Below are 483,014 nucleotides of genomic sequence, written 5' to 3'. Positions count from 1 at the left end.
AGCCGGGGCTTTACCGTTATGCTGGGTGAAACTTAAAAAAATTTAAAAGATTTTTGTCAACGCCTTTTTCATTTTTTAATGGTTAAATTTAAAACTTAATATTAGAAATTATACTTTTTTTTTTTTGTTGACAATAATAAGATTTAAAAAACCCACATTATTTCCCACCCTACAGAATTTAAAATTTAAGAAAAAGGGTCACTGGTTTTTTCCCCCTCCACTGTACATACTTTTCCGAAAAATAAAGAGACGGCTTTTAAATAATTAACATTATGATATGAAATGAACAATAAAAAAACAATTTCTGAAAATTTTTAAAAAACAAGTAGAAGAGCTGTTCGGGTCCCCGGGACATTTAATTTTCCGCATGAAAAAGGGATAATCGAAATTTTTTGTCATTTTTTTTTCAAATAGTTTTTTTGAAATTTTTTATTCATAATTTTTTTCCCTAATTTTAATATATTTGTATTATAAAAAAGGATCAGATAATTTCAAAAACGTTATATTGGAAGAAGGCGTGTTTATGAACCGATTTCACCCATATTTCGTACATGTCATCAGGTGTTAAGAAAATATTATATACCGAATTTCATTGAAATCGGTTGAGTAGTTCCTGAGATATGGTTTTTGGTCCATAAGTGGGCGACGCCACGCCCATTTTCAATTTTTAAAAAAGGCCTGGATGCAGCTTCCTTCTGCCATTTCTTCCGTAAAATTTAGTGTTTCTGACGTTTTTTGTTAGTGGGTTAACGCACTTTAGTGATTTTCAACATAAACTTTGTATGGGAGGTGGGCGGTTAATATCTGATTTCTTCCATATTTGAACTGTATATGGAAATGCCTGAAGAAAACGACTCTGTAGAGTTTGGTTTACATAGCTATAGTAGTTTCCGAGATATGTTCAAAAAACTTAGTAGGGGGCGGGGCCACGCCCACTTTTCCAAAAAAATTGCGTCCAAATATGCCCCTCCCTAATGCGATCCTTTGTGCCAAATTTCACTTTAATATCTTTATTTATGGCTTAGTTATGACATTTTATAGGTTTTCGGCTTTCCGCCATTTTGTGGGCGTGGCAGTGAGGCCGATTTTGCCCATCATCGAACTTAACCTTCTTATGGAGCCAAGGAATACGTGTACCAAGTTTCATCATGATATCTCAATTTTTACTCAAGTTACAGCTTGCACTGACGGACGGACGGACAGACGAACTGACACACGGACGGACGGACAGACAGACATCCGATTTCGACTCTACTCGTCACCCTGATCACTTTGGTATATATAACCCTATATCTGACTCTTTTAGTTTTAGGACTTACAAAACAACCGTTATGTGAACAAAACTATAATACTCTCTTTGGCAACATTGTTGCGAGAGTATAAAAAAATTTCATGTTACTATATTACTTGTAGACTACTCTCAGAGTTGACGAGTTATAAAAAAGTGCATTTTTATACATAAAATACATAGTTCCTCAACATTCCTTTTCATCTAACACCTAAATTAAAAAAAATAGTTAAATTTCATAATTTGTATATTATTTTAAGAATTGTCCGTAAATGGATTTGAAACCAAATCCGTGAAACCAGCCCAAGAATGAAAAGATAATTTTTAGGCTACCATCCCTGAAATCCACCTATCGGTTAAATCGCCGGTTAATTTTGCAACAACTCTATCAATGTTTCTGTTAAAGAATCCTTCGATGTATGAAGTTTCCGTAGCCGTGACTTGCTGGTATGTTATCCAAAATTAGTCTTCACATTTGGTATTACCAGACTATATCATTATGTAGCTTTATTAAATGATATTTTTTCATTTTATGAAAAAACTATCGATTGAGAGACGAAAGTAAAACCATTGATTGTTTTGAACTCTATTATTAAGACAATAAATGTTTAAGCCCTCAGATACCAAGGATGTGGTCTCAAGTGCCTAACTTTTCAATAAGAATATCGGTCAAGGTGTGGGACATATAATTTAAATTCCGAGAGAATCTTTTCTTGAAAATAGTATGTCCGTGTGTCAGAAATGGGTAGGATCGGGTCCATACTTCCAATAGCCCCTATAATAAAAATATTTTCGAATTTACGGTTGACTTTAGTGAGTAAAATCGGGTGTAAACTTGTCCATATAACTAATATAAGGATTTTCAAACATCCAGTTGACTCTGCGCTTTATAAGTATATTGGCGATGGTATCTGAGTAAATTTAACCTTTCGGTTGAATTTATCTCATTTGGAGATAATTTTAGTATATGTATGTAGATTTAGCACGAAGTAAAATATGGGAATAAAATCAAGTGAGTCTATGACCTTGATATAACTAAATAAAATACTAAATTTTATTGCAATCCATTCACTATTTTATCTAACAGCGCTTTAATTCACAATACTTTTATACTCTTGCCACATATTGCTACAAATTATAGACGTTTTGCTTATCTAACGGTTGTTTCTATCACCTAAAGGTTGGTACGCAGCTCTTAAGTAATTGCTCAAGAAAAAAAAATACATTATTTCTCAAGTAATTTTGGCAGCTGGTTACGCATTGTGAATGATCTACATTAGAAGAGCAAGAGAGAATAAAACAAAGAAAAACAAACTTTGTGCGTAATATGTATGGTAACATAAATATTTTCATTGAGATTTAAGAAATGTTGTAGAAGATTGTAGGTTTTATACAACATTTCAATATGGAATATACTTTATAATAATGATTTCAACTAATTTAGGATGAATTTGACGATTACTTCGAATTTCCTTCAAGAAACAATTGTTGATTTGATGTTTCTTCGCAAAACAAGGTTTGCCATATTCACATTTTACTGAAAAAAAGTATCAAAAATTGGTACTAGATTTCTTGAGAGCTGCGTACTAGCACAAGTAAGTTTGTCGCAGGAAAGTCTCTTGACCGTTTCTTAAGCGTTTTTTTATATGAAGTTTTTACGTTTCTTGAGAGCTGCGTACTAAGCTTAAAGGTCGTATCCAGCTCTTAAGTAATTGCTCAAGAAAAAAATACATTATTTCTTGAAGTAATTTTGACAGCTGGTTACGCATTGTGAATAATCCACATCAGAAGAGGAAGAGAGAATAAACAAAGAAAATAAATTTGTGTTTAATATGTACATATGTATGTTACTACACAATGTAGTAAAGGTTGTTGATGATTGGTAAGTTTTATACAACATTTCAAAATGAACTATACTTTATAATAATGATTTTAACTAATTTGGGATGGATTTAACGATTACTTTGGATTTCCTTCAAGAAACAATTGTTGATTTGATGTTTCTTCGCAAAACACGGTTTGCCATATTCGCATTTTATTGAAAAAAAGTATTAAAAATTAGTATTAGATTTCTTTAGAGCTGCATACCAGCTAAAATAAATTTATCGCAGGAAAGTTTCTTGACCGTTTTTTAAGCGTTTTTCATAGGAAGTTTTTACATTTCTTGAGAGCTGGATACTAAGCTTAAAACTGATCGAGATAGATATGAAGTTAAATACATTATGCAACATGATTATTCGCACCCCTACATACATATCGGGACTTCAGTATGTGGTAAAGGGACATTGGAGGAACCCTTCCTCGGCAAAAAGCCTCGCATGGGAACAGCAAGTCAAATATCGAGGAGAGAGTGAGGAAGGAATCAATCGCTATATATAGGAGATCTACTGAACTACTTGCCAAAGTTCATCTTAGCGCAATCGTGGGAGTACCTATGTATATATGTATGTACGTGTACTTAATATTTGCTAATAGGCATTCATGTTATAACGCTGGCGCTCATCCACTTGCAACAAAAAATTTATGAGAAATGTCAAAGATCCAACAATATCGACACCATAAGCAATACCTGCTTTTCGTCTGATTATCCCTTTCAGTTCAATCGACGAGTACAGGTTCTCGAGTTCTCAGTTTTTGGAATTGTGCGGTTGCCAGTTTTTGGAATTGTGTGGTTTACATTTAGGTAAAATAATTGTATAATCCAGGTTTGATATTTTTTTGCTCCACTGATGGAGGATGGGGTCATGTGTAGAAGTTCACGCAAGTGAGGAAAGTTCTCTGATCGCCATTCACTTGGGAGTGGCCAGAAACAATTCTTTTACATATGACTCAAGCAGCTCACGACTTCCGGTCTTTGACCAAGTATCCTCTGGGTAGCCTAAGAACATCCGTTCGAAGGAGAGCTAAAGTGCGAAGGCGAAACATCCCCTACATAGGGTTGTGCGCTGGGTTTGGGACCCGCCACGTAAAAAGCTCACCCCAATGAAAAACCAACAGCAGCCTCGGATGAGAGACCCCCCTTTTGATGACGACCATGGCAAACGAAAGAAGGACTACGAATTAAGGGCATGCACCTGGAATGTCCGGTCCCTTAATTGGGAAGGTGCCGTTGCCCAGCTGGTTGATGTCCTCGTAAAAACAAAGGCTGACATCACCGCCGTCCAAGAAATGCGATGGACGGGACAAGGACAGAGACGAGTAGGTCCTTGTGACATTTACTACAGTGGCCATATAAAGGAGCGCAAGTTTGGTGTGGGATTCGTGGTGGGAGAGAGACTCCGTCGCCGAGTACTATCATTCACTCCGGTGAATGAACGTCTAGCCACAATCCGCATCAAAGCGAGGTTCTTCAACATATCGCTGATCTGCGCCCACGCTCCGACGGATGAGAAGGACGATGTGACCAAAGATGCCTTTTATGAGTGCTTGGAGCGCGCTTATGAGAGCTGCCCCCGCCACGATGTCAAAATCGTGCTTGGCGACTTTAACGCCAGGGTGGGCAAAGAAGGTGTCTTTGGCACTACGGTGGGTAAATTCGGCCTCCACGACGAAACATCCCCAAATGGGTTGAGGCTGATTGGCTTCGCCGGGGCCCGAAATATGGATATCTGTAGTACTAGATTCCAGCATAAGAAGATTCATCAAGCTACCTGGCTGTCTCCGGATCGAAAAACTACCAACCAGATCGATCAAGTTGTGATAGACGGAAGACACGTCTCCAGTGTTTTAGATGTGCGTGCGCTCCGAGGTCCTAACATCGACTCGGACCACTATCTTGTTACAGCTAAGATTCGCCTCTGTGCAGCAAAAAACGCGCGCCACCAAACACAAGGAAGGTTCGACACCGAGAAGCTGCAATCACAACAGACAGCCGAACGATTTTCTACTCGGCTTGCACTCCTGCTCTCTGAGAGCACTCGTCAACAACTCGGTATAAGGGAACTGTGGGACGGCATTTCAAACTCCTTACGTACAGCTGCAACCGAAACCATTGGTTTTCGGAAAGTGCAAAAGAACAACTGGTACGACGAGGAGTGCCGTGTCGCAGCGGAGAGAAAGCAGGCTGCCTACCTCGCAACGTTACGATCGACCACTACACGTGCGGGAGGGGATAGACACCGAGAATTGAAGAGGGAAGCGAGACGCATCTGCAGACAGAAAAAGAAAGAGGCCGAAATGCGTGAGTATGAAGAGCTTGATAAGGTGGCCGACAGGGGTAATGCTCGAAAATTCTACGAAAAAATGCGGCGGCTTACGGAAGGTTTCAAGACCGGAGCGTACTCTTGTAGAACCCCCAAAGGTGATCTAGTCACTGATGCCCAGAGCATACTTAAATTATGGAGGGAACACTTCTCCAGCCTGCTGAATGGCAGTGAACGCACAACACCAGGAGAAGGAGAACCCGATTCCCCAATCGATGACGATGGAGCAAACGTTCCATTACCCGACCATGAAGAAGTTCGAATAGAAATTGCCCGCCTGAAGAACAACAAAGCGGCAGGGGCCGATGGATTGCCGGCCGAGCTATTCAAACACGGCGGCGAAGAACTGATAAGGTGTATGCATCAGCTTCTTTGTAAAATATGGTCGGACGAAAGCATGCCCAACGATTGGAATTTAAGTGTGCTATGCCCAATCCATAAAAAAGGAGACCCCACAATCTGCGCCAACTACCGTGGGATTAGCCTCCTCAACATCGCATATAAGGTTCTATCGAGCGTATTGTGTGAAAGATTAAAGCCCACCGTCAACAAACTAATTGGACCTTATCAGTGTGGCTTCAGACCTGGAAAATCAACAACCGACCAGATATTCACCATGCGCCAAATCTTGGAAAAGACCCGTGAAAGGAGAATCGACACACACCACCTCTTCGACGATTTCAAAGCTGCTTTCGACAGCACGAAAAGGAGCTGCCTTTATGCCGCAATGTCTGAATTTGGTATCCCCGCAAAACTAATACGGCTGTGTAAACTGACGTTGAGCAACACCAAAAGCTCCGTCAGGATCGGGAAGGACCTCTCCGAGCCGTTCGATACCAAACGAGGTTTCAGACAAGGCGACTCCCTATCGTGCGACTTCTTCAACCTGCTTCTGGAGAAAATAGTACGAGCCGCAGAACTAAATAGAGAAGGTACCATCTTCTATAAGAGTGTACAGCTGCTGGCGTACGCCGACGATATTGATATCATCGGCCTCAACATCCGCGCCGTTAGTTCTGCTTTCTCCAGGCTGGACAAGGAAGCACAGAAAATGGGTCTGGTAGTGAACGAGGGCAAGACGAAATATCTCCTGTCATCAAACAAACAGTCGTCGCACTCGCGACTTGGCTCTCACGTCACTGTTGACAGTCATAACTTTGAAGTCGTAGATAATTTCGTCTATCTTGGAACCAGCGTAAACACCACCAACAATGTCAGCCTAGAAATCCAACGCAGGATAACTCTTGCCAACAGGTGCTACTTCGGACTGAGTAGGCAATTGAAAAGTAAAGTCCTCTCTCGACGAACAAAAGCCAAACTCTATAAGTCGCTCATAATTCCCGTCCTACTATATGGTGCAGAGGCTTGGACGTTGTCAACAACTGATGAGTCGACGTTGCGAGTTTTCGAGAGAAAAGTTCTGCGAAAGATTTATGGTCCTTTGCGCGTTAGCCACGGCGAATATCGCATTCGATGGAACGATGAGCTGTACGAGATATACGACGACATTGACATAGTTCAGCGAATTAAAAGACAGCGGCTACGCTGGCTAGGTCATGTTGTCCGAATGGACGAAAACACTCCAGCTCTGAAAGTATTCGACGCAGTACCCGCCGGGGGAAGCAGAGGAAGAGGAAGACCTCCACTCCGTTGGAAGGACCAAGTGGAGAAGGACCTGGCTACGCTTGGAATATCCAATTGGCGCCACGTAGCGAAAAGGAGAAACGACTGGCGCGCTGTTGTTAGCTCGGCTATAATCGCGTAAGCGGTGTCTACGCCAATTAAGAAGAAGAAGATGGTAAAGCCAAAAGTATTGTATTCGACTATCTACAATATCTACATCTACTACACCGTCTCTTATCCATTCAACGAACATGTGTCACAGTAAAGCTTGACAGGGTAGAGCCAGTAATAAATATACAGTCCATATTGAGTTGGCGTTTAGAAGTCAATTTTCATACAAATTTCCTTCCATTACTCTAACTTACTTAATTCGAAGTTTGTCATAACTCGTTCTCTTGAATTTGCAAAATAGGTAAAATTTCATACAATTTTCCTTCCATAAATCGAACTTTTAAATTGGCGTCTGATTCTCCATATCGCATTTTTCGGGGAAATTCCACTTTGTATGTATGTATGTTACTATTACAGATTATATTGAGGTTAACAATGAGATGTGCTCAGCCGAATTTAGAAGAGATGATATTGTAGAACCGAATATTTCATAACGAACGAGGACTTCCAGCGCCATGGAAAACGATGAGGATTCTGAAGAAGGAAAAGATTAGAAACTCGTTTTCGCTGAAAAAATACCAAAGATAAAATACATATGTATATGTATATTCTGCCAAAAACAATGTGGAATATTTTTGGGATTATTGTCTGTGGGGTGAGAAATTCCAAGTCAGAGTGATGGTATTAGGTCAGTATAGTAAAACCCTCAAAGGGCTTGGCGTTCGTATGTGTCAGTTTTTTTTATGACCTTTTAAATTTTTCCTTATCTTGACATTTTGGCAAACAAACAAAAAAAAAAACTACGTTTTTGCCAAAATGATCGTATGATTCGAATTAGGGAAGTTCAACTATGTAAAGAGTCGAAAATAGAATGCAAGCTTAAAAGAATTCGAATTCACGTACCTAAGAGAATATGTATGTATGTGCATACATACATACATACATATGTACATATTTTCGCAAAGCCCCTTTTACAATTCGCGCTTTGTTTTTTTTTTCAATTTTTTTGGCTTTAGCCCAAATAATTAATGCAGTAATGAAAGGAATCGCGTGCGATTTTGTATTGAAGCGAAAATTTAAACCATTTAAGTTAAAATACATAAGTATATGGAAACTGCGTAGAAATTGACTTCTGTTTAGCGATGGCAATTATGGGTCGGAAGAAGGAGTTTTCGGCAAAAACTAACTTATTACTATAGGATAACAAAACTGCGAGTATTCTACAAAAGCATATCTAAATTACTTGCATATGCTATTAGATTCTAATTTCGTAATGATTAATTACGCTGGTGTCCAACCGATTCCAAATTATGGCCGATGTCGAACCCTTAAGAAAACGACCTGAATTTTCAATGTTTCATGCACAAATGTAAGTACTTACTAAACTTGTATATTAACACAATGGTGGAGAAGGACCTGGCTTAGCTTCGAATCTCCAATTAGCGCCACCTTAACTCGGCTATAACCGCGTAAGCGATGTCTACGCCAGTAAAGAAAAAGAAGAAGAAGAATAAGGTTTTTAAGTTTTTGATCATAATCTTTTATTGAACCCTAATGACATTATTTTACCACCACTAAAAATGAGCTTCGGTCGGATAAAAAAATGATTAAAAACTGTGCCTAGAGATGACAAAGGATTTATATATATGAAAGAGAAATTGGCAGAAGAAGGCAAAAAATTTAGAGAAATAGGTATACAAATACGACGACTGATTAAGGATAAGAGCTTTGAAGAAAAACTCACTTAAAATGTTTTGGAAGCGCTATCCAAATTTGCATAGGAAACCATAAATCGCAATATTGCAAAAGACTAAATAAATGAATTTATAATATAAATGTTATAAAAAAGGTGTGTTAAGGATTGAAAAAAGAATATTCGAAAGTATTTCTACGTACATATAAGCAAATAATAATAATTTTAATATAAATTGTACTTTGTGATACGTAAAATACCGGTATATGGTAAAACTACAAGGAAAAAGAAAAGGAAATTTTGAAAAGTTAACTAAAGTGGTCGTAGAAATATTAATATTTTTTGCTGTATAATATTCGACTCAGCAAGAACCTAGCCGTTACTTATTGTTTCTTCCTAAAAGGAAAAAAATAGTTAAACTTATTATCGAAGTAGGGAACTCTACTAACGTATTTTAATTTTTGCAACAATTATCTCTTTCCATTAATTTTTGCAGCATGTCATGTCCTTGTCCAGTGGCTTATACACATCCGATTATATTGAATTACCACGCAACAACCTTAATCTTTCATTTTAATCAGCAGAAATGATTTATGCCGTTCGTCATTTGTTGACTTGGAAATTGTTTTGCGACGAAGATCTCCGAATTAATAACATGTACATACATATGTATATACATACCCACACATACTTACATTTTAATATTTATAGACATCAACATGTTACGATGGAAAAATTCTTTATAAAGTATTATACAATAATTATGCCAAGACACTGGGATTACAATTTTGCAGAAATGAAACATATGGAGAAACAATTTAACGAATTATATAATGTTTCGACCTTAACAGAACTACTATAGTATAAAATGTTTTGAAAACCATAGCAAGCAAAAGAATAAGTATTTATTTACTTCAATACTTATACTAAACATAAGTAAGTATTTTAAGTATATAGAAAATTAACAATTTACTCACTTTCAAAGTGCATATTTTAGCACAAATTTGTGTCGAGATCATTGGACGTTAATGAGTGTGAATAGATATTTTTGAAATGAGCTAATTAATTCATAAATTATAGCATAATGATAGATCGAGTCCTAACCTTTAATACATTCATAAAATATTGAAGCTGCCTCGACTATTGTTGCAGAGAACATTGAATTTTGCCAATATATGGTTCTGATAAAATTAGTAAGACTTTTAATATAAAAAGTTGGCATATGTGTATTGGACCCAAGGAGGATTATTTTAAAGAAGACGAAAAAGATTTTGAAGAATATGAAGATTAAGAACTTTAATGTTTTGAATAAAGTCGTACTATTTTTTGCTAACGTCACTTTTTTTGAACCTCCGTGTAACTTTATACCGCTTATATACATATTACACATACACATCAATTTGTAAGCTAACTCAATGAACTAGTGCGTGTCTTACTAAGCACAGTGTATCTTTGTGCCTAAAATGGATAAAATCGGGTAAAATTCGCCCTAGTCTCCTTATATCTAATATCAGAATTTTCAAATTTTCGGTTAGTTTTGGGGACACTTTCCTCTGCTACCCTGGTCACCAAGACACTTCTGACCGATATGTGAAACGAGGTTAAGGCTTTGATTGCTGCTTTTCTTACAATGCTCATGCATTAGAGGATAGCTCCCCGGCTTTCATAATAGCAAAGACCCCTACTTGAAATATAATGCAGTGGCCAGAAAGCTTAAAATGCTTCCTTATGTCTAGATAGGTACAGTATATCCCCGCCCCAACTCCCTCCTATATTTTCTAACTATCCGTATAAATATTTAATGTGTTGCGCGAATCTATCATGCCTCTATGTGAATCATCTTTTTCTTTCTCTGAAACTTCTTTCCCAATTGAAAAGTGAGATAACGTAATCGGTGATTGTCAGAGGTCAGTAGGTGGAAGGTTTAGCACTACATCCATATAAGGCATTGCTGGCATTTCTTACTCTTTCATACACATTGTGCTTCCATAGCAGTTTGCTGTCCAAAAAGAGAAAGTGAGAGTTGTGTCCCAGTTATCGAAGGGGCCGTTGTTTCTGGATTCATTCCTAAGCCTGCTTGCAACTGTTAATATCTTTGTAACGGTTAAGTTAACGAAAAACCGTAGCAAACCATATGTAGAGCATTCAATTTTCTATAAAATATATGAAACGAAATATTTTTTCAAGTAGCTGAAATCGAAATTGAAATTTTATCTGATATTAAGAAAAAAATAGAATTAGGCGGAGGACCTTCCCCTTACAATTAAGATATCAAGCTTGGGGAGTTCAAAACATTTGTTTTTTTTACCCACACATCCACGATTTCCTCTAATGTTTTCGGCAGGTCTTTCCTGTTTATAGGCTTAAATTTTTGGAGTGTTTTGGGTTGTTTCTACCTACCTTCGGTTTGATACCTTAGCTTTACTCCATGATTGTGGCACATACAGAACTTCAGAACTTCAGCGGAAAAAAAATTCTAAAAATCATATCTCCGTGCTGGGGATTCACCAAGCGCATTTGCAACATGGTGAGAATGATTCTATCCATACTGGAAGATTTGAAAGGATCGAATGCCCATTATATCTTATTATCCATAACGATGTATTCGGGAAATTGACGGCACTATTTTTTCATAGCTAGGACTAATCATCTCACTGTGTTATTGGCATATCCTTTTCTTTTCTGAAGTACTGAGTAAGACGTCTTGGCATTGAATTCAGAAGTTTCGCTGTATCCGCTGCCATAATTTCAGTCCATTCATCTTATACATATAAAAATAAGTTGGGTTTTTGTCTGTTCGCTATAGCCGACTAAACCGTTGCATGAAATGAAAAATGGCCTCAACGCTTTTGAAAGGAATCCTTTGAGGATGGTTTGTACAAAAAAAAAATTCAGAAAATGTCCATTTTTAACCTCGCCACCAGGCAAAAAAATTAATGTTTGTTTGTTAGTAACGCTATGGCTCGAGAACGGCTGAACCAATCTTGATGAAATTTTCAGAGGTTGTTCGTTTTAATGAAGAAAAGTCGGAAAATTAGACAATTCTAAAAAGTAACTTTTTTTCAATTATTTTTCTTTTGTTTTTCAATTGTTTGATTTGTACATATGTACATATATTATTTGAATCGTTCAATTTCGGTCGATTGCTTTCTTTATGAGGATGGAGTCATGTGTAGAAGTTCACACAAGTGAGGAAAGTTCTCTGATCGCCATACACTTGGGAGTGGCCAGAAACGATTCTTTTACACATGGCTCAAGCAGCTCACTACTTCCGGTCTTTGACCAAGTATCCTCTGGGTAGCCTAAGAACATCCGTTCGAAGGCGAGCTAAAGTGAGAAGGCGAAACATTCCCTACATAGGGTTGGGCGCTGGGCTTGGGACCCGCCAAGTAAAAAACAATACCAATGAAAAAGTTGAAACAGACTCGGATGAGAGACCCCCCTTTTGATGACGACCATGGCAAACGGAATAAGGACTACGATTTGAGGGCATGCACCTGGAATGTCCGGACCCTTAATTGCGCATCAAAGCGAGGTTCTTCAACATATCGCTGATCTGCGCCCACGCCCCGACGGAAGAGAAGGACGATGTGACCAAAGATGCCTTTTATGAGTGCTTGGAGCGCACTTATGAAGGCTGCCCCGCCACGATGTCAAAATCGTGCTTGGCGACTTTAACGCCAGGGTGGGCAAAGAAGGTGTCTTTGGCACTACGGTGGGTAAATTCGGCCTCCACGACGAAACATCCCCAAATGGGTTGAGGCTGATTGGCTTCGCCGGGGCCCGAAATATGGATATCTGTAGTACTAGATTCCAGCATAAGAAGATTCATCAAGCTACCTGGCTGTCTCCGGATCGAAAAACTACCAACCAGATCGATCAAGTTGTGATAGACGGAAGACACGTCTCCAGTGTTTTAGATGTGCGTGCGCTCCGAGGTCCTAACATCGACTCGGACCACTATCTTGTTACAGCTAAGATTCGCACCCGCCTCTGTGCAGCAAAAAACGCGCGCCACCAAACACAAGGAAGGTTCGACACCGAGAAGCTGCAATCACAACAGACAGCCGAACGATTTTCTACTCGGCTTGCACTCCTGCTCTCTGAGAGCACTCGTCAACAACTCGGTATAAGGGAACTGTGGGACGGCATTTCAAATTCCTTACGTACAGCTGCAACCGAAACCATTGGTTTTCGGAAAGTGCAAAAGAACAACTGGTACGACGAGGAGTGCCGTGTCGCAGCGGAGAGAAAGCAGGCTGCCTACCTCGCAACGTTACGATCGACCACTACACGTGCGGGATGGGATAGATACCGAGAATTGAAGAGGGAAGCGAGACGTATCTGCAGACAGAAAAAGAACGAGGCCGAAATGCGTGAGTATGAAGAGCTTGATAAGGTGGCCGACAGGGGTAATGCTCGAAAATTCTACGAAAAAATGCGGCGGCTTACGGAAGGTTTCAAGACCGGAGCGTACTCTTGTAGAACCCCCAAAGGTGATCTAGTCACTGATGCCCAGAGCATACTTAAATTATGGAGGGAACACTTCTCCAGCCTGCTGAATGGCAGTGAACGCACAACACCAGGAGAAGGAGAACCCGATTCCCCAATCGATGACGATGGAGCAAACGTTCCATTACCCGACCATGAAGAAGTTCGAATAGAAATTGCCCGCCTGAAGAACAACAAAGCGGCAGGGGCCGATGGATTGCCGGCCGAGCTATTCAAACACGGCGGCGAAGAACTGATAAGGTGTATGCATCAGCTTCTTTGTAAAATATGGTCGGACGAAAGCATGCCCAACGATTGGAATTTAAGTGTGCTATGCCCAATCCATAAAAAAGGAGACCCCACAATCTGCGCCAACTACCGTGGGATTAGCCTCCTCAACATCGCATATAAGGTTCTATCGAGGGTATTGTGTGAAAGAATAAAGCCCACCGTCAACAAACTGATTGGACCTCATCAGTGTGGCTTTAGACCTGGCAAATCAACAACCGATCAGATATTCACCATGCGCCAAATTTTGGAAAAAACCCGTGAAAGGAGAATCGACAAACACCACCTCTTCGTCGATTTCAAAACTGCTTTCGACAGCACGAAAAGGAGCTGCCTTTATGCCGCGATGTCTGAATTTGGTATCCCCGCAAAACTAATACGGCTGTGTAAACTGACGCTGAGCAACACAAAAAGCTCCGACAGGATCGGAAAGGACCTCTCCGATCCGTTCGATACCAAACGAGGTTTCATACAAGGCGATTCCCTATCGTGCGACTTTTTCAACCTGCTTTTGGAGAAAATAGTTCGAGCCGCAGAACTAAAATAGAGAAGGTACCATCTTCTATAAGAGTGTACAGCTGCTGGCGTATGCCGATGATATTGATATCATCGGCCTCAACACCCGCGCCGTTAGTTCTGCTTTCTCCAGGCCAATGTCAGCCTAGAAATCCAACGCAGGATAACTCTTGCCAACAGGTGCTACTTCGGACTGAGTAGGCAATTGAAAAGTAAAGTCCTCTCTCGACGAACTAAAACCAAACTCTATAAGTCACTCATAATTCCCGTCCTGCTGTATGGTGCAGAGTCTTGGACGATGTCAACAACGGATGAGTAGACGTTGCGAGTTTTCGAGAGAAAAGTTCTGCGAAAGATTTATGGTCCTTTGCGCGTTAGCCACGGCGAATATCGCATTCGATGAAACGATGAGCTGTACGAGATATACGGCGACATCGACATAGTTCAGCGATTTAAAAGACAGCGGCTACGCTGGCTAGGTCATGTTGTCCGAATGGACGAAAACACTCCAGCTCTGAAAGTATTCGACGCAGTACCCGCCGGGGGAAGCAGAGGAAGAGGAAGACCTCCCCTCCGTTGGAAGGACCAAGTGGAGAAGGACCTGGCTTCGCTTGGAATATCCAATTGGCGCCACGTAGCGAAAAGAAGAAACGACTGGCGCGCTGTTGTTAACTCGGCTATAATCGCTTAAGCGGTGTCTACGCCAATTAAGAAGAAGAAGAAGAAGCTTTCTTTATTCCGACTATTCAAAAGAAAAATTACTGAAAATTATTCAATAAAAACTTTATTTGTGTTTCACACAAAGTGATCAATTACGGATTGAAATTTGTTATGATGCCACTAAGAGGTCGCAATATTATCGGTCGGTGTTCTTTTTTGTCTTTAACCTACATTGGCAGGCCAAAGCACATGCACGAGTACTCGCAGGATGCGATGACATGCGTACGACTTTTCAAACAACAGCTACGATGTTTGATAGACTTTATCTTTAAGCAACATATGTATGGTGCTGTTAGATGCTGAATGTACTCGTTTGAGTGGCAAAAAAGAGGTTTGCCGCACACACACATTCTTCTTTGGATGGTGGATAGTGGTTACACCAGATCAAATTGTGGACACCACAATCCCACTTGGGTTTGTAAATCTGACAATAAATGCACGAAACACTATCCACGTGCTTTTCTTTCGGAAACGCAAACTGGAAATGATGGATATCTACTGTATCCGCGTCGATCACCAGACGAAAATGGCAGAACATTCAGTATTCAATTTTAGAATTAATACCGAAGTTGACAACACACCGTAATATATTCACCATTATTGTCTAATTCAGATTCAAAACTCATATCAATGTTGAGTATTGCAGTTTGGTGAAATCGATAAAACACGTTTGCAAGTACGTCACCAAAGGAAGCAACATGGCTGTTATTGGTCTTGAACGATAAGGTCGATATGTGAACTGCAATAAAGCGCTTTGTAGGATATTTACTTTTGCAATTTACGAACGTTTTTCGACTGTTGTGCATCTCGCAGTTCATTTGGAGAAGCCCAAAGAGTGTATTTCAACCCAGAGAATACAGCATAGCGAGTAGAAACATCGCCAACAACAAAATTGACATTGACGAATTTATTCTCAATTTGCGTCAGTGATCCGTTTGAGAGCAATGTTCCCGGCTCTTTTTGGAAATGCCTTGATATTATACATGGAATGCATCGTCGAAGAAATGATTACGAAGAAAGCAAGACCAAGTAGTAGGTGGACATCCAGGTGTGTTATCAACTATTAGGACTAATTTATACAATCCACCCGAAAAAAGACGATTGCCTTTACCTTCACTTGCTATTGATTAATAAACGCGGTTCATTACGTATTGTGAATGGTATTGTGTGTGCGACTTTTTGAGAAGCATGCCAGCAATTGCAATTGCTGTAACATGATAATCACTGGAATCAAACGATGGACGATGTGATAGCTACTTCGCATGCCACAGAAGTTTGCACACTTTTCGCAAAGATCATTTCGACATATCAGCCTTCAAATTCGTGTCAATTATGAGATACAAACAAAAATGACATTGCCGAAGACATTTTACATTGTATTCGCTAAGAATTGGAAGTAGCCAAATTTCGGTTGATACTTCCAGTGGTTTGATATCAATTTCATCTGCCTTTTGCCAATTCACGAATGTTTATCCAAACATTGGCCAAATTATCGTAACTGCGATAGCTTGGGTACGCGCGCAATTTTAGCTGCCAAAAATACCGATGTTGTATGACTTAAACTGGAATATTCAAAGTCAAGTTCCGGGAGGCTTGCGGTCATACAAATCGATCCATCGTCTTGACAATGAAGACGAAGCCAGTGGAATTTCCAAATTCTTTGGAGAGGCATCATTTGCGTCTCAAAATAGGATCTATCGTTATAATGTTTCGCAATCTTCATGCGCCGAAACTGTGTAATGAAACCCGACTGATTGTGACACAGCTATCAAATACATGAGGGAAAAATTCGTGAACGAATTCCTTTCAGTTCCAACGATTTGCCTTTTCAGTTCGGGTACAGTTTTCAGTGAAAATTGCATTTGTGATGACAATCAACAGGACACAAGAATAGTCGCTAGAAGTGTGTGGCAAAAATCTGGAAATGCCATGTTTTCCATACGTGGCGCGATCACGAATTAGAAATCCATCTTCACTGAACATTTACGCTCCAAAACTGAAACGAAAAATGTTATTTATCAAGATGCGTTACATTAAAAAAATTTTGAACAATTGCAAATAAATGATTATCAACACAATATAAATTCAGCTTTCTTTTCATTTCAAAACATAAGTATGTATAATTTCACGCAGAACAACGCCTGCAGGGTCAGCTAGTTCATTATAATCTTCTAGAGCATACTTCTTTATGTTGTGAAGTATTTTTGGAATTTGATGCTCGAGCGAGTTCCATAAAAGCTCAATGGGTTTAGGTCCAGAAATTCAGAAGGCGTTCGCAACTAGTTTTTCACATTAAACAGAAATTTGGCACATTACATATGTACATATGTTTGGGGTCGTTATCTTGTTGGAACCAAAACATCTGTTCCAATGTCAGTAGCTATGCACATTGTCCAACAAGGTGGCTGCCATACAACCCCAAACCATAACACTGCTTCCACTATGTTTATGCCTGACAAGCACCTTAATTTCCTTTTCAAAGGGTTTTCACATTTCCCTACATCATACCTCTTTTCTTTTATCACGAAGATGTAAATCTTGATTTCAAAATTCTGGGGGCTTTGAAACTATTAACTTCTGAAATATAGGCTTTCTTACGAGCTAGTCGGCTATCATAGTTTTTTTTTAAGTTCTAAGGTCTGTATCGTCAGAAACAACTTTACAAAACCCTTGATAAACTTTCAGTTGGAATTGATGAGCTGCCATCTTTGGATTTAGCTCGCTGTTCGACACGCTTGTTTTCGCGATTTATTCGCAAGGTTGAACTACCAGCACTAAGTTTTGAAAAAAAAAGTTCAGTTGCAATTTAATTTATTATCACTCCATGTACCGTGAATAAATTTGGTTTACAATTTTTCCTATATCCCTTAAGATTTTGCCCTCAACATTTAGTTTTTGAAAAGTTTTCTTTCATCGGTAGCTATTTTCTTGCCTTTCATTTCCATACCTCTGATCGCACTCTGAGACCTCTAACTTTTGTAATCACTTGAAACAAACTAATATTGTTATTCTAAAGTCACACAAGTTATTGAGAAAAGCTAAACTAGCGGTACTCGCGAATTGCCGTTTGCGAAAGCATTTCAAAGGATCTTCTAGATCATTCAAAAAAATTCCTGCTGGAAGTTACAAAAAAACTCCATAGAAAGTATGCTTCTCTATTACAGTGAATATGTAACCTTTTTTTTTTAGAAAGCTGTCATTTAGAAAAACGCACCAGAACGTTTCTTTAAATTTGGCCAATACTGTATATGTTATTAATAATAATTAATTATTTTCTGAACCAACATTAAAGTCGCGGCCAAGTTCAGGGGTGATTTGGTTGTGGTTACTTTGCGTGCATTTATTTTATATACTAAAAGGAATTATATCTGGGATATTAATCGCCGTTGTTGTAATGAAAAACATCCGTTCGATTGCATTGAAATACAGTCACGAATGTATGTACATACATATGTATATTCACATAGAAAAATCTATGTCCAATCCAATGAAGCATTTATTTCTATTATGAGTCATACAATATTATTGATAGCCACTCACCAGCGTAACATAGCCCAGTTGGAAATTTAATACTTGGTAACGCATAAAGTAATATTTTAGATTGAGCTCAATTTAGTAATATGTATACGAAACTCAAACCTTGTCAAGCTAAAGTATTACGTATAAATTTGTTTCCCTTTAAAATAAGTATTTGAAAGCATGTTATTTGGGTGTTGCTGGGATAAAAGCTTTTAATCCACTTTTCTCCATCAGGAAAAAGAAAGAGAATAGTGTCATTATTAATTTCTTAAAAGCTTATAAACATGTCTATTTTACATGTAGCACCTGTTGCTTCATTGATCGTGCTAGACAAATTATTTTGTTGTATAGGAGAATGTATGTACATAAGTATATATAAATACATACATATATATGTACATACATATGTATACATATATGTATAAACGACGTACGCCGTAGAAAGTGCGAAATTATATTTTTTAAGCCGGACTAATTATATGACCGAATTTGGTGGATCAGGAATAACGTTTGTTAACACGTTCACGTTCTTGCATGACTTGATGACGCCATAAAAAGTTTATACCACTTATGTATACAAATACACATTTGTAATAAACATATACATAAGTATGTCTGTGCATTAAGCAATCCTATCATTGCTCCGAAAATTAAGATACAAAACTGGACAACGAACTTGTCAGAGACATTAATGTGCTGAACACAATGAGCGCGACAGACTGCAAACGACATCTGTCAAATATTAAAATACACACGGTCTTACGGATACAGTTATTTTGACAGCTGCACGACTACACGACTGCAGGCCGACAGTAGAGAGATGAGGTAGAGTGGTGATGCCACTAATATGTAAAATGTAAAATTATTCAAAGCTCTAACAAACCTGACGTTATTTTACAAATAAAAGCATAAAATAGCTCTATTATATCATTTGTAATAACAATTGATAATTTAAGATTATCTTATTTTGAAAGTTTTTAAAGAATTGTTACGATTGGTTCAATACATTTTTTTAAATCCACTCAGTCCTATTACTTTCCGAACAAGCCCTGTATAAATGTTATTTTACTTACAATATGGATAAATTTCGCAACTATACTACTGAAATGCAACTAACAAAATTTGATTACCTTTGAGCCAATTAAATTGCGAAATTATACCCCAACTTTGCCACTCCTTACTTGCTATTTCTCTTTTATGGTAATTCAGTGACAAAGCTGTCAAAATCAGAGATCGTGTCTTGTATCGTCTACTGTCGGTTTGGCAACAGATTGCTCAATATACAGCACGCTTATTGTGTAATTAATAGTTGAACAATTAAAAGAACAAAACTGATGGAAAAAAAACAATATTCTTTTTTTTTAATTTTATATTGTAGGTATTCAATTATTTTGACTTGAAAAATATGAATGAGACATGCTCCTAAACAAATACCTACTGCTTAAATTGTTTATATAGTAGGAGATCCCACCATAGTACGACCATCACCCATCGTATTACGGGATGAAAATAATTTTTATATAAAATTTATTACATTAAAATATTAATTTCGAGGAGGTTGACTGGAAATTGTGATGCTAAGTGTAATGGGTTTTCAAAAAAGTCTTGCGGTATTTTTATTGAATTTTTTTTTTCTATTGAAATTTAAATGAATTTTTGATGATTCATGCGCAGCTCTTGACCGATGCTACGGCTGCTACTCTGCCGGTCTCTTTCGACCAATTCAGCGATTTTATCGCAATTTTCGACGACAGGCCTTCCAGAGCGTGGCGCATCTTCGACCACCTCTACACCAGAACGAAAACGTTGTGCGGTGGAAATGGAAACTGTATCGGGTCCATAAACTGCACAAATTTTATTGGCGGCTTGAGATGCATTTTTGCCTTTATCGTAGTAGTACTGTAAAATATGCCGTATTTTCTCTTTATTTTGCTCCATGTTTGCGACGCTATAACTCACGAACGACTTAAAAGAAATGACAATCAAGCAAACACGTGTTAGTGCGTGAAATGGGCTTTCCAAAAAGGTATAGCATGACCCGATGCGACGAATAAAACTAAAACTACGCGAAAATACCGCAAGACTTTTTTGACAACCTATTATATACATATGTATGTAAGTATGTAGCTTATAGAATATGCAAACACTGGGTTGTCTTCTATTTCGCGGTGCAATTATTAAGTAGGCAGATAAATACAGGTAAATTGACAATAGTGATTTGCAACTATCCACTTACGCGATAAACCTTATATCAAAATAAAAATAATTTTATTGTGAGTATAATGATGTAAGGTTGGCTGCGAAAAATTGGTGCTGAATCCCGGTTGTCGATTTTTAAAAAACGAAATATTTCGATTTCGATTTTAATTATTAATTAATTACACTTTGGATCACAATTTATAGTCAACCTCCTCGAAATTAATATTTTAATGTAATAAATTTTATATAATATAAAAATTATTTTCATCCCGTAATACGATCGGTGATGGTCGTACTAAGGAGGGATATCCTACTAATACTAATCCAAACAGCCTCATGAACACTTCTATGTATCCAATGTATAGATAATAGATTGTCAAATCATCTTTTGGAACAGGTCAATCCTAATTATCACTATACAATCGTTTTAAGCATAATTATATATCCTTTATATAGAGTTTCAATATATTATTTTAAATTAATAAAATACACACAGCTTATTACTATTATTTGATAATCAATTTCAATAAAGCATCTGTAAGTCCATACAACCATACAATCAAGTTTACAAAAGCAGGGGACTGGCCACAGGAATATGCGCTGGGGTCCCCTTATACATAAGTACCTACTTATGTCTATGGTGTCTGCTTCCTTGACAAGATATGGTACGATTTCGTCAATTATTAGGCGTTAGATAAAAAAGCTTGAGTGTACTATTTGTGCAAAGTTTTATTTTGATAACTCCATTGATGTTTCATTTGTATACTGTAATGTAAAAGAATCTGATGAAATTTAAAAGTTTTATGTATATGAATATGTGAAATAGTCGTGGTCGTCATCCGATTTTGCCCATTTTCGCAGTGTATAAAAGGGATGCCTAGATAACCACACACCAACTTTTGTTGAAATTCGTAAAGTAGTTTCTGAAATATTGAATTTCTATTAACTGTGGGCGGAGGCAATCTCTTATTAAAATTTTTACACCGGCTCCTCTGAAGCCCCTCTCTACCATCTTCATTGTGAAATTTAATGCTTGTTTCGCATTTATTCAGTTAACCGTTGTGAGGGGAGTGGGCGTGGTTATTATTTGAGTAGTAGTGAAACAAACGATTCTTTAGTTAATAAATGTCAGCAATCCTATACATTTCAATGCCTCAAAGTCGAGTATTTAAATAGCCATGATAGCCATGGTGGTTGGGTCGTACGTTATATAAATATGCTAAGAGAAGAACCGCTTGAGGTAGTGAAATGTCACACTAGTTGAGAGCTAGAATAACTAGTATTATTTTTGTAGATAAGTAAAATTTAACAAGTTGGAATAGTATTATATTACAAGTAGCAATTCGACCTGCTAAACTGAACCTACTTACTTAAATTGAATTAAATCAATAAATAATTAAATAACATAGTATATTACAAATTATACATTTCTGGGTTAATTTTAATGCGGGGAATTTAAAAATTTTAATTATTTATATATAATTTTTACGGTATTATTTTAGTTCATAATTGATCCAGACTTCAAACAAATATTTTTAATTAGCATAAAAAAGATATATACACATATGTATGTACATACATATGTACATTTCTAATATAAACTTGTCTGAGGAAAATTTTGCATAAGGTTCATACCACTTATAACTACCGGGCAGGTCAAGAAACAAATAAACGCGAACATAAAGTGGACAATTCTCATCTTTTTATGCTTTAACAAGCAGTGGTCGCAATTTTAATTACATACATATGTATGTATGTAAATCTTTTACTTTTATCATTTTTCTATTGGATCGAAATCTTTCATTCCTTCTGTCATACGCTATGCTTGCCTCGCTTTTATGTCAATGTTTAGGCTGTCACGCGAAGCACGGAAATTTTTATGTTAATCAACCTTAAGAGTATGAAGGGGATGAACCATTAAAGTTTCGGTTCGTGATTCGTTCGTCAATTCGGCCTTTAGAAACTAAAAGAAATAAAGGGTGATCGATTTCGAGGTTCCCTACTTTTTTAGAAAAAAAAAAACACAGAAACTTCAAATTTAACGGGGAATGTCTATTATCGTTCGAAATAATATTATTTGGCATCTATTATTTGAAGATTATCTCTTTCAAATATTAGCCGCGGCTACGTCTCAGATGGTCCATCCGTTGAGTCCAATTTTCGATATCTCGTTCCAATATTTCGACTAGTTACTGGCGAATGACACGATTGATGTTTTACTCCAATACCTGAATCGAAGCGGGATTGTCTGCATAGACTTTAGATTTTAACATGATTACACGACCTTGGTGGCCAATCGACCGGCCCAAAACGTGAAATTATCTGCTCACCGAAGTGTTCTCTCGATAAATCCATTGTAATATCCATCCTGTATACTAAAAATGGCGCCGAATCGCTTCTCTACGGTCTTCTTATACACTTTCATCTACGACTGCTATATTTTCTTCACTGCATACTGGACGTGGTTCACTCGTTCGATTATTATCGAATAACGAATTCTGGGTCTCAAGATGGCTTGCGGTGTTGCGAATAGTATGCTCAGTAGGCCGATTATGTTGACTATAAGTTGAACGAAGCGAGCGAAACATATTCATTCCAGAACATAATTTTGGTAATAAAATTGAACGATTTGTATACGTTGATCAGGCGTAAGTCTTTCTATGATAAATTGCCAAACAATACTGAATAAAAATAACAGGACAGCTTGACACGACTTACATACATACGTGTGATCTGCCAAAAAAGAAAGGATATTGAAAAAATTACAACCACTTGGATCACCCGTTACATAATTACACAAATATGTAAATATTTTTTGAGGGGTTCTTCAGCAATTGACGTATAATTTAACTGATACTTACCTACTGTTGATGAGTAAATGATGAGTTGGTAGACAAAAAGCTATACATACATACATACATACATACATATGTATGTGAATTGCTAAAGGGAACTTGTTGGTCGAGTCCAAGCTTAACCATTTCCATTGAAGTCTCAAAAGAATAGACTGACTTTCAAGCCTAGAAGAATAAAGAAGAGTAGTATGTAAATGTTCTGCTGCTATTACAAATAGCCTGTTTACTAAAAATGGCGAAATTATGTCATATTTTGTTGGACTCACGTCACAGACTTGTCTTAATTATTCCCTGAACAGGGTATATTAAGTTTGCCACGAAGTTTGTAACACCCAGAAGGAAGCGTCGGAGACCCTATAAAGTGTATGTACATTAGAGTGATGCCAAAAAACAAAAAATTTTTTTTTTCGTTTCGTACTCGGAAAAATAGGTTCCTAGACACCTCTAAGAAAGCCTCTCCAAACATGAGTTTTTAATTGTAACGGGAAGGTCCTCCTACATACAGTTTTCTATTTTTTCTTATTATCAGATAGAAAAATTTATATCTCGCTTCCAACTACTTGAAAAATATCTTGTTGCTTGGATTGTGTAGGAAATTGAATGCTCTACAAAAAAGGTCTACTATGATTTTTTCGTAAACCCAACCGTTTAAAAGATATTAACGGGAAAAGGATCAGTATAAGATGAGTCGATTTAGCCATGTCATTCTGGCTGTCTGTCCGTCTGTATATATAATTTTGCAAACCTAATTTTCTCTTCAAGAATTCATTTGTCGGAACTGCCGATATCGGACCACTTTAAGATATAGCTGCCATATAAACTGAACGATCGGAATCAAGTTCTTGTATGGAAAACTTTCACATTCATAATGTATCTTTACAAAAGTTGGTTTTTTTATAAGATAATAATGTAATATGCGAAGAAATTGTTCAGATCGTCTTACTATAGCATATGACTGCAATACAAACTGAACGATCGAAATCTAGTGCTGGTATGGAAAACTTTTGCAAGATATATTCACGAAATTTGGTATAGATTATTTTCTAAGGCAAAAATGTAATCTCCGAAAAAATTGTTCGGATCGGTTAACTTTAGCATATACTTAGATGCCATACAAATTGAATGATCGGAATCACATGCTTGCATGGGAAACTTCCTCATTTGACGATATACATACATATGTAAGTACATACGAGTACTTATGTAAGTATCTTCACGAAATTTGGTATGAATTACTGCTTAAAGGTTGGTACGCAGCTCTCAAGTAATTGCTCAAGATGATGAATGATCTACATTAGAAGAGCAAGAGAGAATAAACAAAGAAAACGTAATATGAATATATGGTAACATAAATATTTTCATTGAGATTTAAGAAATGTTGTTGATGATTGGTAGGTTTTATACAACATTTCAAAATTCATAATAATGACGATGAATGACGATTACTTATTTCCTTCATAGAAACATTATGATTTGATGTTTCTTCGCAAAACAAGGTTTGCCATATTCACATTTTACTGAAAAAAGTATCAAAAATTTATGATTTCTTAACTAGCACAATAAGTTTGTCAGGAAAGTATCTTGAAATTTGAAGTTTTTATGAATTACTGCTTAAAGTAATAATTTAATCTCCGAAAAAACTGTTCAGATCGGATTACTATAGCATATATGTATGTATGTAGCTTCCATACAAACTGAACACATATGTAGTTACTAAAGGAAATGCACCTGTGAAGGGTACATTGGCTTCGGTGCAGCCGAAGTTAACGATTTTTCTTATTTTATTAATCATTGGTTATAATACATAGATGAATATGAAAGACAACATAATCATATGTATGTACATACATACCGGTTATTGATAATTTCTGCATTTCTGTGAAACATCGTGAGTAATTTAATCTCTTTTAAAGTTATAAAAAATCCCAAGTAATACGGACATACATACGTACATACATACATACATATGTACATATGTACGTCATGGGCACGATTCCGATTACTTTGGCGGAGGGGTAAAAAAACCGAATTTCCGTATAAATGGGGTATGTACGGATAGGGGAGCTTCTCCAGAGGAGGAATATCCAAAAATAATGTAAAAATTACTAATATTTTTTTTTAAATATTCACGATTAAAAGTTAAAAAATTTGCACTAAGAAAACATGTTATTTCTCTATGTTTCACAAAATTTTTTACATTTTTTACTTTGTATATTTAAATACACACTCTAAGCTTTGAAATAACTTTTATTTTGCTATATTTTACCTAAATTTATTAATTTAAAAATCAGTTAGCACATCCATCGTTGAAAAGGTTAGATTGTTTACAATTATGAGGAAAACGAGCCTTGCCACATCTTAAACAGTATATACATATGTATGTAGGATTTTTAACAATTTTTCTTTGTTTGTTTTATCGCGTGATTCTTTTTTCTATATTAACTAAAAAAAAAAATACTTTCTACATATGTATGTATGTATATGTGTAATACGTAATTTATGTGACTGAAGTACTTTCACGTTGGCGGCCTTTGGCCGTGCTTAAAAAAATAACCCTGGCCGAGCGAATACCCGGGGTGACTGAAGTACTAGCGCGTAGTACTCCTTTCTGCTAAAGTGGGTTTAACGTGGTGAAATAGCTTCTTGAAATGTTCAAATTTATCGAATTTTGAACTTTAAGGTCGAATATCTCGTAAACTAAGCGTTTGCGGTACCTATAACCCTGTGCCAAAGAAATCGGAATTGTGCCACGTCATGAATTGAATTTGCAAATAATATGAATTATCTGTAATTGAATAAAATTTTTGATTCTTTGAAAACTAGGTTATTACTGTTACCATAACATGACTAACAAATTATTGTGACTGTATAGTAGAAAAAGTATACTCGCGTTTATAAATACATTACTCACATAACGTTGAAAAGCGTGAATGAAAGTGAGAACAACTATGATGACCAATTTTACTTCCAACCGCCATATGTCGTGAATTTCAGTTTTTTATGAAAAAGTCTCTTCTCCAGCTGCTGAGACTGAGTTCACACGAAGGTTTCCTTGTCGTCCAAACAGGTTTTTGTTGGCGAAGGGGCGACGAGGAAAGGCGTTAGGACCGTGCTCCCGAGCTATGAATGAAAGCCGAATAGCAACTGATACTTTCATTTTATATTCGGAAATTTAAATTGTACTATCCTTGCAATGTGTTATAGATATGTTTTAGAAAAGGGTGAATAAAAATTAGCTAATCAAAAATACTTTTGTGCACCACGTACAAGAACTTGAGAATGTGATATGAAAGAAAATTGTCCGACTCAAGCCGGATGGCTCATGTTGCCTATGTTAACACGAAAAGAGAATTTGTCGATACTGAGCGAAAAAAGTGTCTCTGTGTGAACACAGTCTCACTCAACTTCATACAAAACAGCACTAGCGACTTGTTATTTTGTGGTGTATGCGATCAGCCGTTCACGATCGGGAATGGAATTGATTACGCATTCTCTTGGTAATATAAGAAATGCATATATTTGTAAATACCTTAACGGCTGAGAGAAGTTTCTCTTGCGACTTCAATTGAGTGTGCGGAGAGTTGCTTGATTGTGCGGTTTGTTTTACGCGAAGTATAAACATATTGTTTTGTTTATACATTGTGTACAGAATGAACTTACAACTTATACATATACATATGTACATAGATATATACACAAATGAACACACAACCATTTATGGACGAATATGTTACTACGTGCGTAGATTGAATTGTGTATATGTATGTATAAGCGAGAACAAATGTTTTATTTTTGTTTATATGCAGCACGCAAGCGGAGTCTCGTGAGTGTGAATGGCTGAGTGGGTCCGAGAGCCGTTGCTTGGTTCGAATAAAAGTGCAGTAAGCACAGTTTTCAGTTTCGATTTATACGCACGTCGCGTAGTGCCTTTGCAGCTGTTTGTACTTCTGTGAACGTGTTTATTTATTAATCAATTTCTGGCACTCATTAATATTGTATAGAAAAAAAACGAAATCAACGACAATTCCTTTTAATCGAACTCCCTGTTCACTTTCATAATCACAGCAAAATTGAATTCGACAACTCACGTGGTTGGTGAACACCGTAATTATATTAATACATAAGTATATATACATACATATGTATGTATCTGCTAATAACTATAATATAACAGCAAAAAAATCACGGTTCGATGTGAATGGATGGGCAAATATCAAATGCTTTAAAATTAGATATTAATTTCTGTGCGTTATCGGCTCACTACGACGACCTAAATCGGCAGCTAGCTTCTTGCTCGAGTACATTAGATAATGAACTGAGCAGAAAGCATACAAATGCGAGCCCCTGAATGTGGGCACTAAATGTTTAATAAAAAATAAACAAAGAATAAGAACACATAACTAATTGAATGAATAACAATCCGCGGTGACGTCCAAAGTAGTGTTTGCTGCGAATCCTTCACTTTGCGTTTCTTTATGCCCCTCACTTCCAATTCGTGGCACTGCGCATGTGTTAATTATTTGGTGTCAAAGCGAATGCTGACTAACGTTGGCCATTTGCACAAAAATCTGAAAAAAATAAATGCGTTTTATTTACAAGTATTAAATAATGCCATTATACATCATAAATTATACGAAAATTAGATTATTATTAAGTGCACCGAGTTCACAAGAAGTAAAAAATCACTTCGTCATCCACATTCAAAGCAAATCTAAACAAAGTCTTTGAGTGAGTAAATTCAGAGCATGTATATGTGCGTTCAAGATAATATAAGTATACAAATGTATGCATGTGACGAGTTTTCCTATTTTTCTTTGTTTAAACGGTCTTTATTAAAAATATTAAAGTAAGAAGTTTCGCAATTTTCTTTGAATATACATACATATAATTGCGATTAGATTTGTTTATTGACTATTTGAATTCCGTTAAATAAATTGTGCATAAATACGTACATACCTCAGCACTGCCTTCAAAACACAACAAGTGTATTACAAAAAAATGTTTCGAAATTCATCAATTCCTATGCCGACTATAATCGCTTTGTTCGTAATAATGGCTGAGCTAATTGCGGCGGCGGAAGGCGTCCCGCGCTATCATCAGTATGCCAACAATGGCAAATCAGCTGTTTCTGAGGATACAGTGGTAAGTGCAAACCTCTGTTATACATACATACATATATTAACCGCCAACAAAAAATGAAGTCATTAAATTGCCACAACAACATTCAATGTGTAAGTTTATTGAACTCAAGTACGAATGTCTGACCGGTTGTGACGTATATTTTTTGTGCCTTTATTTCCCATCTCTTCTCTATGAATGACGCGCCTTTTCTACTTAAAATATACAAATGTATGTGTGCATGTAGGTTGCTTATGGCGCCATGCTGTTGCGTTTTTGACTTATCCTTCGAAGGCGTTGTCGTCCACACGCGCAACAAACACTATAACATAAACCAGGCGTGTGTATACATAAGGGTGCTTCAAAAAAAATTTTTGAATTTTTTTTTCAACTCTTGCCCTCTCAAATGTTAGTGATTGACAAAACAAAAATCCTCCTTCAAGCCAGGCGCTGTAGCTTAACTCTAAGGGGTCGCTATTTTTTTTAAGATTCCCATTCATTTAGCATAGGAATTTTCGTTTTTTTATTCAAACTAAAGTTTAACCAATTAATTTTCGTTTCTCAAAAATAACCATCACATATTCAGAAAGTTGACTTTTCAAATTTTAATTCAGGGGGTAAGAGTTGGAAAAAAATTCAAAATTTTTTTTGAAGCACCCTAGTATACATACTATTTACCCTACAATAATTGTGGCAATCAGTTTACAGGCTATTTTACAGTCACAGTAAAGTAAAGTTTCTATCATTTTCTTATACAATGTTAAATCCAAAAATTTTAAGTTAGTAGATTACAATTAATCTATTCACTATTCTAGGTCTTCCCTACTGTCGTTGAAGATTTATAAAACAATGGTTTTTGACCACCCGATCGAAGCTTCGTCATTTGTATCATTTCTTGACATTTTGTAGTATCTGCATCAGGTGTGATAATGTGAGAAATTTCTCTACTGACAAATCAGAGACGCACTGGGCGATTTCATATAGATTAGCTTCTAATCATCGCTATGAGGAGATTAACAACTGTCATTTTTGGATGTCAAAATCTTGATAAATGCAGTAAATTAGTGATATAATCTGCTCAACAGCTTAAATCTTGTGATTAAGTGTTGGTCGGAATATGGTATTACGGATACATACTTATGTATGTATAAGGCACACATCGGCATTTGGAATTGATTAATTATATTTCCATAATGAAAAAAATTACTTTTTTGCGAATTTATTTCGCAAATATGGATTGAGTAATTTTATTCGGACCTTTTGGCATTATTGAGCACACTTTTGACCATATAGGGTAATTTTTTTGTCACATACCTCCCACTGTCGTTTTTAAATTTTTTTGTGTTTTCCACCCAAATGGAAAAATTATCAGAGAACCTAAAGGTGATCTAGTCACCGATGCCCAGAGCATACTTAAATTATGGAGGGAACACTTCTCCAGCCTGCTAATTGGCAGTGAATGCACAACGCCAGGAGAAGGTGAACCCGATTCCCCAATCGACGACGATGGAGCCGACGTTCCATTGCCCGATCATGAAGAAGTTCGAATAGCAATTACCCGCCTGAAGAACAACAAAGCGGCGGGGGCCGATGGATTGCCGGCCGAGCTATTCAAACACTCCGGCGAAGAACTGATAAGGAGCATGCATCAGCTTCTTTGTAAAATATGGTCGGAAGAAAGCATGCCCAACGATTGGAATTTAAGTGTGCTATGCCATCCATAAAAAAGGAGATCCCACAATCTGCGCCAACTACCGTGGGATTAGCCTCCTCAACATCGCATATAAGGTTCTATCGAGCGTATTGTGTGAAAGATTAAAGCCCAGCGTCAACAAACTGATTGGACCTTATCAGTGTGGCTTTAGACCTGGCAAATCAACAACCGACCAGATATTCACCATGCGCCAAATCTTGGAAAAGACCCGTGAAAGGAGAATCGACACACATCACCTCTTCGTCGATTTCAAAGCTGCTTTCGACAGCATGAAAAGGAGCTGCCTCTATGTCGCGATGTCTGAATTTGGTATCCCCGCAAAACTAATACGGCTGTGTAAACTGACGCTGAGCAACACAAAAAGCTCCGACAGGATTGGGAAGGACCTCTCCGATCCGTTCGATACCAAACGAGGTTTCATACAAGGCGATTCCCTATCGTGCGACTTTTTCAACCTGCTTTTGGAGAAAATAGTTCGAGCCGCAGAACTAAATAGAGAAGGTACCATCTTCTATAAGAGTGTACAGCTGCTGGCGTATGCCGATGATATTGATATCATCGGCCTCAACACCCGCGCCGTTAGTTCTGCTTTCTCCAGGCTGGACAAGAAAGCACAGAAAATGGGTCTGGCAGTGAACGAGGGCAAGACGAAATATCTCCTGTCATCAAACAAACAGTCGTCGCACTCGCGACTTGGCACTCACGTCACTGTTGACAGTCATAACTTTGAAGTTGTAGATAATTTCGTCTATTTAGGAACCAGTATTAACACCACCAACAATGTCAGCCTGGAAATCCAACGCAGGATAACTCTTGCCAACAGGTGCTACTTCGGACTGAGTAGGCAATTGAAAAGTAAAGTCCTCTCTCGACGAACAAAAGCCAAACTCTATAAGTCGCCCATAATTCCCGTCCTGCTATATGGTGCAGAGGCTTGGACGATGTCAACAACTGATGAGTCGGCGTTGCGAGTTTTCGAGAGAAAAGTTCTGCGAAAGATTTATGGTTCTTTGCGCGTTGGCCACGGCGAATATCGCATTCGATGGAACGATGAGCTGTACAAGATATACGACGACATTGACATAGTTCAGTGAATTAAAAGACAGCGGCTACGCTGGCTAGGTCATGTTGTCCGAATGGACGAAAACACTCCAGCTCTGAAAGTATTCGACGCTGTACCCGCCGGAGGAAGCAGAGGAAGAGGAAGACCTCCACTCCGTTGGAAGGACCAAGTGGAGAAGGACCTGGCTACGCTTGGAATATCCAATTGGCGCCACGTAGCGAAAAGAAGAAACGACTGGCGCGTTGTTGTTAACTCGGCTATAATCGCGTAAGCGGTGTCTACGCCAATTAAGAAGAAGAACGAAAGGGAGAAGATTTGATTATAATTTGATAATTTTTCTTGGTTTTTTATTTTCGGATAATTTCCAACCGAATTATGGTGAACACCGCAAAGTGTTTTTTTTTCTCAAGACGTTCTGTTAGACGCTCTATTACCGGCTTATGCTTCAATGTTTCTGTTTGAAAATATCACCCTAGGGTGTCAAAAGTATGCTCTATAATGTACAAAAGGTCCGAATAAAATTACTCAATGTCTTTTATTTACCTTAAAACCTTTAGCCGCCCTCTCCTTAATGAATGCATCTGAAATGAAAAGGTATACAAAAATTTGCATACTATGTTCAAATTTCTATCTGAAAAACTGTAACTAAAAGTTATCAAATGTAAATAAGACAAGTTCTAAACTTTTTTGATATGTTAGTGAAAATAAGCTAATCAAAATGGTACAACAGGAAGTGTGCAAAAGGAAAATATATTTTTTAAATTGTTAATAATAAGCTGGGGAGCAAATTTTATTTTCTTTTCGGTATTTATGTTCAAAATTTTAATTATTCGCTTTAAATCCGATTTTTTAAATAGAAATATATTTTCAATTCTTCAGTATGGTGCAAATACTGTAAAAAAGGATTAGAAATTGAAAATTATTTTTAATTAAGAATTTCCGGATTACAAACAAAAATGTATTTAAATGAATGTTCTTAAAGGAGTAATCACACAAGTAGTATATACATATGTATGTAATTAAGATCATTCCTTTCACCAGAAAGAAATCTTTGCATTAAAAACACAAATTTCGGTGAACGAGTATGTTGAGTTTTTAACCTGAATGTGGTGAGTCAGTCACTTTCAACTAATACCAAACGGGTTCAGTCGAATGATGATTAATGTGTCCTTCTCCTTACTTGTTTTACCTCATAGTGGGAAGTGTTATACATAATGAATTACTTTTGGGTTAGCTTATGACTTTCCTTCAGACGTTAATAGCGTATTGCGTAGGAACATCTTTCGCCAATAAAAAAATGCTAATTGGTAGTTCGTTAACCGCAGAATACTGGATTTATTTGAGATTTATGTATGTATATTAAAATTCGTGATAAGATATTAATAGGTTCAATGTAAAGCTTCAACCACTAAGTTACAATCAAATTTAAAATTTCCGTTTTTCCTTCTCTTGTAATAAATTTATTTTATATATGTGACCTGGTCTACGAAAAGGGGGCTAACGTGCGAAAACTAGTTTTCTGGGAAAAGCTGTTAAAAATAATCGTGAGTTTCTCGTTATCTCTTTAATTGTTCTCCTTTTTTTTTGACACCTAAGCCCCCTTTTCGTAGACCAGGTCACATATATGTACATACATATTTATGTAAATAATTATAATTTATTCAGAATATGATATTTTTAAGATTAATTGAACTTTATTTTCATGAAAAGTTTGAGCAATTGAATTAAATTATAAATATTTACTAAAGCAAACCAAAGGAAAACAGAGACTATTGAGTTTTTTACGAAAAACCTAAAATCAGGTGAGCTTTTCGTAAAAGAGGGAAAGGCTGTAGAGGAATATTAGTACCATTTTATACAATCTAACATCTTATTCGCTTACAAAACGTGGGGTGATCACGATCGTAATAAGAAACAATGATCGTAAAGCAATGAGCAAATGTAGAAAATTGAGTTGGTACACAGATGCAGTACGAAAGATCATTCCGAGTGAACAACTACTTATATCCGAAAAATTAATCAAATGGTTGAGTAATTCTTGAATAGAAGTCCCATTTACTTTCTTTCATATACATAAGTATCTTTAATGTTTATAGTTAATAATAAATAGAGAATTTTTATAAAGTACGATTTATATTAAAGAATTCATCGGAAAAATATATTAACTTACCTAAAAAAGAATTCAACTAATGAACTCCCTGGTGGGATTTTCTCAATTTTACAGTTTAAACAATTTAAAATATGTAGTTCATAGTCAAGAACTAAACTCCTTAATTTTAATTTTGCTACATTCCCTCGCTTTTATCAATAGATTACATTAAACTAATTCTATGTCAAATTGCTTGCAAAGATAACATGACTTTGGATTCAATGTATGGATCAAAAGTCAACTATAGGTACTGAGGTCCACATATTCGGGAAGTAGGAGATTGAACAGATTTTGATAATATCTGGTTCTCTTCTGACACTATCTCGTTATACATTGGGACAACAAAAAAACACCCGGAAATTGTAATTAAATTTCTCGGATAAATTATAAGTATTTCAAAATATTTTGCTAAGTTAGTAGGACTGTCTTTAATTACTATGCCAAATATGAGCATGATCTTTCAACCAGTTTGTTTGCTGCAGCTGTTAAAGTCGTTGCAATTTCGTGTGCGGAATCATTGCGATTTTGGAAAAGGCATACGTTGATACATACATACATACATACAGTTTTATCAAAAACACAAGCTTACGTGGTGCAAAACCTTCAAAGATGGTCGAGAGATCGTTGAAAACATACTTCGGACGGCTTTCGATCTCTCCAACTGATGAAAATATTAAAAAAGTGAAGGATATGGTACTTGAAAATCGTCAAGAAAGTCCCAGATAGATGGCTAGAGAGCTCGACATCTCTCACGAGTCCCTTTCAATGATTTCGGTGGATATTTTGGGTATGAAATGTGTTCTTGTTCGACTCGTCCCATAAAAATGATTTTTTTTTTCAAAATGAATACCATTGTACCATCGATCAACCACAGTATTCACCAGATTTGGCTCCTTCTGAGTTTTACTTGTTTTCCAAACTGAAATTGCCGCTCCGTGGAATCTGTTTTGAATCGATAGAAGAGATAAAAAAAAAATCGCAGAAGGATCTGAAGTCAAGTGTTTCAAGGACTAGAAAATTCGTTGGCATAAAAATTACTTTGAAGGCAATAAAATAAAAATTCGTGAATAATTAACTATTTTGCGGGCCAGTCAGTAACGAGATATGTGATTTCACTTTGAAGTGGGCGGTGCCACGCCCATTTTCCAACTTTGACCCCGGCTCCTATAAAGCAGTTTCAAACCATTTCGGATGTAAAATTTGTGGTCTATTTTTTTTCAGGGAACCCGGGTACCAAGTTTCATTATGATATCGAAATTTTTACTGAAGTTATCGTCTTCAGAGAGAGACAGACGGACGGACAGACAGTCATCTGATTTCAACTCTTCTCTACATCCTCATAATTTATATATGTATAAATAACCCTATTATAATAACCCGATTACTTTTATGTGATATAAAAAGCCGTTAGGCGAACAAAACTGTTATACTACAGTGGTACCTCGATTCTCGCACATCTCAATACTTGCAACAACTCGATTCTTCCAACAAAACAATATTTTACATTATGTACTCAGTACTTGCGACATCCAAAAAATTTAACCTCGATACTTACGACAAGGCCTTGTTGATTTTGGTAACGGTTCATTAGTTGGAATACATTTCTGAGAAGTCATGTTTTTCCGATGATGAATTGTTTTAACTCTTACGCATGTGCGTTTCGGGAGATTTGAATCAGTTTTAACTGACGGTTTGTGTAGTTCGGTTTCATAATGGCAAGGAAAAAATTTACGTTGCTAACAATAAAAGAGAAAGTTGACATTTTAAAGAAACTATGTGTATAATATTCTGTCAATTTCTCAGCCAAAAGTTTACAAGTGCATAGAGTGCCACCTTAAAGAACTTCGTGTTGCATGATGAATCTGGCCCTGGAAAGAGGAAAACGAAACCATCAGAACTCCCAAAAATGGAAAAGGCACTCATGAAATGGTTTGCAAAACAACTAGCAAAGAACTTACCTATCACGACTGTTATGCTCAAGGTAAAGATCAAACTTTTCCATGCAAAAATACAGGAAAAGCCAGATGACTTTCGTGCTAGCAGTCACAAATTTCAAAAACAGATATGGTATATGAACACCGAAAATATGTGGCGAAAAACTTTCGAATAATACTTACTCAGTTAACCCATTTTTGCAAAACTTAAAAAAAAAATTACTGTTTTAGGTAAAAGCAAGGAGCAGATATATAATGTCGATGAGTCTGGCCTCTTTTGGAAGCTTTTGCCTGATAGAACTCTTGTGCTCTCAAAAGAAACCTCGGCTCCGGGACAAAAAGACAAAAAAGGTTTCATAAAACATTTGTTCCAGAGGTGTGTAGATGTTTTGCTTTATCAATTTAAAATTTCTTAAAACTGTAGGTAAAAGAGTTTCTCCGTGGCGAAAATCTTCCCGAAAATGCTATTTTATTTATAGATAATGATCCATGTCACCCCAAAGAAGGAGAGTTAGAGTTAAAGAGTACTGATGGTCAAATATTGGTGTGTCCTCCTCCGAATTGTACTGCTGTTATACAGCCCATGGACTAGAAGTAAGTAAGTGTAAGATTCGTTTATTTTAAATGAAAAGAGATACTCGGCCAATGTTCATTCAATAACCGACATACATACATACAAGTATATAAATTTGTACATATGTACATATGTATGTGCCTAGTTAAAATAAATTACTGAATATTTTGAAGGTGTTGTTTGATCAAAAAGTTGTCTTTTCGAGAAGATTTTTGTCCACAGATTACATAAGTTTTATCACATTGCCAAGATTTTAAGATGGAGACGCATAAACACATGCATATACATACAAACACACATACATATGTAAATATACCATATATTGCTTTAACATATATTGCTTTAACACTAATACGACCACATTAAGTTAAGATTGCTGTTATAAAAGTGGTCATAATTTTTATCGGTTTTGTCATAATGATTTGTTTGCCTTGTCGTTGTGCTGCTCAAGTGCTTGGGACCATTTCCATTTTCAATTTCCATTTTTATCGCAAATTAAGAGCAACGCGAATGAAGTCACTGGCACTGTTTAACGGAAAGGCACAGCAACTGTGCTAGCAGTAATCCCCATGCTGTTGTGGCATAACTTGTAGCAGTGGTGCGCACTCCACTTGTCGGTCCGTTGCCACTTTTCCTTTTATTTTCGATCATCAAATGCACTTAAGATGTACAACAACTGAACAAGAAGCACTGTCGGAGTGCAGATGTGTAAGTAACGGAACGAAGAAACAACAGAAGGAACTGCTGATAAAAATAGAAATGGAAAATAAGATTTGAACCGACCCGAGCCATAATTGAAGGCATTGTTGATCAAAGTGTATGTAGCGTGCACACATATTTGCATTCATATGTATACATATACATACATACATATTAGTGTTAGAGTCTAGCACCTTTCCATTTCAACTTGGTAAATCCACGCCCCACAGATAACAAAGTGGCGTACTTTCAGATCTTGAACGTAAGAACCTTAATGTAATTTACTTTCTTAATACATAGTATGAAGAAGTATTTGCAGATCTACGAATTAAATTCACATTAAATTCACAATCTCTTTGATTATAATTTTTTCAACTACGTACATACTACATATTTATGATATCTTATGTGTTCATACATTTGGTGGAACGTTTCATCAAGGCAAACTGCAAAAACTTATTCTTTATCGGTTTAAGGAGAAACGATTTTTTTAATATCTATTATGGTAATCCATTCAGTTAGAAACGTTCGTTTTTGTTGAAAAACGATGTTGCCACAAAAAATGTTTGCACCCGCAACGCAGCGCAGGAGGCCATAAAATTGTGTTCACAGATAGCAAAATGTATCTTGCATTCTCAAATAAAATTTGCATTCCTGTCCGAAAAAAGTGGGTATGGAAAGAAAAGGTTTGTCACCATGACAATAACCCTAAGCACATAGCTCATGAACTGCAAATGGGGATTCCCTTTAATACCTCGTCATAGTACCGTCATGAACCCGTTAGAAAATCTATGGCCCTATCTGAAAGTTTCCTAATTTTTTTATTTTTTCGTACTTATGGATTGAATTTAAACTGTAAACAAAATCATGAAATGTTTTGTTTTATTATCACTTAAGAAAACATAAAAATTCGTCGACAAGTACCTCTTGAATATATGCTAAGAAGCTTGATAAGCTTAAGTGATAATAAAACAAACAACAAAGCATTACAGAGTAAGCCCCCTGACCTTCTTCACCTTCGTATTCGTCTTTATTCTCTTTTATTACCATAATTTCAATTAAGTCATCAATAGGACCTTCTTGCATTAATTCTTCGATGTCAGCCGTTTGGATGTTGTCAAATCCATGGCCTATGTACTATATTATTTGAAAGGCATTAAATATGTATTTGATCTAGAGTATATCTGCCCTCTTGAATTATTTTTGCTAGCTCATTCGGATATTTTTTTGCAGCGTTTTCATCTGCTGATTCCAATTCTCCTTGAATTTTTACATTATGAAAGACGTGTATTTTTAGAAAACCTGTCAGCCATGTATGTCTTTCATTGAAAGCAATTTCATTAGTTCCCTGATGGGATAGTGATGATTCACTCTCCTGAAGTCGGTTGTATATTCTAAGTGCTTTCTCTTTAATAATTTTCCCTTCGAAGGGAATTTTTTTCCTGTAAATATTTAATCCATACCACCATATAGTATGTTTTTCAGTTTCTCCAAAGTAGAATTTCGACTATAAGAAGTTGTTTTTGATCTAAATGCTGACCCAGAAATTACTGATTCTCAAATGGAACTCTCATTTTTTTAAATTGACCTTATTCTTGTTGAATCTTCACCACTTCTTAGACAGTCTAGGATTTTTATGCTCTTGCAACCAGTTGCTACAGAGTGTTACAGTTTTGTTCATCTAACGGTTGTACGTATCACCTAAAACTAAGCGAAATAGATATAGTTTTATATATAAGTATATAAATTATTAGGATTATGAGAACATTCGAAATCCGGTTGACTGTCCGTATGTCCGTCCGTCCGTCCGTGCACGTTGTAACTTGAGTAAAGACTGAGATATCTTGATGAAACTTGCTATGTGGGTTCCTTAGTACAAAAAAAAATTCGAGTTCGTAGATGGGCGTAATCGGACCATTGCCACGTCCACAAATCGTTATTAATCGAAAACACATAAAGTGCCATAACTAAGTCCTAAATTAAGATATAGAGCAGTAATTTAGTGCACAGGGTCGCAGTAGCAAGAACACCAGTGGGTAAAATTTTTTAAAAAGTGGGCGTGGCCCCGCCCTCTAACAATTTTAATGTACATATCTCCTAAACCAGTTAAGCTACAACAACCAAATTCGCCCAACACGTATATTGCATTAACTTCTACCTATGTATGTACACTAGGCGTCAAATGAAAGTATTAATTTCACAGTAGTTATTTCAATTAGATTTATATAAAAAAAATAAGTAGTAATTCATACAATATTGTTCTATTTCTTAACGTATATGGATAACAAAAAATATAAAGTAAATCTTATTCCATTAATCGAAAGAAAAATATTTTATTTTTTATTTGAAAATCTGATACTAAAACAAAAGTCGTCAAATGAAAGTATAAATTGGCAACACATATAGACAATTTTCTTTTGAAAAGAAATTTAGTAATTGGTATTACTACCTTTATTTTGAATTACTGCGCGAAGACGTTTGGGCATACTTCGAACCAAATTCTCTAACATTTCCGACGAAATATTAACCCATTGGCGGTTCATCTCTAAGAAAAAGGACGCCAAATTTGTGCGGCTACTTTTTGGAATTTTAGAGTCCAAAATTGCCCACAAATGCTCAACCGGGTTTAAATCTGGCGATTGAGCTGGCCAGTTCAGTTTTTCGATTGCGTTTTCTTCAAAAAAGTGAGTTGCAAGTCGGGACGTGTGTTTGGGGTCGTTATCTTGTTGAAAAATAAACGACCCCAAATGCATTTTTCCGCGCTTATTTGCAAATTTTCGCTTAGAATGTCAACGTATGCAGCTGCCGTCATTCTTCCATCGACTTTTACCAAGTTGCCCACACCAAATTTAGAGAAGCATCCCTACACCATAAGAGACCCACCTCCATGCTTCACTGTTGTTTGTATGCACTGTAGTTTTAAGCGATCAGAACTTGTGCACCAAACTCGTTTACGTTTTTTTGAGTTCTTGAGCTCGAATTTGGACTCGTCGGACCAAATTATTTTGTCCCAAAATGTGATTGGCATGTTTACATACCGTTTTGCAAACTCCAGCCTTTTTTTCCTATTCACAATGGAAATCATAGGTCGTTTTTTTGCGACATAATTTTTCAAACCAAATGATCGTAATTTTCTCTGCATTGTACTGACGGAAAGATTTAAATTTAAACTTTCAATCAACTCCCTGCACGAAATTTCAGGGTTAATTACAACTTTTCTTCTTGTGAGACGCTCAACGTGTTTCGATATTTTGACCTTTGGACCGCCTCCATACTGAGTCTTACATGTCTTCCTTTTTTTGAAGTTTTCGAAAATCTTTCTTGCTCCTCCGATGGAAATAGAATATTTTTCAGAAATTTTTGCATATGTTTTGCCTTTCTTCCTATCTTCTACAATTAGGTTTCGAATCTCTTCAGTTTTTCGCATTTTGCACTAAGAACAGAACAAAAATCAAATGAAAAACCATTAAATTTTAAAAAAGTTTTCCTAATCAGTGGAAGTTTAGTTAAACTTTTAATCAACTTTAAATTTACCTTGTAAAAATTAACACAAATTAAAATTATACTTTCATATGACCCACGCGCATCAAACGACTAGCACAGACTAATTACTTTTATTGATAAAACGACTTTTTACGTATACATAACAAGCACACATTATGGTCGAACGGTTTATTTACATAACGGTGCCTCTTCATGGCACACTATTCGCATCAATTGCGGATTTTGCAAATGTAAGAAGTGAACGAATGCAGTGAAGTTGATAAGTATTAAATTTATACTTTCATTTGATGCCTAATGTATATGTAGTATGAAAATGTATGAAATCAGATGAAAACTCCGCTCACTCTCCATATAACGGTACCGTTCAAAACTACTAAAACCCCGATAAATCAATAACTAAATACGACAGAAACATAAAAATTTGCCCCTGGAATGGTATGACAAGGTTTTATAGGGACCGTGGTAAAAATTGTACGATGGACGTAGGCACCGCCCACTTTTTGGTGAAATCCCACATCTTGGGGCCTGACTGTCCGATTTCGACAAAATTTGGTACGTGGCATTATTTTTATATTTCTACGTAACATTGTGAAAATAAGCGAAATTGAACAATAACCACGCCTACTTTCCATATACCCAATTTTTAATTCTACTTGATTCGTTCAGTTTCTAGTACACAAATAAAGAAGGAGTTAATATAAAGAGATAAAACTTTGCTATAATAATATCCTTAGTGTATGCCATCTTATGACCAAAAATTGTTCAAGTACAGCAAAAACTGTTCAAGCCCCTAGGTACCGAATATATGGGTCCCGGTTTGTTCGAAAATATCAATACCAATAGTTCCTTTGGCCCCCATATACCTAATATAAAGGTAATCCAACTTCCGGGTGACTTTGTACCGCACATATCTGCCAATACTATGAGAGTTGTCTCAATGAAAATGGGCTAGCGTGGTTTACGCATAACAGTGTATATTTTTGTTATGAAATCTTTGTCTCTTCAGAATATGCTGTGGTTTAGACATTGTATTAAGAAAGGCACTGTAAAAACGAAAAAAAAAATAAAATTGCTTATTGCAATTTTCTAAGACAATAATCTAGCACAATTACTTTTTGAAAAGTTATTAACAATTCCTATTATGTAATCAAAAATAACGTATAAAAAATTTTAAAATTTCTTCTTGACGAACTGTGCTGTTTCAAAAAAACAAAAAAAACCGGGTAAAAAAGATTTGACAGTAGTCAAAAGTCACGATGTCATCGACTTCGCGTTTCTACGCTGATCATAACTGTTTCGTTAGTCGCTTTGAGCGAACGTTAGTGCCCGGAGAAGTTGGGAGCGAGAAAGTGATTGGACTGCAAAGTCAAAAAGGTAGCAAGGAACGGCTTACCTTTTGGCTGTAGTTGTACCCTTTCTTAGATTTAAGTTTTGGTCAGCGTTAAACGGATGCCCAAATTATAAATTAATAAACCATTAAAAAAAATTAATAAAAAACACTAAAATTACGTATAAATTAAGTATGTATATGGAGTTATCTTATTTCATAGTAGCTTTGAATTATCATATAAGAAGTAATAGTTAATTTGACATTTATTCACCAATATCAATATTTGTAGGCTGAATATTAGGTTGTTCCAGGGACAGCATAGTCTTCTCTAATAATTTTCTACTCAATTTTGCGTCCCAATTGAAATCAATGAAGGCAGAATCAATAGAATATTGTATGAGTAATCATTTGTCAACAAAATGTAAATTAAACACAACTAAATTGACCCATGAGACTTTTAATAATATCTATGCCATTACCGTTGTATAGTATATACTTACATATGTATATCCCTAATTGGAAGCGAATTGGAAGTGAAGAAGGTAGACAGTGAGTCTATTTCCAAAGCGATTACCACTGGTGTTTTGATTTAGCAGTCTTATACATTTCATTGTCCCCTTTCATTATGACTGCTGTAATTGTCACATAAGGGCTTAAGTCGTATACATATACATGAGTGTGTGTGTGTAGTTGTCCAGCATTGTGTGGAAACTACGTGCCTTGACTTCAGTTCCCGCTTCCGTTTGGTAGCTCATAGCTTGAAACGTGTACCTAAATTTTTCGTTGTATATTCTTACAAACACGGAAACGAGTCATTATAAAAGCAAAATATATAAAAACTTAAGAAAACGAAGGAAGAGGAACAATTAAAATTAAACTTGAAGTCACTGCTATCAACAACTTCGAACAACCGTCGTCCGTAACTCCACGCATATACTTACGTACATATGTAAGTGCAAGCCTTAATATGATGGGCACATACGAAAATATGTATGTATGTACGTTTTTATATGACTTATGCCTCCAAGTATCTCCTCTCACATAGAAATAAGTATACAATAAACTCAGCGACTGAAAGATAATAAAAAACTTCTATATTTTTTCTTTTTAATTGTACTTGAATCAACTATGTAGTTCGAAGTGTTTCCAAGCGATCGGAGCTTACTAATAGGCGTGCTTGCATTTATGTATGTATGGGGGCTATCCCTTCATGAAATTTACAAGCAAGTGAAATAAAATTTAATTTTCGGAAAAAAACCCCACCATAAAAAATCAACTCAGTTTGTTCCATTAGTGACTCACTATTTTCATTATTTTCACGTTGTTCGCAAAAATTTGCGAAATTTCTAAACTTCTGCGTTAGTTTTGTAGTTTGGTTAATGGGCTTAATTTCGCGTACTGTGAACTAGTAAAAGCCAAAAATGCACCAGACTAGAGGCAATTCGGAATTTACACACGCCTTCTGGGTTGTAGTATATAAGTATGTATGTATGTATATCTGACAATCTTTAAATGGTGTAAGTAGGAAACGCGACGATTGACTATAACCCGAACACTTCGAATTGCATCTGCTGTGTGTTCAAGCAAGTTTATGACTTCAACATTACGAATTGTAGCTTTTACTTATTTATTATTGTTTTTGATTACATTTATTCAAGTGTCATTTCTGTGGGTTAATGCACTACGATTCGATTCGCTGCGATGCGAAGTCAAGTGGAGCCGAGCTTCCATTTTTAGATAAAGCGCATGAGCCCGGCTTCCGCACATTCGCCATGCACATATGTACATATGTATGTATGTATAAACACACACATTCGTATACATATAAGTGTTTGACTGTTGCGCATAAATATCGGGTGATTTTTTAAGAGCTTGATAACTTTTTTTAAAAAAAAAACGCATAAAATTTGCAAAATCTCATCGGTTCTTTATTTGAAACGTTAGATTGGTTCATGACATTTACTTTTTGAAGATAATTTCATTTAAATGTTGACCGCGGCTGCGTCTTAGGTGGTCCATTCGGAAAGTCCAATTTTGGGCAACTTTTTCGAGCATTTACGGAATAGCCCGAATTTCTTCGGAAATGTTGTCTTCCAAAGCTGGAATAGTTGCTGGCTTATTTCTGTAGACTTTAGACTTGACGTAGCCCCACAAAAAATAGTCTAAAGGCGTTAAATCGCATGATCTTGGTGGCCAACTTACGGGTCCATTTCTTGAGATGAATTGTTCTCCGAAGTTTTCCCTCAAAATGGCCATAGAATCGCGAGCTGTGTGGCATGTAGCGCCATCTTGTTGAAACCTCATGTCAACCAAGTTCAGTTCTTCCATTTTTGGCAACAAAAAGTTTGTTAGCATCGAACGTTAGCGATCGCCATTCACCGTAACGTTGCGTCCAACAGCATCTTTGAAAAAATACGGTCCAATGATTCCACCAGCGTACAAACCACACCAAACAGTGCATTTTTCGGGATGCATGGGCAGTTCTTGAACGGCTTCTGGTTGCTCTTCACCCCAAATGCGGCAATTTTGCTTATTTACGTAGCCATTCAACCAGAAATGAGCCTCATCGCTGAACAAAATTTGTCGATAAAAAAGCGGATTTTCTGCCAACTTTTCTAGGGCCCATTCACTGAAAATTTCTTGATTGGACTTTCCGAATGGACCACCTAAGACGCAGCCGCGGTCAACATTTAAATGAAATTATCTTCAAAAAGTAAATGTCATGAACCAATCTAACGTTTCAAATAAAGAACCGATGAGATTTTGCAAATTTTATGCGTTTTTTTTTAAAAAAAAGTTATCAAGCTCTTAAAAAATCACCCGATATTATTCTTTCGTAAATGTGTATGTATGTAGGCATATTCTTATTAATATATACATACATATATGTGCATACATTTGTATATTTATGTGTTGCGTGCATGTATGTACATATAGTTAATTAATGTATTTTGAATGCTTTTTATACTCTTGCAAACAGTTGCTACAGATTTTATAGTTTTGTTCATCTAACGGTTGTACGTATCACCTAAAACTAAGCGAAATAGATACATATATGTATGTAGGTTTATATACTTATATATAAACTTATATGTATAAATTATTAATTATTATAAATTATTTGTATGAGAACATTTGAAATCCGGTTGACTGTCTGTCTGTCCGTCCGCCCGTCCTTGCACTCTGTACCTTGAGCAAAAATTGAGATACATAAGTATCTTCATGAAACCTGGTATGTTGGTTCCATGGTACAAAAATCAGAGAAAATTGGACAACAACCACGCCTACTCTCATATAGCAGAATAACGAATTTCGTTTTGTAACAGACTTACATATGTATGTATATCTCTGTCAGTATATGAGTTTTATAAAGTAAATGGATGTAAGTATGTATAAAATTGCTGAGATTTCGATCCTCTTGTTGACAATTTACACCTTAAAGTATTTCCCTGGCTTTGATTCATGCAAGTTAAAAGAGTAGGTATAAGTTGTTCGGTTGCAACCAAACTTATTCCTTCCTTACTTGTTATGTTTATTTTTGCATTAGTTTTAATAAAAATTTTGATTCCATTTTAATAACTATAATTTTTGTATTGTCCATTTGAGCAATTTATAAGCGCGATTGTACTCTTCTGGTAGTTCGTAGATCGTACCTCGACTCAAAACTTGACGATTTTGTGTCACATTTATTTCTTGCAGTGCAAGCAACTGTTATTTCTATACTGTAATGATTTACGAGCAATCAATCGTTAGCTTTTAAACAGTAATGTACTAAGTAGAAAAGAGTAAAATAAGCTTAAATAAAACTAATTGTATAATATATATAGTAATTGATAACGTTAAAGTCAAATCTTTCTAGGACTATTTTTTGCCTTTTTGTTTTTGGTAAGGAATTCTTGTTATTTTCCTGACCAGTAATCGTCGTCTTCCTGAGTTATCTTCATTACACGGTATATTATATACTGCATAAATAAAATTTAAAATTCAATTACTTACTGGTAATAAGCATAATAAGTATGGAAGTAAAATTAATAAATTAAGCTCACCCTTATAAAAATTCGATAAGTTAACTCTACTGCGTTCTAGTAAAGAAATACAGACAGGCAGTGACTTGCTGTTTAAAATTTTCAATTTATAGTAGATATTATTCCCACAATTTTGGTGCCAATACAATAAATTATAACATATATGCATATTAAGTTTGCCTCGAAGTTTTTATAAAACCAGAAAAAAACGTCGGTGTCCTTATAAAAATATACACATAAGGAGCTGTGTTGATTTAGACACGCCCGTCTGCCTGCAGTTTGTCTTTCAGTTTTGGAGAAGCCTGTGAAGAGTATTATAACTTCAGTACAGCCTAAGTTAACGTTTTTTCTGGTTTATTATGAAGGCTGGGTCATTTCAAGGTTCCCTAATTTTTAGAAGAAAAATCACCGAAACTTCAAATTTAGTGGGAAATGTTTATTATCATTCGAAATAACATTCTTCGGCATTTATATTGCGAATATAATCTCTTTCAAATGTTGGTCGTGACTACGTCTCAGATGGTTCATCCGTTGAGTCCAATTTTCGATGACTCGTTCGAGCATTTCGACTGGCAACAGTCGAATGAAGTTTGGTCCTCATCGCTGAAAAAAGAACTTCGAATGTTCTTGGCATTTTTCAAGAGCAGAGCGATATCGCTTGGGAAGGTCGAGCGGCTTCAGTTCTTGCACAAGCTATATTTTGTACGCTTTAAATTTAGGATCTCGACTTAAAATGTGCCAAGTCATTCCATACGTTAGTCCAAACTGCTGCGAACGGCACCGAATCGACTCTTCACGGTCTTCATGTACACTCTCACCGACGCCTGCTTTGTTTTCTTCACTGCCTGATGGACGTGGTATATTCGGTCGAATGTTACTTAGTAACGAAAAGTGGGTCTCAAGATGGGTGATGGTGTTGCGAATAGTACGTTCAGCAGGCCGATTATGTTGACCATAGGTTGAGCGAAGCACGCGAAATGCATTCTACACAGAGCATATATTTTTAAAATGGGGCGTGAGTCTTTCCATGATGAAATGCTAAACAATACTCAATAAAAATAATATGACAGCTTGATCTGTCAAAAAAGGCTTCTCTAAAAAGTATCTCTACTTTGATCACCCGTTATTTTATTGTTCAGTAATTCTATGAGCCGTAGAATATTTTCCGCTTAGCTCTAAGCCATATTCTAGTTCATAAATATTTTTTCATTCTCTCCTTCGGAGTGATAGGATGTAAATGTGTTATTGATCTATATGTTATTCGAATAAATTTTCAATTAATTTGTTTATGATTTCAACCATTACCTTACCATTTACCTTTTTTTGACAATGCCGAGCGTTTTAGTTTGAACAAAAATTACAGAGAAATGCTGTGTAAATACATATAATTTAGTACATAGAACAGACTCTTTGCTTCGTCACTTAAATCATAAAAACGTAAGTACGTATGTATGTATGTTTGCGTTTGAAAGTTGTGAAAATATTCAACAAAATAATAACCAACGAAATACGTTAATTTGCGTAATTAAAAAGATTTTAAGGCACAAAAAGCCATTGCGGGTCGGCGCCAGCCTGTGAGTAAAAATGAAACTGGAAATTTTCATTTGTTGCATGCTGCATGTGGTTTGCGACACATACATACATACATAAGAAAATATCCATATCCAATGGCCGGGCCCAGCAGCATTCAGTGCGTTCGGCTTAACATCGACTTAGCATATTGCGATTTTAAAGAGAGTCAAAACTGCGACCATGCATGAAGGGCGTAGTGTTGAAAATCCTTTAAAACTATTTTTAATTTCTTCTTGCATATGTCGTGACGCCACTCTACTGCAGCATTACACAATGCCAAACTGGGTGCGTTAGCGCGAACTGGGGCAGCATAGCAGCATATGCGAAGCTTCAAGCATCGCGCTGAAGCCATGATTTGGCTTTTTTTATTTCAGCTGGGAAGGCGGCGTTTCACAGTGCTTAAAATATGCGCATGCAGCAGGTTTGTCCGATCCGGTTGATGTTGTTTTTTGGGACGTTGCCGCGGTTACAGATCAGGTTGAGGTTGAGGCTGGCGTAGGTGTCGCTGTCGTGGAAAAATTAGTTTCAACCAGAAACGACGCTTTTGCTATAAAAAAAGCGGCAGTTTATGTACAAAGAATGACTCAGTTGTGGAATAATTGTTTGTCTTGTGTTTTTAACGAACGCGAATTCACTTTCAATTTTGATTATGATAAATGAAAAAATTATTATATTTCTGCGAAATTTTCGGACACTTTTTATCTAAGTAAGCTGCATATTAATTATGTATAAATACATACGTCTATTTCTTATATGAATTTACCCGTAGATGCCGTTATGCTATGATATTTTTATAACAATCGTAAAACTCATTAGAACGAAATTGTAAAAGTATTACTTAAGGGGGTAGTAAGGTATTTTTTTTTCTTGCATTTTTATTTTATATTAATGTACAATATCTTAAGATTATTCTGTGAAAATTTGAGAGCAATTAAAGCAAAATTGACGGAGATATACACTTGTAAGTCTCCGCTCTCCGATTTGATTGTGAGCGGCTGTGAAACTTTAAACGTGTTTTTCTCACACTTCACTTTTTCGAAGCCGGTGAACTCTGTAGCTCAAAATCTACTTTACCGATCCTTTTGAAATTTTGCACAGTCTTTCTTTACATAAATTGTGAGGTAACGCTGTCGAGTTTTTTTTTAATTACTTATTTTTAAACAACAAAATTTCTGATTTTTTTGGTGAAAAATCAGTATTTTGAGTTCCGAGCGTTGTAAAAAATTTAAAAATCATTTAAAAAAAAACTCGACAGCGTTACCTGTGGAAACTTATCAGCTAATCAAATCAATTTGGTTTTTTAATTTCAAATGATCCAGCACATGAGTTATGCGGTTCACCGCGAATCAATTTTTTTTGGAAGGTCTGCGAAGATTCTCTGTCATCGGCTCATTTTTTAATATTTTTCTATGAAACTTTCACAGAATATTCTTCAAATATCATATAGTTATGCCATAATTATACAAATAAATAAATATTGACAGAATCTTTAAAAAAAATTATTGAAAATATGCATTTTTTCGCTCGAATTAACCTTACTACCCCCTTAAGATGGGATCTCTTGGATAATATGAAATAATTCCTGCCACTGTACCATACGACATAAAACATAATAAATCCAAGTGCTCAGTTCTAAAAAAAATTAAGATGATTTATTTTGAAATATATGTATGTAGATATTGTTATCTGTTTTGAGAGATTTAGATATGTAAATATCGATTCAAAATTCTCAAGGAATTTCTAAAATACATCGAGATAAAGTAGACGGAAAGAGTCAAGGAAATGTACATAGTTATAAGAACAAGTAAATATGTCGTTATACTTAATATATAATATTGCATATATGAGAGATCACAAATATGCGTACAAACATACATATGTACATATTCACATATTGTATATACATATACATACATACATATGCAAAGGGATTGAATAATTACAAGCAAAAGTTATTTTACGGCTGATTCAATTTATATTTAAGAAATATACATATATAAAGTAATGAAATAAAAACTGTAGCACATATATAAGGTGTTCAATTTAGGCATTATTTTATATAAAACACTTTAAACAAAATTGCATATATAGAGTAGTCCAAAAATTATTTGCGTATTTCTAATCAAACAAATAGTAAATAAATATGTATGTACCATTTTGGTTTACCACTTTTTGCCATTTTTCTGTTAGAGACATTATTCCATCAGTGTAAATCGAAATTTCCATTGTTGTGCTACACGAACTGATACAGCATCGTCTCCGTAAACTTCACAAAGTTAACTTTTTGGTTAAATGAAGCTTAAAATCTCACATTTCCAACACTATGTGGTATGACACAATGAGATGTTTATAATCATATGTGGTATTTGCCAAAAACTCACAATCGCAAATAAAGTTTATTAATTTGAACAACTGTAGAAATCTAAGTAAGTACATATATGTTTGCCTATATTTGTTTTCTTAGACTCCCGTCTCTCACGCCCTTTAGCCGACGAGCAATACAAAATTGTGTATACAACTGGTCATTCATCTTTTATGTCAACATGTAAACTTTCAATAATTTCGCCATTTATTGAACTTCAGTTACTAACTTTTTTGAACTACAGTTATTAACTAATCGAAATAATATTACACGTAATCCAACGTAATTTCGTTGACTCCAAACGCAGGATTTCTAAATTTCCGTCCACGATGAAATATTAGTCTAACTTTCACATTATTTCTAACATGTTTGCAGAAGTCTTCAAGTCAAATTACTGTACTATTTCTTCTCAAAATTAATGAAATTATGAATATCCCAGCGGGATATGGTAGACATTGGTAAGCGAGCAAGGTAAACGATGTAGCATGATTGTATCGCTTACTCCGACCGATGAAAATTAACACGGCGATGTCCTACGAAAAGTAACAGATCACCCCTTTCGCTTACCATAGGGACGAAGAGTTCTTCGATGCCACAGTTAACGATGAATTCTTCGATGCCATAGTTAACGAAGAATTCTTCGATGCCAAAGTAAACGAAGAATTCTTCGATGCCACAGTTAACGATGAATTCTTCGATGCCATAGTTAACGAAGAATTCTTCGATGCCATAGTTAACAAAGAATTCTTCGATGCCATAGTTAACAAAGAATTCTTCGATGCCATAGTTAACGAAGAATTCTTCTATGCCATAGTTAACGAAGAATTCTTCGATGCCAAAGTAAACGAAGAATTCTTCGATGCCACAGTTAACGATGAATTCTTCGATGCCATAGTTAACGAAGAATTCTTCGATGCCATAGTAAACAAAGAATTCTCCGATGCCATAGTTAACAAAGAATTCTTCGATGCCATAGTTAACGAAGAATTCTTCTATGCCACAGTTAACGGAGAATTCTTCGATGCCACAGTTAACGAAGAATTCTTTGATGCCATAGTTAACAAAGAATTCCACCATGCCACAGTTAAATTCGATACAATCGTTATAAAGGTTTTGTTTTTTGCGAAATGCACTTAAAAATTGTTATAACAAAATGTGTTTAACTGAACTGAATTATTACAAATTGAAATAGTTTAAAAACGTTAAATACATATTATATATAGTATATATAAAATGATCAAAGGTTGAAAACAGCAGGTTTTAAAAAACGTTAAATATATATACAGGCGGGTAACTAGCGGAAAGAACCGGGATGCTGCGAAAGCGGAGATGTTGGTCGAACGACGTCGTAACGAAAAAAGGTGCGCGAGATCCTTTCTCGTTCCTTTTTGTTCGAATTGGTATGCTGCTTTTAATTTTGTAGCTGAGTCTCTTTTCGTTTTTTATCCAAGCAACGAGACTTGAAGAAACGGCCTTTGGCGAGTTTGATACTTTTTTGAATTTGGTGTATATACTCCGACTCGGTGAAACCTTCAACTTTCACACATTCTACAAAAAAAGTTGAAAGAGTATGTTTATAAATTTGAAGCTATGTCCTTCAATGTTAAAAATACGAAAAACTTACCAAATAGTAACGCATTAAAGTGCGTAAATTCCTTCAAAGATTTTTTACCCTTCACACCAAAGTAATTGTATTCCAGCAACAATTCAACTGCTATAATTTTGTGCAGTGATTTTTCAATTGCATTGTGACCTAGCAGGTCTTGTATTATAGGCATCTGCAATAAAAAAATGTTGATTTTTGAATTAAAATGTGACACTGAAGTGTAGTATTTTTAAATAAACTCACATATTTTTCCTTGTTACCTTTCAATTCTTTGTCAAGTTCTTTTAATGCTTCATCAGTTTTTAATGGAAATTTATTAGTAGATTTGCGTCTGCAACTCATTGCATTTATGAGGGAATTATTTGCTGACTGTACGGTGGTTAATTTTCGCAACAGCTCATTTGTGGTGTCAACTTGAAAACATAAATTAAACATATAACGTTGTGAAATATCTACTTTTCGTATTAAAAGAACTTACTTTCGTTTTTGTAATTTTCCGCCACCGATTTCACGCTAAAAGACTTCAGCCCGTGGTAACTAATCTTATAGGTCCTTGCTGTGAATAATCGGTAGAAATACAAATTGATTATTGTTAGGCAGACACATTAATTTGTATAAAATAAGTTGGACATCATAGATTTGCTCCGCTTCTTCGGTGTCAATGTCAGCTATGAAAACGCCCAAATCTATCATCGTTTTCAATGGTTCCGTAAATAGATTGCAGCAGTTTTTCAAAACTTTTCCATGCATATAAACATCATCATCTTTCTTTGATAATCTTATAATTTGTATTGCCACTCCGGCTTAACGTAGCAAAAATTATCCGGTAATTTATCGCTGATATTAAAGTCATTTCCATAAAATCGAATAACCTTCCCACATCTATTGACTTTTGGACCCACATATCTGTCTTTTGTAAACACGTTTTCGTATTGGTATCTGTTATTTATTTGTTGTAATGTTTCTCGGGGTCTTTTAACGAACCGCTTTAGGGTTTGCAAAAAATTTTCGAATGCATATGCTGAGAATGAATTCAGAAAACCGCACGATTTAACGGAATCCACCAAATGCAGCACTGAATGTACATTGTAACTTACTTTTTCTTCTTAAGCATTTGCTTTATTTCTTCTAAATTGTTTTCATAGGTTTTTTGTGACGAAAGCAGTGCATATGCACAGTGCAACAAAGAAAAATGATAATAAATACTGTCAGATACAATGTCTTTCAAAGCAACCATTCCCGTGTAAAGTACAAACTGCCGGAACTCTATTGCTTTCCATCTTGCAATTTCATCTAAGCTTCGTGGTTTTCGAGCAAATTCATTGGGTGTGTAAGGTATGTACGAAATCAAAGTTTTCGACAGCATGTTTTTCTGTTGCTTTGTCAACTGATATCCTACATTCGGACCATTAATTAGACATTTTGGCACTTTTTTTACAACTCCAAGATCTAAAAGGTGCATTGGTTCAACAGGAAAAGCGGAGACCATTCCCACACCTATTTCTTCGAGACACGATTTTTCCATTTTTTTATGATGGCCCACGCTATTTCATGCAGCAAAGTGATCGTCAGTTCGAAGATTTTCCGTCAATGTACTGTAAGTTATTGAATGGTTTATTTTTTTACCCACTTGTGTGCACTTGCTGCATCCTTGAAAAGAGTTGTGACCTACTGTTTGGCAGATAAATGCTCTTGCTGGGGCATCGCAAATAAATCATCGCACTTTCACATTGATTCTTCTGCCATTGACTTCCATTCCGTATCGCGTTAAAGTTTTTAGCTCATAAGCAAAATCGTGTAAATAGTTATTCACGTCTGCCGGTTTCTGTTTGCCTTCAAAAACACCAATCAACATCACCTTCGTATTTCTTTTTGGATGCAATTTTGCCAATATAGGCCACAAGCTTACATTTGAGCTTTTGTACAAAGGTAAGCCGTCAATACCGATATCGATTTCAAATTTATCAACGTCACTCAACGTTATCGCGATACTCCTTAGTTGCTTTTCTAGGCCTATGTGCAAATAATTTCCTGGCGCAACAGTTCTCAATCTGCAGGTCGCTTGCCGTAAAATTCCTTTCGAAGATGTTGGTACAGAAATATTCTCCGACTGCAATATTTTTAACAAATCATCGAAGCAGTTCCTTGTGACTTTATGACGCGCAGTCCACATTTTCAATTTTTCAATTAATTTGTCACAGTTCGTTTTTTGTGAACTTTCTTCTTTTTCAAAAAATTCGACTTCAGCATCAATATTGTCAAAGCTACAATTCACCGCACCGTCTTTAGAATCATCTTCAGCCATTTCGTAAATTTCACTACAATTCACCGCAACCTCTTCAGAATCATTTTCAGCCATTCCGTAATATTCACTTTCTTCATTTTTAATAAGTCTTCTCATATGTCTTTTTGAGAACATTCTTTTATTTTTTATTCTAAGTTTAAACACAAAAAAATAAACAAAATTTTTAATTAAAATAGTAGCTCACCTGATCACGACCAACTTTTTGCTTGATGATTTGACGAAATAATGAAAAAAATTACTTATAAATTTTATTCCATCAATTTGTATTTGTCGTTTTTCATGTACTTACTTGATTTGTAAATATGAACACAGTAGAATTTAGCCGTATAGCTTACTTTTATGCATTACCTGGTATCGAAGAATTCTACATAGAATTTTCTTCGAAGTATTCTTCAAGAAAAATGTAAGCGAAGTTCCGCATAGCTTACTTTTATGCATTACCTGGTATCGAAGAATTCTACATAGAATTTTTTCGAAGTATTATTCAAGAAAAATGTAAGCGAGGTTCCGCATAGCTTACTTTTATGCATTACCAGGTATCGAAGAATTCTACATCGAATTTTCTTCGAAGTATTCTTCAAAGAAAAATGTAAGCGGTGAACCATTATCCCGCTGGGATGTTATCATTTAAATAAGTTTCTCAAATATTATGACAAATATATGTATGTAGTATCTATTTACCTTTGACAAAATATTAAATTCCTCTCTCTTTCAATATGGAAAGAATCATTTATAATTCCTTTGCACTAAAGTGAATTTAGGTCATCTATTCAAAATTCGATTTCGGACCACTATAATATATAGCTGCCACATAAACTGAACGATCGGAATCAAGTTCTTGTATAGAAAACTTTCACATTTGACAAGATATATTCACGAAATTTTGTATAGATTATTTTCTAAGGCCATTCGTTTATATTTCACGTTAGGGCGTCGGAGTTGAAATTCTGTAAAGGATGTTATATCACTTTAAAAAATTTTAAACAAATATATTTATTTTGTTTCCAATCATATCTAATGCATCACATGGCATCCATTAAGTTTTTTTTCGTGTTTGGGCACACCAAGGCGACTGCATGAAAGGTATAAATCTTCTTACGTGAAGGACAGAAGCCATAACAGAATCAACAATGCAGAATTAAAGATGCCGTATTTGGTATCGAACACGAATGCAACTACAAGTAATTGTATAAATTGTGGAAAATTGCTTGCATCAAGTATGTATATTGAAATGCATTGTGTATACATACGAGTATAAGATATCTAATGGTTGTTTGTAAAGCTTAAACTAATCAAATATCTGAACATAAGCCCTTTCTTACCTGTTTAATATAAATTGTTGCCAACATGTTATAATATATTGCCGGCTTTTTTTAAATATTGCAAGAGCTAAAATGTTCAGTCACACCCGATCTTTGAGTTAACTTGCTTGCAAAGATAAAATTTTTTTTCTCTATTTGTAAGGCATTTAAACATTTGGAATTGATGGATTTTATAGATTTTAACAGTTGCTGTGGGAAATAGCAAATTAACTATTACATTTATTTAATAATCAACCTAATTAACTCATTATCTAAACCTTGGGGTTTTACAATGCTGAAGAATGGTAATTACTAAGGGTGATGAATAACCACTTGCCCACCAACTCTAAACGTCAAATATTTAACATTAATAATGATGTGTCATCCAAAGTAAATATTATACAAAGTCTATCAGACAACAAAACGAACAAAAGTCACTCATGTTATTTGAATTGTGAATGGATTTGCGGCTGGGATTTCCAGAATTATTAAGACGATAATAATAATCATTTAACTGCGGTTTATATTTCCAATGTATTGTGTAAAAGCAATGGAGAAAGGCTAAAAAAGATACAATTGAATGCGAAAGATTATGATTTTAAAGTAATTTTGACATAAAAGCTATTAACGTCAGATGATTTGAAAGAGAGTTTTTCAGTTATCTTCACAATTTTGATTATAAATTGGACATACTATATAGCAGTGTCCAACCGATGCTCAATTTGTGGCCGATACCGATAAATCGGCTAGTTGTCAAAGAAACGGCCGAGACCGACGCCAACTTAAGAACTACCCGAATATTATTACCTTAATAAACAAATATATTTAGTAACTAGTATTACGAAAGAAAACAACTAACACCACAAAAAAATAAGAAGTCAAGATTCACTTTGTTATAAACATATAAATACTTATTACAAATATGTACTTTCCTTAACAATACTTTTCTCCTTCTTATTTAGTATAAAATTAATACCTATTTCGAATTCGAAATGTAAGTTGTACTCATACGAGTAGTAGTCGCTTCTGCAGACTAGATACATACATATAAATGTATATTCAACAAATTCGTTAATAAAGAGTATCTATACATTTAAAAGTTATACTAATGTTATATAATAATCTAAAACAAACAAACATTTCAGTCCACATACCAATACGAAGGTGTGAGCCATTATACATATGTACATATAGTATGTACATACTTATATTAGAGCGAGTCGATTTTTTCTATAAAATTGCGTTAAATCTTTTATGAATTATTTTGAAAAATTTTGCTAGGCTATGAATCTAGAACCGGTTTCGAGCCAAGTTCAAATGATGAATGATCGGTTATATGGGAGATATGTTCCATAGTTTTTCGGATGAGGGGCGTCGTACTGCCCTCGTTTTGGTGAAATCCTATATTTCGGGACCCGACAAACCGATTTCTATAAAAACTGTTTTATACTCTCGCAACAATGTTGCTAACGAGAGTATTATAGTTTTGTTCACATAACGGTTGTTTGTAAGTCCTAAAACTAAAAGAGTCAGATATAGGGTTATATATACCAAAGTGATCAGGGCGACGAGTAGAGTCGAAATCCGGATGTCTGTCTGTCCGTCCGTCCGTCTGTCCGTCCGTCCGTCCGTCTGCCCGTCCGTCAGTCCGTGCAAGCTGTAACTTGAGTAAAAATTGAGATATCATGATGAAACTTGGTACACGTTGGCTCCATAAGAAGGTTAAGTTCGAAGATGGGCAATATCGGCGCACTGCCACGCCCACAAAATGGCGGAAACCGAAAACCTATAAAGTGTCATATCTAAGCCATAAATAAAGATATTAAAGTAAAATTTGGCACAAAGGATCGCATTAGGGAGGGGCATATTTGGACTCATTTTTTTGGAAAAGTGGGCGTGGCCCCGCCCCCTACTAAGTTTTTTGTACATATCTCGGAAACTACTATAGCTATGTCAACCAAAGTCTACAAAGTCGTTTTCTTCAGGTATTTCCATATACAGTTCAAAAATGGAAGAAATCGGATAATAACCACGCCCACCTCCCATACAAAGGTTATGTTGAAAATCACTAAAAGTGCGTTAACCGACTAACAAAAAACTTCAGAAACACTAAATTTTACGGAAGAAGTGGCAGAAGGAAGCTGCACCCAGGCTTTTTTTAAAAATTGAAAATGGGCGTGGCGCCGCCCACTTATGGACCAAGAACCATATCTCAGGAGCTACTTGACCGATTTCAATGAAATTCGGTATATAATATTTTCTTAACACCCTGATGACATGTACGAAATATGGGTGAAATCGGTTCACAACCACGCCTTCTTCCAATATAACGCTAGTTTGAATTCCATCTGAAGCCTTCTCTGTATAATATATACATTAGGAACCAATGATGATAGCGGAATAAAACTTTACAAAAATACGGTATTTGAAAAATATGTAAATGACGTATAATGAAATCTCGATTATCACTTTACCATGCGAGAGTATAAAATGTTCGGTGACACCCGAACTTAGCCCTTCCTTACTTGTTCTTTTTACATTCTTATGTCACATTCGGAAAATGAAGGAAATCGGACAACAACCATGCCTACTTCTCATATAGCGCAATTTTAAATTTCACTTGATTCGTTCAGTTTCCAGTACATAACTAAAAATTGTTTGTCCAATAAAAACTGTTCAAGCCCCTAGGTACTGAATATTTAGATCCCGGTACCTTTAGTTGAATTTTGATAGAAAGTGTCGGTCAATGTCCCCATATAAATATATAAAGACTTTCGAAATTCGGGGTGACTTTGTACCGCATATATCGACCAATTTGTAAGTTATCCCAATGAAAATAATTGAGCGTGTTTTGTTCATAATAGTGAATCATTGTGCCTAAAATAAATAAATTTGAGCGAAAACTTGGCCTAACCCCATATAAGTATCTAATATCAGGATTTTCCAACATCCGGCTGACTTTACTCCATATGATTGCTTTTACAACTGAAAATATTTCCCTGGCTTTGATTCCTGCAAGTTGCAAGAGTACAAAATGTTCGGTTGCACCGGAGCTTAGCCCTTCTACGTCTGTATTTCGCTTTCCTTTCATGGGCAAATGCATTTTTCCGAAAAGGAAGAAGTCGCACGGTGCCATATCAGGTAAATACGGAGAGTGGTTAATGGTTAAAATGTGATTTTTGGTCAAATAATCGGTCACAAACGTAGATAGATGAGACGGCGCATTATCGCGCAACAAACGCCAACTTTCATCTTCGCGATATTCGGGCCGAACACGTCGAATACGGCGCACCAAACGCTTCAAAACTCCAAGGTAGAATATTGTCTTTTGGCCGGGTGGAACAAATTCTTTGTGGACAATACTCTTGAAATCATAAAAAACAAATCAACATTGTCTTTACTTTTGACTTCTTCATGCGCGATTTTTAACCTCTCGCAACAAAGTTGCTAAGGAGAGTATTATAGTTTTGTTCACATAACGGTTGTTTGTAAGTCCTAAAACTAAAAGAGTCAGATATAGGGTTGTATATACCAAAGTGATCAGGGTGACGAGTAGAGTCGAAATCCGGATGTCTGTCTGTCCGTCCATCCGTCCGTGCAAGCTGTAACTTAAGTAAAAATTGAGGTATCGTGATGAAACTTGGTACACGTGTTTCTTGGCTCCATAAGAAGGTTAAGTTCGAAGATGGGCAAAATCGGCCAACTGCCACGCCCACAAAATGGCGGAAACCGAAAACCTATAAAGTGTCATAACTAAGCCATAAATAAAGATATTAAAGTGAAATTTGACACAAAGGATCGCATTAGGGAGGGGCATATGTGGACGTAATTTTTTTGGAAAAGTGGGCGTGGCCCCGCCCCCTACTAAGTTTTTTGTACATATCTAGAAAACTACTATAGCTATGTCAACCAAACTCTATATAGTCGTTTCATTCAGGCATTTCCGTATACAATTCAAAAATAGAAGAAATCGGATCACACCCACCTCACATACAATGGTTATGTTGAAAATCACTAAAAGTGCGTTAACCGACTAAGAAAAAACGTCAGAAACACTAAATTTTACGGAAGAAATGGCAGAAGGAAGCTGCACCCAGGCTTTTTTTAAAAATTGAAAATTGGCGTGGCGTCGCCCACTTATGGACCAAAAACCATATCTCAGGAACTACTCTACCGATTTCAATGAAATTCGGTATATAATATTTTCTTAACACCCTGATGACATGTACGAAATATGGGTGAAATCGGTTCACATCACGCCTTCTTCCGATATAACGCTATTTTGAATTCCATCTGATGCCTTCTCTGTATAATGCATATGTACAAAACTTTACACAAATACGGTATTTGAAAAATATGTAAATGACGGATAATGAAATCTCGATTATCACTTTATCATGCGAGAGTATAAAATTTTCGGTGACACCCGAACTTAGCCCTTCCTTACTTGTTTGGCTTCCATTCAGCACACCGGCTTTTTCGTTTTGGGATCATATTGGAAACACCATGTTTCGTCACCAGTCACAATACTGTAAAGGAAGTTTTTGTCCTTTTTAACCTCTTTAATGATGTCCTTCGAATGTTGGGTTCTGAGTAGTTTTTGGTTGTCAGTCAATTTGTGCGGAACAAACCGTGCATACATCTTTCGTAAGCCCAAATGTTCGGTCAAAAGACGATAAATCGATGTTTTGGAGATGTTCAATTACATTTCCATGAATTTAAATGATGATTTGGGCTGATTTTTGATGAATTCACGCACAGTTTCGATGGAATTTCCGGTGATCACGGATTTTGATTGGCCCATATGTTGATCGTCATTTATGTCTTTACCACCACTTTGAAAACGTTGAAACCACTCGTGCACTCTGCTACGGGATAGGCAACCATCGCCATAAACTTGTTTCATCAATTGAAACGTTTCGGCAAAATTTAATGTTGGCTCTTTGTTCGAACCTCATTTTTGCACCGATAACACAAACAAAAATGAGGGAAGTCGCAGAGGATAGTGTTGTTTGCATCGCTCTTTGTATATGACAATATGTGTCTGTAAACAACTGAAACAATCAGAAATGTCTTCGAGAACATTAATTACTCTTTTGGTAAAATTAAATAGGCTATAATATGTAACGTTTTATTGTAAACTTGTACCGATGTGAAAAAAGAGCAATGAAGCTCGCAGTTTAAAGATAACGTTTCCATCACTATATAACGGAATTTGAGAGATGAAGCATTTCAAGAATTTTTTACTCTTCTTTTTATTTCGGGTTATAAAAACAGCAAAAATGAGGTATGGATAACTCGAGATCAAAAATAATAATGACCGGTGTAATCTATACATGTGTCCAAAAATTTAAAATCAGGTCAATACTTAATAAAATTAAAGGGCCGTAAAAGGGCCGGCCCAAAGTTCAAATTATTTAAACTGCAGCAAGAAAACGGAAAAAATCTTCCTTTTTTTAACTAAAATGATTTAAGAATCTGCAACAAATATTATATAAAACTCACTTAATGTAGTAAGAAAAGTAAATGAGTCAATGACTTACATATAATTAAAATAAAAAATATGATTACATATAATTCAATCCCAATTTAGTTGAATTCTTACGCAATATGTTTTATCAACGTTTTTCTGAGCTTACGCTTATAGTCTTCACTTTCATCGACATCGACTTTTTAATATATAACTTTTATGCTCTCCGTAGAAGTGTTGAAGTTCACATACCAGACTGAACTTTAGAATCAAAGCAATGATATTAAACGTCTTCATTGCCCACTGTGTTACTTGCACTTATTGGGTCATCAAAGCTCGAGTGTTTCTGAATAAGACTTCATAAATTTCAACTTTTGCTCCTGTGCTGTACAAGCAGCATTCATCAGCCACCAAGTGTCCTCGAATAGAGTTTATAAACGTAAGGTTTCACTTATGCGTTCGAAAACGTCAGCAGCAGTTTAAACCTTTCAAAAATTTATGTATTTACATTAGCATACATGCTTGGTGCGTCAGTTGACCGCCAGTTATAAAACTTTGACAAACTGTGGTCATATGCATACGGTACTTTCAGCGCAGTCATGCAACTCAGCAGAAGATTCCAATACACTTCAGTATGCCTTAACTTGTTCATCTTCCAATATGAGAAAAACGAAGTTGCCACTTCAGCATGTCCTCAAGGACTAGGAAAATGTGAAGTATTGCAGAAAGTGGCGTTACTTTTCAAACTAGCAATAAGATTTCTAGATAGAACACAAGCACAAGCAAAATGCATCCTATGAAAACTCATACCGATTTCTCCTTGTTTTCATCTTGCATATTACATTTGACCGCACCCTTTGCTCATTTCATACATGTACCCTCTGCCAATAAATCGCAAATACTATGCAGAATGATTAGAAACTTTTTGGCAGTACATTTAACTAAACATTGGGCAAAGAAGGCAGTCTCTGGATGCACGTGCCGGAAGTGGAGGTCGCTCAAACAGATGTTTCCATTCTCCCAATATATCCATAAATATACAAACTCATACCTGGTGGGTATTTGGTTTTAATCTGTTAGTTGGTATGGCAACTATATGCTGTAGCATATCCATGGCTAAAACGATTCATGTCAGTACCCTGATTATTTATAATTTATGTATATACACACTTTATAGGGTCTCTGACGATTCCTTCATGGGAAACTTAATTTACCTTATGCGGGGTATAAATAAGAAACATTGGGTAGGTTGTTTGAGAGACGTCATAGCGACAAGGGACGTGTAGCCAGTTGGCGATGGCGTGAAGTCTCCCGAGGTAAGTCAGTTTTATTTACAAAATTGTGAAAATTGGAGCAATTTTGCTCCGCTTCTTCATTCGCTCTGATTCATTAATAAATTTGGATTTGTTAGGTGTTGCGTTCGAGAAGTGCCGCATATGCTTAACAAAGCTTTCCTTTTGTGCGCTTATGTGTATGTTGAAGTTAGAAGAGAGGAACATTTAAATATATGTAGCCCATTCTATTAAATTATCGTTTTTATACAGTGTCCCATTTGTTAATTGTTTGCCAACTTTTCTAGTTTTAACATTGCTTTTTTATTGCCGTGTTTATGAACCCATTTTTATCTAGTTTTTTGCAAAAAAATATTCCCAAAATATGCCACTTCTACCGATTGCTTATAAATAAAATGCATGTACATATAGACAAATAAACACCAAATCAAATTTTTGTATAAATTTTTAATTGTCATCCTATATTGAATACTTACAATTTATTTTCGTTTCCTTTATATAATCGCCAGGGCTTTAACGCCGTTCACCAAAAATGTCTTTATTCATTTTTTGTATAGATAGGGTACTTAGTACTTTTGCATTTTCAAGGCCAATCAATTAAAACTATTTTCATAATTAAAAATTGACCTTTTCCAGAATTGAAAGTATTTTAAGTTATGAATGCGTTGAGATGTACATAAATATAGCAAAAATTCTTTTATAATTAGTTTTGAAAAATTTACAAATTTTTCCGTAAATAAATTGGAGTCTGCCTGAACTTTAACAAAGTTGAACACAATTTTATTTCATTACTTTATATTTAATACTTAACTTTTTGTGAAATTTTATTTGTATACTCTTGCAAGATGTTGCTACAGAGTAAACTAGTTTTGTTTACCTTACGATTCTACATATCACCAGAAAGTATGCGAGATAGATTTGAGGATATATACATATATATGTATATGAATATAATATTTTTAAAAAATTGTGTGAAAATGGATGAAATCGGATGATAACCCCTCTCACTCCCCATATAACGGTACTGTTAAAAACCGCTTAAAGCGCGAATAACTAAAAACGCAAGAGATATTAAATTTTTCCCGTGAGATGATATGACCCGGATGGACTATTGTGCCCTCTGCCCATAGAGCCCGCCAAACAGTCTCTTTTTGAGAGTGTAACGTTGATACGTCATTGACTCATATACAAAGGCAATTATTTTGCTTATTAAGGTACACAAGAATGACCTTTATCGCAGAACAAAATTTTGTTGTGAAAACCGGGGTCGGTGGCCATCTCGTTTGAGACCGTTCGCGGATCGTGCGAAGCACTTCCCTGTCAGCCACGGCTAACCGCTTTTCTCTAATATTTCAACCCAACTACACATTTTTTCTCTATGCACTAACACCAACGCACATTTACGGTTTATTTTTTGTTTACCTAAATGCGATGAAAAAAAGTTTCTTTCATTTCTTGAATTTATTTGAATGAGTGCGAAGGAGAAAACATAATTGTCAATAGGGCCAAAAGAAAATCCCAAAAAGGGTAATAAAAAAGCGATTGAAAGACGCATGTCAAAGTGTAAACACAATGACTGCGACAGACTGCAGCAGCACGACAGTGAACTGAAAACGTCGTTGTTCATCTTACTACATGTACATTTTGAGAAGCAACAACAACACAATGGCCGGCATGTACACAAAACAACGCAGTTGTCCATTTTGTATGTACACAATTTCGTTGTGGCCATACTAATTCCTTTCACTTCAATGAAATTTTAATATTTTGTTCAAAGTGAAATTTTTTATGCAAAAAATAAATAAATAGGTAAATATTTTTGCGTTAAATTATCAATTGTTATTACAAATGATATAATAGAGCTATAATATAGCTATTTTATGCTTTTATTTGTAAAATAACGTCAAGTTTGTTAGAGCTGTGAATAATTTTACATTTTACATATTAGTGGCATCACCACTCTACCTCCTCTTTCTATCTTCCATTCTACTGTCAACTCTACTGTCGTCCTACTGTCGTTGGCAAAAATAGGAGGATATTGAAGTTAGCGAGAACGACAACTGTCGGCCTGCAGTCGTGTAGTCGTGCAGCTGTCAAAATAACACTGCCCTTAAGAACGTGTGTATTTTAATATTTGACAGATGTAGTTTGCAGTCTGTCGCCGTCTATGTGTTCACCACATAATTCGTGATCGTACCATCGTAATGGAGGCTCATACAACAAGAAGTTAAATGAATGATTTTTATGTGATTTTTTTTTTAATAATTTGCAAATTATTACTTCATTTGCTTTTATAGCATTGGAAATCAGAACTGAATTGTAAATAGCAGCAGCAGCAATATCATCAGAAGCAGCAAATATAAATTGTTAAGTATGTGAAAATAAATGTGTGTTGTTTGAAATTCGATTGCGCAGTCCAATATAATCCGCAAAATAATTATATACATACATACATATGTATGTACATAAGTATGCGTTTAAGGCGGCCTGCACAATCCAATATAATAGGTATGTAAAAAAGAAATGTTTGTTTTATATTTTAAATAATCAGATAATATTTTTCTTTTCTTTCAGATATTATGTATTATGATTTTTGTATAAATAATCTTTCTTTCAGATATCATTATCATTTTTATATAATTATTCTTTTCTTTCAGGCATTATTATCATTTTATATAATTAATCTTTATTTTCAGATATTAATAATTTTTTTTATTGAGCACATGTACATATTTGCAATTCTGTATAAAATGTTTATTAATAAAGAAAAATAAAAAAAATTAAATTTAAAATGTTAAGAATTTTAAAAATATTTTAAATTAGGAAAGAGAAAATGCAACCCTGCATCAGCTCTCGATTGGGGATATTAGAGCCGGGCAGATATACTTTTTCATATTACACTCATTCAGCGCAACAGAGATGTATGATCACATGTATACGTACGTGTGAGGGGAAAAGTGTTTAGAATCTTCACGCGGCCTTTGGCAATCTAACCAATTTTTTCGGTAAATCAAAGTATGTATAAATCAAGTAATACCTGTCAAAAGGAACAGAAATTGCCTCATTGAAAACTACACGTCTTAAAAACACCTCCTTGCCAACTTAGCGTTTTACTGCTTGCTTAGTTAAAGTGTTTCGCAACGAAATTTAGTCTCAGAAAAAACTAAGATACATAAAAGCTTAACATTCACACTATTAGATGTACGCTTACTCCTGCTTCATGTATGTTCACAAATAAGTTTTGAGTTTTGTTTATTTGTAGTGCTATGTGCCTTTATAAAAACAGTTTTTCTAATTCCTTCCATACACCAACAAAATGTTAGTTTATTGTTTTCACTTACATATTTCTTATCTTATATACATATTAGCGCCATATATCTACGTTGTGCATTACCTATTCATCAAGCTTACTTTAATTAATTAAATGCAATATTTACTACCAAGTGCAAGTAGCCCACTGGCATCACCGTACTGTTGGCCATAAACCATTCGGGTAATATATGCCTGTCAAATGACGATGAAACATATGAGTTCTTTCCAGGAATTCGTATGTGCACACATTTAAGAGCTTGCTATAAGAGCGAGCAGTTCTGGCGTTGCTTATCAAGTCGATAAATTGTGTACTTATTTATACGTTTCACATCGGAACTCTCACCTACCATCTAACGTCTTATTCCTTTCATTAGGAGCATCGACGAACGTTTAACAAGCCAGTGATCGGGGTGAGCTGTGTAACAATTCTTCATTATTCGTCTGATCACAATAGCCGGCGACAATTCACTCACCCTTATATTATTGGCCAAAACGACTGGTTCTTCGTCTCGCGTACCATGTACTTATACCTTTAACCAACTAAGGATTGCCTTATGGTATGGTCTTATTTTGTCATTATACAAGGTGCGTTCTAAAGTAAACAGGACTTTTTGAATCTCGGGCCCCCTGGGTGGCGCCAACTATATGTCGACTGGTGCATTAGAATCTGCTATCTTTATTGATTGTCCAGTGAGAATTTCATGACATTTCATTGATTGGAAGTGAAGTTATTTCGTTTTAAGTGTCAGTATGTTTGTGTTATCGGTGTGAAAAAAAAGCTTCGAACAAAGAGCCAACATTAAATTTTTTTTTAAATTGCTAAAGCTTTTACCGAAACGTTTCAATTGATGAAACAAGTTTATCATCATGTGGGCCAATCAAAATCCGTGATCCCTGGAAATTCCAGCCGAAATTATCATTGAAATTCTTGGAAATAGAATTGTACATCTCCAAAACATCGATTTATCGCATTTTGGCCGAACGTTTGGGCTTAGGAAAGGTGTGTACACGGCTTGTTCCAAACAAATTGACTGACAACCAAAAAACTTCCTTTATAATATTGTGACTGGTGACGAAACATGGTGTTTCCAATATGATCCCAAAACGAACGCCGGTGTGCTGAATGGAAGCCACCGGACGAGCCCAAACCCAAAAAATCGCGCAGGAGAAGTCAAAAATGAAGACAATGCTGATTTGTTTTTATGATTCCATAAGTATTGAACTCGTTCTGTTTTTTTAAGTCCTGTTTACTTTGGAATGTACCTTGTAGTACCGGGCTTACTGAGATGCTATTGAACTTGATGTTAAGTCTCACGTACGCACATATACGATCACAAATATACAAAATCTTCATTGCAAGATTTTTCATTGTGTAATATAATTTTAATATAAATGAAATTTTTACGACTTTAAAAGTATCTGTATAAATGCAGTGAAATCCGATGAAATTCCGTTGACTTTCATATAAAAATGATCGTTTATTATGTACGGGTTGCAATCTTATCTTTAAAAATATTCAGATATGCTAGTGTTTATGTAAAGTTCTCATAAGATATTCAATAATAATATCGAAGTCTCTTTTACGCGGAATATAGAATATTATGTACCAACACGAAACTTGTTCTGCCTTATTATTTATTTTATTGATTTTGTTGGTTACGCTCTTTTTAACAACTCAACAACGGCTGCAAGAGGCATGTTTAATAATTTATATCTATAGATGTTTTTCAATGTCCTGATAAGAATGTTTTTCCTTTCATTAAATACATATGACCATCGTTGAATCGGACCAGTCTATAATTAAAAAACAAATTTTTATTTTGAAAATATACTTTAAAATAGTGAAAAAGATTTACTATCCAAACCACTGTAGTGTAGAAGCGAGTTTTATTTTGTAATATTTAGTGACTAGATTTGAGAAGATATTTGAATATATCCCACTTAATACATAGATAATTATCCTTGCCTAATTTCCTCAATATATCTAGTGAAATAAAAAAGTTTTCAATACAAGGACATTTATTTGATCGTTCTGGTTGTATATATGCGACATATGCTGTGGTGTCTGGAAATCGACGAGCAGCTTTTTGAAAAGAAAACGGCTTGTGAAAAATTTTAGTCCGATTTCTCATAAACTGAAGGTCTGGTTGGTTTTCGGACAGGCAGACGCAATCAGCAGCACCCATTTGCTTATTATTTTTATATATTTTTAATAGGCTGTCCGACATTTCTTTGTTCAGGGTTGTCATAAGTACTGGATAATTACAATATATTTAAATAAAAAAGCTTAGCAAATTATATCAGATGCTCAAATAAACGGGCAGCACTTATGATGTTATCCTGCGCTAACACGTCTACTGAGGCAGGACTGATAATGTTATGATTCTTTCTTGACGGAGAAATTCTTTACTTTGCTTTAGAGAAGTTGTTTTAACCTTTTATTTAGGTTTTCTATAAAATACTATAAAAACCTTAAATTTTACAAATACAAGAAAACGGAGAAATTTGTATTTTAACCATCCACAAGTAAAACGGTTCTAAGATATGCAAAATAAAACTTGGGAACATTGAATATAGTAGCTATAACACTAGATTTGGATTTTATGTTAAATAAAAAGTCATTGAGAAATGTGCGGACAATTATGTTAAGTTTCTAACTACCAGAGTGGTTTAGATTTGATCAATTTTCTAACTTGTTACAGTATATACTAGATATATTTTTATATTTTAGCTAACTGTCAGCGTACACATATTTGGTGCTTAAATTTGTTTGTCCAAACACCCTGTCATTTGTCATTTGACCTGTTATGTCATCTTATATACTTGAAGCATGTATACATACTAATATGTACCATATATGTAAATACATACAGCTGTTGACATCTAATTAGAAATGCTCTCTTTTTATAAGGAGCTGATAAGTATAATGATAAAATGTTTTGATATACGGTTATTGATGTTCCAAAAAACCTTGCATTGTTTGTGTTATTCTATTTACAACGAAATTATTGATTTCTGGTAAGGATGTGTTTCAAAGTAGTGTTTTAAAATATATTACTCAAGTTTATTAATGAGACGGCAGCTGCATTTTTGACCTTCATCGGTCTGGAAAGATATCAAAAGAAATTTCGAACAAGGTCAAATGCTCAAAAAAAAATAGTTTTGAATGTCCCTAAGAATATACAGAATTTAAAAACTATTTTCAATATTGCACTCAAAGAAAAAACCAGAAAAACTTCAACAGAAATATACCGCAGAATTACTACTATATCCCGAGGAGACCCAAAAAAAGAGTTCCACTGACATTCTACTTAAAATTCAAGACGAATATAATATCCAAATATCCAGAAAACAATTTCCCAGTGTTTGGTCGTATCTGGACTTCACGGCAGGGAAGCATGCAGCAAACCACTTCTGACTGAAATTCATAGGAAACGGCGCGTATACCTTGCCAACTCTAATTGGTCTCGGACAACAAATCACTGGAGTTATGTCGTTTGGAGCGATGTAAAAAAATTACTCGCAAAGGTCTTGATGGTTGAAGGTATGTTCTCCGTCCAATCAATCAAAAATTTGATCCCCTCTATCTTTCACCCAAAGCGAAGTATGGTGGAGGATCTTTCATGGTGTGGGGATGTTTTATTTGGTGTTGTGTTGGTACACTCCATGAGATTGATGGAATTTTAAACAAGGGGAAATACGTCGACATTCTGAAAAATGTCATGATGCCATGAGCGGAGGAAAATTTGCCTTCTTCTTCTTCTTAATTGGCGTAGACACCGCCTACGCGATTATAGCCGAGTTAACAACAGCGCGCCAGTCGTTTCTTCTTTTCGCTATGTGGCGCCAATTGGATATTCCAAGCGAAGCCAGGTCCTTCTCCACTTTGTCCTTCCAACGGAGTAGAGGTCTTCCGCTTCCTCTGCTTCCCCCGGCGGGCACTGCGTCGAATACTTTCATCCATTCGGACAGCATGACCTCGCCAGCGTAGCCGCTATCTTTTAATTCGCTGAACTATGTCAATGTCGTCGTATATCTCGTACAGCTCATCGTTCCATCGAATGCGATATTCGCCGTGGCCAATGCGCAAAGGACCATAAGTCCTTCGCAGAACTTTTCTCTCGAAAACACGTAACGTCGACTCATCGGTTGCTGTCCAAACCTCTGCACCATATATCAGGACGGGAATTATGAGCGACTTATAGAGTTTGGCTTTTGATCGTCGAGAGAGGACTTTACTTTTCAATTGCCTACTCAGTCCGAAGTAGCACCTGTTGGCAAGAGCAATCCTGCGTTGGATTTCCAGGCTGACATTGTTGGTGGTGTTAATACTGGTTCCTAAATAGACGAAATTATCTACAACTTTAAAGTTATGACTGTCAACAGTGACGTGAGAGCCAACTCGTTCACTGCCACACCCATTTTCTCTGCTTCCTTGTCCAGCCTGGAGAAAGCAGAACTAACTGCGCGGGTGTTGAGGCCGATGATATCGATATCATCGGCATACACCAGCAGCTGTACACTCTTATAAAAGATTGTACCTGCTCGATTAAGTTCTGCAGCTCGAATAATTTTCTCCAGCAGCAGATTGAAGAAGTCGCGCGATAGGGAGTCGCCTTGTCTGAAACCTCGTTTGGTATCGAACGGCTCAGAGACATCCTTCCCGATCCTTACGGAGCTTTTCGTGTTGCTCAACGTCAGTTTTCACAGCCGTATTAGTTTCGCGGGGATACCAAATTCAGACATCGCGACGTAAAGGCAGCTCCTTTTCGTGCTGTCGAAAGCAGCTTTGAAATCGACGAAGAGATGATGTGTGTCGATTCTCCTTTCACGGGTCTTTTCCAAGATTTGGCGCATGGTGAATATCTGGTCGGTTGTTGATTTGCCAGGTCTAAAGCCACACTGATAAAGTCCAATCAGTGTGTTGACGGTGATCTTTAATATTTCACACAATACGCTCGATAGAGCCTTATGTGCGATGTTGAGGAGGCTTATCCCACGGTAGTTGGCGCAGATTGTGGGGTCTTCTTTTTTATGGATTGGATCCTTTCGTCCGACCATATTTTACAAAGAAGCTGATGCATGCTCTTACGTGGCGGGTCCCAAACCCAGCGCATAACCCTATGTAGGGGATGTTTTACCTTCTCACTTTAGCTCGCCTCCGAACGGATGTTCTTAGGCTACCCAGAGGATACTTGGTCAAAGACCGGAAGTTGTGAGCTGCTTGAGTCATGTGTAAATGAATCGTTTCTGGCCACTCCCAAGTGAATGGCGATCAGTGAACTTTCCTCACTTGCGTGAACTTCTACACATGACTCCATCCTCCAGGAAAATTTGCCTGTTATATGGAAATTCTAACAAGATAACGATCCAAAGCATACGGCGAAGTTGACACAAAAGGGTTTAGATGAATATTCCATCAATATTTTGGATTTGCCTTCGTCCAGCCCAGACGTGAACATCTCTGGCGAGATGTTAAAAAGCCGTTAGTACCAAAGATATTCGAAATTTAATTTTTTTTGATAAAATAAAGACGGAATGGCAAACAACACCAGCAGTATGCTGTCGGAGTCTAATAACGTCAATCCGCAGTGGATGTGGAGTCATATTATAGTATAAGGGTTAAGCAACAAAATACTAACTGAAAGAAAGCACATTTTTGTAATATCATTATTTTTTGCTTATAAAATATTTTCGTTTCTAATTAGTTGTCGCACTCAAATCGTTGAATCCACATATTTTAGTTAATATCTTCATAACAAAAAATAATTTTAAACAAAATTTTTTACTATTAGAGTTTAAGTTTAACATAGGTTTCAACAAAATAAGTGAAAATACGGTATAAATACTTGATTTATTGGAAAATAACATAATTTACTTCAAAATATGTAACGTTTCTAATTAGCTGTCAACAGCCGTATATAATTTGTATACTTTCAATAGGGTGTACAAATCCAGCGATTCCGAAACAAAGTTTTAAGATGCGCCGTCAATGCGCCTTTGTATGTTCGCAGTCACGATCTTGAACGCGATCTCGGAATTGACTCAGTTGCTGCATCAATCAATAAATGTGGCTCTTGTCACTCGAAGTAAAGAAAAAGAAAGGCTTAAGCGGAAACAACCTTATTACCTTATACAGTAACCAGATTCTCTGCAATTTATACGCAGAGCACCATTAATTTTTTGTATTATACAATAAGAAAAACAAATTGTTCGTTAGTTTCTTTTATGATAACTAGTTACAATGGCAATAACAAAAAAAATATATATATATATGGGTGTATATTTCGTAGCCCACTAGGTAACGCCAGAGACTCAAATCTTGTCCGCTTGAATTCGCATATGCGAGCTATTATTAAAGGAACATTTTTTACTAAGCAACCTTAATTCGGCTTGAAACAACTTGGCTAGGAAGAACTAGTAACCGGTTTCGGTTGGATTTGCTATGTTTTCAGATTTAGTTATACATAAAGTTGTTATAAGAAATGCGCCTGTGAAGGGTATTACAGCTTCGGTATAGCCGAAGTTAACGTTTATTCTTGTTTATTGATTGTTTGTATTGTGATTGTAATTATTCTGAGTTTACCTTATTTGTCAGCCAAATAGCTTAGTATTGTGCCGACAATTACTGTCATATGTACATTTACCTTAGCTCGGCCTGAATGATTTAAGATACCTACCATACACACATATTTACAAAATTATTGTGCATTAAATTCCAAATGTAAGTCAAAAGTATAGGAGTTTTTATGTCAGGAGCTACAAACCCCATATGCATATCTATACAGTATTACAAATTTCCTTTGAAGCTCTAAATTTCTTGAAACTAAACTTTCCAAATTAAAATTTAAGCTCTAAACAGTAATCATCGTCATCATACATATAAATATCAGATTTACTGACGGATCGCAAAGTATATGCAGATTTGATATTTAGATGATTACGAGGCAAATACTGGAGCGAAATTTTATTTTATTTCCGAAGCTAAGTTTTTTGAAACTACATTAATTCTTCTTCTTTATTGGCGTAAACACCACTTAGGCGGTTACAGCCGAGTTAACAACAGCGCGTCAGTCGTTTCTTCTTTTCGCATTGTTACGCCAATTGGAGATTCCAAGCGAAGCCAGGTCCTTCTCCACCTGATCCTTCCAAGGGAGTGGAGGTCTTCCTCTTCTTCCCCGGCAAGTACTGCGTCGAATACTTTCAGAGCTGGAGTGTTTTCGTCTATACATAAATTACTTTTATTAATAACTATTGAAATATAGGTTACCGAAACCGTATGTTGCAGTTTCATATTATCTACATTTTCGACTATTAATATTCAGTATTCTAAGATTCGTATCAGTTTAAAATCGAAGATCCTTCTATTGTTAACCAAGCTGAAGAACTAGTTTCGTTCGCTTGTATGACTGCATTAACATTGAATTCGTATGTTAATATGTACTATAGCAACATGTTGATACAGAGTATAATAGTTTCGTTCACCTAACGGTTTTACGTATCTCCTAAAACTAATCAACATAGTTGTAGCGTTAGAAACGAGTTGATTACAGCCTGTCTGTTCGCCCGTCTCTCCGTCCGTGCAAGCTGTAACTTGAGTAAAAATTATATCTTAATAACTTTAATTTGGCACAGGGTATCGCAGGAGCAAGGGGCACCTGTAGGCAAAAAGTTTTGAAAAAGTGGGAGTGATCCCGCTCTCTAATAAATAAAATGTACATATGTATCTCCTAATTGACTAAAGCTACAACAACCAAATTTGGTGAAAATTGGAAGATCATTCCGTTCACTCCCCAGATAACGTTTTTGTTAAAAACTATTTAAAGCGCTATAAATCAATAACTAAATACGCCAGAAATATTAAATTTTCCTCACGAGATGATAAAGACCGAAAAAATCCGGACGATGAGCGTCGGGCCGCCAACTTTTCCGTGAAAACACATCTCCAGACTCGCCCCACCAATTTCAACTAAATTTGGTTCGAGACATTCTAAAGTTATAACAGAATTTCATCTGATTCTTTCCGTACGAGCGTACAAATCAAGAAGCAATTAATATAACGGGCACCAGTAATGTCTTTACAGTGATTAGGCCAGCCTATGGCCAAAAATTATCCAAATCCAACAAAAACTGTTGAAACTCGTAGATACCGAATATTTGGATCTCAGTACCTATAGTTGACTTTTTACCGAAAATATTGGTCAATGTGTCTGATTTATAATTGAAATTCAGACAGAATCATTTCCTGATAGTAGTATGCCTCTGTTGTACAAATGGGTTAAATGGGGTCAAAACTTCCTGTAGCCCCCACATACTTTTTATTAAGATTTTCGAACTTCCGGGGGACTTTATACCGCATAAGACATATGTGCTAAGAATGAATAAAATCGGGTGAAAATTCGCCCTAGACCCCAAATAACTAACAAACCTTATATATCTGAAGGTACTTCTCCGGCTTTAATCCTTGCAAATTGCAAGAATATAAAATGTTCGCTTATACCCGAACTTAGCTCTTCCTTACTTGTTTAAAGTTAAATTTAACCTGTAAACATACTTGTATTATATACATATGTATATGTGAATGCATCAATTTTACAACTGGCGGAGAATTGATTCGTCAGATAAAAAAAAAGGTTTGGCGTTGAAAAATTTATACAAAAAGATTTATGGAACAATGTTGATGATAACAAATTGCATTTATTGGATTCTGAAAAATAAAACACACTAAAACAGAGGTTTTATAATTTTTTTTGTGTAAAATGCTTAGGTTCGTAAAAATAAAAAAAAAACGAAAATCTCGACTTCGTTTTTAATCAATAAGAATAAGTTCTTATAATAAGTTATTGTTTTGGATATTAATTTTATATACATATGTTTGAAATATAATACCTAATAGTGTCGTGTTTCTCGTTTGTATGTTTGGAACTTTAATTACGAACGTTTCAAACATCTTTTCCACGGCTGTCCATTTCCGTTAAATCATTTTCCACTCAAATTACGTTGTGTACGTTTTTCGAATAATGAACAGTTTATGTAGTAAGTAAAATATTTAGCAAAGCAGCATGATTGGAGTCAATAACCGATGGCGGCTTTCAGTCGTGCGCCTACGAACGTTTGATGCCTATAGATGGGTCAATCGTAAAAGGCGCGACAAAGTGTCATTTTTACGAGCATTTTTTACTTTATGCGTATATAATTAGCGAAATAGCTCGAATTTTTTTGATATGAAAATACGTATGTATGTATGTACGTAAATTACTTTACAGAAAAATATATAAATTTTTGATAGGGATATAAACGTCGAAGCATAATAAAGTATATGTTGTAAAGGCAAGAAAGAGACAAAGAATGTGCACAAGGCTTTGTTCTGGTAGATATGCTAAAAGTGATGAAGCGCTTTTGGTACTGATTCATTGGTGTGCAAGTACGTGAGGAAATCGGTCGCGCAGTTGTTCGCTACGCTTCGCCAGAAATATTTTGACTTAGAGAAATGGAAACCGGCTTGCCCATGAACGGCGCTCCTACTGCAGCACCAAATTGTACGGACATCAATACAGACGATGTTACCGCACATGGACCGACATCAGAAGTGGGATGGACTCCCCCATCTTCAGTAAATGCGAATGAGCAGCTCCGCCAAATATTGGAAATGCAAAATCGACAATTTATTGAACTTTTAAAAGCGGTGCAGCCTTCAAAATCCGCAGGACAAGGAAGTATTACATTGCCAAAGTTTAACCCTGACGTTTTCGGTGTTGATGCGATTTCCTGGTGTTCGACTGTAGACGTGATCATGGCAGACAATCCATTGGAAGGCAGTGCACTTATTGTAGCCCTCAGTAAGTCAATGGAAGGTTGCGCTTCGCAATGGCTTTCACAAATAAGCTTTGCGGGAATTACTTGGCAACAATTTAGGGACTTGTTTGTACAGCGCTTTGAGGGTGTTGAAACATCAGCTGCTATATTGATGAACATCCTTAATGGTCACCCAAATGACAATGAATGCATCTCAGTATATGCAAGCCGGCTAGTGACTTCTCTTATGCATAAATGGAAATCACAGACTATCGAAGAAATAGCTATCGCAGTGGTCCTCGCACATTCAGCTCGTTTTGACAGCAATTTACAGCGTTTGTTGTTTAAAACGAATATAAGAACTCGAAATGAACTTCAGCAAGAACTCAGAGCTTTTGCATTCGGTAAAAGAAAGTTTGTTTCCGAAAATCCACCAGAGTCGAAAAAGTATAAACCGTCGCCTAACCTTAAATGCCATTTTTGCGGTAAAGTGGGCCATAAAATCGCCGATTGTCGGATGAAGAGAGATAAAACCAAATCAGCAATGAAAGCGGGAAAGTTCTCAGACAGCACATCAACTGAAAGAGGTCGGTCGCCACTTATTTGCTTCCGGTGTGGAGAAGCTGGGCACATTGCATCGAAGTGCAGCAATCAATCTTCAAGCAACAATAAATCCGGATTTGAAAAGAGAGTGAATGTGTGCGAAATTATCGAGCCTAAGGGAGTACTGAGTCAATCTGGTGAGTTATACCAATTCTGTTTTGATTCCGGGGCGGAATGTTCGCTTCTCAAAGAAACGGTGTCGGGAAAATTTTCAGGGAAACGTATAAGTAATACTGTATTTTTAAGAGGTATCGGAAATACTTCTATATGTAGTTATTTACAAATTTTATCAAATATTGAAATTGGTGTAAATTCCCTCGAAGTCTTGTTTCATGTTGTACTAGATAAATATTTAAAACACGATGTTATGATTGGCCGTGAAATTCTGAGTCAGAATTTTGGTGTCCTTATTACGGCTAACAAATTTGATATTTTTAAAGAAAAGGCGGCCAATATATGCTGCAACAGCTCATTTGCTCTTGATACCGACCTGGTCGAAAACGATAAAGCACAGTTAGAGTCTTTGTTGAGTGGATATACCGAGTTTTTTATAGAAGGGATTCCGCAAAATCGTGTCGCCACTGGCCATTTGGAGATACGGTTAATTGATCAAAATAAAACTGTACAAAGGCGACCGTATAGGCTTAGTTCAGAAGAGAAAGAGATTGTTAGAAATAAAATAGCAGAGTTAATGAAATACAACATTATTCGCCCTAGTTGTTCTCCTTTTGCTAGCCCTATGTTACTTGTAAAGAAGAAGAACGGGTCTGATCGCCTTTGTGTTGATTACCGCGAATTGAATTCGAACACGGTGTCGGATAAGTATCCTTTACCACTTATATCGGACCAAATTGCTAGGCTGCGTGGAGCAAATTATTTTTCTTGTTTGGATATGGCGAGCGGATTTCACCAAATCCCTGTTCATCCAAACTCGATTGAACTCACTGCTTTCGTCACGCCAGAGGGGCAATATGAATTTTTGACCATGCCGTTTGGACTCAAAAATGCTCCATCGGTTTTCCAACGGGCGGTAATGAGGGCATTGGGGGACCTTGCGTACTCATATGTCATAGTGTATATGGATGACATTATGATTATTTCGTCAACAAAAGAAGAAGCGTTTGAAAGGTTGGAGGTGGTCTTGAATGTTTTGACAAAGGCCGGGTTTTCGTTTAATGTTAATAAATGTTCTTTTCTAAAATCGAGTGTTGAATATCTTGGATATGAAATTAAAGCTGGAGTAATTCGACCTAATCCACGTAAAATTCAAGCCTTGACAGCTCTACCTCCACCTAAATCTGTTCACCAATTGAGACAATTTATAGGGTTGGCTTCGTATTTTCGCCAATTTGTAGCTAAGTTTTCACAAGTAATGAAACCACTGTACTTCCTTGTTTCTAGTAAAAACAATTTTACTTGGAAGGCAGAACATGAACAGATACGACAGAAAATAGTTTCCGTCTTGACAAATAAACCAGTTTTGACAATTTTTGATCCGCAGTATCCAATCGAATTGCATACAGATGCTAGTGCGGATGGATACGGTGCCATTCTTTTGCATAAAATTAACAACAAGCCACATGTTATTGAATATTATAGTAAACGAACGTCTTCTGCGGAGTCCAGATATCATTCATATGAGCTGGAGACTTTGGCCGTTGTCAACTCGATTAAACATTTTCGACATTATCTGCAAGGGCACCAATTTGTTGTAATCACGGATTGCAATTCTCTCAAAGCTTCACGGACTAAAAACGATTTAACACCTAGGGTCCATAGATGGTGGGCTTATCTGCAATCTTTTGATTTTGCGGTTGAGTATGCAGAGGGTAAACGAATGGCACATGCAGATTTCTTTCTCGTAACCCATTGCCCTCTGATAGTCCACCGGTTGTAAGAATTCCTGAGAAGCGGGTCAACCTGGCAGAAATTTCAGAAAACTGGCTCCTTGCAGAGCAACAACGGGATCCAGAGATAGCTACTATTGTTAGTAAATTAAGAAATAATGAACTAAGCAGAGATGAGGCAAATACTTATGAACTGCGCGCAGGGACATTGCATAGAAAAATACAAAGAAATGGCAAAACAAAATGTTTACCGGTCGTTCCTAGGCTTTTCAAATGGTCCGTAATTAATCATGTGCATGAGTCCATTATGCATTTGGGTTCAGAAAAGACACTCGATAAGGTTTATGAATATTACTGGTTCGATAATATGTCTAAGTACGTAAAAAAAATTTGTTGATAATTGTATTACCTGCAAGCTATCCAAATCACATTCGGGCAAAATACAAGCCGAACTGCACCCCATTCCTAAAGTTAACATTCCATGGCATACCGTTCATCGATATCACTGGGAAGTTAACTGGTAAGAATGACCTTAAAGAATATATTATCGTCCAAATCGATGCATTTACTAAATTTGTGTATTTATATCACACTCTAAACCTTGATACAGAAAACTGTGTTAGGTCTCTCAAGTCATCAATTTCATTATTTGGCGTGCCTAATCGTGTAATTGCTGACCAAGGTAGGTGTTTCGCTAGCAAAGGGTTCCGGGATTTCTGTATGTCGCAAACAATTAATTTACATTTGATTGCTACAGGCGCTAGTCGTGCTAATGGACAAGTAGAGCGAGTGATGAGCACGCTGAAAAATCTGTTAACAGCAGTTGAAACAAGCCAACGTTCTTGGCAGGATGCTTTGGGAGAAATTCAACTGGCTCTGAATTCCACGGTTAATCGGACTACTAAGGCTAGTCCATTAGAATTATTAATAGGTAAAGAGGCACGGCCGTTCGGTTTACTCTCATTTAATATAGAAGAAAACAAAGTTGATGTTGATTTATTGAGAGATCAAGCAACTAAAAATATGCAGAAAAACGCTTGTTATGATAAGAGAAGATTTGATAAAGGTAAAGCAAAAGTTGTTAGATATAAGGTTGGTGATTACGTTTTACTTAAAAATGAAGAAAGACATCAAACAAAATTAGACCCTAAGTACCGAGGGCCGTTTTTAGTGACAGAGGTTTTGGAGGGAGACAGGTACATATTGAAATCGTTGAATAGTAAAAGGTCGTACAAATACTCACATGAGCACTTGCGAAGGCTTCCGGAAGAACAAATTGCTAATGAAATAAACATGAGCTGCAATGAAAATGCAAGTGATTCTGTTAAAAATAAAGATAAAAACGTTGAAAGAGACGTTAATGGCGATAAAAACGTTGAAAGAGGCGTTAATGACGATAAAGACGTTGAAAGAGACGTTAATGACGATAAAGACGTTGAAAGAGACGTTAATGACGATAAAGACGTTGAAAAAGACGTTAATGGTGATAAAGGCGTTGAAAGAGACGTCGTTGTCAATGAAGACGTTGAAAAAGACGTAAATAAATAAATAAATAAATAAATAAATAATAATTATAATATTATATTATGTGAGCTATTTGATAAAGCCCTGATGTAAGGAAGTTTCTCTTATTTACAAGACCCTGCCACTGAAAGCTTCCTTAAGGAAATTATTTCTTAAGTTATGTCGTATTGACATATTTCATTTATATAAAAAAAAAAAAAAAAAAAAAAAAAAAAAAATTAAAAAAAGGAAATAATTTTGTTGTTCTAGTATTACACCCGAGGACGTGTGTTAGTCAGGAAGGCCGTGTCGATGTAAACAAATAACTTTATTAATTTGGATATCATTTTTGAAATGACGACATTACTTTGTAATTTTGTAATAAATGACAAACTACTGTGTATGCAAAGTACTTTGTAAATAAATTTCAATTGAATCGAAGTATGCTGTTTTCATGTTTCTCTTCATTATATCCTTCGGTGTGAGAGCGAGGTAAAAGCATTTCGTTTTGCCGAGTGTCCTTCTGCGCGTCACGATAAAATCAACGAGTGTTGTAAAGGCAAGAAAGAGACAAAGAATGTGCACAAGGCTTTGTTCTGGTAGATATGCTAAGAGTGATGAAGCGCTTTTGGTACTGATTCATTGGTGTGCAAGTACGTGAGGAAATCGGTCGCGCAGTTGTTCGCTACGCTTCGCCAGAAATATTTTGACTTAGAGAAATGGAAACCGGCTTGCCCATGAACGGCGCTCCTACTGCAGCACCAAATTGTACGGACATCAATACAGACGATGTTACCGCACATGGACCGACATATACTTAAATGGTGAAAAATATAACTGAATTTATTTTACATGCATACATATGAATGAAAAGTTTATGAAAGAATAAGTATTTGACGAAATTATAAATGGATATCGGACATATGTATAACCGAAAATGATAGTAATCTTACCCGTGGGAGTTTTGAGGGTTGAGTTTTTTTTGAATATCTTAAATTTGAGCATGTACCAAAGCAACTTCTAAACTAAAACGGCAAAACTCGAAGTTCACTGTTTAAAAGTATTGTAGTTAAGGGGTGTCGTTGACAAACCACTAGCGGTAGTCTAGAAAGTTTATGTTAATTAATATATTAGTATTTTAAAAAAATTTGCCTATACCGAATCAATTTTAACTACGTATTGCCTCTTAATTTGTAACCTTTTATTTGTACTTAATATGTAACAAAGGTTATACCTGCGCGTTGTGAAGTAATTACGGTTGGCAAAAGAAAACACGAGTTTTTAGTTTTGAGCTTTTTACTTTTTATAACTTTATAAAATTGTCAAAAGTACAGAAGCGTGGTTGTGTTAACCTCGCAGACAGCTTTTGCCAGACATATGGCCAATTTATCCTTAAACCACAGAAGAGGACAATTACGAAAATATCTTATCGCAAATATTTTAGGTGTGCTGTGTTGTTCAACTTGTGCTTCAAATCTAAGTAAGTGGTTCCATGGTAACCGATCTCCTATCCCTTTTCTAGTTCCAATGATCTGGCGAGAACCAACTAAAAATTTCAACGACTGCTACTTTTTTTTAAAGGAAAAACAAGCATAATATGGAATATCCAGATTCGCACCAAGACCTGTTCCTCACAGATAAGGCTTTCCCGCTCTAGCTTTATCAGCGAATTGGAAAGAAGATTTGGCATACGGAGGAAAGCTGTACAGTGCAGAAATCGGGCGCTACCCTTTCTCCTGAAAACGACGACAAAAGGGACCCCGATCTGGTAAGGGACCTTCTCTTCACCAAGGATCGCGAAGCTAATGGGTTCAAGACAACAACAGTTCAATTTACTAGCATCAGGAACAAAAGTAACCATTTTTGGAAACCGTAAAAAGGTCCTATCCGCATTTTTTACCATACTGGATAAAATTTGTGTTTGTGTTAGTCGAAATGGTTTTATGGACAGATTGGGCTTTGCGCATAATCCGGACGAGTGATGCTTAAACATAGACTCCGAAATTTAATTTATTCCAGGCCAGACGAACGTGAAGAATAGAGGTATCACAAAAAAGGTTTGTTACCTTCATTACATATTAAGCTGATGAAAAATTTTGTTAATCATTAGATAAAGACGGAGATATATTAAAATACCTTAAACAAATATGGTTTCAACTTAGCGGCGTGGAGGTTACATTACGCAAATTTTTTGGAACTCAAATACGAAGAGTCCTAAAAGATAAGAAACTCCATCAAAAAATTAGTAATGTTGAAACAATTATTTCTAAGCATTTAGAAAACAGAAAAATAGTAACTTGCTAAAAATCCTTAAAAGAATTGCTCGCACTACAAAATAAACTATCGTAAGTCTCTTAAAATTTGGGTGCGGTTAGCTATAAGCATAGAGAAAGGTTCAGCAGGACACCCTAACAATGAAGCTACGATACCAAGACAGATAGGACTGCCTTGACTGGATTCGGTAGAGGGCGTTCCTAGCAAACGAACGTTGATTATTTATCTCCGAGCACCTGTCTCTGTAAGTGGTGTAAGCCGAAAATGCAGCGTTCGTTAGAGCAGAGGTACGCGATTAAATTCTGTGTGAAACTCGGTAAATCTGTGATAGAGACTTTTGAATTAAGTAATCAAGAGTGACGGGTCATGGATCTTTGAGTATGATCCCGAGATAAAGAGGCAATCTTCCCAGTGGCACACACCGTCGTCGCCTCACTCAAAAAAGGAAAGAATGACCAAATCCAAAGTGCAAACGATGCGCATTGTCTTATTGACATCAAAGGCATCGTCCACCATGAATTTGTTTCTACTGGACAAACCGCCAACGCCAAATTTTACGTGGAAGTGCTCAAGAGACTCAAATGAAGGGTAAACCGGGTCCGACAAGACTTCGCAGCCAATTGGAAGTTGCACCACGACAATGTCACGGCTCACACCGCCTTCTTGTGAACAGCTACCTAACCAAGCCGGCATCCCAACGCTTCCGCAGACGCCCTACAGACCAGATGTGACAACCAGAAGATATGTAACGATTGGTTCAATAAATTTTCTTAAATCGACTCAGTCCTATTGCTCTCCGGACAAACCCTGTAATGTGAACCCGTTGTACTAAAAAAAATATTTGCTTGTTTTCATTTTTTTTTTTCAACCTACATTATAAATTATACGAAAATTTGAGAAAAGAAAAGCCATTAGAAAATGATGATCTGGGAATTTAGTTAATATAATTCAAAGGCTCTTCTTCTTCTTAATTGGCGTAGACACACGCGATTATAGCCGAGTTAACAACAGCGCGCCAGTCGTTTCTTCTTTTCGCTACGTGGCACCAATTGGATATTCCAAGCGAAGCCAGGTCCTTCTCAACTTGGTCCTTCCAACGGAGTGGAGGTCTTCCTCTTCCTCTGCTTCCCCCAGCGGGTACTGCGTCGAATACTTTCAGAGCTGGAGTGTTTTCGTCCATCCGGACAACATGACCTAGCCAGCGTAGCCGCTGTCTTTTAATTCGCTGAACTATGTCAATGTCGACGTATATCTCATACAGCTCATCGTTCCATCGAAACAATATTCACCGTGGCCAATGCGCAAAGGTCCATAAATCTTTCGCAGAACTTTTCTCTCGAAAACTCGTAACGTCGACTCATCGTTTGCTGTCATCGTCCAAGCCTCGGCACCATATAGCAGGACGGGAATTATGAGCGACTTATAGAGTTTGGCTTTTGTTCGTCGAGAGAGGACTTTACTTTTCAATTTCGTACTCAGTCCGAAGTAGCACCTGTTGGCAAGAGCAATCCTGCGTTGGATTTCCAGGCTGACATTGTTGGTGGTGTTAATACTGGTTCCTAAATAGACGAAATTATCTACAACTTCAAAGTTATGACTGTACACAGTGACGTGAGAGCCAAGTCGCGAGTGCGACGATTGTTTGTTTGATGACAGAAGATATTTCGTCTTGCCCTCGTTCACTGCCAGACCCATTTTCTGTGCTTCCTTGTCCAGCCTGGAGAAAGCAGAACTAACTGCGCGGGTGTTGAGGCCGATGATATCAATATCATCGGCATACGCCAGCAGCTGTACACTCTTATAAAAGATTGTACCTGCTCGCTTAAGTTCTGCAGCTCGAATAATTTTTTCGCACGATAGGGAGTCGCCTTGTCTGAAACCTCGTTTGGTATCGAACGGATCGGAGACATCCTTCCAGATCCTTACGTAGCTTTTCGTGTTGCTCAGCGTCAGTTTACACAGCCGTATTAGTTTTGCGGGGATACCAAATTCAGACATCGCGGCGTAAAGGCAGCTCCTTTTCGTGCTGTCGAAAGCAGCATTGAAATCGACGAAGAGATGGTGTGTGTCGATTCTCCTTTCACGGGTCTTTTCCAAGATTTGGCGCATGGTGAATATCTGGTCGGTTCTTGATTTTCCAGGTCTAAAGAAACACTGATAAGGTCCAATTAGTTTGTTGACGGTGGGCTTTAATCTTTCACACAATACGCTCGATAGAACCTTATATGCGATGTTGAAGAGGCTTATCCCACGGTAGTTGGCGCAGATTGTGGGGTCTCCTTTTTTATGGATTGGTCATAGCACACTTAAATTCCAATCGTTGGGCATGCTTTCACCCGACCATATTTTACAAAGAAGCTGATGCATGCTCCCTATCAGTTCTTCGTGTTGAATAGCTCGGACGGCAATCCATCGGCCCCCGCCGCTTTGTTGTTCTTCAGGCGGGTAATTGCTATTCGAACTTCTTCATGATCGGGCAATGGAACGTCTGCTCCATCGTCGTCGATTGGGGAATCGGGTTCGCCTTCTTCCGGCGTTGTGCGTTCACTGCCATTCAGCAGGCTGGAAAAGTGTTCCCTCCATAATTTGAGTATGCTCTGGGTATCGGTGACTAGATCACCTTTAGGGGTTCTATAAGAGTATGCTCCGGTCTTGAAACCTTCTGTAAGCCGCCGCATTTTTTCGTAGAATTTTCGAGCATTACCCCTGTCGGCCAGCTTATCAAGCTCTTCGTACTCATGCATGTCGGCCTCTTTCTTTTTCTGTCTGCAAATGCGTCTCGCTTCCCTCTTCAACTCTCGGTATCTATCCCATCCCGCACGTGTAGTGGTCGATCGTAACGTTGCGAGGTAGGCAGTCTGTTTTCTCTCCGCTGCGACACGGCACTCCTCGTCGTACCAGCTGTTCTTTTGTACTTTCCGAAAACCAATGGTTTCGGTTGCAGCTGTACGTAAGGAGTTTGAAATGACGTCCCACAGTTCCCTTATACCGAGTTGTTGACGAGTGCTCTCAGAGAGCAGGAACGCAAGTCGAGTAGAGAATCGTTCGGCTGTTGTGATTGCAGTTTCTCGACGTCGAAACTTCCTTGTGTTTGTTGGCGTGCGTTTTTTGCTGCACAGAGGCGAGCGCGAATCTTGGCTGCAACAAGATAGTGGTCCGAGTCGATGTCAGGACCCCGGAGTCGCGCACATCTAAAACACTGGAGACGTGTCTTCCGTCTATCACAACATGATCGATCTGGTTGGTAGTTTTTCGATCCGGAGACAGCCAGGTAGCTTGATGAATCTTCTTATGCTGAAATCTAGTACTGAAGATAACTATATTTCGGGCCCCGGCGAAGTCGATCAGCCTCAATCCATTTGGGGATGTTTCCTCGTGGAGGCTGAATTTACCGACCGTAGTGCCGAAGGTACCTTCTTTGTCCACCCTGTGGCTAGACGGTCATTCACGGGGGTGAATGATGGTACTCGGCGACGGAGTCTCTCTTCCACCACGAATCCAACACCAAACTTGCGCTCCTTTATATGGCCACTGTAGTAAATGCCACAAGGACCTACTCGTCTCTGTCCTTGTCCCGTCCAACTAATTTCTTGGACGGCAGTGATGTCAGCCTTTATTTTCACGAGGACATCAACCAGCTGGGCAGCGGCACCTTCCCAATTTAGGGACCGGACATTCCAGGTGCATGCCCTCAATTCGTAGTCCTTATTTCGTTTGCCATGGTCGTCATCAAAAGGGGATCTCTCATCCGAGGCTTGTTGCTTCTTTTCATTGGGGGTGTTTTTTTACGTGGCGAGTCCGAAACCCAGCGCACAACACTATGTAGGGGATATTTCGCCTTCTCACTTTAGCTCGCCTTCCGTTCTTAGACTACCCAGAGGATACTTGGTCAAAGACCGGAAGTCGTGAGCTGCTTGAGTCATATGTAAAAGAATCGTTTCTGGCCACTCCACGTGAATGGTGAGCAGAGAACTTTCTTCATTTGCGTGAACTTCTACACATGACTCCATCCTTCAACTCAAAGGCTCAATTGATCGATAATTTAATGCGCTGAGATATACATATGCATTTGGTAACTGGGATAACTTTGACTTTGCAGAAGGAAATATTTATATATATGTACATTAGAGTGATTCAAAAAAAAAAAAATTTTTTTTTCGTTTGGTGCTCGGAAAAATAGGTTCCTAGGCACCTCTACGAAAGCCTCTCCAAACATGAGTTTTTAATTGTAACGGGAAGGTCCTCCTACATACAGTTTTTTTATTTTTTTCTTATTATCAGATAGAAAAATTTATATCTCGCTACCAACTACTTGAAAAAATATCTTATTCCTTAGATTTTGTAGGAAATTGAATGTTCTACAAAAAAGGTCTATTATGATTTTTTCGTAAACCCAAACGTTTAAAAGATATTTACAGTTAAAATTTTATTTTTGGGAAAATTGTTTATTTCTTATGAATTTTATAACTCAATGAAAAAAAATTATTATGAATGATGAAACTCATAGTTTTGTAGGAAATTGACTGCTCTATAAAAATGGTCTCCTATGATTTTTCGATTAAGTTAAGCGTTTACGAGATATTCATCGTCAAACATCAATGCATATTAAGGGGGATCAAAAAAAAATTTTTTTTTTTTCGTTTAGTACTCTGAAAAATAGGTTCCTAGACACCTCTAAGAAAGCCTATAAGTTTCATCATTCATAATAATTTTTTTTCATTGAGTTATAAAATTCATAAGAAATAAAATATTTTCCCAAAAATAATCAAACTTTAACTGTAAATATCTTTTAAGCGTTTGGGTTTACGAAAAAATCATAATAGGCCTTTTTTGTAGAGCATTCAACTTCCTACAAAATCTAAGGAACAAGATATTTTTTCAAGTAGTTGGAAGCGAGATATAATTTTTCTATCGTTTCTAACATGTTGCGAGAGTTTACATAATTGCACCAGTGAAATTTACATATGTATGTACCAATTGGTACTATATTGGTATTTTTTGATATATTTACACAACATTCGCAAAAATATATACTTGTAAACCCATACTGTTTACAAGAATACAACTAGGTCACACTGAGCGTGTGGGAATTAATTTCGAAATATGTTATATAAATTATTCCTCCAGTCCTTACGGCTGTTGTCCAGGTAAATCGCTTCTGGAGTAGCGAAGAATTTGCCAGTTGATGAGAAAATGCTGACGCGGACTATTCCCACGCTTACTGGATGGTGTGGAGTAGCTCTAATAACGCTACAGTGGGCAGACTAGCAGACTAATGTGTTAATTTACATATATGTACAAGTGACATATCCTAATGTTTCATTGGAGACTTTTGCCAGCAAAAGCATCGAATGCAACATTGCCAACATGCTTCAATTCAGCATTTTCGCCATTGAAAGCGGTCCCGCACATTAAGCGGCACCATTTGTAAAATCACGTTTGTCACGACACACTCTCATTTCATCATCCGACTCGAGAAGTCATAATTGTTGGTCTTCACTCAAAGTATTGTTTAATGTAATTTAAAGCTATTCTAATAAAACCTATTTTTGCTAATAAAAAATATTACTGGCGCAGTCGGTAGGATCTGCGCAAAAGATCCTAAATAAAAGAACCTATTCGTAATATTATAATGTAATAAAAAATAAACTAAAATATAAAAAAAATAAATAAATAACAAATTTTGATATATTTTAAATAAAATAGCTTTTGAAGCTAGTAAAAAACACAATATATTTTGAAATCAATTAAAATTAAAGAGGCAAACAACAAAATGGAGCGCGAAACCAGAGAAATGGCGATTCAAAACATCAAACTCATTCAACCATTTGATGGTGATCGAAACTACTTAGCAATCTTTATTCAAGGGGTCGACGCGATCATGCCACAGTCTCCTGTTATATCGGAAGAGACGAAAGTATTCTATCTACACTGTGTCATAAAAATACTCAGAGGCGCTGCATTGGACGTGGTTAGGCGAGAGCAACCACCAGATTAGATGACGCTGAGGCAGTTACTTATAGATGAATTCGGAGAACACACGGCATTTTCAACACTAATCTTAGAAATAAGCAATATTAAATTTAAAAACAATGTTAAGCTACTATGCGAAGAGATTAATTTAGAAGTTTGTAAAGTAAAGGATGTTATCAAACTAAAAAATGAAATTTGTTCAACTAAAATATTTTTGTATAATGAATTAGATAAGATAAGTTTGAAAACATTAAAAAGAGAATTGCCAAGTTAATAAACGCAAATCTTGCTACCGACCTTAAGTCAGCAATCAAAATATTAAAAGAAAACGATGTTTATGAAAATAATAAACAATTCTCTAAACAAAAAACAATTCAAAGAACTAACGCAAATTCGAAACTACCTAATTATATGAATAACAATAATAATAGTAATATAGAATATTTTGCAACCAATACGAATCAATTTCCAGTTCGTTCCAATTACAACACTTTTTCAAAAAATTACCCATTGTCCAATCAAAATAATTATTATAAAAATAAACCATTTTTCAATGAACATAGCAATCAACAATATACTTTACAGAATAATCATTTCTCACAAGTTAGGCATACACCTTTCAATTCTGCAAACATTTATACTAATAGAAACTTAAATAATTTAAAACAAGATAAAATTCATGGGTCAAACCAATCTCGATTAAGACGCTTTGGCTATCCTGAACCAATGGAACAAGATGAGGTAAATTTTCACTTAACAGCCTCGGAAGGCCCCCCACAATTGAATTGAAATTTAATAAAAAATATTATAAATTTTTAGTCGACACAGGTTCATCAGTTAGTTTAATAAAGCCTGGAATATCCAACGAAAAGATTATTTATGTTCAGCCAATAACATTAACAACAGCAATAGGAAAAGTTTGTCTAAATGAAACCCAAGAATTGTTTAGCGATGAACATATGAAAAAACTGAAATTTTTCGTTTATAATTTTTCGAATAACTACGACGGTTTACTTGGTTATAATATACTTAAGCTACTTAAAGCTAAAATCGATCTGGAAAAAAATACGATACATATGAATGGTGTTCGGTATAACTTTTTCAAGAATAAATCAAATTCTGTAAAATTTGATAATTGCCTACAAGAATTAAATATGAACGAAAATCATAACACTAAAGATAGTAAACTTAGACTTGAACATTTAAATTCAGAAGAGTTAAATAAATTAAAAGAACTTTTAAATAAATTTGAAAATATATTTTATAAAGAAGGGGACAAACTCACCTTTACTCATAAAATAAAACATAGAATTAAAACGGTTCATGAAGATCCAATATATGTAAAGTCGTATAGATATCCTGAAATTCATAAATCAGAAGTAAACAAACAAATAAAAGAAATGCTCGAAAATCAAATCATTTCTCATAGTAATTCCCCATATTCAGCACCAATCTGGGTGGTACCAAAGAAGTCAGATGCTTCAGGTAAAAAGAAGTGGAGGATTGTTATCGATTTTCGTAAGCTCAATAGTATTACTATCGATGATAGGTATCCCATCCCAAACATGGATGAAATTCTCGAAAAACTAGGTAGGTGTATGTATTTTTCAACAATAGACTTAGCGCAAGGCTTCCATCAAATAGAAATGGATCCGGCAGATAGGAAAAAACACAGCATTTTGAATTTTTAAGAATGCCATTTGGGCTTAAAAATGCTCCAGCCACCTTCCAGAGACTGATGAATACGGTTTTAGATGGTTTAATAGGGAAAGATTGTATGGTTTACTTAGACGACATTGTAGTATTCAGTACGTCATTACAGGAACACATAGAATCTCTAGACAGAGTTTTTCGTAAATTAAACGAAGCAAATCTGAAAATTCAGATGGATAAAAGCGAGTTTTTCAAAAGAGAAACCGAATTTCTTGGTCATATCATAACGCCAGAAGGTATTAAGCCTAACCCTAATAAAATTAAAGCAATTTTAAATTATCCCGTTCCTAAAACGGAAAAAGAAATAAAACAATTTCTTGGTTTGGCGGGATTTTATCGTAAATTTATTCAAAACTTTTCTGAAATAACTAAACCTTTGACTAACTGTCTTAAAAAAGACAATAAAATAAATAGCTCAGATGAGAAATTCGTGGAAGCTATAAACACTATAAAAATCTTAATTACTAATGATCCAATTCTGGCATATCCAAATTATGAGAAAATATTTACATTGACGACTGATGCGTCAAATGTGGCATTAGGGGCAGTGTTAAGTCAACAGGGACATCCAATTTGTTTTGCTAGTCGCACACTCAATGAACATGAGCTGCACTACTCAACTACTGAGAAAGAACTTTTAGCCATGGTTTGGGCTACTAAATATTTTAGACCATATTTATACGGCAGGAAATTTATAATAAATAGTGATCATAGACCATTGCAATGGCTCCACAACTTAAGGGAACCAAACTCCAAGTTACAAAGATGGAAGATTCGGCTTAATGAGTATGACTTTGACGTAAAATACATATCAGGTAAAGAAAATCGTGTAGCAGACGCTCTTTCTCGTATTAAAATTACGGAATGCTTTTTAAATGAAGAATCTGAATCTAACGTAGACACTGTTCATTCTTCCGATGAAGATTCCGAAAGTTTTATTAAGATAACAGAGCGACCATTAAATGTATTCAAAAATCAAATTAAATTAATAAGAGATGGTAAAGACTCAACCACAATAACGAAAGTTTTTTTTAATAACCTAATTGTAATTACATACAAAGAATTAACTACAGATTATATTAAAGATATAATTAAAACCCATTTATTAAAAAATAATACAACAATTTTTATGCCTAATGATACTGATTTTATACAATTTCAAAACGTTTATAAGACACTAATAACAACAAGTCGCAACAAGATTTATCGGTGTACTAAAGAATTAGAAAACATTACAGATTTTGCAAATTTTAAAAGTAAAGTACTTGAAATCCATTTAAGTGGACTTCATCAAGGTATAGAGAAGGTTGCAAAATGTTTTAAATTACAGTATTATTACCCCAATTATCTTAAGGAAATCACCAAAATAATAAACGAATGTGAACTGTGTAATCATTGTAAGAACGATCATATTTCTAACAAAATGCCGTTCAAAATTACACCGCCAATTTACAAAATAAGAGAAAAATATGTTATAGATTTTTGGAAATGGAATAATGAATATTATTTAACATGTATCGATTTATACTCTAAGTTTGCTATGATAGAAAAAGTTAAAGCATTGAACTGGCTGGAATCCAAAAAAGCATTGCTAAAAATTTTTAATTGTATGGGTCCTCCAAAAACTTTAAAAATCGACCAAGACCAAGGTTTAAATAATATAAACATTAAACAATGGTGTAATTCATTAAATATAAAAGTAGAAGTAACAACCGGTAAAACTGGTATAGGTGACATTGAAAGACTACATAAAACTTTGAATGAAAAACTTAGAATAATCAACACTTCAGGTGATAAAGAGCTAAAATATTTAGAAATTGAACAAACACTTTTCACTTATAACCATATAATTGTTCACTCTACTACCAATGAAGTTCCATATACAATCTTTTTTAATAAAGAGTCACCAAAACAAGATCCTCAAATTATTAAAGAAAAAAGAATAAATAATGTAAATAAAAACCGTCAAGAAAAAGACATTGACACAAACTTTGTAAACGCAGAAGTTTCGAGGAAGAGATTAGATAAACTTAGTAATCCATACAAAAAAGTTAGTCTTATTAAAACTGAAGAAGATGGCGAACATCATATTGTAAAGTTTAAAAGTCAAAATGTAAGAAAATATAAAAACCAATTTAAAAGAAAAAAAGAAAACCAACTAAAACTAAATCTAAGAATTGAAAATTATATCTTATCAATCTTATCATTCCTTTTTACTTATTCATTATTACTTAATCATTTTTATATGCTAAAAACATCTTTAAATATTGTAAGAATTCTATTTAAAAACTTTAACTTGTAAACAAAGAAAAATTGCAATGAGGACATTGCATTATTTTAAGATGGGAGGAGTGACATATCCTAATGTTTCATTGGAGACTTTTGCCAGCAAAAGCATCGAATGCAACATTGCCAACATGCTTCAATTCAGCATTTTCGCCATTGAAAGCGGTCCCGCACATTAAGCGGCACCATTTGTAAAATCGCGTTTGTCACGTCACACTCTCATTTCATCATCCGACTCGAGAAGTCATAATTGTTGGTCTTCACTCAAAGTATTGTTTAATGTAATTTAAAGCTATTCTAATAAAACCTATTTTTGTTAATGTGACGTAAACCTACAATTCACTTGTGGTACATTACGATTAAGCCCTGTATTCACACTTTGAAATCAATTAAGTTACCTTTTACAACCTCATTTTTGATCGCTAAGAGCTTGCAGCCTTTATTTGCGCCAGATTGTGGCTTTCGTTTAGTATGTAGTACAGTAGTACCTCGATTCTTGCTCGTAATGAAAACCGAGCTCGGTGCAAGTATTGAGGATGATGATGATGAAGTACCGAGTATCTTTTTTCATATAAAGTAAACGAATCTTACATAAGTATATGCCTTTGTTTTAAATATGTATATATTTTTTATTTTTTATATGTATTTCAATTCAAAAATCCTTAAGTTAAATATGTTAGTATATATACATAAATATTTATTTATTTGTTAAAGAAAATACAATTTTAAATAATTATACTACCTAACAAGTAAGGAAGGGCTCACCGAACATTTTATACTCTCGCATGATAAAGTGATAATCGAGATTTCATAATACGTCATTTACATATTTTTCAAATACCGTATTTTTGTAAAGTTTTATTCCGCTATCATCATTGGTTCCTAATGCTTATACTCGTATTATACAGAGAAGGCATCAGATGGAATTCAAAATAGCTTTATATTGGAAGAAGGCGTGGTTGTGAACCGATTTCACCCATATTTCGTACATGTCATCAGGGTGTTAAGAAAATATTATATACCGAATTTCATTGAAATCGGTCTAGTAGCTCCTGAGATATGGTTCTTGGTCCATAAGTGGGCGGCGCCACGCCCATTTTCAATTTTTAAAAAAAGCCTGGGTGCAGCTTCTTTCTGCCACTTCTTCCGTAAAATTTAGTGTTTCTGACTTTTTTTGTTAGTCGGTTAACGCACTTTTAGTGATTTTGAACATAACCTTTGTATGGGAGGTGGGCGTGGTTATTATCCGATTTCTTCCATTTTTGAACTGTATATGGAAATACCTGAAGAAAACGACTTTGTAGACTTTGGTTGACATAGCTATAGTAGTTTCCGAGATATGTACAAAAAACTTAGTAGGGGGCGGGGCCACGCCCACTTTTCCAAAACAATTACGTCCAAATATGCCCCTCCCTAATGCAATCCTTTGTGGCAAATTTTACTTTAATATCTTTATTTATGGCTTAGTTATGACACTTTATAGGTTTTCGGTTTCCGCCATTTTGTGGGCGTGGCAGTTGGCCGATTTTGCCCATCTTCGAACTTAACCTTCTTATGGAGCCAAGAAATACGTGATATTCATCATGATATCTCAATTTTTACTCAAGTTACAGCTTGCACGGACGGACGGACGGACGGACGGACGGACAGACAGACATCCGGATTTCGACTCTACTCGTCGCCCTGATCACTTTGGTATATATAACCCTATATCTGACTCTTTTAGTTTTAGGACTTACAAACAACCGTTATGTGAACAAAACTATAATACTCTCGTTAGCAACATTATTGCGAGAGTATAAAAAATATAACAGCACTAGCGACAGGGCCTTCGGCTGAATACATAAATATAGATAGACGTTGTTTTGCTCCGCCCATTCTAGGCAAACATTGGATGCTGGTATTGTCTCCGCCGACGTAACTTTCTTCGTATTGAGGATCACGTCGATTGTTTCTTCACCATCAGTAGAAGTATCATCATCAACGCTGTGGACTTCATGGATTCCAAAGTAGGTTTAACAATCCATTGCTCAATTTCAGAATTGGATATTTTCTGCAATGTTTCTCCTTCTTGAAGCAAACTTAAAAATGGTGTGAATTTTTTTATATGTATATCTTCAGCTAGCTGTAAACGTAACTCAGAAAGAGGGATGCCATCTTCATTATCCCAATCGGTTGTTATGTCACACAATTTTTGAAAATATGACCGAATGAAGACACATAAACGGCATTCCATGCATTAGATAAAAAAACATATTGCGTTTTTCAAGCTGATGCTTTTCAGAGTTTCGTCTACTGATTTTCCTCGTCGAACGATGTGACCTAAAAGGCTTGTTTTTGTAGTTCATTTTTGTAAGCCTTATGACATTCTGGTTCATGGGCTGTATAACAGCAGTGCAATTCGGAGGAGGACACACCAATATTTGACCATCAGTACTCTTTAACTTTCTTTCTTTGGGGTGACGTGGAGCGTTATTTATAAGTAAAGTAGCCTTTTCGGGAAGATTTTCGCCGCGGAGAAACTCTTTTACCTACAGTTTTAAGAAATTTTAAGTTGATAAAGCAAAACATCTACACACCTCTGGAACAAATGTTTTACGAAACCATTCTTCAAATAAAGCCAAGGTCATCCAAGCCCTTTTATTTCCTTTGTAGACAACAGGCTAATCGGTAAAATTTTTATGTTAGCATGGATTCAGTTATTTCACAATAACCTTTAACTTTACTCTATGATTACTAGACGCATTCTTACAAACAATTTATATATACATTATACTCGTATATCTGCTCCTTGCTTTTACCCAAAACAGTATTTTTTTTTTAAGTTCTGCAAAAATGGGTTAACGGAATAAGTATTATTCGAAAGTTTTTCGCCACATATTTTCAGTGTTCGTATTCGATATCTGTTTTTGAAATTTGTGACTGCTAGCACGAAAGTCACCTGGCTTTTCCTGTATTTTTGCATGGAAAAGTTTGATCTTTACCTTGAGCATAACAGTCGTGATAGGTAAGTTCTTTGCTCGTTGTTTTGCAAACCATTTCATGAGTGCCTTTTCCATTTTTGGGAGTTCTGATGGTTTAAACGTTTTCCTCTTTCCAGGGCCTGATTCAGCATGCGACACGAACTTCTTTAAGGTGGCACTCTATGCACTTGTAAACTTTTGGCTGAGGAATTGACAGAATATTCTACACATAGTTTCTTTAAAATGTCAACTTTCTATTTTATTGTTAGTAACGTAAATTTTTTCCTTGCCATTATAAAACCGCACTACACAAAACGTCAGTTAAAACTGATTCAAATCTCCCGAAACGCACATGCGTAAGAGTTAAAACAATTCATCATCGGAAAAACGGGACTTCTCAGAAATGTATTCCAACTAAGGAATCGTTACCAAAATCAGCAAGGTCTTGTCGTAAGTATCGAGGTTAAAATTTTGGATGTCGCAAGTTCTGAGTACTGAGTACATAATGTAAAATATTTCTTTGTTGCAAGAATCGAGTTGTTGCAAGTATTGAGATGTGCAGGAATCGAGGTACCACTGTATTTAGTAATCGTGCAACTCTTGTTGAAAGGTATTCGGTTTTGATATTCCGATTGTGTTTCATTCTGGTGACTACTTATTGATTTTGCAAAAACCAGTATACAGTTTTTTTTTAGTTTTAGAACAATTGCTACAAATTACAACTTTTGAAATTAACCGAAATTTGATAATTTATTTTAGTATTAAGGTTGTTTAACTAAGATTATATAGTTTTATTTATCTGGTAATATGAAATGCACCACATATTGAAAATTATGTCAGTCTCGAGGGAACTAGGAGTAGATTTTTCATACACCCAAGTGGTGCTCCCAAATTTTGCAGACTCTCTACAATGCATGGTTAGTCTAAATTCCAAATACCTTGTTCTAAGTCTTTGTTGATTATGAGGCATTATTAAAATGCAAATGCGGCAAGTATGCTTACGGCCGTCGTTATGAGTGTGAAGTTAAGTGCATATTGAATGCATTCATGTAATTAATTTTAGTTGAGTAAAGCTTTTTGAATACGATTTGGCAAGTAGTTATTGCTTGGAAATATTCGATTAAGTACTGCTGGCCTATTAAACCTACGTACATATGTGGTTTGCGACTATAAAGCAAACTCGTAAAGAACTTACTCGTTTTATTATTGATTCGCTTATTTACGTATATTGGTGTATTCGGAAAGCTAAAGTGACGCCGTTCTCCATCATTATAACATATGGCCTGGAAATCTCATGGCAGCTTAAGGAAATTTGGCAAAATAGAGGCAATACATAGCTCATAAAGGTATCCCAAATTCTCCAATCATTTTTTGTAGAAAAGTCCATATTTGCTTAGGCGAGACTTAACTTCTTTCCGAGCAAAAAGGACGCGGAGAATATCATCAACCATCTTTTTAATCTCAATGGCATTTTTTTCACATATGTATCGGGTGATTTTTTAAGAGCTTGATAACTTTTTTTTAAAAAAACGCATAAAATTTGCAAAATCTCATCGGTTCTTTATTTGAAACGTTAGATTGGTTCATGACATTTACTTTTTGAAGATAATTTCATTTAAATGTTGACCGCGGCTGCGTCTTAGGTGGTCCATTCGGAAAGTCAATTTTGGGCAACTTTTTTCGAGCATTTCGGCCGGAATAGCCCGAATTTCTTCGGAAATGTTGTCTTCCAAAGCTGGAATAGTTGCTGGCTTATTTCTGTAGACTTTAGACTTGACGTAGCCCCACAAAAAATAGTCTAAAGGCGTTAAATCGCATGATCTTGGTGGCCAACTTACGGGTCCATTTCTTGAGATGAATTGTTCTCCGAAGTTTTCCCTCAAATGGCCATAGAATCGCGAGCTGTGTGGCATGTAGCGCCATCTTGTTGAAACCACATGTCAACCAAGTTCAGTTCTTCCATTTTTGGCAACAAAAAGTTTGTTAGCATCGAACGATAGCGATCGCCATTCACCGTAACGTTGCGTCCAACAGCATCTTTGAAAAAATACGGTCCAATGATTCCACCAGCGTACAAACCACACCAAACAGTGCATTTTTCGGGATGCATGGGCAGTTGGCCACCAAGATCATGCGATTTAACGCCTTTAGACTATTTTTTGTGGGGCTACGTCAAGTCTAAAGTCTACAGAAATAAGCCAGCAACTATTCCAGCTTTGGAAGACAACATTTCCGAAGAAATTCGGGCTATTCCGGCCGAAATGCTCGAAAAAGTTGCCCAAAATTGGACTTTCCGAATGGACCACCCAAGACGCAGCCGCGGTCAACATTTAAATGAAATTATCTTCAAAAAGTAAATGTCATGAACCAATCTAACGTTTCAAATAAAGAACCGATGAGATTTTGCAAATTTTATGCGTTTTTTTTTTTAAAAAAAAGTTATCAAGCTCTTAAAAAATCACCCGATATAACCAGTGCTGCTATAAAACAAATTTAAATATTGAACCCGAGTCATTGATCCGAAAACTTTCTAAAAACCATATGCATTCAATTCCTCCAAGTTTTTAGTCTGCTCCATATTTTATAATGCAAATCTAACTCCGTAAATCGTTCAAACAGCTGCTTACCAATGTGCAAAAGTTAAGTTTTCATTTTAAGTACATATGTATATTCCCTCCAGCTGTCTTTCAAAATGTTTTATAGATTCGTTTCAATCAAACTTGTATTTTTTAATCGTAGAATATTTATGATTTCCAAAGTTTACTTTTCTTCCGGTAGTTGTTTGATTAGAACTATCACAAAGAAGTCACGTGTCTGCTGCGCTCCAAATGGCATTTGTTATACATCCGTTGTGTGCAACTGTCGCACTGACCACCAAGCCACCATAAACTTCCTAAATATTTAGAAACCTCAGGATGGTCAGTTTTATATGTAAGTATATTTTGTTTGAGCGTGTGTTCAAAAAATTTCCATCCTGGAAATAAAGCGAAACTTTAGTGTTATATGATTTTTAAACGCAAGCTCTGTGGCAGTTTGCTTTTCCGTTATGCTTTTATTTCTGTTGCATTCGGTTTTACTGTTGTTTCAACAATTAAACGGAATTACGCAAAACAATGTCATCCACCTTTCAACACTCCACGGCCATTTAACCATTCGTACATTTTTGCCCATTGCTGCATTGCACGTTTCTGTTGCATGGATTTCATAGCAAAAAATTGGTCAGACGTTGAAAACTTTGTCGTTATGTTGAAGTTAAAAGGTATCCACAACAACAAGACTAAAACAAATATAACTGTTGAATAAACGCGTAGACGATTGCAAATTTGCGTCAAAGGTGCCAGGATGCAACGTGACGCAATACAGCTGCTTCACTAAATCGGTCCAATCTTGAATTTCCGATGCAATTTGCGTACACAGATATACAAGTATTTGTGGAAAGATACGAGTATAGTGCTTATGGCTGTACACACATGCAAAGACTAGAAGAGGCATCACCAAACAAATTAATAGGATCATCGTAAATTGTCATAAGTATCGCTTAGCGTGCGTCGAATAAATTATGTAGCAGAATTTAAAATATTTTAAATTAAGAAGGTCATTTCGTAAAACACCGAAAACAGTCAACCAATCCAATTAAACTAATGGAAATCGTTGGAAACAACGAAACATCTCATAAATGTAATTGAATATCACATAAACGATATGTCTGTCTGTCCATCTAACTGTCAGACTGTTATCTTGCATATCGCTTAACGCACGTCTCAGCCCGCTCATTCGAGCCATCACACTGCTGCCTACCAGATGCAATGAGCTTGACTACACAACTCCATCATCTCCTGAAAATCCTGCAGCCAATATTCAAAAACCACCCACCTCATGGCTTCTGTCCAATGTGACATGAAATTCCACTTATTCCAAATTCAATTATGCAATACAGATTACACTAATATATGTATGCACATGCTGGTGCGTAAATATCCTCATGTTTCATGCCAAACGCATGCCTATAGGCATTACATGCACTTATACATATGCATGTACATATGTATATACATACATAGTATGTGCGTAGATATGCATGTGTGACTGTGCAATTGAAGAGGATTGGGTGAATGGCAAGTCTCCCATCAAATCGGTGTAGTCGTACTTACAATATTCGGTCCGGTCCTCGTTTAGCTTTTCATTCTTCATGAAAACGAAACGACAATATAGTCGATGCAATAACAGGAAACAATTTTCTCTACACTTTGAATTGAAGATAAAATAATACTAATTTTGTAAATTATGTTTTGACTTCATAGGCAAAGCAATATACTGATTTCGTGTATTATCTGGACCATCAAACAGTTAATCAAAAATGATATGTACAAAAAGTATTCGAGTTTCGAGTTCGGAATAGTTACGCATTTTATATTTTTAAGTAAAATTTGTAGAATAAAATAGAAATGTTTTTTATTTATTTATTTTTATTTTTTTTTTATTTTTTTTTAGTTTAATTACTTTAAAAGGTACACTAAAAAGGTTAGAAGAATGTACCGGGTGTATGAATTAGCCCCCACTGAATTAACCCCCACCGGGCAAAATGACTTAAGCCCCACCAATTTCTCAGTGAATCTTTCCCCATCAAAAAATGACGGAATCCCCACGAAAAAAAATGCATTAAAGCCCACGAAAATGATTTTATCCCCACCAATCGAAATGAATTAAGCCCCACCAAACGTGGGTGTTCTTACATGACAGAATCCCCACGAAAAAAAAGAATTAATCCCCACGAAAATGACTTTAGCCCCACTTTCCGCCATTTTTAATTTTGTTGTAAAATTGGTGGGGCTTAAGTCATTTTGCCCGGTGGGGGTTAATTCAGTGGGGGCTAATTCATACACCCGAATGTACCAACTGAAATACATAGTCTCACCTATTGGATATTATTTTTATTGACTTCATAAAAATCTTCGTTTGTTTAAATATGTGCTTTCTCGTGGAATTTGTAAAATATACGCTTGGTTGAATTTTATCATATGTACATATGTATGTATGTAAATATGTTGAAAGCTTTTTAAAGCATTATCATGCGTTTTATTTTCGAAAATTGACATCTGAGCAGAATCGCAAACGATAGTAATGAGCGTGTGGGCACTAAGTATAGGGATCGTCGACGGAGCGGTTGACTGAGAAGCTGTCAGTTACTATTGCAAATGCATTTATGTATATATGATACGACTAAGAGGTCTATAACAGGCCTTAAAATATGAAATTATGAAAAAAAGCCGCAGTTTATTTTCAACTTGCATTAGAGTCTCACATTTTTTGCATGGCTTTAAGCAAGATATTGCCTTTATTTAGTATAGCTTTTATATAGCGCCTGCTATACACAATACTACAAGTATATGTTCATATGTATTTAAAAGTCAGCCATGATTTTACGGAAGTTTTTGACCATTAATATGATTCGTTAAGCCAATATCGTTAACTTTCATATCTTCATATTAAAAATATTAATTGTTATTTAGTTTGAAATTTGCATAAAGCAATAAATTCATTGTAATTTTTAAAACGACCAGCAGACGGGCATACTGAAATTGTGTGTGCAAATCATATGCATATTACTATGATAATACGAAACATAAGTTCTTTTCCCAGATTAGACATAACTTAAAGACAAACAAAATTGCCGGGTAGCTGCTTCGGTAAATGCCATGTTTTAATTAGGGATCTTTAATTCCTGCTTACTTTATTTCGAAGAGCTTTTTCATGCCAAAAAAGTTATATTTCACATTGCTTTTCGAGGTGCCATCAGTCTGATCGCCAAGAAAAATAAAGAAGACTGTATTTAAATTTTCGACACCATAAATTTGAAATTGAGATAGCGTCGCTTTTTAATAACAGTGAGACTAAAATGGATTAAATCTGGTGAATAATAATCAAAGCTCCTTATACGCCAATTTAAGGGGTTAGGGGTAGTCAGAATTTTCAAAAAATTATTTTTTTTTTGCATTTTCGTTAAGTGTAATATCTTAAAAATATTATCTGAAAATTTCACGTTGATCCGATAATTAGTTTTTGAGTTATTCGACAAGTAACAAAGAGAGCTCGGGCACTTCAATGCGCTAGTGTGAAACTTTAAACGCGTTTTTCTCAAAACGATGTTTTTTGGAACTGGTGACAACTGTAACCCGAAAACCGCACAGTAGACTTTAATGAAATTTATACAGCTTTGAGAATACATAATAAACTCGGGCCTGATCGAAGGATTTTTATTTTTTCAAAAATTGCGATTTTTTAAGACCAATTAACGTTGATTTTTTCCCAAAAATTTAGAAAAAATTTCCTGAGGCCGCCATTTTGTTAATTTTTGAAAAAACAAAAAATCCTTCTATCAGGCTCAGGATTATCTATTTATAAAAAAGTTTTTTTTTGTTCGATTGATTTTAGATGAATCTCCAAGGACTTATGGTTGTCACCGCAAGTACCTTTTTTGGAACAGGGTCAACACAAACAACTATAACTTTGGAAATTAATTTTTTTTTTGAAATTTTCGTGACTTTTTGTCAACACATTCTATAATAATGCCATATGACTACTTTTGTAAAATAACACGATTTAATAGCAAAAAGAAATATTGAAAATTGTAATTTTTTCGTGCCTCTGACTACCCCTAACCCCTTAATTCCGAAACTGTGTGTATGATATTGAAATGAAATCAAGTACATTTTTTAAAATAATGGGGTTTAGTATTGAGTATATCTCATTTGAGTTAATTAGGATGAATTTATTTCACCTGCCCTGATCCTTGCAAGCTGCGAGAGTATAAAATGATCGTTTACACTAGAATTTAGCCCTTTTTGGCTTGTTGGCCTAACTCTGTCAGAATTGGATATAATAAGATGCAAGAAGAGGTCTTTTTAACTGGAACGAAACTGTAATGTAATAAATATTGTGAAATCGAATGAATAATAATGAAAGTGACGTTGTAATTAATAAAGCAAGGTAAATTAACTTACACTTGCTTCCTGTTCCAGTAAGTATGTATTTGCCAATGCTCATGTATATACTTATGTCTCGATGTTGGGACCAAATGCCCGATGTCGTACATCCGGACAATATTTAATTTTATTTATACAATCTGAAATCAACAATAATTGTGTAATTATTTAACCCAGTTGGCATGTTAATATAAGTATGTATTTAAATTTTAACAGAGCTGTAAACTATTTTACATACCAGTCGCCGAGAGCCATTCAATGGGTTTTGCAAATGCTAGCTTTAGCAGAAAGATGCATCAATTAATTACACAAGAAAGGTTTCTTCCGTTTTTATACTCTCGCAACAAAGTTGCTAAGGAGAGTATTATAGTTTTGTTCACATAATGGTTGTTTGTAAGTCCTAAAACTAAAAGAGTCAGATATATGGTTATATATACCAAAGTGATCAGGGTGACGAGTAGAGTTGAAATCCGGATGTCTGTCTTTCCGTCCGTCCGTGCAAGCTGTAACTTGAGTAAAAATTGAGATATCATGATGAAACTTGGTACACGTATTTCTTGGCTCCATAAAAAGGTTAAGTTCGAAGATGGGCAAAATCGGCTCACTGCCACGCCCACAAAATGGCGAAAAACGAAAACTTATAAAGTGTCATAACTAAGCCATAAATAAAGATATTAAAGTGAAATATGGCACAAAGGACTGCATTAGGAAGGGGCATATTTGTACGTAGTTTTTTTCGAAAAGTGGGCGTGGCCTCGCCCCCCACTAAGTTTTTTGTACATATCTCGGAAACTACTACAGCTATGTCAACCAAACTCTATAGAGTCGTTTCCTTCAGGTATTTCCATATACAGTTCAAAAATGGAAGAAATCGGATAATAACCACGCCCACGTCCCATACAAAGGTTATGTTGAAAATCACTAAAAGTCCGTTAACCGACTAACAAAAAACGTCAGAAACACTAAATTTTACGGAAGAAATAGCAGAAGGAAGCTGCACCCAGGCTTTTTTTAATAATTGAAAATGGGCGTGGCGTCGCCTACTTATGGACCAAAAACCATATCTCAGGAACTACTAATCTAATTTATTTTACAGCAAAATAAAAAAATATGTAAATGACGGATAATGCATCTCGATTATCACTTTATCATGCGAGAATATAAAATGTTCGGTGACACCCGAACTTAGCCCTTCCTTACTTGTTTTAAATCATTATGTTATAGTACTAATAGTTATAATAGGGAGATTCTCTTGCTCTTGTAAGATTGTACGATGACACAAAATGCAAAAACCCTACACCGAAATATGCAAGGCCATGAGAGCACCCATTGCAGAATCTAGTTATATAGGGGATGTTCGAGTCGCAATCACTGCTGCAATATTGCAAAGCATCATATTCGACGCTAAAATGTAGCAACTTTTGCAAATGTCAAACGTTTGAGCAACTCAAATTTGGAACAAGTAAGGAAAGGCTAAGTTCGGCTGTCACCTTACATTTTATACTCTCGCATGATAAAGTGATAATCGAGATTTAATTATCCGTCATTTACATATTTTTCAAGTCCGTATTTGTGTAAAGTTTTATTCCGCTATCATCATTGGTTCCTAATGTATGTAGATATTATACAGAGAAGGCATCAGATGGAATTCAAAATAGCGTTATATTGGAAGAAGGCGTGGTTGTAAACCAATTTCACCCATATTTCGTACATGTCATCAGGGTATTAAGAAAATATTATACACCGAATTTCGTTGAAATCGGTTGAGCAGTTCCTGAGATATGGTTTTTGGTCCATAAGTGGGCGACGCCACGCCCATTTACATTTAAAACAAAAACCTGGGTGCAGCTTTCTTCTGCCATTTCTTCCGTAAAATTTAGTGTTTCTGACGTTTTTTGTTAGTCGGTTAACGCACTTGTAGTGATTTTCAACATAACCTTTGTATGGGAGGTGGGCGTGGTTATTATCCCATTTCTTCCATTTTTGAATTGTATATGGAAATGCCTGAAGGAAACGACTCTGTAGTGTTTGGTTGACATAGCTGTAGTAGTTTCCGAGATATGTACAAAAAACTTAGTGGGGGCGAGGCCACTCCCACTTTTCGAAAAAAACTACGTGCAAATATGCCCCTTCCTAATGCAGTCCTTTGCGCCAAATTTCACTTTAATATCTTTATTTATGGCTTAGTTATGACACTTTATAAGTTTCCGTTTTTCGCCATTTTGTGGGCGTGCCAGTGAGCCGATTTTGCCCATCTTCGAACTTAACCTTTTTATGGAGCCAAGAAATACGTGTACCAAGTTTCATCATGATATCTCAGTTTTTACTCAAGTTACAGCTTGCACGGACGGACGGACAGACAGACATCCGGATTTCAACTCTACTCGTCACCCTGATCATTTTGGTATATATAACCATATATCTGACTCTTTTAGTTTTAGGACTTACAAACAACCGTTATGTGAACAAAACTATAATATTCTCCTTAGCAACTTTGTTGCGAGAGTAAAAAAATGAGGGAAGCGAAATCGCTCTTTATTTTTGTTTATAACTAATTATTATCATTATTTGTGTTTCACGAGACATCCGAAAATGTGATAAATATATATCTGGAGGATATATGCGCTTTTTACGCAAAAAACTTTGTTTCCTTGCTTTTTGTATTAAGGAAGCAAACTACACTCACTATCCACCAAGATTTCCACTGTTAAATTTATTAAAAATTAATTTTTAAGACTTCTTAAACTTCAATTCTTCAATGCACCTGCATGCCGCGCAAAATATTTGCAAAATATTTCTTTGAGTATCAGCTGAGTATCTGCAAAAAAACATCAGGGTTGCAATATTGCCGCAGTTATTTGCTTGCTCGAACATCCCTATACTTGTTTAAACAGCTAATTTGGTCAAAATATTGTGAATGATATTGTGCATGACAATTTTGAATTGACGCACATTCATTCTTTACAAAAAACTATAACAAATCCTTATAATTTAAGCAGAAATTACCTTCCCCAACAGTGTAACGGCGAAATATGTCTTTATGTTAAATGACAGCTGGCACAGGGTTGCAATACTTTTTGAACGTGTCATTGCAGGAAAATAGACATATTTCACATCCATCGAAATAATTTCCTGCGTGGGTTTGTTGTTGTTCCGTTGCACCAAGTGGAAAATTCTGCAATTCGTTCTTGCAACCGTGCCAAGGGTTTTGCAAGAGCATGAGAATACCCCTAATGTGTATTGCGCTCTTGTATTACTACTACTAATAGATAATCTTCATTCGAAATTATGCGGTACAGTGTTGTCCATAGACAGTAACCGAAAAAAGTAACGCAAAAATTCATGTGATTTTGTTGGGTGACTGTAAATTAAGATTGAGTGAGTTTAACATCATAGGCATGTCAAAGGAACTTGTAGGTTCATTCGCGATTTTGCCCTTGCGTGGCGTGGTTTTTTTTAAGGGCCGTTAAGATTTTCCAAAGTACAATTTGATCAAACGCAATAAAAGCGAGTTTTATGCCAATTTACTGTTTGTATGAAACATGGATACAACATTGCAAACAAACACAACTCCAATCGATAATCACTTTAATGTACTGTGAATCGCTTTCAAAAAAGCCGAACAATATGTCGAAAAGGGTGTAGTCAGCGTAATTAGATCAATTGGACGACGAGTTAAATAGGCCATATTTCAAATAGTAACCAAAGCACATCCTCGGTACATATTAACTCTTAGGCGTTTAGTGAGCTAATATACATAAGTAGTTTATCTTGATTCACTTTGTAGCTATGTGTTACCAAATGTGGTGTTTCAAAGAATAATGCCGGTTTCGCTCAACTTGAAATTAAAATGCCTCGACTTTAACTTTCAACGTTCATCAAGATAGGCAGTCGGAAAAACAAACTATCGACTTAACCATTCGAATATATCAATAGTCTAAAAATGGTTTCGTCCATAAAAGAAATGTTCCACTTGCTTCTCCTCAACCCAACTTTAAATGTTATAACAACTAGCACACGCGCTCCATTACTCCAATACGCCAAGGACAGAAATGCACAAAAATATTGCCTACGATAATTGGTTTAACTGGCAACCAGATTCAATTGGAAATAAGGTATATTCGACAATGATACCGGATTTCGATTGATTCGTACTAAACTTGTCCAGATAGACCCTATAATATACAAAGTTTATTTTTCTAAATGCATTACTTAGACCTCCAGAGAAGGCTTTGAATTTGTAGGGCCGCTTAGTTTGTCGGAGGACCTCAAGTAGTTACACCCGTAATAAACTAAGATAATCATTATCAATTATTGAACTTATTTCGTACTTAAGCGCTTAATATATGAGTTATATTAATAAAATTCATATAACATATCTTCCTAATAAAAAAGTACCATTGTACCGAAAAAAATAAAACGGGTTTCTAGGTCATATATACCTAATACGAAGTTTTTCAATAACAAAACTTGTATTGTTGGATTGTCATAAATGGATAAAATAGGGGTTGTCTATAGACCTAATAAAAGAATTTCACACTTTCAATTGGTTTTATATCGTATATATCCACAATAAATGTTATACATTCACATTCGTTTTATTTTACATAAAGTAGTAAAGAAACAAGAAACTTTCACAAATTAACAAAAGGTGTTTTAAATGAACACATCATATTAACTGAGTGAAAAGTAATCCAAAGTATTTTTATTTTTACACTTCAAAACTATTCAAATAAACATAAATTAGAAGCTCTATCTGTTTCTTCACTTCTGATGTTTTTTTGTTTTATTTTTTTAAGAATCGCTTTTCCACCAGAAACTTGGCTATCTAGCGATAGTTAGCAGTTAAGAAACAAACTCCTTTCTTCTTTTGTTGTGCAGAACGTTCTATTGTATATAACAAAAGGAATGAAAATATGAACTTTTTGTGGAAACATATTTTTAATAGAAAATGTTGATGAAAACTTTCAAGAACATTTTCGAAACAAAAGTTTGTAGCATATTTAGGTTTTTCCTCAGCACCTCTGTGGCTACAATGTAAGCGCACGAAAAAAATATATATTTTATCACGTCGGAAGTATAATATTCACAACAATTATATACTTGTAGATAAATACCTTTGATTTTTGATAAATAGTCTATAAATTCAGGGGATGATTTTACTACTTGTACAATCTTTTGTGAGTAATACTCCATCAAATCTTGCCAAAGTTATTAAATAATTATCTATATAATATATAGCACCACAAACTGAGAAAAAATACAATATTTTTACGATGAAAATTTTTGGTAAAATTTACAACATTTGATAACACAGCTCTAAAAAACAAAAAACAAATTTGCCCTAGATATGTTAGCTTCTTCTTCTTTATTGCAGCGTAGCCGCTGTCTTTTAATTCGCTAAACTATGTCAATGTCGTCATGTATGTATCTCATACAGCTCATTGTTCCATCGAATGCGATATTCGCCGTGGCCAACGCGCAAAGGACCATAAATCTTTCGCAGAACTTTTCTCTCGAAAACTCGCAACGTCGACTCATCAGTTGTTGTCATCGTCCAGGCCTCTGCACCATATAGCAGGACGGGAGTTATGAGTAACTTATAGAGTTTGGTTTTTGTTCGTCGAGAGAGGACTTTACTTCTCAATTGCCTACTCAGTCCGAAGTAGCACCTGTTGGCAAGAGTTATCCTGCGTTGATTAGCAATGTTTGATATGTTCAAAACCCAAAATTACGAATTTATTCATGAAAGTATTGAATGTGCTCTTGTTCTTAAGATTTTTGCATCTTATATTTAGATCAGTTATCGGCTTGCTAGGAATAATAATAAAATCAACCTTTTTTACTCAATGAAAACCTCGCTTTTGTTTCAGAAGAAATTCGAGTGCTCTCAGAAATAATGATGGACTTAGTAAAAAGTACTTTTTTTTCGAAATGAACTCGATGTATTACATGATCAGGTAAAAATAATTGTCAAACCGTTGGATGTGAGAGGATATTGTTACATTTAAAATATTGAGTCAATATTTTTTATGAACCTTAGTAAGGAAAAGTTGATTCTAGGGACAAATATAAGTTAGTTAAAAAAGAAACGTATCAAGGTTGATGCGATGGTCATATGGTGACATATTACTGCTAGTTCTTAAAAAGAGGTTGTCAACTGAAAAATTTTGAAAGAAATGTTCATAAAAGGAGTTTTAGTGAAATATAACATACATATGTTTTTGACAATTTGCTTTCAGTTTACTTTTACGTATCAAAGCCACAATACCAGATATGAACTTGCGATGAATGTTTAATGCTTTCCTTGAGTTTTCGCATTATAAGTCTGAGTATGTATGTATGTGTAAAAAATTTAAGATATGTTAATTGTGTTGTCAGCTGTGCTTTGCTCTACAACTTGATGCACACAATGGCCGACTTCAAAAACTTACTACACGTACGTACAATATTTACAGAAGTACATCGTTACTATGTAACGTCAAATAACATTGCAAAATAATTCGCTGTATAATTTGACGTTAAGTTTACTTTCGCATTAAGCTGTTTCGCCTTTGCGAGCGCATAAAGACAAAAAATAATCAAATTAAAATCAATTATTAACAAATACTCCGAATGCATTACAGAATTAATTATTATATTATTCATATGCATTGCAATTGACGTTTTCGAATTCAGCCAATTACACAAATTTGTTGTCAAAAGGGTTTTCCGGAGACCATCCGAATTGGCCGGAGAACGGTCCAGTCGCTCCTGAGTTATATGCGTTGTAACTAACATCTCTCTCTTTTATGTATATTATTTAGATTAAATTGTAATCCTGCGAACTCCAATTTTCAAGACAGCAAGAACATTTGTATTTTGCATGCCGGGTGTGCTTCTAGATCATGTGCTTATCGTTTAAACAGCTTTTGTCAATCTTTATATTACCACATTACCTGAATTGCTGTATTTGCTTTTATCTACAATTTGTTTCTTTTGTGTTGACCCATCTTCATTCTACACCATTTCGCCTAAGGCCTGCAAAAAATATGTTAAATCCTTCCTGTATTCGAGTATGAAATAGTTTTCGTATCCTCTGTCAGTATTTATTTAAGTAGTGGATACGAAATGTTAGTATCCAAATTTTCTTCAGAAATATAGCTTTTTACACTAGTTAAAAAAGACAAAAATGTAGGTATCTACTTCAATACCTAGCAACTGAACTCCATCTGGTTTTAAAAGGAACAAACCTGATCTATGCGTAGCTTATTGGCCTACCAGCTTAACCTAACCTTACCTAATTCATTACGGAGCAAAATGACTAATTTTATATTACAAAATAAGACATTAAAATTAAAAGTGTTACATATTTCAATTTGGCGATCTCAAATTTTCCGATTTTAATCTTACAGATGTATGCACACATAGTAAGTATATTGAAAATATGACAAATTAATTAAATTCAGCCTTTAATGTATCTTTGCGCCAAAAATGACTAAAATTAGTTCAATACATTCCGTAGCTACCATATACCTAATATATAAGAATTTCAAACTTCCTGTTGGATTATACATGTCAATACGTAAGATTCTTTAGCAAAATCGAGTGAATGAGTGAAATCAGTGTGAATGAAATGAATTACCCCAGCTTACACATACATACATAAGTACATATATGTATATATGTATATCATCATCTAACTTTGAGATTTGGTTATATCTGACAGCAGAAGCATACTGTTCCATCCAAGATGAACCAATCAAGACTGTACATCAAAAATCCAATTACAGAAAAAAGGTGTTTTTTACGTTGGGAAAATAGCAAAAAAACCCAACGACATTTATTCGTTCAATCTCAGATGAATACTAAAATACATTTTATACTTTTATAATGACCATACCTCGGACATTGGACATCAATTCAGCAAAATCGTAACACTTATAATTTCGTATATGTATATACATATACTAGCTGACCCGGCAAACGTTTTAAATTCTAGTGTAGACAAAAAGTAACTTACTTATTATAAGTGTGTAAGTATGTGGTATATGCGTAAAATAGGCATGGAGCGCTATGAACGATAATTGAATATAAAATAACAAACGTCAAACAATATTATTTTTAAGTTATAGTAAATTTCTTAAAATTACATATCACATATTAATTACAACAGTAACACTAACAAACATGTAATGCTATAGCGTGAACAACATTTTTTGTTAGCCCATCTTTAGCGAGCACAAACAAACTGTATGGTTTACCCGCTCGATAGCATGCTACGTACAATTGCCCGTGTGAAAAACACGATGTCCTCAAATTTAAGCCACAAATGGACATCGTTTGGCCTTGGGATTTTTTGCTTGTCATTGCAAATGCTAATCTAATCAGAAACAGAATTCGTTTGAATTGAATTGGCACATCTGTAGGTATGATAGGAATTCGTGGTATTACTAAGTTTTCACCTTTGAACTTGCCATTAAAATGCTGGCTTCGATAACGTTTTTCATCAATTTTCGAATGGCTAATCGCGTACCGTTGCACAGCCGTGGCGGGTTTAAATTACGAAGCAAGATAATTGGAGATCCAACCTTCAATTGTAAATTATGCGGTGGCATGCCTGGCAAATCCAGTTAGTTCAAAGCTTCGCTGACATCGCAAACTGTATCAATAGATTTGTATGATACCAAGTTGCCTGGCAACAATTGTTGTATCTTCAAATTTAAAATGTCAATGTCTACATTTTTTGCTGCTAAAATAGCTTTTTCTGCAAGCCACTCATGATTTATGTACTGTGTGTGTACATCGAGAACTATTTGTTCAATGAGAGTATCTTGCGAATCAGCGATTGTGCAGAAATCGGCCGGTAATTTTACGTTACGCCACAATGGAGATGATTTTAAGCCAGCGTTGATCTCATCAGCGTATGTTGAACGTCGAATGGCGGGAAGAGTTTGTCTGAAATCACCTGAAAACAGCAACAGAGTGCCGCCAAATAGTTTGTCGTTGTTTTTAATATCTTTCAATGTCCTGTTCAACGCCTGAATTGAATGTTTGTGTGCCATAGTCATCCCAGATGATAATTTTACACTGTTTCAGCACGCTGGCCATGGACGATTGTTTTTTAATGTTACACACTGATCGTATTTCAGCAATAACTAGTGAAATAAGGAATGTTTTGCCAGTTCCACCCGGTGCATCCAAAAAGAAGGACCCACCTTGTTCTGCTGAAACTGAAATACGAAACGGCGTGATTGTCGTTGTTCTAAACGAATAACTTCATTACGCTCAGCTCTTGTATCTTCTGATTGTTCTTGACGCAATTGCTGCATGCTCACACGTGCATCAGCATTTTGTTTCGGGATTTGTTCCTCGGTTCTTTGGGATCTTTTATCTCTCATACTGCTACCTACTTGTATTACGGTTCAAATCAGCCCCTTTGCGTTTTCTTGGCATTGCTCACTGTACAAAACAAATATATGTAAATAGAATTAATGAAATTACTTAATGATGGAAAACGATATAGTTATAATTACGGCCAGGATTAAAGGGAAAATATTAGTTTTATGAAAAAAATTCGTGAAAAAAATTTTAAATAGTTATAAAAAATTTAAATCTATATACATACATATATAAAAGAAAGTTGTGTTAGTTACACCACTTATAACTCAAGAACGGCTAACCCGATTCGGCTGAAAATTGGTGGGAAGTTAGCTTAGAACCAGGGTAGGATACCTTTTATCTCTTTATGTCAAAGTTTAATACAACTCATAAATACAAAAATTATATGTGACCTGGTCTACGAAAAGGGAGCTAACGTGCGAAAACTAGTTTTCTGGGAAAAGCTGTTAAAAATAATCCTCAGTTTCTCGTTATCTCATTAATTGTTCTCCTTTACATACTCAAGGACTGATTACTTAGCCAGTTATCATCCATTGCACTGTGTATTTGGTTGCAGCTCCTTTCTACTATTACAAATAATTAGAAATTGTATTATTTTTTAAGAAGAATCTGTATAAAATTGTAGGCATATATTCAAATTATTCCTACAAACATGAATTTTGAACAAATGCTTATGATTTGAAACATAAATTTTGCATTTATGAGTTGTATTAAATTTTGATATAAAGAGATAAAATTTATCATATGTCCTGGTTCTAAGCACTTCCCCACCAATTTTCAGCCAAATCGGTTTAGCCGTTCTTCAGTTAAAAATGGTGCAACTAACAACAACTTTCTTTTATATATATAGAAATGAGGTTTTTTTTATTGGTTTTATTATTGCTTTTTTTTTTTTTTTTGAAGAAATGAAATATTAAAATTTTGAGAAAATGCTTATTATTTGAAATATAATTTTTGTATTTATGAGTTGTATTAAATTTTGACATAAAGAGATAAAAGGTATCCTATGTCCTTACCCTGGTTCTAAGCTACCTCCCCACCAATTTTCAGCCAAAACCAACTAACAACAACTTCCTTTTATATATATAGAATAATAGCACAAGTATACACGGTTTGGATCTGGGCAACCAAAAGTGGTTTCTATGACAATTGATGACACTGAATCCGAATCTTCATTTCGTTTTTTAAGATTGATTCTAGTTTTTGAAATAATCAAGAATTTAATTTTTTATGATTTTTGTCAAATAATATTCATTTTATTAACTTAAAAGTAACATATCAGAAATGAAGATTGGTGGAACTTTGCCTTTTGTGTTGTTAAGTATCTGTTTCACGTATTAGAGTCCAACAGTAGTCGCTCATCATGCCTTCATCCCAAAATCCTTGGTATCTTCTTTCAATGTTGGCTAGATCTTGGTGTAGCCGCTCTCCTTGTTCGTCGCTCGTATCACTCAAGTTTTCGGGAAAAAAATCGAGATGGGAATGCAGAAAATGGATCTTTAGAGATATTCTAGCTCCAATCTTTCGATATTATTGATTACCAAGAAAGTGGTGAACGATATTTTGAAAAGATGTCCATTCGGCTGCTTCATCGGGCGATAAACATTTTGGAAATTTATATAATAATGTAATGTAATATTTTGTATGACAATTTAGGAAATAACTTAACTAAATACTGAAAAGCCGGTCCTCACGGTTTAATGCTTTGACGAAGTTCTTTATAATGCCTAGTTTAATGTGAAGAGGTGGCAGGAAAATGTCTTGTGGATTTACAAGTGGTTCAGCGGAGACGTTTTGCTATCCAGGCTCATATTGAGTACGACTTTGCCATTCTTTTCTGACATAATGATGTTCAGTTGCGCGGCTATCCCACAAGCATAAAAAGCAACAAAATTTGGTGAATCCAGATTGCATCCCAGTTAAGATACCAATTACCTGTTGAAATAATATAAAAAATAAGTGTTTCGATTTAGATCGCCACATATTTTCCATTTATGATCATTGTATTTAATGAAGCACAGGATCTTCCGCATTGTTTCGTAGCATTCTGGCAATGAATCATTAGCAGTACGTGGAACTGGCTTGGATACTGATGATACATAAGGATATTCATATTTTGCTAATTTTTTTGCATTTATGCCCTTAATTTAAATCAAACAAAAGTAGCAATCATCTACATGGTTTTTAGGTTCTCTCCAGAGCGCTGGCATTGAAAAGGAAAATTACTCACGTTCTCTCAATGACCACTTATACAGCTTTGTTTTGCATGCGTTACAAATAAATTTCGGTATCTATGACTTATGAGTGTCTGCTACTCTGAAACCAAAGTAGTGCAGATAGGCATCTTTGAGCGCATTTGTTATTATTTTGCCACTTTTTTTAATCATATAACTACCACAAACGTAACAAAATCATTGTGAATCAACTTTGCAACACTGTCTCTGCATTTTTATTTGCTCTAATCACTTATTTTATTTTACTGCTACAGTTGAAATGACTTATCAAGCAGTGCCTGTAAGATTGGGAGAATTTTCCTCAATCGGTATTTAATTACTGTGCTTGCAAACTGTGCTTGTAACAGCACAATGGTGCTATCATGCGAGAACTCGGAAACTAGAATCAATCTTAAAAAACTAAATGCATATTCGAATTCAGCATATCAAATATAGTTAAGAATCGTTCTTATCTGCTCAGATCCAAAAGTTGACCTGAATTTGTAAACTTGTGTAGTTAATATGAAAGTTACACTGAGATAAAAATATGATAATTGTAAACATTACTACTATTCTTGATACGTAAACAATAATGATGGCCGAAAACTGTGTAGGGAGTGAGAGAAGTCTTGGTGATAAAAAGTAAAGCTTAAGGTTGTATGTATTTTTTAATGGCACATTATAAAAAAAATAAAATCAAAAAATATTATCCAAAAATTAAAAAAAAAAAAAATTTAAGAGTGATCAACACTTATCGTTTTGGGGTATGGCAAATAGATAGTGAAATTTGGTAAAAATCGGTAAAGCTGTTTCGGAGGAATACGGTAACTAACACTGTGAAATAGAAATTTTATATATTACATTGTTACAATTAATTATTTATCAATATTTATTTTGTCGCCTTCAAAGTAATCTTCACACTAATGCCAAAGATTTTTCCAGTCCTCGAAAGTTCTTTTTAATGACATTCAACTTCTTCAGCGAATTTTGTTTTATCTTTTCATTCGACTGAAAACGGGTTCCATTCCGATGATTGTTGACTTGTTTGTATGTAAAACTCATAAGTACATGTCTCATGGACAGTTATTATTCTCGCCATGAATGTGGGCTCTGAGTTCGCACGATAAAGCATGTCCAAAGAGACTTGTTTTACGGTACTCTTTTAGAAAAACTTCAGCTTTATCGGGACGAGTCGAGCAAAACGCTTTTCATACCCAACATATCCACCAAAATCATTCGAACGGACTCGCGACATATGTACATATGTACATATGTACATATGTCGAGCTCTCTTGCCATCTCTCTAACCCTTGCCTGACGATTTCAAGCATCATATCCTTTACTTTCACTTCACTCTCGATCGTCTTTTAAGGCTTTTTACCACTCGTAAACGTGTGTTTTTGAATCACCAAAAGCGTTTTCCAACATTCTCAACGATTCCTCTCACGAAATTTGGCCAGAAATACAATATTTGAGATAAATCTTTTGTTTGATATTTCTATCCATAGTACAAATCGCAGCACACTACTGAGATGTACCGACTTAAGCAGCTCATATTTGGCATAGTAACTAAAGCAGTGGTACCAACATAGCAAAATACATTTTTTTTTTTTGGAATATCATTTCCCGGGGACCCAAAATAGTAATTTCGATTAACATTTTGCCGATTATATTGATCAATAAGTGTAATATTTTAGTGAAATTAAATCGATAGCAGATGTCAATTAAGTCATGTAAAAAAACAATAATATACATATTTGTGACATATGTATGTATATGTAAATATTTTTTAATTCATAGGATTTAAACGTATGTACACATATAGGCTCATGCTTACAACAATAGACATCTATCTGTTGTATATACATACATATAGAAACGTAAACAAACATCTGCATAGATATGCGTTGCATGTGGGAAACAACTGAACATTGACACTTTACGTGACCTGGAAATTAAGTTCCTAAAACGCTGGGCTTCTTTATGTCTTGACGTCATCTCCCTCCACGATTTCTCAGTTGACTTTCAGACAACGACGCTTTTGGCACGTCTTTACCAAATTACAATTTCAAACGCCTGAGAAAACAATGACAAAAATACCAAAAACATAAAAAATATATAAAAAGGAAAGTGTGGCTAAATCAAGTGATTGATTACTTGTAAATGAAAGCAAACAAAATGCATGAAAATGAAATGACGAAGAAGAAGCTGCATAGTATAGACTTTCATATAAACATAAGTGCTGAACACATAGAGCGTGACACGACATGGCAGCATGACAGTGAACTGTAAATGGCGTCGTGAATCCTACTACATGAACAATTGTAAAAAGGCAGCGACATAACAATGGCCGGCATGTACACAAGACAACACAGTTGTCCATTTTGCATGTACACAATTTCGTTGTGACCTTTCACTTTAATGCAATTTTAATATTTTGTTCAAAGTGAAATTTTTAATGCAAAAAATAAGTAAATAGGTAAATTTATTTCTTTTAATTTATCAATTGTTATTACAATGTTATGCTTTTATTTGTAAAATAACGTCAGGTTTGTTAGAGCTTTGAATAATTTTACATTTTACATATTAGTAGCATCACTCCTCACTACTGTCAACTCTACTGTCGTTGGCAAATATAAGAATATTTCCATGTTAGCGGGAGCGACAACTGTCGGCCTGCAGTCATGTAGTCTTGCAGCTGTCTAAAAAACTGTTTCTTAAGAACGTGTGTATTTTAATATTTGACAGATGTCGCTTGCAGTCTGTCGCGCTCTATGTGTTCAGCACTATACTCATGCATGGGTGTCGATATTTCATACACGTATTTATATGTGTACATATGTGAACGTCATAATATTTAGTTTAAAATTGCATATGTATGTATATATAGCAGAAATAAGAAGGAGTATTTTTACCTTAAGTACCCCTGGTATGATTTCGTATGGGAATATTTAATGCGAATAAATTAAGTTAGTAAATTAGTATAAGAAGTTAAGCTAATATTATTAGCTTGTGTAATTGCAAATACACACTTATGCATGTATCTCATAAATTCTTTTAGGCTTTGTTTCTTAGTGCTCTTGGCTAAACGTTCTCCGTAGTTGTGGAAGGATATTTTTTAGTCTTTGACGATTTTGACTTATAACACGACTTCAGCTTCCACTGATTAACGAATAATTTTAATTAATTTACTTTTTTATGAAAATCACTCTGAATCGTTGTTTTTTTATAATTTCACAATTAATGTGATCACCATCATCATCACCACTGACCACATCAAAAATTTCTATTGTGATTTTTAGTAACAGATGCTCGTACGTATGCTATCATAAGGTTTAATTTTTCCCTTTGTAGATGCACCCTGTTCATTAGATTCGATTCAAAGTTGCATTTTTAACCAACCAAGATTACCATGCATTAAGTAAACTTCTGATTTCGAAAAGACTTACACACCTGCAATGTTTGCTCGCTAAGAAATAATTATCTTGAATATGATTCAATCAATTTTAGCATTAGCATAATCTTTACTGCTTTATATTTGGTCCAAAAAAAATACTACAACAGGAAATAAATTTACACGAAAATGATACAAAAAATTAATTCAGTACCTATTTATTGAAATGCATTTTTATAATATTTTCGAAGATCTGACTTTGGTCGCTTATAGCATCTGTCATATCAGCCTGACAGTAAAATATTACACCCCATTGAAATAAAAGGAAAATATACATTATCTGCATAATTTTACTTTTTGGTAACTTAAACGCTATTACTAATAATGATGTTTCAAATAAGCTCAATTTCGAACAACATAAATTTCGAATCAGTGTTTTTTCGGAGGGTCACACTGAAACGATCCCTTAATTTATACAAAAGCCTTATAATCACTTCGCAAAATCTGTCGTAAAATGGGCTAATACTTAATTAAAAAGCAAACAATACCGATTCTATGGAATAACTTTTCAAATATGTTTACTTAATATTAAGTAATTTGTGTAGCAGTGTCAATATGTCTTTATCCTTATTTTATCGTCGCATCTAATTTTTTATTAAATTGATTCTTACAAGTTTTTTGGAACAAGTAAAGTTAGCTCGTATGAAAATAAAGACTTTTATTTCGTTTTAACGTAACTGGGTTATTCTGAAAAAACTTTTGTTTTTTGTCATGATTTCATTAGTGAATACATTAAAAAATGACAGACGGAGAAACTCTTTTACTTACAGTTTTAAGAAATTTTAAGTTGATAAAGTAAAACATCTACACACATCTGGAACAAATGTTTTGTGAAGCCATTCTTCAAATAAAGCCAAGGTCATCCAATCACTTTTATTTCCTTTGTAGACAACAGGCTAATCCCTAAAATTTTTAAGTTAGCGTGAATATAATGATTTCACAATAACCTTTAATTTTACTCTAATTTTATTCTTTACTGATTTTATGTCCCGGAGCCGAGGTTTCTCGTTTCTCTGTTTTTGAAATTTGTGACTGCTAGCACGAAAGCCACCTGGCTTTTCCTGTATTTTTGCATGGAAAAATTTGGTCATTACTTTGAGCATATCAGTCGTGATAGGTAAGATCTCTGCTCGTTGTTTTGCAAACCATTTCGTGAGTGTTTTTTTCCATTTTTGGAAGTTCTGATGGCTTAAACATTTTCCCCTTTCCAGGACCAGATTCAGGATGCGACCACTGTACTCGAATCATTTTGTTTTAAATGTTAGAAGATGTGACAATTCAAAACAAAGTATAGTAGAATTATAAAAAACTGGTTCATAACGACGTAACGACGCAGTCCTATATAGGTAAAATGAAAAGGTTTTAAAGTAAAAGTGGAGATAAGCAGAAATTGTTAACACTACCGAAGTAATCGCCGCTGTGCTATATTTTCGGTGCCCTACTTAGCATTATTTTAGCCATTCATTTTGTACAAGTAATATAAATATGGCTGCATCACCTATACTTGGCACACTAAACAAAGGACTAATGCATTTGCATTCATTTCTCTTATCTTCTTTATTTGTAGTACAATTACCTAATGGAGTTTGATTATCTACCTAAGTCGGACATCGAGACGGGAGCGCTGACGACCGAAGAGCAGCTGAAGGATGCCATACGGAAACTACAGGTATGCATGCAGCTCTGCTTAGCCACAACTACCGCACATAAGATAAGCATTGTTCTCAATACGTACTTAAATATTGATTGTAACATTATAGCGCTTTGGCAACATTCCGGCCACCGGTGAAATAGATGAAAGCACACAAAAACTGATACACCGGCCTCGATGTGGTGTGGGCGACAGCACTCGAACAGCCAATTTCTCGCCAGATAATCTACAATACGGACATCATCGTATGAAGCGCTACGTACTGCAGGGACCCAAATGGGATAAGACGGATTTAACATGGAGGTGAGTGCGATTTATTTTATTTTATGCCAACGAATGTTGTCCAGAGCTGAGGTATATTTATACAAACATAATCTTGAGTCCTATATGAAAATATACGCCTAAAAGTATACTGCAAATATATTAAGTAAGCGTGTCTAGCGAGTTGAGTGTTTAATGGAATGTGACAGGGTGAGCGTGCAATTAAAATATGCAGCAAATTGCAATTAATGCCCTCCCTTTTCAATTTCTCGCCATTTTACGTCCACAGTGCTTCTGAAGGATACTTAATAACTTTCTTTCCATTATAAAATTGATTTACCCTTAATAACGTTGTTTCTGCTTTCTTAGCTGAAAGCTTGTTTATATGTCTATTCGCATCCTCCTTTTAAGCCTGCACATTCATACATATTATTCCTGCATAATTTTATAACTTTTTTGTATAGTTATTTGTTTTTTTTTTGTTGCTTAAGCTTGCAGTAACTGCTTTATTAATTGTAGTTCCGTTTTCTTTAGTGGCAAGTATCTTCGACTTTGGCGCTTTGGTCACGCATTTCGCTTCCCTATGCGCTGGCGCCACAGAAACACACAGAATGCCCGGCCACTGCAGCCTTTATTCATCTTTCAATTAATTCAAATGTCAAACTGAGCGTGTCATGTTAAGCTTTATTTTTATTACACAAATTTCTGAATATCTCAAAATTTATTTGCAAGAGACTTCCGACAGTTGCCCGTGCAGAGACATTAGCAGTGTGTCGTCTAGTTTTGCTTGCAATGTTTTGTGCGGGATTGCAAATACTTAAGCAACAACAAGTGTGCTTTTATGCAAAATTTCAGTGGAAATGTGTTTGTCCGACCACCTCCCCCTTACGCCGTCCCTTAAGTAACTCAAGCAAGGAAAAGTTTCAAGTTGCCTCGATTACTGTTTCTTGTAGCATTCCAAAATCGTTCTGAACTTGACTTCAGTTCTTATTATTTTATTATAATTTTTTGTTAAGAATTTCAAACTTTGTTCTATGTAAGAAAACACTTGCTGGTCTCTGTACGCTCTTATTCAAAATTTATATTCAGTGGAAATATTTTAAAGAAGCTTTAGCGGCGTGCTAACATTAGAGTTGCAATAGATACGCAACGTTGCTACAACGGATTTTTTATTAATTTGGCAGTCAGATTTTATAATTCTTTCACATATTGATGTCACTTGAAACTGTAAGTATGTAAGTAGTTTTCTTCCACTCCTAATGATCGTCAAAAATAGATATTTCCACACTAAATGGCATGTTAAAAGTTGTTGCTGGTCTTGCCAAGAGTTTCTAATTCTTAGACTGTCGAAGGAGCTATTCAGCGTACCTCGTATATGTATATTCAAGACGCGCACTCATCACAGATTTTAAGTTCATTAGCAGTTTGTGCCAAATTCGTTATAGTTTGTGATGGAAGTGTTAATTCGTTTGCTAGAAAGTTGATTTTTATTTTAAAGTGTTTGAGAAATTGGCACTTTAAACAACAAAAGACGGAGAGTTTAACGAATTCATTGCTGTTACGTTAATAAAAACGAATTGATTATTCATTTCGAGAACAACAATAAAAAAGTTGCTGGAAGAAACCGATTTGTTTCAAAAGTATATAACTTTGCAACAATAAAAGCGCTTAGCGTGATTTTTTTTAATTCAACTACATATTTTTTCCATATATTCCTTTTTCATGATGGAGTATAGTTATGGGGTTAAACTTACCTGTCAAATTCTTCAGAATCTCGAGGCACCTATCAGAGTCAGAAAACTTCATACACATACTTATATGTACATAGTATTCTTTAGCAAATATATTAAAACATTAACCATATACGGTGACAAAATTATATTTGTTATATATATATACCACATTGAATAAAAAAGTTACGTTATTAACTTAAAATGCGTTTAGGTAGAATACTTTATTTCGCAATAATCAATTTGTTTGTGTATAAAAATCGTCATTTGTTGACGTGTTTAGACCTTAGCCTAGCTCAACATTCTCTCCGGCTCTGTAAAATTAAAATTAATTAACGTGATATCTTTTATATATACTGCAGGTAGATAATGTCTCTTGGTGTAGATATGAGTATGAATGTCATAAACTTGTATATGTCGGGGATTTCGTTCGTAGATGATTCCATTCTTTTATACCCTGAACAGGGTATATTAAGTTTGTCACCAAGTTTGTAACACCCGGAAGGAATCGTCGGAGACCCTATAAAGTATGTATATATATAAATGACCAGTATGTCGAGCTGAGTCGATTTAGCCATGTCCGTCTGTCTGTCCGTCTGTCTGTCTGTATATACATATACGAACTAGTCCCTCAGTTTTTAAGATATCGTTTTGAAATTTTGCAAACGTCTTCAAGAAGCTGCTCATTTGTCGAAACGGCCGATATCGGACCACTATAATATATAGCTGCCATACAAACTGAACGATCGGAATCAAATGCATGTATGGAAAACTTTCACATTTGGCAAGATAAATTAACGAAATTTGGTATAGATTATTTTCTAAGGTAACAATGTAATTTCCGAAGAAATTGTTTAGATCGGTTAACTATAGCATATAGCTGCCATACAAACTGAACGATCGGAATCAAGTTCTTGTATGAACAACTTTCACATTTGACAAGATATATTCACGAAATTCGGTACATATTATTTTCGGAATCAATCTCCGAAGAAATTGTTCTATGAACAACTGCCATACAAACTGAACGATCGGAATCAAGTTCTTGTATGGACAACTTTCACATTTGAGAAGATACATATATTCTCGAAATTTGGTATATATTATTCCCTAAAGCAACAATGTAATCTCCGGAAGAAATTGATCTGATCGGTTAACTGTAGCATATAACTGCCATACAAACTGAGCGATCGGAATCAAGTTCTTGTATGAACAACTTTCACATTTGACAAGATATATTCACGAAATTTGGTATTGATTATTTTTTAAGGCGGATTACTATAGCATATAGCTTCCATACAAACTGAACACATAGTTACTAACAGAAATGCACCTGTGAAGGGTATTTAGCTTCGGTGCAACCGAAGTTAACGTTTTTTCTTGTTTTTGTATCACTTTACATTTTTATCTTACTTTAGTATAATAACTTCACTTCACATTTTTATTAACACAGCACAGCAAGTTCTGACCTTACCAATGTCACTTTTCGAACTGATTGATTGCGCACCCCTTCATTGCTCTAAAAGTAGCTAACGGTTCCTGCCTCTCTTCTTTCTGTCTGCAGAATACGATCAGACCTCACTCAGTAACAGTTTATATATTCTTGCTACTATGCTTATTTGCGCATTTACAATCTACAGAACCGTAATATACTTACATACAATATATGTATGTATGTCGCCTAACGCTCTGTCACATATAGTTACCTACAAAATATTAGCACTCCGACACACAAAATACAAGTACTACCGCTCCGACATACATACATATATGTGACCTGGTCTATGGAAAGGGGGCTTAGGTGTCAACAAATCAATTTTCACTTTTTAGTTGATTCGGATGGAAGATGAGATGTTTTTTCACGTGATAGAATCCAAAAAGTCATAACTTGTTTGAAAGTTCCCTAAAAATGTAGAGAAAGAAGAGTAAAAATACGAAAAAATATAATTTTTTTTGTAATGAACAAAATATATTAAATTTCATTTGCCATTGCAGATATGATGGCACAGTGTTATTCTTATTCTGCCCAACACAATTGTCACAGAAAAGAACGAGTGTTTCAATGTCTTTATAGTAGGTTTCCAGGTGATAATGCAGGATGCTCACAACACAGTTCGGTCCTTTACCAACGGCATCTTTTTCGTCTAGCATGTAATTGTACTGTAAAAAAAAATTATAAGTAAGATCCTGTAAAGGCGAGCAATTTGGGTTCCTATGATTCAGTTTGAAATTCTATCCTGAACTTTTTGTTTTTCGTCTGTAATTCCGAAGGCTCCGCACCTCTTAGTTGCTTTGAAGTATGCTGTACCAGGTTGTTGTGGACTGACAGGGTAGTGAACGGTTTGGGCAAAATCAAATGACAGAACGACTGCTATAGGGTCAGTATTTCTACACCAACTTTGATAATATTCTCGTTGATTTCGGGCTCGGTGGAGGTGATCAAGAAATTGATTAAGCTTCTGTTCGTGTTCAATGTCAGTAACACCTTTGGCTTGCGCAATCGATATTGCGTTTCCTATTAAAAGAAAAAATACTGAATTTAATCTCAACGTTTCATACAACTATAAAATGAGCATATAATGAGCTACTTACCACGGCAGACATCGCAGAGATCATCCGCTGGTTTCATAACTGTAACGTAGGGTATGTATTTGGACCATATCCGTCGAAAACTGCGATTACTCATCTTCAATTCTTTATCACTGAGTGAAGAAATGTATTTTGAGGACTTCGTCTCGCTGGATGGCAGTTTCATTATCCGAAAATCCTTAAATTTTGGGAGTCGTCCGGGCAGTGGAAGAGCCATTAAATCGGCTATAAACTGAATTTAACAGCTTTTTCGATGTCAGCCGGTTTAAATGACTTTGGATGTGTACTCGGTTTATTTGCCAGTCCGTGTTGGCGCACTGTTACACCCTGTGCGGCAAAATGACGTACTAAATGTTCGTAATGCTTCTTCCCACACGCATGTACAAAAAGGAAAAACGAACGACAAACAGGTACTTTGTAGAAGGTAAATGTAATTTTATGCCTCATAACTTCTGTATCCTGTCTCTGTCCATATTTCTTCCGCCCAGCAAGCTTTGCGTATACACTTTCTAGCTTTTCGTTACTCATAATTCCAGCTTCGATGTGACTTAGTATCACTAAATCAAGTTAATTTTTCGACATCTCTAAACAATTGTTCCGCGTACTCTCGATCATTTCCCGTGGTATCAGTGTATGACATTTATTATTACAACAATCTTTTGACAGAAATGTTGTTACCAGCTCCTCCTCCTTTACTTCAACAACAGACAGGTCAATCTTAACAAAAGTTTGTTCGGTATCATCTTCTGCCTGAGATACACATACTACTTCGTCTTCATCATAATCGCTCTCTTCACTGTTTTCATCATCCTTTTCATGGAAATATTGTCCGTATACGGCACTGAACTCCTCATCAACACTCATGTTTCATTTCATGAGAAATACGAAGACGATAATCAACAGAAACACTTACACAAATGTGAATAACAGAACATCCGGAAAGAGAGACGAATGAAAACAAGACAACAGCAGCTGCGCGGTATTAGAGTAAACGTCACTTCTTCAGTGTTACTTTTTTAAATGTTCCACACTAGCAACTTACACGATGAACTATAATAATATTCCGACCAAAAAGAATTAATGAGATAACGAGAAACTGACGAAACGAGTTGTTTATTTTTAACAGCTGTTTCCCAGAAAACTAGTTTTCGCACGTTATGTAAGTTTATTAAGGGGTCAGTAGGGTAATCTGGCCTTTTTTTTGAAACTTTTTTTCATAGAAATATTTATTCAACAATAGAACATTTTCCCATATCATGAGGATTTTCGTGGAGTGTATAAACAATTTTTTTTGGAATTTTTTGATGACATCTGTCGGAGAAATGGCTGGGTGAATGAGATACGTTTTATCACTGGCATACACGATTTCCCATGTTTGGATCATCTGAAACACAAAAACCCAATTTATTCTTAAAAAAGTACGTGAATGGTTATCGTCCGTTCTAGAATCATGAAAAAATGTTGATAAATAAAAAAGTAATTAACGTTCTTTTTTTTTAATTTTTCCCCATGCTTTTTTACATAAATTTTGTCATAACATCAATAAATTATGAAAAATATAGGGACGATAGCCAGGTGTTTTGTGAAAAAAATTAAGCAAATCGGTTGAATAGTTCGACCGGAATCATGTCGACCAGTTTAAAAAGGTGTGTTTTGAGAAAAACTCGTTTAAAGTTTGAGGTGTGCACTCCGAGCGCTCCGAACGTCGAGCGGTATTAGTATTTTTGGGTATTTTCCGAAACCTACCAATGGTAAAGTGGGTTTCTTCATTAATTCTGAGGGTATAAGGAAACAGAAAATGCAAAAAAATAAAAAAATTAAAAAAAAGATTACAATACAGACACCTTAAGTGAAATTTTGCAATTTAATGAAATTTGTTAGTAAGTCTAGTTAAAGTATAAGATATCGATAGTCCCACCGATCGCTTTTGAGGTTAATTTGAACTTAGCGAAATTGGATCAATCCTTCTCCTGGTAAGCGTAAAGGAATGTTTTATACTAGGTTGTGTTATTGCGTTCTTTCTCTTAGCCGCAAGATAAGATCACACTTGGACAGCTAAATAAAAGCTCTTTATGAAGGCCGAAAAGTTCTGTATTAAGATCTCAAGTAATGCAAAAGCGTATGGAACGTATTTAAAATAGGCATATTTGCCATATTGCTAGTCGAACTACTTAGTTCAACTAAATATCTGAAGACATGAGATTGTGTTGAAAATCACAATAACGTAACGGGGCTCCGACATCTTCGCATTACCAAGATTATGCTGACGTTGAGACCAAGGTGTAAGCAAGGAATTATCACTATGTTTATATTTTTACCTTTATGGAGCAAATGCCTGTGTCCTTGCTCTAATAAATGACCCTGAAGTTAAAGTCACTTGGCAATTCCCAACAACTGAATCCTCCACCAATCTTCCCTACAAATTTTGACCCATTCGTAAAAAAATTAATAAAATCGATTTTAACTCCGCCCACTCCTCATTAACGGTTCTGTTAAAGAATACAAATATGCAATAAATAAATGCGTCAGGATGGTATAAAATGGTTTTATAGAAGTCGATGTCAAAATTGAACAATAGGCGTGGCGCTGCCCACAATTAGGTGAAATCAAATACCTCAGAACCGATTCAAATTCTAAACTATGTAGATCACATAATAATGATAATTTCATCTTACGGTGTGCAAATGGGCGAAATAGGACTAAAACCACGCCTACTTCCTATAGAATACAATTCTAAACTCCATCTTATTCTTCGAATTTCCTGAATAATTCCCTTAACCGCCATTTACCTAATAAAAAAGTTTTGAACTTCCAGTTGATTTTATACATACCATTTATGATGTGATTAGCCTCAATTAAATTAAGAGAGCGAGTTTTTCCAACAACAGTGTATATTTGTGCACATAATGGATCAAATCGGGCAAAAACTTACTCTAGTCCCCATAAATCCAAGATCAGGATTTTCAAACATAAAGTTGACTTTACTCCATATAAGTATGTATATTGGTGATGATATGAAAGGTACCTTAGTGATGTTAAGAGAGCAACTTCTTCTGTTAGTAATACAGTTGAACTTATCAGCATAACCCACAAAAAGGCTTCTGGTTAGAGACACTATACAAGTTTTCAATAACATTAACATTTTTCAAAAGGCTGTAAAATATTGATTTATACGCTGTTTTATTTATTTACTTTGCATAAAGTTTTTTGCTTATACATATGTACATATGTATGTATATTCTTTAATTTTTGGGAGACATACTTATGCATATTTTTTCTGGTTTGTTCCAGTGAAAAGAGATTCTAATCTGTTAAGTGATTTGTAGTGATCGTCAGTTGTATTAATATTCGTATTTAAATAGGAATTTCATTAATTTCATTTTCTTCAAAGGAATCCCTTACAACAACAACGGTTCTACAATATCATCTGTTAATCGGCTGAGCAAATCGCATTGTTCAACTCATTATAATCTATAATAGTAACATTGGAAGCGATAAGGTAGAATTTTCTCAAAAACTGCGAATTAGAAAATCACATGCCAATTTAAAAGTTCGATTTATCGAAGGAAATTTGTATAAAATTTTACTTCTATTTTCAATTGACGAGTTCGGGTTATGGAGAAGTTCGAGTTAAGAAAGTTAGAGTTATGGAAATAAATTTGTCAGAAATTTGACTTCTAAATGCTATTGCTAATTGAAGAGTTAGAGTTATGGAGCATTTCAAGTTGTACATATTCGAGATAAGGAAGTTCAACTGCCAAAAATATAAAAAAAAGGTGCGTGGAGTCCCTACGCGCGGATGAAGTTATACTTCTTAGTGATATTCCAAGAAATGCATATCATTTTGTATGAAAGAAAACTAGAAAACTTAAATTCACATTTTATAAATTTATTGTGCACATAAAATGAAGAATAAAGCAAAGTCTAAATGACTAGAAAAGTAGTTCTGTCTCTTCGTTGCGGAAGAGAATATGCAGCGTGATCATCTCTCTTTTGTAATCCATCAACACGCGTTGAAGGCCCAGCAGTTATCGGGGCGCGTTCAGAAATTGAAATCATATTTTCATCACTTATCAATATACTTATTACATGTGCGCGCATTGACTTGCATGTTCATACATTCATATATACTTATATGTACGTATATTTGCATACATTGCTAAACAAATAATGCACAAGCATACAAACAAGTCAATATGGCAGCCAAATTGGCGAAGAACAAGTGTAGTACATTTTACAACAAAAACGATTTCATTCATGAACGCAGGCGCAAATTCCACAAGCGATCTCGCTTCATTCATAAAAACAGAGACGGTAACATCTCCCCGAGCATGCCTTTGCCAACAAATCGTCTTTTCGCGACGATGGCAAAAGCTAACAATCATAAATTGCACAACTTTCTGGTGCTTCTCGCAAAAATCTGCGTCGATATATATTCACGATCATACGCATACATACATACATATTTACGCATGCTTGTAGGCGAAGCTGCTACTTTACTTATGCCATAGAAATTCTATTGCTACGAATATGGAAATGACAACGAAATAATGCAAATATGCAAATTTCTAAATGTCATTAATTTCTTTGAAGAAATGAAAGGAATGAATGATCCTGTAAAGTATAGCCTTAATTTTTCAACGGCCAACGCAAAGTATTTCAACCAAAATATACGCAAAATAGTTGAGAATTCGCAGAAATGAAAGACAAACGAAAGAAAAAGAAGCATAACTTCAATAATGCACAAGCATACAAACATACATATGCGCAGCAGCAGCAAGGAAAGAGGTAACAATCGGCGATCCATTGTATATTTCTTTCATGCATAACCAAACCATAATTAGGACAACGCAATACAAGTGTCAATGGTGGTGTTGGCGGTAAGCGCTTGAAAAGTTACGACGAGCACCTAGGTTCGTATCCCAACAGAATTTATTTTTAATTGAATATGTCACCAACCAAAAATTGAAACATTGTTCTACAAAAACAACAACAGCATAAACATGGCAACATTGTGTTGTTGGTAGAAAAGCCGAGCTGTGCCGAAAGAAACGAACAAACGATCGCCGATTGTCACCGCTTCGCTTGCTGCTCGAACATCTTCGCAGACAAGGTTGCGTAGATTCATATTGAGCATGATTGCGCAACCTGAATCTATCGCAACCTTTTCCGAACTCGTATAAGAAGTATAACTTCAAAAACGGGTCATTTACCTCTATCTTTCATATATCTAATATGAGAAAATCAACTGAAGGTGTAATATTGAACATAATACAGTTTAGTGCCAAAATACATATATGAAATTGGTCTGAGAGCTACCATACTCCAAAATATTATTACACATCTTATACCTACATACATATGGGGGGCAGCGTGTCAGATACATGTATATTTATAAAATGCTTGATAATACTTATTTTCTCTAGTATTCCCTAGCAAAGGGAATCAGTTCAAAATGTGTGATGTTTTATTGAAATTAAATATGACAAGTTTTCTTAAAAGCAATTTGGTTGGGCGCTGAATATGAATGGAATTGGTCTAGACATTGGCCCAATCCCCATATCGCTTATACTTCTGTATGAAGTTTGGGACATCAACTCAGTATTTTAAATTTAGCCTCTTCGGTTGAGTTTATGTCAGATATATCACATTTGGAAACTTAAACATAATTTTAGCTGCTGCGAAGTAAAATATAGTTATAAAACTAACTGAGTATAAACCTATAATATAAGTTATTAAAATATAAATCTAATTGTATTATAATTCATTCACAATTTCGTCGAATAATAAATGCTGAGTTCTTTCGCATCAATTTTCATACTCTTGCAACCAGTTGTTACAGAGTATTATAGTTTTGTTCACCTAACGGTTCTACGTATCATTTAAAACTAATCGTGAACAGGATGACGAGAAAAGTTGAAACCCGGTTGACTCTATGTCTGTCCGTCCGTACGTCCGCTCTAACTTGAGTAAAAATTAAGATAAACTTGGTATGTGGGTTTCTTAGTACAAAAATAAGTTCCAGTTCGTTTGCTGGGCTTAAACGGACCACTACCACACCCTCAAATCGATATTAACCGAAAACTTACAAAGTGACATAACTAAGCTCTGAATTAAGGTATAAAGCTGTAATTTGGTATAGAGGACCAAGGGGCACCTGTGGGCAAAATTTTTGAAAAAGTGGGCCCCCCCTAACAAGTTTAGTGTACATATCGCCTGAACCACTTAAGCTACTACAACCAAATTTACTGAGTATAAGAACTTCTACCGATAGTGCGAAAATAGGTAAAATCGGAGGATAACCCCGCTCACTTCCCATATAACGGTACTGTTAAAAACTACTAAAAGCGCGATAAATCAATAACTAAATAAGCCAGAGACATTAAATTTTTCCACTGAGATGGCATGAGAGAGTTTTATAGGAGGCGTTGTAAAATTGGTCGATGCGCGTGGCACCGATTGGGCATATAGCTATACATTATGAAATTGAGCGAAATTGGACAATAAACCACGCCTACTTCTCATATAGCACAATTTTAAATTCCATTTGATTCGTTCAGTTTCAATTCAGTTTCAGTTTCAAGATGCAATTAATATAACGGGATTAAATTTTGCACGAATAATGTCTATAGTGTATGGCACCTTTTGACCAGAAATTGTTCAAATCCAACAAAAACTGTTCAAGCCCCTAGGTACCGAATATTTGGACCCCGGTACCTATAGTAGACTTTTGTTCGAAATTATCGGTCAATGTCTAAGATATATAATTGAAACTCAGAGATAATCATTCTTTTCTAATGGTATGTCTGTATGTCAAAAATTGGTTAAATCGGTCAAATACTTCTTTTAGCCCCTTATACCTAATTTAATGATTTTCCAACATCCGTCTAACTTTACTATATATGTATGATTAGTTTGTTAATAAGTGACATGATGGTAGCATGTCGATATTACCCCAACTTCCATATACTATATATGATATATGAATATGTACATATATAAAATTGCTTGGATTTCGATCCTCAGGTTGGCATTTTACGCTATAAAGTATTTACCTGGCTTTGATTCTTGTAAGTTGCAAGAGTATAATATGTTCGGTTGCACCCGAATTTATAATTCCTTACTAGTTTTTCATGTCTGTTTATATCATATGGGTACCTTTGCATTTCAAAGATTTTTTCTTGTTAAAATAAAGTTTTGCCAGGGTCTGAAAGTGTTTCTCCGGCTTTGATTCTTGCAATTTGCAGAGTATGAAATGTTCGGTTACACTCGAACTTATCTCTTTCTTGCTAGTTTCCTGATAATTTTTTATGTTTTTCGATTGTGACAAAGATATATTTTTCACGGGAAAATGAAAAAACAAAAAACCTCGGTAGGATGATGAATGTAAGGATGCCGATTAATCTGTTGAACACTGGGTTAATTTTTTGTGATAAGCACAAGCAAAGCGCCACAACGGCATCTTATTTGTTTCATTAACCGTCCTGTGAATTATTTCTTCAATTATTTACGTCGCAACTTCGAAGTGTATTCGCAGCAAGTAACCTACTTTCTATATTGTAACTGTACCAAGAAAAGAAGCATCTCGAGGTGAATTCCTTCGATGCAGAAAAACGTATTAACCTCATACATATACTTATATAGGTGTATGTGTATGTGTGTAAGAGATTGTTCTACCAAAGGATGTATTACATTATGCTTCCAAGTACCCCGTTACACAGCACTTAGTATGCAACAAAGTGCTTTGTCTCTCTGATTGTAGTAGTTTGGCTTTGCGCATTTTCCGTTGCTACTTCTTTCTGTTTTATTTTTTTGCAAGTTAGTACTCATTTTGCATAGGAATGAACGATGCGAAGGACATCCCACTCCACATACTTTGTCCTTTGTCGGGCGATAAATACATTTACATGCAAGTGTGGATGCGTGCCGTTGTCCTCGGATGTCCTTTTGTCAGTGCATTTTATTGTAATCGTGTTACCGGATGTGTTTATAAAGTAATTGTATTGCTTTTTGATATTATTTGCCATTTGTTGCAAATGCAATTACTGCTACCGCTGCGGCAGGCTTCTATTGACCAGCATTGTTATTGTAATTAAAAAACAATACCCAGTGGTGATGGCGATAGCTTGCGTATTTGAGTGTGTTGCCTGCACTTCCATAGCAGCGCAACTAGTACACAATATTGCATTAAAATTATTCGTAAAGTGGCGATGGGTTTTTTGCTGCTAACTGCACAACATTTGCATTTCAATTACAAAGTTAGAACACACGCGTCACTCAATTTAATATACAAAACACATGCACCACACAGCCAGTGAAGAAATTTAGCAATACTAACATATATGTAAGTATATAAGTAGCAAATGCGTTATATAAACATACACCATACTGTCTACATATTTATATGCAAACTTACACATACTTGGATGCTACGTCCTTACCTCTACTAGCACTATTTAGCCCCTGCAATTACGCGAATTGCAATAGATATTGATTGAGGAATGAAACAGGCAAGGGAGGTGCGAAAAAGATGCCTTGCAACAGCAACATTATGTAAATAAAACAGCGACTTAAGTGATAAAAAAACGACAGAGAAAAGGGCTGCCCCAGTTTTCTTTTCTAACATGCGCATACATAAGAGAACCAACAGAACCAGAAAGTTTGCGTAGGGCACAAAATTAAATCCTGATTCATAGTAATTTAGCTACAAACCAGTATGCAGACGGTGCACTATCGTGGTGTAAAAACCAAAACTTGACTAGCACCACTAATAATACGTTTCATGCAATAATGGTAAAGCATTGTTTCACAGAATATAAGGCGACGTTGTTTTTCGAAAAAATTTAGTGATTTTGGAACCAATCGGGCTTTCAATTTTCCTTAAACGATCCTTCAAAATTCACTGATATTTCAACGAAGCCAGCAAGATCCCTGACTATTAATCGTTGATTCTTAAGCATCAATTCCTTTATTTTATAAACGTGTTCGTCGTCAGTTGATGTTGATGGCCTGGACGTGGTTCGCCGTCAATGCGTTCTCGACACTTTTCGAATAATGTATACCAATCAAAAACACTTGCTGTCGAAAAATAATTATCACCGAAGGCCTTTCCCAACATTCTGAAGTTTTCGATCCAGAGTTTTGATTACGAACACAAAATTTACTTGAACGTTTTGGCTAAATAATTTTACTCGTAGTAAAAATCACAGAATGCACTTTACGTATTTAGTACAATCGTATACTAAACACTAATGACTATTCTGATGTGACATTTGGCACAGATGTCGCTGATAGTCATACCAAACTAGAAATATTTCGAAGAAAGCAGCAGTATACTATTATTACAGTTTTCAACTTCAAATCAACCCAACTCTTTGATGTGATGTGCATACAAAAAGCCTTCGTGATCTGTCAAATTCCCTAACGTCAAGTAAATCAACATTTTACTGACAATTAAATGGCTTTTAAATAAAGTTTGTAGTAGATTTATAAGTTATTTTAGTTTAAAAAAGGATTATCTTTTTTAAATTTGTTTTTCTATTTCTGTTCAAAGCATGTCCCCTAAAGTAATATTTGCTGTTTCCAAAGTGTAGCTTGGCTCGTCCAGTTTGAAAATTTTTTCCAAAGGCTCAACAAAGGTGTCTAGGTTATTTTAATTAATTTTCCTAAATAAACACAGTAATATTCAACTGTAAATTTGATAATGTTAGGTTAGTTATACTGGTCGGCTATCACGCCATACATAGACCTACTGGTCCTTAGTAATGGCAGAAGGAAGTTCATTTTAGTTTGAGGTAAGGTATTTGTCATAAAGAACTTTAAGAGCGACTAGATATTTACGTTTGATACTTCGTCTAATCCCTTGATCTCCGAAGATCGTAGATACGTAAGATGAGTTATAGGTAGTACTTAACACAGGCTTAGGAGGTGTTCCAGCGTCTCTCTCATGTCAACTTCCCTGCACTTCCTGCATGTATCGTAATCAGTTACGCCCATCTGGCTTGCATGTGATGCCAGTAGGTTGTGACCTGCAAATAGACCAACAGTCGTCCCGCGGTCCTTTCGAGAGCGTGTGAGTAAGAAGCAAGCGATTTTTCCCAAGAGGAACTGTTGCCGATTCTGCATGTACTTAAGGCATTACAGAAATTGCGCTCTCCATCATCCGCTGACAGAGGAAGTGTTGGGAATACTCGTATTGATGTAAATTAATTTAAAAAGATACACTTATTTTAATTCGTTTAAACAAATATAATTCAAACGACTAGTGGTGAATTTTATGAGAATAGCTTGTACCATGTTGCATTTATAGTATAATTAACATTTTAATCAACCCATCGTGAGTTAAAGACATTTTTAATTTTCAAAATGGCTGTGTATGTGAAACTTTGCAGCTGATCAATCTTCTTATATATAAAAAAAAATCGCAAAATGACGCATAACTCAACAACGTCTGGACCAATTTGGCCAATTCTTTTTTTAAAATGTTCGTTGAAGTTCAGAGATGGTTTTTACAGCAATTGGAAATGATGGATATCCATTGTATCGGTTTGTAGGATATTTACTTTTGCAATTCATGAACGTTTTCCGACTGTTGTGCGTCTCGCAGTTAATTTGGAGAATGGTCAAAGAGTTTATTTCTGCCCAGAGAATACATTACAGCCAGTGGAAACACCGCCCGCAACAAAATTAACATTGACAAGATTCTTCTCAACTTTCGTCAGTGATCCGCTTACGAGAACATTGCTCTATTTCGGAAATAAGTATATGGAATGCATCGTCGAAGAAATAGTTACGCAGAAAATAAGGCCAACCAGTAGATGGACATTCAGATGTGTTCTCGACTAATGCATTAGGACGAATTTACACAATCCACCCGAAAAATGACGACGATTTCTACCTTCATTTGAGTCATTGCGTAGAGTGAATGGTACGGTGTGTGCAACTTTTTGAGAATCAAGCCAGCAATTACAATTGCTGGTACATGATAATCACTGGAATCAAACGATGGACGATGCTACTTCGAACGCAAATGAACTTCGCACACTTTTCGAGAGATTCATTTCGACATATCACCCTTTAAATCCGCGTCAATTATGGGATATGAACAAAAATGACATTTCTAAATTCTTTGGAGAGGCTTGGTATGCCACCGCCATTTCAGTTCAAACGAGTTGGAAAATCATCTTTTCTGTACATTTACGCACAGGAACAGAAACCAAAAAATGTTGTTTATCAAGCTGCGTTACATTGAAAAAAAAATATCGAAAAATCGCAAATAAATGATTTTCAACACAATATAAATTTATCTTTTTTTTAATTTCAAAACACATAATTTCACATAGAACAACAGCGGCAGGGTCAGCTAGAAGTAAATAAAAATCTAAAAGTTTCAACAGATCGTATCTTTCATCGATTGAAGACAATGTAGTATCTTCTTCTTCTTAACTGGCGTAGACACCGCTTACGCGACTATAGCCAAGTTAACAACAGCGCGTCAGTCGTATCTTCGCAACGTGGTGCAAATTGGAAATGCCAAGCGAATCCAGGCCTTCTCCACCTGGTCTTTCCAACGGAGTGGAGGCCGTCCTCTTCCTCTGCGCAACCGCTGTCTCTTGATTCGCTGAACTATGTCAATGTCGTCGTATAACTCATACAGCTCATCGTTCCATCGAATGCGATATTTGCCGTGGCCAAGGCGCAAAGGACCATAAATCTTTCGCAGCAACTTTATCTCGAAAACTCCTAAGGCCGACTCATCAGATGTTGTTATTGACCATGCATCTGCACCATATAGCAGGCCGGGAATAATAAGTGACGTATAGAGTTTGGTTTTTGTTCTTTACTTCTCAATTGTCCAAAGTAGCACCTGTTAGTAAGAGTTATTCTGCGTTGGCTTTCCAGGCTGACATTGTTGTTGCTGTTAATGCTGGTTCCAGGATAGACGAAATTATCTACAACTTCGAAGTCATGACTGTCAACAGCGGTGTGAGAACCAAGTCGCGAGCGCGACGACTGTTTGTTTGATGACAGAAGATATTTCGTCTTGCCCCGTTCACCACGACACCCACCTGCTTCGCTTCCTTATCCAGTCTGGAGAAAGCAGAGCTAACGGCGCGGGTGTTGAGGCCAATGATATAAATATCATCGGCATACGCCAGCAGCTGTACACTCTTATAAAAGATTGTACCTGCTCGATTAAGTTCTGCAGCTCGAATTATTTTTTCCAAGAGCAGTTTGAAGAAGTCGCACGAGAGGGAGTCGCCTTGTCTAAAAACTCGTTTGGTATCCAACGGCTCGGAGAGGTTCTTCCCGATCCTGGCGGAGCTTTTGATATTGCTCAACGTCAGTTTACACAGCCGTATTAGGTTTGCAGGGATACCAAATTCAGATATCGCGGCATAAAGGCAGCTTCTTTTCGAGCTGTCACAAGCAGCTTTGAAATCGACGAAGATGTGGTGTGTGTTGATTCTCTTCTCACGGGTGTTTTCCAAGATTTGGCGCATGGTGAATATCTGGTCAGTTATAGATTTGCCAGGTCTAAAGCCACACTGATAAGGTCCAATCAGTTTGTTGACGGTGGGCTATAATCTTTTACTCAATACGCTCGATAGGGCCTTATACGCGATGTTGAGGAGGCTTATCCCACGGTAGTTGGCCAAATTGTGGGGTCTCCCTTTTTGTGAATTGGGCAGAGCACACTTAAATTCCAATCGTTGGGCATGCTTTCGTCTGACCATATTTTACGAAGAAGCTGATGCATGCTCCTTATTAGTTTTTCGCCGCCGAGTTTGAATAGCACGGACCGCAATCCATCGGCCACCGCCGCTTTGTTGTTCTTCAGACGGGCAATTGCTATTCGAACATCTTCATGGTCGGGTAATGGAACATCTGCTCCATCGTCGTCGATTGGGGAATCGGATTCGCCTTCTCCTGGCGTTATGCTTTCACAGCCATTCAGCAGACTGGAGAAGTGTTCCATCCATAATTTTAGCATGGTTCTATAAGAATATGCTCCGATTTTGAAACATTCTGTTTTTCGTAGAATTTTCGAGCATTACTCCTGTCGGCCAGCTTATCAAGCTCATCTTATGCACGCATTTCGACGTCTTTATTTTTCTGTCTGCTAGTGCCTCTCGCTTCCCCTTCAACTCTTGTATCTATCCCATTCCGCACGTGTTGTGTTCAATCGTAAAGTTGCGAGGTGGCAATCTGTTTTCTCTCCGCTGCTACGCGGCACTCCTCGTCGTACCAGCTGTTCTTTTGTTTTTTCCGAAAACCAATGGTATCGGTTGCCGCTGTACGTATGCCGTTGTTGACAAGTGTTCTCAGAGAGCCGGAGTGCATGTCGAGTAAAAAATCGCTCGGCTGTCTGTTGCGATTGCATTTTCTCTACGTTGAACCTTCCTTGTTTTTGTTGACATGCATTTTTTGCTGCACAGAGGCGGATGCGTATCTTGACTGCAAAGATCGTGCTCCGAGTTGATGTTAGGACCTCGGAGCATACGCACGTCTAAATCACTGGATATGTGTCTTCCGTCTATCACAAGATGATCGACCTGGTTGGTGGCATTTCGATCCGGAGAAAAGCAGGTAGCTCGGTGAATTTTTCTATGCTGGTATCTACTAGTACAGATAACCATATTTAGGGCCCCGGTGAAGTCGATCAGCCTCATCCCGTGTTTTATCAGGGAGACTGAATTTACCGACTGTTGTGCCAGAGAAAACCTTCCTTGCACACCCTGGCGTTAAAGTCGCACGATTCCACTGCATATATAAAAGTGAAACTTTTGCCAAAGCTTTTTAAAGTCTCCCTCTCCCGTTTCCCACTCCACGACCCCCCGATGGTAACATTATATTAAATTAAAAAAGTTGATATACGAAAAAAGGAATTTTTTGAATATTATTCAACTAAATTAAAAACTGATTTTAATAAAATTGTTTTACTTTTGCATTATAGTTATATTTGACTGGTGATGAAAGGATCTAAGCTCAAAAGTAATTGGTTTAGCATGTCCTGATTTGTAGCGATCCGTTAGATCTTTCGTGTATGATGGAGTCGATACATCTTAACGTCCTTATTGCTTGACTCAGCAGATTCCTCTGAGAGTTCTCCAATTGAACTGGTGATTGAATAATATCGGGAGCGTGAATTAAAATACCAGGAATATTTTGAAGTTAATTCTTTTGCGGGATCTAGCGCAAATCCAGTGCATTTAGGGTTGATTAAACTGATTCCTTTTGAAACTGAATTTGAACCTGCAGTTTTTCCAAATTTGTTTGTGCTCTTCATCATTTTGCGGTTTTATTAACAGAGAGAGGACTCATTGCGTTCATTAATTATATTTGAGACGCACTGTGGTGCAATAATTTTTTTATCTCAACTTCAACATCAGATTCTGAGACTTTTATTTGCACAGGATAACTGTATTTCCTTTAAAATGTTATCATAGCAGGGTAAACAGTTAATATCAAGTTTTTTTGTTAACGAAGCTTCTAATAAGTAGATACTGCAGCTTTATTAAATTTGCTTCGGTGATATTACTTCACACATTTTCTAAACTCCGAAATTCAAAAATATAATCTATGTACATACATATGTACATATCGTCACCTGAAATGCAAAATAACGTATCATCAAAAAATTCGAAATTGAGTGCCTTATTGATTAAGATTCATTACATCAAATTGCATTCATAATATTACATATGTCCAACATTTTCAGGATCTGCCCTCAGATATAAACCAGTTTTAACCAATATTAAAATTTTTTTTCACTCATGTTCCATTTTATTTCGTGTTTCCCTCATGCCACTGTAAATTTTCGAAAATGTTGTTACGTTATTTTGCATTTCAGGTGACGATATATAAATAAAAATGAATACCAAAAATGTATGTACGCGCATAACTCAATAACGCCTGGACCAATTTGAACAATTCTTTTTCTTAAATGTTTGTTGAAGTTCAAGGATGGTTTTTACGGCGAGAAAAATTCGAATAGTTTCCGAAAACCCCTAAAAACAGCCCTTTTCTTTTCCCCATACAAACGTTACAATAAATATGAATGTTTGTTTGTTAGTAACACTAAGAGAACGGTTGAACCAATCTTAATGAAATTTTTAAAGGTTGTTTGTTGTGGATCGGGAAAGGTTTAGAAACAAAATACCTTATACTTTTCATGAGGAGAAGTCGGAAAATTGGACAATTCCAAAAAGCAACATTTTCCATACACATTTTTTTCAATTTTTGTTTGTTTTGTTTTTCAATATTTTGATTTGTAAATTATTTGAATCGTTCAATTGCGGTCGCTTACTTTTTTATTCCGGCTATGCAAAGGAAAAATTATTGAAAATTATTCAGTGAAAACTTTATGTATGTTTGAGACGATGTGATCAATTACAGATTGAAATTTGTTACGAAGCCACGAAGAGGTGGCGCTAATATTGGTCGGCGTTCTTTTTGCCATCAACGTATGGCAGCCCAAAGAAAGGCAAGAAGTACTCCCAAAATGCGATGATATACGTGCGGAATTATGGATCGCGGTCAATCAGCTAGCGATCGTTACAATATCACAGCACGACTTTTTAAACAATAGCTGCGATGTTTGATGGTCTTTATCTTGAAGCAACCTATGGTATATATGGTGATGTTAGATGCTGAATGTATTCTGTTGAATAGCAAAAAAGATGTTTGCCGCACGCACAAATTCTTCTTTGGATGCGGATGGTGATTACACCAGATCAAATTGATGAAATCATTTCAGAGGAAATTCCTGATTCAGAGATAGATCCAGAATTATACGAAGTGGTGAAAACCAATATGATTCATGGATCTTGCGAACCTTACAATCCCACTTTGGTTTGTATGTTTGACAATAAATGCACGAAACACTACTCATGTGCTTTTCTTTCGGAAACGGGAATGGGAAATGATGGATATTAACTGTATCGGCGTCACTCACCAGACGACAATGGCAGAACATTTAGCATTTAGAGGCGTGAATATCGACGTTAACAACACATCGAAGTTGACAACACATGGGTCGTACCATATTCGCCGCTTTTGTTTAATTCACACAAGAATAATAAAACAGCATTTTATTATATAAAAACTACTTTGTGATATAACGCATACCTTTATTCTCAATATTCATTTCGATTTACGAGGATTAAACACGATTTTATATGGCAATTTAATTTATTATAAGAGATAATTTTTGAGCTATTTTCACTGTATATTCCGCTTGTTTCTATTGTCTCACTTCTCTCGCTTTTGATACCGCGTACGAATGGGATAGAGCAAAAATGTATTTTCCGTTAGTTTTGTTGGTTTTTTTAAGATATAGCTTTTGTACAAACAGTGGTTAATTTCAAACTTTTATTTTTGGCCTATGAAATCGACCAGTGTGCGTGGGCGCAAATTAGCGATATATTGAAGAACTTCGCTTTGATGCGGAGTGTGGAGAGAGGTTCATCCTTCGGGGTAGATGACAGTACTCGACGACGGAATCTCTCTCCCACACCGAACTTGCGCTCCTTTATATGACCACTCTACTAAATGCCATAAGGACCCACTCGCCTCAGTACTTGTCCCGTCCATCGCATTTCTAGGACGGCGGTGATGTTAGCCTTCATTCTAACGAGGACATCAACCAGCTTGGTAGCGGCACCTTTCCTATTAAGGGACCGGACATTCCAGGTGCTTGCCCTTAAATCGTTATGCTTAGTGCGTTTGCCATGGTCGCATTCAAAAGGGGGGTCTCTCATCCGAGCTTGTTTGTATTTTTTCATAGAGGGCGTTATTTATGTGGCGGGTCCCAAACTCAGCGCACAACCCTGTGAAGAGGATGTTTCGCCTTCTCCCTTTAGCTCGCTTTCAAACGTTCTTGTACTACCCAGAGGATACTTGGTCTAGGACCGGAAGTCGTGAGCTGCTTGAGTCGTATGTAAAAGAATCGTTTCTGGCCACTCCCAAGTAAATAGCCCTGACCTTACGCCATCGGACTACCATTTGTTTCAGTCAATGCAGATCTCCCTTAATGGAGTAAAGTTGGCTTCTATAGAAGCCTGTGAAAATTACTTATTGCAGTTTTTCGCCGAGAAACCAGGAAAGTTTTACATTGATGGAATAAGGTCTCTAGCGAAAAAATTTAAGGTCCCAAAAGGTACGTATTTGGTTAATTAATGTTCGTATATAAAAGGTATAAACAAAATTTTTTTTTTTTTTTTTAAATTTCCTTTATTAACAATCTGTCAGAGGACAATAAGCAAATTGTGTAATACTACATTAACTTAACCTAAGTTGCTGTACTCCAGCGAGTACAGAACTAATATACAGAAGTGCATATAAGATATACATATGTACATACTTATAAACAGCTTATTTTCTATATGGCAAATCTAATATATGAAGCCGTTTAAGACGGTTAATTTCGTTTGAGTCATCTATGTAATAAGGCTATTGCAACTGGGTTAGTATGATAACTCAATCTATTAAAATAATTTGTACTGAATCTTTTGATTTCATTTTTAACTAAAGCTAAACCTGTATCATTAATGATTGTTTTATTTGACACAAACCAGGGTGCATTTAAAATTTTCCTAAGTGCAATATTTTGAAATCTTTCGAGAATTTCGATGTTTGAAGTACTTGCTGTACCCCACAGCTGGATGCCGTACGTCCAAATAGGTTTAAGCATAGTTTTGTAAAGTAGTAATTTGTTTTCTATACTTAGTTCTGATTTCTCCCCTAAAAGCCAGTTCATTCTTTTAAGCTTCAGATTTAATTGTTTTCTCTTAGTTTGAATGTGCAATTTCCAGGTCAGTCTTCTGTCCAGATGCAAGCCTAGGTACTTAACTTCGCTTTTAGATGGTATCTCAGAATTATTCAGAAAAATACTTGGACAATTACCTTTTCTCAAGGTGAAGGTGACGTGCACAGATTTGTCTGTGTTCACTGCAATATTCCACTTTTTGAGCCAAACATCAATACTTCTAACTACTTCTTGTACCATAATCGAAGCTTCAATTGCACTAGGGCCGCATGCTAAAATTGCTGTGTCATCTGCATATGTGGCAGTTAGTACGTTATCCAACAAAGGAATATCACTTGTGTATATTGTATACAAAACTGGGCCTAACACGCTACCTTGTGGGATTCCTGCCTCAATTCTATAAATATTTGATCGCTCTTCCCGAACTTTGACGTGGAAAAATCTATCATTCAGATAAGATTTAAGCAATAGAAAAATTGGAGCAGGTAATAGTTTTTTGAGTTTGTACATGAGCCCAGTGTGCCAAACACGATCAAAAGCCTGTTGAATATCGAGAAAAACAAAATAAGTTGAAATTTTAAGAGAAATACGAACTTTCATTTCAAATTTAATTTTTTTACTGAATTATACAATGTTGGTAGCACTAATTTGAATACCCTATTTCCAAATCAGATTAATACCGCAATAGAACTTTATTGTTACGGCTAAGCCTAGAATTTGAAATTAAAAGCCCGTGTTAGAATGTTTTCTATCCAAGTGAATGCCAGGGATGTTGGATTAGGCTCACTTAACTTTATTTGCCAGTTGCTATTGTTGCTATGCTACACGAAAGATAATGCCCAATGGCAAACACACGCACAATTATAATCACACAGACCCAGAAGAGTCAATAAACAGGTATAACATCTCGCTAATGACGTTGTAATTTATGTATAGAAATCTTTTCTGTGTACTTACTTATAATGTATTTGCGTGCACCTTTGTATATTAACAATCCCTTGCTAAAACTTGCTAAAACTGCGTCGATTCGTTACCGTCAACGGAGCATGTTTTTCAAAATAGGTCACGAACCGGTGTTCACCGTGTGACTGTTTTTATGTTTCCATACTTGAAAAACTTACTCGCAGGTGATGCGATTTGAGTCTCTTTGTTCTCGTCTACTTTGCCTACTCTGCAGATCTTTTTCAGGCGGCTTGCAGAAGTTAAGCCAGTGCTGGGTTATGTGTATCAAGCTATTTTTATCAATTTTTCTTAAACTCTTGAGAAATTCAATCAAAATTTAAACACGCCTTGCGAAAACTTCAAACTTATCCAGACATAAATCTAGCAAATAATCCATAGTTTCTCCGCAAATATAATAAACAATGTTCCTATATTAGAAACGTTGCCATCAACACCATTGATGTCAGATAGGTTTATATCATGCTGAAAAGTTTATTGAGATTTAATTTATTACCACTAATCTTCCCGCCACTATATAACATTAACATCTTCACCCTCACACTAGAGCTATAAAGGCCGTTGAATATGCTCTTGGGTGGAGGAAACTATGTGTGCGCATGATTCATAACACGGCTGGTGATGATTGGCGTCAATAAACTGATTTTCATTCATATAACTGCTTATGTATGAAGATTCAAAAGACATTTTATTTGTATTTACCTTTTCTCAAACACAATGGTTTGCTATAAGTCTACTAAATCATTTCTGTTTATCGAATACTTAGAATATATGTGTAAGTTCATACTTAAACATACATACGCTTCAGATTGTGTCATTTTATTGAAAGTTTGCGCAAACTTTTGCAGTAAAATTGAGAAAAGCCATCAACGTATATTTATGAGTGTATTTTGTGGGGCTTATATTGTAATCAATAAATTTATCCATTATCTATATCTCCTTAGTAAAAGTTACAGCATATTTGGCTTTTAAAAGTTTCGCTGTGCATAAAGTAATTATGAGACTCATGGTGTAATGTAAGAGTGTACAAAATAAGAAAACGTGTGATACAATTTTACTAAAATAAACCGTCAACAAGTACTAGTTTGGATAATCCGAAAATGCGTACATAGTATTAGTATATATGCCTGATAACTTAATTTTAAAACTATAGTATAATTTAATTAATTATTTAAAATATAATATAACATGAGTTTTATAATCGATTAGAGCAAAGTTAAGTGGATGTTTATTCTAAAACGGATATTTTAATTACATTTCGACACTGCATTCGGAAAAGTAGAATGATGAAACACATAAAGTAAGATTGAGTAGGAAGGCAAATCAAAAATATACATCGATGTTTTTTCCGATATAATACATCGAAATATTGCATCGATGCATTTTAACATTATACAAAACAAGTAAGGAAGGGCTAAGTTCGGGTGCAACCGAACATTTTATACTCTTGCAAGAATCAAAGCCAGGGAAATACTTTAATTTGTAAAACCAATCATATAGAGTAAAGTCAGTCGAATGTTTGAAAATAATGATATTAGTTTTGTGGGGGGTAAGTGAAGGAGGATGGAGTCATGTGTAGAAGTTCATGCAAGTGAGGAAAGTTCTCTGATTGCCATTCACTTGGGAGTATCCTCTGGGTAGCCTAAGAACATCTGTTTGAAGTCGAGCTAAAGTGAAAAGGCGAAAACATCCCCTACATAGGGTTGTGCGCTGGGTTTGGGACCCGCCACGTAAAAAACACCCCAATGAAAATTAGCAATCAGCATCGGATGAGAGACCCCCCTTTTGATGACCACCATGTCAAACGAAATAAGGACTTTTGGAGGCATGCACCTCGAATGTCCGATCCCTTAATTGGGAAGGTGCCGCTGCCCAGCTGGTTGATGTCCTCGTAAAAACAAAGGCTGACATCACCGCCGTCCAAGAAATGCGATGGACGGGACAAGGACTGAAACTAGTAGGTCCTTGTGGCATTTACTACAGTGGCCATATAAAGGAGCGCAAGTTTATTGTGGGATTCGTGGTGGGAGAGAGACTCCGTCGCCGAGTACTATCATTCATTCCGGTGAACGAACGTCTAGCCACTATTCGCATCAAAGCGAGGTTCTTCAAAATATCGCTGATTTACGCGCTCAAAAAAAACGATGTCAAAATCGTGCTTGGCGACTTTAACGCCAGGGTGGACAAAGAAGGTATCTTTGGCACTACGGTTCAGCCTCCACGACGAAACATCCCCAAATAGGTTGAGGCTGATTGACTTCGCCGGGGCCCGAAATATGGTTATCTGTGGTACTAGATTCCAGCACAAGCAAATACATAAAACTACCTGGCTGTCTCCGGATCGAAAAGCCACCAACCAGATCGATCATCTTGTGTTAGACGGAAGACACGTCTCCTGTGTTCTAGACGTGCGTACGCTCCGAGGTCCTAACATCGACTCGGACCACTATCTTGTTGCAGCCAAGATTCGCACCCGCCTCTGTGCAACAAAAAACGCACGCCAACAAACACAACGAAGTTTCGACGTCGAGAAGCAGCAATCACAACAGATAGCCGAACGATTTTCTACTCGGCTTGCACTCCTGCTCTCTGAGAGCACTCGTCAACAACTCGACATAAGAGAACTGTGGGACGGCATTTCAAACTCCTTACGTACAGCTGCAACCGAAACCATTGGTTTTCGGAAAATACAAAAGAACAGCTGGTACGACGAGGAGTGTCGTGTTGCTGCGGAGAGAAAACAGACTGCCTACCTCGCAACGTTACGATCGACTACAACACGTGCGGGGAAGCGAGACGCATTTGCAGACAGAAAAAGAAAGAGGCCGAAACGCGTGAATATGAAGGGCTTGATAAGCTGGCCGACAGGGTAATGCTCGAAAATTCTACGAAAAAATGTGGCGGCTTACAGAAGGTTTCAAGACCGGAGCATACTCTTGTAGAACCATCAAATGTGATCTAGTGACCGATGCCCAGAGCATACTTAAATTATAGAGGGAACACTTCTCCAGCCCGCTGAATGGCAGTGAAAGTACAACGCCAAGAGAAGGCAAACCCGATTCCCCAATCGATGACGATGGAGCAGAAGTTCCATTGCCCAACCATGAAGAAGTTCGAATGGCAATTACCCGCCTGACGAGAAGCTATTCAACAGGGCGGCTTTTTTATAGAAATGGTCGGACGAAAGCATGCCCAACGATTGGAATTTAAGTGTGCTCTGCCCAATAGTGGGACAAGCCTCCTCAGCATCTCGTCTAAGGTTCTATCGAGCGAATGGTGTGAAAGATTAAAGCCCATCGTCAACAAACTGATTGGACCTGGCAAATCAACAACCGACCAGATATTCACCATGCGCCAAATATTGGAAAAGGCCCATGAAAGGAGAATCGACACACACCACCTCTTCGTCGATTTCAAAGCTGCTATCGATCGAAAAGGGACTGCCTTTATGCCGCGATGTCTGAATTTGGTATCCCCGAAAAACTAATACGGCGGTGTAAACTGACGTTGAGCAACACCAAAAGCTCCGTCAGGATCGGGAAGGACCTCTCCGAGCTGTTGGATGCCATACAAAGTTTCAGGCAAGGCGACTCCCTATCGTGCGACTTCCTCAATCTGCTACTGGATAAAATAATTCGAGCTGCAGAACTTAATCGATGGTATTGATATCATTGGCCTCAGCACCCGCGCCGTTAGTTCTGCTGGAAATCCAACGCAGGATTACTCTTACCAACAGGTGCTACTTCGGACTAAGTAGGCAATTGAAAAGTAAAGTCCTCTCTCGACGAACAAAAGCCAAACTCTATAAGTCGCTCACAATTCCCGTCCTGCTATATGGTGCAGAGGCTTGGGCGATGATAACAACTGATGAGTCGACATTGCGAGTTTTCGAGAGAAAAGTTCTGCGAAAGACTTATGGTCCTTTGCGCATTGGCTACGGCGAATATCGCATTCGATGGAATGATGAGCTGTACGAGTTATACGACGACATTGCAATAGTTCAACGAATTAAAAGACGGCGGTTACGCTGGCTAGGTCATGTTGTCCGGATGGACGAAAACACTCCAGCTCTGAAAGTATTCGACGCAGTACCCGCCGGGGAAGCGGAGGAAGACCCCCACTCTGTTGGAAGAACCAAGTGGAGAAGGACCCGGCTTCGCTTGGAATATCCAATTGGCGCCATGTAGCGAAAAGAAGAAGCGACTGGCGCGCTGTTGTTAACTCGGCTTTAATCGCGTAAGCGGTGTCTACGCCAGTAAGGAAGAAGAAGAAGTCAAGTTTTCTCCAGATTTATTTATTTTTGGTATAAAGATACACTGTTATGAGTAAAACATACTAGCTCATTTTCACACCGGAAGTCTTATCTTAATAAGACGATTATCTTAATATTAGACATATGGGTACTAAGGGAAGTATTGGTCGGATTCAATCCATTACATACATTGACATACAGACAAACAATTGTCAGGGAAGTACTATCCCTGAATTTCAATTACATATATCAGACATTGACTGATATTTTCTAACAAAAGTCAACTATAGGTACAGGGGTCTAAATATTCGGTACCTAGGGGTGCGAAGAGTTGGTGTTGGATTTGAAGAATTTTTGGTCATAAAGTGGCATTCTTTAAGGGGATTGTGCTTCTTGATTTGCATTCTGGAAATGGAATTTAAACTTTTGCTATATGGGAATTAGGCATGGTTATTGTCCGATTTCGCTCATTTTTACAACGTGACATAAGAATATGAAAAAAATGCCACGTACTAAATTTAGTAGAAATCGGCGGATCGAGACCCGAGATATGGGATTTCACAAAAAAATGGGCGGTGCGACGACCACCGTCCAATTTTCACACCAGCTCCCATAAATATTTTTCGTATCATCCCGGGAGAAAATTTTTACGTCTTTGACGCATTTAGTTAGTGATTTATCGAGCTTTTAGTGGTTTTTAATAGTACCGTGGAATTTAGAAATCCCAGCTTTTTTGTCCAATCTTCGTAGAAATAAAATTTTGTTTACACGTTTGCCTGCAGTCTATTTCGCTGTTGATTTAAAACTTGAGAAGCCTTGGAAAAAAGTCTTTCAGAAGATGCTGAAGTCGGGACAATCGTTAAATGTTCTGTTTCATTTAACCGGCCCACTGATGCTTTAAGTAGACTGATAGCTCTTCGGAAACGCTTCCCTCGCTTCTATGTACTGAGTTTCCAATTTTTGGTGGTCACTCAAAGACTGGAATCTTCTAAAGTCCCGTCCGATTTATCTGAATCGGATTCGGTATGTTTTTTTTCCTTTTCAAGTCCCTACTCCTTGCATGTATTTAACAGCATATTTGCCACATACTCGGACGTGTGCCTTTCATTGAGTTGATAAACCCCTAAGGCCACTGAATGAAATTCCGTACCCAAACCGAAATGTGTTGTGACGTCCAAATAACTACGCATTTGTATATTCATCCAAATATCTCTAGTTAAAGTGAAAATTTCAACAGTTCGTAGATTTGATTTTAATCTTTTCGACAACATATCATATTTTTCATCAAGACATCCTGTACGATAAGTCTACTTGGAATTTTATAATTTTTTTTAATATCTCATTTTCTACAAACGAAAATAACTGATTATCCTTGCAAATTAAATATAAAATGGGGTGATTAATTTTTTTGGATTTGTTACCAGAAGTAGAATATGAATTAATTCCTGCGAAACTGCTAGTAATCGACTTTTATTTTTTATGGCGTTTTTCGGGCAACTCCTTATCACTGTCATTATCGTATGTCGGTTCAACTGGCGCAGCACTCGATGTAGGTAGGGGTTCATTTATCTCGCACGAATCGGATAATTTTCTTTTATCAGCTGAGTTTTTCAATTCCAAGTAAATTGCTTTGTGAACGTTCTTTATGTGTCCAATCAGACTTGTAGCCTTACCATCCTACGATTTCAGGGTTAAAATGGTATGGTATGGGATAGAGGTGATTCTGCTTCTCTTCTGATTTGCTTTGTCCTGGTAAAAATTCTCCAGCTTTGTTTTCTCTAATTGTCAATGATCTGCCAATCCTAGCGCGATCCTAGATATTTACAAATGGATATATTCAGTGACTCTTGCTGGCTTATAAGTTACCTGTCTGATGGTCCAAATAATAAAGTGCAAGCAGGTTATGTATTGTAATACTCTTTAGAAAAACACATAAACTTCAAATTTGATGGGGAATGTTTATTATCATTCGAAAAAACATTCTTTGGCTTTCATTTTCTGAAGATTATCTCTTTCAAATGTTGACAGCGGCTACGTCTCAGATGGTCCATCCGTTGAGTCCAATTTTCAATGACTCGTTCGATCATTTCGATTGATAACTGGCAAATGACTCGCGTGATGTTTTGCTACAAGGGCTAAATCGAAGCAGGATAGAATTTAGACTTATATATTATTTTAGACATATCTCTACCGGAACGGTGTGATATCTGTGTGGGAAGTGGTGACGGCATCATTTTTGAATAAATATGGACCGATTAGACCATCGGCCCACAAACCACACCAAACTGTATTTTTTTGGATGAAATAATAGCTCTAGAATCTCTTCAGATTGCTCTTGGTCCCGAATGTGTTTTCTGAACTTCGAACGAGGTAGTGCTATACTTGTAGTATACACCCATTTCTTCGACTAATATAAGAATTACCTTCTTAACGACATGACCAATAGAACACGGCATCGTCACGAAACAAGAACATTAAACGTTTGTAAAACATGAAAAACAGGACGCTCATAAAATTTGCTCTTTATGTCATTATGATACATTTATGTTATGTACAGCTCAGCAGGTGTCACTTGTTGCTTGACGAACTGAGTCGTCGTGTTAGGAATGCGCAAGTTACCGGGTGAGCGGTTGCAGAAAGTATAAAGATGCTGTGAGGGAGCGCTGCATCATTTAGTTTTTTATGTGACATAATCCCGTTAGAGTGGCGCCGTAATAACTAACTCTTTCTGTCCCTGCTCCATTTTCTCGCGCGACATCGGTGAGTTATTTACGTACAACTACACTACTACTACTACTACTACAAGAAAAAATGCCAGCTTACTCGGTGGTCATTTCTGCCAACATCACCGCCGATATATTGAATTAACGCATATTTCCACTTAGGACTCACTTGCATAGTCCAGGCATTATCATGTGTATTACAGCTTCAGTGTAAGTGAAGTTAAAGTTTTTTCTTGTTTTTAATATATATAGGTAGCATTTGGGTTTTTTGAAAAATTACCAATCAATATGCTCACTTAACTTTAAAGCTATAGTTTGGAATAACCAAATTTTTAATACTTTTTGTCTTACAAGTACAAATATTTAATCACTAATAAAATTAGAGCAATATGGTGCATATTTGTCATCTAATCATTTCATAAAACGTTAATCATATTCAATGGAATGCATTTGGATTCTTCCAAATACGTCGCAGAGATCCCAGCTGCAATTACATGAATGTTAACTCAATAGCTTATGCATTCAGTTTTATAATCATTTGCATAACGCTTATTTGCATTTGTTGATTTTATTGTGATTTCCAGCCCATCTGCATCGTTTTGATAGCCCGTTCAAGCACTTCAGATCAGCAGTGTTAATCTCATAGCAAAGGTAAAGAAAACGAAAGATTCGAATATAAAAGTCCATGTATGTATAGATGTATGCTTGAGCAGTTGCTTAAGTCTCTTATATTCTATGAATTTCAACTTCCACTCGTCTTCGTTGCGCTATAACCAATTCTCAAGCTAATTTTCTTTTCAATATAGTTCTTCCTTGCCATTCAATTTGTGTTTTTATATAAATTCTTAATTCAATTTTTAATGCATAATCACACTGGGCGTATATTGCACTCTTGCAGAGATCAACGCCTCAGGTCATCAACGCGTACAACTTAGGGTGACTTACATAATTTACTCACTGCTTTCGAAGTATAGTTAGGCGCCCACTGAGTGGCGTGGTGTTGTTTGCGCAAACAAGTGTATCTAACACGGCAAAGCTATTTCCGCTTCCTGCTGTTCATTGCCGACGAGCAAATGGCAAATACCCGCCTTTACTTAGTGCAATTGTTTCCATGCTTGGCTTGGCTCAAGCAATCGCTGCCCACAGTTAAATCTTTGTTAAGAGTGGGAAAATGAATTCACGCAGCATGGCTCAGCAGAGGGTCAGTCATTGTCGGACAAAGTTTTATGCACAAAACTCAATGCAAAAGTAATATTGCGTCAGTGGTGTCAATATTTCTCAGATAATCAGGACACTGTCCAAAATAGTTTTCGAAAATTAACAAAAAAAAGGAATAATGCGCAAACGAGTTGTCAATTTCAATTACTAAAATTAGTACTAATTATGAATAAAATGTAAGAAATTATTGAAATCTTTAAATTTGTTTAAACCAATTTTATATATTTATTAACGTTTTTTTGTTAAAATGTAATATGTACGTATGTATATTGTGTGATCGTACTGTTACCTAAACATTAGATATAAGCAAGTAAGGATGGGCTGAGTTCGGGTGCAACCGTACATTTTATACTCTTGCAAGAATCAAATCAACAATCCAGTCATTTAAGCTTAAATTAGGTAAGAATCTCGGAATTCGATATACCCATTTATATGTCTGTAAATACTTGTATATTGACACCGTAAAGTTGTTTCAAAACCTACATATGGTAGGTATACCCTTCTGGAAAGTAAAAGAATCAAGTGGAATTTAAAATTGTGCTATACGGAAAGTATGCGTGTTTACTGTCCGATTTCACTCATTTTTACAGAGTGACATAGGAATATAAAAAATATTCCGAATATGCCAAATCCTATCGAAATCGGTTAGTCGAGTCCCGAGATATGGGATTCCACCAAAAAGTGGTCGGTGCCACGCCCAATGTCCAATTTTTACACCGGCCCCTAACAACCCTTATCATGCTAACCCGTCGGCAAATTTTTATGTTTCTATCGCATTTAGTTATTGATTTATCGCGCTTTTAGTAGTTTTGAACAGTACGTTATATGAGGAGTGAGCGGGGTTTTCATCTGATTTTATTCATTTTCAAACTATCGATAGTAGTTCTTGTAGTATTCGTGCTGGGTGAATTTAGTTTTTGTAGCTTTAATGGTTTAGGAGATATGCACATTAAACATATACAGGTGCCCCTTGCTACTATGATCCCCTGTGCCAAATTATAGTTTTATATCTTAATTAAGTGCTTAGTTATGGCACTTTGTAAATTTTCGGTTAATGACGATTTGTGGGCGTGCTGGTGGTCCGATTAGGCGCATCTACGAACTCGAATTTGTTTTTGTACTAGGGAACCTTTCTACCAAATTTCAAAAAGATATCTCAATTTTTTCACAATTTACAGACAGCCAATCGGATTTCAACTTTTCTCGTTATCCTGATCATACATAATAACCCTATATCTATCTCTATTAGTTTTAGGTGATACGTCCAACCGTTAGGTGAACAAATGTATAAACTCTGTAGCAACTGGTTGCAAGAGTATAAAAAGTGTCTTCAAAGTAAATAAGTTTAATAGTACTGAAAATAGTGGAAATATAATAAACGTAAAATGTACTTGCACTTTAAGTCCATAAAGTAAGTAAAACTTGCTTAGATTATTCGAAGATATTCAGTGTACTTATGCTCTTCGTAAATAGTTCCTTGCAATGTTACACAAGATTCGATTATTAAATATTGCTTTGCTAAAAGTAGTTAGAAAGCCCCAAATTTCAGTGCATGGGATAAATCACATAGAGAGCATTACTGTCCGCTCTAGAAAGGCAATCTCCCACCCAAGACCCAATGTTATCCTGCAGTGCGTTTTTGTGTGGAGAGATTGGGCTTGTTCGCCCAGTGGGTCTGAAAGTGCACAACAGGGTATGCCGGAAGTGGTGTTTTGCGAGAAATTTGTTGAAACTGAATACTAAGTGTGCAAGCGTAGTAGCAGACATTCGACCATCTAGCGGATCTCATTAAGTTTAATGCACTTCCTGGCGCTTTGCGCATTAACGCTGCAAGTGCTGGCAAAATGCGAGACCACAAATGAAAACAAAACTGCTGTCAACAATGTAGGGCAGGATTTGCAACAAACCGTCGCGACAGCTTAAATGTCGTTCGTGTTTCAAATAACTTGCAACTTCAAGCAATTCCAGATAAAAAGTATCACAATATATAAGAGTCTTCTGAAATTTCTAGCCTATATGGTTATGAAATGGTCTATAAACGGTAGTTTGGAACAAATGAAAACCTGCTGTTATTTATTGATATTTTCAGCAAGAATGTACATATATACAATTCTTTATTAACAGTAATTTAATACTAATTTATAACATTTTGTTTTTATCATCAATTCTTCATTAGTTTTTACAAGTAATTAATCTTCTAACACACAACTTTAAATAAACAGTTTAACTTAAAGGCTTCCCAAATCCTTGTTCAGAAAAATTTTTATTTTTAATAAAATGCAAAAAAAAACAAATTATATGGATATGTTATTTAAATATTACTTACTCAAGTAGCGAAATCCAGCAATTATTGGAGAGTTTGCAGAATGGCCCTCGAAGAAAGAACGCATTGCCCATCAATCTTAGCTAGGAAACCACAAACGACAAACGAATATAAACAAAACAAAACATCCCGGCCAAATATAAACTTTTGGGAACGTGAAAACCGTCTCAACACTGCCGTATCAGCATTTACAGTTACTTGAAGCACCGAAGTTTGTTGGATCGTAATCATTTTTTACATATGAAGAATCATTTCAAATTTAATAAAACTAATCACTTACTCTATAACAATTTAACTGAACGCATACATGTGTCCGATTTCACATTACAGTCATGGGTGAGGACAACTCCTGCAAAAAGTTGCAGTGTTCTTGTTTAATTTTTGAAAATGGTTAACTTTGTTAACATTTTTGTACCACCAAAAGTGAAATGTATTAGCTTTTAACAAAAAATTGCCTGACAACGCTTAATAAGATTATCGAAGAGGTTCTTAGAGGTACATATGCGTCACGTATTTGGCCAGAAACTTGAAATTGTTTCTGTACAATAATTTTGTCTTATATAAATTTATATCTAGATTCACTGAACTAAATCGTATACTAAGTGCAATAAGTTGCGCTCGTTATTTACTTTCTGCATGTCCTCATGGCTCGGCAGTCATATGTAGTGAAGCAGTGCCGTTTGTCTTCCGAGATTTGACTCTTTCACGCGTTCGTGCGCGCTGTTAATTAAAACTTTTTAATTCCAGTGTTTGAAATTTTTATCTGCGAAATTAAGTTTCATGCAAGAAAATATAAAAACAACACCAGCACTTGGCATTCTACTTTCCATTTCTATCACATCGTCACAAATTTAGCATTGCAAAACTTCCTTTTCCGTAATCGCTCCACGTGGATGCCGCTTATACTCTTTCATAATTGCTCTATTTCATGCATAACAAATACACATATACACAACAACACCGAGGAAACCAAAGAGCAACAACAAAATCGGCAATATCACGAAGAATGTGTAGTGAGATAGGTATGTGAAAACAAGATGGGCAGCATTTACAACCACTGAATTCTAATTATTCCAAATGAGTTCAGTTGCAGTCGTGCCAGACTCGACTTTGAAATCAGGACACTCCCTTCCTTGTCTCTTCCATCCAATTGGGCCATAGAAAAGCAGTCAATTTGCTCTTGCAAATCGTTGTTGCGCTTCTTTTGCGACTGGCCAGCTGGGCGGATAAGTGAAAAGTTGCCAAATAGAGAAACAGTCAAACAAACCACCATACGTTTGCTTTTTCAGATGGCCGCAGTATCCTATCGACAGGCTCGTTTGTTTTTGAATGCTTATTTTTACATGCAACTGGCAAAAGCCCAAATGTGGCGGGATTGAAGCTTAATTTGCGACACAAAACCACAAAAGCAACAAGAGTTAAAATGCTAAATATTCCATACTTACTTTAAATATAAAAACTTTTCTGAATATTATCTTTGGTTAGTGGTTTGGATATTTTCATTTCCTACTCTAGGATAACTCTTATTGGAAATGGAGTATACCGAGGCAAGCGGAATACTTTGTAGGAGTTTTTTTTATTCCGGACGATGAAATGACAGGCATCTGCATCTGTTGTGTTTTTACAAAGATTCCCGTCGATCTCTTGCTTTGCTCCTTGTTAATAATATGTTTTTTGTTGTGCACTTTGATAATCCTTCCATTGGTTAATTAAAGGAGCAGGTTTTGTGACAAATTATTTTTTCCGTTTGTTTGCTATGATATATATTGACAATAATTTGTTGAGACTTATGGAATATTTACAATTGTACTCAATACTATGACGTCGTTCAACAGAACAGCCTAGAAATGACGTTTCAGCGATTCAAGCGATAAGGAAAACTGCGCAGAATTTCTGAACAGCTTTTACAATAAATCAACATTCGTTGGACAAAAACTTTAAAAGGTAACGGAAAAATCTGGGAACTTAAAATATCCGTGCCATCTTAAATTTGCACAAAAACCAATTCTGCTTCTTTATTTGATAAATTTCAGATAATTTAATATGTAAACTAATTGCTAATTTGAGCTTTACTAATATTTTATCACATAAATGAGGATAAAAAGTTAAACTTTGGTTACTGAAATGATGGCAAATCCGGTCCCAATGTACACCATATTCTTTAAATTTTACTGTACTGATAGATTAGTCAGCAATAGACATTATTGATCCCTGCTTATATTGGAGACGATGGGAATGTACTGTTACATCAAGTCTATACTTTGAGTTCGGCGAGTGCCTTGATATTATTCATGTAATGCTTTCAATTAAATATATAGCAAACATAAGTGCTGTTGATCCTATAGTTTGCTAAAGTTATTGCTTACACTTAAATCTATCTACATCATGTGTGATCTTATGAGCACATATTTTTCAGATACTAAATTCGCATATCGCAATATATAGTCGATGAAGAATCGAGTTTGGATATGAAAATGTATTTGTCTCCCTCTCTCCCTTTTTTGTGAAACAAGCTGTGTAACATACTTAGGATTCTAAATATACGAAATTTATTACAGAAATAAATACTTTTGATATACATAACACCGTCTTTTTGTAAATATTGTCCATCTTAAAGTTCCATAAATGGTTCATTTGCGTGACGCAGTTGAAATATGTAGGGCGATCCGTGCTTAGAATTTGTGCATACAATTTTATCCTCTTGTAATTTGTTTCATAAGTACTTCTGTTGAAATATGTGTGCTTAGATATATACTCTTTATGTAACTGAAAATACGAACGTGTACGTATGTTTAGCGCTTAACTGAGTAAGACGATTTTACCCACCACCTCATACGTATGACTGCATATTCGTATAATGTCCTTCAAAAACTTCTAAGCATCTACTTCCTTATTGCTGTTGTTATTTGTGTGCTGTATATCCAAGACTGTTGGCGAATAAGCCTCCTAATTACAATGAATGCCAGTACATTTGTCATGCTCGGCGTGGAAATGCAGGCGCCTAGAAAAACGAACATCAAATAGTGTACATTGAGGCGCCATTATGTTGAAATAGTCGCAAAAGAGGTCACCGCAAGTGGGTGGAGATGCAAATTTTATATTCTATTTGATAGTTTGTGAGAAAATTGTGACTTTCTTTAACGAACACTTGTTGGTTTCGGGCAATATTGAGTAGAAACAAGCTATGAGCATCATACTTATGTACTTTCCTAAGTCTACAGAAGCAAATCAGCAAAGTACCAAAATAAAGGTATAGGAAGTTTATTTTTATTACCACTGCATCACTTGGATGTCTGAATTTGTGATTCCAAGGGATTATAGCCGGGCAGAACATTCAAGAAGAAAGCGTTGAGTTAATTACATCTCTGCGTCTTATAAACAAATAATAATTATTAAAAAAAGTGAAGCCAAGAAATCTACATAAATAAAAATGAATCGTCGAAATGTATGTACGCTCATAACTCAATAACGCCTGGACCAATTTGGTCAATTCTGATGATTAAATGTTCGTTGAAGCTCAAAGATTGTTTTTACGGCGAGAAAAATTCGAATAATTTCCGGAAAACCCCTAAAAACAGCCCTTTTCTTTTCCCCATACAAACGTTACAATAAAAACAAGTAAGGAAGGGCTAAGTTCGGGTGTCACCGAATATTTTCCCTTCGCATGATAAAGTGATAATCGAGATTTCATTATCCGTCATTTACATATTTTTCAAATACCGTATTTTTGTAAAGTTTTATTCCGCTATCATCATTGGTTCCTAATGTATATACTCGTATTATACAGAAAAGGCATCAGATGGAATTCAAAATAGCGTTATATTGGAAGAAGACGTGGTTCGATTTCACCCATATTTCGTACATGTCATCAGGGTGTTAAGAAAATATTATATACCGAATTTCATTGAAATCGGTCTAGTAACTCCTGAGATACGGTTTTTGGTCCATAAGTGGGCGACGCCACGCCCATTTTCAATTTAAAAAAAAAAACCTGGGTGCAGCATCCTTCTGCCATTTCTTAGGTAAAATTTAGTGTTTCTGACGTTTCTTGTTAGTCGGTAAACGCACTTTTAGTGATTTTCAACATAACCTTTGTATGGGAGGTGGGCGTGGTTATTACCCGATTTCTTCCATTTTTGAACTGTATATGGAAATGCCTGAAGGAAACGACTCTATAGAGTTTGGTTGACATAGCTATAGTAGTTTCCAGAGATATGTACAAAAAACTTAGTAGAGGGCGTGGCCACGCCCGCTTTTCCAAAAAATTACGTCCAAATATGCCCCTCCCTAATGCGATCCCTTGTGCCAAATTTCACTTAATATCTTTATTTATGGCTTAGTTATGACACTTTATAGGTTTTCGGTTTCCGCCATTTTGTGGGCGTGGCAGTGGGCCGATTTTTCCCATCTTCGAACTTAACCTTCTTATGGAGCCAAGAAATACGTGTACCAAGTTTCATCATGATATCTCAATTTTTACTCAAGTTACAGCTTGCACGGACGGACGGACAGACAGACATCCGGATTTCAACTCTACTCGTCACCCTGATCATTTTGGTATATATAACCCTATATCTGACTCTTTTAGTTTTAGGACTTACAAACAACCGTTATGTGAACAAAACTATTATACTCTCCTTAGCAACTTTGTTGCGAGAGTATAATGAATGTTTGTTTGTTAGTAACCAATCTTGAAATTGAAAGGTTATTTGTTGTGGATCGGGAAAGGTTTAGAAACAGAATACCTTATACTTTTAATGAGGAGAAGTTGGATAATTGGACAATTCCAAAAAGTAACATTTTCCATACACATTTTTTTCAATTTTTGTTTGTTTTGTTTTTCAATATTTTGATTTGTAAATTATTTGAATGGTTCAATTTTGATCGCTTGCTTTTTTATTCCGGCTATCCAAAGGAAAAATTATTTAAAATCATTCAGTGAAAACTTTATGTGTGTTTCACACAATGTGATCAATTGCATATTGAAATTTGTTATGAAGCTACGAAGAGGTCGCGCTAATATTGGTCGGCGTTCTTTTTGCCATCAACGTATGGCAGCCCAAGAAAAGCCAAGAAGTACTCCCAAAATACGATGACATACGTGCGGAATTATGAATTGCGGTCAATCAGCTAGCGATCGTAACGATATCACAGCACGACTTATTAAACAATAGCTGCGATGTTTGATGGTCTTTATCTTGAAGCAACCTATGGTATATATGGTGATGTTAGATGCTGAATGTATTCTGTTGAATAGCAAAAAAGATGTTTGCCGCACGCACAAATTCTTCTTTGGATGCGGATGGTGATTACACCAGATCAAATTGATGAAATCATTTCAGCGGAAATTTCTGATTCAGAGATAGATCCAGAATTATACGAAGTGGTGAAAACCAATATGGTTCATGGATCTTGCGAACCTTACAATCCCACTTTGGTTTGTATGTCTGACAATAAATGCACGAAACACTACTCATGTGCTTTTCTTTCGGAAACGGAAATGGGAAATGGGAAATGATGGATATTAACTATATCGGCGTCGCTCACCAGACGATAATGGCAGAACATTTAGCATTTAGAGGCGTCAATATCGACGTTAACAACACATCGAAGTTGACAACACATGGATCGTACCATATTCGCCACTTTTGTCTAATTCACATTCAGAACTCATGTCAATGTTGAATATTGCAGATTGGTGAAATCGATCAAATACGTTTGCAAGTACGTCACCAAAGAAAGCAACATAGCGGTTATTGGCTTTGAACGACATGAGATCAGCAGTATCGAATGGGTGTGAACTGCAATAAAGCGCTTTGTAGAATATTTACTTTTGCAATTCATGAAAGTTTTCCGACTGTTGTGCGTCTCGCGGTTCAACTTCATTTAAGTCATTGCGTATTGTGAATGGTACAGTGTGTGCAACTTTTTGAGAAGCATGACAGGAGTTGTATTTGCTGGAATATGATAATCACTCGAAACAGTCGAAGGACAATGCGATAGTTACTTCGCATACCGACGACATTTCACATTGTATTCGCTAAGAATTAAAAATGGGAAAATTTCGGTTTATACTTCCAGTGGTTTGACATCAATTTCTCCTCCCTTTTGTCAATTCACTTCAACGGAAGATGAATTCATCACGAATGTTTATCCGAACATTGGTCAAATTATCGTAACTGCAATTGCTTGAGAGCACGCGCAATTTTAGCTGCCAAAAATACCGATGTTAATGACTTAAACTGGAAGATTCAAAGTCAAATTCTGGGAGGCTTGCGCTTATATACGAGTGTATCGATCGTCTTGGCAAGGAAGACGAAACCGTAAATTATCCAGTGGAATTTCCAAATTGCGTCTCACAGTTGGATCTGTCATTATTACGTTTCACAATCTTCATGCGCCGAAACTGTGTAATGAAACCCGACTGATTATGACTTTGTTATCGAATACAAGGGACAGCCATTTCAGTTCAAACGTATACAATTTCCAGGGAAAATTGCCTTTGCGTTGACAATCAACAGGACACAAGGAAATCGGGAAATGCTATGTTTTTCACACGGCCAGATATGTATATGTATGTATGTGGTGTTCAAATATCATTGAACATGCTTATTTATATGCAAAGCCGAAATTATACTAAATATAAATATCTATTTATATATTAATACATACATAAATAAACCCATAAATATACATGCATATATATGCAAGTGCACAAGTGCATTTGTAATCTATTGCCCAAACCTAAGTTAATATGTTTATATAACATATCTTGAGTACATGCGTATTTAAATGCATACGTGCCCCATGTATGTATGTACATATGTATATGTGCTGCATATATATGCATGTATATTTATGGGTTTATTTATGTATTTATTAATATATAAATAGATATTTATATTTAGTATAATTTCGGCTTTGCATATAAATAAGCATGTTCAATGATATTTGAACATATTGCCGAGGGAAAGAAATGATTATTAGTGGACTGTATATGTTTTTATGATCTTAAGTATTACAAATTTCTTAACTTATCTTATTTAAGAAAATAAACATGTTCAATTTTGAACATGTGGCGTGTTCACGAGTTGGAAACCCATCTTCTATGTATATTTATGCACCAGAACAGAAATCAAAAAATGATGTTTATTAAGTTGCGCTACATTAAAAAAAATGTAGAAAAATCGAAAATAAATCATTTTCGACACAACATAATTTCAATTTGTTTTCATTTCAAAACACATAATTTTACGCAAAACAACGGCTTCGGGGTCAGCTAGTTTCTTATAAAAATAACAACAATATAAACCAATGTGTATTAAAACAAATAAAATACTAGTTCAATCAGATATTTCACTACTTTTTGTGTTTCCAAATTTCTGAATTTTGTCAATAAGGCATCTAGAATACTAGTATGTGTTTTCCTTTTGTGTTCTGTAGCTTGCCCGTCTTCCTTTTGGGATTACCCTTTCAAAATTTGGTTAATTTTCAATAAACTGGTGCATAATTTTAGTTCTTTTTTGCAAACGCCATCGAAAGTTTTTTTGAAATCATTACTGTCAATTTTTGTTTTTATCTTGCTCAGCTAATTCCTCGAGCTTATCATTGGAAAGACTAGTAGCTGTTTCTTTTTCTACGACGTCTTCTGCATTTATCTCATCTAGACCGGTTTGTTTTGCCAATTCTAATATTTCATTCATAACGACGGATTATTCTTATGTCTTCGATATTACTGAAATCCTTGCAAATATTCTTCCTTAATCTTTTCACAAATCTTTCTCTTACCTTATTTCAAGAAATATTTATATTTTCTATAGAATTCATAACATTGTAATTTTTCCAAAAATCTCTTATTGATTGACAGCACGTTCAATATCAACATCTCAAATACGAATGGTGAAAACATATGTATCAAGGCTATAAGTAGTTAGTCAATGAGAAAACCCTAGCAGAGAACGCATTTTACTATTGAAAGGCAGAAACTTTGGAGGTGAAATTGACATCGGGTTAATCATCCAGCAAATCCGTAGGGCACGACGTCTATGCAACCATTATTACAGACCATACTGACATTTTTTACTTTTGCACCGGGACATCGTGGCTGAAGTACGCACAATAAATCAAAGGATAATTTTATTCAAACATCTGTCAACGTTTTATTGTTGCTGTGGCTGCCACTTTGTTCGACGCTGTTGTCAAATCAATTTGGTTTGAGCTTCCTGATGGTGCACATTGCTTTACCGACTTTGCCACATACTTCGTCATATTGATATTGGACATTGCACTATCAGTGACATCATTATCGCGTCACACGAATTCGAGACTTGGACGTTGCTGAAGAATGTAGCGAAACCTCGATATGGTCTAAATCATTTGTTAACTGCTTACAGCGTTATTGGGGCTTACATATGTATATGTTGAAGAAAAGGTACTCGTTGCAGCAACACTTTGTGGTACTTAATATTTTAAGCTGACACCCGAAACACCAGTTTGTGTTTGAGTTTTGACGCACACCAAGTCGAAACAATTGTACAATATATAATATATGCAACAAAGCTGATATTATCCTCCAACTTGGCGAAGAACTAAACGTTCTAAATGCGTTGGTAGCTATAGGGAAGGCAACTTAAATGCCAATGCAAAGAGTCGAGGGAGTGTCCTGCTGAAAATGCAGCAGGTTGCTTCTGGTATTGGCACACCATTGGGCTTTTGCTAGGGAGCTGAAAAAATTCCAAACAAAAAAGATTATATCAGCGCACTCATAACCAAGGGGTTGCCGTGTGACTAACTGGATGTGAGCACTTCGGATTCAGTTTCAGTCAAAGCCTCGGTGTGGAGGTGAAGAAGTAACTCGTAATTTATTATTGTTATTGTATGTGCTTTTTACATTTTCTACATTGCTATAACATCATTATGTACATTTTTTTGCTTTGACATTTTGGCATATCGCTTGCAGCGGATGTCCGGTGACTCACACGAATGCAAGAGAGTTTAAAAGCCTCAACCGTATTAAGGTATTGGAAAGCCCTAAACGATGATGGTTAACTAGCGGCAATATAACAGTTAAATAAGTTAAAATTGCGAGAAAAATCGCATAATGCACACATACATTTTAATTGTTTTGTTTGTTAGTGTAAGAAAATTGTGATAAGGTTCATAAAATATAACAATTTGCGTGACGCAGTTTTTAGTATTTCGAAACATATATAGTATGATAAAAAGGGGCTGGAACACACTATTTCCGAAAAATGTCAGCCATGTTGCACTAAAAGGTGATTGCATGGATATATCCCCGTGGTCTACCCTAGTCGAAGTATTACCAAGTGGTTTCTTAAATTTCTTATTGGGTACAACTAAAACTTTATCAAATCCAAGAATTGATCAGAATAGCTGACACTACCAATACATCATGAACATGTTAGACTCATTGGCTTTCAATATTTGGTTATGCTAAAGATCTTTTTATAGTAGGTGCCGCGCGAGCGCTTCACAAAATATTGAAATTACTTGTGGGTACGTCGGTAGTAATAAACCTGGATTTTTACTCGAACTGTGATAGTTCCATAAATGCGGTCCGGAATCAAATCGGCAGTCAGCCAAGTGGCTTCCTCGCGCGAATAAAGTCCAAAAAACGAAACCATCAGCTGAAGTAGTAGGGGACTCCATAATGTTTGCGTGGAAAAATGTTTACCGATAATATAAAAATCGGAAAAACTATTGGTGATGGGACGTTTAAAAAGGCTTCTAGTATAGCTAATTAGGGATTTTTTACTTCATCTATTTCCGAATGCTATGAAAAATCAACGTCATATATACAGAGATTGAAATATGCGGTACATAGACGGTTCGTGAAAAAATACACGTAAGCATGTATGTGTATACTTTCATTAAGCGCGCTCACAATCACGATCAAAATGTCACTTAATTAACATATAAGGTCGACCAAAGATTCGTAAGCATACTTCCTTGCATACTTTAAATTGTATCGATAAAAAATACAACGTGGGTATATAGGGTCACACGTTACATGTACCCGGGGTGGCACTTCTCTTTCTTCGAATGCATAATTAGGGTGTGATCCACCTCCTCAACATTCCTACTGTCTTCGCAAGCATCAGTATTGAATCGACTGCACCCACATATGGTATAGATGGGCCACCTCTCTTTTCATTTACGTTTTACTTCATTTCGCTAATCGTACATCGTACTTAGGTTGACATTGACGTTTTTCGAATTTCTCCCAAAAGACTTCGCTCATAAAAATGCTTTGAAAATCTTTTTTATTACCACTTTTGTGTACGCGTTGTACCTTCATGCCAGTTAAATAAAATGGAAGATGCCAACCAGATCTCTGCCATAAACGCCGTCCTCTGCTATTTTTTTATTGAAGAAAACAGCACAATTGTTGCAATGCGAGCTTGTTTAAGTTGAAAAATGTCTTATATCTTGTGTCCAATATTCATCAAGCATGCATATGCACGTTATATTAGTGATCTCGGATACTTTATTCATGTATTGTTATGATAGCTATTGCATTGTTTTCCTTCTTTATTTCATTGAATGCTGCTTTCACAGTCTTCCTTCCTCCGTATCACTGCGCCAATTGTGTATTTAATATTCACGCCCTTTAGTCGACGAAGAGGGGTATATTGTACAGGATACCGTATGGTTTTAATGTAATTAACACGTTCAGGAAGTGCTGAGTACTATAAAGGCGAAAAAGTACATCCCTTTTATGTGATCCGTACATTTTAACGATACGGGTCACAACTCTTTAAGTAGATAAAGGAAATTGTTGTTCATATTACTGATGCAGTTGCATAAAATTAAATTCTTCCCTTAAACATACGATAAATTGCCTTGCGTTGTCATATACCCATACAGTATGGTCGAATAGACTTTGATTAACGATTAAGAAGCAATTTTATTTTATAACTAAAGATGCTTAATACATAAATTAAGCCAGGGAGTGTAAACTCAGAGGCGACAAAATCGAGATTATCTAATTAAAATCTAAATGTCTAAAAACTTAAGTACAGCTGAGTACTTTGGATTTGTGTTATATAAATTTTAATAAATAACTGTGATTAATAGCGCGATTCTGTAAGCAATCTCTAGTCACTATTTGAGACATTTTGAGGTAAAGTCTCAATTTTTCTCTAGTGTTCGTCACAAAATATTGTCTCAAATATGTGATGACGATTGTCGTTTTTTATATTTTGTAAGCAACTCAAACACGAAAAGGTTAAAAATAAATCAATTTTACATAAATTTCGTAAATATTATGAAACAAAGTCAACATATATTTTTATTTTTATAGGAAGTTATGTTTTTGACTATGTATAGAAAAATTAGTATTTGTTATCGACATATTTATTTTCATTCAAGTGTAAAAACATCTCTAAATAATGAAATGTAATAGCTGTTGTGACTGTCACTTAATGATTAGCAAAATCGTCTCAAGTCACAAAAATTGTCTTAAAATCTAAAATTTAGAGACTTGTTATTACAGTACAGAATCGCACGGTAAATAACGCTCATGGAGTAAACCTCATATATATAGCGAAGTCAAGAAGAGGCTTATCTGCAATTGATATTTCGAAATAAAGTTCACAATTAGATATGTTATATTTTAAAACGAGAATATTTTTGTAGTTACCCAAATAATCGTTCATTTTGTTTACATAGACCCGACTGTTGAGAACACTTGCATTCAGTTATGTTATCACTTCGGATTTACGATTATGAAAAACCATAGTTCGGCTACGAGTACTTTCTACGGCTAGGAAATGTGCAAAATATAATATCTCTATCTTATTTAAAGCAACGTAACTGTTTCTTACTCGTAAGCAATAAATAAATAAATTTAACTTCTCGTAAGTGTATATTTACGCTTTCCTATTATCTTAGTATGTTCTGGTCACCATTCTCAACTTGCGAATTATAATTTTATGACACGCAATTTCCTTTTTTCACCTTTGCATTTCCATCTTACCGCCATCGGCGTTTTCTCTTGGTGTGCATTACCCATCACTTCCGTTTGCATTCAACCGATGTTTCTCTGGCTATTTCCTTCTGCGAGGGAGGATCATAAAAAATGCAAATAAGCAATCAGAACGTGCTAAAGAAAATTAAAAAAGTGGAAATATAAGGAAGTCTCGAAACGAAAAAAATTAAATACTATTTCAGGTATTATTTGAATTATAAAATTTTATCAAACACTAATTTTCAAATTAGTTATGAGAAGACTTATCTAACAATCAGTAAAGACAGTAGCTTGTATGGCTTCTTGAAAGTATCCAGGGAATTTTGAAAGTAAAGAATTATTCTAATGCGCTAAATTGCAAGCACATGAAGGATTTTTTTGATTCAATCCAATTGTGTAATGAACTCGTGGTAAACATAGTACTTCTTTCTTATTCCTCCAATACGAGACCTTTTATGGTTAAGGTTGTTGTGGCGTTTTTCCCTTTACTGCGTGCAAATTCGCTGTGATCATGGAAGAGTTCATTGTTACCAATAAAAGTGATAATAAATCTCACAGACTTTTCATTCTTCTGCATCCACAAATGAGAATTTGCAATTTGTCTATAAAATGAACCCAAATAAATTTGTTCAGCTGCAATTTTTCTCGCATTCATTTCTTATATCAAGCATTTTGCTTTATGGTAATGGTATATTTTTATGGCTGGAACCAAGTGACGACCACACCCCGTTCTCTGTAGCAGCGGTATGTGCGCAAAGCCCACACAGGCTGCAAACAAATGTGGAAACTACAATACATTTAATGTCAAAAATGTTATTGTTGTTTCATTTAAAAGTTTATGTTATTGCATAAGCTACATATATCCTGCACGCATAGACGCACATACACGCTTACATTCATGCGTGTATTTGTAAAAATGCTCAATGGAAGTGGCTGCTACTTAGTATGGAGATATATTTGCACATATTCGTATGTATCCACATGCAAGTGTTTCAATTGCGAGTCAGCATTCATGTGGTAACTACTCAACACCATACTAACTCAGATGCATCACTCTACATGAAAAACAGGAATTTAATGAAAAACTCCGTAGTTGAGTGTTTGAAAACCACACGAAACGCTATGTTCTACGCTGATGCCACGATTAATATGGCATCGAAGTGCATGTTTTGTTCAATGAGCATATGAACTGATTAATATATTTCCAATGCTAGGAATTTGGTTAATTTTTATGCCAAAAATATATTGATATTTTAAATAATTATTAGCGAATTTATCAGTTTTGCATACAAAATTTAAAATTTATAAAATTATTTAAAAACAAAAAGTTTTAAAGATAAATTATATCCCAAAACTTAGCGAACATAAAACAAAATTATTAGTACTTTTTATCTTGAGAACTTCTCCCAGTTTACCTCTTAAAGCTTAGGATCCATCACTCAGGAGATGCAGGAAATTTTCTTGTGCTAGTATGCAGCTCTGAAGAAATCTAGTACTAATATTTAATAAATTGTTTCAATAAAATGCGAATATGGCAACGCTGATGCTGATTTTGCGAAGAAACTTGAAATCAACGATCGTTTCTTAAAGGAAATTCAAAGCAATCGTTAAATTCATCCTAAATTAATTAAAATCATAGTTATACATAAGTAAGTTCATTTTGAAATCTTATATATAAAAATAAGTTGGGTTGTTGTTACTTAACATTTAGCAAAGCAGCAATACACTGATAAGAGCGTGAATAATAACAAAAACAACATTTTTTTTGGATTTCTTGCAAATATAATACTTGCTAAAATAAGACAAGTAAGGAAGATAGCGAAAGCGGTTGCTTCGTCAGGCATTGCTGCAACTCTTCTAAAGCATGGAAAACTGCTCATTCATCCTTTAAACTTCCGTTATCCATAAATCTTGAACAACAATCAATATGTTCTATCCTCAAAAATGGACCTCTTGGTTAACTATTGCAAGATGCCACATTGATTACGTGGTATGAATGCACCATGAGTCATAAAGCACATATAGAGGCCGTAGACAGAACATTAAAAGACCTTAGAAACTCCTTTGCTTTCATTATCGTTGCCCTTATGGACTTCGATTGAAAAAATAAAATTATGGACGAATATGAGAGCTCATCTTCATGGAATAATTATTCAAAAAGTTCCTTGAGGAATAAAAAAATACAAATTACCATTATCTCCAAGAGTTAATAAACCCTTCTGGACTGCTACCACATGAATTGACTTTAAAATTGGAATTCCAATTATATTTTTGAGGAATTTAAGTCCTCCAAGCAATTGCAACGGCTGAAAACATCTTTCGCTCTAACTACAAACAAGTCCCACGGCCAAACTTTCGAGATAGTACTTATTGACCTACGAAAGGAATGTTATACGAAAATCAATTATACTGCTGCCATAAAATAAATTAACATCAAATATCGTTTACAGGGAAGCTCTAATTCAATAAATTATTTTTCAGGAGCAGAGAAAATAAAATATATATTAAAGGCCTTTTTACAGGAATTAAAAAAACAATAATAATACAAAAAATATAGTTCGAATTTCTTTCATTTAACTAATTATTAATGAGCCCCCGCAAAAACGAGAAAGTATGTGTGAGAGAGTGTTTCGTCGGAATTTAACTGTATATGGGATTCGCTTCTTAAAGGAGTACTCTCATGTGAACGCATACATTTTACAACTTATTAGGAAATTTTTTTTGTTTGACAACCAAATTCAATCATTTTAATTTTTTAATATATTTTTATTTGTATTTTGAAGTGCACAAAAAAAAAATTTTGTTTTTCGTTTTTTACATTTTTAATATATATTTTTTTTTATCAAAATAGTCCCCAACAAAAAAAAGTAGTTCACTGGTCATGGTGATAGCGGCTGTTTATGTTGTCTGAAGTTCTGCGGCTATCGCCCCTACCAAATATAATTAATTTCATTAAAAAAAATGTCGAACTTCAAAAAAAAGTCACGAAAATCTGGTTTTTTCGTTAAAAATCGTTTAAAAAAATATGAAAATATTTTCGTAAATAAACAATTCTGGGAGGGACGATAACTATAAATGAGTAGAAGAACATATGTATGTAAATTTTAAAGCAATCGGTTGAATACTTTTTTTTAGGACCATGACAGTTTCAGAAAATGATGATTCGAGAAAAATGCGTTTAGAAACGTAACAGCTGCAGACTTGTCATGGCACCTGGTAGACAGTCGCTTACGACACGTCGGCGACTATGAGCTGTAACTTATCAAATACTATGAATTTCGGTCTGAATTTTTCACAGCATGTTTTCAATAGGTTTTACTGTCAAAATATAAAAAAAAATCGATTTTCGAAGTGATTAAGTAAAATATTTTTCTTAAAAAATAATGACCAATGTTAGTTTGTTTTGCATTAAATGACAGATTCAGATATGGGAATGGCTGGGAACCATAAAAGCAATAAGTTTGAGGTTGTAGTTCTGCAAATTCTGGGCCCTTTTTGTTGTTGTACCTATTATTCAATATTAGCAAAAAATATGCTTGTACATTTTAGGAATATAAAAAAAATAATATTTCGGAAGCGAACCCATTTCTTTTATAAACTATTTACATTTGGTATGTACAGGGTTGCAAATCATAATGCAAAAACGAAACGGTTCCACTCAGATAGTACATGTACCGATTCAGATAAACTCTTTAATTCTATCTTGGCATAATTTTGCAATAATTGTTTCTTTTTATTCAGTTGTTCAAATATTAACTCCAGTCCATCATTGGAGCTTAAATCAGTCTGTGGGGACTCAACCGAAATTCCTTAAAATTGCATTTTATACTTACATTCCGAATTATTAATCAAATGCTTTGTTTCCCAAATATTTTTCTGAGTCTGATAATAAAATCTGATACCTGGGGCCTGAATATGGTAAAGCTAAACAGTCGAATTAGTTATTAAGTATTCCTCGTTTTGTTATTAAAGTCATAAATTTGCGGCTTTATCCTTTTTCAACTTTTAATTTACGCGTATTTTACCAGTACCAAGAAAAAAAAACTAAAAACTATATTTTACATAACAGCATAGGCCGGATTAAGAATTTTAGAAGTTTTTTCAATGACCTGCCAATCTTTATTAGTGTTATGTAATTCTTTTATGTTGTCAGCGCTTTTTAAGCAACAATACTTATTTTAAATGAAGTAAACTCTTAAGCATATTGATGTTGACACGCATCGAGTCACAACAGATTCTACAATGTAGATATGCTAAGTTTCTTTACTACGATTTTTATTTTGCTGTGAATTTCCTCAATTTCTTTTAAAAAATCAAGCATATTTATAGCTGCTTATAAGGGTTGTATTATTAACCTAAAAAAATGTTTTGGGAGTTTTCAGTTTGACCTGAACTGAACCACTTTTTTTTAATGCAGTTTTCGTATTTCAAACTGAAAGCGGTTTATTTCGTAGTCTTTTCAAAGCCCGTAAAAAGGGGTAGTTCGGCACAAAAACGGGTTTTCAGCCTAGTTCTAAACAGAATTTGTCAGAAATCGGAATTTAAGAGGTTACATGGGTTCCTCGGGTAAAAAACAGCTTTTCTTTAGAAATTTTTTTCTCATATAAAAAATTATATATTTTACTAAAATTTTTTACTGTTACAAACATACACTATTAACAAAGAAATTCTGAAATTTTAAGGAAAAAATAAAAAACATGAACTTCGGCTGCACCGAAGCTAATATACCCTTCACAGGTGCATTTCTTTTGGTAACTATGTGTTTAAGTAAATCTAAAGACGCAACCGGCCAGTGGTTTTCATCCAAAGGAAAATATTTTACTAGTTCTTTTTAGCCAGGTTGTTTGCTAGAAACGTTAAGGTTATTTAATAAAGAAAATAGATCTTTTATACGATTATAGTTATTTAAAATTTTATGAGCATTAATTACTAACATAAACTTAATGGAAAAAAATTATAATATTTATCTGTCTCAATCTATTAAGTTGAGTTTTAATGCAATCCTGCTGTCGAAATGGGTTCGGAGGAGAAAATTTCCCGATTATATAAAATCCATTGGCATTTGTGGCTCTGCTACATCCTACATATAAAGCTGACCTGCTAACTCTACCCTCTAGATGAACCGCAACTTGAGCGTATGTTCCACCTTGGCTTTTATGTATCGTGATGGCTTCAGCTGGAATGATTGGGAACTGTCTACGTTCTATAGTTATTTCTTCATTTCGCTTATATTGGAATGCTCGGACCACCCTCATGATTGGTGTCCAATCTGCATTACGACTATGCGGGTGCTTGGAACGTGCGAAGCTTCCAACTTTTGATTCTGCGAATTACATCCATAGTCGCACCACTGTGCTTTCAGGTCCAGGCGTTTCGGTATCCACCTGCATTAGTTCCCCTGTAGCACCATTTACTAATCCATCACTCGTGCTTATGTTGACTGTTACCATATATTTAATCGATGTTTTGAGCTGCAATATATGCGGCATTCCCTGTGTTTCTGATGGCTTGAAACCTTTCACAGCTTCTAATATGTTCGCCCTGCTGCGTTCTGTTAAGGAACTTGACTTAATTGTATCCTTCGCAGTCGAAATGAACTCTTCGGCCCTCGTGTTCACCAGTTTTGTTGTATTGAAATTATTTGCTCCAGTATTTGAATAAAAGAGATGGATGGCTTCATTGGGTATCTCGTTAGAGGTCTTTCCCCTGCTTTTGATTAATTGGATGTCAGCGTGTGTCATATTTCCCTCTGACATGTTTTTTAAAGCGATGGCAAATTCTTGATCTTCACGCTGACGCATTATTTCCGTGAGCTCGAAGTATCGAAATTGATCCCAAAGCGGGGTTTCTGTAATTGCACTGTAATGATCATTCCCATTCGGCGCAAATATCCATCGATCTCCTATTGGTGGCAACTGTTTTAAGTCGCCAAACACGATAATTGGAATGCCTCCAAAGTAAGCACTGCTCCTTTAAAAATTTGCTTTAGCCTACAATCTAAATATGCAAACATCTTTGTTCCAACCATTGAAATTTCATCAATTATTATAGCGATGAGATTAGCATGAATAGTGCTCAATGTGTCACTATTGAGGGACCGAAGATCGGCGGAGGACTGGTTGACGGGGAGAGAATAAACGGAATGAAGTGTTAGACATCCAATACCAAATGCTGCTTTGCCAGTGGGTGCGCAGAGTAACACCTTGGCTGTTTCGGGGTTAGTTCCTGGAGCACTGTTAGAGCGTAATGTCAACGACTGATATATAGTCGTTATAAGCCGGATTTTTCCCTCTACAGCATCACCTCCGACATATTCGTAGAAGATTTTCTCCTTACTGACATGTGCAAAATATTCCATCTGCTTGTTGTTAAGAGATTGTACCATTCTCAGTAAATCTCCTTCTAATATTAGAGGTGGTAGTTTAATTAATCGAACCGCCTCTTCCACACTATTGTTGTCCTCGTGAAAAACATTAGCATCTCCTACTTGCTCTGTAACAGCTAGAGCCCTGAATTCGGGATCCAAAAGTTGAGGTCGGCTCTCTCATCAGCTGTTTCTTCCACTGAAACAGGTTTTTCAGAATCCGTTCAAGCTCGTTGGATAAAAATTTGTCATATTTGAGCTTATTCTGCTCAATTTTCTCCTTGTGTTCGTTACAAACACTATCGACATCATTATTTAAGAGCTCGGTCTCCTTATTTCTCCATGGGGTAAACATCATGGCAGTTTCTCTGAAGAAATCAGCTCTTGAATTTGCAACGCTAAAACGTTTCCAGCGCAGAATAAATGCTTGCTTCCTTTTTCTTAAAAATCCTTATCCATTTTTTAATGCCATTGGAAGTGCAGCTGTCGTGTCATCCTCGTTTTCTACTTCATTGCAGTCTTCATTATTAACAGAAATATTTCTACTAGTTTTGGGAAATCTGAACCATGCTGCAAAATCTGCTAAGCATAGTTCTTCCAATTGATCGGGCCTTTGAGAGTAGTGTTCCAGTACACTCGGTGTATAAATATATGTCCGTAGAATTCTCTTATAAAGCATCGAATTCACGTCTGGGCTTTAGCATCCTTACTAGATAGTTTGAATTTGATGTATTTATAAATATCTCCCCATTACTCGCTTCCGATAAATGCAGGCCGAAAGTATTATAAGCTGCTTCTTGAGCCGATATTTCCGATCGGTTTACATGTTTGTTTCCGATGTGCTGCAGTTTTCTTTTAATGGGGAAATTCCCAGCATTTATTTCCTCTATGGCTTGTCTCAGTAGTGTTGATACCCCTCTATTAGATTTATTTATATAATTAATTATAGAGCAGCAGCAAGTGTAGGCGTCCAAAATGATTTAAATATCCATATTTGATCTATGCAAGTTAAAGATATTTTTATTATAGGCATTTAGAAGTCTGTCCGAAAGTTTTCTCTTTAAGAAAATGTATGGCTTTTTTACAGATGAGCGAAGAGCGTGCTTGTATCTTCAAAGTCAGTGTTAATCCGCTCATCCGCCAAAAAATCAAAATCAAATCAAAGCAGTTCAACCGTATTGTTTCTTCTTCTTCTGCGAGATCCGTCAGAGTTAATAGTTCCCGTATTTTTAGAAATTGAAGTTTGTGTTGCTCTATACCTTCCTCATTCTCAAAGGGAAAAAGAATTTCTGTCCGCGGCATCGGCGGATATGGCATGTAGAATCGGCACACTGGTTTTCCATGTAGGTCTCTTAGGCAAGCTCGACCATGTCTTCTGTTTGGTACTGAAAGATTCCTGTAAGTCCAAATCATCCCCATCAGTCGTAATGTGTCGGTCGATGAAAGTTTCAACATCAGCTGTGTTGATGATTTCATCACTTTCCAATAGCGGTGCATCGCTTAACCAGTACATCCTATGACAATGTGGTAATCCCCTATGTTGAAATTCAATTCTGTAATAGTAACGGACTACTAAATGTACTCCAAACAGTCAGTTTTGTGACAATTTCAGCATTTGGCGGAATCGATTGTCGAAATATCTGGAACATGTAACTGGATCTGTCCTTATCTGTTTCGCCTTTTCAGAACTTGATAGGGCAGTGGCCTCTTCTTCCGAAATGTCTACTTTATCTGCTAGTTTCTTTAATTTGACCAACAGCTTCGGCCATTTTGTCTCTGCAGCAGACATTGCTATGAAGAATGTTGGCAATCCAAACTGACGGACCATGGCTAAAACCTTTTTCTTTTCAGCCTCCCAATGTGCAGGTGAGGACCGAAGTCCTTTGAGTATATAATAGCCGTCATCATACTGGATAAGGTTGCAGACAAAGTTTTCATCCCTCGAATTTGCAGCAGTTATATTTCTTGATCCAAACTTTGTTCGCTCCAACTCGTAGAACTTATAAATATACAGAAGCACGTCCACACGCACGCAACGTCGATCATAGCGTCGTATTTTAGATCGTGCAATTTTGTTATAAGTTGTCATGATGAAGATGTCCTCTTCTTTGCAGTAAATACGACAATTTCTGAGCACCATCGTCAGTTGTAACGTTCCTTGGACATCACCTTGCAACCCGTTCAATCGATCTGTTTTCAATGGGTTCATTGTCCATCAAAGTTTACTGGCCACCTGAATTTTATTCCTCTTCCATTTCCTGTTCATTTTCCTGACGAGCATTAAGCAGGTCTCTTACTGCTACCTCATCTGCAGGATCCGCAATAAATGGCACAGTTTCCTCGTTTCCTACATTTGCCAGCCAATCACTTGACATTTGAATGTTGTGCTTGACTTAGAGCTCTGTACCCAACAGATAATTCAGTGCTTGGAATATTTTTTCTGGTCGCACTGTGTCCGTCACAAAATTTTGCTGACATTCCAAGCGACGTTTTAGATGCACTTGAATAATATGGCTGTTGTCAAATCTTCGTGACAGCATAGTGACTGTCTCTACAACAGAAATCGGGATATTTACTACTGCTCTACGAATAGCTCATTGTCGTTCATATCCTAAGGATATGATGCACATAAATGGGATTCTCGGGGATGTTAGCTTTTCATCCAGACACGTTAAATCCTGAAAAATATCAGGAAACTCCAATCCTTCTGAGAGGTAGATATTTGGCAATTTACCTTGTTTGACAAGGTTGCAATATGCTGCAAAAATTATATTTTTGGTCCGAAGATGGAAATTTCGATGACAAATAAAAAACTTTTCTAGCATCTTCCGAGTGCGTGAACTTTGATAAGATCTGACGTTTTTCTAGCTTTTTTACTTGGTGAGGGAATCAACTGCCCCCATAACACACGCCCTTTTTTATCTACAATGCGTACATATCAAAGATATTAGCAGCTCGACGTTGACGTGTTTTTAGTTTTGTTCGTACCTATCAGTTATTTAGGGTTTTAAAACAGAACAATTATTTTTACAAAATTACCTTCTGCCTAGATTTTATTTTTACCTACCCATCAGTTAATTAGAGTTGCATAATTATGCTTACAATGTTAATTATTCATAATTATTTGTATTAATATTAATAAAGAATAACATATCTGGAAAAATTAGGGATTTATTTATTATATGACTAACTTAATCATATTTTTTCTACTTATCTTATGTGCCATATACATATATTCTTGTCAAATAAAAAAACTTCCATTTTGATCGGTAAGTTTACAAGGCAGCTATATGATATAATTGTCCGATCTGTAAAATTTCCCTGGATACTGTATCATTGTCGTAGACATTAATCCATGCGAAAATTCATCAAGCAATTTTAGTGGAAATATTAAGGCGTTAATTTGCTTACAAATCTTATTAGAACTTCTATAGTGCTCTTGAATTTTCAACGCTAAAACGTTTCCAGCGCAGAATAAATGCTTGCTTCCTTTTTCTTAAAAATCCTTATCCATTTTTTAATGCCATTGGAAGTGCAGCTGTCGTGTCATCCTCGTTTTCTACTTCATTGCAGTCTTCATTATTAACAGAAATATTTCTACTAGTTTTGGGAAATCTGAACCATGCTGCAAAATCTGCTAAGCATAGTTCTTCCAATTGATCGGGCCTTTGAGAGTAGTGTAATTAGAGTTGCATAATTATGCTTACAATGTTAATTATTCATAATTATTTGTATTAATATTAATAAAGAATAACATATCTGGAAAAATTAGGGATTTATTTATTATATGACTAACTTAATCATATTTTTTCTACTTATCTTATGTGCCATATATATTCTTGTCAAATAAAAAAACTTCCATTTTGATCGGTAAGTTTACAAGGCAGCTATATGATATAATTGTCCGATCTGTAAAATTTCCCTGGATACTGTATCATTGTCGTAGACATTAATCCATGCGAAAATTCATCAAGCAATTTTAGTGGAAATATTAAGGCGTTAATTACAAAAGAGGCATTATTTGCTGACTACAAATCTTATTAGAACTTCTATCGACAGTGTGTAAAAGGATGAAATCGGAGAGTATCCCCGCTCACTCCCCATATAACGGTACTGTTCAAAATTACTAAAACCGCAAGAAATCCATAACTAATTATGCCAGGGACATTAAATTTTATCTCCAAGATGGTATGAGAGGGCTCTATGAGAGCTGGAGTGAAAATTGAACAATGAGCTTGACACTTCCTACTTTTTGGTGAAATCCCATACCTTTGGACCCGACAAATCAATTTCGACTAAATTTAGTACGTATCATTTTTAGAACATTCCTATGTTACAGTGTGAAAATAGGCATATTTCCCATATAACACAATTTAAAATTCCTTGTCCCGTTCATCGCATTTCTTGGACAGCGGTGATGTCAGGCTTCACGCTAACGAGTACCAACCAGCTGGTCAACGGCACCTTCCCAATTATCGGAAAATCCAGGTGTATGCCCTCAAATCGTAATCCTCAATTCGTTTGCCATGGTCGTCATCAAAAGGGGGGTCTCTCATCCGAGGCTGTCGGATGGCGGGTCCCAAACACAGCGCACAACACTGCGGTTGGGACGTTTCGCCTTCTCGGCTTTCGGCTACTTGGTCTAGGACAGGAAGTCGTGAGCTGCTTGAGCCATATGTAAAAGAATCGTTTGTGGCACTCCCAGGTAAATAGCAATGAGAGAACTTTCCTCACTTGCGCGAACTTCTACACAAGACTTCATCCTCCCGAAGAAAGCCGTTTTATTGTATTTCGGAACAAATTCGCAGCTTTAGTTTAGCTTCATTAAGGAATTCGTTGGGAATGTGGTGGTGTTCATAGAGTAGAGTCTTACAGTTTCTTAAAAATATCCTTAATTATTTATTCTTTCCACAACTTTCGCATCCAAGAGTTAAAAGCTTTTGTATTTGTAATTAATGCCGTTCGCAATTCTGCATAATATAGAAACATAATTCATAATGTAAATTTCGATCTTCGTTGCATTTTCCAATATTTGGTTGCCGCACTCATGCCTACTCCCCCACTCGATCATTCTTCAACACGTGCCCACTTCACGCGGTCTATTTATCCGCTAAAGTCAACTTTAGTCTTTGGTATGTTGACATAGTTGAGAGTATGAAAAAAAACTGCTAAAGAAAAGCTGAAATCCTACAAATTATCATGTATTGTCCACAGTTTTTTCAAACAACCGTCTACATTTGCGTTATATCGGATCCATCGTAGCCGTATTAATTTCGATCTCGGTACACAAATGAACCATGAAAATGTATGCTGTCATTTAATATCCGCAATTAGAGTGATCATCAATCAAAACGAAAATCGAATGTGCTACAGAGTGATAGAAGGTCAAAGCACAGGAATTGAATGTTCGTTAGTACGAGTATATATGTATATACGTTGTACATACATGCGCATGTGTTTTGTAGTGCAAAGAAGGCAGAGAGAGTGCACAAAATAGTGGCAAATCTTGCGAAAAAGTAAATATTACGCCGGCAAAAGAAGCTAAAGAGGAGATATATAACATTGGAGCAAATGACGATAAGGAGGGGAAAATTACCTAATAAGAGTAGTGATTGCAAAAACTGATAAAAACAAGTCAATAAATAAGGCTGATGGCATAATTGATGAAAAGGGCGTCAATTTATGCTCCTGTTTTAAATTAGTAAATGTGTAACTGTTGAAAAATTACACTTTAATTTAGAAAATTAAGCAAGTAAGGAATGGCAAAGTTTGCACACGTGAAATATTTTGAGATTTATTTCGTTAAGTTATCTAACACATTGACTCATATATTCGTGCCTCATATTCAGTTAAGTGTTAAAGAATGTATGGAACGATTTTTTAGATGAAAGTTGACAATTGAAATACTTGCTAATTGTCTAATATAATGCTAAAGTTCAAAAATCAGGAAATCAGGAAAAGCTCAGGCGTAAATGTTATTAAGAGTATATGTATCTATACCGCTCCGAGGTGCAGTCTCCTTCTTAGACATTTATGACATTTTGACGCTCTTTGTGGTCGTAAGGAATTTCGTACGCAAAAAGACATTATACTTTTTATTAATGTGTTATTAAATTCAATTGATCAATTCAATAATTACATCAATTATAAATTGTAAACGAATGCGAATACATTCAAAGGAATTAACTAATTTTTGTGTCCTTACCGAGAATGAGCCAGCAGGAATTCATTTAAATTATAAATTGCTGTTTCCCATTCCAATTCTTCGCCAAAATACATCAAAACTCATTCTATCAACAGCACTCAAGATTAGTGAAGACAATGTTTCAATTTTTATTTGTTTTTACTTGACTATTGAAAGATGAATATCTTTTTATTCCCTTTTATGCTGTAACATCTGAGAAGAGTACGTCCAGCCGAGGTTAACGTTAAATTGTTAAATTAAATCGTATATTCGCAGTATTAAAAACCTATGAAAAAGAGATTTTGTAGTATGTATGTAGATATATACATATATCTATGTGTAAGTGTATGTATGCCTTTAACCAATTAAAAGTAAAATAACAGCATAGTAATTTATTGTATTTAAAATTATTGCTTTTGTTAAATTTGATATGTGTATTTAGCAAAAACAACTCAGTTGTGAACACCAATTGAATATGCTTCTGTGCAACATAAGGTCTCAACTTCAGCAAATACTTTTAATCCTAAACTGAAATTGTCGAAAAAGGAGAATTCGTCAATAATTTGGAGTAATCTGTGAGATGATGACACAGATGAAAGTGCATAGAATAGATAATTTTGTAATCATCTCATTGACATACTACTATAGAAGAGCTAATGACCGCTTCCATGGAAATAATATATTAGTTTTTTTATATGACCTCTTCCTTATATGAAGATATTATGTGTAAGAATTAATATATTTTTTCTAATACGGCATAAATATATTTACTCCACCGATGGAAATTTTAATGTCTTTGAACACACTATCTGGGCTTGTTGAGTATACAAATACGACATAGTTTCATTCAAGGTAAGCCGATAATCAGACACTCTCTGCAAGTAAAGCTCGACTGCTGAAGTATTTGGTAGCCGCAAATGGGGCAAAGTAATGTTTGATTAGAAAATTCAGATGGTGTGCTAACAATCAAGGTATCAAATTGCAAAGTCAAGTGCTCGCGAGGGTTGTTCGGGCAACCTAGGGAAGAGCACGTAGCGTTGTCGAGACCATTTAGCCGCCAGTGCAACAGCAGCCAAGATAGGCTAGATGCAATATTGCCGATATTAGGTTAGTTTAGTTTATTGAATTTTGTCTCTGAGCTATACGACTTTCACGCAGAAAAGTAGAGTGGTAAGCAATGAACTTGCATGACATGAAGACAAATTTGTTCGTCCGACGTCAGCGTGCCACCAGCATGTACAGTTTGACTCCAAACGCAGAAATCAGATTGATTTTAGCTTTACTTATCGTTTTATAATTTATTTCTGAGCCGCAATTCCTATTTAGTCCTTAAACGCGTCCTTTTTCTATTATTTTAATTAGCTTTGCAAAAGATTTAAATGTTAAATTAGTTTTATGTTATGCTTCGCCTTCCTATAGTCCTTAAAAATTTTATTATTTTAATATAAACCAGACTTAAAAAACAGGCTCGCTCGTTAAACATCGTACTCAAATGAGATTTCTAGGTAGAAGGTATTTTGAAACCCACAGTATTGAACTAAAAAGAAATTCTTTGCTGTAGACAGTACTTTACTGGAGATTGTGTCGAAGAAGAAGGTATATTTTTATATAAAAATGTAGTAGTTTGAGTATTGCCCTACCTATCATCTTATTTATTTGAAAAATATATGACCACTTCTGATATTCGATCCAATCGGTATTAAGTAGATGCATAACTGGAACAGTGAAATTACGAGTTGTGGCAATACTAACGGGCGCTTAAATGAATAAAGTTGATAGTAAATAGATATTCTCATCACATGATTCGGCTATGCCACTAAGAATTTCACTTTTGTACTACTCGTATACGTGAAACTGCTCCTAAGAGCTTTAAGCTTGTCGTTGTAGAGCTTTCCAAAGTCATATATTTATGAAATGTTTGCTTTAGGTTTTGCAGCATACTTACTTTATTTCGCGTTGTTCAATGGGAAATTAAGTTGAAGTGAAGAAAGTGCCGTTTATTCCTAAATAAAAAATACATAATAGTGATATATGTACATAGACCAAAGACTTAGTCTTGCCATAAATTCTGTTAACAACGCATACAGTGACGACATTTTCTAAGCAAAAATTTATTTTTATACTCTTGCAACATGTTGCTACTAATTATAATAGTTTTCAGTTAACGGTTGTTTGTAAATCCTAAAACAAATCGATATACCTTTAGAGTTGAGTATAAATATATATATTTAAACGACCAGGATGACGAGATGAGTTGAAATCCGGTTGACTGTATCGTCACGAAACTTTGTATCTGTATTATCTGGTCAAATCAGGAGAACGAGTTCCCAGATGACCGTTAAAGGACCACAAAACACCATTAATCAAAAACATATAAACTTCCATAACTAAGGCTCAAATTAAGACCCAAAACTGTAAATAACTAACTTTATATAGTTAATTTCATTAAAACATAAATTATAGTTTAATTTTTATAACGGCCTAAACATATAACAGAAGTTATGGCAGAAAGATCGGCAAAAGAGAACACAGCTACCCGAAAAAGTTTCGCTTAAAAGCCCTTCAGTCTTGACACTGTCTTGTTGCTAGCTTTTGTGACGGTTATGCAACTGATTGGCAAGTGCAATCCCGAAAATGTTCAACAGTAAAACATCCACCATAATACATTAGCGCTAGCTGAGAGAGCAATGAACAAGCATAGCATGAAGTGAAACGATTGTCATGCGCGCAGAACTCCTGCCGAACACTGCAACAAATTTTGTGCTCACCAAGAGCTTTCGCTCTTGCTCATTATAAACTTTGATTGAGAAGTACAGTTTTAGAAGAGTTTTCTTGATTGCAATTAGCAGCGCTGTTCAATTTACATAAGAACATGGCATTTGCACAATACGCTTTTAGGCGCTGAAACAGTTACCAAGAAATAGTATTGAGTACTGAGAGCCAAGCAAAAAAATTAAAAAGTGAGGGCGAATGGCGCAATAAAGCTTTTGGATTTTAAGGCTATGAAATGCATTATAAAATATTTTTGTGGCAGACAGAAAAGTGGGTTCAACTTAAGCGGACTTAATGCTTACAGAGCGGAGCAACAATTCTTGTGAAGTAAAATTAAGCAAACAATGAATTTATATAACAAAACCAGATTTAGATATTGTGCAATATAAAGGAGCTATTCTAAATAAATGAAAAGAATCTAATACATTTTCCGAAGCAAAGTGGTAGTGGCAGCACTCCATTCTGATTCAAAGCCAGATGCTACTGCAAGCGGTTGGCGGTATCCGAGGCGAATGGAGTAAAATTTGAAAACAGTTTGTAGACAGCGCTCGTGCCTTGCACTCGTTATTGGGGGTCTGGCTGGAGTAAAATTTGTCACTTTTACAACCCCTGTGTGCTGGTGCTTTATGAAAAGCTATTCACATCGTCTTCGCCATTGCAGCTCCAACATCGTTACCGCCGTCGACATCTCTGCTTGGTGCCTGCCTGCGGCCAATTTATTCATTGAAATAGCGCCGCACAGCTGTGTTTGAACTCAGTTGCTGGCAGTTAGTCGGTGTGAGTAGTAGCCTGTGATGTGCTATATATTTCTTCATATACAATGGTTAAGTGTATTGGTTGTGTGAAACAGTATGTTAGTGGGAAAGTAATTTCTTTAATTGAAATTTAACGAAACAAAAAACAGAAAAGAAGCCTTGAACTGCGTAAAATAAGGCACTGGTTATTAAAAATATAGCACAGAAATCGTGAAACGATTGTTCAATTAAATCGAATTGAGAGTAATTGAAACTCAAATACAGATACAAAAAAAGTATTGATAAGTTAGTACTTTTGTATTCAAGTGAATGCTTAGTGTGTTTTTCTTCACAAAACTAAAAAAAAAAACTATACAATTAACTCAACAAATGTCACTGATGAAGCCAGCAAGCGTGTGACAAGGCTACTACTCAGTAAATTTTAATTAATTTTGACTCAAAAATATAAGCAAACGTCTGCTCAAACGCATACCAGTAGACAATGTAGACCACTCAATAACTCAGTTTAAACAATGTATAAAAAATATGTTCTTCAACTATGCTCAGCTCTCTGGAGGGATTGTATTACCGTAAACAGCTTACATACATTCCACGTTTTACTGTTTCATTAACGAACAAGCAATAAGTAACTCTGTATTAGAATTTAGATATTAAATCTTGGTTAACGAACATCTTCATCAGTTTTACAATATGTCGGCAAAGTACTCACTACTCAAATATGGAAATAATTCGTGATAACAGGAAGCAAAGTTGAGGTATGGAGCAAAGTAGCTTAAACCATCGAAATGACAAAACAGATGAGACAACTAAACAGCCATATGAAAACACTGGGACTCAGCCAAACAGTTAGAAACAACAGACTACAGGAGAGTCTGTGAGTCTGCTGTGCACAAGACAGGGTGTAAGAGGAGGATGGTGGTACGGTCATAATTCCCAACCAAGTGAATCCACTTTGGAAATATTTTGTGGCAAACATCCTTACGATGGACTTCGTGAAGTGACAGTAAAACAGGAGACACCTTTATATGTCGCAAGAAACCGGATATGAATGAAGAAAGCGCTAAATGAGGGCTCGGAAAGAGAATGGTAAGAATGCAGCACAGACTTCAACTGCAAGGCGCCGAGCAATAGATGTACTTATATCTTCTGGATTTAGAATATGCCACGGAAACGGCTTAAATGCACTGGCGAAACCGCTAAGAAAAGCACGGCGAATAAAGCAGTCAGTGGCGACGACGTAAATAATGTTGCCGCACAGCTTAGCCGTTGAGCCGGGCATACTATATAATAAGCTAAATAAAAGCTACAAGGATATCATAGGAGCAGAGTTCCTGCGCATTAAATTTAGAATGAGAAAATAACGGAGGGTAAATAAGGCATAATCGGACGAACCACAACCAAGGCACAGGCACTGAAACTGAGGAGCAGAGTCTTAGAGGGCATCGTCACATCAGCTACTCATTCATTTGTACTTATGCGAAATAAGTATGAGCTTAAATTTGAGTGGTGCATGCAGTGGAAGGCTCAAAAGGCTATGCTAATGTTTGATGTCGAATTAATTGTGCATAGCACAATTACAAGTAGAAATATAAGTGCTAAAGCCGTGCATACAATGCCAGCTGTCGTTTTACAAGTTGCAGTGTGGGTCCAGTGTCCTTGCTGCTGTGCTGCCGATGGAACTTTGAGGAAAGCAAAAACCGGTTGTATAAAGGAAGCTAAGTGACAAAAGAAATAATGACGAAACTGCTGATGACTATTGTGTGATAAGTGGTGATGAGTCATTGAGTTCGGGCTCAGTGCATACAAAGCTACTTGAATTTTAATGCCTCCCTAATATGAAGGTGAGTTGGTAGATGTTTTTCAGAAGCTAATAAAAAATATTGTTTGCAAAAATTCCTTGTAACCGCCGCTTTATTGTGTACGGGTTTCGTGAATATGAAATCTTCAAAAGCTTGTACATATGTACATATTCAGATTTTTAGTTGGTTTTAAATTATAATTTAAAAATGTAGAGACACATTTGCAAAGAAAAAATAATTATTTCAAGTCGTTGATTGTTATGTTCGAAATTTATTTAATTATTATGCCAATACTAGCATAATGACCAAAGAAATAAACTTGTGGCAAGTATAAATCAAATTACTAGTATTTTTATAGACCTAGCAGAAAGGGGCTATACCTACTTTAGTCTTACTGTAAACGAAAAGTAATAACGATCAAATCAAATCGAATTAAAAAATTTTAAAATTTTTAATATGAAGTGATTTTTTGTGTATGTGTAGATGTAGTATTTTATGAAATCGAATTTATTCTTACTTCATTATTATATACACGGTTTGTCCGGAAAGTAATAGGATTGAGTCGAATTACAAAAAATGTATTGATGCAATCGTTACAATTCTTTAAAATAGGCTAATTCTGCGTCGATGCAGCGCTGCCAGCGCGATTTTCAAGCATTGAAGGCGTCACGTAAGCGTTAGGATGCCGGCTTTCCACTTCCACTCGCCGCAATTTCTGGTCGCCAGTGAGCACTTTTGGGACAATCTTCGCGCACACCTTGCGCATGTTCATGAATCATACATTTTGACAAATTTAACAGTTCAAAACTTTGCGCACACGAGCCACATTGTCGGTGCTTGTCGAAGTCGCAGGTCTCCCAGCACGGTCTTCATAAGCCTGGTGCCACCGCAACACCATTTCTTGCTAAAGCAACTTCTGGGTAAGCCTGCTTGATCATATCAAACGTCTCTGTCGCAGATTTTCCGAGTTTCACACAGAATTTAATCACGAACCTCTGCTCTAATGAACTCTGGAACTTACAAGCTCGTTCGTTTATAGGAGCGCCTTCTACCGAAACCAGTCAGTGCGGGCACTCTCCGAAGTACAGTCGCGGCGGTAGAAAATCAGTTATATTACCTTCTGGAAAAACCCTGTAGACTTCCATAACTAAAATTAAAATTATGTCTGATAAACTCGATGCGAAATTCAGAACCCCTAATTCGGAGGAATCATTTGATTATAGAATAGGTTTACCTTTGAGTTACAGCTACACTTTGCGGAACTACCGCTAAGTTGACATTTGAGAGCAATTTTTTTATTATTCATTAGTTCACCGTCGTCCGCAGCATTTAATTAAAAAAAATTGCAATCGGCCTTTGTTCATGCGCGGCATCTGTAGTTTTGTACGGATGTCATTAATCTGTATTCATGACGAACAGAAAAAATGTTTATCGATTAGAAAGTTACATCTTTTGGCTCTCCTCTTTTATTTTTAACCGAGCATACATATGATTCATATTACCTTGTTTCTGCACCGACTGGAGCTGAAGTCGACACACCATACTCCTGGGAACAGCCACCATCAGTTTGCATTAATCAATCATGCAATTTTATGTAAGTACAATGGCGGTGCCCAAAATTTGTTGTACTGTAAGTTGCTGAAATAAATTCCTCTTCAAGTTTTGGAAAATTGCGTCATACTTAAGGAGATGTGGGTAAGAGGTATGGGTAAAATCAGTAGCACCAAAATGAAAGCACCAACAAAATTTTCAGGCTGATATAGTGGAAATAGTAATGATTAAAAATATATATGTACATACGTTTGTGCGCGTTTGTGAGAACAATGTATACCTTACAAAGTAGGACAGTTTTAGAGCTTTATCATATATTTAGTTGAACTGTTTAGAGTAAAAAGGAATAATCTATATTGATCAGCTTATTTAAGAGACTTTTTATATGTATATAGTTGTTTACAGACATATGCTGCTTGCTATGAATTTGGAATGCGGCAGGCGCGATCTCCCATTATTTTCGGATATCTTTTGTTCAGTAGAGTATTTTTTTGGAAAAAAGGTAAAAAGATGACCTGCCATATTTGCGATATTTATACCGCAATTAAAATTTCATTAATTATGACATATTTAAGAAAAGATCAATTGGTCGGCGTTACTATTCCAAGCGAAACCAGGTTCTTCTCCACTTGATCCTTCCAACGGAGTGGAGGTCTTCCTCTTCCTCTGCTTCCCTCGGCGGGTACTGCGTCAGAGCTGAAGTGTTTTCGTCCATTCGGACAACACCGCTGTCATTTAATTCGCTGAACTAAGTCATTGTCGTCGTATATCTCATACAGCCCATCTTTCCACCGAAAGCGAACTTTTCTCTCGAAAACTCGTAACGTCAACTCATCAGTTGTTGTCATCGTCCAGACCTCTGCACTATATAGCAGGACGGGAATTATGAGTGACTAGTAGAATTTGATTTTTGTTCGTCGAGGGAGGACTTTACTTCTCAATTGCCTACTCAGTCCAAAGTAGCATCTGTTGGCAAGAGTTATCCTGCGTTGGATTTCCACGCTGACATTGTTGGTGATGTTTACACTGGTTCCCAAATATACGAAACTATCTACAACTTTAAAGTTATGACTGTCAACAGTGACATGAGTGCCAAGTCGCGAGTGCGACGACTGCTTGTTTGATGACAGGAGATATTTCGTCTTGCCCTCGTTCACTGCCAGACCCATTTTCTGTGCTTCCTTGTCCAGTCTGGAGAAAGCAGAACTAACGGCGCGGGTGTTGAGACCGATGATATCAATATCATCGGCATACGTCAGCAGCTGTACACTCTTATACCTGTTCGATTAAGTTCTGCAGCTCGAATTATTTTCTCCAGCAGCAGATTGAAGAAGTCGCACGATAAGCCAATTATAACATCATTCTTTATAAATAACTAGCTAAAGATGTACTTTGTTATTTGGTGCTTTGTAATGAAGTTCAATATATCATAAAGTTTGAAAAAACATACATATAGTGTGTAAAATCTGAATGTATGCATCTAGTGCGGCTATCAATGAATTCTTAAATATCAGACGACTTAAGTCACTAGAATATGGTAGCTGGCAAGCATCATTGGAGTTAAGATTCGTTATCTAACATTTGTGGTTCGAATAAATGCTATTGTAATATTTTTCTGATTTTTTAGAAATTGTTTGTGGAACATTAAATTATGCCGATAGCGTTAGGTTTGTACCACAATAATTAAACGGGTCTCCTTCTTTTACTTAAACAAATTTTCCGATTGACTGTTGTTAACTCGACTATAATCGTGTTAACGGTGTCTACGCAATTAAGAAGAAGAAGCCCAGTGCTTTTTTTTGACAAGGTACTGAACGACCACTACAATGTAATGGGTGTGAGGACGCGAAAGAACTACACTCGCGGTTCGTTTGCAACGAAGGATGAAAGTAAATAGTGTCATTCGTTCCACACAGTTAAAGGCAAAATTGAACTAAAGTGACGGTGAAAATGCAAGTAAATAAACAAAAATTCTGCAAACGATAGCAACGGAAAAAATATTAAAGCGGATGTATACCGTTTGAGTTGACCACTCTATCATTTATGTACAATATGTAAGTAGACATATAGTACATACATATGTATATGCGGTATAGGTGCTGTGAGTAAGAGAGTTGCTAAGAACTTGTAAAACGAGCAAATCCCATTAACTGAGTCGAAACATTCTGACAAAAGTGATCTTGGAAGATAGGATTTTTTCCATTTGGCAACTCGAAATGAAGTATTGCAGCAGCTGGGTATTTCAAACTTCGTCACGAATTTGTCCAATGTCAGTTTGCTGCATTTCATTCTTTCAAATTCAATTTTCCTGTCTTACACTTTCCGACAAGGTGAGTGGATTCTCCATCACTCCTTGTGGCGGTTGTCTTACATTGTTTTACCATATATTTTTTACTGTGTTTTATTATTGCATTTTTCGCTTTAATTTCAAAGGATGTTTGTTCGTTTCTTAACCGTTTGTTTTTATCTCTGTGCATGTGTATGGAATCAGGACAGAGATTGTCTTTAGCTTAAACTACCAAAACTACAGTCTTCATTTTGGAGCAAATTCATCAAGAAACCGAATGGATTACAATCAAATTTAGTATCTTATTTACTTGTACTATATACATTTATTACAAATAGGGACTCATTAGCTTCATTGCTATAATACATTTTGCCTCGGTCCCGAAATACTTTTTGTTTATTTAACAACTCAAAAAAGATGTGAGATAAACTTAGTGAAAGGGACTAAGTATTGTATTCTATATAAATCATTGGGACAAAAAATCACCTGGAATTTGTAATTAAATTTATAAAAAGTTGTATTTAAAAAATGTACTGTGCTAAGTTGTTAGGATTGTTTTTAATTACGGCGACGAATATGAGCGCGATCTGTCAACCAGTTTGTTTACAACAGCTGCTTAAGTCGGTACACCTCAATAGTGCGTTGCGATTTTTACAAAGAACAAAAATAACAAACAAAGAATTTGTCTCAAATTTTGTATTTCTGACCAAATTTCGTGTGCGGAATCGTTGTGAATCTTGGGACAAGCTGTGATTCAGTTTTATCAAAAACACAAGCCTTAGATATGGCAAGAGAGCTCGACATCTCTCGCGAATCCATTCGAATGATTTTGGTGGATATTTTGGAACTCTGACATCATTAAGATACCTCTCAAATTGACCGATATTTTAGGCGCTTAGTTCCACTATTTCACTGTGATAAGTTTTTGTTTTTTCGCGATATCTTTATGGGATCTCAATTTCTATACTGTTGCGGACCGATTTCGCTCATTTTCTCACCGGTAAAATTGGTTGCATTGTTCCTGAGATATATGATTTTGATTTCACTCATTTCCAAACTGTATGAATAGGGGTCAAAAAAAGTTCCTTCTCAGCAAGTTTGGTCAATATAGCTCATGAGGGGAGTGAGATATTTACATTAAACCTATTATGGGTAGAGCCAAGTCCACATACACTAAAATGTTGTGTCCTATTTCGGATCTTTCATTCTGTATAAATATGTAGGAATATTTTTTAAACAGTGTTTTATTAGCTATGACTGCTTTCGATTCGCAAAGTCTGCAAACGTTTGCAATGGAGTAAATATTAAAACGGATGTATACCGTTTGAGTTGACCACTCATTTATGTACAATGTCACGCCTTTGTACATATATCTGCACCCAATTACGACAAATTTCGATAACCCGATGCAGCATTTCGGCTGGAATTTCGGCTATAATAAGCAGATGTTGAACATAAAACGGCGAACCATTTTGTTCAATTAGACATCGTCCGCATCGATTTTAACGAATTTCGGAAAAATGTCGGTAAATATCGTGCTGTAACGCTCGCTATTTCATTTTCTGTCTCATTTCGAAAGAAATAAGGCTCTCAGCTGACACCATACCACAATTCGCACCAAACGTTAAATTTTTCGTAATGCAGTTGCGTTTCCACACGACAACCACACGCAAACCACACGAGAATTTAATGTACCACAATAGGGACAATTTTGCTTGTTGACGAAGCCGTGACGTCTTACAGTACTCACCGGAGTGCGCGCATTTGCGTAATAGTCTTGGACAATTTCCCATCGTAGTGAATGTTAAGCTACTATTTAACATTAATACGGCGATAACAACAAAATAACCTCTAATGTTCAGAAAACGTCTAAGAAGTCTGCATACATATGTACACCTACCCCAGAAAAGAAAATGCGAAGTAGTCACAGTCTAGTAGCATACTTTCAGCGAAGTTATATAAAATATTTCGGCAGATAATTAAAGAAGCTATAAATATTTTAACACATATATTATTACATAAATCTTATGTCTTACTGTTACTCAGTACTTTTTTAAAAAAATAGGTTTTTAAAAGGAAATAAACAAATTTCTAATCAACTAAAATTAATATTCTCTATGCGGATTACAATTTGATACATATAGTAGATCCATTAATAATAGCTACATCACACAATGTGCCCTGATCATACATATGTATATACTATTTCGGTAATAGACCTAACTAATAATGCCGTCCTTTTTCCGTGAAAACGCATTTCGAAAATAATCGAAAAATTTTGCTTATTGTAAATTAATTTTTTTTAAACAAAGTTGTTAGTTTGGAACAGCTAGCAAAATGTAAAAATATTTTATTAACTATTTACTTAATTAAAAAAAAAAATTATTTGAACAAAATCATATTAACAAAATACAAAAAACATGAAGAAAGTGTATGTGTTTTGAATGAAGTTACATGATTCTTTTAAAAGCAAGAGGACACCATCGAACTTGATTTCAGAACGAAAAAAATAACCATCTACTTTCAAGTTACGCACCAATGTGCTGCCATTGAGGTTATCTGCATAATTTAATAAGCAGCTTAGCGATTAGTTCAAAAAAAAGATACGTATGATATATAATTAAAAATAAACAAGTAAGGAAGGCTTAAGTTCGGGTGCAACCTAACATTTTATACTCTTTCAACTTGCAATAATCAAAGCCGGGGAAATACTTTAAAGTGTAAAACCAATCATATAGAGTAAAGTCAGCCAGATGTTCAAAAATCCTGATATTAGTTATATGGGAGCTAGGCCAAGTTTTCGCTCAAATTTATTTTTTTTTTTAGGCACAAAAATACACTATTACGAATAAAACACGCTCTATTATTTTCATTGGGATAATTTACATATTGGCCGATATATGCAGTACAAAGTCACCCCGAATTTCGAAAATCTTTATATTAAGTATACGAGGTGTGTTCAAAAAGTATCGCGAAAGTTTTGCTGACAGTTTTCTTCGATTGCAGGGGCGTGGTGCGAAGCAATCCGACAGAAAAGCCCGGATTTGTGGAAGAACAAAAATTGGCTTTTGCACCACGATAACGCCCCTGCTCACACATCGTTGCTTGTGCGCGATTTTTTGGCCAAAAACAACACACTAATGATGCCGCAGCCACCGTATTCCCCAGATATGCCCCCCTGTGACTTTTTCTTGTTCCCTAAACTGAAGAGGCCCATGAAAGGACGACGTTACGCTTCTCTTGAAGAGATAAAGACGGCATCGAAGGAGGAGCTTAAGAAGATAAAAAAAAATGATTTTTCGAAGTTCCAAGATTGGAAAAACCGTTGACAGAAGTGTATAATATCTCATGGGGATTACTTGGAAGAGGACAAAATAGATATTCATGAATAAATAAATAATTTTTGAAAAAACACAAAATTCGCGATACTTTTTGAACACACCTCGTATGGGACTAAGGGAAGTATTGGTCCGATTCTATTTTTGATACGCAAATGTGGAAGAACAGATCAGGATATGCTGTTCCAAATTCTACTTTATTTACTTAACTTTTTATTTTTCCTTTATTTAAAAAATCATAGCCATAATATTGGTAACTAGTGGGATGCAGAATCTGGATGGCGGCAGACAATAATAATTAATTATTATTAGTTTTTTAATTCTTAAATATAAAATCTGGAGGACATGTCTTAAAAAATTCCGAAAGTAAACATGAATTGCGCTTTTTATTTTAAGAGCTTTTTTACTCAATGTTTGTGATATTTAACAGTTCTAATTTAATAAAAATATACATTGTGACAAAAAAGTACCCAAATTTCTAAATAAAACGCAAAATATTCAATTATTCATCAATGTTAAATTTTTCGCCTTCAAAGTAATCCCCACCAGATGTAGCAATTATTCCAACGAGATTTCTAAATTTTGGGAAGGCAATCGATGGTATTTATTGGGTTTTTGAATTAAAGTTTAAATCATACTCTTTTTGAAAAAACATTAGGCTTTATCGTCAGGAGTCGAGCAATATCGCGTTTCATACCCAAAATATCCACCAAAATCATGTGAATGGACTTGCGAAAGATATTGAGCTCTCTTGCGATCTCTCTAACCATATCCTTCACTTTTTTGATATTTTCATCACTTGAACAGGTCGAAAGACTGAATCACTGTAAACCTTTTTCACATTCGCTACGATTGCGCTCTTGATATTTGGTTATAAATATGACAAGGAATTGTTCGATATTTTTATCCATTGTACAATCGCAACGCACTACTGTACCGACTAAAGCAGCTGCTGCAAACGAACTAGTGACAGATCGCGCTCATATTTGACATAGTAATTATGGACAGTCCTACTATCTTAGCAAAATACATTTGATTTAAATATACGTATCATTTACCCGGGGAATTGAATTACAATTTCCGGATGGTTTTTGTCATAATGTTCATTGGATGTAAATACTTCAATCACCTGGATATTTCAAATTCTATCTTATCACTTACTGTTACTCAAATGTGGGAACATTTTATACATTTTTATACTATCTGAAAGATTTTACTTGATGTACAGTTACGGGTTCCCCGTGACATCCCTAAGTAGAGACTAAACATTTATATATTAAACTTTACAATTAATGGTTGGAAGTTCGGGGTTTCTTCTTCTTCTTTACTGGCGTAGACACCGCTTACGCGATAATAGCCGAGTTAACAACAGCGCGCCAGTCGTTTCTTCTTTTAGGAACGTGACGCCAATTGGAGATTCCAAGCGAAGCGGTCCTTCTCCACCTGATCTGTCCAACGGAGTGAAGGTCTTTCTCTTCCTTAATTCGCTGAACTATGTCAACTGGCCATAAATCTTTCGCAGAACCTTTTTCAAAAACTCGTAACGTCGACTCATCAGAAGTTGTCATCGTCCATGCCTCTGCACCATATAGCAGGACGGGAATTATGAGTGACTTATAGAGTTTGGTTTTTATTCGTCGAGAGTGGACTTTACTTCTCAATTGCCTACTCAGTTCAAAGTAGCACCTATCGGCAAGAGTTATGCTACGTTGGATTTCAAGGCCGACATTGTTGTTGCTGTTAATGCTGGCTCCAAGATAGACGAAAATATGAACAACTTCGAAGTTATGACTGTCAACAGTGACGTCGACGACTGTTTGTTTGATGACAGGAGACATTTCGTCTTGCACTCGCTCACTGTCATTTGCTTTGTTTCCGTATTCAGTCTGGAAAAAGCAGAACTAACGCCGCAGTTGTTGAGGTCAATAAAATCAATATCATCGGCATACGCCAGCAGTTGTACAATCTTATAGAAGATTGTACCTGCTGGATTAAGTTCAGCAACTCGAATTATTTTCTCCACCAGCAGGTTGAAAAAGTCCCACTATAGGGAGTCACCTTATTTGAAACCTCGTTTGGTATGGAACGGCTCGGAGAGGTCTTTCCCGATCCTGACGGAGCACACTGATAAGTTCCAATCAGTTTGTTGACGGTAGGCTTTAATCTTTCACACAATACGTTCGATAGAACCTTATATGCGATGTTTAGGAAACTTATCCCACGGTAGTTGGCGCAGATTGTGGGGTCTCCCTTTTTGTGGATTGTGTAGGGCATGTTTTAATAAGTTGGGGGTTACAATTTAATTATTTTAGTGGCTTATAGCGTGGCGGCATCTGATAACATTTCGTAACTGACAAAAAGTGCTTGCTGGCCGTATGTTATTTTTCACTTCATTTTCCTTCTTAAACTAGCCAACGCTAGCACTTCTATAGATAAAATATTAATAATCTTATTTGTGTACATATATGTATGTATATATAAATTAAACGCTATTTCGTTATGTGCCCGCATAACCACAGCGAACCCCAGCACGGCAGAAGTGAAAATTTGCATTTGGTATTCCTTTAGTCCTGCAAAGGTCGTAACTGAGTCCTTTTTTGCAAACCCACCGTCGATTTGGCAATAAATGTATACATTTATAATTGTAAAACGGCTGAACCGATTTGGTTGAAAAAACAATTCATATAGATATATAGGATGTTTTTTGGCTTAAATTTTTTTTTAAATTAAAAATTTTGATTCTGCTTGTGGATTATTTTTATTTGGTGTTTTAAATTTTTTTACGTCAAGTCGAGAATATGTATCATGTAAATGGCCACCGCCACAGTTGATTGTCTTTTGAGCCCTTTTTATGGCATTTTCCATCACTTTGGCCAGAACTTCCGGCGATAGGGCCTCACATTCTTGACGGAAGAGCTGCAAGAGTCTGAGGCTTGTTGAAATAAACCCGCGACTTCAAAAAGCCCCACAAAAAGAAGTTTGGAGTGGTCAAATCAGGCGATCTTGCTGGCCAGTGCAAATCGCCAAAACGAGAGATTAGGCGCCTGGGAAATGCATCCTTCTGCATATCGGTTGTGGCACGTGCAGTGTGTGCCGTTGCACCGTCCTGTTGGAACCACAGTTTTCCAATCTCAATTCATCAAGTTGCGGCAAAAAGAACTCGTTGATCATTGCTCTGTAGCGCTCACCACTCACAGTAACCGTTTGGCCCTCAACGTCTTCGAAGAAAAAAGGTCCGATGACTCCTCCAGCGAAAACAGCACACCATATAGTGACTTTGAGCGGGTGTTAAGGCTCTTCGTGAGTTACACGCGGATTTTCAGTGCCCCAGAAGCGTAAAGAAGTTTAGAAGTTTGTTTAGATAGAAATGGGCCTCATGATTGTTTTTGATGAAAAATCATCTTCCTCTTGGTGATGATTAAGGATGGCTTGAGCGTATGTTAGACGCAATTGGCGGTCAGCAGCTAACAGCTTTCAAATCTTGTACCAAAATTCGCTGTAAACACCGTCAACCGATACCAATTTGCATGGCACGTCATCTGGTCGATGTCGACGGCGCTTCCATGACATCCTTGGCAACAGCAGCAATATTCTCTGCAGAACGACTACTCCGGGGTCTGCCCCACCTACACAAATGTCAAAACAAAACTGACATTAGAGGTCAATTGCAAAATTTATTGCATCTTCTGATGGGAGGATTACTTTTTCGCCACTATATAGTATATCAAATCATAAGTATCTATTCAATATTCATGTAAGAACCATTTGAATATTTTTTACTTCAAAAAAAAAACATAGCCCAGTTAGCTAGCTACTGGCAGGGTGCAATAATTTTTGCTTACCTTAAGCTAGTAGTCTGGTAACTTGGGTTTAAAAAATCGAAAAATTTTGTTTGCCTAATTTGAAAGTACAATGTCTTGAGAATATATTGTGAAAATTTCAGACAGAAATTCAAAATATTTCGGGAGTTATAACGAGTTTCCAAAAGCGCCTCGGAGTTGTTGAACTTTAAGCGCGTTTTTCTCAAAACATTGTTTTTCGGTCCGGGTCCTAAATTTTTTTCTACTTAACCGATTGCTTTCAAATTTTAACAGGCTGTTCTACACACTTATAGTTCTCGTCGGTACTAACGAGAATTTTTTTCACCCCTAACTTTTTATTTTACAACCCTTTCTTTGTTAAAATAAAAATACTTTTTTTTCAATGTCCGGCATGTTGTTATTTACCCTTGAAATTTAACTTCATTAGTTCCGACCAGAATGACATATCTATAGATTAAGAATAATCAAGAATCAAGAGCCAAAATCACCCGGGCCACCCACGTGCATTTTTTTTTTTGAGGTTCCAACTTCGAGTGACAATAATAATAATATTAAAGTATTAAATCTTTTCAAATAAATTTTTCTTATATTTTCAATATGCAAATAAAACACTCTAAATATTCAAGATAATTCATTTTTATTTTCCTATAAAAAACCATCCTCCAAAGAAGTCATGAAAATAGGCATAAGTTACCAGACTACTACCTTAATTAACTATGTATAGGGACTATATTGATAGTAGTTCACAAATATTCCTCAAGCATAGCAAAGAATGAAGCAAATATTTAAACAACGATCAAGTTTGTGTTTTCTTACGTGTACTACTATCAGGATTTAACATCGAGAGTGAGGCGCGCCCTTTTCTGCTCTACTCCTGCTCTATTGTTACGTCATACATACTATTCCTTAAGTGATTTACGAAGCCAATCAAAAATGTAGATTGCCAATGCAATCCTACAACTTATGATACTCTTGATATACACAATTTTTCGCTCTACAAACACATTTTAAATCAATTCTTGAAAACCTGTAAATGTATGGTAATTTTGGGACTCTATTTTCATAACTCAACACTCCTCCCTTTTCTATTGTCAATCAGGTAATGTAAAATTTGAAGTTCATGCCTCATGCTGGCTTCGACCGACATGCGGGAATGCGAGGAGTGGTCTACAATTCTTACTCTAAATCATTCCCCAGGCAATTATTCGAAATATTGTTCGCTCGATCTCATCTGTATTGAAATTTTAGAATTTTAAGAGTCACCAAGTATCTACCATCTAAAATCAATATCCATAATAAGAGACATGTTTCTTAAAAATATTACTTTAAAAGCTATATGCAGTTACAGTTATGCATCAAATGCGCTAATCATTGCAACTAGTGAATCTGAGAAAGGAAAACTAATATATAAAATGAAGAATATGCTTACTTATTGGATCTTTGTTTTAGAGCAAAAAATTTAAACTTTAGGGACATTTAAAAAACTAACTTAAACTGTGCATGCTTTAGTTTTTTTTAAGGGAAGTTAATGAGAGAAACAAGTTAACAGAAGCCATAGTAAAACAACTCTCTCAAATACAAAACACAGATATGCAAGTTACAAATTGACATGTAAGAGTACAGTTGTGGAAAGTGCATACCAGTTGTGACAATCAATTGAAAATAAAACAATTGAAGTGTTAGCAAATAACAATATCTAACAGTAAATATAACTTCCGGACGTCAGATAAGAGCCCTAGTAACTCATTAACATTTTTAGATCCTCACTTTCATTGCCGTTAATTGTATTTAACAGGAGATTCTGGCTCTTTTGTCAAGATGCTCAAGCAAATTTTAAATATATGTACTTCAATTTCTGAGATATTATTTAAGTGTTTTGAATTGAGTACAAAAACCAATCGACGGTCGAAATAAGCTAAATTCATTTAGAATTAAAGGCAATACTCAAATATGGATACAGTCTCCGATACTTTTTCTCCTTGATTATGTCATGCTATTTAGTGCGAGAGGATACTAACGTAAGAGTTTTGTTTATATAAGCAAATTATGAATTTATGTGCAAAATTCTAATTAATTTTAATAGCGAAGAATATATATAGAGTTAAAACTTCCCGGTTTTGCTTAAGCACAAATTTAATTGAGCGTAAAACTGTTAATTTTATAGGTCGAGACTTGAAACTGAAGTCGAGTCTTAAAGCACACCTTTTATCAAAACTGTTTTCCGTCAAAATTATAGTAACACTTATTCTAAATTGTTTATATGTTAAAAGATTTATATTTGACAAAAGCTAATTGGGTACACCCTCAATTTATTATTCAATAGCAATTTATTTACTCAATCACTATGTGATGTGTTACAAAAACAATATTAATTTTTGTAAAAACATATGTACATATGTATATACATTTTTATATATTTATATACATATACACTTCCATATGTTGTACTAACATTGCCCTTTACTAGGAAGAGAGAAAATCCGCAGTAACTCACAGGCCAATTTGATTGTGCATACCTGAGTTTAATTACTGTTAGGTTATTTGTACTTGACAATTTGTCTTTGCAGTATTTATGGCTATTGTAGAGCTATTGACATGTTTGTGCTTTCAATTTATATTTATTGCATAAAATTTATTGCACAGTTTGAAATATTGGAAAGTCGAAAAAGTCTTTTAGTATTTTGACAATAGATGTCGTTGCAGTCGTATATCTCCCGTACTACCAATCACATTTTGTCTTACCATTTAGTGTTGGAAAGGTGAGATTTCGCTTCCGTTCTGGAAGTTTCGAAATTTCGATTTACACTGAAGGAATAATGTCTCTAACAGAAAAATGGCAAAAATGGTACATATTTGTCTATTTATAAATATAAAATATATACAAAATAATAAGTTGAACTTTGATTAGAATTAGGTATGGTACGAAACGGCTTTTTCGACTACCCATATACATATGTATATAACGGATTGAAAATAATGGTTTTTCGAAATTAAACAGAATAATACATTTCTTTTCATTATAATTAATTATTTTTTATGGAACTTACTTGCACTCCAAAACAAATTTAATAAACGTATGTGTAAAATTTTAATAAGCTTTACTTAATACTCTTTGAATATCTTAGTTAATTCAATATCTCATAAAAATATTTTATAATATGTAGGATAATATGTTTATGTCCAAGTACATAAACATAAGCAAGAATTTCGAAAACGAATAGAGATTTCTTCTCAGTGATAAATCTTTTTTTAATAATTTGAATGTAAAACATAAATAAAAAAATCTATATTATGTAAAACAAGAAAGAAAGAGCTAAGTTCGAGTGTAATCGAACATTTTATACTCCCAAAATTTGCGTTGATCAAAGACGGCGAATACTTTCCAGTGTTGCAAAACTTTATAATGCAAAATGTTGCGCAAAAATTCATCACTCATTCGAAGAAATCGAATAGTTTATAATCAAATTTCTTATCTTATTAACACCTGTAGGTCGATCGACACATACTTACACTCTAGATTCAACCGGAAGTTTGAAATTAGTTATACATATGTAAGCTATGCGTAGTATGGGCCTGATTTTATCCAGTTATCACATGTTGACATATCCAGTATAAAGTCAACTGGAAGTTCGAAAATGTTTATATAATATTACGTTTAGCATATGGCGGCTAGTGTATCTGTATGTCTGAATTTATATACCTCCGAGTTCACCGATATTTTCGGTAAAAATCAGCTATTGACACTGAGGTACTTGTGTTCGGTACCTTGGAACTTCAAAACACACAGGTTTATATTCTAAATTAGAACTTAATTATAGCTCTTTATATGCATGCATAACGCCATTTTGTGGGCGTGGCAGTGGTGCGATTCTACCCATCTGTAGTACCAAAGAAAATTGAGCGCCAAGGAACACAAGTACAGACCTCTTCAACATAATCGAATCAATGTCTTAAACTGGTTTGCGCAATCTCCGGACTTAAATCCGTTTGAGCATTTATACTTCATATGCATGTCTCCTCAGGTTTAGGAGCATATTTCATTTAAAAAGGTACATAACTTTTCTACACGTAAATATCTGTATGTATGTTACCAGTCATTCAAAACTTTTATCTAATCTAAATTATACCAATACTTGGCGTCTGCAGCTTATTAATCCCATATACATACGTAATATTCGTAGGGAAATGTTTATTGTATTTTAATTAATATCCAGTCCTTGTCTTCTTTCTGAAGAAAAACTCAACTTTTGAAAACCTGTAAATGTATGGTATTTTTGGGGCTGTATTTTCATAACTCAACACTCCTCCCTTTTCTATTGTCAATCAGGCGAAGTAAAATCTGAAGTTCATACCTCATGCTCGCTTCGACCGACATGCGGGAAGGCGAGGAGTGGTCTACTGTTGCAATAATGTGCCTTACAGACAATTCTTACTCTAAATGGTTCCCCAGAAATTGTAGAATTTTAAGAGTCACCAAGTATCTACCATCTAAAATCAATATCCATAATAATAGACGTGTGGCGGCTTAAAAGAAGAGGAATGAAGAAGTTACAGACAGAGCTGAAACGTTTTATTAAAAATAAAATGCAAAACATACATACCAAAATTCTTTATCTAATATATAAAATTCTCGTGTCACGGTGTACGTTATTGAAGTCCTCTGAAACCGCTCGACCGATTTTCGTGAATCTTAGCGTGCATATCGGCTAGGGTGGAGAATCGGACAACATCTATTTTTCATCCTCCTAAATGTTAAGGGAAATTGGAAAATTACCAAAAAGTAACATTTCTCCATACAAATTTTTTTTTTTCAATTTTTGTTTGTTTTGTTTTTCAATATTTTTATTTGTCAAATATTTGAATCATTCAATTTCGATCGCATGCTTTTTTTATTCCGGCTATATATGTACATATATATAAGAAAGTTGTGTTAGTTACACCATTTATAACTCAAGAACGGCTGAATCGATTGAAAATTGGTGGGAAGGTAGCTTAGAACCAGGGTAAGGACATAGGATACATTTTATCTCTTTTTGTCAAAACTTAATTCAACTCATAAATACAAAGATTATATTTCAAATCATCCTCCTTTCCTTGAATATATGCGCACAATTTTAAACAGATTCTTCCTCAAAACTAATACAATTGCTAAGTATTTGGAATAGTAGAAAGGAACTGCAACCAAATACGCAGTGAAATAGATTATAAATGGCTCAGTAATCCAGCCGATTATTTCGTCTTTCCACGCCTGAAAACCGGTTCACCATGTGCAGTCCACTAGAATGACTGTCGGTTGAACTCCAGTGAGAAATGATGGAGCTATGTTTCTTTGTCACACACCGACGCAAAAATTTGGTTTTATTTCAAACACTTCTCAGAATCAGTTATTCGTTGTTCTGTTGGATTATGAACTTGCGAGGCAACCACCGTACAGAGCTTTCTCCTCTTTAAAGCATCATTGTCCTCGGTTCCCCAAAAAGCAATGCTTTATTATTACACGAAATGCTTTATGATCCATTTTTTTGTAAACTAACACAAGTTGCTTCAGAAAAATTATATATCTTATTAACGAATAGTTACAATGCAACTAATAGAAATCGTATAGATGGTAGTAGTAGTATTATCTATGTATCAGCCACAGCGAAGCGTGGACGGGTCCTCTAGTTTTATTATATATGTAAGTGTTTCAATCGAATTAAATTTTATAAAAAGAAAAGCTTAAAAAATATTTGAAATGTGGATTTTGTATAATCCTTAATTCTGCCCATCATTTTGTATGTTCGATATTTTAGAGTGTAATCCTCATCGCATATATTGCTCTCAAGGACGTTCTGTTTTATTGCAAAATATTTGAAAATATTAAATGGTTAAAAACCTGATTAGATTAAAAATAACTTTCTCTAATTTACTAAACTCTTTACTTCTAAATAATCGTAAATTGAGCACTTACTCTCGTATACAATAATCCAGTTTTATGTATTTTAAATACATGAATTAGTAATTATGTGCCAGAAAGTTGCTATATAGTAAGATGTTCTTGTCTATATTACCACTGCTTATTGCTCGTTGACTTTCGCAACTATCATTTTTAGAGCTAAATGAAAACTTTGGATATATTCGTCCCTATACGTTGTGCAATACTAAAAATCAATAAAAGTATTTGCATGATCCAATGATATGGATATTTTTAAGCTCTTTGATACGGCATAGTCGTATGCAATTAGATTAAATGCTAATTGGGCTTTCTTCGACAAACTGGATGATGTCAGAGATACAATTTAATAGGAAAGTAAAATTTGGCAACCACTCCCTCACTGTTAAAATATTGTACACGCTGTGCAAACACTAGCTCATATATTGTGTGAATGCATGTTCATACAATTTAATTGTCATTTAGTTAATATCGATAATAATACAATTATAAATGCATACCCAAATAAGACTAAAATTGGCTGCCATGACGTCTTTCACATCACATAAAATTTATTTTAAGGTTTTTTAACGTCGAGTAAGAAGCATAGATTTTTAACTCGGAAATCTCCAAATAAATTTTATTTTCGGAATAGCTATCGTCGCTTATTACTTTCATCAGCATTATGATTGTATTTAAATTCAATCAAGTGGCTCCACTTTGACGTGAAATTATTAGTTTTCAGCTACTGAAGTTAATTTTGAAATTTTGACAAGTTCAAAGAGTAAGTTATAAAATATAAATATTATTTAGGAAATATTTTTAAACAAAATATTATACGAGTATTTGAAGAACAATGAGGTTTTGGAGACCCATCTTCTTAAATTATTCTATTAAAAATGTTGCTTGGTTTTTTCGAACATTACAAGAAACAAATTAATGCTAACCTTAATGATAAGTGTAAACAAAAACATTTAGCTTAAAACCTTAACGTATATTTCTTATAGATATTGCTTAATAACAGTTTGTTCACCTTTTCTCATGAGAAATTCTTCGAATATCGGAATCAAACCAACATCACGGCAAATTTTGCAACAGTTGTTGCTTGCGGTGACTTTTTCCAAAATAAGCCTCAAATGCATAAATAACAAATGAAATATTCGTTCATATTTACGTATGCACATTTAAACTCGACAACAAGTACGGAAGAGCTAAGTTCGGGTGTGACCGAATATTTTATACCCTCTCAATTAGGTTTATGAAGACAAGGAAAGAAGAGCTAAGTTCGGGTGTGACCGAACATTTTAATCCCTCTCAATTAAGATTATGAAGAGTTGAGGTAGTCTTGACTCTGTTTGTCCCTACCTGTATTTGGTATGAAGACAACACAGGTGATTTGAAAAGTCCCGGCCACACACATAGATGATGCTACTAGAATTAAATCCCTCCGACGAGTTGATGATTCGGAGCGTTGTTCGAAGATATTCAAGCATAATAAACCTGAGTTTTGTGTCATGGATGAAACATGGCTCTATCATTTCACTTCGACTTCGACAATCATTGGACCATTTGAAGGACGAAATTGCCGAAAAACGACTGCATTTGAAAATAACAACGTAATGCACCGTGTCACAAGTTAGTGAAAACATGGCAAAAATCAGCAACGTATTCTCTAGACCTGACCCCCAGCGACCATATCCTGTTCTCAGTTCTCAAAAGATTGCTCACTTAAAAGAAATGTCCGTCGAATGAAGAGGTGATCGCCGAAACTGAGGAATATTTTGACGAAAAGGTCAAATCGTACTACAAAAATGATATCGAAAAGTTAGAGCGCCGCTATAAACAGTGTATCACCCTTGAAGCGAACTATATTGAATAACAAAAAACAATTTTGCTAAAAAAATGTTTTTTACTATGGTTGGCCAGAAACTTTTCAATTGTCTTGTCATTAATTCTCGAAAAAAATAAAAGATGATCTCTGGGATTTATTAAGGGGTTACATGGGTTTCACCGAATAAAAAACGGCTTAACTTTAATTTATTTTTCCTATTCCGATTTCACCCATTTTCATCCCGCCTGTAAAGGTGCTGAAAGGATTCGTTCTCAACGACAATCTAGCAACATGGCGAGATTATAAAAAAGGACCGCTTATGGGACAAGTTGTGTTATCAAGTTTCTTATTCACCAGTTTTTAAACCAAAAACGAAAGGAAGTATTATTTCCATCATTTGAGGTCACTGTTTAGTTATGCGTACAGACGATCATACCATGCACACCGATATCGATTGCAAGTTATTAGTTTTCACTTCACCAAACAAGCATGGAACGAATGCTACGCTCAACTAATAGCCTAACCCTTAGCAGCTAACTCGCCATCTTCGTTTGTTTGGCTTTTGCCTTAATATATTTTATGTTCTCCTTGCTATTCTCTTATTGTCTACTTAAATACTCGAATTTCTTCCATTACTGCTGCTCATTTCACATGTTTTCCTCTGCCTTAATTGGCAACGAAATGACGCAGCGGCATGCATGCACAAACAATTTACTGGTCAGCCACATCACCAACCACTCCTTTTGTTAATTAAAAATTAAACAAACATTATTTGACCCCCGACGCTGATGTCTTCGTCGACGTGGCAACAGCGGGTATCCTTTTTCCTACCACAGAGTAAGTAATCTGCCCCTGTTCTTTGCCTTTTGATGGCTTCTCTTTTTTACTTTTTCTATTTACTTTATACTCACATACACAAGCACCCATTAGGTATGTGTGCAACCAATTTGGTGGAATCGTATTGCGGCAAGTAAGTTCATTTTCAACTTCATTTAGCACTCATTCCGGCGCAACTCTAAGTGAAACCTAATCCGTTTAAACCCACGTCAATTAATGAGATGTCCTGGTCTTTCATTTTTGCCAGCTTATACCATGAGGTCCACAGTCGGTTTAATTAGTAATTTCTCTGGCTGGTCAGTTTGAGAAAAATGTTAAAAATTATTTTTAATTTCGAAATTCATTTTAGAAAATTATTAAAATGAAATTTATGACAAGTATAATAATATGGTAAATAATATATCTATCTCTTTTTACTACTTGTTGTCACTCAAAGCTACGTTGAAATTATTATTTCTACACGCAATGAGTTGAATTCAATTAAACCCTTTTTTTGAAGTAGTACATTCTGGCTTTTGAATTGCTGCTGTAACTTTTATAAGTACGGTTGTAACAGTTTTAATGAAATACCTTTTACAAAAGTAAAAAACTCTCGTGTGCTATTTGACCGAAAATTATTTATTTCTGAAGAGAAGTAAGATTCCAACCAGGGCCGAACAAAAACAAATTTACCGCCCTAGGTAAATGCCAAATTGTCCGCCCTTTCTAAGCCTATTTTGCAACTTACATCAAAATTTAAAAAAAAAACTTGGTTTTTTTTAATTTTTCAGCCTATTTTATTAAAAAAAATTAATATTCAAAAATGTTAACACAATAATTAAAAAATTGTATAATTAATAAAAAATATAATACAGTAGAATCGCGGAAAAGTTAACTCGCGAGAAAGTTAAACCTTCGGCTTAGTTGACTGATTTTGAGCGTCCACGTACCGCTCTAAAAAGTTAGCTTTTGGTTTACTTTTTTCAGCTTATCTTTTTTTCAAACCAACCCAACCGTTTGTTTAGCAAGAAAAACAATTGCTATTTATTCAATTGCTATGTATTCCCTGAATTTCTATGTAAAGAATTATTGTCGGTGTCGCGAGGTACATACGTAGTTTGTCATAAACGTTTGAACTTATGATTTTTTTATATATAGTGGGTTAAAAAATGTCAAAAAATGTTAAATTGCGTGCGAACGCAGATGGTTCGCATGAGTTGAAACCATTGATAATTAGTAAATCCGTAAATCCCCGTTGCTTCAAGGGGATTGAAAACCCGATAGAATAGGCTAACTCGCAAAAGTCTTGGATGAATTAGAGCTATTCTTCCGCTGGTTCCATCATTCGTTTATTAAGCAGGTAAATTAATTTTTTGATCAACTTAAAATTTTAAGTGTGGCAAAATATTTTTCAGGCTCCCAAATTTTCTGCTGAAAATGATTTACCACCAAGAGCATTATTGCTGATTAACAAGTGTACTGTACATATGTAAGTGTAATAATTGATAAGTTACAGTCAGATGATGGAAATATTGCGGCAATGCCTTTACCACCTAACGTGACAGCTATTTTGCAGCCCATGGATCAAAATCCTATTAGACTGCTCAAGTTAGGATATGTGCTTATAAAAGCTTGGAGAAATATAAAACAGTGGGACAATGATCAATACGACAGTGAAGACGAAATTCCACTGCTTACACTGATTAGATCAAATAGTTCTCACGATGATACATTTCGAGAAGTACAATCGTTATTGTCCAAGGTGGGTGGTGTTGACGTCAACAGTGAAGACATCGAAAATTGGAACGACGACCGAAATACGAAAGATGATGAAGATTTCGAAATGTCTGACAATGAAGTTGAAGAACCAGTTATCGAGGAAGATATGCAACAACAGAAGTTTTCGGAAGCAGTTGATTGTATCAATACCTTGATAAAGTGGTATGAAAACAATAATGATGAAATCAGATATCACATCTTATTAATATGCTCACGAAAATTGTCAGAAGCTATTACACAAAAGAAAAGAAACAAGAAGTCTCGACCACTTCTTTAAACCAGCCCTTACATATTAATATGTATATAAGTATCCAAATTTCTGTTTTATTATGAGTAAAAGAGAGTCATGCAAATAAATTAAACGTATTATATCCCAAATGTATCTTTATTTCCGTGTTTTTTTCCAAATGCGAAAACCCTTTACACCCTTGGGACACTTTGTTTAACTTTTTCGCGATTCTACTGTAATATAAATATTTTCGTGCCACTTCATTTTCAATTGATAATGTTTCCAAGCCGCCAGTCTTACTTGACACATTGTAGAGCGCAGTTAGGTTTTTTTAATTTCAATTTAGAGAAACTGCGCTCTCTGCTAGCTATCGACACAGGAAGAATTTGTAACACCCCAATTGCCTTAAATAAATTTGGAACGATATCTATCGATCCATTTTAGAAAGGAAGGTATAAGCAGCCAATATCTTTGTTGTATAAATCTGTTGCATCTACTATATATCTGTCAATCTACACTGAGTTAATGATAATTCTAATTTTTTAATTGCCTAATTTGGCTATATGAGCTGGCCGGCCCTAATGCTGACAAAAGATTAAACGTCGACAAGTATCTAAAAATTGCACATCAATTCAATCAACACAGAAGCAACCTGAAAGAGTTTATAGTTGTTCATTGTTGCAGCTCTGTCAATAAGAGATAAACTAAAAACTATTAGTCTTTGTGAAAATGCAACGATAAAAAGAGATCTCACGAATAAGTTCAATTCAAGTAAATGTTATAATCTCGCTAATTAAAAAAAACCAAAGCGGAGAAATACTTTGTATTAAAGGGTTTAAGTTCGGATATAACCGAACAATTTATTCTCAGGTAACTTGCAAAGATCAAGGCCGGCTACAGTTATATAGCAAAATTCCAAAAATTTTCTATTAGATATTGGGGAATTAATAAGAGAACTATTGACCCGATTCAATCCATTTTTGACATATGGACATAATGTTATCACAAAAGGATTCTCTCCTAACTCCAATTAAATATCTTATTTATTGAACAATATTTTCTATAAAAAGTCAACCATGGACACCATACTCGGTATGTAGGGCTTGAACAGTTATGGCCCGTTTTTGACAATTTTTATACTTGAGATGGCATATATAAAAGGCACTACTTTTTACAAAGTTATATTTCAATTTATTAACTAGTGTTTGATTTTAATACGATCAACTGAAAGAATCAGATGGAATTTAAATTTCTGTTATGTGGGAAGTAGGCGTGGTTGTTATTCGATTTCGCCCATTTTTGCATTGTAACATACACATTTCTAAATAGTGTTACTCAAAAAATTTGGTTGAAATCCTATAAAGCTTAATACGACGTTATATGAGCGTGGCTTATCAGCCGATTGCAGGCAGGACAGTTATACCAAACTAGGAAAAAAAAAATTACCTGTCTTCCATATAAACGGGAGATTTAAATCAATAATTCCCGATACTTTCTGGTCCTTTATCTGAAATCAGTAGTGGCTATGTAGACTGTCAAGACAATATTGATTCACCTGCTGCTATAGGTATTAAGAAAGCTTTAACTATATTTAACCTTTTTTAAATTTTTGAAATGGAGTAAATGATTGCCAAGTTTGCAAAAGCAAACTTATACTTCATAAGCGAGCTTTAAACTTTATTTAATTAAAATAAAGCACAAATATGTTATTCTTGGTTTGCTTACTAGCACACATCGCTTGGATGCACTAAATTTTGTGTAACGGATGTTACGCTATATACTATACTTGTATAACGATATAAAAACGATGGCTGTCACACAGGTATCTGATGAGATACGATATATGGATATACATATGTATATATGTATATGTATTTCACATTTACTTCCATACATTTGTCAATGTCAAAAATAGGTGTTGGTCTCAATATGGAGGAACTATTGCGACGCGTGGCTTGTCTATTTAATATTTAGAGATACTTTCTCAGGACAACAAAGACCTTTTGGCGTGTAACAAGTTGAGCTATTTTCAAATAGTTTGGGTTGGAATATTTGAGCACACAGAATGTCATTGTCATATTCAATTAAATTTCAGCTTATGAAAACTTATTTTGACATGTGTTCCCTCGGTATAATGTATATATAGAATATTATACATACATAAGTACAACAGTTAGTGTACACTGTATGAGTTCATTGTTAGGTGGGATGAAAAACAATTGACCGGAATGCGTTTAATTTATGCTATAAAGATTTACCAACTTAAAGGGGCATTGAAATCTAGAAATTTGAGAAAATAATTTTGGTATTTTAAAAAAACTTCCCTAAAAGCATTTTTTAATTTTTAAATTTATTTTGTAGCCATGTTATTGATAATTAGAGAACAATAAATCTGTTTTGTGTTCTAAAGTCAATAAGAAGGATTGAATTTGAAACTGTACAAAGGCAGTACAATTCGAATGTTGAATTTTGTCATCAATTTTTATAAATTAATGCTTACGCATTTTGTCCTTTCTCCGCCTTTCTACATGACATAAAAAACAACAGTGAGTTGACAAGTCCAAAAAGTAATTATTGAATCTATTCAAACTGGACATGATGTAAAGCTAACGTTTATCTTAAATTTTCATTTGGTATCCTCTTCCGAGGTTTGAAATATTTTACTCAGAAACATATTATCGAAAACTTTTCAATAGCGGTGTCAAACCACGTCAAGTAGTCCATGAAAATTTCGAAAAATCCCCGATTTTGAAAATTAGCAGTTCATTAAGAAGAGGTATGCGTCTGGTGCATACCCCGTAATATAAATATTTCGAAAAAATTCTTATTTTTGTAAAAGTTATTGAAGATTGAAATTTAGGGGTCGATAAAATTGTAAAATTATTTTCTCATAAACTACTGAAGATAAATCGATGAAATTTTGCGAAGTCAAAGAATAATGTTCGTGCTATATTATAAATATTTCTTCATGATCCATTTGCTTAAATAATAATATTTTACACAATTTTTTGTTGAACAAATGAGATTTTTCAGGTGTTCTTCACGCTAAAAAAACTGAAAAGTATGGGACACCCCGCGGAAAATATTTACCTTTAATAAACTGCAAAAAAAATTTGGTTCAGATTTTTCGAAATTTCGAAACGGGGAGTAATATTGAGAATTCACAAACATTTGCATATGGATTTTACGGTTTTGATACTTCAATAAGTGAGTGGTTATTTTCAAAATTGCATGATTGTCAGATTTACTTTCTTGGCTATCGTGTTGTATGAAGTCACTGACATTTACATTAGAGCAGTTTAGATTTGTATGTGGCTCCTTTATTGTAGAATCGTTGAAGTGGTTTTGGTTAAAGAGCTACATGGATTGTAGTGCAGTTATGATATAACGTGCATTTAGAATTCGAAAACGAAATTTTATGATTACACGGCTTCACTCGCATTGAATCACTTAAATAAATACGTAATATTATTGACTAAAACAAGTTATCAAAAACATTCATACATACATATGTAAACGAATACTACATATACCGCGATAATAATCTTCTTATTAGTGTAACCCGAAATCTCCAATATTGTCTGTTTTAAACTTTTGGTCATAGATCTTTGGATTCTTGCAAATTTCAAACTTATTTTACGAAGAGATATGTATATATGATCTGCCATAAGAGTTATTTTTACAATTCGTAAAAATATGTTTTGTGTTTAACATAAGTATCCAATGTCCATTCCAATATCACAAGACATATGTACATATGTATGTGTACAAAGTTTAATGATGATGTTTGTCTGTCCGTTCGTCCGTCTGTCTGTAAGCTGTAACCTGAGTAAAAATTATGATATAGTAATGAGACAATGTACACGTGGTCCATATGCATTATTCGTAAACCTAGAAAATTCCATAACTAAGATCTAAATAAAGACACAAAACTAAAATTTGGTACCGCGGATTGAGCAAGAGACACCTGTGGACTAGAAATTTTAAAAAATGGGCATGAGCCCGCCCTCTAATAGATTTAATGTACATATCGCCTAAACCACCAAAGCTACAATAACCAAACTCGCAATTCTTTGAGTACCCCTCCCCGCAGGTCGAAAATGGATGAAATCGAATTGTAACCCCGCCCACTGCTCATATAATGGTTTTGTAAAAAACAGCTAAAAGCGCGATATCAATAAATGAATGCTTCAGAGGCATACAATTTTCCATCAACGGGTTTTATAGGAACCGGTGTCAAATTTGGACGATGGGCGTTCATTTTACGCTGACCTTTTGTCGAAAATATCGGTTAATCTATGACATCGGCGGAATTTTTCTTTGATCATAATAAACCCGCGTGGTGAATTGGATAAACACTTTTCTTAGCCCCATACACCTGCCATAAAGATTTTCGAAGTTCCAGTTGACTATGCATCACATACACAGATACTTATTTATAAGGGCTTCACATTATGTATAAGATATGTATATGTGGACTAATATTATATTGATTATTGTTTTGCATGCGATTCGTGAATTGATAAGTTCGTGAATCATAAAGAGCGAAGGAGTCTTACGTCTGCTTTATAGGCATGGCTGCTATTATGTATATGATATCTTCTCATAAACATATAAAACCAACAATAATAACAATATTTAAATGTAGCGTTTACATCGAATAACTGTTGTAACATTTGTCTTTCCCTTGTCCTGTATATCTTTTACATAAATGTGTCCACTTTGTTATATAGGCCGGGTTCCTTATCGGGTTCTGAATATTCCACAAAGTAAAACATTTCATGCATATGGTACATTTATATATATTTTACTATGGACGAGGGCGGTAAATATATTATATAATTAAATGAAGTAACTATAATCATTCTTTGTTCATTGCTTTAAGTACAGTTGAAGCAAAGCAAAAAAGTACTGTTTGGGGAAAAATAGCAACCTCCATAAACGTACCTAGTAGAGCTTTAGTTTAAACAGGTATTATTAATAATTAATGTTTTCATTTTCTTTTCAGGTGAGTTTCCGCAAAACTTTAAAAAATATTCCAAGCTGAAGCAGAACTGTAAGTAAATTCTTGCTACATTTAGATACATTATTATATTGTTTATTTCTGAAAATATTTGTTAATGCATACATCTCACGGCTGTGAGTTCAAAAGGTATGAACAATAATAATGCAGAGCTAATGAGAATTCACATTTACATATGTATTATTGGCACGCGGGCCATTGGAATGTGTGTTATTCCAGCATGAACCTTAATTCGCCAGGCCTTAGGGGCAAACATTTCTTCAAATTTTTTAATTCCAAAATTGGCTCGAAATTTCGTTGAGTGGCGGGCAATTTGCTACTTTTATTGGATTTACTTGGCAGTTATCGCGTTAATTGCTGAGGAATACCATCGGTTTACAACTGTATTATCACCATTAACAATATGTGAGCTCTATAGTTGTTTTATTTAATTCAAATCCGATATTCTTTTGATATAAATGTATAGCTTGCATTGCTCCGTTTCCTCTTGCAATATATCAAGGTAGCGTTTCCTAACGTTCTTTACTGGCGTAGACACCGCTTACGCGATTATAGCCGAGTTAACAACAGCGCGCCAGTCGTTCCTTCTTTTCGCTACGTGGCGCCAATTGGATATTCCAAGCGAAGCCAGGTCCTTCTCCACTTGGTCCTTCCAACGGAGTGGAGGTGTTCCTCTTCCTATGCTTCCCCCGGCGGGTACTGCGTCGAATACTTTCAGAGCTGGAGTGTTTTCGTCCATTCGGTAAATGCCTTGAACTTTTCTCTCGAAAACTCTCAACGTCGACTCATCAGTTCATGTCATCGTCCAAGCCTCTGCACCTTATAGCAGGACGGGAATTATGAGCGACTTATAGAGTTTGGTTTTTGTTTTGATATCAATACCATCGACATACGCCAGCAACTGTACACTCTTATAAAAGATTGTACTTGCTCGATTAAATTCTGCAGCTCGAATTATTTTTCCAGCAGCAGATTGAAGAAGCCGCACGATAGGGAGGCGCCTTGTCTGAAACAGACAAGAGCTTTTGGTGTTCCTCAACGTCAGTTTACACAGCCCTATTAGTTTTGCGGGGATACCAAATTCGGACATCGCGGCTTAGAGGCAGCTCCTTTTCCTGCTGTTGAAAGCAGCTGTGAAATCGACGAACAGGTGGTGTTTGTCGATTCTCCTTTCACGGGTCTTTTCCAAGATTTGTCGCATGGTGTATATCTGGTCGGTTGCAGATTTTCCAGGTCTAAAGCCACACTGATAAGGTCCAATCAGTTTGTTGACGTTGGTATTTAATCATTCACACAATACGCTCGATAGAACCTTATACGCGATGTTGAGGAGGCTTATCCCACGGTATTTGGCGCAAATTGTGGGGTCTCCCTTTTTGTGGATTAGGCAGAGCACACTTAAATTCGAATCGTTGGGCATGCTTTCGTCCGACCATATTTTACAAAGAAGCCGCCGTATTTGAATAGCACGGACGGCAATCCATCGGCCCCCGCCGCTTTGTTGTTCTTCAGACAGGCAATTGCTATTCGAATATCTTCATGGCCGGGTAATGCAACATCTGCTCCATCGTCGTCGATTGTTGTAACGAGTTCGCCTTCTCCTGGCGTTATGCTTTCACTGCCATTCAGCAGACTGGAGAAGTGTCCCCTCCATAATTTTAGTATGGTTCTACACGAATATGCTCCGATTTTGAAACATTATGTTAGTCGCCGCAATTTTTCATAGAATTTTCGAGCATTATCCCTGACGGCCTGCTTATCAAGGTCATCTTACGCACGCATTTCTGCCTCTTTCTTTTTCTGTCTGCAAATGCGTCTCGCTTCCCTCTTCAACTCTCAGTATCTATCCCATCCCGCACGTGTTGTGGTCGATCGTAACGTTGCGAGGTAGGCAGTCTGTTTTCTCTGTACCAGCTGTTCTTTTGCATTTTCCGAAAACCAATGGTTTCGGTTGCAGCTGTACGTAAGGAGCTTGAAACACCGTCCCACAGTTCCCTTATACCGAGCTGTTGACGAGTGCTCTCAGAGAGCAGGAGTGCAGCCGCGTAGTAAATCGTTCGGCTGTCTGTTATGATTGCAGCTTCTCGACGTAGAACAGAGACGGGTGCGAATCTTGGCTGCAACAAGGTGGTGGTCCGAGTCGTGTTAGGACCTCGAAGCGCACGCACATCTAAGACACTGGAGACATGTTTTCCGTCTATCACAACATGATCGATCTGGTTGGTAGATTTTCGATTCGGAGACAGCCAGGTGGCTTGATGAATTTTCTTATGCTGGAATCTAGTACTACAGATAACCATATTTCGGGCCCCGGCGAAGTCGATCAGCCTCGATCCATTTGGAGATATTTCGTCGTGGAGGCTGAATTGACCAACCGTAGTGCCAAAGACACCTTCTTTGCCCACCCTGGCGTTAAAGTCGCAAAGCACGATTTTGATATCGTGGCGGGGGCAGTTCTCACAGGTACGCTCCAAGCGCTCAGAGAAGGCATTTTTGGTCACATCGTCCTTTTCTTCCGTCGGGGCGTGGGCGCAAATCAGCGATATGTTGAAAAACTTCGCTTTGATGCGGATGTCTAGACGTTCGTCCACCGAGGTGAATGACAGTACTCAGCGACGGAGTCTTTCCCCCACCACGAATTCCACAACAAATTTGCGCTCCTTTATATGGCCAATGTAGTCAATGCGACAAGAAACTACTCGCATCACTCCTTGTCCCGTCCATCGCATTTTTTGGACGGCGGTGATGTCAGCCTTTACTCTAACGAGTACATCAACCAGCTGGGCAGCGTCACCTTTCCAATTAATGGAGCGGAGATTCTAGGTATATGCTGGGTCCCAAACCCAGCGCACATTCGCCTTCTCACTTTAGTTCGCCTTCAAACAGATGTTCTTAGGCTACCCAGAGGATACTTGGTCAAAGACCGGAAGCCGTGAGCTGCTTGAGCCATATGTAAAAGAATCGTTTCTGGGCACTCCCAAGTAAATGGCGATCAGAGAACTTTCCGCACTTGCGTGAACTTCTACACATGACTCCATCCTCAATTTTTATATTTATACGAATAAATAAATAAACATATTTGTACCATTTTGGTCGACCACTTTTTGCCATTTTTCCGCTAAAGACATTATTCCATCAGTGTAAAACTTTAATCAGTGTAAATCGAAATTTCGTAATTTCCAGAACGGAAGCGAGCGATGCTTGTTGTGGCTTGCGTGGCATTCTTCCTTTGTTTATACAAAAATTTCAAAATTTAACGAATTTCTTCATTATTATCACTCATTTTTTTTTTTAACAGCTGTAACTTTTTTTCAACTTCCCTGAATTGAATAAATTTGGTTAAATGAAGCTTAAAATCTCACCTTTCCAACACTATTTGGTGTGACACAATGTGATTGGTAGCAAAAACATCTATTGACGAAATACGAAAGGAATTTTTCGACCCAATATAAGAAATGCAGGGAAACAAATGTTAACCAGTGTAGTGTACTTCTAAGTGTATATGCATAAGTATTTTGCATATGGGCTTTGTGTTTATGAAAATATTTAATGGGTGTTCTGTAAAGGTGTTTTATGTCCGCTTTCTCCATATTGTTAATAAATGCATATGCGCCTGAAAGAATGCACAAGTACAAGTGATGACAAATTTCGTTTACCCATTTTAAATGCACGACATGGGACCGCTTTGGGTACCATATACATATTTTCCTATACGACCCACCTATCATTTGTGCCGCATTCATTACCATATGGTCAACATATTCAATGGGCGTGGGAGTGTGTGTGTGTGGCGACTATAGCCAACAACGAAAATCACTAACCGTAATACCCTCCTTAAGTCGCACAGGGAATGGACTACAACAATGGACTTGTAGACTGCAAACCTTATGGCAAACCATAAGTTGGCTATCATTTATGTTAGCTGTGCCTTATTCTACGCTTCTAACATGAAGAAGGTGCCGTTTTTTCGTAGTGCTCGTTACATACCTTTTTCTTCTCTTTCACTGCAAGCGCATATTTATTCATTGTGTTTTATTTTAATGGCTGTCCATTGCTGCCATTTAATTTCGTGTAATTGACAATTGTTTACCTTTCTCGTGCACTGCGCCTAAAAGCTAACAACGTTTTGTACTACATCGTTATTTTATGAGCAACGTAAAAGCCATGACAAATCGCGACACCTGGTAAATACGATATGCTTACAAATTAGTTGATGATTCTCTCAGCGTCAGCTCTTTGTCGTGTTTTAAGTATAAAAATTCACTCATTTTAATTGTGGCGACGTACGAGCATACGCGGACAAAATAAATGCGCAACCAACTCCTTCAAGTTCGCTATAAATATTTCAATGTTTAACGATTTTGCGCATAAAGTTTTCTGGTGACGCAAGTTCTTAGAAGCCGAACATTAATTTTAGAATTTCTTTTGGTTTATAAATGTTTTGAAATAAATGTAGAAAATTGATATAGGTATGAAGTAATGAAGATTTAATACCACTAATAAAAAAATCAAGTTCGCTTTTACATTTAAGGAATGCAAAGTGTTTAGAATTTTTCGAGACCACATTGTATTATTGGTCATATAATAGGACATTTAAAATTTTTTGAAATGAATGCAGACTCAAGAAAATTTATATAGGTACGAAGAAATGAAGATTTAATTCCACTAATAACGCAGTACCCGCCGGGACACGCATAGGAAGAGAAAGACTCTTGGAAGGACTAAGTGGAGAAGGACCTGGCTTCGCTTGGAATATCCAATTGGCGTCACGTAGCGAAAAGAAGAAACGACTGGCTCGCTATTGTTAACTCGGCTATAATCGCGTAAGCGGTGTCTACGCCAGTAAAGAAGAATAACAAAATCCAGTTCGCTTTTACATTTAAGCAAAGTGTTTGGAATTTTTCGAGACCACATTGTATTAGTGGTCATATAATAGGACATTTAAAGTTGTGTAAAAGAACCTGACAACAAAAAACTTTTGTTTTAAGATTTTGTTTTCATGAACATATTCTCATTCTAAACATTGAAAAACATAGGTTTTTTATTTTTAGTTCTTAAAGTTTGCTTTTGCCTTGTGTGAAATATGTATATAAAAAAAAATACAAAAAAAATTACTTGAAAATTAATTTCTTGTTCCTTTGAATTTATATGCTTTAGTTTATTACAAATAATATAATAAATATAGTTTAATAACTAAAAAATACGCATTTATAGCACAAATTAAAACGTGAAAAATATAAAATAAAACTAGTCGAACTCTCTCAAATAGTTGGGAATAATTTTCCAATTTTTCCCTTAAGTTGCAGATGTTCCATTAACCTTCTTTTAACTCTCGAATTGTATGAAATCTGGAATGTATTTCTTACTATTTTATGATTTGAAATTGTATTTGAATCTGGTATTTAAGTGGAAATAAAATTTTACGTATTCAAAGAGTCAAATCCCATTGTTTGACTCAATAGACAAGCAGGTGAGAAAAGAGAGGGCAAGAAGTGGATCTAAAAAAACGAAAAAAGACAAAACGTTAACGAAATGCACTCTTTCTAATAGCATAAAAGTACATACAAAGAGCTTTACCGTGACTTTGATGGACCAATTTGTTTGGGAGCTATATGGTCCGATAAATTTCAAATTGATATCTTTAAAAATAAGGGACTAGTCACGTATATATAGACGGACTGACAGACGAACATGGCTAAATCGACTTAGCTCGTTGGAATCACAGAAGGACAATCACGCATCACATGACATGACCGCAATGTGCTTCGGCAGCACGTAATCAAGTAGAAATAAGCCATTTCTAGGAATATTTGCTTTTAAGGATAATAAAAACATATCAAGATAACAGGCGATGCGAGGATTGGTTGCAAGAAATCTCGAGGTCGGAAAATAGTTACGACACAAGCATAAAGATTGAAAGGAAAAAAATTCAATTGCACGTAGTCAATCAAAGAGGAGGGGGTTAGGAACAAGAGTAGTGAATCCCAGAGTGGTGTGAACTGTCGAAAATGAACGGACACACATATAAGTATGCATATGGTATACGAAAACTATTTAAATTTCACTTCACAATTTTCACGCTTTGCTGCCACTACTTAAGCCATGAACATTTCGCCGTTATGTTGTCAGCATCGCGCAAGCGTTGCGGTTTTTATGAACTTTTTAGCACCTCACCAGTAATATTGCTGATGCAAGGACACTTCTTCAGTGAAACCACAATGCTCACCCTGGAGCAGCACGCAAAACGCTACAAACGTGAAAACTGTTTTTCTGTATGAAGCACTCGTATTTGCCGTGTAGACAATTTTTACTTTGCACTTTTGAACTCGATGAAGCAGTGCGCTGAGGCATATTATGGGGATGGTGTATAACTTCTCGCTGTCTTTTTTCTTATTTTCATGACGTTCAAACGTAGCTGTGAGGCGCCGTCAGTCGATAAGTGGAATATTAGACTGCGGAAAACGTCGTAAAGGTGCACCCCCAAATTCCGCCCTTTAATTAGTCCAACTGTTAATAATAATAATAACGCATTGCGTACGAACTGCCTTGCCACCAACACCCCTCGTAAGCCACAGATATTGGTATGTGGTTATTATGCTCGGTTTCAAGGACTGGCGCTTACCGAAAGGGAATATTAATTTCTAAAATATTGTATAGAGCAGTGTTTCCCAAAGTGGGCGATAACGCCCCCTTGTGGGCGCTGCAGGTGTCAAGGGGGGCGGTAAGAGACCCAGGAAGAAAATGGGGGCGTTGTGTAGAGGCCTGGGGGTTATTTGTTTTTTATGAGCTCTCGACTCTCAACAACAACTTGTGAACATCAACTAATATGAATTAAAAGATTGCTCAAACTCGGTTCTATATTTCTCTCCGCGTAGTTCATATATCTGTCCTATTTTATTGAATATAGAAAAAATTAAAATCATGTCAATCGGTCGCTCCGTTTATAACGGCGCATTTCGACAGGATACAATTTATAGAATACTAGCTGTCAAACGTTTTGCTATTGCTATTACCAAATCTGTATGTGGGCATTTGCTATCATAATATAATCATTTGCGCAAAGGTGTAGGGTAGGTAGGTTCGAGCTGATGTAGCGAATGCTTTGAGCTCTTGAATAATTTATTTTATCACTTGCGAAATGACGTCGGGTAGGTAGCTGATGTAGCGCACGTTTTGAGATTTTGAACTCCTTAAATCTTTTATGTGGAAAATAAAAAAAGGATCTTTATCCTTTCCTACAAATGTATTTCTGGGAAAAATAAGATAATACGGAAAGGAGAAAGATCCCTTTTTTACAAATGTATTTCTAGGAAAAATAAGAATTCATATTTTTGGATTGCATACAGATAAGAGAGACAAGAATGTAACATATTTTCAAGACCTAGAGAAGAAGCATAATACTCAGCCAAGTGTAGCAAAACTATTTTCGGCGGCTGCTAAGCAAGATGACGACGGACTTCGAGCTTCGTACAATATCTCTTTGTTAATTGCTCAAAAAAGCAAACCACATAACATCGCAGAAGAGTTAATATTGCCAGCATTTGGAAAACCTCCACATTGACTTCACCGAACGATACCAGAACATTTTGAACTTGGAAATACCAGACTGGGTGTTGGATCCGTTTTCAAATGTCAACACAGCAATGTCACCTCAGCTGGAAGAAGAACTTATAGAATTGACAACAAACGAGGAAATAAAAATCAAGTTCAAAAATGGTTACCAAGAATTTTGGCTACAAAAACCGATCTCGTAATTGTACCCTGGATTGTGGTCAATCGTTCAACTATTCTTGATAGCATTCCCATCGTCATATTTGTGTGAACGTGGATTTAGTGCTGTGACAACACTGCTTACTAAAAATAGAAATCGTTTGCTTGTTACCGAACGTGCCGACTTGCGACTGTTCTTGAGTAAATTGGAACCTGATATTAACAAACTTATTAAACAGCATCAGATTCATCCTTCACATTAGTTTTTATATATGGATCGATTATTTTAGTTTTATTTTTAATAAAAGATTCTCTGTTTTAATACTATAAAGTTGTGTTTCAATAATCATTCTTATTGGCAGGTGGAGCCCGTAAGAATTAACTTGAGACCTAAGCGCCGTTGTATGTTACCTACTGCGCTCAGGTTTCAAGTTGCTGGTTATAGTAAAAGTTTCGTTTAGAATTCTCCGTTAATATACATATATCTTCTTCTTCTTCTTAATTGGCGTAGACACCGCTTACGCGATTATAGCCGAGTTAACAGCAGCGCGCCAGTCGTTTCTCCTTTTCGCTACGTGGCGCCAATTGGATATTCCAAGCGTAGCCAGGTCCTTCTCCACTTGGTCCTTCCAACGGAGTGGAGGTCTTCCTCTTCCTCTGCTTCCCCCGGCGGGTACAGCGTCGAATACTTTCAGAGCTGGAGTGTTTTCGTCCATTCGGACAACATGACCTAGCCAGCGTAGCCGCTGTCTTTTAATTCGCTGAACTATGTCAATGTCGTCGTATATCTCGTACAGCTCATCGTTCCATCGAATGCGATATTCGCCGTGGCTAACGCGCAAAGGACCATAAATCTTTCGCAGAACTTTTCTCTCGAAAACTCGCAACGTGGACTCATCAGTTGTTGACATCGTCCAAGCCTCTGCACCATATAGCAGGACGGGAATTATGAGCGACTTATAGAGTTTAGCTTTTGTTCGTCGAGAGAGGACTTTACTTTTCAATTGCCTACTCAGTCCGAAGTAGCACCTGTTGGCAAGAGCAATCCTGCGTTGGATTTCCAGGCTGACATTGTTGGTGGTGTTAATACTGGTTCCTAAATAGACGAAATTATCTACAACTTCAAAGTTATGACTGTCAACAGTGACGTGAGTGCCAAGTCGCGAGTGCGACGACTGTTTGTTTGATGACAGGAGATATTTCGTCTTGCCCTCGTTCACTGCCAGACCCATTTGTTTTGCTTCCTTGTCTAGTCTGGAGAAAGCAGAACTAACGGCGCGGGTGTTAAGGCCGATGATATCAATATCATCAGCATACGCCAGCAGCTGTACACTCTTATAAAAGATGGTACCTTCTCTACTAAGTTCTGCAGCTCGAACTATTTTCTCCAGAAGCAGGTTGAAAAAGTCACACGATAGGGAATCGCCTTGTCTGAAACCTCGTTTGGTATCGAACGGCTCGGAGAGGTCCTTCCCGATTCTGACGGAGCTCTTCGTGTTGCTCAATGTCAGTTTACACAGCCGTATTAGTTTTGCGGGGATACCAAATTCAGGCATAGAGGCAGTTCCTTTTCGTGCTGTCGAAAGCAGCTTTGAAATCGACGAAGAGGTGGTGTGTGTCGATTCTCCTTTCACGGGTCTTTTCCAAGATTTGGCGCATGGTGAATATCTGGTCGGTTGTTGATTTTCCAGGTCTGAAGCCACACTGATAAGGTCCAATCAGTTTGTTGACGGTGGGCTTTAATCTTTCACACAATACGCTCGATAGAACCTTATATGCGATGTTGAGGAGGCTAATCCCACGGTAGTTGGCGCAGATTGTGGGGTCTCCATATATAGGTCACAATAATTAATTTGAAGTTATAGTGGTTTTTAAATAGGTGAAAAAATGGGGGCACTAAAAAAATATTTATTCTTAAAGTGGGCAGTAGACAAAATAAGTTTTGGAACCTCTGGTATAGAGCTAGAAGTCGGTCCAAATAAACCGCAATACTACATTGTTAGATTTCAAAAATGTGAAGAATATGACACAATTGTTTGATTTTGTTGCTAATTGCTTATGCTCCTACCATATTCCTCGATTTTGGACCCAACGATTTCACCTTTATTACCTCAGACTTCAAGAGAATGCTGGTATCTAAAAGATTCGATCGTTGAAGTAGTACTTTAGTACTGCTTTCAATACCGCGGATGTTACTATTAGATGAATAACACTCTAATGTTATAAATCAAATATACTCTGTTGGACAGAAATGAAAAGACATTTATGAAGCAAAGTTTTCACCTTAAAGAAAGGAATTAGGAAATTACTCCTAATGATAAGAACAAAATACAGAAAAAATAGATAAATAATAATAAAACTTCTCTAATGTATTCGGTCTTAACAGGGTACACAAAGGCTTAGAACATATGTACATACTTCTTACATAAAAAAATATTTTTCTTAGACTTTGTTACCTATAAAAAAGATGCAAATTAACGTTTATGTTGGCGACAATGTTGTCGGGTTTTTTTAAAGTATTAGGTTTAGATTGTCTACGCCAATTAAGAAGAAGAAGGTTTATTTCGTCGATTTCATCCGAATAAATTGGAATAATGCGATTTACACATTTGTTGGAAACATCTGAATACTTAAACACCTAATTTCGGCAACCATGCAGCATGCCAACAAGAATGGAAAGCTATTTGCATCCAGTCGTTAACTACCAGTGACTTGCCAACATTGCCGCAGTTAATAAAAGTAATTATAATATCAACTTTGCTGCAATGACCAAAGCCACAACTGCAACCGTAAACGAATAGTTACATCAACAAAGTGTATTTTAGCAAATGGAATTCGAATGAGTGCTAACGAGGACTCCAACAGGACCTTCGTATCTTAAGTTTTCTCTTTTTATACCCTGAACAGGTTACATTAAGTTTGCTATGAAGTTTGCAACGCACAGAAGGAACGATCGAAACCTTATAAAATATATAATATATTATACATAAATGACCAGCATCCTTCGGTCTGAATATAAGCTAAATAGTCAGCTTAAAGCCAAAAGCTTATCGATCTGAAATTTTGCAAGAAAAACTTGTTTTATTTGACGGGATACCTTCACAAAATTCGGCAAGCGGGTATGAGCGCCTTATTATCTAAATGTGCTTCTAAAAACAAGGTGGATTTAAACTGTAACAGATGTGAAGTATGCGGGTTTATTCACTTTTGTTATTACAAAAGGCATATTGTTTTAAATACATTTGTAGAAAATACCCAAGGTTATATGGGAAAGTTGGAATGTGGAATATTTGATGGACCTCAAATTGTTCCGAAAGTTAAGTTTGAAAATGTTTTGTGTTGATATATTTAATTCTCTAGATAACCATAAAGCAAGAATTTTCCGACAAAATAAACTGTACACCAGTTTTATCTTGGAAAACATAAAAATACTAATCTCAGATACACACTTTTAAATTGCACAAACTTTTATTTTTTTTTATTAAAATGACTTAATTTTCTTTATTCAAAAATAACCTTATATTCTTTCTTAAATTTTCTTACATTCTTCTTCGAATGTTCAAACTCGACTGCTTAATTCTAGTAAGTATTATATCTACATACTCTGTGCCCAAAAAATAAGGTGACATTTGAATTTAAACTGCGCGCGTCAAAGGATTTGGAGAATTATTATTTTTTATGTTGGTAGTACTGTCAGTCACATTTATGGCAAATTTCATATCAAAATATTCATTAGTGTTTGAGATACGTGTCGTTTTGTGAGCTGCTAAAAGTGAGTTTTTCATTTTTTGCGATGTCGAAATTTGTTGAGCAAAGAATTTGCATTAAATTTTGTTTACGGAATCAATTTTCTGCTGCAAATACGTTGAGGATGGTGCAGAAAGCCTTTGGTGATGAGGCTATGTCTAAAAAAAATAATTATAAGTGGTATAGTGAGTTCCAAGCCGGCCGTGACCGTGTCGAAGACGAAGAGCGTCCAGGGCGACCATCAACCTCAACTGACGAAGCTCACGTTCAACAATTCAAAGATTTGGTGTTGAAAAAACGTCGATCAACAATTAAAGACCTTGCTGATGAAGTTGGCATATCGAAAGACTCAGCCAATACCATTTTGAAGGATGTTTTGGGCCTCAAGAGCGTCAAATCTCGACTGGTACCGATAACATTGAATTTTTTGGATAAAAGGCGTCGCGTTGAAGTGTGTGAAACGATGCTTTCCGACTACCAGGTTGTCATGAAATGCATTATAACTGGCGATGAGACTTGGATCTATGCTTACGACCCCGAAACAACCGATCAATCGAGCGAATATCGTGCCAAAAGAGAGCCGAGACCAAAAAAATCGCGCCAAAGCCACTCAAAAATCGAGGTCATGTTGACTGTTTTCTTCGATTATTGTGGTGTTGTGCATTATGAATTCCTTCCAACTGGTCAAACAGTCAACAAGGAATATTATTTGAACGTTATGCGTCGTTTGCGTAACGCTATCCGCCTAAAAAGGCCGGAATTGTGGAAAGACAATTTTTGGTTTTTACACCACGATAGTGCACCATCCCATACTGCTATCGTAATTCGTGATCATTTCGCCAAAAACTCAACCCATATCGTTCCGCAACCACCGTATTCACCTGATCTGGCGCCGTATGACTTCTGGCTGTTCACCAAGCTGTAAAGATCGCTCCGGGGACACCGTTTTTATACGATAGAGGAGATTTAAGCCGCAGCGAAGACGGAACTGAAGGCCATCCCGGAAAGTGACTACAACCAGTGTTTCGAAGATTGGAAAATCCGTTGGCATAAGTGCATTGCATCGGGAGGGGATTACTTTGAAGGGGATGAAATTGATTTGGAAGAATAAATAAAGAATTTTCAAAATAAATACAATGTCACCTTATTTTTTGGGCACAGTATTGTATTACTAAATACTATGCCTACATTGTATCATTGGTCAGTTGGTTGGTGAATGCAAAGTAATCAAATTCTAAGGAATTCAAAAGAGTCGATTATGTGAAAATCGGCATGTGCAGGTAGTGCAATTTAAGAAGTGCTAGGAAGTTTATGAATTTGTATGATTTTTATATTATATTAAAAGGTTTTGCTATAACAATACGTATACACCTCAAAATCTCCTCTTGCATTATGATGGCAATAATGTAACAAAAGATTACCGAGTTTATTTGCTTGTTTAATAAGAGGGCGTTCCTAGCTAATGAACGAGCGGCTGGTTAGTTGTCTCCGAGCACCTGGAGAGTCAAGACAAACATTTTTGCGCGAGGTGTTTCTGTGAGTGGTGCAAGCCGAAATTGCAGAGTTCGTTAGAGCGTACGCGATTATATTCTTAGACGTTGCTTTAGCAAGCTTCGGTGGCACCAGGCTTTTTTGGAGATCCGGGAAAAGGTCGCTGATGTAGACCGTGCTGGGATATCTGCGACTTCGACAAACACCGACAATGTGACTCGTGTGCGCAAAGTTTTGAACTCAGACCGTCTACTAAGTATTCGTTTAATTGACCAGATGTTAAATTTATCAAAATCTGGGATTCATGACATTGTGACAGAGCACTTGAACATGCGCAAGGTGTGCGTGAATATGGTCCCAAAAGTGTTCACTGACGGTCAGAAATTGTGGCGAGTGGAAGTGTGTCAAGAAGACTATTTTGAAAGTTTTTAAAGAATTGTAACGATTAGTTCAATATATTTTTTTAAATCGACTCCGTCCTTTTACTTTCCGGACAAACACTGTATGTATGTATATACTTTTATACGTACTTATACATTATATAATCAACGCAGTGCATCCTTTTCTAGACTTTAAATTTACGAATGGGGTTAACAATTATCGCGGCGGCATTTTCAATTAATCACTATATTTTGAATTTGAAAGGCCGAACCATTTATGATATAAAACTAATTTTTCCATCTTCAGACTAAGGCAATTGGTATGAGAATCATATATTCAAACTCTCTATAAATACATATGTAGCCGCTCGAGTTGTCTTTCTACATAAGCATATGGGTATGTGCGCACTCGTAAAAGTAAAAAAGCGGAGATTTGAAACCTATGACTTTATTTGTATGTCTTCTGTAAGTTATCTTTCTTTTTTTAAATACCTGGCATCACAGTAAATCGGCAAACAAATGAAGTTTACCAATAAACTCACACATAATAACAATCAATCCAAATAATTGAAAACTCGCGAAGATTGACATTTAAGTGTGAAATACGCAACGAACTTGTGTCAACAACAACAAAAATCCAAGTGAACTGCAACTGGCAGAAGTTTTCACCCGTAAAAGTAAAAGCGTGTGTTTAATTTGCGTGCGCATACAACTCATTTCTAACGGGTTTGTTCAGTGAAATTCCAAATGCTTTTGTGCTGTACCGCACACTCTCCGCTAAAGCTTATTTCGGTTGTTGCACGCTTAAGCAAGCATGTTGCACGTACAATGGTTTTCTTGGTAGTTTGTTTATTGCTTAAAACCGCAGCGGGTGCTTTGAACACACAGCACACATAACGCCGGTACCTAAACTACCTGATGCGGTAGCTGTGCATGTTGCAGCTGAATGGCACGTTTCATTCCTGTTCAACGCTTAACTCGCTTTATTAGTACCTATATACATATATTTACACGTATGTATGTATATAAGGTGAGTTATTATGCACTCACAATTTTATGCAGTGACCTAAGCTATTTAGAAGCAAGAAAAAACGTTAACTTCGCTTGCACTGAAGCTATAATACATACATTTCACATATACAAAAGTTTCCATACAAGAACTTGATTTTAATCGGTCGGTTTATAAGGCAGCTACATATACGCTGTATTGGTCCGATCTGAACAAGATCAGATCAATATCTTAAAAACTTATGTACTGAATCGCGTATTACTTGTACGTCTCACAAGTTAGGTGGGGATGTACTACCAGTGTAACAGAGACAGAATCTATTTAAGATGAATTCTCTTCCATTTGATTATGTACACATATAGTTCGATCGGGTTTCTCTCCATTTTGGTATACTGATGAATTTTACGAAAAACTCTTTGAAGTCAGAAATATTCTCGAATACAAAAAGTTGTAAAAGTATACTTTCAAAAGCCATATCCATATGGGCTTTTGTTTAGATTTTAACCAAATCCTTTATATTTACAATATAAAACTTTAACGATGGAAAAATACTTGTATAAATCAGTGCTTGAAAAATACACCCAACTCTTTTTTTACACGGTTTCTTTTTGAAGTTACACGGTTGAAAAATTTTTTTTTTGTAAAAGATTTTTAATCTACGAAGGTTTTTAAATCACTGTCTTGTAATTATGTTTGTTTTTACCACCCTTAGCACCATTGCTGAAATTAACAAACCTAGTAGTAACTGGGAAATCCCTTTATTCGATAACTCTTACCTACACATTTTGTTCGCATGATATTTACATTGCTGAAATGGATATCTCCAGCGATGATACCGACTTTAGTCCAGTTCATTGCAAACAATTGCGCTTGTTATCAAGTAACGACAAATAATTATGTAGCGATGTAAATATTTTTTCCTTATTTCTATTCTAATTTTTCTGTTCTTAGTTCTGGATTAACGGATTTATATTGTTTTTTGCTTTATATACCAATTTTTCACCTGTATGAATTATATATTTTAAGTTTTAATGCACAAAAAATGCCAAATGAACATACAATTTGTAGGAATATCTGAATTTTTATAGTTTTCAAAATTTTTTACACGGTTTTTCGAAGTCAATATTGTTCTTTATTTAATCTTACACGGTTTTCAGATGACATGGAAGGTATCCCCCTTTTTCTATAGGAAACGCCTCTTTTTTTACACGGTTTTTCTACACGGATTTCTGAGGAACGTATCTACCGTGTAAAAAAAGAGTTGGGTGTATTAGGTATTTCAGGTAATCCTCCTTAATTCGTAACTCGTAATGCATTACAACATATAAATAACTGAAAAGTCTCGTTACCAAGATTGTTACCTATTTTTTTACCGAAAAAGGAAAAATTAAATTATATAGACTACATTTCTTCTTTTAATTTAGTACATATGTTAAAACAAAAACCCACGACACTTTTATATTTCCGTAATATTCATAATTTAAGTGGTGTTAAAACGATGTGTTGCAGTGGAAAAATAGAAGCGAATAGTAACAATGTCTCAACATTTCTGACAATATCTCATAATCTAAACGGCAAAATATATAAAACTTGTATGAAAACGTAATGCAACTTAAGAGCACTTGAATTTAAAAAGCAATGAAGCCACGCAGCTACTTGAAAGTCTGCAGTCACAGAGGACGCTGAAACAAGTGTATGCTGTATACGGAATTCCGGATACACAACTTTGTTACTACAAGCCCGCATGATGTGTATGTTCCGTCGCGCGTGCTCGAACGTGTTCAATTGCTATTTTCCGCAAAATTCACTGAAAAAAAAAACAAAATCTTAAGAGACCACAACCTCTAAAAGGAATAGCGTGGATGTGGCAATGTCGAAGGAGCGTTGGCTAAATTAAAAGCTCAACTTGAAAAAATCTGAGAAGAAGATTCGCAAATGGTGCAGGAACAAAGCCGCAAAGCGTCTCATAAATGCTAACAGCTGAATGGCTTCAATGCAGGAAACGAATAAAATAAAACAAAATATGTATCTAATAACCACGGAGCGTGGGCCTAAAAATATGCAATGAAAATATTCAAGTGACGCTCAAGCGGCAATGAGTAGCGAGAGACAAGCAGATGCATGTGAAGATGCACAGAAGTGGGCTCTAAGTGGACGAGCCAACGGTGTCTTAATAATTGCGCAAAAACTCAAGTAACACCCAAGTGGTTTGGCAGTAGACAAAGGCGCTTGGGTGTGCAAAATATGTTGCAGTATCTTTTTTTATTAGCTAGATCTTAAGCATTTGTGACTACAACAGCTGCAGCTCTAGCGACTGATGAGGCAGAAAAATAAAAGAATGTGCAACAACATAGTGACAGTTACTAGAGCTGCCACATTCTTCTACGTTGAATTCATCTATTCAGACGGCTTTCCCGTTGGTGCACATGTACTTATAGTTGTCTAAACGATATTGAAAATACTGCATGGGGTGTGCGAAGAGTATAATATATTTGTTATTATCGTTGTTTAGAATAAAAGCCATGACTTGGTGATGACAGAGATACTGTAGGCACACTGAAATTCATATTATTGAACCTATAGTGAGAGTGGGTGTGGTGTTGTCGCAGTTAGCGATGACTCCGTCTTTCGCAGTGTTGTCATTGCTATCGCATTTTGTTTCAGACAGCGCACCACTAGAATGTATATGTAAAATATAACAGGTCTAGTACAAGACCCTAGCAACCAACGGAAGTGCCGCCAGGCAATACTGGTTATCAAAAGTGCACCTGCATCAGTAAAGCCCCCAATACACCGCTCGATTTGAACGTGTATATGTATCAGAAGCTTACTTCAATACATCGACTAAGGAAATGCTGCCAACGGCTACGGTAGAAAATTTTTAAAATTTTTAAGAAATTTAGTCGCAATTTGTCGTTTATCCCCTTTATTTCTTATTTAGTATTGAATATTGAGTATTTTGGTACAGTTTATAATGGTGTTAGATTATTTCACTGTAACATACTAGGAAACCCTTTTCAATTTTTGTAAAAATTATTCAAGAGAAACCTCTAAAAATGATATGTTATACTAAATGAACAAGTAAGGAAGGCATAAGTTCGCGTGCAAATTGCAAGAATTAATCGGTTAATGGCGATTTGTGCTCGGGACAGTGATCCGATTACGCTCATCTACGGGCTCGTAATTTTTTTGTACCAAGGAACCCACATACCAATTTCAATCACTCATCAAGATATCTCAATTTTTACTTCATATTCTCTGGTAATAGTTATACAGATGTGCTGGAATAAAACACCACGTAAACACATTACAAATTAACAAGTAAGGAAGGGCTAAGTTCGGGTGCAACCGCACATTTGCAATAATCAAAGCCAAGCAAATATTTTAAGGTGTAAAACCAAACATATAGAGTAAAGTCAGCCAGTAATGTTAATTATAATATATAAGGGTTAGGCCAAATCTTCTCTCAAATTTATCTATTTAAGGCACAAAGATACACTGTTATGAGTAAAAAACGCTCTCTTATTTTCATTGGGATAAGTGAGTTATTGGCCGATATAGATACATATGTATTTGGTACAAAGTCACCCCGAAGTTCGAAAATCTTTATATTAATATATAAGGCCATGGAAAGTATTGGTCCGATTCAACGCATCTTTGACATACCGACATGCCATTATAAGAGAAAGACTATCCCTTAATTTCAGTTATATATATCGCACATTGACCGACATTTTCTATCAAATGTCAACTATAGGTACCAGGGTCTAAGAATGCAGTTTTAAACAATTTTGGTCATAAGGTGGCACACTCTGAAAACATTATTTGTGCAAAGTTTTATTACGCTATATTTATTGCTTCTTGATTTGTTTACTGGAAACTAAACGAATCCAGTGGAAGTTAAAATTGTGCTATATGGGAAGTAGGAGTGGTTCTTGACCGATTTTATTCATTTTGACACTGTGATATAAGAATGTAAAAAGATTGCTACGTATTAAATTTTGACAAAATTGGTTCGTCGCGTCCCGAGATATAGGATTTCACCAAATAGTGGGCGGTGCCACCCCCATCGTCCAATTTTCACACCGGCTCCCACAAAACTCTCTAATTTTAGTAGTTTTCAAAAGTACGGTTATATAGGGAGTGAGTAGGGGTTTCCTCCGATTTCATCCATTTTCATACTGTCTTTAGAAGTCTTATAAAATTTGTTCTCAGTAAATTAGAAATTGCCAAAAAGAGCAGGAAAGTCATATTACGAGCATCATGGCGCCCAAATAACAGTAAAATAATTGAATACATAACCGAAAACATGACATAATTTGCAGTAAACCAGATCTTTATGAATAGGTTTCTAAAATGTTATGTAGCCCCTCCTTGTACAGGTAGAACTGTACTTATTTCATTACTATATTCATTTAGCAGTGCTCAATTTTTTGTGGTTTTGGTCTAAAAAGTCGAAGCGCAAGCTGGAAATGGCATATTTCCTTACTCCTTCAGTCATGCTTCAGTTCACGATATACATATGTAGATACATACGCAAATACACTAGTATATGTGAGTACACTGTACAATCATATCTGATGGGCAACTGTTAGCTCTAACAACACATAATAACTGTTCTAATTGAATGCACTTCAAACAATTCTAATACAAGAGTTCACTTAGCAGAGTTTGCCCTTGAGACAGATCATACATGTCAACCAATCCAATATGTCAATGCACAAGCAACTTTAAAACTAGGCAACTAGCATATGAGTACACTTAAATATGTTCAGGGTTTGTCCGGAAAGTAATAGGACCAATTTTCTTCCGCCGCGACTGTACTTTGGAGGTGCGAGCACCGACTGGATTCGGTAGAGGGCGTTTCTAGCTAACGACTGTGAGTGGTGGATGCCAAAAATTCACCGTTCGTTAGAGCAGAGGCACGCGATTAAATTTTGTGTGAAACTCGGTAAATCTGCGACAGAGACGTTTGATATGATCCAGCAGGCTTAACTAGATGTTGCTTTAGCAAGAAGTGGTGTGTTGCGGAAGCACCAGGCCTAAACGACCGTGTTGGGAGACCTGCACGCATGTTACTGTGTGAAAATAGATAAAATCGGACTACAACCACGCCTACTTCCCCATATAACACAATTTAAAACTCCATTTGATTCTTTCACTTTTCAGTATACAAATTAATAAGTAATTATTTTAAGGGAATACAATTTTGCAGTAATGATTCCCTTAAAATAGGGCACCTTTTAACCAAATATTGTTTAAATCCAACCAAAACTGTTCAAGACACTAGCTACCAAATATGTGGTCCCCAGTATTTATAGTCGACTTTTGACCGAAAATATTGGTCAATGTGTGAGGTATTCAATTAAATTGTGACATTTTCTTGATAATAGTAATTCTGTGTATCAAAAATGGCTTCAATCGGGTGAATACATCCTTGAGGCCTTATACACTTAATATAAAGATTTTCGAACTTCCAGGTGACTCTACGCTGGATACATCCGCCAATATTTGAGTTATCCAAATGAAATTTGGAGAGAGCGTTTCAATTATGACAGTTTATCTTTGTGCCAAAAATGGATAAATTTGAGCAAAAACTTGACCTAGTCCCCTTATAACCATTACCAGGATTTTCGAACATACGGCTGACTTTGCTCCATATGATTGGTGATTGTATGTGAGGTACCTTAATGATAATAGTTAATGGATAATATCGGATCGATACTAACCCAACTATACTACATATATGTATATAATGATATAATATTTGAATCAAAGGTTTGTAAGCTAGTAAATTTTCTGTCTAATTAGATATATCACTGCAAGATAACTTCAGATATACAAATGTATGGAAGTCCAATACTCTAAATTTTTACACCGTCTGAGTACCAAAATGTTTCCTTCATTCAAATTTAGTTAATAGGGATTTGGAGAAAAAAGTATAATGCGTAACATTCTAAGGGTTCAATGTGGTCATCATCCAGCTGCTATAATGGTTCGAAGGGAAGCAAGGTTTTGCCCGAGTACACATGCAAAAACCATCCAGCGTGACTTAACAGAATTCCTGGTCTCTTACCAAGCTATTTCTGGTTTCTTAGCTGTAGAGTTGGCCATGGAACCAGGAAGTTCAGATTTTAATCCTATGAACTGCAGCTTTTGATATACTACTACTACTATAATTTGGGGAGTCATAAAAAACTTTAGCAGCGTGGTTAATCCCAATAAAAACTATATCTGCTGCTATTGATCATTGGCCGAATCGTTTGAGGACTTGTGTAATAGACAAACCTGACCATTTCGAATATAATTTTCTACATCGCTGGCTTAGGATATCATTATTGAATAAAATCGACTTAAAATGTGTGTTATGGTTTAATTTTTATAAAGCCTGAATTTATTGCAGAAATTATTGCAAAGTTAGTAATGGCATACAACATGTAGTGCATAGTAACTATTATAGAAAAGTGGAACTACTTGTCATCATTGTAATAGAATGAGGCGAAAAAATTAGTAACTAAAACAAACTAAACAATGAAAATAACGCAGAAAAGAAATAGAGTATAGCACCTCACAATGATGAATAAATTAAACTAAAATTGCAGAACAGTGGGAATGTATTGGAATTGCCAAAGACCACCACTTAATCGTCATGACTATCTGGTAACAGCGATTTTTGCATGTCAATGCACAGATGAATGCCAGGTGGGCAAGCCGAATACTGCGAGATCTGCTTCAATGAGAGAAAAACGGAGGGACACATCGAAAATCAAATCAGCTGCAAAAGAATGCAAAGTAAAAAGTCCAGCAAAATGTAAATGTATGGCTTGGATGCCAGACATGGAAAGGCGTGCATCATGATGCACGTCTGGTACGTCACTGATAACAACCACTTGACCATTCCACTATGATGGTGTTAACTAAAATGATGATGGAGTTGAATACCAAACCAACGCACACCGCCGTCACTTGTTCATCTAACCGCTCATTTTGTATGCAATTGTGAAGAGACACTATTGGTAACATCCATGAACGGCTTTGTTTACCGAGCAAACAAGAGCCAGCTCGCCATTACTCAGACAATGCTGCCAGCAAATTCACACCACATAGTTACTTAAAATATATACGGATATCAACCTTAGAATCAAAGAAAAAATCTACAAAAACATTGAAAAATGTTAAAAGTATGATGCGGTTCCGAGTATGAGTGTTTGTCGTTGAAGTGATTACTTCTACCAGTCATTCAAGCGTTTACATGTAACGAAATGCATACATGGTATATACATATGTATGTGCACATGAATCACTATTAAAATAGTTTGATTGTAGGAGGGGTAGGTAAATATCACCTCTAGTGCAAGAAATGCAAATTCAATGAGTTTCGCATACGCTTGAGTGGAGTTGAACCGCAATTGTTTGCACTTACGAGTATTTGCTCAGACTGTTTAAGTTATTTTGGTCGTGTGGAATTTAGCAACTGTTGCACGCAAAAGTAGCCAATAAGTCACGAGCGGTGAAGAGTGCATACTGAGCAATGCGTTGTCTATTGTGCTTTCTCAGCCTAATCCGCCTGAAATAACAATAAGCCACGCAGCTGTTTGTGTTTGTAATTTGTTTTCGTCTGCAAGTAAGTGAACTACATACCTTTCACATACTGCCACAAATACAATTGCAACTGAGGTAAACCAATTTAGCTGCCATTTTTCTCCTACATAAAGAATTTATTTGTTCTTTTTTTGAGTTTTAAAATCCCTTAAAACTTCTACTCCATCTAATTCGGTAACTATTAGCACAAGTAGTCAGCAACTAAAAGTTAGGATGTATCGCTTGGATTTAGTTAAGTTTCAATTTACTCAGCGGCTTACAGAATTTTTCTGTAACAATCTTCACAAGCATTACGCCCCGAACATTGTGATTGATTGATAGTTGGAACTCTTCGATATCTTATTCCTCTCGATCCCTAGAAACTAGAATAGGCTTCTTATTTGCTTTAAAATAGTAAATACGACAGCTAATTCATATCCTTTCGGATCCGCAATGTCTTTAAAAAAAATAATTTACATTGGTTTTCACTAGTAATGTTTCCTTCACATTACCGTAGTAGTTTCTTAACCTGAATCATAACCCAAGATTTTAATAAAACCCCTTATCGCAAGCAATATATACATACATACATATATGTATATGTACCATTTGAAAGTGAGTATGACAGTGAGAGCAGGAAAGTTGAATGTTCCTTAGACATTAGAAACGGTTTTACCCCAATAGCTTAATATAGACGCGTCTAGCAGAAATGAAAACAACAGCTTTCCAAACGACTGCGAAGTTATCATGAAAAAAAGTATTTAGCCGAACAAACAAATAACTAACGTCAGTAGCTAAAGGTTTTATCGGTGTTCTTATTTAATTTATACAGATTGATCTAGGGCATGAGCAAGTGCAGATGCCAAGAAGAAAGAGCTGCAACAAAACTTCCTTTCCTTCTCGTTTTATTATCTTATTGCAGACATTCGCTAGTATTACACAACTGGTATGTATTCATTTTCACATACCCTTCTCTCGACCTTTGCGTACTGTCCAATGAGTTGAAGAATACTCGTAAAAGTCACTTGTTTCATCCAGCAACTGAAGAAGCCAAAAACAGCAATAAGATCGTGAAGAGTGGAGGTGTGCGGGGGAAGTATGCACGTTAACTTCTAAATAACCTTAATTTGTGCGCGCAGTTACAGCCTGAGTTTATGACCTCGTTCGGTAGCCTCACCGTAACCCACGGATGTTCAATTAAAAAATTTAAAGTAAAAAAGTTGCAAAAGTGCGCCAAATAGCACAATAAAGTGTAATAAAATTACAACAAAGTGAAAGAAAAACTGAAATATTGCACCAAAATATGGTGCCCCATATTTTTATCGTTTTGTCCACTTTTGTATGAGCCAATTGCTGCTGGCTACTATAACAAAGGCAAGGTGGCATCACAGGAGATTATGCCAATGTGCTGCTGGTAGAAATGTAGACAAAGACCCCACCGTCACCGTCACCAGACTAGACAGCTCCGAATATTGCACACTCGTTGTAACACTTCAACTTGCGGGAAAATAAGCAATACTCGTAATACTCGCAACAACAAGCCTTCTTTACAGCTTCAAAGATGAACAACATAACAGTATAGTCAAACAGGATAATTTGTGTTACTGATTTTGGCGAGCTATGGCACTTTAGCCTTTATCCCTATCCATAAACTACCAGAAAAATTATGCTAAACTACAAGGGCAATAACGTCAACTGCAATGGCATCCAGCATAGAACAAGCATCACAATAGTTGAACTACAATAACAAAAACAACAAGTAGTATGCCGCGGTAAAATCCATAAAAATGAATAAATGTTGCAAGCAGCTCAACTAAAATTAACGCCGTTGAGCGACGGCGCTTTTGGCGCCGTTTTTTACTCACAAGAAACCGAAAGATCGAGGAGAATTGTCATAAGAGGAGATAGAACGAATACTATAACGACGACTAAGCATTATGATTCAAGATGGTCCTGCAGCTGACCCATGACCACTCGACATGGTGATGCCATAAACTAATGGCCACTACGCAAGCAGTTAAAGCCGAGGAGCGATATTCTGATGGGTGCAAAGGATGAAAGAAGATTGGTAGTAGGATGCAGTTACAATGGTAATTGCTTGTTGGTCAAGAAGCCAAATACTCAACCGGCAAAGATATATGACGCGCAAAATATATGGAATTTATGATATCGAATATATACTTTTACCGCCACCATACACACATATTTCGATATTAAAGACAGAATCTGTTTAATTTAAATAGACACAAAGAACTCTGATAAAAAAGTTAATCTCACAAAAATAGTAAAATCTGCATTGTTGTGAATAAATAAAAGTACATTAGCTTCGCAAATTTAACAAATAACGACCCTTTAATGAAAATTTTCGGTGATATTGTAGTATGCACTAGAGCGCAGCTGCTTATTTAGTTCGAAATCCAATAGAACCCTTAATGGAATATATTGAGTTTACCTCAAAGCTTATAACACCCATAAGGAAATGCCGCGTACTCTATAAAAAATATAAATACATAAATGATCAACGTAACGTACTAAGTCGATTTAGCAATTATCGTATTCGTATAAGTGCGAACTAGTCCTTCAGTTTTTGAGGAATTGATTTTGCACCCTTTCTTTTCTCTCCAAGAAGCTGTTCATTTGTCGGAACTGCTGATATCGGACCACTACAGCATTTAGCTGTCATACAAAATGAACGATAGAAATCAAGCCTCGGTATGGAATACTTTTTTATTGACGAGCTATTTTCAAGAATTTTAGCGGCAGAGGTTATTATCCCAGACATCGCTACAATCTCCGAACAAATTGTTCAGATGTGACTACTACATATTTAGCTGCCATACTCAAGTCCTTGTATGGAAAAAGCTTTTATTTTTCAAAGTATCGTCAAAAAATTTGATTGATTATTATTAAAGATACATTGCTTCATAAACTCCGAAAAAAAATGCTCAGATTGGACTACTGTAGCATATAGCTGTCATACATTAGACCGCTAAAACTCTAGACCTTGTATGAAAAACCTCTTTTATTTGTCTAGATATCTTCAATAAAGGGTATTATAGTTTAGGTGCAGCCGAAGTTATTTTTTTTTCTTGTTTTCAAATGAATTTAAAACTAAAACTAGTATAAATACAACCCAGAAATGTTAAATTTTTTTGAACCATTTTAAGTTGAAATATTTTATTTCTACCGACTTGTACTATACATATATAATTATTTCCGACTTTATTCTCGATGAAGGAACTTTATGGCTTTTTCGATCAACTTACCGTATGTCTTCGTTTGAATTATCTGCAGCGAAATAGAAGCGCAAACACACAAATTACTCGCGAACTTATGTATTTTGCCAGTTAACCATGCAGTTCATGTACGAGTATCTGTGATTGCGCCGCAATTTTTCGTACTCTCCACGGTGAAGTCGACTATGACGCGCAAACTTTTCGCATTTAATAACTCGAGCGCGGGTGAAGCGGCACCAATTCTTCTTTTACAATTGTCTTTACAAACGCAAAGTTACAATAACAACATAGAATTATCACTGAAACCACAACAACTGCCGTCAAAAGCAATTGCAACATGTCAAAATACTTACTTAAAATGTTGAGCCTCATTAATTTAGGAAATTTTAATGGGGAGAGTAAACTGAAATGGTTCGAAATTTATAGTATGTTTTTTCACTGGGAGAGTAAACTGAAATGGTTCGAAATTTATAGTATGTATTTACACTGGGTGCATATTACGAATTTCGAACCATTTCAGTTTACTCTTTACTTAATTATGCGTTGAGTACTTCATTATTCCGTCTTATATACCAGAGTGGACCAATAGTAGTATAATCATTTGAATATGTACTTATGAAGGCGCCGGTGTTATAAAATGTTTTAAAAGTTTTATGTTAAAGAATTCGTCCGAAATAATATTTGAACGTTATTGCTGGTGGGGTTTTGGATTATTTACTAAAAATAATTGATTCCTTTTACAACGTCCCCGTAATGAGAAAGATTTGCCCAACTTTAAACATCAAAATATACTTAGGTATCTGTAAGACGGACTTAATTAAAAAAATGGAAAAAATGTTGATCAATCCTTCTTTAATAACACTGGATGATAAGTAAAGGCCATCATTACTTATGTACTTATGTTATGTGTATGTAATTCAATTAGTCGTGGAAATTTACTTATAGCTCACCAAAGTTATCAAAGTACAGTAACATAATTTACACCTATTACAAATAATAGTTGGATTTTTCCATTGCTATTATTCTGTTTTTGTTGCTCACATTCGGCTGCTCGTTCTTGTTCGCTTTTAGTGCCACAGCGGCTGCTATTACATCGTTGATTTCATTAACTATGAAATTGTATGCGAATCATTTTGCGCGTAAATTCAATTTGTCTCAAAAAAATTATATATACAAAATGCTGTTTTTAAAATTCGAAATTCACTTAAAATTCACTTTTCTATAATAAAATTTTTAGCTTGTTTAATAAAGTTATATGTACATATGTACATAGGCAAAGAAAGTTAAGCAAGCAGAAATGAAGCTATGGGAGTTGTACCTCAGCAGGAGTAAATAGAGTACCCCAAAAATTTAAACAATTTAACAATATAGAATAAAAATAATATTAGGTATTCACGTAGTCTATGAAAGCTGCTACATGTTAAGTATACTATATAATGCCCGCAATCCAGGATCTGCATATTTATTGAACGTATATTGAAAATAATTAAAAACTTTGTCTTTTTTAATAAAATTGTACTTTAAATATGCATTTATTCTTTCGAATGGTTCCAAGATTTTTTTGAGCCAAAGCTTTCCTTGCATTATTTTCTTCAAAACCAAAGCAACTTTTCTTCAGTTTTCATTCAATATTTTAAATTAAAAAAAGTTAAACAAATAACAAAGTAAATATATTTTTTACATTCTTGTTTTAAAAGCTCTATTTATTTCGAATAAATATGTAAATACGTGATAATTATTGAACGTGTTGAAATCACATGCGATCCATTAATCATCAATATGGATCACGATCCAAATATCACATTAACATTAGACATGTGACAGGCCTAAATGAATGCTTGCGCGTACTTGCAACAATCTTTTAACCCAATTCCTTCCTCGGCATCTATTTTTACGTTGTGTATAACGTATTGCCGACAATCAAAATCTCGAAATTTAGAATCCCGACAGTCAAAATACCGACATATCAAATCACAATACCGACAAATCAAGAAAAGGTGGCGTTGTTCGTTCGAGGCCCTGCGGCCTTCGGCCTCCGGCCACAGGATCATAACCTTTAGTCGGTAGAATTCTCATTCTGTGCTTCGATAGAAATAAGGGCGGACAAGATAAAATATTTTTCACAAGTCGGCATTTTGGTTTGTCGGGGTTTTGATCTGTCGGTGTTTTGATTTAGCTGCATATTTAAATTTTGTCAACATTTTGATGTGTCGGCATTTTGAATTTCGGTATTTTAAGTGTATCCCAAAAAAATTTAATATAATCAATAGAGATGCTTTTTGTTAGACTTGAAAATGTACTTATGTACATATGTACATTAATGCAATAGACTTAACTTAACTTGCGTCCCATTTACCGAATAGAAACAAAGGAGTTTGGTTGAAATAGACGTACTTATATATTACCAACGTCTGATTTTACCGTACATTGGTTCTAGTTTTTCTCATGCAATCCGCTGGCCACAATACTTTGAAACCTATTTTTGAACTCCCACCAATTAACTTCAAACTGTCCAAGACATATCGGTAACAATGGTAATAACCAACAAAATTCGAAAACTTATTCGTTTTTCGCCAACAACACTTAACAAACGAAGGCGAAGAGAGAGAAGCGAAATAATGATGAAATTGCAGCCCCACTTACGTAAACAAAAATGCTTCAGTAAGGAATAGGGAACAAGACAGACAGTGACAGCTGCGTCATTCACCGCACTGACATGATAAAGAAGTCCATATCCAAACGAACGGCATATCCATTTGTATTACTCGTATAGCAGCAAATCAATGACAGTTGCACGCAAAGCCAATTGCAACATTAGCGGCATGGTGACATCGAGAGGTAGGATTCTGTAAGGACAAAAGTGTTGTAAAGCTCACACAAACACTTATACACATACATGTATGTATGTATATGAAAGTTTAACGCAATCGCCATCTGGGACGAGACGTATCTTTACGTGTCATGTGACATGAAATTGCAAATCACACGCAGATCCGGTTCGGTTCTCTCAAGGAAAATCACTCCACTAATAAAAGATGTCGCAAACAGATATCAATGAAGCACCACTCAAGCGCTACTTGCAGCAATGACAGCAATATGTCCAAAATTGTTTACATAGAAATCAAGTTGAAATTCCCAAATTGAATCTTTAAAGTTGTTGACCTTATTAATATTTGGTATAAACATATATAATACTGCTGTAATGGTTTGGCTAGAGTCCTCCTATGAAAAATGGTTAAAACTAGGGCAAAAGTGTGTCAGCGAGATATTTTAGAAGGCTTGTAATGCAGTTAAGCAAATAAAATGGATATGGTCGGATAGAGGAGATTCTCCAGATCAATAATATATATATATATATTTTTTTTATTCAAGTTAAATTTACAATCTGTCTTAAAATAATATATATAGTTATAGAAAGCTTATAGTTTTCGAGATATTCGCGTTTAAAGTTGAAAATTAGCAATATTTTAATTACATGTTACATTAATTACATACACAAAATTAATTTTGCACTTATATTTTTCACTTTTATATATGTACACTAACACATCACTAATTTTTTTTTTTTATATACATTTAACTTATTGTTGAATTATGATTATTTAAGAAAAACAAATGAATTACAAACTGTCAAATACACTGATTATTTGACAGTTTGTAAATATTAATACATACTAAAATATTTTACAAACTAACAAAAAAAATAGAAAGAAACATTAAAACTTAAATACAGGAAACATAATCGTTGATAAACCATAAAAAATACATAAAAAAATTTTAACGGCCTGAAGGCCGCCTATGTAAAAAGGAGTTCTAGCGAAACAAATTTTTGAAGCGCGGCCGAAGGCCACCCACGAAAAAAATAGTTCAACGCGAAAAAAATCTGATACACCCCGGTGTTTGACCGACCAGGGTTATTTTTTTATAGTTTGTTGATTCTCGTATTTGGGGTATAATCTGTTTACTTTATTTCGTTTAGTTATTTTACAAATGATGTCGATAAGGTAACACTGATTATTTGACAGTTTGTAGCTCTTTCGTTATTTTTAAGTAAATAAATTTTAACAATAAGTTAAAAATTTAATTAAAACTGGTTTTCTAACATATAATTTAAAATAAATGTTTACAAACGAGCGAGTGAAGTACTAGTGGATATAAAAGTGAAAAATATAAGTGCAAAATTAATTTGATATATAGAAAATATGTAATTAAACTATTGCTAATTTTCAACTTTAAACGCGAATATCTTGAAAACTATAAGCTTCCTGCGGCTATAACTATATATATTCTTGATCTGGAGAGTCTCCTCTATACGACCGTATCCATTTTATTCCCGAAATCCTGAGACGGTATACTAAAGTATTCCCGGCTCTAGCAGCGTCGTTAATAAGCTAAAGCAGACTTTTTCGAATAAAAACTTGTACATCACTACTTTAATATATTCACTAGGAAATAAAGCATGCTTTGTTTGAAGATGTTTTATAGTTTCATATATATAACGGCTTGAACTTGTAATAGAACTTAAGTAGTAAGGAGTAAGTATAATCTCGTGGTCACTCAGCTTACAGGTTGCTACAAACATTTCAGATGCTCCTCTTTTCTGTGGTACGTGATTATTTCGCCGATCATGTAATCCTTATAATTCAATGCAGAAATGAACATTGCTTTCATTCACTCGACTGCATAGCAGAAATTTAAATTCAGTGTCCATGTCTCTAGTATAGACTCTATAGGAATATAGTATAGACACGTTCATTGCAACCTGTTTACTTTACATTCATTTGTTGCAAGCATTATCGATTGACAATACGTGCCGCCTCTATGACAATTGATTTCTTAACTCATGAAGAACGTTGCATGCCGCACTCTATGGTCAGAACATTAACTGCTCATTTCGATGTTGTTGAGAGATTTAAGCCACAAATTAGGGAGAGTAAATATCTAATAGTATACCTCGTCGCATCCAAATTGCCCATCAGATTAGGCATCGGTGCAGAATATGTACAGAGGAGCAATAAAGTTTACATACACCTAGTTCTATTAAATTACGACACGTTTATTTGTTTTAAAATTAATAAATTTTCCTATCCACATCAAGAGATGTACATACATATATTTAACATTAAGTAAAGCACATCAAAACATTTTTTTTTTTTTTACACTAATAAAAAAATGTATGCTTTAAAATATGCGGAAATTATACTAGAAAATGAGTGGGGAGCATGCGTCGACGTGTAGGGACAATAATTGCAACACTATGTAGGCCAAAAACCGCTGAAACTATTGTAATTACTTTTGATTTATATAAATAATCATTGGTGTACGTAAACTTTTTTGATATGAATTTTGATATGAATTTTTACCTTTAGCATTAATTTTTTTTATTTGTGTAAAAAAAAAATATTTTGATATGCTTTACTTATTGTTAAATATACATACATATCTTGATGTGGATAGAAAAATTTATTCATTTTAAAACAAATAAACGTGTCGTAATTCAATAGAACTAGGTGTATGTAAACTTTATTGGTCCACTGTAAATAAAAAGCATCAAAATTTGAATGTAAACGAAAGCAATGACGGATAATTCTAAAAGCGTAGCGACTGCCCCTCAACGCCACACGGAATCAAGCTTAGCCGGAATTGGCGCCGATTCAGTGATGAGGAATGTTGATAAGGCGAAATGAAAATTGCAACTTTTTTTAATGCAAATTCTTGGTTTCCCTTTATTTTCTTTAACAATTTGTCTATACCTATTTGGGTGGTGATTATCACTATTCTGATTATGCTTGAGCATTGCAGATTGCCGATTCATATCAATATTTCTACATATCACAGACCCGTGTCTGTAGAATACACGCCTCCGCTATAAACACACCCACTTATGTAATAGTTTGTTAGTTTGCCATATAGCGATGTTCAAATAAAGTGTGATTGTGGCGGTTTCAATTCAGCTTCGGGCCGGCCCACATTGATACAACACGTGTGATGCTACACACAAAAGATTGACTGACCGCGAAAAACGCATAAATGGATAAACTCACTTCATTTTATTTCTTTTTATACTCTCGCAACAAAGTTGCTAAGGAGAGTATTATAGTTTTGTTCACATAACGGTTGTTTGTAAGACCTAAAACTAAAAGAGTCAGATATAGGGTTATATATACCAAAGTGATCAGGGTGACGAATAAAGTTGAAATCCGGATGTCCGTCCGTCCGTCTGTCCGTCCGTCCGTGCAAGCTGTCACTTGAGTAAAAATTGAGATATCTTGATGAAACTTGGTACACGTATTTCTTGGCTCCATAAGAAGGTTAAGTTCGAAGATGGGCAAAATCGGCCCACTGCCACGCCCACAAAATGGCGGAAACCGAAAACCTATAAAGTGTCATAACTAAGCCATAAATAAAGATATTAAAGTAAAATTTGGCTCAAAGGATCGCATTAGGGAGGGGCATATTTGGACGTAATTTTTTTGGAAAAGTGGGCGTGGCCCCGCCCCCTACTAAGTTTTTTGTACATATCTCGGAAACTACTATAGCTATGTCAACCAAACTCTACAGAGTCGTTTTCTTCAGGCATTTCCATATACAGTTCAAAAATGGAAGAAATCGGATAATAACCACGCCCACCTCCCATACAAAGGTTATGTTGAAAATCACTAAAAGTGCGTTAACGGACTAACAAAAAACGTCAGAAACACAAAATTTTACGGAAGAAATTGCAGAAGGAAGCTGCACCCAGGCGTTTTTTAAAAATTGAAAATGGGCGTGGCCTCGCCCACTTATGGACCAAAAACCATATCTCAGGAACTACTCCACCGATTTCAATGAAATTCGGTATATACTATTTTCTTAACACCCTGATGACATGTACAAAATATAAGTGAAATCGGTTCACAACCACGCCTTCTTCCAATATAACAATATTTTGAATTCCATCTGATGCCTTTTCTGTATAATAATACGAGAGTACATACATTAGGAACCAATGATGATAGCGGAATAAAACTTTACAAAAATACGGTATTTGAAAAATATGTAAATGACGTATAATGAAATCTCGATTATCACTTTATCATGCGAGAGTATAAAATGTTCGGTGACACCCGAACTTAGCCCTTCCTTACTTGTTTGTTTTCAATTTCTTTTGCCGACATCTCTAACTAAAATAGGTTTGGAAGTTAGTCAGACAATAAGGCATACTGAGGTGCAAGAAAAATATGTACAATAAAAAACACACGGAAGCCGCTTAGCGTGTGAAGTACAAACATAATATAAAGCGGAGTAAAGAGAAATCAATTTTTTTAATTCAAATTGCAAAAGTGGCTGGCAAGCTAAATAATTTTGTTGTTGGAATACATGTAATTTCTGCGCTACCTGCTGCCTTCGTTTGCTCGGTTGCTCAGACAATCCATCGGCAGTTGAGCAATTGCGAGGCAAATGGGCAGCTCAGCGGTTAAACAAATATCCGTGCAAGCAGTGGGAAATGAAAAGTTAAATTTCAGAAATAAACAAGAAAAAACGTTAACTTCGGTTGCACCGAAGCTAAATACCCTTCACAGGTGCATTTCTGTTAGTAACTATGTGTTCAGTTTGTATGGAAGCTATATGCTATAGTAATCCGTTGTAAACAAGTTTTTTAGAGATTACATTGTTGGCTTAAAAAATAACATATACCGAATTTCGTGAATATATCCTGCCAAATGTGAAAGTTGTCCATACAAGAACTTGATTCCGATCGTTCAGTTTGTATGGCAGCTATATGCTATAGTTAACCGATCTGAACAATTTCTTCGGAGATTACATTGTTACCTTAGAAAATAATCTGTACCAAATTTCGTGAATATATCTTGTCAAATGTGAAAGTTGTCCATACAAGCACTTGATTCCGATCGTTCAGTTTGTATGGCAGCTATATGCCTATAGTTAACCGATCTGAACAATTTCTTCGGAAATTACCTGGGCCAACAAATTTGGTGAAGATACATTGTCAAATGTGAAAGTTTTCCATACAAGAACTTGATTCCGCTCGTTCAGTTTTTATGGCAGCTATATGCTATAGTTAACTTATAGTTAACCGATCTGAACACTTTCTTCGGAGATTATATTTTTGCCTTAGAAAATAACACATATCAAATTTCGTGAATATATCTTGTCAAATGTGAAAGTTTTCCATACAAGCATTTGATTCCGATCGTTCAGTTTGTATGGCAGCTATATGTTATAGTGGTCCGATATCGGCCGTTCCGACAAATGAGCAGCTTCTTGAAGAGGAAATGACGTTTGCAAAATTTCAAAACGATATCTTAAAAACTGAGAGACTAGTTCGTATATATACAGACAGACGGACAGACGGACAGACAGACGGAAATGGCTAAATCGACTCAGCTCGACATACTGATCATTTATATATATACTTTATAGGGTCTCCGACGATTCCTTCTGGGTGTTACAAACTTCGTGACAAACTTAATATACCCTGTTCAGGGTATAAAAAGAGAAAAGGCTTTAAAAAACTAACTGTAACACAGCTGACTCAGTACAATGTTACTTCACATTTGTGAAAAGAGCTTTGTAATACTATAGATATTTTCTTCAAATATGAAAATACATAAAATTCGGATTATCGATTACTAATTCTTCGAAATACTAAAACTTTCTAAAAAAGTAGTAATATACATATATTCAGGTACTTTAGAAAAACTAAAAGGGATATGTCACATAAGCATACATTTTCTTATCTTGTAACTGCATATTCACCCTTGAACCTTCAGTATCCTTCCTTAACTCAGTTTGTCAATGCTTTTCTCTACAGGCCTAACTATAATATGCATACGCTGCCGTATGTTACTGTCAGAAATTAACGAAAGCCTGTCAAATGCATAAGGAACGGAGAGTAGACTTTTGAATGACTATAATGTACTCACATGCACAAGAGAAAATGGTCAATAAACAATTTATGTTTTGATTTTATATTTCGTATGGGATTTTATACTTCGTTATACTTCGTTTGGGTTTTGCAATGCTTATTTCTCTTTTAGACGGAATATAGATATTAACAAAAATTATTGAAACTAAAAAAGGGTTCAGTCATGTTCAGTGAAGGAAATAAACAGAAAGAGGAAGTAGGGTGGTTTTTTTGTCCGATTCCTAGAAATGAAGAAAATTGACCACTGCGATTATTTATATACACGCGATTGAAATAAAAGGCATCTTGTTTATCGTACAAACATTTCGGCAGCGTTAATTCGGATTAATAAAATCCAAATTTGTAGGTGACAGACGGCAGCTATGAGAGTTTGAGATTCTCGTAAACAGCTGATTGTCATTTTTATAATATTTTCAATGAAAATGAATAGAAGATAAACATTGCGGTTGTTAGCCGACCAATTTTTTCAAAACTATTTTTTATTACAAAAACATATAAACACATTATTTTTAAATCTACATCATAACATAACATCATAATATAAAATTTCTTGTTTTACTATTCAAAATTTGAAAAGCAGCTTGTTTTCATTAACATTGATTACAACGAGCCATTTTTAACAATGTTGCCAACGAAAATGCAGCTAACTCTCTAAAATTTTGAGGATTAACAGGAAAGTTAGCAACGGAGTTATCTACACTAACTCCAGATTAATGCAGTTAATCCGGATTAACGCTGCCGTTTGTCAATGCTAATACGTGTGGGTACCCTTAAACCTTTTGTAGTTGCACCAGAATTTGTAACCTCTTGCAACCAGTTGCTACAGAGCATTATAGTTTTGTTTATCTAACGGTTGTACGTATCACCTTAAACTAAGCGAGATATACAAGTATATAGAGTTATATGTATACATATAAATGTTCAGAATGGCGATAAAACTTGAAATCCGGTTGACTGTCTGTATGTCCGTCCGTCCGTCCGTCCGTGCAAACAGTAACTTAAGTAAAAATTGAAATATCTGGATGAAACTTGGTATGTGGGTTCCTTTTCAGTTCGTAGATGGGACTAATCGGACCACTGCCACGGCCACAAATCGCCATTAACAAAAAACATATAAAGTACCATAACTAAGCACTAAATCAAGGTATAAGGCTGTAAATTGGTACAGAGGATCGCAGCAGCAAGGGGCTCTTGTGGGTAAAACTTTTTAAAAAAGTGGCCGTGGCCCCGCCCTCTAAAAGTTTAATATCTACTGTGATCAAATTGAATTTTGTCCATTGCATCTCCTTCAAAGTAATACCTTCCCGATGCAAATCACTTATGGCAACGAATTTGCCAGTCATAATAGCAATTGGAAAAATCTTCTGTCGTGATGGCCATCAGAAAATTACCTTCTTCGATTAACCTTTTCCTTAATTGAGTCGAAACAGTGTCCCCTGAGTGATCATGTGAATTTGCTGAATAGCCAGAAGTTAGATGAAGGTAAATCAGGCAATGTGGTGGTTGCGGCACGATATTAGTTGAAAATGTGGCGAAATGATCACGAATAACCAATGCAGTATGGAGATGGTGCATTATAGCACTTCTTTATTCAATAAATTCAGATATAGTAAAAATCGATGAATTCACTTTTAGAGCATCGCAAAACGACGCGTATCTCAAATACTAATGAATATTTTGACGTGAAATTTAGCTTAGATGTCACTAACAGTACTACCCACTTACAGAAAAAAATTTACCTATTCGAAAAACACGAAAAGTAAAAATTAAAAATTCACCTTTCAATTTGATCACAGTGTACATATTTCCTAAACCACCTGAGCTACAATTCTTATAAGAACTACCGATAGTGTGAAAAGGGACGAAATCGGAGGATAACCCACCTCACTCCCCACATAACAGTACTGTTCAAAACTACTAAAAGCACGATAAATCAATAACAGACATTAAATTTTACCACTGACATGATGTCAGAGAGCTTTAAGGTGTGAATTCTTCTTACATCTTATGTCACAGTGTGAAAATAGACTAAATCTGACAACAATCGGCAAGATATTAATATAACGGGATAAAATTTTACACGAATAATGTCTTCAGTGTGTGTCAGCTTATGACCAAGAATTGTTTAAATCAAATAATTCAAGCTCCTAGGTACCGAATACTTAGACCCCAGTACCTATAGTTGACTCTTGACCGAAAATGCGGGTCAATGTGTCACGTATATAGGGGGCCGTCGCCCCGGGCGCAACATCTTGGGGGCGGCAAAACGATCTTCACTGTTTTTTAATATTCAGAAAAATACTTCAACAAATTTTTTTACAAAATTTATTATAAAAGAGAGCTGTACACTCCCAATGTAATAATCTGAATAACAATGAAAAATATTAATTTTTACTCGAATTAGTCTTTGAATTTGTCTTATATCTTTTGGCATATGTCTTTCTTAAAAATAGTGATAGAACTTAAAGATGCACTTTTCTAGCTTTGTCTAGCGACGTTTCACTCTCACAGTTACCCTTTTGAATGTAACAAATACTTTTATTTCTCCAAATTTTCAAAAATGGTATTTAAAAACTCCAATTCGGGCAAAAATTCCTGCAAATTGTGTCAAAAGTGTACAAGTTATAGGACGAAAATCGGTTTTTTCTATGGCTTTTAATAAGATGTCTTCTAAATTTACTATCAATTTCCTCAAAAACCCAATTGTGAGAATTTTGGAACTTCAGAATTTGTGTGGCTTCTTCTTCTTAATATCGAAGATATTTTGTAAAAATTCACTTTTGTTCGAACCACCTCATGAAACTTGTAGGTAGGCAGATAAAGGGGGGTGGCAGAACATCCTTGGCCCCGGGCGCCCGAAGTTGTAGCTACGCCACTGACGGTCCAAAATCATGTCGAACGAGGGTTTTAGCTCGTTGGCCGCCAGTATGCCGGTACAAGCCTTTTGGATGGCCTCTACGTCTGCATAACGCTTTCCTTTCATGGGCAAATGCATTTTTCCGAAAAGGGAATACGGTGAGTGGTTAATAGTTAAAATGTAATTTATGGCCAAATAATCGGTCACAAACATCGATCGATCTGAGCAATTTTTGGTCGTCAGTCAATTTGTGCGGAACTAACCACGCACACATCTTTCGTAAGCCCAAATGTTCGGTCAAAATACGATAAAACGATGTTTTGCAGATATTCAATTCCATTTCCATCATCATTTATGTTCTCACGACCACTTTGAAAACGTTGAAATCACTCGTGCACCCTGCTGCGGTATAGGAAATTGTCGCCACAAACTTGTTTCATCAATTGAAACGTTTCGGTAAAAGTTTTACCAATTTTAACACAAATTTTAATGTTGGCTTTTTGTTCGAAGCTCATTTTCGCTTCCAATACTAGACACTGGACAATCGATAAAGATTCTAACCCACCAGTCGACATATAGATGGCGCTACCAGGGGCGCTAGATCCAAAAGTCCTGTTTACTTTGAAACGCACCTTGTATTATGGTATTTTGTTTCTAAAATGGCTTTAGAGGGACGTGATTCAATTTTTAAGAGTTAAAACAGTTTATCTCAATTTCCGATAGATAATGAAAAGACATATAAATTTTGTATATTCCCTTTTTCACCTAAAAATTCAAAAAACCAAGCTTTGGGGTTATTTATATTTTACAAAAAACCAACTTTTTCCGCCACTATTGTTATAATCTTGCAACATCTTCTTACAGGGTATAATAGATTTGTTCACCAACGTACGTATCATCCAAAACTAATCGAGATGGATGTAGTGTTATGTATATATTATATAAATGATCAGGATGACGAGAAATCCAAATGTCTGTCTATGCGTCCGTCCGCCTGTCTGTCTGTGCAAGCTAACTTATTTAAAAAATTGAGATTTTTACAACTATTCCTTTGCAAAACAGCAAGCTCGAGTTCGTAGATGGGCGTAATCAAAACAATGCCACGGATCATTTTCCGAAAACGAACAAAGTGCTATAACTATGCTGTAATTTAAGATACAGAACTCAAATTTGGCACTCTTCTTATTAATTAGCGTAGACACTGCTTACGCGATTATAGCCGAGTTAGCAACAGCGCGCCAGTCGTTTTTCTTTTCGCTACGTGGCGCCAATTGGATATTCCAAGCGTAGCCAGGTCCTACTCCACCTGGTCCTTCCAACGGAGTGGAGGTCTTCCTCTTCCTTTGCTTCCCACGGCGGGTATTGTGTCGAATACTTTCAGAGCTGGAGTGTTTTCGTCCATTCGGACAACATGACCTAGCCAGCGTAGTCGCTGTCTTTTAATTCGCTTAACTATGTCAATGACATCGTATATCTCGTACAGCTCATCGTTCCATCGAATGCGATATTCGCCGTGGCCAATACGCAAAGATCATAAATCTTTCGCAGAACTTTTCTCTCGAAAACTCGCAACGTCAACTCATCAGTTGTTGTCATCGTCCAAGCCTCTGCACCATATACCAGGACGGGAATTATGAGTGACTTATAGAGTTTGGTTTTTGTTCCTCGAGAGAGGACTTTACTTCTCAATTGACTACTCAGTCCGAAGTAGCACCTGTTGGCAAGAGTTTTATTGCCTTGGATTTCCACGCTGACATTGTTGGTGGTGCCAAACCCTCGTTCAAATCGCTTTCCACGTTCGTGTTCGATCTTAACGTTGCGAGGTAGGCAGCCTGTTTTCTCTCCGCTGCAACACGGCACTCCTCGTCGTACCAGCTGTTCTTTTGCATTTTCCGAAAACCAATGGTTTCGGTTGCAGCTGTACGTATGGAGCTTGAAATACCGTCCCACAGTTCCCTTATACCGAGTTGTTGACGAGTGCTCTCAGAGAGCAGGAGTGCAGCCGAGTAGAAAATCGTTCGGCTGTCTGTTGTTATTGCAGCTTCTCGACGTAGAACAGAGACGGGTGCGAATCTTGGCTGCAACAAGGTGGTGGTCCGAGTCGTGTTAGGACCTCGAAGCGCACGCACATCTAAGACACTGGAGACATGTTTTCCGTCTATCACAAAATGATCGATCTGGTTGGTAGTTTTTGGATTCGGAGACAGCCAGGTGACTTGATGAATTTTCTTATGCTGGAATCTAGTACTACAGATAACCATATTTCGGGCCCGGCGAAGTCGATCAGCCTCGATCCATTTGCGGATATTTCGTCGTGGAGGCCGAATTGACCAACCGTAGTGCCAAATATACCTTCTTTGCCCACCCTGGCGTTAAAGTCACCAAGCACGATTTTGATATCGTGGCGGGGGCAGTTCTCATAGGTGCGCTCCAAGCGCTCAGAGAAGGCATTTTTGATCACATCGTTCTTTTCTTCCGTCGGGGCGTGGGCACAAATCAGCGATATGTTGAAGAACTTCGCTTTCATGCGGATGGTTAGACGTTCATCCACCGAGGTGAATGACAGTACTCGGCGACGGAGTTTTTCCCCCACCACGAATCCCAAAACAAATTTGCGCTCCTTCATATGGCCACTGTACTAAATGCCATAAGGACCTACTCGACTCAGTCCTTGTCCCGTCCATCGCATTTCTTGGAAAGCGGTGATGTCAGTCTTCACTCTAACGAGGACATCAACCAGCTGGGCAGCGTCACCTTCCCAATTTAGGGACCGGACATTCCAGGTGCATGCCCTCAATTCGTAGTCCTTATTTCGTTTGCCATGGTCGTCATCAAAAGGGGGGTCACTCATCCGAGGCTTGTTGCTTCTTTTCATTGGGGGTGTTTTTTTACGTGGCGGGTGCCAAACCAAGCGCTTAACCCTATGTAGGGGATGTTTCGCCTTCTCACTTTAGGTCGCCTTCACACGGATATTCTTAGGCTACCCAGAGGATACTTGGTCAAATACCGGAAGTCGTGAGGTGCTTGAGCTATATGTAAAAGAATCGGTTCTGGCCACTCTGAAGTAAATGGCGATCAGAGAACTTTCCTCACTTGCGTGAACTTCTTCACATGACCCCTTCCTCCAAATTTGGTACAGAGAATGGAATTAAGGAGGGACGCCTGTGGTTTGAAAAAATTTAAAAAGTGGACGTGTTCCCACCCTCTAATAAGTTGTATGTATATTTCTTCCAAACCAATAAAGATAATTAAACATTTGTCTTGGGTAAATTTAAGTGATATCCAAGGCAAATGTTTTTGACACTTCTTATGTCAGTGTTAAAATAGCTAAAATCGGTTCGGTGTTATCATCCAACTCCCCATATAACGGTTTTGTTAAAAACTACTAAAATTGATAAATAAATAACTGAATGCATCAAAGACATTGAAAACTCTTTCCTGATGATAGCATGTCTGAATGTCAAAAATGGATTGAATTGAGCCAGTACTTCCCTTAGCTCCCATATACACATTACAAAGATTTTCGAACTTACGGGGGACTTTATACCGCATATATAGGCCAATATTTGAATTATCTCAATGGAAATTACAACGCGTGTTCTACTTGTAACAGTGTATATTTGTGCCTACATAAAATTGGGCGAAGACTTGACATAGCCCCCATATAACTAATATCAGTATTTTCGAACATCCCGCTGTCTCTACTCCATGTCATTGTTGATTTATGTAAGGCACCTTAATGAAACCCAGGGAAAATCTTTTAGTACGTGACATGGCAATAGTTATTGGGTCAAATCAACCTACCATATATGTAATACATATAATTATTTTCTTTTTTCTAACAAACCTTATACCGAATATGTCGATCAGTGTATGAGTTATTCATTATTTCTTCTTGTTTTTTATTACAATATTAAGTACCTAATTTTCAATTAAAAAATCTCACTCAAAACATCACATTTTTTAAATCAGCAGGCTTTATGTTTCTTGAAATCTATATATCTATAACGCAAAAAAAAACGCCAGCATACACCTGTTACTATGAAATAATAGGTAGATGAAATAAAAAGCAAGTTTTGAATCGTTAAGCTCTCATTTCATGAAGGATTCGTGAATAAGTCAACTTCCTTAATAGTTAATACAAGTATGAAATAAACGATAAAAAGGTATTTGACCTGGAAATATATTTTGGTTGTTTCTGCTAAAATTGATGTAGTTTCGATTAGACTATACTGTGGGTTAGAATAACGATCAAAGACAAATGGCAACGCACCCTACAAAAATACACTGAAGGCTATGATTTTTACTCCGCCACGCTTGGTATTGATTGCAATATTTGCGTTTTTATGCTTTTAATTTTTCCGTCATCAATATTTTTACTATTTGACATTCGTTCATTTATCATTCATTTAGCGCTGCACCCACAGAAAGAAAAACAAAACGTGCCGGGATCATGTTGTTGCTTGGAGTGGTAGGTAGGGTATTAAAGGCATATTAGAGGTTAGCTTGAACCAGTTCCGCTGTGTCACAATAAAGCTTAACAAATCGACGAGCAGGAGCACGAAGCGAATTTAAAATTTGGTAGGGAAGCACGATGTATTTTTCGTGTGTTCGCATACTACCTTAATGCACAAGAATGATGGGGGCATACTCAACTGAAAAGACATAGTCTATTAGTAACGTATACGCCACATCTGAATAATTGTAAATATGCTTGCTGGCGGTGGCACAATGGCAATAGTAAGTAAGCCGAGTTACGTTAAAGAATGCCAGACACGACCTGCTTGCCCTAAATGATGTAACAATTCAGCTGCGGAAGGAAGTGTTTCAGGAAACAGGTAGAAAGCACTTTGTGTTCTTAGCACAGGTTGACACGTGCCCCTACCACAAATGCTTTTTATGTTCTAAATATACACAGAAAAGTTAAGTAGATAAAACTAAGTGACAATTCGTCGACACATGCGTTTGGCTCAGGAAATCTAAAGCGACCTTTACATCCATTCGCCACCTTCTTGGGCTTTAGCAAAAAAAATGTAAAATGAAACACAACGCTGCCTTTAAGTTTTATCCAAATGCAATAGAACGCCTTAGGTATACCGTAGCGTTAACAATTACCAAAGGATGGGGAATGGTGGATACAAAATAAATCCTCCATTATGGGTTTCAACTCAATTGCACTTGACATTATCGACATAATGTTGTCAAACGTAAACTTTTTTGTGATATTACGGTTTTCATTATTATACAAGAGGTATTGACTAGCGTATAAAAGAATTACAATTGCTGTAAAAATGTTTCTTAATCTCATTTAGCAAAAATACACAATCATTCCTTAATTAAACATTGGCTTACTTGGTGCTATAAAGCTCCAAAGAGTTTGGGTGATCCAGAAAGCCTCTTTTGTATGTTGCGCATTGCGTTGGCTTCACACTTAGGATCATATAAGAGGGATTTATAGGGGCTGCGTCGAAATCAGACGATCGGTTGGCACCGTTCACATTTGAAAATGGTCGCAATCGAACGGCAACTACTACAATAATACCTACTTCTCATATAGCGCAGTTTTAAATTCCATATGATTCTTTCACTTTCCACCACACAAATCGAAGACCAATAAATATATTGGGATAAAACTTTGAACAATTAGTAATGAGATATGCCATTTCGAGTCTAAAACCGGGCCGTAACTACTCAAGGCCCCACATACCGTATATATGGCCTAAGGCTAACTTTTTGTCAAAATATCGGTCAATTTATAAGATGTTTTATTGAATCTCGAGAAAAATGTTTCTTTGACAACAATATACTAGTGTGTCAAAAATGACTTGAATAGAGTTAATACTTCTCTTAGCCGTCATATGCCTAAAAAAAATTTTCGAACTTCCAGTTGAATTTACTTCCTGACATATATTGGTCAGTTTATCATTGTGCATAAATGGATAAAATTTTTACAAAAATTTCCCTTAGCCACCATATAGGATTCAGACCGGATCGTGCGGGGTCATGTAAATGATTATTATTATCGTTTGACTCAAATAAAACGCATTACAATTAAGTCTAAACACACTCCCCCGTATCCAAACTTGTCTTCAGCCAACAGTCCCATCTTGCCGAAGTTTCTATGTCAAAGCCTTAAATTCTGAAGCAGAAGTTAACCAATCTCAGTGAGGCAAAAATTAATGAGGGTATAAATATCGCAACTTATAAAGGATAAGAGCTTTGAAGAAAAACTGGATGATCAGGAAAAAGTCGCCTGGAAATGTTTTTGAGCGTTGTCCAAAATTTTCTAGGAAGCTATAAATTGGAAAATTTCAAAGGCTTAATAAATGCACTTATAACGTCATACCTATACAAAGCGTTGGGTGTAATACGTCAATTAAAATTCATATTATACTAACATTACCCTTATTGAACAAAATTCATAGAATACTGTATATTATTTACGATGGCGATGAATTCGAAAAATTATTATACTCCTATTTATTTATTTTTGGGAATTTTCTTTTCAAATTATCTAATATACTTAAATAAGTTTAATTTTGTCACTATTTTTAATATATACAGTGAAAGCTCTCTCAAGCGGACACTGACGGTCGCAGCGATGTTGTCCGCCTAAGGGAGATGTCCGCCCAATAGAGCGTTTTGAGGAAAATTAAAACAAAAAAAAAAAACAAATATGTAGAATGTTCCCTCCACTCAGGAAATAAATATGTTAATACATTTCAAAACATTTTATAATACATTTTTATTATTAAAGTATTCATGTATTAGAAGTTCCAATCCTTAAATCATAAACTTGTATGAAATTAGTATTAGATTTTAGTCCATATACACAATTTAAAATTAGTTTTGTTGTTGAAAAAATGTACGGATTGTTGATTGCTTTAGGTTGGTTTGCTTCCTTTTTTTTATTTTCCACAAGACGAATATCTAAACATGTTAGTTGTTGATATGCAACAACATCACTTTTAGCAAACGTTTTCAAGCGAGAAATTTGTTTGAATGCTTCATGATAATTACTAATTAGATCCATGTCTTCCACAGCTACCTTCTCATCAGAATCACTTAGGTCCTCCCCAGCATTGGTAATCAATTTCAATACTGTAATTTTCTGTGTATGCAACGTTATCAATATTTAAATATTCCTCTCATGCGGATTTAGCTGCATCCATATTTGATAGCATATCTTTTATAATGAAGTTTCTGTATATGACTTTAAAATTTTGTATTATGTCCTAATCCAAGGACTGGCATGTGGATGTTGTATTAGGAGGTAGAAACTCCAAAGTTATGTTTGTCAGGCAGTTATCTCTGGGATGAGAGGCAGCATTATCTAAAAATAAAATAATATTCCTGTTGCGAGAATTTTGTGTCAAGTTGTCGTAACCACTCTGTCATAATTTTTGTTGTCATCCACGAGTTCCAATCGACTGGTCAATCGGCAATTTGTATGTGTTTGAAAGCTCTCGGGCGGGCCGCTTTTGCAATGACTAATAGCTTTTCTTTTTGTCCATTAAATTATGGTTGTATGCGTTTGCCGACCAATGATTTAAAAACTGAATAAAGCAAGACAAATGGTGAAGTTGAAGAGAGAGTTGTCCGCTCATGGGAGATATTTCGTAATAAAACAGTGTCCGCGTCCGTCCAAGGGAGCGTCCGCTTAAGGGGTTATGCGTAGTCAGAGGCACGAAAAAATTACAATTTTCAGTATTTTTCTTTGCTATTAAATCGGGTTATTTTACAAAAGTAGTAATATGGCATATTATAGAATGTGTTTACTTGAAGTCACGAAAATTTCAAAAAAAAAAAATTGAATTTCCAAAGTTATAGTTGTTTGTATTGACCCTGTTCCGAAAAAAGGTACTTGCGGTGACAACCATAAGTCCTTGGAGATTCATCTAAAATTATTCGAACAGAAAAAATTAGTTTTATAAATAGATAGTCCTGGGCCTGATTGAAGGAATTTTTGTTTTTTCAAAAATTAACAAAATGGAGGCCTCAGGAAATTTTTTTCTAAATTTTTGGAAAAAATCAACAGTTAATTGGTCTTGAAAAATCGAAATTTTTGAAAAAATAAAAATCCTTCAATAAGGCCCGAGTTCGAAAATTCGAATGTTATAGTCAGAAGGTAAATAAAAAGTAAGTAAATAATGTGAGACGGTTAAATTGCAGCATTGGATCAGCTATTATAAAATAAAACAGCCGACAAAGGATTAAGAAAAACTAAAAACGTTCTTAGCTTTGGCAATCTCTCATTTAGTGCATAATGCAATGCAGCATCCATATTGTGATAATCAAGGACACCAGAAAGCGTTTTCGTAAAGTACCAATCAGACGAAGGGTTTTGCTTATCTTTGCAACATTACATATTCACTAATTAGGTAGCGTTCCTTATAATAGCAATTTAGAACATTAATAAATTGTCAGTCAGCTCTACCATTTGGTTTATGTAATTAGCTATTCTGTTCCACCTTTATCTCTATTTGAACTTCCCGTTTTACATGTACGTGAATGTAAATTTATCCACGTAAGGTATGACGAATTTATGACGCAACTTGGATCTTAACTGATATACCGTTATTCCAATCTAAAAATTTAAGCAAATGGTGTTGCGCACAGCAGTTAAAGCACGTGGCACCAATTTCAATGTGTTATATAATAAATAATTTTTGCGAGAACTATTCATATGTCCGTTTTTATTGAATAAAGTAAAAACTTTTATTATCGCTTCTGTAGTTAAACGGAAAAGTGGAATAGTTAAAAATTTGAATTTTTGCACGCATTTGCCATATTTCGCATTGCATATCATAAAATATCACTACGTGCAGCAAATAAAGGCTTATGACAAGCATAACTGTTTCTGGCGTAGGCTATAAACTTTGCAAACAGTAATATTCATTTGGTATTGAAAATAATTGAAGCCAATCAAACGCACAGTTCGTTCATATAAAGAGAATATATTTCATGACATAGCAGTGTCTATTAAAATTATATGTTTTGCAAAACTTTATGCAACATTTGTAGCTTACAACAACAGCGAACTTAACATTCCGCATATTTTTCGCTGTATTTCACTCATTTTATTTTAGCAAAGCTTCAATTTCGAATTTATAGAGTTCGCGCGGGTCCGGTTTTTTGATATAAGATTAATTGACCAAGGAAAAGAACTCGGATAAAAGCATGATTGATCTACCAAAAATATATATATGTATGTATGTATAAAGCGAACAACTATAAAAAACATCATATTTCTACTGTGAACTCTGAGCCCCCTAAAATATAGTATACATTATCAGGTGACAAACTGAGTTGTGATCAGGTCACACCGTGTTTCGGGAATTGCTGATGTCATACTATATATGGCATACATATCCAATAAAACTTTTTAAAACGTATGCTTCAAACAGCGAAAGATGTCAGTTGCAAACAGACTTAAACAACCTAGTTTCTTGGTGTGATAGAAATGACATGCCATTGAACCTTAAAAAATGTAAAACGATGTGCTTTTCACGTAGAGCTGTAGATCCTACCTCATACACAATACAAAACTTTAGGTTGGAGCAAGTATGCAGTTTTGTTGATCTGGGAGTAACTATGAACCCCAAACTCAATTTTAATCTTCACGCATCTTCCACGGTTTTTAAAGCTAAAGGCGCTCTTAGTTTTGTTAAACGTTGATCTAAAGAATTTAGAGATCCGCTTACCACAAAAATTCTTTTTACATCTCTGGTGAGGCCTATATTGGAGTATGCTTCTGTGGTTTGGAACCCTAGTTACCAAGTCCATTCGCATAAGTTAGAGTCCGTTCAAAAACAATTTTTACTTTTTGCCTTAAATCAATTGCATTGGGATTCCAGTTTAAATCTTCCCCCTTCCACTAACCGTTTAAAACTTATAAATCTCCCGACACTCGCTAGTCGTAGGGAGATGCTTGGTATAATACTTCTTGTAAAACTCATGAATAGGTCAGTCTGTAGCCCATCTCTCTTATCTGATATTAATTTTAACGTTCCCGCTCGTCTGTTCCAGTCTGTTTAGACCCTCACTTTTAAAATTTTCTAGAACAAATTTTGATTTTAACGAACCATTCCGCCGTATATGTCATGATTTCAATTCTTATTCCAGCACATTTGACCTAACAGACTCACTCTTTACCATTAAAAAAATTATTTTATCTACTCTTAATAAGTAACATTTAAAAATTATAAACTTTTATCTAATTCTTAATTTCGGCTGTTGAAATTTTTGTTTCTGTAGCTGAGCAGCTTAAGATCGCAACGCTTAAAACTCTCTTGCCTTTTATGACTCGGCTAATACCGCTCGTTCGCGGATTGCGCCCACGCGTCGGTTGGGCGGGAGGAGGGTAATCGTTGGGTATTATTATTACATATTTCCAAATCATGCATGTATTTGAGTTACAAAATAGTGCAATTATTATTAATTTATGACGACTTAAAATAATAAATGGTCACCGTTCCAATAACTATGTACCGGTATACACACGAAGACTGTTGTCGCCCAAACCGAAAACGACACGAACCCTTCGTTTTTTTATTCGTAAGAGTTCTCTGCTACGCAATTCGGCATTCTTTTCCATCCTGAAATTCTTTCCATGGTTTCAATTGCGCTCGGCTTCAATTTAATTTTTACAATATGTTCGGAAATTTTTCCATCTAGTTTTGTATGTAATATGCAAACATAAATAATATAACAGAAGTATTTCCAAAATATGAGAATAAGGATAAAAAACAGTTAATCAAAATATTTTGGCCAGCACGCACATGATGAATTTGTGAGACATAATGTGAAGAGAATTGCCCGACTCGTGCCTCCGTGTGAATGTAATGAGCGATAAATGTCTTCTTGAGTAACCTCAATCCACTCAAACATAGTACACCCAACTCTTTTTTTACACGGTTTCTTATTACACGAATTTGAAGTTTCACGGTTGAAAAAAAAAAAAATTTAATCACTGTCTTGTAATTATGTTTGTTTTTACCACACTTGCACCATTGCTGAAATGAACATACATAGTAGTAACTGGGAAATCACCTTATTCGATAACTCTTACATACACATTATGTTCACATGATATTTACATTAAATATTGCTTAATTAAAGTGTTTAAAGTTTATTAGCTCGCAATATTTTATCAATTATTCCTGCTATCATTTGCCCTTACTACCATTTTCAAGTAAAATTGAAAATCTTGGACTGTCTGGCAAGAGGTGAATGTTCAACATCTGTGGGCAAGGATATTGGCTTAAACGAAGCTATTTACTATCAGGACCATTAATAAAAATGAGAATGAAATATGGAAATTTGTCACCAGTTCATCAAAACATGGTTCCAAAACATCGTCATATATTAGAGATGAAGTGTTAGTAAAAATGGAAAAATGTGTAGTGTTTTGCAAAAGAGAATACCTGGATTAACAGATTTCTTCTGTTGTTTGCTTGCTCTACCAATTTTTCACCTGTATTAATTATGTATTTTAAGTTTCAATGCTCAATAAAATGCCATATGAACATACAATTTGTATACAATCTGCAAGTGGTGTCTCTTCATTCATATTATTGTTTCAGATTTGTTTGCTTGCAGCTTGTTATTAGTTGTTCCCGTTGTTTCTTCTGGTTTATTATTTTTGTTTTCTGCAGATTTTTGTTTCATTTCAAAATAATGACTGCAAGTTGCTACAATTGCGTAACAAACAAAACCATGTACAACAATATTATAACAAAGTATAAAGTTGTTTGTCATTTTGTCACTCGTTGGCGGTTGTTGCAATTCTTCTCTGATTTCCTCTCCATTATCATTCGCTCAAGACTAGCTCGTTTTTTGCCCTTCTTCCGGCATTACGATTGAAATTTTTTCGATTTGTATTCAGCTTTTCCCTCATCCTCTCGACGTATGTATGTACGTTCGAGAGCTGCGAGTGCTCAGCAAAGCGTGAATTGAAATTTTTCAATAGGTTAGGCCAAAAGTTGGTTGCGTTCTGCTGCTCATGCAGCACTTTAATAACAGTGTCTGAATGTTTTATACTCTTGCAACATGTTACTACAAAGTATAATAGTTTTGTTCACCTAACAGTCGTTTGTGTCACCTGGAACAAATAGAGATAAGTATAAGTTATCTGTATATGTATAAATGATCAGGATGACAAGACGAGTTAAAATCCGGGTGACTGTCTGTCTGTCCGCCCGTCTGTGCAAATTTGTAACTTAATGAACTTTGGTATGCGCGATCCTTAGCATAAAAAATTACAAGCTCGTAGATGGACGTAATTGGACCATCGCCACGCCCATAAACCGTTATTAACCGAAAACTTATAAAAAAATTAAGGTATAGAACTGTAATTGGACACAGGCATTCGCAGTGATAAAGGGCAACTGGCCCTCTTCTTACCAACAGTGTGAAAAGAGATGAAGACGTAAGATAACCCCGCTCACTCCCCATATAACAGTACTATTAAAAACTACTAAAAGGGCAATAAATCAATAACTATATACGCCAGAGACATTCTAAAACCCGAGATGGTATAAAAATGTTTCAATGAATCCTGTGTCAAAATTGGACGATAGGCATGGCATCCCCCACTTTTAGTGGAAAATTTAAATATAAAGACCCACCCGACCGATGGCCAAATTTTGTATGTGGATTTCCTCTAACATTTTTATGTTAGAGTGTAAAAATGGGCGAAATATAAAGACTTTCGAAATTCCGACTGGCTTTATACCACATATATCGACCAATGTGTCAGTTACCTAAATAAAATTGGGAGAGCGTATTTTTCTTAAACCGGTGTATATTTATGCTTAGAATGAATAAAATCGGATGAAAACTCGCCCTAGACCCCATATATTTAACAGATCTTAAGTTCCTGAACTTACTTCTCTAGCTTTAATCCTTGCCAATTGCAAGAATATTAAATATTCGTTTATACCCGAACTTAGCTCTTCCTTACTTGTTCTTCGTTGAATTTATGGAGGACTTTGTTGTTATTGGCATATGTTGCTGCTGCACTTATGACAAAAGTTTCCTGATCGATTATTGCCCATTCTCTATTATGCGGTGAATATGTAGGAACTAAGTTTCTTTCTCTATCCACGCATATTTTATATTTCCCTGAACTGTCATTTGAAAATCTAAAAATGAAAAAAACACTCCAATATGATAAAAACTGTCCAAATTATTGTAAAAGTACATTTATTTGGCAAATACAAGTTTAGAATCGCTTATTTACGAAAATCTATGAAATTAGGTGAAACGAATGAAAAAAAATCTTACACACCAAAAAGCTGCACGACAGCTGAGCTATACATGCTTATACTAGTTACATACATACACAAAGTGGTTTTAATTTTTCTAAAAGAATTTTCAGTAGTTCACCATTTTCACAAACACACATTCCGGGAAAGGAAAACATAAAAAAAGGTTGAGCTTTTAAATGTGGTAAGTATATCTAAACTTTCTGGTTCCCATATTTTTACTTCCCGCCTATTTAATGTTTTCTGAACACGTTCGGAAAAACCTACTGTAAGCATAATACCACCGAGTTTGCAATATTCTTCCTTAGCCCTTCGCAATAATCCTTCTTTTAGCACCCTGCCAATCATTGAGTTTTCCACAGGTCATTCCTTTGACCACTTTTTATACCCTGAACAGGGTATATTAAGTTTGTCAAGAAGTTTGTAACACCCAGAAGGAATTGTCAGAGACCCTATAAAGTATATATATAAATGATCAGTATGTTGAGCTGAGTCGATTTAGCCATGTCCGTCTGTCTGTCTGTCCGTCTGTCCGTCCGTCTGTCTGTATACATACGAACTAGTCCCTCAGTTTTTAAGATATCGTTTTGAAATTTTGCAAACGTCATTTTCTCTTCAGGAAGCTGCTCATTTATCGGAACGGCCGATATCGGACCACTATAACATATAGCTGCCATATAAACTGAACGATCGGAATCAAGTTCTTGTATGGAAAACTTTCACATTTGACAAAATATATCTTCACCAAATTTGGTACAGATTATTTTCTAAGGCAACAATGTAGTCTCCGAAAAAATTGTTCAGATCGGATTACTATAGCATATAGCTGCCATACAAACTGAACGATCGGAATCAAGTTCTTGTATGAACAACTTTCACATTTGACAATATATCTTCACCAAATTTGGTACAGATTATTTTCTAAGTACACAATATAATCTCCAAAGAAATTGTTCAGATCGGTTAACTATAGCATATAGCTACCATACAAACTGAACGATCGGAATCAAGTTCTTGTATGGAAAACTTTCACATTTGACAATATATCTTCACCAAATTTGGTACAGATTATTTTCTAAGGCAACAATGTAATCTCCGAAAAAATTGTTCAGATCGGATTACTATAGCATATAGCTGCCATACAAACTGAACGATCGGAATCAAGTTCTTGTATGAACAACTTTCACATTTGACAATGTATCTTCACCAAATTTGGTACAGATTATTTTCTAAGGCAACAATGTAGTCTCCGAAAAAATTGTTCAGATCGGATTACTATAGCATATAGCTGCCATACAAACTGAACGATCGGAATCAAGTTCTTGTATGGACAACTTTCAAATATGACAAGATATATTCACGAAATTTGGAATATATTATTTTCTAAAGCAATAATGTAATCTCCGAAAAAATTGACCAAATCGGTTTACTATAGCATATAGCTACCATACAAACTGAACGATCGGAATCAAGTTCTTGTATGGACAACTTTCACATTTGACAAGATATATTCACGAAATTTGGTATAGATTATTTTTTAAGGCAACAATGTAATCTCTAAAAACTTGTTCAGAACGGATTACTATAGCATATAGCTTCCATACAAACTGAACACATAGTTACTAACAGAAATGCACCCGTGAAGGGTATTTAGCTTCGGTGCAACCGAAGTTAACGTTTTTCCTGTTTTATTGAGAGACTGTCATGACATTTGGTAGTGCTGCAAGGTCAGACAAAATTCTTTATTTTTGGACATTTGAATTGAAACACCCAATTTACCTCCTCACATCACGCATAAGGTAAAATATTAAAGATAAAATATTAAAGTTGACACTATTCGAGCTTAAGGCTTCCGAACTATAATGGAACAATATATGTACCAAAGTAAAGTCGATTCATTTTCTAAAATACGAATTTAACATACATTTTTTTAAGGAATTGAAAGAGGCTGCCTCAACACACTTTCGGCATTTGAGGTAGATCCATTAATTTGAGGAACAAAATCTTCAAACCTCCATTAAATGGCTTCTTCTGATGTATATTATATTCTTTCAAGACACATTTTTGTCGGGAAATGTTGCTCAATGGCAATTATTAATATTATTAATAATACAGCAAATATTAATTATTAATTAATTAAAATTAATATTCTATAAAATAGTATATTATACAATAGTGCAACAACACGCAAACCTCTTAACCTAAATATTTAAATAACCCCGTATTTTGTTTGATTTAATAGTTTAATCAGTTAAAAATTTTAATTTCTTTTAAAAATCTACTTACTTATTTATTTTTCCGTTGCGGAGTCCTCCAATAATTCAGTCACACCTAGTCAACTGTCAATTTCCGAAATAGCCTTCAATGCGCGTAGCGATTGACTCTTAATGTCTTCAATTGACTCAAAACGGTTTCCCAGGAGCGGTCTTTGAGTTTGCTAAATCAAGGGAATATGATGGTTGCGGTACGATATTGGTTGAAAATTTGGCGAAAAACTCCCGAAGTGTCAATGCAGTATGCGACAAGCACAGGATGTCAGCGCATAATTCCGGCCTCTTTTTACGAATAATACGCAAACGATGCATAACACTTTAATAGTATGCCTTGTTAACAGTTTGGCTGATCAAAAAGAATTCGAAGGACACCAGACCTCGATAATCGAATAACACTGTCAACATAACCTTGAATTTCGACCTGCTTTGACGTAGTTTTTTCAGGTTCGGCTTGGATCGTCAATAATACATATGTTTCATGACATCCTGCTATTTTTCGAAAAAATTTAATGATTTCGGAACCACTTGCGCTTTCAATTTTTTTAGGCACAACTGTCCGATTATATTCCAACGATGTCAATAAGATCTCTGATTGTAAAGCGTCGATTCTTTAACACTAATTCCTATATTTTATTGACGTGTTTATCATCAGTTGATGTTGATAGCCGTCCTGGACGTGGTTCGTCGTCAACGTTTTCTCGACCCTCTTTGAATAATTTGTACCAATCAAAAAACACTCTTACAACATTCTTAATGTTTCGGCACCAGAAATTTGATTCCGCACACAAAATTTAATGGAACTTCTTTGTTGAATAATTTCACTCGTTGTGAAAATCGGCGAATGCATTGTATGTTCTTCATAAAGACAAGCGTATACACTAATAATTATTTTGATGTGACATTTGGCACCTTTGCCCTGAAAAAAATACATTTCTCCGAATGGGTTTTCGCTCAAAATTTAAATTGAAAAATATACAACGTTTTGTCCACAATAGTATGTAGGTATATGTCTTTATGCTGTTAGTACTACATACAATATCCATTCCACAAAATTTTTCATATAATTACATATTTTTAAAGCAAATAGTATTCGAAAATTAAAAAAATGGCTGGTATCATTAAATATATTGTTCACCTCAACCCATCAGTCTGTACGTAAATTTAATTAAAATAAGTATGCAATATAATGTAAGTAGTTTTATAATAATGTCATTTATATTTTTGGTGGCCCTTAAAAGTACATATAGTGGCTATGTACTTTTTAAACGAAAGTTATTCCAAAATGCGAAAATTTTTCCTCATCTTCGCATATACAATCCTCTCGATCACTTCACGCAACGCTAATTGCTACTAAAAAAGTGGAATTTTTCATTTACACCAATAAGTATTAAGTGTCAAATCTCTTTTCTGTAGTGAACCTCCCTTAGTTACCGAGCTAAAAACTTTGGCGGTTAAACTAAATTCGCGTAACCAGCAACGAAAGTTACTTCATAAAACTTCTTTGTTCAAAAGATGTGGAGAGAGAATGAAGATATCAAGGAATAACAGAAGAAGCAATTGAACGAAATCACAAAAAAAGTTTGACAACAACAAAAACTGAAATCATTGAATATATCCCATATTAAGGGTATATAAAACTGTTACTTGTTATGAGCGATGCAAAAATTTGTCATATGCAAGCGACAAAGTTCCCAATTTGTCTGCCCGGTGTGCAGCGAAGGAACATGGTGTTTTGATAGCTTGTGACGAGTGCACTTATTGCCCGTTGTTATCGAAGAATTGCAATCATTATTGAGCACTCATATCCTTGCAGCATTTGTTGTTGCGACGGGAATTATAAGAGCCCTGGCGAAGGAGTTAAAGATGTGGTGAAACATACCTACATATCGAGGAAACATAAATAGTTAAAACTGCAAACCAAAAAAAATACCATTTGAATGACATGAAATGGCAATAGTTTCTTGATTGCGAAACCGAAAACCGCACCCCTCAATGGAAAATGGACGGGGCAAATCGCAAAGTATCGGTGACTTGATTCGCTCAATCCTCTGAGGAAATTTTATGTCATCTGTTTGTGATAGGGCAGTCATTGTATTCTTTATATGTCCAGCTGCATCTCTTCACATATCCCTCGTCTCTCAAGCATTCGCATGTTGCATATGACATTTGTGTAAAAATTGTCACAGTAAGAGGGGCAGTGTTGTCAACGCGTGTTGCATACAATCGTCTCTGTACAGGACCTTGGCGAATAAAGGTTGTACTGAGTTGCAAAGGATAAGACAAGCAAAAAAGTGAAATCCATATCGCGTATACGTCATGGACTCTGGCACATTGCATATTATTCGATATTCGCAACCATTACTTTCACAACGGTACAATGGCTTCAATCTTGAATATCTTAATATTTTCTTACTAATTTTAGAATTTTTTCCATTTCATAGTAGGTATTCAATTTAGGTATTAAAAGACAAGTTATAAAAAACTAACCTATATTATTGGGACCAAGCGTAATTCTAGCATTTTTATATATTTAAATAAGAATTAAAAAATTATAACACTCTTCGCACAATATTAAGGTATTCTAATTTTCAGCTGTCCAGGTATTCTAATATTAAGAAGTCTATATATAGACTCAATAGATTTAAAATTAAGTTAAGAAAAAGTCAATAAACCTTACAAACCACCTAGAAAGGAACTTCGGCCTAACTGTCGAAAACCTGATAGTAGAGGTCTGAACTGCCTCGATAAATGATCTGGGATATGAAATTTAATATAAGATAGAATAAATGAACTGCCAACTGTTTCGTTTAGACTTTTCTCTAAGAATTTTATACCAAGCATTTCCCCTATCAGAAATTCCCTAAGGCAAGAAGTAAAAGTTGTATTTTGAGGGGAATTTGCTATCCTTTGCCTTTCTTTTCAATAATTCTATTCAGATTCATAGTAAAGTGTTACTCTCATTTAGTAATTTAAATGAATTAGTAATAAACAGAGAAGACATTTGTGAAAAGTACGAAACTTCAAACAAATAATTCCATTCAATTCTGTAACAATTGTTTTCGTATTTACCTTATTTACAAATTCTAACATTCGAATTTGCAAGTATTTTGTCTTTCATTCCATATTTTTTTGCAATTGTCTCTTTTATTTTACACTTGCCATGCCATAACTGCCATTAACCAAACGTTGCCGAAAGATTCGCAAAACCACCAAGACTGCAAGCTGTCAAATTAAAACTTCAAACTAATTTCTTGAATGTCACAAGCGCGCAAACGCCTTTACGGTTGCATTCAACAAAATTAAAATACAGCAATTTGGTATTGCAAAAGAAAGAACAAAACATTTGCCAAGATGGCGGGTAATAAAAACTTAAAATGCAAAATGTTCCCACTTACAAATTACATAATTTCAACAATGACTGCGTAAAATTTCCTACGGCACTTGCAACTTGCTGCACTTAGTACAACTGCCACTCAAAACAAAAGAAAACTTTGACATAGAAGCATTGAAAATTTCTCGGTCCAAACATGCGTATATACATATGTACACACATACATTAACACAATATTAATAATAGTATTAAAATGTTGAAGCGTGGGTAAAAAACGAAAAATAGCAGTGCATGGAGGCGGAGCGAAAGCATGGTTGTCGCCAACAATTACCAGCAACATGCCACATGCCACTATCATCAAACGTCGTTCGTCACACAAACCAGCGCAAGTCAACAGAGGCGTCATGCATCCGCCTGGCGAAGCATTTACAACGGAACTCGCGTTTTGGCATTTCAAACTTTTCAACAATTTTAGCACTTAACTGTAACTCGCGGCAAGTGTCTCCGTTCAGCGGTACATGCAACCATCCCTTCCGCTTGGTATATACGTATGCATGTATGTATGTTTACATATATTATGCAAGTAAATAGTTGTCACCACACAGTTCACATCAAGAGGAAGCATCGCCACCGAATGTACCGCAAAAACATCTGTACATCCGCACTCAAAACTTCAACAACAAAGTGTACACATAATCATTTAGGAATATTTGTTGTTTACAACACTTTCGCGTACTTAACACAGCTTACAATTCTAATAAAATGGCGTGAGAAAGCACAATACATAACTGTTTGCCATTTCTCTCTCACGCTTGCTCAAAATCTGCGCGACCCGAAAGTATTTTAATCGTTTAATATTTTCATTCAATTATTGCAAAAAAACCAATATTAGACAAAAATCTGAAATAATACCTTGTTCCACTTATCCACTTGCATTGAAATAAAAGATCCCAATTTTTCTTTTTGAAATGAAAAAAAAAAAACAAGAAAAAACGTTGACTTCGGCTGCACCGAAGCTAATATACCCTTCACAGGTGCATTTCTTTTAGTAACTTAATAATACAAGTAACATTTAATATGTGTTTGTATGGAAGCTATATGCTATAGTAATCCGATCTGAACAACTTTTTCGGAGATTACATTGTTGCCTTAGAAAATAATCTGTACCAAATTTGGTGAAGATACATTGTCAAATGTGAAAGTTTTCCATACAAGAACTTGATTCCGATCGTTCAGTTTGTATGGTAGCTATATGCTATAGTTAACCGATCTGAACAATTTCTTCGGAGATTACATTGTTGCCTTAGAAAATAATCTGTACCAAATTTGGTGAAGATACATTGTCAAATGTGAAAGTTTTCCATACAAGAACTTGATTCCGATCGTTCAGTTTATATGACAGCTATATGTTATAGTGGTCCGATATCGGCCGTTCCGACAAATGAGCAGCTTCTTGAAGAGAAAATTACATTTGCAAAATTTCAAAAGGATATCTTAAAAACTGAGGGAATAGTTCGCATATATACAGACGGACGGACGGACGGACGGACAGACAGACAGACGGACATGGTTAAATCGACTCAGCTCAACATACTGATCATTTATATACATATATACTTTATAGGGTCTTCGACGATTCTTTCTGGGTGTTACAAACATTGTGACAAACTTAATATACCCTGTTCAGGGTATAATAATAAGTCTTCTTTCATTTAATTATTTTAGCGTTTTGCGGTATTTCATACTTTCCGTTGGACAGTTCCAAAGAAGTTCTTACCATTTGTTCGCTTACCTCTAATATATTTCACTCCAATGTGACCCTTGTCTTCCTATAGTACGTACATACATATGTACATATGTATGTATGTATGTATGTTTTATTTAACCTAGATAATTTTTGTACTCGGTGTATATGGAGGAAAATTGTTACTAGTTATTACTTCGAATAGTTAAGTTTAATTACTTTAGATAACATCGTGCGTTGTTTAAAGAAAAATACAAACTTTATTTGCAATTCCGTGAAATCCTATTGCTGTGAAAAATGCAGAATCATAAACTAAAGCTGCTTCAGTAAAAGGGGATTCATTATACAAGTATTAATATGTTTGTAAAACTGTGAAGTAAACTCCTATAAGAACTGTGGAAAATAGGTTTTGTGTAGCATATGAGTGCAGCATCTTAGCTTTATTACTACAATATATTCTACTTCGTGATTGCGGGAATCATTGTATTATGGATATGAGATTTTCGTTAATTTTTTCCATTTCTCAAGTAAACTCGAGTTCATGTTGCCTACACTGATGACATACTTATTTGGAAGAAATATGCTATAACAACGATTACTTATCATATCTACATATATGTATGTATATGAATATAAAAAGTAATGTCACTTTTCGTCGTAATTTTATAACTTAAGATCGGGCTCACCTACTCAAACCAAATTTTTAGGACTATTTTGGTGGATGGTTTAAGTGAAGTTTACACAAAATCGAACGGGTGTTTCTTTATTTATCACATTTTTTTTAACAAATAAATTCAACATCAAACAAATACATATGTATATGATATACATATATATATACATATATATACATAGGTAAGTCTGTTCTTACCTGATCATTTATCTAGGGGCTAAGTTCGGTTGCAACCGAAGATTTTATACTCATTTGTGAATAATAGCAGTGGCTTGAAGAGCACCTGCATTGGTCAGTCGAAAAATGGCGCAACATATTGTGGTCCGATGAAACAAAAATTGTTTTATTTGGTTCCCGAGGACGCCGACAGTATGTACGAAGGTCAGTAAACGCTTTATTTGATCCTAAATATGTTTTACGGATGGTAAAACATGGAGGTGCCAAAATCAATGTATGGGGGTGCTTGTCTTACTATGGTACAGGTCCGTTATTTTGGATTAAAGAAAACATGGATGCCAAATTGTACGTTGAAATAATGGAGTCGACTATGCTACCACACGCTGAATGGAAAATGCCGTTGAAATGGGTCTATCAACAAGATAACGACCCCAAACATACCAGCAGGTTGGCAAAAAATTGGTTTGCTCTAAATGGAGTTGAGGTTATGGGTTGGCCGGCTCAGTCACCGGACCTTAATCGAATTGAGAATCTTTGAGCAGAGGTCAAAGAAGCTGTAAGCAAAGAGAATTCGTCAAATACGAAGCAATTATGGAGTGCTGTGAAACAGGCCTGGAAGTCCATTCCTCTCGAGAAATGCAAGCGTTTGGCGTACTCCATGCCTAGGATATGCGCAGCTGTGTTATCCAACAACGGTCATTCGACGAAATTCTAACTGTTTAAACTTTATTTTATATTTTTATAATGAATTAATTGATTTTTGATGTAATATCCTCAATACTGCTATTATTAATCACAGCTGAAATTTTTATTTACAAACTTTTTTATTTATTTAAAGAAGAATTTTACCTTATTCTTTAAAGAAATCATATTATTAATCAATTAAATACAATAATAATAACCAATAATAACCAAATCAAATACACGATTTGTTTGCTTCATTCTTGGTTATGCCACTGCTATTATTTCGAATACAGTAGTATGTAAGGGCTGGGCCAAGTCGCTTAAATTTATCTTTTTTAGACACAAAGATACACTGTTATGAATAAAACACATACATATTTGCCGATATATTAGGTATAAAGTCACCCGGAAGTTCGAAAATCTTTATATTAAGTATGTGGGGGCTAAGCGAAGTATTGGACCGATTCAACCCATTTTTGACATACAAACATACCATTATAAGGGAAGGATTTTCATTTAATTTCAATTATATATATCACACATTGACCGATATTTTCGATCAAAAGTCAACTATAGGTACTGGGGTCTAAATATTCGGTACCTAGAGTCTTGAACAGTTTTTGTTGGATTTAAACAATTTTTGGTCATAAGGTGACACACTGAGGACAATATTAGGACAATTAGAGGTTCTACAAATGGTAAATTTTACACTTCTCTCTTAACTTAAAGGCATTTTGCCGGAAAGCTTATAAATCCTTCCAATATCTACATATATACATATATGTATATACATACATATATAAGAGATGTATTAAGTTTGCTTATGCTAACTATGTACATATATATCTATATATGGATATATTTATATGTATATTTATTTTAAGTCAATAAAATAATTTTTGGGATTTTGATAAGGTCTGAACGCGTAAACGGTGGTAACACAAACTTGGGTGAACATACTTTAGGCATGACTGCTCAGCTGGACCACCTGCGAGTACAACACATATGGTATATATTAAAAAAAAACAGAAAAAAACTGCTTCTGCAAATAACCCACGTATTTGTAAAAATATAAAATGATAATATAACTCAAAGCCTTATATTGCGTATAATAGACATGTCCCTTGTTACTAACCTCTTGATATTTATTTATTATTAGTTCGTATAGCTAAATAATGATTCGTTCGCTTCCATTCTGGAAATTTCGAAATTTCGATTTATACTGATGAAAGTTTTACACTGATGGAATAATGTTTGTAGCGGAAAAATGGCAAAAGGTGGTCAACCAAAATGGTACATATTTGTCTATTTAATTATTATTTTAAATATTAAAAAAATAGTTGATGTTTGATTAGAAATACGAAAAGATTTTTTCTAGTACTCAAATCAAAAGCTGATTTTACAAAAAATAACTTAAAATTAAAAATAAAATAAAATTCGCCATTATTTACTAACATACATTTTCCATTCAAGGCTGGTGTTTTTACATCACCTTAAGTACTTATTATGTTATTACCAGAGTATTTTCTGATATTCAACATAGAGAGGAATCCCATATACTTCAATTTCAATTACAAAATTTAAATAAACATCTCAAATTTTAAATTTTCTCTAACAATTCATCATAGTTTTAATTATATGAACTACACACGATGCTTTAAAAATAATTGCTATAAAATTTGAAAAAACGACATTGAAAAATAAAAACTTATTACAATAGGTATTATGTGGTATTACACCACATAACGGATTGAAAAATTAGTATCACATATCGTCTTGAAAATTAAAAAAAATTATTATTATTGAAGAATAAAGAAGAAAAATTTTAATCTCATGTACATAAACTAAAAAGTAAAAAATAAATTGTTTTAAATTAGAGCGATCATCTTCAATGCTCTACAGCAGTGGTCGGCAAAATTACACGTTCAAAAATTAAATTTTCAATGTTTAATCACAAACAGAGGATATTACAACTTTGCTTCCATTAGATGTCTCTAGGGTCAAGCACTGGTCGATTAAATCGATTAAAGCGTTTTATATCGATCTTGGGCATTTGTATCAACATTAACCCAACAAAATATTTACATCCCAAACTTATTCTCAACTGAAAATGTCACTTTTTGAGCCGAACTCTCGACATTTGCGGGAAATTTTGCTTTTCTTTTTTAATTTCAAGAAAAGTGCGGCTGAGAACCCGCGCTTTACTGATGCTGACACATACATAGATAATACTATTCCTCTGCTACTACCATCTACATGATTTCTATTAGGTATTAAAAAATATAGAATTTTTGTAAAGCAACTTGTGTTAGTTTACAAAAAAATGGATCGTAAAGCATTTCGTGTGTTAATTAAGCATTGCTTTTTGAGGGAATAAGAGAAAACACTTTTGGACCATTTTTATACAATAAAGCCTTAAATTTACAAAAAAAAAAATGGCGAATAATTTTATTATCAATTAATTATTGTGCCCGAATTAGATTATTAAATTTGAATCCATCATGTTGAATTAAAAATTTGCAACCTAGATACTCATATATACATAGTATGTATGTGTATATTTAACCAAAATTCATATTTCCGTTGAACATTGACATTTACCTTAGATTATTTGTAAATTTTTTGTTATTTTGGAAATAATGTTTAACTCGCACAAATTTTGTTTGTTAATTATTAGTAATTATTTCGGCAGTACTTCACGACTCCCCATTGTTAACAGCAATCTAGTCCTACTTTCTTAAGTCCAGACTTATTTCTTTCTTTAAAATTTCCTTCAAAAACTGTTTGCTACTGACTTGAAATATTAATTCATCAAGTACCAAGTTCTAAGTAAAACCATTTTAGTGTACTTTAATTACCGTCTAAAGTAAAATTAGTTTTCTTCGAAAAATACTTTTAAAATAAGTTCGCTTACGTAATCGTTTAGTTTATATCCTATTCTTGTGTTTTCCTTTATCTCGCACCATACTCATATTTCAGTGTTTCCTGTTGCGGCATCTGACATTTTCGAATCACGTACAAACAAAAAGATGTGGCATTTTATAAAATTTATTGACCTCCTGACTCAGCGCATTATGAATGCTAAGGATGAAATACAAAAAAGAGCCATTCTTAAGTTGGCATACGTCGATAAAATTTTAATATGACCGAAATACTGCAAATATTTATATGTGTATATACTTGTATGTATATTACATTTACCTACATACATATGTAACAAAAACGCCTCGTCTGGAATTTTTATTATTTGACTAAAACAAAAGGCTTTTCAAATAATGGAACATATTTCTATATTTAAGTGTCACAAAATATTTAGTATCACAAAACAACGATTATCCGCTAAAATATATTCCCTTTTATCGACGTATGTACATAGTAGTCACACAGATGGGGTTAACCCACCGGTTCGCATTATTTTATACATTCGCAACATATGTACATATGTTACAAAAGAATTATTGAACTAAAGACAACAACTGATAAGGAGTTATTTAATAATATGAAATTTATTAGAAAGGCGAAACTTCGAAACAATTGCGGTAGTCTCCCTTTACGTTTCAAAAGCTATTGGTATGGCCTCAGAACGAATAATGTCACCAAATTCCCAGAAATCGGTACAGCCTACCAGTGGAAGTCAATAGCATCCACGCCAAAGTTTTTTCTCAAATTGAACTCAGTGAACTCAGACGTAATCAAGTTAAATGATTAGACAATTTCACAAGCAATAGACGTGGAAAGATATTATTTATTGTTATGGATGGAGGATTTCTGAAGCGTATAGTGTAAAAGTTTAAGTGTAGGAAATTTAAAAGTCTGCAAATACGCCAAGTAGTGAAATATTTTTTTTTATTATTTTACATTGTACCTAGTATATAAAAATAAAATACTAACAACAATTCTAGTCTAATTAATTAGTAGAGATACTTAAAAGCTAAATGTTAAGAGATACATTTGCTGCTACTGTAGTCTTACTAGGTCGGAAGGCTTCTTGCGTTACAGCCGGATTTCTTGTCCAGCAATTTCGATGAGTCTGGAGGTCTCCTCATTAACTTGCTGTCTAAGCCCCAGTTCGTGAGATTTTGCTATTTTCAAGATTTCTTTTACTACTGAATTCACGCCTAGATCACGGTGCAGGTCAGCAGATTTAATGTACCAAGGAGCATTAATTAAACTCCTTAGTACCTTACTTTGAAAGCGCTGAATGCTGAATAGCGCTGAATACAGCTTTGACTTGAGCAACCCCATAGTTGGGCTCTATAGACCCAAACTGGCTTTAGAACTTGATTATATAGTAACAGTTTGTTTTGAATTGATAGCGTGGATTTCCTGCCAACTAGGTAGTAAAGTTTGCCAAATTTCATATCAAACTTGCTTTTTTTTTTGACATGCTCTTTCCAGCGTAGCTTAGCAGCTAAGGTGATACCTACGTACTTAGCAGTGTTATGATGTGGTATAGGAATGTTATTTTTATAAACTGGACAATATGCCGACTTTTTAAAGGTAAAGTCGACATGAATTGCTTTAGTGTCATTTAATTGAGCCACTTAGATGCCCACTTAGTAATTGCGTTGACTGCTGTCTGCACTCGTCGAGTAGATACTGAAGTTGCTGCTAACAAAGCTGTGTCATCCGCAAATGTCGCTGTCATATAACTAGAGTCAGTTGGGAGGTCACTGGTAAAAAGCAAATAAAGCATTGGCCCCAACACGCTTCCCTGGAGAGCATCCGCTTCTACCGGTTGCAAGTTTGAATATATAGTATATCCTCTTGTTTAATTGTTTGGGTAGCCAAACTTTGTCAAAATCTTGAGACTCGTCCAAAAAGGCCGCCTTATAAACGTTCTTTTTATCGATTGTATTTTCAACTAAATTAACGATTCTGTGTACCTGGTCAATTGTTGAATGGTGGTCACGGAAGCCAAATTGATCTGTTGGTATCAGGTGTTTATGAACGATTATTGGCTTAAGCCTATTTATGAGTATATTCTCAAAGATTTTAGATAAAGCTGGCAGCAGCGAAATTGGTCTATATGATGAAATATCGTGTACTGGCTTACCCGGCTTCGGTATCATTATGACTTCAGATACTTTCCAAAGCGGTGGTACGTATCTTAGACTTAAAGCACTGTTTATAATTTTTACAAGTTTTTTTATACAATTCTTTGGTAAATTGCATAATATTTCTCCAGTTATTAAATCGTACCCAGGTGTTTTTTGAGTCTTCTGTTCCCGATAAGATTTTTAATTTCTTTAATAGTAACAGGAGAAATGCTGCTGTGTGGATCCAACCAATTATTTTCACAGTTTATCTCATACCCATCGTTAGGCGTAAATGTGTTTCTCAAATGATTTGCAAATACGTCAGCTTTCGGTTCATTCATTTTGGCCCATGCAGTTTCGTTTAGTTTTAATGGTGCTACATGTTTTATTTGTTTATTCATATTTTTTACAGATTTCCAGAGTGAATAGTCGGTAGATTTACACATAAGCTGTGAGTTTAGCCAGATAAGTTTTGAAGAAAAAATTTTTAACTGTTTAATTTGTGTTCTTAGTTTCACTGTACATTTATTTAGCTCAGTTTTGAGAGCAGAGGACCTAGTTTGCTGCCATCTCCGACGAAGCTTACGCTTTTTATGGATACTTTCCAAGATGTGTTTTGGGTATTTGGTACCACTTAGATTCACGCGGGTATTTGGTGTACTCTTCCACGCAGCGTTTTGAATTATTTTTGAATTATTTTTGTAAAATCTTCAACCTCACAGTCCAACTCAATACCTGTCGATATGTGCTTAAGCTTTAGGTCGACTTTATTCACTATACTCTTAAATTTATACCAATTAGTGTGTTTATTACCTAGTAGTGAAATATACAGATTTTATTTTGTTCCGAAAATTTAAGCTTGAAAAAGTTTTGTGTTTTGCGGTTGTTCCAAAAAACAGGCAATCCTTTGCTTGAAAGTGCTTCGTGCGCGAACAACTGTTGTTAGATTCGGTTTATCTTAAAAACCCCATACAGTCCTGCGGTTTAGTTTCCGGCACAACAATTGATTTTGAATGACCTTTACGAAATTCATCGTGGAGTGATCTACGAACTTTATTCTATTCACCATACCACCGAAAAACACTGGTCCTTGATGGAGCTGCATCACCAAAAATTTAATTAAGTTCTTCGATGCTCTGTTATGCGAAGAGTTGTAAGTTATAGAAGGCAACCTACGTATTTAAAGCATCAAAATTACTGTAGACCAGAGTTATTTTACTTTGTTTAATAATATAAGTAAGGTCATCAAGAGCTTAATGAAAAGTTTGGTTGAGTTTCCGATAATAATAATAATAATAATAATAATACCCAACGATTACCCTCCTCCCGCCCAACCCACACCATGGGGGGCAATCTGCGAACGAGCGGAATTAGCCGAGTTATAAAAGGCAAGAGAGTTTTAAGCGTTGCGATCTTAAGCTGCTCAGCTACAGAAACAAAAATTTCAATAGCCGAAATTAAGAATTAGATTAAAGTTTATAATTTTTAAATGTTACTTGTTAAGAGTAGATAAAATAATTTTTTAATGGTAAAGAATGAGTCTGTTAGGTCAAATGTGCTGGAATGAGAATTGAAATCATGACATATACGGCGGAATGGTTCGTTTAACTCAAAATTTGTTCTAGAAAATTTTAAAAGTAAGGATCTAAGCTGCCTGGTAGAGCGAGCGGGAACGTAAACATTTATATCAGATATGAGAGATGGGCTACAGACTGACCCATTCATGAGTTTTACAAGAAATATTATACCAAGCATCGCCCTACGACTAGCGAGTGCCGGGAGATTTGATATGGCTTAAGTATACTTATAAGAAAATAGTAGCTAATCCGAACTCCAACAAATTGTAATTAATAATGATAGCACGTAAGTAATTGATACAAATCCAGAGTTATTAATAAAACGACTACTGAACGCTGCTTAACTTTGTGCACTCATACGCTTATCACTTCGGCGCAAGCGACCATTAACAATTGTGAAATCCGCTGATTGATCACTTGCTACTATTCTGCTCATGGCCTTCGACGTTCACACTCACATTTGTCAATCGAGTTGTCAGCGTAGTGTTCGACATGACCTCGCCCCGACTAACACCACCTCCTGCTATCTGCGCTAAAATACTGAAAAATGAATGGACTAAGCTCTCGCATTAGTCAGGTCATTTTTTGTTTTTGTCATACTGCTGCTCATAAATTTCTACCGTTTCGTTCATTGCAAACAGTCTGAATGTCCTTGTTGAATTCTGCATTTTACGCGCTACTTTCTTCCGCATACACCTTACTTTGTGTAAGTACGAAGGTAGTTGAAAATAACTCTGATCACTTTTTATTTAGGGACCGTCGATTGACTTACATTAACTGTAACTGTGTCAACATCCAGTTTTAGTGAGGCTTAATAAGTAAATATTATTAAGTTCTCCGCATGGCAATATGTTTGAATTTCGTAATTTATATGAAATTTTCGTTAATATTATATTGCGAAAACCCCAAGGAATGTCTCAACAAATTATACAAATGTAACCAGAGGCACTAACTCTCTCGTAAGTATGGCATTTGAGTAGCAGTTGTGTTGAATGACTACCATTAGAGCATAAGCAGTAGTTAACAAACTTATTCATTTATCCGATTTATTTTTTAAGTGTTTATGCGTGTGGAGAGGTATAAATAAGATAGTGTACAAAATACTTTCTAAAGTTAATTTTTCCTGCGTACATACAGGTATGTAGGTAGTATATATAAGCAGAGCCGTGCTTAAATCTAATTTTGATCAGCGCTAATCGATTTTCGCAGAGGAGGTGCAAGATTCAGCGCTAATTTCCGCGCGTACTTTCCTATTATATTCGTACATGTGTGCTTTTCTTATTAATATTGGTACGATACACATGCTTGCACAACGACCTTTATAGGAGCCAAATTTAATTTATTTCAAAACAATTAATCAAAATACAAAAATAAATGAAAGTAATTTTCACAAAAGTTGACCCGTCTTCGATGATTTTTTTCTCTCAGAGGCGTATTTCTGTGGCGTGACAACTCGGCCCTTCCTGACCTAAATCTTCCTCGATATCGTCGGATCCTAGCTCAGGACAATTTCTACAGCAAGGCTTCATTCTGATGCGTAGACGGAAAAAAATGTTTGTGTTTGTTATTTGATTCCTTGGGATGTCTTCCAACAAGTAGTGATCGTTACCTAGAACTTTTCGAACAACGAATGGCCCTCGAAACTTAGGCTCTAGTTTTCTAGATTTGCTTGGACAAGCTGGTTCGTTTTCAATGACTACGAAATCGATTTCAACAAATGTTTTGGGGTTTTGGTGACGTTTATCGAATCTCTGCTTCTATTTTTCACGTTCATTGGAAATGTTTACTACGGTTTGCTTACGTTTTTCTTCAGAGGACAGTGTAGAATGGTCGTCGTTAATATCATCATTTACGGCTCCTAGTAATTGATTAGTGACTATATCTCGTAAAGGAAAGTCGAAAACAAAATCATTCTGACTGAAACCGGTCGCTGCATTACGTTCAAGGTCCATTGGAGATCTTTCAATTTCTGATCCCAATCTTGCGGATTTTCAGTTGTTCTGAGGAATGTTAAAAGGTTTTGGTTCGCACACTCTACTTGACCATTAGCGCGTGGAGTACGTACGGTGACTTTCGTGTGTTGAATGTTAAGGTTACGGCAAAAGTCTTCAAAAGCTTTGGACGTAAAATATTTACCTCTATCAGTTATCATTTGGGATGGTAGGCCAAAATAGGATGACATTTCATTTAGCGTTTTGAGAACGTGGCTAGTTTTTGTATCACGTACGGCTTTAACTATTAAAAATTTGCTGAAAGCGTCAGATATGGTTAATACGTAGAAATTTCCCTGCTTGCTGCGAATAGATGGACCTATAAGATTCAGATGAATGTAATGAAACGGAATTGGCTTGATAGAATCAAAATACATAATATCTTCGGGCTTACCAGAGCGTTGTTTCTGATAACAACACTTAATACATGCTGCTATATAGTGTTTAACGTATTTCCTCATTTGCGGAAACCAGACTCTCTAATCGACAACAGCTAGAACTTCAAGTTCATAACGGCTTTCTGTATTAGTACACTGGCGACTATAACAGCACACCGGATGCCATGTACTACCGTCAGTTGATTGTACAAGTACGCCTGCTAAACCAATGCTACTGGCTTCAGTATGTATTTCATGTTGAGCATTGACTTAGCATAAAACAAGATTAGGTGCGTTGGTTAACGTTTTGATGAGGCTTTCGAAGGAGTGTTGCTGTTCATTACCCCATATAAATTTGTTTTGATTAGATTTAGATAACAAAATAGTAATAGGCATCGAAATCAAGGAGTAGTCTGGGACAAATTTTCTGAAAAACCCTAAAGACCTAAAAATATTCTAAGCTCCGTTGTATTAGTCGGTGTTTTGAAATTCTTTATAGCGGCTACCTTTTTTTGAGAATGGAATTCGAGATGGCTTTAATTGAATTGGATTATCGTTACTTAAAACAATTTTCATTTTTGAGAGTTTAAACGTTCCAATATTTTCGAGACTGTTGGCGAGAAGTCCACGGTATTCGTACATTATGTTTTCAAAATGTTCGTTTTCGGTTTTATTTAAACTTTCAATAAATCTAATATGGCGTATTTGTTCCACACGACATTCACCGCTTTCAATAATTATTTGCTTATTTGTAGCACATAGTAAATCTTTATCGAGAAGTATATTTTCAGAAATAAGGTCATCATTGACCTTTTTTATTTTTACTATATTTAATTTAGCACAACTGTAACATTTTATCTCACTGAACTAACGTTGAATACTGTTATTTACTGACAAGGGAATACTTTTCGAATTTAGAGTTTGAGGTTGCACTGCAGATGACGTGTTTCTCGATTTGTATGATATATTGATATAATTATACACACAATATCTTGGCATCGATTGTATTCATTTGATATTTTTCGTTTCAAATCGTTGTCGTTTGCACCGTTCACAATATGTCGCCCGATGCTGCATTCAGTTATACCGCCTTTGTTGCCAAGTGCTAGCATTCGCGATAGGTTGGTATGCGTATCAGCTTCATTTAACATACACGGAAAATCAGTTAAAAATTTATTTACAAACTGTGGCCAATTTACAAAAGCACGTTGTTGTGAATCAATTCACAATTTTGCGGACCCTCGATGTTTTTGTTGCACCGCGACATTTCGCTTATTGGGCTATATTCTGGCAGCAACTCGACAATGTCTCTCAAGCTATAACGAGAGTGATTACTAATTGTTGGCGTTATTGTATATGGAACATTTGTCGCGCTTGTATATGCACATCAGGAATAAAGGGATGTCCAACTTATTCCAGTGTAAGAGCGCTTCAAAATTAGCGTTTTTTATAACATTTCCATTATGGCCACATAGGACAAAATAATAATTTTTGGGCATTTAAATTAAAACACCCAACATTTAGTTACTATTTAGTGGTAAATTAATGTATAGAGAAACTATTTTATTATTTTTATGTTATGTTAAAACAACTGACTTTTGACATTTCAATATCCAATAAAAGGGTTTAAGCTTTTTAGCTCTCAATCAATAAATGTTTTTAATAATTTTCCATTGAAAATAATACCATGATGCTTCCCTTTACAAACTGTTTCATCAAATGCAATTATGTTTCACAACTCCATTTAATTTTCATTGTTTTATATTTTTTATAAATGGTCTTGAACAATGCAACAAATTTCTCTGTTTACATATTTTTTGGTAAGATTTCAATCTGGCCATCGCTCGTTTCCAATTGCTAAACGGCAAAACCTCCTGAACTCGATCAACTGTCTAAGTTCTTTTTGGAAAGAGGTTTTGACGTTTAGCAATTGTTCTCTCACTTCCAATGAGAGAGGAGTTGGACATCTCTTTATCTCTGTGTACATTGTCCGTTCGTTGGTCGGAAGCCCGACGTGCACGGAGTATTTTGCACATTATTTTGAAGCTCATGAACATTCACGAGTCTCTCAATCGCTTTTTCGAGAGCTGACAAACGCTGCATCATTGTTTCATCGTGAACTTTGACAGTTCATCGAGTTCAGGAGGTTTTGACGTTTAGCAATTGGAAACGAGCGATGGCCAGATTGAAATCTTGCCAAAAAAAGATGTAAACGGAGGGATTTGTTGCATCGTTCAAGACCTCTTATAAAAAATGTAAAACAATGAAAATTAAATAAATTTGTGAAATTTAAAGGTATTTGATGAAACGTTTTGTAATTTGAAGCGTCATAGTTTTATTAAATGTACTCTCGCAACAAAGTTGCTAAGGAGAGTATTATAGTTTTGTTCACATAACGGTTGTTTGTAAGTCCTAAAACTAAAAGAGTCAGATATAGGGTTATATATACCAAAGTGATCAGGGTGACGAGTAGAGTTGAAATCCGGTTGTCTGTCTGTCCGTCCGTCCGTCTGTCCGTCCGTCCGTCCGTCCGCCCGTGCAAGCTGTAACTTGAGTAAAAATTGAGATATCATGATGAAACTTGGTACACGTATTACTTGGCTCCATAAGAAGGTTAAATTCGAAGATGGGCAAAATCGGCCTTACTGCCACGCCCACAAAATGGCGGAAACCGAAAACCTATAAAGTGTGGTAACTAAGCCATAAATAAAGATATTAAAGTGAAATTTGGCACAAAGGATCGCATTAGGGAGGGGTATATTTGGATGTAATTTTTTTGGAAAAGTGGGCGTGGTCCCACCCCCTACTAAGTTTTCTTTACATATCTCGGAAACTACTATAGCTATGTCAACCAAACTCTATAGAGTCGTTTCCTTCAGATATCTCCATATACAGTTCAAAAATGGAAGAAATCGGATTATAACCACGCCCACCTCCCATACAAAGGTTATGTTGAAAATCACTAAAAGTGCGTTAACCGACTAACAAAAAACGTCAGAAACACTAAATTTTACGGAAGAAATGGCAGAAGGAACCTGCACCCAGGCTTTTTTTTTAAATTGAAAATGGGGCGTCGCCCACTAATGGACCAAAAACCACATCTCAGGAACTACTCCACCGATTTCAATGAAATTCGGTATATAATATTTTCTTAACACCCTGATGACAAGTACGAAATATGGGTGAAATCGGTTCACAACCACGCCTTCTTCCAATATAACGCTATTTTGAATTCCATCTGATGCCTTCTCTGCATAATATATGTATATATTAGGAACCAATGATGATAGCGGAATAAAACTTTACACAAATACGGTATTTGAAAAATATGTAGGTAAATGACGGATAATGAAATCTCGATTATCACTTTATCATGCGAAAGTATAAAATGTTCGGTGACACCCGAACTTATCCCTTCCTTACTTGTTTTCAATGGAAAATGATTAAAAACATTTAATGATTGAGAGCTAACAAGCTTAAACCCTTTTATTGGGTATTGAAAGAACAAAAGTCAGTTGTTCGAATATTCTTTAAAAAGATTTAAATAGTTTCTCCATATAATAAATAACCACTATATAGTAATTTTTATACGTACTAAATGTTGGGTGTTGAGTTGATAAATGCCCAAAAATTGTTATTTTGTTTGATCTGGCCATAATGGAAAATGTTATAAGAAACGCTTATTTTGAGGCGCGCTCACACTGGAATAAGTTGGGCATCCCATTATCCCTGGTTTCATTATAAACACTTTGACTCTCTTAAAACATAGAGCGCGACATGACATGGCAGCACGACAGTAGGGATGGTAAACTCGATTCCGATTCTACTCGAGAATCGAGTCTTCTCGTAAAATAATCGATTTTTCGGAATCGATCTTCAGTAGTCGAAGTCGATTAAGAATCGATTCTTGACATTCGACTTTACTATTAATTAAGTGACTAGTTTCAAGTTATACTACATACTACATACGATCACAAGAAAACTCGCGCTTCTTAATTCTTGACGATAAATTTATTAAACTGGCTCCTAGCGCTGTATGGATTTACTTTAAAAAAATAAACAACGGGTCGAATGTCCAGTGGCACCGATGTGGAAAGCAATTAAAATATAATAATAGTACGTCTAGCTTAACAAATGTTTTAAATTTATTTAAAAACTTATTTCATTAAACTTGTTTAAACAACTTGAATTATTTAAAAAAAATGTATATGAAATGTAATGTTCTTGGTACATTATTTATAGACAAAAAAATATAATTGTTTTTAACTATTTTTGTGTTTTATTTAATCGATTTGAATTATTCATTCAATTTATGCCTTGAGATTTAATAAAAAAATTTATTTCTTTGTTTTAATTTAAAATCGCAAGAATCGATTCATGCGCTCGATTAATCAATTCTTAGAACCGAAAAATATAAAAAAATCATCGGAATCGAGAATCGATTCTGTAAACAATCTTTCCATCCCTACACGACAGTGAACTGTAAATGTCGTCCTGAATCCTACTACATGAACAATTGTAAGAAGGCAGCGACATAACAATGGCCGTAGTGTACGCAGAACAACACAGTTGTCCATTTTGTATGTATGTACACAATTTCGTTGTTGCCTTACTAATTCATTTCACTTTGATGCAATTTTAGCATTTTGTTCAAAGTGAAATTTTTTATGCAAAAAATAAGAAAAAAGGTAAATATTTTTGTTTTAAATTTTTAATTGTTATTACAAATGATATAACAGAGCTATTTTATGCTTTTACGCCAGGTTTGTTAGAGCTTTGAATAATTTTACACTTTACATATTAGTGGCATCACTCTTCTCTACTGTCAACTCTACTGTCCTCTCTACTGTCGTCGGTAAATATAAAAATATTTTCAAGTTAGCGAGAACGACAACTCAGAGCCTGCTGTCGTGTAGTAGTGCAGATGTCTAAATAACTGTGTCCATAAGAACGTGTGTGTTTTAATATTTGACAGATGTTGCTTGCAGTCTGTCGCCCTCTATGTGCTCAGCAAATGACTTTCATTTTCTTTATTTATACTCGTATGATCATCCAATCTTTCCGCCAGTTGGACTTTGGTGCCCGACGTAGGCAAACCTGCTTTCTTGAACTTGCTTCTTAGTTCTTTTAACGTTGCTATTTCTTTGTTATATTACTTGATTCGTATTAGTCTAATTAGGATGTTTCAGCGATTAGTCGTACGAAAACGAATAGCATTCAGAGAAGTTGCTGGCACAAAGGCGAATTTGGAAAATGAAAATGTGCAAATGAAGTAATGATGCGATGCTACAAATTTGAATTTGAACCGTTGAGCGATGCGACAAAGCGTATGTCACCAGCTCTGATGCTCACGGTAGTCTCAAGAAATGTTAGGTTATATATGATGGCTACGTGTTAGCCCAATAGAGTCGTTATCACTTTTTATACCCTGAACAGGGTATATTAAGTTTGTCACGAAGATTGTAACACCCAGAAGGAAGCTTCGGAGACCCTATAAAGTATATACATATATAAATGATGAGTATGTTGAGCTGAGTCGATTTAGCTATGTCCGTCTGTCTGTCTGTCTGTCTGTCTGTCCGTCTGTCGGTATATATACGAACTAGTCCCTCAGTTTTTAAGATATCGTTTTGAAATTTTGTAAACGTCATTTTCTCTTCAAGAAGCTGCTCATATCGGACCACTATAACATATAGCTGCCATACAAACTGAACGATCGGAATCAAGTTCTTGTATGGACACTTTCACATTTGACAAAATATATCCACGAAATTTGGTATATATTATTTCCTGAGGCAACAATGTAAGCTCCGAAAAAATTGTTCAGATCGGTTAACTATAGCATATAGCTGCCATACAAACTGAATGATCAGAATCAAATGCTTGCATGGGAAACTTCCACATTTGACGATATACATACATATGTATGTATCTTTACGAAATTTGCTATGAGTTATTGTTCATAGAAATAATGTAATTTTAGAAGAAATTGTGCTGTTCAGCTCACTGTAGCATATAGTTGCCATACAAACCGAACGATCGGAATCAAGGGCTTGTATAGAAACTTTCGCATTTGACGTGGTATCCTCACGAAATTTGACATGGAATACTGCTTAAGGTAATAATATAATCTCCGACAAAATTGTTCAGGTCGGATTACTATAGCACATATGTAGCTTCCTTACAAACTGGACACAAAGTTACTAAAAGAAATGCACCTGTGAAGGGTATATTAGCTTCGGTGCAGCCGAAGTTAACGTTTTTTCTTGTTCATTTAACACTTTTTAACAATCGTAGATCTCGCAGCAACCACATTGCATATAATGATTTCACAATTTCACAACGTGCACATGTATGTATGTATGTATATCTCAAATGTTAAGGGACGTGTACATTTAAGCGTAATGGTGCGATTTCACTTCTGAATATTGACACGATGCACATGCTTGCACAATGACTTTTATGGGAACCATATTAAATTTATTTCAAAACAGTTAATCAAAATACAAAAATTAATGAATGTAATTTTCACAAAAGTCAATCCGTCTTCGATGATTTCTTTTCGCTCTTTACCAGTCTTCTCGGCCGGTCCACACCGAGTCGAATCGTCTGTCGCAAAATAAGCTGAGAGGTGTGTCATGCATCCAGCTCTATGCTAAATATTAAAAAACAAAAACCAAATATGGAAAGGATGTTTTCCAAATTTAAATACCAAATGAGGTGTATTTGCCGCTTTTTCACCATTTGTAACATCCCCTACATAGGGTTGTGCGCTGGGTTTGGGACCCGCCACGTAAAAAAAACACCCCAATGAAAAGACGCAACAAGCCTCGGCTGAGTGACCCCCCTTTTGATGACGACCATGGCAAACGAAAAGCTATAATCGCGTAAGCGGTGTCTACGCCAATTAAGAAGAATGGTTATTTTATTAAATCACATACATACATATGTACTATATATGATGTGTATTACACAAGAATAGTTATTAAAGAAAATAAAAGACATGCACTCTAAGCAGATTTGCTTACAAAAAAATGTCCGTACCAAGCTCTTCGGATTGCATTTATAGTTCACAAAATATAAATATTTGTATATGTATATAAATTAACAAATTTAAAATTTTCCAGTATGCGCAAAACGGAAATTTCCCTAAATTTGTGCTATTTACAATTGTATATACAGTGGGAAGCAAAAGTGATTCCACGCTCAACATTTTCGTGTTTGAGCGCTTCAGTTAGCTTCCAACTAACTTCGAATTCGTATGAAAATATACGCACACAGTTTAAAGGCAACTGGCCCTTTATTGTTTCCACTTCGTATCGATGTTGTTTTTGCAAATGCCAATAACTCAAAACATGAGCTACGACAGCCTGTTACCATTGTTCGAGGAGATTTAAATCGAAATACGTATACTAGTATTTTGAATGAACGGAGCATGTAGAAGAAGCAAGTAGAATTGGTTGTTTAAATCCAAATTTACGACTGTTAGAGATTAGTAACAGAAGCGTGGAGCGTTTATTCGACGCAAGTCAGCACAAAAATTGTGTGCACACGGAAGAAATAAGCGTCTTATTTGAACGATTTTACTCGGAATTGATGTGCGTACATCTAAACAAAGAGTCTCAGAAGAAGCTGTAAAACCTGTAACACAATCATAAGAATCATAGAATGATTGAATTATTTTTACTTCGATATTTCTAATACTTCACATTACACGCATCATCAACCCACCATACTACTGTGATCAAATTGAAAGGTGAATTTCGTCCATTTCATCTCCTTCAAAATAATCCCCACCAGCTGCAATACACTTATGCACTTGGAAAAATCCTCCATCGTGATGGCTATCAGAGCCTTCTTCGATTCTGCTTTTATATCCTAAAAATCGAAGAATTCACTTTTAGAGCCTTACAAAACGACGCGTATCTCAAACACCAATGAATATTTTGAGGTGAAATTTAGCATAGATGTCACGAACAGTACTACTCGTACCAACTTACGGAAAAAAAATTTACCGATTCGAAAAGCACACGACGTATAAGTAAAAAATTCATAAGATAGAAGAAGATAATGAATACATACATAAGGTGAAAATATTAATGTGTTGAAAAAGGAAAACAGTTTTATACAAGTGCATACCCAAATATACTTACATACATATTACTCATGAATGCCCATAAAGAAAATAAATATTGCTTAGGCAGCAATATACGTATAATGTGATAAAGCATGTGCATGTGTATATTTGACTTACTTACTTCAGAGTGACTTCCAGCGGCGAGGGAAAACTAAACTAATATCAAGGCGAATTGATTGTTTCAAGGTGCTAATGCAATACAGATTTTTAAGAACGATATTTTACCACATTATCTTAACATAATTTGATTTTATGGTAAAATCACTCTTGGCTTGTCAACAGTTAAGTGGTGCCCCGCGACTGGAAAGTGCAGAGCAATAACGGCAGATAAGTGCTTGAATTTATTACTTAAGGTTTTCTCTCTTCCGCTTCAGTCGCGTTTTACGATAGAAACATGCAAGACAAATATTTAACTAAAAGCATGAACATGGTCCTCACCTCAATTTATAAATGACGAAGGAGAGCACGCATTATAGTAAACGCTTGAATGAAGAATCTTTATTTTAATGGTGAGCTTTAAAAACATAAAATAATAAAGAAAATGTGTTGCGTCAGTTCTTACGAGAAAACTACGTACCCACATTAACTACGTCTAAAAGTACAAATTTATAAATAATTATAAGCAATAGAATTAAACATCCTGTCTGTTGAAATGTATATCTTACAGGATTAATAGAGATTTACCTGGAATGCTCCTATAATGGCCTGATATCACGGTAAATAAGTTTTTTTTTTGTAAAATGCTATGTGTTACTTAAATTTGTAGATACACTTTACACGCTGAAAATCAAGCTTTAATACATAAATATTTATGTAGATTATATTAGAGTACACATTTAGACTTAGTACACAGCATTTCGAAACGACGAACTCCAGCAAATTACCAAAATCATTCACATTCACCTCACCCATAAATTAAACGCTTTTAATATCATCATAACCGCAGCGCGTAAAATGGAGAAAAAATTGCGGGGACAGCAAAAAATAATCAGAAAAGATATAAAATAACGAAATAAACGTGGCGAAAACACTTTCTTAACCTATCTTTATTGATCGTAACCGGGTATGAGGTTACGTTTGCGGAAGGAAGACAACAGCGACAGCACTACTGCCGGAAGTGGCCAGACTGCATTTTAAATGATTCTTGCTTTTATTCCTGACAAGGAGCCATACCTTAAATAACAAAATATTGAGTGAGTTATTTACGTATCGCCACATAGTGTGGGTGCGAGCAAGGCCGTGCAGAGTGAAACAGAATATACGACTTTGTTGTCTCTTCTTCGAAGAATCATAATGTTGCGAATTTCGTGGCATGCACCATAAATATTTCACATTTCACGCTCACTTTACAACCAACAAAAACGTAAGCAATGGCAATATGCCTGCGGCGGTTTCCTCGAGTAACTTTATTTCATTTTCGCACGACGAAATCAACATCTTACAATAATGTGGTCTGAGGGTGGCACCTTCAAGCCAATGGCAAATCAATGCAAAAATGGCATCTCATCTTCGACACTCACCGACAATTACTCCCACTCTCAAATAGCTGTTCAGGAGCCATTAAAAGGGAGGCAGCGTTTTCAGTATTACCCTGACAGAAATTTAATATATGGTACATAGATAATATAAATACATACAATGTACTATGTAGCTGAGAACGAGACTAAACGTACCAAAAATTAAGTGTCGAAAATTACATGTACATGGTACGTTCCAAAGTAAACATCTTTATCGATTGTCCAGTGAGAATTCCATGACATTTGATCGATTGAAAGTGAAGTTATTGCGTTTTAAGTGCCCGTATGTTTATGTTATCGGTGTGAATATGAGCTTCGAACAAAGAGCCAACATTAAATTTTGTTTTAAAATTGGTAAAACTTCTACCGAAACGTTTTAATTGATGAAACAAGTTTATGGCGATGATTGCCTATTTCGTAGCAGAGTGCGCGAATGGTTTCAACGTTTTCAAAGTGGTCGTGAGGACATAAATGATGATCAACATGTGGGCTAATCAAAATTCGTGATCACCGGAAATTCCATCAACACTGTGCGTGAATTCATCAAAAATCAGCCGAAATCATTATTGAAATTCATGGAAATGGAATTTAACATATCCGAAACATCGATTTATCGCATTTTGACCAAACATTTGGGCTTTCGCAAGGTGTGTGCACGGTTTGTTGCGCAAAAAATTTACTGACGACCAAAAAGTGCTCTCATCGAACGACACTTGTGACCGATTATTTGACCAAAAATCACATTTTAACCATTAACCACTCCCCGTATTCACCTGATATGGCACCGTGCGACTTCTTCCTTTTCGGAAAAATGCATTTGCCCATAAAAGGAAAGCGTTATGCAGACATAGAGGCCATTCAAATGGCTTGCACCGGCATACAGTCGGCCATAACGAGCTAAAACACTCATTCGACATGCTTTTAGACCGTGCAAAAAGCTGTATTGAAGCAGAAGGAGACTATTTTGAATAAAATAAATTGATTTTGCCGAAAAAACCATTTGTTCTGTTTTTTTTTAAGTCCTGTTTACTTTGGAAATCACCTTGTATATTGGAAAATATAGTAGATAAATTTGTGGACAATTGATTTGAATACTTATTCTTGAAAGTTCTCTAGAATGAAAATCACTTTAAGAGTAAAGTTGAGTAAAGGCTCTAAAACAAAACATGATAGTATTAAAGATGGTAGTCATACCACTTTAATAAGCTATCCACATACTATCTCAGTCGAATTAAGCTCGCCAACTTTGATGATCAAAGAAACAGGGAGCAGATCCCAAAGAACCTGTGAGCCTAAATTAGCCTGAATGCTACTTAGCAAAAACTTCGTAAGCGCCAAACCTACTTCAAAAATCCAAATATTTTATTAGACTATAGCTATGAAGCGATTATTAAAATTACAGGAAAGTCAACCTAATTTGCAGTTCGTCAATTTTAACGATTTTGTGGCATGGCGTTGGAAAACTCATTTGTGATTGCTCTCTTGTTTTACTAGTACAGTCTATAGTGCGGACTTCAAAAGTGTATCCAATAAATTAGTCTTAATGCCTTGCAAAAATAAATTATGTAAGTATATACATCCTATATGCAAGGGAGTATATGTACTTACACTTACACAAACACAATATTAATTACCAATTACAATCGCAAGTGACTACATGCGTGACAACATGTAACACTGAGACTTAATGATTATGGTCTCCTTAGAACTTCACACTTAAAAGTAAACGCAACGTCCATAGCAGGGATAATGCGATGCCCAACTTATTCCAGTGTAAGAGCGCCTCAAAATAAGCGTTTTTTATAACATTTCTCATTATGGCCAGATCGAACAAAATAAGAATTTTTGGGCATTTTAAATTAAAACACCCAACAATTACGAAACTACTTAAATACTTTTTTATGATTTTATGGTATATTAAAACAACTAACTTTTGATCTTTCAATACTTAATAAGGTGAATTGAGCTTGTTAGTTCTCAATTAATAAATGTTTTTAATCATTTGTAATTGAAAATTAATTCGATTATGCATCAAATTACAAAACGTTTAATGAAATATATTTAAATTTAACATTTTCTTTAATTTTCATTGTTTTAAATTTTTATTAGCGATCTTGAACGGCGGCAACAAATTCCTCCGTTCACATATATTTTTAGTATAATTTCAATCTGGCCGTTCCAGTCATTCCAATTGCAAAACATCAAAACCTATATATAATTATATAATTACGTATTTTAAGGGTTACCAGTTACGACAAGAATTTGCACACAGGTTTGTTTGCACTGTTTTTACATACATGTGTATATATTCATATATGAAGCTGAAAGCACCTGCATTATGGAGAAGGAATATGTTAGGACACTTGTAAAGATTAAAATTAATTAAGTTAACTAAATTCTCCTCGGATGTTTCATACCTGCCTCAATGTGCCTAATGGAGTTTAGGTATGTGTTTAGCAATGGATGGTCAAATAATGTAGGCACATCACCTGTCTAATATGGGTGCGACCATTTGATATTTCTATTGGTCACTTACAAAATTCTTTACGAATAAGTAGAATTTACATGTCATCCGCGTTGTAAATTGGTAAGTGTTATTTATGCGGAATATCGCATAATATTAAATATAGTACATATAGCAGTTTTCGGATCGTCAAGCATTAGAGAGAAGTTAACCGAACAAATTATGTGAAATTTTCAAGAAAACAGGCAGCACTAATTGTGCAACCATGCACTAGAGAAATTCCTTTTTCCATGTCAAAAAATAGTTTAGTAACCTCTTCATTTTTTCCATTCCATAGAGCCATTCACTATAATTAGACTCATAAAATGTACTAAACAAAACTTGTTAGCATTGAAGTTGAAACTCTCCTGAACAAATTCAGCTCGACAATTTTGCTGCTGCTTTTACAAGTAATTTTTAGGACAAGAGAATTACGCACAGAGCTAGAGGGCAGAGAAATAAAACGAAGTTGGTTTTATTGATAGTAGCCAAGATTCAAGAAACTAGAAAAACTGTAATCGGGATTATGAATGAGGGCGCTGGTGCATTTTAAAGTATAATATTGTTACCGTTACTACCGCATTTTCATCAAAGTAGAATAATACAAAAACTACTAGCTCTATTATTTTTGAGCAATATTGAGTTGATGTCTCCTCTTCTATTCAATTATCCATTTACAAAGCAAGAGTATTTCCCTTTTCGGAATATGTTTTAAGTTACGGAATGATATGTCTTATCTAATTCAACTTTTAAGGTAGCTTTGGTGCCAAAAGTTTGACTTTTGTTAATTCACTTTCAAAGAATCGGGGACTGCGCTTTATTGAAAGCATTGAACAACAGCTTTGTCAGAGTTTACACCTAATATATGTAATTGCAGGAAACAATAGTTGCCAAACCATTCAATGCATTACTTTTGTCCCCTAATTTAGTCATAAAATAAATTTCATTCGCAAAGAATAGTTATGTCCGCACAACATGGAGGGAATTTAATTGCTTTGGCAAATTGAATGCTGACATCAACAATATTGACGGAATGTAAACATAATTATCTTCTTTGGTGACTTTCTAATTAAACATTGTGTACATATGAATGTACATATATGAGTTACGCGTCTTAATGACAGTGCCATCGTAAATTAGTTTTATTCTCCAATTAAATTTCGTTAAACCATAAACAACAAAAACCGAAATGACAGCACATTGCATTTCGTCCAGATTACACTCGAGAAATGAATTCATGTTTAAAATTCATCGGAAACATAACCCTCACTACAACCACCACATAGGTACTAATGTAGCTGTATGTAGTAGGTGCATAGAGTCCTCATTCACTTACATGTTTGGAAATCGTAAATTGCCCACAATGGTTATGCCATTATTCGTGACTTCTTCCAGCTAACGTGAAACAAATAGAAATCGGTCCCCAGCCTCATGTATGGGAGTTACTCGAATATCACGTGATCACAAAAGATGTGAAAACGAAATAGAAACAAAAGAAACCACTGCGCTTAAAAACATTTCCTTTCAAACGTGTGTGCCCCAATAACTGCGTGCTACACCAGTCCTCATATAAATTTGTATCGATGATGCCTTTATATTTATTAACCTCAGCCATAAAAGCGAAATGGAGGACAATAAAACGCGGGGGCGCAGTAGAAACGAAATTGCAATGGCAGCAATGGAAATATTATTAAAGGGTGCGTGAGCAGCATTACTGCAACTGTTCTGGTATATACTATATGTATGCCCCGTTGTAATCGCGCCACGGCGCTGCCGCACTGGCATCGCGTCTAGTGTCCGTCCAAATTCGATTAAAAATAAGTGCAACTGCAACAATATAAGCCAACAGCAGCTCCATATTTTTAGTCGCATATTGGAGCACATTCGAAGCTGCTGAGCCGTGCGTGTTCTGTTGCTGTTCTATCTATTACCCGCGGGCTTCGAAATTAAAACATATCTCCTGTTTTCGGGTTAAGGACTGATACAAATTCATTGAATATTTTCCGCTTCAGGAGAAAATGCCATGAGCAATACTGCGCAGGATTCTCCATGTTAAATGCACGGATAAATGTATACCTTTTACACATGTATGTGTGAGCAGTACAATTGACGATATGCATTCCCCGTTCTATAAGTACACGCTCACTCTGCCCAGCCGCGTTCGTGTGACAACTTTTTGACACAACATTTGCTTCAACGCTCGAAGCCAATCAATCTTTATTGCTCTCCAGAGAAGGGAATTGAATGTCGCGATTGACCATAGAGTGTTTTTTCATCTAAAGTGCATTGTTGTACCAATCAAAAGTTACACAAAAGGCTTTCCCTTCTTTAAAACTACATGAATCTTAGAGAGTGATGTAAAATGAAATGAAATCGTAGTTGTCACATGACATGCAGGTAGCACCGCTATAGTAAAATTTGATTGCAGTATCAACTAAAATGACGTTTATTAGATACAGTGCGTTCAAAAAATAACGTTTTACCTTTGTGGAAAACTGTTTAATATTAAAATTTATTGATGAAAATTGTCACATTGTCCAATTGCATTCAATGACGCGTACATTTCGTTAGGTTCACTCGATGTATTTAATAATCGATAATCACGTCGTGTCCTGAAATAATAAAACTGAGTGCTCAGTACATGAAACGTTTGAGGCAGCCTTTCTAACGAAGCATCCTAAAGCTCTCAAACTATTAAAAACTGCAAAGTATTTAAATACAGTCTGATCACTATAGCGAAACTCGAAAAATCACATGGCATCTAACAGTGAGGATAAAGCTATTGCTCCCTTTATAGAGAAGAAACCACTGCTCAAACTAAGAGAAGGTAAACATTTTTTACTTAAAACTAGATTAGATATACATATTTCTAAATAAAATACATACGGGACATACTACATAGATCTGGTCTCAAACGCAGAATTACTATAATCAAACCCCTACTTTGAAAAGCCATATTGTAAAGAGGTTGCATTGGACGTAGAAAACATCAATCGTCATTGTAGCAATGTAATATTTTCAGATGAGTCAGCTTTTGTACTGTATGAATGCTACTCTGGTCATTCGGCTTATCCAACATACCTGGAAGTCGCTTCCTGTGAAAATATGCGGAAAATTTCGTTGCAAGCTGTCTTCAAAAACGTCAGGCTATAATAGACAACTCGAGAGATTGAAGCATATAAACGTCAACTATAACAAAACAATGGATTTTTTATAATTAAAAAATTTGAAAACCAAAAACAATATTTTTAGAACGCACTGTAAACTCATAAAGTAGTTGATGCAACACGATGAATTTTTTATATCACAACCTAAGAAAACGTCTTATGTTGTTATTATTTGAAATCAAATAACTTAAACTTGTTATACTTGTAAGTGTTTATAACCTACGAAAGCAAAAGTATTTTTATTTCATTACCTTTTTTCGTAGGCCGTTGTTTTTAAAACAAAGATAAGAAACACATAACGAACGGGCTCTTTCCCATCTCTCATCACCCAGACGCCTAAACGAATAATAGACAAACAGACCACACAAATATTCCATAGAAATAAATTGATTAATGGGAAACAATTGATTTAATCAAAAATTTCTTGAACATTAAAGTAAACGAAACCGTAACAGAATTCTCAAAAGCTTTCCATATAAATTGTACACGTACTTGTAACCAACTTAACACGCCAAAGTGAAGTGCGTCTAAAATAAATAAAACATTTCAATCCCCAAGCAAATTAATAATAATTCATTCATATCCATCGTCCGAAAAAAATTGCTTTCCGCGTTCTTTTACGGCGTTGCCACTTCCGTCCTCTGCGCTTTACTCCACCTAATGTACTAAGCAGAGAATTTTTCAGACAGCCAAGGCATTGACTTAATATTGAAACGGATGCGGCTGCCGACCCGCGAATTCGTCGCAAGGCCAGTGAGTAAGCCGAATCACATATAATGCTCGAGGTTGACTAGGGAACCAGAAATTTATTCCCATCTGAAAACCAAAACTGCGAAACATGAAAACAGTGGCGGAAGAAAGTAGAGTATTTTCTCATTTCCGACCCGTAATATTTTCTGATTTCCGGACAAAAAAGGTTTACCAACAGTTGTCGTTGCACGCACACAATGTCGCCACAGCACAGCATGACAATTGCCAGAAGGAATGTCATCACGCGGACAACAGGCACAGGCAAATACAAACCAACTTTTGAATGCTCGCGATGAAGATACATGGGATGTCTAAAACTCGTACATATTTGGGTGTCTACATACAAACTCTTCTATATTTGTATATAAAAATTAATTCGGCCAACGCATTGTGGAAAGATTGTATGTTGAGAATGGAAGATTCAGTGCTGACAACACATTTCGCCGTCCGAATGTGCAGAGCACTTGTCACTTATACATATGTATGTATGTATTATATAAATATACTATATGCTCAATGCCAATCTAAATATAACTGGTTCATATGAGCAGGAATCGTTAAAGTAAATTCTCCATGCAGCCCACGTCCTCAGCTAAGCCAATTTTTATTTATTTTGCATATAGTCATGTGAGCATGCATTTTTTATAAATATATGTATATATTCCGGTGCATATACATACGTATGCATGGCTATGTGGCTATAGTGGCAGCTTGACAAGTCGACTGCAAAAACAATGTGTTATGACGTTCGCCTTGTCAGTAAAGATTGGTCTGTTTCCGAATAGAAACATGCGTCAAATTATTGTGACACTGACACTGCTGACAGATTTCGCATTTATTATAGAGACCTTATACTGGAAAACCAAGGAATGTAAAGTTTGCATTTTATTTATGCGCTTGCACAAAATAAAGTATGAGCGGAAAACCTAAGATTTACTGTTTAATCCGTTTCGAGTCTTATGTTCTTTTTTATGTTCATTTGGACACAGTTGCCAAGTTAGTGCTCTAAGTACTAGATTTACTGTCTTTCATAAATAGTACTTTCTATGTTTGTCGTAAGATCGTATTATTGAAATTTTAATATATCTCTCTATTCGAATGAATATTTAAAAAAAATCGAATTCGTTTGTAACTACTTGTCCACATAATTTACCGTTTAAAAAGAGAAAATTGTTGTCAATTATAGTAAAACATAAGACGTAATTTTTCAAACCGATAACAAATACATTTATCAATATAGTGCTCAACTTTTATATAGATTCGCTATAAACGAATAACTTTTATTGTCAAGACAAAAAAGGTCGTATTTAGTGGCGATATTAAGTATTATGATGAGTTATTATAAATGATTAAAGGTCATGCAATAGTTGTAAGTGAAACATTGTAAGTGAAATTAAATAATATTATTTAAGCATTTTTTTTGCTAAATAAAAATTGGTATTAAAGCAATTTTTGATAGATGCTACATATTTTCTTAAATAGTAAAATTTTCGGCTACATTTAACGAAATTATTGCTTTACAAAGAAAAAGTTCTTGTAATGTTCCTAAATATTTGACACTGGAGGGACTTTTTTAAGACTAAAACAATAATTTGCTAGCATTCCTGCGCTCCATTTTTCTTGATATCACTTCTCCATTAAGGAAATTTCCTTATGGAATCTATCGCATAGCACCCAAATTTGCCGAAAAGAAATTCAAATGGAATTCCAGCATATGGCCATTTTACACCCCAAAGCATCGTTAGTTTGTTTGCCAAATCTTTGTAATTTTCTGATTTATGGTTTTCTAGAAAATTTTGGACATCGTTCACAAAACATTTCCTGTTGAGTATTTCCTATTCATTCAGTTTTTCTTCAAAGCTCTTATCATTTATCAGTTGCCGTATTTTTTGGATCTACAAATACTCCTTCTTTAATTTTTTATCTCGCTGATTTGAGGAATTTCTCTTTCAAATTCAGTTTGTACGAGCAAAGGCAGCTCGGCACTATATGGGTCTGTTGGCTGAAGACAACAAAAAAACAATCTCTTATATGATCATTCATATCATCACACATATTGGTTCAATCTAATTCATTGGTATAGCAACTGGCATACATATGTCTGGGATCCTGTTTAGGCTAAACTAATACCAGTCTCACACACCTTACACAACATTTATGTGGAACTCAGGATTTATCTTGATTCTTCACAAGAACTAAATTGCACAATTTAATTATTGTCTTGAAATTACGACGCTGAGATTAAAGATTTAAGTCTCAACATACGAATAATAAAAACTATCGGAGTATTAAGACACTTTCTTCGCACTTTTACGATGTAACAAACATATATACGGTGTAAACTAATCGAATAGTTATACAGTCGTATAAATGAAGATTTATAAAAAAACACTTATATGAGGTCAGAAATGAATATATAGCTTTCACAAAAAGGTGGACGTGACTGAAAGACAATTATTATACATAACATAGTATACATTAATACCATATACAAAACAAATTTATTAATTAAATGCTCAGTTTCAAAGCTTTGTCTAAAAAGTTTGTAAAAGTTTAAAACAAGAAAACTTGAGCTAAATGTCATAAAGTATGTGCCTAAGTTCATTTTTTAAAAAAGTATTCCGTCCGAAAATTATTTATATGCCCTTTTATTTCGAATGCTTTGAAGAATTAACAATGATTTAACACTTCCATGAAAAACTTTGTTTCCGATAAAATCAAAAACCTCCGATAACCGAGATTAGACAGACCCACTGCTACGATAACTTTATGAATCAACTCTTAAATTTTTATTTCAATCTTGTCTGAATATTTTAACATTAAAGTTCATTTGCTGGTAAACTGGAAATACCATGGAAAACTATAGGTTTAAAAAAATCTCATAACTTCTGAAGTACTAATCTGGGAAATATACTTATACTATAAATGACTAATTTTCACACTTTAAACAGTGTTGAGGACGTTCGGATACATGAGCCCAACTGGCTCTCACCTTCATTTTCATCACATTCACTTAAGCACATTTGGCCACTTCATCCCATCCCACGGTCTCTCTCTTTATAATACGCACTGACATTTAAGCTGTAAATGACATTTATATCGTATGACTTCATTGCATATTTATAGGCGTCTAGCACTCGCCTCAGTCGATGAGCACGGCAGTGTTAGCATTTCCAAGTGGCCGCGTGAACATTATCACCGCATGCGTGCCTATACGGTACTTTCATTTATGTACGTTCGCCGAAGTGACAGCCGTGACAGTGATGTCGCAAAAGCTGTTACGACCGAGTTCCGCTGTGGTTGCATCACCCGAAGTGGCTGCCACTGGCATTGTATCGTGGCAGCGGTAATGTTAAGAGCTGATGGCTGAGAGCGCCCCTTACTCTGTGGGCGACATATTGCCAATGCAGCACGAAAAACCAATAAAAACAAATGATACAAATGCAGTTACTCTAATGGCAGCAGCAGCGACTCGTGTTAGAGGCAGAAGAAGCTAAAGACGTAATGCGACTAGAATTTATGAATTAGCTTTAAATGAGGTGAATAATCAAGTAAATACTACCACTTGAAACAAGAAAAATGTTTTGTGTTCTTGGTAAAAGCCACATGAGGATCACATGATGAAGATTATTTTAGTGTATTATACACCTTGGATAAATCTTTCAGAAAGTAGAATATAATGACTCAGTAAATTGTGCAAAAAAATGAAAAACTTAGCGAATAGTATAGTGGTTCCTTTAAGTGATTAAGTGAAGGATTTTACAGGAATTATAGAACTGGAATTTATAATAAGGTAATTTCGCTTCCATGCAATTTGAAAATCATTTTACACCAAAAGGTGGTAGCTTTGTTTTTGTAGAAAAATTTAGGATTAATATAATGTCTCTCCTCACACTTTCGTTTAATTTATGACGCACCACGTGCAATCTGTCAAATCCATTATTATTTCTTAATTTATTTGCAGTCTTACTACCCTTGTTGCTACAGATGTACGTGAAATCCTTTTGTATTACTATTCAATTTCAAGTGAACTAAATATCACCTATTATACACAATCTGGCATCAAGAACATGTTTTATGAAATTTGAATTTTGCAGGCAATTTCGTAAGTCCTTTAGTAGTTGTATATTTAAGTATTTTTGTGTATACATTTACACCTAGATAGTAATATACTATATATAGGTTATGTTCTGATTGTAAGTCTGGAAAAATATTTTTATTACTTTTAAAATGTGCAAATTATTGGCCACATTGATTAATCGTTTATTAAAATTTTATTACCGATAAATTTTCTTTTGGTGTATGGAAATAATTTCACACAACGGTATTCTCAAACGTAATAAAGATCCGTAATACTTGAATTGTCTCACCGTGACTTCAACAAAATTCTTTTCACACATCAGATTGTATATTTCTCATATACTGTTTTACCAAAACCTTTTTTTAAACTACTATCCAGTACAAAAAAAAAACAAACTCGAATCTGTCTGAGTTTATAATATTTTAATGTTTATAACAAAATCATTAAAAAATTTTCGAACAACTTATTTTTGCAAAAAAATTAAATTAAAAGTAATATTTCTCTTTGCAGGTTAGTAAAACACTTGTATTCGAGCATAAGAAGCGACAAATATCTTTGCACTGTAAGTTGCTTATAACTTGAAACTAATCTTGATTAGAGAAAATATACGCATCAAACTCAAATCGTGTCCCTCGAATAGCATAATAACAGCTTTGTTGAGACATATTGTGCTTGTTATCGCTTTATTGTTCCAAGCAAATAAACTTAATTGCAATTACTATAATAATGATCGCGTTCTTATTATAACCGCGTCTTCGATAGCCCATATTCGTACGTACGTGTGTGTATTGCAGAAGAATTAAATTTAAACGAAGCAAATAAACTTAATTGATTATGATTCATAACTTAAGAACTTCTTTCCAACCAGCATACTCCGCTCATTTCTAGTTGTCAAAATTTTCAGGCATGACTACTTCAATATGTACGAAAATGTGTAGCAGGAGTATGATGGGACCCAAAGCAAAGAAATTATTGTATAATTTGAAAATATTTCCCCGATTTAGCATTTTACTTCGCTATTATTAACGCCCACTGTAGGAATTGGAATCTAGAAAGATAAGAATTTCTGTGCGAATTGCGCAAAGCCACGGCTATCACTTGCATTCGTAAGACTTTCAAGAAATTTGTATTGCTGATGTTTATGGTCACAAAGGTCTATGCTCTTGCTATGTTTAAATTAAGTAATACATATATGATGATAAGTCTTCACATTATACAATATATCGGGGACAACAGAAGAGAAAAACAGAGAAATGTACTGCATAATTGCAAAAAAGAGTCGTCGTCAAGTCTATTTTTAGATACATTTATTAAATATTATTCCAATTATACAATGAAACTTCTTATGGTATAATTACAGCTTCATATCATTAATATTTTTATTTTTTGTTGTATATAACATATATTTTACAAATTGTATAATTCTCTATTCAGTTGTAAAAATAAACCAAATGATTCTTCTATATTATATGAAAAATTCTATATTATGTGAAAATTGAACATAAATACTTCAAAGCACTTGTTAACAGGCGGACTAGAAGGAACAAGAAACTGAGAAAAATTACTAAGAGAATAGGATTTAATTTAATTAATGTACACAATTTTTGCTGAAGTTAAAGAATCTTATGAACACAGCAATTACTAATTACAAATGCGTTTATTTTGTGTCTGAAGAATGTATTGAACGCAATCTTAATTTTTCCCGTCCACATAAATTAAATAATGAAAATATTAATACGAAAAATTTTATTATCTACATATATTACTAGCTGACTACGGGGTCAGCGTTGTCCTACGAGAAATTATGTGTTTCGAAATGAAAAGAAAATTGAATTTACGTTGTGTTAAAAATCATTTATTTTCGATTTTTCTAAATTTTGTTTCAATGTAACAACACAACAAACAATATTTTTTGGTTTCTGTTCCAGTACGTAAATGTACAGAGAAGATGGTTTTCTAACTCGTGAACACGCCACGTATAACTGGCCGTGTGCAAAACATGGCATTTCCAGATTTATGCCACACACTTCTAGCGACTATCCTTGTGTCCTGTTGATTGTCATCGCAAATGCAATTTTCACTTCGAACTGAAATAGCAAATCGTTGGAACTCAAAGGAATTCGTAGAATCAAGCCCCCTAGAATTCTGCCCCTTGTAATTGATAGTTGCGGCACAATCAGTATGGATCCATTACAAAATTTCGGCGCATGAAGATTGCGAAACATAATAATGACAAATCCAACTTTGAGACGCAAATAAAGATTTTGGAAATTCCACTGGATAATTCACGGCTTCGTATTTTTGGTAGCTAAAATCGCCCATGCACTCATGCAATTGTAGTAACGATAATTTGGCCAATGTTAGCATTAACATTCGTGATGAGTTCATATTTCGTTGAAGTTAATTGACAAAAGGCAGGTGGAATTGATATCAAACCAATGGAAGTGTCAACCGGAATTTTCTCTATTCCAATTCTTATCGAATACGAAGTAAAATATCTTCGGCAATGTAATTTTTGTTCGTATCCCATAATTGACGCGGATTTGAAAGGTAATATGTCGAAATATCATCGCGAAAAGTGTGCGAACTTCAGTGGCATACGAAGTAGCTATCGAATCGTCCATCGTTTGGTTCCATTGATTGTCATGTTCCAGCAATTGTAATTGCTGGCATGCTTCTCAAAAAGTTGCACACACCGTACCATTCACAGTACGCAATGACTCAAATGAAGTTGAACCATGTACATTTATCAATAGCAACCGAAGGTAGAAGCAATCGTCGTTTTTCGGGTGGATTGTGTAAATTCGTCCTAAGGCATTAGTTGAGAACACACTTCTATGTTAATCTACTGATTGGCCTTGCTTTCTGCGTAACTATTTCTTCAATGATGCATTCCATGTATAATATCAAGGCGTTTCCGAATAGAGCAAAGTTCTCGCAAACGCATCCCTGACGCAAGTTGAGAAAAAACTCGTCAAGGTCAATTTTGTTGCTGGCGCTGTTTCCACTGGCTGTAATGTGTTCCCTGGGTTGAAATACACTCTTTGGCCATTCTCCAAATCAGCTGCGAGACTCACAACAGTCGGACAACGTTCATGAATTACAAAAGTAAACAAAAGCGTTCAAGTATCGACCTATTTGATACCTGCTGGTCTCATCTCGTTCAAGGCCAATAACCGCTATTTTGCTTTCTTTGGTGACGTATCTGTAAACGTATTTGATCGATTTCACCAAACTGCAATATTCAACATTGACATGAGTTTTGAATGTGAATTAGACAATAGTGGTGAATATGATACGATCCATGTGTTGTCGACTTCGATATTCACTCCTCTAAGTTGAATGCTAAATGTTCTGCCATTATCGATTAGTGAGCTACGCCGATATAGTGGATATCCATCAGTGCGTTTCCGAAAGAAAAGCACGTTGATAGTGTTTCGTGCATTTATTTTCAGACATACTAAACGAAGTGTGATTGTGGTGTCCGCAAGGTCCATGAACCATATTGGTTTTCATAACTTCGTATAATACTGGATCTTTCTCTGCATCAGGAATTTCCACAGAAATTATTTCATCAATTTGATCTGGTGTAACCACCATCCACCATCCAAAGAAGAATTTGTGCGTGCGGAAAACCTCTATTTTGCAACTCAACAGAGTACATCCAGCATCTAACAACACCATATATGTATACCACACGTTGCTTCAAGATGAAGTCCATCAAATATCGTAGCTGTTGTTTGAAAAGTCATGCTGTGACATCGTGACGATCGCTTGCTGATTGACCGCGATCTATAATTCCACTCGTATGTCATCGCATCCTGGGAGTACTCGTTCATGTGTCTTGGGCTACCATACGTTGACGGCAAAAAGAACGCTGACCGATATTAGCGCAACCTCTTCGTGACTTCGTAACAAATTTTAATATGTAATAACCAACCAACAAATTTTGCGATTAATTTTTATATTATAGATATAGTTATTACTGTCGAAGGCTTTGATCTGTGTCAAGATAATATTTTTAAACTTTTCGTAAAATAAATATGTATGTAGATATTAAACCGTAAAATGATAGACTATCCATAGATTAGTACTATATTGGATACAGGAAAATATCTCAGGAATACAGGAAATATCTCATTTCATTTCTCACAATAAATGATTAGCGGGGGGAAATTAATTAATGGACTTGCATTATTATTTACATTTTTATAGTATTTGTTCAGTTAATATTTATAAGGAATTTAAAAACTTCTCAGTTGTAGTCTGATTGGTTATGGTTGCCGGTATATTTGGTGTTCATGTTTTCTTTAAAGATATTCAAACTCCAAACTCGGCTAGCGGCTATTATATCTCAAATAAAATAAAAATGTCTGTTAAATAACTTACAATAGTGGTAACATACATGAAAACGCAAGTGTATGAATATTACCAAATTTTATTTTAGCAAACAGTGCAATAACTTCAGTATTTAAGCCATGAAAACCAGCAAACTCATAACCAATTAAAATACATTGAGGGTTGCGTTGAAAATCATTGCAAAGCGTAAGTTACTTCGCATTGCGAAATTCAAAAATATGCCCAAACACTTTGTCGAGAGAGTCGTAGAATGTGCAAACATACTCAGTGAAACTGCTAAAAGAACATCGTTAAAAATTAAATTCTTCGCTAGCTGAATCGTTGCATAAGCTTAGCAAAAATCAAAGAATGAAAATCCGAATATTCCACTGCGTAAAAATATTGAAAGCTTTACATATCAAAACTACAGTAGCTCTATACCACTCAGCAGGACGTTGCCGAAAAATACATTAAAATGAGTAATATCAGCGATACAAAAAATTAGCGAACTAAAATGTTAAGCGCCTGAAAATGTGCAACGCTAACGCAGTATCCCTCACGACACCAGCAGGGTTGTTGATTTGCTAACTCAAATTGTATGCATAAATGGCGTGAAAAATTAATTTTTGCGGTACACCAACTGACCCAATCTAGATGCAGCTTTCCTTCACACCATTAAATTGCAGAGTCATTTCATTTTTATTTTGTTTGCAAAAAGTAATCTTAACCTCAATCCGGGCATTGTAACGAACGTGTAGCACAGCACAGGCAATCAACCGCCTACAAATATGCTCTAATAATTTCACATTTTATTTGCAACTAAATGTTTTCCAGCGTTGCTTGGATTTCCACTTAACTTACTGACTTTCGCCAGCAACTGAATCTGAAGTGTGACTGTGACATAAATAAAAAATTATTTTAATTCACTTTGCTAGCGACCAGGCAAGCAGTAGACATCCAGACCGTATATATCCAACAAAATTTTAGCACACCAAAGACTAGGGCCCGCATACTTCAAGCATTAAGGACCATCGCTGTGCTGCTGGACAAGCTCAAGCGACACGAAAGCCAAATCACTAGTACACATACATACATATATATACAAATTGGTTGGTCTTTTATATCATTTTAGACTCTAAAATAGGCATTGCTGCGGCGTTACAAAATCTCTTTCGCTTTTTAATTTCTTCTTCTTCTTAGCGCACTAAAAATTCATGCAGTTTCGTTTCTTACTTGCTGTTCCTCCTACAGAGCTGTGCAAAGCTTTTGTAACAAATTCTAATGTTAGGCAAATTGTTTTCTCATCCTTTTATTACATGTATGTACATATGTATGTACTTATATACCGTTCTTAATACATATTGCCCCTCTAAGAAGCGTATGGCGCTGAAAATTTATGCAAAACTCAAGCCGCTTTTTAGCAGCAATAAAATTATTTTCCCTTGCACTTCGCTCCGTCCTTCCTTCTCCGAAATGGTTGCGTGCGTAAAATGTAAATATAAAATGCAATATGCAAGGCACCGAATTCTAATTTTTAATAAAGCGCACAAACGATTTATTCACTGCATAAATAGAGCCAGACTTGCACCCAACGTATGCAAAGGACATATTGTTTCATAAAATGAAGGCGACGACTTTAAAAAGGTCATTGGATACACACAAACTGTTAATTAGTGAAAATTGAAAGTTCACCAATTCAGTTTCGTTTTACTTAGCTAACTTCCATTTTCCTCGCGTCACTGTAGGTCTAAATAGTATCGCTTTTTTTCTAATGAAAAATTTATTGGAAGAGAAATTTTAGCTTCTGCTGCTGTCGTATGCACAACAGCGTTATCCGTCTCTAAGAAACTTATAATTTTCTTCGAGCGCATTATATTTTATTCACATTTTAATTTCACAAGTCCATTAAGAACGCATTTACCTCCACCAACTTCGACACCTGATTCGGCCAAAACCCTTTCAGCTTCCGTTCCCATCGGCTTATCGCTTAATACCTAAGATGAAACCGCGTATTACAAATTGGAAATCGATAGTCATACCAACCGCCTGGGTAATGTTAATCGCCTGCAATAGATACGAGAACTGAAACTGAAAAGAAATTAATTAAATGATTATAACCTTATCACCACTTCATATCTGCTCAAAATTTCAGTTTTCGCCCAGCAGCTTTTCCTGAGCAGTTGTACGCGAACAAAAGGCTGGTGGGGGCAAAACCGACAACGAATGGTGGAATTTAAGGCTGCGGTTTAATTAAGGAATGTTCGTGGCTAAGTGAGTTCGGATGTGTTCCACTAATTCGATTTGCATTAAACCGCTAACTGCCAAGAGATCGAATTGCTAATGAATGTGTAATGATTTTATTTATAATGTATGTAACCAATCACCCTGTTGTGTGAATCAGTATTTTATACTATATAATACAATATAATATATTATAATTTTTCAAGGACCCTTTTTCAAGGAAATATGTGGTGGTGGTAATATTTGGATCCCAGTGCCCATATAAATATCGAGAAATATGAACTCTTAATAAAAAGCTTTTAAATATAATGGGTGATCCTTTAGACGTACTTTTTACAATAGCCTTTTTGACAGATTATTCGGGAGTCATGTCAAGCGAAATGTTATTTTTCTTCAGTACTGTTTAACATTTCATTATGAAAATACCTACGCCTGAACAATGTTTACGAATCATTCAACTTTATTCCGAAAATACGTCCGGTAAAGAACGTGTTACGGGCTGAGCGAAGCGCTTATGATCAACATAATCGACCTATTGAGCGTATTATTCACAACACCATCACCCATCTTGAGACCCAGCATTCATTATTGGATAATATTCGACCGAATAGACCACGTCCAGCACGCAGTATAGAAAATATAGCAGCCGTAGCTGAGAGTGTACACGAAGACCGTGGATAGTCGATTCGGCGCCATTCGCAGCAATTGGGACTGACGTATGGATCGACTTGACGCATATTACGTTGAGATCTTAAATTAAAAGCTTGGAAAATACAGCGTGTGCAAGAATTGAAGCCGGTCAATCTTTCCAAGCGACATCGTTTCGCTCTATGGGCTCTTGAAAAGTTCGAAGAAGATCCGACGTTTTCGAGCCAAATTTTGTTCAGCGATGAGGCCTATTTCTGGCCCAATGGTTATGTTAACAAGCTGAATTTCCGCATTTGGGACGAAGAGCAACCTGATGAGATTTAAGAGCTGCCTTTTCATTCAGAACAAACAAACGGTTTGGTAATTTCTTAAAAAAATGATGCCGGTGAGAACGTAACTGTCAATGACGACCGTTATCACGCCATGATAACCGACTATTTGATGCCTGAAATTGAAGCTTGCGATTTCGGCGATATTTACTTTCAAAAAGACGACGCCACTTTCTACAATAGCATCAATTAATGAATTTATTGAGAGAACACTGCGATGAGCAAATAATTTCACGTTTTGGGCCGGGCGATTGGCCACCAAGATCGTGTAATAACACACCATTAGGCTTTTTCCTGTTTGGATTTGTAAATCTATGCGGATCACTTCTGCTTCGATTCAGCCCTTAGAGCAAAACATTACGCTTGTCACGATGCCAAGGAATGTTCTTTCGAATTATAATAAACATTCCCATTATATTTGATGTTTCTGTTTTTTTCTTTAAAAAAGTGGGGAACCTCGAAATGCATCACCCTTTAGTATTAATAATAAGAAAGTTGTGTATTTAAGCTGAACAAAAATGTCCTAAAGTAAGACCTCATACCAATAGCATATACACCAATAAACTGACATCTGTGGAAAAAACAAAATAAATTTTTCCACTGCTACTTCTAAAGAACAAACATCTTCATTTTTCGGTAATAAGTATCAACTGAAATTCAAAGAACTCCAGTCTTCTGAATTCAATAGCGGTTGTTTCGCTACACTGTGCCAAACAAAAGTATAGTATATCCATATATGTACATATGAACCTTAATACATACGTAGGCATATGTTAACGCCATTATAATCATTAATTTGTAGTACGTTAATATTGAATTAGGCAATTATGACGCCAGACAAATTTATAGAAGTATTATCAACCACCGCTGCCCGTTCTGACAGCACTTAAACTCTTTACGATATTCTCGATAGCCTCCAAGTTGTGAAGACAGTTTTTGCATTATTAATCACCACCCATGCTCACTTGAAGTCAAACGGGCCCATTAACCGTATAACATATATTATACCAAACATGTTTAAGCCATTGAAGGGTGACATAAACTGTTAAGCAACAAACGACCATTTGCTATGTGTAAACATATGTAAGACTATCCTTCAGTACATGCAGTGAGCCGGCAGACCATTATTAATACAATTCAGTTAATAATTATTATGTGCTTTCTAATGAAAGTTTTTCCGACCCTTAGAATTGTCGCTCACAGACACAAAACGGTATTGAAGAAAAGTGCCAAAAACAGCTGCTCCCATTTAGCCTTACTAGATTTGCATAATGCTTGAAATGCCGATCCTTTCCTTTCAGTTAAATGTAATCAATAACTGAAAATGTTGACGGCCACTGACAGTTGGCCAACAACACCAAGGCTTCAATGATGCCTACTTGTGTTCTCCAACAAATACATTCCCTTCGAAAAACATCGACATTTACATATACATATACATATCCAAACATACTTATTATATATGTGCTATCGCTTATTTTACTTACTTGAGGTTAATAGAAAGTTGTTCATAGGCATATGTAAGTGTAGTGCCACCACCTTCTGGTGCTGCATCCAAACGAATCACCAAACAACGTCATACGATTCCTAGCATGCTGCCCTAAATATCCTTTTCATTGTTTCAATCGGGCCACATAAGGTGCACGCTCGTCCGTCTACAACAGGTATGAATTGTTGTTGTAGGTATGCTCGAAACTTTTCGCTTTGTGGATATTTTGTTTGTGTGCTCTTATTAGCAGTATGAGTTCACCACTGAGCAGTCAAACAATCGCTTAGGTGGAAAAGTGGCAGCAACTGTTCAATGCTTACAATAATAACTAGAAAATGGTGATATACCTATATTTGTACGTGTGTGATAGCAAGAAAGTCAGTTACACTAGCATGAGCACTAAATCCATATATGACTAAAGAATTGTCTGTACTTAGGCAATTTGGCCAATAAATGTTTATGCTCAGGTGTGCCCATTTATGAACGACGTCCTGAGCTTGTGAGCACTTATGAATGCACATAAATATTCTCATGTTTGTGTGTATGTACGTTCAAACTATCTGATTGCACTCAGTGCAGAAGTTTGCTTCCACTTAAATATTTATTGATGTTGGTTGTTTGGTATCGCTGCTGCATTTGCCAGTTGGTGACCATTTGTAACCAAGATAGTTGTTGTGGCTGAGTTTTTAGTAATGGTGAGCTTACAGCGACAGTACAAATACAAGGTGGCGCAAAAATAACCTTCCAATGTTTTTTGGCTTAAATTTTTTTAAAAAATTAAAAACTTTGATTCTGCTTATGGATTATTTTTATTTAGTCTTTTAAATTTTTTTACATCAAGTCGAGAATATAATATCATGTAAATGGCCACCGCCACAGTTGATTGTCTTTTGAACCATTTTTATGGAATTTTCCATCACTTTGGCCAGAACTTCTGGCGATAGCTCCTCACACGGATATTGTCTTTAAGAGCTGCAAGAGTCTGAGGCTTGTTAACATAAACCCGCGACTTCAAAAAGCCCCGCAAAAAGAAGTCTGGAGCGATCAAATCAGGCGATTTTGCTGGCCAGTGCAAATCGCCAAAACGGGAGGTTAGGCGCCAGGGAAATGCATCCTTCAGCATATCGGTTGTGGCACGTGCAGTGTGTGCACCATTGCACCGTTGCACCGTTCTGGAAATGGAAATGGGCCTCATCACTCATGGCCTCAGCGTATGTTAGACTCGATTTTTTTTTTTTATGGGGGTGAGGGGGTGGCAAATGCCTTCCGCATCATCGGTGCTATCGTCACAGCAGCGGTATGTGCCATTTGCAGTCACCAAAAAACCCCCCTCTAAGGAACCGTCGCCCACCCTGGGACCCCATTTGCATTACTTCAGGGTGGCGTTCCATTTTTCTCATTGAGAGATTTACATCTGCGCACCAGCGTCCAGGTCCCGCCTTTTGCTGCGAAGCAAGATTGCTGTGAAATTCTTAATAATCTCCCAGTTTGCTTCACTCACCAACATGACGCTGACTAAATTGCCCGCGTTTATTGGGGCAACCAGGTTTTCTACGGCGATGCGTTCTCGTTGCCAACTCACACATTAAACTTTTCCCATTCTGTGGAGGTACTTTTTGAAGTATCCGTGACCGGATAATAGCTGGGTTGTGTAAAAATCGACTTTTCCGAATTTACGGCTTGTCCATAAGTCTAGATTTTTATTAGCCTGGCCATCCATCTGCCGCGACTTTCATTATTATCGGACGATTTCTTTAGCTCCCACAGCTTTTTCCTTTCATATGCTAGACGGTCAATTGGGGCATTACCTCTTATAACTAATATTTCATCGCCTGATACTGTCCTGTAGGCTCATGCAACTCTGAGGGCTGCGGTGCGGTGCACTCTGGCCATTACCTTACGCCGGTTTTCCTTTTTAAGCGCGTCTGCCCAGATCTCGGCTCCGTATAGAAAGACGCTAATTTTCGTCGACATTCGGAGCTTTCTCTTTTCTTGGCTGGGGCCCCCTATGTTGGCCATTAATCGGCTCAGTTGAGAGGTGATCTTCGCTGCCTTTCCTGCGGCGTGCTGGATTTGAACCCAGAAGGTTAGTCTGGGGTCCAGTCTTACGCCTATGTAGTTTACTGCTCTCTGTGTCCTAAGAATATCCACAGTTGTGTGCATGCTTATCTCGGGAGGTATGTGCTTGTTTGTTAGCAGTAGTATCTCTGTTTTCTCCGTAGTGAGCTGGAGGTTCTGTGTGTCGAGCCATATTTGCGTCCGTATCATGACCTGATTCAGCTTTCTTCGCGCTTCTTCTGTAACCCTTGCTGTGATTACTGCCGCAATGTCGTCCGCGTGGCCAATTAAATATGATTCGTCTGGAATTTCTAGTTTTAATATAGCGTCGTAGCTAATGTTCCATAAGTCTGGGCCTAGAATGGATCCTTGTGCTGCTCCTGACGTACCCGCTATCTGTCGTGACCCTTCTTTAATTTCATACAGCAGTTTTCTGTTGCTAAGGTAGCTCCGCACCACAGCCCTGAGGTAGTCGGGTATCTTGAAGCTTTTTTCGAGAGCGTCGATCATGTCCACCCATCTAGCACTGTTGAAAGCGTTTTGGACATCTAGAGTCGCCAGTAACACTATTCTTTTATATTTATATCTACGCTGAGCTGCTTCTACGCTTTCGATGACACATTTTATGGCTCATATTGTTGATCTGCCGGGTCTGAAACCATGTTGTCTATAGGACAGTCCTCCACCTTCGTTAATAACCGCTTCGAGTCTGGGTTTTATTAGGCTTTCGTATAGCTTTCCCGCTGTATCAAGCATGCATAGTGGATGGTATGCTAATGGAGAATTGGGGTCTCCCTTTCCCTTACTGATTAGCACCAGCCGTTGCTTTTTCCATGGTTCAGGGAATATTCCGGTTGCAAGGCAGGCGTTGTACATGTTCAGTAGTACTGCCGGGCGCTCTGCACCGATTATTTTGAGGATTTCTGCTGGGATCCCGTCCGGGCCGGGTGATTTGTTGGCCTTGAGCTTGCCAGTGGCTAGCTGCAGCTCTTCAAGGGTGAACGGGGGTATTTGCGAAGATCTTAGTGTTTGTTCTGGATCACTAGCCCTGCTTTCGTGTGTGGGGAATAGTGCGTTCACGATGTGATCCATTTTGACAGCGGTTAAGTCAGGTGGCTTTGCTCGAGCGCCGAGTCTCTTCGTAACTACTTTATATCCGAGTCCCCAGGGGTTTCTCTTTATATCCTCGCGTAGTTCCTCCCATTTTTTCTCTTTTCTGTCGTCGATGGCGTCGTTCAGCTCCTTTTTTGCTGCTTTGTATTGCTCGGCTTCTTCGGGTGCGGCTCTTCTGCGCCTGGATCTCGTGTAGGATCTGCGAAGACGGAGGCATGTGCGCCTGAGTTGGGCGATATTTTCAGTCCACCAGTAGACTGCTGCCTTATGTTTGCTGTGGGAAGCCATGGGCATTGATTTTTTAGTCTCTTCGAGGCGAGCGCCTAAACGTCGCAGAGTTTTACCAGTAGGCGTCGGACGGCCAGGAAATCTGCGACGAAATTCACGTTGTGCCAAAGTCACCGATCGATTATTGGTCAAATAAATAGTCACCAATAACCCGCGTTCTGGAGCTGTATAGTATACCATTGTTTATTTACGTGTATTTCGCATGTGTTTACTACACAAATGTCAAAACAGAACTGACATTAGAGGTCAATTGCAAAATTTATAGCATCTTCTGATAGGAGGATTACTTTTGCGCCACCCGTTATAAACGTACAATCAAATGTATTTCCTAAAGTGTTTCCTGCTTTCTAACGAGCCACTTGGAAGTTGCAACTGGAAAAACAGGTATATAGAATATAAGCGTATGGTCTTATCTTATTTGTGTTTGTTTTAACCACATCAGTGCATATTTGTGGTCATCTAAGTGGCAAATGTGTAACCACAGAACATCACTGGCCGCAATAGTTGTCAGTACATTTAGATCAGTGTATAAAAGTACCCCTTTTGCTTGAAATAGTGACTTAAATTTTTACACTTGAATAAAAACCAAAATAAAAATAAAAGGTAACTGAACCAACATAAAAAAAAAAATCAAAACTAAATCCAAGATAACTGTAACTGAACCAACATAAAAAAAAATCAAAACTAAATCCAAGTTTGTTTTGTATAAATGGAATGTTAAGCATTACTAATGCTACGAAATGTTCAATTTATTTTATTTTAGATTTCAAATTCTTTTTCATACCTTTTAAATTATTTATTAAAATTTCCAATTATTACTTTCATTTCGAAAAATTAATTTTCTTAAAAATATTTTTAAAATATTTTTTATGTGATCTCATTGCCTTTTCACCACCATTATTGCCGCTTTCATGTGATTCAAACTCACAGACGTTAGAGGCTTAAGGCTTGAACGCGATCAGGAAGGAAAATGGATTAATTACTTTCGTTGGCAAAACCGCACTTTGACTGACATTAATAATTTGATTGAAACTTTTGTTGCTTGTGTTACTACCAGCTTGATATGGCGGTTGTAAATATGTAGCTAGCAGCAAAGACCAATGTTTACAATTGGATACCGTTGTCCGTAGGTAGAATATAATTTTATAACTACAGTCTGTCATTTGCATTAGCCTTTCCAGAGTATAAACTTTACCAGCTGAAATAAATAGAGTTTATTGTCGAACTCTTAATTGTTATTGTATTACTCAGGAGTATTACCTAATAAAAGTTTATACTGATTTTGACTCCTATTTAAGCCCATTAATTTCAGATAAGATGTGTGTATTCAACCTCAATGACCTAATAAAATACTTGTTCATAATACAGTATACTTATGTACCTTCATATATAAAGCAGCTGACTTCAATTCGTTCATTCAATTCAAGAGAAGAGCAGTGAAGCATTATCTATGAGAACGAGTAAAAAAAAAGCGAAGCGACGTGAAGTTGTGTTGAGTTTTATTAAATTTTTCAACTGCCTAGGACACTTATATCTTAATGCAAAATTTTATATCTTTTAAATCATTTGAAGGAATTACTTGGAACTTGTGTATTTAGTGAAAACTTGTTACAGCATGTTTGTCTAATTCACCAAAGAAAATGGATTTTGATCAAATACCAGTATCAGCATAAATTTCCAATATAATGCTATCGTATGCCTTTCGTTCATTATATAACCTTTTATTTACCATTATTACATTACCTTGCGACAGTCCCTTTCAGTCAGTTTGATAAAATTGAAACTGCTTAAAGGAAGAGAAATCAAAGCCGAAATTGCTTTTGTTGCCTAAGGGTAATTTTTAGTGTTATTTAAATCGGAATTTTGTTAATTATTTTTACCATAATGCGGTTTTGTTGCTACTTTGGCATAACCATATGTTAAATGCCGAAACGGAAACTCCAAAAATCGATTTCTTGGTTTTTTATATTTTTCGTGCCTTGCTCCCTGTTAGAAAGAACAAAAATATTATAAAAGATACAGGGAGGGTAAGAAAAGATTTCAAGGCAGGGAGTTGTGTGGTTTTGATATAACTTTAACATTTAACTGTTCGTTTAATTTTAATTTTGAATTATGTCACTTCTGATGAAGTCCACAGTCAAATAACCACTTTTAAAAGTTTATTACTCAAACTGAAATTCCATTGAAATAAATGCATATATTATATAACTACTATATGTACTTTAATACAAGGTCGTCCCTAGGCGTTTGCCTTTAAAACCGATTAAGATTAATTTTGTAACTTTCACATTTCGCGTAATGTATTGATATATTGGACATGGCCAAAAAACATCTTATACTCGTATTGGTATTAAGACATTACCAAAAAATGGAATGAATCCGTTAAAGTTAGAACCTTTCGTTCAATCACAACCGTCATCGTATAACACACACTATTTACAGCATAATAATCTATAAAGTATTATTTTGGTTCACGATACTGATTATGATTTTTCCGACGTTCGATTACTTGTAGGTTAAATGCCATTTGCCTGAGCTCCGTACAGTAACTGGTTTCTTACAAGAAGTGTATGATCTTATACAACAATTTCTTATTATAAATTAAACTAATAAACACTTTAGTCACTCGAACTTTGTGATGATTTGTGTATGCCCTCAATGTAGTTATAGACAAAATAATAGGTGTGAGTTTAGCTGGCACTAATTTTTCGTCAAATAATACTTTTTTATACCGTTATATTTTTACGATGAAGGTGAATGAGTAGAGCGTCAGTACCAGTGCATTATAATTTTATAATAGTTGATTCATTAAATTGGGTTGGTCAATGAAATAGCCCGCATATATGTAACTAATATCAAGATTTCCGAACATCTGGTTGACTTAACTCTACAAGTATAAGACTGGTTTCACACCTTAAAGTATTTCCGCGGCTTTGATTTTTACAAGTTGCAAAAGTATAAAATGTTCGGTTGCACCCGAACTTAGCCCTTCTTTACTTGTTTATTATTATTTTAGTTTTAAGTAACTCACTTGATATCCGATATACATATGCGGTATAAAGGCGCCTGGAATCGTTGTATAAGGCATATGGGAACTACAGGAAGTATTGACCTGATTCAACCCATTTTTGTGACACAGACATACCATTGTCAGGAAAGTATTATACCTGAACTTCAATTATGTATCTCGCACATTGACCGAAATTTGCGGTAAAAAGTCAACTATAGATCTTTGGGTTTAAATATTCGGTAACTAGGGACTTGAACAGTTTTTGTTGGATTTGAAGTATTTTTAGTCATAAGATGGCATACTCTAAAGGCATTATTTTTGTAAAGATTTACTTCGTTATATTAAGTAATTGCTTCTTGATTTGTACATCAGAAAGGAAAGAGTCAGATGGAAATTAATGCGTTGTATGGGAAGTAGACGTGGTTGCAGTTTTTTTGCCGATTTTCGTACTGTTATATAGGAATGTGAGATCAATGTCACGTGCCAATTTTGATTGAAATCGTCGTGCAGGACCCGAGATATGTGATTTTTATCAGTTTTTACCCAGGCTCTTATTTAGCCTTCTCATAACATCGCGAATGTAAAGTTTTATGTCTCTGTCGTATTTCGTTATTGATTTATCGCACTTTTTTTACCTATTTAACCCTCCTATGGGGTGTGGAGATAGTTATCTTCCGATTTCATCCGTTCCTACACTTTCGATAGGGGTGCTTAAGAAATTTTTCCTGAGCGAATTTGGTTTTTCTAACTTAAGTCGTTTAGGAGATATTTTCATTAAACCAATTGGAGGGCGAGACCACGCCCAGTTCTTTATCTTAATTTAGTGCTTTTAGTGTTTGTGAGCAAAATTTATTTGGAGACAGATGACCAAAAACATATTATTAATACTCAGAGAAAGAAAGAGAAGAATTTCATGTATATTATAACCGAAGAACAGACTTAATAAATTATTAAATACCTCTTAAATGAAACGAAAATTTAAACTTTCAGGACGAAGTCACGAAAGAATATATTTTCCTATTAATCACTGTTTTTATTTTTTTATTAAACACACTTAAATTAAATATATCATTCACTTACCTTGTAAATCACCATCAACCACAGATGTCTTGTTGTTGCTAAAGATATAAAGTGAATAAGAATACTTGTACCCAGCATCCCGTAAGCACTTAAATATTCGAAAACCCTGTCAATCACCCTCTGCTTAGCCCCTCAAGATAACGCCCCAAAGCTATCAATTTCAACAACACAAGTGTGCATTCATTCACCACAAGTACATGAGGCACAAAGAGTGTGGTATTGAAATCCAACTGCAGTTGCATTCGAAAGCAATATTTAATTATATTCGCCGTAGATGTCGAACAACGCCTATTTGTTTGTGACGTCTGGAGAGCTTTCAATCAATTGCATGTCCAATCTTAACAAATTTGATGGGTAACCAAAATAACCGAAGTAGGGACACAATAAAATACTCTCAGGTATAATAAAAACATACAGAATCGGTGCAAATGTACTTTTATGTACTTTTATGTATATATACATATGGGTACATGTGGAGCAAAGGATATCCTTTTACAATATCTGCTAAAACGCCTCTGACACAGCAACTCCTGATTGATCGACGAATCGGCAAATGCGGCCAATAAGCACTTAAAAAGTTTCTCAAACCACTTTGTTGCATGGTCCAAATGCCAATGATCCACTTAGGGACGCTCAATTAATGTTGTAATTTAGCGTTATTGCGTCTAATGCAACTCTGCCAACTAAAAGTGCGCGTATGCGAGATTTCTATTTCATCGGCGAAAAATAATCTCCGACTTTATGTCAAACTGAACTGCAGCCAAGTCCAGGAACAAGATATGTATTGCAATAGTTCGTTTTAAATTTTCAGTTTAATCGTGCGCTTGTATATCATTATGGCAATAAACCTTTACATTGGGTAACATATTGTGGAAGCCCCATCGTTATTCCTTCATAGAAAGTCGTCCAAATTAGTAATGCATAGCTTAGAGAATTAAACAGAGTTGCAATTTAGAATGTTAAATAAATTGTCAAACCGGGTAGGTCTCCGTTGAATGCCTTTGATTATTGTCGTAAAGCTAAAGATATATATAAATCACTATAGCAACTTGTCTGTAAAGATGTTCCGTAATATAGTTTTCGGTTTACCACTTAACTTGGCTGTAATCAGTAGAAGCTATGAATTTTACCGTATAATATTTATTTAAATTCTATTTATTTTTTGATTTTTTTAATATTTACAATTTTCTAAAACGACGGTTGATTCCTATTAGGCTAATTTGTCATGGATATTAGGAATATCATTTTTGAAATTGCAAGCCATGTATTGGGTCGTTCACTAAGTAATTTCTTTTTCTAGTAAAATCGAGACACGTTTTATTATTGCTTAAAAAATTTAATGAAATTATTTATCCTCCAATTTGATCCAATGCATTTTGCCATATTTTGCGAAAGAGATTGATTTCACCTCATAAAGTTTTTGATTCTTGCTGACAAGGAACTGGTCCAAGTGGTTTTTGACGTCCTGATTTCCATCCTAAAAATTTTCAGAGACCGGAACAAGTAATAGTCCGAAGATACCAAGTCTGGAGAATATGGTGAGTGTGGTAGCTCCCATTCAAGCTGCAAAAGCTTTTGGCCAGTCATCGAACTTGTATGAGTTCTCGCAATGCCTTTTCCATTTATCAATTCTGGCCTTTTCTATTTGAGTCCTTCACTGAATTTGTCCAGCTTTCACAATACACATTAGAATTAATAGTGGTATTGACAGTCTCCAGTAACATGCGATTCAGACATTGCAGTTAATGCGACGATGCAAATTTCGTATATGTCATATGTCAAGCTTCGATATTAATCCTAGACATTTCAAATGATTATAAACGGTGACGTTAGACAAATCTAATCTAATTTAATCGACCAGAGACTTTATTTCATCCACATCGGCTTCAAGAAGCCTTCCAGAAGGCGTTGCATCCTCAAGTTAGAAACTGCGGGAATGAAATTTTGCAAACCAATTCGGCATTAGCGTTCGGTCAACATAACTTCTCCATACACACCACATAATTTTAAGCTTGCTTGAACTGCATTTTTACCCTTTTGATAATATGGTACAACAGTAAAATATGCCGAAAATGCTATTATTCCATCTTATATAAGAAACCAAACAAAAACTATTCCAAACAAGTAAGGATGGGCTAAGGTTGGGTGTTCGATTAACATTTTATTCTCTTGCATTTGCACGAATCAAAACCAGGAAAAAACTTTAAGGTGTAAAACCAATCAAGTATTGGTCCGTTTCAACCATTTTTGACATACCTACATACATACATACCATTATAAAAAAAGGCTTATCCTTAATTTCTGTTATATATATATATCACACATTGACCGACATTTTATATTAATTTCTTTCTTGATTTGTGTACTGGAAACTGAACGAATCAAGTTGAAATCAAAATTGTGCTATATCGAAAGTAGTTGTGGTTTTTGTTCGATTTCGTCAATTTTCGCAAATTGACATACTTGTAAAAATGTAAAAACCGGCTCCCATAAAGTTCTCTCATACCAGCTCGGTGGTAAAAAAGTTAGTTAGTTAAATTAGTTATTGATTTATCGTTATCATTTTCACACACCGATTTAATCAATTTTCACACTGTCAGTAAAAGTTCTTATATGATAGCACTCAGCAAATTTGGTTGTTGTAGCTTTAATGGTTTAGGAGATATGTATATTAAACTTGTTAGAGGGCGGGGCCAATCCCACTTTTTCAAAAAATTTTGATCGCGGGTAACCCTTGTTACTACGATCCTCTGATTAATTTACAGCATTTTATCTTAATTTGGAATTTAGTTATGGCACTTTATGTGTTTTCGGTTAATGGCGAGGAACCTCCATAGATGTTTCAATTTTTGCTCAAGTTACAGCTGCCACGGACGGACAGACACACAGTCAACCGGATGCCATCCTGATCATTTATACATATATATATAATCATATATCTATCTACATTAGTTTTAGGTGATACGTACAACCGTTAGGTGAACAAAACTAAAGTACTCTGTAGCAACTGATTGCAAGACTATAAAAATATAAGACAATTTTTTACAAACAAGCAGCTGCTCCAATATACATCGGTAAAACGGTTAAGTGAAGTTAGCTGCAAAAAAGTTCAATAAGATCAGCTGCTGTCATCAAACGAAATTACTTCGTAAAAGATCCAATATAAAACCCAACTCATTTCAGTCCATCAGAGTACTATGTTACCTCCATTTAGGATGTTTTATAAATTTTTACAACCTTGTGCACTCCAAATAACCCATTTAAACCAAGATCATAAGGTTCCTTTAGGAGCATTTGCATTTCTTTTTCTTTTTTTTCTGAAGAAAGGTAACGAACAAAATGAAAGCAATGGAAATTATTTATGCGCATCTGCAACAAAACTTAAAATTATTGACACTTTAACAATACTTTTTAACTTACTCATTCAACTGTTTCGCTCTCCACAGGCGAATTTGTTATTTATATCTGATAAGTTTACCCAATTGACCCAAAGTGCTACAAGAAGCGGAATATAAAAGCAAAGTATGTAATCAATAAATTAGAAATTTATAAGTTATCCATTTCATCAGGGTTATTTTTTAGTACTAGGATGACATGTGGGTATATTTATTTATGCTCGTGCACCTAAATCACATTAACAATAAAACTAATAATTTTTATTATTTTATACCTGGGAATAGAAAAAGAAGAGCAAACAAGACTGTCTGCCTTGAGGTACTAAGTTTATTAAGTTATCCAATCCAATAACCCCGCTCCCAAAATTTGCCTATAACATATTTAATTCATGAAATTTGTCTCTCTTCTAAACCTATGACGACTGATTTCGAGTATTGAACGAAAAGTCAATGTCTCTCTCGAATTTAAGCAATTCAAATCATTATCTACAGACATGTCTCTTCATAATAAATTGTCTTTCTGAAAGATTCGCTTATGGCAAACACAAGTATGTATAGTGCAAAACTTAATATTGTCGGGCTTGCAGATTCAAATAATAACACTCGTAAGCCAGATATGTTGTGGATAAGAAATCAGCCAAATTCTCAATAAGAGTAAAATTAATTTAGTTTACAAAAGCGACGAAAATGTTAATGTAAAAATTAGACTGCTCGGATGTCAGGTTGCCTATTTAAAAAACCGAGTGTAAATTGTAAATATCATCACCACTGCTGTTTCATTATATTTCAGTTATTTTCATTTTTGTAACTTAGTTCATGTTTACATTGAAAATAATTGAAAAGTTGTTGTTCCCTTCATCGTTTTATTATGCAATTATTCCACTTTTTTATGTCTGTTTCCATAGTTTTTATCATGATGATGACACTTGAAATGTTAAATTGCAGGTGACACTGACAGCAATGGCCAACATAACGGCGACCGAGCCTTGTTACTCACTCGAATAATTCAATGCCATTGCAGAGTAGAAACTTTTTTCATCACCGCTTTTACTGCTTTGATTGTTCGGCTTGATGAGGCGCCGTTGTTTCTGCTCTTAGTGTTGTTTTTTTAACTGCATTTGAAGATAAATTGCACAGAACATACAACACAATCGCAAACTTAAACTCAAAAACAAATACAAATAAAGCAGATAAACATATCGTTCGGTTCGCGATTTTATAAACTTGTGACAAAGCGCTCTGGAAGACAGCTGCGGTCCTGCGTGTGGTGTGAGGAACATGTGCTCATGTCACTTTTTATTACGCCACCAGGTCGAGCAATGGCAGGACCATAAAATATTGTTTGTGATTTCATACGAAGCAACAGTAGCCCCAGGCCACATAATAGTTATGAATGTATGTGGGTTCCTACCCAGCAGCGCTGGATAACAGCGCAATGTTATATGTGTATGTGAGTGTCAGTCCATATTTAAGTCTGTTTTGCAATTGATAGCTTCAAGTGCCAATTCAAATTATGCACTCAACATGGGGTATTATCACGTTACCAAGCACTTGAATGTGCCAAATGCAAGTGACCAGTGGTTGTCAAACTGTGCGGAGCCGAAGTACTTGTATTTAGCACTATGATTTACATGAAAATGCATAGTTATTTTACTTAAAATAATGTAGTTTTTTAAATTCCAAAATTGTTTTCTAAACAAAACGTGAATTTTTGCAAGTATATATTTAAGGTATATACATACTTATGTACATATATTATAGTACATATGTATTGCTGTCGCATATTTCAATGTGTTTAAGCTGCCATTAGTTAACAAAGCATGCAACAAATAAATTAACAAATAACAGGGGTAACTGTCGGCTTGGGGAAGTTGCCGACTGTTATTTTAGTGTATACCAACTGACCCGCGTACACAGACTTATGTATGCATGTATGTAGAATAAAGTTGAAGCTCATAAATTAAACCCCTTTTTGGCATTTGTTCAAATTAGTAAGGCTAGCATTTATATAGGCATACATATGTATGTATATAGGAGTATATGTATGCTGATGCAATCAATATGGTACATACATACACACAGAACAGCCAGAAATAAAAATCAAACGAAGACTTTAGTAGGCACTTACCTTTTGTTAAATGGATTATATAAGTAATTTTTCGGAGGATGGAGTCATGTGTAGAAGTTCACGCAATTGAGGAAAGCTCTCTGATCGCCATTCACTTGGGAATGGGCAGAAACGATTCTTTTACACATGACTCAAGCAGCTCACTACTTCCGGTCTTTGACCAAGTATCCTCTGGGTAGCCAAAGAACATCCGTTGGAAGGCGAGCTAAAGTGAGAAGGCGAAACATCCCCTGCATAGGGTTGTGCGCTGGGTTTGGGACCCGCCACGTAAACAGCCTACCCCAATGAAAAATGACAAACAGCCTCGGATGAGAAACCCCTCTTTTGATGACGACCATGGCAAACGAAATAAGGACTACGAATTGAGGGCATGCACCTGGAATGTCCGGTCCCTTAATTGGGAAGGTGCCGCTGCCCAGCTGGTTGATGTCCTCGTGAAAATAAAGGCTGACATCACCGCCGTCCAAGAAATGCGATGGACGGGACAAGGACAGAGACGAGTAGGTCCTTGTGGCATTTACTACAGTGGCCATATAAAGGAGCGCAAGTTTGGTGTGGGATTCGTGGTGGGAGAGAGACTCCGTCGCCGAGTACTATCATTCACTCCGGTGAATGAACGTCTAGCCACAATCCGCATCAAAGCGAGGTTCTTCAACATATCGCTAATCTGCGCCCACGCCCCGACGGATGAGAAGGACGATGTAACCAAAGATGCCTTTTATGAGTGCTTGGAACGCTTTTATGAGAGATGCCCCCGCCACGATGTCAAAATCGTGCTTGGCGACTTTAACGCCAGGGTGGGCAAAGAAGGTATCTTTGGCACTACGGTCGGTAAATTCAGCTTCCACGAGGAAACATCCCCAAATGGGTTGAGGCTAATCGACTTCGCCGGGGCCCGAAATATGGTTATCTGTAGTACTAGATTCCAGCACAAAAAGATTCATCAAGCTACCTGGCAGTCTCCGGATCGAAAAACTACCAACCAGATCGATCATGTTGTGATAGACGGAAGACACGTCTCCAGTGTTTTAGATGTGCGTGCGCTCCGAGGTCCTAACATCGACTAGGACCACTATCTTGTTGCAGCCAAGATTCGCACCCGCCTCTGTGCAGCAAAAAACGCACGTCAGCAAACACAAGGAAGTTTCGACGTCGAAAAGCTGCAATCACAACAGACTGCCGAACGATTTTCTTTTCGGCTTGCACTCCTGCTCTCTGAGAGCACTCATCAACAACTCGGTATAAGGGAACTGTGGGACGGCATTTCAAACTCCTTACGTACAGCTGCATCCGAAACCATTGGTTTTCGGAAAGTGCAAAAGAACAACTGGTACGACGAAGAGTGCCGCGTCGCAGCGGAGAGAAAACAGGCTGCCTACCTCGCAACGTTACGATCGACCACAACACGTGCGGGATGGGATAGATACCGAGAGTTGAAGAGGGAAGCGAGACGCAGTTGCAGACAGAAAAAGAAAGAGGCCGAAATGCGTGAGTATGAAGAGCTTGATAAGCTGGCCGACAGGGGTAATGCTCGAAAATTCTACGAAAAAATGCGGCGGCTTACAGAAGGTTTCAAGACCGGAGCATACTCTTGTAGAACCCCCAAAGGTGATCTAGTCACCGATGCCCAGAGCATACTTAAATTATGGAGGGAACACTTCTCCAACCTGCTAAATGGCAGTGAATGCACAACGCCAGGATAAGGCGAACCCGATTCCCCAATCGACGACGATTTAGACCTGGAAAATCAACAACCGACCAGATATTCACCATGCGCCAAATCTTGGAAAAGACCCGTGAAAGGAGAATCGACACACACCACCTCTTCGTCGATTTCAAAGCTGCTTTCGACAGCACGAAAAGGAGCTGCCTTTATGCCGCGATGTCTGAATTTGGTATCCCCGCAAAACTAATACGGCTGTGTAAACTGATGCTGAGCAACACGAAGAGCTCCGTCAGAATCGGGAAGGACCTCTCCGAGCCGTTCGATATCAAACGAGGTTTCAGACAAGGCGATTCCCTATCGTGCGACTTTTTCAACCTGCTTCTGGAGAAAATAGTTCGAGCTGCAGAACTTAATAGAGAAGGTACCATCTTTTATAAGAGTGTACAGCTGCTGGCGTATGCTGATGATATTGATATCATCGGCCTTAACACCCGCGCCGTTAGTTCTGCTTTCTCCAGACTAGACAAGGAAGCAAAACAAATGGGTCTGGCAGTGAACGAGGGCAAGACGAAATATCTCCTGTAATCAAACAAACAGTCGTCGCACTCGCGACTTGGCACTCACGTCACTGTTGACAGTCATAACTTTGAAGTTGTAGATAATTTCGTCTATTTAGGAACCAGTATTAACACCACCAACAATGTCAGCCTGGAAATCCAACGCAGGATAACTCTTGCCAACAGGTGCTACTTAGGACTGAGTAGGCAATTGAAAAGTAAAGTCCTCTCTCGACGAACAAAAGCCAAACTCTATAAGTCGCTCATAATTCCCGTCCTGCTATATGGTGCAGAGGCTTGGACGATGTCAACAACTGATGAGTCGACGTTGCGAGTTTTCGAGAGAAAAGTTCTGAGAAAGATTTATGGTCCTTTGCGTGTTGGCCACGGCGAATATAGCATTCGATGGAACGATGAGCTGTACGAGATATACGACGACATTGACATAGTTCAGCGAATTAAAAGACAGCGGCTACGCTGGCTAGGTCATGTTGTCCGAATGGACGAAAACACTCCAGCTCTGAAAGTATTCGACGCTGTACCGGCCGGGGGAAGCAGAGGAAGAGGAAGACCTCCACTCCGTTGGAAGGACCAAGTGGAGAAGGACCTGGCTACGCTTGGAATATCCAATTGGCGCCACGTAGCGAAAAGGAGAAACGACTGGCGCGCTGTTTTTAACTCGGCTATAATCGCGTAAGCGGTGTCTACGCCAATTAAAAGAAAAAGTAATTTTTCTTTTATTTCTATTAAAAAACTACGCTAGTAATTTCTTATAATGAATTACAACGTCTAAACATCCTGCCAATAAACAGCATCGACTTATAATCACACGTGGCACAGAGTCTTGGTTGCCATAGCTACGGCATATCTTGAGTTCGCACTTCTACATATATGTTATTGTGTTATAATGTCTTTATAACACGGGTACGGCTGCTTTTTCGTGTTGTATTCAAGTATTTTTATACTCTTGCAACCAATTATTACAGAGTATTATAGTTTTGTTCACAGTTGTACGTATCACTTAGAACTAAACGAGATAGATACTATGTAGGTGTTTCACCTTATGGTCAAAAATTTTTTAAATCCAACAAAAACTGCTTAAGTCCCGAGGTACCTATAGTTGACTTTTGATCGGAAATGTCGGTCTATGTGTGATATATATAACTGGAATTAAAAGATAATCCTTCGCAGTCAGTGGAAACTGCCCTGCGTACTATCGTGTCATAACTTGAGGAAGCCATTCAGATTAAGGATTTCGCTGTTAAAACCTTCCTCTATATCGAGAGAGTTTTCAACAACGTCCTGCCGCAGGCAGTAACATCTGCTCTTGACGATCTTGAGGTTGAATCGAACCTCAAATACCTCATCCTCAGTCTTCTGTGCGACAGAGTTTTCGAAACGGATCATCTTGATCATGGAGTCGCCAAATCGAACTCTGGTGGCTCCTTCTCTGCCGATGGTGCTGTGGGTGGGAAGAAGCCGTTGGAAGAGAGGGGCAGTGAGCTGCTTTACGAATGGGTCAAAGCTTAGGGGGAAGGTTGGTGGAGTGATTTACTGCCGGTAGCTCTCTATCAACTCCAGTTTCAGACTTCCTGACTATTGCAGTGTCTTTCAGGTTTGAGAGTACAGCTACCAAGGTAGCAGCAGTGAGGGTTGGTCGAAGACAAGTCGAAGAGTGTCTAATGTCGCTATCATTAGCAGCGAGTGTATTTGTGGTAAGACTGGTATGGGTGCCGGGCCACAGCGGAATCGTAGGTAATTGCAAAGCTGGTGAGCTAGCAAGGAAAGGCATGGGAACGGGTTTGAGAGGTCTAGACTAGACACTTCGGTGCGCATACCTTTAGACATCCTACCGAACTGGCGGGTGTAGAAATTAAGCGCCTTCTCAAATTTGTATTGGCTAGTGTCATCACTATGATGTGTCATCTCTATTTCTTTTACATATACTCATACACTTGTTCATTTTCGTCTATGTATTCATTTTCATTCATTTTCTGTATTTGTTAATTTTGAGTTCAAGTTTGTATTCAATGCTAATGTAAAATCAGTTGACAAGAAGTAATAAAACCGAAAGGTCCATTTGACAAGAAGCTAAGTGTCAAATATCAGAAGTGGAATGAACAAATTGCACCTATAAAAGATGGACTACAATTTACTTAACATGGCGCAGTTGAAACAAGCACTGCAACAACTGAATCTTAAGACGTGTGGCAACAAAGCGGAGTTAGTGGCCAGACTCCAGGAACTGAGCGGGGATACGGTTAGACCAGTCATAGAGTCGTTGATTCCAGTGGATACAGCAGGTGTCTCCAGGAGAGATGATGGTCAGGAGGAGCCGTCGAGGGACGACGATAGGGTCAGGACGCAATTGGAAGTGCAGGTCAGTAATCTGTGTAGTGTTGTGGAGTCACTGGCCGCACAGTTGCAGGCTCTTCGTCCAACGATGCCGAATGTTCCAGACGCCGGCACATCTTTGCACGCTAGCAACGTACCGTTATGCGAGGCGCACGTTTCACCATGTACATCGTACGCGCTGCCGCCGCAGCCACACATGCGGTCAGCGCCGCCGCCGATATTCTCTTTGTCACCAGGGCAACCGAGTACTCCACTAACACAACAGTATTCATACCAACAGTTTGGTATGCCCGTACAAACAACTTCAACGTTCGCTGCGCAGTCGCATGCAACAACACAATCAGTTGATTACGCCAGAGCACATCATCTAACGGCGCCGTCTGCGTACATGAACAGAGCAGTGCCGTTGCTGTACCCTCCATGTTTGAGAGCAGAAGAAGCAGCGAGTTCATCGGTGGCAAGAGAGAGACGCGTTTATTCACCTAACGAAGTAGCATCAGTGTTGCCAGAGTTCGATCCATGCGACAACATCTATTCATCTGTACAATTCATCGAGAGAGTCGAGCAGCTGAGAAACTTGTATGGTTGGGAGGACGCGTTGCTGATATTCTCCGTTCTCAGTAAGCTCAAGGGTGTAGCAAAACGGTGGGCTGACGCACAGCCTGTGTTCCGCGAATGGCATGAGTTTGTGAGTATATTCCTAACTGATTTCCCTTATGTACGAAATTCCGCCGACGCTCATATTCGGCTAATGAACGCAACAATAGGAAGAGGGGAAAGTGTTATTGAATTTTATTACAAAATGCTTGCAATGGGTCGTCGCGATGGAATCGATGACTGTTCGATAATTCAATATACGATTAATGGGTTGAGTGATGATAACTTGCGCAAGACATTAAGCGCAATGCGATTTGAAAAATGTGCAGATTTGTTGCAATCAATATTGAATATATCGACCATTAATAAGAGTCGCTATAGTAGGTCAAATGAATTCGTTTCAATGCGGGTTCCACAGCAAATGCCAACTGCTGTGGTTGAATCAAATAGAAATGGCATTGGGCCTGTTTGCTATAATTGTAGGGAAAGGGGGCATATCGCCCGAAATTGCAAGAAACCAAGAAATAAATTTAGTAAAGTGAACCGAACTGAGCATGTAAATCAGATAGTGAGTGACGAGTGCATTGAAGTGACAGAAAACAGTGGTGCATCAGTAAACAAAATTGTTCCTAGTAAAAAATGCACAGAACTCCGTAAGGATGTCATTATTATCGGTCAAAAGTATGTCAGCTGCAGTGCGCTCATTGACTCGGGTAGCGGCAGGTCGCTTGTTAAGCGTTCAATTGTAGGGAAGTGTGGTGAAAGTACATCAACATGTTTTGAAAAGCTGATTGGTTTTGCGGGAGGTGAGATAATTTGCAGGGAAAAGGTGTCGGTGAAAGTAAAATTTGATAAGGTCACGCGTTTAGTTGATTTATTGGTTATAAATGATGACGTAATGGATTACGATGCCATAATTGGTATTGACATACTGTCAAAGGGAAAGGTGGTAATTGAGGGAGGTACGTGTAGGATAATGGCGATTGAAAGAAGTGACATCGACGTAGGGAGTGAGTTGCAGTTTAGGGTTGAGCAAGAACTACTTGAGTTGTTAAATACGTACGCACATTGTTTTGGAGAAAGGCTAATTGAGTTAGGGAAATCGAAGCGGTTCAAAATGGATATCCAGGTAACGTCACCGAGGCCGATTTCGAAAAAGCCGTATGGTATCCCCATTCCAAAACAACGTGTAGTAGAGGGTATTATTGAAGAGTTGCTACAGCTAGGGATAATTCGCAGGTCTTCCTCATTGTACGCTTCACCAATTGTGTTGGTGCGTAAGCAAAATGGGGAGGACAGATTATGTATCGATTTCCGGGAGCTAAATGCGGTAACAGAGAAACAGCCATGGTTGATGCCCACGGTAGATGGAGTTTTAGCCACGTTGTCAGGCAAGAAATATTTCACGACGTTAGACCTCATGTCAGGATACTACCAGGTAGAACTGGAAGAAAGTGCTAAACCTTTCACAGCGTTTGTGACGCATAATGGCCATTACGAGTTCAACCGAATGCCGTTTGGGCTTCGGAATGCGCCATGCGTGTTTCAACGAATGATGTCACAATTAATAGAACCGTTGGGGGATAGAGTGGTGTGTTATGTGGATGAGGTTGTTATAGCGACGGATACAAGGGAAGAGAATGTGAGGTATTTAGAGCAATTTTTGCAAATTATTCAAGAGGAAGGGTTGACGTTGAGGCTTTCGAAATGTTCATTTCTTCGTTATAGCGTGAATTTTTTGGGCCATGTGGTAGACGCGAATGGTATTCAACCGGGGGCTGTGAAAACGGCAGCCATTAGAGAGTATCCGACACCGAGTAGCCAGTTAGATGTTCGACGCTTTTTGGGTTTGACGGGATTTTTCCGCAAATTTGTGCCTGGGTATGCCTTGACCGCCAAACCGCTCACCCAGCTTACGAAGAAGAGTGCAGAATTCGTATGGACCACAGCATGTGAAGAAGCGTTTCAGCATCTGGTCCGGTCAGTGACAACAGCGCCAGTCCTCACCATATACGACGTCTCGAAAGAGCATGAGCTGCACACCGATGCTTCCAGTGTTGGCGTCGCCGCAATTCTTCTTCAGACAGAAGCCAATGCAAGTCTGCAGCCGATCGCTTACTACAGCAGGGCGTGTACAGCCCAAGAAGCGAAATATCATGCCTACGAACTAGAGGTGCTTGCTGTTGTGGAAGCGTGCCAGCGTTTTCGAATGTTCCTGTTAGGAAAGCGCTTCAATATTGTTACTGATTGCCAAGCAATAACAACTGCAAAACTATCGAAGCCGATGATACCTAGGGTGGCCCGATGGCTCCTTAAGTTACTTGAGTACGATTGCAATATAATACATCGGGCTGGGTCGTCTATGGGTCACGTTGATGCGATGAGTCGGGCACCAATCAAGGTGTCAGAAGAAGTAGAAGATGTAGGGGCCAATATATTGATGTTGTCAGTTGATGATTGGCTGGCTACAATGCAAATGCAAGACGACAACCTCAAGCATATTATGGGCGTATTGCAAGGGATTGTGCAGTCCGATCAAAGGTCCAATATAAATTCAGAATACACGTTGAAAAATCACAGATTGTTTCGCAAAACCGGGAAGGGGGAGCCGTTGCTTGTTGTGCCAAAGGGAATGCGTTGGAGAATAGTAAAGATGTGTCATGACGATGTGGGTCATCCGCGAGTGGATGGGACAGTTAAGAGAATTCTGCAACACTTCTGGTTCCCTCGACTTAGAAACTTTGTAAAATCATTTGTTAAGTCGTGCATCGATTGCTGTTATAGTCGTGAGCCATCACGGAAGCAATGCGAACTTTATGGGATGGATATCCCGCCTCTGCCGTTTGTAACTATACACCTAGATCATTTAGGTCCGTTTGTCAAGAGTCGACATGGGTATGAATATGTATTAGTCATTGTCGATGCATTGACGAGGTACACAGTTGTCGTGCCGACCCGGTCAACAAAAACGAAACCAGTTATTGATGCCTTGAACCAGCTAACACTGTATTTTGGCTTACCGCAACGAATTGTCACGGACCGTGGCACAGCATTCACGTCGGCAGCATTCACAACCTATTGTGAAACCTACAGCATGCAACACATTAAAGTGGCCGTGAGAACACCACGGTCAAATGGGTTAGCGGAGCGGGTTAACCAAGCGGTGCTGGCTTACTTGAAGACGTCCACAAGTGATCCCAAAGACTGGGATGCGCATATTCGTCAACTACAATGGACAATGAACACAAGGGTTAATACCACTACCAAGTTTGCGCCAATAGATCTGGTGTACGATTTTCCATTGCGCGACCTGAGGGGAAATAGGGTGTTGGCCGCATTGCATGATGATAACGAACTATTTCATATGAATGGTCGACGTTCTGAGGCGATTGAAAACATCAAGAAGGCGCGTCTGAAATGGAAAGCAAAATTCGACGCCAAGTACAGCAAACCAGTTCCATATCAAGAAGGCGACCTAGTACTACTAGAAGCACCACCACAAAGTACTGGAGAGTCGCGTAAACTCCAACCCAAATACAAGGGGCCCTACGTTGTTAAGAAGGCGTTAAGGTTCGACAGGTACGTGATTGAAGACGTTGATGGGGCGCAATGTACACGAAGACGATACAGTACAATTGCAGCCTCCGACAAAATGAAACCTTGGTGTGCCCTGTTTCCGGAAGTAGAACACAATTATAGTTCGGAAGACGAAGTTGACACCAGGTAAACTCGGGACGAGTTTTGTCAGGAGAGGCCGAGTTGTCATCACTATGATGTGTCATCTCTATTTCTTTTACATATACTCATACACTTGTTCATTTTCGTCTATGTATTCATTTTCATTCATTTTCTGTATTTGTTAATTTTGAGTTCAAGTTTGTATTCAATGCTAATGTAAAATCAGTTGACAAGAAGTAATAAAACCGAAAGGTCCATTTGACAAGAAGCTAAGTGTCACTAGTAGACGTTTTTCCAATCTGTAAGTCCGAACAGTTCTTATTTTCAATGGCTTCACAAAGAACTACATTTATCAGTCCACTTGCGATATCTGATCAGCAATCTAACCCAACCAAACCTAGATAATCTTCCTATCATACATATGTAAGTATGTACAACTACAAAAGCTTCCCAATTTTCCCATATATTTAAGCAAATTTTAATCTTCCAATTGTATCTCTATAAAATAAACTTGACTAGTCAACTGAAAAATACTTTCTTTATTCGTTTCAGGTAAGCTAAGGGGATTATAACAACAAATTTCATAATAATATACATATATGGTACCAATATATGACGTATGTATGTACCTGTGACATAACTCGGTAATTAACTCATACATTTTACTTTTTTACAGCTATATTTTCAAAAGTGATATTAGTTTTATAACTAGACAATTCTAAAATATTGAACATTTCACCCTTCAGACTTAAAATTAAAACTTTTTCTATAGTAAAATTTTGCCAATTTGTGTATCGACCTTCCTTTTGTTATATGAAGAGTATCTATGTATTTAATTATTTGCTCGGCTACCACATTTGCTTTGTTCCCACAATTTTAGAAATTTTGAGGCTCAAACAAACTATATATAAGATATCTTCGATTCGCTCGGCATTACTCTCCAACGAATCGAACAAACAGTACCAGATGCTCAAACAAATGGGCAGCACTTGCGTCGCAACCCTGCGCAAACTTATCTTCTAAAATGGGGTGGAAATAATTTTCCGTTGTAACTCGTTAACTTTGTTTTTGCTTCCACATGTAAGTGTTTTGACAAGAGAGCAAAGAAATGGCCAATCTTCATTATGTACGAATGAAGCGAACATGTTATTACCGATATAAAAATCCAAAGGATCGTTCTTTAATTTTGAAATTATTAATTCAAATATTTGTCAATTGAAAATTAATGAATTTTCCATTTGAAAATTTTCTGAAAATTATAATTTGTATACTCTTGCAACGTTTTGCTACAAATTATAACAGTTTTGTTCACCTAACGGTTTCTTGTGTCACCTAAAACAAATAGAAATCTATACCTATCTCTATTCCTGTAGTTTACGTGTATATTTTTAAATGATCACGATGAAATCATGATATACTTTTGAATCTTGGTTCACGTGGTTCTTGGCAAAAACAGTAAGTACATTTTCGTAGATGGGCATACGAGGACCACTGCCACGTCCACAAAACGCCATTAATCAAAAAACTATAAAGTGCCACAAGTACTAAATGAAGATATAAAACTGTAATTTAATACAACAAATCGCAGTAACAAGAAGCAACTGAGGGCTAAAGTGTTTGTAAAAAGACGTGGTCCCGCCCGCAATAAGTTTAAAATATACATAGTCGAAACCATTAAAGCTGAATCATCCAAATTTTTACAGAACACTTCTTCGATTATTCTGCCACAGCGTTAAGATAGGTTACCCCGGATGATAATCACGCCCACTCGCCATACAATGGTTTTATTAAAAACTACTAAAAATCCGATAAATCAATAACTAAATGCGTCGGAGATATTAAGTTCTATATCCGGTATGGTTCAAGGAGGCTTTGAGAGCTGATGTCAAAATTGGATGACAACATGGCACCGACCACATTTAGGTGAATTTACATATCTTATGATCTACTCAAGCGATTTCAAACAAATTCGGTATATAAGATAATTCTAACATTCCTAGGTTGGTGTAAAAATAGTCAAAATCTGACACAAACCACTCTTATTTCCCATATACATACATAGTACAATTTTTAATTCCTTCTGCCCTCAAGGTAAAAAAAGTGAAAAGCGTTTTTTTCTAATAAGAGTGAAATAGGATTGTTATCCATTCACGAATTCATCGAATAATGATTGCCAATACCAAGATATACATAAGTATTTCGCCGGTTTTGCAGTAGAAGAAGAGTTAGATGTCGCAAGAGTATAAAATGTTCGGTTACAGCCAAACTTTGCACTTCATGAAATTTCCTTAGAAAGTGTACAATTCTGAAGAATATGCGTCTAAAGTCAATGCCATGCCATAAAATACAATTGAGCTACTGAAATTTAAAGATAAAAAGTCACGAATGTCGTGTATTTTCATCAGCAGTTTAGGAGAACACGGGACACGTAATTTATATATATTATATATATATATATTATATATATATATATATATATGTGTACAGTGACTCACACGTCTAACCGGATGCGTGCATGGTCAATGATAGCACCATCCAATCATAAAGGAAAAATCTTCTATTTTATTTTTGGAGACTTAAAAGTAATAGTAATTTAATTCACAGCGTAAAAATTAAAGAAATAACGCTCAACATACAAAATTCGTACCACACAACTAACCAGATTTTTAAAAAGCTAATGATTACTAATATTTCGTAGCATATCCTTTTGAAAATAAAATTGCTTCTAGTCGCCTTGGTATAGAGGCGATAAGTTTTTGACAAAATTCTGCTGGTATTGCGTTCCAAGCCTCCAAAATAACCGTTTTGAGCCCCGCAGCATTGAAATACTGCCTCTGCTACACTTTTCGACTGACTTCTTGTCATACGTGCTCAATAACGTTCAGATCTGGAGATTGGGCAGGTTTATCCAGTACATGAGGGCAATTGTATATTAACCAAGTACGAGCAATCTCCGATTTGTGCTTCGGATCGTTGTCTTGGTAAAATATAAAATTGTCTTTAATTCCCAATATGACACATGACTGCTTTGTATTTTCCTTCAAAATGTCGACATATTGGAAAGGATCCATAATACCTTGCACAAAATGCAGGTTGCCCGTTCCTTTAACCGATATACATCCCCAAACTATTACTGACCCGCCACCGTGCTTAAGCGTCTGTGAAAAGAACCTTCAAAAAGAAGAAATAATACTGTTTTATGATTACCAAATCAAAATTGTGCCATTTACCCTTTGCCAAAACTCATCAAGCTTTTTTAAATGCAATTTCGCGAATTCTAGCCTTTTCTTTCTATTTTTTTAGGATATATACGGCTTTTTTACAATTTCTCTCCCATGTAAATAAATCGAAGCTTCTAAGTGTGCGTCGAATTGTTTTAGCTGAAATGCTATAAAGTTTTCTTGGGATTGTCTTAGCTTCTTCCCTTGACCAGCTCTACTAATATTATTAATCCTATTTTCCTTCTCAAACTTGTTTATAATATCAAAGACAGTTGAAGTACTGCTTTTCACAATCTCCGAAATATCTTTAATGATTTTTCCTTCTTCCCGTAACTGAATAACTCCGAATTTCGGCACAAGTATGAGTACGCGGGGGCGTCATATTGCCGTGATACTTACTCACAGACTTACCGGCAGGGATAATGGGATGCCCAACTTATTCCAGTGTGAGAGCGTCTCAAAATAAGCGTTTTTTATAACATTTTCCATTATGGCCAGATCGAACAAAATAAGAATTTTTGGGCATTTTAAATTAAAACACCCAACATTTATTACGATTGCAAATTATTATATATTGGACTATTAATATATGACGAAACTACTTAAATCCTTTTATATGATTTTATGGTATATTAAAACAACTGACTTTTGATCTTTCAATACTTAATAAGGTGAATTAAGCCTGTTAGTTCTCAATTATCAAATGTTGTTCATCATTTGTAACTGAAAATTAATTCTATTATGCATCAAATTACAAAACGTTTCATGAAATATATTTAAACTTCGCATTTTCTTTGATTTTCATTGTTTTATATTTTTATTAGCGATCTTGAACAGCGGCAACAAATTCCTCCGTTTACATATTTTTTTGGTAAGATTTCAATCTGGCCATCGCTCGTTTCCAATTGCTAAACATCAAAACCTCCCCAATCCAGTCAACTGTCAAAGTTTAGGTGGTTTTGATGTTTAGCAATTGTTCACTTCCAGTGAGAGAGGAGTTGGACATCTCTTTATCTCTGCTTACCGGTAACTACTAATATACAGAAAAGAATATTCAGTGTTTGTTCCAATGGAATTCCACAACGATCAGAAGTACAGTTACTTGTAGAAGCTTACTTCTCGTAATTTTCCGGTAAGTTGTGTGAAACGAATTTTGTATGTTGCGAGTTATTTCTCTAAATTTTGCGCAGTGAATAAATTTATTACTATTTTTAAGATTCCAAATTTCTATATTTTGATGTATCATATATACATATCATTTTTAAGATGTTCACTTTATGATTGGAGGGTATATACTTACATAAGTACGTTACTTTGAAGTGAAAAAAAACAAATTACGCTATAATTTATATGAGATAAACTAGTTAACTGACCGCCTTTTACCTTTCAAGTGACTAAGGTGTTTTACTTGAAGTCCTCAAATCACATTTAATTGAAGAAAACTAAATCAGCGATATAACTTTTAACTCATAAATAAGCTTTAGAAAAAATGTATATATTCTCACTAGTTCCGCTATAATTAAAAATTGTAATTGAAATTTGTATTTCAGAAGAATTTCTTAAGCAAATTACTTAATACAAATATATGTGTTCATATGTATAAGCATGCATGGTGTAGGAGAAGTATTGGCGCGAGTTATACCATATCAATAAAAGTGCTTCGTTTGAGCTTATCCATAATGGCTGGCATTTTTCCTTCAAGTATTTTAAAATATTCTTTGACTTCATTGCCTTTGGCTGTATATATGGATCTACTCCCTATCCCTCTTCGTGCCGCTGCTAGTTCTCACATTTCTTTGTTCATCCAAATGGTTTGTATGATAATATCGATTCATGTTTCAGGGCAGCTATCGGGTTTCCAATTGAATACATACACATTGCTATCGACAAACAATAAAAACATGTCATTATAGAGCAACACCATCTTTCCGTAACAGGATGCACAGAATACTGAAAGAAAATAGTTGCACAAAAAGGGTCTGGGGTTGATGCCCATATGTGCCTCTGACCCTCATCTTCCTCTTATCAAGCATACGTGCGTTTGCGTTGATTCCTTCTTAACTTTCACAACCTAGACCAAACAATTTTATAATATTTTGCTTGGATGCGACTGGGGCGGAAAGTGGCGGAGATAGTGGCCAGTAGTTAGTTCAATCGCTCGTCCTGTCGCTTCTGGTCGCTTACAAGTTGCTAAAGCTTCATTGTCGCCTTGCTATCATTATCGTCACCATTATCGCCAACAATGACTTCGTTATGTCTACATACATACACGCAGTCATATAAATATTTGTCGTTTATGTGCGTCTGAGCTATTTGCCTGCCCAATAAACACAAAAACGACGCGCCGCTCTATAAAATAAAGTGTTGCACAGATTTTTGCTGTTGCATTCAACAAACTTCGAAAGAATTGTTTATCTGACGATTCTCTTTCATTTCATCCGTGCCATGGTCTTAATAGATATTTTTTCAAAAAGTAAGATAAAACCTTTTGAAGAAGAAATTTAAAATAACAAAAATAAAATGTAAATGATGACGATCTGGGATCCGGAAAAGGAAAATGGGGGTGGTCGAATTTTTAAGAGTTAAGAACCATTTATCCCGATTTCTAGTATCGGGTGATTTTTTAAGAGCTTGATAACTTTTTTTAAAAAAAAAACGCATAAAATTTGCAAAATCTCATCGGTTCTTTATTTGAAACGTTAGATTGGTTCATGACATTTATTTTTGAAGATAATTTCATTTAAATGTTGACCGCGGCTGCGTCTTAGGTGGTCCATTCGGAAAGTCCAATTTTGGGCAACTTTTTCGAGCATTTCGGCCGGAATAGCCCGAATTTCTTCGGAAATGTTGTCTTCCAAAGCTGGAATAGTTGCTGGCTTATTTCTGTAGACTTTAGACTTGACGTAGCCCCACAAAAATAGTCTAAAGGCGTTAAATCGCATGATCTTGGTGGCCAACTTACGGGTCCATTTCTTGAGATGAATTGTTCTCCGAAGTTTTCCCTCAAAATGGCCATAGAATCGCGAGCTGTGTGGCATGTAGCGCCATCTTGTTGAAACCACATGTCAACCAAGTTCAGTTCTTCCATTTTTGGCAACAAAAAGTTTGTTAGCATCGAACGATAGCGATCGCCATTCACCGTAACGTTGCGTCCAACAGCATCTTTGAAAAATACGGTGCAATGATTCCACCAGCGTACAAACCACACCAAACAGTGCATTTTTCGGGATGCATGGGCAGTTGGCCACCAAGATCATGCGATTTAACGCCTTTAGACTATTTTTTGTGGGGCTACGTCAAGTCTAAAGTCTACAGAAATAAGCCAGCAACTATTCCAGCTTTGGAAGACAACATTTCCGAAGAAATTCGGGCTATTCCGGCCGAAATGCTCGAAAAAGTTGCCCAAAATTGGACTTTCCGAATGGACCACCTAAGACGCAGCCGCGGTCAACATTTAAATGAAATTATCTTCAAAAAGTAAATGTCATGAACCAATCTAACGTTTCAAATAAAGAACCGATGAGATTTTGCAAATTTTATGCGTTTTTTTTTAAAAAAAGTTATCAAGCTTTAAAAAATCACCCGATACAAGTACGGGTCCTTTGGAAAAAAGTTATATGGCAAGGTTTCCTTACAAAGCTTTTAGCTTTGTATTTTTATTTTAGCCTTTTTATTTCCCAAATATTCCGTGATTTTTTTATTTACAATTAGTCTAAACTCGCGACTCCGCTCGCTCCTTGTTGTCAAGGATATCAATTATCGTGATAACAATATAATGGAATAGTTAAATTGGCAATCTACATTTTTTATTGACTTCGTAAATTACATTAGTAATAGTACATACTTAAATACGTATGATGTAACAATATCTTCACAGTTTCTAATCTGCGTCTTATATCGTAACACATATGTATATATGCTTCTTGTTATAGTGAATAATAGTGCAGGAGTAGAGCAGAAGAGGGCGCGTCTCACACCCTATATCTAATCCTATGGTAATGTTGTTCCACATTCATCGAATGTAATTGCTAAAACCCAGACACTACACGTAAGAAAACACAAACTTAATCGTGTCTTTTGAATATTGAATTATTCTGTGCAATGCTTCAGGAATATTTGTCAGATATTATGCACTCATCTCAAATTAAGATTCAACTTTTTCTTGTTCAGATACAACTAAGTATCACTAATTCATATACATATGTATATGAGTATGTAAACAAAAATCACTATACCCTGCCAGTAGCTGTGTGTTGTTATTTTGTATTTTTGAAGTAAAAAAAATATTCAATTGATTATTTCTTGAATATTGAACACATGCTTATGTTTTGATACACAAGTATGTATTTTTTTATTTATGAATTGTTGTGACTTTTGAAATAAAAGGATAGAAAGTAGCCTTTGCCTGTCCCGAGGTTCCAAGCTACCTCATCACCAATATAGACATAAATTGCGAAATCGTAGACAAAAAAAGCCGCCGATAGGACCTTTTCCAGGACTAAAGGAATACAGGTGCAAATTTTCACGTCTTTCCGTGCTGTAGTTTTCATTTTTATATATAAGATACATATTTATTTTCCAAAAAAAAAATTGGATTTAATATTGAAATATGCCATTTTCCAATGAAAATTCTCACGTCAAAATAACTACTTTTCTAAAAAGTCGGTTGAATTAATTTTGCTTATTGGGTAGAGTATCATATGTGCGATATCAACTTTTCCTTTCCCAATTGTAAATTAGGATTTCCTCAGCTCCAAGCTTTCGTAGCAGCCTTTTTTGATCAATTTAACTCTTATGTTGTTTCACTTTTATCTGCATATCTACTCAATTGGCTCGTTTACACAATCATTTCGGAGCATTGTTTGCAACCACAATACTTGATATTTACGGACGTTCATTAAAATGCAGCTGCTATGGTGCCATTTTACCGAAAATATTCTCAAAAACCCAATGTGCATCTGAGTTTGTGTTTATACGCATTATGTCAGAATCTGAATTGCATGTGGATTTGAACTCGAGTTATCACTGAGCTGTATTTAATGGATGGAAGGAATACGAATGCCGATAAGGATAGGAAGAATACACCGTATTTTTGATGTTGCTGTCGATGACGCTGTGTACAAACTACCGACCGTTATAAATAACAATGAAATTCAAATTTCGAATAATGATGTGCGCCCATTCTCCACCGCAACAACAGCACCCGACCACCAGCTGCCCTCTGCACTGCTCTGGAATAGCATAAGCCAGTATGCATTTATGTAATACTTGATCCGCATTTCACTCACACCGACACATCGACATGCATCACAAGTCGACACTTTTGTACTGACGCCAACCACATGGGTGCATATGCACACACAGCTGTGTACATTCTGGAACAGATTTATCTTCTCTGCTGTCAATTTGCTAGTTTTGCTATGCTTTGAGTAGTATTATTTCGGCTGGAGAACTGTGGTCAGTTGTGGTTGGATTCAATTTTATTCGCATGCATGTGCATATGTTTGCACTAGTATCTGGTGTAACACAGCTGATTATGATGCAGGTGCCAATTTATTCTGTGGATGTGAATGGAGTTTCATTTTAACGACAAGGACGACGTTAATTCGATAGTCCGGATGATTTGTAGCAGGTATTCTGTGTATTGCATAACCAGTGCCAGTTGTTTCAATTCATTTTCACTGCTGGAACCAATCGGTGCCACTGGCATTGTCATCACAATGTATCTGTAGGCAGCTTTTTTATGATATAAATAGCAAAAAAAATATAAGAACACATGGCCGAAGTATGCAGTGGTCCGCAATCGGTGACCCAACAGTATCATTAACGATTTATGCAAATTGAAATTAATACCACACGCCTTTGTCAGTCACACTTTCCCAAAGTGAGCAACATTACATTTTCTGCAAAGAATTTTTAAATGTTTATTAACTTGATGTCAACGTAATGGAAGCCGTACTTGCTAACTTCAGACAATAAGTTCAATATTGAGACCCATTCAGAACAACAACTAAATTATGTTTGGCTACAAAAATTTGTGGCGCTGAAGTTGAAGATAGTTGTGAAAAATAATTAGCTTTGTGACAAGAAAACTTGGAGGTAAAACTATGTCAATGTAGCTTTGGTACGCTAGGTTCACGGCGCTAGCGTCCAAGAGCAATGCACAGTTTCTTTAGAAACCCGACTATGTCTTCTCCTTGAGATTAATACATACTATGTCTCCACGCTGCTGCCAGTTGCGCGGCAAAGGCAACAAATTAGCTGTCAACAGGACATCACAAAGCAATAAAACACGTGTTTTAAGTGGAACTTTCATCTGCCTCATTTCACCACTATTGCATGTTGTTGACGAACCTTCCTTGAATAAGGATGGATAAACGTAGGGGTGTGCATTCTATATTTGCCGTTATTCATACATGCATGCTTAGAGATAAACGCATGTCAGCTTTACATAATATAATAATAATTGCCTTCCCGTAAGCACAGAAAACGTATGTCACTCAGCGTTGCCACATGGCAAAGTCATTATAATTGCACTAAAAATTTATCGGTATTAACCTGAGACCAGAAGAAACAATAACTTCGGCTGGACCAAAGCTATAATACCCCTCAGTTTGTATGTAATCTTTATAGTATAGTATCAATATCAGTGGTTCCGAAAAATGAGCAGCAGAAAAGGACATCTGCAAAATTTTAGAACGCTATCGCAAAAACTAAGGGACTATTTTGCATATATACAGACAGACGAACGAGCGGACGTTTTATAGGGTCTCCGATGTTTCCTTCTGTGTGTTGCGAACAAGGTGGCAAAATAATACACCCTAGTCAAGGTAGCAATATAGTTTTGGGTTTGAACTCAACATGAAATTATAAGGCCACATTATGAGAAATTATTTTTCAATGGTTTGTAATCTACAAGTAATTGACGCAATTTAAAAATGAGTGAACAAAATCTTTATGCGATATGTCAACTTTCTGGGAGGGAGCAAAGCAAATTCAAATGGGCGTCAACTATTCGCATTAATTTTAAGTCTCCGCATGCAACAAATTTGCAACCAACTACCCCTGGATATGCTACAAATCACCATAAATATGTTCGTGCATTCACACAAAATAGGATCTCAACGAAGGAGCATGTATTGAGATTGAAAATTAAAGAGTAGGGATGGATTTTTGCGAGTGTGGATGGGCTGAATGAAAGCGGGCTGAACAGTTACATGCTTGAGAACATAAAACCGCAAACTTGAAGCCACAGCAACAACACTACCGGTTGTTGTACTGCCTTGTTGCCATTTCTACAGTAACTGTAATGAGAGCAAGAACGAAGCAGCTACCGCAACGAATGTGTGTTTATAACGAACAACACAACAACACCAAGAGCGATACGAGAAGTGCCAGTGCAGCAACACTTGGCGACAAGCAAGTAAACCAATGCATATGGATAACAACTTCACCAATATGTTGATGCAATAATGGTTAAAGCAACAATATTATGGCGTAATGAGTACATATAAGTTGCTAGAACAAATCAAAGTTTGAAAACAAAACAATGTCAAACCGCTCAATATTGCCGATGCCCTGGAGGAAAAATTTTCAATAGGGATTGTTATACAAACTACCGAACATTATTTAGAAAACCAAAAATAAAACTTTAAATAAAAAATAGTGTTTCGTAAGTTATCAATTAATTCGAAATAATATTGAATATGAAACCGAAATTTTAAACGACGTTATATAATGACGATGACCTTGTCACCATAAATTACAACTATGTTAAATAATAAAAATCAGATTTTCTAAAACTAAAAACTTTAGTGGCTCCTTAAACTTGAATTATTCATAAAATGTTTAAATAAAGTTGCTATAGGAAAGAACAAGAAAGGGCGCCATATGGAGAAGAAAAAAAATAGCGTTGGAAACCCTCACCTTTAATAGTAAAAATTGTTATTGAGAGCAAGATCCCATTCATAAATATTTTCTTACGTTTGGAAGTGTATTTGCTGTAAAAGGAAATTGTACATTGTTTATCCGTTTACACATCACACCCTAACAAATCTTTGTTTCCAGTTTCAACACGCCAATGCCATTAAAACGACAGTCCGGTCTATATGACCGAAACGGACGCGGATTTTTCTAAAAGTGATCTATGTCATATAAAGAGTCGAGAATTATAAAACCATTGAAATAAATTGCATATTATTTATTTAATCTGTACTGTACCATAATAAGAAGAAATGCAATAAGTTAACACGGAGAGACACATAAAGATTTTTGCAAATCTAAAGCACTGTGACGCATTCACGAGCTTTCCTATTGTAGCTGTAATTGGTAATAAAAGGCACCACTTTATTCTTCTTTCATGTTAACGATGCAGTTGTAAATGCTGTCACTTCACTATTTGTATGCAACTCAACAATAACGCACTGAAGGTGGAAGTAAACGGAACCGCAACCAGCAAACGGTGCATTCTTCTCTAAGATACACCGTCACAAAACGCAAACACTCATATAATCGCCCGCGCATTATATCGATATTTATAATGGAAATTCTTATTCATTCCCAAAATGTTTCCCATCTGATGCTAAATTTTGTTGTGTGTAAAAAGGATTGACAGCTTTTGGCATTGACTGAATGAATTTATGATTTATTACATTGCACCAATTGATTCGGCACCACTTTGGGGCACACACAGTAGATTTCGCTCTGTTACCGTCGGAAAGCCCTACACCCGGTTTGGTTATTGCATTGGCAATGATATGTTGCAAACAAAATACGTTTACCAGAAAGAACACGTAATTACACGTGATATACATAAGTACATTATAGGCAATAATTGTAAATTACACTAGCCGACAATGGATTTTGCTCTGAAATAAAAATTATATATTTCGGTTCCTGTTAGTATGTACTTATATCATTAGAAAAATAATAAAAAAAAAATCCTTAGGTCCAATTACGATAATATTATTGAAGTTATACTTCTTATACGAGTTCGGAAAAGGTTGCGATAGATTCAGGTTGCGCAACCTTGCTCAATTTGAATCTACGCAACCTTGTTCGAGTAGCAAGAGAAGCGGTGACAATCGGCGATCATTTGTTCGTTTCTTTCGGCACAGCTCAGCTTTTCTACCAACAACACAATGTTGCCATGCTTATACTGTTGTTGTTTTTGTAGAACAATGTTTCAATTTTTGGTTGGTGACATATTTCAATTAAAAAATCAATTCTGTTGGGCTTCGAACTACGCACCTCCAACGTGCTCGTCGTCACTTTCCAAGCACTTACCACCTCGACCACCATTGACACTTGGATGTTACTAGGTATGCAAGCTTGTTACACAAAATTTTGCTGTTTTATGTGCGAATGGGATAGCAGAGCTCGAAGCAAACACTATATCCAAAGAGAGTGGCCAAAAAGAACAGACTATGTACCTAATCAGAAAAGTGTGTCCAATCTTCGTCTTGTTGAACCCGAGAATATTGTATTGCCAACCCTTCATATAAAATTAGGCTTAATGAAAAATTTTGGATGAAACGGGAGAAGGTTTAATAATACCTTAAAAGTATATTTCCGAGACTTAGTGATGCGAAATTAAAAGAAGGGATTTTTGTGGGGCCAGACATACGACGAGTTACGAAGGATCAAAACTTTGTCTCTAAACTAAATACGCTAGAAAAAAAAGCATGGCTTTCATTTGTTGAGGTTGTAAAAAAATTTTTGGGTAACACCAAATCACCCGATTATGAAGAACTCATATCAAGCCTATTGACGGATTTTCAGGCTTTAGGGTGTAACATGTCCCTGAAAATACATTTCCTACATTCGCACTTGGATTTCTTTCCTCCCAATTTAGGTACAGTCAGTGATGAACATGGGGAGAGATTTCACCAAGACATATTGATTATGGAGAAAAGGTATCAAGGCAAATGGACTCCTAGCATGCTGGCAGACTATTGCTGGATATGTTTACGTGATAATCCTGACTACCAATACAGCAGAAGTTCAAAAAAGTACAAGAAAATATAAATTGAGGGATAAAAATTTGTAATATTCAATATATTTTTTGCAAAAATTTTACTTTTATTTTTCTCTTAACCTGGACCTAGCAATTTTTTTTATATTCAAATTTTATATGTACCTTATCAAAGCAACATAAAAAAACAAGTTTGGTTTCAGAGCAGAAAAAAAATGTCAAAATTGTCGGCTAGTGTTATCAATGAGATTTTTGAAAACTCATACTTGATTCTAAAAATGCAGTTCGGTAAGGTAGGTTTCAAAGTAGGAAAGATAAAACTGCCTATTTTTAAGTAAAGTTATAAAATGAATGTTGGCTTCGTAACTATAACAGCCCGGATCGAATCGCCAAAGTGCTCTAAAACGAACTCACTACTCTTATGAGATTTTATGTTATTTTTAGTAACAAAGCACTTCAAAGCAAAATGTATTTAGTTTTGTATTTGAATGCAATTAACTCCGCCATTGTTTAAGTCAACTATTGTGTACTTTTATATTTGAAAATGTGTCAGCACATATAACGGAGTAAATATAAAAATTTAAAAAACACGTTTCATCAAAGTATTTACAAAGTAAGGATTTGTTTATTTTTTAGAAAAAGTTTGGTTGATTTTTCTATTAGATAATAACTTTCATAAATAATTTGAAAATAAATTACTATAAGTTCTTTAAGAACATTTAACATTTTTTGATTTCGTAACTAGCTATCACTATAACAAGGACTGGTAATAATAAACATTTGCGCAGCCGCCGGTTTCCGTGCATAATGCAAATGTTATTATACATAATGCAAATGTTATTATACATAATGCAAATGTTATTATACGTGTTACCCCGTGGCTACTTTAGTTACCCACAAATTCATTTATGATTAAATTTCTAAGCCCTTTTAAGCATAATATTTTTTTGATCCTAAAATTGATTTTACACTCCGCAGTTTGATGTTCTAAAATTATTTTATCGAAATCATATAATAAAACTCCATGTGAATTACTTACAGTTTCAATTCACCATTGATAATTCCAAAACTTAATAAATGAATTTCTGCGAAAGACACTCCTTTACAAATACATATGTATGTATTTGTATTTGTATACTCCAATACTAAAAATAATGTGTGCTTGTTTGTAAATGTGTTTGCTAGCACGTAGTATGTACATATGTGCAGCAAATAAGATAAATTATATTCCCAATTTATACCGACAGCTATTCCAATACGTTGGTACAAGTACAAACACATACATATGTATCTGTATACATATACGTACAATCATATTATAAAATGTCGTTAAATTGCACGATGTTTCTCAGTTTTCCTGTCCCAGCATTTTTTTGCTTTTTGGATTTTAAAGTGACCAACACTTTATTTACGCTCCAAATAACAGTTAAAGAAGATATACGTTGTGGTAAAATAAAATCGCCGCACCATTTTTTTGCTTATACAAAGTATAAAATTTTTAAAATAAGCCAGTATTTATCCCACATTTTCACATTTGCCTTCCTCCGCAACCGTATAAATGCCATTGAATACGAAATTGAATGCACTTTGCTTTCAATAAAATTATTATATTTTTATTTTATTATTATTTGATGGTGTGTGTACAAAGTACTTGATGTTTACATGTGTTGGTGGCGTGCAAAGCGGAGAGTTTTTTAACACAGTGTGTTTGTTGTATTGAAATCTCTTTTTATGTACTTTTTGCACTTTTACGCAGTTTCCTGCTATTTGCATGTGTGCGCGTTGAATTAAACGCTTAACTAGGATTTTTGCATTTTCATTGAATTTAACTGCAAACTCACGCAGAATAAATTCTATTAAATTCACATACATATACATATACATATACACATGTAAAGACCAAACTGAGCAAATAGGCTGTGGGACATCGAAACTCTTTCATGTGATTTTCTAAATGCCAACGTAATGGGCGCTCTTAGCAACAGCAGAACTATGCATTTCAAATATTGGTAATGAAAATATCAACGAAATTGCAAATGTGCAGGACCATTTGCACCAGACTGTGAATTGTCCTAATATGTAGTAAGTTTTTGCACCGATTACATAAATTGAAAATCCTTTGCGTAAGCTTGATTGAGGTGTTGAATTGTAAATAATGAAGCAAAATGGTAAAAAAATTTTAACCTGCTATTTTTGTTTTTTAAAATAAAATGGAATAGAACTAAAGCTAATTAAGAATATGTATATATACGATTTGTTAATTTAATTAAACGTGTCGAACTCGAGTTGTCAATTCCAATATTTATACTCTCGCAACAAAGTTGCTAAGAAGAGTATTATAGTTTTGTTCACATAACGGTTGTTTGTAAGTCCTAAAACTAAAAGAGTTAGATAAAGGGTTATATATACCAAAGGGATCAGGGTGACGAGTAGAGTTGAAATCCGGATGTCTGTCTGTCCGTCCGTCCGTCCGTGCAAGCTTTAACTTGAGTAAAAATTGAGATATCATGATGAAACTTGGTACACGTATTTCTTGGCTCCATAAGAAGGTTAAGTTCGAAGATGGGCAAAATCGGCCCACTGCCACGCCCACAAAATGGTGAAAACCGAAAACCTATAAAGTGTCATAACTAAGCCATAAATAAAGATATTAAAGTGAAATTTGGCACAAAGGATTGCATTAGGGAGGGGCATATTTGAACGTAAATTTTTTGGAAAAGTGGACGTGGCCCCGCCACCTACTAAGTTTTTTGTACGGCATTTGAAAAATATGTAAATGACGGATAATGAAATCTCGTTTATCACTTTATCATGCGAGAGTATAAAATGTTCGATGACACCCGAACTTAGCCCTTCCTTACTTGTTTTATTTTTATTTGTAAATAGCATTCGAAGCTTTTTCAACTTAGAAACTGCTCACTTAGGTCATCGAGCATTAACCTATCCAATATCTTCTTAAATTTATGTTTGGGAAACTTTCACTAAATCTTTGCCCTGATTTATATTGGTAACTTCAATTAATACCATAATTGACGACCTATAAGATGCCACAACGAAGTAAATTGGTGCAGGAGATCGCAATAGCAAAGGGCAGCTGTGGGTAAAAAAATTAAAAATTGGGCCTGGGCACGTACTTTAATAAGTTTGATGTACAATAAGGCTACAATAACCAAAGAAATAACCAAATCGGATTAAAGCTTCGCCCTTTCCGAAGTAACTGTTTTGTTAAAAACTACTAAAATCGCGATAAATCAATAACCGTATGATTCAAGATATACAATTTTACACACGACAGGGTACAAGCGATTTCAGCTGAATTCGGTGAATAAAAGGCGAAATTAGACAAAAAACGCGTCTACTTTAACTTGGCACAAAGAGTGATCTCAAGGTATCTTATCTTAAGGCCAATAGTAGTCGAAATCGGGCTTTAACTTTTCAAGAACGCAAACGCCAAATATGTAAACCTCGGTCTGTATGGCTGCATTTTTGCTGAAGATATAGGTCAATTTATGAGATATATAGAATGATTGATCTTCGGGGAGAATGTTTCTCTTACGAGTATAATAATATTGTATATCCTTATGTCAAAAACGGGTAAAATCTAATTAATACATTTTCGAATTTCAGTTCACTTTATACCTTATATATGAGCTAATGTTTTAACGGCTAATTATTTTAGTGAAATTGAGAGACCACAGTATATTTTTGTGCATAATTAACCTGATATACAGGATTTTGAAACGTCCTGCTAAATTAATGCCATGTATGTATGTTAAGAAGTCTAAATATGTTTATATATATATATTCATAAAATTGCCTGAAAATAAGTTCTCAAATATATCTGAGCAAAGTTAAGAAGTCTAAATATAATGCAATTAGCCCTTCCTCATCCCAAAATATTCTATATACTGATTTTCGACTTTCCACCAGACCTGTTTGTCACAATATGTGCCATTAATATTAAATTAAGTGGATGCGTTCTGTAACTATATTTATGGTTTAAACCGGTTATCTATGAATTCCGATCCTTTGGTTTACGTTTTTGGCTCCAAGTTTTAATATTGCCAACACCTCAATGTGTTAGCCGGCTTACATCCTTGCCAGTTGCAAGAGTGTTCAATATTCGGTTCTACCTGAACTTACGACTTCATTATGTATTTTATATAAAAATGTAATTTTCAGCTCAATCAATCTACTTTGAATATTTCTTCTAAAACTTTTGATAATAAAGTAATTCAAACACATTTTACGACTTTATTAAAATTATAATTTTGTGTTTACCTCAAATTAGTTTATTGAAATATTGTTTCACAGTTGGCCCTTTAAGGGTGTTGAAGTCAAGCAAATTTAATTTCATAAATTCAGCATTTACGAACCAGCCAATTATCTGCTCTTCTTTTCACTCTGCTCTGAACCTCAATCCAAAGTAAGTTGTTTGTCAACCCAAAGAAAAAATGAAGCATACGATCCGGCGCAACTGTCCAACGGTAAAAGTGCTGTAATAAGAGCTCTTGCTCAGGTTAGGCTCAGAGTTCAGGATAATTAAATAAAAAAGTGTAACCAATTTTAATAAACTCCGGCAGAAGAGCAAGCGGTAACGCCACCTAAGGCAGACACGTCGGTGGACGCGCAAGTTTGTTAACTCGTTTAACAATATGTTATCGTCGTTATTCTTGTAGTGCCGCTCCTTCCAATATGTTTTCTACGTTAACCGACGCCGGCTGACGACGCTGATATTTTGTCTTGCTTTGACTCACTCAACCTGGGTGTGATGTTTTTGATTTGGTATCCATCACAACCTCCTTGAGTGAGCGATAGCAGGGTAGAATTTCCTCTTTGCCACACGAAAATTTTGTACACAGAGGTGCATGTGTGAACACATCCACAAAATCTCATCGAAACAACAACATACAAGGCTGCACAGTGCTGACGCTGAAGTGGCGACAACTTCATCCATGTAATAATGTAGAAAATTTATAATTTATAAATTACAAGGTTAGCTGCAAGGTGGAGTGCGCTCCTACACAAAAAAATTATATGTATAATAGGCCGGGTCGATTTGGGGGGAGGCAAAAAAATCGCCCGTTGCTCTATGAAAATCATGAAAACAAATTTTGATGTCCCCCAATTTGGGTCGAACTTTTGGGTAGGGGCAAATTTTGAAAAATCCCACTTTGACCCATTTAGAGTGCTCCAATCGAGTCCAAATGTATGACCGACCCCCACTAACTTTGGACGGCCGATCCACCCATGTCAGTGGCACACCCCCTGGAACTCCCCTGGGGGGTTCCCATACAATCATTTCAAAAAATCACCATTTTTGGTGATTTACATGAAAAAATCAGCTAAATTGCTATGTTTTTTCTTTATTTTTATATATTTATTTATAATAATATCTATTTTTTCTCTTAAGAAATTTATTTAGTCAGAACATATGTAAATGAAAAAAATTAACACAGGCAACATTTGGAACGCGTCTGCGCACTTAATTTTACTTTTTATACCAAATTTTATACTGACCCTTTGATCCATTTTTTAGAATAAGCGAGAATCGAAGGCGAACCGAACAAGTCGAACCAAAACAAGTGTCAGAAATTAACTAAAGAATCAAAATGGCCAACCTTGTCAGCAAAATTTAGGGATATGAGTAACAACATAACGCAACAAAGCAATCCAAAATCGAAAACACGTAGCCGGCAAAAATCGCAATACTTTTTATACAAACCTCGTAAATGAGAATTAAAATAGTTAAAAGACAACTATCTGTTGTCAATAATATAAAACTATAATTTTACCTTTTGATAATTCATGTTTGTAAATTTTTTTAGTTTTATCCTATTTTACTTTTAATAATATAACATACTCAGCCCTTTCAGTCGGATCAGACCTGCTCAAAGAAATATTTTTTTTTAATTCCATATGAAAGCAAGTAATTAAGATGGAATAACTACAATATTTATACTTACTTCCTTCCAACCATTTATATTTTTTTGTGGGGGACCCTCACAATTAAGCTTTTTGCCAGTTCTGCCCAAAGAGCTTCCATTGCCGTGCGGTCGCCCTTAACAACATTTTTCGCTATATCATGTGCTCACGGCCAACCGATTTCAAAACGGAAAAAATATGATGATTTCGATTTCTGGCACATGTTAAATATGATACGATTGATGTTCGAAAACTAAAACGGAACAGTGAAATTCAGCACATGGTGTCACGTTTTCTATAATAATTTCATGCGAAAACGAATTGCAGCACATGCCTAATAATTTTCGATAATTAAATAGAAATTTAAAATTGTTTTATGTGATAAACATAAAAATCTGCCAACAAAGCCGTCGAGAAAAAGATAAAAAAACCATATATATAGTACTACACCACATATACTCAGCACAAACTGAAATTACTATCTTATGCGATGGCAAGCTACTTTTCCGCAACTAAAATCAGAACGAAAACATGCCCTCTGCCTAAATGTTTACGCAAATAATTATTAAAGGATATTAATGCCCTGATATAAAGATGAAATTTTATTAAGCTTTTGCACAAGAAAGTTACACAAACACGCCCGCTTGTGTACCCGCATCTTCGAAAACACACACTACGCAAGATGCCGACCTCACACGCATTCACAAATACGTACGCAGGCTTACGGCTTACAGGGTGGCGTTAAATGGAATTATTTCAACATTGTGTAGGCCGTAACTGTCGTCAATTTCATTTGACTATCACACATGACCCGAGGGGTGGTTTAGCACATGATGAGGTGATTAGAAAATCGCGAATATCTAGATTACCAGCGACTGATGATAAACTTAATAAAACTGCCTAATTCTAATTTAATAAACGCTTAAATGTTAAAATCGTTTTAGTTTTAACGAGTTCAAGTGCAAACGACGCACACACAATAACAATAACTACAACAACAACGAGTAATATGAATATGCCACACGAAGGCTAGGCGAACGCATCTAACAAAAAGCACCGTTAAGCAGGAAAAGTACGCACGAGCAAGACTAGTCATAGTTATAGCCGAAACAGCCAAAAACGTAGACCCGTGGCCCGTGTCAGCTGATACGACCTATCTTATGGGCGCGCAATGTACGTGAACAGCGGAAAACGCTACAACCTTCTCTCTTTGCCGTAGGAATCCACGGCATTTGGATTTTTGCCGTAGAAACGTGTCGACATACTGTAGTAATGATAAAAGTTGTCTTCAATATGTTTGAAATTTTCTTAAACTCAAAATCAGAGTCGAATGCTATTATTTATAAATATATAAACTATTTTCAATAGTTTGTTATCAGATTTGATATTTTGTATTGTGAAAAATTGTAATTTAAAAGTTAGATGTGTACAAAACTATATATTCGTATTGAGCAATGGCAACATTGTTCAAATGAAAACAAACAAAGATGGCTGATTTGTGCGTTTTTACCACGGGTTCAACTTTTGGTACATTTTGCTCGCTAAGGAAGGCAAAAGAAGGAAGGGAGTAGCGTTTTTGGCTGTTTCGGTTATTAATGTTATTGCTTATACAACCTTTCGACGCGCACACACTTATACACAACGTCGCCGCAGCTGGCGCCAGGTGTGCTCGCACGTTGCTGGAGGCTGAAATCTGCTCCCAAGTGGCAGAAAATTGCTTTAGCTAAAATATATATACAGTGGACCAATAAAGTTTACATACACCTAGTTCTATTAAATTACGGCACGTTTATTTGTTATAAAATGAATGAATTTTGTGTTTTTTTCTATCCATTTCAAAAGATGTATATTTAACATTGAATTTAGCATATAAAAATATTGTTTTTTTTTTACACGAGTAAAAAAAATTAATGCTAAAGCTTAAAATGGGCATAATTTATATCAAAAAAGTTTACGTACTCTAATGATTATTTTTGGTTTAAAGTTACTTCATCACCACGGGGTGGGGTGTTAATGATTATTTATATAAATCAAAAGTAATTACAATAGTTTTAGCGGTTTTTGGCCTACATTTTGTTGCTATTATTGTCCCTAGACATCGATGTATGCTCCCCACTCAATTTCTAGTATTATTTCCGAATATTTTGACCCGCTAGAACCATGATCCAGCTTTTTGGCCTTATTTTGAAGAAATTCGATATCTTCGAATAAGCTTTTCCAAAAAGTTCCAGATATTTTGAATAGGATAAATGTATGGTGATTGCGGGACCTATGGAGTTATTTTTAATTCCATAAAAACGCTGGATCAAATTGATTTGAGAGAAGTGCGTATGATGTAGTGCAAATACTTCGTAGGCAACTGTATGTGCCAGAACGTTATTTGAAGTAGGCGACGCATACATACAGTACTTGTCCAAAAAATTACGAACGAAGAAAAAATATGCAGAGTTCCAACTTTAATCATTAATAAAAACATAAATATTTTGCGTATTTTAGAAAAAATTTATTTTTTATATACTACATATATACATTAAACTTAAATCATTATATTTTTGTATTGAGTCATATTCAATATTTTGTCGCCCCGCCCTTATTTTTTAACACAGCCTTTATTCTATCAGGCAAGCTTTGAATGCATTTTTGTATCATGCTGTGCAATTCGACGTTATTTGTCCAGACATCTTCAATGTTTCGCTTTAAAATGTCAATTGTTGTGTTACTTCGTTCATAGATCTTTCGTTTAAGATATGCCCAACAGTTCTCGATTGGATTTAGGTCCGGAGAATTGCCAGGCCAAGGCAGGACTTCCAAATGCAATTCATTTAGGACATTCATGCTGTTTCTAGATAGCTGTATGGCATGGAGCCCCATCTTGCATAAAGGTATATTCTTCTGGCGGAAAGTTAAGTTGGTTAACATAAGGCATCAACGTATCTTTAAGTACAGATATGTCTTAAACAGATCGCATTGTGCCTTCAATGAATTGTAGGGGACCAGGACCTTCTGCAGAAATGCAGCCCCAAATCATCACTGAAGGCGGATGTTTTACCCTAGGAAGAACACAGGAGCGAGAATATCGTTCCCCCTTTCTTCTGCGAACGTAATTTGCTGTCTCAGTCACCGCTTCCAAACGACATTCATCGCTAAAGATGACCTTTAAAAAAATGTTAAATACAATTCTAATATGCTTACTATTGTTAGTTAAAAAAAAAATAAAAAAGGAAATAAATTTAAAAAAAAAATTTAAATATTTTAGAAAAGTACCTTGCTCCAATATCTTGAATCATAATTTTTGTGCAGCTGAGCCCACAAAACTCGACGTCGTCGCATCAAATCCGTTAATTTTGGCTTCTTCGCTGGTTTCCTGCATTTTAAGCCGTTTTCGTAAAATCTTCTGCGTAGAGTATGAAGAGATATCTTAACGCCAGTGCTTCTAATGTTTTGTAAAATACTTTGCGCTGACGCAGTTCTATTTTTTAGCACTTTTCTTACAATAAGGCGATCTTCCCTTCCACTTGTTACTCTCTTTCTCCCGCAGTTTGAGCGATTATTATCACTAATCATATTCTCGTTAGGAACTTCAATAAGCTTTTTTTTTTTTATGTCAGCCACAGATGTTTTAGAAATACCAACAATTTTGGCAATTTCTGAGTAGCTCAAAGCTTCTTCTTTCAAAAGAGCTACAACTTTCATTATCTTTTCTGATGAAATGTCACTTTTCCTACCCATTTCCTTTATAAAAACTTCAATTAAGAAACGAACGTGTTTTTGACAAAGATTTATTATTTTTGTACTTACCTTTTCTTTTAATATATTTATCTTTCTTTCGGCAATAAATTTCGACACTATTTTTAATTAAAAAGAGCACTGACGCCAAGAAAAGAGCAATATAACGGTAATCTTACTTAATATTTCACATTTTAGACATGTATACAAAAAAAACAAACATATAGCTTACCATGTTTGCTTAAGTTTTTGAAATAAAAGCGAATGGAGTTGCCACAATCGAATGAAATATTAAAAAGCTTTAAATTTTTGTTCTCGTTCGTAATTTTTTGGACAAGTACTGTACATATACATATGTATATGTATATGTATATATATGGGCACACTTATGATAATGTGTATACATATGTACGAAATTTGTGTAGATTTTATTAGAAACTCACCGAGCACCACCAACACACAGCATTGCCATTTGGTGTTTTGAAAGCCACCAAAAAAAAATCTCGAAAACAAAATTGCACTTGAGCTAAAGTAAAAATGTTAAATGTTGTGCCGAAACACAACAAGAATATCGTTGTAATTCCCAGTAGCCCTTAGAGCAAAGATGATTGCTAACTCGATGACAACCTTGATAATGATTATTGCAATAATTGTAATAACCTTAGGCGACAGAGAGCTCAGCATCAAGAACTGCCTTGATGGCTTATACGCCATGCTGAAATCCTGTTTACTCATGTGGTTTTCTTGGTTTATTGTCTATTCTGTAATAAAATACCGCATATACATATATAAGTATATGTATGTATATTGTAACAAATGAAAACAAGTGAGAAGAAAAACAAAACGCAATTACGCACTTTTTTCATATCTATGTACATATGTATATCGCATAACCGTTATATTTTTATGATTATACACAAGTGCACACATCTTCGAATACATATATAGGTAGTATATGCAAGTACGAGCACATCTGTACATTTGTCGATATAAAAATGCAGTTAAACAGAGTTGCGTGGATACATAGGCCTCCGATCAATGCACAACGGTCATAAATTTCGGTTTATATATGTACATAAGTTGGACTTTATAACCTGTTCTGGTTTTTGCCTGCATTCCTATAAGTAGTAAGTGCTGGTAATGTAATACTTAGATTCTTTATAGATACCATTTTATGGCATTTAGCAATTTGTCCTAGCAGTCCAGTGCTCCTAGGAGATCAATCCTATGTAAGTATATAACAAGCAATCTATTGACTTTCTAAAAAATGCTTGTTGGAACAATTCTATTTATGGCCGGTGGCCCATAATTTATGATAAAAAATTCATTCTCTATACCATAAGCCAAAATGTCAATAAATTCTGAACGACAGGAGGTAAAAGTATGTGTTAAGTTCAATAGAAGTATATCAATTAATTTTTCCGCTAAATTCATTTGTCTTGTGCGACCTTCATAACGGCCGAACGGACTAGATAAATTATAAAAAGCTTGATTAGAGAGAATTGCTAATAAGTCATAATAAGTCAATAAACGAGAATTTTACCATGATGATTTAAAATAATGCAAACAAAATGAGAGTAACTTTCTCTCTTACTGAACCCCTATGAAAAACGCGCTATAAAGATTTAATGGATGTCGATTTTCTACCCGAAGGACTTCATGATAATATTTGCGATAATTTCTTTTTTCCGTGTCTGAAACATCAAACTAGTAATATGTGAATAAAATTTAATATCATCAGTGAAGTGTTTTAAGTAAAAAAGTACTGAAGGGCACACTTAAGCGCTCTGTCTCTGGAATCTGTCTTTCTCCTTTTTTATGTACTTAACCGAGTTTTTTGGTAAATAAATTAAAAAACAGGAAGCAAATGGCATCTTCTGCAATGTCTAAAAAATTCCAGGTCAATTGGTATTGCCACGTAAATGCAATACAAAGGACATGGCATGCTGTTATTATAAACATTAAGGAGCCCTTCCGAACCATACATACATATATCATGAGAAATTTAATGCTTCTGACGTATTTATTTTATATGAACAATTAGTCACATGGGCGGTAGTTATAATCCGATTTTCAGCTTACAGGTGCCCCTCTCTAATGCGATCTGTTATACCAAATTACTGTTTCGGATCTAAATTTCCGGCATTTTATGCTGAATGGCGCCAAGAATGGTACCAAGTTGCATAAGGATATACAAGTATTAAGTTTTACTCAAGTTACAGCTTGGATGGATAACAGTCACTTGGATTTCAATTCGTCTCATCATCCGGATCGCTTATATTTATATAATCACCATTTGTGAACTTAAAAGTGATATAAAAAGTTTTAAAGTTAAGAAAAATTCGATCTAATTACAGCTGAAGTTACCGTATAAATGTTTACTGAAACTGCCGAAGTTATTATGGTTCCTAAGCCTGGAAAGGATCCTCATGTATTCTCATCATATAGACCAATTTCACTACTTTCACAAATCTCAAAACTTTTTGAAAAATTATTTTATCAAAGATTAAAATCTGTAATCGACGAAAAGCAGTTAATCCGATCGCATCAGTTCGGTTTTAGAAACAAGCATTCAACAACAAAACAAATTCATAGAATAACATTCGAAATAGTAAAAATCCTGGAGGAGGAAAACGTATGCTCAGCTGTATTCCTTGACGTTGCGCAAGCATTCGACAAGGTGAGGCACGAAGGCCTTATGCAAAAACTAAAATTATGACATCCGATTAAGTATTGTGCTCTTCTAGAATCATATATAACCATGATATTTTTCTGTGTAAAACAAGGAATTGAATTTTCCAAACTAAAAGAAATTGGAGCAGAAATTCCTCAGGGAAATATTTAGGTCCACTTTTATATATTCTGTATACAAGAGACTTACCGTTAGCACCAAACAGTATGACTGCCACTTTCGCTGACACCTCAATACTATGCGTCGAAAAAATAGCAGAAAAAGCTGCGTTAAGCCTGCAACATGCAATCAACTCTATGGTAAGTTGGTCTAAAAAAGAGAATAAAAACTAAATGGTAACAAATCGGTTCATGTAAATCACTTATAAACCTATATGTAAGTATTCTAGATGTCTGTGTACCATATGCAAATACAGCCAAATATTTTGGCATCACGCTCGGTGCTAGTTTACGTTGGAAAGAGCATGTTAAAATATGGTGGATTGAACTTAGTCTGAAATTGTCAAAAATGAAATGGCTAATTGGGCGAAGGTCAAACCTGTCATACAAAACAAATTATTTCTTTATAAATAACTAATCAAGCAGTATGGTTATATGGTGCGCAACAGTGGGCATTGTAAATGCTTCTTGGTACTGCAGAAATGCTGATGTTCATCGAAACCTAAGAGTGAATACAGTCGCCAAAGAAATAAGGAGTCAGGCAGATGCCCACTACAAAAGGATTAATGCACATGAGAACGATGAGGCGAGAAATCTTCTTTTAGACACATGCCTCTCTAATCGATTATGTCGCAAAAACCACATAGTTTTGTTGAAATCCAAAATATAAAGGAATTAATTATATACCATATAAGTATGTATGCATGAATATTATTATTCATTTCTTGTTAAGTAATTTATTTAAATCAAACTGCTTGTTAGTTTTTGAAACTAGTTGTAGTGATATCAACCCTATATAACCCTATGTCTATCTCGATTAGTTTTAGATGACACAAACAACCGTTTGGTGAACAAAACTATTATACACTGTAGAAACATGATGCGGGACAAGGTTGTCTCTCAATATGGATAATTCATTATTTATGGTTTTTGATCAATTGAAAATTTTCCATTTTAAGTAAACAATTCTTTTGTGTAGTAAGGCAAATTTGTAATTTGCAACTTCTGAAAGGAAAGCTTAAAATGGGAAGTATGTAAATAAATTTTCAGTCCAGAAGAATACAATAAACCCAAAATAGACCTTGTTTATGACAATTTACAATCACTCTTTATATATATACACACAAGACATCTCAATAAACCTTGAAATCGTGCTATTTAAGTATTTGTATACAGTTTTTACTTTCATCAAGAAAGTGTTAGTAGCTAACTATAATAAAAAAAATAATAAAATGTGTATTTTTTTATAGGGAATAATAATATTTTTTTATTGACACCAATATTATTTATGGCACATACTCGTATATCTTTGTTGCGTTTTCCCCAAAGTATACAGGACATTATTAACATATATTAGATTGAAATTCCTATTGATGGAATAAAACACAATAGCACAAGACTGAAGGAAAATTTGGAGAAAAGCCAACGGCAATATAGCTGGACTACTGAACAAATCCGCGTACATCGTGGGTAACAAAATTCTCAAATTAGTTTTAATAGAAAAAATATTATAAAATATTCCTCTAAGCGTCTTCTCTACATTTCCGAAGAGTGTGGATCGAGGTGCTTTAGGAAGTTTCTCTTAAATATTTCTCGAATTAATTTAAATACGTTTTGGTGACAGTAAATCACACCTGCAATGACTTATCTCAAAATATTTTAAAGGTTTAGTACAAACTGGAATCATTTCCTAGGAGTTAACAAAGATCATACACACTATTATCAGGAGAAGGTGCTCTTTCTTTGGTATATCTCAAAGATTGCCCGATATTTTCGTCATAAAGGCAGATGTACGCACTGAGGTCCACATATTCGGTATCAGGAAGCTTGGAAATTTCAAACATTTTTAGGTAAGAAATGTCATACCTTTTACACCGTGTTGAAATAGTTTTTATATTGAAAAATTGTAACAAAATGGACTACAAATGAACACATTTTTTTTACTTTTTTGTCAAAATTTGCCTTTTTATTTTTTGGTTTTAACGGGTGATCCAACTAGAGGTACTCTTTTCAATAGCCTTTTTTGAAAGATCATTCGTGAAAGTTCAAGGTATATTGTTATTTTTTCAGTATAGTTTGGCATTTCATCATAGAAATATTTACGCCTGAATAACGTTTACAAATCGTTCAACTTTATTACGAAAATTCACGTTCTGTAAAGAATGTATTTCGCGCGTTTCCCTAAATTTATGGTCAACATAATCGGCCTATTGAGCGTAGTGTTCACAACACCATCTTGAAACCCAGCAATAATTTTTCAATAATATTCGACCGAATAGACCACGTCCAGCGCTCAGTGAAGAAAATATAGAAGTCGTAGCTGAGGGTGTACACGAAGACCGTTGAGATTCGATTCGGCACCGTTCGCAGCAACTCGAACTGACTTGGCACATTTTATGTCGTCATCTTAAATAGAAAAATTACAAAATACAGCTTGTGCAAGAACTGAAGCCGCTCGACTTTCCCAAGCGACATCGTTTCGCTCTATGGGCTCTTAAAAAGTTCCAAGAAGACCTGTCTGTTCGAGCCAAATTTTGTTCAACGATGACGCCCATTTCTGGCTCAATGGGTAAAAAAGCAAAGTTGTCGCATTTGGAACGAAGAGCATCTAAAAAGTCAACGGTTTGGTGTGGCTTGTGGAACGGTGAAATCATCGATTCATATTTCTTCAAAAAGGATGCCGACGAGAATGTAGCTGTCAATCGGCGACCGATCGCGTCCATTTTCGGACTGAGTCTAACTATGTCACTAAATTTTTCGAAAAAATGCATGATTCTATAAATGTGCATGGATCCTATCCGTTTACTACAATTCCTTTAATTTATGCATTTGTGTAATTTTGTGACGAAAAGAATTGCTGCAGTTTTTTTTTGTACGTTTACATTGATCTGTCCTTTAACTACATTCGTAAGAAATATGTTGGAAACAAATCGTGCGTACGAACAACAACAATTATATTTCTTTGTCTTCTTCTTCTTATATCAATATCCTACTTACATATTCAATTCAAAAATTTTTTAATTTTCTATACACACAACTCAATCGATATCCGCAATGAGATATTTTTCATTTTTTCAAATTGCCATCTCACAACTCTAAGTTTCTTAGCACACAGCAGTGAGAAGCATTCTAGGAATGCAACACGACTGTTGGATGTTGGCACTATAATTTTCATGCTAACAAAAAGAACATAACAACGAAGATTGACATGAGTATCAATACATGAGTGGAAGCGCAACTACAATAAAATAAAACATACGCAAGTTGTCATTGTAGTGAATAAAAAGTTTAAAGCAGGCAAAAATCAATAGAGACCGTGAAGACATCCCACTCTAATGCACTTAACTGCTGCAAGATACCGTCAATCAGAAAAAAATCAACAGGAAAAAGAAAAAACCGTGAGGAAAGTCATACATACATTTAAGCGCAAGGTAAATTACGACAGAACAGCCTACACAACAGCAGTTGCTGGCTGCAACATTTTGTGGCGTTTTGTTGCTCCTGAATTAAAAAGTAAGTTCGACTTAAATTTTCTATTCTAATGCCATTATGTACCCAAGCTACCAGCTGCGGCGCCATTTTTTGTCATTTCGAACCTTGCCAAGTTTTCCACATACACATATAAAAAATACCACTGCTTCCACTAATTTAAGAAATCAGTAAATGGCATTTTTGTAGTTTACGCCCGGGGAAAGAAGAAACGTGTAATGAATGTGCGCAAAGAAGTAAATAAGCAGAAAACATCGAAAGTTTTATTGTAATTCTCCTGCAATTTTAATCAGAAAACATGTGCTCGTACGAGATTCGTGCATTGTTCAAACCGGTTGTCTTCTCTCGGTAGTGTTCCTTCGCAAGCTATATCGTAGTAATCCAATGAAATCCGCAATCCTACGTGGCAGCAGTGACATATGTAAATTACGTGTGGAGCATTATTTTTCTCACATATACTTTCGTCATTTTTTTCTTCATTTGCATTTAGGTTGGCTTAAGCCTGTAGTTTGCGTGGCTTAATAACAAATCAATGCACTCAAAGTCACTTCAATCGCTGTGAGCAAAGCATGAAATCATTGGTAGGTTTACCATCTGTTGATGTACTCTTCATTCGTACACCTCCATTCTTTAAGTAAGCAAATATGTAGAATTAGATATGCCGTTAGTTTACAAACAAAATGTAGGTAATAAAATCGCAGTCAGTTTTTAAAGTGTTTTTGATTTTTAATCCCCAATTAAAAGCAGGAAACCTTGAAGGATGAGTCAGTTAGTTGCACGGTCGAATGTACGATCGATGTCTTAAGTTAAGCACACATGTAGGTCAAAATACATAAACTCAACTCCAATTAAATTTATGTTACCTGTAACCTATATTGTGGTATATTCCAAAAAGTATAATCAACACTAAAAATAGATGTTGTTTAAAGTTTAAAAAGTACTATAAACTTAATTATAAGTAATATGCTAATACATAAATATATTACGTTTTACAACTCAAACTGTCAAAAACTGAATTTAAGAAGGAGCCTGCTTTAGAGGCTTCAAAAAATCGATTTTTTAGCACTTTTTTGGGAAAGAAAGAAATAGTTGATTAAACCAAAAGCGAATAGGGTTTATAACGAGTTGTACTATATATTTAAACATCATCCGCAAATTTTTTGGATGCAAAATATCTTATATTCTGTCTTTGGGAAACAAAAAATTCAAAGAGATTAATGTTTGTTAATAACTTATCTTTTAGTCAAACTAAGAAAATTATAAAAAATTGTGTAAAATTCAACAAATTTTTTGAAAATTGAAAAAAGTGGTTTTGACCAAACAAGTTTTACTTTATGTTGCTTAAAAATACGTTCAAACTTGACTTTCCTTAGTTTTTTTTAGTTTAAATAAAAGATAATATAATGCCAAAGGTAACAAACTTTGTCGCAGTTTCATACATCGTTTTGTTTTTTTTTATCCTGCCGCCAATTAAAAAAATCGTAAAAATGAAAAACCGAGAAATCGCGCGTCAAAGTTTTCGCTTCTTGCCCAGCGCTCATATACCTGTTAGACGCTCTGTTACCATTCCCCCTATAGCTTCGACAATATTTCAAATTTCCATCTATAACTTTGGGGAAATATGCTTAGATAATTTTTAAAAAGATATAACAAAACGAAAACAACTGTTTTTTGAAGCTTCTAAAGCAGGCTCCCCCCCTAATTCTTATAGCTTTCGACTTTTTTGATCCTGTGTCGGTAACTACTTTGAATTTATTTTCGAAACCAAGAACATAAACTCTAATATTGGGTAGTCGAAAAAGTCTTTTCGTATCTCTAATCAAACTTCAACTTATTTTTTTATATTTATACTAGTAAATAAATAAACAAATATATAACATTTTGGTTGACCACTTTTTGCCATTTTTCCGCTAGAGACATTATTCGATCAGTGTACAACTTTCATCAGTGTAAATCCAAATTTCGAAATTTCCAGAACGGAAGCGACCGAACCATTATTGTGCTACACGAACTGATACAGCATCGTCTCCGTAAACTTCACAAATTTCATTTTTTATACAAAATTTTCAAAATATACCGAATTTCTTCATTATTTTCATTAATTTTTGAACAGCTGGAACTTTTTTTCAACTTCCCCGATTTTTTTTTGGTTAAATAAAACTTCAAATCTCACCTTTCCAACACTATATGGTATGACACAATGTGATTGGTAGCACTGGAGATATACGACTACAACGACATCTATTGACAAAATACGAAAAGACTTTTTCGACTACTCAATATTTCCATCGAACTTTACAAACTGCTCAAATTGTATTTTATTTAGTTCAACAAAATCGTTTCACTCTCTGCTGGCTTCTAGTACAATTGAGTTGAATACCCGTACATTTATGTTTGAATTCTCATGTAATAAAAATTGGTATACCTTTAATGTCCGAACTGACAAACTCTACGAAGCTTTGTGCTAAATTGACTCGATGGCGTGTCAGTATCCCAGAATTTAGTCGCAGGTCCTCAACTTAGGTCTGGTTGTGTCTGCAGTAACCAAAGTTGAGTATCGTGAGTGTAATGTCTAACGTAGTTGCTGCTAAGCTTTGGTGCGGTAGGCCTGGTGAGACTCTCTAATGCTAAGATACCTCTTTTCTTTAAATACACTGTTTGCTACACGTCACATTGCCTTTGAAAATATAAGGACAATGTTTTACAACTTTACTCAAAAGTAACGTGATTCATTTTGCTTTGCGAAAGAATTGAAATTGATCGTCTGCCGGGATATCCTTACTAAAAAACTCAATAACATGTGAACATGTGAAGCAAATGCGATTTTAAGTTTTTTATGGAATTCAGTTTTATGTCATTATGCTTAGTTATTACTTAACTAAGATTACTGATTGTGTTCAATTCTCATTGCGCTTTAATATTAGCACAAATAGTTTTAGCTTCGAAATTTCTATCGTATGCGTATGTGTGGTCTGCCTTCTAGCAATTTGTGCTTCATAGTTCAGCAAGACAAATATCTACATACTATGAACACGTATCTGCATATTCATATACATATACAGGATTTGTCCGGAAAGTAAAAGGACTGTCTTCCGCCGCGACTATACTACGGAGCGTGCGCGCACCGACTGGATTCCATAGAGGGCGTTCCTAGCTAAAGATCGAGTGGCTGGTCAGTTGTCTTCGAGCACCTGGAGAGTCAGGACAAATATTTTCGCGCGACGTGTTTCTGTGAGTGTGCATGCCGCAAATGCAGTGTTCATTAAAGAAGAGGTACGTGAATAAATCTGCGACAGAGACGTTTGATTCAATCAAGCACGCATACCCAGATGTTGCTTTCGGAAGAAGTGGTGTGTTTCGGTGACACCAGCCCTTTTGGAGGGCCGGGAAGAGGTCGCTGATGAAGGCCGTGCTGGGACTAAGTATTCGTTTAATTGACAAGATGTTAAATTTATCAAAATCTGTGATTCATGATATTATGTCGGAGCACTTGAACATGCGCAGGTATGCGCGAAAGTGCTCACTGGCGACCAGAAATTGCGGCGAATGGAAGTGTGCCAAGGAAATTTGAACATGTGTGAAAATGACCCCCAATTTTTAAATAACGTAATCACAGGTTAAGAGTCATGGATCTTTGAGTTTTGTTTGTTTCCTCACCTGAAAAAGCCGATGAAAGGCAAGTATTTTGAGACGACAGAGGGGATGGAAGCAGCATCCACTTCGGCTCTCAAGACTACTCCGGAGAATGCCTTCCGTGACGCCATCAATGCTTGGAAATCGCACTGGCACCGCTGCATCGACGCAGAACGAGCCTGTTTTGAAAATTTTTAAAGAATGTAACGATTGGTTCAATAATTTTTTTTAAATCGACTGAGCCCTATTACTTTCCGCACAAACCCTGTATGCTCGTCTGAACTAAAATTCATATTTCAATTGGGTTGAGACATGTATCGAAAATTTATGCGAATCACACTTTTGAATTTTTGAACTTTGTCAGCAAAATGACAAAGTAGCACTTCCCTGCCTTTATAGCCATCGGCCCTTCATCTTCTGACACCTGTCGAAGCACAAGCCAGAGACAAGTAGGTGAGACATACAACAACAAGGCAACAATAGCAATAAAACTGATGAAAAAACGACTATGGCTACGTTAAGTTTTAACGGTGTTCAGAGCTTTAACTTATGATAGCGGACGCGCAGGTGCAGCAAAGGGGCATTAAAATGACAACGACGTGAAACGCACTTCTATTTAGGCTAGTTTAAAGAATTTTCGACGACGATGGGGCAGACAACGTCAGAATTCACATCCAGTGTTTAATAACTATGTAGAGTTGTGTCACTTGCTGTTCTTGCAGTCGACGTCAATGAGACATAAAAGCCAATAAAAGTTTTCGATTAAATGTGCTGAAAAACCCGAGTGTGGAGTGTCATCAGTGGGGAATATGATCCATAAAGAGCCATTTCCAGGCTGCGCGTGTGTGTGGCGAAGGGAAAGGTTAAATTCATAAAATCGAGAATAAATACAAAAAGTGTACGTAGTAGGTATGCATATACCATACATATGTACATATAACAACACAAAGATTCGGGTGCTCGGGTAAAATGTGAAGGAAAATCTTATGCCGACAGAAACAAGGTTATTAAAAGTAATAGAAAGTTAAGAAAGTTTTGTTTGTGCAGGATAGTAGTGGGTGGCAGAAAAAGTTTAAGTGCTTCTGCGAGCTGCTTTTAAGTGCTCCGAATTGTTTACTTCGGGTATATGCCCTAGGACAGCCAATAACTACGTAAAGCATATCCGTTCGACCTGCAAATGATGTCACACAAATTTTTGTAATTTTATATTGAATTATATCCAAAATGGTTAAATTAAAGTCAATTAACCTTTGATTTCTGAACAAAATATGTAAAATTAGTAGCTTAATTTAAAGAAACATTCGATTCGAAACATATTTATTGAGATAATACTTACTTATTTAGCCGCATAACGTAAAGCTTCTTTTGAATTGTTTCACCGTAAGTAATTGCAGATATAAATTAAAATGTTGTGTCAGATTAGTTAAGGTCATAAGGTTCCTCTTGAACAGCTAAAAACGCAAGTGTATTGTGATTGTAAATGAAAGGACTCTCACGCTGCTGTAATTAGGTAAAAGGAAAACATCACATCCATTTCTGATCGACAATCAAGCTCTGATGCTAATTGCATTGCTCGCGGCCAAAAGCCTATGGCTTCTTCTCCTTATTCATCCATCTTCGATTTCGCGGTGGGTACAAGATTTGATAGGGAGCAGACATAAACTTGAGGATTATATACTTCCCTCCACCTTGACCCCGTCCTCCATATATATGGAAGCGAATGTTAGCTAGCACTCAAGGATTTATCCTTTCGCCTTTTCCCGAGATATGGCTCTATTTTTTATAATCGTGCACATCAAACTGGTGCTGGAACGTTTGGAGATTTCGTTAAACGGCGGTATTCGTGGTTCCTTACAGAGTGAGGATTCTTCTATCCAGATTCTTGCTCAGCCTGCTTGCTCTGGTAGTGCTGCAAAATTTTGGCTGCCAATCACAGATCGGATTTCAGCTCCTTGACTGCCGTCATCTGCTTTCTAAGTAGATCGATAATAGTCAACTTTTTATGACCGCAATTGTAAGAAGTTGTTCTTGACATCTACTTCCAACAAGATGGAGCTACGTGCCACACCGCACGTGCAACAACCGAATTGTAGAGGTTGTGATTTAGCACCATTAGACTACTTCTTGTGAGGCCAGACTCTCTCTAAGTTTTAGAAGTCTATATTGAACGTGCTATTCATAAAATACGACTTGATTTGTTGAAAAAGTACTCGAAAATTGGACTAATTTATTCAAAAGGAGTCGTGAGGGCCATTTGAATGACTTCACATTAAATAAAAAACATTTGAATTTTCTTAACTATTATTATATTTTTAAGAAATCATATCACCTTTATTAGAAAACTCGTTATATGTATCCTTCAAAAAATCTACTTTGTATCCCATACCCGATATATAACCATATATGGACGCTTGCACCCCACATTTTCCTACATTTTTTTAATGGAGTTTGATAAAAAACATTTCTTGGTTTCTGTTCTGGTGCGTAAATGTACAGAGAAGATGGGTTTCCAACTCGTGAACTCGCCACGTATATCTGGTCGTGTGAAAAACATAGCATTTCCAGATTTATGCCACACTCTTCTAGCGACTATTCTTGTGTCCTGTTGACTGCCATCGCAAATGCAATTTACCCTGGAAACTGAATACGTTTGAACTGAAATGGCTATCCCCTTGTATTCGATAACTGCGTCACAATCAGTTGGGTTCCATTACACAGTTCCGGCGCATGAAGATTGCGAAAAATAATAATGACAGATCCAACTTTGAGACACAAATAATGCTGCGGCATACCAAACCCCTCCAAATAATTTAGAAACTCCACTGGGTAATTCACTGCTCCTCTTTCATTGTCAAGACGATCGATCGATTTGTATGAGCACAAACATCCCGGAATTTGACTTTGAATCTTCCAGTTTAAGTCATTAACATCGGTATTTTTGGCAGCTAAAATTGCGCGTGTACCCAAGCTATCGCAGTTATGATAATTGGGCCAATGTTCGGATAAACATTCGTGAATTGACAAAAGGCAGGTGAAATTGATATCAAACTACTGAAAGTATCAAGCAAAATTTGCCCATTTCCAATTCTTAGCGAATACAATGTAAAATGTCATCGCCAATGTCATTTTTTTCGTATCCCATAACTGCCGCGAATTTGAAGGCTGATATGTCGAAATGATCTTCGCGAAAAGTATGCGAACTTAAGTGGCATGTGAAGTAGCTATCGCACTGTCCATCGTTTGTTTCCAGTGATTATCATGTTCAAGCAATTGAAATTGCTGACATGCTTCTCAAAAAGTTGCACACACTGTATCATTCACAATACGAAATGACTTAAATGAGTTTGAACCGCGAGACGCACAGCAGTCGGAAAACGTTCATGAATTGCAACAGTAAATATCCTACAAAGCGCTTTATTGTGGTTCACGTATCGACCCATTTGATACTTGCTGATCTCATCTCCTTCAAGGCCAATAACCGCCATGTTGCTTTCTTTGATGACGTATTTGATTGGTTTCACCAAACTGCAATACTCAACATTGACATGAGTTTTAAATATGAATTAGACAACAGTGGCGAATATGGTGCGATCCATGTGCTGTCAACTTCGATGCGTTGACAACATCAATATTCACGCCTCTAAATTGAATGCTAAGTGTTCTGCCATTGCCGTTTTTGAGCGAGTTTGCGTTTCCGAAAGAAAAGCACGTGGATAGCATTTACTATCAGACATACAAACCGAAGTGGGATTGTGATGTCCGCAAGGTCCATGAACATATTGGTTTTCACCACTTCGTAAAATTCTGGATATATCTCTGGATCAGGAATTTCCGCGGATTGATGAAAATGATTTCATCAATTTGATCTGGTGTAACCACCATCCCCATCGAAAGAAGAATGTGTTCTTGCGCAAACCTCTTTTTTGCTACTCAACAGAATACACCCAGCATCTAACAGCACCATATATACCTTACATTGCTTCAAGATAAAGTCCATCAAACATCATAGCTGTCGTTTGAAAAGTCGTGCTTTGACGTCGTGACGATTGCTTGCTAACTGACCGCGATCCATAATTCCGCACGTGTGTCATCGCATCTTGCCTTGCCTTGCCTTGGCCTGCCATAAATTGATGGCATAAATAAGGCCGACCGATATTAGAGCGACCTCTTCGTGGCTTCGTAAAAATTTTCAATCTGTAATTGATCACTTTGTGTGAAACACACGTAAAGTTTTCACCAAATAATTTTCAATAATTTTTCTTTTGAATAGTCGGAATAAAAAAACAAGCGACCGAAATTGAACGATTCAAATAAATTGAAATACAAATCAAAATATTGAAAAACAAAACAAACAAAAATTTAAAAAAATATGTATGTACATACATATGTATGTATGTATGGAAAAAAGTTACTTTTTGGAATTATCCAATTTTCCGACTTTTTTTCCTGAAAAGTATAAGGTATTTTTATTTCTAAACCTTCCCCGATCCACAACAAACAACCTCTGAAAATTGCATCAATATTGGTGCAGCCGTTCTCTTAGCGTTACTAACAAACAAACATTTATTCGTTTGTATGAGAAAAAGAAAAGGGCTGGTTTTAGGAGTTTTCCGGCAATTATTCGAATTTTTCTTGCCGTAAAAACCATCCTTGAACCCCAAAGAACATTACAAAAAAAGAATTGGCAAGATTGGTCCAGGCGTTGTTGAGTTATGTATGCGTAGCAATACATTTTGCGATTCATTTTTATATACTTACATACTCGTATGTACATATAAGATAATTACAGTAAATTCTATGTAGTAAAGGAGCATAGCAGTAGCTTTGTACAATGTTTAGTTATTTGTGCCTGTTCATGACTTACGTCAAGATTATAAATATAGACATTCCGAAAGTTTTGTTTTTTAATTTTTATAATAAATAAATATATTAGGACAGTTCGACCATGCTGGAGCAGCTCATGGTGGATGATGCCTTCTAATCCCGCCAACCTTCTTCTTCTTCTTAATTGGCGTAGAAACCGCTTACGCGATTATAACCGAGTTAACAACAGCGCGCCAGTCGTTTCTTCTTTTCGCTACGTGGCGCCAATTGGAGCGAAGCCAGGTCCTTCTCCACTTGGTCCTTCCAACGGATTGGAGGTCTTCCTCTTCCTTTGCTTCCCCGGCGGGTACGGCGTCGAATACTTTCAGAGCTGGAGTGTTTTCGTTCATTCGGACAACATGACCTAGCCAGCGTAGCCGCTGTCTTTTAATTCGCTGCACAATGTCAATGTCGTCATATATCTCATACAGCTCATCGTTCCATCGACAGCGATATTCGCCGTGGCCAACGCGCAAGGACCGTAAATCTTTCGCAGAACTTTTCTCTCGAAAACTCGCAACGTCAACTCATCAGTTGTTGTCATTGTCCAAGCCTCTGCACCATATAGCAGGACGGGAATTATGAGTGACTTATAGAGTTTGGTTTTTGTTCGTCGAGAGAGGACTTTACTTCTCAATTGCCCACTTAGTCCGAAGTAGCACCTGTTGGCAAGAGTTATCCTGCGTTGAATTTCCAGGCTGACATTGTTGGTGGTGTTTACGCTGGTTCCAAGATAGACGAAATTATCTACAACTTCAAAGTTATAACTGCCAACAGTGACGTGAGTGCCAAGTCGCGAGTGCGACGACTGATTGCTTGATGATAGGAGAAATTTCGTCTTGCCCTCGTTCACTGACAGACCCATTTGCTTTGCTTCCTTGTCCACTCTGGAGAAAGCAGAACTAACGGTGCCGATGTTGAGACCAATGATATCAATATCATCGGCATACGCCAGCAGCTGTACACTCTTATACCTGTTCGATTAAGCAGCTCGAATTATTTTCTCCAGTAGCAGATTGAACGGTTCGGAGAGGTCCTTCCCGATCCTGACGGAGCTTTTGGTGTTGCTCAACGTCAGTTTACACAGCCGTATGAGTTTTGCGGGGATACCAAATTCAGACATCGCGGCAAAGAGGCAGCTCATTTTCGTGCTGTCGAAAGCAGCTTTGAAATCGACGAAGAGGTGGTGTGTGTCGATTCTCTCGTTTCACGGGTCTTTTCCAAAATTTGGCGCATGGTGAATATCTGGTCGGTTGTTGATTTTCCGGGTCTCAAGCCACACTGATAAGGTCCAATCAGTTTGTTGACGTTGGGCTTTAATCTTTCACACAATATGCTCAATAGAACCTTATACGCGATGTTAAGGAGGCTTATCCCACGGTAGTTGGCGCAGATTGTGGGGTCTCCCTTTTTGTGGATTGGGCAGAGCACACTTAAATTCCTATCGTTGGGCATGCTTTCGTCCGACCATATTTTGCAAAGAAGCTGATGCATGCTCCTTATCAGTTTTTCAACAACGTGTTTGAATAGCTCGGCCGGTAATCCATCGGCTCCCGCTGCTTTGTTGTTCTCCAGACGGGTAATTGCTACGCGAACTTCTTCATGGTCGGGCAATGGAACGTCTGCTCCATCGTCATCGATTGGGGAATCGGGTTCGCCTTCTCCTGGTGTTGTGCATTCACTGCCATTCAGCAGGCTGGAGAAGTGTTCCCTCCATAATTTAAGTATGCTCTGGGCATCGGTCACTAGATCACCTTTGAGGGTTCTACAAGAGTATGCCCCGGTCTTGAAACCTTCAGTTAGCCGCCGCATTTTTCCGTAGAATTTTCGAGCATTACCCCTGTCGGCCAGCTTATCAAGCTCTTCATATTCACGCATTTCGGCCTCTTTCTTTTTCTATCTGCAAATGCGTCTCGCTTCCCTCTTCAACTCTCTGTATCTATCCCATCCCGCACGTGTTGTGATCGATCGTAACGTTGCGAGGTAGGCAGCATGTTTTCTCTCCGCTGCAGCACGACTCTCCTCGTCGTACCAGCTGTTCTTTTTCATTCTCCGTAAACCAATGGTTTCGGTTGCTGCTGTACGTAAGGAATTTGAGATGCTGTCCCACAGTTCCCTTATACCGAGTTGTTGACGAGTGCTCTCAGAGAGCAGGAGTGCAAGTCGAGTAGAGAATCGTTCGGCTATCTGTTGTGATTGCAGCTTCTCGACGTCGAACCTTCCTTGTGTTTGTTGGCGTGATTTTTTTGCAGCACAGAGGCGGGTGCGAATCTTGGCTGCCACAAGATAGTGGACCAAGTCGATGTTAGGACCTCGGAGCGCACGCACATCTAAAACACTGGAGACGTGTCTTCCGTCTATCACAACATGGCCGATCTGGTTGGTGGTTTTTCGATCAGGAGACAGCCAGGTGGCTTGATGATATTTCGGGCCCCGGCGAAGTAGATCAGCCTCAACTAATTTGGGGATGTTTCCTCGTGGAGGCTGAATTTACCGACCGTCGTGCCAAAGATACTGTCTTTGCCCACCCTGGCGTTAAAGTCGCTAAACACGATTTTGACATCGTGGCGGGGGCAGCGCTCATAGGTGTGCTTCAAGCGCTCATAGAAAGGCATCGTCACATCGGGCGCAAATCAGCGATACGTTGAAGAAACTCGCTTTGATGCGGTTTGTGGCTAGACGTTCATTCACCGGAGTGTGGAGATGGCGATGGAGTCTCTCTCCCACCACGAACCCCACACCTTGTGCTCTTTTATATGGCCACTGCAGTAAATGCCACAAAGACCTAGTCGTCTCAGTTCTTGCCCCGTCCATCCCGTTCATCGCATTTCCCGCCAACCACTCAGCATAACTCTTCGAAGCGTCAATCCTGGCTTTGCGACTATTTGTTGAGCTTCACAACGCTTGGACCATGATATTTTTCGCACATTATTGTCGTATTTGATCCACTTTTCGTCTTCTGTTACCATTCGCTTCAGAAATAGTTCGTTGTCATTTCGTTTCAGCAAAGAATCGCAGATGTCAATTCGGCCCATTAAATTTTCCACAGACAATTCATGTGGTACCCAAACATTGAGCTTCTTTTTGTAGCCAGCCTTTTTTAAATAGTTCAAAACCGTTTGATGATGAATGTTAAGTTCCTTTGCGATATCATGGCTGCTTATGTGACGGTCCTGGTAAATCTTTTCCATAATTTCATCGACTTTTTCAACGATAGGTCGACCAGAGCGAGGTGAATCTTTCACATCGAAATTTCCAGAACGGAAGCGACCCAACCTTTGTTGTGCTCACGAACTGATACAGCATCGACTCCGTAAGCTTCACAAATTTCATTGATGGCTTAAGTGACATTCTTCCCTTTTTTATACAAAAATTTCACAATATAGCGAATTTCTACATTATTTTCACTCATTTTAGAACAGCTTTATCTTTTTTTCAACTTCCCCGAATTCTTTTTTTTTTGTTAATTAAAGCTTAAAATCTCACCTTTTGAACACTATACTGCAACGACATCTATTGACTAAATACGAAAAGACTTTTTCGACTACCCAATATTTTTCGCCGATATGTGCCACTGACCGCTCAAAGTTTGTTTCCGTTAATTTGCTTCAATTGGAATAGATCACTTTCTCTTCTTCTTATACAAAACTCGACTACAATTTTGTTAAACCAAATGAACAACTTTTAAAAATATGTAACTAAAGCTTGACACAAGATTTTATTAAAAAGATTATACGTATTTTATTTATATACAAATCAATTTGCCGCTTCCTTGCCCCAGCGCTCAGTTGGGAAATGATTCCGCAACAGTTTTACAAAGTAAACAAAAGAACTGCAATCATTAATCTACATATGTACATATCCAGATGCTGTGGCTAATCTGAAATTATATATACTTGTTCAAATTGAATCCTTTATTTGAAAGCACTGATATATTTGACAATTTAGATTTCGCTAAAACAAATGTTTAATTAGTCTAGTAAATAGATTTTTATGATAAAAAGTGGATGTGGCTTTAAATCAAACACTTCGCCTGTCATTGTATATCTTAAATTTTGGAATTTGGTAGTAATTTGTTTTTTAAGTTATCGAGCACTGAAGAAAAAAAATAACACCACAACACTCTTTTGTATCAAATTTAAGTCGGTAACTTAAATTAAAAATGTAACAATGGAGTACAGCTCAAAGATAAGGAGTGGAGAAATGGCAAATCGAAGACAACAATTGTAGATGTCCAATGCCAAATGCTTAGAGCTTAACAGTTATATACTTGTATTTCTTATTCGCTTCGCTGCAGAGGTTTTTCGATTTCAAATCTGTATAAAGGTGTTTAAAAAGGGTATACATATTTTTGTTTTTTAGGTGTAGTTCAAATTTTTTGAAATTATACCAATTTTAAAAATCGCACAGTTTTTAACATTCTAACTTTTCCACCTTACTCCCAAATATTTATGTAAGTTAAAATTGTGCTTTTGTGTTTTACTGCCATGTAAATGCCAGGGAAACCAGGTGAATTGTAAGCAGTTGAGAATAAATGAATGAACTGTGCAAATAAGCAAACAAATGACATTACAATTGAGCACGTTCGAAATGAACTGCAGCAGGAAAAAAGAATGTAAACAGCGACAAAGAGGCAATAGTTGCAGAAGCTGATGTCAGCCGAGTAGCAAATGGCTGAGAGAGTGAATCAAACCAACCCCCCTAACTAGTTAGCTCCACGGCTATAGAAGGGCATATACAACTACATATACATATGTGTAGAAATATATGTATATGTAATATGTCTTAAAAAAAATAATATAAATATAATATACATATGTCCAATAACATATCCGATTTCTCAATCTGGATGATTTTTAAAACATGTTATAATACCAGTAATTTTTGCACTGGTGCGTTAAACGAATTTTAAAGACCGATGCTACGACTGCTACTATGCTGGTCTCTTTCGACCAATTCAGCGAATTTATCGCAATTTTCGACGACAGGTCTTCCGGAGCGTGGCGCATCTTCGACCACCTCTACACCAGAACGAAAACGTTGAAACCATCGTTGTGCGGTGGAAATGGAAACTGTATCGGGTCCATAAACTGCACAAATTTTACGAGTATTGGCGGCTTGAGATGCATTTTTGCCTTTATCGTAGTAGTAGTGTAAAATATGCCGTATTTTCTCTTTATTTTGCTCCTTGTTTGCGACGCTATAACTCACGAACGACTTAAAAGAAACGACAATCAATCAAACACGTGTTAGCGCGTGAAATGAGCTTTCCAAAAAGGTATAGCATGACCCGATGCGACGAATAAAACGCCAACTAGCGAAAATACCGCAAGACTTTTTTGACAACCAATATTTCTTTTCCTTGTATATAGTGGGAGATTTTTTGATATTTTGCATGAAAGAAGAAAAACTAAAACCTTGAGAAAATAATATTATAGTACACAATTTTCCATTCTTGAAAGACATTCTTTTGAAAGCTACTTTTGAAGTTATACTTCAAATGAGCTGAGCATTCATACAAATATTTTATAAAAGCATAGTGTACTCCATTGTGTACTATATGAAAACGGTACATTTGATAAATATCATTAACTGCGTACGAGTATAACTTCTTCTTTGTAGAACGGAAAATACATATTGTATTTCAATATCACTTTTGCAAAGATGTAGATTTACTTGCATTGGACCCATTTGCAAAACTAAAATCAGCTCCATCAGCAACCTCCTCTAAAGCACAGGATGTAATTCTCTGATTCTGCTACACGCTCTTTCTTAAATAGTACTTATGTTAAATCTATTTAAATAAAATCTAGAAATGCTAATCATCTGTTTAGTAGCTCATCAAGGTTATTTTTGTATTCATTTTTTCTTTGCAGTTTGGTGAATTGGACGATGGAGGATGCCCCACAGATTCGCCGAGCACTCACAGAAGCTCTTAGTGTGTGGGCCCACAGCTCCAAATTGACTTTTAGGGAAGTGAGGAGCGATCAAGCCGATATCCAAGTGCTTTTTGCCCGGTAAGTTTATTAAGAGTATAATAGGAGAATATGCACCAGCCTGATTTCACTGGCTCATTTTATTTAATTCCAAAATATATTTCCATGTCCATTAAGAAAACTGTTCTTAGTCCTTTCTAATACTACCTATGTGTATTACATAATCATAAAAATATTAAATAATAAAAATAATAAATTGATATAAAAAAATATAAGTTTTTATTATGGGTAAGATTGTATTATGTTTTTTTTTCTCTATTGATGCCACTCCGTAAATTTTGGTGAGTGAAATTTAAAATTCTGTGCATACGAGGTATGTTCAAAAAACTATAGAAATTTTAAAATTTCTCCGGTTTGAAGAGTGCGAAATGTTTATTTATTATAGAATTTCATATTTTTTAGTTATTGTCATTTGAATAACAGATTCTATATAAAAAACAATAAGAATAATAAAACAGATTCTATACAAAAAAAAATTAAGATGTCCCTGAAGTAAATGGATATGAATATCATCTTAATTTTTTTCAATTTCAGCTGTATTCATTACTTAGTTTGTACTTCATTCGCTTCTACTCACTTAGTTGTAACAAATGCATTATAATTTGTTTTTCTTTTTTAATATTAGACGAATATATTCTTAGTGCAAAAAATTGTATCTGTCAGGCTTTATTGAAGCCGTGACGTCTTATATGCAAAATAGCTTTTTTGGTAATGCGGCGAGGTAACCTTGAAATACTTCTGTAGAAGTATATGGTATGGTGACGGGGAGTTTATTAGATTGACTTGTGTATATACAGTGGACCAATAAAGTTTACATAAACCTAGTTCTATTAAATTACGACACGTTTATTTGTTATAAAATTAATAAATTTTGTGTTTTTTTTTCTATCCATTTGAAAAGATGTATATTTAACATTAAATTTAGCATATGAAAATATTTTTTTTTACACAAATAAAAAAAATTAATGCTAAAGCTAAAAATGAGCATAATTTATATCAAAAAATTTTACGTACACTAATGACTGTTTATATAAATCAAAAGTATTTAGAATAGTTTTAGCGATTTTTGGCTTACATTTTGTTGCTATTATAGTCCCAAGACATCGATGTATGCTCCTCACTCAATTTTTAGTATTATTTCCGTATATCTTGACCCACTAAGTCCATGATCCAGCTTTTTGGCCTTATTTTGGTGAAATTTGATGTTTTCGAATACGATTTTCCAAAGAGTTCAAGATATTTTGAATATGATTATTGTATGGTGATTGCGGGACCTATGGTGTTATTTTTAATTCCATAACAACCATTCAGGTATAGTCGAGAACATATTTTGAAGCAGTTTCACTTATAAATTATACAATAAAAATGCATATACAAGGTGCATTCCAAAGTAAACAGGACTTAAAAAAATAACAGAACAAATGATTTTTTCGGCAAAATCAATTTATTTTATTCAAACAATACAGCTTTTTGCACGGTCCAAAAGCATGTCGAACGAGTGTTTTAGCTCGTTGGCCGGTATGACCGCCAGTATGCCGGTGCAAGCCTTTTGAATGGCATCTACGTCTGCATAACGCTTTCCTTCCATTGGCAAATGCATTTTTCCGAAAAGGAAGAAGTCGCACGGTGCCATATCAGGTGAATTCGGGGAGTGGTTAATGGTAAAAATGTGTTTTTTGGTCAAATAATCGGTCACAAGCGTCGATCGATAAGACGGCGCATTATCGTGCAACAAACGCCAACATTCATCTTCGCGATATTCGGGCCGAACACGTCGAATACGACGCACCAAATGCTTCAAAACTCCAAGGTAGAATAGAATCGAGATGTTCGATTCCATTTCTATGAATTTCAATGACAGTGACGCACAGTTTTGATAAAATTTCCGGTGATCACGGATTTTGATTGGCCCACATGTTGATCGTCATTATGTCACACGAAACGTTGAAACCACTAGTGCATTCTGCTACGGGATAGGCAATCATCGTCATAAACTTGTTTCATCAATTGAAACGTTTCGGTAAAAGTTTTACCAATTTTAAAACATAATTTAATGTTGGCTCTTTGTTCGAAGGTTTTTTTTCGCACCGATAACACAAACATACTGACACTTAAAACGCAATAACTTCACTTCCAATCGATGAAATGCCATGTACTCAATTTTGCACTTTTGTATGTACTCAGCATAAAGCCAGTTTACACCGTTAGTTTTGAATTGTTTGCTATCATCTACGACCAGTAATGCAAATTTATGTGTAAAAACGTGTGATTAATAATAAATAAAGTGTTATATCAAGTGTACCGCAATAATATTCTGTATTAAAAAAAATGAAAAAGTTATCGCGTGATGTGGAGAATAATGTAGTTTTCTTAACAAATAATGGTGCTTCATATCGGGAAATAGCCAAGGAGTTAAATATTAGTCAATCTGTGGTGATTTGCGTCCAAAAAAGACGACATACTGCTCCCAAAGAGCAAACCAAAGGCCGCCGCAAACTGTTGACCGACGCGGATGCACGTCTTATGATGGCAGAAATGAGGCAGAACAAGACCATTACACCGAAAAATACTTTAGTTGCCAAAAATAAGCACGTTAGTGAATGGACAGCACGACGAGCGCTCCACAACATTGGCTATATTTCAGCCGTTAAAAAAAATAAACCTGCATTATCCAAAAAGAACCAAAAGGCTCGAATGAAATTTGCAAGAGAGCATAAAAATTGGACGATAAATGACTGGCAACGAGTTATTTGGTCAGATGAATCAAAATGTAATCGTTTCCAATCGGACGGTAAGCAGTACTGCTGGCGTCGCCATGGTGATACCATTCAACGCCACCACGTCAAGCAAACTGTGAAGCATGGTGGTGGAAACATCATGGTTTGGGGATGCTTTACTTGGTGGCATATTGGGCCATTACACAGAATTGAAGGTATAATGAAGAAGGAAGACTACCTCACCATTTTGCAGACTCATCTACCCGAGTTCGTTGACAAGTGTGCCTATCCTGAAGAAGAAGTCGTGTTTCAGCAGGATGGCGACCCAAAGCATACTGCGAAAATAGTGAAAATATGGTTGAGTGAGCAATCTGATGATGAATCATCTGATGAATTGGCCAGCCCAAAGCCCCGACCTCAACCCGATTGAGAATTTATGGTCAATCGTGGGAAGACGGCTGGGGTTGTACCAATCAGCTCCATCAAACCTAGAAGAGCTGTGGGCACGAGTACAGCTAGAGTGGCAGAATGTACCAAAAGAAATAATACAGGAACTGGTTGAAAGCATGCCAAAGCGTATTAATATGGTACTAAAAAATAAAGGGTTATGGGCAAAGTACTAAAAAAGTGCTCCACTAACAACTTTATTGAAAAGTGCAAAATTGAGTACATGCGAGTTATTTTTGTTATGGTTTTTTATCTCTATGAATTTGTTGCTTTATGTTTTGAATTTTTTGTTGTTTTATTTAGAATGGAACAACGAATAAACGAAAAAATATTTGTTTTTATTTTCTTTGTTATTACTTATTTTATCGTTCAGAAAAGTAAAGAAATGAATTATGTACTCATTTGTGCACGCCACTGTACATATATATAATAGGTTATACATATAACCTACAACTATCTCGATTAGTTTTAGGAGATACAAAAACTGTTAGGTGAATTCTCTCTAGCAATAATAATGTAATTTAATGGAATTAGCGAGATTTGAGGCAGCAGCCGACACAAATATATACACACCTATATATATATATATATATATATGTCATTCGGATTTCTGAAAATAACTTTAAACTTAATATTCCGCCTAAATACTTTTTGTCTCGATCATTTTCCGATTTACCATTTACATACACATACACGCATACATAAATACTCGTGTGTAACAACTCTGATAAACCAACATGTTTGTATTAAAACATAAATCAAATATATAGATAATAAAAAAATAATAATAAAAGTAGACCGATAGGGATACAAAACGACGCCATATTTTTCCCTGCTCCTTTGACATTGCTCTTCGCCAAGTTAGCCATTTCATCACGGAAAGATATACGATCCAACAACGAGTCGAAATTTTTCAAATTTACCACCGAAATTCGAAGTCAGTGGCCTCAACTTTAAGAGCACTACGTCCAATTTATGGTCGTCATAATCGTCCTGTCAGATCAGCAATTTGAGTTCATCAATTGGAAAAATTTGAATCCACAGTAGTAATTTAGCAGTGCCGATGAGACAAAGAGGTCCAGCGATAAGGCTCATTTCTGGCTGAATGGCTTCATTAATAAGCAAAAGATGCGTTACCATTGGTCAGGCAGCGATCAACACATTACGGTTTGGTGCGGCGGCGTCATTGGGCCGTACTTCTTCCGTGATGATCAAGGCCGGCACGTTACAGTGAATGGGAATAGCTACCGCTCAATGATTACAGAATATTTTTGGCCTGAATTGGATGATATGGACTTGGACAATATGTCGTTCCAAGTGAACGGCGCCATAAGCTACTCAGTAATGTCAATTGTACGCTTCGGTCGGTCGATTTAGGCTTGAAAACCGTAGAAAATTGGGTTCAGAGTCTGGACTTCTACAAGCGGGTCCGTGGTGGCCGTGAAAAAGAGATCATGTTGGCATCGAATGTACTTTCACAGGAATAAATAATTTTATTGCTATCCTAAACCGTTTTTGTGTTGTGCGTTCTTATTGAAAACCCCGTTGCTACTTATAATGTTTTCGTTTTTCTAACAAGTTTCGTACAAGGTGTTCCAAAGTTAACAGGACAGGACTGAATCTAGCGCCCTCTGGTGGCGCCATCTATATGTCGACTGCTGATCTGCTATCTTTATCGATTGCCAAGTGAGAGTTTCATGACATTTCAACGATTAGAAGTTAAATTATTGCGTTTTAAGTGTCAGTTTGTTTATGTTATCCGTGCGAAAAAAAACCTTCGAACAAAGAGCCAACATTAAATTATGTTTTAAAATTTGTAAAACTTTTACCGAAGCGTTTCAATTGATGAAACAAGTTTATGACGATGATTGCCTATCCCGTAGCAGAATGCACTAGTGGTTTCAACGTTTCGTGTGACATAATGACGATCAACATGTGGGCCAATCAAAATCCGTGATCACTGGAAATTCCATCGAAACTGCGCGGAAATTCATCAAAAATCAGCCGAAATCATCATTGGAATTCATGGAAATGGAATTGAACATATCCAACATTGATTTATCACATTTTGACCGAACCAAACGCCATAGTGCTGAATGGAAGCCAACGGACGAGCCGAAACCCAAAAAATCGCGCATAGAGAGGTTAAAAGTGAAGACAATGCTGATTTGTATTTATGATTCCAAGGGTATTGCCCACAAAAAATTTATTCCACCCGGCCGAAACGTTTGGAGTTTTGAAGCGCTTGGTGAGCCGTATTCGACGTGTTCGGCCCAAATATGGCGAAGATGAAAGTTGGCGTTTGTTGCACGATAATGCGCCGTCTCATCGATCGACGCTTGTGACCGATTATTTGACCAAAAACACATTTTTACCATTAACCACTCACCGTATTCACCTGATAAGGCAACGTGCGCTTTCTTCATTTTCGGAAAAATGCATTTGCCAATGAAAGGAAAGCGTTATGCAGACGTAGAGGCCATTCAAAAGGCTTGCACCGGCATATTGGCGGTCATACCGTGCAAAAAGCTGTATTCAAGCAGAAGAAGACTATTTTGAATAAAATAAATTGATTTTGCCGAAAAAACCATTTGTTCTGTTTTTTTTAAGTCATCTTTACTTTGGAAAGAACCTTGTATGTATATAAATGATCAGGATGACGAGGCAAGTTGAAATCCAAACGTTGGTCTATCCGTCCGTCCGTATAAGCTGAAACTTGAGGCGTGTACCTCCCCATCGGTATCGTAAAAACTACAAACGCCAGTAAAGAAGAAGAAGAAGAAAAACTAAAAAAAAATATATAAATAAATCAATAACTAAATACGCCAGAGGTATTAAAATTTATACCCGAGATGGGCTTTATAGAAGCCGGTGTCAAAACTGGTCGATGTTATTGACAATGCCCATATTTAGATAAAATTATATATCTCCGATCCTTTTCGACCAATTTTAACCAATTTTGGTGTATAATATTCCTTCGACATTCTTATATTACAGTTCGAAAACGAGCGAAATCGGAACACATCGCGCCTACTTCTCATATTGCACAATTTTCCACTTGATTTATTTTCAAGAACCAATTAGTACCACGACATAAAACTTTGCACGGGTAGTGCATTTGAAGTATGCCACCTTATGACCAAAAATTGTCCTAATCTAAACCAAAACTGTTCAATCACCTAATTACCGAATTTGTGGGCCCCAGTACCTAAGTTCACTGTTGACAGAAGATTAAAATTAGAGTGAGTTCTTTCGTGATAATATTGTGTCTGTGTATTAAAAATGGATTGAATCAGGTCAATTCTTCCATAGTAGGCCGGGTCGATTTGTATGGGTGGAAAAAAACCAACAAAGCGGCTAGCAAAAACGAAAACTACAGAAAATTCTAAGAAAGTTTTGCCAAGAAACCATGAGTCTAAAATTAATTCCCAGTTCGCGCAGAGCGACTTTAGATTTTGAGGTCATACTTATTAAATTGTACTTTATGCAGCATACAGATATTCCCATATTTTTTTAAAAAATTCTAAAGCTGTGGAAAATACGGTGGATCGAAAATAAAATTTTATTATTGTAATTAAGTTTTCAAAAAATTAAATGTTTTTGTGGTGCATGTTACAGACATTGGTTTTTTTGCTGATGACTGGGAATCTTTTCTAGTTTTAGTTTTTTTAGGTTTTAAAGTTTTTTTTGGATTCCATACGTGGCGTTGTAGTACGACTTTCTATAGTAACGGCCATGATATCGTCTCTATTCTTTGCAATAGCGCGTCGGGAAACTGTTGTCAGAAGCTGTACACAACGCTCAGTTGCTTGGGTATAACATGGAATCCCTGGGTCAGGAAGCTGCGGATAATCAGACTCAATAAACTGCAACAAGTGTTCGTAAGGAATGTTTGCTGAGAATGTAGGCTCAGACAAAACACTGTCTTCATCTAGGTCAACCAGATCAAAGTAGTCTGAGCATTAAAAAATTTATTGCGTGCTTTTTATCATAAACCCTTAGATTAGTCGGTTCACAAACTTTATCACAATAATGTAGTATCTTTTTTATGGCGCTTTCGCGAACATCTTTTCTCTTATCACAAAGCATTGCCAGTAAGATATTTTCAGGATGAGCGAAGTATGAATTATTTTGAATTACAGTGTTAACAATTTCTCGCAGCGTTGGTGGTAAATATCGCATGGACTGTGTAAATTTAACTTAATGTTAAAGTACATCAGTACGTAAACTTTCATTATGTAAATTGCCTAAGTTTTTAAATTCGCTGATGGTGAACTAGTTGTCACGTATAAACGTAAGAGTCTGCTTGCCTTTGTTATCCATCGGTATTTCGGTGCAGAAACCATCTCAAACTCCTTTTGCCATTCGATACAAGTTCTGAACGTCAGTCGAGATCGTTTTTTCATGAATGGGTGGAGGCATAACTCCCAACGAAATGGCCTCAAAGTCAGGTACAGCCTACAGAAAGATTTTATTTATTTAGCTCAGATCAATATATACATGTTAGGCTCTTTAAAACAATTGTTTGCTTACCGCCATCTTTCGTTTCGTTTGGTTTTTTTATTATCCCACTATCTGTGCGCGGTCTGCTTGTAGTGGACCTTTCCAATGCGGAGAACAAGTGACTAAGTGGAAGTTCATTAAAGTGTAATAAACAAACAAACCAGTGCAACAATCTATTCAACATGACTTCGAATTTCCTTAAAATTCCATTTTCAGAACCTGTGTTTGTTGCTTCTCCATCACAGCAAAGTCCAATCAGTCTCTCAAGCGACATATTTTTTTCTATAATGAACTCGCACAATTGCCTCTGTTTTGTTTTAGCGTCCTCGGCGTCGACTTTTACGTAACGCAACAATCTGCTCTCAGGCTCTTTAAGAACCACTAAATGTGATTATTTTACCATTCTCAGATAATATCTTTCATTTTCTTCTTCGCTCGTCAGAGAGTTATTTTTTCTGCCATCAAAGAAGAAGGCTACCAGATCATAGTCATTGCGTTGCTTTCTTCGAAGAGAATCCCTACATTTCTTTATTTAACGTGAAACTTTAGATTTGTCCATAATTATTGGTTCCCCATTTTCATTTTTAAAGTCAATATCTTTGAAAAAGCGATATGGCCAAAAAAGAAGCAACCCTATTACCGATTCCAAACCTATCGCACGCCATTGCGAAATGAGGTGTATCGTACCTTTTTGTATTAATTTTTTTTTTTCGACGAACTTGGCTCTCTTGCAGTTGGCATGGCAAACATCACCTCTGATTCAACATTCATATTTGTTGAGCCTGGAAAAAAGTTGGATCAAAACTAGTTGGCGTCAGTGTTGATTGTTGGTCAACAGCAATCGCCTCGAATTCGGGAATGGTTAACTTCCTCTTACTGTGCTGATCAATCATAAGCTCTTGGAGTTCAATGGGTATTAAACCACAGCAGAAAGGCAATGTTTTTGCGCACAATTGTTTCCAGAAACGTTGAAGACTTACTTGGTCTACTTTTAAATTTTATTTCATTATGATATTTATTTACATAGCAATGTTTTCAGTTTTTTCGAGACAGTTATTTCATTGATTAACGGAATGTTTACTTTATTCCAAATTTTCCAAATTTTTTTGCCACTTGTGTGTTAAGATTACCGTACGATTGCTTTTTTTGTTATTTTTTGCTCAGCCACGAGTAAAAATAAATAGTAATTTAATACGTCACGATTACTTGGTAGATTTAGATCACTTAAATATCTTGGCAAGCCAATATTCAGACTGACATTGCAGACGTTTCCATAAAAATTTATTTATTTATTTATAATAATTCATATAACAAAAAGAGTTTTATTATATAAGTACATAAACGCAGCACTGGCTACGAGGCCTTCAGCCGTCTTGTAATTATAACTGGGTGAAAAATTCTATTTGCTAAGGGTTAGTAAAGATGTAAGTTGCTTAAATATATTTTAACAAATCGTTGGTTTTTAAGAATCTATATCAATCATCACGTTTTTTTCTGAAGGTTCACTTAGTAGTTTTATGAGATCAATGTTGCCAGAGTTGTGGGCTGTTGGGTGAAGCATCGGACAGAGTGTGAGTAAGTGTTCGATAGAAGCGGTGTCATCGCAAAGGGCTTTTACCCGATAGTAAGTGGGCATATGTCTTCATTGCGCTAGTTGGAACTGTTGACGAGTAGATTATACGATTTCTGGCTGGGCTTATGACCGCGTAGTGATGTTTAAATGTTTTCCATTCGCTTGCGTTTTTTTGATGCCTTTTGTGCTTAATAAGGTTAAGAATTTCTTGCTTGGATGAGACGTAGTATGTTAAGGCAGGAGTCCTGGCTACATTTTTCGCAGCGAGGTCTGCAAAGTGGTTGCCTGTAATACCAGCATGGCCAGGGATCCACATTACTTGGATTTTCTGAGGGGCACCAATGACCGCGTCCCTGACAACTTCTATTATGGGATTGCGATTGGAAGGAGACGTTATTGAAGACATACACGATTTGCTGTCTGAACAGATGAGGAACTTTCCTTTAGTCTTTTTTGCGTAATTAACGGCACCACAAGCCAAACAGCGAATGTTACAATCGATTTATTGAAAACCAAGTTTGGTGAACGTGTTATCTCACGAATGGCCCAGTCAATTGGGCACCTCGTGCACAACGGCCGTCCGATTTGAAGCCGTTAGACTATTTCCTGTGGGGCTACGTCAAGTCTACGGCCTGTGCCAACAAGTAAGCGACGAATGATGAACTTCGTACGAATATCGAACGTGAAGTTGCAGCAGTATCGGCCGATTTTTGCTTGAAAACCGGCAAAAATTGGGTTATGACGGAAAAAATGATTTAAATATTTTAAACATTATTCTTAAATCATAAAAACAAAACAATACAAAAAACCGTTGAATTTGACATTATGGATCAAAACTCTCATGACAAGTTGTTGCTTTTGGACCATCGGCACAACCTTATATTGTTGAATCATGGTATGATTCAAAGTGTATTAAACAAAGGGAAATAGTATTTGACCTACGCTTATTTGACAATAAATTTGTGAACAATTCTTATATTTGCTTATATCAACCCGTCTATATTTTTTTTAAGCAATATGACGGCATTTGTATTTATATTTATATTATAAATAGAAGAGTAATAAAAATAGCATACAGTTGTTAAAATATTCCCGCAAATAAGTTTGTTTTAAGGCCGTATCAATGGTAAAAACGTAAGCTTTCTATTTATTGTTTTCTTCAAGATTGGGGAATAATTTTAATTAAGATGCTTCTTTTAAGAGGAGATTCTTTTATTATCCTCATCTTAAAATGTAGCACACATATTCTCAATAACAAACTCAGTTGCCCGCAACATACTTTTTCCCATTCGTCTCGTTGCGATTTGTCGATTGGAGCACAAAAGTTAGTAATTTGCTTCCATTATTAGTTTTGCACAAACAAAACAGCAGGTATTCGGCATTTTTTTATTTGTTTGGGGTACTCACAACCCATCGTAAAGCATCGTAAAATCGTAAATTTTTACACTTGTTTAAAAAAATTGTTGTTGGATATCATACCAAAATGAGTTTACACATTTACAATTCTCAATGCTATGTTTTCGAATCGTTATAACTTATAACTTTATGAGACTTGTGAAAACCCTAATTAATTTTTTATGGTTTGAAATTTGTTTACTTATGAATTTCAAAATTTGAATTTTTTGGATAAAGGTAATAATGTCACCTATTTGAGCGACACTGTAGGAAGGCGATAACAAATTTAAGCAGCTCACCAAAAAGATGCGCTTAAAAATATGCAACATTTAAATAAAAGTTTTCACTATTGTTGGTGACATTTGAAAAGCATATGTGTATGCTCAAATATAATAAATATCCTTAAAGAAAGTATATATAGGGTAACATTATTCCATCAGTGCAAAACTTTCCTGGTTTCTCTGCGAAAAAACTGCGATAAGTAATTTTCACAGGCTTCTCAGGCCAACTTTACTCCATTAAGGGAGTTCTGCATTGACCGAAACAAATGGTAGTCCGATAGTGCAAGGTCAGGGCTATATAGTGGATGCAACAAGACTTCCCAGCCAAGCTCTCCTAGTTTTTGCCGAGTCATCAAAGATGTATGTGGTCTAGCGTTGTGCTGATGGAAGTCGAAGCCATTTCTGTTGATCAGATCTGGCCGTTTTTTCGATTGCTTGCTTCAATCTCATCAGTTCTTGACAGTATAATGTAAAATCAATCGTTCGACCAGGCTGGAGCATCTCAATGGATGATTCTCTTCCAATCCCTCCAAACACTCAATAATTTTTCGAAGCCTCAATCCTGGCTTTGCGACTATTTGTTGAGCTTCACCACGTTTGGACCATGCTCTTTTTCTCACATTATTGCCGTATTTGATCAATTTTTCGTCTCCTGTTACTATTCGCTTCAGAAATGGTTCGATTTCATTTCGTCAGCAAAGAATCGCAGATGTTAATTCGGCCAACACATTGAACTTCTGTTTGTAGCCAGCCTTTTTTAAATGATTCAAACCCGTTTGATGATGAATGTTAAGTTTTCGTCGACTTTTTCAACGATAGGTCAACGAGAGCGAGGAGCATATTTTACATCGAAATTTCCAGAACGGAACGGAGCGAACCATTGTTGTGCTACACGATACAGCATCTCGTCTCCGTAAACTTCACAAATTGTATTGGTGGCTTGCGAGTTTCTTCACTTTTTCAACTTCCCCGAATTCATTTTTTTTGGTTAAATGAAACTTAAAATCTCACCTTTCTAACCCCGTATGGTATGACATAATGTGATTGGTAGCACTGGAGATATACGACTGCAAAGATTTTTTCGACTACCCAATATATCGGGAAATTTTAAATGCAAAGACGTACACAACAAAAATCTGTGTAACATAAATAAAAAATAACAGCACACCAAAATAAAAAATATCAAATAATGCAAAACACATGACATTCAGGTAATAAAATTTAGTTTTGCAATTCCAAAGCTATGCTTGTAATAGAAGTTTTGTAGTAAACATTCAGATGTTTACCGTCAAAACGCCTTTATTCAACACCTCCGAAAAATATCTGCAATGAAAACACTTTTTTTTCGTTCTAAACTTTGGATGTCATGTCGTTGTCAGCTTTTTAGCAATTGTCACCAAAGCTAATAGCGGAGAGTAGGACGCATTCGATGGAACGATGAGCTGTACGAGATATATGACGACATTGACATAGTTCAGCGAATTAAAAGACAGCGGCTACGCTGGCTAGGTCATGTTGTCCGGATGGATGAAAACACTCCGGCTCTGAAAGTATTCGACGCAGTACCTGCCGGGGGAAGCAGAGGAAGAGGAAGACCTCCACTCCGTTGGAAGGACCAAGTGGAGAAGGACCTGGCTTCGCTTGGAATATCCAATTGGCGCCACGTAGCAAAAAGAAGAAACGACTGGCGCGCTGTTGTTAACTCGGCTATAATCGCGTAAGCGGTGTCTACGCCAATAAAGAAGAAGAAGAGGACTTATGTAACTGCGATTTTTATTCGTTTATATTACATAACATTGTTAAATCTCACAAAAGAAAAAATTATATTCTTTCAATACTCAAATAGTTACTAAAAAAATATACTGCCACTGCTCTCTCTCCACCTACCTCTCGCATCTACGCATGCGTCCCGTTTACCTACTCTGGGCTCTCGACTGTTTGCTCCTGGACAAGCTTAGTAACACTTATAGCGTAATTCTGTAAGCAGTCTCTAGCCACTATTTGAGACATTTTGAGGCAAAGTCTTAATTTGTGACTAGTTGCTATTCACAACACAGTCTCTAGTCTTTAGTCCCAAAAATTGTCTCAAATTTGGGACGTGATAGTTTGCAGGTGGGGATGCAAACATCGTGAAATGAAACATCGATGGTTCGATGTATCGATGTTTCTTCAAACAACATCGAAATCAAAAACATCGGCCATTGAAACATCGATGTATCGAAACATCGATTGATTTTTGAAGTTTTTTAACGTATTTTATTAGTGAGGATAAAAAGCTTCTTTCAGAACCATAAATAAGTGAAATACAGTAGTACGCCTTTAATTGATATATATTTTAGCTACCTATTAAAACCTTTTCTCAATAAATAAAAGATGTAAATAGTTTTTGAACAAACAACAAATTATTTATTTAAAACAGAATTTAAGAATAACAGTTTGAAAAGTTTTTTCCTTGTCAAGCGATTTCTTTACTGAGTAATCGTTGCTCCAGCTTTAGAAAACAGTCGTTCACTAGGGACTGAAGTGCCCACAATGGATAAATATTTGGAAGCTTGTTTATACAATTCAGGAAATACATTTTTCATATCATCCCACATTTCTGTTGGATTCTGATTGATAGAAGCAACAGCTAATCCAAGAAACATTTGCACTTCAACTTCCGTTGTTGTTATAGCAGATAAATTGGAAAACTTACATTTCATATTTTGGTGGACCAACTGTTTATGATAGCTCCAAATATCAAACGGGTTTTCTGTTGCACACTCATCCGAAGATTCCGACGTACTAACGCCATTATTTGCATCCTTTATGAAATTTGGAAGGGTATTATTTTTTTCGCCAAACAAGCTTCTATTTAATTTCATCATGGTTGAATCATTATCTGTTACACAAGCAGAAACTTTATTTATGCCAACGTTCCACTCGTTGAAAAGTTTAAACATAGTTTCTTCTAAATAAGCTGCTGTATGACATTCGTGCAGTTCGATTACTCTTAACGTCCCACTCAACAAACGTAAATTGTCCAAAAAATGAATTGTTACCCCAAGGAACGACTGATTTTTCATTGTCTCTGTCCATATGTCATACGTTAGGCAATAACTGTCGCACTTACGAATATACTCTTTGAAAATTGAAGTCAGCGCTTCATATTTTTCATCCACTCGTATTTTTTTTGTTTCTCTACTTGGAACTTTAAAAAGGGAAACCAGTTCTTTCATCATCTGCAGAAAACCTGTTCCTTCTACAGTGGAAAATGGCTTGTTGTCCATTATAATATATTTTACAATTGCTTCAGTAATTTTCCTTGATTTAGGGTCATCTTGGTAAGAAATACTTTCGACTTGCTCAAAAAAGTCTTTCACATTAAGTTGGATCAGCGCAGGCAACTGATCCGATTTATTTTGCAGTACTGATGGAGTACATGTACTAGGAGACGATTCAATACATGCAGTCTTCTTATTACTATTGTCGGATAACTCACTTGACTCTGTCGTCCCAGCGGTTGGTGATATGTTAATTATTTCAGAAATTTTTCGCTGTTTTGACAAAAACATCGATGTTTCAGAAACATCGATGCATCGTTTGCATCCCTATTTGCAGGTCATGAAACTAAAAAGAACTCTTGTTTGCCATTTTGAATACAGTGAATAGAGATCATAATATGTTACATATATTAATGGATATATTAATATATTATATTCTGAATTTCTACGAAAAAGTAAAAAATAAATCAGACCTTTTTTTTTTTGTATAACATAATGTCGACAATCAAAATCTGGAAATTTATGACATATTTAAAAAACCAACATATAAATCAACACACCGTAATAAAGTTGTGATTGACAACACGATGAATCGAAACAAAACTTATATTTTCTCAATACAATGTCGTTGCAGTCGTAAAATTTTATTTTCGAATAATTGTCCATTTGATTAATTCCATGACATTTGATCGATGGGAAGTGAAGTTATTATTTAAGTGTCAAGTATGTTTGTGTATTTTGCAAAAATCACATGACTAACAAAAGTCAACATTAAAATTAGTTTTAAAATTGGTAACGAGAAAAAATACCGAAACGATGTGATAAAAAAGTTTGAAAAAACATCGCCATTAAAACATCGAACATGAGTGGTTTCAAACATCAAAGTGGTTTGAGCACGAGGATATATAAACATCGATGTTTCAGAAACATCGATGCATCGTTTGCATCCCTATTTGCAGGTCATGAAACTAAAAAGAACTCTTGTTTGCCATTTTGAATACAGTGAATAGAGATCATAATATGTATACATATATTAATGGATATATTAATATATTATATTCTGTAAGCAACTGAAACACGAAAAAGTAAAAAATAAATCAATTTCACTTAAATTTTTTTGGGTGTATAACATAATGTCGACAATCAAAATCTGGAAATTTAGAATTCCGACAGTCGAAAAACCAACAAATCAAAACACCGACAAACCAAGAAAAGGTGCCTTCGGCCTCCGGCCACGAACACGCTCAGGATTATAATATTGGGTAGTCGGAATGGTCCTTTCGTATTTTCTCAATAAATGTCGTTGCAGTCGTAAAAGTAAACAGGACTTTTCGAATTATCGATTGTCCAGTGAGAATTCCATGACATTTGATCGATGGGAAGTGAAGTTATTGCGTTTTAAGTGTCAGTATGTTTGTGTTATCTGTGCGAAAATGAGCTTCTAACAAAGAGTCAACATTAAAATTAGTTTTAAAATTGGTAAAACTTTTACCGAAACGTTTCAATTGATAAAACAAGTTTATGGCGATGATTGTCTATCCCGTTGCAGAATGTACGAGTGGTTTCAACGTTTTCAAAGTGGTTGTGAGCACATAAATGACGATCAACATGTGGGCCAATCAAAATTCGTGATCACCGGAAATTCCATCGAAACTGTGCGTGAATTCATAAAAAATCAGCCGAAATCATCATTGAAATTCATGGAAATGGAATTGAACATATCCAAAATCGATTTATCACATTTTGACCGAACATTTGCGCTTACGAAAGGTGTGTGCACGATTTGTTCCGCACAAATTGACTGACGACCAAAAATTGCTCAGAATCCAACATTCGAAGGACATCATTAAAGAGGTAAAAAAGGACAAAAACTTCCTTAACAATATTGTGGCTGGTGATGATCTCAAAGTGAAACGTCATAGTGCTGAATGGAAGCCACCGGACGAGCCGAAACCACAAAAATCTCGCATGGAGAAGTCAAAAGTGAAGACAATGCTGATTCGGTGTTGGTTTTAGTCTCTTATTTTGAATAAAATAAAGTGATTTTGCAGAAAAAACCATTTGTTCTGTTTTTTTTTTTTGTAAAAATCCTGTTTACTTTAGAACGCACCTTGTATATCACCAGTGCTACCAATCACATTGTGTCATATTATATAGTGTTGGAAAGGTGGGATTTTAAGCTTCATTTAGTTAAATTAAATTCGGGGAAGGTGAAAAAAAGTTAATGCTGTTCAAAAATGAGTGCAAATAATGAAGAAATTCAGTATATTTTGGTATATAAAAGGGAAGAATATCACGCAAGCTACTAATGAAATTTGTGAAGTTTACGGAGATGATGCAGTCAGTTCGTGTAGCACAACAAAGGTTCGCTCGCTTCCGTTCTGGAAATTTCGAAAGTTCATTTTACACTGAAGGAATAATGTCTCTAGCGGAAAAACGGCAAAAAGTGGTCGACCGAAAATTATACATATTTGTTTATTTATTTATTAGTATAAATATAAAAAAAATAAGTTAAAGTTTAAATAGAAATACGAAAGGACTTTTTCGACTACCCAATGTACCAATTAGGTTCAGAGTATAGATTAAATACTGCTTAAGTATCGATTTACTTTAACAATATAACATAGTTAAAATTTTGACTAATTTTGGGTTTCTCACGTCAAACTAAAAAGTGAAAAATAATTCTTAGTATAAGCTCACTTAAGCTTATTATAAGAATAGCGAGGATATATATTTCATATATACATATATACATACGAAATATATGAAATCGGATACCACGCCTTCTTCCAATACAACGCTATTTTGAATTATCTGAGCATCTCTGTATAATATATTTCAATATGATGATAGCGGAATAAAACTTTACACAATTATTATTTGAAAAATTTAAATGACGAATAATGAAATTTTTCACTTTTATTTGTTGTGTTTAAAATGTTCGGTGTGTTTTTAGCTTTTAAACTATATACTTTTTAATAATGAATATAATATGTCTTTTCTAATGCCATTAGTTATATGACTACAAGTTTTAAGATGATCGGTTAAGTAGTTTTGACGTGAAAGGCGTAACAAAAGTACTTCCATTCATATTTATAATATTAGTGTGGAAGTATAGATCTAGCTAAGTAGATATGTTAATATCAAAGCCTCCATTCCTTTTATACATATGTACATAGTTAAGTAAGCACATTAAAATATATATAAAATATGGTTAGCTCTTCAAGAAATCGATTTATTTGTTAGAAATTACATATTCAATTTATTAGCACAAAGCATCTTAGAGCTGGACAAAAATAACAGCTCTGACTACAAATGGGATTTAATACATTATTGTACCAAGAAAATATAATTTTTTATAATAAAAGAAGTCTTCTGGTTACGGAATTCAAAACCTTAAATTTTTTTAACACTATGTTGTCTACAGAACTATACAAATTATGATCTAAAACTTTTATTTACTTTTTTTTAGCGGAGACCATGGTGATGGCTACAAATTCGATGGGCCTGGTATGGTGCTTGCTCATGCTTTTTACCCTGGAGTGGGGCGCGGTGGCGATGCACATTTTGACGCTGATGAGAAATGGCATTTTACCAGAGGTGAAAGAGGCGATTGTAAGTACTTCCAGAAGAAATATAAATATACATATGTATGTATGTACATACAATATATTTACATGTAGTTAATAAATGAGAGAATTTAAAACGTACATATATATACACACATCGTTACAAATCAAATCGCAAATTCAAATGCAAAATAATTATTCCAAATTGGTAGTGTTTTCATTGCTTAACCTTGAAAAATGTGCTGAAGAATACTTTAATGCACTCATTCGTACATAATATTCAATAAGCGAATACTAATGAAATGACAAGTAAAACTATAAAGTGCCATTACTAATCACTAAAAGAAAATAAAGAGCTGAAATTTTCCTAACATCAAGATTTTCGAATATACGGCTGACTTTACTCCATATGATTGGTGATGGTATGTGATGTACCTTAATGAAACCGAGGAGCATGTAAATAGTATGTGGTACTGGCAGAAATAGATAATATCAGGTAATATCAACTCCCATATATGTATAGTACTACTTGTACATAATATAATGATTTTCGTTTTTCTAACACACCTTATGCCGAAGGTCGGTCAGTGTATGAATTATACAAGTATATCATCCTCTGGTTGACGTTTTCGCCCATTTTGCAAGTTGCAAGAGAATATGGTAAAATGTCCGAACTTACTTGCTATATATGTATGCTTGTATGTATATATGTACCTAGATAGAAGATATTCGGACGTACATACAAATTCATTATTCGTTTTGTGTTTCGTGGGCAACTACGGGCAACTGCCCGTGAGCAACTCCCGTGGGCATCTCCGTGGTTTTCTTTATTTCGTTTCTTTTTAAATACAATATTTTTCTTAAGCCTAGATACAAAAATAAATCTTACATTCTAAGAAGTACATATATCTACAATCCACTTAAGATAGACCTTATGTTATAAGTGGAAAGGTTCATCAGAGTGCAGTCCTGTCATATTTCGGGCTCAATTAGCACATGCTGTGCCATTTTCTTGCACTAGTCGTAGACCTTTTTGTTATTGCTATCACGTTTCACCTTTTCTTTTAAACCATTTTGTGGTTTCGATGAAGCTACTAATGTCGATATGGTTTTTATACATAGACATCCACTCAAGGTTTGGTGCTTGATGGATTCCAAGTGTTCTGTGTCGGATCTTCGATAGGGCTAGGCATTCGCAGAGAAAGTGGAAAATTGTTTCCTTATTCCCTACTACTTCGCACCCTCGGCAGATGTTGTTGTAAGGCATACCCATTTGTATAGTAGCAGTGAGTCTGTAGACATTTTTCCTGGACCTATTTAATAAGTGGTCATAGCGGTTGTCGTCAAGTTTATTGTTGTTGTATTTGTTATTGTTTTGGTTTCTTTCTTTATGTTTGGTCCCAAGAGTACGCCGGGTCACTCGTCCGCAGAGCCGGTATGAGTAAGGAAGGCGTTTAATACCGTCGACCTCAACAGGGCGATCAGGCATTCGTTACCGCCCGCTGACCATTCAGCCATCGTCGCGGGTACCTCAACACTTTGGCTTAGGGTGGTGTTGGTGCGGGTATCCTCATACTTCCACAATAGGAGATAGGCGTAAAACCGAGGGTTTATTCATCCATATCACCATTTTGGGAATTATGAGGTGTCCCTATTGGTTCGTAAGAATAGAGTGCGTGCCCATTTGGGATGTGGACCTTACTATTACTTAAGCCCCTTAGCCAAGCAATGCGACCAACTTAACAGAGCTTTTTGTAGTAACTGGAAAACAAAGATCCAGTGGGCGTATATATATATTTTGTAAGAAACAAACCAGTATACATGAAATAACAAACGCGGTTAATCAGCAAGCGATCGTCACGATGTCACAGCACGACTTCTCCAACAACAGCTACTATGTTTGATGGACTTTATCTTGAAGCAACGTATGGTATATGTACATATATGGCGCTGTTAGATGATGGATGTACTCTGTTGAGTGGCAAAATAGAGGTTTGCCACACGCACACATTCTTCTTTGGATAGTGGAAGGTGGTTACACCAGATCCAATTGATGAAATCATTTCTGCGGGAATTCCTAATGCAAAGAAAGATCCAGTATTATACGAAGGGATGAAAACCAATATGGTTCATGGACCTTGCGGACACCACAATCCCACTTCGGTCGAATGTCTGACAATAAATGGACGAAACACTATCAACGTGCTTTTCTTTCGGAAACGCACTGATGGATATCCACTCTATCGGCGTAGCACACCAGACGACAATGGCAGAACATTTAGCATTCAACTTAGAGAACTGAATATCGAAGTCGACAACACGTGGTTCGTACCATATTCGCCACTGTTGTCTAATTCATATTCAAAACTCATGTCAATGTTTAACATTGCAGTTTGGTGAAATCGACCAAAAACGTTTGCAAATACGTCACCAAAGAAAGCAAAATGACGGTTATTGGCCTTATTACTTTTGTAATTCATGAACGTTTTTCTGCTGTTGTGCGTCTCGCAGCACATTTGGAGAATAGCCAAATGTACTATGAATGCTACGGTGTGTGGAACTTTTTGAGAAGCATCCCAGCAATTGCAATTGCTGGAACATGATAGATAATCAATGGAATCAAACGATGGAAGATTCAATAGCTACTTCGCATGCCACTGAAGTTCGTAGACTTTTCGCGATGATCATTTCGACATAAGTATCAGCCTTCAAATCTGCGTCAATTATGGGATACGAACAAAAATTACATTGCCGAAGACATTTTACATCGTATTCGATAAGGAAAAAGCAAATTCTGGTTGATACTTCCAGTGGTTTGATATCAATCCCACCTGCCTTTTGTCAATTCACTTCATCGAAATATGAACTCATGAGAAATGTTTATGCCAATATTGGCCAAATTATCATAACTGATATAATGCCGGAGGATGAAGTCGTGTGTAGAAGTTCACGCAAGTGAGGAAAGTTCTTTGATCGCCATTCACTTGGGAGTGGCCAGAAACGATTCTTTTACACATGGCTTAAGCAGCTCACAACTTCCGGTCTTTGACCAAGTATCCTCTGGGGAGCCTAAGAACATCCGTTCGAAGGCGAGCTAATGTGAGAAGGCGAAACATCCCCTGCATAAGGTTGTGCGCTAGGTTTGGGACGCGCCACGTGAAAAACACCCCCAATGAAAAGGAACAACAAGCCTCGGAAGAGAAACCCCCCTTTTGATGACGACCATGGCAAACGAAATATGGACTATGAAATAAGGGCATGCACCTGGAATGTCCGGACCCTTAATTGGGAAGGTGCCGCTGCCCAGCTGGTTGATGTCCTCGCAAAAATAAAGGCTGACATCACCGCCGTCCAAGAAATGCGATGGACGGGACAAGGACAGAGACGAGTAGGTCCTTGTGACATTTACTACAGTGGCCATATAAAGGAGCGCAAGTTTAGTGTTGGATTCGTGGTGGGAGAGAGACTCCGTCGCCGAGTACTATCATTCACTCCGGTGAATGAACGTCTAGCCACAATCCGCATCAAAGCGATGTTCTTCAACATATCGCTGATTTGCGCACACGCCCCGACGGAAGAGAAGGACGATGTGACCAAAGATGCCTTCTATGAGCGCTTGGGGCGCGCTTATGAGAGCTGCCCCCGCCACGATGTCAAAATCGTGCTTGGCGACTTTAACGCCAGGGTGGGCAAAGAAGGTATATTTGGCACTACGGTCGGTAAATTCAACCTCAACATCGACTAGGATCACTATCTTGTTGCAGCCAAGATTCGCACCCGCCTCTGTGCAGCAAAAAACGCACTTCAACAAACACAAGGAAGGTTCGACGTCGAGAAGCTGCAAACACAAAAGACAGCCGAACGATTTTCTACTCGGCTTGCACTCCTGCTCTCTGAGAGCACTCGTCAACAACACGGTATAAGGGAACTGTGGGACGGCATTTCAAACTCTTTACGTACTGCTGCAACCGAAACCATTGGTTTTCGGAAAGTGCAAAAGAACAGCTGGTACGACGAGGAGTGCCGTGTCGAAGCGGAGAGGAAACAGGCTGCCTACCTCGCAACGTTACGATCGACCACTACACGTGCGGGATGGGATAGATACCGAGAGTTGAAGAGGGAAGCGAGACGCATCTGCAGACAGAAGAAGAAAGAGGCCGAAATGCGTGAGTATGAAGAGCTTGATAAGCTGACCGACAGGGGTAATGCTCGAAAATTCTACGAAAAAATGCGGCGGCTTACAGAAGGTTTCAAGACCGGAGCTTACTCTTGTAGAACCCCCTAAGGTGATCTAGTAACCGATGCCCAGAGCATACTTAGATTATGGAGGGAACACTTCTCCAGCCTGCTGAATGGCAGTGAACGCACAACACCAGGAGAAGGAGAACCCGATTCCCCAATCGATGACGATGGAGCAGACGTTCCATTACCCGACCATGAAGAAGTTCGAATAGCAATTGCCCGCCTCAAGAACAACAAAACGGCAGAGGCCGACGGACTACCGGCCGAGCTATTCAAAAACGGCGGCGAAGAGCTAATAGGGAGCATGCATCAGCTTCTTTGTAAAATATGGTCGGACGAGAGCATGCCCAACGATTGGAATTTAAGTGTGCTCTGCCCAATCCATAAAAAAGGAGACCCCACAATCTGCGCCAACTACCGTGGGATTAGCCTTCTCAACATCGCATATAAGGTTCTATCGAGCGTATTGTGTGAAAGATTAAAGCCCACCGTCAACAAACTGATTGGACCTTATCAGTGTGGCTTCAGACCTGGAAAATCAACAACCGACCAGATATTCACCATGCGCCAAATCTTGGAAAAGACCCGTGAAAGGAGAATCGACACACACCACCTCTTCGTCGATTTCGAAGCTGCTTTCGACAGCACGAAAAGGAGTTGCCTTTATGCCGCGATGTCTGAATTTGGTATCCCCGCAAAACTAATACGGCTGTGTAAACTGACGTTGAACAACACGAAAAGCTCCGTCAGGATCGCGAAGGACCTCTCCGAGCCGTTCGATACCAAACGAGGTTTCAGACAAGGCGACTCCCTATCGTGCGACTTCTTCAACCTGCTCCTGGAGAAAATAGTTCGAGCTGCAGAACTAAACAGAGAAGGTACCATCTTCTATAAGAGTGTATAGCTGCTGGCGTATGCCGACGATATTGATATCATCGGCCTCAACACCCGCGCCGTTAGTTCTGCTTTCTCCAGGCTGGACAAGGAAGCACAGAAAATGGGTCTGGCAGTGAACGAGTGGGCTCTCACGTCACTGTTGACAGTCATAACTTTAAAGTTGTAGATAATTTCGTCTATTTAGGAACCAGTATTAACACCACTAATAATGTCAGCCTGGAAATTGGATAGCAAATAGGATTGCTCTTGCCAACAGGTGCTACTTCGGACTGAGTAGGCAATTGAAAAGTAAAGTCCTCTCTCGACGAACAAAAGCTAAACTCTATAAGTCGCTCATAATTCCCGTCCTGCTATATGGTGCAGAGGCTTGGGCGATGACAGCAACCGATGAGTCGACGTTACGAGTTTTCGAGAGAAAAATTCTGCGAAAGATTTATGGTCCTTTGCGCATTGGCCACGGCGAATATCGCATCCGATGGAACGATGAGCTGTATGAGATATATGACGACATTGACATAGTTCAGCGAATTAAAAGACAGCGACTACGCTGGCTAGGTCATGTTGTCCGGATAGATGAAAACACTCCAGCTCTGAAAGCATACGACGCAGTACCCGCCGGGGGAAGCAGAGGAAGAGGAAGCCCTCCACTCCGTTGGAAGGACCAAGTGGAGAAGAACCTGGCTTCGCTTGGAATATCCAATTGGCGCCACGCAGCGAAAAGAAGAAACGACTGGCGCGCTGTTGTTAACTAAGAAGAAGAATTTTGTCTGATTCCTTCTTTACTTTTGTACCCGCAGTACCATTACATTCAAGAGACTTGTGTCCTATACCATTACATTTGAAACATTTTGTTTGTTGACAGCTGCAGTCGCGAATGAGATGTGTAGAGCTTCCACACCTAAAACACGATTTTGAGACTTTTTTATTATAAGGCGTATTCGGTATTGACTTAAGTGCTTTACTATAGAGTTTTTCGTAAATTTGAATTTTTTCTTTTAACTCACTAATGGTTTTTGCTTCGTACAGAACCGCTTTGTTCAATTTTATATCTATTATACCCTCAATGAAATATGATATTAAACTTTCAGTATCGATATTTCAGTAAGAACATACAAATACTCGCGAAACGTTTCTTTTACCCTCTTCTTACGACTTCTCAACTAATTATGCACTTCTGACGACGACACCTTTTTCCCGAATTCACTGATCAATTCTTCCTTCAGTGATTCCCAGCTGACCAAGCCTCGTTGGCTTCTAATAAACAATTTGGCAGCTCCTTTCAGCAACTGCTTACTAAAAATAAATTTCTGCACACTATTCCACCCTACTACTAATGCATTTTCCTCAAATTCATTTATCCATTCTTGAATATCGATATTATCGTCACCACTAAATTGTGTTAGGCTTTCTTTGATATAATTAAACGTAAAAACAGCGTAAAACGTAAAATTTGTATTTGATACATCGTCATAGGAACTAACTGATTCAGCATTTTCATCATCCTCATGTGTCTCTTGTCCATGGTACAACAACAGTCTCTTTTGCAACTCCGCTTTACGTCCAGTAGGGGAAATATTTAGTTCACGTAGTGCTTGCTGCAATTCTTTAATATTGAGTGTCAGTATTGCTTGTCTGTCCATTTTCGCAATGCACTGTTACAATTCAAAATTTTCACTTATAATTAAAGGTATTTCTAAACAAACTACTAGAAATGTAAAAAAAGTAATGAATAATCTATATAAGTATGTATGTATATAAAAGAAAGTTGTTGTTAGTTACACCATTTATAACTGAAGAACGGCTAAACCGATTTGACTGAAAATTGGTGAGGAGGTAGCTTAGAACCAGGGTAAGGACATAGGATACCTCTTATCTCTTTATGTCAAAATTTAATACAACTCATAAATACAAAAATTATATTTCAAATTATAAGCATTTGTTCAAAATTCATGTTTGTAAGAATTATTTGAATATTCTTTTTATCCTTGAAATCCTGGGACGGTATACTAAATTCTTCCCAACACATAAATACTGAATGCTTTACGGAGGCTTTACGGATGCTTAAGTATTAAGCGCCACTTTTTTTATGCTAGTTTGTTCATTACTCATTCTAAAAATATTTTAAATTAAAATAAAACTTATATAGTATTGTTAAAACTTTCTGTCCGGATATTGGAGTACGTACTTTATCTCAATTTCTACTAACCGATAATGTTAAAGCGGGCATTGGAATTTAACTTAATTTTAATTCCATTAAAATTTTATTTTTTAACAAGATTTTCATCACGATTTATTTTTGAATCATTTATGATAAAAATTAAATTTTACTAACACACTTTTTCGCACACTATCATATAATACTTAGCTGCAAAAATATATAAGTACATATGTATATATCATTAACAAAAAAATAACTTTTACACACTTTGCGATATGTGCACCAACTAAAACTTCTTTAGTAAAATCGGTCACGCAATTATCAGAAAATTTTGCTTATCATACCGTTAAAAATCTATGGCTACTCCCATTGAATTTTTTCTAGACATGCCTGCTCTAACGATTTTCTTAGTTTAAACGCAAAAAGTGAGTAGTGTCCGATCACTCGGAGATGTTCGATCATAGGCACACTTACCCTAAAGAAGGACAAATATCGAGCTGATACCAAAAAAACGACGGTGCCACTGCAACCGATGATAATGATCGAGTTAGCTGACACTTTAAAGGACCGGGTTGGACCAATCATTTATTAAAGTTCGGGTATGCGAAAGATCCAATACGGATGACGTGATTTTGACAACTAGTGACGGTCATAGTATTATTTTACAGATGTGTGTCAAATTTTGTCAGTGTGTTTGTCATTTCATCACGTTTCACTTTGATACAAGGCTGGGAAATTATCAAAGATTTTCACGCAAATTCAAAAACTTATCGTTTGGGGCGGATTATGGTAAGGCGGCATCGTCGGGGTTTATTTCTTTCGAAATGAGGCAGGAAATGTTGTTGTACCACGGTGCTGACCCACTTTTTTCTCGGATTTCTTGATGAAATTGACGCCACGATCACTATGTTATACCGCTAAACATGGACACATTGTGCAAAGTATGGCAACTCGTTAATGTCGAGAAAACGCCCAATCAGAGAACCGCCAAGATCAGGATATTTAACGCTGCTAAATTATTTTATCTGGTTTACCCAATCAACCATCAAAGCTCGAGCTCGAAGACTTTGAGTTTTTTATTTTATCTTAAAGTCATGTCGTTCTTTTTGGTCGACCCTTCACATATAGAGTAATAATTATCTCAATAATGATTCCATAATGACCACATTCAAACACAGATCATACGCGATTAAACAAAAGTGATAAGATTTGAATTATTATTTACTAAATGAGCGTTTTTTGCCATTTGATTTGTTAACCTAAGTACCATTTCATGAAATCAAGATCCTAAGTTATGCACATCGAGCCTACAGAATATATAAAGATGAATAAAGTAATTTGCAAACAAATTATAATTTTTATAAGCTTAGTTTAGACAAAGTTCACGACATTAAACTTTGCGATATCGATGTCTACTGTCGCCTTTTTCACATTTTGTTCTTTTATTCTTGTGTCTATAAGGCACTTATAAACTGGATACAATGTCATCATGTGATGTAAGGAAACCAGATACTTTATTATAACCGTCATTTCCGTTGCCAACATAACGGCTTCTTATGCGAAATGTCATCAACAATCCTGATGGCAAAGGCAGCCATGTATGGAAGTATGATTACGCATTCCACCACGCAGCCATTCATTTTGGCGCGTTCAACACAAAAATACTTGCGACTGCACATAATTTAGCTGCTGCAGCTAGCTAGTGGTGCATCCGTAGCCGTAGAAAGCTCGTAAAATGTTGTAGCTTGTGGCATCTTGGTGTTAGTTATGACAATTTTATTGGCATTAATAAAATGTCAAATGTTGCACAATGAACGGCGCGATTCGTTTTCATTTCGTTGCATTACATACTCGCATAGCTCAGCGCAACGATGCAACATCCTCGGGCGGAAGAGCTTATGCCGTAGTCTTTTAAAAGCGAGGATAATGTCACCCACTGCTGTGGCTCTATTTGAAAATCACTTGAGCCAACCAAATTACGAATGCGACTGTGATTTCGTTCACTTGGAGAAAATAATTTTCTTTTGCTGAGAACGCATTTCTTAAGAAACAATGACGCCATTATAACTGCACATGGTCGTCTGGCGCATATGTATAACTACATACATAAGGACATCTATAATAATACATAATTGGCAGAGGCTAGGTAGAAAGAAGCTTAACGGGTATTTAAAAATTGGAATTCGAGACTATGTCATGAATTCTATGTATATTGGCATGAATGGTAAAAAATGGATTTAATCGGAACATAAATTAATTGAAAGAACTAATAAGCGCCTTATAGCATTTTTATTAGGGATGCCTCAATCATAACAATTATCTAGATGTTCGCGGGAGATTTAACTTATGTGAAATTTCAGTTGTATATTAACTAACACCGCTATTGCATACAATTTTTGGTTAGTTGCTGGCTGCGTAACCATGGGTACTTTTTCACAATTTTAAGTTCCGTATCGTTAATGACCTCGGTATACTTGAAAACAGCTGAACAGCTCTGAGGTCCAGAAATACTTTTTAAAATTCAGTAAACCAAAAAAAATAACAGAAAACTACAAGACTTTTAGTAATCTAACTATATAAATCTAACAAAAATATCAATCTTATGTACTTTTCGTATTTTTATACACATTTCATAAGCAAACTCATTTTGATGTTAACCACTGAAAACATCTGTTTGTTTGAGCGATCAAAAAAAATGGTAAATCTGTTTTGGCAATACTTTAAATGCAGTTATCTGGTATACACTGTATTTTTGGTTTACAGGATTTACAAGCTATGGTAGTCAAATAGATCAATAGTTTTCCGGAACAGCCTATATTGTCAAAAAACCACATACATACTACTTAATGTTCAGTAAATTATTACTAAATTCAAAAAGGGTGGTAAAGTTGAAAGACTTGATGATAGCGTAAGGTTCAATGCCAGGTTGAAAGAATAATTGCTAAAAGCATCAAGAAAGACCCTAAAATATATGATGTCGCTCATGCTAAGGAGTTGGATAACATTACAAAACACACACTCAAACTGTCCGAAACTTCTTGTATCAATCGCGTTTTTAGCGTTTACACATGAAGCAAACCGCACTTAACGAAGAGAAATATTGCGTAACGGTTATTATATGTCAAAAAGCCTATCCTCGATGATAACGCATTTAGGGATTCAGTAAATGTTACAAATGAGTCCAAACCTAACCGATCTGTTCGTCGTCGGTTAGTATGGCGTCAAGAGTGCGAAGCGCTGAAAGGTAAAAATTTAAATTATACTTTCAAGCATGGTGTAGGTTCCTTTATGATGTGGGGTACAATGGGAACGAATGGCGTCAATAACACTGCTTTTATCAGCGGAATTAAGAAAATAATAATTGGCAATATTAAAAATAATTTGACTTCGTCAGCAGTTAAGCTCAATTTAAATGGTTGCTGTTTGTTCAAGATAACGTCCTGAAGTATTTTGCTTTGGTGTTTGGTGTTAATAGCTGTGGTACAACGTGAAAAAGTACCGTCACGAGTTTTAATTGCAGGCTTCAAATAGTCCGTTATCATAACGTGATAACGGTCGCCATTGACTGTTAAAAATAAAACAAAAATGTCCTCTCCGAAATGTCTCTTACCGGGCAGCTCCACTTCTTGCTTGGTCTTCATCTATTAGACAAACTCGAATGCTGTATTATATTGTTTATTATAAATAAACAATTTTTTTTTTAACTGTAATAAAAGCATCAAATAAATATCCAAATACATCCAGCTAAATTAATGATATGTAGTACATATTTATCCTGGAGCATATTCATCTTTCGGCAGACATCCACTCTACTTATCGACCTAGTTTGTTTATACGTACAAATCAGTGAAAAAAATCGCCCGTAGAACTTAATAATAAGTTCTTAACCCGGCACCACTAATAGGGATATGGTTTCGACGTTGAGTCATAAACCATTTTAGAGGGCCTTATCCATTTTTGGAAATTTGCTTTTTTTAAGAGACTTACGTCATTTTTTCTGGCGACGCGATTTTTTCGGGCTTAAACTTTTTTTTTTTGTAATGCAAACCGATGACTTAGAACTCCTTTTTTCTCGGATAAGCCTTTTACTGGAAGCCAATTGATCGAATTATCCAAAATCTTTAGTTTATTTTCCAACGATAAACGCAATTTCTAATCCAAACAAAATAGAACCAATCCACACTGGTCGATTTCATAGGCCAAAATTAAAAAGATAAAAGTTTGAAATTTACCACTGTTTCTGTCAAAGTTATTTCTTAAAAAACTAGTAAAACTAACGGTAAATACACTTTTGCTCTATCCAATTCGTACGCGCTACGAAAAGCGAAAGAAACGAGACTATAGAAACACGCGGACTGTGCAGTGAAAATAGCTTAAAAATTATCTCTTATTATAAATTAAATTGCAGTAAAAAATCACGTTTAATCGCCATAAATCGAAAGGAATATTGAGAAGAAAGGTATATGGTGTATAGCATATATAACACTAGTTTACAGTACATTTGTTGCCGAAAAAATTTTAGCTATTGCTGACTACATATAATATGCTGTTTCCAAAAATATAATTTAAATATTTTTATCAGCTCTAGTTTCAGAGTTTCAGCTATGTAGGTATTACACAGAAAAAAACATGAATTTATTAAGAAATATTTTATTAGGAAATATAATTAATCATTAAGTTCTAAAAAAATTCGTTTTAAAGCTCTTCTCCGATGTGTAGACTTTGGAAAATGACGTATTAGAGACCAACAATAGTCAGACATCATATTTGTTTCCCAGAAACCCTGATAGCGCTCTTCCATGACGTGTAAGTCTTGATGCATACGCTCTCCCTGCTCTTCGCTCATATCTCCTACATTTTCCGGAAACCTCTCTAAGTGACTATGGAGGAAGTGGAGTTTTATACTCATATTGCATTCCATATTTTTTAATTGTAGCAGAAGGTCTTCTACAAGTTCAATATAATTTTCAGATTTTTTATTTCCGAGAAAATTCTGCATCACAAACACGAATGCTGTCCAAGCCTTTAGTTCTGAGTCAGTCATAGAATTTCTAACTTGAGTATCTTTCGTAAATTGTCTAATTTGGGGGCCATCAAAAATTCCGGCTTTAATCTTTTCCATAGTGAGCTGAGGAAATTTTTGACAAATGTAAGAAAAGCAGTTCCCATCTTTATCTAGTGATTTTACAAACTGTTTCATGATGCCCAGTTTTATATGTAATGGTGGAAGGATAATTTTGTTACGAGCTACTAATGAATTGTGGACTATATTGTACTTTCCAGGCCCCATTTTTTCTCTCAAGGGCCAGTTTTTTCTCACCCAATGCTCTTGTTTAGCTCTACTGTCCCAAAGACATATAAAACAGGGAAACTTGGTATAAACACTTTGTTGACCGAGAAGAATGTTGACCATTTTTAAATTGACACAAATTGCACATCATGGTCATTGTATTTTATTTTGTTCAAGACTAGCGAAATGTTACAATATTCCTCCTTTAACTTTGTACTGTGGACAATAGGTTCCCCAGCCCATTCAAGCCCATTTTTATCAACAAGTTTTTGATATCTGAACAAAAGGTAAAAGTATCCGAGAATAGAAGTTTTTTTATATATACATATATGCTTAAGTAAATGATAAAAACCAAAAACAAAGTAACTCGAGCTGCTCAAAAATTTTTGAGGGTAGATTTGACAATAACAAGTATTAAGTGAACAATATCAATCGCAGAATTCGCGGCAACAGACAAAAAGTTCAATACTGTAAACTAGTGTAATAATATGTTGTTTTATTATTTTATAACTATTGTTTTATAAGTGCTGTTTTGAGTGGTATGTTTTTCTTTATACATCGATTTCAGGTATCTAAAAAGTTGTTATCCCTGTCGCGCCCTCAAATCAGTCAAATTTGCTTATATTAGTTAATATTTTCTAAGTCTATGCTTTTGATTTCAGCTACAACCTTTGGCTCCTCTCTTCGTTATTTATGTTATTCTACCAGTCATGCGATTTTTGGTGTGTTATTTTTCTTAATTTTTGTACATACATATTTTCGTGTAAATTGTATTATTTTTTTTGTTTCTTTTCGTATACTTGAGCTTTGGGTTTCATTTCATCATTTTCTCAGTTTTATCAAATGTTTGTTTTATACGTACTTTTATCCAGGCATATCGTATCGGTGTAATCTTTAACGCCTATATATTTTTGAATTTCATTTCAACATTTTTTAGAATCTGATGTTGAAGTTGAGATAAAAAAATTGTTGGACCACACTGAGAATGTAATTAATGAACGCAATGACTTCTCTCATTACCTATTAGTAATAGGAAAATGTGGCCTTTCTGGCAGTTTTTCTGGGCAAATATAAGCAAAAATTTTAAAATAATAATTCGAAAAACAATAATTTATTTGTCACGACATACATACATATGTCCCTCTACAACTAATAATAAAATCGCAAAGTGATGATGAGCATAAACAAATTTGGAAAAACTCTAGACCTTGGTTCACCCGCTATTGCCATCCTGTTCGAATTCAATTTCAAAAGGAATCAGTTCAATCAACCCTAAATGAACTAGATTTGCACTAGATCCTGCAAGGGAATTAACTTCAAAATATTCCTGGTATTTCTTCCTTCGTCAGTTCACAAAATTTTAATTCACGCTCCTGATGTTATTCAATATGCACCAGTTTCAATTGGAGAACTCTCAGAAGAATCTGCTGAGTCAAGCAATAAGTACTTTCGGCAGTGGAAGTATTTTTGGCCGCAGATTCCATATAAGACCGACCACTGTGCAATCGCACGAAAATTTTCTTTGAACTACGTCCAATTAAAAGGAATGAAAACTTGACAGAATTATTTTATATATTCTGCAGATGTTATACTATAGTTAGGTTAGGTTATACTGGTCCGCTATCAAGTGATGCATAGACCTATTTTTCTTGAGTAGAGCCAGATGGAGGCTCAGTTTAATTCAAGCTGAAGTATTCGTCATACAGGACGTAAATCTCGTTTAGTTTCTTGAACTGCACAGTTTTTAGATATCTAAGACGAGCTCTAGATGAGGCTGGGTAAAAGCAAAGGTGTTTCAGGGTATTTGTCATACCTTCACTTCCTGAATGTACCAGTATGTGATACCAGTAAGTTGTGACCTGTTATTAGGCCAAAGTTTTTGTTATTACAAATGATCTTGGCTATCCAATCCATCTCATTTCGAAAATTTTATTAGGTATCGTTTTAGTGACTTGGTTCGGTAGCCGGACGGATTACGCTTTTGACAATCTCATCAGCTATTTCGTACAATACTTAAACTACCGTTGGTTTAACGAAGCCTTTGTTTTGTCAAAAAGTGCGAAGTTCAAGATAAACATATAGCAGTGTTCGCAACATCGAATATTAAAACAATTTGTGTTCGAAATATGGAAACATTAATTAGATAATTTTGATGATTCGTTAAACCATTATTTCGAAAGTTCGTTATACTGGACGATACTGTGTATTAATATTTTAGAACCATGTATCAGGGAATTCGTAATAAAGTTTATGAAATTATTATTTTTATTCAGTACTTAATTTTCGATGTAAATACATATGTACATAAATAATTTAGCTTCATAGACCACAGTATTTAAATATAAATACATACATGTACATACCCACAAAAGTCCGGAGGTACATGAGTACAAACAAGTTAAACTAATACATATTTTATGTACATACTAACGTGTGTCCGTTTGCATAGGTTCATCGCGGTCACATTTAGTACCTGTATACCCCATGGAAGCACACAACGAGCCACACGATAGCGCATTTTCGTAGGAGTAATTATCCACAAATAAATTTCATATCGTTCAACTTGGTAATAGCACCAACACTCCGCATCCACCTAGTTCCTCTGTATGCTACTAACTCCATATACATACATACTATATAATTTGATATACATATCTACGCTGTTGGACGGTAAACAGATGCTGTAATCAACTGTGTCCAACAGCGTTGTGCTATGTTTGTAGATGCCACCAATTCCACCAAATAATAGTGTCAGCGTTGCAGCGCAGCTTGGTAGCCTGCCAGTGGTCGCCAAACCGCATCACGCCATGTGTGTTGTCACTAATGTAATTAATTTGCGAAAATGGTTAATTTACTTGATAAATGCGCGTTAGAACAGCTTGTTGCTACGATCAAACACACGCAAACGTGCAAACAAATCTCCAAATACAAATAGAAATGGCTCTGAACCTTGTGCTGTATGAGTGAAGATGCCACAGCAGAAACGAACAGCGGATTAGCTAACCAGCCCTTTCCCACAGCAAATACAACATCAGTTGGAATAATCAACGCCTTTTGCTGTTCTGTGCACTCTAAATAAAACACAAATTGGTTGACCGCAACCGTATATTTGGCTACTGCTACCGTTATTATTGGTTGCTGCCCAAAATCGACATTATATTTGTATATGCTTCATCGACGATTTCACTAATAAATCATTAAAAAAAAGCTCGTTGGCAGAACTAGAATTGTACGTGCACTGCCAGTTACACCAAAACGTAACCCATTGCTGCACCGGAATTTTTTGGAAATCATATTGCCTAAACTGTAATTTTAATTGTATCGATGAGAAACTTCTACAGATCGGTCAGAATGAAATCCCAAACAGAATGAGTGAAAAAAAATTTACACCGAAAAAAATTGTTGGGTCAAATTTTCAACAAAAGTCAAAAAAAAAAAAAGTTGTTCGAAAAATTTACAAAAAAAATTTTATTTTAATTCTTCTTTTATTTCTGATAAATACCCTATGATTAGCTTTTTAAATAAAGTATAGGGTGGTCCGAACAAAAATTATAAACGTCAAATTTTCATGATTTTTCGATATTTGTTGAAAAACTCTGAAATTTTATATAAAACTAAAATCTATTTCATTTCTTATTTGAAAGGTGGCAATAAAAGCCTTAATTTGACACCGGTTTGAAGTCAATAGCTTCAGTTTTAAGAGAGTTATGCTCATTTTTGTGGAGTGCTAGAATAGATGTAGAATAAAAAAAAAATGTGAAGATACTTTTTTATAACACAGGCATATTTTATTGCATTCTACAGAAAAATTACAAATTATCAGTCATCTACCAATAAGTTCATTGCTTCCTCTGATAATTTCAGGTGTTTCTTCTCCTTCAGTATTCTCCTACTTGTGATTGCGGGATCAGAATTGGCGAGCAGATAACGTAATATGTCTTCACAATTGTCTTTTCTTGATGTTTTCCTCGCATGGTAAAGCCTTGTGTTTCTGAAGTCCTTGTTTCCTGCTTCCAATGCTTCTTCTGATAGTTGCCCAATGGGGACCAAAAATGAACGAATTATTTCGAAAACCAATATGATTAAATTACTCAATAAGTGATTCCGAGAATTTCCGTTCTATTTCTGTGGAATAAATACTGAGAGTGATATACTAAAATCGCTATAACTCCCAGGAGGGCAGGTATGGGCAGCTGATTTTTTCATAGTTCGTTGAAAACAAATTATGTAACATTTCTGTAGTGGTTTGGAACTGGGACTCTCTGGGACTTTTTAGATATTGCTTACCTAACCCAATTTTAAAGGAAAAATGGACCTTTAGTCGGGTTTTCGCTCTAAAAAAGGTGCATATGAAAATGTCTCAAACAACATTCCTTTGTTTTACAGAAGATACTTGTCCGAAGGCAGATTTTTTTTTCGAATCAAAATATCTGTCACCAAAATCAAATGAGATCATTTTGAATAGAGCCCTGAAATCCCCTCTTTTCGTGAAAATTTTGTATATTTGACTTCTAAAATCAATTAAAAATCAACGGGCCATCATAAAAATAAGCTTTATGTTTTTTTGTTTACTTGGAATGTCTGTGACAAAATTGCATAATTAAAAACACTGAAAAAAATAATCGGAGAAAAGTTACTTTTCCACTAGCCACAACACAGTGTGCTGATTCGTCGCATACAATCTGCTTCGATTTGTAGCAGAATTAAATGTTTTCTGGAATAGCACCCTTGAGGTGAACTTATTCATACGAGTATAAACACTAAAACCAAAACCAAAGCCTAGGAGCAAGTACATAAATCAAATGGCATTCCTTAAACATTGGAAGCATTTCGTATTTGTCATTGAAAATCTGTGTCTGCAAGTTTTGAATAAATGTTTAAGCTATTATCCAGTGTATAAAATCAAAGCATCACAATTTTCGTAAAAATAGATTGCAAGTTAAGTCGTAATATTGCTGTCGTTTTTTGTTTTTGGTCCAATTCATTTAAATCAAATATTTACCTGTACATACCCGTACATTTAGTGGCACTAATATTATATCATATATTTAATGCTACTCAAAGTAACATAATAATAACAAGACCAACGTTTTTACTTTCAGCAACAAACTTTCTCGGCGTTGCAGTTCACGAATTTGGACACTCCTTGGGTCTCGGGCATTCCTCTGACCAAAACGCTATTATGTATCCATGGTATCATGACAATGAAGTTGATATTAATCTTCCTGCTGACGATCGCAATGCCATTCAACAGTTATACGGCTCAAAAGATAAGACATGGGGACCCTTTAAACCTCAAACTCGACCAAAAACTCCACCGACAACTACAACTACAACCACTACACGACGACCATTGGTATATTACCCACAGAACCGACCCAACGAACCTTATGACCCACGGCGAAGATATCCTTATAACAACAATCCACACCAACGTGATCGGAAACTTCCAACCACAACGACTTATAGACCACGCACTGACTCCCCTCCACATCCCACCAGGACTTGGTATCCACCTCCTCAACCAACTAAGCCAAAAAAATTGAAGCCCGATACATGTCACACTACTTACGATGCCATTTCGATCATACGTAGAGAAATATTCATATTTCGTGGCCAGGTATATTTAGAAATACATTTTTTCAATTGCATGAATTTTATACTACAATCCAAATTTATTTTACCCAATAGTTCCTATGGCGGATTGGTGATCACGGCCTATATCCAGGATACCCAACTTACACTCATCGGCTGTGGGCTGAGTTGCCTAAGAACTTCTCCAAAGTTGATGCAGTATATGAAAACAAAGATCGAAAAATTGTTTTCTTTATTGGTAAGATCGTCATTGTACATATTTATATTAATTAGCCCAAAATATATGCTAAGCTGCTGTATAAAGAAAATGATAATTATTTTTGAGTAAAATTTTATGTTTAGTAAGAAACACATTACGTATTTTTTAAGAAATGAAGTCAATATTCAAAAATATAATGAATATTTGATAAACTTCATCTCAAATATTTTCCCCTATTATACTTCAATAGTCATATTCACAATTCAACTAACCCTTTTTCTTTATTCTAGGTCGTTATTACTATGTATTCGATTCAGTTACGTTAGTTGGTGGTTATCCGCAACCACTCACCTCTTTAGGGCTACCGCAATCGCTTACCCACATAGATGCCGCTTTCGTGTGGGGCTACAATAACCGCACTTATCTCACCAGTGGAACTTTATACTGGCGATTAGATGAGGATACTGGGCGTGTGGAATTAGACTATCCTCGTGACATGTCCATTTGGCGTGGTATTGGTTACAACATAGACGCCGCATTTAAGTATACCAATGGTAAGACCTATTTCTTCAAAGGCTACGGCTACTGGGAGTTTAACGACGACTTAATGGAAGTGGCGCACCCACGCCCAAAGCTCAGTGCACGCAAGTGGATGCACTGTCCACGCCTCGTCAACGAAGTCGATGAGGAGCAAACGTGGACAGCGCCACTCATATCTGAACGAAACGAAACAATGGTTTACTATTCGCCTAGTAGCGGTGCTAGTTGGAATCACGCCCAACGAAGGATGGTGCTCTGGATTACACTTTTCCTGATATCGCATCGGTTCTGGACAGATATATCATGGACTACAGTCTGACAAGTCTATAAACGCAACGTTTACAATTATGAATTTGAGTTTTAAAAGCAACGTATTTTCAAAGTTATCCTGATGTATTAAATGCGGTCTTAGTTAAATACATTGCGTCTTCATACACCTATACCATAGCCATTCAAACAAAATCATAGATTTAGTAATTTAGTATGTTACAAGTACCATATATAAGCATATCCAAAAACTTGTCGTTAGAGGAAAATAGTTTATTTATACTAATTTTGAATAATCCAGAAATTCTGTAAATATGTAAGAATAAATATAAATAAATTCCGACTCACAAATTGACATTAGTACACTCATATACTTTACAGATCTCAAAAGAACAGTAAAATAAACCATCTCTTTAGATAAACACATTACACGACTCGAAATACTAACGTGTATGCCATTATTATGGAGTAAATTCCAGCAAGTAAGAATGAGTCAAGTTCGGACGAAACTAGGCATTACATAATCTTGACCAGATTTTAAAACCGCTTTCTAAAAAAACAATTGTGAAAAGAACCAGTTTTTTATGTATGTCTCAATAATCTTACCAAAACAGTCTTAATTCTAATGTAATGCTATGCCCCAAAACTGCAAAGTTACACAACTTTAATTTCGTAATGAAATCAGCGTAGCTCACTTTACTATAAATATATATGTACATATTGTTGTGGTGACAGAAAATAGTCCTAAAAAATTTGGAGTGATGCTGACACGAGTTGAGAGTTCTTGACTCGATAAATATCGTATTGCATAGAACCGCCTATCGGGGAAGGAGTATTTCTCTCACTAATCTGCATTAAATTAAAAATTTGGCTGACTACTACTAGCAGTATCCGTTTCAAAGTAAAGGTGTTCCATACAAAATCAATAGAGCAATGTATCGTATTTTAATCCGTGTGTCTTTGATTTCATCATTTGTCTTTTGTCACTTCTTCTCAAGTAGCTACACGAAGAATCTTAACGAGGGGCGAGTAGTAGTCTTGAAAAGCTACTTAAGAACTGAGAAAGCTTATAAATTTCCACTTAAATTTTGTATCGAAGTGTTCATTGTCCATGAGGAAATAAGCCACTGATCTTCTCATCATCTTCATTTAAGCGCCCTTTATTGTGGTTTACAATTCGTCTAAGCTTAAGTCTTTCTTACTTGTAATTAACTATTTGTATTTAGGTGTATTCTATTCAAAATCTATAAAACTGCCTTTAATTAAGAATAATGCAATGAATTAATGCATACATACATATAGGCTTTTACAATTTTTTTACTTGAATTATTAAATAAACATGAAATATGTGATATTACCCTAGTTAAGTAATGCCAGCAAATTTTGTATTTTTCTGTTTTCAGCATATGTAGATTAAACTAAGATCCACAAATTTAGTTTTATATAATTTAAACAAATTACATACCTATTTCGTAAATAAATTAATTGAAAATATAAGTACACACGTTTGCACATTTTACTGTTATTAAGCCCGCAATTGCTTTAAATTCGTGGCGAAGAAGCTTTTATTATAAAAGTAAGTATGTGACTATCTGCCGCGGGTCTGACATTATACACTAAAAAAATAAATAAAAGCAGAACAAGATAAGAAACATATTTCAAAAGAACGATATTTTATTATTCTAAATTTTTTGGAAATAATGTTTACAACGTTATCACTTGAGTGAAGATCTGAAAATTTGCACAATATTTTATTGACAGGCGGTTATAACATCATTTTAGGTTAGACAATTTAATGGAATCGTGTGAAACTTCCTTTTTGGGAAACAATGTGATTGACAATGAAACTGTCTTTTCTGACCTACTACGAATTAAGCATATAACGAAAACAAGTGAGGAAGGGCTAAGTACGGGTGTGCCCCAACATTTAATACTCTTGCAATTTGCAAAGAAAAAAGTCGGGAAATATCTTTAGGTGTTGGCAAAACTTCGAATTAAACATGTGAGCTTAGGTGTAACAGAACATTTCATACTCTTACAACTTGTACCAGATGTTGGAAAATCCTGATATATGGTATGTACATAAGTTATATTGGAGCTTGGGCAAGTTTTCACCTGATTTTATATATTTTAAACACAAATATGATTGGGTATATGGAGGCTAAGGGATGTACTGACCGGATTCAGTTCATTTTTGATATAAATACACGCTTTTATTAGGAAAGGATTTTTTGCGAATTTCAATTATGTGTCTCACACATTCACCAATATCTCTGGTAAAATCCGATTTTGACAATTTTTATACTTACGTATCTTAATAAAAATGAAGGAATCTAATGAAAGTTGTGTTACATTGCAACATACATAGACATGTTAGGATAATGTTACCGAAATTGAAATTGGTCCAGCAGATCCCGATATATGACATCTTATAAAGCTTTCCCGTATCATCCCGGATGTAAAATTTAATACCTCTGGCGCTTTCACTTATTGAATTATCGCAATTTTAGTAGTTTAAAATCCATCGCACTTTCGCAAGAGGTGTCAAATCGATGTTATAATTTGTAATTCTAGGCATAAGGGGAAGTTCGAACACAAATGAAAGATTTGAGTCACTGTATTATTTTAAATGCGTTGAAAACCTTTCGATTTGCAATAGAGGAAACTCCCCTATCTTTGTGACTGCTAGCAGCACGGAGGTCCTTGACGTTAGGCTAGCTTCTGGGAATGTTTTTCCCTTGATCATAGATATATAAGTTTGTCCTTGGACTTTTTGCGCCCAGAATGCAACGCAAATAGATATTATAGAAATGTAAATTGGGACTTGTATTACAGTAAGCTTCGACAGGGAATTGATCCGCGAAATCGCGAATGCGATTGATAAGTTCATCAATGTCTTCAGTTCTGTGTCTAGGGTTACTCTTGAAAGCTCCAGTCCTTGAAAACTGAGAAGGCAAACGGGAAAAACCTTTTGGTAGACATCAAGAGCCGCTGAGAAAAAGTGAGCAAAGCTTTAAAAATGAAGACGCTCAGACAAAAAACCGGTCTAGAGCCTGTTCTGAAGATGAAAGAGTCTCTAGAAACGATTAGGCGCTGTATAAGATAGGACTGGTTATATGCAAGTCCGAATTGAAAAAGTGTAGAGGGTTGTCATGAGCTTTCACGGCTTTGGCTGTACAGCCACGATATTAGTTCTGCTTTCTCAAGACTGGATAAGAAACTGAAAGGTATGGATCTGGTTGTGAACGAGGACAAGACGAAATATCTCCTGTCATCATACAAACCGTCATCGCACGTCACTGTTGACATTCATAACTTTGAAGTCGTAGATAATTTCGTGTATCTTTGAACCAACATCAATACCAACAACATTATCAGCCTAGCAACCCGACACAGAATCACTTTTGCCAACAGGTGCTACTTTGGACTGAGTAGGCAATTGAAAACTGAAGTGCTCTCTCGACGAACAAAGATAAAACTCTACAAGTCATTCATCATTCCCGTCCTTCTATATGGTGTGAAGGCATGGACAATGACATCATCTGTTGAGTCGGCATTAGGAGTGTTCGAGAGATATACGGCGAGATTGACATATGTAATTTAGCGAATCATGTTGTCCGGATAGAAGAGAACACTCCAACTTTGAAAGTTTTCAATCCACTCCTTTGGAAACATCAAGTGGAGAAGGACCTGCAGAAGGGCTGCACTTGGTATCTCGAATTGGCGCAAAATAGCGAAAAAAGAGGCGACTGGCGCGCTGTGTCTCCGCCAGTAAAGAAGAAGTTTTATGAAGTAAAGCCTGAAAAACGTGGTGCCATATGCAAAGCTAGAAATAGGAACGATGTATTGTCCGCTTCAGCAAAAACAATTAATGCGCGAAGCCCACGAAAAGTTCCTTCACTTAGTCAAAGACATGTCAAAGCGCGTTTGGAGTTTGCCAAAAATCTTTTAAACTGGCGAAACCTGCAAACTATCGAGGCTGTCATGTTTATAAAGTACTCAAAGCTAAACTAAATCATCTAGACGAAAAAGCTCATGCCAACTTCAGTATGTCTCGAAAATCGAGAAATTAATCTACTAATTTCTAACATTTATTGCAACCACGCTTCCAAACCGACATCTAATTTAATGATATTTTTTGTACTATAGGTTAAAGATTTATTGCAGAAGTCGATTACAGTGCTAAACATACTTGCTGGGGTTCTCGTCTTGTTAACCCCAAAAAATTAATTAAGCATACATAAAATTCAACTGACTTTGTCAAAAAACTTCCTTCAGTTCATATCATACCTCACTAACCGGCGGCTTAAAGGAATTTATCTCAGAAAAGTATCCAATTATGGTTGGGGTTTCTCAATTCAGCGTTTTGGGACCAATACTATATGTCTTATTTACCAGACATTTCAACGAGTGCAAAAGCACTAACCTCAACATACGCAGACAACACCGCTATTTTATGTCGAAGCAAGTGCCAATCAATTTGCGCCCACGCCCCGACGGAAGAGAAGGACGATGTGACCAAAGATGCCTTCAAAATGATGTCAAAATAGTGCTTAGCGACTTTAACGCCAGGGTGGGCAAAGAAGGTATCTTTGGCACTACGGTCGGTAAATTCAGCCTCCACGACGAAACATCCCCAAATGGGTTGAGGCTGATTGACTTCGCCGGGGCCCGAAATATAGTTATCTGTAGTACTAGATTCCAGCATAAGAAGATTCATCAAGCCACCTGGCTGTCTCCGGATCGAAAAACTACCAACCAGATCGATCAAGTTGTGATAGACGGAAGACACGTCTCCAGTGTTTTAGATGTGCGTGCGCTCCGAGGTCCTAACATCGACTCGGACCACTATCTTGTTGCAGCCAAGATTCGCACCCGCCTCTGTGCAGCAAAAAACGCACGCCAACAAACACAAGGAAGGTTCGACGTCGAGAAGCTGCAATCACAACAGACAGCCGAACGATTTTCTACTCGGCTTGCACTCCTGAACTGTGGGACGGCATTTCAAATTCCTTACGTACAGCTGCAACCGAAGACATTGGTTTTCGGAAAGTGCAAAAGAACAGCTGGTACGACGAGGAGTGCCGTGTCGCAGCGGAGAGAAAACAGGCTGCCTACCTCGCAACGTTACGTTCGACCACAACACGTGCGGGATGGGATAGATACCGAGAGTTGAAAAGGGAAGCGAGACGCATTTGCAGACAGAAAAAGAAAGAGGCTGAAATGCGTGAGTACGAAGAGCTTGATAAGCTGGCCGACAGGGGTAATGCTCGAAAATTCTACGAAAAAATGCGGCGGCTCACAGAAGGTTTCAAGACCGGAGCCCGACCATGAGGAAGTTCGAATAGCAATTACCCCCCTGAAGAACAACAAAGCGGCGGGGGCCGATGGATTGCCGGCCGAGCTATTCAAACACGGCGGCGAAGAACTGATAAGGAGCATGTATCAGCTTCTTCGTAAAATATGGCCGGACGAAAGCATGCCCAACGATTGGAATTTAAGTGTGCTGTGCCCAATCCATAAAAAAGGAGACCCCACAATCTGCGCCAACTACCATGGGATTAGCCTCCTCAACATCGCATATAAGGTTCTATCGAGCGTATTGTGTGAAAGATTAAAGCCCACCGTCAACAAACTGATTGGACGTTATCAGTGCGGCTTCAGACCTGGAAAATCAACAACCGACCAGATATTCACCATGCGCCAAATCTTGGAAAAGACCCGTAAAAGAAGAATAGACACACACCACCTCTTCGTCGCTTCAAAGCTGCTTTCGACAGCACGAAAAGGAGCTGCCTTTATGCAGCGATGTCTGAATTTGGTATCCCCGCAAAACTAATACGGCTGTGTAAACTAACGTTGAGTAACACCAAAAGCTCCGTCAGGATCGGGAAGGACCTCTCCGAACCGTTCGATACCAAACGAGGTTTCATACAAGGCGACTCCCTATCGTGCGACTTCTTCAACCTGCTTCTGGAGGAAATAGTTCGAGCTGCAGAACTAAATAGAGAAGGTACCATCTTCTATAAGAGTGTACAGTAGGGTGGGTCGATTCCGGACTTTTTTCGATTCGGGGTTTTTAATAGTGCGGAAAAGTTGCCTTAGTACTTCCTGATTCCAATGCAACTTTTTGTTTTGAGATCGGATTGCATCTTCAACCCCAAATCCGGCCTTGAAATTTCGGAAATTCGCCTAAAATCGTGAAATTGTCTAACTAGCGCCTGAAATACGCATCTCATGGCATAATGTTTAAAACAAAAGTTATTTGTCACGTCATTTGCTACCGAAATGGTATATGTGATCATGGCCGCAGGACGAACCGTTCCCGAGATACGAGCGAAAAGGCGACGCGCCACAGCGCAAGGTGAAAGTCGGCTTGCGGCCACACTTCTTGACGTTGATTTCGCCGAGTGCTAATCACCTACGCCAAAAGACACGTTCGGATAGGTCTCCACACAAATATTTTTTCATCGAGTTCCTTCACTTTTGTCGGTGATTTCGCCGAGTTCTATCACTTACATTCATTTCCCTGCGCCATACGACACGTTCGGACTGGTCTCCACATAAATATTTTTTCATCGAGTTCCTTCACTCTTGTCGTTGATTTCGCCGAGTGCTATCACTTATATTCTCTCAACAGAACACAGAACTCAAAATGTCTGTATCTAAATTTAAATTTAGACAGAAATGTCCTGTGTTTGTGATATATAACCGTACAATCTCTCTGAGTCCCAGTTACCTACTTACCAGGATGTTCTTTTGTGTTACCAGTTTGAAAGATTTCATATAGGGCGACTCCGAGACGACAACTATGAACCTAGGAGTAAAGAGGTCACAGAAATAGTTGCAAAAAAGGTTGAAAATTCTTTCAAAAAGTCATCTATTCTGATAGTTTCACACACCAGAGTTGTACAAATGCTCACCACATACCATAAGAAATTTCTGACACTTAAAAAAATGTTTTTAAGGAACCCAATAGGTTTTAGCTCTAAAAGAGACGACTTTGTCTCTTCTGCCGGAAAATTATTTGATATCGCTGCTTGTAAATGCATTTATTTTTCTTCTTGCACTTGTCCAAAGGAAAGGAAAGTTCCTATCATTGAACAACCATTTCTCTTGGACCAGAGAACCAGAAGAATTGGTCGCATTGGAAGTGTTGATCTACCTGAAACAAAAAAGATTACAAAGAAAAATTAACGTAAAGAAAAGCTTTCAAAACGTCATTCAAAATCAACACTTACCAGAAAAGTATCAGCTAGAACACGTGACCATTCAGATCAGCCAGACTCTCATACAGACGACAAATGTGTCGCACATGGATTCTTCCAAAAACAATGCTGATGATGAATTTTCTCTTCCATCCTCTAAAACCAAACAAAACACACTAGTATTAGAACACACTGTTTTAGCTGCCCAAAGATTTGGAGTAAGTGATAGAGCAGCGGCCTTGATTGTTTCATCTGCTTTTCTGGATGCCTAAAAAGTAGGTTTGATAACAGAGGATCAGGCTAGCTTTGTCACTGACAAATGCAAGAGTAGTCGGGCAAAGAAAAGTGTTGGAGTTAAGCTCCAAAACACCGAAAGTATTGACTCTGTATATGGGCTGTATTTTGCCGGCCGCAAAGACAATACACTTACACAAGTCAGCGAAGGTGAAAAGTACTATCACGACACTGTCAAAGAGGAAAATATTTCTCTTATAGCGGAACCTGGTTGTCATCACTTTGGCCACGTCACCTCTCCTTCCGGGTCAGCTGAGGATGAGACGCAAGCTATATGGCAACATTTACAAGACAATTCAGTTGATGTGGAACATCTAGAAGTTGTCGGTGCTGATGGCACCAACACGAACACAGGTTGGAAAGGTGGAATCATTCGGAAACTAGAAGAAAGAATAGCTAGGCGATTACAGTGGGTTGTTTGTCTTCTTCATTTCAACGAACTTCCATTTCGTGCTCTTTTCGAACACATAGATGGTGTCTCAAAGAGTCCAAATACATTCTCTGGCGACATAGGTAAACTGCTCCCTGATTGTGAGAAGTTGCCTGTTGTCAAATTTGAAAGTTTTCCATCCTGCCAATTACCTTCTGAGGTTATTAATCCGACCCAACTTAGCACAGACCAAGCTTATCGCTATAAAATATCAGAAGCTGTTATTTCCGGTCAATGTTCCTCAGATTTAGCGTCGATGCATCCAGGTAACATGTGCAAATCTCGCTGGCCCACCTGTACAAATAGAATTCTGAGATTATACATTTCTACTGACAAACCAACAAAGGAAATAAAGATTTTGGTCAAGTACATACTTACAGTTTACTCACCTTTGTGGTTCTCAATAAGATTCAACAGTTCAATCAAAGATGGCTTCCGCCATCTCTATGCTGCAATTCAAAGGTCGAGATACTTACCTGCTTAACTGCCCAAGGTTGTCGATTCATCCATTCAACAGAATGCTTTTTTTTTTGCTCTTCCAGAAAACATTCTCCTTAGTATGATGACTGACGAACGGATATAAGTCAGAAAGTTGGCCCTTGACCATCTTTTGGCAGCCAGAGAAGCAGAGTCTGACACTGCTAATGGAAGGGTTAGATGTAATAAAGTGCCAAAGCTGAATTTCAAAGCTAATAATTATTACGATATGATTAACTGGAAGACTATTACCTTGACTGTTCCACCAGTTCTTTGTTCAGTTTCTAACGAAGAACTCATGAAAGGGCTGTCGGGAGACACTGCAGAGGTATGGAAATTTAGTGAATTCCCCTCTCACACCGTGGCAGTCGAGAGAACCGTCAAACTGGTGACAGAGGTATCTTCTAAAGTTATTGGCCCCCAATCTCGTGATCGTTTTATTCGCTCTACACTGAAATCTAGGCAACAAGTGCCAAAGTTTAGTACAAAATCTGATTTTATCAATAAATTTGACACAGATTCAGACTAAAACAAGCCAACTGGTTGGTTGGTTGGGTTGGGCTTGGGAGGAACCCGAATAGCAGCCACCTCCACGCGGTGGGTTCTGGGTGACCAATACAGGTTAGCTGAGAGCGAGGACGAGGGCAAAACGAAATATCTCCTGTCATCAAACAAACAGTCGTCGCTCTCGCGACTTAACAGTCATAACTTTGAAGTTGCAGATAATTTCGTCTACCTAGGAACCAGCATTAAAACCACCAACGTCAGCCTGGAAATCCAACGTAGAATTGCTCTTCCCAACAGGTGTTACTTCGGACTGAGTAGGCAATTGAAAAGTAAAGTCCTCTCTCGACGAACAAAAGCTAAACTCTATAAGTCGCTCATAATTCCCGTCCTGCTATATGGTGCAGAGGCTTGGGCGATGACAGCAACCGATGAGTCAACGTTACGAGTTTTCGAGAGAAAAATTCTGCGAAAGATTTATGGTCCTTTGCGCATTGGCCACGGTGGCCACGACGAATATCGCATTCGATGGAACGATGAGCTGTATGAGATATATGACGACATTGACATAGTTCAGCGAATTAAAAGACAGCGGCTACGCTGGCTTGGTCATGTTGTCCGGATGGATGAAAACAATCCAGCTCTGAAAGTATTCGACGCAGTACCCGAGGGGGGAAGCAGAGGAAGAGGAAGACCTCCACTCCGTTGGAAGGACCAAGTGGAGAAGGACCTGGCTTCGCTTGGAATATCCAATTGGCGCCACGTAGCGAAAGAAGAAACGACTGGCGCGCTGTTGTTAACTCGGCTATAATCGCGTAAGCGGTGTCTACGCCAATTAATAAGAAGAAGAAGTGCCAATCAAAACAACAAATACACTAGAAAATCACTTAAAACTCGTTGGAAGTTGGTTGTCACACTGGCGTAAAAGGGTAAGTACGACACAATCACTCTACAGACTTAAACCAACACTGAAATTAAACAACTTAATAACCACTAAAGCAAACGAAGTTAAATACCTTGGCATTCGCCTAGATAGGCATTTTACCTGGAAGAACCACATTTCTGCACATTTTTGCACAAATACAGTACCTCAAACTTAAAACCGCCAGCTTAAATTGGTTATCAGTCATGAAGCCAATATAGATGTGTGGAATACAATTATAGGGTTCTGCCTGCGCAACTAGTACCCACAAAATGGGATTCCAATTAAAATGGTCCACCATGGTACATCCGCAACGAGAATAAACATAGACACCTTGAAATACCAATGGTAAACACAAGTGATAAATACCTGGCAAAAATACCTGACGAAAATACCTGGCAAAAATACCTTTCGAAACTTGTCCATTACAAATAATGGACTAAAACAGCAATTCATTAGTTACTAAGATTCTGAAACTTATCGTTAGGCTTAAATTGAATGTTAAAAAAAAATATGAAATAATATATTACTTATCATTCCTAAAACTTTTTTCCTTCCTTAATGGGCTTTTTATAATAGGATTGATCAATCTGAAAAATAAAAGTCATCTGCACTGCTACATATTTCAATAAACATCTATATGCATACATTTTAAGAAAAATACAATTATTTGCCATGAATTTTTAATTTTTATTATATTTATATTTTATAGTCTCTCACTCCTACATACTTAAAATTTAATAAATAAAATAAAGTTCCATTGATAAGTATGTATATTTATATTTGAAACAAAAAAATTCATTACGCGTACTGATGATAAACGAGTTCGAACTGTTAGAAATATTCATTTTGCTCCAGTTATGACTCTTATTATTTTCGTTAATGTATCATTTCCTGAATACTTTTTTTACTTTCATATTGAAAATAATGATTTTTTAAGATTATAAAGGACAGCAAGTAATATTTATTCGCATTAAATTATATCAAAAATATTAAACCATAGTTGTATTGAATTCAAAGAATAGCGATTTCCGATCGCCTAGTGAATTTGTTGTATCACTAATAATTATTTTAGGGTATAGTATATCGCACATACGGCACTTCAACATCCTCACCATCCTCGTCATTGCAACAGATCTCAAATACCAAAGAGCGTTCATGTGATTCAATGCGTTTTCGCGAGACTCGTCGAACCACTTCAGTCATGGGTAGAGGCAACCGTTCTGCACATTTAGCTTTCGGCATGAAGAACGAGTAAAGCATCGAAACGCCCTGGGATAACATCGTTATTTGCAATTTCTCTTTCTTTTCAAAATAATCGAGAAATTCTTGCAACGTTAGCTCTCCAGCCACTTCAAAACGATCCCATAGCGTCCACTCCTTACCATAATACGAATTCTTTGCGGCAGGCATGGGCTCTGAGAATGCTATGAAAGGTAATGCCAAGTTTGCAAAAGCATTTTTAAATTTATCCATTTCCCTATGTCTGTAAAGGCAATAAAATATTAATATTTTTAAATCGACACTCTGTTTTGATTTTGGTTACCCTATAATCAGTTTCATAACCTCGAGAACAGCCAAGCCAGAGACGAGTGATGTAGTTGTGGCAATAGCTGGAATGATTTTTCCAGCGATTAATTTAGACTTGTGCCGATCAGCTGGAGGAATCTTATAATTGGCAGCACGCAGATTAGATGCTGCAACTATGAAGTCCATATGGAAATTATTATCATCGTCCTTTTCGAATTCCAATGGTTTAACCACCAGCGTAGTTTTGCTTTCACGCAGAGCCTTCAATTCAGTTAAAATTTTGTTTACGCGATCTTGGTCAACATCTGAGTTGTCGAAATTGTTAGCAGCTGCAGCAGCAGCACTTTCGTTGGTTTCAATTTTTACACCAGAACGTGGTTTGAACTCAGCAACCTGTAAAATATGAATTAATTTAAAATATATGCAGTTTGATGAAAACGAATACTACTTATTTATTAAAAAAAATATTATTTTTGTTATTTTTTGCTTACCTTCACTTCCTTAACAAGGTTTGCTACTTGCTGCCTATTACGCACTTGCTCAATCCCGTACATCTCTGCACGTAAATTCGCCGCTGCATATATGTAATCTAAATGTAGGTCGTCGTTAATATCGAAAATCAATGGTTGGGGACAACGCTTCGGGCCGGACCAAAATGGTTGCCCACTAGACGTTATTTGATCTGGTGGGAAATTATATAGCAATTGTTTGATTTGATTTGCATAGTGCTCTTCCCAGTGATTCCTAGCCCATTTCACGCAATCCAAGAAGTTCGTAGACCTTTCATCTACTAAGGCTTTCTAAATTTTTATTACAAAACAGTTAGTAAGTTTTATATTTACGTACTTTTCAATCTTACCTTAACAGATTCTAAGATTTCAAGCGGTCGAATACCTTGCAGTTTAATGATGCGTTCAATGAAATTTGGATCTGATAAGTATTGTGCAGCATTTTCCGGAGACTGTGTAAACACGCCTTCAAACATATCGCGCGCCCATTGCAACGTGTGTTCAATTGCATTAGGAAAGTTCTTTAGTGTGCAAATAGGGATGCTCTTCTCTGGAGGATCTTGCGATGAACTATACGATTCAGTTAAAAACGGTACAATAACTTGCACGTTGCCCATTGTGCCAAGAGTACCGGACTCCACCAAGGGCAAACGATTAAATACACATTTGCGATCCATATATATACGAGCGTCCACATTGTCTAATGCATTAGCTACACCATTTAACTTTCCGAAAAATTCTTCCGAAAATACTTTTTCTGTCTCGGGTCCAACACGCAACTCATAAGCAGTGACTTTGATTTCCGGATTCATCTTTTTAATGGCATTTGCAGCAGTTTTCGCTTTTGGCTTCTGTACATCATGCGGCCGAAATAGAAATTGGCGGTTCAAATTCGACTTTTCGATTAAATCCATATCGGTTATAACTATTTCTCCATCACGGGCACCAACTCCAATCATTGCGAAATTTTTGAGCAACTCGCAACCAATAGCTCCAGCTCCAACGATAAAATATCTAAAAGACAAAAAATAATATTTTCCAAAAATAAAAATTTATATCACGCACCTTGCGTCTCCCAATTTTTCCTGAAAAGTCTTTCCAAAAATGGCGATTTGTGCGTCGTAACGCGAACCTATCGGCTGAGCGTCTTCTTCCTCAACACCATTGGTGGGCAGACACTCAATAGCATCATAATACAACCATTGATATATGGGTGTGAATTTCCCCGTGCATGCTTTAAGAACTTCTTGTGCAACAAATCCGCCAATTGCTGCGTCTATAGGACTGGTGTTACCAGAACATGTCTTCGCAAATAACAAAACTACGTTATCATTGATTTCTGCGTTGACAGATTTGCACATTTGTAGAAATGTTTGCGCATCTTCCTCATTCCATGGGCGTGGTGGCTTTCCAACTTGCTCAATATATTTGTGTAAGGCAGAGAAAGCAATATGTAAAGAAGTGGGATGGTCAAATTTTGCAAAGTCTGATACTAAGAACTCAGGTTCTTTCTCAGCTTCTTCAAGGGATTTGAAATTCACAATTTTGGGCATTTTTACTTGAGTGGCAATACCACCAGAAACATATTCACTACATTTACTTGTGTCACCAATGCTAAATGTATATGGACCCAATACACTGATTTTAATCGGATCGCAGCCATTTAACTCCGTCATACCTTGAACTTCGCTGAAGGTCACATAATCACCATCATTCAAGCCATGACGAGTTTCATCTAAACAAGTTATCACTCCTTGAGAATCATGAGTAATACTTGCTATCATGGTGGATATGGGCTGTGCGCCATCCTGATCGTAAATCGTGAAATTCTCTCCAAAGTCACAGAAAATTTTCGCGAAAAGGCCATGCGTTTCGGCTATGATCAATGCTATACCATTTTTGTGAGCAAACTTTGCAATACGATGTTGTTCATTACTATCAGAATCTGTCAGTACAATAACACGAAACTGCTGCAAAAAATCTTCGGTTAAATCGCCAGTATATGCAGTGGTCCGAACATAATTATTCAACTCAGCTAATTGGTCACAAGAAGCTTCTGCACGATTGCGCCCTACTTCCGATTCGCTTAGGTAAAATTGCGATGATAAATCACGAATCTGTAGAAAATATGAAAAATGTTTATATTCATTATTTTAATTAGTTTTTAGAGATTAATAATAAATATATATACATACATCTACGCATTTATGTAGATTCATATTTTAAACTTTGCGAATATACAACTTAAAAACAACCTGAACAAAATTAATTTTTATAAGTTTACTTTGTTGAACGAAACCACTATGCAACATAAACCAAAATGTACTAATACTTTAAGGCTGAAAAAAATGTTTGCGGTGGCGGGAACCTTTAATCACAAAAGTATGTTGAGTTCATTTCGCTTATTGCTATGTTAATGCCTAAAGGAAAAGAGTTAACTATAGCTGAAAAAGTAATTATTCCGATTCCGATTACTTTGGCGTCGGGTTAAAAAATAGAATTTCGGTATAAATGGGGTTTGTGCTAATAGGGCAGCTGCCCCAGAGGAGAAATATGCTAAAATAATCTTGTTAACACTTATATTTTTTATATATGTATGTATGTTTTATATGTTTATTAAATATAAACAGGAAAATATCCATATGTATTGAAAGATTGTTTATACTCATTTTAATTTAATATATAATTTAAAGATACTTGTTTTATTAGAACTAAGATTGCTAAATAAAAAAAGAGGAAAAAGAGAGATTTCAGCGAATTGCTCATATCTGCTTATTAGCATATGGCATTCCATCAGATCGCGGCGCCAAAGAAATCGGAATTGTGCCCCTATCTCTAATCTGAGAGTCAGGTCCAAATTTGGTCTTAAACAGTTTGCATATACGCAAATATAAATAATTTTTTCCTTTTTTGCGATCAATTTTATTACGAAAATGTTTAAATATCAAATAAGAAATCGCCAGTACTTAGCTAATTTAAACAGTAATAGCTGTCTTGTTATTAGATACTTATGTACATATGATGTATAACCAGACGATTTAAGTTTTAAAATAATAGTATAATTAAAAAAATATTTGTACTAAATATTAATTAAGAAAAATATTTTAAGGGGTCAGTCAGTAGAGTATTCTGGCCTGTTTTTTGACATTTTTTTTTATAGAAATTTTTATTCTACAATAGAACTTTTTTCACATACCATGAGGTACATATCGTCACATGAAATGCTAAATAACGTAACAACATTTTCGGAAATTTACAGTGGCATAAATTAAACACGACATAAAATGGAACATAAGTGAAAAAAATTTTTAATATTGGTTAAAACTGGTTTATATCTGAGCGCAGAACCTGAAAATGTTGGACATACATATGTAATATTATGTTTGTAATTTGAAGTAGTGAATCGTAATCAATAAGGCACTCAATTTCGAATTTTTTGATGATACGTTATTTTGCATTTCAGGTGACTATATGTATGTATGTATATCTGGAGTGTATAATCAAATTTTTTCGGATTTTTTTGATGAGATGCATTTTTTCACTGGCGGACACGATTTCTCATGTTTGGATCATTTGAAACACAAAAACCCAATTTACTAGAATCATGAAAAAATGTTGATAAATAAAAAAATAATTAACGTTTTTTCCCATGCTTTTTTATATAAGTTTTTGTAAATAAATTATAAAAAATATAGGGACAATAGCCAGGCGTTTTGAGAATATTTAAAAAAAAATTTAGCGGTTGAGTAGTTCGACCGGAATCATGTCCGTCAGTTTAAAAAAAAGTGCAGTTTGAGAAAAACGCGTTTAAAGTTCAAGGGAACCGAAAAAAAAATTTTAAAAGATTACCCTACTGAACCCTTAATTTGAAAACTTTATTAAAGAATTAACAAAAATAATTTGATAGAGCATAAGAAAACAAAGTTTATTTAATTCAACCCTCAAGAAAAAATACTAATGGTGATTCAATATTCAATATATAATTCCATTTTCTTTTAACATACAAATAACACTGTTCTCTTTTATCTCCGCTGTCTAAAATACGAAGGGTTAGTTTCTGCAATTTCAAAATTACATTAAGAAATCTTATATGAGTTTGTGAAAAAATACATAGTAAACTTGTTAAACAAAGAAAAATAAGAAACTCACACAAAAGTACTGTGAAACTCTCCAGAACAACGCGGCGCACTACACCAATCTCATACCATGAAACATGTACACAAGTTACATATATACTGTTCGTACCACATAAATATCTGAACTTGTTTTACTCAGTGCAAACCGCCTGGAACTTTATATAGTATATTATGCCTGTTTCGTTCTAATGCATTGAACATAGACGTTGGTGACAATGAATCATCTTACCTATCAAACATTTTTATTTTCAGTAAATTTTTTGGACTATATTGTAAAATTAACTGCTATTAGTAATTATTTTACATCCCTTTATGTTTTTAGAGATAAAATATATTACATTTGTAATGTTAAATAGAAAGTAAGAAAGAAATATATCTGCCGTTCATACTGGCACATACTGAATATATAACGTACAAACATATGTATATGCATATACGCAAATATAAATAATTTTTTTCCTTTTTTGCGATCAATTTTAATACGAAAATGTTTAAATATCAAATAAGAAATCGCCAGTACTTAGCTAATTTAGTTCGCTCTGGATTCGAAGATAGCAATGAATATGCAAAATATTGAAAATAATCAATACATGTACCCACACAACAAATCAAGGTTTTTTACCACGTAAATAGATAGAACAAAAACGGCGGCAAATCTGATATATGCCAGAAAAGAAATTGTTTCGTTGGTCAGATAATAGGAAAAACTTTTATTGATTTTTCCTCCCGTCCAAGGCACACATTATTTATAATACTTTAGATAAATACGCTTGCGAGAAGACATTTTTTATATTTTAAAAGTAATTTTTATAATAAATAATAGAATGCATTAAAATATAATACTCACTGTACAATTTTCCTTATCATGAAGTGTGATCGATTTCACTCCTCCTAAAATTACATTCTTAGCGATCTCAAGACCTAAACCGCCAATACCCGACAGCAAAATGTCTGAATTTGCCATGCGACGCATTGCATCATGACCCAGCACATAGAGTTGGCGCGAGTAAAGCGATTCATCAATGTCAGAAGCGCCGCGCGAACGTGAGTCGTTCGTAGGATTACCACCAGCCATTTGGTTGTTTGCTCCGGGCACTACCTGTGAATTCGTTTTGTTACCGTTTGAGTTATTAACTTTATTGCTTCTATCGCAAATTAACGTTGAAGTCGTTGCAAAATTGTTCACTTGAGAATTTTTTTCTTCCACTTCCACTAACTTCTTCGATTCAGTTTTTTCTTCTGCCACTACACTTTCACACGAAACAGAAACTCCGCTTTGATTACTTTGACCGCTTTCTTTCTTCACTGTCGACAATGTACTGTCGCTTCCACTACCACTTTTCTCACCCGTGCAAGTAGAACCGACAGAGTCAACAATATCACCACCACTTAACGAAATCGAACGAGATGGCACGATTGCATTCACCTTTTGTGCCGATTCACCGGCTTTTACAAATGATACGTCAACGTTAGTTTCTTCCACACCACATTCGTTATTTTCGCTATCCTCACCGTTGTCCGTGTTGTTTTTATTGTTTTTGCTGAGGCTTGAAGCAGCGCCGGTAGACGCAAGCAGCTTTCGCTTTTTAGCTGCTGGTGGCTCTGCGGAAGAGTTTTGGTCAGCTGTTGGCGAACTAGAAGACATTGGGCGGCAGGCGTCCTAAGACTATAAGCGAGTAAATATTTGCACTTACTATTTGTGCACTCTTAAATTAGTTTCTAATAGTGCAACTTTCAATGGATGTTCATGAAGTTTATTTCCTTTAAAGACTGATTTACTTTCTTATTGTAGAACTGAACAGCAGTATGAATTATATTTTGATAGCAAACGGCTAACACACAATTTTTATAACTACTATAGTTGTTTATGTCTCACGGCAAAGATAAACTTATGTACGATGAAACTATAAAGAAAACAAATCGAGAACATTCTCAATTAATGATGTATGTTTAAACAGTTACTGGTTTTATATATTTTATTAGTAGCGGCTTTGGAAGGCGATAAATGTTGCAATGCAATTGCAATGTTGTATATTTAATCAGATTTAAAAACACGCCACATTATTTTAAGAACCCCACATGGCATTCAATGTCTACAAGACACAACAATTTCTGGTTGTCAAACTCCATTCTACCGCACGTTTTTCTTCCAATGCCATACAAATAAACATATATAATCAACTCCTGCGCTCATTTACTATTTGATTTCCCATCTGTTACTTATTCATTTGCCAATCAAGCGAGAATATGAAAAGATACCAGTGTTTGGTTAAATTTCTATCACTTATCCAGTAATTATAAGTCCATCTTAATAGGAACTAAATAATAACACTCACTATGAATTTTGCAATTCGTAATGCCTAAAAATACCTTTTTATCGAAATGTACACTAATTTCGCAAAAATTTTAACTGCGAAATTCACTAATATCACTCAAACGAACGCTTTTTACACAAATTCTAGTCTGCGAAGCAGTTGAAAAGAACAAAGAAAATCACTCAGAGCTGTATTTTAAATGCCTCTTTTCGGTAAATAATAAAGGTACTTAGGTACCGAAAATACATTGGTGCAGGAAAAAAATAGCTTTTTTAAACTATATGCATACATATGTATGTTATAAATAGAACGACCAATGCTGCGAAGTAAGCATAAAATAAGCTAATTTTACCTTGTTGTATCATTAATTTTAAATGAGAAATATGAAATGTTTTATTGTTACAGTTAAACAATGAAGTAACTACCAGGATATACTTACATACATATATTATTATTTCAGTGCATTTTATCGAAATTAAAAAACGACAACAAGATTCAGTAATGGATGATACTATGAACTATCTTTAAAAAAATTTTTAATATAAATAATTTTGATAACTTCAGTTAATTAAGAGTTTTTACATTCAACGCCAGTTTTTACATATAAAATCCACAATTACGATAAATATTTACCGTTACTTTTTCAGTTTAGGATGTACATTTGTTAGAAAAACAAATTTCACTATACCGGGATCTTGTAACGTAATTCTTTTGAGATGAGAATGAGAGTCAAAGAATAGCAATTCTTGAAATATTCTTCATTTATTAGTTTATAGTGAAAAAGTTTTAGTAAAATTAATATAATCATATTTGGGTCATTTTCATATTTATACATTTATCTATTGGCAACATAATTGCCAGTTAAATGAATGGTTAAAAGAAATTCTGATTACCAAGGTTTATGTTTATCTCAATTTATAAGTATAAAATACATATGTACATATATTGATTTTGAAAAATGAAATGTCCGGTGGCGAGTTGCAGTAACTATTAAGCCGTTAAAGAAAAAAATTATATTTTAAGAAGTATTGTCCTTTGTACTATGTGTACTATGCGTAATAAAATTCTTTTTACCTGGGCATCCCCAACGCCAGTCGCAGTATCAAGGCCCTCGTATCCATGCATCCGAATAGAGATCGCATCGCCTCAAAAGCACACAGAAGGATAATGGAATTTATCAGTGTGCTGAACCTAGTATGTCTTTCGTTTGTATCTTCTATCTAGCAACAATCAGTATAAACTCCTATGCATTTTGTTTTTCTTTGTAAAGCTTAGTTACGATAATTTATAGGTTTCCAAATAGTGGTGTTTTGTGTACGTAGTACTGATCGATGACACTCATCTGCAAACGTTTTTGCCAAGGAACACGTGTACCAAGTTTCATCAAGATATTTCAATTTTCATTCAAGTTATCGCTTGCACGAACGAACGGATAGACAATCAGTCAGTCGGAATTCAATTCTTCTCGACATCCTTGACATTTGGATATACATATATGTATATAACTTCAAAAATATATCTTTTAATTTTAGGTGACACAAAGAACCTTTAGGTGAACGAACTACTCAATAGCAACATATTGCAACAATATATTTACAATGCGACATAACATGAAAACGTTCTAAACTGGCATTTCGTCTTTGCTGGCATCATTCGGCGGAATCTATGTATAATATTCTTGTCTTTAAATATATCAAAACTATTACACTGGTCTACCAGGGATTTTATTTATTTATCTCTGGGTCTACCATGGTTTTGTTGCGCTGGAAATAAGATTTATTTTGGGTATATGTACATACATATGTATGTATGTATTTGTACGCAAAAACTATCAATTACGCTAAGTTGTAAGATACTTATGTTCTCGTTTATTTTTGTTAAATTCTTATTTGCATTTTACATTACAAAAATCAGAAAACATGTACAAAATATCAGATATTGTAATGCAACTTTTTTTTTTAAAGAAATTTCTCGACAATATACATATCTATATATGTAGGGTTACCATATCGGTCTCAGTCAAAATCAGTCCCGTTGCATATGTGGCATAAAAATAAATTTTTATCGCTGGACAAATAGTTATGAAAATATTTACAATTCATTTCTTTAAGGTTATATTGAACAAGTACAATATTCTTAACGGTCTCACCTGAGAGGCGGTTACGCTGGTTACTCCACTGTAAGATAAAGGAAAAAATACGCTCGCAATTTGCGTTGTGACCAGGCAGTGGCGAACGCAGGAAAAAAATTTGGGGGGGGGTTTAGGTAAAAAGACAATGTTTCATTATTTTATTCACAAATTGAAGTCTAATCTTCTTTTATTTTGGGCCATAACATTTAAAATCTCTTCCTCCGTCACGTCTATATCTCTATGGATATTCAAGAGAGCCATTCCGTTCAGGCGTGCTTCTCCAGTTTTATTTCTTAAATGTGTTTTAAGCCTGCGAAGTGAGGAAAACGAGCGTTCACTTGAAGCGACATATATAGGGATTGTTGCTCCAATCTTTAAAAAACGATGCACTAAAAAAGTTTTGGATCTCTTTGTTTGATTTAACCAGTTCCTGAAAATATATTCAAAATTTTAGTTAGAAAATATAATCTGAAGAAAAGATTTTTAACCTTTTCCACATTCTAAATTCAGCAAATGAAAAACAAATAATAAGTAAAGCTGTGTATCTAATTCAGACCAGTTTTATCTGGTTGTTTATATTAAAAATATAGACATTTTAGTTAAGACACTCAAGTATTTTTTTGCAAATAGCATAATTTTTTTTAATTTAAATTTATTTCACAACAGTTTGCTCATGGAACGAAAACTGAAAGTCATAATAAATGAGTTTTTATTTTTCCTTTATTATGATTAACAATAAACTCTAAAAAATAATAGAAACCTTATTGGTGACTTTTCAGTTCAGAACTAATTTTGAAAAGAAGTCGATTTTCGACTCACAACTCCCCTTAAATCTAAAAAAATCCAGTTCAGCAGCCACAGAGTTATAAGGCAAGCTCATTACTTTGAAGCAAATTAAAAAAATGTCTCTGTCCAGTTTATATTTTTCTGGGTTTTTTAATTTGCCTACATTCCCACAACTTTTTAATACTATCCAGATACAATAGGTTTGTTTTTAGTTTAACATTTTCATAGTTTCAAAAAATGAAATTCTATCAGCAGAAAAGTATCAAAATAGGCCGTTTGTGATCAAAAAAGTAACAAATCACAAAATTTAGAAAAAAAAGTATCAAAAAAGATACAATTGTATCAAAACGGCAACGCTGTTAGTGACTAATGTATTCATTTATTTTACATATTCATACATCGTCGGCAGAAAGATTGCTTTGAGAACAACAAATTACAATTTTTCAAATGACTATGTAGAATTAAATTCTATTATTTAAAAATTCAATTACTTTGGGGGGAGGGTTTTAACACCCCAAAACCCCCCCCTGCGTTCGCCCCTGTGACCAGGGATAGACAACAAATACTGAACTATTATCAAGATTTCGGAAAACGACTCAGCGTTCTTATTAGATTTGAGGAATTGACACAGCTGGTTCTCTGATAATGCGCAAAAAACTCGTCTGATATACTATATCATAGATAATTATCAGGGAATCAGTGCCGAAAGTCAAAATCAAGGAATTCCCTGACAAATCAGGGAATATGGTAACCCTATACATATGTTATATCTCAAACGATTTTTTAATCATATTCGTTCTTAGAATCTTAAAGTTATAAGCATATTTTAAATAACTTCTTCAGAATTTGGTACTTTATGGTTACCCAAAACTCATTTCGAATATCAACAAAAAAAATTTCTGAGTTCTTTTTGAAAAAATTACATGCTCCCTTTCATTTCCACTGATGGATTGTAATGATTTTCGAGATTTTGGTGGCATCATTGTTCCTGAGGACATGTAACATTGAGTGAAACTGCACATTTAATAGACAGTATTTTTTGTTATCTTCACGTTTGATTTTATTAAAACTTAAAACCTTCCACATAACTTTTCGCATATTTTCGGTAAACAGCCTGTGGGTGAGGATCACGTTAAGGAATGCAGAAACCTAATCCTGAATGAAAAAATAAATTTGCGTATCAGCTATAAGAATTTTCACTCTTGTTAGACTATATTCAGTCGCCAATTTTTTTGTCGTCCAATCAAGTTTTTGATGTACATGTAGTAAGATGCATAACGACGTTTTCAGTTCACTGTCGTGCTGCTGCGGTCTGTCGCGCTCTATGTGTTCCGCACTTGAACATGTGCGACAGGCATGCGAAACATTTCTTGGAATTTATTTCTAATGTAGCACTTTTTTCAATTTCTTTGTATTTCGTTAATAAGTTATTCCAACTTTTATTTTTCTCAATTTTTCTCAATTTTATTTTTATATTTATCACTTTTCGTTTGCCAAATTGCTAATTAATTTTTTATAAGATCAATAAATTCTGATACGAAATCTTTATTAATAGAGTAGCCTGCTTTAGAAGCTTCAAACAATCGATTTTTGTTTTTGCTTAAAAAATGTCTAAGAATATGTCCCACAAAGTTATAGATAGGAATTCGAAATACATATTATCGAAGCTAGATGGGAAATAGTGAACGAGTGTCTAGCAGACATATGAACGCTTGGGCAAAAAGCGAAGACTTTGCAGCGCGATTTCTCGGTTTTTCATTTTTACGATTATTCTTAATTGACGGGCAGGATAGGAAAAAACTAAACGTCGTATAGAATTGGGGCAAAGTTTAACCAACATAAAGTAAAATTTTTTGGACAAAAACCACTTTTTTTTTAATTTTTAAAAAAATTTTACACTTTTTTTTGGAAATTTTCTTAGTTTAACTAGAAGATAAATTATTAAAAAATATGAATCTCTTTGAATTTTTTGTTTTCGATGGAAATTGCGACCTGCATCCTGCCCGCCGTCCGAAAAATTCACATGCGAGATGCATGGGGCAATTGCTTCCAGAATATCAAAGATTTTGTATCCAAAAAATTTGTGAAAGATGTTCAAATATTAACTATAAAGCCTAGAAATTTCGCTTGAATCAATTATTTCCTTCCTTCCCAAAAAAACCCCTTAACACTTGCCATTGTTCGTCCGCGATCTTCACTGTTCGGCGACACGAGATAAATGAGGTTTTGTGTGCACACAGCGCCATACACGACTCACATGTGCGCACACCGATCGTAAAAAATCAAACATTTTCGCGAACATGGATCGGTATGCGTACAAGCCCATACATGAGTAAACCGCATGCGCACACATACCGATCGAACGCACTTGTGTGTCGTGTATGGCCACTTTAACGGGGCATCTCGTCAGGCAAAATTTTATGGCATACTACCTGTCAAATCTATTGCTGTTTCCATTGCCAAATTTGTATGTGGGCATTTCTTATCATAACATAATCATTTGCAAAAAGACTTCGGGTAGGTAGGTTCGAGCGGATGTAGAGCAAGTTTTGAGCTCTTGAACCCTTTAAAGTTTTATATGAATAAACAAAATTTAAATAAAGAAAGGAGAAATATACTTTTTTTTACAAATGTATTTCTTGTAACAAAAGATTTTATATAATATTTTCGGACTACGATAGTTATAGCATAAATTTATATAAGTACCAATTAAAATAATAAATTTGATATGAGCAACGATATTTTGATTTATGCTTTTATAAGATTATTAAATTTAAGACTTCGCTCATTCCAAACCCATTTTGCATAATTTTTCTGTAAATTAACAATATTAATTTTTTGAAAAAATGTTCTTTTGAAAATGTATTTTATTTTTATAACATAACATAATCTACTCTACTAAAGTAAATATTACCGAAATGAATATGCCGTCAGTGTATGTGTAAATGGGATATGTAGCCTCTTCGAAATTTTCATAGAAATGAAAACCGAGGTGTCAAACTGCTGAGTGACAGTTCTTTGCTTTCAATATATGGCATACTAATTGGTATTCAATATATTGCTTTCCATAAGCAATATGGAGTCTCCACAGGCAATATGCACGGCAATACAGTTAGTATACAATAAATATTTGCCTGTCGAGATGCCCCGTAAGAGTTTGCTACTAAGCAACGCGACTTTCTCTTTCAATTTGAAATTTCTTTCATAGTTGCAATCAAGAATGATAGAAACAAGATTGCGCAATGACGAGTTCAAATTTTGTTCGTTCTGCGCATCTACGTCACGGTTGACCAACGTACAATCAGCTGATTTTCAGTTGCTTGTTTTTCTTTGCAATAAGAATCAATTTTGTATTGCAGGCATACAAAAACATGAATATCATCGTTATAGCCTTGACAGACGCCAGCGTTAATCCGGATTAACTGCGCACTTAATCAGATCCAAATTTGTAGGTGACAGACGGCAGCTATGCGAGTTTGAAACTCTCATAAACAGCTCATTGTCCTTTTTATAATATTTTCGATGAAAATTGATAGAAGATAAACATTACGGTTGTTAGCCGACCAATTTTTACCAAACCATTTTTTATTACAAAAGCATATCAACACATTATTTTTAAAACTGCATCATAACATAGAAGTTTTATTGATATTATATTGAGAATTTGATAAACAGCTGTCAGGGTTGCTTGTATTTCATTCACAATAGATGAAAATTGGCCATTTTTAACAATGTTGCCATCGAAAATCTCACAAACTCCCTAAAATTTTGAGAGTTATTTTTGGATTCAGCAGCGGAGTTAGCTGTGGTAACTCCTGAATTAATCCCGCAAAATGCAATTAATCTGGTTTAACGCTGCCGTCTGTCAATGCTATTAGACTCCGCGAACTTAAACCTGCAAGAGTGTTTGGTTATAAAAGTAAAATTATTGTAATCAAAATGCTATAATTACCCATTTCAAACTTCAAATTTTTTTCACATTCAAAGGCGCGGCCGAATAATAAGTCAACCGTGACGTCAGCAAGAACAGCTGACTGAAAGCAAACATGCGCATTGCGCAATCTTGTTTCTATCATTCTTGAGTTGCAATAGCTTTGCGCTCGGTTTCAAATGAATATTTCATTACAAAAGTATGAATAAGGATAATTTGAGCAGTTGAATTTCAAAAGAAACGCAATTGAGTCGTTTAAATGTTTGCCTTGTTATTTAAATTATTAAATATATTCGTAATATCAATTTAGGATTGAAAAAAATTTCGATTGCTAGCAATATGGCCAATGCAGGCACACATGCTAACGTTTAGCAATTGATTGCCATTCAAAGCACGAAAACATTGAGCGCGACACGACATGGCAGCACGACAGTGAACTGTAAATGGCGTCGTGAATCCTACTACATGAACATTTGTAAGAAGGCAGCGACATAACAATGGCCGTCATGTACACAAAGCAACACAGTTGTCCATTTTGTATGTACAGAATTTCGTTTTTGCCATACTAATACCTTTCACATCAATGAAATTTTAATATTTTGTTCAAAGTGAAATTTTTTATGCAAAAAATAAGTAAATAGGTAAATTTATTTGTTTTAAATTATCAATTGTTATTACAAATGATATAACAGAGCTATTTTATGCTTTTATTTGTAAAATAACGTCAGGTATCTTAGAATTCTGAATAATTTTACATTTTACATATTAGTGGCATCACTCCTGGATCTTCCAACAGACTTCAAGCGACATCTGTCAAAAAATAGCAAAAATTGGCAATTTTTGGGCAGTGTTGCCCACTCCAATTTGGTAAATTCAGCTAAATGCACAAAGTTCTTGTGCATTATAGCCCTGACAGACGACAGCGCTAATATGCATTAGCGGGCTTAATTTACATTTATTTGCGCATTTGACCCATGTGAATGCAAGTTTGTAATGCACAAGAATTTCGTGCATTTGGCTGAATTTAGTAGGCAATATTGGTTAAAAATGACAGATTTTTGCTATTGTTTGACAGATGTCGCTTGAAATCTGCCGCCTTGTTTGTGTTTACAGCTTCAGAGGTAAACAGTTTTTATATTGCTAATTAAATTATGTGCAAGTATATTAACAAAAACAAATTTTAGTATTTTTAGATGGCAGAAAATAAACAACGCACAGTTTGCTATCCATTTTTCCAATATTCTTCACTTTTTCGCACACTTTCATTTCACTTTTTGTTTTAATAAATAAACAAATTTCACTATCAGCTGTCCAAATGCACAAGTCTGCCATCTGTCACCATAAAACTTCAATGCGCATTAGCGTTGCTTAAAGCGCATTAATTTTGCTCGTCTGTCAGGGCTATTACAAACTTGCATTAACATGGGTCAAATGCGCAAGTAAATGTTAATTAGGCCCGCTAATGCATATTAGCGCTGTCGTCTGTCAGGGCTATAAATGCACAAGTCTGCCGTCTGTCACCATAGAATTTCAAAGCGTATTAGCGTTGTTTAAGGCGCATTAATTTTGCTCATTTGTCAGGGCTATTAAGCAACGCTAATACGCATTGAAATTTTATGGTGACAGACGGCAGACTTGTGCATTTAGACAGCTGATAGTGAAATTTGTTTATTTATTAAAAAAAAGTGAAATAAAAATGAATAAGATATAAATTTAACGAAAAAATACGTTTATTATTAACTACGTTCAAAGATAGTAGGGTGAAATTAAAAGCATTAATTGATTGTAATGCGAAAAAGTGTGCGAAAAAGTTAAGAATATTGGAAAAATGGATAGCAAACTGTGCATTGATTATTTTCTGCCATCTAAAAATATTAAAATTTGTTTTTGTTAATATACTTGCACATAATTTAATTAGCAATATAAAACGGCTTACCTTTGCTGCTGTAAACGCGACATCTGTCAAAAAATAGGAAAAATCGGCAATTTTTGAGCAGTGTTGCCTACTCAAATTTGGTAAATTCAGCTAAATTCATGAAATGCTTGTGCATTACAAACTTGCATTAACATGGGTCAAATGCGCAAGTAAATGTAAATTAAGCCCGCTAATGCATAATAGCGCTGTCGTCTGTCAAGGCTATAAGGCGCATTAATTTTGCTCGTCTGTCAGGGCTATAATTCTCTTCATTAGTCAATGAACAGGTACACAAAAGTTTCGGTTAGAATTGTCAATTGGGTTAAGGATGGTACGCAGCTCTCAAGTAATTGCTCAAGAAAAAAAATACGTTTTTTCTCAAGTAATTTTGACAGCTGGTTACGCATTGTGAATGATCTACATTAGAAGAGCAATAAACAAAGAAAACAAACTTTGTGCGTAATATGTATGTGTGTATGTATATGGTAACATAAATATTTTCATTGAGATTTAAGAAATGTTGTTGATGATTGGTAGGTTTTATACAACATTTCAAAATGGAATATACTTCATAATAATGATTTCAACTAATTTAGGATGAATTTGACGATTACTTCGAATTTCCTTCAAGAAACAATTGTTGATTTGATGTTTCTTCGCAAAACAAGGTTTGCCATATTCACATTTTACTGAAAAAAAGTATCAAAAATTGGTACTAGATTTCTTGAGAGCTGCGTACTAGCACAAGTAAGTTTGTCGCAGGAAAGTATCTTGACCGTTTCTTAAGCGTTTTTTTAAATGAAGTTTTTACGTTTCTTGAGAGCTGCGTACTAAGCTTTATAAGAAACTTTAACAAACATTTTTGTTAGCGTTGTTGAGAAAGTTCTCAACAAAAAAGTAACCCGCTATTTAACCGATAGGTGCCTTGCAGGCTTTAATATTTTAAGGAATAATTTGCAGAGTCCGGCTACATCAGTTAATTGACAAATGTAGTGTCAAACAGTTATTATTATTTGTGAATATATTATTGGCGGTAAAGGTTGTGTGTAAAGTAGTAATCATGGATACCGAACTCCCATTAAGCCGCATTAGGACAATTATGAAGAGTTCCTTGAATACTGGGCAAATAACAAATGAAGTACTTTTCCTTATGACGAAATCTACGGTAAGTTACCGCATACACTTTTTTGTTATTACTGTTTAATCGTGTTTGGTATATAGGAAATGTTCATACAAAAACTAACAGAGGAAGCTTATGGTAGAGTGAAGGATGATAACACACTTAAATATAAACATTTATCGCAATATGTGCAAAAAGAGAAGAATTTAGAATTCTTGTTGCAAATTGTTCCGGCCAAAATTAAAGTTAAAGATTTCAAAAATATACTGGAATTGGGAGATGGAAACTCATCATCAGAGAGTGAGGATGAAAGACAGATCAAGTAATTTCGCTGAAGCTGAATAAGGATGAAAATATTTTTAATATTTAATTTATAAATGTATAATAAGAGACAGTGTAGTTTTATAATTAATATACCGGCAGACATGTAATTATACTTTTATACTCGGAATGTCATTCAATTGCTTTTTTAATTCAATTCCTCTAGATAATATTAGTGGTTGTCATAGTCGATGCTTTATGAAGATTTGAATTTTGATTTTACATTGTTCGGTTACTATCAGTTCTGGTTCCAATTGTTTTTCCTAACGTGAAAAATCGCAAATCCATAATGACGACTATGACTTAATTTATTGTGTTATTAGGTCAAAACTTAAAATTATATAGATTTTCTGTATTTCGGATAACATACGCAGTACCGAGATAATCCTACACAAAGCTGACAGGAGATAAACTCAACACAGTATTGACCAAACAAATTCCTGTACAAATGTAATGTTAAAACAATCTGACTTGAACCATATTCCCCCCTTTACAAAAGTCAAGAGATATTGCCCCGGGTCGTAATGGCTAATGTAATTTAATGTTTTAGCTGGCTGCATTTGTAATAAGTCACTGTATGACTAGGTCCTTTGACTTAAAATAATGCTGAATTATTTCGCCTGAGTTTTCTGAATTTATATTTATGCTATACGTATATGGTAAACTTTTGTGACTAAGTAATAAAGAGTATAATTCATAAATTATTCTTTGCAAATGGAAGATACTACCGATTAAATCATATACCTGCCGTTCAACCTTATATGTCAGTACAGAAGTTCATTATTTCAACGAAATAATGTTTTATATGTTTGCCCTTCAAAATATCTTAAATTGGTTGTGGTGGTTCCTGTGTATAAGGCCGAGCTACTTTAACCCTTCGTTGCATGATTTAATTTCCGTGAGAATAAACAATTTTTTGAATCGTATTTTTAAATTAAACTAGAGGACCCGTCCACGCTTCACTGTGGCTGATACATAGATAATACTACTATTACCATCTATATGATTTCTATTAGTTGGATAATAACTATTTGTTAATGCGATATAGCATTTTTGTGAAGCAACTTGTGTTAGTTTACAAAAAAATGGATCATAAAGCATTTCGGTTGTTAATAAAGCATTGCTTTTGGATGGAAAATACTGTTGAATTTGGGCTCAGGGAGATCCACCGTGGAAAAGATATTTTCTAAGCTGGAAACAGGCGAATTGAGCACCGAGGACAAAGATGCTCTAAAGATTCGAAAGCAATGTGCAAAGTGGGTGCCTCACAAGTTCATAATCCAATGAAAACAACGAATAACTGATTCTGAGAAGTATTTAAGCGCTCTTTAATCGTAATAAAACCGAATTTTTGCGTCGGTGTGTGTCGACTGTCATTCTAGTGAACTGCATACGATGAACCGGTTCTTAGGCGTGGAAGACGGAAAAGGCGAATTGGAAAGGTTATGACATCAGTCTTTTTGAATGCATGTTGTATAATACATACTCAAGGACTGATTACTGAGCCAGTTATAATCCATTGAACTGTGTATTTAGTTGCAGTTCCTTTCTACTATTACAAATACATACTTAGAAATTGTATTATTTTTGAAGAAGAATCTGTATAAAATTGTAGGCATATATTCAAATGATTCCTGCAAATATGAGTTTTGAACAAATGTCCTTACACTGGTTCTAAGCTACCTCCCACCAATTTTCAGCCAAATCGGCTTAGCTCTTCTTCAGTTATAAATGGTGTAACTAACAACAACTTTCTTTTATATACATACATATATAGATATATAGAAGTGAGGTTTTTTTATTGTTTTTTTTTTTTTTTGAAGAAATGAAATATTCAAATTTTGAAAAAATGCTTATTATTTGAATTATTAATATAATTTTTGTATTTTTGAGTTGTATTAATGGTAATGTTTCAGTAGGCGGTTCAAATTCCGGAAATTTTACTTTCCCGTTAGCGCAACACATTCCAGCCGTTTCACCCGAGAATTTAGCCGCTTCATCATGTGGGCATATAACATCCATCATTCCAATATATCCATGTACATTATAGTCGATTGAAGGGTCGTAATCAAATGCAGCAAGGAACATATCTTCCAAAACACGACGTCGTATTCGCGTAGGTCTTGCTGGATTTATTGCATGATGAGCTTCTTCAAATCTATTTCGTGGACGTCGCACTGCACTTTGTGACAACACGCCCCGAACATTTCGAGTCCGTCGACCTGTGTTTGATTTTGGACGTGCCGGCATTTTCTTTAAAATAATTTCTTATATGATCACTTCGTTTGAAACACACATAAAGTTTTCACTGAATAATTTTCAATAATTATTCTTTTAAATAGCCGGAATAAAAAAGCAAGCAACCGAAATTGAACGATTCAAATAATTTACAAATCAAAATATTGAAAAAAAGTCACTTTTTGGAAATTTCCAATTTTTCGACTTTTCCTTATGAAAAGTATATGGTTTTTTTTATATCTCACCCTTTCCAGATCCACAGCGAACAACTTCTGATTTCATGAAGATACATACTATGTATATACATACAAAATAAAACGTTTGTATGGGAAAAAGAAAAGGGCTGTTTTTAGGGGTTTTCCGGCAACTTTCGTAATTTTTTCTTACATAAGAACCTTCTCCTAATAATAACAAATACAACAAAAAAAAAAAAATCAGCCAAATCGGTTCAGCCGTTTATGAGTGATGAAATTACAAAGAAAGTGACATTGATTTTTATATACATACATATGTACTTATAGATTAAGATGACAAATTTGAAATTTTATGATTGCCGTGTTTCTAGCAACAGAGTTACGTAAACAGAGTTATGCAATATCATGCAGCAAATCTTATAAATTTACAAGGAAATTACTGATTGGATATGCTCTTTATTTTATTGAATAAAAGTGGACAGCAAATTCATAAATTTTACAATAAATTTCAGTTTATTCTATATGAAATTTTTTTTAAACAATTTCTTGATTTGCTGAAACATAAATTAATTTCACGTTTTTGCACCTAACATATTCAACGTATATCCGTCACAACTTGGTGATTTGCAAGTGATTCGAGTGTCCACCCATGTTGGCCAGTGATCCATGTGGTTCAACCGTACTTCATTTTCAGTGATGGGACCACTTCTCTGGTGCTTTCTATAGAAATAAAATATAAGGATTATACTTATATGTAGCAAATACCACTCCATAGAGCGTATTTTGATTTTGTATCGGTCTATAAAGAATCTAGCAAATCAACACCCTCCATGTATTTGTTATACTTTGATATAACGTTTGGGCAAGCGACCGTTATTTTTCGTCCAAATTTCGCATCAAACCGTTCAACTGCTAGCTCTGGAGTTTTGCCACAGTAGCTTGAAATCAAATTTACGATTGTATTATCTCTTCAGGAAACTACAGATATATGAAAGTTATCCACGTTGGCATATTCAAGGGATTTTTCGTGTGCTTTCTTCATCATAATTTCTGGTCTAGAAGCTTTAAATTGGGAATTCGGATCCGACGAACTGTTCCCAGTGAGTAAATTCTACGTTTGCATAGGTGGCAAAAGATGTATAGTAATTATTAAAGAAAACTTTTTAGTTCTTTTATGGGAGAATATCCCTTAGTATTCTTAAAGCTATGTTGGGACTTCATCCCAAATCAATTTCCTCAGGAAGTCTATTGATGCTGTTGTTCTCTTGGCCAGTATATATTTCGAAGTTGTAATTGTATCCAGCCAAAACATACAACTTTTATTTTTTTGGAATTTATTCACTGACATAGTGTCCTGTATTCATTTCTTGCCTACTGTTGGCGTCCAATACCTTCGAATATTAGGAATTTGAATAATAGACATCACAATACATATCCGTAAAAACTTTTTCAGATCTTGTTTGTCTATATCATTCATTTCTCTGGGTCTTTGACAAGTGCATAAACTAACATCAACTTCTTTAAAATTATGTATTGGTTGGCTTGCTTCTTCCGTATTCGTATTGATGTAAATCAAATTCAAAATTTGCTTCATCACCATCATCTAAATACTCATCTTTGCTTTCATCCTAGTTTTCTATTATTCGTGCGCTATTATTATAAGTAAGCGCCCTACAAGTAAAATTTTAGGCTTAAATGCATGGTATTGCACATGTGCAATGATACATTATAACTATTGTAAAAATAATTCGTGTGAAGACCGAATTTGTTATTTGGGTAAGAAGCTCTCCAAACTAATAGGAAATACTTACATTTTATTATACATTCTCAATAATTCACAAAACTAATGAAAATTTAGCACTGCATTTTTAATATGTATATCAGAAAGGAGTTTACTCTTTACTACGTACTATGTATGTATGTATGTACATATATTCACAAAAACTCAAGAATATTTGCGAAACTCTACCAAAGGAGAATAGTGATAAGGTATAATTTTCATTTGGCGAAAGAATAACTGTAAATTAAGAATCAATGTAGCTGCCAGATCAACGAGAAGTTAACATTGCATATATGCAATGCTATGCAACGAAGGGTTAAGATTGATTATTCGTTATTTGTTTGCACCTAGGACAGGTTTTATAGGTCTTAACTCGATTTTGATCGTTATTGAACCAGAGAACTTAAAACATAGAGAAGGTGCAAATTGAATTCTGTATGATGTTCGATTGGACGGTTAACAGAGCTTATAAAATTGCGACACGGAATTTCACCATTCTCGCTGCTATTTAGCAGAATTGAGCATGTGCAATGGCAGAAAATATATATGTAAAGCGACTGAATTCATGCGAGAATGAATAAAGAGAAATGCTTTGAAGAAAAATATGCAAAGTCAAACAAAGAATGTAAAGAAGCATTCTCTGAGACACATATGCGTGATCTTGTATCATATGAACCATTTTTTTCAGAAAAATTGTAAAAATTTTAGTTTTTTACAACATCGTAAAAAATTAGATAAAAATAATTAATTTTATTTTTTAATTTTTTTATTATTTCATAAAAGTTACATATATTTATTTCGTCTATTACAAAGCGAAGATGTGTCAAATGAACTTCATTTCTTAAAAAAAATTAATGACCTTCATGAAATATGCATGTTCGCATTATTTCGTTATCATTTCCATATTTGTACCAATAGAATTTCTATGACACATGCATATGTGCATATGTACATACATATATGTATTATTTCTTTGGCACATTTGTCAGTATGTTTACGAAAGCAAATGCGAGCCATATACATACATATGTACATTCATAATAACAAGTGTCGCACGCTTCTTTCGTATCTCCGTTGTCACGGTCAACCAATGGTAGAAACTTGCGTTTTGTCAAAGAGTCAAGCGCTGAACAAATTGAGCACGACAGACTGCAAGCGACATTTGTCAAATATTAAAATACACACGTTCTTATGGATACAGTTATATAGTTGTGCAGCTGGCTCAATAACTGTGTCCCTAAGAACGTGTGTATTCTAATATTTGTCGCGCTCATTGGTTCAGCACTTATGTGATGATAGAAAATCCAAGCTGTGCCGAAAAAATAAACTAATGGCCGCCGATTGTCACCTCTTCCCTTGCCTCTGTAACAGCTTCGCCAACAAACTAGCGTAAATATGTATGCTTGCATACATATCGACGCAGATTTTTGCGAGTCACGGAAAAATATTTTAGACAAATATTGTAAATCGACAACGGCTATGTTGCCACTTTTGTCACTTCTTTCTGTGAAGAATCATCAGAAAGTTGTTCAATTTATGATTTTTAGCTTTTGCCATCGTCGCGAAAAGACGCTTGTTGGCGAAGGCATGCTCGGGGAGATGTTACGGCGTCTGTTTTTATGAATGAAGCGAGATCGCTTGTGGAATTTGCGCCTGCGTTTATGAATGAAATTGTGCCCAATAGAAATTGCCCAGATTTTGACAAAGTTTATAAAATTAGACGACTACTGGACCAGAGAACATAAAACATAGAGAAGGTGCAGGTTCGACAGCGAACATTTGATAAATTTGCGACACGGAATCTCACCACACAAATACAGAATTCACGCTGTGAAATGTTAACATTTTTAACAGTTCTCCACATATTCAACAAAGAATATGAAGAGAAATAATATATGTATGTACGGCTTATGATGCCATAGCATGTATGCGCAATCAGGGAATATTGAAGAAAAATAAGTTCTTTGATATTCCATTTTTAACAGCGAAAAATGTGTACAAATACACATAGTTTTAAGTTCTCTGACTGGACATCATGCGAACTAATTTTAAAAAAACTACAAACTATCAGAAAAAGTTGCGTTTGATGAAAGTATGATAAAATTCAAAGGCTGGAACTATCTGAAACAATACATGCCGAAAAACCTACTAAACGAGGGTACAAGGTTTGGATGATGTGTGCATGGTCAGGTTAATGTATAGATTTTGATGTTTATACGGGAAGACAGGGTGTTAGCGTTGAAACTGACTTAGGTGGTAAAGTTGTAAGAAATTTTTGCGAAAATTTGAAACACAAAAATCATAAAGTCTATTTTGACAATTATTTCAACAGTTACCCTTTGCAAGTTAAATTACGAGAAGATAATATTTTCGTCTGTGGAACTGTGAACTCAAATAGAAAGTTCTTACCAACGCTAAAAGAAAACAAGCATTTGCAAAGAAGAGAACATGATTACCGGATGAGTGACACAAAAATATCTTTTTTGAAATGGAAAGATAAGAGATCAGTTTTCATGTTATCAAATTATCATGGCCTTAAGGATGTCGGAAAAGTTACCCGCCGAGAACGTGATGGTACCAGTATTGAAATATCATGCCCGGAATCAGTGAAAGATTAAATGCGAATATGAACTTCGTTGATAAATTCGATCAACTGAAAGGAAGTTATGCTGTTAATAGAAAATCCCACAAGTGGTGGCACAGGACAAGAACTACAGTCCTCTTCACGCAGGGATCTAAGCCCTTTGACTTTGAAAGCATTCAGACGTATACCAGGGTCTACTGGCCCCAGCATATGTCAGAGACAAACAAAGGCCCGAATCAGTGAACAGCAACCGCAATTCTACAGCTTCTTCTACAGGCCCTGCATTTATAAAACGTCACAAGCCAACAGTTCCTTCAGAAATTCGTCTTGAATCCAGTCGCCATCAACCTGAAAGAAGCACATCAAGAAGATGCTGTCTATGCAGCACTAAAATATTTCCAGTCCGTACTGTATGGCAGTGTAGTACATGCAAAGTGCCTCTTTGTCTACGCAAGGGAAAAGCTTGTTTTTCAGATTTTCATGAAAAAAAAATTTACCTTAGTTTCGTCCCGGAGAATTTCATTATATCATATAATATTAATAAACAATATAAGTAACTCATAATTGTTTTGTTTCTATCAATAGTCACGGTGGTTAGAGCCACTAACCACCTCATATCTCGAAAACCTTCATACGTAGATTTTTTTTCACACTTTCAGTGATATTTCAGCTGTAAATAATGCCAAAACAATAATCGAAACATTCAAAATATTCTTAATCTAAAAGCGTGACTGAAAGAGTTAAATCATGAAGATTTAATAGGAATAAAAACAGGCTTAAATTACTTAATCGAAAATAATATCAAACAAAGAATGATTAACTCTCAGTTTGAAAAGTTATTATAAAAATTAGATCCGAAATCTGTTGTAGAAAAATTTATAATCAGAGAAGTTTACAAAGAGTTAGAGGCAATTACAAATACAATTAATTTTGCTATAAATGGAAATATTTACTCTGGAATTTTAAACTTGAACAATGAAGTTGAAATATTTGATGTTCCTGTCATAAATATATTAAAATATTCGGATATTCACGTTTGTATGTACAGGAATGCGATAATCACAATATATAAATACCCTATTAATAATAAATGTAAATTATACAATTTAATTCCGTTAGCCTACAAACATGGAAAATTACAAATTGAAAGATAGCAAAATGTGAAAATATATTTATAAGAGTTTCTAAGTGTAAAAATAATATAGGAATAAATATTTGTATACAAGAATTGCAAGATAATTGTACCATCCCTTTACTAAATGAGAACAAAACATATTGTAATATTGTTCAAGAAAACAATGTGCCATTATTAATATTAGATTATTATAATTGACGGAAATCGAATTATAAATTTTCTACTATACAAGAAATGTACAAGTACCTAAATCCTGTTGAGGAATGCCTTTTACAATTTTTAAGCTATGCTATTCTTTTTGTAATAATAGATTAAACAAGTAGCCAAAAAACGCCGAGCCTGCTTGAAAGTACATACATATATGAAATGGAAGTACAGCAACTTCAAACATAACGCCTTTGAAATGAAGGCATTTCATTTTAACAGAGGGGAGAATTAAGGAAGATAACATTCTTTATCATACTCACGAACCCAAATATATCAACAAATCCTTATCAGCTGTAAACATAAAAACACACAACTTAAATTTTAATTTCATTTATTTCCTTTGTAAGAAGAATAACTCATACTATCGGTACTATCGATGGCAAGTGATCATACTATCGATGATTTGCGAACTCCACCTAACCAACATATTGACAAGCGTTTTGTAAATTAAGATTGCAGCAAACTGGCATAAATAAGAGTTTTGCGAATGTCGTTGACAATTTGTTTGCAAATGCAAGTGTTTCGTAAATTTAAGCAAAACGTGTCATTCCGTTAATAATTGTGCTAATAAGTTGTGTTAATAAATTGTGTTAAATTGTTTTTAAGTTAAGAGAATTGCATACTTTTAATTATCATTTGCTATTAAAAAAGGTAATTACACTGGTCAACAAATTTGTATTTTTTTTTGTCACATGAAAATTTATATCAAATTTTGAATATACTAGGGCCACCAAATAATAATATATCAATGAAAAAAAAAATGTACACATCTTATTTTCTTGTGACATAAAAACATATATTTTCGTAAAAAGTACAAAATTCGGCCACACTTACAGAATTATTTCCTAATATCTAATAGATACTTATGATTTTTTTAAATATTTGTCTTCCGGTAGGTCCCTTTTAAGTCTCCAACAATAGTCTGCTAGCATTCCTGGACTCCATTTCCCTTGATAACGCTTCTCCAATAAAGAAATGTTTTGATGGAACCTCTCACCTTGTTCTACACTCACAGCACCCAAATTTAACGGAGTCTCTCCAAATGAGAGACCAGAATATGTATTTTCAAGGACATATTACACCCCAAAGCTTTAAATGATATCAAAAGTTCATTTATTAAATTTTTGTAATTTTCCGCTTTATGGTTACCTAGAAAATTTTGAACAACATTCACAAAACATTTCCAGGCGAGTTTTTCGTGATCATTCAGTTTTTCTTCAAAGCTCTTATCCTTCATCAATTGCCGTATTTGTGGGCCTACAAATATTCACTCTTTGATTTTCGCCTGGCTGAGCTTAGGGAATTTTTCTTTTAGATAAAAGAGTAAAAGTATGTCATCAGGGTTCATTAGAGGATAATTTTTAACATTTTTATGGTCTGGAGTTAGTGATTCACGCTTGAGCCACACTTTCTTTGTATAGTGACTTTTTCTGTCTCTACTGTCCCATTCACAAATAAAACATCATAATTTCGTATAACCAAGCTTTAGTCCAAGTAAAAGTGCAATGACTTTAAAATCACCACACATTTTCCAAGCGTGTTTACTGTATTAAATTTTTTCAAGCATAAATCTCATATTTTCGCACTGAAGGAAGTTTGTTTCCGTTATGCAGTAATACTGTTTTCAAACTAGTTTTTGAAGAGTCAATAAACAGTCGCCAGTGACTTGGATCATATTCGAAATTTAATAAATTCATCACAACAAGAACGTTATTACAATAGACTACATCACCTCCTTCAGAAAAGTAAGGTTTTATTATCGAAAATAAGAAATCTTTGTACAACGAAAAGGAAATTCTACTCGTTTAATCTAGAAAAAAGCTCAGCCTGTTTTTTAGATAGATTTAAATCACGTACTAAATCGTTTAAATCACTTTGTGTCAATAAATGCGGTTGTTTTGAAGTTGACGATTCATAACTTGAGTCACTATCTTAAGATACCTTATTATGCTGACTGAGAACAAATTCCGGACTAGAATTCTCACTTTTTGATCGATTTGGAGGCATCGGCACAGACAGTTTGGCACTATGTAGGATGGGTCTCTTGGCCGACGACAAGTGTGGATATTGGATTGTGTTTGGATTTGGTAGTAATACCTTTTGTTTGAGTCAAACAAAAATAACAATAACTTACATGATCCTTTGGTTCCGTCCAAATCATTGGTATAGCAAATGACAAATGTCTAGGTTTTTGTTTAGCCCAACCTAAAAGGAGCCTCACACACGTTACACAACATTTATGTGGAACCCAGGATTTGTCTTAATTCCTCACAGGAAAACCAAAATAGTCTAAAGAGCACTGTTCAATTAGTGATGTGAAATTTCGACGCTGAGATGTAAAAGTTAATTCTCCACACACATAACAAAAATTGTCCGGGTTGTTCAAACACTTTCGTGGCATATTTGTTTGCGATTACATGCGGCAACTTTAGTTGCTAATTCTCGGGCGATTCTCTTTTGCTGTCGCCCATTACCTTCACACGAGCAACTTGTGTTGCGCAACTCTGCTCGAGTTTTTTTCTCATTCCCTTTCACTTTACTTTAACCCATTGTCGTTTCTTTTTCCTTATAGGTATTTGGGCCACTCTATCACATATATTAATTAGCTCTGTCAATTAAGAAATACATTTTATTTATTAAAACAAACATATATCACCCTTTTTACTATCGTCTGAATCAATTTGTATGGCTTCCTCTATACATTTCACAATATCTTTAATTAATTAGATTTTTTCGTCATACTCCATTTACTAAAATATTTATATTATATTATGTATATTTGTATACATATTTGCAAATTACTTACCAAAAGATGAAATTAAATTTTTTATATATATTCAAAATATTAATTTCAAAAAAATATACGCAAATGCAACTATGTACTACGAAAGAAAGAACACGAATGCCGAAAAACGTCGCAGCGAACTGTTACGAATAAGAACACAAAGCGAGTTGCTGAACACTGGAAACTCGGCGCGATTCTCCTCTCCTCGTCGCCCCCTCGCCTATAAACTAAGAGTTGCCGCAACAAAAGTTGCCGTGTGTGATAAGGCTCTTTACGATCTAACTAATGTAAATAAAATGTAATTTAGCAAACACAATAGTTACACAGTCGACTAAATGCAGTTATGTACATAAACAACGAAACGTATATTAGATCAGAAATGAATATGTAGCTGTCACAAGAAAACTCGATGTGATAGAAACAAAACTGTTATATATTTTCAATGAGGGTACACCAACGTAAATAAAAATTATAACAAAGTTCATGTGACAAAAACAGTGTTTACCAGTGTTATCTACTTATTTAATGTCTGCGGCAAAAAAGAAGAAAAGTGTTGTGCGCAGCAGCACCGACATTTTGAGCATCTATGGAACGGTGCGGCTGTAAGTTCTGTAAGTACCCAGAGTGAATTTATGGAACATGAGGTTGTGTCTGAATCACAAAATAGTTTAAATTCCTTGTTGGATAACGAAGACTCAGAACACGAAAATTAGGTGTCATGAATTCAGATATTATTTGTTTGATATTCGAAACAGAATTTGTATCGCCTTTGGGTATCACGGAAACGAATTTTATTGGTTTTGCTATCAGAAACAATGCAAGAATGTAGTCGCTCACAGATTTTAAATGTAAGTTAAGAAATCAGGTTATTTTATTATTATGAATTAATTTATCTTTATTTCTATAAGGGAAAACATAAGTATAAAACACAAAATGTCTAAATTACTGAGTTAAAAAAAAATCCGGATATTTAAAGATATTAGATTTGCAAAACGTAATAAACGTAATTTAACACCCAAATGCGTCTATATTCATTCAATAAAAGTTATCTCTTAAAATATTTCTTTAATTCGGAGCTCATTAAAAACTTTAATAGGATTGCTGATTCGAATATTGGTTTTGCGTATGTTCGAAAAGACGAAAATCCAAACAGATTCTGTGACACCATTAAAAATCAGAATTGGTTTGCACTTCTGACAGCTAAGCAATTCTGTTTTGGATTCCACAATACCCTTGTATATTTGTGATGAAAGTGAGAACTCGTCGGATGGCGCCGTTATTGATTTCAATAAACATTTAGCTGCATGGTTTGTACAGAGAAATGTGTCCAATGTGCATGCTAATAAATTATTAAACTTATTAAGCGATAAAATTGAAGCCCTACCAAAAGATATCAGAACGCTAAAACGTACGCCGAACGATGCTCCAACTGTCTCGTTAGCAGCTAGAGATTATACCCATTATGGAATGAGAGACTGTGGGAATATGAAGAGCTTACTAATATTTTAGATTTATTTTTGAACGATCTTCTCAAAAATTGATTCTCTTATGAAAGCAAAACTTATAATAAAATGTACAGCATTTATTCTGGATGCACCAGCTAGGACACTTATGCTTGGAGGGGTGAACGGAAAGAGAATCGTATGATCCATTACCAAAACCATCCTATGTGCAGCCATCACAATCAGCAAAGTTCTTTGCAGATTGAAAAACTTAAAATTACCATGATCCTACATGCACGTGGTACGTTTGGGTGTAATGAGGGCATTCAATTTGCAACATACACACACTCGAAGTTCAAATGACTTTTCAACAAAAACAATTACATTTAATTGATTATTTCGAAATATATATACATATATATATATATATATAGTTACATATTTTGAGTTTGGTTTTTCTGATTGAAAATACCATTGTCTGAAAATATAAACAATAACTACAATTATTGGGTCGTTCACTAAATAATTTCGTTTGATGATGCTTTCATTGAATTTTTGCCCAGCCAACTTCACAAACTCGCTTTACCGTTATATAATTGAATGGCTAATATAAAAGTTTTCTTTGGTGCCCTATTGAAGATGAAAAATCGAAAAAACCATTTTTGGCATACTTTATTGTTTTACTGTCAAAAAGGGAAAATTGCAGTTTAAGTAAGGCTTTCGTAAAAGGCTGTAATAACGGACGGACGAAATTGATTTGCACAATTTCGTTCCGGAAATTTCGAACTTGAGGATGTACAACGTCCTGGAAGGTCTCTTGAAACCGATGTGGATTAAATAAATCCTTGATCTATGCAAATCGTTGATGAATATATAAATTCATGGAGAATATATAATTTCATAAAATGATTTACACAATATAAATATGTATTTTAATTGCTCTAAAATTCAAATTACTTAGTGAACGACCCAATACACTTTAAGTTGAAATTTAATTCCAAAATCCAGTGTACTCTTTACATGCTTTCTGTACAGCTCAGTAAATATGTTTTTAACTTTTCAAACACTTGAAAATAGTCAGATTTATAAGCATAAAGCTAGTTTTCGTATGTGTACTATATGTGAATTTCCGTTCTTACAAATATCAGATTGTTCCCATCTTAAATATACAAGGAGCGTTCGAAAGCACACAGGACTTAAAAAAAAAAATAACAAATAGTTTTTTCGGAAAAATCAATTTATTTTGTTCAAAATAGTCTCCTTCTGCTTCAATAGAGCTTTTTGCACAGTCCAAAAGCATGTCGAACGAGTGTTTTAGCTCGTTGGCCGGTATGGCCGCCAGTATTCCGGTGCAAGCCTTTTGAATGGCTTCTACGTCTGCATAACGCCTTCCTTTCATGGGCAAATGCATTCTTCCGAAAAGGAAAAAGTCGCACGGTGCCATATCAGGTGAATACGGGGAGAGGTTTATGGCTAAAATGTGATTTTTGGTCAAATAATCGTCCTTCGAATGTTTTATTCTGAGCAATTTTTGGTCGTCAGTCAATTTGTGCGGTGCGCGGAACAAACCGTGCACACACCTTTCGTAAGCCCAAATGTTCGGTCAAAATGTGATAAATTGATGTTTTGGAGATGTTCAATTCCATTTCCATAAATTTCAATGATGATTTCGGCTGATTTTTGATGAATGCACGCACAGTTTCGATGGAATTTCCGGTGATCTCGAATTTTGATTGGCCTACATGTTGATCGTCATTTATGTCTTCATGACCACTTTGAAAACGTTGAAACCACTCTGTTACGGGAAAGGCAATCATCGCTATAAACGTGTTTCATCAGTTGAAACGTTTCGATAAAAATTTCGCCAATTTTAAAACAAAATTGAATGTTGGCCTTTGTTCGAAGCTCATTTTCGCACCGATAACACAAACATAATGACACTTAAAACGCAATAACTTCATTTCTAATTGATGAAATGTTATGAAATTCTCTCTGGACAATCGATAAAGATAGCAGATTCTAACGCACATATAGATGGCGGCCCACCAGGGGGCGCTAGATTCAAAAAGGCCTGTTTACTTTGGAACGCACCTTGTAATATAGATAGATATCTATATATATGTACATACATATGAACATATATGTATATATTTAGCTTTTAAGTATTTTCAGGTATTTTCATTTTGTACTTAATAGACGATGTTTTGTACACCAAATCTATGTATCACATCCATATATAGTATATCGGCATTAACTGTCATGTGCATTTGTTCACATAAGCATGCTGCAATAGAGAAATACGATCCAGAAAATTATTAATTAGGTTGCTACAAAAGGTGAATTAACGAGTAGCTTACTCCGGCATATAATCTGCTTGGGGTGTTTTCGGTCTGTCGTTTAGTAACATTTTCCATTCTTCAGTTTGGTATCCTTCTTTGTTTATCTCATCAGGCTTTTTCGGAAATGAACTGGCCATTAACATAATATTTTTTGCAATGCGTTGTTGATCGATTATACGTTGATCCTCATCAGAGCGCTTATCTTTATTCTCCGATATCCTGCCTTCCATTTCAGTAGAGCGCTTTATTCATGAAAAACACGATTTTATTTTGATATTAATATACAATATGCATTTAAAACAGTTTTGAAATTGATTCTAACCTGATGGATAGGTACATCGTGAGGATTTGTCCAAATCTCGGATCTTGCTGTGCCATTCCCAGAGTCGGCCGTTATTGCGGAACGCGCGGGTATTAGAGGTGAACGCACACAAACCCTTGATAGGAGTGATAATCAGTAAATTCATCTTTGTCACGAAAATTATTAATATTTCCAAATGTTTTTTTAATTAGTTTATTTCTAATAAACTAAAAAATAGCTCAAAAAATATACAAACGCATCTACTTATAGCAAACACAACACAAATACATATCTCTTGAGGACATGATGTACATACATATGGTCGTTGTTATATTCCAATTTTGGTTTAGAAAATTATGTAAATATGTATGGTTGTGAATATATAGTATGTATATGGTATAAGAGTATGCTAAAGGTTTTTTTGTGCGGGTCATCATTGTTTTTGTTTTACTGGCTGTTTAATATATGTCCGGCTCATTGCTCGACATCTCGAATCTCGATCTAAAACGAGAGGAGAAGAAGAACAATGAGCACGGACATAGAATAAAAATATATTGTAGATATGTACATATGTACGTAGGTTTGTGCGCCGACATGTGTGAGTATGTATGCATGTATATTTAAATAAATACTATATGATATATACACATATGAATTTAGTGCGAACTCACTTATTAACATCCTCAAGCTTTTTTAACAATCGTTCATTCTCGCGACATACAATTTCTTGGTCCCTGATTATGGTTTCGCGCACTGTAAATAGGTGATTGTTTTCCTGTCGTAATGCTTCGTTCTCTTGCATATATAATTTCACTAGTTCGGCTAGTTCATTTCCATCCAGCTCCGCCAATCGTTCCAAATCAACTTTTGGTACTGCCATGCCACCGGTGGCAACACGCTCAAGATGCATTTCCAATAATTCTCCATTCTGGTGTATGTCATTCGGAGTCTTGAGTGATTCATGGTGCAAGTTGAGTGCGGATTTGAGGTGATCATTTTCCATTACTAAAGCGTTTATATCACGTTTTAGGCTAAGAATGAGTGCCTCACGTGGATCCATCATAATGACAGGTTTCGTGCGAATACGTTTGGCTCTTGACGCATAACGTAAAGTGTTCAAGGTCTCGGCGTGATTATATTGCGCTGGAGATACACAAGCGATCATGAGCGTAACGCCATTTCCAGCTAAACTGTCAGCGAGTAATTTAGTTAGTTGGCTATCCCGGTAGGGAATGTGACCAAATCTTTTTTTGCCGTCGCTCAGTGATGCAATGCAATAACCTGTAAATAAAAGAGGTAAGTGCTTGTCGCAAAGTTGAAATTGAATGATTTTACCCAAAACCATCAAACTTTTGTTTATATTATTAGCTTCTTCCAGAGTCTTGCCTTCACTAAGCGTTTTCTTGGTGAGTTCGCTGCCAGCCAGATCTACAAAGTTGATTTTTCCATGCTTTGAAATAAAAACTCCACCGTCGGTTTGTTGCTCTGAAATAATATGCACCGTGAGCATGGTATGCGATCGGGACGAGTGATCATTCATGGCATGGGATCCAACAGCGCGGTTTCTCATCCCTGGAAGAGCAGAAATAAAACATTATCTTGTAAACTTCGTACGACTTTGGAAGCTTTATTTTATAAACAACTAGCAGCTCGTCCCGGCTTTGCACGGATGGACAAACGAGTCCATCCTAACTGGTGTACGTATCACCTGAAACTAAGCGAGATAGATATAGGGTAATATGTATAAATACACCATGTGACTTCTGGCTATTCTTGTAACTCAAAGAATCGCTCCGGGGAAACCGTTTTGTGTTAATTGAAGACATCAAAACAAATTCGACGCGAGAGCTGAGGTGGACTGACATAAACAGCTGCAGTAAACATACTTGTTGACAGATCGCGCTAATTTTTGGCATCATAATTAAGGATAGTTGTACAAACCTAGAAAAAAATTTACCTGCCTTCTACAGTAGAGGCCCGCTAATCCGGATCAATTAAAACCGGCCCCTATCCGGAATATAAGGAAATCCGGATTACCAAAGACATATCAGAACTGTTTATTATAACAAATAATAAACATGTTCCAATGAAACAAAAAAAACTTAAACCAATAAAGCATAAAAGCGAATGTAGTGAATAATAAACATGTGATCCGGATTAGAGAATACGGATAGAGAATGCCGGTCCGGATTACAAGGGACATAATAGAAATTTTGAGTTTTTAACCCTGTCCGGATTACAGTGGAATCCGGATTAGGCCATGTCCGTCTTAGCGGGCCTCTACTGTATATAAGCGAGAGTTTTAAATGAAGAATTCCCGATACTTTCTGGAAAGAGTGTATAAAGGATCAGGATGACGAGAAAAGTTGCAATTCGGGTGACTGTCCGTTTGTCTTTCCGCCCGTCCGTGCAAGCTGTAACTTGAATAAAAACAAGAAAAAACGTTAACTTTGGTTGCACCGAAGCTAAATACCCTTCACAGGTGCATTTCTGTTAGTAACCATGTGTTAAGTTTGTATGGAAGCTATACATATGCTATAGTCATCCGATCTGAACAATTTTTTCGGAGATTATACTGTTATCTTAAGCGGTAATCCATGCCAAATTTCGTGAAGATACCACGTCAAATGCGAAAGTTTTCCATACAAGCTCTTGATTCCGATTGTTCGGTTTGTATGGCAGCTATATGCTATAGTGAGCCGATCTGAACAATTTCTTCCGATATTACATTATTTCTATAAACAATAACTCATACCAAATTTCGTTAAGATATATCGTCAAATGAGGAAGTTTCCCATACAAGAACTTGATTCCGATTGTTCAGTTTGTAAGGCAGCTATATGCTATAGTTAACCGATCTGAACAATTACTTCGGATATTACATTGTTGCTTTAGAAAATAACCTGTGCCAACTTTTGTGAAAATACATTGTGAAATGTGAAAGTTTTCCACACGGACAGACGGACAGACAGACAGGCAGACGGACAGACAGACAGACAGACGGACATGGCTAAATCGACACAGCTCAACATACTGATCATTTATATATACATATGTACGTTATTCTTTACAGGGTCTCCTTCTTGGTGTTACAAACTTCGTGACAAACTTAATATACCCTGTTCAGGTTATAATTAGGATCAGGGTTCTCATTTACTACTCCGTAGCAGCAAAATTTCTAAAATTATTGCTATGCTATCGCTACTGCTCTCACTTTGTCTGGAGCCACAGCATAGCCTTATCATAACAATGTAAAGTATGTGCTCTACTCTGCTCCGAGTTTTGTTAGGTAAAAAACTATAGCTGGAGCGGGAGCAAAAAATTAAATTCTGCGCTATGCTCTGGCGTAGCGGTAGCAAAAAATTGGAAGCGGTAGCACAGCAGAGCTAATGAAAATTTTCATGTGCTACAGCTCCCGCATGTGTTTGTTGTTTTTTTTTTCTTTTTTGCTATTTTCTATCATAATATTTGAATTAATTGAATAATTCAATCAAAAAAATGTTATGCAAATCATTTTGGCACTTGTTGCGTCATGTGACTTTATAAATCTAAAATCAAATATTTTAAGAAATATATTAATAAAGTGAATTAGATAATAATTGAATAACTCCCAACAAAGTGAGAGCGATAGCAAGAGTAAAATGAAATACTACGAGAGTAGCGTAGTTTTTCAAACGCTGATTAGGATATCTTGATGATATACGAGTTCGTAGATAAGAGAAATATGCGTAATTTTTTTTTCTGTTACATTATCGGATAGTATATTCTGTAATAAACATTCTTTCAAATTTTGAAATTGAAGTTCAAATTAATTCAGTCGCTAAAGTGTTTCTTAAAGAAAGGGAACAGAGTGGGGAACGCAGCGACTCCAATCTTTAAACGCGTTTTTTTTTTCAGAATGGTCCAATTTGGAGATAACATTTTTAACGCCCTTCTTTTTGGCGCTATGGAAGCTTTGTTTTTGAAATCTTCCTATTTTTTTCTGCGAAAAACTGTAGAATAAAAGGGCCAAATTCGATCCTTTTTGTCAAACCGCTACCATTTTATCAAAAAAGATTAATAATCTTTTTGAAATTTTTGTTTTATGTCAAAATTGCGGTCGCAATCGCGAACATCGTACAGGACCTTTCTTTACGTGTCATTTCAACAATTTATTTAACTAATATACACCCATCAAATAAGCATAAAATATCATTTTGTATTCGTCACGAATGTATTTTTTTATTAAAAAACCGGACTGATTAGTTAATTTCAACATTAAAAAAATAGCGAAATTCAGTGATTTTTCCGCACAGTGAGACGATCCCTTAAGATATAAAACTCTAATTTGGCACAGGGGATCGCAGTATCAAGGGGCAGCTGTGGGTAAAATTTTTTGGAAAAGTGAGTGTGGCCTCTACCTTTAATAAGTTTAATGTACATACATATGTACATATCTCCTAAACCAATAAACGTACAATAACCAAAGCACAAATATTACAAGACCTTCTATCGACAGTGTGAAAATGGATGAAATTGGAAGATATCCCCGCTCACCCCCCCTATAACAGTACTGTTTAAAACTACCTAAAACGAAATAAATCAAGAATAGCCTTCCCATACAATGGTTTTATGGGAGCCGATGTGAAATTGGACGATGGGAGTGGTTTCTGGGTGGAATCCCATATCTCGGGATATCTATATTATGGCATGAAAATGAACGAAATCGGAAAATAGCCACGCCTACTTCCCATATAGCACAATTTTAAATTTCAATTGATTCTTTCACTCTGTTGTACAAGTTAACTCGAAACGCAAACCACCAAAATACTAAGTCAGCATTGTCTGCCTAACATCCGTTTCAGGCAATGCTGAACATTAACACCACCCCAGTCCATGACCAACGGCCCGAGTTATGATCCAACGACAAGCAACAAAAAACGATACTCACAAGCTACCGTAGCCGTGGGATCCGCTGGCGCAGCACAAATATAGCGCAAATAAGCGACGACTTACACTGCACGCAAGTCGGCGTAATCGTGGGATTCGCTGACACTGCATCTGACAAAACATAGCAACGACAGCGACGACGGCTTAGGCTTAGACTTAAGAGTAAGAATGTTTTAGAGTTTAGTTCTGATCGAGCCTGAATAAAGCGCACTAGTGCCTAAAAATAATTGGCGCCCAACCGGGTAAAGGAGATACGAAGGATTCTTCAGAAAGTAAAAATCACCAAGGTATTTTGCGGTGGAGTGTCTTTAATGACTTCAAGGGACCCAAGGACTCACAAAAAATCGCTACAATCTTTAAAAACGTATCCTACAAGGACTCACAGAGAATCGCTACAATCTTTAAAAACGTATCCTACAAGGACTCCAAGGATCCGAGGATTCATCAGAAAGCAGTTTATAATAAAAAACATGTTTCGAGTATTGTAAGTAGAGTGCTTATTAAAATAAAAACATTATAATTTCTTTTGAATTAAAACTAAGGAGCTAATCATAAAATTTTGTGAAACAAATTTTCGAGAGTTTAATAAAAAAGAAACAGTGTAGTATTTTCCCAAAAACATTGTGTTTAGAAACAGAATTTGTGAAGAAAATTGTAATAAATAACTGAAATTATGTAGCCATGTCAACAAAAGAGTGTGATTGATTGATTCGACATTGTCTCAAGGGGAGGTGTGAAAACAAGCCCCGATAAAGTCAATGGAATCAAATGTTATGAGCAGCCAACCACTCTTCGAGGACTACGTTCCTTTCTTGGATTGGCTAGCTACTATCGATGTTTCATTAAAGATTTTTCCAGCCTTGCAAAACCTCTGACTGATATGCTAAAGGGAGAAAAGGGCAAAGTAAGTGCCACACAGTCCAAAAAAAAATAAAATTCAACTAGCACCAGAAGGTATAGAAGCATTTAATAAACTTAGAGAAATTCTGGCATCAGAAGATGCCACGTTAGCATATCCCGACTTCACTAAACCATTTGACTTAACAACCGATGCATCCTCAAGGGGTTTGGGGGCCGTCCTTTCACAAGAGAAAAAACCCATTACCATGATCTCAAGAACACTTAGAGATAGAGAAGAGCATTTGGCAACAAATGAAAGAGAACTCTTGGTGATCGTATGGGCTCTTAACACTTTGAGGAACTACATGTAAGGTGTTAACCAGTTGAATATCTACACTGACCACCAGCCTCTGACGTTTGCAGCTCCGACTGCGCCACCATGCACAGTAAGGAGTCACTGACCTACACTATAGAGACGGAGGATAAGCCCGTAAATTGCTATAAAAACCAGATAATTCTTCAAGAAAGCGAAAGGCAGTCAAAACAGACCTTCATAATATTTGGTTCAAAAAGCAGACATGTAATTTCATTTTGCGATCTTGGCTGACTATTTTTTCCCGAAGATGAATAAAAAGGCAAGGGAAGTAGTAGCAAATTGCCGAATATGTTCAAAGTCTAAATACATTAGACATCCAAAGAAGCATGTTATTGCGGCAACACCGGTTCCATGTAATCCTGGTGAAATATTACACGTCGATATTTCCTCCACAGACCAGAAATATTTTCTAACTTGCGTCGATAAGTTTTCTAAATTTGCTATAGCGCAGAAAATCGCGTCTAGAACCATCATAGACGTAAAACCACCCATACTACAGCTAATAAACATTTTTCCAAACGTTAAAACTATATACTGTGACAACGAAAAGTCACTCAACTCAAATGCTATAAAATCAACTTTGCTAAATTACAACAATGTGAAAATCGCCAACGCCCCTCCACTGCATAGCATCTCAAACGGGCAAGTGGAGCGTTTTCACAGTACCTTAACTGAAATAGTTAGGTGTCTAAAACTAGAAAGAAATCTCGATGACACTGTTGACTTGATTTTGCTTGCCACCATAGAATATAATAAGACAATTCATTCAATAACCCACGAAAAACCAATAGACATCCTTCATCCCAGCTCAGCTAACATTACGGAACTAGTTCGAAATCGTATCGAAAAAGCACAGGTCAGTGATCGCGAATACCATAATAAGGGTCGTAAGAATGTGACGTATAACGTTCGCGACAAGGTCCTAGTGAAAGTTAATCGAAGGCTAGGCAATAAACTCTCAACACTATTTACAGAAGAAGTAGTCGAACAGGACCTAGGCACCACCGTTCTTATAAAGGGGAGGAGGGTCCACAAAGACAACCTTCGTCCACCTTAATTAATCACTTTATTACGTTAAGTCTTGTATTTTAAATTACAGGATAATATCGACATTCCTATTGACGACCACTTTAACACAAAAGCTAACTGACTACACCAACTCCAAGTACATCCCAATTTTGGACGGAAACGCAATAGTATGGGAACATTACGGTTATTTGACGCACCTTACCAACTTGACACTATATGCAACATTGAACGACGAGACGGCAGGATTTATGGACCTTTTCCCAATGACACACATGAAGAAAATAGTAGAAGCAGACATAAAATACATCGAGACTTTACTTCGAACCGTTGACATTCACCATCGACAGGCTCGAAGCTTAAAATTTTTAGGTACTGCACTAAAAGTCGTCGCCGGCACCCCTGACTTTGACGATTTCCAAAGACTACAACTAAGACAGGATATGCTCATTGAATCTAATAACAGACAGTACAAAATTAATACGCATATTCAGCAAAAAATCTTTGAAATCACGCAAACAATAAACACAATTATAAACTCAACAAGAAAGGAAGCAATAGACACAGGTCATCTTTACGAAACAATACTTGCAAGAAATAGAGTAATAATCCTCGAACTGCAATCAATCACAATCTCAATAGCCCTAGCTAAGTTGAACCTAGTGAACCCAATAATATTAGATAATAGTGATATCAATAATATTATCAATGAGCACTCGACTAACATAACTATGTATAATAGAAATAATAGGAATGTCTAGCATTAAGGCTTTACAAAATAAGAATAATTTGTACTTTGTAGTTAAGTATCCAATCCCTCAAATTGTTTGTAAAAAATATAGTTTATTCGCCGTGCCTCACGAAGGACGAGTCCTACACTTTGGGGATACTAATTCCGTCGCTGAGTGCGGAAACGAAGCGTATGCTGTTAAATGTGAAAAATCAACTTTTGCAACTTTTTGCAAGAAGCAAACAACCCCTACTTTTTGTCAGCAACTATTCACAGGTGCTGTAGTAAATTGTTCAACTACTACCAATTATGATAAGGGCATCAAAGAAATCGATGACGGCATTGTCATTATCAACAATGCCACAGCAACGATAGAGGTTGAAAAAGGAGATAGCAGAACCGTCAGCGGTACTTACCTTTTGACTTTCGATCAGTTAGTAAAGGTAAATGGGACCGAGTATCACAATCGAAATCATACTCCTACTCGTACTCCTGGCACTCCAACGGCTCAAAGAGTCAATCTTTTAGGACATATAGAGACATTGAGTTTGAACTATCTTCATGAAATGAATGCGGAAAATATCAACCATATTGGCGCTCTTCGAGGAGAAGTCAACTCAACAACATTGCTTTTTATAGTAACGATAGCATCAATCTTTATCCTAGTAATCTTGCGACTTGCTCTAAGCAAATATAAAAAACACACCGCGAAAAAGGCAATGAATGTCTTAGTAAGAGAGGTCACCGAGAGAATCGTCTACGATTCCCACTTAGGAAGGAGGAGTTAACTCGAAACGCAAACCACCAAAATACCAAGTCAGCATTGTCTGCCTAACATCCGTTTCAGGCAATGCTGAACATTAACACCACCCCAGTCCATGACCAACGGCCCGAGTTATGATCCAACGACAAGCAACAAAAAACGATACTCACAAGCTACCGTAGCCGTGGGATCCGCTGGCGCAGTACAAATATAGCGCAAACAAGCGATGACTTACACGACACGCAAGTCGACGTAATCGTGGGATTCGCTGACACTGCATCTGACAAAACATAGCAACGACAGCGACGACGGCAGCGGCAGTGAGGACGGCTTAGGCTTAGAGTTAAGAGTAAGAATGTTTTAGAGTTTAGTTCAAGAAATCAAGAAGCAATTAATATAACGTGATAAAACTTTGCAAAAATTGTTCAAATGCAACAAAAATTGTTCAAGCCCTTAAGTACCGAATATTTGTACCCTTATAGGTACAGTTGAGTTTTGATCGAAAATATCGGTCAATGTGTGAGATATATGATTGAAATTCAAAACCTCCTGAACTTTGGCAGTTGATCGAGTTCAGGAGATTTTTACGTTTAACAATTGGAAACGAGCGATGGCCCGATTGAAATCTTACCAAAAAAATATGTAAACAGAGGGATTTGTTACATCGTTCAAGACCACTCATAAAAATTGTATAGCAATGAAAATTAAATAACTTTTCGAAATTTGAATGTATTTGCTGAAACGTTTTATAATGTGAAGCATCATAGTATTAATTTTCAATGGATAATGATTAAAAACATTTATTGAATGAGAACTAACATGCTAAAATCATATTATTGGGTATTTAAATTTCAAAATTCATTTCTTTTAACATACCATAAAAATATCTAAATGGTTTCTCCATATCGTTACAAATGTTGGTTCTTTTAATTTAAATGCCCAAAAGTAATTATTTTGTCCGATCTGGCCATAATGGAAATTGTTATAAAAAACGTTAATTTTGAGGCGCTCTCACACTGGAATAAGTTGGGCATCCTTTTATCCCTGGTCCATGCCTCTGCACCATATAGCACGACGGGAATAATGAGTTTGGTTTTTGTTCGTCGAGAGAGGACTTTACTTCTCAATTGCCTACTTTGTCCGAAGTAGCACCTGTTGGCAAGAGTTATTCTTTTGAGCTTCGTTGTTGGTGCTAATGCTGGTTCCAAGAAAGACGAAATTATCTATGACTTCGAAGTTATGACTTTCAACAGTGACTTGGGAGCCAAGTCGCGAGTTCGACGACTGTTTGTTTGATGACAGGAGATATTTCTTATATGCCCTCGTTCACTGCCAGACCCATTTGCTTTGCTTCCTTGTCCAGTCTGAAAAAGCAGAACTTACGGCACAATGTTAAGGCCAATGATATCAATATGATCGGCATTCGCCAGCAGCTGTTCACTCTTATAGAAAATTGTACCTTCTCGATTAAGTTCTGCAGCTCGAATTATTTTCTCCAGCAGTAGACTGAAGAAGTCGCACGATAGAGAGTCGCCCTGTCTGAAATATCATTTGGTATCGAACGGCTCGAAGAGGTCCTTCCCGATCCTGACGGAGCTTTGGTACTGCTCAGCGTCAATTTACACAGCCATATTAGATTTGAGGGGATACCGAATTCAGACATAGCGGCATAGAGGCAGCTCCTTTTCGTGCTGTCAAAAACAACTTTAAAATCGACGAAGAGGTGGTATGCTCCTATCAGTTTTTCGACACCTTGTTTGAATAGCTCAACCGGCAATCCAACGGCCCCCGCCGCTTTGTTGTTCTTCAGACGGGTAATTGCTTTCAAACTTTTTTATGGTCGGCAATGGAACTTCTGCTCCATCGTCATATATTGGAGAATCGGGTTCGACATCTTCAGGTGTTATGCTTTCACTGCCATTCAGTTCCCTTATACCGAGTTGTTGACGAGTGCTCTCAGAGAGCAGGGGTGCAAGTCAAGTAGAAAAACTGTTCAGCTGCCAGTTGTGATTGCAGCTTCTCGGCGTCGAACCTTCCTTGTGTTTGTCGACGTACTTGAGACGTGTCTTCCGTCTATCGCAACTTGATCGATCTGGTTGGAGGTTTTTCGATCCAGAGACAGCCAGGTAGCTTGGAGAATTTTTCTATGCTGGAATCTAGTACTACAGATAACAATATTTTGGGTCACGGCGAAGTCGATCAGCCTCAACCCACTTGGTCCTTCTCTTCCACCGAGGCGTGGGCGCAAATCAGTGATATGTTGAAGAACTTTCGCTTCTCTTTTGAGGCTGTTGGTAATCTTTCATTGGGTCCCAAACCCAGCGCAAAATCCTTAGGAGGGATGTTTCGCCTTCTCACTTAGCTCGCCTTCAAACGGATGTTCTTTGGGTATCCAGAGGATACTTGGTCTAAGGCCGGAAGTCGTTAGAGGCTTGAGCTTACATATGGCATACATACATAAGAATCGTTTCTGATCACTTCCAAGTGAATGTCAATCAGAGAACTTTCTGCCCTTGCATGAACTCCTACACATAACTCTATCTTCCTATCCTAGGTATATGCCTAAGGTTTAAAAGGTTTCTCTCATTACGCTATCCTGATGCTTATGAATTCTTGGTTAAAACTGGAAATGCTAAGGGCAATAAATTAATTGTTAATATTTTACCCCAAAGTGAGTTTTCGAGTACAAAATAAAATTGTTTTATATATAGAAAAAACATTTTTCATGGATGTCTCTTTTATTACGCAATTCCAATGTATATACATATGTACATACAGTAGAGGCCCGCTAATCCGGATCAATTAAAACCGGCCCCTATCCGGAATATCAGGGAATCCGGATTACCAAAGACATATCAGAACTATGTACTCGTATTAAGAAAAAATATTTATAAATTTCTGTTTGTTTATTATAACAAATAATACACATGTCCCAAAAAAAAACTTAAAACAATAAAGCATAAAAGTGAATGTAGTGAATAATAAATATGTTATCCGGATTAGAGAATACGGATAGAGAATGTCGGTCCGGATTACAAGGGACATAATAGAAATTTTGAATTTTTTAACCCTGTCCGGATTACAGTGGAATCTGGATTAGGCCGTGTCCGGATTAGCGGGCCTCTACTGTACCACATCCATATAAACATAGTATGTGTGTATTTAACCGTTATAAAATTCTGATGCGATCTTTTTATAACACTAATAAAAATAGCCTGTTTATGTATATGTACAAGAAAAAAAATTAATAATCAATTTCAAATTCAAATTGGCTCATTACGAATATGAAATTAGCAACCATGTGTAGTTTGAATATTTGCGTCTACTGCATTTGATAGATATGTACTGGTTTCGTATAGTTTAGGCACCAAATAACCGCATGATAAGTGCACCAGGTATGATTGGATTTAAAGGTATACGAAAGCTCTTGTAAAGCTTGTAGTTCGATTTTGTTTCTATGTATTCTTGTGGTTTACTCGACTAGTTTATGAGATAAACAATTTTTAATTCAACGACCCCATGCCATCTCTACAGACGTGGTCAAGATGATAACAGTTGAAATAGTGACAAACTGGCTCGATGGTAAAAACTACGGTCAGAAGAGTAACATCCACACCCCACTAATTCACGAAGTATCAATGCATCCAAATAAAGTTAAGGTCGTTGACTTATGTATTTCAAAATGAAATTTAGTTAACCTTCAAAATTTACAGTGAAACATAATCATAAATAAACGATTAATTTGGCTCTAATTGAATTATGATATACCTTTGAATGTACCTAGGATGGCGCTACATGCCACACATAGGTAACCAAAAATAGTCCCCGGCAGCGTGCAATTAAGCTATTGGTTTTCAAGTGATAGAACATTTGTAAGAGGAACTACCCAAACTGTGCCCAATGAGGCAATGAAACTATGCCATAATATACATGCTTAACTTAGTGGATTTTCAAAACTTTATTCGTAAAACTCATATATAATCCTTTTTATTCCGCCTTGCAAAAAAACCTTTAAAATATGTAAGATGTAACAGTTAAAAATGAGTAAATGCACAAAAGTAATGTATGCTTTCCATATAATAATCAGGAAGGTATCGCACATGAAACCGTGTTCTTGTCAATTATTACGACATATTCATATAAAATCCACATTTCTCCTAATACCTAGTATGAGCAATGTGTTTAATGCAAAGAAAGCACGCTATTTCAAATTGAGCAAACTAATTAAAACAGCAAGGAAGAACCCTGAAAATCAATAGCTCTTCTCTGTAAAACTTTTTTATAAAAATATTATGTATGAATTAGAGGTTCATTAATATCAAGCGATTGCCCGATATACGCCCAACAAACTACATTATATAAAGTCAAGTACATATTTCCATCTAACTTTGTATATAATCTCTTTGGGTATTATAGCTTCGTTTTCATTCGAATCATACAGTTTTGTGGAAGTAAGACCTAAAATACTTCCTTAATGTCACAAAGAACATATATGTCAAGTTTAATTCATACGCCATATTAGCATTTTTAGTGAGGTTATTGCTTGCTTGGACAGATATACACTTTTGATTTAATAACTCTATATCTCTCTCGATTGGTTTTAAGTAGTAGAGTTCAGGCTTTTCCGTATATTAGACACACATTACAGAGGTGGCGATTTTTTATGTTTGCAAACACTATGTCCAATTTTGAGTATGAAATAAACCTTTGATATTTATTATCTACAAAATGTACTATAACCTTTACTATATACTATACTTTAAATATTGGGTAGTCGAAGAAGTATTTCCGTATTTTGTCAATAGATGTCGTTGCAATTTATATCTCCAGTGCTACACATTGTCACATTGTCTCATACCATATAGTGTTGGAAAGGTGAGATTTTAACCAAAAACCATTAAATTCGGAAAGTTGAAAAAGTTACAGCTGTTCAAAAATGAGTGAAAATAATGAAGAAATTCGCTATATTTTGAAATTTTTGTATAAAAAGGGAAGAATATTACTTAAGCCACCAATGAAATTTGTGAAGTTTACGGACACGATGTTTTTTTTTTTTTATAGTAGAAGCATTGAAGGCCGGAGTGTGGGACTTTAATCCGCTAAACCTAACCTACTCCCAACTCAAGAATCTCCCACGGAACAACCGATATGGTATTATTTCATGGGTGTGACAAGACATTTTACGTCTCCTCTATAGCACGGACGGACTGATGCCTATTCTGCTATAGCTGCCTTAGTATTATCGTGATGGAAATTGCCGCTTCGCGAACAGCTTCCCAATTCTCAGAGCACTGACACATAAGTGCAGTCAAACTTACGTCATTTTTAAATTTGTATAGATAGCCTCTGAAGCACCCATGCCCGCTTATTATTTGGGTCAGGTGAAAATCCAGGACCCCATGGTTTCTACTTATCCACGTATGGTTGTCAAGTATAAGTCTGTGGGTCCACCGTTATTTAGTTGAGGTTTGCCACTGTTGCTGCTATATAGTTACGCTCTTCTTTCTCTCTTCTCTCATTTGGATTTCTGTAATTGGCGCTGATAGCTCATATAATCTCGTGAGCTCGTCACCCTGGATGTCTATGGGCGGAATACTAGCTTGTACTTCAGCTGCTTCGCTGGAAATAGTTCGGAAAGCACTTGTTACTCTTATTCCTGTGAGTCTATGCATCGCATTTATTGGTTTAGTATACGATTTTATGTTTACTATTTTATGTATCAGTACTGGAGCTGCATATAGTATAACAGAGTTCATCGTTTTTGCGAGTAAAAGTCGGCGGCTAGAGCGCAAACAGCCTATATTTGCCATTATTCTTGATAAGGCATTATAAATCTTATTTACTTTATTTGCTATGTTTGTCAAGTGCTAATTGAATTTCTGTTTGGTGTCCAATATTACCCCTAAATACTTCAACTGTGGTTGTGAAGTAATAACGCACTCTCCTATAGTGAAAGTTATTTTTTCCTCAATTTTCCTGGTGCTTATGAGCAATACCTCTGTTTTGTGCTCAGCCAGTTCCAAACTCATGGAAGAAAACCATTGGCGCAGACCATTTATGCATTCATTGCATTTATTTTGGTAGCTACTGCTACCACTATAAGGTCGTCCGCGTATGCGATTAGCTTAACGTTTTTTGGTTGTGGAATTCTTAGCACTCCATCATACACGAGATTCCATAAGAGAGGACCTAACACTGAACCTTGTGGTACTCCATTTGAAATAGGGTAGCTTTTGATGCCTTCGGTGGTATCGTAGATCAGCCTTGTAGTATTTTCAAAATAACGATTTTTGTGAGGTACTGAGGGGCTTTGTGAGGGATAAGGCTTCGAATATGTTTGTCCATTTAGCAGAGTTGAATGCATTCTTCATATCCAGGGTGATCAGCGCACAATATTTTTTGTACCACCTTTCCATCTTTTGCCACTTACTGCACTTTTCGCAGTATCGAGAACTTCTTTCAGTGCATCCATAGTAGGCCTCTGTTTTCTGAAACCGTATTGTCTTTCTGATAGTTCGCCGGCTTCCTGGATTGCAAATTCCAAGCGGTTTCTTATTATACTTTCATACACTTTGCCCAATGTGTCGAGCATACAGCAGAGGTCGATACGAAGAAGGTTCATCTGGTGTTTTTTTTTTGGTTTTGGGATTAAAACTAGGCGCTGGAATTTCCAGGGATCGGGGAACATCCCTTCTTTTATGCATGCATTGTACATTTTTGCAAAAAGAGTGGGTTTTGAAATTATGGCTACCTTTAGAGCTCTGTTTGGTATTCCATCGATACCAGGCGCTTTGTTGATTTTGATTTTTTTAGCTATGGCCAATAGTTCTTCTTCTGTAACCAGTGAGGGTGATTTACCAGCTTCGTTTCGTCGCTCAGCGCTGGTAATCGGGGCGTGCGTCGGAAATAATGCCTCTACGACTTTCTTCATAAACGGAGCGCCTTTGGGTTGTTGCCGCTTATTTTGGAATTTGGACATACAGATTTTATAAGCAGTCCCCCAGGGTCTGACTTTAAAAGCTTCTTGTAGCTTTTAAAAGCTTCTTTGAGACGGTTTTCGTTTTCGCCAGTTTGATTGCGTTGTAGGCGACGTCGGGCTGAGTGAGCTTTCTCAGCGAGGCCATCTCTTTATTCCACCAGTATACAGGTCTTCGCTTATTGTGACATTTCGTCCATTGCAATGTAGTGTCGCATGCTGCCACCAGTACCTTTCGCTATGCGGTTACTAAGTGGGCGCCACCTTCGCCTGGTGATATTGCTGCACTCCAGACTGTCTCTAAAACGTTAGAATCAAAATCTGTTTGCTTCCAGCTTCTTTTATGTGTAGTGTTAATGCGTGAGGGTTCCGGGGCCCGAGAGAATGAAACTTCTGCAATGATTGCCATGTGGTCACTATTTGTATACTTGCCTGACACCTCCCACTTAATGTGTCTGCTAAGGGCGTCATTTGCAAACATCAGGTCTATTATAGAGCCTTTATTTCCTTTTTTATAAGTATTTTTGGTGCCACTACTAATAATTGTGAGGTTGGTTTCGCTCAGTAATTCTAGAATAATGTCTCTAGCGGAAAAATGGCTAAAAGTGGTCGATTAAAATGGTACATATTTGTTTATTTATTGTTATATATGTATATAAAAAATAATAAGTTGAAGTTTGATTAGAAATACGAAAACACTTTCGACTACCATATATTTTGTCGTGATATATTATTTCTTAACTACTAGCATTACAGTTAACTTAGAAATAACAAGCGGGCGGGACAAGGTCAACATACAACGTGCTTGCTGGAAGAGACTTTTGTTAAATCTATAAAGTAAGTGCATTACGCTCTTTTCTATTATTTTACATACCTTCTTCCAGAACTGCTAACAGGTCATCTAACTCTTCGCAATCTACAGTGAAAAGGTTCTCTACAAAGAATCCTCGTGATTTTTTTGACCAACGAACTGCCAGTGGCTTCCTCGCTGATCCTGGATTCAATAAATCAATCACCTAAAAATTTTAAAATCTTTATTCATCCCTGTTAGTCAAAATACATATATACATTTAAAATTAAGGTCATTTTAAAGATCCCGCTCATTAGAGCAGTTCTCTCAACTTACACTTACACAACTTAAAAGATAACTAAGTTCGGGTGCAACCAAACATTAGATATGTAACTTTTGCAATTTGTAAGGGAGAAAGGTATGTGAAAAGCAACTGGAAGCTTAAGAGCGCAAACAGCGAATTCCGCAAAACCGTGGCCCGAATCAGCTGATAAGACCTATCTTATGGGAGCGCAATGTAAATGATCAGCCAACACCGCTTCTACCGCCCACTTTATCGTAGGATACCGTCGCTGATCCAGCTATAAGCCATTGAAGAATTGCGACTCAATGAATGTATATATAGGGTATATTTATTGTAAAAATAAGAATATTCACTGCGTTATATGGGGAATGGCAATATAATTATTTCAACAAAGCGAAGAACGAACAAGTAAGGAAGGGCTAAGTTCGGGTGTCACCGAACATTTTATACTCTCGCATGATAAAGTGATAATCGAGATTTCATTATACGTCATTTACATATTTTTCAAATATTTATGTAAAGTTTTATTCCGCTATCATCATTGGTTCCTAATGTATATATTATACAGAGAAGGCATCAGATGGAATTCAAAATAGCGTTATATTGGAAGAAGGCGTGGTTGTGAACCGATTTCACCCATATTTCGTATATAAGTGGGCGACGCCACGCCCATTTTCAATTTAAAAAAAAGCTTAGGTGCAGCTTCCTTCTGCCATTTCTTCCGTAAAATTTAGTGTTTCTGACGTTTTTTGTTAGTTGGTTAACGCACTTTTAGTGATTTTCAACATAACCTTTGTATGGGAGGTGGGCGTGGTTATTATCCGATTTCTTCCATTTTTGAACTGTATATGGAAATGCCTGAAGGAAATGACTCTATAGGGTTTGGTTGACATAGCTATAGTAGTTTCCGAGATATGTACAAAAAACTTAGTAGGGGGCGGGGCCACGCCCACTTTTCCAAAAAAATTACATCCAAATATGCCCCTCCCTAATGCGATCCTTTGTGCCAAATTTCATTTTAATATCTTTATTTATGGCTTAGTTACGACACTTTATAGGTTTTCGGTTTTCGCCATTTTGTGGGCGTGGCAGTTGGCCGATTTTGCCCATCTTCGAACTTAACCTTCTTATGGAGCCAAGAAATACGTGTACCAAGTTTCATCATGATATCTCAATGTTTACTCAAGTTACAGCTTTCACGGACGGACGGACAGATGGACGGACGGACAGACAGACATCCGGATTTCAACTCCACTCGTCACCCTGATCACTTTGGTATATATAACCCTATATCTGACTCTTTTAGTTTTAGGACTTACAAACAACCGTTATGTGAAAAAAACTATAATACTCTCCTTAGCAACTTTGTTGCGAGAGTATAAAAAGATTATAGATTGCCAAAGGCTACCACTTACCACTACCACTACTTGTGTAGAAGGTAAATAATTATTTTTGCACACAAGCTTTCGTGCATACGTTTGTGCGCATTTAACCAATAAATGCATTGAAGGCAATACAATTTGTGCAGTCACTGACCCGCGCGTCATCCCTTATTTACATTGACAATTTGCGGGAAACAGTGGTGCTGCATTTACGGTAGCAAGGAGTGCAGTAAAACCATTGTCCATTTGACTCATTTTGTATGACATTTAAAATTCAGTGTTTACTTTGGCGGATACACGCCTTGTCACTTCGATATGCAATATAACTGTGATGGGTCAAAGAGCGCTACGAAGGAATATTCGGGAAATTAAAAAGTGAAAACGCAACCATGAAGATTTGAATATATACATACATATGTAAGTATAAATACGTAAACACATATACATATGTATGTATAGTAAAATGTTATGTGTTATTTTAAATTTTTAAAATCGAATTACTCAACTCAACATTTATTTGTATCAGTGCACTGCAGTGTATAAATGTTATTGTTGGTTTTTTGTAGCACCTAAAACTATAAGAGATAGTTTTAAGGGGTCAGTAGGGTAATCTGGCCTGTTTTTTGACATTTTTATTTTCAATAGAACAATAGAAATTTTTTCACATATCATGAGATATATCGTGGAGTGTATAAACGAATTTTTTCGGAATTTTTTGATGACATCTGTCGGAGAAATGGCTGGGTGAATGAGATGCGTTTTTTCACTGGCGGACACGATTTCTCATGTTTGGATCATCTGAAACACAAAAAACCCAATTAATTCTTAAAAAGTACGTGAATGGTTATCGTCCCTACTAGACTCATGAAAAAATGTTGATAAATAAAAAAGTAATTAACTTTTTTTTTTTTAATTTTTCCACATGTTTTTTACATAAATTTAGTCATAACATTGTCCATAAATTATAAAAAATTAGAGGGACGATAGCCAGGCGTTTTGTGAATATTAAAAAAAAAAAATAAGCAAATCGGTGGAGTAGTTTAAAAAAGAGTGTTTTGAGCAAAACGCGTTTAAAGTTTGAGGTGTGCACTCCGAGCGCTCCGAACGTCGAGCGTTATTATTATTTTTGGGCCTTTTTCGCAACCTTCCAATGGTAAAGTGGGTTTCTACATTAATTATAAGGGTATAAGTGAACAGAAAATGAAAAAAAAAAAAAAAATTGAAAAAATATTACCCTATTGACCCTTTAAGGATATATGCATAACCCTAATCATTAGGATGTCGTTCTGTCTGTTCTCCGAGCAAGTTACATATACCTCGCATAAATTTGAGATAGCGGACGTTCCCTTAAAAATGTATTCAATTAAACAGAACTATTCATGGCACCTCAAAGTTTGGCCACAAATTTTAAGTGACAATTACCGAATCACAACCACACCTAGTTCTTTTATAAAAGTTTTTTGAATCCTATCAGATTATTTTACTTTCAAATTATAAACTCATGGGTATAATAGGGAGACCCCACAATCTGCGCCAACTACCGTGGGATAAGCCTCCTTAACATCGCGTATAAGGTTCTATGGAGCGTATTGCGTGAAAGATTAAAGCCCACCGTTAACAAACTGATTGGACCTTATAAGTGTGGCTTTAGACCTGGAAAATCAACCACCGACTAGATATTCACCATGCGCCAAATTTTGGAAAAGACCCGTGAAAGGATAATCGACACAGACCACCTCTTCGTCAATTTCAAAGCTGCCTTCGACAGCACGAAAAGGAGCTGCATCTATGCCGCGATGTCTGAATTTGGTATCCCTGTCATCAAACAAACAGTCGTCGCACTCGAAACTAGGCTCCCACGTCACTGTTGACAGTCATAATTTCGAAATTGTAGGTAATTTCGTCTATCTTGGACACCAACAACATCGTCAGCCTCGAAATCCAACGCAGACAGGTGCTACTTCGGAGTAAGTAGGCAATTGAGAAGTAAAGTCCTCTCTCGACGTACAAAAACCAAACTCTATAAGTCACTCATAATTCCCGTCCTGCTGTATGGTGCAGAGGCTTGGACGATGACAACAACAGATGAGTTGACGTTGCGAGTTTTCGAGGGAAAGGTTCTGCGAAATATTTATGGTCCTTTGCGCGTTGGCCACGACGAATATGGCATTCGATGAACGATGAGCTGTATGAGATATACGACGACATTGACATAGTTCAGTGAATTAAAAGACAGCGGCTACGCTGGCTAGGTCATGTTGTCCGAATGGACGAAAACACTCCAGCTCTGAAAGTATTCGACGCTGTACCCGCCGGAGGAAGCAGAGGAAGAGGAAGACCTCCACTTCGTTGGAAGGACCAGGTGGAGAAGGACCTGGCTACGCTTGGAATATTCAATTGACGCCACGTAGCGAAAAGAAGAAACGACTGGCGCGCTGTTGATAACTTGGCTATAATCGCGTAAGCCAATTAAGAAGAAGAAGGGTATAATATTATATTGAAACAAGTAAGGAAGAGTAAGTTCGGGCGCAGCCGAACATTTTATACTCTTACAACTTACAAGAATCAAAGCCAGGGAAATACTTTATGGTGTAAAACGTCAACCTGAGGATCAAAATCCAAGCAATATTATATATACATATACTATTCGTAACTCCTATACTGTCAGATACATAAGGTTTGTTAGAAAAACGAAAACAATTATATCTAGTACATATGTATATGGAGGTTGGGGTAGTATCGACTAGATGTTATAATATATATTTTTTGCAATACCACATACTATTAACATGTCACTTACTAAAAAACTAATCATATAGAGTAGAGTCAGCCCGATATTCGAAAATCCTGATATTAGTTATACGTATATGGGAGGTAAGTAAGTCAAATTTTCACTCAGATTTATCTATTTTAGGTACAAAGATACACTGTTATGGGCAAACATTCTAGATCATTTTGATTGAGATAACTCACATATTGGCCGATATATGCGGTAGAAAGTCACCCGGAAGTTCGATTATTTTTATATTAGGTATAAGGGTGCTAAGTCCCGATTCAACCTATTTTTGACATACAGACATACAATTATTTTATTTATATATCTCAGACGTCGATCCAAAGTCAACTGTACATATTCAGTACCGAGGGAACAGTTTTTGGATTTGAACAATTTTTGGTCATAAGGTGACATCCACTAAAGGCATTATTCGTGCAAAGTAGAGTCCGGTTATATTAATTGCTACTTGATTTGTGTACTGGAAAGTGAAAGAATCAAGTGGAGTTTAAAATTGTGCTATATGGAAAGCAGGCGTGGTTGTTGTCCGATTTCACTCATTTTCACAACGTGATTTATCGCCCTTTTAGTAGTTTTGAACAGTACCGTTACATGGATAATGAGCGGGGTTTTCATCCCATGTCATCTGTTTTCTCACTATCGGTAGGCGAATTTAGTGACTTAATGGCTTGGCACGCCCACTTTCTCAATTTTTTTGCAAACAGGTACAGCTGGCTACTGCGATCTCCTGTGTTAAATTTTATATCTTAATTTAGTGCGATTACGCCCATTTACGAAGTCTAATTGTTTTTTGTACCAAGGAATGCGTATACCAAGTTTCGTCGAGATATCTCAATTTTTACTAAAGTTATATCAAAGACTTATCAAAACGCATTTGCCTGAGAGTCAGCAAACGCCTATACCTTGTTCATGTCGGTTAACTATAGCATATAGCTGCCATACGAACTGAATGATCGGAATCAAATGCTTGCATGGAAAACTTTCTCATTTAACGATAACGACCTGTGCCCAAAAAATAAGGTGACATTGTATTTATTTTGAAAATTCATTATTTATTTTTCCAAATCAATTTCATCCCCTTCAAAGTAATCCCCTCCCGATGCAATGCACTTATGCCAACGGATTTTTCAATCTTCGAAACACTGGTTGTAGTCACTTTCCGGGATGGCCTTCAGTTCCGTCTTCGATGCGGCTTGAATCTCCTCTATCGTATAAAAAAGGTGTCCCCGGAGTGGTCTTTTGAGCTTGGTGAACAGCCAGAAGTCGCACGGCGCCTGATCAGGTGGGTTTTTGGCGAAATGATCACGAATTACGAGGGCAGTATGGGATGGTGCATTATCGTGGTGTAAAAACCAAGAATTGTTTTTCCACAATTCCGGCCTTTTTAGGCGGATAGCGTTACGCAAACGGCGCATAACGTTCAAATAATATTCCTTGTTGACTGTTTGACCGGTTGGAAGGAATTCATAATGCACAACACCACGATAATCGAAGAAAACAGTCAACATGACCTTGATTTTTGAGCGACTTTGGCGCGATTTTTTGGTCTCTTCTCTCTTTTGGCACGATATTCGCTCGATTGATCGGTTGTTTCGGGGTCGTATAGCACAGCCAGTGCAAAACGTAGAATCGTGGCTCGTGCCAGCTGCCACGACCTATCTTATGGGCGCGCAATGTAACTGAACAGTGAAAAACGCTACTCCCTTCTCTCTTTGACGTGGGATGACGTGAGAATTCACGGCATTTGGATTTTTGCCGTGGAAACGTGTCAGCTGATTGCGCTCTCACAAGGCAGGGTTGCCAATATCGATACACTGTAGTAATTATCAACTTTTATAATTCAATCTGTTCAATATATTTCAATATGTTTGAAATTTTCATAAAATAACTCAAAATCAGAGTCGAATGCTATTATTTATAAATATGTAAACTATTTTTAATAGTTTGTTTTCAGTTTTGATATTTTATATTGTAAAAAATTGTAATTGAAAATAAAGATGTGCTCAAAACTATATATGCGTAATGGGCAATGGTAAACAAAGATGGCTGATTTCTGCGTTTTTACCACGTTTTTCACTGTGCACACATTTTGCCGATGAGGAAGGAAAATGAAGGAAGGCAGTAGCGTTTTTCACTGGTTCTGCTAGTAAGCCTAGATCCAAGTCTCATCGCCAGTTATAATGCGTTTCATGACACCCTGGTAGTCGGAAAGCATCGTTTCACACACTTCAACGCGACGCCTTTTTTCCAAAAAATTCAATGTTTTCGGTACCAGTCGAGATTTGACGCGCTTGAGGCCCAAAACATCCTTCAAAATGGTAATGGCTGAGTCTTTCGATATGCCAACTTCATCAGCAAGGTCTTTAATTGTTGATCGACGTTTTTTCAACACCAAATCTTTGATTTGTTGAAGGTGAGCTTCGTCGGTTGAGGTTGATGGTCGCCCTGGACGCTCTTCGTCTTCGCCACGTTCACGGCCGGCTTGGAACTCACTATACCACTTGTAAACATTTTTTTTAGACATAGCCTCATCATCAAAGTCTTTCTGCACCATCTTCAACGTATCCGCAGCAGAAAATTGATTCCGTAAACAAAATTTAATGCAAATTCTTTGCTCAACAAATTTCGGCATCGCAAAAAACGAAAAACTCACTTTTAGCAGCTCACAAAACGACACGTATCTCAAACACTAATGAATATTTTGACATGAAATTTGACATAAATGTGACTGACAGTACTACCAACCTAAAAAAAAAATAATTCTCCAAATCCTTCGACGAGCGCAGTTTAAATTCAAATGTCACCTTATTTTTTGGGCACAGTATTGACGTGATACCTTTACGAAGTTTGGCATAGATTACTGCTTAAGGTAATAACATAATCTCCGAAAAAATTGTTCAGATCGGATTACTATAGCATGTAGCTTCCATACAAACTGGACACATAGTCGTAAACAAATTTGGGTTTTTTCTAAAAGTTTACTCCTCGTATTCTATAATAGTACAAACTAAAGTCGCAATTCTTTGTAAAAAAAATAATGAGCAAACACGAAAACTGTGGTATAATGAGATGGACACAACCCAGACAATTTGGTTCAAATTGCATTTTTATTAACTTTGCTACATACAAACATGTTTATTGTTAATACGTATTAGGTGCTGTAGTCTTTATTTTATATGACTGCTTTACACCTGCGACCCATACTTTCCATGAACTTTTGGCACTTAGCTTTAGATAGTAGCTGACTACCAAGCTTTTTTAACGGCAGACCACAAATCGTGTTTATTGTTGAGGTTTGACTTCACTCTATAGGTTTTAATTAGATTCAAGTCAAGGCTTTGGACAGGCCAATCCAAAATATCGATTTTCTCAGCAGAAAATGGGTTTGGTATTGTTATTTTGCATAAATTTCCAGTTGATTGCAAGCGCTGAATCTTGTCCATTTTCCCCATTGATTCGTATGACCGGACATATATCATGCCAAAAAAATGCTCCCCAAGCCAGAATATTTACGCCACCCTGCTTTAGCGTCTTTTGAGTAAACTTAGGATTATATTCTTCACATTTAAATTAGAACAAAAAAGCACCCGGAAATTGTAATTTAAATTCGCCTGTTGTAAATGATAATTCGCAAAATTACTTTGCTAAGTTTGTAGGACTGCCCTTAATTAAAAGAGATAAAGAGATGCCCAACTCATCCCTCATTGGAAGTGAGAGAGCGATTGCTAAACGTCAAAACCTCCTGAACTCGATCAGCTGTCAAAGTTCAGGAGGTTTTGACGTTTAGCAATCGCTCTCTCACTTCCAATGAGGGATGAGTTGGGCATCTCTTTATCTCTTTTAATTAAGGGCAGTCCTACAAACTTAGCAAAGTAATTTTGCGAATTATCATTTACAACAGGCGAATTTAAATTGACAGCTAATCGAGTTCAGTAGGTTTTGACGTTTAGCAATTGCTCTCTCACTTCCAGTGAGAGAGGAGTTAAAGATCTCTTTATCTCTGCATTCGTGATGAATTCATCTTCCGTTGAAGTGAATTGAAAAAAGGGAGGTGAAATTGATATCAAACCACTGGAAGTATCAACCGAAATTTGCCCACTTCCAATTCTAAGCGAATATCCGTACAATGTAAAATGTCGTCGGCAATGTCATTTTTTCGTATCCCATAATTAACGCGAATTTGAAGGCTGATATGTCGAAATGATCTTCGCGAAAAGTATGCGAACTTCAGTGGCATGCGAAGTAACTATCGCATTGTCCTGCACAACCGTCTACAAACTTTCATGAATTGCAAAAGTAAATATCCTACAAAGCGCTTTTTTGCAGTTCACATATCGACCCATTTGATACTGCTGATCTCATATCGTTCAAGGAAAATAACCGCTATGTTGCTTTCTTTGGTGACGTACTTGCAAACGTATTTGATCGATTTCACCAATCTGCAATATTCAACATTGACATGAGTTTTGAATGTGAATTAGACAGAAGTGGCGAATATGGTACGATCCATGTGTTGTTCTGCCATTGTCGTCTGGTGAGCGACGCCGATACAGTGAATATCCATCATTTCCCATTTCCGTTTCCGAAAGAAAAGCACATGAGTAGTGTTTCGTGCATTTATTGTCAGACATACAAACCAAAGTGGGATTGTAAGGTTCGCAAGGTCTATGAACCATATTGGTTTCCACCACTTCGTATAATTCTGGATCTATCTCTGAATCAGGAATTTCCTCTGAAATGATTTCATCAATTTGATCTGGTGTAATCACCATCCGCATCCAAAGAAGAATGTGTGCGTGCGGCAACACGCAACAGAATACATTCAGCATCTAACAGCATCATATATACCATAGGTTGCTTCAAGATAAAGACCATCAAACATCGCAGCTACTGTTTAATAAGTCGTGCTGTGATATCGTTACGATCGCTAGCTGATTGACCGCGATCCATTATTCCGGACGTATGTCATTGCATTTTGGGAGTACTTCTTGCCTTTTCTTGGGCTGCCATACGTTGATGGCAAAAAGAACGCCGACCAATATTAGCGCGACCTCTTCGTGGCTTCGTAACAAATTTCAATATGCAATTGATCATATTGTGTGAAACACACATAAAGTTTTCACTGAATAATTTTAAATAATTTTTCCTTTGGATAGCCGGAATAAAAAAGCAAGCGACCGCAATTGAACGATTCAAATTATTTATAAATCAAAATATTGAAAAACAAACCAAACAAAAATTGAAAAAAACGTGTATGAAAAATGTTACTTTTTGGAATTGTCCAATTTTCCGACTTCTCCTCATGAAAAGTATAAGGTATTTGTTTCTAAACCTTTCCCGATCCACAACAAACAACCTTTAAAAATTTCATCAAGATTGGTTCAACCGTTCTCTTAGTGTTACTAACAAACATTCATTTTATATATGTATGTACATATGTATGTATGTATGTAACGTTTGTATGGGGGAAAATAAAAGGGCTGTTTTTAGGGGTTTTCCGGAAATTATTCGAATTTTTCGCGCCGTAAAAACCATCTTTGAACTTCAACGAACATTTAAGAAAAAGAATTAGCAAAATTGGTCCAGGCGTTATTGAGTTATGCGCGTACATACATTTTTGGTATTCATTTTTATTTATATAGATTCTATTTGTGACAGAAGTACATTAATACATAAATATACTCATGTAAACAATAAATGAAATAAAAAGAAAATTCAGTTCACTAAATGTCAAGTGCAATGGTAAGCAACAAAATTGTAATATGAAACTTGCTCATATAAATGTGAAAATCATTGCCTATTGAATAAATCTCATAAATTAGTATATATGTACATAAAACTAATACAAACATACATACTCCAAATACTAATGCAAATTAATTCCCGCGACGAGGGAATTTTGAGAAAAAATATATATTAATAAGAACACGTGTGGTTTTAGTGGATTGCAAGAAACAAATAAAACCTTTATTTTCGAAATACTCATATATTTATACATTTTGGTCTTATTTACTTAAAGTTAAAGCTAAAGCTGAAGTGTAAGCATCAGCTTGATTGAATCCAGAACAAAGAAAGAGTTAATTCAATATTAGCTGTTATAGCATATTCCAGCAGAACGTTCAGCGTTCTGTTTTCTTTACAATTGTTATTGTTATGCCTTCTTGTAAGGGCGAGCGAAATCGTTTTGATAAGAATGGATTATTGGATTCAGAACGGAAAAAGCATATCAAATTCTTAAATAATCAAAAACGTGAATTAAGATTTTTAATTTATGAGACAGTGTAATTGCAAAATGCAAAGATTCAATTTTATTTACAGTTATGGTAAGGTTGCTATGCGGAGGCTGTCGTTAACTTGCACACAAGCAGCAACTGATATCAGAATATCTACGAGGTTTGACAATTAAGTAATGAGACTGATTTTATTGCCGCGCTTGTGGTAAACCTGTGACCTTGAAATTCCCTTTCTCTTTTTCCGGCATCCCTCAACTCTCCATTAATATATGTACCATCGCTCTTGCTTGTTTAGTTCGCCTGCTGCGTCAAGTTGAGTAGACGTGTGTTTGTAGTGCTCGTCACGAAAATGGAAAAACGAAATCAAGAGCAACGCGTCGCGATAAAATTTTGCGCCAGATTGGGCGAAACATCTTCGGAAACGTATGCTAAAATTGTAAAAAGATTGTCGAAGGTGAAAACGATGATTATTGCATTTTTTGATAGCCGTGGAATCGTCCACAAAGAATTCGTTTCACCGGGGAAAACTGTGAATCAAGTCTACTATTGCCAAGTACTCGAAAGATTGCGAAAACGAGTCCTTCACCACGACAACGCGCCGTGCCACACCGCCCTCAGCGTGTCCCAGTATTTGGCCTCTAAAAGGATCGCCGTGTTGCAACAGCCGCCTTATTCGCCCGACATGTCACCCTGTGACTTTTTTTTGTTTTCTAAAGCAAAATCGGTGGTCAAAGAAACCCATTTTGAGTCTATTACGGACATCCAGGCGGCCGTGACGAGGGTACTCGCGGACATCCCAGTCGAAGCGTTCCAGAAATGTTACGAAGCATGGAAAACGCGCTGGAATCGCTGTATAGCTGCCCAAGGGGACTACTTTGAAGGGGATGGCAGAATTGTAGAATAATTTTCAAATATACGGTTTTTATGGAATCAGTCTCATTACTTAATTGTGATACCTCGTATGGTGTGTACTTATGTGTATAAATGCGTTAGATGCATTAAGTCACACAGTGATTCTAAACAGTTGTAAAATATCAATGCGTTGATATCTGAAGTATACAATAAAAATATAATACTTTTTCATATATGGACAAAACTATTTTATATATAGGCATTTTTTTAATGTGCCACATGTTCAAAATGTATTCTTCTTTTAAAATTAGTAAAAATTAAACAAATTAACTTACTAAAATATTATATAAAATTAAATATATGAAGAACTCCAAAAGTCTGGTGCGACAAATTTTAAAAGAAGAATACATGAACTAATAATACAAATCAATAAAACATCACGTAATGCCTAATTTATGATTTTATCCGGTTAAATACCGACAAGGTAGATTCCGTGCTTTAGTTTTGTCGCACACTGTATATGTATGTACATATTTTTCATGCATAAACAAAAAAAACTTATACATATGTACATATGTACATAGTTAAGAGATTAGAATTAAGAAATCTATCGAGGAAAGAAATTTTAATAAAGAAGATCAGAGTCAAACGTGAACTCTCACGGTACAGACGAAATGTGAAGATTGTTTTTTTGTTGTAACAATTATGTTATACCACTGTGATCAAATTGAAAGGTGAATTTTTAATTTATGCTTCGCGTGCTTTTCGAATCAGTAATTTTTTTTCTGTAAGTTTTCTTACAATTTCTCTAAAATAGACATAAATTTCTCGCCAAAATAGACATTAGTATTTGAGATACGCGTCGGTTTGTGACGCTCTAAAAGTGAATTCTTCGATTTTTACTATGTCCGAATTTATTGAACAAAGAAGTGCGATAATGCTCTATCTTATATTGCATTGGTTACTTTTCAACTAACATCGTGCCGCAACCACCGCATTCGCCTGATTTACCTTCGTGTAACTTCTGGCTATTCAGCAAATTCACATGACCACTACGAGGACACCGTTTTGACTCAATTGAGGATATATAAGCTGAATCGGAGGATTTTTCCAAGTGCTATGATGACTGGAAAATTCGTTGGCATAAGTGTACTGCAGCGGGAGGGGATTACTTTGAAGGAGATGAAATGGAAAAAATTCACCTTTCAATTTGATCACAGTAGTATCAGATGATGTAATTAATTTTTCTCATCGAAGATAGACTTATTTCTTACATGTAAAGTAAAGTATACTAGACAAAAGTATTCAGCAAAATGCTATGAGAATAGGAGTAATATTCAGTTGTTATTTTTAGTAATGCTAGTCTAGTTATGATAAGAGTTCGAGATATATCATATCAATAGCAATAAACCAAAAAGTAAATTATAATGATCCAAAGAGCGATGCTGGCGGTAGCGTAGCCGGGCTAAAAGCAATCCACAACGTATCAGCGTCTGTTATTATAGGTAGTACGGAAGAAGTATACTTCCCAGCATATTATATGATAATGATAGTACAATCAAAACAAAACAAACTTTAAATATCGGAACCAATACGATTTTAGAAATGAAGAAATTAGACATCGATTTACTTGGCATAAGTGAAACATGGTGGCCAGATTGTGGAGAAATTTTTTCTCAAAATACAAAGTTCTTTTTCTCTGGCAACCAAACTAAAAATCACTGCAATGGTGTAAGCATTATAGTTAAAGAAAACATTTCAAAATCTGTCATCGGATTTGTGCCGAAATCTGATAGATGAATGATGATACAGTTTGGCTAAATGAGTCTCAGACCCCCTCACACTATTACACTTCCACACCACACACATTACATTCACCACATCATCATTCTACACCACATCATCATTCTACACCACATCTTCATTTCACATTCCACATCACACGCACACAATACCAACATCACGAATTTTACACACATGAGGACACCGCACAAAAAAGAACAAAAGGGACTGACGGACAAGGCACCAGCCTTTTTTTGTTTTCAACCGCGAACTCGACCAGTCAGCGTACGTTCTTCCGTGCACTCTCTTTTACATTCGTTGCGCACCATACTGTGAGGTAAGTGCCGCGAAATTCTTAAAAAAAAACTCTAAAATTATCAATGGTCCTTCGAAGCCGTACCGGACGGCACCAGTGGTCAAAGGAATAATTTTATAAGTGAAAACATTGTGAAAAAAAAAAAAATTTTTTTTTGTAATATAAATTAACAAATACATACATATATTAAATATAAAATTAAACGCGCGGTGAAGAAAAAAAAAAAATAAAAAAAAAAATAGAAAAAAACCCACAGTGTGAGTGAGAGAAAACAAAAATTATATTATAATTAAACAAATATATAATAAATAAAATTATACCGAAAAAAAAGTGAAGTGACAAAAAAAAAAAATCAGAAAAAAAAATTTAATTGCACATACACATATTAATGCAATACATAAAAGTGCACAAAAAAAAAAAAGTTGTGAGACGTCAGGTGACAAAAATGTGGACAATACCACCACATACATATGTATGTACATATGTATATAATACATCAAACAGTGAAGTGAATATATAAGGGCAAAAAGTGCAGTGAGTGCAGTGACAACAAAACCAAACGAAAAAAAAAGTGGTGAGCTTAAACTAAACCAAAATAGTAAAGAGTGGAGTTGCGGTACTGAAAAATACATATTTACATACATATATGTATGTATGTTCAGCAACCAACAAACGGGCGCGATAACAAAAAACAAAATTAATAATACATAACTAAACCGGTCGCGATAAACGGAAAACGGGCGCGAAATTAAGCCAACTAAGTAAAACAACAAAAATATCAACACGCCTGGGCTGGAACGCACTCACAACACCAACAAAGGAGACTGGCACAGAGGAACAGGAAAAAACAAAAAACAGGGGAGCAGCTGACCGCTAAGGAAAGGAGGCCACTGACCGCAAAGTAGTCATAAAGGAAACATACCAACACTTGTCCCCCCCAAAGTCAAAACCAAAAATACCCTTGATGCGAGTCAATGTAAGTGTATCGTATCCATTTTTTATATCATATATGTATGTATGTTTGAACTGGTAAACCCCGTTTAAACAGTTCCAAAAAACGAGTACCAGAACGTTAACAAAACACAAAAACAAAAAAATATCGGTGTTCTCATTTCTCTTATTACTTAAACCGTAAGCGAAGGCAGATTTGTAAAAAACAAAAAGTACACCCTAAAGCGAGAAACAGAAAAATAATAAAAGATAATGAACAAAATAAAAAACAAAACAAAAAATAGTATATTATATTCCAATAACATTTACTTATATACACGTAGATATTTATTACATACATATATATTTACAAAATATTTTTTGCACCATATATGTATGTTTGTACTCATATACCCCGTTTAAACAGGTTCAAAAAACGGGTATCATAACGTTAGCGAAACTCAAAAACTATCGGTATTCTCATTTCTCCTACATCTCAACGGAGAAAACGGAATAAGCAAAAAAAAACGATATTTAGAACAAAATACAAACATACATACATATATTATATTCCAAATGCATTTACTTATATGCTTAAGAGTCCGCCTAAAACTAAAATTGTATTTTTTTCGCTCTCACGAAAGTGATTGCGTAACTGGCGCCCGAGCTTTACGTTTTGTATAATATACCGCGTAAAGCGTGAAATCAAAAAAAAAAATTTGTACCGCGTGTAAAAGCGTGAAATCAAAAAAAAAATTTTTTAACGCGTAAAGCATGAACGTGAAACCCAAAAATAAAAGGCAGTGCAAACTGTGAAACAATGAAAAAGAAAAATTTAATTTGGCTTAGATTTTGGAAAATGTAAGTAAAACCACCTCAGAAAAAAAAAACTGAAAA

General features: G+C 35.9%; 4 protein-coding genes and 4 long non-coding RNA genes across 11 annotated transcripts in view; 2 read left to right on the top strand and 6 right to left on the bottom strand.

Annotated features, from left to right (window-relative positions):
* Positions 1-22,681: 22,681 nt before the first annotated feature.
* LOC126754680 (uncharacterized) lies at positions 22,682-28,562 on the bottom strand. The gene is made up of 7 exons (XR_007666350.1): positions 28,462-28,562; positions 27,035-28,073; positions 26,417-26,625; positions 23,772-23,859; positions 23,512-23,670; positions 23,369-23,383; positions 22,682-23,308 (listed from the first exon to the last, which is right to left on the bottom strand). It is a non-coding gene; the product is annotated as an uncharacterized LOC126754680 (long non-coding RNA).
* LOC126754526 (matrix metalloproteinase-2) lies at positions 28,504-409,214 on the top strand. The gene is made up of 8 exons (XM_050466600.1): positions 28,504-28,647; positions 117,391-117,492; positions 117,584-117,777; positions 370,505-370,645; positions 388,276-388,418; positions 406,062-406,579; positions 406,651-406,792; positions 407,044-409,214. The coding sequence occupies exons 1-8, from the start codon at positions 28,504-28,506 to the stop codon at positions 407,610-407,612; spliced, it is 1,953 nt and encodes a 650-aa protein (XP_050322557.1). The 3' UTR covers positions 407,613-409,214.
* Positions 50,336-54,077, bottom strand: LOC126754705 (uncharacterized). 2 transcript variants are annotated; one of them, XR_007666384.1, is made up of 3 exons: positions 53,994-54,077; positions 53,603-53,808; positions 50,336-51,168 (listed from the first exon to the last, which is right to left on the bottom strand). It is a non-coding gene; the product is annotated as an uncharacterized LOC126754705 (long non-coding RNA). The 2 variants fall into 2 exon arrangements; XR_007666383.1 differs by having other exon boundaries at positions 53,603-53,901; positions 53,994-54,071.
* Positions 108,597-115,633, bottom strand: LOC126754707 (uncharacterized). Its single transcript, XR_007666386.1, has 3 exons — positions 115,285-115,633; positions 114,240-114,445; positions 108,597-110,216 (listed from the first exon to the last, which is right to left on the bottom strand). It is a non-coding gene; the product is annotated as an uncharacterized LOC126754707 (long non-coding RNA).
* An 8,941-nt stretch (positions 409,215-418,155) lies between the features above and the next one.
* Positions 418,156-426,042, bottom strand: LOC126754501 (ubiquitin-like modifier-activating enzyme 1). Of its 2 annotated transcripts, none has more exons than XM_050466523.1 (7): positions 425,941-426,042; positions 424,418-425,474; positions 420,500-421,551; positions 419,785-420,448; positions 419,417-419,725; positions 418,942-419,318; positions 418,156-418,881 (listed from the first exon to the last, which is right to left on the bottom strand). In XM_050466523.1, the coding sequence occupies exons 2-7, from the start codon at positions 425,213-425,215 to the stop codon at positions 418,467-418,469; spliced, it is 3,615 nt and encodes a 1,204-aa protein (XP_050322480.1). In that variant the 5' UTR covers positions 425,216-425,474; positions 425,941-426,042; the 3' UTR covers positions 418,156-418,466. The 2 variants fall into 2 exon arrangements, with proteins under 2 accessions (XP_050322480.1, XP_050322479.1); XM_050466522.1 differs by having other exon boundaries at positions 425,907-426,011.
* Positions 426,043-432,354: 6,312 nt separating this feature from the next.
* LOC126754735 (uncharacterized) lies at positions 432,355-432,817 on the bottom strand. The gene is made up of 2 exons (XR_007666417.1): positions 432,755-432,817; positions 432,355-432,697 (listed from the first exon to the last, which is right to left on the bottom strand). It is a non-coding gene; the product is annotated as an uncharacterized LOC126754735 (long non-coding RNA).
* Positions 432,818-435,659: 2,842 nt separating this feature from the next.
* On the top strand, positions 435,660-436,224 carry LOC126754652 (chromatin accessibility complex 16kD protein). The gene is made up of 2 exons (XM_050466778.1): positions 435,660-435,813; positions 435,870-436,224. The coding sequence occupies exons 1-2, from the start codon at positions 435,709-435,711 to the stop codon at positions 436,092-436,094; spliced, it is 330 nt and encodes a 109-aa protein (XP_050322735.1). The 5' UTR covers positions 435,660-435,708; the 3' UTR covers positions 436,095-436,224.
* A 12,272-nt stretch (positions 436,225-448,496) lies between these two features.
* Positions 448,497-483,014, bottom strand: part of LOC126754517 (kinesin-like protein KIF12) — a 69,124-nt gene continuing 34,606 nt past the window's right edge. Inside the window, exons 5-10 of one of the 2 annotated variants that reach the window (XM_050466568.1) lie at positions 467,609-467,750; positions 452,430-452,666; positions 451,766-452,375; positions 451,116-451,230; positions 450,812-451,035; positions 448,497-450,738 (exon numbers count right to left, since the gene is read on the bottom strand). In XM_050466568.1, coding sequence (XP_050322525.1) covers positions 450,726-450,738; positions 450,812-451,035; positions 451,116-451,230; positions 451,766-452,375; positions 452,430-452,666; positions 467,609-467,750 — 1,341 coding nt within the window. In that variant the 3' untranslated portion in view covers positions 448,497-450,725. Of the gene's footprint in view, positions 450,739-450,811; positions 451,036-451,115; positions 451,231-451,291; positions 451,596-451,765; positions 452,376-452,429; positions 452,667-467,608; positions 467,751-483,014 lie in introns of those variants that run through there. The other variant, XM_050466569.1, reaches the window with a different exon arrangement.

The sequence above is a fragment of the Bactrocera neohumeralis genome, chromosome 4 (assembly GCF_024586455.1).
Source record: "Bactrocera neohumeralis isolate Rockhampton chromosome 4, APGP_CSIRO_Bneo_wtdbg2-racon-allhic-juicebox.fasta_v2, whole genome shotgun sequence".
Lineage (NCBI taxonomy): Eukaryota > Metazoa > Arthropoda > Insecta > Diptera > Tephritidae > Bactrocera > Bactrocera neohumeralis.
Note: the sequence above shows the minus strand (reverse complement) of the source record. Positions and strands in the feature narration are given on the sequence as shown.

Coding starts and splice junctions, on each gene's coding strand:
- LOC126754526 (XM_050466600.1), top strand. CDS start 28,504: ATGTTTCGAAATTCATCAATTCCTATGCCGACTATAATCGCTTTGTTC. Junction 28,648..117,390: donor CTGTTTCTGAGGATACAGTG/GTAAGTGCAAAC, acceptor CTTTATTTGTAG/TACAATTACCTAATGGAGTT. Junction 117,493..117,583: donor ATGCCATACGGAAACTACAG/GTATGCATGCAG, acceptor GTAACATTATAG/CGCTTTGGCAACATTCCGGC.
- LOC126754501 (XM_050466523.1), bottom strand. CDS start 425,215: ATGTCTTCTAGTTCGCCAACAGCTGACCAAAACTCTTCCGCAGAGCCA. Junction 419,726..419,784: donor AAATCTTAGAATCTGTTAAG/GTAAGATTGAAA, acceptor ATAAAAATTTAG/AAAGCCTTAGTAGATGAAAG. Junction 419,319..419,416: donor ACCTTGTTAAGGAAGTGAAG/GTAAGCAAAAAA, acceptor CATATTTTACAG/GTTGCTGAGTTCAAACCACG.
- LOC126754652 (XM_050466778.1), top strand. CDS start 435,709: ATGGATACCGAACTCCCATTAAGCCGCATTAGGACAATTATGAAGAGT. Junction 435,814..435,869: donor TCCTTATGACGAAATCTACG/GTAAGTTACCGC, acceptor TTTGGTATATAG/GAAATGTTCATACAAAAACT.